Raw genomic sequence first — 576,716 nt, forward strand, 5'->3', positions numbered from 1 at the left:
TATTTACCTTATTACTTATAATGCATGCATTGAGATATAACAGTTCAGTCCTGTATTAATCGTTCCCATTCTCATTGCCATTTGTTTGTTCAGCCGTTGGTTCCTACACGGTATCTGACCACTGGATCAAACCCCTCCCACTCCAAGTTGTTCTGCAGCCCAGATGAAATATCCCAAACCCAAGCACCAGGTAGGCAACACAACCTTCAGCACTCTCAATCCCGGTCACAGAGAACATTTTCTATGCCTCTAACTGTACTAACCCCAATTATCCATCATTGGGCAGCACGGTGACACAGCACTGCTGCCTCACAGTGCTGGGACTCGGGTTCAAATCCAATCTCTGGATCCTGCTTGTGTGGAGTTTGTACATTCTTCCCTTGTCCGTATTGTGAGCATGAACTCTTTTCTCTCTCTACAGTATATCTCTGTGCTTGCTTCGGATTTCTACCATCTGCAATATCTTTCCTTTTGTTTGATGCAAAAATGCAGCAAATGTGACAGGTTTTTGTAAAAGCCGCCGTGATCCTCGGGTTCGCTGAATGTTTAGGAATCTTGCCCAGACACTTGTCTGAGTGCGTGTCCCTTGATGCCCATTTAATCACTTTCAGTCCGTAAGTTCATCGTCACCACATGCAGCCTTTCCTTGTGCCATCCCTGAAACTCCCCAAACCCCATTGCCTGGCACTGGATTCTCCCTTCGTTGAACTGTGCACACAACGACACTGGGCACTTCCTGAACCGCTGGGAATGCTGGGTAAACATCCTGCCATTGAAAGGAACAGAATAACTAAAATCCAACTGAGTATCATAGCAGAGTAAACAGACTGAATGACATCCGTCTCCTCTGACATTTTCTCGTTTTCCCTTTATCCTCGTCCAGCTGCAAATATATGGTAGACATGTATACTTTGTCAAACAGGTTTGGTGGCGACGAGAGATAATAGATCCTGTGGTCATTGGACCGATTCAGTGGACTCCACTTCCCTGAGATCACACTTAACTTTTTAGTATCAAGTCTATCCACTTTAAAGAAGAGACCTTGCTGGAGTTGTACTACAAGGATATTTGAATTTTAGAGACACTAGAATATGTAACGTGCAAGTAAGATTAGGAATAGGACGGTAGTGCAGTTAAATACACGACCAAGCAGCTGGTAGGGGAGGCAGCACTTCTGATATGTGCATGATTGGTATTCCTGATATACACAAGAAGGACGGGATGGACCTGAACTGGCAGCAATTTCCTATATGTTGGTCATTATGATTCTTGAATCGGTAGGATATACACAAGGAGGACGGGATGGACCTGAACTGACAGCAATCTCTTTGCAGGCAGGTTTGCTATTGTCCCTTAGGAGGGTTTAAACTAGTGTATGGTGGCTTTTGGCGACGGGGCGCGGGGGGTGGGGTGTGGGGAAAAACAGCAGTATGTCCACAGGTACGGTGACTGAGGAGGAGTTAGAGAGTAATACCAGTACAGCTATGACCAATAACAAACAGGCAAAGGGTACTAAAAACAATGGCCCTGGCAGTCTGAAATGTCCTGATTTTAATGTGAAACATCTGTTTGTTTTAACAGATATTTCGAGGCCGATACATGTAAGAAAACAGGAACAGGTAATGGTTAATGGTCCACTGTGTCCTTCACTGGACAAGCTTGTCTCTCCAGGCACCTAAAGTGCTGTTTTGTCTGTCAGAGAAATTCAGAATTAATACAGCAGAGAAGGGGGCAATTCAGCCCACCATGCGTTCACGAGCTCTCCAAATTGACAACTTGAAAATAAAGAGAATGATCAGAAATAGGCTGAGAGGGAGAGAGAGAAAAATAAACAAAGAGAAAGAAAGTGAAGCGAGATAAACAGAGTGGAGAGAAACCGAAGCGACAGAGTGAGTGAGAGCAAAGGGTGTCAGACGAGTGTGAAGTTAGATCAGGAAACAGCATGAGAAGAAATACACAGAAACTTTATTAAGAAACTGCCAGAGACTGTAAACCCTTTGTCTGTTGCCACACCCTGTGAGAACCATGCCGATACTGGCTGTCATCCCAGATCATTTATCACCAATGACATAACAGAGCTTAGTTGCTTTCAGATAAACACAATCCAATAGACCAATAGATTGGTTCCAGGAAGAACGTGGATTAATTTAAATATTCTGGGCCAAGGTCAACTTGTAGTCCCTCTAGACACTGCGTGAGAGACAAGGAGAGAGAATCTCAGTGAGGGGGATCACTGACAGATGGGAAATCAGCATTTCAGCTGTTGGTCAAATAATAATTGATAACTACATCCATGGTTTTGTAATCCACATTCCAATTTATATTGGTCCACATAGTAAGTGTATTTTCACAATCTTGTCTCTTTGTCATGATTCGGAGATGCCGGTGTTGTACTGGGGTGTACAAAGTTAAAAATCACACAACACCAGGTTATAGTCCAACAGGTTTAATTCGAAGCACACTAGCTTTCGGAGCGACGCTCCTTCATCCTGTTGGACAATAACCTGGTGTTGTATGATTTTAGACTTTGTCTCTTTGTAGTTTTCATATTTTGGTATGTACAGAAAAGCTTTTGTTGTCCCTGTATTTTGTGTTGAAAAACCAAATTTTATTACTGAGGCAGAAATAAAATTTCTATTGGACAGTCTTCATCTGAACCATGCTGGGACCACAGTTCGAGTGAATCCTAAACAGGCTTGTAGACAGAGCTTTAAACCCATTAGGTGTGTGCATGTGTGCGTGGTGGGGGTTCAGTTATAGGGTTTAATTAGAAAAGCCGAATTAAAAAAGGAAGTAAGAGTGCAGAACTCAGGAAAGGTTATTAAAATCTCCAGCACAGACACAAAAAGGATAGAGCATCTAGGAATGTTTAACAATCAAATTTCAAGCACACAGGACAAATGAATGACATGACAAATGAATGAATGACGGACAGTTAATACAGAAAGAACAATATTATACCTGAATGCATGTTGTATAAGGAATAAGGTAAATGAACTTATGGCGCAGAATGAGGTCGGCAGATTTGATGTGATGGGCACCACGGAAAGTGGCTGCAAGGGGATTAGGATATTTTAGGACATATATCCTATCGCAAAGATAGAGCAGAGGGAGTAGATTTCCATTATTATTAAGAAATGAAATTAAATCAATAATAAGAAAGGAAGTAAGATCAGATGGTGTAGAATCTGCATGGGTAGAATTGGGCAACCACAAAGGTAAGACAACCACAGTTGGAGACTTATACAGGGATCCAAAGAGTAGCCAAGAGCAAGGACACAAAAAACACCAGGAGATAGAAAAGATGCGTAGGAGAGGCAAAGTACGTTGACCATGGGAGATTTCAATATGTCGGTGGAATGGGAAAATCAGGGTGGTAGTGGATCGCAAGAAAATAAATTACAGGAATGTCTATGAGAGTTTTTTGGAGCAGCTTATGGTAGAGCCCACTTGGGATCAGATGATACTGGATTTAATGAGGGAGGCCAGATAAGTGAGCTTTAGGTGAAGTAAAGCTTCGGAAGCAGTGATTAGAACTATGGTTGAACGTATTCTGAAATTTGAGAGAGAGAAGATAGAATCAGAGGCAACAGTATTTCCGCTGAATAAAGACAACTGCAGAGGCACAAGGGAGAAGCTGGGTAGGATTGACCGGGTAAAGGGTCTAGCAGGAAAGACAGGGGAACAGCAAAGGCAGCAGATTCCAAGATTAATTTAGAAGATCTGCAGTGATTCATGCTGAGTAATAGAGGCATGGAACAGGGAGGATGAGCCAACCAGCACAGACGAGGGAAGTCAGGGATTGCAAACGTGCAAAAGAGCAAGCATATAACCTGGTGAAGGGCAGTGGGAAACTAAAGAATTGGGAAATTTACAAAGACCAACAGAGGGCAAAGAAAAAGGAGGGAGAAGATTACATATGGGGGCAAGCTAACCAGTATTATAAAGGAGACTGTAAGAGGTTCTTTAGATACATATATATATAGTGCAAAAGAGAGGCAATCGTGAATATGGGCCACTGGAAAATGATGCTGGAGAGAAAGTAGTGGGAAACAACGAAACGAATGAGGAACTTTGCATCAGTCTTAATGGTGGAAGATATGAGTAATTTCCCAAATATTGAAGACACTGAGATGGCCGAGCTGAGTATGGTGGCCATCATCAAGAAAAACATGTTAGAAAACTGAATGGCCTGAATGTGGATAAATCACTTGGACAGATAGGCAACACCCCAGCCTTGTAATGGAGCTAGCTAATGAGGTAGTGCAGCGTAACTGGTAATCTTTCAGGAATGACTAAAATCAGGAAAGGGCCAAGTGGCTGGAATATTTCTAATATAACAGCCCGTTTAATAAAGGAATTTGGCAGAACATGGAAAATTACAGACTGATTAGCCTAACCTTAGTTGTGGGTAACATCCTGGAATCCATCGTGAAAGATAGCACATCTGAATACCTTGGAGATCTTTGGTAAAATAGGACAGAGTCAGCATGGTTTCATCAACGGGCGTTCATGCCTGACAAACCTGCTAGAATACATTGAGGAAGTAACGAGCAGATTAGACCAAGGAGAACTCATACATGTTATCCACTTGCTACTCAAGAATCCGTTGACAACGTGCCACGCAGGAGGCTATTGAGAAAGATGGTGTTAGAGGCAAGCTGCCAGCATGGATAGAAGTTTGACTGTCTGACAGAAAGCAGAGAATAGGGAGAAAAAGGTCCTTCTCAGGATGGCAGCCAGGGACAAGTGGTGTTCCACAAGACTCAATGTTGGGACTGAAATGTTTCACTTTGTGCATTAATGATATACATGAAGGAACTGAGGGCATTTTGGCTAAGATTTCAATCAGTGCACAGATAGATAGATGGATATGTAGCATTGAAGAGGTGGTTCGGTTGCAGGAGGGTGCTCTAGCGCATCTCCTCAACTTCCCGCACCTCCACCCTTGAACTCCACTCTTCCAACTACAACAAGGATAGAAACACTCTGGTGCCCGCCTTCCATCCCACAAACCTCAGGATACAACGCATCATCCTCCACCATTTCCGCCACCAACAGTCAGACCCCACCACCAGAGATATATATTTTCCTCCCCACCCCTAAAAGCATTCTGTAGAGACCATTCCCTTCACAACTCCCTCGTTCGGTCCACGTTCCCTTGCCCTCTGCCACACCCCACCAAGTCACCTTCCACTGCTGGCACCTTATTTGCCACAACAAGAGGTATGAAACCTGTGTTATTACCTCCCACCTTACCTCCATCCAAGGCCCCAAAGAATCCTTCCACAACAGGCAGAGAATATCCTATTCATTCAAACACGTCATCTACTCTGTCCATTGCTCCTGGTTTCCTCTACATTGGGGAGACAAGTCGTCAACTTGCAGAACGGTTCAGGGAACACTCACTTACACACACACTCAAAAACCCCACTGCCCTGTGGCTGAATACTTCAACTCCCCCTCCCACTACACCAAGGACATGCAAGTGTTTGGCCTCCTCCACTGCCAAATTCTAGCGAGCAGTAGTCTGGAGGAAGAACTCATCATCTTCCTCCTTGGGACCCTCCAACCACACGGTATCAAGGGCAATTTCACCAGTTTCCTCATCTCCCCTCCCTCCACCTTATCCAAGGTCTGAACTTGCAGCTCAGCACCGCCCTCTTCACCTGTCCTACCTGTCCACCTTCCAATCCGACCCATGACTATCAACACCCACCTGCATCTAGCTATCGCCTTCCAAGCTACCTTCCTCTCAGCTCCAGCCCCTCCCATTTATATGCTCCCACATTCCTGATGAAGACTTTATGCCTGAAACGTCGAATCGCCTACTCCTCGGATGTCGCCGGAATGGCTATACTTCCCTCGCATCACACTTTTTGACTCTGATCTCCAGCATCTGCAGTGCTTACTTTCTCCTGCTGAAGGATTTGCACAGGTTAGGAGATTGAGTAAACAATGGAAGATGAAATATAACGTGGAAAAGTGTGACTTCATGCTCTGTGCCAGGAAGAAAACAGGCATGGACTATTTTCTAAATATCGAGCAATTTCAGAAGTCTGAAGTACAAAAAGACAAGGGAGTTCTAGTCCTGGAGTCTCGAAATGTAAACTTGCAGGTTTTCAGTAGTTATGAAGGCAAATGCAATTATGGTATTTATTTCAAGAGGGCTTGAATATAAAAGCTGGGATGTACTTCCGAGGATCTATAAGGCTTTGGTCAGGCTACATCTGGATTATTGGGCACAGCTTTGGGTCCCATGTCTCAGGAAGGATGTACTGACCCTGGAGGATTTTCCAAGGAGATTCACGAGAATGATCCCAGGTATGGAAAGCTTAACGTATAAAGAACATCTGAGGGCTCTGGGTCCATATTTGATAGAGTTCAAAAATATATTAGGAGGTATAATTGAAACTTACAGAATACTGATTGACCTGGACAGAATGGATTTTGGGAAGATATTTCCAATAGTAGGAGAGACTCGGACCTGATGGTACAGTGTAAAGCGAGGACATTTTAGAACAAAGATAAGGAGGAACTTCTTCAGCCAGAGAGTGGTGAATCTAAGGAATTCAATGCCAAAGAAGGCTGTCGAGGTCAGCTCATTGAATATATTTTAGACTGAGACAGATAGGTTCTTGACTGTAAAGGGGATCAACGGCTACAGGGAGAACGCAGGAGAATGGGGTTGAGAAGCTGAACAGCCATCATTGAATGGAGGAGCGGGCTCAATGTGCTGAATGGACAATTTCTGCTCCAATGTCTTTTGGTCGTATAGTTAATATTGGCTCTCCTCATTCCTCATTTGAGATGTATCCTGGAATTTGATCTTCATATGATTTGTAATGAGTAACATTTCCAATGCTGATAACTGGGAAATATCATGTTGCCTCCCTCCAGTCTCAGCAGCCATATCCCCAACATCATAATCACACTGCAATTGAAATCCAGTGAATGGTACTTAATCACAGTTGATTGGCATCGATAACATTAATAGCATGACTCTCACCTGCCCTCTCTGATCCTCGAATAACCATCTGAATTTTGTGTGACATCATATTCTCTGTTAACATATCCATGCCAGTTTTTCGTTATAACTCATGTTGTCATAGGTACATTTTCCTGTCAGATTATGAACTAGAAAAGTTCTCACCATATTTTACTGCCATTATAATCACTGATCAGTAGTTTCAGACTTATGTTTCCATTCATAAACGGAGAAACGTGTTTATTTTTTGACAATCCTTTGACATTACCCCATATTCAAGGAAGCTTAAATGATTACATACAATCAATGTACCATCACCAATATTCATACATTTAGTAACCCGGGCATATCATATCCCAAATGTGTGAATTTTAAACATTCTTTTGAATTTTAATAAAATCAATATTGTATTGAAAGGGGTTAACTGAAGCTTTTTGTTCAGTGACTGTGATTAATGTCAATCTCCGTGGATCCTAATTATCCCAGTGGAGAGTTTCCATCGTTAAATAATAAAAGAGCTCTGTCAATGTGTTATCCCGTAGTATGAGCAGGAGCATCACTGACAGTAGTGAAAGGGATCAGCAGCTCTAGAGAGAGGGGGAGGAGGGAACAGAATCTAAGAACATAAGATTGGCATGTTACAATAATGGTTCAGAATCTGAGGATTTTGGATTGGAATGTTCAAGCAATGGGTCAGAATCTGAGGACAGTAGACTGGAGTGTTCCAACAATGGATCAGAATATGACAACAGTAGAGTGGAATGTTCGAACAATGGACAGGAGTTTATCCTCGGGTCTTTACTGGCTTTCTCGGCCTTGGATATCATTAGCATCACGGATCCAGGATATCCTTTGGATTATTCAAGGTGGTTACTATCCCATCCTCGCTATCGTTGGTGTTCCTGGTAAGTCATTATGTTTGTCTACTAAACCGGATTGAACTGAATTTCTGCTCATGTTATATAAATTTTGGAAAGTGTAAGACAATGTTTTCAGTTCCAAACAAAACATCCATTCCTTATAAATTATACCTATCAAACTACTATTTATAAAATACTCACTGATATGGGAGAATGAGCCCGACTGTTCTCAAACTCCATAAACCATTTTGTCCTTCAAAGATTTACATCTCCATGTCCTCCCCACTCACCAACCCTGTCCAATACCACCATCATGATAACCTAGTCTCACTCTCAGTCTCAGTGCAACTTCTGAGTAAATCATGATTTGTGCCTTTGTTCAATGCAGATGCAATAGTTTCAAATTCCTTCTAACCACATGTTCGTCATTAAATAATTGCTCCTGAGGATGTTTAACTTGTTCTCTGCACATACAGAAGACAGTTTATGGTGGTCACGCCATTGACTTCTAATCTATAGCCACAGGATAATAGTCTGTTAATATCTCAAGAAGGAAATTGGTGGAATTTCAAAGCAACCATTATCATTTGTTATAAATACCAATTTGCTTGCCTCAAGTCATTCACGGAAGTCAATGTGGCATGCTTCCCTAGTCAGGTTTCCGTGTGACTTCTGTGATGAACATGTGGGTGTACTGTACATTTAAGAGAATTAAAAGCCAGCAATAACTACCTGACAGCACCAAGTGTTCTGAAAAGTAAATTTAATGTAACATTTGGTCAAAACACTCAATTAGCTCATTGTCTAGAGACAAAAAGAAGTTCAGCAAAACAGTTTAAATTATACCCCAAAATACCCACTTCCAATCAGGTTTGAATATAGTATATTGACAATCTCAAAAGCCAATGACACAATCCAATGCTTTGGCGGGGAGGTACAAAACTGTAGAAAATTGCGCAGTTGAGAGGAGAACTGACAAGCTACCAGCTGCCTGAAGATAGCCTGAAAAATAGCTCGCTTAAAGGTACCTTTATTGATTAGTAGCTGGTAAATGGAATCTCCAGGAAGAAAAGAAGACAGGAGTATGGAGAAGAACCGAATCTCCCTGGCTTTGAGATAAGAAAATTTGTGATGTAAGTCGTAATTAGGAGTCTTATCGGACTTGTATTATGGAGGGTAAGGTAAAAGATAGGTTAGAGGAAGAAGTTGTAAATAGTCGTTCGTTTATTTTTCTCTGTTATACTTTAAGAAATAAAGTTGTAAATTTTTGCTTTATATAGTTTTAGCCTCTAGAATTATCACAGATTTCTGGATGGGATAAATCTTTTCTCTGTTCTTGGTTTTAATTAAGCAGGAGAATTGATCCTGTGTTGTAACACTACAAACCCACAGCAATGTGTTTTACTCTTTACTGTCTTGTGCAACAGCTGAACCAGCCACTCAGTTCAAGATCAGCATAACATGCTGCCCCAACAAGGCTGCATACATCCTGTGAGAGAAGCACAAAAGTAAAGACAGCTCCCTTCCTCTGACCGTTTCCCATTTTTCTACAGCTTATTTCTATTCAGGCAGGTAATCATCCCCTAGTTTAGGTGTATTCAATCTCATTGAAATTCTGCCGAGAGTGATGCGCATCTCCAAAGGCATCTCTGGTGTTGGCTTTATTGCTGATTACGTACAGATGTAAGGAACTTACAAATTCCATATCAGTCGTAGGGCATAGAGAAGGAATGGCTTTTGGTGGCACAGGAAAGAAACGCCGATATCTAAATGAGAGAAAAGGATTATTGCGATCATCCTTAAGAGTGTTGCTGAGGCAGTATTTGGGGTACTGTGGATAGATCTTCTCTCAAATTTCACCAGACTAATCCCAAAGATTATGGCACCATGAACACTGACTGAAGCTCAGTGAGAGAATAAGGGGTGATTGCATTGAACCTTAACAGGTATGGACAATCATTCATGATGTTCTAAACAAACACTGATACGATGATAAATTCCATCGCTTCCGTTTTCACTCGAGATTACATGAGATTCGATAGTTTAAGAGCCTCTGAGAACGTTGCCCTCAACTATCCCCACTCCCCATTTCGATTGAGACAGAGAGAGAGACAGAGACAGAGAGAGAGGTTCAAACTTTTGAATGAACTCTCCCACCATTAATACAGTTCAATTGAATCGTGATCCTGCAATGGACGTCAAGCTATCCATAATCCTGACAGCAGCCACAATACCTTCATTATAAAAGTGTTAACTCATTCCAGCAGCTTCTGACCTGCATGGAGAATATAGTGTGTCTTCTTAGAGATGGAAGATGCCTCTTTGAGACTTGACACTAAACATTTGGCTTCCTTCCTCACTGCCAGCAAACCACGTTAAAGTAGCACACGCTATACAAACAATGGAACCATGATTAACATCATGGAGCCCTCTGCCAGTGCCGTCTCAGTTTCATTGGTTGTCATATTGGAGTATCAATGACGCCCTCCAGTTCCTGTATAACACTCTGGTGTGGCTGAATAGCCTCCTACTGGTCTGATGGAACAGGTTTAAGGGTCTGATTGGGCTCTGCATGTTCCTGTTTAACAGCTCGATGTGCTGACCAGACCCCTTCTCTTACTGTGGACAAGGCAGGAGGATTGAATGGGCTGTCCCTCTTCTTGCTCAGTAGTTCAAGCAGAATTGCTTCCACATACCAGTGTATAAGTAGCTTGAGCTGCTGAATGAGCTTCTCTTTTAACTGTGGAAATGTGCAATGTCTGGTTGTACTGTTACATAATTGTTACCGACACTTTAACAGCACAAACCGGAATGCTGTCTGGGTCTTGCTGCACATGGACACAGGAGCTGATGGGGTCAAAATGTTCTGAACATTGTGTGATCTTCAGTCACCATCCCTACTTTAGATCTTATGATGGGGAAAGAGATTGATGAAGCAGCTGAAGATGTTTGTGCTGAAGACGCTAACTTGTTCTCCTGCAGAAATGTCCCGGGACTAAGAGGATTGTTAGCCACCGACCACAAACATATTTCTTTGTGATCTGAAAAAAAAACAGACAAGTGGAAGGTTACACCTGATTCCCATTCAGCTCAAATAAGTAGTGGACACGATGCCATCCTCAAACACTGCCTTGATATCAAGAAAATTCGCTCTTTCCTGAGCCCCTGTATTCACCACTTGTTCATATCAATAGGTGACAGTGTATGTGTAAGGAGTGTTTTCCTCTCACAGAGGGTAATATCACTAAGGAATTATCTGGGCTAGAGACTTATGGGAGCTATATCACTGGAAGTATTTAAGGAGGAGGCAGATGGGTTTTTCAGAGAGCTTAGGGGCGTGAAGAATTGGACACTAAAGAGGAGTTAATATCAACAGTAGATCAGCCATGCTGGTTTACAACGGCAGGGTCGTCCGAATTAACTCATCCTGTTCCTTATGGCCTCATATTCTGTAATTACAAAGGTAATAATTGTAATTTTCCTGAGCGTTCTCTTATTGAACGTTGCAATCAATGAGTAAAGTATTTTGTGACTCATCTCTGGATGAGGTAGGGGGGCTGTATTCACAGTGAATCTGGATTTATAATATGACCAAAAAATGATGCAAACCTTGCAAAAGAGAGGAGCCACTCTGTAAAGAGACCAGATGCATCTTTCGAACCCAGCCTGGATTTCCAAATAACATTTTCCAACCCACACCAAACCATGTGTGACAGTCTTGCGGGACTGAATGAGATCCTGTGTTACTGTAGATCAGTTATTTGGAGCAAGTGGCCTCCATCTGCTCCTTGCAGGAGCTGTGACGGGTTGAATGGAACATAGGACAAAGGGCTGATACGTCGGAGTGGACCATTAGACACTTTGTCACCGCTCCACCACGCATGAAGCTCATGGGTGATGTGATTGTGGTCTCAGCAGTACTTGTCTGTCTGTATACCATTTTCTAATTCACTTGTCAGTCAAATTCACCAAAAACAACTTTCGGTAAATGCAAATATCCAGGCGCCACAAACTTCTGGGGAAGGGAATTTCCACTTGAACAGCCCTTTGAAAATTTCTCATTTCAGTTCCGTCCAATGTTCGAGTGTCACTGTTTCCTTTTCCAATCCCACTCTTCCACTGGGTACACAAATCTTAAATCCAACCAGTTTAGTGACGTGGCCAATGATATAGGTCTCAGAGTAGGTCATTTTCTAGAACAATGTGAGACAAAGAAAGTTAAACTCATAACAAATGGTAAAATGACAGAGTGCCCCAGACGTTATTCTGCCTTTAAAGTTATTCTGCTCACATAAGCTACTGGTAGTGGGATTTCTTTCTGGAACAGTTGGATTTGGCTGAATTATCTTTGGTTCAGGAAGGGGAGGGATGCCAACGAATCCTCGCGAGGAATCGTTCACAAGTGGTAAAGATAAATCAGGGATGTTATGGTCTCACACTTTGCTATCGGGTGGAACAAAGTAAGAGAGAGGGATCAATCTTCTGCGGGTTCTCAGGCAAGGAACATTTTTCTCCGTCTCTGTCTTGGAATCTACAATAATGTCAACTGAACACCAAACCGAACCATGAGTGCCCGCCTGTAAGATTCTCTGAAAAACCTGATTATGGATTATATGCAAGTGCATCATTGCTCTTGTTGTACACAATTCCTTTCAACAGCACCAAAATGTCCCCATTCTTTAATTTGATGACATGCTTACATGTGTCTGTGTAATTTGTAAATATTGGTAGGAGTCCTCATTGTACGTGCTTGAATATCAATACATCTTTTCCTTAAAATTTATTCTCTAGCTTTAGTCTCCCTGAGAAGAGATGATATGCATCCGGTTGATACAATTTTCAGAAAGTCATGGATCGTTCAATGCTATTTGTAGGCTAAGATCGAAACTGATAATCCCCCATAAGAAAGGGCCGGCATTCCAGGATTGAGTAAAGGGAAACTTCTTTGAAAATCTTCGAAAAGAATTATATCCTTTTATTTTCGTTTAGTGGATCAAAACTGCAAAAAGTGCATTAGGTGTGGTCTCAGCAATGTCCTGTAAAGATGCAGTAAAACATTCATGCAATTAAATGATACCTTTTGCCAAAAACAGCACATTACACTTAGCTTCCAAATCACTTGCTGCATCTGCAGACTGACTTCATATGATTCATGTCTCAGGAACATGGAAACCTCCTGTATCACAGAATTCTGCAATCTCTCTCCATTTAAATTGTTTCCCATTGTTATATCCTTTATCACAAAATAGGCAACTAACCTTCTGTTATTTATGCTGAAGGTTTGCTCATTTTCCCTGTTTATCAACACATTGCACTCACTACATCAATTTTCGGCACATTGAATGACCATCTTTGTGTACGAGCTAATTGAGCTCCAACCAATTCCTTCCCCTTCGTCCAGATTTTTGAAACTGATTATTGATCATTGATGACCCCACAGTGATCTCTGAGGCATTCCATCAGTTACAGCTCCGTAGCCTGAAAATAAGCATGTGTCTCTACTCTCTATTCCGTGTTAGCGACAGCTTTCGTGTTCCTGTTATCCATTCAGGCAGGTTGAATGGCCTCCTCCTGGGCTGTAAAATGCACTCCAGTATCTGAATTCCTTCATGCTATATTCCTGTGTAATTCTGTAGAGGGGCAGAATCGTCTCCTCCTGTCTCATTGTAACAATCCTGTCTGACTGAATGGGGTGGTCCCCTATCATCTAAGTGCTTCGAGGGGTGGAATGAGCAGCAACACATGGGGTAGGGACAGCAGTATACCTCTTTATGCCTCAAGGGTGGATTGAGGGAACAACACATGGGGTAGTGGCAGCAGTATTTCTCTGTCACAGCCTTGACGAGTGGATTGAGGGAACAACATATGGGGAGGGAAGGCAGTCTTTCTCTATATTAGCCTCGAGGGCTGGAATGAGGGAACAACACATAGGGTAGGGGCAGTGGTATGTCTTTGTAACACCCTGGAGGTTGGATTGAGGGAATAACACATTGGGGTCGTGGCAGCAGTATATCTCTGTTACAGCCTCGAGGTTGGATTGAGGGAACAGTAGTATATCCCTGTTACACCCTCGAGGGTGGATTGAGGGCACACCACATGGTGTAGGGTCAGCAGTTGGCTGCACCATTCAGAATGCTCATTGCTGATCCCAGCCTGTCTGACCATCCGTTTCCTGTCTGTTCCCAATAAACATTAACTCTCCTTTCCAGCAAAGATCAGTCAAGCTCAGCCTTGAATATCTTCCATAACCAAATCTTCACTGCTCCCTCAGAATGAGGACACTGCAGATTGAACAACACTAAAGGGAAAGGGACGTCCTTATTTCATTGCGGGACCTGTTATTTTAAAACTGTGTTAACTGACCATCAAATCACTACCTCTTTTCAGACATAAGGACAGAATAATTAGGAATAAACATAAACCATTCTGGACTCCAAACCTGTCCCACATTGCCACTGACACTTTACAAACAAATATGTATCAAACCCAGCCTCTGCTACTGTCTCAGGAAGAGAACAAGAGATAGCATAACACCACATGAGCATGCAGATGGAGCAGAATGTGGCCATTCTTCCCATAGAGTCTGATATGCCGTTCAGTGATTTCTTATATGTTCCTCAACCTCAATCTCCTGCCTTTCCCCGAGAATCCCTTATCCACTTATAAATCAAAATCTTATCTATTTGTGACTTACTAACACTTGTGTCTGTGTCTGTGTCTGTGTCTGTGTGTGCGTGTGTGTATTTGAGTGTGTGTCCATCTGCTTATCATCTGTGTATTTGTGTATCTACGTCTGTCTTTCTGTGTATCAGCCTGTGTGTTTCCATCTGTGTTTGTGTCGATTTGTGTGTGACTCTATATGTCTCTGTGTGTTTCTATGTGTGTGTATGCCTATCCCATTATATGTATTGTGTTTATTCGTATATTGGGGTGTTTAACAATGTTTCTGTGTATTTCTGTGTCTACATTTCTGTGCAGTGAGATATCTGTGTTATTTTTTTTTGGAGGGTTGTGAAAGGACTGTCATTGGAACTGCCTGTGGGTTTAAAGTGAGAATTGCTTTTCAATAAGCACTGTTCCTTTATCGATCAGTGGGACATGGATGTTTCAGAAACTCCACGCGAGATGTCCCAGTCCACTCCATCTTGTACTGGGTGGGGGAATGGATATTGAGTATTCCAACACTCGGCTTCGCCCTTTCTGTCCTATTCCAGGTTGTTTCTCTTGGATGGGAGAAAGGGAAGGAGGGAGGGTGGGCAGGAGTGGGTGTCCCTGCTGTTTGTGCTGATGGTGGTTGGGCTGGGGTAATTGTGAGGTGTCTGGAATGAATCTGTTGGCCGTTTTGAATCCATAAATTCTTATTAGTGTGTGGGGGGGGGGCGGTGGGGAGGGGGGAGGTATTGCGTAGGTGACAGTGTAAGTGTGGGAAGGAAGTTGCTGAATTCAATAGTGAGAGTGGTAGTACCTTAGCCTTATTTGGAGATAGAGCGTGAGGATTGTCTGGTGGTACGTGCGAAAACAGATATACAGTGAGTGTGAGGGCGCAGAGAGAATACAGTGGCTTTTATCCTGACAGAGTGGGGAGGATATTGATGTTTGTCCTGCATTGATGGAGATATCTTTAGATCATTTCAGCGTCGATGTTGAGTCTCCCCGAATGTCTTGTCCAAGTCTATCACTAATAATGACACAGACATGACCGTCAGCTTCCACATAATCAGTTTAGGTCGAGCTTACAAAGAGCAAAGAGAAGCAAATATTGGTGTTTTATATATCGAAAGCAAAACATTTGAAGAAAATCTGATCATCATATGCTGTAGAAAATAGATATGCAAGTATCATGGATACTGCAGTTTTATTGGATGATCTCAAGTTGCATCTAAACTGCATTAACTACGTGACTGCTCATGCTGTGAAAAATAAATTCTGTAAATGTATATGTGGCAGGTTGAAGAGTATGTTGTGAAGTAAACTAGAAAGCAGGTTATTTCGGATTTGGTGTTGTGTGGTCAGAAAGACGAATTAATAACTTTGCTCTGAAGCAGCTTTTCAGGAATAACGACATTACCAAGGTGCATTTTACTTGGTGTCTGAATACAATATAGAATGCTTGAACATTCTGGCCAGACATCATGGTAGCCTGGAGGTTCGAGGGTCAAGTTTGCTCCAGTGAATTGGGACAGTACAATATCACATTCAATGGAGACAAACAATAGTTGGTAGAGCCATAGAGTTCGACTGCACGGAGACAGGCCCTTCAGTTCAAAGTGGTCCATTCCGACCAAATTGTCCATCCACGCTAATCCCACTTCCCTGCCTTTGCCCCGTATCCTTCTAATACTTACGTATCTGTGTATTTGTCCAAATGCCTTTTAAATGTTGTTAATGTACCCACCTCAACTACTTCCGTTGGCAGCTCATTCCATATGCGAACCAGCCCCTGCGTAAAACACTTCTTATTCAGGTTCCTTTTTATGCGTTCCCCTCTGACCTTAAACTGATGCACTCTGGTCTGTGATTGCCCAACCCTGGGAAAAAAGACTGAGTGCATTCACTCGGTCCAGGCCTGTCATGAAGTTATACACTTCGATCAGATCCCCCTCAGTCTCATACACGCTAAATTAAAAAGTCCGAGCTTGTCCAACCTCTCCCTATAACTCACATCATTGAGACAGCAACATCCTTGTAAATTTCTTCTGCACTTTTTCCAGTTTAATAACATTCTTCCTATGGTAAAGTGAACAAAATTGAACAAAACGCTACCAGTATGGCCTAACCAGCATCCTGTATGACTGCAATGAATTTCCCTAATTTCGATACTCAGTGAAATTCAATGATCAAGGCCAGTGTACCAAAAGCTTTCTTCACTGCTCTGTCTACCTCTGAATCAACCATTAGAGAACCATGCATCTGAATTCCAAGATCCCTCTGTTCCACCACACTCTTTCGGACCCAACCATTCAACATGAAACTCCAACACTGATTTGACTTTTAAAATGCAAGAACTTACACTGATCTACATTAACATCTATTTGCCAATTCTCAGCCAACTTCCCCAGCTGATCAAGGTATTGCTGTAATTTCTGAAATTTCTGATAACCTTCGTCTCTCTCCATGATGCTGCCTATTTTAGTGTCATCTTCAAACTTACAAATCATGCCTGTACATTCTCATCTATAAGTATGTAATATGCAGTGGTCCCAGCACCAATCCCTAAGGCATTCCACTAGTCACATGCCTCCAGTCTGGCCAGCATTCTTCCAGTATTACCCTCTGCTTCCTACCATCAAGGCAATTTTGTACCTAATTTGTCAGCGGCCCCACAATTCCATGTGATCTAACATTCCAGAGCAGCGTACCATGTGGAAACTTATTGATGGCCTTACTGGAATCCATATAGACTACGTATACCACCCTACTCTCCTCAACATTGCTGGTGACTTCATCAAAAAACTCCAACAAATTAGTGAGCTATGGTCTCCCATGCACCAAGCCGTGCCTACGTTTATGAAAGGCTTTTGTCTGAAACATCGAATTTCCTGCTCCTCGGATGTTGCCAGACCTGCTCTGATTTTCAAGCACCATTCTAATGTTACTCCTAATCACATCCTCTCGTTTCTAAATGCATATATATATCAATCTTTCCGAATCTTCTCAAGTATCTTAACCAATAGATTTTAACATTAATGGTCTTTAGTTCCCAGGTTTATCTTAGCAGCGTTTCTTGATTAAGGGCACAGCATTCGCTTCCCTCCAGTCGTCCGGGACCTCATCCATTGGCAAACGATGATGGAAAAGAACCAATCAGAGCTCACACAATTTCTTCTCTGTCCTCCTGTAGTGTTCAAGAATATATCTGGTCAGGACCATAAGTTTTTACAAATACTGCAAAGTCTGAAAAATACGTCTATTTATTTCAGGTTCACACACCAAAAAGTGACAAAGTAACTCAATGATGGTTATCACAACAAATTAGAAAATAGATTAATCATAGGAAGTGACTTCACAAAAATCCCAGACATGTGGAAACCTGAGAATTCTCAGATTTAACGATCCATAAAATGAAGGCCATGAAACTGATAAGGAAATCAAAACGTGAACATGCATGCTAACAAACAGGAGCACAACGACTACATCAATCTACGATCTATATTTCAATGGAAACAAAATAAATGCAATGTCAAATGTGGAAATTTGTAATCGGGAGAGGAGAGGTTATTGTGGAGAACAGGGCAATGGCCAAGACAATAACTAGTTACTTTGCATCTTCATGGAGGAAGATCCAGAAAAACATCAGTAATACCAAGTGATCATATTGGAGTTCGAGAGCTAAAGACATAAAGTCAATTTGTATCAGTACCAACGTAGTACTTGAAGATATAGTTGGATTGAATATTGCTAAGTCTAACGAAACAGATGTACTTCCGATCAAAATGTCAGAAATAAACCACCAAAAGAAGTCCTAATTGCAATCTCGATGATTGTGTTTTATTTTCCTGTACATAATGCAGAGACTGGAAGCCATTGTAGATAAATGGAAGTTAGCAATCGTGATCCAATAGGTGAACGGAAAAGATCCAAACAGCTACAAAGGGAAGAAGACAGAGTGTGAAGAAATGCAGACCAATAAACTTGACATCTGTAGGGAAATTGTTGGAATCGATTACACAGGATGAGTTTTTTTTGATATTAAAAATTAATAGCAACAATGGAGAGAATCAGCATGCATTTCAGATAGAGAAATCCTACTTGATAAACTTTGGAATTGTTTGAAGTTGTTTCTTTACAGCATAGATAATGGGGAATCAACAGAGGTGGCATACATTGGATTTTCGGAAGGGTTTCTGTAAGAACTCAAACAGTGAGTGCGTATGTACAATGAACGTGAAGGATATTTGGAGGAATATTATTTAAGTGGAAAATTAAATTTTGGTTCACCTTCATTTAAGAGAGTCAAAACATTGATTAAAGACATGTTGAAGCAGTTTCACAGCGTGTTTCTGGAGTATTGTGTACAGTTTTGGTGACCGAATCTCAGAAATAACATACTGATGGAATGCAATGGATATTCTCCAGATTAATCCCTCAGATGGTGAGATTGCCTGATGAGGAAACTCGGCCTATGTTCTCGAGAGTTTCAAAGAATGAGAGATGGTTCACAGTGAAATTTAGAAAATTCACAAAACATATGACAAGTTGGAAATTAACAGAATGCTTCCCTGGCTGTCTAATCCACATTCAAGGCAAATAATGGCAGGATCTGGGACAGGCCATTTAAGATTGCAAGAATGAGGAAATTCTTCACTCGGAGGGGACTGACTAACACAGGGGCATGGAAACCTCCTGGCAGGGAATAGGTAGGACTCATTAGTGACATGTCAAGTTGCATCCAAATCAACTTTATTCGTTTGAGACAGAGAGGGTGGTGGTAGAAGGCTGCTTTTGTGACTGGAGGCCGGAGTCCATAAGACCATAAGACATAGGAGTGGAAGTAAGGCCATTCGACCCATCGATTCCAATGGTATACCACGGGTATCAGTGCTGTGTCCATTTTTATTTGTGACTCGGAGGTGCTGGTGTTGAACTGGAGTGGACAAAGTTCAAAATTGCATATCACCAGGTTGCAGTCCAACAGGTCTAATCAGAGGCACGAGCTTTCAAATCGCAAAACCACCTGATGAAGAAGAAGCGCTTCGAAAGCTAATGCTTCCGAATAAACCTTTTGGGCTATAACCTGATGTTGTGTGATTTTTAACCTTATCATTTGTGGTAGTCATAAATGATGCAGCTGTGTACATGAACGACAGGTGTGGGCTGTGATACTTAACTTTGTGTTTGATGCAAAGATTGGCCTGGTGGTTGGCAGTGAGGAGGAAGGCCTTACGTTACAGGAAGATACAGATGGCATGGTCAGATGGGTGGAACAATGGCAGATGGAATGTAACCCTGATTAATATGAGGCGATGCATTTTGGAGGAAGGAACCAGACAGAGTAGTACACAATGAAAGGCAGCACACGAGAAAGCTCAGAGGGTGCTTCTCCACATATCCCTAAATGTGACTGGACAGGTTAATACACAATTTGAGAAAGGATAGGGGACCGTAAATATAGCCTTTATTCATTGAGGCATAGATTATAAGAGCTGTGTGGAACTTTGGTGAGGCCAAGATGTAATACTGTGTGTAGTTCTGGGAGCTACATTACAGGAAGAATGTGATTGCACTGGAAGGGGTGCAGAGGAGATTCATTAGGATGTTCCATTGATGGAGCACAGCAGCTGTCGAGAATGGCTGGATAAGCTCGGGTTGTTTAGTTTGGAGGAGACAACGCTGACGGGTCCATGATTCAGAAGGATATGATTATGAGACATGGACATGGTGGATGGATAGCAGCTGTTTCTTTTAGTCAAAGGGACACATTTTTAATGTGAAGGGTTTAAGGTTTAGTGACGATTTAAGGATTGTTTTTCAGCCAGAGGGTGTTGAGGTGTGGAATGCACTTCTTGAGTGGGGAGTTTTCATGGTAACCTCAAAACCATTAGAAAATGCAAGGTTGTGCACTTGAAATCCATAAGATTCATGGCTACAGGTCTTGTGTCGGGAAGTGGGACTAATGTAGACTGTGCTGTATTTTTGATGGTACAGTGTCTGTGTTTCTGTAACTGTATGGCTGTGGAAGGTCAGTAATTGAGTAGCGTAAGGTAGGAATTGATAGGTTTCTGAAGAGTTTAATATCAAATTTTATAAGAGTGAACTTTTAATATCTTTTGAAAATATATTCATGGCAAAATTAAGAAAAAATGTGCAGCTTTCTTACCATTTGATACCAGATAATTGAGGACCGGGAAATAGCAGAAATATGGAGCAAATACTTCTGTCATGCCTTCACAGGAGAAAACAAATCAAAAAAAGAAAACTTCCTATCAATACTAGGGAACTTTAGTCTGTTGAGAAAAAGGGAATAGAATGAAATTAGGAACTAAATACTTTAGAGAAGGTATTAGACTGAAAGTAATGAACATAGACAAAGTTATCTGAGATTTATGAAATGGGAATCATATTTGAGTGAGTGGCTTTTAGCAAAATTATGCGAAAGCAATCAATGAAATGGAATTGCATTTTCAGAAAGAATTTAATAAATCCCCAAGCCTGTAGTGCAAATTTGAATCCTATGAGACTGGGCTAATATATGGCCATGGTTTCAGAATGGGAGAGTTGGCAGGAAACAGTGAGTAGGAATACAACAATGTTTTTGTTTCGAGTGGAAGGCTTGGAGGATATAGCAGGGATTGGGGATTGGGACCCAGCTATTCCCAATACATATCATAGCCCTGGTTGAGGTGATCAAATGCAATATTCCCATGTCTGCTGACTGCACTAAACCATGTCAGATTTTGAGTGAGTGAGCAGCTCCAAAGTAATTGAGACACGTGGAGGGACTGGGCAAATATGTGGCACATGAAGCCATTTGGGAAAAATTGATGTTGTGTACTTAGATGGGAACAATAGAATGGCCCCCTATCATTTGAAAAGAGATTTGGTTGAAAAATATTAAACAATGAAAATAAGCTGTATTTTTTATTCCTTACTCGCAGCCCTCCAAGTCCATGTAAGGCAGTGAGTTCTGAAGCCAGAAATCAGTACTGGGAATGGTGTTGGCACGCTGACCAGTGTACATAGACCCACCAAGTGGGGAACTGCAACATTGAAAAGGAGCTGGATTTCCATGTACACCAGTCACAGAAAGCAAAATTGCAGGAACAGAAAGCAGTTAGGAAGGTAAATGATGTATTCACCTTCATTTCAGGGAGATTTGTTTACAGAAGTAAGGGTAATTTACTGCAGCTGTACAGGGCTTTGGTGAGACCCCATTTCAAACATTGTGCAATATTGTGTTTAGTTTTGGTATCCTTACCCAATAAATGACAAACCTGACATTGAGAGAGAGCAGCAAAAGAAAACCAGACTGATCTCTAGAATGACAGGCTGGTTTTGGGGGCAGAGTTTGGGGTGACCGGACGTGTATTCCATTGGCTTTAGGATAATAAGTGGAGATCTTCGTGAAATACATAAAACTCTGACAAGGTGAGACAGGTTAGAAGCAGGGATGATAATTCCCCAGGCTGTGACGTCTAAAACAAGAGCCCACAGTATTAGGTTCAGGCAGGCCACTCTGCGTAGAGATGAGAATATATGTCAGCACTCAGAGACTGGTAACCCAGCGGAACTCTCTCCCAGATCAGGCTGTCGAAATCAAGACACTGAATATAAATAAGGATTTCTGGAAAATAAAGTGACAGGGATAGAGTTGGACGATCAGCTATCATTCCAGGTTGTTGTCTAATAATGCGGTAACTGTGTTCCTGTGCAATACTGTGCAATTTGTCGCGTCCCCGCCAAATATCAAGAAAAAACAAAAATTAAGTTTAGTTTAATACACGCACTATCCCAGTCTAAGTAAATCTTTAAATCATATATTGTAATGAAACAATGCTTTAAATGTAACACTTTCACGCTGCAGTCACTAACTACAGCAGTGTACCTTTCACCACACTCTTCACCAGAAAGCACGTGGGGGCTGACTGCCCACGTGATACCGACACAGAATTCCAATGCTCCTCAATATTCTCCACGCAATTTGAAATAAAGTTATTTCTAAGTATAGACTACAATTTCCAGTTTCGTGCTGAGTTTCAAGGCTTGCTGAGCGGATTGCATGCCTGTTTTAGCTGAATGCATTGATTGTGCATTTTGCAGACAGAGGATCCTGAGGCTGGGTTTTGCTGTTCAGCTGGTGCCCGGTAGGGAATTGCGTCAAATTGAACGGGAGTTCACTTCACCGAAAACGGTTCATGAATAACATTGCAGCCAAATCGTATTGAAGAAACATGTGTTATTGGAGAATTGCCTGTATATTGAATGGAGGAGCAAAATTGATGGACCGAAGGGGCTATAGCAGTTCTTATTTTAGTTTTTACAATATTCAAACCTATTAATGAGTATGAACACTGTGTAGGGAAACCTGCATCGAGGAGATGTTCGGCATGGACTAGCATGGGGAAAGTACAATGTGTCTAATTACCTACTCCTTTCCCGATATTTCTGTGCAGTTTGTGGGAAACCTCTGTAAATGTTGTCACAAGCTCTCAGATGTTAGGCAGGAGACCTACGCAGTGTCGAAAAGACTGTGTTTCCCATTCTCTTTTCGAATACTGAGGTTGGTGCAGGGTGGTCTAACCGGTTTTATCCTTTAAGACCTCGGAGCAGTTTGATACAATTGAGTGTCTTGCTTGGCCATTTCAAGAGACCGTTGAAGGGTTTATCACATGTCTGTGTGCCTGGACCTACTTTTGGGCCCGACCAGGAAAGTATGGGAGATTCACTTCCTGAAAGTACGTTGGTTAGGAGATCGATGTTTAAGTCAATACTGGACACAAGATCAGTTTTACTGACCCCAAATTTTAGGTCTCGATATTTAAATTCTTTTTTTAACTTCCACCAATTTCCAGAGCATTCGCCTGGTCTGCTTTAGTAATCCAGTGGCATTTGCACAATAGCGCCATTTCCAAATGGGGACCTAACGGAACCTACACAGAGTGGATTATTTCTGTACTTCTTGACAGCTCTGTCAAACAAAACTCCCACCAATTTGACTATTGTGATCGGACTGAGGGGATGGTAATTCATCAGATTGTAATTATTCTCCTCTGAGGAAATACGACAGAGTTGAGAATTTTCCACATTGCCACGGAGATGTCAGAGTTGGAGCTGGAATGTAACAACTTCCCCAGGGACATGGTTTGTTGTGCAGAGCAAGTCTTCAGTCCTATTACGGGAATGGTGTCAGGGCCCGTTGCCTTTGTCGTATTGACTGTGTTCAGCTATTTCTTCATGTCACGTGCAGTAAATCGAAATGGTTGAAGGCTGGCATCTGTGACACTGTGGGCATCATGATGCGTGATATGTGGATCATCCACTCAACACATCTAGCTGAGGATAGTGCAAACATCACCTCCTTGACATTTACACTGATTTACAGTGCTCCTCCGATATTTAGGATGAGGATATTTGTGGAGTCCTCTCCTCCAATAAATTGTTTAATAGTCCATCGATATTTATGCTTGGATGTGGCAGGACGACAGAGCTTAGATCTGATCTGCTGGTCTTGGGATCATTTCTCTCTCCGTATCAGATGTTAGTCCTGCTGTTTGGAATGTAACTAGTGAAGTTAGGCAGCTTTAATGGGTTATCATCAGGTATAGGTGACACATAGTTCCGACTCTGGCATGTTCACCCACGCTCCTTACTGAACCATGGATTGGCTTCATGGTAATGGTAGACTGATGGATTATCCTGGAAAAAAATGTTGCAGATTGTGATTGAATACATGTCTGTTTCTGCTGTTGCTGTGGTCTACAGCATGACATGATAACCAGTCTGAGCTGCAATATCAGCAATTCAGTTCCACTGACTGTCCCCCAGTTCACACCAAGACCCATTCACCCATCAGCCCTGTACTCAGTGACCTAACCTGGTTTCTGATGTGGGAACACTTCAATTTTCATATTCTCATTATGCTGGAACTCTCTCCTTGGTGTCATGCCTCAAATTTGTTACTTTAATTCAATTCATTTTAGGTAATCCATCATGCCAACTTTTGTATTTGAAGTGAATTTGTTTCCCTCTGTTTTTCTCCCTGACCATTATTCAGAGCTCTGTAGTGTCAGTTACGCCAACCTTATGCAGTTTCAGAGTCAATGAATTTGTGCACCATGCATTATCGTTCAGTTCCCAGTGCACAGTCTTCCATGCTGGGCAGGATTTTTGAGCAGCTTTGAAACAAATCTTTGGAACTTGTTCAAAAATAGCAATTGCAGAAGAAACTAAGCAAGTCTGGCAGCATCTTCTGGAATGAATGCGGAGTTAAACTTTCAGGTCCAGTGATCCTTCTACAAAGTTCCCAGTTTCTCCAGCAATTTTTGTACTTCTTTTTTCCACAATGCATAGTTATTTGTTTAATTGAAAATTTAATCTGTGCATATTCATGGTGCAGCTATGGCAGCATCTGCAGTGATAGATCAACAGAGTTAGTGTTTCAAGTCCAGTGTGACACTTCTTCAGAACTGAAAAGAGGGTGTGGCAAAGATTATGGGCTTTTATCAGTGGCGAACGAGAAGATGATGTAAACTGGTTTAAATTAAGGTGTGAATGGGGGAAAGGGGTTCTCTGTATTGAGTGCAATTTATAGAAGGCGCAACCACACAAGGTCATAGTGAGGCCAGGCGGGAGAATTGGAACATGTGGTATTATATAGATCTGGCCAGAGAAACGTTTTCACTGTAGAGATCATCACCCTCTTCAGACAAAGAAATTCAGGTGTTTGACAACTTATTGGCACTAGTATGAGTGTCATGCTGCCTTAGTATTGCAACATGGAGAAAAACAAATCATAGTTTGAAGTTTGGGCTGAGTGTTGTTTACCTGTCATTTTTATTATTGTTTCAAATTTGCAGTGCTTATCGCTAAATGTTTGGCCTTGAAGTTAGTATCAGATGGAGTGTCGAAGGTTGATGGGTAACATTATAGAAGTTTATAAAATTCTGGGTGGCATGGATAGCGCGAATAGCCAAGGTATTTTCTACGGGATGGAGGAGTTCAAACAGAGAAGTAATATGTTTAAGGTGAAAGAGGGAAGAGATAAAAGGCACGATGGAGCAAAATGTTTACACAGAGGGTGGTGTGGGTATGAGCTGCCAGAGGAAGAGTGGTAGATACATGTACAGCTACAACATTTAAAAGTCATTTGGACAAACATATCAATCGGAACCGTTTAGAGGCATATGGACCAAATGGAAGCAGATGGGAAAGGCTTAATTTGGAAAACCCGGCTAGGATCTATATTTTGCCTGTAAAATCATGTAAAATATTTCTGGAGATCTCCGAGAATGTAACAAGCGGGCTTGATAAAGGGGGAATGGGAGGCACGAGGCTTTCCAGAGATTTTCCACAAGGTATTACAAAATAAAAGTTCTTACACAAGACAGAAAGACAGAAGTGTAAGACAGAAATTCATTTTATGACGGATAATGTATTAGCTTGGGATGATGATTGGTTAACACATAGTGATCGGAGAGTCAGTATAAATTGATCTTTATGATAAAGGTGTATCTGCTGGAGTAACACAAATATCAGTCCGATGGCATCATTTATTTACAATCTGTACTGATAGCCTGAATGAGGGATCTGAGTGCATTATACATCCGAGTTTGTGGATGACACTGAGAATCAAAAGGCAGGCTGTTATTCAATGGAGAGGACTCCAGAAAAGGAGCAGTACAAAGGGATTGGAGTCTTTCTGTGTACGAAATATAAAGTCAGCATGCTGATACAGCAAGTAACTAGGTTGGTTCATCAGGTGAGTTCCTGGGATGAAAGGGTTGCGTTATTAAGAATCTCTAAAATAGTGAGACGATTATTTATTGGAGTTTAAATAAATAAGGAATGATAATGCTGGAAAATACAGGACACAGAAGTGGATTGAGAAGGAAGATGTTGAGATGTTGTTTCCACTCTTGGATGGAGTCTTGAACTCGAGGCCATAGGCACAGAATATGGAACATTGATTTCAATCTGAGATGCAAAGTGATGTCTTCTCTCAGAAGGTAGTGAATGTCTGGAATTCCCGAACCCAGAGAGCTGTGCAGAGGTACGATGAGTCGGCAAGAATGTGGAGTTGAGACCTGCAGCCATGTTGTTATTAAATGAGGGGTCGAATGGCCTACTTTTGTTCATATTTATTAATTTCACTTGTTATGCTTTTGGAAATTAACTGATTATTTTCTTGGAAGTTGTGTTGTGTAATGCTACATTTGGATGAGCAGAGGATTTGTTTGAGTTAACCCTTGTGGGATATGGGGACTGTATTCACAGCAAACCTGTGTTTGGAACATGACTTACATCTGGATCAGAAGTTACAGACAGTGGAAGCCTGGAAAGAGGGATCGTGGGTGAAGGGTCACTTCCTAACCAAGCCTGAATTTTCCAAGTATATTTCCGAAACTATACCTAACCATCGGAGTGGCCTCGATTTGCCCTTGTGTAGCAGGTCCAAAGGGCTGAATGGAACATCAGAATGTAGAGCTGCGAGACACGACTGAGCCATTCAGCCATTTGACTCTACTCCACCTGTAAATCAGGTCGTGGCTCATCTCATTGAGGTGCCAGCTGTATTTTTCTCCCCGTGAGCCGTTAACCCTGATTCAGCTGTCTATGGAAAATCAGTCAAAGCCGGCCTCGGTTCAATATAAAGTTTCAGCCATCCCAAACTTCTAGGAAAAAGAATTCCCACTTGACTGATTACCCACTTTGTGAATTTCTCCTCACTCCAGTTCTGAATGTGGTTTGAGGGTGTCCCTATTTCCTTTTTTGTCCCACTCCTCCATGGTCACAACACATTTTAAATGCAATCAGGTTGGGATATGGTCGCTGATAAATGTCTCAGATTGGGTTAGGTTCAGTGATAAGAACAAGTCATGGAGATTTCTTTCGTCAGCCACAAGTTACTAACAGAACTAACGGAGGAGTATGGTGGATCTATGGTTTGCACTGCTACTTCATATCACTGAGGAGCTGTGTTCAATTCCAATCTCGGGCGACCCTCCATGTGAAGTTTGAAAATTCTCCCCGTGTCTCTGTGGGTTTCCTCCCAGTGCTCCAGTTTGCTACCACAGTCCAAAGACGTGAAGTTTAAAGTACATTGGCAATGCTAAATTGTTCATAGTGCCCAGGGATGTGTAGGTTAGGTGGGTTTGTTATGTGAAAGGCAGGGTTACATGGATAAGGTAGGGGGCACGTCCAGGTGGGATATTGTTTGGAATGTCCTGCCTCCACACTGTAGAGTTTCTATGACAATGACAACAAACTTGGTTGATACAAACACCCAGTGGGTATATACCTGATCCACTCTCCTCAAGGCCTTGTATGTTTCATTCTCATTCCAAGAGTAACCTATTAAAGCCTTCATAACATAAACCTTCCACCACAAGAAATCGTGGAATGAAACATCTCTGAACTGCTTCCAACGTAATTATATCCTTTCTCAGATAAGGAGACACACAAAAAAACTAATATCACACTCAGGTTAATAGACAATAGATGCAGGAGTAGACCATTCTGCTCTTCGACCCTGCAAAACCATTCAATATGATCATGGCTGATCATCCTTAATAAGTATCCTGTTCCTGCCTTCTCACCATAACCCTTGATTCCACTATCCTTGAGAGCTCTGTCCAACTCTTTCTTAAATGAATCCAGAGACTGGGACTCCACTGCCCTCTGGGCCAGAGTATTCCAGATAGCCACCACTCTCAACATTCGAAGGAGAAAGAACAGATATTATCTGTGAGTGTTGGATGGAGAATCATTAGTTAGTTTGTGGTTATGCTGACCTGGAATAAGAGAACTATTATTCTTTGTAATATTGGCACTCAGATATAATGGGTTAAATTAAAATGCGAATTTGATGATGTTTGTTATGAAACCAAAACTGAATTGCTGTGTGATTTTTGGAGAGACAATGAATTATTAATTAATTTTAGAATTTTGGCAAGGTAAATGAATCAATATTTCCAAATGCGTTTGCTCTGATGTTGATTAGAAATTTATTAAGATCAGTCAACTGAGAATTATAATGCTGGCATGATGGTTTGAAAAGACATTAGACATTCAGTGAACATTGATCAGAACTGGTTTGTCATTCAAAATTCTCAGATCTTCAAGAATTCTACAATTGGTGTCTCTGCTTTCCTGCTGGAGAAATATAATATATAATACGAACAAGTTATGTATTGTATTTAATTCATGCAATTTTTCATATAAGCAATATTTAGACATTTGATTCAGAATTACAAAGAAAATAAGACAATAAGGAACTTTTTTTCACAGAAACATACAGTCAACAGCATTTGTCAAGGTATTTGTTTCAATATTGTCTCTGAGTAAACAGATGAATACATTTAATGGGGATCTGTTCACAATGTAATGAACCACAATTGTATTTTTTATCATAACTATTGGATTGGGAACCTCTCAGAAAACATGCCTGTCGTCAGGACTAATAGACAATAGACAATAGGTGTAGGATTAGGCCATTCAGCCCTTTGAGCCTGCACCGCCATTCAATATGATCATGGCTGATCATTCCTAATCAGTATCCTCTTCCTGCTTTATCTCCATAACCCTTGATTCCACTATCTTTGAGAGCTCTATCCAACTCTTTCTTAAATGAATCCAGAGACTGGGCCTCCACTTCCCTCTGGGGCAGAGCATTCCACACAGCCACCACTCTCTGGGTGAAGACGTTTCTCCTCATCTCTGTCCTAAATGGTCTACCCCGTATTTGTAAGCTGTGTCCTCTGGCTCAGCACTCACCCATCAGCGGAAACATGTTTACTGCCTCCAGAGTGTCTAATCCTTTAATAATCTTATATGTCTCAATCAGATGTCCTGTCAGTCTTCCAAACTCGAGGGTATACAAGCCCAGTCGCTCCAGTCTTTCAGCGTAAGGTAGTCCCGCCATTTCAGGAATTGACCTCGTGAACCTACGATGCATTCCCTCAATAGTCAGAATGTCTTTCCTCAAATTTGGAGACCAGAGCTGTACACTATACCCTCGGTGTGGTCTCACCAGGGCCCTATACAGCTGCAGACGAACCTCTTTGTTTCTATACTCAATCCCTCTTGTTATGAAGGCCAGCATACTATTAGCCTTCTTCACTATCAGCTGTACCTGCATGCTTACCTTCATTGACTGGTGTACAAGAACACCCAGATATCTCTGTACTGCCCCTTTACCTAAATTGATTCCATTGAGGTAGTAATCTGCCTACCTGTTCTTGCCACCAAAGTGGATAACCAAACATTTATCCTCGTTAAACTGTATCTGCCATGCATCTGACCACTCGCCTAACCTGTCCAGGTCACCCTGTAATCTCCTAACATTAGATTAGATTAGATTAGATTACATACAGAGTGGAAACAGGCCCTTCGGCCCAACAAGTCCACACAGACCCGCCGAAGTGCAACCCACCCAGATCCATTCCTCTACACTTAGCCCGTCACCTAACTCTATGGGCAATTTAGCATGGCCAATTCACCTAACCTGCACATTTTTGGACTGTGGGAGGAAACCAGAGCACCCGGAGGAAACCCACGCAGACTGGGGGAGAATGTGCAAACTCCACACAGTCAGTCGCCTGAGGCGGGAATTGAACATCCTCCTCACATTTCACCCTGCCACCCAGCTTAGTATCATCAGCAAATTTGCTATTGTTATTACTAATACCATCTTCTATATCATTAATATATATTGTAAAAAGCTGCGGTCCCAGCACTGATCCCTCCGGTATCCCACTGGTCACTGCCTGCCATTCCGAAATGGAGCTGTTTATCACTGCCCTTTGTTTCCTGTCAGCCAAGGAACTTTCAATCCAAGTTAGTAATTTGCCCCCAATACCATGCGCACTAATTTTGCTCACTAACCTCCTATGTGGGACTTTATCAAAAGCTTTCTGAAAGTCCAGGTACACTACATCTACTGGATCTCCCTCGTCCATCTTCAGAGTTACATCCTCAGAAAATTCCAGAAGATTAGTCAAGCATGATTTCCCCTTCATAAACCCATGCTGACTCTGACCTATCCTGTTACTACTATCCAGATGTGTCTTAATTTCATCCTTTATAATAGATTCTAGCATCTTTCCCACCACTGAAGTCAGACTAACTGGTCTATAATTTCCTGCTTTCTCTCTCCCAACTCTCATAAAAAGTAGTCCAATCACCAACGCATCCACGATTTCTCGAGCCACCTCCTTCAGTACCCTGGGATGTAGACCATCAGGCCCTGGGAACTTATCACCTTCAGACCAAACAGTCTCTCCAACACCAATTCCTGACAAATATAAATTCCCTTAAGTTCAGCCCCTTCAGCCTCTGTTACCTCAGGGAGATTGCTTATCTTTTCCCCAGTGAACACAGATCTGAAGTACCAATGCAATTCTTCTGTCATTTGTTTGTTCCCCGTTATATATTCCCCTGTTTCTGTCTTCAAGGGCCCAATTTTAGTCTTAACCTTTTTTTTGCCTTTCGCATACGTAAAAAAGCTTCATATTTTTAGCCAGTTTACCTTCGTACCTCATTTTTTCTCTGCGTATTTCCTTCTTAGTAATCCTCTGTTGTTCTTCAAAAGCTTCCCAGTCCTCCGTTTTCCCACTTATCTTTGCTATGTTATACTTTTCTCTTTTAACTTTCTATGTTTCTTAACTTCCCTCGTCAGCCACGGCCACCCATGCCTCCTCCTAGGATCCTCAGATCATGTGGTTTATATTTGTTTTCTCAAAGTGCTGTGAGTCTTTGGAACACTCTTCCCCACAGAGCTTTGGAGGCAGAGATATTGAATATTTTTGAGGGACATACAGAAGGTTCATAAATAACAACAGAGTTAAGGGTTATCGACGAATGGGCAGGAATGTGCAGTGTGGGAGTAATATCAACAGTGTTATTAATCGACACGGGCTCCAGAACATCCAGCAATATAATGAAAAAATGAAATGATAATCTCAATAAAATATTAGTTGTTAATACAAGATGCCGGAGATCTTGAAACTGTTACTTTGCTGTGCTCTGCATCACAGCACGGGCAAAATGGTTCTGTAAACCACCCTATCCCAGCCATTTACTTAAAATTCAACACTAAAATAGCGTTAGAATTTTTAGTAATTACGTTTTATGAAGTGGAAATGGCAAAACATGGGAAAGAATCGAGTAAGTCCCAACACGCGGTGCACCCATCAGAGGCATCGAGCATGCCTGAGGCTGTAGCTGCAACCTACTCTGTTCGTTCGATAGACCCAGTTACTCACCAGGCCTTGGTCACTGAGTTCAAAACGTTACGTGAAATGATTGAAGCCATGATTGAAGAAAAGTTCAGCAGTAGGCTAGAGCCACTTTCAACCGTGCTCCAAAACCATGAGCACCAAATTGGCACCCTTGGTAACAGAACAGATTATGTCAAGTGCCGAACTGCAGGGGCAGAGACCGTGGTCGATTCCTTTCAGGGGAGGATCCTCAGACTTCAAAAACATGTCTTCACCTTAACTGAACAAGATGACGACCTCGAGAACAGGGGTAGGATGAAGAATGTTCACATCGTTGGTCTGCTGGACCAGACTTCAGGTAGTCAGCCAGTGAGATTTTTCGAGAAGTGACAGCAGCGATTCCTTCTCTTCGAAGCTGAAGAGGGATGGGTGAAGAGTGAGGCAGTCCATCGGGTTACGGCGCGCAGCTCAGACTCAGATCAACGCCTTCGTCCTGTCCTTATGCGTTTACCTAGTTATGGGGACAAACAAAGACTGATGGAAGCTTCCAGAATCCAGAGGAAAGATCCAATGGCTTTAATTCATGAGAGCTCCAGGATTATGTTCTTTCAGGACTCTTCAGCGGCAGTGATTCAGGAAAGAAAATCTTTAAATGATGTTTAGAAGAGTAAGGGAACTCGAGATTCAGTGTTCCTTACTGTACCCAGTGGTGCTCCATATTGCTTTGGATGGATCTGTGAACTCGTCTGACTCTCCAGAGATAGTGAAAACTTTGTGGATATTTTAAAGTAAGCTGGATGTTTAGATAATCATGTTTCTTCCTTAAACAAACTGTGTTGGATTTTTCTGGTCGTACCCAGTGGTAAATTAGAGTCGGGGATGGGTAGAGTACTGACTTTTAACTTCCTCATTCGTATTACTACTCTTTTTTATCTATTCTTTGCCTGTTTCTGAGGTGCGGCTCAAAACTGGAGGGAGTTACAAATGTGGTTGTGATGACCAAGTGCCAATCTAAGGGCAGTTGAAGCCCGATTTTTGTTGTCAATTGCCCTGGATACCATATTGGCAACGGACAGAAGATAACGTTTTGGGATATTTAAGCATCCCCAGTGGTTGGGAGTAAGTTCCCCTATCAAGTGTCATTGGTACATTGGATCTTGTTTCTTTCTTTGGTTTATTTTATGTGTTTAGCTTGAGAAAGTTTTGAGAGCTTGTTAGTTGTAGTAGTTTTAGTTTGTACAGTTTTTATGTTCTATGAGTTCTTTTTTTCATCAATGATCAGCGATGTGTAATTCGATGTGAAACTCTCTAGAGTTCAAATGTTGCTACAGTGTGTTATTGATAATTATGTGCTTAAATGGTGGACCTGGAATATTAAGGGAAGCCACCTGCCAATCAAGAGGAAAAGTGTGCTTTCTAGTCTTAAATAAGAGAGAGTGGAGTTTGTCCTATTGCAGGAGCTGCAACTTGATGACAAGGAACATTGGCGTTGCAGCAGGGTGAGTGTATTTCTCCAAATTAAGTTATCATGCATCGTGGCATGTCATTGTAGAAGGAGATTTCAACTATCCTATGGCCCCCACGGTGGACAGAATTTAATAACCTCGTTGTAATGTAAGCAATTAGAGGATTTTATGTGCAGAACTAGATCTGGTGATGTCTGGAGGCAGATCTACATCACAAGTACAGATTTTATTTTCTTATTTAACACGCAAAAATGCTACATGAGGATTGATCTCTTCCCCATCCTTGCAATAATCTTAGATTCGGTGGCATCCTGCACAATTAAGAATATTACCAAAAATATGCTGTATGCAGATGAGGGTCTTATGTTTTTGTCAAATCCCAAAATTTCAGTAGCTCTCGTGATGCAATGCATTAATTCGCTTGTCGCCTTTTCGGGCTATAAGGTTAATTTAACAAAACTGGAGGCCATGCCTATGGGAGGTCTTAGAGACATACCTGATGTTGTGGGCAAATCCTGGTTTCCTTTTAAATGGTGATGAGTGGGTTTCTCTATTTTGGTATATTCATTACATTCGTCTTTGATCATTTATTTAACGTGAACTATGTCCATTTCTTTGACAAAATTAAACAAGACCTTCAAAGATGGGAGGCATTTCCAATACCCTGGCTGGGTTGGATAGCTGTTATTAAACTGTACGTCCTCCTTCATTTGATATACCCTATATGAATGCGTCCTTTGATGTTTCCCAGACAGATATTTAGAAGACTTAATGGCTGTTTTAGCTCTTTTATCTGGCACCATAAGCGACTCTTTATCAAGCTAACCAAATTGCAACTTCCCCACAGATTGTGGGGAGTAGGTCTCCCAAATTAAAAGCTATCAATTAAGCTCTTTTTTATCCTATGTTAGTGCTTGGGCCGCTGAGGACTCTATGTCAATACGGGTAGATAGTGAATCCTCTCAATGTGAACCCTTATTAGTCTGTTGTTCTTAGACAAAATGACAACATTTATTGAACATTGTCATAACCCAATAATTATCAATGCTGTTACAGCACAAATGACAATGCGTCAGATCGAGGACGATACAGCCAAAACCATGTTTTTACCCATATAATTAGTATACCGGGTTGCCAACCGGGGATGATGGATTCCAGGTTTAAACTGTGGGCAGCCAGGGGTGGATCTTGCTTGAGTGATTTAGAATTAATAGAATCCCTGCAGTGTGGAAACAAACCCTTGGGCCCAGCAAGTCCACTTCGACCCTCTGAAGAGTAACCCACCCAGACCCATTCCCCTACCATCCTATAATTACCCTCTCTAATGCCCTAACCTACATATCCCTGAACACTATGGATGACTTATCAATGACCAATTCATGTAACGTGCTCATCGTTGTACTGTGGGAGTAAGTTCACACAGATACAGCGAGAATATGTTAACTCCACTCAGGCAGTCACCCAAGGCCAGAACCAAACCCGTACCCTAGTGCTGTGAGGCAGCCGTGCTAACCACTGAGCCAGAACGTGTCATTTGCCGGAGAAACAATGATACCATTTGATCAAATAACTCGTACGTATGGACCACCTCGTAGAGACCTCTTCTTTTTTTTCCAGATCAGAGATTTGATTTTAAAAAAGTACTTTTAACAGACTCTAACAGATTTGATAGGGAGAAGAGGGTGCCCATTGTTTAGAATACACTCTCCGTCAGTACTTTTCATCATTACACCCCTCAGACGAGACAGTGCAGGTTTGTGATATCTGCGAGAGAGAGTTGGGGGTACAGAACACTTCAGAGACATGGGAGGATATTTGGGAAAATGATCCAAGAATTTTGATCTGTAATAGAACCCTTTCCATGCAGTTGAATATTCTTCATAGGGTCTATCTGACCACAGACTGGCTGTAAAAGTTCAAAGTGGGATTATCTTCAGCATGTTCGAAATGCAGAAGGACTACAGGCACTCTTACCCATTGCTTGTGGTCCTGCTGCAGGCTTCATATATATTGGAGCACTGTGTTCCGTGTGATAGAGTGGGTCCTGGGGACTGAATTGGAGATAGACCTTGTTTCTCTTTTCCTGGGCCTGCCAAGGGTACTTAATGCGGATGCACATGGGAAAAAATAAATCCTTATTTTCTGTGCTAGGAAAAATGTTCTGTTGTGTTGGACATCTGAAAACACCCCGTGCCTGTTGGGTCGTGGAAAGCTCTTCATGTAGAATATCCATTTGAACTTTCTCACCAGTATAGTGCACCAAAAAACAGAGATGTCTATAAGATGTGGCAGCCCTTTTTGGATTAGTGCGATACAGGCTTATCTGCCATTCTAAGAAACGCTTTTATATAGCCATGGCGATATTGTCTAATGAATATACTACCCAGAGAGGAAGAATTATGAACATAAAAATGTGTATCAATTAATGCTCTTGAAGAAAGAGAGTTATCGTTTTGTTATGCTGAGCTGTAGTATTTATTCATTATTGTTGTTGATTTTTGTTTTTTTTCTTCTGTCTGGTTAGCGTTTTGAACTTGTTTTGTATGTACATGCATATGGGTGTAATTTTGTTCAGTTATTTGAGTTGTGTTGTTATTGGTTCATTATAATATTAAATATCTCTTTTTCAATAAAAATATTTTTAAAATTAAAATGGTAACATTGATTGAATAGAGTCCCAAAGAACTCTTATTAGAGAGACCACTCATAGTGGTTTATCCTGAGGATCACGACACCTCGGGTGATCGGGTGAAGTTGAGAGAGCATCCCCTTCATGGTAACCTCTGTCAGTGTGAGAAACTGAACCTGCGCTGCTGGCCTCCCTCTGCATCACAAACGAGTGGGAGACAGTGTAACTGTTCCAGACAGAAATAGTCACAGAAAAAGGGCAACAGAAACATTCATAAAAAGGAAAGTGGTACAATTCAGATAACGGTCAAGATAACAGTTGAGGGTAAAAATGTCCTCTGCTCGAAACTGTATTTTATGACAAGACGTGTTTAGAAGTTGTCTTTGGTTTAACATCAGTAAGGTGAATCAAGTGAAATAAAATAATTACTCAGTGTGATTGGATTTCTATAACCATAAAAAAGTGTAGATTTTTGATTAATCTGTGTAAAGCATGCTGACCGTTGCATGAAAGTATGTAGCTGATGGAATATATTCTTAGAAGTGTCCGTCCCCGTGGGAAATGTCCTTGAACAGGTGCTTGAAGAAAACCAAGATAAAAGTGCCTGAGTGCTGTCTGGTCAGAGACAGGAATCCATGGGGTTGAATGACTGAAAGCTCCTGTAACATGGAGCTGAGCAAACAATCTGATCAGCCGGGACCTTATTAAATGCTCGAGCATGTTCGAAGGGCTGAATGGCGTCAGCATAGGATTGAATTGTGTGTGATTTGAACATCGTACATCTCTGTTCCTTCCTCTTATGTGTTTCCACACTGGGGCATTGCCATTTTCCTGAAACTGGGAATTATTTCGAACAGTATCTGGAACATTCCATAATTGGCATTCTTCAGAATACTTAATAACGCTGTGAGTGTGTGTGTGTGGGGGGGGGGTGGGGGGGAGGTTGTATTGCAAAGGCGAGAGAGAGAGTTAGAGATCGAGAGGGAGAGAGAGAAAGTGCTGCATTCAGTACTGAGAGGGTTAGACCATGAGCCTTGATTGGGGGTAGGTGGTATCACAGATATACAGTTAGTGTGAGGGAGCAGAGAGAATATGGTTACCCTTATCCGGACAGAGCTGGAAAGGTTATTGGTGCTTGTCCTGTATTGCTGGACATTTCTTCAGACCAGACACTGCACTGATGTTGGTGATGGTATGGCCCCCTCTCAGAAGGGAAAGGTCACTCTCTGTACTCGCCCATCCACTACCCCCACGGTGTTCCATCAACAAACCGTGGTGGAATTGCCCCTTATCTGCCATGCTCGGGGTAAACTGTGCAAACTAAGAAAGCTCAACAATGTGAACATTGACCTTTTAAAGATGTCACCTGTGCCAAGGATCACGGAATATCTAGGGGCATCCGGGCGACTGTGAGTACCTCCAATCATGATGGGTGGGAGAATCGGGCTGGCATTGAATGAGAGGGACACCATGGAGTGGGGTGTGTAGTTAATGTGGTCAATTCAATAAGATAGCACCAGGAAACCTAGCTCAGCTTCGGACAGACAATCCCTCTGTCACACGTAATGAAAATGACACTGAGAGAAATTACTGTTTTATACAGCTCAGTGAGTCGAAGACTCTGCTGTCCTTACTCCCAGTTACAAAGCTGCAGAATAAATCTTCATTCAAAACTCTCCATCGCCTGAACTCACTCCAATATCCAATTCACTCATAATTCTTCATAATATTGCCCGGTTTTGCATGATACTATCAAACCTGTGAACATATCTTTCCATGACATTTTCTTCACAGTCTCCCCCTCTCTGTCTCAACCCCAAAACACACTCATTTACAGTCATACTTCACGGGAATTGGCCATTCGGCCCAGCTGGTCCATGCCAATCAAAATGCCAATCCACACTCACCCCATTTCCCTGCTCTTGCTCGGTATACCTCTAATCCTTTCCTATCTGTGTATTTGTCCAAATGCCTTTTCAATGTTTTTATTGTACCCACCTCAATCTCTTCCACAGGCAGCTCAGTCCATATGAGTACCACAGTTTGTGTACAAAAAAGTTGCCCCTTGTGTTCCTTTTTATTTTTTTCTTCTCTAACAATAAATGGACGCCCTCTAGTCCTCGATTCCCCAACTTTGAGAAAAAAGGTTGAAGTTTTTGACCCCTATGCACGGCTCTCATGATATAATAAGGTCGACGTTTCTGTAAGATCCTCTCAGTTTACGACGAAGTAAAGAAATAAGTTCTAACCTGCCCAACGTCTCCCTATAAGATAGACTGTTTAGCCCAGGAAACATATTTGTAAATTTCGTCTACACTCTTTCTAGTTCAATAATATCCTTTCTAGAGCAAGGTGTACAGAACTGAACACAAAACGCCAACTGCAGCATTACCAACATCCTGTACAACTGCAACATAATGCCTCAACTTCTATACTCAACGCCCTGATGAAGGCCAGTGTGCCAACAGCCTTCTTTAACGTCCTATGTAAGTATGACTCAAATTTCACTGAACAGTGCACCTGATCTCCAATGTTCTTTTGTTCCAGTGTACTCCTTCAGGTCCTCTCATTCATCATTAAACTCCTACCTGGATTTGACTTATCAAAATGCAAGACATCACACTTATCTATATTAGATTCCATTTGCTTTTTCTCAGCTCACTTCCCCAGCTGGTCAAGGTACTTCTGCAATTTCAGATTACGTTCCTCAACGATGTCGCTTATATTAGTGTCATCTGCAAACTTACTAACCTTGCGTTGTGTACTCTTGTCCAAATCATTGATATAGATTACAAACAGCTATGGTCCCAGCACCAACACCTGAGGCACTCCACGAGTCACAGGCCTCCAGTCCGACACGCATACCTCCACTATCGCCATTTGCTTGATGACATTAAGCCAGTTGTATCGCCAATTTGCAAGTTCACCTTGGATTCCATGTGATATAACGTTCTAGAGCGGCCTACCATGTGGAAACATATCAATGGCCTTATTGAAATCCATATAGACTATGCCCACTACCCTGCCCTCGTCAGGCTTCCTAGTCACTTTCTCGAAAACTCTAACAACATTTTTAAGGCATGATCTGCCACGCACAAAGCCATGCTGACCGCTCCAAGTCAAACTCTGTCTTTCCAAATGCATGCACATCTAATCTCTCAGAACCTTCTCAAGTGGTTTACCGAAACAGATGTGGAGCTTACAGGTCTATATTTCCCAGGCTTTTCTTTGCAGCCCTTCATGAATAAAGACACAGCATTTGTTACTGCCCAGTCTTCCGGGACCTTGGCCCCTGAACTGTCTTCATTTCCCTCTTGGAAATAACTGGTCAGAACCAAGAGGTTTATTAGACTTTATGCATTCTAATATGTCCAACAACACCTGTAATGTGATATCAACTGTACAAAGACCTGACACCTAACATCCCAAAGGTCATACGTCTTCAAGTCCTTCTTCATGGTAAAACAAAAGGCAAAGTGAAGACCTCGTCTATCGTTGCATTTTTACACATGCATGCCAGTTTTGGATTTTAAGGCGTCCTATTCTCTCTCTAGTTGTTCTTGTCGTTCTTTACTATACTGAAAGAACATCTTTGGATTCACCCTGATCTTGTCATCCAAGACTATCTCAAACGGCCTTTTCGCCTCGGTGATTTCCATCTTCAGTAAACTCCTGTAGGTCCTGTGTACTTCCAGAGATACCCTTGATTCCAGCTGCCTGAAATTGAGCCACGCCTCCTCTTTTCTGGTCAGAGCCTCAATATCTCTTCTCATTGAGGGCTCTCTCTTCCAGCCTCTTTTACCTTCATCCTCACAGGAACACATAGACATGAATTCAAGCTATCTCATTTTTAATCGCCTCCCACTTGCCTGAGATCCCATTACCTGCAAGTCCCTGTCTAATTCCAACAAAATCAGTCTTGCCCAATTTCGAACTTGAATCTGTGGACCAATTTTGTCCCTCCCATACAGATTTTAAAATTAATACAACTTTAATCATTTTTCCGAAAATGCTCCCCCACTTTACTTCCGTCACCTATCCCGCCTTATTTCCCAACAGTATCCCTTCCCGTGTAGGACACTCTATATACTGCTTGTGGAAACTTGCCTGAACACACTTGACAAAGTTCGTTCCATCTAAATCCCGAACCCCTGGAAGCCCCAGTCGATGTTAGGAAAATTAAAATCGCCTATTATAACAACCCTATTGCTCCTGCAAGTCTCCCCAGTCTCCCTGGAGATTTGTTCCTCCAATTACCATTGATGATTTGGAGGATTATCGTGCAATCACTATCACATTACCATGCCCCTCTTAATTATTTGCACCATTCACAATACTTCATTGCATATTATCTCAGTTATTTCATCTTCAAATACTGGAGTTATACTCACCTTAATCAGAACTATTGGTATTTAAATTGTTTCCATTTATATCTTGCCCTCGCAGTGATTTTCACACCCACAGCAGCCCTTGTCAAGGCACAGTAGAGTTATTGAGTTGTAAATGGATGGGAGCTACGCATCCTGTCACTTCCAGCATTGGCTGCAAGTTTTCCCACACTGGTGCAGTGATCTAACACAGTGTTACTGAGCAATACAACAACCTGGGTTTATATATGAATGAACTACTGCAGACTATACTGCTCCCACGTTGTACGTTTAGCCCAGGATTATAGATCAAGCATTGGTGTGGCTGCTCTGTGGACATTGCTGGGTTGCATGCAGCTGTACGCTGGTTGCATCTATGCAGTGCTCCATCCTGAATGCATAATGGATGGGCTGGTATTGTGAGTTGGATATCGAATGTGAGAGAACTAAACAGCTGGTGGTGCCTTTATTTTGTGTTTTCATACTTGTGATTGGACCCTTCAAATCCTGACTCATCCAGTTAGACCCATCCATCTGGATGAGTCATGGTGACAGCATCTGGATCTGCGACATGACCAACACATGGGGCAGAGGCTGCAGAGTGGGGAGTGTCCGCAAAATGGAATGAGGGAATTACAATCAGATCAGCCGTGGTCTGAGTGGATGATAGGGCAGCATTGAATGAACTACACATGCAACTTATTCATATGATTTTGTTTGTAACAAACAAACTCCCCTTCTCTCGCAGTGTCCCATACTGGTGGGGAGTATGTCAGCTCCTCCTGTTCCAGCATAACAGGATCCTGGGGCTTCACTAGCCTCCAGATTTCCCTCTGTCCCAGTCTCGAGCAGTTGAGTGACTGCCTCCTATTCCTGTGTCCCAGTCTTCAGCAGCTGCCTTGAGTGACTGCCTCCTAATCCAAGGTTTGTGAAAATATGTGTCTTCCTCCTGCTCCTGAGTAACAGACTCCAAAGCTCGGTGCTCAGCTGCTGCTCCTGCGGAATGGAGTTGAACGACTGAATGGCCTGTTCACATTCTTTACAGCTTCTCTTGTCTAAAAGCCTGTCTCCTGTTTCTGTAAGACACTATCAAAATCTGAATGATGTATTTTTTGTATTTGACTCTCAGTAATTGAACAAACAAGCTGAATGACAGAATTCAGAAGCTGAATAGCCTCCTCCTCTTCCTGTGTTATACACTCAAGAGGCAATAGGGTCTCAAAGATGTGCAACACGGAGAAAGACCCTTTGGTCCGGTCGTCCAGACCCACCAAATATCCTAAATAATCTCGTTCCACTTGCCAGTACTTGGTCCATCTCCCTCTAAACACTTCACATGCACGTACCCATTCAAATGCGTTTAAATGGTGTCACTGAACCTACCTCCACCACCTCTTTTAGCTGTTCAATCCATACACACAGCAGTCTCTGTGTGAAAATGTTGTCCCTTATGTCCCTTTTTAAATCTTTCCCCTCTCACCATAAACCTTTCCTTCTAACTTTCAACTCACACATGCTGGGCTAAAGACGTTGACTGTTTGCATCATCTATGCCCCTCATGATTATATAAATCTCTTAAAGTTCAGCCCTCAGGCTGAACACTTGAAAATAACCCAGCCCATTCAAACTCGCCCTACGACTCAAACCCTCGAACACCTGCAACATTATTTTAAATCTCTTCTGCACCCTTTCAAGTTTGACTATATCTTTCCGACAGCAGGGAGACCAGAATTAACGGCAATATCATAAAAGTGGCCAAACCAATGTCCTGTGCATATGCAACATGTCATGCCAAACGCTTCGACTCAAAGCACGGACCAAGGAAGGGAAGATCACCAAATGCCTTCTTCACTACGTTGTCTACCTGTGACGGAACTTTAAAGGAAATGAGAACCTGCATCACAAGATGGCACAGTAGCTCAGTGGCTAGCATTTCTCCCTCATAATACAGTGATCTGGGTATAATTCCATCCTTGAATGACTGCCTGTGTGGAGTTTGCAGATTCTCCCCCATGTCTGCATGACCTTCCACTGGGTGCTACGATTACCTTCCACAGTACAAAAATATACAGGTACGGGTACATTGGTAAAGCTTAATTACCCATAGCACCCAGGGATGTGTATGCAAGGCGGATTATCCATGGGAAATGCAGGCTCAGAGGGATAGGGTAGAGGTTTGTCTAGTGGGATACTGTTTAAAGGGTCTGTGTGGACTCGATGGGCTGAATAGCCTGTATCCTCACTGTAGGGATTCTATAATTTCTATGGAGTTCTCTTTGCTTGGCCACTTTCGTCAGGACCCTACCTACACATCTTGTCCTGATTTGTCTTGCCAAAATGGAAAACCTCACACTTTTCCAAAATAAACTCCATCTGCCACTCCTCGCTTCAACCAATCAAGGTCCCATACTATTCTGAGGTAGCATTCTTCACTGTAGACTACACCACCAAATTTGGAATTATCCACAAACTTACTGACGATACTTCATATACTCAAATGCAAATGTTTTGTGTAAGTGACAAAAGGCAGTGGAGCCATTATTGTTCTTTGCAGCATGCCACTGGTCACAGGCCTCCAAGTTCAATGAACAAATGTCCACTGTCACTCCCAGTCTTCAATCTACAAGATAATTTTTGATCTAAATTGCAAACTGCCCCTGGATTCCAGGCAGTCAACATTGCTAACCTGTCTACCATGTAGAACATTTTGGTTTTCTTACTGAATTCCATAAAGACAACATCCACTGTCATGCCTTCATCAACGATTTTCATCACTTCCTCAAAAAATTCCCCCAAGTCAGTGAGACGATCTCCAATGTACATAGCCCTCTTCAGTCCTTGTCTTTCCAAATGCATATATAGTCTTTCCCTCCAAATCCCCTCCAACAATTTCGTCACCATTGATGTCAGGCTCACTGGTCTATAGATACCTTGTTTTTCCTTACTTTCTTAAATAATGACACCATGTTAGCAGCCCTCAAGTCTTTTGGTACCTCACCTATGGAAATCAATGACACAAATATGTCAGCAAAAGGCTGAGCAATCTCTTTCCTAGCTTCCCACAAATGTCTGTGATACAACTGATCAGGTCCCAGGGATTTTTGCACCTTTATGTGTTTTAAAATGTCCAATTCTTCTCCTTGTAATAAAGACTCTTTTCAAGATATCACTATCTATTTCTTTATTCTCTCGCTGTTGTAAACTCCTCCATATTAAATACTGACGAGAAATACTTCTATGGTATCCCTCCCATCTCCTGTGGTTCCACATATAGGTAGCCTTACAGACCTTTAATGGGCCCTATTATCTCTCCAGTTAATCTTTTGACATTACAGTGATTGTGGAATTTCTTCAATGCTTCGTTAACACGATTTGAAAACCATCCAATGTCCACAGATTTCTGGCCCGATTTCCCCGTTGACTATACACTTACTGCCCTTATACCCTTCTCGGGATTCACTTGATCTCAGCTTTGTTTACCTAATATATGCCTCCTTCCTTACATTGACCAGAGCATCAATATATCTAGCCATCCATCCCTCTGCTCACACCGGCCTTGCCCATCTCACTAATAGGAACACGTTGGCTCTGGACTCTCTGAATCCAAGTTAAGATGGCCTTGCTTTTTCCAACCATCCCCTTACCTGTGAATAGGGTATTCCAATCAGTCTTTCACAGGGCTCGCCTAACACTTTCAAAATTGGCCTTATTCAAAGTTAGAGCTTTAATGTTTAGAACAGGTCTTTCCTATTCTATAACAAATTTAAAACTAATATTTATGCGCAGCAGACTTGCAATGTTAAATAAACACTTCCTGCCCCTCTGTAACAGGCTCGAGAGGCAGATGGGCTCCTCCTGTCCCTCTGTAATGACTCAAGAGGCTAAAGGGCCTCCTCGTGCCCTTTGTAATAGACTCAAAAGGCTTAACGGCCTCCTCCTCTTCATCGATAACACATTCAAGAGGCTGAATGGCCTCCTCTTGCCCCTATGTTGCAGAGCCAAGTCATCATAAGAATCAGTAACCGGCTGGATAACGAGCAGCCGGGAACCTGTATCTCTTGCAGGTCCATCCCTTCTCAGTTACAGAAACTCAAATAACACAGTATACTCCAGGTGCCCTCATAAAGCTGCCACGACACATCTCTTTGTTTTGAATGATTCTGTTGGCAAAATGTACCAAGATTCCATCTTTGCAATTAGCAGCAGTCTAATTTGGGCTGAATGGCCATCTCCTATCCCCCTGTAAGAGGTCCATAGGGTCAGAATTACTTCGGCCTGCTCCTGAGCAGCAGTCTCAATGCTCTGTTTCAATGTTATAAAAGGATTTGATAACAGGACACTTAAAACCGGGAGGACCCTCACTCTGGTCAGTAAGTACCGTACTTTGTGTTATGGTATCTCGAAACTTGCCAATTTTTCTGCAGTCGATCTGTTATTTTATAACTGCCTCCTTTCATAAACAGAGTGGAACATATATAGACCCCTGAAGTGTGTTGTTAATACTCTCATATACAAGGAAAAAATATTGAAAGTTGAAGGATTTATTGTCCATCCCTGAGCAACCCTCAGCCATTCCATCCAAACACAGTAAATGTGCCCTTTTTAAGAGTGATATGAAACGTGATGCATGGAACTCTTTAACTGAGCCTGTTTCTTCAGTGACTGTGATTAATGCCAGTCTCCATGGATTCTAACTATCCTACTGGAGGGTTTCCATCTTTTAATGATAAATGGGCACGGTTCGATGTATTATCACATAACATGAGCGGGTGCATCACCGACAGCACTGACAGGGATCAGTATATCCAGAGAGAAGGGAGAGGAGAGATCAGAATCTGCGAACATTAGACTGGAATGTTCCAACAATGGTTCTGAATCTGAGAAAAATGCACTGGAATGTTACAGCAATGGATCAGAATCTGAGAACATTATATAGGAATATTCCAACAATGGAGAGGGGTTTATCCTATTATGTTTAATTTCTTTCGATATATTATGATGGGTTGTCATTATATTATCTAATGTGCTCTTGCCATTATTAAATATTTTAATTATCCCTTCCTTGCTATCGTTGGTGTCCCTGGTAAGTGTTACTGTCCAGGTATTTTTTTCTATAAACCAGTTATGACTGTATTGCTGTTCTTTCCTATAATCTACACTACTTTCCACTATTGTTGCTCCTGTTGAAACTCTGAATCCAGATATTCACTCTACAGACCACGATTGGCTACACCAATTAACGTGCTCAGATACTATCCACCTCTCTGCTCTGGCAGTGTTACTCACGGGTCTCTATGTTGCATTGTATCATTGACTTCATTATTTAAATATTAAGAGCATGGAAGTCACTGTCTACTGTTCTAGTTACAATCTCCACTTCCTTCTACTGATTCCATCCCATCCCTGGCCAAAATCTGCGGCTGAAGCAGACGAGTCACAACTGTGGGTGATCCATCTAACCATGAGCGGATTCCTGACACCATGCCCTGACCATTTGTAACTTGAAATACTCACCACACCTGAATATATCACACTTGTTTATTCCATCTGCTGTTTGAATCTTTAGGTATGAAGTACATTCTTAAGGAAGCCAATAATCTGCTGCTGCCGCTCCTGGCTTCAAACCTGCCGATGCAAATCTGATTCGAACTCACACCAAACTCCCATCCATCTGTCATTCATGTGCACGCGGATGTATATTACTATTGTGTCTGGCAATGCCTTTATTTTAACATTCTCAAACACTTTATCTCATCTGTCCATGAAACTTCTCTCATTCTCTCTGTTGATTATCCAAAAGCCTGCCAGTTGTTCGTATTTAAAACAGTTTCCTCCATTTGTGTTCCTTCTCTAACAATGACTTTCATATTCAACCACGCCAATCGCGCACATGCACGCACACTCTCTCACTCTCTGATGAACACGCGGACACAAAGCAAATCTTCCCATTGTTGTCAATAATATGATGCGAGGACAGTTTGCATATGATAGTAAAGTTTGCAATACTCTCCATTCTGTGCAGATAATGCAGTTTACTGAGGAAAACACGAGCATGGTCTGCACAGCTGCCTATGCTGGGTTGTAATCTCGACCCAGGTTATGTTATTTGTGGTGTTCTATGAATAAGATTCAGAATTTGATGTTACAAATTATGTTAGCTGATCTGACAATGCCTTCATTTAATGTTCTCATTCTTGGAATTATACTCTCGATTATCTCACTTCTCCAGTTAGTCCAACTGCTCTGTCTTTTTTCCCATATTTCCACAGCATCTTCTCAGTTAATTAACTATCTGTTTCTATCTTTATTTTTAACCTCTCTCTGGCCCTCTGTATATTTCCCTGGCCTTCGTTTTGGCTCCCTAGGATATCGAGTGCTGGCATTGTGTAGCTCAGTATTAATGAATTGTGTGTGTCAGGCTATTGTTCACTTCCCGGTGTATCCCATGTGATAGTCCATGGACAGGCGTGCTTCCGAAGCCATGAGACACATCTGTGTAACTTTGTCTGGACCTGCGTTTGCCCCTCTCAGGTGATCTTGCGATCAGTAACACGGGGAAGCCCCTTGAGTAAGGGACGAGGCATCTAAATTGTGTTACAATGCTATCACTTTAAAACAGATGGTTACTTTCTCCTTATTTTAAAAAGAGAGGTCTTAAAGACCAAACTGCCTTCTGAAAACGGCTCAATTAAATAACTTACGAGGCTTTTATGATTTTTAAAACATAGTAGGAACAATGGCTAGCTCGCACAGACCAGACTTTCTAGTATTTTGTTCTTGTGGCTCTAACAGTCACCAGGTGCTTGGGGTCCCAGAAGGGTTGGAAGTTTTAGTAAATTATCCCTAGCTGCTATTCTCTCTGAAACCTCTCTTGATGTTGTTTCCTCCAGGATTGGGAACTGTAAGCAAGAATGTATGTCTGAATGTTCCTTTTTGCTATGGGGTGTGTTTGGGTGATGTTAGTATATTGGGAGAATTCATTTGTAGCAGGTATCTATTGTTTGGTTATTTTTTCCAATAGTTAAGTTATTCTAAATTCCTCTTAATTTGGTATGGATTTTCATTAGAGTGATTAAATACATTGTGTTTTGCTTAAAGTCGAGTAGTTTGACTAGTAGCATCACATCTGCAACTCCCACTTCACATCTTCCTTTAAAATAAAAAAAAGGTTGGCATCCAAGCTACCTTCTTATAATATTTGAGGCAGTCTAGTTGGTCCATTGCAATCTGGGGACTCTTGTCCGGTTCTAAATCGATAATATCAAATTGGGTTTAGAATTACAATCCCAACAGATTGCAAACAGGTCATTCGGCCCAACAAGTCCACACCGACCCTCCGATGAGTAACCTAACCAGACCCATTCCGCTACTTATTATTACACATTTACACGGACGAAGACACCTAACCCACACATCCCTGAAAACAATGAACAATTTTGCATGGCCAAGTCACCTGACATGCACATCGTTGGATTGTGGGAGGAAACCAGAGCATCCAGAATAAGCTCATGCAGACACTGGAGATGATGAATCGGGAGACTATTAAGTTCAAAATTGGCGTATGGTAGTTGTTAGTGTCTTTTCTTCTGGATGTTGAATTCGGTTGGTTTAAACAGTGTTTTGTGTAGTAAAGATTCGTTCAGTCACTAAGAGTTCTCTGAGTGTTGAAGAAGTGAAGTTGGGGGTATTACAAAAGGTAATGAAGGCAAAGCTGTAGGAATTGGCAGACAAGCTGGCGTTGGGGTTGTGTTTGTCTGTGAGAAAATGAGAGATAATTACAGCTGTGGCTCGGCAATTAAATTTGGTGGAATTGCCATCAGAGTCTTTCGAAATGGCTAGAATTCAATTTCAAATGAGGCACCTTGAACATGAGAAGGAGTTGAAACAGTTCGATTTATAATGAAAAGCAGAAAAAGAAGCAAAGGAAATGAAGAAGAAAGAGAGAAAAAGAGAAAAGAAAGAAAGAGATTTTCAACTTCAAATGTTAGCGTTCAGAGAGGAAAGTTGACACAGAAGGTGGAGATGAAGGTAGCCGGTAGGCTGGATGAGGAGGATAGCGAGGATGAGCATCCCTATGGTAGCCAAAGGACTGAGGGGATATGTTTAAATTGATCCAGACATTATCTAAATTTGATGAGAAGGATGGGGATTCCTTTTTGATTTTATTTAAGAAAGTGGCTAAACAAATGCAGTGGCCAGTGACCATGTGGATTTAGTTGATCCAAACAAAGCTGATAGGTATTTGCATCATTATCATGGGAGGTATCTGGGGAGTGTGAGAAGGTGAAGAAAGCCATCTGAAGTGCATATGAGCTTGTGCCAGAAGCAAACAGACAGTGTTTCAGGAATCTAAAAAAGGGTACCTGGTTAAACGCAGATTGATCTTGAAAGTATCAAACAAAGTGATTTTGAAACGTAGGTAAGGGGATTAAAAATAGAGCAAACCTGTGACACGCATAAAGAGATTCTTATTTTGGAGAAGCTTCCTGCAGTCGTGAGAACACATGGGGAAGAGCAGAGAGTTAAAATGGCAAGATTAGATTCTGAAATGGCTGATGATGATGAGTTGGTTCAGAAATCAAAGTTTGGTTTATGCGAGTGATTAAAAAGAATGTGCGAGACATTCTTAAAACATATACCTGTGAGAGTAAGGTTTTCTGGCATCGGCCAGGAGTAGCAGATAAAGGGGTTACTGCATAAAGAGGTACAGAAGCATGTAACTCTTTTATGCTGAGATACGAGGAGAAATATCATTCAGAAGGGCTATCAGAGAGGTGAGAAGTGCTCCATTATTGTAACGTGTATTTGGAGTATCCGGTGGAAACATCAACCGATTTATTCCAGAATGAGGAAGGAGATCTTGAGCTTGGTGTTGGAGTTACAACATTTTCGCATTTAAATTGCCAATAACGTTTTTGGGTCAAATCCGTATCACTGATTGTGACCCCTAAAAGTTTAAGGCCAGTGTGCCAAAAGCCTTCTTCACTGCCCTGCCTACCTGTGACTCGACTTTCAGTGAACCATGCATCTGACCTCCACGGTCCATCTCTTCCATTGCACTCCTTAAGACCGTGCCATTCACCATGAAATCCCTGCCTTGATTTGACTTTTAAAAGCACAAGACCTCACACTTACCTATACTAAACTCCATTTCCCTATTTCTTGGCCCACTTCCCCAGCTAATCAAGGTTCTGCTGCAACTACTGAAAACTTCCCTCACTGTCATCAGCAAACTTATGTTATGCTTACTTCTATATAGTTTCCAGGTTTTCCTCTTCTTCCCTTCTTGAATAAGAGGCACAACGTTCACTACCACCCCCACCCCCCGAGTCTTCTGGGACCCCACCTGCAGCTAACGATGATTTAAAAATATCAGACAGGACCATTATTGTTTCTTCTCTCGCTTCTTGCTGTATTCTTTGAAACATTTGATCGGAACCAGGAGATTTATCCACCTTCATACATTCTACTACATCCAACACCTCCTCAGATATGTTATGATCCCATGATACCAATACTAAATTCCCAGGCTCCCAGGTCTTCATGTCTTTCTCCACTGTAAACACAGAGAAATAATATTTGTGAACCTTGCCCGCATCCTGCGTTCCACATATACATGTTCACTTTGCTCTTTGAGGGATTATATTCTCACTGTAGTGATTCTTTTTTCTTTAATACACTGAGAGAAACTCTGAAGTTCCCTTTTCATGCCAACCTTGCTCTTCACCCTCACAGGAACATATAGACCCTGAACTCCCGCTATCTCACTTTTAAAGGCCTCCCACTTTCCAGAGGTCATTTCGCCGGCAAACAGACTACTCCAATCAACCCCTGCAAGTCCTGTCTAATTCCATCAATGCACCTTGCCCCAATTTAGAACTTGAACATATGGATCACTTTTGTCTCTTTCCATATCTTTTTAAAGATTAATAGAACTATTGTCACTGGTCCCAGAGTGTACCCCCACTCTCACCTCCACCACCTGTACTTCACTATTTACCAACAGTAGGTTGAGTGTTGCCCTTTCCTGATTAGGACCCTCTACATACTGCTTGAGGAAACTTTCCTGAACACACTTAATACATTCACCCCATCTAAGCCCTTAATTCTATGTCAGTCCCAGTCTATGTTCAGAAAATTAAGATCTCCTACTATGACAATCCTATTGCCCCTGCAAGTTTCCCCAACCACTCTACATATCTTTGTTTGTCTAATTCCCCTTGACTAATTGGGGGCCTATGGTACAAACCCAATAATATCACCATCCATTTTTTTAGTTCTTAGCTCCTCCCACAAAGCCTCACTGAATGCTCCATCAATTATTTTATCTCTGATCACTGCTGTGATACTCGCTTTCATCAAACACGCAAGACCCTCTTCCGTCCTTCCACTATCACTGGCTCGATTAAAACACTTGTACCCTGGTCCATTAAGCTGCAAGTCCTGTCCCTCTATTAGCCATGCTTCTGTAATGGCTATAATATCCCAGTCCCACGTACCTATCCATGTTCGGAATCCATCAGCCCTACCTTGAATTGAAACAGATGCATTTTAATCCAACAGGCATTCCTTGCTTCCTGTCATGTTCCAGCCTGATCTGTCTCTGCACTTCATTATTTCTGGTCACTGTATCTCCTTCCAGCCTCGCAGTTGCCTCTTTGCTGTTGAGGATCCCACCTCAGCCAATCTCGTAAAACCACCCCCCCCCCCCACCCCCACCTTGTAGGACTAGCAAACCTGCCCTCCAGGATATTGGTGCACTCCAGTTCACTTACAACCCGTATTTCTTGAACAGGTCACCTCCACCCCAGAAAATATCCCAGTAATCTAAAAACCTGAATCTCTGTGTCCTGCACCAGTTATTGAGCCACGCATTCTTCTGATACAATGTCCCGTTCTTACCCTCACTCGCACGTCGCACTGGAAGTAACCTGGAGGTTACGCTATCGTGGTCTTGGCACTTACCATTTCTTTTCCTAGCTCTCTATACACACTTGGTAGGAGCGCACCCCTATTTCTACCTCTGTCATTTGTACCAATGTGCACACTGCCTTCTGGCTGCTCTCCCTCCCGCTCGAGAACGTTCTGCAGACACTCTGAGACATCCTGGACACTGGAACGTGCGAGGCATACACAATCCTGGATTTCATTTGCAGTCACAGAATCACTTATCTGTCCCCCTGACTATCGAGTCTGAATGATTACTTCTGAAGTTATTCTGCTCACGCACGCTTCTGACAATGTGATTCATTCCTGGGACGGTTGAATTTGGCTGAATTCCCTTTGTGTCAAGCAGTGGGAAGATTCCAATGAATCCTCATCATGAATCCTCCATGAGTGATCAAACCGACTGGGCATTTTATTTTGTTCACACGCAAATCTGTCATGGGGGACAGGGAAAGAGAAAGCGAGCAATAGACTATTCCTTCTCAGATAGTTTATATTTTTGCATTGCTAAGTTGAATCAGTAATCTTATCAGAACTGAAACTGCACCATGTGAACTCTCGTTGAACATTGTCCAAACGATATGACTCTATCATATTCCTTGCTCCATGCAGGTGCATCAATGCTGCTGTCGAACACGGAATTATTTTATTAACAAACTAATTGCCATACTTGATTTAAAGATGTGTTTATATGTGTTTATACATATATTAAAAGTAAAATGATTAATGTCTTCACAATATCAGTGTTAAATTGAATGTGCCTTATTCTTCAACAATTACAGAATTGCTGGAAAAGTTCAACAGGTCTGGCAGCATGCAGGAAGATAACTCAGAGTTAACTTTCCCAGTCAGTGACCTTGTCTCAGAACCTGACTTATTTTTTAATTACATCTCCAGTTTTTTTCTCCCACACAAGAGGAAATATCCATTAGCTATTCACCAGCTACACTCTCCTCTTGATCTTATATGGCCAATAAGAACATCTCTCATTCTCAGGCCTAAACTGTCAATCCTTCATAACATAACGCTTTTATAACAAGACCGAGTAAAGAGAAACGTCTTTGAAATGTTTGAAAACAATTCTGCGTTTTCTTTTCAGTATACGAGATCATAACTTCAAACAGTACATCAGATGTAGTCTCAGCAATGCCTTGTACTGATGCAGAAAAACATCGCTAAGATCAAACTCTATACCCATTGCACGAAACAGTATGTTTCTTGTTTACCTTCCAAATCACTTGTTGTACTTTCAGAGTAACTTGATGTGATACATGTACAGGAATCTGAAGAAGGGCTTATGCCCGAAACGTCGATTCTCCTGTTCCTTGGATGCTGCCTGACCTGCTGCGCTTTTCCAGCAACATATTTTTAAGCTCTGATCTCCAGCATCTGCAGTCCTCACTTTTTCCTAACTCCATAGAGGGGCAGAAGGGCCTCCCCTGATCTCAATGTAACAATGCTGACTGGCAGAATGGGGTCTTCCTCTCTCTCTGTAACAGCCTCTAGGGGTGAATTAAGAGAACAACATGTGGGATAGAAGCAGCAGTTGGCCATTCGGCCCCTCCAGCCTGCTGCTCAATTTAGAAACATCATGGCTGGTCTGACTGTAGCTGACCACTCCCTTCCTGTCTGTTCCCAATTAACATTGACTCTTCTGCCCTTCAGAAATCAGTCAAGGTCAGTCTTGACTACCCTCAATGACTCAGTCTTCACTGTTCTCTGGGGATGATATTGCCACAGATCACACAGTCTTTAAGAGAAAGAAACAATCGTATCTCAAACGGAAATGGGGAACCTTTTAATGTTGAAATGTGTTAGCTTCACAGACAAGTCACTTTTGTTCAGAAGTAAGGGCACAGCGAATACAAACAGAACTAGAACATTGGCTCTTCAATCTTATCCCACAGTCCCATTGACTATTCAGTTAATTACTTGTCAAACTCAACCTCCAATGCACTCTTGGAAAAAATATTTCTGCCATCTTAAGGACAGGGAGCATAGGAAATCGAAATTAGACGATTCGGACCACCAAGTCTACATTCCTATTCGATTCTGCCTGACATGTTTCTCAACATAATTCTACCACCATCTCACTGTAACTCTTAATCTAATCAAGCATAATCCATCTCTGTCTTAAAGACATGACTGTGTCTGTGCCTATCATTTCTATGTGTGTGTATGTATGTGTGCGTGTGTTTATATGTCGATCTGTTTATTGGCATGAGACAGAGTAGTGGTGGACACGTGTGTGCGTGTTTCTGTGTATATCCATTTTATGGAAGGAGGCAGGGTGTTAGTGGAGGATTGTGTACGTGTGTTTCTGTGTATATCTGCTCAAAGCCCGGTGACAGTGTGGTGGTGCAGTATTGTTTGTGTGCGTTTCTGTGTATATCTATTTAATGGCATGAAACAGTGGCAGTGGGGGAATGTGTTTGTGTGTGTTTCAGTCCATATCTGTTTAATGGCAGGAGACAGATAGCTGTTTTTCGAACTGGAAGCTTGTGACCTCCCGTGATCCACACAACAATGTGTTGGATCAACTTCTGATTGTCATTTATATAAATGATTTAGATGAGTCCTTTAGAAGGCATGATTAACAAATTTGCGGATGACATCAAGATTGGTTGTGTAGTGGACAGGTTTTGAATAATGGTATACAGTCTTTGATTACAGACAGATCTTGATAAATTTAATCCGTGAAGCACAAAGATGTAAAGCAGCTTATCAGACACTTTGATTCATCCAAACCGACTAGATATCCTCAATGAATCCACTCAGATTTGCCAGCATTTGTCCCACATCCGTCTAAACCCTTCCAATTCATATAATAATGGCATTTAAATGTTGTAATTGTACCAGCCTTTACCATTCCATCTGATAGTTCATTCCATACATGCACTACCCTCTGCAAGAAAACATTGCCCTCTAGGTCCCTCTTAATCTTTAACTTCCCAAATTAAACCGATGCCCTTTAGTTTTGGTCTTTCAGACTCTGGAAAATAGACCTTTACTATTCAACCTTCCAATGATTTTCTAGACTTCTAGAAGTTGCAAATGTGACTCCGGTGCTGTACTTTCGGTAATTCCTGGCCTAAATTATGAAATTCAACACTAACACATCTTCCTTTTCCATCAAGTCATAATTCTAAAATCATTTTAATCGACGTGTTCAGACATATAAAGAACCATCTCTGTGGTATTTAAACATTTAGGCTCACAGGTAGGGACACTACCGCCACTCAGCAATAGCTCCTAAAACTGCAACATGATTCTCCTGCGTCTTTGTTCACCAGCCTTATCTGACATGCTGTGACACAAGTCCACAACAGAATCTAGTTCATCTGCTCCAGTGAAAGGGACAGTACCGCAAGTTCATGGACTGAATTCGAATCCAGGGCTCTGACTCAGGGGCAGGGGTAATGCCCATTACATATAACTTCAACCATGCTCAGAATCTGGGACATATTTTAAGTGTCAGTTTTCAACTTTGTGTGGAATTATTAAATTCTAATTAACATTACAGAAAGACACAGGCAAAAGTTCTCACTATTAAACAAATAAAATGTATTAGCCTCAACTATCAGATGATGAGTTCATGTGCTTTATCATCAAGATAAACTATAAACTTCTTTAATTGCTTGGCTATGATTTCCTGCTTAGATGGTTATTATCTGTAGCTGCAATATTAGGGAAACAAATCCTGCAGAAACACTCTGCACTATGAAGGATCTCGAAACGATATCAATTCTGAACACCGGAGATGACAAAATAGCACAATTTCTAGCCAAAAAAAAATCGGTCACTATGTCCAACTTCTAACATGTGATTTCCCTATTCCTAAAATCATTAAGTGATACAAGGCAACTGTTTACTTTAAAGCCTCTCCTTACCCATTCCTTCCTCTGCGTGGGCAAGGCAAATCAAGCTCTGGGTTTTGGGAAACTCAAAGCTGGTGTGTGTGTGTGTGTAGGCCTTCAGGAGAGCGGAGGGTCTTTTTAAACTTGAAGGGGGAGGGTAAGGGGGTAGTACTGTCACTCACTGGGCTGAAGTGTGGCAGATGGAGTTTAACTTGGATAAATGCGAGGTATAGCATTTTGGTGAAACACACAGGAAGAGGGCTTATACAATTAATGGTAGGGTGTTGGTAGTGTTGTAGAAAAGAGGGACCCACAGGTGCAGGTCACAATTTTTGAAGTTTGTGGCACATATAGACATGGTGTTTAAGGTTACTTCATTGCTCAGACCCATGAGTTTAGAAGTTGGAAAATCATGCTATGGTTGTTCAGGACATTGATGAAACCTCTTCTCTAGTACTGTGTTCAGTTCTGTTATCGGAAGGAGATTATTAAGCTGGAGAGCGTTCAGAAGAGATTTACCAGTATGTTGCCAGAAATACCTCATCTTCTGCCTCGTGAGCCTACAAACACACGGCATGAACATTGGATTCATTATTCCAATAAACCTCTGGCATTACTCACATCGAAGGCAGATTGAATGGTTACACACAATTGATCTACGAGCCCCAACATTCCTTCCCTCAGTCACCCTCACATATCCCATCCAGAATGTGTCGATTTTAATCATTATTTTGAATTTTAATAAACAGTATTGGATTTAAAGGTGTTGGCAGGAACTATTTGTTCGGTGACTGTGATTAATGTCAGCCTCCGTGGATCCTAAATGTGCCACTGGAGGGTTTGTCTCTTGTATTAATTAAGGATTCAGTTGAATATGTTATCCTGTAATATGGGCGGGAGCATCACTGAATGGACTAACAGGGATCAGCAGCTTCAGCGAGAGGGGGAGGAGAGATCAGAATCTGAGATGATAACACTGGAATGTTCCAATAATTGACAGGAATTTAGACTATTGTATTTACTGGACTTCCCAGTCTGAGATTTTATTAGAATTGCGGATCTATGATGTACTGATAGTTAATCAAACTGGTTACTATCTCATCCTCGCCATAGTTGGTGTTCGTGGTAAGTCATTCTAACTGTGTCTCTTAAAGCAGCATTGAATTGCTGCTCACATTATTTAAATTTTGGAAAGGTGCAAGCCAATGCTTTCAGTTCCAATCAAAAATTCCATTCCATACAAATTATCATTAGCAAGTTATTATTTACAAATTACTCACCAATATGCGAGGATGAACCAGACTGTTCTGAAACTCCAAAATCCTTCCAGCCCTGTACAGATGTACATTTCCATATCCTCCCCACTCACTCATCCTGTCCAATACTACCGTCATGATATCCCAGTCTGCTCCTCAGCCTCAGTGTAACTTCTGCGTAAACCATCATTTGAGCCTCAGTTAAATCCGGATTCACTTGTTTCCAGCCTCATCTAACCACATGTCCATTACAAAATATTGCAGTTGAAATGTTTATCATGTTCTCCGCACAGAATCTGTTAGACGGGAAGATAGTGCATGGATCTCGAGTCATTGACTCATAATCTAGAGCCACAGGATAATAATCTGTTGAAATCTCATGAAGGAAATTAGTGTCATTGAAATGAAACCATCATCACTAATTACAAAATGTTCATGTGCTTGGTTCATGGTCTTGAGAGAAGACATTGGGCCATCCTTCGCTGGTCAGGTCTCTGTGTCACTTCAAACCTATAGCAATGTGTTTTACTCTTTACTGTCCTGTGTAACAACTGAAACAGCCACTCAGTTCAGGTTCGGCATAACATGCTGGCCTGACCAGGGCTGCACACATCCCGTGAGAGAACATAAAGGAAGATAGTTCCCTCCCTCTGCCTGATTCCCATATTCCGACAGCTCATTTCCAATCAGGTAGGTGACCATTCCTTATTTTAAGGGCGTTCTTTCTTAGTATCTCCCCGAGAATGATGTTCATCTCCAACTGCACTTCTGTTGTTTGTTTTATTGATGCTGACATATAGATGATAGGAGTATTACATTCCACATCATTCACAGTGTAGAAAGAAGGATTTTTTTTTACGCCACAGGAAAGAAAATGAGATGTGTCAGTGAGAAAAGGAATTATTGTGAGCAACCATGAGAGTGTTGTTGATGCAGCACAGTATTTGGGGTAAAATGAGCAGATACTCTCTCCTATATAAGAAATAATCACCTTGCCACAAGAGAGAGTGCAATGGTGTTTCACCAGACTAATCCCTGAGGTGATAGTACCACGTGGAGTGAAAAGTAATCGCTAGCGCTGTGAGAGAATAAGACGTGATTGCATTGAACCTCGAGGGGATGGACAGTCACTCATCATGTTCTCAACAAACACAGACACGGTGATAAATTCCATAGCTCGTCTTTCACTCGGGTTACATGATTTTCAATAGTTTAAGAGCCTCTAAGGACGTTCCCCTCACCCCACCCCCACTTCACATGTTGATTGAGGGAGACAGAAGGTCAGTCTCTGAAGGAACTGTCCCCACATTAATACAGGGCAGTTGATGTGTGATCCTGTCCTGAACGTCACGTTAGCCACAATCCAGACAGCAGCGACAATCCTTTCATTCTAAATCAGTTAACAATTCCCACCAGCTTCTGACCTCCATGGAGAACACTTTTTTTTTCTTCTCAGAGATGGAAGATGACTCTTTGAGACTTGACAAAAAACATTTGACTTCCTTCTTCACTGTCTGAAAAACACGTTAAAATGTCCTGTGCCCCACAGTTAATGGAGCCAGGAGGAACATCGTGGAGCAGTCTGTGAGTGAAGTCTCTGTTCCATTGGTTTGTAAGGTTAGAGCATAAATGCCACCCTCGTGTTCCTATATTTTTGTCTCGAGGAGGTGAATGGCCTAATCCTGGTCCCATCAACAGGTTCAAGATTCTGATTGGGCTCTTCCTGTTCTGTTTAACAGCTCGATGCGCTGTCCAGACCCCCACCTGTGAACCAACAGGATTGATTGAGCTGTCCCTCTTCTTGTTCAGTAGTTGTGATGGGCTGAATGGCTTCCACATATCAGTTTTTAACCAGCTTGAGGTGCTGACGGAGCTCCTCTTTTAACTGTGGAAATGTGCAGAATCTTGCCGTGCTGTTCCATGAATTTCACCGACACTTTAACAGCACAGGCTGAATGCTTCCAGATTTTGCTGCACTTGGACACTGGTTCAGTAGCTGAGGGGTGACACATTATTCTGAATATTGTGTGATCTTCAGTGACCATCCCCACTACTGATCTTATGATGGGGGTAGGGGGTGCTGCCATTGATGAAGAAGCTGAAGATGTTTGTGCTGAAGAAGTTAAACTGTGAATCTCCTGAAGCCATATCCCGTAACTGAGATGATTGTCGGCCACGAACCACAAGCATCTTCCTTTGTGCTCGTAAAGACCCCGACCAGCGGGAGATTACACCTGATTCCCATTTACCTTAAAAACGTAGGTGGTCCCGATGACATTCTCAGTCAAATACAGCCTTGGTATCAAGACCATTCACTCTTTCTTGAGCCCCTGTATTCCCCTCTTGTTCATATCAATAGATGATGGTGTATGTGTCGGGAGTTTTCCTTCACAGAGGGTATTCACTGTCAGGAACTATCTGGGCGAGAGTTAGAGGAGCTACATCATTGAAAGTATTTACAGAGGAAGTGAATGGATTTTTAGCCTCTCAGAGAGCTAAGGGATGTGAAGAATTGGGCATGTGAAGAATGCAAACAGTAGATCAGCCATTTTCATATACAATGGCTTGAGCGTCCGAATTACCAGATCGTGTTCCTTATATCCTCATATTTTGTAATTACACAGTTAATGGTTATAATTTTCCTGAACGTTTTGTTATTGAACGTTGCAATCAGACAGGGAAAAGCATTTTTGAGTCATCTCTGCGTGAAGTATGGGGACTGTATTCACAGTGAATCTGGCTCTACAACATGACCAACAAATGAAGAAATGTTGCAGAGAGGAGTCACTCTGTAAAGAGACCAGAGGCATCTTTTGAACGCAGCCTGAATTTCCAAAAAAACATTTTCCAAAACACACCAAACCGTGCATCTGCAGACTGACTTCATATGATTCATGCCCCAGGAACATGGAAACTGCCTGTATCACAGAGGTCGGCATCTCTCTCCATTTAAATTGACGACCATTGTTTTATCCTTCCTTCCAAAATATACAACTCACGTTATGTTCTTTCTGCTGAGGGCATGCTCAATAACCTCACCTGTCTTTACATCACATTGGAGACTCAGTACTTCCATTTGATGACACATTGAATGATCACCTTGGTTTTCGAGCTTACTGAGTTTCAAGCCATTGAGTCCCCTTCATCCAGATCTTTGATACAGATTATTGATCATTGATGACCTCACAGTGATCTCTGAGGCACTCCACCAGTTACAGCTTTGTAGCCTGAAAATGAACATTTATCTGTACTCTTTATTTCCTCTTAGCGACAGCTTCCTCTGTCGCAGCTCAGGTGGGTTGAAGGCCCTCTACTGGGTTGTGTAATGTACGCGAAGAGCTGAAGTACTTCATTCTATACTTCTGTGTAACTCCTTCGACGGGCAGAATGGTCTCCCATCTCATTGTAACCATCGTTGGTGGCTGAATGGGGTGGTCCTCTGCCATGTAACAGCCTCGAGTGGTGAATTAAGAGAATACCACGTGGGTTAGGGGCTGCAGTTGGCCATTCGACTGCGCCATTCAGAATACTCATGACTGATCTGATTGTTTCTGACCATCCGTCTCCTGTCTGTTCCCAATAAACTTGACTCTACTGGCCAGCAAAGATCAATCAAGCTCAGCCATGAATATCTTCAATAACCGAGTCTTCGCTGCTCCCTCGTGATAAGACTACCACAGGTAGCACAACATGTCCATATTTAATTGCGGGACCGGTTAATATAGAACTGTGTGAACCTAACATCAGATTTCAACCTCTTTTGAGACATGAAGATACAACAATTAGGAATGGACATAAACCATTCCACCCTCCTAACCTGTCCCACATTCCCACTGATTCGTTCCATTCAATTATGTATCAAACCCAGCCTCTGCTGATGTCTCAAGAAGAGCATAGCAGATGACATAACACCACACGTGCATTTGAAAAAGGAGCAGAATTAGTCCATTCCGCCCATCAATTCAGGATCTAAACTCAGATAATATTATGGGGACCCAGTTTCGAATTCTGCCATGGCAGATGGTGGAACTTGAATTCAACAGGTATCTGGAAAGAAGTGTATATGATGACCAGGAATCTATTATCAATTGTTCGTAAAACTCACCTGGTTCACTGTTGTCCTTTAGGGAAGGAAACTGCTGTCCTTACCTGGTCGAACCTACATGCGACTCTAGACCCACAGCAACGCTGTTGACTCTTAATCGCACTCTGGCGTGGGCAATAAATGCTGGTTATCCAGTGACGCCCACATCCTATGAATGAGTTTACAAAATAATCGTTGGTGCTGCAGTAATAATGAATGATACAAGTTGCATCAAACATGTGTAAACTACGTGACTGCTAATGTTTTAAAAAATAAATTCCGTAAGTGTATATCAGGTAGATTGAGGTGTATGTTTTGAACCAAACGAGAGAGCAGGTCATTTCGGATTTGGTGTTGTCTGGTCAGAAGGACTACTTACTAACCCTGCTCTGAAGCAGCTTTTGAGAATGGTGACATTATCATGTTGCATTTTACACGGCATCTGCATACAATATCGAATGTTTGAACATTCTGGTTAAATATCATGGAAGTGCGGAGTATTGAGGGTCAAGTTCGCTCCACTGAATTGGGAATGAATAATATTAAATTTCTTCATAGACAAGCAATTGTTGTTCGAGTCAGTCCGACAGCACGGAGATATTCCATTCGGCCCAAAGTGGTCCACTCCGACCAAAATATCCATTCGCACTAACCCCATTTCCCTCCTATTGTCTGGTGTCCTTCTAATCATTTCCTATCCATGTATTTGCCCAAATGTCTTTTACATCTTGTTAATATACTCGCCTCAACCACTTCCGCTGGGAGCTCATTCCGTATGAGTACCAAATTGTGTATAAAATGCTCCGCAGGTCCCCTTTTATTTTTTCTGCTTTTATCTTAAACGGATGTCCTGTCTTCCAGGATTGCCAAAGCTTGGGAAAAAAGACTGTGTGCATTCAATTTATTCCTGCCTCCCATGATCTAATACTCTTCAATCAAATCCCCGCTCAGTCTCAACAACTCTAAAGTAAAACGTCCTAGCTGGTCCAACGTTTTCTTAAAACCCAGACCATTGAATCCTTGGCAATGTCATTGTAAATTTCCTCTGCACTCTTTCCAGTTTAATATCATCCTTCCAATAGCAAAGTGAACAAAACAAAATGCTACAAGTATGGCCTCACCAGCGTCCTGTATAACTGCAACATAAATCCCCACTTCAATTGAAAGTTTGTGAGAAGATTTGTAGCTCGGGTGCTCGTTGTTGTAGTTCTGTTCGCCGAGCTGGGAATTTGTGTTGCAGACGTTTGGTCCTCTGTCTAGGTGACATCCTCAGTGCTTGGGAGCCTCCCGTGAAGCGCTTCTGTGATGTTCCCTCCGGCATTTATAGTGCTTTGTCTCTGCCGCTTCTGGTTGTCAGTTCCAGCTGTCCGCTGCAGTAGCTGGTACATTGGGTCCAGGTCGATGTGCTTGTTGATTGAATCAGTAGATGAGTGCCATGTCTCTAGGAATTCACTGGCTAATCTCTGTTTGGCTTGTCCTATAATAGTAGTGTTGTCCCAGTCAAACTCATGTTGCTTCTCATCTGCGTGTGTGGCTACTAAGGATAGCTGGTCGTGTCGTTTCGTGGCTAGTTGGTGTTCATGGATGCGGATCTAAGCTGTCTTCCTGTTTGTCCTATGTAGTGTTTTGTGCAGTCTTTGCATGGGATTTTGTACACTACATGGTTTTGCTCCTGCTGGGTATCGGGTCCTTTGTCCTGTTGAGTTGTCTGAGAGTGGCTGTTGGTTTGTGTGCTGTTATGAGTCCTAGTGGTCGTAGTAGTCTGGCTGTGATTTCAGAAATGTTCTTGATGTATGGTAAAGTGGCTAGTCCTTTGAGTTGTGATATGTCCTTATTCCGTTGTCTTTCCCTTAGGTATCTTTTGATGAAATTGCGCGGGTTTCCTTTTTTGGTGAATACTTTTTAGAGGTGTTATTCTTCCTCTTTTTGCAGTTCTAGTGTGCTGCAGCGTGTTGTGGCCCTTTTGAACAGTGTCTTGATGCAACTTCTTTTGTGTGTTGCGGTGGTTGCTTTCGTAGTTCAGGACTTGGTCTGTGTGTGTGGCTTTCCTGTATACCTTTGTGGTGAATTCTCCGTTCAGTGTTCTCTGTACCATCACATATAGGAATGGGAGTTGGTTGTCCTTTTCTTCCTCTCTAGTGAATCCGATTCCTGAGAGTGTGGCATTGATGATCTGGTGTGTGTTCTCTATTTCTGCGTTTTTAATGATTACAAAGGTCTCATCCACATGTCTGATCCAGAGTTTGGATTGATTTTTCGGTAAGACTCTTTGTTCTAATCTTTGCATTACAACTTCTGCTATGAGTTCAGAGATGGGTGAGAAAATGAGTGTGCCGTTGATTTGTTCATATATTTGGTTGTTGAATGTGAAGTGTGTTCTGAGGCACAGGCCCAGTAGTTTGAGTATGCAATCTTTGTTGATCGGTTCACCGTCCTGTTGTCTGTCCAGCAGGTTGACTATTGTTTCTCTGGCTAGGGCTTTGTCGATAGAGGTGAACAGTGCCATTACATCGGATGAGACCAGAGTTTCTTCCTTGTCTATGTGTATATTTCTGATGATGCCCAGGAATTCCTGCGTTGGCTGTATCGAATGTCTGGATCCGCTGATCAGGTGTTTCAGTTTCTGCTGTTTGTGTGATGGCGTCCCTAGTAGTGATATGATGGGTCTGAGTGAGAGGTCACGTTTGCGCACTTTGGGGAGTCCATACTATCTGGGGGTGTTGTTGCTTTCAGGCTTCATTCTCTGTAGGTCAAACCTGGTTATCTGTCCGTTTTTTGTAGGTTCCTCAGTGTGTTGTTTATCCTATTGGTGAGCTGTGGAGTGGGGTCAAGCTCCATCTTTTGATAGGTGTTCATATCTGCAAGTAGTTGTTGCGCTTTCTGGGTGTACTCTACCTTGTCCAGGATGAACGTCATCCTGCCTTTGTCTGTTGGTAGTATGATTATGTTCTTATCATTTCGTAATGATTTTAGTGCTTCTCTCTCCTGGGTGTTGAGGTTTTGTGTTTGTCTTTTCCTTGTTATCAGGGGTACAATACTTTGTCTCACTGTTTGTTGTGACTCCTCTATCAGTCCATTGTTCCTGAGTGTGAATTCTAGTGCTGCAAGGAAGTCTGCTGTCTTGGCGTCCCTGTGGTTGTAGTTCAGTCCCTTGGCTGGTATTGTTCTTTCCGTGTCTTTGAGCTGTCTGTGGGAGAGGTTTCTAACCCAGGTACGTGTTCTGGTGTCCTCTCTGTTGTGTGTTAGTTTGGCCATTCTTTTCTGTTAGTGCCGTTTTCTGTCCTGTTCTGTCCTATGGTGACGGCCTGTTCTATGGTCTGGGTCCATTCTTGATTGGTGGTTTTTGTAATTAACGATTTTTGGCGCGCAATGTCTTGTCTGTATTTGTGTAGTCTGTTGTGTGCGTCTGTAATCATTATCTGGATCATCCTGAATTTGTTCTGTCTGGCTTGTGGGTTGTTGACTGGTGGTCTGTATCTGACACATTCTGGAAAGTTTCGATTCTTTCGGCATTCGTGCAGGAACCGGAGTTGTTCGTATGTGGCGCTTAGGCGGTTAGCACAGGATTTCAATTTCCTGGCTTGTATTAGCGTCTCTCGCTCGTAGGTGTTCAAAGTTTGGGCGAAGATTTGTAGCTTGGGTGCTCGTTGTTGTGGTTCTGTTCGCCGAGCTGGGAATTCAAAGAGGCATGGCAGTCATTTAGTAATTCAATCAACAAGCACATCGACCTGGACCCAATATACCGGCCACTGCAGTGGACAGCTGGAACTGACAACCGGAAGCGGCAGATTCAAACCACTAAAAATGCCGGAGGAAAAATCACAGAAACGCTTCATAGGAGGCTCCCAAGCACTGAGGATGTCACCTACAGAGGGGACGAAACGTCTGCAACACAAATTCCTAGCTCGGCGAACAGAACCTCCCCACTTCAATATTCAATACCCTGACTGATGAAGGTCAGTGTGCCGAAAACCTTCTTCACTACCCTTCACTACCATTCACTACACTTTCAGAGAACCATGCACCTGAATTCCAGGGTCCATCTGTTCCACTACAGCCCTTAAGGCACAACCATTCACTGTGAAATTCTGACCCTGACTGGAATTTCCAAAATGACAGATCTCACATTTATCTATATTAAACTCCATTTGCCATTTCTCAGCCGATGTCCCCAGCTGATCAAGGTCCTGCTGCAATTCCTGACAACCTTACTCACTGACCATGATAATGCGAATTTTATTGTCATCTGTAATCTTACTAATCATGCCTTGGATGTTCTAAACAAAATCATTATACACATAACAAATAGTGTTGGTGCCAGTACCGACCACTGAGGCACTCCACTAGTGACAGGCCTCCATCGTTCCATTATTACACTCTGCTTCCTACTATCCACACAATTTTGTATCTGGTTTGCCAGCGCCAACTCAATTCCATGCAATCTAACCTTCCAGCGCAGCATGCCATGTGAATCCTTATTGAAGGACTTACTGAAATCATATAGTCTACATATACCACCCTGCCCTCGTCAAACCTTGCTGATCACTGCGTAAAAGAACTCTAATGGATTTGTGAGCCATAACCTCCCATGCACAAAGCCATGCTAACTACTTCTAATCACATCCTGCCTTTTCAAATGTGTTTATATCTTGTCTCGCAGGATCTTCTCAAGTACCTTACCCACTACAGATGTCCAGTTTACTAGTCTGTATTTCCCAGGTTTTTCTTTGTAGCCCTTCTTGACTAAGGGCACAGCATTTGGTGTCCTCCAGTCACCCGGGACCTTAATTATGGCCAACGATGATGTACAAATATCAGCCTGGATCCCGCAATTTCTTCTCTGTCCTCTTGCAATGTTCTTGGATTTATATGGTGTATAGAAATACTGCAAAGTCTGAAACATAAGTCAATTTCTTTAAGGTAAGAACACTAAAGAGTGATAAATTGACTTAATGATGGTTAACATAAAGATTATACTAATCATAAGAAGTGACATCAGAAGAATTCCAGACATAGTGGAAACCTGAGAAATGTCAGAAATTTACAATCCAGAAAAGGAGGCCCATTAAACTGATAAGGAAATCAAAAAGAGGACATGCATGCTAACAAACAGGAACATAAAGACTGCCTACATCTACAACGTATATTTCAAAGAAAACAACTTAAAAGCACGGTCAAATGTGGAAGTTTGTAATCGGAAGAAAACAGGTTATTGTGGAGAACAGGGAAATGGCCAAGAAAACAGCCAGTTGCTTTGCATCTGTCTTCATAGAGCAAGATGCAGAAAATCACCCAGAAATACCAAGAGATCATACAGGGCGTGTGAAACTAAAGACATAAAGTTAATTTATATCAGTAACAAGGTAATGCTTGAAAATGTAGCTGGATGCAGAACAGGTGGAGAACCTTCAATGAAAGGTGTCAGAATATCGATGCAACGAAATGTTGAAGTAGTTTCACAGTGTGTTGTTGAGACTGTACCTGGAGTATTGTGTACAGGGTTGGTGAGACTACCTGGAGTATTGTGTATAGGGTTGGGGAGACTGAACCTGGATATTGTGTACAAGGTTGTGAGACTGTACCTGGATTATTGAGTACAGTTTTGGTGCCACAATCTGAGAAAGAATATACTGACCACAGAGGTTGTGCAATAGACATTCCCCAGATTAATCCCTCAGATGGCAAGATTGACTGATGCAGAAACTCAGCCTGTGTTATCTGGAATTTCAAAGAATGAAATTTAGAAAATTCACTAAACATGTCACAAGGTGGAAATAAACAGGACGTTTCTCTGGCTGTCTACTCTACATTTAATGCAAATAATGGCAGGATAAGGAAGAGGCCATTTAAGACCTTAATAAGAAAGAAATGTTTCACTCTGTGGGGAGTGACGAACAAAGGGACATGAAACCTGCTGGCAGGGCAAGATTATGGAGAATCCCCAGATAATCTCCATTTATGTCAAGCAGAAAGGAATAACCAGGGAATAGGTGGGACAAATTAGTGACTTGCCAAGTTACATCTAAATCAACCTTGTTGTAGGAGACAAAGGGTAGTGATAGAAGGCTGTTTGTGTGACTGTTGGCCGGTGTCCAATGGGTGTACCACGGGGAACAGTGCTGTGTCCATTATTATTTGCCAGTGGAGATGCCATTGTTGGACTGAGGTGGATAAAGTTAAAAATCACTTAATGCCAGGTTATGGTCTAACAGGTTTATTCGGAGGCACAAACTTTCAAAGGGGACAACCACCTGATGAAGAAGCAGTGCTTCAAATACTAGTGCTTTCGAATAAACTTGTTGGACTATAACCTGGTTCTGGATTAGTGGGGCTGGAAGAGCACAGCAGTTCAGGCAGCATCCAAGGAGCAGCGAAATCGACGTTTCGGGCAAAAGCCCTCCATCAGGAATAAAGGCAGAGAGCCTGAAGCGTGGAGAGATAAGCTAGAGGAGGATGGGGGTGGGGAGAAAGTAGCATAGAGTGCAATAGGTGAGTGGGGAGGGGATGAAGGTGATAGGTCAGGGAGGAGAGGGTGGAGTGGATAGGTGGAAAAGAGGATAGGCAGGTAGGACAAGTCCGGACAAGTCATGGGGACAGTGCTGAGCTGGAAGTTTGGAACGAGGGTGAGGTGGGGGAAGGGGAAATGAGGAAACTGTTGAAATCCACATTGATGTTCTGGGGTTGAAGTGTTCCGAGGCGGAAGATGAGGCGTTCTTCCTCCAAGCGTCTGGTGCTGAGGGAGCGGCAGTGAAGGAGGCCCAGGACCTCCATGTCCTCGGCAGAGTGGGAGGGGGAGTTGAAACGTTGGGCCACGGAGCGGTGTGGTTGATTGGTGCGGGTGTCTCGGAGATGTTCCCTAAAGCGCTCTGGTAGGAGGCGCCCAGCCTCCCCAATGTAGAGGAGACCGCATCGGGAGCAACGAATACAATAAATGATATTATTGGTCGTGCAGGTAAAACTTTGATGGATGTGGATGCTCCTTTAGGGCCTTGAATAGAGGTGAGGGAGGAGGTATGAGCACAGGTTTTGCAGTTCCTGCGGTGGCAGGGGGAAGTGCCAGGATGGGAGGGTGGATTGTAGGGGGGCGTGGACCTGACAAGGTGGTCACGGAGGGAACGGTCTTTGTGGAAGGCAGAAAGGGGTGGGGAGGGAAATCTATCTCTGGTGGTGGGGTCTTTTTGGAGGTTGCGGAAATGTCGGCAGATTATTTGGTTTATGCAAAGGTTGGTAGGGTGGAAGGTGAGCACCAGGGCATTCTGTCCTTTTTAGGGTTGGAGGGGTGGGGTCTGTGGGCGGAGGTGCGGGATGTGGACGAGATGCGTTGGAGGGCATCTTTATCCACATGGGAAGGGAAATTGCAGTCTCTAAAGAAGGAGGCCATCTGGTGTGTTCTGTGGTGGAACTGGTCCTCCTGGGAGCAGATGCGGTGGAGGCGGAGGAATTGGGAATATGGAATGGCATTTTTGCAAGAGGTAGTGTCGGAAGAGGTGTAATCCAGGTAGCTGTGGGAATCGGTGTGTTTGTAAAAAATGTAAGTGTCAAGTCGGTCGTCGTTAATGGAGTTGGAGAAGTCCAGGAAGGGGAGTGAGGTGTCAGAGATGGTCCAGGTAAATTTAAGGTCAGGGTGGAATGTGTTGGTAAAGTTGATGAATTTCCCAACCTCCTCACGGGAGTACGAAGTGGTGCCAATGCAGTCATCAATGTAGCGTAGGAAGAGGTGGGGAGTGGTGCCGGTGTAATTACGGAAGATCAACTGTTCTACGTAGCCAACAAAGAGACACGCATAGCTAGGGCCCATACGTGTGCCCATGGCTACCCCTTTGGTCTGGAGGAAGTGGGAGGATTTGAAGCAGAAATTGTTAAGGGTGAGGACCAGTTCGGCCAAACGAATGAGAGTGTCGGTAGAAGGGTACTATTGGGGACGTCTGAAGAGGAAAAAAACAGAGGGCTTGGAGGCCCTGGTCATGGCGGATTGAGGTGTCGAGGGATTGGATATCCATGGTGAAGATGAGGCATTGGGGGCCGGAGAAACGGAAGTGTTGGAGGAGGTGGAGGGCGTGGGTGGTGTCTCGAACATATGTGGGTAATTCCTGACTAGAGGGGATAGGACAGTTTCGAGGTAGGTAGAGATGAGTTCAGAAGGGCAGGAGCATGCTGAGACAATGGGTCGGCCAGGGTGGTCAGGCTTGTGGATCTTGAGAAGGAGGTGGAACCGGGAGTGCGGGATTCCCGGACTATGAGTTTGGAAGCTGTGGGTGGGAGACCTCCTGAGGTGATGATGTTCTGTATGGTCTGGGAGATGATGGTTTGGTGATGGGGGTTGGGGTAATGGTCGAGGGGCCAGTAGGAAGAGGTGTCCTCGAGTTGTCATTTGGCTTCAGCGGTGTAGAGGTCAGTGCGCCAGACTACCACTGCACCCCCTTTATCCGCTGTTTTGATGGTGAAGTTGGGATTGGAGCAGAGAGATTGGAGGGCTGTCCGTTGTGAGGGTGAGAGGTTGGAGTGGGGGATGGTGTAGACAGGTTGAGGCGGTTTATGTCCCAGCAGCAGTTGGAAATGAAGAGGTCGAGGGCAGGTAATGGGCCAGCGTGGGGTGTCCAGGTGGATGTAGTGTGTTGGATGTCGGCGAAGGGATCCTTGGAAGGTGGGCAAGAATCCTGATTGTGAAAGTAACTTGGAGGCAGAGGCGATGGAAGTATTGTTCGACATTACGGAGTGTATTAAATTCATTGATGCATGGACGGAGGGCGATAAAGGTGAGTCCTTTGCTGAGGACTGATCGTTCATCCTCAGTGAGGGGGAGGACTGGAGGGATGGTGGAAACTCGGTAGGGCTGGGAGCTGGGATCTGGTGTGGGTGTGCAGCTGGGAGTGGGGGCGGAACCTGTAACTGGATTGGGTATGATGGTGGGGGGAATTGGGGTGGAATCATGAGCAGGGGTAGTGTTCCCCTCGGGGTTCTGGGGGGTAGGGATAGTGACAGTGGGGTCTGTGGGTGGCGTGTCAGCAGAATGCAAGTGAGTGGCGCTGATGGGGGCGGAAGTGGTGGTGACCACGGCAGTAGGGTTGGCGGAAGTCACTGAGTGTGTGGCATCAGCGGTGATGTGAGGGGCGGAAGTGGTTGTGGGAGTGATCGTGATGGGGGCGGAAGTGACATCATCAATCAGCGTGGGTGCTGTGTGATCTTTAAGCTTATTATTTGTGGCATTCATAAGTGGGGGTGGGGAGAGTGTGATAAGCAAGTTTGTGTTTGATGCAAAGATTGGCCGGGTGGTTGGCAGTGAGGAGGAAGGTCTTATGTTATAGGAAAATACAGACGGAATGGTCAGGTGGTCACATCAATGGCAGATGGAATGTAACCCTGATTAATATGAGGTGATGCACTTTGGAAGAATTAACCAGACAGGAGAGTACTCAATGAATGGCAGCACACTAGGAAGCTCAGAGGGTGCTTCTCCACACATCCCTGAATGTGACTGGACAGGTTAATAACTACACGTTGAGAAAGCAGAACGTAAGCATAACTTTCATTCATCGAGGCATAGATTATAAGAGCTTGAGGAACTTTGCTTAAGCCAAAATGGAATACTGGGTGTAGTTCTGGGAAGCAGATTACAGCAAGGATGCGATTGCACTTGAAGGTGTGCAAAGGATATTTACCAGGATGTTCCTAGAGTATGGAGCTATGACGAGAGGCTGGATAAGCTCGGGTTGTTTACAGTGGATCAGAGGAAGCTGAGGGGACGGTGATCCAGAAGTATAAGATTAGGAGGGGTATTGACAGGGTGCATAGACAGCAGCTCTTCCTTTAAATTAGAGGGAGAAGAACAAGGGGGAGCATACTCTTAAGGTGAAGAGTTTGAGATGTAGAGAGGACTTGAGGATCGTTTTTTACCAAGAGGATATTGGGGTCTGGAAAGCACCACCACAGAGGGACTTGACACAGGTAACCTTCCAGCTGTTATAAAGGACTCGGATGACCTGTTGAAGTTTCATAACATTCCCGGTTATGTGCCTGGTGTAGGAAAGTGGGACTAATGTAGATCATGCTGTATTTCTGACAGTGCAGAGTCTATGCTTCTGCAAGTGCATGTTTGTGCAAGGTTAATCATTGAGAGGCTTAGGATAGGAATTGATATATTTCAGATGGCACAAGGGTAATAAGAGTCAACTTTTAATAGCTTCAAAAACTATGTCAATGGCAAAATTAAGGGGATAAAAACTTGCAGCTTCCTTATAGTTTGAAACCAGAAAATGGAGAATGGAGAACAGGGAACTGGCAGATCTATGGAGAAAATATTTCAGTTATATCTTCACAAAAGAAAAAAAACAATCTTCCCCGTAAAACTAGGAAACTTTAATCTGATGATAGAGAAAAAGGAAATAGAATGAAATTAGCAAATTAATGTTATGGAGAAAGTATTTTAACTGAAATTAATGGGCTGAGACAAAGTCAACAGAGATTTATCAAATGGGAATCATATTTGAAAAACTGACGTGTAGAAAAACAAGCAATCAATGCAATAAGACGGGATTTTCAGTAAGATTTTTGATGAAGCCCCAAGCCTGCTGTGCAAATTCGAAACATATGAGACTGGGTCGAATAGAATGGCATGGTTTTAGAATGGGAGAGCTAATAGGAAACAGTGAGTAGGAATACATCACCGTTTTTACAGTGGAGGACTGGGGGGTGTAGCGGGAATTAGGGCTTGGGCCCTAGCTATTTCAAATACAGTCTAAACCTTTGTTAGAGTGAAACAAATGTAATACTTCCAAGCCTGCTGATGGCACTAATCGATGTCGGATTGCGAGTGGGTAAGGTCGATGTAAAAAAGCGTCAAGGTGACTGAGGCAAGTGGAGTGGCTGTGCAAATACGTGGCAGATGGAGAACAATGTGGGTAATGTGACGTTGTGCCCTTTGATGGGAAAAAGAGAACGGCAGCCTACCATTTGAAAAGGTTGGAAAATGTTACTCTCTAAAGGGACTTATGCTTCTTTTTGTTTCATTCTTCAGCGACCTTCGAGGTCCATGCATAGCAGTGAATTCTGTAGCCAGAAGAAAATACTGGGAATGACATTGGCACGCTGATCAGTGTAATAGACCCACCAGTTGGAAAGCTGCAACATTAAAAGGATCTGGATCTTCTTGTGCACTAGACACTGAAAGTAATTTTTTGCAGGAACAGAAAGTAGGTAGGAAGGTAAATGGTGTATTGACCTTCATTTCAGGGGAATTTCAGTCCAGGATTAAAGGTGTCTTACTGCAGCTGCACGGGGCCTTGGTGAGACCCCGTCTCGAACATTGTGCCGTATTATGGGCAGTTTTGGTCTCCTTACCTGATAAAGGACAAACCTGACATTGAGGGAGAGCAGCGAAGGACGACCAGACTGATCTCTAGGATGACAGGCTTGTTATTGGAAGAGAGTTTGGGTCGACTGAACCTATATTCCATGTGCTTCAGCAAAATGAGTGGAGATCTCAGTGAAATATATAAAACCCTTACAGGCAAGACAGATTAGAAGCAGGGATGATAACTTTGGAGCCATTTCAGAGACCATTGAAGAGTTTAGCACATGTCTATGAGTCTGGAGCCACTTTTATTCCAGACCAGGAAAGCACGGGAGATTTACTTCCTGAAAGTATAGTGGGGAAGCAAACTTCTGTTTTCAGTCGACATTGGATTCAGGGTAACTATTACTGACACCAGATTTTAGATCTCGATATTTTATTAATTGTTTTAACTTCAACCAGCTGCCAGAGCATTATCATGGTCTGGATTAGTAATCCAATGACATTTCCACAACAGCACCACCTCCGCATGAGAAACCACATTGAGCAGGTATTTCTGTGCTGCTTGACAGCACTGTCTAAAAGAACTCCCACCAATCAAATATCATGATGGGACTGAGGGGTGATAATTGGTCATATTGTGACTATTGTCCTCTCAGGGAACGGGACATAGTCGAGTAATGCACCACATTGCCAGGGAGATATCAGAGTTGGAGCTCAAATGAAACAGCTTCCCCAGAGACACGGCTTGTTGCGCAGCACAAGCCTTCAGTCCCATTGCAGGAATGGTGTTAGGGCCCATTTTCTTTGTCGTATCTACTGTGTTCAGCTCTTTCTTCATGTCACGTGCAGAGGCTCAAATTGGCTGAGGGCTGGCATTTGTGATTCTGGGGGCATCATGGTGAGAGTGAGTTGGATGATCGACTCAACACTTCTGGCTGAGAGTGGTGCATTGCTACATCTTTGTCTTTTACATTAATGTGCAGGGCTGTTTCACTATTTAGGATGGGGATGGATTTGGAGCCCTTTCCTCCATAATTTGTTTAATTGTCCATCACCATTTATGACAGAATATGTCAGGACTGCAGGGCTTTGAACATATCTATTGGTCAATTGCGGTAGCTTTAATGGGTTAGAATCAGGTTTAGGTTCAAGAGGTTCTGATCCTGACATGTTCACCCACACTCTTCACTGAGCCATAGATCGTGTTGATGGTAATAGCAACTGAGGGGTTTTCCTGTTCAAAAATGTTTCAGGTTGTGGTTGAATGCAGGTCTCCTTCTCCTGCTGCTGTGGTCTGCAGCACTACGTGATTAAGCAGTTCTGAGCTGCAACATCGACAATGTAATTCTTTTGTCCGTCCCAAGTTCACATCGAGTCCCATTCAACCATCAGCCCTCTACTCAATGACTTACTCTGCTGTGGTAATACTTCCATTTTCAAACTCTCATTCTGCAGATGGTCTCTTCCTGGGTTATGCTTCCAATCTGACACATTCCGCAAAAACATTTAACTGACTTTAATTCAATTGTTTAATTCATCTGAACCTTTTCCCTTGACTAATGCCATCTTCTGTGTTTAAAGTGAATGTGTTTCGCCCTGTTTCTCTCCCTGACCATGATTAAGAGCTCTGTAGTGTCAGTGATGCCAGCGTTATGTAGTTTCTGAGCCAATGAATACGCTGGATTCCCAATCATCTTCACCACGTTGTATGTTTTCTCTTTTGGTTTGATGCTGTCCCTGACTTGCCTAATCTTTCATGGCTGCCTTGTCCTCCTTGAATATGTTTCATCTTCTTTTGGGATGAATTCTATTATCATCTAAATTATCCCTAGAAACTCCTGTCATTGCTGCTCCACGGTCTTCCCTGCTTGGCTTCCCTTTCAATTATCTCTGGCCAGCTCCTCCCTCATGTCTTCGTAGTTACATTGCTAAATTATAATCACATTACATCAAGAAGAGAGCAATAGATATAAATCGAAAGAAGGAGTTTTGAGAGATGGGACACGAAGAATATTTGTTGAATTTCTTAACTGGATACAAAGAGAGAACGAGATAGAGGATATAGATGTGGAAATGCAAAAAATGAGAAAACTAGATTATTGAAAGGAGTAGATGTACCACTCTCAATGTTTTGGCAATTCCTGTGTGCTGTGGTCCATTTTACAATATGTATGTTGTAAAATTATAAGTAAAATTAAAATTACAGCATGTACAACAGAGTAATATGTTTAAATGATGGGTCTGATGCCAGAATTTGTGTCTCCAATAATATGACAGACACTAGCTTTGGAAATAACCCTGCAGGCAAATATATTTAATTCCTAGTAGAAAGGGGATTAACTGAAATACGTTGGGACACCAGAAGCAAGAATTTATAAATTTATAACACACATTCTGATAAGAATGAGAGACAAGAGTAGGGAATCCCAGAAAAGGAGGAACGTTGAGAGAAGGGGAAAATATTACTTCAGATGAGAATCAAATAATCTTTTAATGCTATATAAATGTTATACATCATGTGTATGATTTTCCGTTAACTAGTCTCCATTGTTCCTTCAGAATGTTTTGTACACATATGAACAATCTTACTTATATGAACACACACTGATTAAACAGTGTATATGAAATCATTTTTTCTCCATTTCAAACTGTCCTGTTGTCGTACTACCCAGATACGTGAACACCAACTGACTGCAAAAAGACCCATGTCCCGCTACCAATGTGACTGGGACAACACACACATCCCAGGACCGGTGAAACAAAGACACGCCTGAAAGTTCTTAGAGACATGGCATTCTAACCAGAAGTACATTAATAAACACATCAATTTGAATCCTATCTACCTTCTTTTGAAAAAAAGGAATTGCAAATGACATCATCCAACTTAAGAAACCAAGACCTATAAAAAGAGAGGCAGAACATACTACCAGTGTGTCGCCGGAGAATCTCATTGATGATGCTACGTAGTCATGGTGATGAAACATCTGAAAACAAACTTTCAAGTTCAGCGAGCTAACTTGCATACTTATAAATCCTTATAGTTCATTTAATAGAAGAATTGGGGACTTCTCTGTCACCCATGTTTTAGCAGATTACGAGGCGAGCTGAGCTTTTCTGTGTGTATGGTCTATTGTGTTTCGACATTGACATCATAGCTGTTTGAGGGGTTGACATACAGGATTTATACAGATTTGAACATATATGAGGTACAAATTGTCCCAGCATATTCCATCACTTGGCAGTTAGTTACCTAGATCTTCACATAAAATAGATGAGAAAATTCATTTACTTTTGTTTCCTTGTGGTTGGTAAAATTAAATTAAATGGCTTTTAACATTTCTAAAAGAGTCCTGGTCTTTGAAGATGATTCCCAAATTTGCCAAGAAAGTTTAGAAAGGCAGAGGAAGGACATACATTTAGAGTTAGCAAATAGATTAGAATTGGGTTTAACCAGGGACAAAACAAAAATCTGAACTTGTAAGAGATTTAGTCAAGCACTTTGGTGTATCAGAGAAAGAGGCAACTGCAGTCTAATTAGATAAAACTTAAATTGCAAATGTGGCAACTGGAGTTCGAAGATAGAGAAAGTCACAGAAATAGAAAAGAAAGAGAGGAAAAAGAAAGAGAGAGAGAATTTGGGATTCAGAAGTTGGGAATTAAATAGGAAAGTTAAATGAGCAGGAAGAAGGTGAAGGGAGAATGTAGGGATATATACAACTATGTTAATATATTGCCAAATTTCGGTGAGAAAAATGTCAAAACCTTTTTTATTTCATTAGAGTAATTGGTTCAGCACATGGTGTGTCCAGTGAACTAGTGGGTAATGCTAGTTCAGACTAAGCTGGTGGGCACAGTTTGTGAGTTATGTGCAGTGCTGTCAGATGAGGGGTCAAGAGATTATGGAGATGTCAAACAGGCTTATGAATTGAGTGCTTATGAATTGGTACGAGAAGCATATAGCAGATGTTCAGAAATATAGAGACGGAACCAGGTCAGACTTATGTTGAGTTTGAAAGAATTAAGCACAATCATTCTGATAGATGGATTCGGGCTTTACAAAAATGGACAAGACCTGTGAGGCTCGAAAGGCGATTATTCTGCTTAAGGAATTTAAAGACTCATTTCCAGAGATGGTAAGAATTCATGTGAATGAACAGAAAGTTCAAGAAGTGAGAAGCGCGGCAGGAATGGCAGAAAAAATGTACCTTGGTGCATGAGAAGAAATTTATCTTCTGGCAGGATTTTCATCCTTTGAGGGATAGAAGTTGGGAGAAGGGGAGATCCTACACTACTAAACATAGAGTAAAGCACACTGGCAATAGTTTAGCACAGATAAAAAAAACAAGCCCAAAGGGGTTAAAGGTGGCGAATGGCCTCAGGTGTTTTCACTATAAGGGAGTGGATCACATAAAATTACAGTGCCGATGGTTTAAGAAGTGCACTAGAAAAAGGTGTTTTAACTGTAGTAAGCTGTGAAAAACAATGCTGGGTGTTGTAGGAGGACACTTTGGGAAAGGATAAGGTAAAAGAGATTAAGCCAGTGACATTAGTGAAACAGGCAAATAGGGCCCCAAGAAGAGCCAAGGAGCTGCAGGAGAGTGTACAGCATAGGCATAGCTGGTTATGGAGTCAGTGTCTGAGCTATATAAAGGATTCGCCTCGTTGGATAAAGTTTGCTCAGAAAAAACGGGAGGGAGGTGTGGGGAAGGACAAGAAATTATAATTTTGTGAGATGCGGGATCTGATCAGTCTCTAATAGTTAAGGAGTAAGGTGTTGGAAAAGCACAGCAGATCAGGCAGCATCCGAAGAGTGGGACAATCGACATATCAGGCATAAACCCATCGTCAGGAGTGTGCCGTTTGTACAAGGGGACTGAAAGATAAATAGGAGGGTAGGAGCTGTGCTGACGGAAGGGTCACTGGGAAGGCGATATAAAGATGTAGGTGGGAGTGATAGTGATATTTCGGAGGGAAGGGTGGACTGGATAGGTGGGAAGGAAAATGGACAATTAAGACAGTTCAAGAGGGCAGTGCTAAGTTGAATGGATGGCACTTGGATGAGGTTGGGGTAGGGTAGTTTTGGAAATTGGTGAAGTCGACTTTGATGCCATATAGTTTGAGGGTTCCAGCTGTCCTATCACCAATCCATTTCGCCCTTCTCTCCGACGTCTCATCGTCAGCCCCCACCTGCATCTACCGATCGCTTTCCAAGCTACCTTCCACCCAGCTCCACCTCCAACCTCCTATTCATTTCTCAGCTCCCTTCCCTCTCCCTTACCCTGCACTTTCCTGATGTAGGACTTGTGCCTGAAACGTCAACTCTCCTGCCCCTCGGATGCTGCCTGACCTGCTGTGCTTTTCCAGCCCCAAACTTTACAACTCTGATCCCCAGCACCTGCCGTCCTCACTTTCTCTCTCCCTCTAATGGTAGGAGATGGAAGTATTTTCAATCTTTCTGACATGTTAGAGTCATTGAGATGCACAGCATGGAAACAGACCCTTTGGTCCAACCCGTCCATGACGACCAGATTTCCCAACCCAATCTTGTCTCACCTGCCAGCGCCTGGCCCATATCCCTCCAAACCATTCCTATTCATATACCCATCCAAATGCCTCTTAAATATTGCAATTGTACCAGCCTCCACCACATCCTCTGGCAGCTCATTCCATACACGTACCACCCTCTGCGTGAAAACGTTTCGCCTTAGGTCTCTTTTGTATCTTACTCTTCTCACCCTAAAACTATGCCCTCTAGTTCTGGACTCCCCGACCACAGGGAAAATACGTTGTCTATTTACCATATCCATGCCCCTTATAATTTTGTAAACGTCTATAAGGTCAACCCTCAGCCTCCGACGCTCCAGGGAAAACAACCCCAGACTGTTCAGCCTCTCCCTGTAGCTCAGATCCTCCAACCCTGGCAACATCCTTGTAAATCTTTTCTGAACCCATTCAAGTTTCACAACATCTTTCCGATAGGAAGGAGACCAGAATTCCACGCAATATTCCAACAGTGGCCTTGTACAGCTGCAAAATGACCTCCTTACTCCTGTGCTCAATACTCTGACCAATGAAGGAAAGCATACCAAACGCTTTTTTCACTGTCCTATCTACCTGCCACCCCGCTTTCAAGGAGCTATGAACTTGCACTCCAAGGTCTCTTTGTGCAGCAACACTACCTCGGACTTTGTCATTATGTGTATAAATGCTGCTAAGATTTGCTTTTTCAAAATGCAGCACCTCGCATTTATCTGAATTAAACTCCATCTGCCACTTCTCAGCCCATTGGCCTATCTGGTCCAGATCCTGTTGTAATCTGAGGTAACCCTCTTCTCTGTCCACTACACCCCAATATTGGTGTCATCTGCACTCTTACTAACTGTACCTCTTATGCGTGATAATTTGTGGAATGGGGACAGAAATTAGGCTTTCCCTTGTGTAACACCACGTTGGAGTTCCATATCAAGATTGGGGGAGTAACAGTGAGAATGAGTGACAGAGTGTCAGTTCCAGGACTACAGTTTGTTCTTTGGAAAGATTTAACAGGATCCAAGGTAGGAGTGGCACCACTTGTGGTGGAAAAGTCAAAGGAAGACTATGGAACTGGGGATATAAAGAAAAATACCCAGGAATGTTTTCAGACTGTGTCGAAACAGGATCCCACTGTCATAAGTTACAGCAGGAAGGAAAAACGAAAGAAAAAGACAATGAAATTGATTTCCAGTCAACTGACCCCCTGTTTGATGTAACGGTGCAGCAAAAACCTGAACAGGCAGAGGATCAGGCAGAGGTGCTTAGTCCTGAAAGGCTAATGAACTTGGTTAGTGCAGAAGAAAAAGTGCACCAGATTGTGTTACCGGTAGCATATAGTGTTATGGTAGCACATGAGCTAACTGCAGGCGGTCACCTAGGTGTACAGAAGATTCGGGCTAAGGTACAGAAGCATTTCTAGTGGCTTGGAATGCAAAAGGACATGGTTATTTTTTGTTGTCCATGCCATACATGCCAAGTGGTAGGTATATCACAGGCAGTTTTAAAACCAGCACCTTTGTTGCCAATTCCTGCATTCGAAGGAGCTGTCACGTGGGTGATGATTAATTGTGTAGCTCCCCTTTCTAAAATAAAAGTGGAAACCAATATTTTCTGTCCACAGTGAATGTGTCTACCAGATTTCCAGAGGCAATTCCATTATGGCGTGTTAAGGCAAAAAGGGAGGTGGAGGAATTGGTAACTTTCTTTACTCGATGTGAACTACGCAGAGATATTCAGTCATACCAACGCTCAGATGTTTAAGGAGTTATGGATAGCTTAGGCATTCAGCACTTCAAATAATGCGTGTCCCATCCTCAATCACAGGAAGCCTTGGAATGTTAGCATCTTACACTGAAGACAATGTTAACAGTGTACTGTCATGATTACCCGTAAGATTGGGATAAAGGTATACCATTAAATTGCTTGCCATCGGAGATGGCCAAAATAAATCTACTCAGTTTACTTCCTTTGGGTTAATATTCGTACATGAAGTCAGATGTCCTTTGAAATTAATTAAATATAAATTGACAGGACCGAAGTCAGAGATCTCACAGTTGGATTATGTATGTGAGGTGAGGGAGAGATTAGATGGAGTAGGTGAGTTTGATAAACAGCACCTGAAGAGGGCACAGCATAGAGTGAAGCAGGTGGCTGATTGACGATTTCCCGTGGCGACGACGTATTAATATTCCTACAAATGGTAGGAAATCACTTCAAAGCCAGGTTTAGTGGCCTCTTTCAGATTAAGAAAAAAAAGGTTGAGTCAGTTAAATTGTCTTGTAAAGATACCGGATATGACAAAAACGTTAATGAGCATGTAATGTGAATGAATAATGCTCCAGCCACATTCAAGACTCAGGAACAGAGTTGTGGCCAGATGAACAAACTGTGCAGTTTATCTGTATGATGTAGTGATATTTAGCAAGTGATTGAAAGCTCACATGTTACAGTTGCCAGAGCATGTTGAACAATTACAAGAAGCAAACTTGGTAAAAAAAAACTTAAAGAAAACAAAATTCGTGAAGGCAGAGGTGACGTTTTTGGAACATGACAATGGACATAGAGTTGACGCCATGGAACACAAAGACGAAGGGCTGTGAGGAATTTCCACGACCATCCACAAAGAAAGAGGTGCTTCGATTTTTGTAACTGAGTGAATTCTATCGAAAGTTTGTTGCAAACTTCAGCAGCATATTGGCACCACTGATGGATTTATTAAAGAAGAACACAGGATTGTGGTGGGCAGAACAATGTCAGGAAGCAGTTGAGAATTTTATAGCAGGATTAATCACCGCACCAGTTTTAGCTACACCAAAAATTTTGAAACTTTTTGAAAATTGTGTTTGATGCTCGGGATACAGGGGTCGGAGATGCATTGATACAGAAAGATGATGATGGAATTGAATGGCCAATTAGCTACTTGTCGAAAAAAATCAATATCCAACAGAAAAAACAACAAACTCTCCATTATTGAAAAAGAATGATTGAGTTTCGTACTGGCCTGACAATATTTTAATGATTATATGACAAACAAATTGTCGGAGATGATTGTGGATAACAACGACGATCCTTTCGCATTTTGTGGAATACTTGAAGACCAAAATATGAGACTATTTCATTGGAGTCTTATGTTACCGACTTTAAACTTACAAAATGCGCATCCTGTGGGTCCTTTAAAATGTGATAACAGATGTGTTATCGCGGAATTAAAGGAAAAGTGTAGATGAGATTTGACTTATTCCAATGTTATATATGTGTGCAGAATTAGTATGAATGGTCTAACTGAGATTAATACTTTTGTATTTCATAATCATGGGGTTATGAATTAGAAGAAAAGATAGGAATCCACATTTTCATTCTGATGGTTTTGTTTTCTGAAGCGGGGAGGTGTTATGAAGGCGAATACATGTCTGGGCACTTTCAGACAGAACGGATTTTGCTGAATAAAAAGTAGAGCCACAAATGCCAGCTAAAAGTCAGACTGTTTCAAATGCAACAATTAGCCGGGAATTTGATCCCTGAGTTTTGATTGCTGTTTTGACAAAAATTCCAATACAACCACAGAGTTCAAGTAACACTCAGGATACTAGACGCCAATGGAATTAGAATGTTATTGTTTTGACACCTGGAAAGTCAGCAAATTATGAGAATTGTTGTTTCATGGGGAGTATATGAAACCAGTATGTTGAACACGAGAGGGAGAGTAACTGCTGTAGAGCAGGAGTGCTAACTGGCCATCTCAAACACTCTCTATCAAAGATACATGTTCATGTAAAACAATCTTGCAGTAAAAACAACTGATGCAGGGAGATCAACCAGCTGAAAGAGTGAACACAGCGGGGAAGATAGAGACTGTGTGATCTTGAGATTGTAATGTTTAATGCATGGGTTTTTGGAACAGCATATTTTTACAGAGTTGGAGTCAGATAATAAATAGTTAAGAAAAGAGGGGCTTGTATTTGTGAATAGTTGCTGTTTAGTGTTCACTATTAAAGTTAAGAAACTAACTTGTGAGTTTTTGTTTAAATAGAGGAATGTAGGAGATCTGTGCCAGGCATATTTTAACAGATTACAAGATGATGCAAGCCGTTCTAGGTGTTTGGTTTTAATTAACAGAGGGGTTACACTCAGCGTTGCAAATGTCCATCCATGCTAACCCCATTTCCCTCGAGTTGGCCCATATCCTTCTAGGCCTTTCCTATCCACATACTTATCCAAATGCTTTTGAAATGTTGTAAATGTACCCCCACCTCAACCACATCTGCTGGCAGCTTATCCTTTTTGTAAAGAAATGGCCCCTCAGGTTCCCTTTTATTCCTTCCCCTATAACCTTAAACTGTTCGCCTCTAGGCCTTGATTCTCGAAACCTTGGGAAAAAAAATGAGAGCATTCAAACTATCCATACCCTTCATAATCTTATACAGCTCGATACGGACCACCATCACTCTCCTACACTCTGAAGAAAACGTCCTCGCTTTTCCAACCTCTCCCTATAACTCAGACCATTGGGTCCAGGCAACGTCCTTGTTAATTTCTTCTGCACTCTTTCTAATTTCATAACATCCTCCCTATAACAAGGTGACAAAGACTGAACACAATTCTCCAAGTGCGGCCTCACCAAAGTCCTATGTAACTGCAACATAAATTTCCAACGTCTATACACAATGTCCTGCCTGATGAAGGCCAGTGTGCCAAAAGCTTTCTTCACTGACCTGTCTACCTGTGACTTCACTCTCAGAGGATCGTTCACCTGAATGTCAAAGTCTCTCTGTCCTCTACATCCCCCCTCGAAGGCGAGACCGTCCGCAGAACCGCCGGGTCAAACCCGGCTGAGCTACCTGGCTTGGAAGTGCCAAAGTCGGTATGAGCAGTCACATTCACTCCCATCCCCTTTTGGACCACTTCCCACGGTTAAAATTCATGAAAATCAGCCTGTGCATGGGGGAGGCTTCCCCCTCGAAGGTGAGACCGTCCCCAGAACCGCCGGGTCAAACCCGGCTGAGCTACCCGGCTTGGAAGTGCCAAGGTCGGCATGAGCAGTCACATTCACTCCCTTCCCCGTTTGGACCACTTCCCACCGTTGGAAATGGTTGAAAATGGATGAAGACCCGCCCATTCAACGTGAAACCCCTACCTTGATTTGAGATTCCAAAATGCAAGAACACACACACCTATATTAAATTCCATTTGCCATTTCTCGGTCCACTTCCCTACCTGATTAAGATCCTGCTGCAATTTCTGATAAACGTCCTCACTGATCACGCTACCATTTATTTTAATGTCATCTGCAAACTTGCTAATCATGCCTTGTACATTCTCAACCACACCATTGATAAAAAAAAACAGCAGTGGACCCAGCCACCCGTCTGACAAGCATCCTTCCACGAAAGCCTCTGCTTCCTACCATCAAGCCAACTTGATCCAATTGGCCAGTTCCCCTAGAATTCCACGTGATGTAACCTTCCAGACCAGTCTGCCATGTGGAACCTTATCAAAGGCCTTACTGAAATCCATAGAGCATATCTACTGCTTTGCTCTTGTCAACCTTCTTGGTCACTTCATCAAAGAACTCTGACAAATTAGGGAAGCATAATCTCCCATTCACAAGTCTATACTGACTGCTCCGAGTCAAACCCTGTGTAAGTAATGAGTGCAGTCAATGGTATGCTGTCTTTCATTGTAAGATGCTTCGAGTACAAAAGTGAAGCCATCTTCCTGCAGTTGTAGAGCCTTGCTGAGAGAGCATTTGGGGCATTCTCTAGATATTTGATCAACTTTGCAAGGAATGATCTCCTTACGACAATCACGGGTGATATTATCATGAGGAGAGAGTGAAGAAGTTGAGTGTTTAATCTTTAGAGCTGTGAGAGATGAAGAAATGGTTACGCTGAAACACGAGGAGTGGTAGCGATCACTTATTTCCAAAAGAGACATTGATAGGGAGAGAAATTCCATACTTTACCCCGGATTTATTGACTTGATGTATTGTCACGTGTACCTGAGTGTAGGGAAACTCTTTATTTAAGATCAGTGTAGGCAGATCTTATTAAGCATGGCCAAACAGATCAGAGTGAAAATAGACTTGGACAGAGTAAGGCATACAGATTATAATACACAGGACGTGCAACTGACAAGATCAACATGAATAACATCAGCATTATTTGAACTTAGAGAGTTTATTCATCAGTCTAACATGGCTTTCCTAATAGTTTGTATGCCTTAATTAACTCTCCGCACGTTATTGTATAGTCAGAATGTGAACCTGTATTGAACATCATGTTGTTCACAATCCTGACAGCAGCCACAATACCTTCCATCTAAAATAGGTAGCCATTCCCACCAGCTTCCGCCCTACATAGGGAACACCAGTCTGTCGTTTTGGAGATGAAAGTTGCCTTATTGAGTATTCACACAAGACATATTGCTTCCCTTCTCACAGCTAGAAAATCACGTTAACGTACGACGTGTTTATCATGAGCAACGGAGCCACGAGGAACAACGTGGAGCAGTCTGTCTGGGCAGCCTCTGCTCCACTTGTTCATCATGTTCGAGCATCAATTCGGAAACAGTGAGGACTGCCAATGCTGGAGATCAGAGTAGAGAGTGGTTTGCTGGAAAAGCACAGCCGATCAGGTAGCATCCGAGGAGCAGGAGAATCGTCATTTCGGCATAAGGCCATCAGGAATGAGCATCAATTACCTCATTCTGCCCCTGTTTAACTATGTTGAAAGGTGAATGGCTTCCTCTTGCTCCTGTATAAGTGGCTTAAGGGGCTGAATTGCCTCTCCCTGTTGCTGTGTAAGTGACTGAAGGGGCTGACGGGCTTCTTCCTCATGCTAATCAACAGGGCGAAGATACTGTTTGGGTTACCCCTAGTTTCAGTTTTACAGCTCGATGTGCTGACAAGTGTGATGATGTTTTAGCTTTAAGAGGTTATTTTGTCCTGGTTTCTTTTAAGAGGGAGATTGAACGATTGAACTGGCTAGGTCAGACCACTTGTGTTAACAGCGAGGGAGGCCTTGGGTTTATTTTAATGCAGCCTGAATGGATGTGGCCAGCTCTCACAGATTAGGATCTCTGGATTTTGGTTTCTCTGCAGCATCAGAAACTATTGTTGTCTCCACAGAGTTGGAAGCTTCAGTGGATGTCTCCTGGCTGATGTTCTCTCTGAATTTTCTCTTGATGTTGTTTACAATTCCTGGATTGTAGAAATGTTTGTGACAATCTGTGTCTGAATATTCCTTAAAAAAAACTTGAGTCGAGGCTGCCACCTTCAAATATTTTTGTGGGGCTCTGGTGTGGTGCATAACACTAGACTCCTTCTTTTCCTGAGTAACAGGCTGGAGGCACTGAATGGGCTGTCCCTGTTCGTCTCCAATAGTGTCAATGGTCTTAATGACTTCCTTATATTCCTGTGAAACCAGCATGAGGTGCTGAATTATCTCTTACTTTACTGTGGCAATAGGCAGTGCCAGCCAGTGTTGTTACATGAATGTTACGGACCCTTTAACAGAACAAGCCCCAATGGAGTCCCGGTCTTGCTGCATATGGACACAGACTGGTTCAGGAACTGACAGGGGATAAAACGTTCTGAACATTATGGAATTTTCAGTGACCTTCCCCATTTTTGATCTTATGGTGGGTAGTGTGGGGACGGGTGGACATTGATGAAGCAATTGAACATGTTTGTGAAGAGGAAGGTACTCTGAGGATCTCCCACAGTTCCATGGCTGAGATGATGAATATTTTCCTTTGTGCAATGTTTGACTCCAAACACGGGAGAGTTTACTCTGCTTTCCATTAAGTTCATCTTTGTTAAGCTCCTTGATGTCAACAGAAGTCAACCACTGCCTTGATATCAAGGCGAGTCATTTTGACCAGAAGCCTTGTGTCAACAATGCATGACATAGGATCAGCAAGTATTTTCTTCAAACAGGTGGTATTGAATGTCAGGATTTCTCTTCTTCAGCGTGTTCTGGAAGCTAGATGACTGAAAGTATTTGAAGAGGAGTCCGATGGATATTGACCTTTCAGAGAGTTGAGGGCAATGAAGAATTGTGTATGAAAGAAGGTTTGAGACCAAGAGCAGATCAGTCATGATCTTAGTGAAAGGCAAATCAGGCTTGGGGAGTGAATGTCCTGCCCCTGTTTCTGATGTTATCAAATTCTGTTATTGGAATGTTAGTGGGTGTTATTTTCATGAATGTTCTGTATTTGAATATTGCAGTCAGGGAGAACAGAGGATTTTGTGAGCCATCAGTGGGTAACGTATGTGGGCTGTATTCACAGTGAATATGGGTCGACAACATGACCAACAAATGAAGCACAAGTTGCAGAGAGGGAGCGCTCTGTAAAGAGAGGTGAGGGGCCTCTTTCATACCCGTGCTTGGGTTTTCCAATTATATTCCCCAAATCACCTCAAAGCGTGTGTGACAGTCTTGAAGGCCTGAATGGTCTCCTCTGTTTCTGTGCACAAGATTATAGGAGTAAGTAGCCTCCAACTGCTCCCGTCTAGCAGGTTTGAGGTGCTGAATGGAACTGAGGAGCAGGAGTGGGTCATAAGATGCTTTGAGCCTTCCCCACCAGACACTAAGCTTGTAGTATCAGACCCAATTTCCTGTCTGTGTCCCATTATTGGTGACTCACTTCTTTGTCAAATATTTAACTAACGCAGCTTTCAATCAATGTGAACATAGAGGCATGATAAACTTTTATTGAAGAGAATTCAGACTTGAAAGATCCTTTCAGGATTTTTCGACATTCCTCTTATAGAATCAGAGAGTCATGCAGTATGGAGACAGACTCGTTAGTGCAATCTGTTCACTCCGTTCAGGTATCAAATTTGATCCAGTCCCATTTGCCAGCATTTGGACCATAACCCTCCTCTTTCAGATATTTTTTTAAATGTGCGAATGTAACCGCCTTCATCACTTCCGCTGACAGCACTTTTTGTACAGACACCACTCTCTGTGTGAAACATTTATCTTCATGTCCCTTCTAAATCATTCGTCCTCTCACCTTCAACCTTTGCCCTTTTCTTCTGGACTCTCCTATCCTGGGGAGCAGAACAAGGCTGTTCAGAATTTCCATGCCCCCAATGATTTTATAAACCTCTATATTGTCACCCCTAACACTCCAGGGGAAAACACATCAACCCAATCAACCTCTCCCTGAAGCTCAAACCTCCAGTCCTGGAACATCAGTGTAAATCCATTCTGCAGACAACCAAGTTGTGTGCAGTATTCTTAAAGTGGCCTCAAAAACATCCTGTACAAGACACAACATACCACCACAACTCGTATATTCAATGCGCTGTCTCATTAAGGCAAATGCGCCAAATATGTTCTGTACCACTCTGTCTACCTGCTATTCCAGTTCCAACGAACAATACATCTGCAGTCCTCGGTCCCCTTGTTCCACAACACTCCTCAGGAGCTTACCATTAAATATATAATTTCTGCCCTGATTTTTCTTCTCAAAATGCAAAACATCTTATTTATCTAAATTAAACTTCATCAGGCACGCCTTGTCCCTTTTTCCAATCTAATTGAGGTCTCGTTGTACTCTGAGATAACCTACCACACCTCCTTTCTAACGCAATCTGTGATCTTGCTTACTAAGGCCCCGATATTCACATTTCAATCCTTGACATAAATGATGAAATGAGTGTGCTCAGTTCTGATTCTTGCAGTACACTGCTGCTCACAAGCCTCCAGTTGAAAATACCGCTCTTCCTTCAAGCCAATTGTGACTAGCTTCCTGTACATCACATGTCACCGAAATTTACTAATCTGTCTACCAATCGAAATGTTATGAACACCTTGTTGAGGTCCATATAGACAATGTCTACCAAACTGCCTTAATCAATCTTCTATATCATCTCTTCATAAAACTCAATCAACTTAATTAGACATGATTTCCCATGCAGAAAACCACGCCCACCACCCCGATCAGCCCTTGCCTTCCCAAATGTATGTAAATCCTGTCGCTCAGAATCCCCTCCAACAGCTTACCCACCACTGACATCAGGTTCACCGGTCTATAGTTCCCTGGCTTTTTGGGGCACTGTTTCCTTTTCTAGTCCAACTCCTCTATTGCTCACAACAAATGCTAAATGTAACCAAGTTGGTGATATGGCCGATGATATCGATCTCAGACTGGGTCAGGGTCAGTTTTAGGAACAAGTCAGGCTAGTTTCTTTAATCTGCGAAAATAGCACGTTTATGATGCAGAGCAATGTGACTGAAACTATGATGGAAAGATGAATGACAAATTGTTTGGATATTGCAAATAAAGAATCGATATTTCCTTTCCTAAAAACTCTGGCACGCGTGCACACACACACACACGCACACACACACACACGATAAACAAAATCTCAGCAATTTCAAGTTGAAGGAATTTTGTGAAGATATTTGTTTAAATTATGACAAAAGGAAAAATTGAAAGATTGTCCAAAATGTTATTATGCTTCTGAAGATATTCTACTCACACAAGCTGCTAGCAATGGGATTTCATCCCGGAACAGTTGGATTTGGCTGAATTCCCTTTGCTTTAGGCAGTGACAGGATTCCAATGAATTCTGGTCAGGGATCGACCAAAGGGTAACATAGTGACCCAGTGGTTAGTACTGCTATCTTACAGCGCCAGGGACTTGGGTTCGATGCCCGCCACGGGCGACTACCTGTGTGGAGTTTGCACATTCTTCCCTTGTCTACCTGAGTTTCTAATGGGTGATCCAGTGTTCTCCCGCTGCGCAGGTTAGGTGGATTGGTCATGCTAATTGTCCATAGTGTTCAGGGATTTCTAGCTTGGGTGCACTAGTCAGGCGTAAATGAAAGGGACCGAGCCTGGGAAGGTTATTCTTTGGAAGGTTGAGATGCACTGTTAGGCTGATGGGCCTATTTCCACACTGCAGGGATTCTATAAAAATAAGAATGGCAACGATGATTGTCGAGTTTTCTTTTAGCTCGCAGGCATTGCTGTGATGAGGAACACTGAAGAAGAGAAAGTGCAATAGACCGTTCCTTCTCTGGCAGATTACATTGTCTCCCTCTCTGAGTTGAATCACACAATAATATCATCCTCTCCAAAACTGGACGAAGTGTTTTCTCCTCATAGACAGTCCAAACTATGTCTCCACATCATTCCCTGTTCCACGTCGCTGCATCATTGCTGCTGTCATATACAGAGCCATACCCTTAGCAGAAAATGTTCGCAGTGTCATTTAAAAAATGAAATGTTTAATATAGTCAGAATACCTGCGTTAAAATGAATGCATTTTTTAACAAATACAGAAATTGCTGGAAAAGCTCGTCAGGTCTGTCAGCATCCTGATGCCTTTTACATGTTGTAGTTGTACCAGCCTCCACCACTTCCTCTGGCAGCTCATTCAATATGCACACAACCCTCCGCGTGAAAAGGTGCCCCTTAGACCTCATCAAAATCTTTCCCCTGTCACTTTCAACCAATGCCCTCTAGTTTTAGACTCCCCTACACTGGGGGGGGGGGGGGGGGGGGGGGCGGGGCGGGGTACCATGACTACTCACCGTGTCCAGCAGCGTTCTGATTTATAAATCTGCACTGCTACGAACTGAGACTCCAATCAACACGAATGGATGTAGTTTCAGTCATCCCAGGCCTAAGTCCTGAAATTCAATACTCACACCTTTTCCTTCTCCTTCAAGTCATAATTCTAAATCCATTGCAATCAGTTTGTTCACATGTATCATGAGACACTTCTGTGGGATTTACACTTGGCCTTTGTGCCCGGAGGTAGGGACACGAGCACCTCGGCAACACCCATAAAGCTGCAACATTATTTTCCTGTGTGTTTGCTCATCAGTCTGTTATGACATGCTGCGACATCACTCTGCAACAGGCAGGACTTGAATCCCCACCTTCTGGTCCAGATCTAGGAACACTATCACACAAGTTCAGGAATTGGAATCAAATCCAAAGATCTGTTTCAGATGTGGGGACAATATCCACTACACTACCACTCCCAGATTTTGGGCCATATTTGAAATGTCAGCTTTCAGCTCGGTGCGGATTTATTATGATCAGGTTATCATTACTGAATGACACAAAACTCTGTATTGTTAAACACATCAAGATATTTGTCTTAACTGTAGAATGTTAGTGCACATGCTGAGCCATCGAAATTAACTATGACCATCTTTAATTGCTGTCGTATACAATATTAGGGAAAGAAATCCTGCAGACACACCCGGCACAATGAAGGGTCTCGAATAGATATGTATTACTGAACACCAGAGACGACAGAAGAGCATAATTTCTGGCCCGAAAGCACCGATCAGTATTACCCACCTCTAACGTGCGACTGCCCTTTTCCTAAAACCATGAAATGATACCAGGCCGTTGTCCAGCCTCTCCTCCCATTGACAATGTCTGCAATCTATCCCTCGTCCTCTAACTGCACAAGGCAACCCAAGCTCAGGGTCTTTGTGAAAGTCAAGGTCAGAGTGTGCAAGCTTCCAGGAGAGGGGGAGGTAATTTTAAATTGAAGGGGGAGATCCAGGAGGCTGCAATCTCACACAGTGGGCTAAGGAGTGGCAGCTGGAGTTTAGTTTGAATTAATGCGAGGTATTGCATTTCGTAAAACAAACAAGAACTGTACCTACACAATTAAAAGTAGTGCCTTTGGTAGTGTAGAAAAGAGACCAAAGACGTCAGGTGGAGTTCTTTAAAACTTGCATCTCATATTCAAAGTTTGTGAGAAGATTTGTAGCTCGGGTGCTCGTTGTTGTGGTTCTGTTCGCTGAGCTGGGAATTTGTTTTGCAGACGTTTCGACCCCTGTCTAGGTGACATCCTCAGTGTTTGGGAGTCTTCTGTGAAGCGCTTCTGTGATCTTTCCTCCGGCATTTGCAGTGGTTTGAATCTGCCGCTTCCAGTTGTCAGTTCCAGCTGTCCACTACAGTGGTCGGTATATAAGGTCCAGGTCATTGTGCTTATTGATTGAATCTGTCGATGAGTGCCAAGCTTCAAGAAATTCCCTGGATGCTCTCTGTTTGGCTTGGCCTATAATAGTCGTGTTGTCCCAGTCGAACTCATATTGCTTGTCCTCTGCGTGTGTGGATACTAAGGATAGCTGGTCGTGTCATTTCGTGTCTAGTTGGTGTACATGGATGCATCTCATATATTTAGTGTGATTAAGAAGATGTTTAGCACACTTGACTTCATTGGTCAGACCTTTGAGTACCTGAATTGGGACGTCATGTTGAGGTAGTACAAAACTTTTGTGAAACCTCTTCTGGAATAGTATGTCCAGTCTGGTCACCCTGAGAGCTCATTCCATAAGCACACCACCCGCTGTGTGAAAAAGTTGCCCCTTAGGTCACGTTCCTATCGGAAAGATGTTGTGAAACTTGAAAGGGTTCAGGAAAAATTTACAAGAATGTTGCCAAGGTTGGAGGATTTGTGCTGTAGGGAGAGGCTGAACAGGCTGGGGCTGTTTTCCCTGGAACGTCGGTGGCTGAGGGGTGACCTTACAGAGGTTTAAAAAATTATGAGGGGCATGGATAGGATAAATAGACTAAGTCTTTTCCCTGGAGTCTGGGAGTCCAGAACTAGAGGGCATAGGTTTACAGTGAGAGGGGAAAGATATAAAAGAGACCTTAGGGGCAAATCTTTTACACAACGGGTGGTATGTGTATGGAATGAGCTGCCAGAGGATGTGGTGGAGGCTGGTACAATTGCAAACTTTAACAGTTATTTTGATGGTATATGAACAGCAATGGTTTGGAGGGATATGGGCCGGGTGCTGGCAGGTGGGACTAAATTGGGTTGGGATAGCTGGTAGGCATGGACAGGTTGGACTGAATGGTCTGTTTCCATGCTGTACATGTCCATGACTCTATGACCATAAACCTATGTCCTGTAGTTTTGGACTCACTCACCCTTAGAAAATACTTGAAGGTGAGAGGAAGGTGAGAGGAGCAAGATTTGCAAAAGTCGTGAAGGGCAAATATTTTAAAGAGGGAGAGAGAGTGAGGAAGGTGCTGCATGCAGTAGTGAGCGTAATGGAGCATGAGCCTTGTTCGGGGTAGGTGCTGTAACAGACCTTTATCCTGACAGAGCGGGGAAGGTTATTGATGCTTGTCCTGTATTGCTGTACTTTTCTTCAAACTGCAGATACTGCACTGAACGGAGTGGTGAGCTCAGACCATGCTCAGTGGGTCTGGTGGTGTGGCCCCCATTGGGAAGAAAATGCTCCCCTCTGTACTAGCCCATCCACCAGAACTTCCGTGCCCCTGTCAACAAACCGTGGTGTAATTGCACCTTATCTGACATGCTGGGGGTAAACTGTGCAGGGCAGCTCTGAACTGAGGAAGCTCAACCGTGTGCCCATTGGCCTTTTAGAGATGGCACCAGTGGCAGGAATCACGGAATATCCAGGGTTAACCAGGCGATGGTAAGCACCTCCAGCCATGATGGGTGGGAGAATCAGGCTGGCACTGAATGAGAGGGAGGCCATGGGGTGGGGTGGGATGTTAATGAGGTGGGTTTGATAAGATAGCACCAGGAAATTAGCTCGGCCTCATGCAGGCAATCCTTCTGTCACACTCAACGAAAATGTCACTGAGACAAACTATTGTTAGAAAGCTGCAGAACCAATGCACATCCAATTCCGATGTCATCCGAACTCACACCAATAGGGCATTCACCCAACATTCCTGGAAATACTGGTTCATGTTGCAGGATGCAACTAAATTGTCTTCATTTCATGATTTAAAACATGTGAACACATCCTTCCATTACATGTCGTTCGATATTCCCCTCTCTATAAGCCCAAACCCCTCCAATTTGGCAATATTTAAACAGATTCCTTCACCATCTCTCTTTGCGGTGAGTTTCACACAAACAGCTCCCCTTGTCATTGGACAATGGAGACACGGAGCTGTAAATGGATGGGAGCTGCACATTCTGTCTCTTCCAGCATGGGCTACAAGATTCCCAACGCTCGGAAGCAGTCTATCATAGTATTACAGAGCAATGTACTGGAGTGATGTACACAGCTTGACAGGTTTACAGTTCCAGGTTTACAGATTGAGTTTTATCAATCGATTAACCGCTGTGGTCTGCATAGCTCCCTATGCTGGACAGATATTGAATCTAGGTTTATAGATCAATACACTGCTGTGGTCTGCATAACACCCCTTGCTGGACAGATATCTAATCCGGGTTTATAGATAAAGGCACTGCTGTGGTCTACACAGCACCCCATGCTGGACAGATATATTGTCCAGGTTTATAGTTCAATGCGCTGCTGTGGTCTGTAGAGCTCCCCGTGCTCGACAGATAATAAGTCCGGGTTAATAGACTGATGCTCTGCTGTGGTCTGCACAGCTCCCCATGCTGGACAGATAGATAGTCCGGATTTGTAGATCAGTGGGTGGACAGATATCTAGTGGTTTAATGATTAATGCACTGCCATTTTCTGCACAGATCAAGGAGAGATATCTAATCCAGTTTTATAGATCAATGCACTGCTGTGATCTGCATAGCTTCCGGTGGTGGACAGATGTCGAGACATATCTAATCCGGTTTATAGATCAATCCCCTGCTGTGGTAAACACAGCTCATTTTCTTGGACAGATATCTAGCCGGGGTTTATAGATTAGGTTAGATTATTTACAGTATGGAAACAGGCCGTTCGGCCCCACAAGTCCACACCGACCCGCCGAAGCGCAACCCACCCATACCCCTACATTTACCCCTTACCTAGCACTACGGGCAATTTAGCATGGCCAATTCACCTGACTGTGGGAGGAATCCGGAGCACCCGGAGGAAACCCACGCAGACACGAGGAGGACGTGCAAACTCCACACAGTCAGTCGCCTGAGGCGGGAATTGAACCCTGGTCTCTGGCGCTGTGAGGCAGCAGTGCTAATCACTGTGCCACCGTGTCACCCATGCTGAATGGAACTGCATTGGTCTGCACAGGTCCCCGTGCTGGACAGATGCCGAATCCGGGTTTATAGGTCAATGCACTGATGTGGTCTGCATAGCTCCCGGTGCTGGGCAGTTATCTAGTTCGGGTTTATAGATTAATGCACTGCTGTCGCCTGCATACTTCCCAGTGCTGGACAAATATCAAATCCGGGTTTATAGATCCATGCACTTCTGTGGTCTGCACAGCTTCCCGTGCTGGACAGATAGATAGTCCGGATTTGTAGATCAATGCACTGCTGTGATCTGCACAGCTGCCGTGGGTGGGCAGATATCTAGTTGTGGTTTAATGATTATACACTGCTATTTTCTGCACAGATCCCCATCAAGGAGAGATACCTAATTCAGTTTTATAGATCAATGCATTGCTGTGATCTGCACAGCTGCCGTGGGTGGACAGATATCTAGTTGTGGTTTAATGATTATACACTGCTATTTTCTGCACAGATCCCCATCAAGGAGAGATACCTATTCCAGTTTTATAGATCAATGCACTGCTGTGATCTGCATAGCTTCCGGTGGTGGACAGATGTCTAGTCCGAGTTTATATATCGATGCACTACTGTGGTCTGCATAGGTCCCAGTGCTGGACACATATGTAGTGTTCGTTTACACATCAGTGCACTGCTGTGCTCTGCATAGCTCCAGGTGCTGGACAGATATCTAGTCCGAGTTTATGGATCGATGCACTGCTGCGCTCTGCATTAGATCCCGGTGCTGGACCGATATCTCGTCCAAGTTTATAGATCGCTGTAGTGGTGTGGTCTGCACTGATACGGGTGCTGGACACATATGTAGTACGGGTTTGTCGATCAATGCACTGCTGTGTACTGCATAGCTCCCGGTGCTGGACAGATGTATAGTCCGGGTTTATAGATCAATGGAATGCTGTGGTCTGCACAGTTCCATGTGCTGGACAGATATCTAGTCCGGCTTTATAGATCAGTGCACTGCTGTGGTCTGCCCTGCACCCGGTGCTGCATAGATGTATAGTCCAGGTTTGTAGATCAATGCATTGCTGTGATCTGCATAGCTCCCAGCAGTAGGCAGCTATTTAGCCCGGAATTATAGCTCAATGGGCCGCTGAGGTCTGCATAGCGCCCAGTGGTTGAGCGATAACTAGTCCTGGTTTATAGTTCCATGCACTTCTGTGGTCTGCACAGTTCCCCGTGCTGGACAGATATCTAATCCAGGTTTATAGGTCAATGCATTGCCGCGGTCTGCGTAGCTCCCGGTGCTGGACAGATATCTCTTTCGGTTTATAGATCAGTGCACTGCTTTCGCCTGCTTCGCTCCCAGTGCTGGACAAGTATCAAATCCAGCATTATAGAGCAATGCACTGCTGTGGTCTGCATAGCTCTCGGTGGTGGACAGATGTCTGTTCCGAGTTTATAGATCAATGCACTGCTGTGGTCTGCATAGTGCCCGCTGCTGGACAGAGATCTAGTCCGAGTTTATGGATCAATGCACTGCTGCGCTCTACATAGCTCCTGGTGCTGGATAGATGTATAGTTCAGTTTTATAGATCAATGCACTGCTGTGATCTACATAGCTCCCGGTGCTGGACTGATATCTCGTCCGGGTTTATAGATTACTGCAGTGGTGTGGTCTGCACAGATCCGGGTGCTGGATACATATCTAGTACGGTTTTATAAATCAATGCACTGCTGTGTTCTGCATAACTCCCAGTGCTGGACAGCTTTATAGTCCAGGTTTATAGATCAATGTACTGCTGCGGTAGACACAGCTCCTGGTGCTGGACAGATATATAGACCAGATTTATACATCAATGCACTGCTGTGGTCTGTATAGCTTCCAGTGCTGGGCAGATATCTAGTCCGGTTTCGTAGATCAATGCATTGCTGTGATCGGCACACCTCCCCGAACTGGACAGATAAATAGTCCAGGATTGTCGGTCAATGCACTGTTGTGATCTGCTCAGCTCCCCGTGCTGGACAGATATCTTGTCCGGGTTTGTACCTCAATGCACTGCTGTGGTCTGCATAGCTCCCAGCGCAAGGCATATATATGGTCCGGGTTAAGAGATCAATGCACTGCTGTGGTCTGCACAGCTTCCAGTGCTGGAAACATATCTCGTCCAGGTTAGGAGATCAACGCACTGCTTTAGTCTGCATAGCTCCCGGTGCGGGATTGGAAACTACTCTGTCTTTATCGATCCATGCACTTCGGTCGTCTGCACAACTCCCCGTGCTGAACAGATAGATAGTCCGGTTTTATAGTTCAATGCACTGCTGTAGCCTGCATAGCTCCCGGCGCTAGGCAGATATATAGTCTTTGTTTATAGATGAATGCACTGCTGTTGTCTGCATTCCTCTCCTTGCTGGACAGATGACTAGTCTGCGTTTATAGATCCATGCACTTCCGTGGTCTGCACAGTTCCCCGTGCTGGAGAGATAGATAATCCAGGTTTATAGATCGATGCACTGCTGTAGTCTGCATAGCTCCGGGAGTGGACAGATATCTAGTCCGAGTTTATATATCGATGCACTGCTGTGGTCTGCATAGCTACCGTTAAAGGACAGATATTAGTCTGGGTTTATAGATCAATGCACTGCTGTGGACTGCACCGTTCCGGGAGCTGGACAGATATCTAGTCCGGGTTTATAGATCATTGCACTGCTATGATCTGTACAGCTCCCAGCGTAGGACAGATATCTACTCCGGGTTTATAGGTCAATGCACTGCTGTTGTCTGCACAGCTCCCGGTGCTGGACAGATATCTAGTCCAGGTTTTTTTTAGATCAATGCAATGCTGCGCTCTGCATAGCTCCCGGTGCTGGAGAAATATCTAGTCCGTGTTAATTGAACAATACACTACTGTGGTCTGCACAGCTCCGGGTCCTCGACAGATATCTCGTCCGTGTTTATAGTTCAATGCACTACTTTGGTCTGCTTAGCTCCCGGTGCTAGGGAGATATCTAATCCGGGTTTATAGATCAATGCACTTCTGTTGTCTGCATTGCTCCCGGTGCTGGACCGATATCTAGCCCGAGTTTATAGATCATTGCACTGCACTGATCTGCACAGGTCCCCGTGCTGGGCAGATATCTAGTCCGGGTTTATAGATCAATGTACCGTTTGTCGCCTGCATAGCTCCCGGTGATGGACTGATATCTAGTCCGAGTTTACGTAACAATGCACTGCTGTGGTCTGCACAGCTCCCAGTGCTAGACAGATATCTCATCCAGGTTTCTAGATCCATGCTCTTCTGTTGTCCGTACAGCTCTCTGTGCTGGACAGATATCTAATCCAGGTTTATAGATCCATGCTCTTCTGTTGTCCGCACAGCTCTCTGTGCTGGACAGATATAGTCCGGGTTTGTAGATCAATGCACTGCTGTTATCTGCACAGCACCCGTGCTGGACAGATGTCTAGTTCTCGTTTATAGATTAATGCACTGCTGTTTTGTGCACAACTTCCCGTCCTGGACAGATATCTAGTCCGAGTTTATATATCAATGCACTGCAATGGTCTGCATAGCTCCTAGCGATGGACAGATATCTCGTCCGGGTTTATAGATCAATGCACTGCTTTGGTCTGCACAGCTCCCAGTGCTGGACAGATGTATAGTCTCGGTTTATAGATCAATGCACCACTGTGCTCTGCATAGCTCCCGGTGCTGGTTCAGATGTATGGTCCGAGTTTATATATCAATGCACTGCACAGATCCGGGTGCTAGATAGATATCTAGTCCCGGTTCACAGATGAATGCACTGCTGTCATCTGCACAGTTCCCCGCGCTGGACAAATAGACAGTCCAGGTTTGTAGATCAATGCACTGTTGAGATCTGCACAACTCCCCGTGCGAGACAGATATCTACACCGGGTTTATAGATCAATGCACTGCTGTGGTCTGCATAGCTCCCGGTACCGGACAGATTCCTTACCTAAGTTTATACATCAATGCACTGCTGTAGTCTGCATAGCTCCTTGTGCTGGAAAAATATCTAATCCAGGTTTATAGATCAATGTGCTGCTGTGGTCTGCATTGCTCCCGTGCTGGGCAGGCAACTCTTCCGGGTTTATAGATTAATGCACTGCTGTTGTCCGCACAGCTCCCCATGCTGGAGAGATACCTAGTCCAGTTCTATAGATCAATGCACTGCTGTGGTCTGCACAACTCATTATGTTGAGCAGATATCGGGCCCGCCTTTATAGATCATTGGAACTGCACTAGTCTGCACAGGTCCCCGTGCTGGACGGTTGCCTATTTCGGGTTTATATGTCAATGCACTGCTGTGGTCACCATAGTTCTCGGTGCTGGGTAGTTATCTAGTTCGGGTGTATACATTAATGAATTGCTGTCGCCTGCATAGCTCCCAGTGCTGGACAAATATCAAATAAGGGTTCATAGAATATTGCATTTCTGTGCTCTGCACAGCTCCCCATGCTGGACAGATACCTAGTTGTGGTTTACAGTTTAATGCACTGCTGTTTTCTGCACAGATCCCTGTCAAGGACAGATATCAAGTCCATTATTAAAGATCAATGCACTGCTGTGGTCTTCATAGGACCCAGTGCTGGACAGATATCTAGTCCTTGTTTTTTAGATCAACCGCACTGCTGTGGTCGGCACAGTTCCGTGTGCTGGACAGATATCTAGTCCGGGTTTTTAGATCAATGCGCGGGGGTGGTCTGCATAGCGCTCTGAGCTGGGGAGATATCTAGTCATGGTTTACAGTTCCATGCACTTCTGTGGTCTGCACAGGTCCCCGTGCTGGGCAGATATCTAATCCAGGTTTATAGGTCAATGCACTCTTGCAGTCTGCGTAGCTCTCGGTGCTGGACAGATATCTAGTTCGGTTTTAAAGATCAGCGCACTGCAGTCGCCTGCATAGCTCCCAGTGCTGCAGAAATATCAAATCCTGTGTTATAGATCAATGCATTGCTGTGATCTGCATAGCCCCCGGCGCTAGGCAGCTACTTATTCCGGCGTTATTGCTCAATGCGCTCGCTGCTGTGGTCTGCATAGCGCCCGGTGCTGGACAGATAACTTTTCCTGGTTTACAAGTCCATGTATTTCTATGGTCTGGACAGGTCCCCGTATTGGACAGATATCTAATCCAGATTTATAGATCAATGCACTGCTGCGGTCTGCGTAGCTCCCTGTGCTGGACAGATAGCTAATTCGGGTTTATAGATCAATGCACTGCTGTGGTCTGCATAGATCTCGGTGGTGGACAGATGTCTAGTCCGAGTTTATATATCGATGCACTACTGTGGTCTGCATAGGTCGGGTGTTGGACACATATGTAGTCCGGGCTTATAGATCAATGCACTGCTGTGGTCTGCATGGCTCCCGGTGCTGGACAGACATCTCGTCCGTGTTTGTAGATCAATGCACTGCTGTGCTCTGCATAGCGCCCGGTGCTGGACAGATGGATAGTCTGGTTTTATACATCAATGCACTGCTGTACTCTGCATAGCTCCCGGTGCTGAACCGATATCTCGTCCGGATTTATAGATCATTTCACTGCTGTGTTCTGCATAGCTCCCGGTACTGGACAGATATGTAGTCCGGGTTTATAGATACATGCTCTTCTGTTGTCTGCACAGCTCTCTGTGCTGGACAGATATAGTCTGGTTTTGTAGATCAATGCACTGCTGTGATCTGCACAGCTCCCGTGATGGACAGATGTCTGGTTCTCGTTTATAGATTAATGCACTGCAGTTTTGTGCGCAACTTCCTGTCCTGGACAGATATATTGTCCGGGTTTATAGATGAATGCACCCCTGTGGTCTGTAGAGCTCCCGGTGCAGGACAGATGTATAGTCTGGGTTTAAAGATCAATGCTCCGCTGTGGTCTGCATAGCTCCCGGTGCTGGACAGATATATTGTCCGAGTTTATAGATCAATGCACTGCTGTGGTCTGCATGGTTCCTGGTGATGGACAGATATATTGTCCGAGTTTATATATCTGTGCACTGCTGTGGTCTCAAAGATCCACGTGCTGGATAGATATCTAGTCCCGGTTCGTAGATGAATGCACTGCTGTGATCTGCACAGCTCCCCACGCTGGACAGGTCGACACTCCAGGTTTGTAGGTCAATGAACTGTTGTGATCTGCACAGCTCCCCGTGCTGGACAGATGTCTACACCGGGTTTATATGTCAATGCACTGCTGTGGTCTGCATAGCTCCCGGTGCTGGACAGATTCCTTAACTAAGTTTATAGATCAATGCACTGCTGTAGTCTGCATAGCTCCTGTTGCAGGACAAATAAATATCTAGTCCGGGTTTATAGATCAATGCACTGCTGTTGTCCGCACAGCTCCCCATGCTGGAGAGATACCTAATCCAGTTTTATAGATCAATGCACTGCTGTGGTCTGCACAACTCATTATGTTGGGCAGATATCGAGCCCGCCTTTATAGACCAATGGAACTACACTGGTCTGCACAGGTCCCCGTGCTGGACGGTTGCCTAATCCGGGTTTGTATGTGAATGCAATACTGTCGTCAGCATAGCTATCGGTGCTGGACAATTTTCTAATTCGGGTGTATACATTAATGTACTGCTGTTGCCTGCATAGCTCCCCGTGCTGGACAAATATCAAATATGGGTTCATAGTATATTGCACTTCTGTGTTCTGCACAGCTCCCCATGCTGGACAGATAGATAGTCGGGGTTTGTAGATCAATGCACGAATGTGATCTGCACAGCTGCCATGCTGGACAGACACCTAGTTGTGGTTTACAGACTAATGCACTGCTGTTTTCTGCACAAATCCCTGTCAAGGACAGATATCTAGTCCAGTTTTACAGATCAATGCACTACTGTAATCTGCATAGCTTCCTTAGGTGGACAGATGTCTAGTCCGAATTTATATATTGATGCACGGCTGTGGTCTGCATAGGTCCTGGTGCTGGACAGATATCTAGTCCGAGTTTATAGATCAATGCAATGCTGTGCTCTGCATAACTCCCATTGCTAGACAGATATCTTGTCCGGGTTTATAGATTGATGCACTGCTGTGGTCTGCATAGCTCCCCGTGCTGGACAGAGATCTAGTCTGGGTTTATAGATCAATGCATTGCTGTGGTCTGTTCAACTCTCCAGGCTGCACAGATATCTAATCCGGGTTTGCAATTTAATACTCTGATATGATCTGTGCAGTGTTTCACTCTGGGCAGAATGCTGGATTATTTTGACCAGTGCAATGGATGAATCTGTGCAGTGTTCCACTGTGGACAGATTGCTGCTTTGCACTGGGCAGTACACTGGTCTGGGCTTCGCAGTGTTCCACGGTGAATAGATATACCCTCGGGGATTATGGTGTCTGGACTGTTTCAGAATGGTGGATTGAGAATCTGATACTTCTAACCATTTCTGCTGACCTGACAATGCCTTTAGTTCTCATTCTTGTGGTTGAACTCTCCACCTTTCACTCCATTAATGTTACAGTGTGCCCATGCATAGTACGTCATGTTGGCCAATACTCACCATCCTGGCAGCAGCCACAAGACCTTCATTATTATGCGGTAAATTATTCCCATCGTTCTCGGGTTTCCATGTAGAAAGAAAGCGTGGCTTCCCAAAAATAAATAGCATGATTGGTACATGGCTCCAATCACCCTTGCCCGAACCACTCCCCAACCCCAACCAACCACATCAAAATATCCTGTGTGTACTGAGAGCAATGGACCCCCTTGAAACATCAGGGAGCAGACCATCAGTGAGATGGAGCAACACTTGCCGTGTCTGAACGGGTCAGTATTTATTGTTTCATTAAGTCTTGAAATGCCTTCCATTTATGTAATGTGTAGAGGTTTATTCTTTCTGAAACAAAAATCACAGGTTCACGGTTATCCAAGATATATTCGATCTACCAAGTTGTTGTCCATTGCTTATCCATTTACAGATTCTCTACCTGTGCTTGATAACTTCAGTTCCTGCCTATCTTAGTGTGAGTTTAAATTTAGTTAGTATAAGTGTGTTCCATTTCTGGAAACCGTTGAGATAGTTTGCAAATAGCTCAGGCCCCAGCCCTGATCACTGTGTCATACCGGTCGTTAATTTGTGTTAAACATATAGAGACCGATTTCTGCCTAATTTATCCCTGCTCCTGGCTCAGTAACCAGTCCTCCCCGTATTCCTGAGTAGCAGCTTTGAAAGACTTAATGTTCCCTTCCATTTCTTGTCTAACAGGTATGAGACGTGAAAAGATCCGTTCCAATTGCTGAGTAACAGCCTCCAATGGCTGAATGGCCTCATTCGGTTCCTGTTTTAAACTCTTGACGGGCTGAATCGCCTGCTTCAGTAACGGTGTAGTTGTGAATGGTGTTCATCAATTTAGAACCATCAGTGAACATTCCACTTCTGACTTTATGATGGAGCAAAAGGCCATGATACTGCAGCTGCTGCTAGCCCACAGCGCCTCATGGATGCCCAGTTTCCATTTGCTTGGTCCTTTCGGAGTATGCCCTACTTCACAGGAGCAAGTGCGACATAACACAGTGAGCAGTATCTTCAATATGAGACTAAGACTTTCCCTCCGCGAGGACTGTGTGCTGGCTGCTTCTCCAGATACTGTCAGGGACTGATCTATCTGGGACAAGGAGTTTGGTGAGAATGTTTCCCTCTTGTTGGTTCTCCCATCACTTCCCCCAGTCTGGCTGCTGTGTATTTGAGGTCTCTCCCGGCTCAATCATTGCTGGGCCTATGGGCACACTTTTGGTGATAGACATTGAAGTCCCCCACCCAGAGTACATTCTGCCTCCTTGTCACCCTCAGTGTTTCCTCTGATTTGTTTTCAAAATCATGGGGAACTGGACTATCACTGAGGAGTGGGCTGGGGGTGGGGCAGGAGATGTCCATCCTCAGGCGATTTCCTTGACCATCTGTGACCTATTACCATGAGGTTTCCTGAGTTTTTTATTCAATGTTGTGGAATACCAGGGTAACTCCTTCCTTGATTTTATAACAGGGTGCCCTCATCACTGGTGGGTCGGTCCTGCTGGTGGGACAGCATATACCCAGGGATGGTGATGGGGCTTCATTAAACATGATCCCTCAGGCCTAATTTTGTGAGTATGACGGTGTCAGACTGTATCCTGACCGGGAATGTGGTGCAGGAAAAGCACAGCTGGTCAGGCAGCATCCGAGGAGCAGGAGAATCGACGTTTTGGGCATAGCCCCGTCATCAGGAAGGAGGCTTGAGAGCTGGTGGACTGAGAGATAAACAGGACGGAGATGTGGCTGGGGCTGGGTCTGGGACTATGGGGAAAGTAGCTGAGAATGTGATCGGTAGATGGAGGTGGGGGAGAGATGATCGGTCAGAGAGGCGAGTGGAATGGTAGGTGGGAAAGATGATGGACAGGTCAAGGAGTCACCAAGAACATTTTGTCCCCAACATTCTATAACTGACATTCCTCGGAACATTCGACTGCTGACATTGTTTATGAACGGCCGAGCGTCAGTGAATTGAACAAATGATAAATCACAAGGGAAGAGATCCCGTTCCAGGGAGAAGTCCCCGAAGTCAGTTAAAGGGGTGAATGCGTTTTCCCTGCATTTACATTTCTTCCTGACACAGGATCGACCACAATTTATGCCAAAATACAGGAATTCCCAAACTCCGCTTGTTTTCAGGAAACTGGGAGAGAATCCTTCAGGACAGCAACGTTTCCACCCTCCGTATTAGGAACTGGGAAGGAGTGACCTGTGTCTGCTCTCGAGTGATCGAGTGTGTGGGAATGTTCGAGAAATCGCCTGTTCTTATGCATGTGTCTCTGTGTGTTTTGGGAAGAAGGGTTTCCTGTGATTCCAGCCCCGATTATTTTAATAAATCCCTGAAGACATGGACACATTTGAAAACCTCACCTGGTCCCCGATAAAACGGGTCCCTTTGCCTCCAGGCTGATGGATAATGGGTTTGTTTTCCTTCCTCACAGTTAACGTAGTGACCATCTACGTCTGCTTTATAAAGATTGTGGATTGTCTCCATGTGTCAGACGTTACCTGGGGGCCATGGCAGCGGCGGATATCCTGGTCATTATCCTCGACCTGATCCTGAGACACATTCCCATTGTTTATCGGGAACAGTTTTATTTCCTGAGGGACACCATCCCCGTGTGTAATATCCACGCCGTCCTGCTTTATGCAGCCACTGACTGCTCTGTCTGGTTCACCGTCACTTTCACCTTTGATCGGTTTGTGGCCATTTGTTGCCAGAAGCTGAAAAGTAAATATTGCAGTGAGAAAACGGCAGCTGTGATTCTGGTAGCAGTGACTCTGCTGAGCTATTTAAAGAACATTTCCTGGTATTTTATGCTCACGGCTCGGTATTTGCTGATGAACCACCCCTGGTTTTGTGCTGTAACAGGCACTGTTCAATCCTCCAGTGTCTGGGCCACAATTGAGTTCCTCCACCACATTCTAACCCCGTGTACCCCATTTCTCCTGATTCTGCTGCTCAATGTTCTCACCGTCAGACACATTTTAGTGACCAGCAGAGCCCGCAGGAGACTCTGCGCTCACACAAATGGGGACGCTCAGTCTGACACAGAAATGAGAAACCGAAAAAAATCCATCGTTTTACTGTTTGTGATCTCTGCCAATTTCATCCTGTTATGGTCAACGTTAATGCTGTATTCTATATGGGGCAGGATGTATGATATTGGGTATCAGTCTGTGTATCTAGATTTGTTTGTGCAGGAATTGGGCTTCATGCTGCAGCTCCTCAGTTGCTGCACAAACACCATGATTTATGCTGTGACACAGACTAAGTTCAGGCAGCAGCTGAAGAATATGCTGAAATATCCCATCACCCAAATCCATTCATCAATCAAATTCCGTCATTAGTCAATCCATCCGGGATATTCTCACTTTATTTCAGAGTTTCAGAAATGGAGCAGCCTGTCGCTATGGTAACAGACTGAGGATAGAGCTAGATTGTCCATTCTTATCCCGCGGGGAGCGGGGTGGGGGTGGCGCGATTACAGGGACACATTTCAATGTTTATCTTAACTCAGGAGCCAGTGAGAAGAAGCATCACCCCACAGACTGTATCCACAGTTTTATTTGTAAACAATAAAAATGTTCATTAAACAGTGCCATGCAGCAGAGTGAACGATATTGTTGTGTGTCTTTGTGTTGAAAAAGCTGAGCGGAAGAGAGACAGACTCAGTCCCAAGTCCTGGTCCTCAGAGAAGTGGAGGGTATCAAGCCCAGAACCCAGGAGAGCGGTTTGACACCTTCTGTCCTTGCTTTCACCTCTGGGTCCCCAACTCCGATCTGGTATTTGGAATAATTCATTCCTCTCTCTTTGTCCCTCTCCCTCCATATCTCCCTCCCACTCTCACATTTTCCCTATGTCAGTCTGTCTCTCTCTCTCCCTTTCCTGCACCAATTTACACAGGTGAGCAGGAGAGGGAGAGTGACCCATGGGGGAGTGTGTGTAGAAGAGAGAATGACATTTGGGGAGCATGCGCATGAGTGAGGGTGATCGTGGCAGACTGTACGTGGGAGTGACGGTGACGGTGACGGTGGGGGTGTGTGTGGGAGAGCGAGACCGATGCTAGGGGTGTGAGTGGGGGACTGAGCATGACGGAGGGCGAGGGTTTGGGATAGTGAGGGTGACAATGGGACAGTGTGCGCGAGGAGTGAGGGTGATGGTGGGTGAATGTACAGGAGAGTAAGTGTGATGGAAGGGGTGTGTGTAGAGGAGTGAGTATGGCGGTGGGCAGTGTGCTGAGGAATGAAAGGGATGATGTGGCCGTGTACAGAGGAGTGAGATTGACAGTGTGGCAGTGAGTGTAGGAGAGAGAGTGGCAGTGAGGGGGGTTGGAGGAGTGAATGTGATGGTGGGGGTGTGAGTTGGGGGCTGAGCGTGAAGGAGAGGGAGGGTTGGGGAGAGTGAGGGTGATGGTGGGGCAGATTGCAGGGGAGTGAGCGTGACGGTGGGTAGAGTGCAGGGGAGTGAGCATGACAGTGTGGGAGTGTGGCGGAGTGAGTGTTACTGTGGGGGAGTACATGGGGGAGTGAGTGTGATGATGGGTGAATGCGTGGGGTAGTGAGCATGATGGTGTAGGGTGTTCGGGGGAGTGAGAGTGACAGTGGGGGGTTTGTGTGGGAGTGAGAATGATTGTGCCAGAGTGTGTCTGGCGAGTGAGTATCACGGCTTCTGGTGTGCAGTGGAGTGAGCGTGACCACGTGGGAGAGTGAAAGGGAATGAAGTTGACGTTAGGGAATGTGTGTGGGAGTGAGTGCGTCGGTGGGGGAGTGTGTAGGCGAGTGAGCTTGACAGGAAGTGCAGGAGAGGGAGTGTGATGGTGGTGGAGACTGCGGGGTTGTGAGTGTGACGGTGGAAGAGTGTGTGGGGGAGTGAGTATGACCGTGGGGAAGCATGCGGGGGAGGGAGTGTGAGGATGGGGGAGTGTGCACGGCAGTGAGTGTGACGGTGGGGGCTCGTGCGTGGGGGTGAGGGTGACAGTGGAGGTGTGTGCTTGGGAGTGAATGTGATGCTGGGGGAGTGTGTCGAACAATGAGTGTGACTGTGGGGTTGTGTGCTGGGCAGTAAGCAGGATTGTCGGGAGTGTGCTGGGGAATGAGTGTGACGGTGCGGGAGTGTGCAGGAGAGTGAGTCTGACGGTGGTAGAGTGTTTGGAGAAGTGAGGGTGACGGTGGGGGAGTGTGTGGGGGAGTAAGGGTCAACCAAGGGGAGTGTGGGGGGTAGACTGTGCATCATGGTTGAGGAGTATGCAGAACAGTCAATGCGATATCAGGTGAGTGTGCAGGAGAGTGTGTGTGACGGTGGGTGAGTGTGAGGGGAGCGTGTTGGTGGGGGAAATGCAGGGGTGTGAGCTTGACGGTGATGGAGTGTGTTCAGGAGTGAGCATGATAGTCGTGGAGTGCGATGGGAGTGAGCATGGTGGGGAGAATGCAGGGGAGTGAGATTGACTGTGGGGGTGTGTGTGGGGAGTGAACGGGATGCTGTGGGAGTGTGCAGAGGGCTAAAGATGAGTTTGGGGGCGATTGCAGGGGGTGAGCGTGATGTTGTGGGAGTGTGCAAGGGAGTGAACACAACATTGGGCGAGTGTCTGGGGGAATGAGTATGACAATGTGGGTGAGTGTGTGGGAGTGAGCGTGATGGTTGATGAATCTGTGAGGGAGTGAGCCTGACAGTGGGGAAGTGTGTGGCTCTCCCTGACACTCTGTGACACTTAGGCTCTCTCTGGAAACCTCTGACACGCTCTCTGACCCTCTGACACTCCGTGACTCTCCGAAACGCTCCAAATCTCTCCACGACATTTTCTGGCACTCTCGAACACTCTGTATGACTCTCTGTGACTCTCTGACACTGTCTGGCACTCTCTGACTCACTTTGCGACTCTCTCCGAGAATCTGTGACTCTTCAACACTCTGTGTGACTTTCTGATGTTCTCTGACAATCTCGCAGACATTCTGTGACACGCTCTGACACACTCTGTGACTCTCTCTCACACTCTCTGATTCTCACTGACACTGCCTGTGACACATTGTGACTCGTTGATATTTTATGCTATTCTCTGACACTCTCTTTCACTCTCCAACACTCTCCGAGACACACTCTGACAGTCTCTAACACTCTCTGTGACTCTTTGGGACTCTATGTGACAGTCCGTGACTCTTAGGCATTCTCTGCAACTCTGTGGCACACTTTGACTTTGTCTGTCACTCTCTGTGTATCTCTATGACTCTTTGACCCTCTCTGTAAATCTCTGACGCTCTCTGTGATATCTGACAGTCTGTGTGACACTCTGTGTGACTCTTTGACGCTCCACGACACTCACCAACAATATCTTGGCTCTTGGTAACTCTCAGACACTCTCTGTGACCCTCTGTGACAATCTCTGTGGCTCTATGTGTCTCTGTGTGACACTCTTTGGTTATTAGGTATTCTCTTGGATTCTCTCACATTTTCCGGACTCTCTGACATTCTTTGTGACTCTGCGACACACTCCAACACTCACTGACATTCTTGGTCATTCTCTGTTACTCTTTGAGATTCTCTCTGTCACTTGTGGACTCTCTAACTGTCTCTGTGACACTCTGACACTGTCCGAAGCTCTAGGACATTCTCCAACACACTATGTGTCAGTCCCTGACACTCTCTGACCCTCTTTGTGACTCTCTGTGACTCTTTGACACTCTCTGACACTCCTGGGAACTCTCTGACACTCTTTGTGACGCTGTCTGACACCCTGTGACTCTCTGACACTCTCTGTGACTCTCTGTGACTCTTTGACACTCTCTGACTCTCTCTGAAACTCTTTCACACTCTCCAACGCTCTCCGAGACACACGCTTACACTCTCTGCGACTCTTTGTGGCTCTGTCTGACAGTCCTTGACTCCGAGACACTCTCTGTGACTCTGGCACTCTGACTCTGTCTGTCACTCTCGGTGTATCTCTACGACTCTTTGATACTCTCTGTAATTCTCCGACACTCTCTGTGACTGTCTGACACTCTGTGTGACTCTCTGTGACTCTTTGAGGCTCTACAATACTCTCCAATACTATCTGTAACTGTCGTTGACTCGCTGACACTCTCTGTGACACTCGATGGCACTCTCTGTGACTCCTTGTGACACTGTCTGACACTCCTTGACTCTTCGGCACTCTCTTTAACTCTCAGACACATTCCTGGACGCTCTGCCACTCTTTGTCACTCTCTGTGACTCTTTCACAATCTCTTACTCTCTCTGAGACTCTTTGACACTCTCCGGCACACTCCGAGACACACTCTAACACTCTGTAACACTCTCTGTGACACTTTGTGACTCTGTCTGACACCGCTTGACTCTTAGGCAGCCTCTTTGACTCTCTGATACTTTCTTGGACTCACTGACACTCCCTGTTATTCTCCAACACTGAGATACTCACTGACACTCTCGGTCACTCACTGTTACACTTTGAGAGTCTCTCTAACCCTCGTTGACACTTAGACACTCTCTGTGAATATCTGACACTATCTGTGACTCTCTTACACTGTCTGACAATCTCTGTCACACACTCCAACACTCTCTGTCGCACTCTCTGACACTCTGACATTATTTCTGAATCTCTGACACTCTGCGACTCTTTGACACTCTCTGTGACTCTCTGATACTCACTGTGCCTCTCTGTGACCCTTGAACTCTCTGTGTGACTCTCTGACACAGTCCGACGCCCTAGGACACTCTCCAACACATTATGTGAGACTCTTTGACTCTCTTTGTGACTCTCTGTGACTCTTTGACACTCTCCAACACACTCCGAGACACACTCCGACACTCTCTAACACTCTCTGTGACTCTTTTGGGCTCGGTCTAACACTCCTTGACTGCTAGACACTCTCTGTGATCTCGGGCACTCTTTGACTCTGTCTGTCACTCTCTGTGCATTTCTGTGAATCTTTGACTCTCTCTGTAATTCTCTGACACTCTCTGTGCATGTCTGACACTCTGTGTGTCTCTCTGCGACTCTTTGACGCGCTACAACACTATCTGTGACACTCTGTGACTCTTTTTGAAGCACTCAGACACTCTCTGGCACTCCCTCACCCTCTCTGGCACTCTCCGACATTCTTTGTGGCGCTCTCTGACACACTCTGTGACTCTTTGACACTATCTAACTCTCTCTGAGACTCTCTGACACACTCCGAGACACGCTTTGACACTCTCTAACACTCTCTGTGACTCTTTTTTACTCTGTCTGACACTTCTTGACTCCGAGACACTCTGTGAATCTCTGGCACTCTCTGACTCTGTCTGACACTCTCGGTGTATCTAGATGAATCTTTGACACTCTCTGTAATTCTCTGACACTCTCTGTGACTGTATGACACTGTGTGTGACTCTCTGCAAATCTTTGACGCTCTACAATACTTTCCAACTCTATCTGTGGCTCTCGTTGACTCACCAATACTCTCTACGGCACTCTGTGTCACTTTCTGTGACTCTTTGTGACTCTGTCTGACACTTCGTGACTCTTAGGCACTATCTTCGATTCTCTGACACTTTCTTGGAATCACTGACACGCTCTGTGACTCTCCGATACACTCCGACACTCTCTGAGACAATCACCGACACTCTTGGTCACTCACTGTTACACTTTGAGAGTCTCTCTGAAACTCGTTGACGCTTAGACATTCTCTGTGATTCTCGGACACTCTCTGTGACAGTCTAGGATTCTTGGACACATCTCTGTGACTCTCGGACACTCTCTGCGACTCTCTTACAATGTCCGACACTCTCTGTGACACACTCCAACACACTCCGTTGCACACTCCGACACTCTCTGACATTCTTTGTGAATCTCTCTGGTACCCTGCGACACTTTGACGCTCTCTGTAACACTCTGATACTCACTGTGACTCTCTGCGACTCTTGAATTCTCTCTGTGACTCTCTGACACAGTCTGATGCTCTAGGACACACTCTCCAAAACATTATGTAGCACTCTCTGACTCTCTTTGTGACGCTCTGTGACTCTTTGACACTCTCTCCCACTCTCTAACACTCTTTGTGATGCTCCGTGATTCTCTGACCCTCTCTGTGACTCTCTGTGACTCTTGACACTCTCCAACACTCTCCAAGACACACTCCGATACTCTCTAACACTCTCTATGACTCCTTTGGACTCTGTCTGACACTCCTTGACTTGTAGACACTCTCTGTGATCTCGGGCATTCTCCGACTCTGTCTGTCACTCTGTGTGCATCTCTATGACTCTTTGACTCTCTCGGTAATTCTCTGACACTCTCTGTGCATGTCAGACACTCTGTGTGTCTCTCTGCGACTCTTTGACGCGCTACAACCACTCTCCAACACTCTCTGTGACACTCTGTGTCACACTCTGTGACTCTTTGTGACTCTCAGTGATTGTCTGACACTCTCTGTGACAATATGACACTGTGTGTGACGTGTGACTCTCTGCAACTCTTTGGCCTTCTTCAACGCTCTCCAACATTATCTGTGACTCTCGTTGACTCACCGACACTCTCTGTGGCTCTCTGTGGCACTTTCTGTCACTCTGTCTGATACTTCTTGAATCTTAGGCATTCTCTTTGACTCTCTGACACATTCTTAGACTCACTGACACTCTCTGTGAATCTTCGACACATTCCAACACTCTCCGAGAAACTCACTGACACTCTCGGTCACTCTCTGTTACTCTTTCAGACTATCTCTGACACTCTCTGATTCTCTCTAGCCCTCTCTGACACTCGTCGTGAATATCTCTAACACTCTGTGACTCTTTGATACTCACTGTGACTCTCTGATACTCACTGTGCCTCTCTGTGACTCTCGACCTCTCCCTGTGACTCTCTGTCACTGTCCGACGCACTAGGACACTCTCCAACACACTACGTGTCATTCTCTGACACTTTCCGACTCTCTCTGAGTCTCTCTGACACTCTCTGTGACTCTTTGAGACTCTCTGAGACTCTTTGACTCTCTCCGACACACTCCGAGACACATCCTGACACTCTCAAACACTCTCTGTGACTCTTTGTTCCTCTGTCTGACACTCCTTGACTCCTAGACACTCTCTGTGACTCTCTGGCACTCTCTGACTCTGACTGCCACTCTCTCTGTATCACTATGATTCTTTGACACTCTCTGCAATTCTCTGACACTCTCTGTGACTGTCTGACGTTGTGTGTGACCGTCTTCGACTCTTTGCCACTCTACAACGCTCGCCAACATGATCTGTGGCTCTCGTTGACTCTCCGACACCCACTGTGTGGCACTCTGTGAGACTCTCTGTGACTCTTTGTGACTATGTCTGACACTCCTTGACTCTTAGGCACTCTCCTTGACTCAATGATACTCTCTGTGACTCTCCGACACACTCCGACAGTCTCTGAGACAGTCACTGATACTCTTGGTCACTCTCTGTTACTCTTTGAGACTCTCTCTGACACTCGTTGACTATCTCTAGCCCTTTCTGACACACTTTGTGAATCTCCTTGACACTCTATGACTCTTTGACACTCTCTGTAATTCTCCGGCACTCTCTGTGACTGTCTGACTCTCTGTGTGACTCTCTGCGACTCTTTGATGCTCTTCAATACTCCCCAGTACTCTCTGTGACTGTCGTTGACTCGCTGACACTCTCTGTGACACTCTGTGGCACTCTCCGTGACTCGTTGTGACACTGTCTGACACTCCTTGACTCTAAGGCACTCTCCGTAACTCTCAGACAATTTCTTGGACTCACTGACACTCTTTGTGACACACTGAGACTCTTTCACAATCTCTGACTCTCTCTGAGACTCTCTGACACTCTCTGGCACACTCCGAGACACAGTCTGACACTCTGTAACACTCTCTGTGAACTTTGTGACTCTGTCTGACACTGCTTGATTCTTAGGCACTTTCTTTGACTCTCTGATACTTTCTTGGACTCACTGACACTCTCTGTGACTCTCCAACACACTCCAACTCTCTCTGAGACACTCACTGACACTCTCAGTCACTCTCTGTTACTCTTTCAGATTCTCTCTGACACTCGTTGATTCTCTCTGGCCCTCTCTGATACTCGTCGCGAATATCTCTAACACTCTGTGACTCTTTGATACTCACTGTGCCTCTCTGTGACTCTCGACCTCTCCCTGTGACTCTCTGTCACTGTCCGACGCACTAGGACACTCTCCAACACACTATGTGTCATTCTCTGACACTTTCTGACTCTCTCTGAGTCTCTCTGACATTCTCTGTGATTCTTTGACACTCTCTGAGATGCTTTGACTATCTCTGATACACTCCGAGAGACATTCTGACACTCTCTAACACTCTCTGTGACTCTTTGTGACTCTGTCTGACACTCCTTGACTCTTAGGCACTCTCTTTGACTCAATGACACTCTCTGTGACTCTCCGACACACTCCGACAGTCTCTGAGACACTCACTGACACTCTTGGTCACTCTCTGTTACTCTTTGAGACTCTCTCTGACACTCGTTGACTCTCTCTGGCCATTTCTGACACACATTGTGAATCTACTTGACACTCTATGACTCTTTGACACTCTCTGTAATTCTCCGGCACTCTCTGTGACTGTCTGACAGTCTGTGTGACTCTCTGCAACTCTGTGATGCTCTACAACACTCTCCAATACTCTCTGTGACTGTCGTTGACTCGCTGACACTCTCTGTGACACTCTGTGGCACTCTCCGTGACTCGTTTTGACACTGTCTGACACTCCTTGACTCTAATGCACTCTCTTTAACTCTCAGACACTTTCTTGGACTCACTGACACTCTTTGTGACACGCTGAGTCTCTTTCACAATCTCTGACTCTCTCTGAGACTCTTTGACACTCTCCGGCAAACTCCGAGACACAGTCTCACACTCTGTAACACTCTCTGTGACACTTTGTGACTCTGTCTGACACCGCTTGACTCTTAGGCACTCTCTTTGACTCTCTGATACTTTCTCGGACTCACTAACACTCTCTGTGACTCTGCAACACACTCTGATACTCTCTGAGACACTCACTGACACTCTCGGTCACTCTCTGTTACACTTTGAGAGTCTCGCTCACCCTCGTTAACTCTGAGACACTCTCTGTGATTCTTTGACACTCTCTCTGACACTCCACGTCTCTTAGACACTCTCTGTGAATATGTGACACTATCTGTGAATCTCTTACACTGTGTGACACTCTCTGTAACACACTTCAACACTCTCTGTCGCACTCTCTGACAATCTCTGACATTATTTGTGAATCTCTCTGACACTCCGCGACTTTTTGACACTCTCTGTGACTCTCTGATACTCACTGTGCCTCTCTGTGACTCTTGAGCTTTCTCTGTGTCTCTCTGACACAGTCCGACGCTCTAGGACACACTATGTGACACTATTTGACACTCTCTGTGACTCTCCGATGCGCTCTAACCCTCTTCTTTGACACTCTCTGACACTCTCTTGCACCCTCTAAAACTCTTTGTGATGCTCTCTGATACTCCACGACACTTTGACAAGTCTCTGCGACACTTTGACACTCTGTGACACTCTCTATGACCCTCTGTAACTCTATGAAATTCTCTGCAACTCGCTGTCCCTCTCTGTGACTCTCTGACAACTCTTTGTAATAATCTCTGACACTCTGTGACTGACTGATACTTACCATCACTCTCTGACACGCTCCGACACTCTCCGAGAAACACTAAGACATCCTCAGAACTAACCTGTGACTCTCTATGACTCTTTGAACCTCTCCTGCACTCTCTTACACTCGTTGTGCCTCTCTGTGATACTCTGTGACTCTAAGACACTCTGTGTGACTCTCTGACATTCTCTGTGACTCTTTGCCACTTTCTGTGACTATCTGATACTCACTGTGCCTCACTGCGACTCTTGAACTCTCTCTGTGACTCTCTGACACAGTCCGCCGCTCTCGGACACACTCTCCAGAACACTATGTGACACTCTCTGACTCTCTTTGTGACTCTCAGTGACTTTTGACACTCTCTAGCACTCTCTAACACTCTTTGCGACGCTCTGTAACTCTCTGACCCTCTCTGTTCATCTCTGTGACTCTTTGACACTCTCCAACACTCTCCGAGACACACTCTGACACTCTCTAACACTCTCTGTGACTCTTTTGGACTCTGTCCGACACTCCTTGACTTCTGGACACTCTCTGTGATATCAGGCATTCTCTGACTCTGTCACTCTCTGTGCATCTCTATGACTCTTTGACTCTCTCTGTCATTCTCTGACCCTCTCTGTGCATGTCTGACACTCTGTGTGTCTCTCTGCGACTCTTTGACGCGCTACAACACTCTCCAACACAATCTGTGACACTCGGTGCCTCTCCGACACTCTCTGTGACACTCTGTGTCACACTCTGTGACTCTTTTTGCCACACTCTGACACTCTCTGGCACACTCTTACCCCCTCTGGCACACTCTGACATTCGTGGTGGCGCTCTATGATACTCTCTGTGACTCTTTGACACTATCTGACTCTCTCTGAGACTCTCTGACACACTCCGAGACACACTCTGATACTCTCTAAGACTGTCTGTGACTCTTCGAGACTCTGTCTTACACTCCTTGACTCCGAGACACTCTCTGAATCTCGGGCACTCTTTGACTCTGTCTGACACTCTCGATGTATCTCTATGAATCTTTGACACTCTCTGTAATTCTCTGACACTCTCTGTGACTGTATGACACTGTGTGTGACTCTCTGCAAATCTTTGACGCTCGACAATACTTTCCACCTCTATCTGTGACTCTCGTTGACTCACCAATACTCTCTGTGTGGCACTCCGTGAGACTCTCTGTGACTCTCTGTGACTCTGTCTGACACTCCTTAACTCTTAGACACTCTCTTTCCTCAATGACACTCTCTGTGACTCTCCGACACACTCCGACAGTGTCTGAGACAGTCACTGACACTCTTGGTCACTCTCTGTTACTCTTTGAGACTCTCTCTGACACTCGTTGACACTCTCTGGCCCTCTCTGACACCCTTTATGAATCTCCTTCACACTCTATGACTCTTTGACACTCTCTGTGACTCTCCGACGAGAGTGCACCCTCTGAAACTCTTTGTGTTACTCCCTGATACTCTGCGACACTTTGACAGTCTCTGTGATACTTTGACACTCTCTGACACTCTCTATGACTCTCTGTGACTCTTTGACACACTCTGCGACTCGCTGTCACTCTCTGTGACTCTCTGACAACTCTTTGTAATAATCTCTGACACTCTGTGACTCTCTGATAATTAGTGTGACTCTCTGACACGCTCCGACACTCTCCGAGACACTCTCTGACATCCTTGGACATAACCTGTGACTCTCTATGACTCTTCGACCCTCTCCTGCCCTCTCTTACACTCTTTGTGACTCTCTGTGATACTCTGTGACTCTAAGACACTCTGGGTGACTCTCTGACATTCTCTGTGACTCGTTGACACTCTCTTTGACTCTCTGACAAACTGACTCTTTCCGACACTCTGGGACACTCTCCGACATTCCCTGTGACACTCTCTGCGACTCTCTGTGATTTTCCAACACTTTGTGACTCTTCTGCCACTCCCTGACAACTCTTTGTAATAGTCTCTGACACTCTGTGACTCTTTGACACTCTCTGTGACTCTCTGAGACTCACTGTGACTCTCTGAAATGCTCTGACACTCTCCGTGACACTCTCCGACATCCTCGGACACAACCTGTGACTCCCTATAACTCTGTGACACTTTCTGGCACTCTCTGACATTCTTTGTGTATCTTTGCGAGACTCTGTGACTGTTTGGCACTGCGTGTGACTGTCTGAGACTCTCTGACACTCTCCAACACTCTCTGAGACACTCTCTCACACTGTCTGTGACTTTGCGACTCTGCCTGACACTCCTTGACTCTTATACACATTCTGTCACTCTCTGTCACTCTATGACACTCTCCGAATCACTCTCTGACACTCTCGAACACTCTCTGTGACTCTTTGTGACTCTGTCATAATGTATTGAGTGAACCACAAAATAGACTACTCTTAACACGGAACACAAATAAAAGTGAGTAGCGAAATGTATTTTCAGACACATCTCACGTTTTGAGACAGGCCAAGGACAATGCGCTATAAAGTCATTTCGCAACTAGCAACAGGGCAATTCCAAACTGCTCTGCCAAGCACACTGGAGCCTCGGTGCACCAACACTTCGCAGGAAGCGCTGAGATGGGGCGGGGGGAGGGTGGGGGGAAGAACGCAATAAGAATGGACGATGACAAGTGAATCTTACCAATCACAGTCTCGATTTGATTAGCTTGCCCTTCCGATCAAGAATGCAGGAATGCCTCCAGCGTATCACCAGCCTATTCCTCCAACACACAAATGAAGGAAATAAGACAAATTGAAGAACATATGATATGGCGATTCATTGGAATTATATTCGCATTCGCCAGATCAGCAAATAGAGGACGAATGGAGTCACTGCAGGATTTTATTTGACAACTGCAATGAAATAACAAACACCCTTCCGTTTCAGTGAAAACGGGGAAAAACCGAACTTGGCCAGCATTGGAGCTGCTTGAGACTGGCACTCTGCGTGTGGGGCGCGACTGTGATCATGACAGCATGGCCGCTGACCCGCTGGAGAGTCTGCACTCTCCCAAATCTAAGATAAGCTGCTCCATATGGAACCGAGTCTGCTGCGCTAAATGTGAACACTTAACGCGCTCAGAACACACATGTATGGTTGCGGTAAGATTCGAACCTATACCTCATTAGCAATAGCCACTTCAAAACAGCGTCTTAAACCGCTCGGCCACACTTCCAAACAATTGAGTGGTGCCTTTTCGTAAATGTTCAATGGTACACCTGCAAAAGTACACAAGTAAACTTACAGGTTCTGCCATCCCGATCCTGCTCGCATCACTGCTATGATATGCCCTGCTGCAATATCTATTTCACAGCCGATGATAGCCCTTCAATCCACGAATAAATCAATGGCAAGCTGAATCTATTACTTGAGATTTGCTTGAGCTACAAATGTAATGTGTGTGTGTGGGAGAATGTATATTCGGTTATGATTCGACAAAGAAACCATGAGCTGCACGATATCACTGGAATGAGGAGTATTGATTTGTTAAATGGTTTCACCCATTTCTCGAAGCAGAACAACATTTCAGGGTAACAGACAACATGTAAAATACCGCACTACAGGGAAAATGCACAAAGATGAGCAGGCCGTAATCCTGATCATACCGTGGTGCATAGTCACAGTTACCTCGCATGTTTTGCAAAATAAGCGCCCAAAGAATGTTCTCCACCTGAAACGCTGAGTTAGCATTAGAATCCGAGAAATTCAACTCACGTTGCGAGGTTGTTCGAACATCAGTGCCGTTACCAGTTGTCACTTTCCTTGTCTTTCACCTTCAACGTTCAATATTCTGCAGAGCTTCCCACACCTGAACGTGAGCTACATGGATGCCAGCTGAGATGCAAACCTGTGTGGCAACCGGCGAGGAGCGACTCGGGAAATTTTACTAAATACCATGCTGCTTAATACCGATGCACAAAAGGCAGTTTCTCAACAGAACGCAAAAGGCGATTCTCCCGAGCCCAACCCCCACGAGCTGTCAAAGAGGTGCTAACTGTATGTGAGGGTTCTATTGTCTCGATGTGAAAAGCTCTCCCGCATGTGACCTTCACGTCACTTGTGGCTGACTGAATCAGACAGAAGAGGTTTTACCAGAGCTGCATGCGACTTCGCTGTGTTATCCCCCTGCCCCCACCCCGTCTACATTTTCCTGCTCATCTCTTATTTAAGGAAAACCAAATGTCACTCGATAGCCTGTCTGTCATTTCGTCAGTTTCAGTAATAATATGGCTTAGATTTCGGGGCACACGTTAATATTAGTGTGTCTATGACAGCACAAGTCCAGAGATTCATCTGAGACTGTAAATTCATTAATTCCTGTTGCTGATGGAATCATCCATTAACACGCTAACGACTCCAAAAAACGATTCAAAACTTCTGGTGCTGATGGTCGCACGTTGAAAAACGGCAGCCAGCTTGCAAATGACTACTTTGGGAGACATTTGACAGAGAGCATACGTCTGGAATCCGTGGTGCACAGTGACACTAGCACATCAGCTTTCTCCTTGGCTTTAAACCGGGCTGCCTGCGCAATGAAGCCAAATGCTGTACTGCTTTTAGTGGAAGGATCAGATAACGGTAACGACATCCTTCAACAAAATGGCCATCCATCAGCGCTGTGCACATCAGTGCATATTCAGAACCAGAGAGGAGAAGAACTTCACAATGTTTCACACAGTAATTAAGTGGAATTGCATTCCTTTTCACCACTAAAGCAGACACTGGAGAGCAAATTCAAAGCCAGGTTTGCTGATGAAAGCAGCAAGCAAGAAAGATCAGTCCATGCCAATCCAAAGGACTGCCTTCATGAACAAAGCTGTTACTGCCTGGTTGCGAACCGGGGATCTACCATGCGTGAATTGAATACGATAACCAGTACACTCCCCCCAAATAAAACGCCCCACGCCGAGCAACTGCTCAGAGTCGTCCAGCAGTGAAATTTGAAGCCGTTCAACGCTTCATCTTTCTGTTTCCAGTTGCTCGATGCTGTCCAGCATAATTAGTATCTTTGAAAAAGTGAGAAAATCACCTGAAATTGCTCATAACATCTAAACAAACATGTTGTCAGGTTTGCGAGATTTGACCTGTAGGGCGAGGCTGAATAGGCTGGGACAGTATTCCCAGCAGCGTTAGTGGCTGAGGTATGAGCTCATCGAAGGTTTATAAAGACATGAGGGAGATGGATGAACTTAATATTCAAGGTTTTATTCCGCAAAAGGTAGGGCGAGTTGAAAGCTAGAGAACGTAGGTTTAAGGTGAGAAGGCTAAAATTTCAAAGGGAGCAGATGCACATTTTCCACGCGGAAGGTTTTCCGTGATTGGAATGAGCTCCCAGAGGAAGTGGCGGAGGCTAGTGCACTCTTAAGATTTCAAAGGCTCCTAGATGAGTGACTAGATAGAAAGGCTTTAGAGCAATAGGGTCAAATAGTGGTTAGTGGGACTTGTTTAATTGAGGCTTGCTGGTAAATGAGACTTGTTTAATCGAGGCTCTGCGGTCAGCATGGACGAAGAGTCTGTTTCCAAGTGGTGCAAACCAACGCGCTATGTTGCACACACACCGGCTTTAATAGATTCTTTTCAGCTGGGTTTGCCGTCCGTCTCTGTTTTGCAATAATTTAGTCGCCGGACTGTTCACCAGAAAGGTAGTATTGTGAAACATTGCAGAACAGAAGGACCTGCTTACTTTTTCCCCCGCTGACCATACTCCATGAAATATGCCCAGATCCTCCGTTGAGGACTTATGCTGCAGGAAGTTACCTCACAAATCTTGATACCTCGCAATGTATTGAGCAAAACCACAAAACAGACAGCTCTGAACACGGAACACAAATAAAAGTGACAAACCAAATGCATTTTCAGACAAATCTCACCTTTTGAGACAGGCCAAGGACAATGAGCCATAAAGTAATCTCGCAACTAGCAACAGGACAATCCAAACTTCTCTGCCAAATACACTGGATCCTCGGTGCACCGCCACTTCGCAGAAAGCGCTGAAATGACAAAAGAAAAACACGCAATAAGAATGGACGATGAAAAGTGAATCTTACCAATTACAGTCTCCATTAGATTAGCTTGCCCTTCCGAACAAGAATGCAGGTATGCCTGCAGCGTATCACCAGCCTATTCCTCCAACACACAAATGAAGGAAATGAGACAAATTGAAGAACATATGACATTGCGATTCAATCGAATTATATTCACATTCGCCAGATTAGCAAATAAAGGACGAATGGAGTCACTGCAGGATTTTATTTGACAACTGCGATGAAATAACAATCTCCCTTCCGTTTCAGTGAAAACAGGGAACAACAGAACTTGGCCAGCATTGGAGCTGCTTGAGACTGGCATCTGTGTGTGGGGCGGGACTGTGATCATGACAGCACAGACACTGACCTGGTGGAGAGTCTGCACTCTCCCAAATCTAAGACAAGTTTCCCAAAAAAGAAAGCAAACCTGCTGTGTTGACCGTAAATGGTTGGCATACTCAGGTGCACATGGCAACGGTGAGATCCGAGCCAACGCTTTCTTAGAAACTGGAGCCTTAATTTTGCATCGCAGACTGCTCTACCACACTACCAGACATGCTGCGCATTAATTTTCGTACACATTCAATGGTACTTCTGCAAAGTAACACAAGCAAAGTTTCAGGTTCTCCCATCCCGATCCTGCTCGCATCGCTGCTGGGATATGCCCGACTGCAATATCTATTTCACAGCAGATAATGAAAGCCCTTCAATCCACACAAGAATCAATGGAAAGGTGAATCAATCATCTGAGATTCGGTTGAGCTACAAATGTAATGTGTATGCGTTTGGGAAATGCATGTTTGGTTATGACACGACAAAGAAACCATGAGCTGCACGACATCACTGGAATGAGGATTATTGATTTGTTAAATGGTTTCGCCCATTGCTCGAAGCAGAACAATATTTCAGGATTACACGCAACATGAAAAACACCTGACTGCAGGGAAAATGCACAAAGCTGAGCAGGCCGTAATCCAGATCATCGGGTTTTGTACATCGCAGTCATGCTTTCTCTCAATCTTCTCTGCTCTGCGGCAAACACCCCAAAGTCTATTCAATCTCTCTTCATAACTGAAACGCTTCAACCCACACAATATCCCGGTGAATCTGTCTTGCAACGTTCCCAGTGCTATTACACCCTGTTGTAACGTGATTTGCTGAGCTGCACACAATTCTCTTGCAAGAGCCGAATGAACACTTCTACATTCTGCAACAGAATGAGGGCTTTGCAGCATTTATTGCCTATCGCTAGTTGCCCAGTGCCCAGTTGATACTCAAACCTATTGCAAAGTGTCTGGTGTCATATGGAGGACCGTCCAGGTAAGGATGGCAGTTCCCTTCCTTCAAGGACATTATTACATCAGATGGTTTTGTTTTTCCGACAATTGGTCATGGATTTTAGGCGTCATCAGATTCTAATTCTAGATACATATTGAATTCCAATTTCATCCTCTGGCGTAGTGGAAGTCGAACTTAGTCCCCGGTTTATCAGCTGGATTACCGAATTGAAAGTCCAGTGATACAAGCACTGCGCCATGGCAGAAACCCAGAGACGCTGGTCCTGTCTAATAAAGTCTCTTTCCCCCATACTTTCCTGTGTCCTTCTCCTGAGCCTGACGCTCCAATAATGTCTGCTCCATATCAGTAAAAGCTGCAGCATGAGGATTGATCTCACAACTGCGCTATCTTAATGGATCAACTGGTTTGACCGTCCCGCTGGTGGGACAGGGGCGCGTTCACCCAGCAAAAGTGACAGCAGCAGCACAGGCTGAATGTGAAATCGAGTGTTAAATTTTGCATAGCCTGAACAAAATGATGGAAAGGAGGGTTAGTGATTGTTGAAGGGAGAGGAACCTCGAAAGTGGGTGAGTTTGAATTCTGATATATGAAACACAGAGGTGTGAGCGAGCAGAATTTGAAAGAAAAAAGAAAGCATCACCTCGGAGAATATTACCATGTAAAAACAATTGACTTCTTACCGTGTTTCACAAAAGCTGGAGCGTGGAGAGCATTTAGGACCGTGAGTCAGATTCGAAGCGCTGCTGCGTCGGTCACAACGCAGAGCACTAATCATTTACGATCACAGCGCCACACTTGTAAAATGCAACCATAATATTTGCAGAGGAAATGTTAGGAATAGCACCAAATACACACTCTCAGTACTTACAGAACAGTGACAGACATGTGGGAACTCAGAATGGGGCTGAATGTTAAACACCGGTGTCCCCAGAGGCTGTGGTGATTCCAACATTACTATGTTGAATGCTGAGATTGATAGATTTCTACAAAACATTAGACTCCGGGGACAGTGCAGGTTTTGATGAAATGTCTGCATCAATCAGAATGTAGTTTAACATCGGTTATTTCACCAGTTTCCCCACATAAGGCAGTACTCAATGCTGCAGAATATCATACTTAAAATCCAGTTGCCAGCCCTAAAATCAGAGAAATGGTGACGCAGCAGCGAAGATCCAAATGGAAATCAGGACGGAAGTGAGTGCGCGGAGCTCTTCTCTGGCTCCAGTGACACAATAGGTGGTGATTTTATGATGATATTGAGGCGCAAGCAATTCCGAGGTTGGGAGTGCTCCTGATCAAAGACGGGGTGGAAGGGAATATTTATTCCCGATTGTAATATCATAGTAGTCTATAGTGCACCTTGCTGAGACAGATGAGTGCTGCAACTGGAGTGTGTTGAGCGCTTACCTTACGGTAGCTGTTTTGAAATTTGAGTTTTCTATGTGAATCAGCGGTTCCAACATTGGCAGTAGCAGCTGCTTTTGCTCGCATCACCTCAGAATCAGCTTCTTGCTTCCAGTACATTCTTCAAGCTGTGGTAATATATTAAACCAGTCATCCTTGGGGACTGGGACACAGAACTGGTGACGTTTAACCTCCATGAATAAAACCTGGGATAGAGATCATGGCTTTAATTTCCTGAAATCCCGTTCATTCATGTCCCTTAAGGAGGTGATTCTACCAAATTTACCCAGTCCCGTGTTTTTGTGACTCCAGGAACAGAGCAATACCTTAATCCGAGAATGCCTACCCTGTGGGCAAGCAGGCCATTCGACCCTTCAAATACACACCGACACTTTGAAGTGCATTCCACCAGACCGACACATCCTTCCCGTTCCTATTATCCTGCATTTCCCGTGGCTGATCCCAGTAACCTGCACATCTTTGGACTGTGGGAGGAAACCAATGCAAACACAGACAGAATGTGCGAGCTGCACACAGACATTCGCACAAGGCTGAGATCGAACCTCTTCCTCTGGTGTAGCGACACAGGGATGAACAATAAACACTGCCCTGGCCAACAACATCCACATCCTATAGGCGCATGAGGAAGAATAAAACACATTCACAACAGGGAAAGCGTGACTTGTGTCTGTGTGGACACGATTTGAACTGATGGTCTACCCTGGTTAGATATAAGGACACCGACACCACAGAGAAACCAGGGCAATGTGGGAACTGCTGGAAGGGATTGAATTATCAACTCATTTACTCAGTCACACAGAAGAGGCCATTAACCAGTCCCCTGTGTGGGGAGGGATCGCGGAGCAAATCAACCCTGGACGCGCCAGCAAGATTACATATCCCAGCAGGTGTTTGATTATGCTGTTTTTGCTGCTATTAATCCCAACCAGCTGCCTGTTACATCGCGGCAAAGTCTTACAGTCATACAGCATGAAAACACGCCCTACACTCCAACCAGTCATGCTGAACATGATGCCAAAGTAAAAGAGTCCCATCTGTCTGCTCAGTTTTCCTTGTAGTTTTATTGCCATGTTTCTTATCCACAAGCCCAGGTGATATTTTAGGGACACGTATTCAAATCATGGCATGGTAGATGGTGGATATTGAATTCAATAAATACCAGGGATTGAAGAATTTTATGATGACCCTGAATCAGGAAAGCCCCATTTGACTCACGAATGCCTGTTATGAAGAAAATTGCCATACTCATCTGGTCTGGCCTACATGTGACTCCAAACCCATAATATCGTGGTCGACTCTTAACAGCCCTCCAGGCAAAAAATGATGGACGGACAAAAATGAATAGTTTTTTAATGATCCCACTGAACCTTTCTTTTTCATGTATCTATTCAGTTGTCCTTAAAATGTAGTAATTGTCCCATCATCAATCACTTCCTCAGAAAGTTGTAAAACACATGTAAAAATCCCACTCTGAAAAAATATGCCTCCATGTCTGATCTTAACTGTCTCTCTTTTCCTTTTAAACACATACTCTGTGGGCTTCTCTGTGAAACAGCTTCCCCAGAGTAACGGCTCGTTGTGCAGCACAAGTCTTCAGTCCTGTTGCAGGAATGGTGTCAGAGCCCTTTGCCATTGTCATATCTACTGTGTTCAGATGTTTCTCCATGTCACGTGCAGGCGATCGAATTTGTTGAAGACTGGCATCTGTGATTCTATGGGCATCATGACGAGGGTGAGGTGGATCATCGACGCAAAACTTCTGGCTGAGGATGGTGCAGACACTAAATCCTTGTCTTTTGCATTGATGTGCAGAGCTGTTCCGTTATTTAGGATGGGGTTAGTTTTGCAGTCCAATTATCCAGTAAGTTGCTTCATAGTCCATTGATATTTAAGACTGGATGTGGCAGAACCGCAGACTTGGATCTGATCTGTTAGTCTTGGGATTATTACTCGCTCTCCATCAGATGTTAATCCTGCTATTTGGAATGAAACCAATCAAGTGTGGTAGATTTAATGGGTTGTCATCATGTTTAGGTATACATGGTTCTGACCTTGGCATGTTCACCAACACTCGTCACTGAATCATGGATCGACGGGACGGTATTGGTAGCCTGATGGATGTTGGGGATGGAATCGCATAACAGTGAACAGGAGCTTGCTTTATTTTAAGAAAAGCACACAAGTGATGAACAGCATTGCAGCCACATCGTGTTTAATAAACACGTGTCATCGCATAACTGCCCGTATCTTGAACGGAGGAGCAAAATTGATGGATAGCAGGGACAACAGCAGTTCTTATTACATATTTCAAAATGTTTAAGCATCTTAAGAGATACAAACGCTGTGTGAGGAAAACTGCATTGCGGAGATTTTCTGCATGAACGAGAATGGGGATAGCACAATGTGTTGAATGACATCCTCCTTTCCCGATGTCTGTGTGCAGTCTGTGGGAAAGCGCTGTAAATATTGTCACAAGGTCTCAGATGTTAGGAGGGAGGTCTCTGCAGGGTCAACAGGACTGTGCTTCCCATTCACTTTCCTGATAACGAGGCTGGTGCCAGGTGTTCTGTCCAGTTTTATCCTTAAAGACATCGGCGCAGTTTCATATAATACAGTTCTTGCTTGGCCGTTTCAGAGACTGTTGAAGAGTGTATCACATGGCTGTGTGTCTGGAATCACGTTTACGCCTGAGCAGGAAAGCACGGACGATTTGCTTCCTGAAAGTATACTGGGGAAAGAAATTGGTCTTTACAATTGGAATTGGTTTTCGGGTCACTAACACCAGAATTGAGACCTCGATATTTCATTAATTCTTTTTAACTTCCACCAGCTGCCAGAGCATTAGCCTGGTCTGGATTAGTAATCCAGTGACATTTCCACAGCAGCAACGTCTCACATCTGGACCTATCAGAAATCACACTGAGCAGGTTATTTCTGTGCTGCTTGACAGCTCTGTCAAAAAGAACTCCCAACAATTTGACTATCGTGATAGAACTGAGGGGGAGAAAATTGGTTGGATTCTAATTATTCCTCTTTTGGGGAAATGGACAGAGATGAGTAATTTTCCACATTGCCAGTGAGATGTCAGAGTTGGAGATCGAGTGAAACTGCTTCCCCAGGGACAACGCTTGTCATGCTGTACAAGCCTATTCAGTCGTATTGCAGGAATGGTATCAGGGCCCACTGCCTTTGTCGTACCTACTGTGTTCAGCTATTTCTTAATCCCACATGCAGCGAATCGAATTGATTGAAGATTGCCATCTATGATGCTGTGGGCATTATGGCGAGGGTGAGGTGGATCATCGATACAACACTTCTGTAAATGCACATCTTTGACTTTTACACCGATGGACAGGGCTGTTCTGTTATTTAGGATGGGGATATGTCTGGAGTCCTTTCCTTCAGTAAGTTGTTCAATGGTCCATTGACAATTATGGCTGGATGTGGCAGGACTGCAAATCTTCGAATGGATCTGTTATTCTTGGGATAGTATCTACTTCTCTATTAGATGTTAGTCCTGTTGTTTGGAATCCAACCAGTCAAGTGTGGTAGCTTTAATGGGTTATCATTTCTTTTAGATAGACATGTTTCTGACTCTGCCACGTTCACCCCACATTCATCAGTGAACCGTAATCAGCTTGATGCTCATGGTTGACTGGTGGATTATCCTGGGTAAAAAGTTACAGATTGTAACTGAATACAATTCTGCTTCTGCTGCTGCTGTTAACTACAGCATCACATGATAACTCAGTTTGAGCTGCAATTCAATACGACTGACTGTCCCCCAGATCACACCGAGACGCATTCACCCATCATTCAGTGACCCAACCTGGTTTCTGATGTGGAATCACTTCCATTTCCATTTTCTCATTCTGCTGAGGTCTCCCCCTGATGTCACACCTGCAATTTGTTACATTACTCAAACACTTTAACATATTCATCAGAACATTTTCCTTTCCCGCAATGCCATCTTCTGTGTTTGAATTGAATGTTTCCCTCTGTTTCTCTCCCTGACCATGATTCAGAGCTCCGTAGTGTCAGTCATGCCATCCTGATGTAGTTTCCGAGCCAGTGAATTTGTGCTCCATGCGTTTCCGTTCACTTCCTGTTGTAAGACTCTCCATGCTGGACAGGACTTTTGAGCAGCTTTGACACACGTCTTTGGAACCTGTTCAAAAACAGAAATTGCCTAAGAAACTAAGCATGTCTAGCAGTATCTTGTGGAGTGAAATCAGAGTTGTTCTTTCGGGTCCAGTGACCCTTCTACAATGCTCCCGGTTTCTCCAGCAATTTTTGTATTTTTATTTCTAGAATCCGTAGTAATCTGTTTAATTGAAAATTTGTGTTGTGCCTATTCATTTCTGGAGAACCTCAACAGGCCGGGCAGCATCTGCAGAGACAGAGAAACAGAGTTAGCATTTCAAGCCAAGTGTGACACTTCTTCAGAATGGAAAACGATTGGAAACTGAATTTTTAGTCCCTTGAGAGAGGTGGGGGATGGATGACAGGGAAACGAGGGTATTGCAAAAGTTAAACGGGCTTTTAACAGTGGTGAAGTAGAAGATAATGTAAAATGCGTTTAAATAAGGTGTGAGTGGGGGAAAGGGTTCTCTTCATTGAGTGCAAGATAAAGAAACAACCGAACAAGGGCATAGGGAGACTTGGAGGGATAATATTGACCATGTTATATTACACAGATCTGACCACTGATAAGTTTTCAATGTTGACATCGTCACCCCCTTCAGACAAATGGTTTCAGGTGTTTGCCTTCTTATTAGCACTACTAAGAGTTTCATACTGCCTTAGAATTGTAACATGGAGAAAAACAAATCACAGTATGAAGATTGGGCTGAGTGTTGTTTATCTGTCATTTTGAATATTGTTTCAAACCTGTAGTGCTTATTCTTAAGTGCTTGTTCTTGAACTTAGTATTAGATATAGTGTACGAGGTTGAGGGGTGACATTATTGAAGTTTATAAAATCATGAGATGCATGGATAGGGTGAATAGCCAAGGGCTTTTCCACAGGATAGGGGTGTTCAAACATTGAGGCCATAGCTTTAAGGTGAAAGGGGGAAGATTTAAGTGGCACAAAGGGGCAACCTTTTCACTGAGAGAGTGATGGGTGTATGGAATGAGCAGCCAGGTGTAGAGTAGTAGATATATGTACAGCTACAACATTTCAAAGACATTTGGACAAGCGTATGAATGGGAAATATTTGCGGCATATGGTCCAAATGCAAGCAGATGAGACTTAGTATAGTTTGCAAAACCTGGTCAGCGTCGACAAGGTGGACTAAAGCGTCTGTTTGTGCGCGATCTGACTGTATGAATCTAGAAAGCGAGGGAAAACGAAGAAAAGATATGATGTAAGCAAATTGGCAAGAAATATAAAAACAAGCATCATGAGCTGTTATGTGCATATAAAAAAAGTTCAAGATGAGTGTATGACCTGAAGTCGAAATGAAGTCAGGAAAGCATATTCAGGACATTTGGAGAGTGTGATTGCAGAATTGACTAGAGGGAACAGGCAGATATTTTACATCAGTATTTGACGTTGTTCCACACAGAAAAGGTACTGTAAGTTTTTCAATGACATAATCAAAAGGGTACTAGGAGGAAAGTTCATGAACTGTCTCTATCAAAAGAAACAAGGTTTTTAACAAACAGGCAAGACTAAGTGTAGACAGGTCAGGAGTAATTCATGTTTGGTTTTAAAAGATGTGTTTACCAAGTGATGGGTAGCACTGTGTGAAATATTCCATTACTCTCTGATTTGCAGGAGTGTTCCACCGAAACTGGAGACCCTCCAATGTGGCTCCTGTCTTCAAGAAAGGAGCGAGACAGAAAGCAGGAACCACTTAACCTAACCATTATTGCTGGAACTCTGCTAGAGTCTGTTATTAAGGAAAGAATTGAAGGGCATTTACAAAAGGTTCACATGGAGTCAGCATGGATTTGTGAAAGGTGTTCTATATTTTGCCTGTAAAATCATGTAACGTTTTTTCTGGCGATCCCTGAGAACGTAAAGGGCGGATTGGTAAAAGGAGACTGGTAGACACGAGGCTTTCCAGAGATTTTCCACAAGGCATCACAATATAAAGGTTCTTACACAAAAGAGATGACGGATAATGTATTAGCATGGAATGGCGATTGGTTAACCCATATAAATCGGAGGGTCAGGATTCATCGATTTTTATGATAAAGACGTATCTACTGGATTATAAATATCAGTCTGACGGCTTCAGTTATTTATAATGTATACTGATAGCCTGATGGTGGGAGATGAGCGCAATATAAATCTGAATTTGTGGATGATACGGAGAATGTAAATGCAGGTTTTACTTAATGAAGAGGTCTCCCAAACTAAAGAGCAGTACAAAGGGATTGGTGTGTTCCTGTCTATGAAACATAACGCCAGCATGAAGATGTAGCAAGTAACTAGGTTGGTTCACCAGACGGGTTCCTGCGATGAAAGGGTTGAATGGAGGACTCCCGCGCTCGTGGTATGTGTTAAAGGCTCAAATCAGTGACTCACTGCTCCCGGCAGGCCCCTGGTGTAAGTTCCCGCCCTTTGAGTTGCTGCTGTCGCTGAGAAACAGAAATACCAGAAGCGAAACATATCTGAACTGCTCCCAATGTCATTATATCATTACTCAGATAAGGAGATAGAAAATAATCTCAGATGATTTTTATGTTTTTTCTCAGGGTAGTGAGACTTTGTAAATCTTTTCCCCGCAGAGTATTGGAGGCAGAGATATTGAATATATTTTTCAGGCACAGACGAAAGATTCATAAATAACAACGAGGGAAGGATTATTAGGCAGGAAAGTGCAGTGTGGGGGAAATGCTGACAGGGGTACCAAATGACACTGATTCAAAACATCCAGAAATATAATGCAAAACAAAATTATAACATAGATAAAAATTTAAAACGCAACGTTGACAGAATACAATTCCAAAGGACCATAGGGCTGCCCTGTCATTAGAGAGAGCCCGCTCGTGGTGGTTTACTCTGAGGGTCACCGCATTTTGGGTGATGGGGTGAGGTTGAGAGAGCGTCCCTGTCATGCTAACCGCCGTCAGTGTCGGGAATTGAACCTGTGCTGTTGGCCTCCCTCTGGATCAAAAACCAGCCGTCCAGCCAACTGATTGGGAGACAGTGACTGTTACAGACAGAAACTGTCACAGACAAAGGGCTAGAGAAACTTTCATAACAAGGAAAAAGGTACAATTCAGATAACGGTCAAGAGAAAGGCTGAGAATAAAAATATTCGCTGCCAGAAATTAAATTTTATAAGAAGACAATTGTTTCGATGCTATCTTTGGCTGAATAAAATGAAGTCAGACAAGTTAATTAGCCAGAATTATTAATTGTAATTTGGTATTGTCAACTATAAATACTTCTGACTGGTCAATTCAAAATGTGCTTATTATAATAAGAAGTATAAAGCTGATGGAATATATTCTTTAGGGAGTACGTTCCCATTTCAAATGCCCTTGAATAGGCTCTTGAAGATAACCGGAGTAAAAGTGCCTGAGTGTTGGCTGGTCAGTGACAGGAACCCAGGGGGTTGAATGACTGAAAATTCCTCTAGCATGGAGATAAGAAAGCCGTCAGATCAGCTGCGATCTTATTGAATGCTCGAGTACATTTGAAGGGCTGAATGCCTAATGATGGATTTGAATTGTATGTGATTTCAAAAACTTACATCCCTACTCCTCCCCTTATCCGTTACATACTGGGGCACTGATATTTTCCTGAAAATTTGAATTACTTGTAACATTATCTGGAACATTCCATAGTCAGCATTCTCCAGAATATTCTATCGCCGTATGGGAGATTTGAAAAGGCGAGAGAGAGAGAGATAGGGAGCGAGAGTGAGAGAGAGAGAGGGATTCTGCTGCATGCAGAAGTGAGAGTGGTGGAGCATGAGCCTTGTTCGGGGGTGGCTGCTACAACAGATATACAGTGAGTGTGAGGGAGCAGAGAGAATACAGTGACCCTGAACCTGGAAGAGCGGGGAAGGTTATTGATGCTTGTCCTGGAATGCTGGACATTTCCCCAGACCGCAGATACTGCATTGAACTGGGGGGTGAACTCAGGCCGTGCTCGTTGGGTCTGGTGGTGAGGCCCCCAGTGGGAAGAAAATGGTCCCACTCTATACTAGTCCTTGCACCAGGATCTCTGTGCCCCTGTCAACAGATCGTGGTTTAATTGCCCCTTATCTGCCATGCTCGGAGTAAACTGCAATGCAGCTCCAAACAAAGAAAGCTCAACCATGTGCCCATTGGCCTTTTAAAGATGGCACCAGTGCCAGTGTTTCCGGAATATCCAGGGACATCCGGGCGATGTTGACTCCCTCCAGCCATGATAGGTGGGAGAATCGAGCTGGTATTGAATGAGAGGGACACCATGAGGTGGGTGGGTAGTTAATGAATTGAGTTTGATAAGATAGCACCAGGAAACTAGCTCGGCCTCGTGCAGACAATCCTCTGTCTCACTCAATGAAAATGGCACTGAGACAAATTATTGTTAGATTCAGCACAATGAGTCGAAGAATCTGCTGAGTCCACTTTCAGTTACAAAGCTGCAGAACAAATACTAATGCAAAACTCTCCGTCATCTGAACTCACACCGATATCCCGTTCACATATTATTCCTAGTAATACTGGCTCATGTTGCAAGATGCCGTTGAAATATCTTCTCTTCAGCATTCTGAAACCTGCCATCTTCCATGAAATTGTCTCTCAATCTCTCTGTCTCGTTATCCCAAAATCCTTTTTTTGGTATTTAGATTGACTTCCCTACTATCTCTCTCTGGCAGTGATGTTCACACCCACATCACCGCTTTGTCAGGGAACAATGGAGATATGGAGCTGTAAATGGATGGGAGCTGCACATCCTGTCACTTCCAATATGGGCTGCAAGTTTCCCCACGCTGTGCAGGGTTCTAACACAGTGTTACTGAACAATGCATTGTGGGGGTGTAAACAGCTCTACATGCTGGGATGGTAACTGTTCCAGGTTTACAGATCAATTCACTGATATTCACTGTACAGCTCCCCACACTGAACAGATGCCTTAGCCACGTTTATAGAACAAGCCCACTTTTGTGCGTTGCATATTACCCCCTGATGGACCGACTATTTCGCCCAGGTTTATGAATCAATGCACTGGTGTATTCTGTACTGCTCCCCATGTTGGACAGATGGATTAGTGAGAGCTGCATAATATTCCGTCCTGGATAGAGTGCTGATTTGTACTGAACCTGGTCTGCACGGTGCTCTATGCTTAGAAGATATCTCATCTGGTCTTATAGGTGTCTGTGCTGGGTCTGTGAGGTGGTTCGTGCATCCGCTATAATTTCTAATTGAGCTATGACACCTCCAGCTCGATACATTCGGCTTCCAAACTATGCATTTCTGCAACTTATTGTCCATTAAGTAATTATCCAATTAAAGCATGAATATCTGTCCCTCTTGTCATGGACCGGAACAGACGCAATATATGAAGAAGGTAGTTTCGACCTGAACATTTTCTTATTGTAAAGATACTTTTCTGGTGCTGTGTTTAAGATGCAATTTGTTTGGTCAAAATATTCAAAATTAAGCAAAACACAATTTTATCAAACACTGGCGACAAAATACAAAAAAAAGGAACATAGAAAAACTTAATTTATTGGAAAACTCAACAGATTAATAGGTTATTTAATTACTAAACAGTATCTGCTCCAATATTGTAATAGCCTAGAAGCACACACTTGTCAAAAAACAAATTCAGGAAACATTTTCTCACATGCAGTTCTCGAATCCAGGAGGAAGGAACATCAAATGACAATTCTGCGAGAAATCTCAGGGTGAGAGAGCAGCAGCTGGGAGAGATTTACTTCCTTCCAACCCTGCTGAGACCCCAGGAATAAATGACAAAATGTAAAACTGTAGTAGCGTTTCAAAAATGCCTAATCCCACTTAAGCCCTGCATTGTTGGGAAGATAAATATCAAAGTTAAATATAAATAATTAAAGCCAAAGAATGCAGCAGCCTGGTGATCAGACACAGACGGCCACAAGAGCCCATTAATTTCGACCCAGCCAAAGCACAGTAGAATCATCCAGCTGGTGAAGACAAAGTATCATCTCTCTCTCTCAAATCTAACTTTACAATTGGAGATGTGCCATTCAACCAATAGTCAGCGATGTCAACACCACACTGAAACCAAGAATTATTGTCATCTGCCAGGTTTGTTGTGAATGGGGTTAACTGGAGCTGCTTGTTCAGTGACTGTGATTGATGTCAGGCTCCATGGATCCTAACTGTGTCACTGGAGGTTTTCCGCTTCTATTAATAAGAGGCTTCCTTCAATCTGTTATCTCAGAGTATCAGCTGCAGCATCATCCTCAAGATGATTGGGATCAGCAGCTACAGACAAAGGGAGAGGAAGACAATCTCAGAACATTAGACTGAAATGTTCCAACAATGGATCAGAATCTGAGAACATTGGATTAGAATGTTACAACAATGGATCAGAATCTGAATGTTTTAGACTGCGATGTTCCAACAATTGACAGGAGTTTATCTGCGGGTCTTTCCTTGCTTTCTCTGGATTGGGCATGGTTAGAGTTGCGGATACAAGCCGTACTGATGATTATTCAAGTTGGGTACTATCCCATCCTCGCTATTATTGGTGCTCCTGGTAAGTCTATCTTTATCAATACTATAAACGATGGTGAAGGTTACTGCTATTTCAGTTATTTATATTTAACAGATGCATTAACTGTTACCATCAGTTTCAGTCACAAACTCCACTTAATTTCTATCAATTTCAGACTCCTCACTCATAAACATCTAAGAAGAGCAAAATTGTTCAGACGCTTGAGTCTTCCTTTTACTTTCAACTGTTTCTCTATATTCTCTCTGCCATCAAACCTGCCCACACCCACCTCTATAATATCCCCAGTCTCCACCTCTGCCTCAGTGCTATTGTTGAATTTGCCATCAACGATCCCTTTCTTAACTTCAGAATTTATGGCTCCAGTTCTCTTCTGACACCTCCTCCAATTGCAAATATTTTGAACACATATTTGTTCATGCCTCTCCACTTATTTCATAATAGGGACCCCATATCAGAGTAATAATGCCACTGGACGGGTAATTGAGAGGCACAGGTTATGACTTTAAAGGCATTGTTTCAAATCCTACCACAGCCAATGACAGAACATAAATTCACATGACAAAAATTGGAATGAAATCTCATTTTACTAACGGCAGCCATAAACCATAAGGATTTATTTCATTTTTTCACTTACAGCATTTGGTAAAGAAACTAAGTGTCACTTCAGACCCACGACCACATAGTTGGCTCCATATTGTCTTGACAAATCGTCTCACAGTCAAGTGTGGTTAGTGATGGTCAACAAATACTGACCTTGGCGGTGATGCTGACACTCACCATGAAGTGAACTGGATTAATTCTGGAACTTTCCAGGCAAGAGTTGTTAACATATTCATCATCTTCAAAGTGCAGTTCTCCGAAATATTCACTGGCTGTAAGAAGCCAGCTACCAGCTGAGAGGAATGCATTGAGTCCATCTCCATGAGGAAGGTACAAAAGCAAACTTCCAGATATACTAGGGAACAGAGGACTAGTGAAAATGAGGAACTGCACAAAAGTAGAATTAATGAAGAGTACGTTTTCGAAATTCTAATCGAATTGAAGTTTGGTAAGGTTCTGCATCTGATGAGTATCATCCTGGAGTATTGAGGAGGTGGCTAGAGAGCTAGAAAAATAATTACTGGTTATTCTTCAAAGCTGGTTACATACTAGAAAGGATCCTGCAGACTAAAAAGCGGCAATTGTAATCCTAAATATTTAAAACAGGATGGAGAGGGCAAACAGAAAATTAATAGCTTGAGTCAGCTGAAAGAAAAAAAAACATTGGGACCTTTTATAAGAATGTAGCAACTAGATAGTTGGAAAATAATGATATGATTTCATAGATTTGGCTAAGATTCCGTAAAGGGAAATGACCTTTGCTAAACCTGCTGGAGTTTGTGGACTCTCTGTTGTGTCATTGACAATTGAGAAACAGTGGGAGTGGAGTGATTGAATTTTCAGAAGAAATTTGACACTATTGAATGCAGGTGGGTGGAGAATGTTAGAGCACATAGGTAAGTAAGGGTGGAATATACACTATAGTATTACAAATTGGACTATGTACAAAATGAACAGAGTAGTATTTTTATTTCCCTGGACGGAAGGCTTGTGAGGTATCAGAAGGAGCAGTTCCTCTGCAATAACTGTGCACAAGGTATAAAAACGATCCAGATGTGATCAACAAATGCCATAATTCATATTTAGGTTTATTAAGTGGTGAGAGGTTGGGAAGGGCTGTGTTGAAAAGGGACTGGATGTCCTTGGTTATTAGTCACTAACAGAATTCGTATGGGGCAGGAAGTAATTCGAGCTGTCAAGGATATGTGGTCCACCATAGAAAATTATTAAACTACCAGAGTAAATATATCTTACTCAATGGAAGTGTTTTGCAGAGCCAATATTTGGGGTAATGTGTACAGGCTGAGTCTGCTTTATAAATAATGATCTTCATGTCACCGAGACAGTGCAAAGGAGTTTCACCAGAGTGAAACCTGGCATGATGTTACCATCAGGAGAGAGTTCAGTAACTAAGTGTATAAACTGCAGCGCTGTGAGAGAATAAGACGTTGAAACTTGATGGTTATGGACGGACACCCATTATGTCTCAAACGTCCATTGATAAGGTGAGAATTTCGATACTTTCCATAGGATGCTCGATTCTTGATAGTTTGCATGCCTGTGCAGGGACCTCATTTCAATTGACAGTGAGGTACAGGCTCTGAATGAACTCTGAACACTTTGATGCACAGTTACTGTGTGACCCTGCAATCAATGTTACATATTACACAATCCTATCAGAAGCCACAATACCTTCATTCTGAAATATTTAGTCATTCCCCACTAGCTCCTGACTTCCAGAGAGAGCATGGGTCTGCTCTCTCAGCGACGGAAGATGCCTTTAAAACTGGTTAAAAAATTGGCTTCATTCCTACTCCCAGGAAACCATTTTAAAGTAATACATATGTACTATGAGTAATGAAGCCATAAGGAGCAAAGTTCAGACCCTGTTCCATTTGTTTGTGATGTTGGAGCATCTCTACCACCTTCCTGGTCCTTGGTTAGTAACGAGAGAATCTGAATGACTTCTTCCTTTTCGTTTTAAATGACTCCAGGTGTGAAATGGTCACTTTCTGATCCTGTGTAAGTGACGTGTGTGAGAGAGCAGACTATTTGTCTTCCTGTGTAACAGGCAGGAGGGACTGAATGGGCTGTCCCTCTTTTTGCACAATAGCTTTGATGGGCTGAATAACTTTCCCATATTCTTGTGAAGCCAAATTGAGGTACTGTGTGAATCCCTCCGTTTACTGTGGAAATGTGCAGTGTCTGGCAGCTCTGTGACATGAGCGTTACCAACAATTTAGCAGGCTTAATTGCTGTCCAGCTGTTGTTGAGCATGGGCGTGGACTACTTTAGGAACTGAGGGATGACGAAGTGTGCTGAATATTGTGTAACCTAGAGTGAATATCCCTACTTCTGTTTGGTATGAACTCAATGGGCTGAATGGCCTGCTTCCACACTGCAGGGATTCCCCTCTGACAAACTGGAAATGTCTTGGCTGAGCGAGCTCCATTGAGGATCTCCTGCAGTGATGTCCCACAGCTGAGATTATTAATGCCCACCAATAATAAACTTCTTCCCTTGTGCTCTGAATAATTCCAAACACTGGAGAGTTTGCAATGGATTCTCATGAAGTACGACTTTTCTCAGGCTCCTTGATGTCATCCTCAGTTAAGTACTGCCTTGATATCAGGGCCAGTCGCTCTTTGCTAAGCCCTTGTATTCACCTCTATCGCTCATATCAATATGTCATGATATATGAGCAGGCAGTGATTTCTTCCAACAGAGGGTAGTGAATGTCAGGAGTTCTCTATTCCAGGGAGCCAGTGGAGCTATATCACAGAATGTTCTCTGAAAGGTCATCCCTGTTGCTGTGCACCAGGTTACAGCATTAAGTGGCCTCCAACTGCTCCTGTCCAACAGGTTTGAGGGGCTGAATGGAACACTGGAACATTGCACTCAGGAGCAGGGTTAGGTCATTCGACACTGTGAAACTGCTCCACCAGGCACTAATTTTTGGATGATCAGGTTGTGGTCTCAGCCCCACTTTCCTCTCTGTACTCCATTATCCACGACTCAATATCTCAAATATTTAATGAATTCAGTTTGAATAAATGTGAACCATATAACTCTGGGGAAGAGAGTTCACACTCAAATGGCCCTTTTAGAATTTCTCCACATCTCTCTTACAGTGTCATACAGCAGGGAACCATATCCACATCACTCAGACATCCCAATCTGATCTCAACCTATTTGCCAATATTAGGCCCATATCCTTCTAAATCCTTCCTATTAATATGCACATCTAGATGCCTTTTAACTGCTGTAACTTTAGCAGCTTGCATCACTTTCTCTGACAGCTCATTCCATATCCACATCACATTCTGCATGAAAATGTTACCCCTTTACTCCTTGCTCCTCTCACCTTAAGCCTTTGTCCTGTAGTTTTGGATTCCCCGATCACGGGAAAAAGACCTTGGCAATACAGGTTATCCATGTTCCTCACGATTTATAAACCTTTATAGTGTCACGCCTCGGTCTTCAATACTCCAGAGTAAACAATCCCCAGTCTATCCGGTTTCCCATGTAGCTCCATGCCTGGCAATATCCTTATAAATCTTTTCTGCACCATCTCATGTTTAACAACATCCTTCCCATAGAAATGAGAACCAAATTAGACACAATTTTCTAAATGTGACCTCACCAACATCCTGCCCAGTTGCAATATGATCTCCCAACTTGAGTACTCAATGCACTGAGCAATAAAGACGAGCATACCAAACCCCCTTCTTCACCACCCTGTCTACCTGCGACTTCACCTTTTTAGAGATTAGATTAGATTACGTATATTGTGGAAACAGACCCTTCGGCCGAACAAGTCCCCAGCGCCCCTTTGAAGAGCAACCCACTCAGACCCATTCCCATACATTTATGATCAGCAGTGCAGGCGCGAAGAGCAGAATGGTCTACTCCTGCACCTATTGTCTACCTAACGCTACGGGCAATTTAGCATGGCTACTTCACATAACCTTCACGTTTTGGACTGTGGGAGGAAACTGGAGCACCCAGAGGAATCCCGCAGACACAGAGACAATGTGCAAACTCCTCGCAGACAATTGCCTAACGCGGGAATTGAACCCAGGTCTCTGGCCCTGTGAGGTAGCAGTGCTAACCACTGTGCCACCTTGCCACCCACTTTTAAGGAACCATGAACCTGCACCCTTTTGTTCAACAACACTCCCCAGGACGCCACCATTAATTGTATATGTCCTGCCATATGTTACATTACCAAAATGCAACATTTCACATTTATCTAAATTTACCTCCATCTGCCACTCCTTGGCCCATTGGCCCTTCTGATGAAGGTCCCACTGTACTCTAAGTCAAATCCTACTGGCCACTTCACCTCCAAGTTTGAAATCATCTGTAAACATATTAAACAGGCAAATATTCACATCAAAATCATTGATATAAATGACAAAAGCAGTGGACTCAGAACCTTGTGTTACACCACTGGTCACAGGGTTCCAGTCTGAAAAGCAGTCATCTACCACCCTCTGCCTCCTAGCTTCACTCTAATTTTGTATTGGATTGACTAGCTTATCTTGCATCCATTTATGATCCAAACTTAGTAATTTGTCTGTTGTGCGGAATCCTGACGAATGCCTTATTGAAGGCTGCATGGACAGCAGCTACGACACTGCCATCACTAAACTTGTTTGTCACATCTTCACAAAACGCAATCAATTTTGTCGGAAATGATTTCCCATGCACAAAACCATGTTGACTATGCAAGGTTCGTGAAGGTTTGTAGCTCAGGTTGAGGTTTAAGGTGTAGGTTTGCTCGCTGAGCTGTATGTTTGATATTTAGACGTTTAATTACCTGGCTTGGTAACATCGTCAGTGCCGACCTCCACGTGAAGCGAAGCTGTTGTCTCCTGCTTTCTATTTATATGTTTGTCCTGGATGAGTTTCCTGGCGATGTCATTTCCTGTTCGTTTTCTGGGGGGTTAATAGATGGTATCTAGATCTATGTGCTTGTTTATGGCGTTGTTGTTGGAGTGCCAGGCCTCTAGGATTCTCTAGCATCTCTTTGCTTAGCTTGTCCCAGGATAGATGTGTTATCCCAGTCGAAATGGTGGGATTTTTTTCAGCTCACACACTTTGCTGGGAAGAGGAACACGGAGAGAGAAGGAGCAACATGCTGTTCTTTCTTTGGAAGAATACATTTTCTCCCTCTCTGAGTTGAATCACACAAGAACATTATCCTGCCCCAAAGTACACCAAATGAAGTCTCTTCGGAAAGAGTCTGAACTGTACGACTCCATTGCATTTCCTTCTCCATGTAGGTACATCATTACTGCTGTCGTATGCAGAGACAATACTTCCGTAACAAATAGCGCCATTAGATTTAAAGATGTGTTTATGTATAATTTTAATGTACAAATTTTAATATTTTCACGATATCTGTATTTAAATACTTAAACGACTTCCCCAGCCTTTTCTCACATGAAAGATGAAATATTCATCAGGTATTCGCGAGCTGAAAATCTTTTATGGTCAATGAGAACATTTCGCATTCTCAGGCCTGAACGTCTAAAAAGATAACATGATGTCTTCATCCCAAGAATGAGTAAAGAAAATCTTATTTTAAAAGTTTCAAAAGCAATTTATTTTTCACTTCAGTGGAATTACAACCCACACACAGTACATCAGCAATGGCCTGTACAGATGCAGTAAAACATCCTTAAGATCATACCAGATACCCCTTGCAAGAAAAAGCATCATTCCATTTATTTTCCAAATCATGTGCTGTATCTACAGATTAACTGGATGTCAATTACATACCACCGAGATCTGCATTCTGCCTCCAGTTGTATAATTTACTGCTGTTTTATCCTTCCTTCAAAACACAAACTTCCTATCATCCACTTTGTGCATTTTCTTTTGCCAAAGGTTTACGCACGGTCCTCCCTGTCTGCATCCCATTGCAGACGCACTACCCTCTCCTGTCTGTATGCTATTGCAGAATCTGTGTTTCCACTTGGCATCTTATTGAATGACTATCCTGGAATGTGAGCAAATTGAACTCCAGTCCATTCAGCCTCTTTAACCAAATCAATAATCTCGAACATAGAACATAGAACATAGAACAATACAGCACAGAACATGCCCTTCGGCCCACGATGTTGTGCCGAACATTTGTCCTAGCTTAAGCACCCATCCATGTACCTATCCAATTGTCGCTTAAAGGTCGCCAATGATTCTGACTCTGCCACTCCCACAGGCAGCGCATTCCATGCCCCTATCACTCTCTGGATAAAGAATCTACCCCTGACATCTCCCCTATACCTTCCACCCTTCGCCTTAAATTTATGTCCCCTTGTAACACTCTGTTGTACCCGGGGAAAATGTTTCTGACTGTCTACTCTATCTATTCCTCTGATTATCTTATAAACATCTCTCAAGTCACCCCTCATCCTTCGCCGTTCCAATGAGAAAAGGCCTAGCACTCTCAACCTATCCTCGTACGACCTATTCTACATTCCAGGCAACATCCTGGTAAATATTCTCTGCACCCTCTCCAAAGCTTACACAACTTTCCTAAAGTGAGGCGACCAGAACTGCATACAGTACTCCAAATGTGGCTTAACCAAAGTCCTGTACGGCTGCAACACCACCTCACGACTCTTGAATTCAATCCCTCTGCTAATGAACGCTAATACACCATAGGCCTTCTTACAAACTCTATCCACCTGATTGACAACTTTCAAAGATCTATGAACATAGACCCCAAGATCCCTCTGCTCCTCCACCTTACTAAGAACCCTACCGTTAACCCTGTATTCTGCATTCTTATTTGTCCTTCCAAAATGGACAACCTCACACTTGACAGGGTTGAACTCCATCTACCACTCCTCAGCACAGCACTGCATCTAAGTCCCTTTGCAGCCAACAACAGCCCTCCTCACTATCCATAACTCCACCAATCTTCGTATCATCTGCAAATTTACTGACCCACCCTTCGACTCCCTCATCCAAGTCATTAATAAAAATTAAAAACAGCAGAGGACCCAGAACTGATCCGTGCGGAACTCCACTTGTAACTGGGCTCCAGGCTGAATATTTACCATCTACCACCACTCTCTGACTTCGACCTGTTAGCCAGTTTTCTTTCCAACTGGCCAAATTTCCCTCTATCCCATGACTCCTGACTTTCCGCATAAGCTTACCATGGGGAACCTTATCAAATGCCTTACTAAAATCCATGTATACTACATCCACTGCTCGACCCTGATCCACATGCTTGGTCACCTCCTCAAAGAATTTAATAAGACTTGTAAGGCAAGACCTACCCTTCACAAATCCGTGCTGACTGTCCCTAATTAAGCAGTGTCTTTCCAGATACTCATAAATCCTATTCCTCCGTACCCTTTCCATTACTTTGCCTACCACCGAAGTAAGACTAACTGGCCTATAATTCCCGGGTTATCCCTATTCCGTTTTTTGAACAGGGGCGCAACAGTCGCCACTCTCCACTCCCTTGGTACCACCCCCGTTGACAGTGAAGACGAAAAGATCATTGCCAAAGGTACTGCAATTTCCTCTCTTGCTTCCCACATAATCCTAGGATATATCCCGTCAGGCCAGGGGACTTTTCTATCCTCAAGCTGTTCAAAATGTCCAACACATCTTCCTTCCGAACAAGTATCTCCTCTAGCTTACCAGTCCGTTTCACTCTCTCCTCTTCAATCTCCTCTTCAAAAATACGGTCCCTCTCGTTCGTAAATACTGAAGAAAAGTACTCATTCAAGACCTGTCCTATCTCTTCCAACTCAATAAACAGTCCCCCACTACTGTCCTTGATCTGACCTACCCTCGTTCTCGTCATTCTCATGTTTCTCACATACGCATAAAATGCCTTGGGGTTATCCTTGATCCTATCCGCCAAAGATTTTTCATGCCCTCTCTTAGCTCTCCTAATCCCTTTGTTTAGGCCCTTCTGGCTATCCTGTATCCCTCCAACGCTCTGTCTGAACCTTGTTTCCTCAACCTTATGTAAGCCTCCGTCTTCCTCTTTACTAGACATTCAACCTCCCTCGTCAACCAAGGTTCCCTCACACGACCACCACTTTCCTGCCTGACAGGTACATACATATCAAGGACACATCGTATCTGTTCCTTGAAAAAGTTCCACATTTCCACAACATCCTTCCCTGTCAGCCTATGCTCCCAACTTATGCTCTTCAGATCCTGTCTAACAGCATCGAATTTACCCTTCCCCCAATTGTAAAACCTACCCTACGTTGTAAAATCTATATTGTAAACTGTCGATGTCCCCACATTGATCCCTGAAGAAGTCCACTCGTGACAGCTTTCCAACCTGAAAATAAGTAATCATCTCTATTCTGTACTTCCGGGTAGCTGACCAGGGCTCCCCCGTTCCTGTGTACCTGCCCAGAAATGTTGCTTGGCCTCCTGCTGTGCTGTGTAGCTGAGTGTCGATTTGTTTCTTATCTCAGTGATCCTCCTTCAGGCCATTGGTTGTCAGATGATCAGGTGGAGTTCGTACCGGCAATGATCCTGATCCCTGAGAGTTTAAAAATTAGCACAGAATATAGACTAACATTTGGGGAGATCGTAACCCGGTCAAACATGCTGTCTTTCAGATGCAGCAAAACAAAAATCTGTAATATCAGTCATGTGCTCAATTTTCAGCAGACTGACACTGAAGAAGAGGGGAGATTTCCTATTAGCCCGATTAACATGCGTCCCCTTAACAACACAACCAATAATCTTAGGTTTCATTTTTGGCTGTTGGTGCTGTCTTGAAAAATTGTCGCAGTCACTACACATTAAATAAACTATTCTCATTGAGAGGTGACCTTATAGATGTTTATGAAATCACCAGGGGCATGGATTGGATAATTAGGAAAGGTCTTTTTCCTGGGTGGGGAGACCAGAACTAGAGGGCATAGGTTTAAGATGAGAGGGGAATGATATAAAAGGGACCTAAGGGACAACATGTTCACACAGAGCATTCTGTATGTATGGAAAGAGCTGCCAGATGAAGTGGTGGAGGCTGGTATAATTCCAATATTTAAAAGTCATCCAGATGTGGATATGGAAATGAATGATTCAGCGGGATATGGGCGAAATGCTGGTAAGTGGGTCTAAATTAATTTAGGGCATCTTGTTGGCACGGATGAGTTGGACCAAAGGGTCTGTTTCCGTTATGTAGATATCTATTCCACTATGTCTGAATCCTTCATTCGATTCCCGTATAACTCCTTAGAAGGACAGAATAGGTTCCTCCTGCCTCATTGCAGTGACACTGACTGGCTGAATGGGGTCTTCCTCTCCCTCTGTAATAGCCTCAAGGAGTACAGTGAGAGAACAACATGAGGTAGGAGCTCCAGACAGCTGCTCAGCTGATAAAGATAATGGCTGGCTTGTTTGCTGCTGAAAATCTCATTCGTGTCTATTGTCAATTATTACTGACTTCCTTGTCCAACAAGGTCAGTCAAGGTCAGTCTTGAATATCTTCAATAACCCAGTCTTCACTGTTCGCTGTGGATGAGAATACCACAGACAGCACAACCTTAAGGAGATAGAAACATCCTTATCTCAATCTTAAATGGGGAAACTTCTTAATTTAAATTGTATGAACTTCACAGCAAGTCACCCTCTATTTTTTGAGAAATGAGGGCACAACCAAAAGGAAAGAAGTACACCGTTCAGCCCCTCAAACCTATGCCATATTCTTATTGACTCTATTCAGTAAAGTATTTATCAAACTCAGCCTCCACTGCTCTCTTGGGTAGACGTTTCCGATATTGTAAACCATAGAGCGTATGAAATTGGTGCAGAACTGGACTATTTGGTCCATCAAGTCTGATCTGCTGTTAGATCATGGCTGACATGTTTCTCAACAAAATTCTCCTGCTTTTCACTGTAACCCTTGCTCCCTTTATCAATCAACACGTTATCGATTTCTGTCTTAAACACAGAACTGTGTCTATATGTCTATATGTGTGTTTCCGGTTATTGGCAGGAGGCAGAGGGTGGTGGACGAGGGTTGTCTTTTGAACTGAGTGCCTGTGATTATCGGCGTTCCACAGGGATTGTTGCTGGATCCACTTTTTGTTGTCACTTTTATCAATGATTTAGATGAGAATTATAGAAGGCATGGTGAGCAAGTTTACGGATGACACCAAGATTAGTTATATAGTGGAAGGTGAAGAATGTTACATAAGATTACAAAGAGATCATGATTAACTGAATCAATGAATCACAGCGTTGTGCAGCACAGACACAGTCCCTTTAGTCCAACTCATTCGAATCAACCAGATGTCGTAAATTAACATTTTTTCATTTTCCAGCATTTGTCCCATATCCCTCTAAACCCTGTCAATTCATGTCCCCATCCAGTTGTCTTTTAAATGTTGTAATTTGTACCAAATTCCATCACTTCCTTGGCAGCTCATTGCATACACGCATCACCTTCTGTGTGAAAATAGTCCCCTAAGGTCCCTTTTAAATCTTGTCCATCTCAGCTTAAATCTATGTCTTCTAGTATTGGAATTCCCTACCCTAGGGTAAAGACACTGACTATTCACACTACCCATGGTCTTCTTGATCACATAAACCTCGAGAATATGCAAACGTGACTTCAATCAACACGTATGTCTGTGCTTTCAGTCATCCCTGGCCCACATTCTGACATTCAATACTGACACCTCTTCCTTCTCCATCATGTCAGAATTCTAAAATTATTTTCACAAATTGTTGAGCCACATTATAAAATACCTCTGTGGAATTTGAGTTGCGGCATTTGTATTCAGAGGTAGGGACACTACCACTGCTTGGCAATAGTCCCTAAAGCTGCAATATTATTCACCTCTGTGTTTGTTCGTTAGCCAGTTGTGAAATACTGTGACATACCTCCGTGACAGGCAAGACTTGGATCCAGACCTCTGTGTCCAGAGTGAGAGACAGTACCACGCAAGTTCAAGTATTAGAATATAACCCAGACCTCTGGCTCAAGAGGCATGGGCATTACCCATTGCACAGACTTCAACCCTGCCCAGATTTTTCATCATACTTTAAATGTCAGCGTTCAGCTCTGTGTGGATTCATTAAAATTTGGCTCACTTTACTGAATGACACAGTTAAAAGAATTACATTATTAAACAGATGAAAGGTGCGCACCTCAACTATAGGATGTTTGAGTTTATGTGCTCTGCCTTCGAGATAAACTGTGAAGATCTTTAATTGTTTGGCTATGATTTCCACCTTAAGGGTCTACTATCTGACATCTGCATTATGAGGGAAAAATATCCTGCAGACACACTCTGCACTGTAAAGAATCTCAAATACATAGTTATTACTGAACGTCAGAGACTAAGAAAGAGCATACTTTCTGGTTCCAAAGCATCGATCACCATTTCCCGCCTCAAACGTGTCTCTGCATATTCTTAAAACCATGAAAGAATCCAAGGCAACTTTCTAAGCTTTCTTCCCCGGTACTATCACTCACTGGGCTGAGGAGTGGCAGATGGAGTTTAATTTTGATTAATGAAAGGTATCGCAATTTCATAAAACAAACAAGGAGAAGACATCTACAATTAAATGTCGGGCCATTGGTAATGTTGTAGAACAGAGGGCTCTAGGGGTTCGGGTATATTCCTTTGAAGTTTGCATCATGTATAGGAAGGGTGTGTATGAAGGCGTTTGACTTGCTGGCCTTCATTGCTCAGACCTTGGAGTACAGGAGGCGGAATGTGCAGGACATGGTTGACGTCTCCCCGGAGTACTGTGTCCAGTTCTGGTCACCCACTCACAATGAGGATATTATAAAACTGGAGATGTTTCAGAAAAGATTTACCAGGATGTTGTTGGAAATGGAGAGGTTAAGGTATAAGGATAGGCTCCATGAACTGGAAACTTTTCCACTGCAGCATAGGAGGTTGAGATCTTATAAACCTTACGGAGGTTTATAAAGCAATGAGGGGTATAGACAATGCTGAATGGCGGGTGTCCTTTCCTTAGCGTGGAGGATTTCAAGACTAGGGAGTAATTTTAATATACGAGGAGAAAGGCTTACAGAAGACATAGTGTCATAGAGCTGCCCAGCATTGAAACAGACCCTTCTATCCAACTCGTCCATACTGACCATGTCCTACATTAATGTAGTTCAATTTGCTAGCATTTGGCTCATTTCTCCCTAAACACGTCCTATTCATCTGCCCATCTAGATGTCTTTTAAATGTTGTAATTGTACCAGCCTCCATAACTTCCTCTGGCAGCTTGGTACATGAACAGCACCCTCTAATTGAAAACGTTGCCCCTTAGATCCTTTTTAAGTCTTTCCCCTCTCACCTTCAACCCATGCCCTATAGGTTTGGAATGTGCTACCGTTGGGGAAACGACTTGGCAATTCACACTATCCATTCCACATATGACTTTATAATCCTGTAAGATCACCTCTCAACTGCTGAAGTTCTGGGAAAATAACCCCAGCGTATTCAGCATCTCCATAAATATACAAACCTCTAACTCTGGCAAATCTTTGTAAAACTTTTCTGAAGTCTTTCAGGTTTCACACATCCTTCCTGCATGAGTGAGACCTTAATTGCACGAAGTATTCAAAAGTGGCCTAATCAATGTCGTGGACAACCACGACGTGATCTCCTCACTCTTATATTCAATGCACTGTCCAACAACGACAAGCATACCAAACGCCTTCTTCACTAGACGACATACCTGCGATTCCACTTTCAAAGTAGTATGAACCTGCACTCCAAGCTCTTGTTATTTAGCAACACTCTCCACTAACAGTAAATGCATAAGTCAAGCCTTAATTTTCCTTTCCAAAATACAACACCTCACTGTAGTGGTGGTTTTGTGTTGTGGACCACAACAACGAGCACCCGAGCTACTAATCTTCTCACAAACTTTGCAGCACCTCACATTTATCTAAATTAAACTCCACCTGCCACTTCTCAGGTCATTGGCTCATCTGATCAAGATTCTGTTGTAATCTGAGATAACCTTCTTCTCTGTCCACTGTACCTCCCATTTGGTGTTTTCTATAAACGTACTAACCCTATCTCCTATGTTCATATCCAAATCATTTATATAAATGACAAATTGCAATGGTTCCAGCACCGACTTTTGTGGCACGCCACTGGTCACAAGCATCCAGCCTGAAAAGAAACCCACCAGCAACACCATCTGTCTTCTACCTTCGAGCCAGTTCTGTATCCATATGGCTAGTTCTCCCTGCATTCCATGAGATCTAACCTTGCTAACCAGTCTTCCCTGAGGAACCCTGTTGAACGCCTTGCTGAAATCCATATAAATCACATCCACTGCTCTGCCCTCATCCATCCTGTTCGTTGCTTCTTCAAGCAAAAATAATCAAGTTTGTGAAACACGATTTCCCAGGCACAAAACATATGACAATCCCCAGTCAGTCCTTGCCTTGCCAAATACATGTACATCCTGTCCCTCAGTATTTTCTCCAACAACATGCCCACCACTGATGTCAGGCTCACTGGTCTATAGTTCCCTGGCTTATCGTCCCTGGCTTTGTTTTATAATGGCACAACATCAGTCAGCCTAATGTCTTCCAGCACCTCACCTGTGCCTATTGATGATAAGAATATATCATCAAGATTTCCAGCAATCACTTCCCGAGCATCCCATAGGGTTCTTGTGTATACCTGATAATGACCGATGTGCATTTTTATTACACATCATTTCATTCATGTATGGAATGAACGTCCTGAGAAGTGGTGGCTTTGGGTAAAGTTACAACATTTAAAAGACATTTGATAAAGAACAAAAATAAAGGAAGGTTTGGGAAAATCTGGGCCAAGCGTTGGCAGGTGGGTCAAGTTAAGTTTGAAATAATATTCAGCATGGACTGTATGGGCCGATAGGTCTGTTTCCAAACCCTCTGTGTTACTCGACCACTCCATGTGTGTTTGTATGTCCAAGTGTGTATCTGCGTATTTCTGTCTGTGCTTGTCTATTTGGGTGAGTCTCTCTGTGTCCCTGTGTGCCTACGTGTATCGGTCTCTCTATGCACGTAATGTGTCTGTTTCTGTGAGTGTGTGAGTGTGTCTGTGTCTGTGCGCGTGTGTGTATGTGCATGGCTGCCTGTTTGTCTGTGTTTCTGCGTGTTTTGATGGTGCTGTCAATTTGGATGGTGCTGTGAGCTGATGCCTTCCCTCTGTCCCTCGCTAACTGAAACCCTGATGATATTCACACACCACTCCCACCTGAACAGTCGTGTGGGGACATCAGCAGAGACTGACAGCAACAGAAAGCTCAGCCGGTCTGGCAGCATCTGTGGATAGAAATGAAAGTTAACGTTGCAGGTCGAGTGACCCTGCCTCAGAATTCGTGTCAAGGGGATATTACATCACTTTAAGCACCATAGAGACTGCCAGACTCGCCCCCACACTGATACACATGGATAGATACACACTAATACAGAGACATAGAGACACTCACTAATACACAGAAACTAATACAGACATGGAGTGTCTGTCAGTGTTTCTCTTGCTCCATGGTTTCTTGCCATTATTTTATTCACTCTGGTGTGTGTCAGTATTTTAGTCTGTCCTCAGGGAGTGTGTTAGTATTGCACTTGCTCACAATAGTGAGTGAGTCGGTATTTCAGTGTGACGTGTGACTGTAGGACAATTTCAATGCTTACAGATGCAAAACGTGGAAGAATTATAAAGTGTGTGATGGACAGTGTGGAACTCCAACAGGACAGAAACACGTTGGTGTAGACTTCAGGTGTATGGCAGATGAGGATCAGTGCAGAGCAGTGTGAGATGAAGCACTTTGGTAGGAAGAACATTGGAAGACAATATAAAACAGGCTGTACCGTTATAAAAGGGAAACAGGAGCAGAGGGCCCTCGATGTATATGAGCACAAGTGGGGAAAGCAGGAAATTTCACAGATTAGTTTCTGTATCTGAGCTGTTTCCAGGTGGAGGTTTAGGTGGAGGTGGAGGAGGGAGCCTCCGTGTTCCATTCCTGTGATTTGGTGGAGACAATGCGGTGCAAGTCCACCCGCCTACCCACCGAGACCAGCTCAGCACAAAAGGGAGATGGCATCAGGTCCACGGCTTCTAAGTTGTGCCGGGGGGAAACGGAACTGCCAGTGGGTTTAAAGTTACAATTGCCCTTCAATGAACATTGCTCCTACTCGGTTTTTGGGACGTGGATGTTTCAGAATCTCCATACGAGGCATCCCGGTCCTCTCCGTCTCATACCAGGGTCCTCCCCACATGGCGGGAGGAGGGGGATTGTGAGGGAAGGGATATCGGGCACTCCACCACCCGGCTTGGCCCTTTCTGTCCTATTCCAGGGTCTTTCTCCTGGCATGGGAGAAAGGGAGGGAGGGAGGGAGGGAGGGTGTGAATGGGTGGCCCTGCTGTTACTGCTGGTGTAGGTGGAGGGGGGTGACATGGTGAGGGGTCCAGAGGGAGTCAGTCCACAGTCTTGTAACCACCCCGTTTTATTGGTATAGGGAGTGTAGTAGATGGACGGAGAGAGAGAGAGAGAGAGAGAGAGAGAGAGCTGCATGGTGGAGCATGAGCATTGTTCGGGAGTCGGTGCTCTCACAGATATACAGTTAGCGTGAGGGAGCAGAGATAATACGGTGCCCTGACAGAGCGGGGAATGTTATTGATGATTGTGCTGTATTGCTGGACATTTCCTCACATCGCAGAGACTACATTGAGCTCGGTGGTGAGCTCAGACTATGCTCGGTGGGTTTGGTGATGTCGCCCCACTCTGTCATAGCGCATCCACCAGGAACTCCATTCCCCTGTCGACAAACTGTGGTCTGCCATGCTCGACGTAAACTGTGCAGTGCAGGTCTCAACTGAGAAAGTTCAATTATGTGCCCATCGGCCATTTAAAGATGGCACAAGTACCAGGGATCACGGAATATCCAGGGACATTCGGACGACGGTGAGTTCCTCCAGCCATAATGGGTGGGACAATCCGGTTGGCATTGAATGAGAGGGACACCATGGAGTGGGGTGAGTAGTTAATATGGTGAGTTCAATAAAGAAATACCAGGAAACTTGCTCAGTCTCATGCGGACGATCTCTCTGTCACACGTATTGAAAATGACACTGAGACAAATTATTGTTAGATTCAACCCAATGAGTCGAACTCTGTGCTGACCCTACACCCACTTACAAAACTGCAGAATAAATGTTCATCCAATACTCTCCATCATCTGACCTCACACCAATATTCCATTCACCCATCATTCCTGGAAACACTGGCTTATGTTGCACGAAACTGTTGAAATGTCAACATTTCAGCATTCTGGAACCTGTGATCGCATCCTTCCATGACACTGTCGCTCAATTTTGCCCATTCTGTCTTTACCCCAATCCACTCCCATTTAGGAATATTTAAGCTGATTCCCTGGCGATCTCTCTCTGGCAGTGATGTTCACACCCAGACTTATCATGTCACAGTGTAGATATGGAGCTGCACATTTTATCACTTCCAGCGTGGGCTGCAGGTTTACCCAGACAGTGTTCTGAGAAATGAACTGGGGTGGTGGATACAGTTTCACACCCTTGTCACATATCTCATCTGGGTTTATAGGTCAATGCACTTTAGAGGTCTGCACATTTTTCCACTCTGAACAGATTGCAGGGTGGTGTTCAGAAGTACACTAGTTTGGTCTGTACAGTGATCCATGCTCAACAGTTGTCCCCTCTGAGTTTATGGTGTCTGGGCTGTTTCTGTGAGGTGGATTCAGAATGTGATATGACTAATCATTTCAGTTGATATGGCAATGCGTTTATTTTTGTTACGATTCACGTGATTAGACTCTCCAAATTCTGACTCCGCTGGCTAGTCACATTCTTCAGTTTATCTCCATGGTTCGGCAACTTGTTGTTCCATGAATAATCGAGTCTAGTTTCAATTTGAGTAACTGTTTTATCTATTTCCCTGGCCTCTGGCCTTGCTCATCTTGGAGAATCTGGATTTACCGCGTTAAACCTCTGTAAGTTCTCTCCTCAGACTCAAAGGTCCAGGGAATATAGTCCCTGCCATTCATACTCTCCATGTAGTTCACCATCACCCGCCCCGCCCCCAAACACGGTGAACATACTTGTAAATCATGTCTGCACCATTTCAAATATAACAACATCTTTCTTGCAGCAGTGACGACATAATTAAAGGCAGTATTACAGAAGTGGCTGAAACTAGTGTGGAGGCGAAAGTGAGTATTGCAGATGCTGGAGATTAGAGTCGAGAGTATGGTGCTGGAAAACCAAAGCAAGTCAGGTAGCATCCGAGGAACAGGAGAATCAATGCTTCAAGCTAAAGCCCGATTCCTGTTGAAGAGATTTTGCCCGAAACGTCGAATTTTCCTGCTCCTCGAATGCCACATGACCTGCTGTGCTTTTCCAGCACCACATTCTCAACTCTGATCTCCAGCATCTGCAATCCTCACTTTCTCGCTTGAGTCAATGTATCCAGAAATTTCCCCACCAGGCATTTTATGCAGCTGGTCTGGTAGTTTATCCCTGTCTTCTTTATAAACAGAGTGGAACATATACTGCCCTGCAGTGCTCTGGTAATACTCCCACATACAAGGAATAAGTTGTTTTTAAATGAAAGATTTACAGCCCATCTGTCGGTGGGTAGCACGGTGGCACAGTGGTTAGCACTGCTGCCTCACAGCCAGAGACCTGGGTTCAATTCCCGCTTCAGGCAATGGACTGTGTGGAGTTTGCACCTTCTCTCCGCGTCTGCGTGGGTTTCCTCCGGGTGCTCCAGTTTCATCCTACAGTCCAAAAATATGCAGGCTAGGTGAATTGGCCATGCTACATTGCCCATCGTGTTAGGTCTAGGGGAATGTGTCTGGGTGGGTGGTGGGTCGGTGTGGACTTGTTGGGCCGAAGGGCCTGTTTCCACACTGTAAGCAATCTAATCGAAATCCCTAGTCCATTCCATTCAGGCTGAATAAACACACCTCTTTATTGTGATATGAAATGTTATATAAAACAAGGGTTAACTGAGCCTGTTTGTTCAGTGACTGTGATTAATGTCAGTCTCTATATTTTGTAATTATGTCAGTGGAAGATTTCAATGTGTTATGCCATAGTATGAGTCGGAACATCACCGATAGCACTAACAGTGATCAGCAGCTCTAGAGAGAGACGGAGGAGAGATCATAATCTGAGAACATTAGACTGGAATGTTCCGACAATGAATCAGAATCGGCGAACAATACACTAGAATGTTCCAACACTTGATCAGAATCTGAGAGCATTAGACTGGAATGTTCTGATAATCGATCAGAATCTCAGAACAATATACTCGTATGTTACAACAATGGACAGGGGTTTCTCCTATTATGTCTGGTCTCTTTCTACATATTATGATGGGTTGTCATTATATTCGGGGATCTATTACGTTATTTGCATTATTCATTTCTTTTATTATCCTCTCCTATCTATCGTTGGTGTCCCTGGTAAGTATCACCGTCCAGATATTTTTTCTATAAACCAATTATGATTGTATTACTGTTCTTTCATATCGTGTTCACTTCTTGCCACTATTATTGTTCATATTGAGACTTTGATTATAGATATTCATTCTGCAGACCACTACAAACTGCACTAGGGAACATGCAGGATATTTTTGACACATGAATCACAACTTTGGTGATCCCTTTCGCCATGAGCTGATTCCTGACACCATGCCCTGACCATTATTAACTTTAACTGCTCACTGGCTTAACCCATCTGCTGTTTGAATCTTGAGCTGTGAAATACAGATGACAAAAATCTGCTGCTGACACTGTCAGGTTGAAACTTGTAGAAAGAAATCTCATTCGAACTCAGAACAAAATTCTATCCATCTGCCATTCTTGCGTATGCTGATCAATATCGCTATTGTGTCTAGCAAGGCCTTCATTTTTTATATCCTTAAGCACTTTAACTCATCTGTCCATGAGACTTCCCTCAGTCTCTCTGTTTCGATTATCCAAATCCCTGACAGTTCTTCATATTTAACCTGGCTTCCTTCAAGTATATTTTCTCTCAAGCAATGACTTTTCGTATTCATTCACGACACACACACACACACACACACACACACACACACACACACACACACACACACACACACACACACACACACACACACACACACACACACACACACACACACACACACACACACACAGCCTTTCCCTTATACTGGTCCAATGTCGATAGAATTCCTCCCCTTGTAGATAGTAATCTGATGTACGCATCATTCCCATATGATATTTAAGTTTTGCAATACTCTCCATTCTGGGCAGATAGTGCAGTTTACTGAGCAATGCACTAGCATGGCCTGCACAGCTCTCCATGCTGGGCTGTCATCTTGTCCCAGTTTATGTTGTTTGAAGTGTTCTGTGAAGCAGATTCAGAATATCATGAAACAAGCCATTTCAGCTGATCTGACAACCCCTTTATTCAATGTTCTCATTTTTGCAATTTTACTCTCGAAGGGGTTATTCCTCCAGTTCGTTCCACTGCCCTGTCTTTTTTCCATATTTCCACATCATGTCCGTAGTTAACTAACTGTCTGTTTCTGTCTTTAATGTGAAGCTCTCTGTCCCTCTATGCCTTCCATGGCCTTGGTTTTTGGCTCCATGGAGCATCGAGTGTTGATATTGTAGAGCACAGAAACAAGGAAATGGTGTGTGTCAATCTGTTGATCACTTCCCGGTTAATCCCATGTGATTCTCCATGGATGGGTGTGTGTGCTGAGCTGTTGTTAACTTCCTGGTGTCTCCCATGTGGTGCTCCATGGATAGAGTGGTGTGTATCAGCCTGTTGTTCACTTCCCGGTTTGTCCCATGGGGTGCTCCATGGACGGGGTGTGTGTGCTGGGGTGTTGTTCACCTCCCAGTGTGTCCCATGTGGTGCTCCATGGACAGGGGTTGTGTGTCAGATTGTTGTTCACTTCTCGCTGTGGCCCATGTGATGCTGCATGGACAGGGGTGTATGGTTTGGGCTATTGGTCACTTCCTGATGTATCCAATGTGGTGCTCCATTTGGACAGTTGCTTTCAGCAGCTTTGACTCACATCTTGGAAACTTGGTCTATGCCTGTCCAATGAACGCCTGCGTTTGTCCTTCTCAGCTGATGGCATCGTCATTAACACAAGGAAGCCCATTGAGTATTATTGTAAAGGACCAGGTATCTAAAATCTCTGACAATGCTCTCATTGTAAAGAACGTTATTTTCTCCTTTTCTTTAAAGAGAGATCTTAAAGACCAAACTGCCTGCTGACTCAAGTAAATAGCTTCGGAGGCTTTTAGGTTTATATATATAGACAGTGGTAACAATGCACAGGCCAGGCTTTCCAGTCTTTATGAGCTCTGGCAGTCACCAGATGCTTGGGGTCAGAGAAGGATTGGATTTTTCAGTAAATTGTCCCGAGATGCTATTCTCTCTGAAATGTGTCTTGTTGCAGTTTCCTCCTCGAATAGAGAACTGCATGCAAGACTGAAGGCCTTGGATGTGTCTGTTTGCCAAGGAATGAGTTTATGGGATGTTAGTACATTGGAATAGTTCATTAGTAGAAAGTACTCTATTTATTATTCTGCTAAGTTGCTAGCAGCTAAGTTATTCTAAATTCTTCTTCTTTTTATTTGTATTTTTATTAGAGTGTTTAAATAAATTCTGTTTTGGTTTAAGTTGAGTGGTTTGACCAGCCACATCACATCTGGAACACACACTTCATATCGACCTTTACTATAAGACAAGTTTGGAGTCCAAGTTAACACCTTAAAATATTTTACGGCAGTCTGGCCTGGTCCACAGCATGCTTGGGACTCTTGTCCAGTTCTAAACCCACAATTCCAAATGGGGTTCAGGATTTGAATCCCTACAGTGTGAAATCAGGCCATTTGGCCCAACAAGTTCACACCAACCCACAGAAGAGTAAACTACCCAGACCCATTCCTCTACCCTATTACTCCAAATGTACCCCTGACTAATGCAACTAACCTACACATCGCTGAACAGTATGGCCAATCTAACATGGCCAATTCACCTAACCTGCACATCTTTGGGCTGTGGGAGGAAAATGGAGCAGCAGAAGAAAATCCACGTGGGAAAGGGGTGAATGTGCACAGGGAGATTGTTGAGCTCAAAGATAACGTCTGGTAATTGTTGTGCCTTTTGCTCAGTGTTGAATTTGGTTGGTTTGAGTAGTGCTTTGTGTAGTAACGGTTCTTTCTGTTTCTAAGAGTTCTCTGGATATGGAAGAATGAAGTTCGGACTTTACAAAAGTTGAGCAAGGCAAAGCTGTTAGAATTGGCAGACAAGCTGGAGTTGGGTTCGTGAGAAACGGGGAGATAATTACAGCAATAGCCTGACATTTAGATTTTTGTAGAAACACCACCAGAGTCTTTGGAAATGGCTAGAATTCAATTGCAGATGAGGCAGCTTGAACACAAAAAGGAATTTAAACAGTTTGAAATATGATTAAAAGTAGAATTGAAAGAAAAGGAGAGGAAGAAGAAAGACAGAAAAAGAAAGAAGAAAATCAGAAAGCAAGAGAGTTTCCAGGAACAGGTTTCCAAGCTACAATTAACCCAGGAGCAGAGTGTGAGGGGATCCCGATTGAACAAGGAAGTGGTAACGGTGGTGTCACCTCTTTCAACATGTCCTGCAGCTTCACACCAGGGGGAGGACGGTGCTGCCACTGGCCGTTAGGGCCACTGTTTCATTCAGCTTCTATGATCTGGAACGTTCCAGGCAGGACTGGGTAACATACCCATCATTTTCCATTACATTGACATCAATGTCAGCATTCAGAGACGGAGGATATATATGGTGGATGAGGTGAACACAATGTTTTCTCCATCTGCAGGGAGCTGCCGAGAATATCCTTGTTTTCGCAGTGAAATGGGAGTCCCAATGACCTACACGGCTCTGTGGGTCCCCATGTCATTGAGGAGATGCAGAGGAAGTGAAGGACATCTCACTCCATTAACATTGCAGTGTGTCCCGGCACAGGGCATCATGTTGGTGAATACCCACTGTCCTGGCAGCAGCCACAGCCTCTTCATTCAGAAGCAGGCAGACCATTCCTTCACCATCGGTCTCCATGTGGAAAGAAATGAATGTATCTTAAAGGTCGTCCCCTTGCGACATTTTTCAAAACACTGTCCCCACTGCCAACCAACAACATCAAAATATCCGGTATGGACTGAGAGCAATTGGGCCACTGGGAATGTCACGGAGCAGACCATCAAAGAGATAGAGCAAAATCTCCCATGTATGAATGGGTCTGCGTGAAATCCCCAGTACACAGTATTACCGAGTCGTGTCATTGCGCTCCATTTCAGTAACATACTCCCTTTCATTCTTCCTGTAAAGGAAATGACAGGTTATATCATGTTATATTCCAACTGCCTCTCTTGACAATTTAATGTCTTGGTTATCACAGAGACATCACCAAACGCAGTTATAGTACATCTGTCCCATCCTCCTGATCATTGATATCAATCGCAAGTCGTTGAGGACCCAGCACTGGTCACTGTGTGACTCTACTGATGACGTTCTCTCAAACTGATTTAAACTGATTTATCCGGAGTACCTCCTTCCTTTTTGATAACCAGTCCTCCCCTATCCCAGTGTAATACATTCAAAGGGCTGAATAACAACAAGGAACATCAGTCAGTGATTCAACCAACCGATTCTGCTCCACCACTGAATACAATCATGGCTGATGTCATCGCGGCCTCTGTTCCACTTTCCTGCCATCTCTCCATCCGAAACTCTCGTCCCTTGCTGTAGATTGCGCCACATGAAAAAATATCCACTCCACACATACACTTTCAATTCTTTTTAGCATTTTGCAGACTTCAATGAGATCTCCTTGCATTATTGTAAACCTGAGAGTATAGGCCTGAACTGCTCAATCTCTCTTCATAAGACGATCCCCTCATCTCTGGAATCAATCTAATGAGCCTGTTCTGAATTACCTCCAATGCATATGCATCCTTCCACAAGTCAGGGCACCCAAACTGTACTCCAGTTGCAGCGTTACTAACGTCTAGCATAGCTACAGCAATACTCCCTACCTTTCTACTCTATCCTTTTACAAATAAAAACTGAAACTATGCTTTCCTTTCCCATTACTTGGTGTACCTGCATGCAGGTTTTCTGTGATATGCACGTGAACACATAGACCCCTCTGCACCTGAGCACATTGACGTTTCTCTCCATTTAGATAATAACTTGCCTTTCTATTTCACTTGCCAAATTGAATAATCTCATAGTTATCCACTTTAATTTTCATTGCCAAATGTTAGCCCTTTCACCCAACCTCGCCAGATTCACTTTTAAATCACTTACGTCTTCATTCCGAAGTAATTTCCCACTGATGAGGGCTATACATGCTATCGTAAGGACAGACAGACTGGCAGAAAGGGTGGCGTGGCCCTGTTGTTAAAGGATGATAATTAGTCCCTTGCGTGGGGGGACCTAAAATGTAGAGTCAGTATGGATAGAGCTGAGCAATACTAAGGGTAGAAAGACCCTCTTGGGAGTTATCTACAGGCCCCCAAACAGTCGTATGGATGTAGGATATAAATTGAATAAGGACCTGAAATTGGCCTGTCGCAAAGATGTTACTACATTGTTATGGGGGATTTCAACATGCAGGTAGACTGGGAGAATTAGGATGGTATTGGACCTCAAGAAAGAGACTTTGTGGAGTGCCTCAGAGATGGATTCTTAGAACAGCTGGTGCTGGAGCCTACCAGGGAGCAGGCAATTCTGGATCTGTTATTGTGCAACGAACCAGAATTAATCAATGACCTCTAAGTGAAGGCGCCATTGGGGAGTAGTGACCATAATACAATAAGATTCAATCTGCAATTTGAAAGGGAGAGGGTACAATCGGTAGTGACAATATTTCAATTTGAATAAAGGGAGATACGGAGCTATGAGGGAGGAGCTGGTTAAAATTCAATTGTGCAATACCTTATCAGGGATGACAGTGGAGGAACAATGTCAGATGTTTCTTGGTATAATGCAGAAGATGCAGGATTAGTTCATTCCAAAAAGGAAGAAAGATCCTATGAGGAGGCATGGTGGCCGTGGCTGATGAGGGAGTTAAGAAACGTATAAAGTCAAAAGAGAAAAAGTCTAACATAGCAAAGATGAGTGGGAAAACGGAGGACGGGGAAGCTTTTAAAGAACAACTGAGGAATACTAAGAAGGAAATACGCAGAGAAAAAAAGAGGTACGAAGGTAAACAGGCGAAAAAATATAAAAAAGAATAGTAAAAGCTTTTTTAGGTATGTGATAGGGGAAAAAATGGTTAAGACTAAAACTGGGCCGTTGAAGACAGAAACAGGGGAATATGTTACGGGGAACAAAGAAATGGCAGAAGAGTTGAATTGGTACTTCAGATTAATGTTTACTGGGGAAGACACAAGCAATCTCCCAGAGGTAACAGTGGCTGAAGGTCCTGAACTGAAGGAAATTTAGATTTACCATGAATTGGTGTTGGAGAGATTGTTAGGTCTGAAGGTTGATAATTCCCCAGGGCTTGATGGTCTACTTCCCAGGGTACTGAAGGACGTTGCTCTAGAAATCATGGATGCGTTGGTGATTATTTTCCACAGTTCGATAGATTCAGGAGCAGTTCCTGCGGATTGGAGGGTGGCTAATGTTGTACCACTTTTTAAGAAAGCGAGAGAGAAAGCAGGAAATTATAGACCAGTTAGTCTGACCTCAGTGGTAGGAAAGATGCTGGAGTCAATTATAAAGGATGAAATTACGACATATCTTGACAACAGTAACAGGATACGTCAGAGTCAGCATGGATTTATGAAAGGGAAATCATGTTTGATTAATCTTCTGGAATTTTTTGAGGATGAAAAGCTGAAGATAGACAAGGGAGGTCCAGTGGATGTAGCGTACGTGGACTTTCAGAAATCTTTTGATAAAGTCCCACAGAGGAGGTTAGTGAGCAAAATTAGGGCGCATGGTATTGGAGGCAAAGTACTAACTTGCATTGAAAGTTGGTTGTCTGACAGGAAACAAAGAGTAGTGATAAACGGCTCCCTTTTGGAATGGCAGGCAGTGACCAGTGGGGTACCTCAGGGATCAGTGCTGGGACCTGAGCTTTTTATAATATATATTAATGATATAGAAGATGGTATTAATATAACATTAGCAAATTTGCTGATGATACTAAGCTGGGTGGCAGGGTGAAATGTGAGGAGGATGTAAGGAGATTAAAGGGTGACCTGGACAGGTTAGATGAGTGGACAGATAATGTGGATATATGTATGCTTATCCACTTTGGTGGCAAGAACAGGAAGGCAGATTACTACCTAAATGGAGTCAAGTTAGATAAAGAGGCAGTACAAATAGATCTAGGTGATCTTGTACACTAGTCAATGAAGACAAGCATGCAGTTACAGCAGGTAGTGAAGAAACCTAATAGCATGCTGGCTTTGATAACAAGAGGGATTGAGTATAGAAGCAAAGAAGTTCTTCTGCAGCTGTGCAGGGCCCTGGTGAGACCACACCTGGAATATTGTGTGCAGTTTTGGTTTCCAAATTTGAGGAAAGACATTCTGGCTATTGAGGGAGTTCAGCATAGGTTCACGAGGTCAATTCCTGGAATGGCGGGACTATCTTATGTTGAAAGACTGGAGCGATTGGACTTGTATACCCTTGAGTTTAGAAGTCTGAGAGGGGATATGATTGAGACATGTAAGATTATTAAAGGATTGGACACTCTGAAGGCAGGAAACATGTTTCTGTTGATGGATGAGTCCCGAACCAGAGGACACAGCTTAAAAATAAGGGGCAAGCCATTTAGGACAGAGATGATGAGAAACCTCTTCACGCAGAGAGTGGTGGGTGTGTGGAATGCTCTGCCCCAGAAGGCAGTGGAGGCCCAGTCTCTGGATTCGTTTAAGAAAGAGTTGGATAGAGCTCTCAAGGATAGTGGAATCAAGGGTTAGGGAGATAATGCAGGAACAGGATACTGATTGAGGATGAACAGCCATGATCATAATGAATGGTGGTGCAGGCTCGAAGGGCAGAATGGCCTACTCCTGCACCTATTGTCTATTGATGTTAGTTGCACATGAAAATTTGGCTATAGTATGATTCATCTTGTCAACTGAGTAATAATATTGAAGACAAATTGTTCAGGCATGAGTACTGAAATGTGTGGCTCCCCACAAAGTACATTTGGCAAAAGAAAATGACACATTTATTCCATCTGACTTCATTTTGTTGGTTCACCAATCCACCAACCAAGCTAATAGATTACTCCTACACACTTGTTGTATGATCTTACTGCTTACTCTTTGGAGAAGTGACATATCCAATCCCTTCTGGAAGACCAGATATATTCCATCTCCAGGATTCCCACTATCCACCTTGTTTGTGACATGTTTAAATAACTCAAGCAAACAATTCATCCACGATTTAGCCTTCATAAAACCATGTTGACTCTGACGGATTGTCATTTAACTTTGCAAATGTCCTGAACAATGGACTCTACCAACTTGCCTTAAATTACAATAGTTTATTTTTACATTTTACTCCCTGATGTATACCATTATTGTGAGCTCTTCCCTTTCGAAAACCTTTACTTTTTCTTTGAATTCCTGTTTAACAGGCACAAGGCTTTAAGAGATCTGCTCCAATTGCTGTGTAAGAGCCATATGTGGCTGAATGGACTCATCGTCCTGCTGGTGTACAAACTCGATGGGCTGACTTCTTTCTGGTGTTCCCATGTTATCGTCTCCAAGGCCAGAATGACCTTCTCCCATTGATGTGTTTGAGGGTTGGGGATTATGGAATCTTCCTGTTGCTTTGGAACAGCTCAAGGGACTGATTGGTCTTCTCAGACAACAGGACTTCCTCCATAACAGGCTGTTGAAACTGAACTGTCTCCACATGCATCCCTGAGATGGGACCGAGGGAGTGATTGGCCTTCTCCTGTTCCCTTACAACAGCCACATGTCTGAATTACCACCGTCGTTCTCATAAAAAAAGTCACAGATAGATTGCATCCTTATCCGAATTCACTTGCAACAGGCTCAGTGGAGCTGAATGGCCTCCTGTTATCCCAGTGTAACAATCTCCAGTCACTGTATGGTCTCTTCCAGCTCCTGTGTAACAGACTTGACAGAGCTCAATGGACTGATTCTGTTGCGATTTAATAGGATACTGGTCCGCTTTGATCTACACTGGGTCCAGTGTTATAGGCTCGAGGGGCTGATTAGCCGCCTCCTGCAACTGCATATCAGGCTCCAAGGGCTGAATAGCCTCGTCCTGTTTTGGTGTAATGGATTGAATGCCTGAGTATCCTTCTGGTATTTCTTTGTAAGAGGCTGGAGAATGGCATGGATATCTCCATTATGTGTATAATTGGAGTCTATTGCTGACTCCTTCTGGTCATCTGCTGAAATAACACGATCTTTCATTCTTGAAAAGTCCAATGTGCATTGGATCAACCTGACCATCCTTTCCTTAGAAACTAACAGCCTAATTCCAGAACCATCTCATAACTGCTTCCAATGTAAAAATATCCTTTCTTCAGTGAGATTAAATCTGTACACGCTATTCCAGATGTGATCTTATTAAGATCCTGTACAGCAGCAGCAATGCTTCACCAGCCTGCTGTAAGATTCCCACCCAGGATATATCAGTCTCAGCTGTCGTGGGAATACATAGCATTGTTATAAGATTATTGTCCTTCTCTACGCCACCAGTATAATGGGAGATCTGAGAAAATCTCACAATAAAGCTTGAGAAGAGCATAAATGATGTAGCGATATGATCTGTACCATTAATCTCTCCAGAATCAACTTTACTGAGATTTCACTGAATCAGGTGAGGTCGAGCTCAGAAACAGCAATGAGAAGCAAACATTAATGGGAATTATATATCAAAGGGAAAGTAACAATACAAATGTTTTAAAACAGGAAATGAGATATACACGTTTATGGGTATTGCAGTAATAATGTACTGTTCAAATTATATCTAAACGGTGTTAACCCAACTGAATGCTAAACAGATTTCATGAGCATGCGTGAAATGGTTTGTATGAACATTATTTCGAGCATTGAGGCCGAGATCAGGTTATTTGGGAATTGATGTTGGATGATCGGAAGAGCCAATTGAAAACTTTACCGTAAAAGACCTTTTGGGTACAGTGACCTCAACTTTTTATTTGAGATTAGATTCCCTACAGTACAGAAACAGGCCCTTCGGGCCAAAACGTCCACAACAACCCTCCAAAGAGTTACCCACCCAGACCGAGTTCCCTCTGATTAATGCACCTACCACTACGGGCAGTTTAAGATGGCCAAATCATCTGACCTGCACATCTTTGGACTATGGGAGGAAACCGGTGCGCCCGGAGGAAACCCATGCAGACAGAGGGAGAATGTACAATCTCCACACAGACAGTCACCCGAGGTTGGAATCAAATAGGGGTCCCTGTTATTGTTAGGCAACTGTCCTAGACAATGAACAATGGTGCTGCCTCTATTGGTTTTCTGATGTTTGAATACACAACAGTTTTTGTTTTATTTGAAGTAACTGTTATGAATCTGAGTCGTGCAAGCCATGAAGGTATGAGGAGAAAGTGGAGACTCCAGATACGGGAGATCAGAGTTGTGGTGCTGGAAAAAGCACAGCTAGTCAGCCAGCATACTAATAACATGAGAATCGACGTTTGAGGAATTAGCCCTTCATCAGGATTGAGGCTTTTGGCCAAGCAACGTGAGAGATATATGTGAAGTGCCATGGAGGGGGGAGGGGGAGGTTTGTGGTGGGGGGGGGGGGAGAGGTAGTGTGGAATGTGATAGGTAGATGAAGGATGGTTGAAAGTGATATATGACGAATGGAGACAGAACGACTCATCTACTGCATCCATTCAACCTGATGTGGTCTCCTCAACATTGGCGAGACAGGAAGTCAACTTGTAGATCATATCAGAGACCATCTCTGGTACAGCCATACTGTCCTACCTCACCGCCTTGTGGCTGAACACTTTAACTCCCCCTCCCACACCCAAAGGACATGCAGGTCCTGGGCCTCCTCCATCACCAAAACCTAACCACCTGAATATGGAGGAAGAACGCCTCATCCGTCCGCCTTGGGACCCTCCAACCAAAGGGGATCAATGTGGATTTCACCAGTTTCCCCTCATCACCATCACCCACCTTATCCCAGTCCATACTTCATAACTCGGCACCGCTATCTTGAATGTTCCTATGTGTCCATCTTCCTTCCCACCTCTTCACTCCACCCTCATCTCCAACCTATCGCTTTCACACACCCCTCATCTACCTATGAGATCAAAGGAAGCAGCCTAGAAAATTTCCAAGTGTTATAGTAAGCTAGTAGACTCAGAGAAATGTAGGACCCGGCAAAAGAAGGCAAAAAAGCTGTGAAAAACAAATCAAAAAGACAAAAAGCATGCAAACAAAAAAACAACATAAAAACTGCTAAAAAGCATCTATCAATGTATGAAACAAAAATGAAAACAAGGTCAAATGTAGAACAGTGAGTGTGCGGGCAGTGTAAATTATAGTAGAGAACTGAGACATTACAGGGAAAATAAGCAGTTTTTTTTGTATCTGTCTTCATGGAAGAATATCCAGAAATTCTCCCAGAAATACCAAGAGACCATGGGACATGTGTAAGTAAAGTCTAAGTTCTTTCACATCAGTGATGAGGTAGTATTTGAAAAGACAGCTGGATTGAATATTGATAAATCTGACAGACTGAAGATCTAGACCTTCAGTCTGTCTATAGCTCCTTTAACTATAGTTAAAGGAAAATGCATTATGAGTGTCACTGATCTTTTCAAAAACATTATTAGATGCATTGATAATATTCACACTCATGTAAACCAGATGAACAAATGTGTGGGATAGGAAGATTGGGGTTTTGGCTCATGGTACAACTGATTAATTAAAATGTTCTTGTAAGATGCTATTGTTTTCATTGTTTTTTTTGGTATTGCTATACTTAAGCATATTATTGCTAACATATTAACTTCTATTGACAATATTGGTTCCATCCAGAAAATGCTTCTTCTTTAAGTAAACCATGATGAGGAAATATCATTGGCTGCACTTGATTCCCTTCGGAGGAAGAGGAAGTATGGCAGTCTTTTGCTGTCATTGAATTGGAGTAATTTGATCCATGCCTTCCAGCGGGGAAGGTGATGGGGTGTCTGAGACTTAGTCATACTCACAGAATCATAACTTACAGACAATGTCAGGCTGTTGCTTGACAAGTCTCTTTGTTTCTATCATCTGTTTCCTGCCAGTTGTCCCATTTTAGAAACATGTCCATATATTCGCCCAGTCCACTATGAATTCATTTTGCGAACTGGGCTTGGAGCTTTACCAAAACTTTTCTGAAAATCCACATGTGTTACATCCATTGTTTCTCTTTCATTTCTCTCCCAGTCTGTTTCTCAAACATAATTCCCGTTTCATAAATCTATGTTAGTGTTGTCTATGAACATTACTTTCAGTCCCAATCATCTCTCCTAAACAATTTACTTACTATGTTCTAGGTCCAATGTATTATATCATTTTTTCCACACCAGACTTGGTTTTCCTAGTATTGTTAGAATGTTCTGTGAAGACAGAACTGAAGTTGTGGCTTCAGAGTTCTGCCATTTCCCTGTTCCTCATTCTCCATTCTCCATTCTCCATTGTAAGGAAGCTGCACTTGTTTTCTCACATTTTTCACTTTGACATAATTTGACAAGCTATTACAGTTCACTCTTATAATCTTTGTGAATATACCTTCAGAAACCCATCAATTCCTGCCTTAAGCCGCTCAATAATTGACCTTGCACACCATATACGCACAGGAGTATAGACTCTGTGCCAACAAAAATACAGCACGATCTATATTAGTCACACTCTCCTACACCATGCACATAGCCTGAAATGTTATGGTACTTCCAAGTGCTAGTCCAAGTCCTTTTTAACGGTTGTCAGGTTACGCGTGATAACTCCCCTCTCAGGAAGTGCATTTCAGACCAAACACCCTCTGGGTTAAAAAAATCAAACAATTTTTAAATTCTCTCTAAACCTCAAACCTTCACTTTAAAAATGTGCTCCCTTGTTCTTGATCTTCCGACGAAAAAGAACAGCTGCTGTCTACCCACCCTCTCCATCTTCCCCATATTCTTATCCTTCTGAATCACATCTCCCTCAGACGTTTCTGGTCCAAAACAAACAATGGATTTGATATGCTCCATCCCAGGCAACATCCTGGTGAATCACCTCTGCACCCCTTCCAGTACAATTGCATCCTTTCTGAAATGTGGCTCGGAAAACTACATACAGTGCTCCATTTTGGCCTAACCAAAGCCCTGTATCGCTCTTATAATCTACACCCTGATTAATAAACGCTACACCCAAGGTCTAATGCTTAACTAGTCCACTACCCTGTTCACTCACGTTCAGGGGTGTGTGGAGAAGCACACACTGAGCTTCGTAGTGTGCTGCCATTCATTGAGTACTCTCCTGCCTGGTTCCTTCTTCCAAAGAGCATCACCTTATATTTATCATGGTTACGTTCTATCTGCAATTGTTCCACTCATCAGACTATTCCACTTGTTTCTTCCTGTAACATAAGGCCTTCCTCCTCTCTGCCAACCACCTGGCCAGTCTTTGTGTCAAACATAAGCTTACTTATCACAACTCCCACACTGTCCAACTACCACCCCTCCAGATTCACATATTTTTAATGAATACCACAAATCATAAGCAACACAGCACTGAACCCTCTGGTACACCAGAGGACACTAGTCTCCAGTCACACAAACAGCCTTCTCCCACCATCCTCTATTACCTGCTATGAAGACAATTTTCATTGTAACTTGTCAAGTTATCCTTAATATTGTGAAGTTTTACTTTATTTTTCAGTTTCCCAGGTGGAATTTGTCAAAGGCCTTGCTGCAAAACTAAATAAGTGACCGTCTCAAACTAATTTAATCAAGTCCATTCGATGTGACTTCCTTCTGCTAAAGTCATGATGATTATCCCTGATCAAACCTTGCCACTCTGATTGGAGTTCATTTTTCTCCTTCCCAATTTTCTCCAGTAGTGATCAAATAGATTAGTGATGTCCCGAAGAGTGATTTAATACTCGCTCGCCTATAGTTCCCTGGTCTATCTATCCCACCCTTACTGTGAAGTGGAATCATATTAGCTGTTCTTCAGTTCTCTGGCATCTCCCCATGGTCAGATGCGAATTAAAATTTTCAGTCAGGGTCTTTCCTCCCTTGACCTCAACAGCCACCTATGATAGTCCTCACCCAGACATGGAGATTGTTCCAAATGTATTGCAGGCAAAGCCTCAAATTCATGCTCATATTTTATATCAATCTGTTCAGGAGTTTTCCCATCCAAATTTTCGAATTCTGTGCCTCCATCCTCCTTCTCCCAAATAAAACAGATATGAAAGTCTTACGTAACAATTCATGAATATTCTCCAGCTTCACACACAGATGTCCCTTTGGTTTCTAATGGACACTAACTGTTTGCTGATTAAAGAATATGGAGGGATTCTCCCTGATGTCGCCTACTTGCACTTCTCCATGTCCTTCTGTTATTCAGTCCCCTCTATGTTTCTAAGATTCACTACAATCGCCTCTCATCATTTGAAACTCGAGATCATAGGCTGAGTTTCCCAATCAGACAATCTTGCCATTTTAGGGATTAATCTGGGGAATGCCTTTTGCATTACCACTGTGCTCAGTATATTCTTTCTTAGATTGGGACTCTAAACCAGTACAAAATACTCTAAGTTTTCTCTCAGCAACACGCTATGCAACTGGTGCACGACATCACCTATATTTCAATTACATTCACATGAAGGTAAAACTAATTTTAACCTTCCCATTTCATATGTTCTGCCCAATACCTTTCGCTTTAACTTCTCTTATGATATTAATGTGTGAGTTCTTTAAAAAAATTCTCCTGAATATCCAACTATATGTTATCGATTTGTTCCTCATTGCCAATATCTACAGAACCATCTTCAAACCATTCCAGAAGAAAGGTTTGCCACTCTGGTTGTCCTTTCACCGATACATTATCATACTCCCAAGTCTTACCATTACCTTCTATATATCTAGTGGCATGTACTTTGTCATCGAGTCCAACGGACACCCACCTGCTGATGACAAATTACTTGTCAGTAGTTCACCAATCTCCATCTCCATCGTTTCTTTAACCGGCAGATAATATTTTTAACCGTCCCCTATCCCAACTGGCTACCTGCCTTTCCGAAATGTGTCGGAATATAACGTGAAAATCCGTAATGCAATCAATATGACTATTGCTGCTTCTACTGAAATTTTTGTATGAAGTAAATCTGGCCTTGAAGATCTAAAATTTGAATTTAGGCAACAAGTATGTGGAGATTTTATTTAACACAAAATGGTTTCTCGATTTAAGAATACTAAAAGAGTGGCCTGCGAACCTGTACTGCTGATTTGCAGAATAAAGCTGAAATGCAAAGATAGGAGGACAATAGAGTTTTCATAAATTGAATACTGACACATTAATTGAACACTTGAACAAATCTTGAACGGATACATGGCATGACAATTTACGTAAATAAGGTATATTTTCCAAAGTATACCATTGGATTAGTCTGTCTTCATTCATGCCACCTTGTTATGGTTGATTGAACTTTTCTTGGAATTGAGAACCCTTTCCCAGGAAATATCATTGAATTAACTTTCTGTAAATCATGTTATCTTATTATATGTGATTGGTCTTCCTTGTAGTTAAGGCTGTAGAATTTCTTTAAAAACATAAATAATGTGTAATTTTCAAATGTGATTGCTCAACTTCACCACTGAACACTGAAGCTTCATTCTCTGTGTTGCTGGGTAGAATTGCGTCAAAGTATCTTAATTCAATAAACTAATGAGCTTTGCTTTTTTAATAGACAACATTTGTCGATCTTTTGACCGATCTCGAACCAACAGGCCCTTCCTGAGGGGTCTACATTAAGTTCTACATGAAGCTAATAACTCAGCCAGACACTCCTTCTTAGACCTAACAGCCCAGACCAAAACTAAATCAAATCAACCAGTGTGTATTCTTATAAGCTCCGTACATAAAGCAAAGATATTTAGGCTTAGTGTCCATGCATGAAATAAAATCATTTGATTACTCAGCCTATAGTATATTGAAGTATAAAGTGCCTGTAATTATTTCAGAAATGGAAATTTGCAAATTACATCCAAATTTCAAAACAATATTGTAAAATCCAAACACTAAACCCGTGTGATTACTGTCAGTAAGCAATAGAGAAATGAACCTCTACATTGTAAATTGGCACTGAACAGACAGCTTCATTCTTCCATGATTTTGCATCTTACCCCGGTCTGGGCTGTCCATCCTTATACTGTGTCTAAACGGGTTTTGCTGGGGATCCAATGGGATAAGTAGTTTGGGGTGTAAGGCTGTCTGCTTGGCAGCTGCCTATATTTGCCCATTATTTTAGAAAAAGTATCAGTTCCATCAGCATGAACCAGATATCTTGATAACTGTCAGATTGATTGGACAAAATAGCATTACTATAACGCTGCCCCCATGGGAGTTCAAAATGTTCAATGTTACCACAAGGCTCCAAAATTGTGGATCATATTAAAAGCACAATGAAGCGTCAGTGTATAATAGTAGATTTTAATTTGGATATGAGGAAAGCCTGTCGATTTGCAACATTATCTCTGAGGTAACATTAAAGACATATTAATCACCTTTGGCCACATTTCAACAGTTAAAGCAAGGGCCAGGCATTTGCCCTGGGTTTTTTCTTATGTCTTGTTGCCAGTCTCAAAAGGTGAAATGCTGGGGGCTGTCTATCCCCATTTTCAGGATCCTTTCATGATAAGGTTGTCCAGTACTGGTCATCGGGTAGGTGCATGAGGTAGGTTCCGCTCCCAGTGGGTATTCTGGTTCCAATCAACTCTATCAGGGCTGGCATACTGCATTTGGGGCCACGGGGACACTGAATATAATTGATTTTACCTGTGACTTGCATCATGGTTCAATCCGGTTCTGGCCATCCCAATAGAAAACCACCGCTCACCTCCTTTGCGACTAGAAATTCCTCAACTGGTTTGTGCTATTGGCCTGGATCATATCAGTGAATCCAGACAGAAAACATTTCACAAGCATAGGGTTAAATAAAATTAATTCAGCTTCTTGATTATTGTTCAATTGTTTGTCACTTCCATCAGACAGATAGACGCATCTTTCCGTCTTGTAACACAAGCCATTCCTATTCAGGCTACTCCTAGAATTTTACTGCATTTACATCCGTATCACACTTGGATATTCTGAGCAAATTTGGCCGGTTTGGTCTTGCAATCAGGGGCATGCTTCATTATCATATCTCTAGTCCCTGGGCTGGGACCCGGTTTAGGATGGCGAAATTCACTGATTCTATGATATCAACTATGAAGACTGAATGCTTCATTTTCAAAAGAAGCAAAAGTTTCAACAAGTGGATGCTTTAAATTAAGGTTGTGGATAATCAGAAGATGATTTGATTCCCTACAGTGTGGAAACAGGCCCAACAAGTCCACACCAATCCTATGAATAGTAACCTACCCAGACTTATTTCCCTCTGACTAATGCACCTAACACGATGGGCAATTTTGCATGGCCAATTCACCTGACATCCACATCTTTGGACTGTGGAAAGAAACCGGAGCACCCAGAGAAAACCCACACAGACATGGGGAGAATGTGCAAACTCCACACAGACAGCCATCAAAGGCTGGAATTAAATTCGGGACCTTGGCACTGCGAGACAGCAGTGCCATCCACATAGCCACAGGGCTCAGCAGGTATATAGGAACAAAAATACTAATTCTCAAAAAGGGTCAGTATGCCAGACAGAGATTCTATTCTTTAACCTTGTTTATATGTTCCTCAACCTTAGTGGCCTTACATTGTTTTCTCATTCCATTTCGAATTTTTTTATACATATATACACCCATTCACAGGCACATTCCCAGTTTTTGGGAGTTTCATCTGCCATATTATATGCATATCCCTATCCTCCAATCATATGCAGAATTTCTTCAACTGGCCAGTAATTCATCATTCCCTTCTGTGATTAACAATGAATTAATGCAGTCATGTTTTAAATTAACCATGAATCAATATGACAGGTCACTGACAATGTGTGAAGGAATCCTGCCTATTAATTTTGATTCGGGCTAATACAGTTGATGTTTTATAAATATTAATAATATAAATAATAATACATAATTAATAATAAATATTTATAATAATACATAAAATTATCTTTATCTGTAATTCAGGGTGGAAACCCAACAAGTGACTAAAGCATTTTTAAAACAGTACTCTGCTGCTTTATCCTTCTAATTGCATCATTCTCTTCCCTTCTGTCGTTGATTTCCTTGCCTCTATTTTCATTTTAACCTCATTTATCCCCTTTTATCAATTTATGCTTGTCTAACTTTAAAGCCTGTACCTAACTATACATTTTGGAATCTTAATTGTCATAATCTGAAAGCTATTTTTTGGATTTGAATGTTCAGCTAATCAACAACTGCAAGAGGATAATAACTATATATATGTGATTTGTCTCATTCATTTGCCCTGGTCACTGTATCGCATGGCTTGCCAACTCCATGGCAATGGGGCAGTGATGTTACAAAATAAAGTGATTGATGTACCATCCTATTCCTCGATATGTTTGGCTGTCCCTATTTTCCAAAGGTTTGAATGCTGTGTGACAGCTGTGCCTGTTTAACTCAGACAGTAGTCTTTTTTCATCCGTGAGGCACACCTAATGATACGGATAGAATTCAGTTTGAATTTCGGAGAGAGAACTGAGTGAAGTGGTACCAGGCATACTTACCGCATTACTGAGTGGGGATCCAGTTGAAGAAAATTGTGGAAAATTAGTTTTCAACTATTTGTGTGGACATTGGACGATCAACAGAGCTGAGTTCTCATTGTCTTGTTGAGATCAGATCTCCTCTGTGATAATATATCAGTGGTCATTATTTTTACAATATATATCTGAGTGGCATACAACATTTCATTCTCTTATATAATTTATAAATATATATTTATATTTATGATATTTAAATTGGAAATTCATTTATTCAGTATTTACTATATAAAACGTAAAATGCATCCAGTTCCCAACTTTGAAATCCACTATAATTACCTGGTTTTAGTCCCTTAATTTATATCCAAAATTAGGTTTATGAAGTAGTCCTGAGCAGTCATTGCTCAATTATAATGCTATAGTTCGTGAAATAACCGGAGCTGATCTAAAAGTGTTTGTCTAATCACTTCTAATTAAAAAAACTTCTAATGCATGAATATTTGCCGAATCCAAGGACACAGATGGAAGTTTTTTTGATGATCTCTTACAATCTAATTTATAACTGAAACTTCAACTGTCGTTGAGGGAGGGGATTTCCTGAATAAAGCTACGGCTGGAACATCACAATCACCAACGAAACACATCACTCTTAAAATTAAGTGGAAACAAATGAGTCTGAAACGCAAAAACAAAACGTTATAACGTTGTGTTCCTCCGTATTAAGCTGATTTGAAATCGAATAAACTTGGCTTTCATGTAAGGATAACAGAGATTAGTTAGAAACTGACAGGAAGGCAATCATGACCTGTAAAAAGAACATGAGTTAATATTTTATTCCATAATCACTGAAGAATCATTAACCTTAAAAGAAATCAAGTTAAAGTTCCATAATAGAAATCAGATTCAAATCAGTCCCGGATCTCAAGCTCCAGGGAACAAATCACAAATATTCAATCACCAACAAACAACTGTGCATTCGAACAGAATCACAAAGGGTTAAACTTTCTTGCTTTCTTGTACAGCTCTTTTTTTCTCTCCCTCTCTCACACACACACACCATATCTTAGTTTTTAGCTTGGGAGTTTAGTCCGACAAATCCTGGCTGTGGCATCATTGCTTAACCAAGTGTGGAAGAATTGTTCATGCTGGCCAGCCTTAACTTTTAACACATCAATAAAGAATAACTGCCACCTTCCATATTCCATAAACAAAGAACAATCACCAAAACGAACAAAAAAGCAACTAAGCAAGACAAGACAAGCTGAGCAGGTACAACAGGTACAAAAAACAACAAAACTAATGAGTCACCAACCATCGAACCTTTGACTGGGAAAAAGGGATTATTGAGTGAAAAACTGGTGGTTTGTTCTCTGCTCTTCAACAAGGCCCGAATAGAACGATGGCGTTGATAAGGGGTGGCTTCAACTCAGTCTAGATTGTTTGGTTTGACTGCTGAAACTACAGAAGGCGGCAGGCAGTTTAATAGCATAGAAATATATTGAGCATTAATACCATTTAAGTTCCAATCCCGATCGCCAGATTAGGACTAATAACATTCTCTAAAACGTTCAAAAAAAAATCATCAGCAGGCTCCTTATTTTTGGGGTGAAGTTCTAGAATACCAGCAAGGTCAATAGGCTTTGCCAATACAGCAGATACAGCAGCGAGAATATTATCCTGTCGCTGTTGTTCCTGGACTACAGCATTAGCAAAAGCAGGAAAGTTATTGAGAATTAATTGAAGCAGCTGAACATTCCAAAGAGTGATCAGCCTGTAAGGAAGAGTTTGAAATGGCAGCCGCAAAGAAAAGGAACACCACTCATCAAAATATGAATTATCATTGTCTTCCTCGCTAAAACCAATGAACTGCGCAGTTCTGTTTGTAAACCAGTCATTTGGGACTTCTCAATCCTGCTTCTGTCATTGTTTTACTCGAGCACATTCATTTATTACAACCTCAACAGACTTCATAGCACCACTTTCAGTTAATTCAATCCCCAATTTAGTGGCAGTACTTTGCCACGAACGCAAAACTAATTCTTTGTGCTTCTCATCACAAAACTGTCGCCACAGTTCAATTAACGCTTTCGTTCCCACTCCCATGTTCCGTTGCCAAATCAATTACTGAGCTGATTTAACTAATTGAACAGATTTAGGGCAACCTAATACCCATTCTTCATCATGAAATGTTTTGTTTTGACCTTCATACAATTTTAGAAAGCCCTTAGACTTTTCGGGACATTTTCCACATAATTTCACCAACCTTGATGATGCATCATCTGTTCTCTCTATGTAATTACCCTTTTTTAAATTACTTCAGTTTTATAGCAACGAACTTAAATAAATAATAGTGACTGACCAGACTTCCACAAACGCTAATCGATTTCACAAACCTTTTTAAAAAAAAATTTACTATGAATTATCGCGGTATTTCTTTTAAAAAATCAACTAAATTGATTTATTGTTAAATTATTAAGTATTTTTATTATATTAATAATTACCTGTTATTAAAAACAGGGGGTCTCTTGCCTTCATAGAAAGGGAAATATCGGGAGGCAACTGCTTCCCTCATTATTCCAAATATTGAATATTAATAATGGCCTACATTGAAACTGTTGAGGGCAACAGCCTCCGAAAACTGCTGAAAATACAAGCATCCGATTTGTTTAGAACCTGGAAATTTACGGAGATCGAAGTTTCTTTTTTAAACCTGAAAATGAGCCAAGTTCAAACAACCCGGACATGAAAATCAACGAAGTTTAAGCATTCAAACTACTTTTTTAAAAAAAAAACGAAAAGAAACGAGGTTAAAAAGATCCGAATCTGGAAATAAAAGAAGTTTAAGCAATGGAAGTATTTTTTTCAAAACCCGAAAATTAATGAAGTTCGAGAGTTCGAAGTTTTTATTTAAACCAAAAATTAACGAAGTTCCAACAACCTGAACCCGAAAATAAATGAAGTTTAAGGGATCGATTTTTCTTTAAAACCGAAAACAAAAGAAGTTCAAATACGCCGAACCTGAAAATTAACAAGGCTTGGGAATTCAGATTCCAACTCTCCCCTCAGAGTTCATCAATTTTCGAACACTACTGTCTATAAGTACCAAAGCACCCTCAACGTCAATTAATCACTCCTTTTTTAAAATACTTTAAAAGCCCCCCAGACCCAACCCTTGCGAAGACCGATTCTTCTAGGCTGGACTGGAAAATAAAGAGCGAGGGGTCACTCTCTTAAAATTCTCAAGTCTGGCCGGCCGAATTTCACAACACTTAATAATGAAGGACATTTAACTCTTTTACAGCTGTTCACAATGTGTCCGAGCTGAAACGAGTCACGGTCCCAAAATGAAGATCTAGACCCCTCAAGATGGTCCCCTTGGTTTGAGATTGGTCAGAAGAATCACAAATGTGATCTATTCAAAAAGCAATAGTCATTAGTTTATTGCATTAAGGTACCTTGACGCAATTCTACCCAGCAACACAGAGTCTAAAGCTTCAGTGTTCACTGGTGAAGTTGCGCAATTACATTTTAAAATTACACATTATTTATATGTTGTTTAAGAAATTCTACTGCCGTAATTACAAGAAATGCCAATCACATAAAGTGACATGATTTACAGCAAGTTAATCCAATGATATTTCCTGGGAAAGGGTTCTCAATTACAAGAAAAGTCCAATATCGTGACATGATTGAAGACTGACTTGTCCAATGGTATTCTTTGGGAAAGATATCTTATTTACGTAAATTGTCATGCCATGTATCAGTTCAAGTTTGGTTCAAATGGTCAATTAATGTGTCAGCATTCAATTTATGAAAACTCTATTGTCCTGTTATCTTTGAATGTCACCATAATTCTGCAAATCAGCAGACAAGTTCACAGGCCATTTTATACCATTCTTTTGAATCGAGAAACCATTTTGTGTTAAATAACATCTACACATACTTGTTGCCTAAATTCAAATTTTAGATCCTCAAGCCCAGATTTACTGCATACAAAAATTTCAGTGGAAGCATGAATAGTCATATTGATTGCATTACGTATTTTCACGTTATTTTCCAACGCATTCCCGAAAGGCAGGTAGCCAATTGGGATAAGGGACGGTTATAAATGTTTCCCGCCAGTTTCAGAAAGGATGAAGATAGCGAGTGGTGAAATACAGACTAGTAACTTGCCATCCGCAGGCGGGTGTCTGTTGGACTCGATTACAATGAAGGTGCTATTAGATATATAGAAGATAATGGCAAAACTGGGGAGTATGATAACGCATCGATGAAAGGAAAACCAGAAGTGGCAAACCTTTTTTCTGGAATGGTTTGAAAATGATTCTTGTAGAAATCGGCAATGAGGAACCAATCGATAACGTATCGTTGGATATTCAGGAGGAATTTGTTTAAGAACTAACGCACTAATATCATAAGAAAAGTTAAAGTGAACGGTATTAGCCAAAACATATGCAAATGGGACAGTTAAAATTAGATTTACATTCATGTGAATGCAATTGAAATGTAGATGTTGTCGTGCACAAGTTGCATAGCGTGTTGCTGAGACAAACCTTATTTTGTACTGTTCTGGAGTCCCAATCTAAGAACGAATATGCTGAGTACCGAGGAACTGCAAAAGGCATTCCCCAGATTAAGCCCTAAAATGGCAAGATTGTCTGATTGGGAAACTCAGCCTGTGATCTCGAGGTTCAAATGATGAGTGGCGATTGTGTTGAAGCTTAGAAACATAGAGGGGACTGAGTAACAAAGGGACATGGAGAAGTGCAAGTCGGCGATATCAGGGAGAATCCCACGATATTCTACACGTAGAAGTAGAATAAAATAATCAGCAAACTGTTAGCGTCCATTAGAAACTAAAGGGGCAAGCTGTGTGTGAAGCCGGAGAATATTGATGGATTGTTGCATGAGACCTTCGCATCTATTTTATTTTGGAAAAGGAGGAGGCAGGCACAGAATTCGATAAGATGAACTGGAAAACTACTGAACAGATTGATGTAAAATACGAGCAGGGATTTGAGGCTTTGCCTGGTATAAATTTGGAACAATCTCCATGTCTGGATGAGTAGTATCACAGGCAGCTGTTGGGGTCAAGGGAGGAAAGACACTGACTGAAATTTTAATTAGAATCTGACCATAGGGGAGGTGCCAGAGAACTGAAGAACAGCTAAGATGATTCCACTTTACAGTAAGGGTGGGAGAGATAGACTGGGGAACTATAGACGAGCGAGTATTAAATCACTGTTCGGGAGATCACTATTCTCCCTATTAGATCACTACTGGAGAAAATAGGGAAGGAGAAAATTGATCTCCAATCAGAGAGGCAAGGTTTGTTCAGGGATAATCATCATGACTTTATCAGAGGGAGGTCACATCTAATGAATTTGATTGAATTAGTTTGAGTGGTTCACTTATTTATTTTTGCAGCAAGGCCTTTGACAATGTTCCACCTGGGAAACTGAAAAATAAAGTAAAATCTCACAATATTAAGTATCACTTGACAAGTTACAATGAAAATTGTCTTAGTGGCAGGTGACAGAGGATGGTGGGAGAAGACTGTTTGTGTGACTGGGGACCATTGTCCCCAGGTGTACCACAGGGATCAGTGCTGTGTCCCTTATGATTTGTGGTATTCAAAAAAAATAGATGTGAATCTGGAGGGGAGGACAGTGTGGGAGTTGTGATTAGTAAACTTATGTTTGACACAAAGATTGGCCAGGTGGTTAGCAGTGAGGAGTAAGGCCTTATGTCACAGGAAGATACAGGTGGAATGGTCTGTTGCGCAGGTCAAAGGCAGATGGAATGTAACACCAATAAATATGAGGTGATGTACTTTAGAAGAAGGAACCATGCAGGAGAGTGCTCAATAAATAGCAGCACGCTAGGAAGCTCAGATGGTGCTTCCACACACATCCCTGAATGTGACTGGATAGAGTAATGGAGTAGTTAATCATTGGACCTTGTGTGTAGCGTTTATTAATCAGGGCGTAGATTATAAGAGCGATACTGGGCTTTGGTTATACAAGGGTTATAAGAGTGAACTGGAATAGCTTGTCAAATTATGTCAATTTAAGAAATACGAGGAAACAAGTGCAGCTTCCTCACAATCTGAAACTGGAGAACGGGGAACAGGGAAATGGCTTCACAGAACTTTCTACCAATACTAGGAAAACCAAGTCTCATGTGGAAAACATTGATAAATTACATGGAACAAAGAACATAGTAAGTAAATGGTTCAGGAGAAATTAATGGGACTGAAAGTAATGGTCATAGACAACACTAACATAGATTTATGAAATGAGAACTATGTTTGAGAAACAGACTGGGAGACAAATGAAACAGAAGCAATGGAGTTAACACTTGTGGATTGTCAGAAAAGTTTTGGTAAAGCTCCAAGCCCAGTTCGCAAAATCAATTCATAGTGGATTGGGCGAATATATGGACATGTTTCTAGAATGGGACAAATGGCAGGAAACAGTGAATAGAAACAAATAGACTCGTCAAGTGACAGCCTGACATTGTCTGTAAGGTATGATTCTGTGAGTATGACTAAGTCCCAGACACCACATCATCTTCCCAGGATATCTCCTGTCTCAGTAGCAGGACAGACAGCAGAATTGGCGGCACAGTGGGATACAGTTGGAAACGAATTGCTCTGGGAGTCGTCAACAGTGAGCCTGTATCCCATGAAGTCTAATGGCATTAGTTTGCACATGCGAAAGGAAATCTCCTGTTGATTACCATGTACCAGCCTCTCCCAATTGATGCGTCAGTACTCCTCCATGTTGATCAACACTTGGAGGAAGCACTGAGGGTGGCAAAGGCACAAAATGTAGTTTGGGTGGGGATTTTCATGTCCACCATCCAGAGTGGCTATGCAGCAGCATTACTAATTGAGCTGGACCGGTCCTAAAGGATATAAGTGCTAGACTGGGTCTGCGGCAGGTGGTGAAGGAACGAACAAGAGGGAAAAGACATACTTGACCTCATCCTTACCAAGCTGTCAGTTGCAGAAGTATCTGCCCATGCCAGTATCGGTAAGAATGACCACTGCATAGTCATTGTGGAGACAAAGTCACACCTTCACGTTGAGAATAACCTCCATCATTTTGGGTGGCACTATCACTGTGCGAAATGAGACAGACTTCAAACAGATCTAGCAGTTCATTTCTTGGTTTCCAGGAGGGTTGTTGGTCAGCAATTGCAGCAGAATTGCAATCCAGCGCAACCTTGTGGCCTGGCATGTTCCCTCGCAAAAATTACCATCAAGCCAGAGGATCAACCTTGGATCAATGGAGTGTGCAGGAGAGCAGGAGCAGTACCAGGCACACCTGAAAATGAATTGTCAGCCTGGTGAAGCCACCAAACAGGACTACTCGCGTGCCAAACAGCATAACAGTAAGTGATAGACAAAGCTAAGTGATCCCTCAAGCAACAGAACAGTTCTAAGTTCTACAGTTTTTCCACATCTAGTCCAGAAACGTTAGGGACAATTAAACAAGTCAATGGAGGGAGAAATTCCACAAATTTCCTCATCCTTAATGACGGGAAAAGGCCAGTCCTTCAGTGCAAAAGATAAAGTTGATGTATTCTCAACAATCTTCAGTCAGAAATGCTGAGTGGATGATCCATCTCGGCCTCCTCCAGTGGTCCTCAGCAATTCAGTTACCAGTAATCAACCAATTCGATTCAGTCCACGTGATATCCAGAAACGGTTGGAAACACTGGATACTCCAAAGGGTACACATGCTGACAAGGTTCTGGCAATAGTCCTGAAAACTTGTGCTCCAGAACTTATCACTGTCCCAGCCAAGCTGTTCCAACACCGTTACAACAACATTTACCTGAGTATGTGGAAAATTGCTCCAAGCATTTCCTATCCATAAAGAGCAGAACACATGCAATCCGGCCAATCACCAACACATCCATCTACTCTCGATCATCAGTAAAGTAATGGATGGAAGGTGTCAGTGCTTTTAAGAAGCACCTGCTCAGCAAAAAAATGGTCAAAGACGCCCAGTTTGTGTTCCACCAGGGTCGCTCAGCTCCTGACCTCATTACCTTAGTTCAAACATGGACAAAAGAGCTGAATTCCAGAGGTGGGGTGAGAGTGACAGCCCTTTAAATCAAGGCAGCCTTGGACCAATGTGGTATCAAGGGGCATAAACAAAACTGGAATCAATGGGTATCAGGGGCAAACTCCCCGCTGGTTAGAATCATACCTGACACGTAGGAAGATGGTCATGGTTGATGAAGGTCAGTCCAACCAGCTCCAGGGCATCTCTGCAGGAGTACCTCAGAGTAGCGTCCTAGGCCCAAACGACTCCAGCTGCTTCATCAATGACCTTTCCTCCATTATAAGGCCAGAAGCGGGGATGTTCGCCAATGATTGCACAATGTTCAGCAAAATTTGTGTCTCCTCAGATACTGAAGTAGTCAATGTCCAAATGCAACAAGATCTGGACAGTATCCAAGCTGACACGTGGCAAGTAATATTCACACCACACAAATGCTAGACCAGGACCGTCACCAATAAAATACAACCTAACCTGCCCTTTGGCATTCAATGGTGTTACCATCACTGAGTCCCCCAGTATCAAAATTCTGGGGTGTAATCGTTGCTTGGAATCTCACTGGACTCGCCACATAAACACAGAAACTACAAGGACAGATCAGAAGCTAGGAATACGGTGGCAAGTAACTCACTTCCTGACTTCCAAAAGCCTGTCCATTATCTACAATGCATAAGTCAGAAGCGTAATAGAGTACTCCCCACTTGCCAGGCTGAGTGCAGCCCCAACAACACTCAAGGAGCATGATAACATCCTGGACAAAGCAGCCGGTTTGACTGCCACTTCATTCACAATGATCCACCATCAACGCTCAGCAGCAGCAATGTTTTTTGACTATCTACAAGTTGCACTGAAAGGTTTCACCAAAGATCCTCAGACACCATTTTCCCAACTCACAACCACGTCTATCTAAAAGGACAAGGGCAGCAGATATAAGGGAACAACACGATCTTCAAGTTCCCCTCCAAGCTATTCACCATCCTGACTTGGACATATATCACCGTTCCTTCATTGTCGCTGTGTCAGAATCCTGGCATTCCCTCCCTAATGGCATTGTGGGTCAACCACAGAAGGTGGACTGCAGCGTTCAACAAGGCAGCTCACCAGCACCTTCTCAACGGCAACGATGGATGGGCAATAAATGCTGGCCCAGCCAGCGACTCCCAGATCCACGAAATAAATACGTTGAAAAATATTTTTTTAACAAAGGAAGGCTGCTGATGTATCGCAGGGATCAGTGCTTGTGCCCAAATGGTTCACAATATACATTAAACATTTGATTGTTGGAATGGAATACAATATATCCTAGCCTGCTGATAGCACCAAAGGATATTGAATTTTGAATGGGTTAGGAGGTTGTAAAGAAGCTCCAAGGTGACTGAGATAAGTGGGATGAATGGGCAAATACGTGGCAAATGGAGAACAATGTAGGTAGATGTGACGGTGTGCCCTTTGGTGGGGACAATAGATTGACAGCCTACCATTTGAAAATGGATTGGTTGAAAAATATTCATCTATAAAGGGACTTAATCTGCATTTTTGCTTCCTTCTGCGCAGACCTGCGAGGTCCATGCAGGGCAGTGAGTTATCAATCCAGAAGTCAATAATGGGAATGGCATTCGCACGCTGACCAGTGTACATAGACCCACCAAGTGGGTAGCTGCAACATGGAAAAGGATCTGTATCTCCTGTACACCAGTCACTGAAAACAATATTGCAAGTTCAGAAGGCAGGTAATAAAGGACAAACCTGACATTGAGGGAGAGCAGCGAAGGGAGACCAGACTGATCTCTGGGATGACCGGCTTGTTTTGTGAGCAGGGTTTGAGGCGACTGGGCCTGTATTCCATGCCGACTAGGAAAATGAGTGGAGATCTCAGAGAAATATGTAAAACACTGAACGAGTGAGACAGGTTGGAAGCAGGGATGATAATTCTCCTGGCTGGGATGTCTCAAACAATGGGCCACAGTATTTGATACAGACAGGCCACTCTGCAATGAGATCAGAATAAATGTATGCACTGACAGACTGGTGACCAGGGGAAATCCCTCGCACCTAGAAGCCAAGTCACTGAACATAAATAAGGAGTGGTGTCATTAAAGGGATGGGGAGAGACTAGGAGTATTGTGTGGAAATAAAGGATCAGCCATCATTATATTGAATTGGGTAGCAACCCCGACAGACCAAGGGGACTGCTGCAGTTCCTATTTTATAGCTTCCCAAGGTGAATCACATTAACGGATGTGTGCAGTGTATGGGTGAAATGCATTGAGGAAAATTTGAACACGAACTGGAATGGGGAAGGCTCAATGTGTTGAACGAATTCCTCCTTTCCCGATGTTTCTGTACAGTCTGTGGGAAAGCTCTTAAATGTTGTCACAAGCTCTCAGATCAAATAGCTCTGTAGGAAGGAGATCTCTACAGGGTCAACGGGACTGTGTTTCTCATTCCCTTTTCAGATATCGAGACTGGTGCTTGGTGTTCTGTCCAGGTTTATCCTTGAAGTCCCTGGAGCTGTTTGATACTGTAGAGTGTCTTTCTTGGCCATTCAAAGACCATTGAAGGAAATTGAAGGGAAAGTTACAACAAGAGAAGTCAAGAAAGACAACTGTATCAATGAAGCAGAAAACTCAAAAAGGGATCATGCTGTAAGGTTGAGTGAAATAGCACTTGATGGGAAGGGTGAGGGCAGTAACAAATTAAAAATACTATATATGAATGCACGGGTGCTGGGCGGAAGTGAAGTCGGAGCGCAAAAGCCGGTCGGGAAGGTAAGTGATTGTTATTTGAGCGGGTGTGTTCTAGATCCCAGGTCCAACAAAGTAGGGCCTCCCTCCCACCCTCCTCCTCTAACCTAAATTAAAAGTCGACAGACTTGCCCCAGAAAGAGGGTCCAAGGAAGTTCCTGTGGTGTGAAGAGTGAGGCTTTAGCTCAGGAGTCTTTGACAATGATGTTGAGTGAAGTGATTATGCCAGAGTTGAAGAGGGTGAAGACATGACTGCCAAGCTGGTTCAGTGCGCTACGTGCTCGATGTAGGAGGTCAACGACTCTGGTGTGTCTGGCTCGTATAAGTGTGGAAAGTGTGTGCACGTTCAGCTACTGACAGAGCATATTGCAGCACTCGAGGACATTAGGCTCATCTGAGAGAACAAGATCTTTCTGGACACGACCTTCAGCGAGGTTATTACACAGACCATACCCGAAGAGAGCAGAAGAGAGCAGACGATGAGAAAGGCAGAGAGGAGACAGGTGCAAGAGACCCCAGGGGAAGTACCTGTCAGGAACAAGTTGAATCTTTTGGAAACAGTACAGACAGATGACACTGCCAGTCCGGGAGGCAGCCAGGTCCGTCAATCAAACGTTGGCATGGAGACAGAGTGGAAGAGTCGGACATCGAACAGACCCGTGGTAATAGGGGACTCCATAGTGAGAGGAACTGACCGGGGTTTTTCTGGCAGAAGGCAGGACTTAAGGATGGTGTGTTGCCTTCCTGGTGCCAGGGTTAAAGACATCACAGACAGAGTGCAGGAAATCCTCAAGGACGAAGGTGAAGAGCCAGAGGTGGTGGTACATGTCAGCACAAATGATGTTGGGAAGAAGAGGAGGAACATACTACACCGGGACTTCGGAGAACTAGGAAGAAGGCTGAAAAGCAGGATGTCCAGGGCGGTTATCTCCGGTTTGATTCCAGTTCCTCGGGCTGGTGAGGCCAGAAACAGGGAAATATTGGCTTTGAACTTATGGCTGAGGAACTGGTGCTGGAAGCAAGGATTTAAATTCTTGGATCACTGGAGTATGATTTGTGGTAAGCATAAATTATACAAGAAAGAAGGTTTGCACCTTAATAGGTTGGGGATCAGCATTCTAGCAGGCAGGTTTGCTACTGCAACATAGCTGCGTTTAAACTTAGTAGCGGGGGGGGTGGGGGGGGGGAGGGGGGAAGGGACAAACTGGATGTTTAAGAAGGAAATGGAAGGGAATGTTAGAACAAGGGAAGTCAAGTAAGACTACTGTATCAATGAAGCAGAAAACTCAAAAGTGGATCATGCTGTAAGGTTGAGTGAAATAGGAGTTGATGGGAAGAGTGGGAAGAGTATTAAAAATGGGAAGATGGGAAGATGGGAAGAGTATTAAAAATACTATATATGAATGCACGAAACAATAGAAATAAGATGGATGAGTTTGAGACTCTTTTGGAAATTGGCAGATACGATATTGTGGGGATAACTGACATGTGGCTTCAAGTGGACGGGGCCTGTGAAATGAATATTCTAGGCTACACGAGCTATCGTAATCAGACTGACTGTCAGAGGGGTGGGTGGGCCATGTTGGTAAGGGATGATATCAGTCCCTTGCGCGGGGGGACATAGAATCAGGGGATGGAGAGTCAGTGTGGATAGAGCTGAGAAATTCTGAGGATAAAACACCCTCTTGGGAGTTATCTGCAGGCCCCCAAACAGTAGTCTGGATGTCGGATGTAAGTTGAATTAGGAGCTGAAATTGGCCTGTCGCAAAGATGTTACTACAGTTGTTATGGGGGATTTTAACATGCAGGTAGATTGGGAGAATCAGGATGGTATTGGACCTCAAGAAAGAGAATTTGTGGAGTGCCTCCGAGATGGATTCTTAAAACAGCTGGTGCTGGAGCCTACCAGAGAGAAGGCAATTCTGGATCTGATATTGTGCCACAAACCAGAATTGATCAGGGACCTCGAAGTGAAGGAGCCATTTGGAAGTAGTGATCATAATACAATAAGATTCGATCTGCAATTTGAGAGGGAGAGGGTACAATCGGAAGTGACAATATTTCAGTTGAATAAAGGGAACTATGGAGCTATGAGGGAGCAGTTGGCCAAAGTTCAATGGTGCAATACCTTATCAGGAATGACAGTGGAGGAACAATGGCAGATATTTCTGGGTATAATGTACAAATGCAGCATCAGTTCATTCCAAAAAGGAAGAAAGATCCTAGAAGGAGGCATGGGGGCCGTGGCTGACGAGGGAAGTTAAGAAACATATCAAGTTAAAAGAGAAAAGGTACAGCATAGTAAAGATAAGTGGGAAAACGGAGGACAGGGAAGCTTTTAAAGAACAACAGAGGATTACTAAGAAGGAAATACGCAGAAAAAAATGAGGTACGAAGGTAAACTGGCGAAAAATATAAAGGAGGATAGTAAAAGCTTTATTAGGTATGTGAAAGGCAAAAAAAATGGTTCAGAATAAAATTGGGCCCTTGAAGACAGAAACAGTGGAATATATTACGGGGAACAAAGAAATGGCAGAAGAATTGAATCGGTACTTCAGATTAATGTTTACTGGGGAAGACACAAGCAGCCTCCCAGAGGTAACAGTGGCTGAAGGACCTGAACTTAGGGGAATTTATATTTACCAGGAATTAGTGTTGGAGAGACTGTTAGGTCTGCAGTTTGATAAGTCCCCGGGGCCTGATGGTCTACATCCCAGGGTACTGAAGGAGATGGCTCTAGAAATATTGGATGCGTTGGTGATTATTTTCCACAGTTTGATAGATTCGGGATCAGTTCCTGCGGATTGCAGGGTGGCTACTGTTGTACCACTTTTTAAAAGAAAGGTAGGAGAGAGAAAGCAGGAAATTATAGACCAGTTAGTCTGACCTCAGTGGTGGGAAAGGTGCTGGAGAGTATCATTAAGGATGAAATTACGACACATCGGGATAGTAGTAACAGGATAGGTCAGAGTCAACATGGATTTATGAAAGGGAAATCATGTTTGACTAATCTTCTGGAATTTTTTGAGGATGTAACTCTGAAGATGGACGTTGCAGATCCAATAGATGTAGTGTAACTGGACTTTCAGAAAGATTTTGACAAAGTCCCACATAGGAGGTTAGTGAGAAAAATTAGGGTGCATGTTATTGGGGACAAAGTACTAACTTGCATTGAAAGTTGGTTGGCTGACAGGGAACAAAGAGTAGTGATAAATGGCTCCCTTTCAGAATCGCAGGCAGTGACCAGTGGGGTACCACAGGGATCAGTGCTGGGACCGCAGCTTTTTATGATATATATTAATGATATAGAAGATGGTATTAGTAATAACATTAGCAAATTTGCTGATGATACTAAGCTGGGTGGCAGGGTGAAATGTGAGGAGGATCTTAGGAGATTACACAGTGACCTGGCCAGGTCAGTTGAGTGGTCAGATGCATGGCAGATGCAGTCTATTGTGGAATAAAGTATGGTTATCCACTTGCTGGCAAGAACGGGAAGGCAGATTACTACCTAAATGGAATCAATTTAGGTAAAGAGGCAGTACAAATAGATCTCGGTGTTCTTGTACACCAGGCAATAAAGGCAAGCATGCAGTTGCAGCAGGTAGTGAAGAAGGTTAATAGCATGCTGGCCTTCATAACAAGAGGGATTGAGTATAGAAGCAAAGAAGTTCTTTTGCAGCTGTACATGGCCCTTGTGAGACCACACCTGGAGTATTGTTTGCAGTTCTGGTCTCAAAATTTGAAGAAAGGCATTCTGCCTATTGAGGGAGTGCAGTGTAGGTTCACGAGGTCAATTCCTAGAATGGAAGGACGACCTTACGCTGAAGACTGGAGCTACTGGGCTTGTATACCCTTGAGTTTAGAAGACTGAGAGGGGATCTGACTGAGACATACAAGATTATTAAAGGATTGGACACTCTGGAGGCAGGAAATATGTTTCTGCTGATGGGTGAGTCCAGAACCAGAGGTCACAGCTTAAAAATACGGGGTAGACCATTTAGGACAGAGATGAGGAGAAACTTCTTCACCCAGAGAGTGGTGGCTGGGTGGAATGCTCTGCCCCAGAGGGCAGTGGAGGTCCAGTCTCTGGATTCATTTAAGAAAGAGTTGGATGGAGCTCTCAAGGATAGTGGAATCAAAGGTTCTGGAGATAATGAAGTAACAGGATATTGATTGAGGATGATCAGCCATGATCATATTGAGTGGTGGTGCAGACTCGAACGGCAGAATGGCCTACTCCTGCAACTATTGTCTATTGTCTATTTATCACATGTCTGTGTGTCCGGGGTCACCTTTATGCCAAACTAGGAAAGCACGGAAGATTCACTTCCTGAAAGTAAACAGGGGAAGGAGATCGTTGTTTACAGTCAACAATGGAGGCAAGGTCACTGTTATTGACGCCGCATTTCACATCTCAATATTTTATTAATTGTTATTAACTTCCACCAGCTGCCAGATCATTAGCCTGGTCTGGATTAGTAATCCAGTGACATTTCCACAACAGCACCATCTCCACATGGGGACTGATCGGAAACCACACTGAGCGGGATATTTCTGTGCTGCTTGACAGCTCTGTCAAAAAGAACTCCCAGCAATTTGACTATCGTCATGGGATGGAGGGAGTGGTAATTGGTCAAAAAGTAATTATTCCCGTTTTAGGGGATGGGACATGGCTGAGTAATTTTCCACATTTCCAGGGAGATGTCAGAGTAGGAGCTGGAATGAAACAGCTTCCCCAAGCTCGTTGTGCAACACAAGTCTTCAGTCCTATTACAGGAATGGTGTCAGGGCCCATTTCCTTTGTTGTATCGACTGTGTCCAGCAGTTTCTTCATGTCACATGCAGCAAATCTAATTGCTTAAAGACTGGCATCTGGGATGCTGTGGGCATTATGACGAGGGTGAGATGGATCATCAACTCAACATGTTTGGCTGAGAATGGTGCAGATAAAACATCCTTGTCTTTTACACTGATGAATAGGACTGTTCTGTTCTTTTGGATGTGGATATTTGTGGAGTCGTCTCTTCCAATAAGTTGTTCATTCATCCAAGAACATGTATGACTGGGTGTGGCAGGATTGCAGATCTTTGATCTGATCTGTTGGTCTTGAAATCATTTCACCCTCTTTGTCAGATGTTAGTCCTGTTGTTTGGAATGTAATCAGTAAGTGTGGTAGCTTTCATGGTTTATCATCAGGTTTCTGTACACATGGTTCAGACCCTGGCATATTCATCCACAATCTTCGCTGATCAGTTTGATGATAATGGTGGACTGAGGGATTACCGTGTGAAAAAGTCACAGGTTATGGTTGAAAACAATTCTGCTTCTGTTCTGCGGTCTACATTACTACATCAATACCAAGAGTTCTCATTTTAAAGTAAGATAAGCTCGATCTTTGAAGGGGACGTTTAACCTAGAAATGAATTGAGGTTAACAAAGAATTGGAAATGAAAGATGAGTCATTGAGTCATAGAGTCTTAGAGTCATACAATATGCAAACAGACCCTTTGGACAACTTGTCCTTGCTCACCAGATTTCCTGAACTGATTAGTTCTAATTGTCTGCATTTGGCACATACCCTCTAAAACTTTCTAATTCATGTTCCCATCCAACTGTCTTTTCAATGTTGTAATTGTGCTCCCCTGTGCCACTTTCTCTGGCAGCTCATTACATATACAAAACACAGTCTGTGAAACACTTATCTCTTAGATCCCTTTTAAATCTCTCCCGTCTCAACCTTAAATGTGTGCCCTTTGGTTTTGGACATCGCTTCCCTGGGGAACGACCTTGGCTATTCACCCTATCTGTACCCCTCATTAATTTGTAACCCTCTATAAGGTCACTCTCAGCCTCCTAAGCAAAGAGAAAACATTTCCAGCCAATCCAGTAAAACCTGAGATGCCAAAACCTCCAGTTCCTGTCACGTCATTTTAAGACTTTTTGCACCCTTTCCAGTTTGTAATATCCTTCTTATAACAGGGTGAAAAACATTGTACTCAGTACTCCAAATGTGTCCTTACCATTCTCTTGGTCAACCACAATATGATGTCCCAATTCCTATTGTCAATGCTGTGACGGATGAAGGTAAGTGTGCCTAACTCCTCCTTCACCGCCATGCCTACCTGCAACTCCACTTTCTCCCTGCACCCCTGGGTCTCTTTGAGTGACAACACAGCCCTACAGTTAACTGTACTAACCTTGCCCTGGTTTTTCTCACAAAATGCAACACCTCACATTTATCTACATGAAGCTCTATGGGCCATTCCTCGGCCCACTGGCCCAGTTGATCGTGATCTCATTATCCTTTTAAATGACCTTCTACAGCGTCCATTATACCAGATATTTTGGCGTAGTCCACAGACTTACTGTCCATGCTTCGTGTTTTCTCATTAAAATCTCCAATTTAAAAAAAACTAAAAACAGTGGATGCAATGGTCCTTGTGGCACACCACTGATCATAGCAAATGTCTCCCAGCACCATCTGTCTCCTACTGTCAAGACCGTTGTGTATCTAATTGACTAGCTCACTCTGATCCCCTGTGGAAAAATGTGGGAACTTGTTGGGCCTCACTAAGCTGCATGTAGATAATGTGTGTTGTTTTACTTTCGTCTATCATTCTGACCACCTCTCGAAACATTTCACTCAAGTTTGTGAGACGCAATTTCCCACACACAAAGCATTGCTGCCTATCCAAGACTTCCTAAATGCATGGTGATCCCATCTCTCTGAATCTCCTCTGAATATTTGACCATTCCTGACATCAGGCTCACCGGTCTGGAGTTCGCTGGCTTTTCTTTGCGGCCTTTTGAATACAAAGTCACAACACTAGCTGTCTTCCAGTCCTCCATGGCCTCATCCGTGGTTGTCAATCATACAAATAAAATGTAAAAGAACTGTTGATGCTGTAAATCAGGAACAACTACCCGACTGTGCTGGCAAAGATCAGCAGGTCTGGCAGCATCTGTGCTTAGAAACAAGAATTAACATTTCGGATCCGGTGACCTTTCCTCAGAACTCGAAGGAATGATGTGAATATCTCAGTTAGGGGTACTGCAATTTCTTCCCAAGCTTCCCACAATAAACTGAACAGGTCCTGGGTATTTCTTTCTGGTTATGCATTTTCAGACCTCCAGCACTTCCTCTTCTGTAATGTGGCCTCGTTTCAAAACATCACCACATGGATTTATTTGCCTGAGTTACGTCACTTCCATGTCTTTCATGTCACTTCCGTGTCTAACTACTGACACGATATATTCTTGTGGGACCTTCCCCATCGAGCAGGAACAGGCTGGAAGGCAGCAGAGTGAAGGAAGTCGAGTCCTTGTGAGGTGTGTGAATCTAGCATGGCCAGGCCCATATGGGCTGTGCTGTTGAACTGTTAACTGTGGTTAGGTGCTTTTTCCAGCTTGATAGGAAGGGCTGTAATGTTTTACATTTTAAATTTGTTTTTTTTTCTGCTTTGTACCGAGATTCTGCACCTTGGAGAGGAGGGGAACTTAGAACTAAGATTGCGTCACACATGGGGACTTGTAAACTTTTCACTGTCCTCATATGATTGCATGTGACAATAAAGCTACTAAACAGAATTCTACTTCTATGGGCCCACACATACATGGCTGTTTAATTTTTTTAAGGGGCCCTATTCTCTCCCTAGTGTCTCTTTTTCCCTTAATATCCTTGTAGGATCTCCTTGCATTCTCCTTAACCTTATCATCAAAAGCTATGTCATGCTTCATTTTTGCCCTCCTGATTTCCCTGGGAAGTGTTCTCCTATACCCTGTATGCTCCCAAAGTGATTCCATTGATCCCAGCTGCCTATCCTTGACACATCCCTCCTTCTTTTTCCCTGACCAGGGCATCAATATCCCCTGACATGTCCTGTTCCCTACTCCTGCCCTCATTTCCTTTCACACTAACAGGAACACGCTGTCCCTGACATCTCACTGTCAACGATTGAAAGAATTCCACATGCCAGATGTCCCTCTATCTCAGAACAGCTTCCCCAAATCATCTTTTGAAAGCTTCTGCCTAATACCTTCACAATGCGCCTTGCCCCAACTTATCATGTTAAATTGTGGAAGAGGCCTATTCTTTTCCAGAACAATATCATACAGAATTACGGTCACTGATTCCAAAGTGCTCCCACTCTAACAGCTCAGTCACACATCCTATCTTATATCCCAAGAGGAATTAAACGTGAGGCCAGAATCAGATCAGCCATGGTCTTATTGAATCGCAAGGCAGGCATGTGGTGTCAAAAGTCTGTTTTGCTTGTGTGTGTGTGTGTTTGTCTGCTTGTTTCGGTGTATGTGTTTGCCTGTGTTTGTGTGCGTGTGCACATTTGCCTGTGTATGTTTGTCTGCCCGAGTGTGTGCGTGTGAGTCTGTATTTGTGTGTATGTGTGCGTGTTTATGCGTGTGTATATGTTCGTGAGTGCGTGCGCGTGCGTGTGTGTATCTGTGTGTGTGCTTGCCTGTGTCTGTGTGTGTGCGCGCGTGTGTGTGCTGGCCTGTGTCTGTGTGTGACTGTGTGTGTATGTGTGCTTGTGTGCGTTTCTGCGTCTGTGTGTGCACGTGTGTGTGTTTGCGTTTGTTTGTTTGAGTGTGTGTGTTTGCCTGTGTGTGTGTGAGTGTATGCCTGTGTATGTGTGTTTTTATATGCACGTGTGTGTATGTTTGTGTATCTGTGTGTGTTTGCCTGTGTCTGTGTCTATGTATGTGTATGTGTGTTTGTGTGCGTATTTGCCTGTGCGTGTGTGTGTTTGTATGCATATGTGTTTGCCTGTGTCTGTATGTGTGTGCATGTGTGTGTGTATGTGCTGGCATCCCCATGCCACAGCACAAGAAGCAGATTTGTTTGGAAAAGTAATGAAATACAGTGACTGTCTCAAATTTCAGTTGAATTGGCTTCATTGTCACTTGCACTATAAATGGCAGTGAAAAGTTTTGTGGTGTCCTTGTTAATGGTGCCATCTTAGTTGCAAGATACCATCGTACAGATTCTTAAGCATTTGATACAAATTTCAAAGAATCACAAATGAAAATCCAGCAGCAGGCTAAAGAAGTAAAAAGAATGAATTCAAATTAAAGTTCCTTACGTCCCAGTCTGTGCCAGCAACGGGTGTGCAAGCCACACTGGGATCAGTCTCCAGTCCACACCAGGCTGAGTCTCCAGGTTGAACTGGGCTTAGTCTCTAGTCTGCACGGGTCTCAGTCTCCAGACCGCACAATGCCCATTCTCCAGACCGCACCAGTCTCAGTTCCCAGTCTGCCCGGGGCTCAGGCTCTAGTCTGCACAAGGCTCAGTTTCCAGGCTGCACCAAGCCCAGTCTCCTGGCTGAACTGGGCTGAGGCTCCAGTCTGCACAAGGCTCAGTTTCCAGGCTGCACCAAGCCCAGTCTCCTGGCCGAACTGGGCTCAGTGTCCAGTCTGCACGGGGCTCAGGCTCCATATCCGCACAAGGACCAGTCTCCAGGCCGTACTGGGCTCAGTCTGCAACCTGCATCTGGCCCTGTCTCCACACCACACCAGGCCCAGGGTCCAACCGCCGCACCAGACCTAATCTCCGGACCGCACATGGCCCAGTCCCCAGGCTGCACAGGGCCTAATCTCCAGACCACACCGGGCTCAGCAACCAGACCGCACCAGGCCAAGTCACCAGTCTGCACCAGGCCAAGTCTCCAGACCACACCTGGCCCAGTCACCAGACTGCACAGGGCCCATGCTCCAGACCGCAACAGGCCCAGTCTCCAGACCCCACCCAGCCAAGTCTCCAGACTGCACTGGGCCCAGTCACCAGACCACACCAGGCCCAGTCTGCAGTCCACACCAGGCACAGTCTCCACACTGCACAGGACCCAGTCTCCAGACTGCATGCGGTTTAGTCTCCAGACCACATAGAGTCCAGTCTCCAGACCATCCTTGGCCCCCACTCCAGACTATACCTGGCTCAGTCTCCAGAACACACCAGACACAATGTGCAGAGAGCACCATGCCCAGTCTCCAGATCGCACTGGGCCCAGTCTCCAGACATCACCATGCCCAGTCTCCAGACCGCATTGTGCCTAGTCTCCAGGCAGCACTGGGCTAAGTCTCCATACTGCGCCCGGCCCAGTCATCAGACTGCACCAGACCCAGTCTCTCGATCACACTGGGTCTAGTCACCAGATCGCACCGGGCCAAGTCACCAGTCTGCACTAAGCCCAGTGTCCAGACCGCACCGGGCCTAGTCTCCAGGCAGCACTGGGCTAAGTCTCCAGATTGCACCAGGCCCTGTCACCAGACTGCACTGGACCCAGTCTCCAGACCACACTGGGCCCAGTCACTGAGCCACACTGGGCCAAGTCTACAGAACGCACCGGGCACAGTCTCCAGACTGCACCCAGCCCAATCCAGATCACACTGGGCTCAGTCTCCAGACGGCACTGGGACGAGTCAGAAGACTGCACCAGCTCCAGTCTCCAGACCACACTGGGCCAAGTCTGCAGACCACACTGTGCCCAATCACCAGATCGCACCAGACCAAGTCGCCAGCCTGCACTAGACCCAATCTCCAGACCGCATTGGGCACAGTCACCAAACCTCACAGGGCCCTGTCTCCAAACCTCACCAGGCCCAGACTCCAGTCCACACCAGTCCCAGTCTCCACAATGCACAGGACGCTGTCTCCAGTCTTCACCAGGCCTAGTCTCCAGACCACATAGGGCCCAGTCTCCAGACAGCACCATACCTAGTCTCCAGGTCGCAATGGACCCAGTCTCCAGACGGCACGATGCCCAGTCTCCAGATCACATTGGGCCTAGTCTCCAGGCAGCACTGGGCTCAGTCTCCAGATTGCAACTCGCCCAGTCATCAGACTGAACCGGACCCAGTCTCCAGATCACACTGGGCCCAATCACCAGGCCACAGTGGGCCCAGTTTACAGATCGCACCGGGCCCACTCCAGACCACACTAGGCCCAGTCTCCAGACGACACTCATCCCAGTTTCCAGACTACAATGGCCCCATCTCCAGACCACACCAGGCCCAGTCTCCCGACCAGAGTAGGCTAAGTCTCCAGCTCATATCAGGACCAATTCTACAGACCACACCGGGCCCAGGCTCCAGACTGACCCGGGCCCTGTCTCCAGGCCACACCAGGCCCAGTTTCCAGACTACATTGGGCCTAGTCTCCAGAACACACTGCACTCACTCTCCAGACTGCACCTGGCCTTTACTCCAGGCTGCCCAAGCCCAGTATCCAGATCACATGGCCCAGACTCCAGACCACAGGGCTTAGTCTACAGACTGCATCAGGCCCAATCACCAGATTGCACGAAGCCCAGTCTCCAGTCCACACTGTACAGCGTCACAAGGCTGCACAGGGTCCATTCACCTGACCACACTGGTCGCACTCTCGAGACCACACCGGACCCAGACTCCAGACAGCACCAGGCCAAGTAAGCAGTCCGCGCCAGACCCAGTCTCCAGACCGCATCAGGCCCAGTCTCCAGACTGCACCAAGCCCAATCTCTAGACCACATTCGGCCCAATTTCCAGACCGAACTGAGCCAACTCTCCAAACCACACTGTGCCCTGTCTCCAGACCACAACAGTCCCAGTCTCCAGACCACACCAGGCCCAGTCTCCAAACTGTACCAGGCCCAGTCTCCAGACCACATTGGTCCCAATCTCCAGACCGCACAGGGCCCAGTCTTCAGGGCACACTGGGTCCCATCTCCAGACCACAACACACCCAGTCTCCAAACCGCGACAAGGCCAAGGCTCCAGACAGCACCTGGCCCAATCACTGGTGGACAGTGCGTCCACTCTCCAGGCCGCACAGAGTAAAGTTTCGAGGGTGAACTGGTCCCCTGTCCTGACCACGCTGGACCCAGTCTCTAGACCACACCATGCCCAGTTCCCAGACAGCACCCGACGAAGCCTGCCGACTGCATTGGGCCGAGTCACCAGATTGCACTTGGCCCAGTCCCCAGACCGCACCATGCCCAGTCTCCAGACCACACGGGCGAAGTTTGCAGACGACATTGGGCCTAGCCACCAGACCGCACCGGACCAAGTCACCAGCCTGCACCAGACCGCATTTAGCCCAGTCACCAGATCTCACAGGACCCTATCTACACATTGCACTAGGCCCAGTCTCCACTCCATACTAGCCACAGTCTCCACACTGCACAGGACCCAGTCTCTAAACTTCACCAGCTTTCGTCTCCAGACCACATAGGGCCCAGTCTCCAGGCCATACTGGGCCCAATCTCCAGACTACACCAGGCCCAGTCTCCAGACAGCACGATGCCCAGTGTCCAGGCCGCATTTGGCTAAGTCTCCAGACAGCACCTGGCCCAGTTATCAGACTGCATCAGGCCCAGTCACCAGACCGCACCAAGCCCAGTCTCCAGGCCTCACAGGGTCTAGTCTCCAGTCCGCACTGCACAGAGTCACCAGGCCACGCAGGGTCCATTCACCTGACCACACTGAGCACAGTCTCAAGACCACACCGGACCCAGACTCCAGTCAGCACCGGGCCCAGTAACCAGACCGCACCGGACCCAGTCTCCAGACTGCACCAGGCCCAGTCTCCAGACTGGAGTGGGTTAAGTCTCCAGATCGTATCAGGACCAATTCCACAGACCACACCAGGTCCAGGCTCCAGACTGAACCGGGCACTGGCTCCAGACTGCACCTGGTCAAGTCATCAGACTGCACTGGACCCAGTCTCCAGACCAAACTGAGCCCAGTCGTCAGTCTGCACTCGGCCCAGTCTATTGACTGCACCGGAGCCAGTCTCCAGACTGCACCAGGCCCACTCCAGACCGCACTGGGCCCAGTCTTCATACTACACTGGTCTTGGTTTCCCGACCGCAATGACCTCATCTCCAGACCACACCAGGCCCAGTCTCCAGAACGGATTGGGCTAAGTCTCCAGATTGTATCAGGCCCATTCTGCAGGCCACACCGGGCACAGGCTCCAGCCTGAACCGGGCCCTGTCTCCAGGCCACACAAGGCCCAGTTTCCAGACTATATTGGGCCTTGTCTTCAGAACACACTGGACCCAGTCTCCAGACTGCACCTGGCCCTTACTCCATGCTGCTCCAGGCCCAGTCTCCAGATAAGAGGACCCAGTCTCCAGACCACAGGGCTAAGTCTACAGACTGCATCAGGCCCAGTCACCACACCGCACCAAGCCCAGTCTCCAGGCCTCACAGGGTCTAGTCTTCAATCCGCACTGCACAGAGTCACCAGGCCACACAGGGTCCATTCACCTGACCGCACTGGGCACAGTCTCGAGACCACACCAGACCCAGTCTCCAGACTGCACCAGGCCCACTCTCCAGACCACACTGGGCCCAATCTCCAGTCAGCACTGGGCCAACTCTCCAGGCCACACTATGCCCTGTCTCCAGACCATACCATTCCCTGTCTCCAGACCGCACCAGGCCCAGTCTCCAGACTGCACCAGGCCCAGTATCCAGACCACACTGGGCCCAATCTCCAGTCAGCACTGGGCCAACTCTCCAGGCCAAACTGTGCCCTGTCTCCAGACCATACCATTCCCTGTCTCCAGACCGCACCAGGCCCAGTCTCCAGACCATATTTGTCCCAATCTCCAGACCGCACAATGCTCAATATGCGGGGCACACTGGCTCCCATCTCCAGACCACAACACACCCAGTCTCCAAACCGCGCCAAAGCCAAGGCTCCTGACTGCACTGGGCCCAGTCTCCAGATAGCACCTGGCCCAATCTCTGGTGCACAGCGCACTAATCTCCAGGCCGCACAGAATCGAGTCTCCAGGGTGAACTGGTCCCCTGTCCTGACCACACTCGACCCAGTCTCCAGACCACACCATGCTCAGTCCCCAGGCCGCACCCAGCCAAGTCTCCCGACTGCACTGGGCCTAGTCACCAGACTGCACCGGGCCCAGTCTCCAGACCGCACCATGCCCAGTCTCCGACCACACTGGCCATGTTTGCAGACCTCACTGGGCCTAGTCGCCAGACCGCACCGGACCAAGTCACCAACCTGCACCAGACCGCATTGGGCTCAGTCACCAGACCTCAGAGGGCCCTGTCTCCAGACTGCACTAGGCCCAATCTCCAGTCCATACCAGGCACAGTCTCCACACTGCACAGGTCCTAGTCTCCAGACTTCACCAGGTCTAGTCTCCAGAGCACATAGGACCCAGTGTCCACGCCATACTGGGCCCAATCTCCAGACTTCACCTGGCCCAGTCTCCAGAACGCAACAGGCCCCGTCTCCAGACAGCACCATGCCCAGTCTCCAGATCGCACTAGGCCCAGTTTCCAGACTGCACGATGCCCAGCCTCCAGACCGCATTGGGCTAAGTCTCCAGACTGCACCTGGCCCAGTCATCAGACTGCACTGGACCCAGTCTCCAGACCAAACTGAGGCCAGTCGCACTGGGCCCTGTCTACTGACTGCACTGGGGCCAGTCTCCAGACTTCACCAGGCCCACTCCAGACCACACTGGGCCCAGTCTCCTGACCGCACCAGGCGCAGCCTCCAGACTGCTCTCAGTCCAGCCTCCAGACTGCATCGGTCCCAGTTTCCTGACACACAGTGGCCAGTCTCTAAACTGCCTCAGGCCCATTCTACAGACCCCACCGGGCACAGTCTCCAGACTGAAGCAGTCCCAGTCTCCAGATTGAACCAGGCCCTGTCTCCAGGCCACATCAGGCCCAGTCTCCAGACTGCATTGGGCTTAGTCTCCAGAACGCCGAGTCACCAAACCACAGTGGGTCCAGTCTCCAGCCTTTGCTCCACTTGCTTATCGTGTTTGTGAATCACTTGGGAGAAAGTGAGGTCTGCAGGTGCTGGAGACCAGAGTAGAGAGTATGGTGCTGCAAAAGCCCAGCTGGTCAGGCAGCATCCGAGGAACAGGAAAATCCACGTTTTGGGCATAAGCCCTTCATTACGAATCAGCATCGGTTACCTCATTCATTTCTGTTTAAGTGTCTCAAGCGGGAAAAGTGGTTTCCTCCTATACCTGTGTAAGGGGCTGAATGGCCTCCTCTTGTTCCTGTAAAAGTGACTCAATAGGCTAATGGCCTCCTCCTGTCTCTGTGTAAGTGTCTCAAGTTGCTGAAGGAAATCCTCATGTTCCTGTATAAGTGACTCAGGGGGCTAGTTAGCTCTGCCTGTCTCTGTGTAAGTGAGTCAAGGAGCTGAATGGCCTCCTCATGTTCCTGCGTATTTGACTTGAGAGGCTGAATGGCCTCTTCCTGTTCCTGTGTAAGTGACTTGAAGGGGTGAATGGTCTCCTATCTCTGTGCAAATGACTTGAGGGAATGATTGGAGAGGGCAAAGGGCTTGACTGGGTAAAAGTGGTCCCTGTTTAACAGCTTGTTGTGCTGACTCGTGTGATAAACTGTAGCTTTAAGAGGTTATTTTGTCCATGTTTCTATTTAGAGATGATGAGCTTGTTAGTTAAGACCACTTGATTAAACCGCTTAGGAGGTCGTGGGTTAATTTTAATGCATCCTGAATGGGTGTGGTCAACTCTCACAGATTAGGATCTCTGGGTTTTGGTTTCTCAGTAACATCAGAACCCATTGGGGTCTCCACAGAGTTGGAAGCTTCAGTGAAAGTTTCCTGGCTGCTACTCTCTCTGAATTTTCTCTTGATGGGTTTTTACCTCTTGCACTGGGGCACTATGTGTGAGAATCTGCTTCTGAATTTGCCTTTTTGCCAACTGGTTGTGTTAATGGGATATTACTCTATCGGTACAGTTAGTTAGCAACAGGTACTGTATCTCTTATTCTTTTAAGATTTCCAATAGTTTTATTATTCTACATTCCTCTTTTTTTTCATTGTATTTTAATGACAGTGTTTAAATAAACTGTTTTGGATAACATGGAGTAGTTTGCCTGGATACATTTCACCCAGTTACGTCACATTTGCCTTTAGAATAAGAAAATGGTTGGATCTAGGCTACAACAATAAAATATTTTAAGGGGCTTTGGTCTGGTCTATAACACTGCATTCCTTCTCTTCATGTTTGAATGGCCTATCCCTTTTCTGATGCAGTGGTATTGATGGGCTGAATGGCTTTTTCATATTCCTGTGAAGTGAGCTTGAGATGCTGAATGAACTCCTCCTTTCACTGTGGGAATGTACAGTGTGCAGCAGTACTGTTACATGAATGTTACCGACGCTCTCACAGTACAGGCTTGACTGCTGTTCACGTTTTACTGCACATGGACAGACAGACTGATTCAGGATCTGAGCGCTGACACATTGTTCTGAACATTCTGTGATCTTCAGTGAACATTTACATTTCTGATCATATGGAGGAAAGACATTGTTGGAGCAGTTGTAGATGTTTGTGCTGAGGAAGCTACGCTGAGGATCTCCTGAAGAGATGTCCTGGGACTGCGATGATTATCGGCCACTGAGAACAAACATCTTGCTCTGTGTTTCAAATCACTCGAACCAAAGGGTGGTTTACACTGATTCCCATTCAGTACAATTTTGTTCAGGTTCTTTGATTCTCTCATTGGTTAAATACTGCTTTTATGTCAGGGCCAATCACTGCCACCTGACTAGGAGAAAGTGAGGACTGCAGATGCTGGAGATCAGAGCTTAAAAATGTGTTGCTGGAAAAGCGCAGCAGGTCAGGCAGCATCAAAGGAGCAGGAGAATCGACGTTTTGGGCATAAGCCTGACCCCTTGTGTTCACCTCGTTTCCTCATATGAGGAGGTCATGGTTTCGGAGAAGGGAGTGTTTGCCTCAAACAGAGGGTCGTGAATGTCAGGGATTCTGTATTTCACAGAGTTTGGGAGCTAGATTACATGATTAATGGATTACAGGCTTGCTAGGAAGGAGCTCAGAAATGGACTGAGGAGAGCCAGGAGGGGGCACGAAAAAGGTTTGGCAGGAAGGATTAGGGAGAACCCAAAGGCATTTTACTCAAATGTGAGGAATAAGAGAATGATCATGGAGAATGTAGGGCCGACCAGGGACAGCCTGAGGAAATTGTGCGTGGAGTCTGAGCCGATTGGGGTGAATCTAAATGAGTTTTTTGCTTTGGTTTTCACTTAGGAAAGGTACCTTGTTGTGAATGAGAACTTTGAGGAGCTGGGATACAGGCTTGAACAGATTAGGATTGATGAAGTTGATGTGCTGGATATTTTGGCAAACATTAAAATTGATACGTCACCAAGGCCAGACCAGATTTATTCTAGGCTGCTCTGGGAAGCGAGAAAGGAGGTTGCTAAGCCGCTGGCGAAGATCTTTGCCTCCTCACTCTCCATGGGAGTCGTAGCAGGGGATTGGAAGGAGTCAAAAGTTGTTTCTCTTTTCGAGAAGGGTAATAGGTCACAGCACATTTCTTATTCTTCTTCTTGATAAATGCGAAGTGATGCATTTTGGAAGGTTAAACTCGAATGCTGAATATAGGATTAAAGACAGGATTCTTGTTAGTGTTGATGAAAAGAGGGATCTTGGTGTTCAAGTACATAGATCTCTGAAAGTTGCGACCCACGTGGATAGGGTTGTTAAGAAAGCCTATGGTGATTTGGCTTTCATTAGTTTAAGAGCTGCGAGGCATTGCTACAGCTCTACCAGTCCCTGGTGATACCACACTTGTAATATTGTGTCCAATTCGGGTCGCCCTACTATATGAAAGATACAGAGGCTTTAGAGAGGGTGCAAAGAATATTTACCAGAATGCTGTTTGGACTAGAGGGCTTGTCTTAGACGTTGACTAAGCTCAGACTTTTCTCTCTGGAGAGTAGGAGGAAGAGAGGAGACCTGATCGAGGTATACAAGGTAATGATAGGCATGGATAGAGTCAATAGCCAGACAGTTTTCCCCAGGGCAGGATTGACTAGCATGAGGGGTCATAGATTTAAGATATTAGGAGAAAGGTATAGAGGAAACATCAGTGGAACCTTCTTTACGCAGAGTGTCGCAAGGCATTGCCAGCAGCGGTGGTGGAAGCAGAGTCATTAGGGATATTTAAGCGGCTACAGGATATGCACATGAATAGCATTGAATTGAGAGGTGGATAGTTTAAATTATTTTATTTTACATGAGAATTAACTCTCGGCACAACATCGTGGGCCACAGGGCCTGTTCTGTGCTGTATTTTTCCATGTTCTATGTTCTATGTTCTAGATCACTGAAAATATTTTAAAATGAGGTAGGTGGATTTTGATCTATCAGAGGGGTGGGGGGTGGGGGTTAACAACTGGGCATTAAAGAGAATTTGGGCCCAAGATCAGAACAGACATGATCTTAGTGAAGGGCAAGTCAGGCTTACGGTGGGGATGGGTTTGGGGGATGTGGGGTGAACGATCTGTTCCTGTTTGTGATGTTCTCACACTCTGTTATTTGAAAGTTAGTGGAAATTGTTTTCCTGGAAGGTCTGTAATTGAATGCTGTCGTCAGGGAGACCAGAGCATTTTCCGCAAACTCTGGGTGAGATACTGGGGCGAGGGGGGGGGGGGGGGGGGTGGGGGTGGGGGTGGGGGGTGGGTCGTGGGCTGTATTCACAGTGAATCTGGGTCTACAACATGGCCAACAAATGAAGCACAAGTTGCAGAGAGGGGAACCTCTGTAAAGAGAGATGAGTGCCCTCTTTTATACCCAGCCTGGGTTTTCCAATTACACTTTCCAAACCACGTCAAAACATGTGGGACAGTTTTGAGGGACGCAATGGGCTCTTCTGCTTCTGTGCAGCAGGTTATAGCAGAAAGTAGCCTCTAACTGCGCCTGACTAGCAGGTTTGAGAGGTTGATTGGAACACAGGAACATGGGACTGAGGAGCAGGAGTGGGTCATGAGATACTTTGAATATTCTCCACTAGGCACTAAGATTGTTGCTGATCAGTTAGTGGTCTCAGCCCCAATTTACTGTCTGTATCCGATTATCCATGACTCACCTCTCTTTCAAATATTTAACTAACTCAGCTTTGAATCAATGTAAATAGAGAGGCACCATAAACATCTGCAGAAGAGCATTCCCGCTCCAAATACCCGATTAGAATTTCTCCTTATCCCTGTCATCGAGTCAAATAATTATACAGCATGAAAACAGATCCTTTATTCCGACCTCTCCACGCTGATAAGACATCCCAATCTGATCTCTTCCTATTTTACCCCATCCCTTCAAATCCTTCCTCTTAATATGAACGTTCTTTTAAATGTAGAATTGTATCAGACTCCATCACTTCCTCTTGCAGTTTGTTCTGAACACGCACCACCCTCTGTGTCAATATTTTGTACCTAAGGTCGCTTTAAATCCTTTATCCTCTAACGTTACACATGTATCCTCTATATTTAGACTCCCCTATCCTGGAAAAAAGACGTTGGTTATTCACCCCATTCTTGCCCCTCAAGATTTATTAAACCTAAGAGCCAGTCAGCCCCGGAGAATCTGAGGAATGAAGCCCCAGTCTAATCAGCCTCTCCCTATGGCTCAAACCTTCCAAACCTGCAACATCCTTGTAAATCTTTTCTGCACCCTCTCAAGTTTAATAATATCCTTTTTGTCGTACAACGAACTGACTTGTATGCAGTATTCTAAAGTGCCCTCACCAATATCCTGTAAAGGTGCAACATAACATTAAAACTCCTACACTGAATGCTGTGACCGATGAATGGAAATATGTCAAACGTATTCATTATCTTGTCTACCTGTGAATCCACTTTCAAGGAAATATATATCTGCACCCCTGTGTCTCTTTGTTCGGCAACACTCTGAAGGGCATGATGATTAATTGTCTAAGTCATGTCCTGATTTGCCTCACCAAACTGCAGCACCTCACATTTAACTAAATTAATGTCCACCTACCATTCCACGGTCCATTGACCTACCTGATCAACATCCCGGTGTACTCTGAGGGAACCTTCATCACTATCCACTGCAATTCCTATTATGATGTCATCTGTAAACTTACTAACTCTACCTCCTATTTTCACATCCAAATTATTTATATAAATGATGAGAAAGAGTGGACCCAGCACCAATCCCGTGGCACACCGCTTGTCACAAGCCCTTAGTCAGAAAAGCAAACCTCCCTCTGTCCTCTACCGTCAAGCCAATTTTGTATTCAAGTGGTTAGCTTCACTGGAACCTATATGACCTAACCATATTAATTTGTCTACAATGCAGAACCTTGTCGAGGGCTTAGCTGAAGTCTATATAGAAAACATCTACCACACTGTTTCATCAATTTTCGTTGTCAATTCTACAAAAAACTCAAGTCAATGAGACACGGTTTCCCATGCACTAAGCAATGTTGACAATCTCTAATCAGTTCTGGCTTTACCAAATGCATGCAAAGCCTATCCCTCAGAACCCCCCCCCCCCCCCCCCCCACCCCACAACATACCTATCACTGGCATCGGCTCACTGGTTGATAGTTCGCTGGCTTTTCGGGCCACTGTTTCCTGTTCTCGTCCCACTCGTCCACTGGTTATAGCAATTTTTAAATGTAAGCAGGTTGATGAGCTTGGAGTTCATAGACTTCTCAGACTGGGTCAGTATCAGTGTTCGGAACAAGTCATGCAGATTTCGAAAATTACAAATTTGTGACCAAAACAAAGCGACTCAAACTGTGATGGATGCTTGGATATACCAAATATGGATTACGATATTTGCTTTTCTAAAATATTGGCATGTACACACACACACACACACACACACACACACACACGTGCACACGTTTGATGACAGATTGAAAAACAAACTTAGAATGTAAACTTGGAAGAACTCTGTCCAAATATTAGCAAAACTCATGACATTTTTTTTAAAAAAACGAGAGATTGTTCTAAATATGATTAAGTTGCTGAAGATATTCTGCTCAAACAAACTGCTGGCCATGGCATCCAATCCTGCAGCAGTTGGATTTGGCTGAATTCCCTTTGTTGCAGGTAGTGGGAGATTTCAATGAATCCTCATCAGGAATCTGCCATGAGTAGTAAAGATGACTGTGTTTGTTTTTAAATCGCACAAATTGTTTTGATGGTAAAGGAGGAAAGATAAAGGGTACAATGTCTGTTCCATCTCAGGAAGGTTACATTTTCTCCTCTCTGAGTTGAATCACACAATGCTCTCCGACCCCAAACTGAGCCATGTGAGGTCTCCTTGTACATTGTCCGAACTATGTCTCCATCACATTCACTGCTCGGTGTAGGTACATCATTGCAGTTGTCATACACACACCCATTCGCTTCATAACAAATGCCCCCAATTGATTTAAAGATATTTTTATATTTGCCTGTGTAATTTTAAAACAAAACATTTATTATTTTCACAATATCTCTGTTAAAATGAATACGTCTCATTCTTACGTTACTTCCACACTTTCAATCTCCCATTAAAGATAAAATATCCATCACGTATTCAACAGCTACACTCTCCTCAAGATCTTAAATAATCAATAAGAACATCTTTCATTCTCAGATCTAACTTGTCACTCATTCATAACACCATGCCTTCTTCCCATAAACGCTCAAAAAGAAACATCTTTGAAAAGTTTTGAAAGCGATTGTGTTTTCTTTTTCAGTTTAGGGGATTATAAGTAGACATAGTACATTAGGTGTGGTCCCAGCAATGCCCTGTAAAGATGCAGAGAAACATTCCAAACATTATACTCGATACCCTTGTTAAAAGAATCATTCCATTCACTTTCCTCATCACTTGCTGCATTTTCAGACTAACCTGATGTGACTCATGTACCAGGACACACAAATCCCTCTGTGCCACAGAGTTATGCACTCTTGCTACATTTAATGAGTTTACTCTTGTTTCATCTTTTCCCCAAAACACAACCTTCCCATCACACGCATTTGTACTTTATTTTACTGAAGTATTAATCATTCCAATCCCCTGTCTGTATCCCATTACAGACGCTCTATCTCCACTAGACATCTTATTGAATGGTTCTCCTAGTGTATGAGCAAACTGAGCTTCAATCCATACAGCCCCTTCATACAAATCATTGCACTGGATTAATCTGTTGATGAACTCACACTAATACCTGAGGAATTGCAGTATTCCATCCTGGACAGACTGATGTGTTGTACAGAGCCTGGTTTGGGCAGTTTTCTGTCCTGTACAGATTGTTGGTTGTATCCTGAGCCTGGTCTGTACAGTATTCCATGCTGGACAGTTTGCTGCATTGTACTGAGCCTGGTCTGTACAGTATACCATGCTAGACAGATTTCTGCATTATACTGAGACTGGTTTGTACAGTATTCCATCCTATACACGTTTCTGGATTGGACTGAGCCTTGTCTGCACAATGCTCCATCGTGGACAAATTGCTGTGTTGTACTGTGCCTGCTCTGTACAGTATTTCATCCTGGACAGATTACTGTGTGCCACTGAGGCTGGTCTGTACAGTATTCCATCTTATATACGTTTCTGGATTTTACTGAGGTTGGTCTATAAAGTATTCCATCCTGGACAGATTGCTGGATTGTACTGAGACTAGTCAATACAGTATTCCACCCTTTACACATTTCTGTGTTGTACTGAGCCTGGTCATAACAGTATTCCATCCTGGACAGATTGCTGGTGTATACCGAGCCTGCTCTGTACAGTATTCCATCTTGGACAGATTGCTGAATTGTACTGAGACTAGTCTATGCAGTATTCCATTCTTTACACATTTCTGGGTTGTAGTGAGCCTGATCTGTACAGCGCTCCATTGTGGACATATTGCTATGTACCTTTGAGCCTGGTCTGTATAGAGTTCCATCATGGAGAGATTGCTGAGTTGTACTGAGCCTGGTGTACAGAGCTCCATCGTGGACAGATTTTAGGGATGCACTTGTCCCAGTCTGTACAGTGTTCAATCCTGGACAGATTGCTGAGTTGTATTGAGCCTGGTCTGTACAGTATTCCATCATGTACAGATTGCTGTGTTGTACTGAGCCTGGTTTGTACAGTATTCCATCCTGTATAGAATGCTGGGTTGGACTGAGCCTGATCAGTACAGTATTCTATCCTGGACAGATTGCTGGAATTTACTGAGACAACTTGCCACCGTACCAACCTTCGCTTCAACCATATCATTCGCTGACATTTCCATCACCTCCAAACGGACCCCACTACCAGGGATATATTTCCCTCCCCACGCCTTTCCACTTTCCGCAAAAGCCATTACCTCCGTGACTACCTGGTGAGGTCCACGCCCCCAGCAACCAACCCTCACATCCTGGCACCCTCCCCCGCCACCACAGGAACTGCAAAACCTGCGCCCACACCTCCTCCCTCACCACTATCCAAGGACCCAAAGGAGCCTTCCACATCCATCAAGGTGTCACCTGCACATCCACAAATGTCATTTATTGTATCCATTGCTCCCGAAGTGGTCTCCTCTACATTGGGGAGACTGGACGCCTCCAAGCAGAGCGCTTTAGGGAACATCTCCGGGACACCCGCACAAATCAACTCCACCGCCCCGTGGCCCAACATTTCAACTCCCCTCCCACTCTGCCGAGGACATGGAGGTCCTGGGCCTCCTCCACCGCCGCTCCCTCACCACCCGACACCTGTAGGAACAACGCCTCATCTTCCGCCTCGGAACACTTCAACCTCAGGGCATCAGTGTGGATTTCACAAGTTTCCTCATTTCCCCTCCCTCAACCTTACCTCAGTCCCAACCTTCCAGCTCAGCATTGTCCCCATGACCTGTCCTACTTGCCAATCTCCCTTCCCACCTATCTGCTCCACCCTCCTCTCTGACCTATCACCTCCGTCCCCACCCCATTCACCATTGCACTCTTTCCGACCTTCCCCCACCCTCCTCTCTGACCTATCACCTCCACCACCAACCCCATTCACCTATTGGACTTATTGCAACTTTCTCCCTAGCCCCACCCCCATTAATCTCCCCATCCTGGAGACTTACTGCCTCCATTTCTCAATGGAGGGTTTTTGCCCGAAATGACGTTTTTCCTTCTCCTCGGATGCTGCCTGACCTGCTGTGCTTTTCCGGCGCCACTCTGATCTAAACCCTGGTTTCCAGAATCTGCAGTCCTCACTTTTGCCTCTTTGGTCTGTACAGTATTCTATCCTTGACAGATTGCTGTATTGTACTGAGACTGGTCTGTACTATATTTCATTCTTTACATGTTTCTGAGTTGTACTGACCCTGGTCTGTACAGTGTTCCATTTTTGATAGGTTGCTGAGTTGTACTGAGTCTGGTCTGTACAGTGCTTCGTCCTGGATTCATTGCTGGGTTGCAATTAGACAGTCTGTACAGTATTCCATCCTGGACAGATTGCTGGGTTGTACTGAGGCTGGTCTGTACAGTATTCTATACTGGACAGTTTACTAAGTTGTACTGAGCCTGGTCTGTACAGTGCTCCATTCTGGACAGATTGCTGAGTTGCACTGAGCCTGGTCTGTACAGTGCTCCATCCTGGACAGATTGCTGAGTTGCACTGAGCCTGGTCTGTACAGTGCTCCATCCTGGACAGATTGCTGAGTTGCACTGAGCCTGGTCTGTACAGTGCTCCATCCTGGACAGATTGCTGAGTTGCACTGAGCCTGGTCTGTACAGTGCTCCATCCTGGACAGATTGCTGAGTTGCACTGAGCCTGGTCTGTACAGTGCTCCATCCTGGACAGATTGCTGAGTTGCACTGAGCCTGGTCTGTACAGTGCTCCATCCTGGACAGATTGCTGAGTTGTACTGAGCCTGGTCTGTACAGTGCTCCATCCTGGACAGATTGCTGAGTTGCACTGAGCCTGGTCTGTACAGTGCTCCATCCTGGACAGATTGCTGAGTTGCACTGAGCCTGGTCTGTACAGTGCTCCATTCTGGACAGATTGCTGAGTTGCACTGAACCTGGTCTGTACAGTGCTCCATCCTGGACAGATTGCTGAGTTGCACTGAGCCTGGTCTGTACATTGCTCCATCCTGGACAGATTGTTGAGTTGCACTGAGCATGGTCTCTACAGTATTCCATCCGGGATAGATTGCTGGGTGGTACTGCGACTGGTCTTTACAATGTTCCATCATGGGCAGGTTGCTGAGTTGTACTGAGCCTGGTCTGTACAGCGCTCCATCCTGGGCAGGTTGCTGAGTTGTACTGAGCCTGGTCTATACAGTACTCCATCCTGGACAGTTTGCCGAGTTGTACTGAGCTGGATCTGTACAATATTCAATCCTGGACAGATTACTGTGTTGTACTGGGATGGGTCTGTACAGTATTCTATCCTGGATAGATTGCTGGATTTTACAGAGTCTGGTCTGTACAATATTCCAACATGGACAGAGTGCTAAGTTGTACGGAGTCTGGTTTGTGCAGTCTTCCAACCTGGACAGTTTGCAAGGGTTGTACTAAAACTGATCTGCACAGTATTCAATCCTGAACAGCTTGCTGGGTTGTACGGAGACTTTTCTGCACAGTGCTGCATGCTGAGCTGATATGTCAACTGGGCCTGTACATCATGATTCAGAGATGCCGGTGTTGGACTGGGGTGCACAAAGTTAAAAATTACACAACAACAGGTTATAGTCCAACAGGTTTAATTGGAAGTACACTAGCTTTCGGAGCGACGCTCCTTCATTTGGTGATTGTCATCTGATGAAGGAGCGTCGATCCGAAAGCTAGTGTGCTTCCAATTAAACCTGTTGGACTATAACCTGTTGTTGTGTGATTTTAAACTTTGGGCCTGTACATGACAGCTCTGTAACTAGCGATATAATTCCTGATCGAGCTATCGTTCCTCAAGCAAGGCACATTCCTCTGTCAAACCCGTATTTATGCCAAATGATGCCCATGCAGTAATTATCCAGTTCAAATGTGAATATTTGTCTTTATTCCTATGCTCACGAGCAGACATCCCTCACAATATATGACAAACGTTGTTGTGTTTCTGTTCGCCGAGCTGGGAATTTGTCTGGCAAACGTTTCGTCCCCTGTCTAGGTGACATCCTCAGTGCTTGGGAGCCTCCTGTGAAGCGCTTCTGTGCTGTTTCCTCTGGCATTTATAGTGGCCTGTCCCTGCCGCTTCTGGTTGTCAGTTCGAGCTGTCCACTGTAGTGGTTGGTATATTGGGTCCAGGTCGATGTGTTTGTTGATAGAGTCTGTGGATGAGTACCATGCCTCTAGGAATTCCCTGGCTGTTCTCTGTTTGGCTTGCCCTATAATGGTAGTGCTGTCCTAGTCGAATTCATGTTGCTTGTCGTCTGTGTGTGTAGCTACTAAGGATAGCTGGTCATGTCGTTTCGTGGCTAGTTGGTGTTCATGTATACGGATCGTTAGCTGTCTTCCTGTTTCTCCGATGTAGTGTTTTGTGCAGTCCTTGCATGGGATTTTGTACACTACATTAGTTTTGCTCATGTTGGGTATCGGGTCTTTCGTTCTGGTGAGTTGTTGTCTGAGAGTGGCTGTTGGTTTGTGTGCTGCTTTGAGTCCTAGTGGTCGCAGTAGTCTGGCTGTCAGTTCAGAAATGCTCCTGATGTATGGTAGTGTGGCTAGTCCTTTGGGTTGCGGCATGTCCTCATTCCGTTGTCTCTCCCTTAGGCATCTGTTGATGAAATCACTCATCCACAGACTCTGTCAACAAACACATCGACCTGGACCCAATATACCAGCCACTACAGCGGACAGCTCGAACTGCCAACCGGAAGCAGCAGAGACAGGCCACTATAAAAGCCAGAGGAAACAGCACAGAAGCGCTTCACATGAGGCTCCCAAGCACTGAGGATGTCACCTAGACAGGGGACGAAACGTTTGCAAGACAAATTCCCAGCTCGGCGAACAGAACCACAACAACGAGCACCCGAGCTACAAATCTTCTCCCAAACTTTGAACACCTCCGGGCGAGAGACGCTAACACAAGCCAGGAAATGGGAATCCTGTGCCAACCACCTAAGCGCCACATACGAACAACTCCGGTTCCTGCATGAATGCCGAAAGAATCGAATCCTTCCACCATGTGTCAGATACAGACCACCAGCCAATAATCCACATGCCAGGGACACAGCCAGGCAGAACGGATTCTGGATGATCCAGGTAATGATTACAGACGTTCACAACAGACTACACAAATGCAGACAAGAAATTGCGCGCCAAAAATCGTTAATTTCAAAAACCACCAATCAGGAATGGACCCGGACCATAGAACAGGCCATCACCATAGGACAGAACAGGACCACACACCGCAAAAAAACGGCACTAAAAGAAAAAATGGCCTCACTAACACACAAAGAAGAGGACAACACAACACACACCTGGGTTAAAAACCTCTCCCACAGACAGCTCACAGACACAGAAAGAACAATACTGGCCAAGGGACTCAACTACATTCACAGGGACGCCAAGACAGCAGACTTCCTAGCAGCACTAGAATGCACACTCAGGAACAATGGACTGACAGAAGAGACACAACAAACAGTGAGACAAAGTATTGTACCGCTGATAACAAGAAAAAGACAAACACATAACCTCAACACCAAGGGGAGGGAAGCACTAAATTCACTAAGAAATGATAAGAACATAATTATACTACCAGCAGACAAAGGCAGAATGACGGTCATCCTGGACAAAGCAGAGTACATGCAAAAAGCACAACAACTACTTGCAGATACCAACACCTACCAAAAGAGGGAGTTTGACCCCACCCCACAGCTCACCAATAGGATAAACAACACACTGAGGAATCGACAAAAAAACGGACAGATATCCAGGTCTGACCTATAAAGAATGAAACCTGAAAGCAACAACACCCCCAGATTCTATGGACTACCCAAAGTGCACAAACCAGACATCCCACTCAGACCCATAGTATCACTACCAGGGACACCATCACGCAAACTGGCCAAAGAACAACAGCAGAAATTGAAACACCTGATCAGCGGATCCAGACAATCTATACAATCGACACAGGAATTCTTGGACATCATCAGAAATATACACATAGACAAGGAAGAAACTATGGTCTCATTCGATGTAACGGCACTGTTCACCTCCATCGACAAATCCTTGCCAAAGAAACTATAGCCAACCTGCTGGACAGACATAACAGACAACAGGACGTTGAACCTATCAACAAAGACGGCATATTTAAACTACTGGACTTGTGCCTCACAACACAGTTCACATTCAACAACCAAATATACGAACAAATCAACGGAACACCCATGGGCTCACCGATCTCTGGACTCATAGCAGAAGCAGTAATGCAAAGGTTAGAACAAACAGTCTTATCTCAAATTCAACCAAAACTCTGGGTCAGATACGTGGATGACACCTTTGTAATCATTAAACACACAGAAATAGAGAACACACACCAGATCATCAACGCCACACTCACAGGAATCCGATTCACTAGAGAGGAAGAAAAGGACAACCAACTCCCATTCCAAGACGTGATGGTACAGAGAACACCAAACGGAGAATTCACCACAAAGGTTTACAGGAAAGCCACACACACAGACCAAGTCCTAAACTATGAAAGCAACCACCCCAACACACACAAACGAAGTTGCATCAGGACACTATTCAAAAGGGCCACAACACTCTGCAGCACACCAGAACTACAAAAAGAGGAAGAGGAACACCGAAACAAGGTGTTTAGCAAAAACGGACACCCTCGCAATTTCATCAACAGATGCCTAAGGGAGAGACAACAGAACGAGGACATGCCGCAACCCAAAGGACTAGCCACACTACCATACATCAGGAGCATTTCTGAACTGACAGCCAGACTACTGCGACCACTAGGACTAATAACAGCACACAAACCAACAGCCACGCTCATACAACAACTCACCAGAACGAAGGACCCGATACCCAACATGAGCAAAACTAATGTAGTGTACAAAATCCCATGCAAGGACTGCACAAAACACTACATCGGAGAAACAGGAAGACAGCTAACGATCCGTATACATGAACACCAACTAGCCACAAACCGACACGACCAGCTATCCTTAGTAGCCACACACACAGACGACACTCAAAATGAATTTGACTGGGACAACACTACCATTATAGGGCAAGCCAAACAGAGAACAGCCAGGGAATTCCTAGGGGCATGGTACTCATCCACAGACTCTATCAACAAACACATCGACCTTGACCCAATATACCGGCCACTACAGCGGACAGCTGGAACTGACATCCGGAAGCGGCAGAGACAGGCCATTATAAATGCCGGAGGAAACAGCACAGAAGCGCTTCACAGGAGGCTCCCAAGCACTGAGGATGTCACCTGGACAGGGGACGAAATGTTTGCAATCAAATTCCCAGCTCGGCGAACAGAACCACAACAATGAGCACCCGAGTTACAAATCTTCTCCCAAACTTTGAATATGACAAATGTTTTCTGGTCCCGGACATTTTCTCATTTTAATTGTAAATGTGAGGTGATTTGTTTCAGATGAAATTCACTTGTTCAAAATATTTGGCATTAATCTAAACACAATGTATACACACACTGTCACAAAATACAATAAAAACAAGAAGAATTTGGAATAATTTAATTCTATAAGAAATCATCACAGAATTATAGGTCATTTAACTTCTCAACAGTGATTCCACCAATATGGTAACAGCCTAACAGCACACACATTTCAAAGAGCAAATTCAGGAAACAAATCGTCTCACATGCATTTCTCTAATCAAGGAGGAAAGAACACAAAAATAAAATTCTGAGAGAAATATGAGATAGAGAATATAGCAGCTGGGAGAGATTTACTGCCCTCCAAACCGGCTGAGACCCCAGCAATAACTAGCGAAAGATAAAACTAAGAAGCCTGATTCTGGGAGAGTTTGAGCATCACTCCACAGAAACAGGCCGCAGCTGCAAGGACCACAAGGAATGTACTGTATCTACACCATCTATGGCACTGTAGGATCCTCTCAAAAATGCCTAACCTCACCTAAGCTGGTAAATGACGGTAAGGTAAATATCAAAGTGAAAAATAAATACATAAAATGAAAGGATGCAGCAGGCCTGGTGATCAGAAACAGATGGCCTCGGAAGCCCAGCAATTCCTATCCTGCCAAAACACAGTACAATCATCGCGCTTGTGAAGAAAACGCATCAACTCTCCCCCCACCTCTAACTTTACATTTGGAGATGTGCCATTAACCCAATAGTCAGCGATGTCAACATCTCACTGAGACCAAGTATTATTGTTACAAATGAGGGTTGTAGTGAAAGAGGTTAACTGGAGCTGTTTGTTCAGTGACAGTGATTGATGTCAGTCTCCATGGTTCCTAACTGTGTCAACCCCTCTTCTATTAATAAGGGGCTTCCTTCAACCTGTTATCCCATAGTACCAGCAGCACCATCATTATCAAGATGATTGGGATCAGCTCCTACAGAGAAAGGGAGAGGAAGACAATCTGAGAACATTAGACTAGAATGTTCCAACAATGGATCAGACTCTGAGAACATTAGACTGGAATGTTCCAACAAAGGATCAGAATCTGAGAACATTAGACTGGAATGCTTCAACAATGGACAGGATTTTATCATTGGACCTTTACTGGCATTCTCTGGATTGGGCATGGTTAGAGTTGCGGATACAAACCGTGCTGATGATTATTCAAGCAGGTTATTATCTCATCCTCGCTATTGTTGGTGTTCCTGATAAGTCTATCACTGCCTATTCTATAAACGATAGTGAATGCCATTGCTATTTCAATTATTTGTATTTAACAAATGCATAAACTGTTATGTTCAGTTTCAGTCACAAACTCTACTTCATTTCCATCAATTTCAGACTCCTCACTCATAAATATCTGAGAAGGAACGAGAATGTTCAGATGCTTGAGTCTTCCTTTTACCCTTAACTGTTTGTGTCTCTGGATTCTCTTTGCAATCAAACATACCTAGACACAGCTTTATAATATCCGCAGTATCCAGCTCTGCCTCACTGTTGTTTCTGAATTAACCGTCACCTGCCCCCTTGTTAACTTGAGATTTTACAGGTCCAGTTCTCTTCTGACGACTCTTCCAGTTACAAATGGACCAGTTACAAATATTTGGACCACAAATTTGTTCTTGCCTCTACAGTTATTTCATAATAGGGTCTCCATAGCATAGTAATAATGTCACTGGATGGGCAATTTAGAGGCACAAGTTATGACTTTAAAGGCATTGTCCCAAATCCAACCACAGGTGATGACAGAACTTAAATTGGAATGAAAGTTCATTTTACGAACGGGCACCATAAACCATCAGGATTCCTTTTATTATTTCACTGATAGCCTTTGGTAAAGAAACGAAGTGTGACTGCAGATCCACAACAAAATGGTTGACTCCTTTTTTTGTCTTAAGAAATGACCTCACAGTTAAGGGCAATTAGTGATGGATAGGAACGGTTTGGAGGGGTTTGGGCCGGGTGCTGGCAGGTGGGACGAGATTGGGTTGTAATATCTGGTCTGCGTGGACAGGTTGGACCGAAGAGTCTGTTTCCATGCTGTACATCTCTATGACTTTATGACTCTAAATTTTGCCCTTGCCAGTGATGCTGAAATCCAGGGAAACAACAACATTAAAGGTGAAATAAACCAAGGAACTGTGAATGCTGAAGATCTGAACTAAAATTCTCCAACGTCTGAAAGTGTTGGAGAATATCAATAGGTATGGCAGCTTCTGTCAGGAGAAAAACAGATAACGTTTTGAGTCTAGTGACCCTACATTAGAACTGAAAGCAACTGGGAAATAATATTATTTATGTCAGGGATGGCTAAGTGAGTGAGGGAGAGGTTAGTTGAATGGATGGAGAAATGTCCAGAGAGAGAGAGTGAGAAAAGCAAACAATATAACTGCTAATGATGATCTAGAAGGAAAATAAAATGGGACCTTATTCGAACATTTCCCTTTTATCCATATTCCTGAATATCATGTCAACTTAGATGGGTCCCTGTTGAAACTGAGTTATATTCCCTCTATCGCTCTTCTCTGAGTGTGGTGATCAACTCCAGCGGCAATACTGTTGCTGCCCTTATAGTTGCTGATATACAGAGAAAAGTAATGTTCCTTTGACAACTGCCTTAGACAGAGGAACTGTGACTGTGGGACTGTGCAGAGATTAGATTAGATTCGATTAGATTACTTACAGTGTGGAAACAGGCCCTTCGGCCCAACAAGTCCACACCGCCCCGCTGAAACGCAACCCACCCATACCCCTACATTTACCCCTTACCTAACACTACGGGCAATTTAGATTGGCCAATTCACCTGACCTGCACATCTTTGGACTGTGGGAGGAAACCGGAGCACCCGGAGGAAACCCACGCAGACACGGGGAGAATGTGCAAACTCCACACAGACAGACGAGATATAACGGCTTTCTGAGCCAGGATGTGAAACTGAGGAAAGGGAGGCATTTTCAACACAGAATGGTGCACGGTGTGCGTGGGAATTTGACTTGCGCCTGTTATTAGACAATAAGGGGAGGTTCTGTGGATGCTTTCCTCGGGTTTGTGTTGTCTGCTGCTACAGGGAGACCCGAGAGTCTGGTGACCCCACTCTTGACGCTGCATTTACAGAGTGGCTGGGTCCATAGTAAACAAATGGAGTCGAGACTACGCAGAAGGGAAGCTCTGTACACGGGGAGGGTCAGGGCACTGTAGTAACCTCTCTGGGATTTCCAGGAACATTTTATTAATCTGGACCAATTCCACGTGTTAAATGTGAAACACGCATCTTTCAAAAATGAGGTGCTCACTGAGCTTCGTCCTCTCCTGCAGTATAACCGATAGCCTCACACCAGAGACAGGACTGTGTTGACACTCACCGTGAAGTGAACTGGATTGATTCTGGAACTTTCCAGTATGGAGTGGATGACATATCCATCATCTCCGAAGTGCAGCCCTCCAATGTATCACTGGCTGTCAGAAGCCATCTGCCCACTGAGAGGAAAACAGTGATTCTGTCTCACCTGAAGAAGGTACAGAAACTAACTTTCAGAAATAGGAGGCTGATGAAATTGAGGAACTGCAACTAATTAGAATTAACGAAGAGTATGTTTTTGAAAATCTGATCGAATTGAAGCTTGGTAAGTTGCTGCATTTGATGAGCTACATCCCAGAGTATTGAGGAGGTGGCAACAGAGCTCGTGAAAGAATTACTGATTATTTTTCAAAGCTGGTTAGATTCTGGAAAGAACCCTGTAGTCTGGAAAGCAGGTATTGTAAACTAAATATTTAAAACAGGATGGAGAGGGCAAACAGAAAACTAAATAGCTTGACGCTAGCTGTGAGAAAAACATTGTAGCTTTTTAGAACAAATGTGACAACTAGACACTTGGAGAATAATGATATGATTTGGTTGATTCGGGCTACATTCAGGAAAGGAAAAGGACATTTGATCAACCAGCTGGTATTTGTGGAGATTGTCCGTTGTGAAATCGACAGTTGGAATCCACTGGGAGTGAAGTATTTGAAAGTTCAGAATACGTTTGCCATGAGTGGAGAATGTTAGAGTCTATGGGTAGGTTGGGGTGGAATATACCGAATGGATTCAAATATGAATAATGGGCAAAATGAACAGAGTAAGTTTTTTTTCTCTGGATGGAAAGCTTGTAGGGTATCGTAAGGATCACTTCTTGTGAAATAGCTGTTCACAAGAGATATTATATGATTCAGATGTGAAGAACAAATACTATTGTTCAGTTTTAAGTTTCTTAAATGGTGAGAGGTTGGGAAGAGCTGTTTTGAAAAGGATCTCATGTCCTTGGTTAAAAGTCATTAACAGAATTCATATCAGGAAGGAAGCAATTACAACTGTAAAGGATATATGATCATCCATGAAAAATGATTGAAGTCACAGAGTAAATATATTTACTCAATGGTACTATTTTGTTGAGACAATATTTGGCTTATTTTGTACAGACTGAGTCTGCTTCATAAATAATGATCTCCATGTCACTGAGATAGAGCATAGAACATAGAACAGTACAGCACAGAACAAGTCCTTCAGCCCACGATGTTGTGCCGACCATTGATCCTCATGCATGCACCCTCAAATTTCTGTGACCATACACATGTCCAGCAGTCTCTTAAGTGTCCCCAATGACCTTGCTTCCACAACTGCTGCTGGCAACGCATACCATGCTCTCACAACTCTCTGTGTAAAGGACCCGCCTCTGACATCCCCTCTATACTTTCCTCCAATCAGCTTAAAACTATGACCCCTCGTGTTAGCCATTTCTGCCTTGGGAAATAGCCTTAGACTATCAACTCTATCTATGCCTGTCATTATCTTGTATACTTCAATTAGGTCCCCTCTCCTCCTCCTTTTCTCCAATGATAAAAGTCCGAGCTCAGTCAACTTCTCTTCATAAGATAAGCCCTCCAGTCCAGGCAGCATCCTGGTAAACCTCCTCTGAACCCTCTCCAGAGCATCCACATCTTTCCTTTAATAGGGAGACCAGAAATGCACGCAGTATTCCATGTGCGGTCTAACCAAAGTTTTATAGAGCTGCAACAAGATTGCACGACTCTTAAACTTAATCTCCCTGTTAATGAAAGCCAAAACACCATATGCTTTCTTAACAGCCCTGTCCACTTGGGTGGCCATTTTAAGGGATCTATGTATCTGCACACCAAGATCCCTCTGTTCCTCCACACTGCCAAGAATCCTATCCTTAATCCTGTACGCAGCTTTCAAATTCGACCTTCCAAAATGCATTACCTCGCATTTATCCAGGTTGAACTCCATCTGCCACCTCTCAGCCCATCCCTGCATCCTGTCAATGTCCCGCTGCAGCCTACAACAGCCCTCTATACGGTCAATGACACCTCCAACCTTTGTGTCATCTGCAAACTTGCTGACCCATCCTTCAATCCCCTCTTCCAAGTCATTAATAAGAATTACACACAGTAGAGGCCCAAGGACAGAGCCCTGTGGAACACCACACATCACTGACTTCCAGGCAGAATATTTTCCTTCTACTACCACTGTTCGCCAGCCAATTCTGTATCCAGGCAGCCAAGTTCACTATTTCCCATTCCTCCTGACCTTCTGAATGAGCCTACCATGGGGAACCTTATCAAATGCCTTGCTGAAGTCCATATACACCATATCCACAGCTCGACCCTCATCAACGTTTCTAGTCACATCCTCAAAGAACTCGATAAGGTTTGTGAGGCATGACCTGCCCCTCACAAAGCCGTGTTGACTGCATTTAATCAAGCCATGCTCTTCGGGATGGTCATAAATCCTATCCCTCAGAAACCTTTCTAACACCTTGCAGAGACAGACGTAAGACTTACTGGTCTGTAATTGCCAGGGATTTCCCTATTTCCTTTCCTGAAGAGAGAAATTACATTTGCCTCTCTCCAGTCCTCAGGTACGGCTCCAGTGGAAAGCGAGGATGCAAAGATATTCGCACATGGCGAAGCAATTGCCTTTCTTGTTTCCCAAAGCACCGAGGACAAATCAGGTCCGGGCCTGGCGACTTGTCAATCTTAATGGTTGACAGAATTTTCGCACATCAGCTTCATTTGTCTCGATCCATTTCAGAATGCACACCTGCTCTTCAAAGGTTTCATTCACTACAAAATTCCTTTCTTTCGTAAAGACAGAAGCAAAAAAACTCATTTAGGGATTCCCCTACCTCCTCAGACTGCACACACAAGTTCTGGATTAGTGGCACTGGAAGAGCACAGCAGTTCAGGCAGCATCCAAGGAGCAGCGAAATCAACATTTCAGGCAAAAGCCCAAGTTCACTATGCCATCCCTGATCAGCCCTACTCTTTCTTTGACCATTCTCTTATTCCTCACATAAGTGTAAAATGCCTTTGTGTTCTCCACAATCCGTTGTACCAAACCTTTCTCGTGCCCCCTCCTGGCTCTCCTCAGACCATTTTTGAGCTCCTTCCTCACCTGCCTGTAATCCTCTTGATCTGAGCTGGACCCTAGCTTCCTCCACGTTATGTAAGCTATTTTCTTCCCGTATGGAAGCTCCAACTCTCTCGTCATCCAAGGTGCCTTTATCTTACCACTTCTTGCCTGTCTCAGAGGGACATATTTATTCATCACTTGCAACAACTGTTCCTTAAACAGTCTCCACATGTCTATAGTGCCTTTACCATGGAACAACTGCACCCAGTCCATGCTTCCTAACTCATCTCTAATCGCATCATAGTTTCCACTTCCCCAATTAAAGATCCTCCCATTTTGCCTAATCCTCTCCTTCTCCATAGCTATGTAGAATGTGAGGCAGTTACGGTCACTATCACCAAAATGCTCTCCCACCACAAGATCTGATACCTGCCCCGGCTTGTTTCCGAGCACCAAGTCTAGAATGGCCTCTCCCCTCGTCGGCCTGTCATCGTACTGAGTTACGAAACCCTCCTGAACACACCTTACAAAAAGAGTTCCATTCAAATCATCTGCTGGAAGGAGGTTCCAATCAATATTGGGAAAGTTAAAGACACTCATTACAACAACCTTATTACATCCACACTTTTCCAAAATCTGCCGACTTATGCTTTCTTCCATCTCCCTGCTGCTATTGGGGGGCCTATAGTAAACCCCTAATGAGGTACCTACTCCCTTGCTGTTCCTAATTTCCACCCATACTGACTCGGTAGGCAGATCTTCCTCGACAATGGAAGCTTCTTTAGCTGTGATACCCTCTCTGATTAGTAGTGCTACACCCCCTCCTCTTTTCCCCCTCCCTATATTTTTTAAATACTCTAATCCCTGGAAATTACAGCAAACATTCCTGCCCCTGAGATACCCTTGTCACTGTTATGGCCACAACATCATAGCACCAGGTACTGATCCATGCTCTAAGATCATTACTTTTATTCCTGATACTCCTTGTGTTAAACAAAGGAGTTATACTCCTTGTGTTATACTCCTTGTGTTACATGATCCCTTGGGTCCTTCCCAGGAAAAAGATAGTGCAAAGGATTTTCACCAGACTAAACCCTATCATGATGGTACCATAAGGAGAGACAGTGCAGTAACTATGTGTTTAATTTGTAAGGCTGTGTCAGAATGAGAAGTTGAAACTTGATGGTAATGGACTGACACTCATTATGTCTCAAGCAACCATTGGTAAGGTGAGAAATTCCATACTTTTCGTAGGATGCTTGATTACCAATAGTTTATACGCCTGTGCAGAGACCTCATGTTGATTTACAAAGAGGTACCATCTCTGAATGAACTTTGAACACTTTAATGCACAGTTACTCTGCGCTCAAAGTTACATTGTTCACAATCACAAACAACAGCCACGATACCTTCATCCTGAAACAGATGAAACCACCAGAGAAAACATGCACCTGCTCTCTCAGAGATAGACGTTGCTTTTGAAACTGCTAAAAAAAGGTTGACTTCATTCCTACTGCCAGAAAACCATGTTAAAGTAACACGTATGTACGATGAGTAATGCAGCCATGAGGAACAAGGTGGAGCATTCTATCTGTACAGCCCTTGCTCCATTTGTTTGAGAAGTTGCAGCATCTCTGACACCTTCCTGTGTTACTGACTTGAGAAATTGAATGACCTCTTCCTGTTCCTTTGCAAGTGACTCCGGGTGTGAAATGGTCTTCTTATGCCGTGTAAGTGACATGTGGGGCTGAGCAGACTCCTTGTTTCCTGTGTAACAGAGAGGAGGGATTTAATGGGATGTCCCTCTTCTGGCCCAACAGTTTGATCAGCTGAATGGCTTCCCCACATTCTTGTGAAAACCATACTGAACTGCTGAATGAACTCCTTCATTTACTGTGGAAATGTGCAGTGTCTGCCAGCGCTGTTACATGAATGTTACCGACACGTTAACAGCACAGGATTGAAATAGTGCAGGTCTTGTTACACATGGAGACAGACTTCTTCAGGAGCAGAGGGATGACGAAATGTTCGAAATATTGTGTAACCTCGAGTGAATATCCCCACTTCTGGTCAGTGTGAACTCAATGAGCTGAATGGACTACTTCCACACTGCAGGGATTCCCGGCTGATAAATTGGAGATACCTGGACGGAAGGAGTTGCCCTGAGGATCTCCTGTCGTGATGACTCCAAACAGTGGAGTTTGTAATCGATTCTCATTAAGTGCAATTTTGCACGAGCTCCTTGATGTCATCCTCAGTCAAATACTGCACTGATTCCAGGGCGAGTCCCTCTTACCTGAGACCTTGTATTCATCTCTATTTCTTACATCAATAGATCATGGTGTCGGAGCGTGGTGTGTTTTCTTGAAACAGAGGGTAGTGAATGTCAGGAATTCTTTTACATAGGGTTAGAAGAGCTAAATCACTGAAAGATGACTGAGTGGTCTTCTCTGTTTCTGTGTACCAATTTTCAGGAGTAAGTAGCCTCCAACCGCTCCTGCCTCGCAGGTTTGTGGGTCTGAATGGAACACAGAAATATGGAACTGAGGAACAGGAGTTGTTTATTAGATACTTTGAGACTTCTCCACCAGGCAATAAGATTGTGGCTGATCAGGTTGTGGTGTCAACCCACTTTACTGCCTGTATCCCATGAGCAGTGACCCACGGTCAAATATTTAACTTAATCAGTTTGAGTAACTGTAAACTGAGAAGCACCACAAAATTCTGGGGAAGAGAATTTCCACTTGAAAATCCCTTTTGGAATTATTCCTCATCTCTCTTACAGCTTCATACAGCATAGAACCATGTCCACAGAGACCACGAATCCCATTCCTATGTAGTCCTATTTGCCAGCATTAGGCCCATATCCCTCTAACTCGTTCCTGTTAATATGAACATCTAGATACCTTTTAAATGTTGTAACTGTATGAGTCACAATCACTTTCTCTGGCAGCTTGCTCCATACACAAACCACCCTGTGCATGAAATTGTTATGCCTTTTATGTCTTTTTCCTCTCATCTCAAATCATTGCCCAAGAGGTTTGGATTCCCCAATCCTGGGAAAAAGACTTTGGCGATTCAGGTTATCCATGCCCCTTATCGTTTTATAAACGTCTATAATGTCACGCCTTGGACTTGGCTGCTCAAGGGTAAACAAGCCTCAGTCTGTCCAGCCTCCCTCCCCCCGCCCTGACCTCAAACACTCCACTCAGAGTAATATGCTTGTAAAGTTTTTTCTGCACCCTCTCACTTTTAACAACAACCAGACAGAACTGAATTAAACACAGTATTCCAAATCTGGCCTCACCAACATCCTGCCCAATTGCAACATGATCTCCCAACTCGCATAGTCAATGCACATAGTCAATAAAGGCAAGCATACCAAACCCCACCTTCACCACCCTGTCTACCTATGACTCTGCTTTCAAGGATCTATGAGCCTGCACACTTCTGTTCAAAAACATTCCCCATGGCCCCACCATGAATTGCATAAGTCCTACCTTATTTTTCCTGGCCAAAATGCAACACTTCACATTTTTCCAAATGTAACTCCACCCTTGGCCCATTGGCCCATCTGATCGAGTGCCCATTGTACTCTGAGGTAAACCTTGTTGGCCACTACACCTCTAATTTTAATGTCATCTGCAAACATACTAACCAGGAACGTACTCACATCTAACTCATTTATATAAATGATGCAAAACAATGGATTCAGCAATGCTCCTTGTGGCACACCATTGGTCACAGACCTCCATTCTGAAAAGCAAATCTTTACTATCTTCTGTTTCCTACCTTCACTAAATTTCATAGTCAATGAGTTAGCTTATCTTGAATCTATTTATGACCTAACCTTGCTAACTTGGTCTGCCATGCAGAATGGTTTTGAATGCCTTGCTGAAGTGCATATGGACAGCGTCTCCCACACTACCATCACCAATTATCTTTGTCAGCTGGTCAAAAATTGACTCAACTTTGTTAGAAATGGTTCCCCATGCACAAAGCCATGTTGACTATCCTTAATCATTCGTTGCATTGCCCCTCAAAATTCTTGCTAACAACATGCCTCCCAATGACAGGCTCACCGATCTATAGTTCGGATCACTATTCCCCTTTCTCGTCCCATGCTTCTACTGCTCACTGCAAATGTTAATGCAACAGGGTTGGTGATATGACCAATAATATAGGTTCAGACTGGGTCAGTGTTAGGAAGAGGTCAGGAAGAATTCTCTAATCTGCTAAAATTAACATGTTTATGAACCAAGCAAAGTTAATCAAACTACAATGAAAAGATGGATGACTCAGTATGATATTGTACATCTGCGCACCAATGCTTCCCTTTCTAAAAATACTGACACAGGCACACATTTGTTGACAAACTGAAAGACAAATACCCGTAGAGCACCCACCCGTCTTCCTCCTCTAACAAAAAAGAAAAGCTTCTGTGACCCAGATTGGTAAGGTTACGAGTTTATTTTATATTCCTTATTTTTCAACAGTCTCCTTGGGAATATAGAATAGTGGGAATGGAGGTTAGGGCAGTTGAATGTCCCTCTTGCAGAATGTATGAGCTAAGGATCACCACTAGTCTCCCTGCTGGCTACATCTGCAGGAAGTGCACCCATCTCCAGCTCCTCGAAAATCGCTTTAGGGAACTGGAGCAGGAGCTGGATGAACTTCGGATCATTCGGAAGACAGATGGAGTTATTGAGAGGAGTTACAGGGAGGTAGTCACTCCTCAGGTACAAGAAAAAGGCAAATTTCTTGCAGTTAGGGGACGGAAAGAGAACCGGCAGGCAATGCAGGGATCCCCTGTGGCCATTCCCCTCAACAAAAAGTATACCATTTTGGATACTGTTGGGGGGGGGGGGGCACGACTTATTAGGGAAATGCAGCAGGACACAGGGCTCTGGCACAGAGCCTGTTCCTGCTTCTCAGAAGGGAAGGGGGAAGAGGAGCAGAGCAGGAGTCACTGGTGACTCTATAGTTAAGCAGACAGTTAGGAGATTCTGTGGGGACGAGACAGACTCACGGTTGGTGTGTTGCTTCCCAGGTGCCAGGGTTCGTGATGTCTCTGATTGTGTTTTTGAAATACTTAAGGGGGAGGTGGTACAGCCCCAAGTCGTGGTCCACGCGGGCTCCAATAACATAGGTAGGAAGAGAGAAGGGGATTTAAGGTAGAAATTCAGGGAGATATGATGGAAGCTTAGAGCTAGGACGAACAGAGTTCTTGTCTCTGGTTTGTTGCCGTGCCATGTGCGAGTGAGGCAAAGAACAGGGAGAGAGAGGAGTTGAACACGTGGCTACAGGAATGGTTCAGGAGGGAGGGTTCTGGATTCTTGGATAATTGGTCTCTTTCTGGGGTAGGTGGGACCTCTACAAGCAGGATGGTCTTCATCTGAACAAGAGGGTTTCCAATATCCGGGGTGGGGTGGGTGGGAAATTCCCAACGGCAATTGGGTTGGGTTTAAACAAACCCAGTAGGGGGACGGGAACCAAAATTGTAGTTCAAGTGTAGAAAAGTTTGAGAGTAGGGAGGTCCGATATCAAGTTCACGTATGCAAGATGGGACCGGGAAGCAAGAAGTTGGTTTGAGGTGTGTCTATGTCAACGCCAGGAACATCCGGAATAAGGTGGGTGAACGTGCAGCGTGAGTTGATACCTGGGACTTCGATGTTGTGGCCATTTCGGAGACATGGATACAGCAGGGACAGGAATGGGTTGTTGCAGGTTTCGGGATTTATATGTTTCAGTAAGAACAGAGAAGATGGTAAAAGAGGGATGTGGTGTGGCATTGTTGGCCAAGGACAGTATTACAGTTGCAGAAAGAATGTTTGCGGACTCGTCAACTGAGGTAGTATGGGCTGAGGTTAGAAACAGGAAACGAGAGGTCACTCTGTTAGGAGTTGTCTATAGGCCTCCGATTAGTTCCAGAGATGTAGAGGAAAGGATAGCAAAGATGATTCTCGATAGGAGTGAGAGAGACAGGGTAGTTGTCATGGGGGACTTCAACTTTCCAAATACTGACTGGGAACACTATACTACGAGTACTATAGATGGGTCAGCTTTTGTGCAGTGTGTGCAGGACGGCTTCCTGACACAGTATGTAGACAGGCCAACAAGGGGCGAAGCTACATTAGATTTGGGACTGGGTAATGAGTCCGGCCAGGTGTTAGACTTGGAAGTAGGTGAGCACTCTGGTGATAGCGATCACAATTCTGTTATGTTTACTTTAGTGATAGAAAGGGATAGGTGTATACCACTGAGCAAGACTTAGAGCTGGGGGAAGGGCAATTACGATGCGATTAGGCATGATTTAGGAAGCATAGGATGGGGAAGGAAACTACAGGGGATGGGCACATTAGAAATGTGGAGTTATTCAAGGAATAGCTCCTGTGTGTCCTAGATAGGTGTGTACCTGTCAGGCGGGGAGGAAGCTGGAGCGCGGGAGCCGTGGTTTATGAAGAAAATGGAATCTCTGCTCAAGAGGAAGAAGAAGGCTTATTTTAGAATGATGTGTGAAGGCGCAGTTAATGCGCTTGAGGGTGACAAGGTAGCCAGGAAAGACCTAAAGAGAGAGCTCAGAAGAGCCAGGAGGAGACATGAGAAGTTGTTGGCAAACAGGATCAGGGTAAACCCTAAGACTTTCTATAGTTATTTAAAGAATAAAAGAATGACGAATAAGATTAGGGCCAATCAAGGATAGTAGTGGGAAGTTGTGTGTGGAGTCAGAGCAGATAGGGGAAGTAATAAATGAATATTTTTTGATACTATTCACTCTAGAAAACAACAATGTTGTCGAGGAGATAACTGAGATACAGGCTATTATACTAGGTTGGATTGAGGTTCACAAGGAAGAGGTATTAGAAATCCTGCAGAGTGTGAAAATAGATAAGTGCCCTGGGCCGGATGGGATTTATCCTAGGATCCTCTGGGAAGCCAGGGAGGAGATTGCCGAGCCTTTGGCATTGATCTTTACATCGTTATTGTCGACAGGAGACTGGAGGATAGCAAATGTGGTTCTCCTGTTCAAGAAGGGGAGTCGAGACAACCCTGGTAATTTTAGACCAGAAAGCCTTACTTCAGTTGTCGGTAAAATGTTGGAAAAGGTGATAAGAGATAGGATTTATAATGATCTAAAAAAGAATAATTTCATTCGGGATAGTCAGCACGGTTTTGTGAAGGGTAGATCGTGCCTCACAAACCTTATTGAGTTCTTTGAGAAGGTGACCAAACAGGTAGATGAGAGTAAACCGGTTGACGTGGTGTATATGGATTTCAGCAAGGCGTTCGATAAGGCTCCCCACAGTAGGCTATTGTACAAAATGCGGAGGAATGGGATTGTGGGTGATATAGCAGTTTGGATCAGTCATTGGCTTGCTGAAAGAAGACAGAGGGTGGTGGTTGATGGGAAATGTTCATCCTGGAGTCCAGTTACCAGTGGTGTACCGCAAGGGTCGGTGTTGGGTCCACTGCTGTTCGTCATTTTCATAAATGACCTGGATGAGGGCGTAGAAGGGTGGGTTAGTAAATTTGCAGACAACACTAAGGTCGGTGGAGTTATGGATAGTGACGAAAGATGTTGTAGGTTACAAAGAGACATAGATAAACCATGAGGTTATGCTGCAGCTATGAGAAAACTCTGGTGCGGCTGCACGTGGAGTATTGTGTACAGTTCTGGTCACCACATTATAAGAAGGATGTGTAAGCTTTGGAAAGGGTGCAAAGGAGATTTACTCGGATGTTGGCTGGTATGGAGTGAAGGTCTTGCGAGGAAAGGCTGAGGGACTTGATCAGAGAGAAGAAGGTTGAGAGGTGACTTAATAGAGACATATAAGATAATCAGAGGGCTAGATTGGGTGGACAGGGAGAGCTTTTTTCCAAGTATGGGGACGGCGAGCACGAGGGGCTACAGTTTGAAATTGAGGGTTGATAGAAATAGGACAGATGTCAGAGGTAATTTCTTTACTCAGAGAATAATAAGGGTATGGAATGCTTCGCCTGCAATGGTAGTAGATTCACCAACTTTAAGTAGATTTAAGTCGTCATTGGACAAGCATATGGAAGTACATGAAATAGTATAGGTTAGATGGGCTTTAGCTTGGTATGACAGATCGGTGCAACATCGAGGGCCAAATGGCCTGTACTGCGCTGTAATGTTCTCTGTTCTATCAGTTTATGAAGTTATCCTGCTATTTTTCATTTCAGGGAATTGCAACCACACATTGTACACCAGATGTGCTTTCTGCAAAGGCATGAACAGATGCAGTTAAACATCCTTCAGATCATACCCAGTATCCTTTGCAAGAAACAATATAATTCCATTTACTTTCCAAATCACTTTCTTCATCTACATATTAACTTGATGTGGTTTATGTACTAGGACTCACTTTCTGCATTCTGCCTCCAGTTATATAATTTACTGTTGTTTTATGGTTCCTCCAAAACACAGAGTTCCCATCACCCACATTGTACTGTTTATTTTGTGAAGGTTTGCTCACTGCCCTCCCCTGTCTGTATCGCATTGCAGATGCTCTGCCTCAACTTGGCATCTTATTGAATGACTGTCCTGGTGTATGAACGAATTTAACTACAGTCCATTCAGCACCTTCATCCAAATCATTACACTGGATTGTAAACTGTTGATGAACTCACACTGATCCCTCAGAAATTCCACGAGTTACAGCTTTCCAACCTGACAACAAGTAATTATCTCTCCTGTATTTCCTGGTAGCTGACCAAGGCTCGCTTGTTCCTATGTAATAGCCTAGTGAGGTTGTATGGCCTCCTCCTGTGCAGTATTGCTGGTTGTCAAGGTGTTTCTGAGCTCAGCAATATTCCATCAAGGCCATCTGTTGTCAGAACTGGAGATCGTTCTGTCAATGATACTGATGGCTGAGAGTTTAAAAGATGAGCACAACATTTATACTAACATTTGAGTAGAACACTACACGGTCAAACATGCTATCTTTCAGATGCAGCAATGGATCATTCTGCAATCTCAGTCATGTCCTCAATTTTCACCAGAAGGTTATCGAAGAGGTGGGGCAATTTCTCATTAACATGAGTTCCTTTCACAACACAACCAGTAAAGATAATCTTCATCAGTAATTTCAATTTTGATGTTGGTGATGTGTTGTAAAATTCCTGCAGTCACTACAAATTAAAATAAACAATTGTCTATGAGGGGTGATCTTATAGAGCTTTATAAAATCATCACAGGCATGGATCGGTTAAATACGCACGGTCTTTTTCCCAGGTAAGTTGGGGGAATCCAAAACTAGACACCATAGGTTTATGGTGAGTGGTAAAAGTTTTAAAGAAGACCCAAGGAGAAAGGGGTGTGTGTATGAAATAAGCTGCCCGAGGAAGTGGTGGAGGCTGGTACAATTACAACATTTAAAAGGCATCTGAATGGGCACATGAACAGTAAGGATGCAGAGGGAAATTGACCAAATGCTGGCAAGTGAAACTAAATAAATTTAAGGAACTGATTGGTTGGGTTAAGATGGACCAAAGGGGCTGTTTCCGTGCTGTCTCTCTCTGTGACTAGATACTTCATTCTATTCCTCTCCAATTCCATGGGGGTTTGGGGGGTGGGGTGCAGAATGACCTTCTCCAGTCTCATTGTAACGATGTGAGTGGCTGAATGGGATATTTCTCTCCATCTGTAACAGCATCGAGGGGTGCTGGGAAAGAAAACACATGGGCTAGGAATTGCAGTTTGCCAGTCGGCCCGTTGACCTTGTTGCTCAATGTGGAAAGATTACGGCTGGTCTGTTTGTGGCTGAACACCCCTTTCCCATCCTTTCTCAATAAATACTGACTCTCCTGCCCATCGAAGATTGGGGAGGTCAGCTTCGAGTATCTCCAATGACCCAGTATTCACGGTTCCCTGGGAATGACACCACCACAGACAGTACAACATTAAGCAGAAAGGACCATCTTTACCTCAATCTTAAATGGGGGACACCTTAATTTGAAAGTGCGTTAACCTCACAGCAAGTTACTTTCTCGTTTGAGAATTAATGACAACAAACAGGAAAAGACAGACCATTCAGCCCCTTAAACCCGTCCGACATTCCTATTGACTCTGTTCAGTAAAGTATTCATCAAACTCAGCCTTCACTGCTCTCTTGGATAGACAATTCCGATGTTGTAAACCGTAGAAGATACGAAATTGGTGCAGAACTGGATTATTTGGCTCGTTGAACCTGATCTGCTGTTCGATAATGCCCGGCACGTTTCTCAACACAATTCTCCTGCCTGCTCTCTGTAACATTTGATCCCTTTATTCATCAAAGATTATCTATCTCTGTCTTCAATACAGAACTGTGTCTGTGCCGCCGAATGTCTGTATGCGTGTGTGTGTTTTGGGTTATTGGCAGGAGACAGGGTGGTGGAGGGGGGTTGTCTTTGGGACTGGAGGTCTGTGACCAGAGGTGGTCCACATGGATTGGTGCTGGAGCCACTTTTGGTTTCACTTACATCAATGATTTAGATGAGAATTATAGAAGGTGTGGTGAACAAGTTTACGGATGACACCAAGATTAGTTGTACAGTGAACAGTGAAGAATGTTTTATTAGATTACAAAGAAATCTATACAAATTGGATCAACGAATCATAGAGTTGTACAGCATGGAAACTGACCCTTTGGTCCAACTCATTCATGCCAAACAGAGGTCCTAAATTATTTTACTTTCATTTTCCAGCATTTATTCTATATCCATCTTTCCTATTTATATACCCATCCAGATGCCTTTTACACGTTGTAATTGTACCAGACTCCACTACTTACTCTGGCAGCTCATTCCATACATGCATCATCCTCTGTCTGAAACTGTTCCCCTTCAGACCATTTCAAATCTTGTCCATCTCACCTTAAATCTCTGTCCTCTAGCTTTGGACTTCCCTATCCTGGGGAGAAGCCATTGACTACTCACATATCTATGCCCCTCATGATTTTATAAACCTCTCGAAGGTTCAAGTTTAACTCGAAACAACCCAAATGGCTGTATTTTCAGTCACCCCGGGCCTAAGTTCTACATCAAATCACATTTCTAAAGTCATTTTAATCAACGTGTTCAGACATATAATGAAACACGTCTGTAGGATTTGTATCTAGAATTTTGGTCCCAGAGGAAGGGACACGACCGCCACATGGCAATTGTCCCTGATGGTGCAGCATTAGCCTCCTGTGGGTTTGTTCATCACCCTGTTCTGACATGCATGACACGCTTCCGTGACAGGAAGGACCTGAATCGAAACCTTTATGTCCACCACTACGGACACTACAACACAAATTCAGGAATTAGATTCGAATCCAGAGGTTTGGGTCAGAGGCAAAGGCATTGCCCACTACGCAAGACCTAGGTCATATCCAGAATTTGGGTCACATTTGAAATGCGAGCTTGCACATCTGTGTGGGGATTCATTAAAATCTGGATAACTTTACTGAATTAAATAATCAAAATAATTGCAATTGTAGAAAATGCAAGGTATTTACTTCAACTGCAGGATTTTGTGTGCATATGTTCTGCCATCAAGGTAAACTATGAATATCTTTAATTGCTTGGTTAGGATTCCCAGCTGGAAAGGCTATCCTCTGTAGTAGGCAATATTAGGGAAGAAATCCTGCTGACACGATGATGGATCTTGAATAGATGTTATTACTGAACACCCGACACAAAGAAAGAGCATACTTTCAGGGTTCAAAACACTGATCAGTATTCCCCACTGGTAACGTGTGTCTGCCCTCTTCCTAAAACCATTAAATGATACAAGGCAGCTAATTACTTTCCAGCCTCTCTCCCATGGTACTATCACTCACAGGGCTAAAGAATGGCAGATGGATTTTAATATCAATAAATGCGAGATATTCCACTTTGGTAAAACAAACAAGGTGAACACATATACAATTAAACCTTAGGACATTGGTAGTATCATAGAGTAGAGTGACCAATGGGTTCATGTTTAATTCTTTGAAGTTTGCGTCACGTGTAGATGGGATGGTTAAGAAGGCATTTGGCACACTTCCCTTCATTGCTCAGACCTTTCAGGACAGGAGTTGGGAAATTGTGTTCAGGGTGTACACGACATTCGTGAGACCTCTCCTGGAATAATGTGTGCAGTTCTGCTCGCCCTGTTTCACTGAGGATAAGATTCAGCTGGAGAAGGTTCAGAAGAGATTTGCCAGGCTGTTGCTGGGAATGGAATGTTTGAGTTATATGGACAGGCTGGGACATTTTCTCCTGAAGCGTAGGAGGTTGAGACGTAATCTGCGTGGGCGGCACAGTTGCTCAGTGGTTGGCACTGCTGCGTCACAGCACCAGGGTCCCAGGTTCGATTCCAGCCTTGGGCGACTGCCTTTGTGGAATTGGCACATTATCCCCGTGTCTGCGTGGGCTTCTTACAGGTGCTCTGGTTTCTTCCCACAGTCACACAAAAAAAAATGTGCAGGTCAGGTGAATTGGTCATGTTAAATTGCCCATAAGGTTAGATGCTTCAGTCAGAGGGAAATGGGTCTGGGTGGGTTACTCTTCCAAGTGACGGTGTGGACCTGAAGGGCCTGTTTCCACACTGTAGGTAATCTAAACTTACAGAGATCTACGTAACGATATTTGGCTCCTAATGGTAAAAACATCTCATCAAAAGACCCAGCAATCACTTCCTGACCTTCGCACAGAGTTCCCGGGTACACCTGATCAGGACCCAATATGTGCAATTTTTATACACTGCATGTGGTTCGTGTATGGAATGAACTTCCTGAAGAAGTGATGGATTGTGGCTAAAGTTACAACGTTTAAAAAAAACATTTGATGAAGTACATGAATTAGACAAGGTTTGTAAATGAATGGGCCAAGTGCAGGCAGGTGGGACTGGTCGAATTTGGGATTATGGTCAGCATGGACTGTATGGGCCGACAGTACTGTGTCCAAACCCATTGTCTAACTCTATGACTGTATGTGTGTTTGTGTGCCCAAGCACGTACATTCATATTTCTGTCTGTTTCTGTATGTCTATATGTCTCTGTGTGCCTCTCTGCGTTCATCTATCTTTCTGTGCAAGTTGTGTGTGTCCCTGCATTAGTGTGTGTATGTATGTTTGTGTCTCTGTCTCTGCATCTCTCTGCAATGGGAACTCATTTGTTTTGGCAGTGAATGATTGAAATCGGGGTCAAAGCCTATCACCGTCTGTCCCTCTCCCTCTGTCTATCCTGCTTTTGTTTGAGGTTATACAATGCAGTGGTGGTCTGGTTTAGTACTTTGCAATCCTTTCTCACACGGAAGATTATATGGAAGTGTAAGTAGCTATACATTGTAAGCCTTCTTCAGAAAGAGCAACAAATTCATCAACAAGTGCGATTGTGTTTGTGTTTGTGCGTGTGTGGGTAAGTGTGTGTGAGTGGCAGTGTGTGTGTGTGTCTGTGTTTGTGTCCGTCTGTGTGTTAGTGCATGTGTCTCTGTATGTGGCTGTGTATGTCTGTGTGCGTGCATGTGTGTATCTGTGTCTGTATGTGTGTGCATGTATCTGTGTGTGCCTGTGTGCGTGTGTGTCTCTGTGCTTGTGTCTGCGTTGTGTGCATGAGTCATTTTGTCTGTGTATGTCTATGTGCTTGTGTGTGGGGGTCTGTTGTGTATGCAATGCAAGTTTGTGCGTATCTGTGTGTGTGAACATATCTTTGTGTGTGTGTCTGTGTGCTTGTGTATGTGTCTATTCGTTTGTGTGCGTGTTTTTGCATGTGTGTGTTGTGTCTGGGTGCCTGTGAGCGTGTGCGTCTGTATAAGTGTCTGTGTACACGGGCGCATGTGTGTGTGCATGCCTGTGTATGTGCGTGGGTTGAGTGTGCGTCTGTGGGTATGGCATGTGGGTGTCTGCGTGTCTTTGTGCGTCTGAGTGTGTGTATGTATGTCTGTCTGTGGTGTGTGTCTCTGTGTGTATGAAGATTTTTGTCTCTGTGTGTGCATCTGTGTGCATGTATGTATGTGTCTTCGATTGTATGGTTTTGCGATTGTGCATAGTATGATCTGTGGGTGTCTGAGTGTGTGTAGTATGAATGTCTCTGTGTAGTGTATGAGTGTGTGTGGCGTGTGCATATTTCTCTTTGCATCTGTGTGTGTTATCTTTGTGTGTGTCAGGGTATGCACATCTCCGTGTGTCTGCATGTGTATGTCCATGTATGTGTCTACATGCGTGCGTCTGTGTGTGCCTGTGCATGTGGTGTGTGTGTGCACGTGTGTGTACGTGTCACTTTGAGTGTGTGTCTGTGTGTGTGTGTGTGTGAGACCGTGCCTGTATGGTGTGTGTGTTTGTCTCTATTTTTCTGTGTGTGTGTGTGCGCGTGTGTGTGTGGATGCATGTATGTGCGTTTGTGTCGGTGTCTCGATGTGTGGGTGGTGTGTGGGTGTCTGTGTGTGGTGTACCTTTACTCTTTTGTGTGTATGCATGTGGTATGTGGGTGTCTCTGTGTGTGCTCATGTTTGTATGAGCCTGTGTCTGTGCGTGTGTGCGTGCGTGTGTGTGGAGTGTGAGTATACGTGTGTGGTGTTTGGGAGTGTGAGTGTGTTTCTCTTTCTCTCTGTAGGTGGTACTGTGAGCTGCGGTTCTCTCTCTCTCCCTCGCAGACTAATGATTTTCACTGTCGCTGCCACCTGTACCAGGGAAAGCGAGGTGTTGGAGGGCCAAAGAAAGAGTTACAACAACAGAAAGCTCAGCAGCTCTGGCAGCATCTGTGGAGAGAAATAAAAGTTGATGTTTCGGGTCGAGTGACCCTCCTTAAGAACTCCTGTCGGGGGATATTACTTAACTTTGAACACCACAGAGACTGCCAGACTGGCCAAACATGGATACACATAGGTACATGCACACAAATACAGAGACATATAGATACTCACTAAGACACCGACACTAACACAGACATGGAGAATCTGTCTGTATTTCTCTTGCTCAATGGTGACCTGGTCAATTTTTCACTCATACCATCTGGTGTGTGCTTATGCAGTGTGTTGTCTTTCACTTGCTCACACTAGTGGCTGTGTCAGTATTTCTGTGTGGACCGTGACTATTTGACAATTTCAATGTTCGCAGGAAGCAAACCTGGAAGAATTGTAAAATGTGTGGAGGAGAGTGTGGAAGTGCCACAGGACTTGGTGTAGTGTTCAAGTGCATGACAGATGGGGATCAATGCAGAGCAGTGTGAGGTGATGCACTTTGTTAGGAAGGACATAGAAAGACAACATAAAACAGGCCGTACCGTTATAAAGGGGGTGCAGGACCAGAGGGCCCTGAGTGTACATGAGCACAGATTATTGAAGATACCAGGAAAAGTGAGTACAGCAGTAAGTATCACAGATCAGTTTCAGTTTCTGACTTGTTTGCTGACGCAAGTATAAGAGGGAGTCTCAGTACTCACTTCCTGGGAGGTGGTGGTGACGATGTGTTGTGAGCCCACCCTCCTGCCCACCGAGACCGTGGGGATTCCATTTGTACCAGCTCGACAAAAAAGAGAGATGCCATCAGGGCCACGGTTTCTAAGTTGTGTCGGGGGGGAAACAGAACTGCCAGTGGGTTTAAAGTGAGAATTGCCCTTCACTGAATATTGCTCCTTACTCGGTCGGTGGGACGTGGATGTTTCAGAATCTCCACATGAGGTGTCCCGGTCCTCTCCGGCTCGTACCAGGGTCCTCCCCACATGGCGGGGGATAAGTGAAAGGCAATGGATATCGGACAGTCCACCACCCGGCTTGGCCCTTTCTGTCGTATTCAAGGATGTTTCTCCTGGAATGGGAGAAAGTGAGGGAGGGAGTGAGGTTTGGAGTGGGTGACCCTGCAGTTAATGCAGGTATAGGTGGGGGTGGGGGGAGATATGGTGAGTTGTCCGGAGGGAGTCAGTCCACAGTGTTGTATCCATGCCGTGTTATTAGTGGGGTGGGTGTGGGGGTAAAGTGTAGGGAAGAGAGAGAGAAAGAGACAGAGAGAGAGTGAGAGAGAGAAGGTGCTGCATGCAGTAGTGAGAGTGGTGGAACATGAGCCTTGTTCGGGGGTCGGTGCTTTAACAGATATACAGTGAGTGTGAGGGAGCAGAGAGAATACAGTGACCCTTATCCTGACAGAGTGGGGAAAGTTATTGAAGCTTGTCCTTTATCGCTGGACATTTCTTCAGACTGGAGAGGTGAGTTTGATCAGATAACACCAGGAAAATAGCTCAGCCTCGTGCGGACGATCCCTCTGTCACAGTCATTGAAAATGTCAATGAAACAAATTATTGTTAAAATCTGTCCAATGAGTCATAGATTCTGTTGAAACCAATTTCAGTTACAGAGATGCAGAACAAATGCTCATTTGACCTCACAGCAAGATCCGTTTTTCCCATATTTCCAGGAAGACTGGCTCATGGTACAGGATGCTATTTAAATGCCTATATTTCAGCATTCTGAAAACTCGGAACACATCCTTCCATGACACTGTCTCTCGGTCTCCCCCTCTCTGCCTACTTCACAATCCCCTCCCATGTGGTAATATTTAAATTGATTCCCCCGCCACCACTCTATGTCAGTGATGTTCACACCCAAAGCATCCCCTTGTCATGGCACAATGGAGATATGGATCTGTAAATGGATGGGAGCTGTACATCCTGTCACTTCCAGCATGGGCTGCAAGTTTCCCCACACTGGGCAGGGATCTCACACAGTGTTACTGAGAAATGCACGGGGGTGATGTACACAGCTCTACATTCTGGGAGGATAACTGCACCTGGTTTACAGATCAATGCACTGGGGTGGTGTACACAGCTTCACATGCTGGGAGGGTAACTGCACCTGGTTTACAGATCAATGCACTGGGGTGGTGTACACAGCTTCACATGCTGGGAGGGTAACTGCACCTGGTTTACAGATCAATGCACTGGGGTGGTGTACACAGCTTCACATGCTGGGAGAGTAAGTGCTGCTGGTTTACAGATCAATGCACTGGGGTGGTGTACACAGCTTCACATGCTGGGAGGGTAAGTGCACCTGGGTTACAGATCAATGCACTGGGGTGGTGTACACAGCTTCACATGCTGGGAGGGTAAGTGCACCTGGTTTACAGATCATGCACCGGGGTGGTGTACACCGTCCTACATGCTGGGAGGGCAACTGCTCCTGGGTTACAGATCAATGCACTGGGTGGCCTATACAGCTCAAGATGCTGGTTAGGGGGGTGGGGGGGCGGTAACTGCCCCTGGTTTTAGATCAATGCACTGGGGTGGGGGTACACAGTCCTACATACTGAGAGTGGAACTGCTCCTGGTTGATAGACTAATGCACTGGGGTGGTGTACACAGCTTTGCCTGCTGGATGGGTAACAGCTCCTGGTTTACTGATCAATTTACTGGGGTAGTGTACACAGCTCTACACGCTGGAAGGGTAACTGTTCCTTGTTTTCAGATCAATGCTTTGGGGCGGGATATACATCTCTACGTGTTTGGAGGGTTACTTCTACTGGTTTCTAAATTAATTCACGGGTGATCACTGCACAGGTCGCTGTGCTGGTCAGACTATCTTATTGAGGTTTACAGATAATGCAATGATGTGGTCTATGCAGCTCCCCATGCTGGATGGATACTTGTTTCATATATTAGTGCACTGCTGTGGGCACAGCTCCCTATCCTGGACAGATATCTAGTCCGGGTTTATAGATTAATACACTGCTGTGGTCTGCACGGCTCCCCGTCCTGGACAGATATCTAGTCCGGGTTTATAGATCAATGCACTGCTGTGGTCTGCAAAGCTCCCTGTCCTGGACAGATATCTAGTCCGGGTTTATAGATCAATGCACTGCTGTGGTCTGCATGGCTCCCCGTCCTGGACAGATATCTAGTCCGTGTTTATAGATCAATGCACTGCTGTGGTCTGCACAGCTCCCCGTGCTGGACAGATATCTAGTCCGGGTTTATAGATCAATGCACTGCCGTGGGCTGCACAGCTCCCCATGCTGGACATCCCCTGAGCTTGACAAATATCTAGTCTGTGTTTATAGATCATTTCTCGAGTGTGGTCTGCACTGCTTCCCATGCCGAATATTTGCTGGAGGAACAGAGCAATCCAGATCGCATCCGGAGGTGCAGAATTTGATATTTTGGATGTAAGCCTTCTTCAGGACACTTGCAGAAGGGTTACACCCGAAACATCGACTTCTCCACCTCCCGATGCTGCCTGGCTTGCTGTGTTCTCCCAGCTTCCTGCCTGTCTACTGTGGATTCCAGCAACTGCAGCTTTTCTGTCTCTATCCCAGCTTCCCATACTGGACAGATGTCTTGTCTGCGTTTGAAGATAAGACATGATCTGTGCAGTGTTCCACGCTGGACAGATTCCAGGATTGTATTGACCAGAGCAATGGATGCATCTGCACAGTGTTCCACTTTGAACAGATTGCTGGGTTGTGCGGAGCAGAACACCAGCCTGGCCTGCACAGTGTTCCACGGTGAACAGATAGCTCCTCTGGGTTTATGTTCTGAAAGGTGGATTGAGAACGTGTTCTATCTAACACTTTCAGCTGATCTGGCAATGATATTCGTTCCCATTCCTGTGATTGGACCCTCCGTCTCTCGCCGCATGAAAATTACAGTGTGTACAGGCACAGTATATCATGTTGCTGGGGTGGGTGGGGGGAAATGTGATGGACAGGTCACGGAGTTCCCCGGAAAGTTCAGTCCCTGACATTGTTTGTGAACGGCTGGACATCAGTGAATTGAACAAACGATAAGATCCCGATGGAAGAGATCCCGTTCCAGGGAGAAGGAGACACTGTTCCGAAGGCCCCTCAGGCAGTTAAAGGAGGGAATACGTTTTCCCTGTGTTTACATTTCTTCACGACACAGGATCGACCACAATTTAGACCAAAATACAGAAATTCCCAAACTCCGTTTGTCTTCAGGAAACTGGGAGAGAATCCTTCAGGACAGCAACGTTTCCACCCTCCGTATTAGAAACTGGGAAGGAGTGACCTGTGTCTGCTCTCGAGTGATCGAGAGTGTGGGAATGTTCTAGAAACCATCTGTCCGTATGGATATGTCTCTGTGTGTTTGGGGAGGGAGGGTTTCTTGTGGTTTATGTCACATTTTTGTCAGTAATTCCGACCTTCCCATTTGTTATTCCAGCTCCAATTATTTTAATAAATCCCTGAATACAGGGACACATTTGAAAATCTCACTGGGTCCCCAATCAAACGGGTCCCTTTGCCTCCAGGCTGATGGATAATGGCTTTGTTTTCCTTCCTCACAGTTAACGTAGTGACCATCTACGTCCTGCTTTATAAAGATTGTGGATTGTCTCCATGTGTCAGACGTTACCTGGGGGCCATGGCAGCGGCGGATCTCCTGGTCATTATCCTCGACCTGATTCTGAGACACATTCCCATTGTTTATCGGGAACAGTTTTATTTCCTGGCCCTCGTCCGCGTGTGTAATATCCACGCCGTCCTGCTTTATGCAGCCACTGACTGCTCTGTCTGGTTCACCGTCACTTTCACCTTTGATCGGTTTGTGGCCATTTGTTGCCAGAAGCTGAAAAGTAAATATTGCAGTGAGAAAACGGCGGCTGTGGTTCTGGGAGCAGTGACTGTGCTGAGCTGTTTAAAGAACATTTCCTGGTATTTTATTCTCACGGCTTGGTATTGGCTGGTGAATGCCCCCTGGTTTTGTGAGGTAACAGATGCTGTTTATGACTCCCATGTCTGGGCCACAATCGAGTTCCTCCACCACATTCTAACCCCGTGTGTCCCATTTCTCCTGATTCTGCTGCTCAATGTTCTCACCGTCAGACACATTTTGGTGACCAGCAGAGCCCGCAGGAGACTCCGCGCTCACACCAATGGGGACGCTCAGTCTGACACAGAAATGAGAAACCGAAAAAAATCCATCATTTTACTGTTTGTGATCTCAGCCAATTTCGTCCTGTTATGGTCAATGTTCATGCTGTATTCTATATGGAGACGGATGTTTGATATTGGGTATCGGTCTGTGCATCTCGATCCCTTTGTGCAGGAATTGGGCTTCATGCTGCAGCTCCTCAGTTGCTGCACAAACACCGCGATTTATGCCGTGACCCAGACTAAGTTCAGGCAGCAGGTGAAGAATGTGCTGAAATATCCCTTCACCCAAATCCATCCATCAATCAAATTCCCTCATTAATCAATCCATCCGGGATTTCCTCAGTTCAGTCCAGTGTTTCAGCAATGGAGCAGCGTGTCAACTGAGGGTAGCGCTGGTTTGTCCATCCTTATCCCACAGGGGGGGTTACAGGGAAACATCTCAATGTTTCTGTCAACTCAAAGGTCAGTGTGAAAAAGCACCATCCCACTGACTGTATCCATCACTTCCATTTGTAACCAATAAAAATGTTGATTAAAGCGTGCCGAGCAGCAGAGTGACTGATGTTGTTGTGTGTCTTTATGTTGGAGAAGCTGAGCTGGAGAGAGACAGACTCAGCCCCAAGTCCTGGTCCTCAGGGAAGGGGAGGGCACCACGCCCTGAGCTCAGGAGCTGAGTTTAATTCCCTCTGTCCCCCCTACTCCAACGTGGCCTCCGCATTTCCTCTCTCCTACTCTTTCTCCTCAATTCTCTCCCTCTCTCTTACCACATCTCCCTTTCACTCTCCCTCATCCCCCCTCTCTCATACACACCCTCAAACCCCGGTTTCTCCACCTGCCTCCACACTTCCCTTTCCCCCTCACTCACTCTCCTGCCGTCTCTGTCTCCCTCCCACAATTCCATCTCTACCCCAATTCCCACTCCTCCCACCTCCTAATTTTCACTCTCACCCACGTAGCCTCACCATCACCCCACAACACACACACACACACACACACACACACACAGTCTCAGGGTCAGAGGGAGAGGGAAGACCAGGGAGACAGTGTGTCAGAGAGGGAGGGAAGGAGGACGAGGAGACAGAGGAAGGGGGCAAGAGAGATAGGGAAGGAGAGAGAGAGAGAGAAAAAGAGAGAGGGTAGAATGAGAGAGAATGAGGTGTCGAGTGAGTGAGGGGGTGGGAGAGAGACAGGGGATGAGAGATGGGGGCAGTAGAGAGGGGGATGGCAAGAGAGAGATAAAGGAAGGTCGAGAGAGAGGGGGGCAAGAGACAGCGAGAGAGAGAGAGAGAGGGATGCGAGAGAGAGAGAAGGGATGAGAGAGAGAGGACAAGAGAGAGAAAGGCCGAGAGGGAGAGGGTGAGAGAGAGAGACGGCGAGAAAGAGAAACGCAACGAGAGCATAAGAGGGAGAGAGAGACCGAGTGAGGGAGGGAGGAGAAAGAGAGGGACAAAAGAGAAAGAGGGAGGGTAACAGACCGAGAGGGGCGAGGTAGTGGGAGGCGAGAGGGAATGCGTGTGAGAGAGAGAGAGAGAGAGAGAGAGATGGAATGATGGAGAGTGCGAGGGCGAGAGAAAGACGAGGGTGAGAGAGAGAGATAGTGAGACAGAGGACGGGCAAGGAATAAAGGGGTGTGTGAGAAGGGTGTCGGGGGCGGGAGAGAGGGAGAGGTTGAGAGTGAGAGCGAGCGCAAGTAAACAAAAGAGGGCGAAGCAGTGATAGAGACAGAGGAAGAGAGACAGAGTGAGAGGGAGGGAGGGAGAAAAGGGGCAAGAGAGAGTGTGGGATTGGAAGGCATGCACAGGCTGGTGAAAGAGACAGAGAGAGAGAGATGGTGAGAGAGGAGAGACAGAGGAAGGGCGAAAAGGAGAGAGGAATGCGTTAGTGTAGGCGACAGAGAGGGCGGGCGAGAGAGAGATGGGGAGAGAGAGGGGGTGCGAGATGGGGAGGGCGAAAGAGAGGGAAGTGCGAGTGAGGGGACGGCGAGAGAGAAGAGAGAGAGGGGCGAGAGAGAGAGAGGGAAGGGCAGAGAGAGAGGGAAGCGAGAGAGAGAGGGAAGCGCGAGAGACAGGGAAGCGTGAGAGAGAAGGGAGGGAGAAAGGGGAGGGAGAGAGAAAGGGGAGGGATAGAGAAAGGGGAGGGAGAGAGAAAGGGGAGGGAGAGAGAAAGGGGAGGGAGAGAGAAAGGGGAGGGCGGGAGAGCGGAGGGCGGGAGAGCGGAGGGCGGCAGAGCGGAGAGCGGGAGATGAGGGGCAGATAGAGGGAAGGATGAGAGAAGGGAGGGCAGAAGGACGAGAGAGGGGAGGGAGAGAGGGGTGGGCGAATGAGAGACAAGGGCGAGAGCGGGGAGGGCGAGAGCAGGGAGGGCGAGAGCGGGGAGGGCGAGAGCGAGGAGGGCGAGAGAGGGGAGGGCGAGAGAGGGGAGGGCGAGAGAGGGGAGGGCGAGAGCGAGGAGGGCGAGAGAGGGGAGGGCGAGAGAGGGGAGGGCGAGAGAGGGGAGGGCGAGAGAGGGGAGGGCGAGAGAGGGGAGGGCGAGAGAGGGGAGGGCGAGAGAGGGGAGGGCGAGAGAGGGGAGGGCGAGAGAGGGGAGGGCGAGAGAGGGGAGGGCGAGAGAGGGGAGGGCGAGAGAGGGGTGGGCGAATGAGAGACAAGGGCGAGAGCGGGGAGGGCGAGAGAGGGGAGGGCGAGAGAGGGGAGGGCGAGAGCGGGGAGGGCGAGAGCGGGGAGGGCGAGAGAGGGAAGGGCGAGAGAGGGAAGGGCGAGAGAGGGAAGGGCGAGAGAGGGAAGGGCGAGAGAGGGAAGGGCGAGAGAGGGAAGGGCGAGAGAGGGGAGGGCGAGAGAGGGGAGGGCGAGAGAGGGGAGGGCGAGAGAGAGGAGGGCGAGAGAGGGGAGGGCGAGAGAGAGGAGGGCGAGAGAGGGGAGGGCGAGAGAGGGGAGGGCGAGAGAGAGGAGGGCGAGAGAGAGGAGGGCGAGAGAGGGGAGGGCGAGAGAGGGAAGTGAGAGACAGAGGGGAGGGCAGGATAGGTGAGAGCGACAGGGCAGAGGGCGAGGCAATGGAGGGTGAGAGAGGGGAGGGCAAGACAAGGGAGGGCGATGGGGCAGGGAGAGAGAGGGGTGGGTGATAGGTAAAGGGTGAGAGAGGTGACGTCGAGGGAAGGGAGGACGAGAGAGATGTCTGGAAAGGTGGAGGGCAAGAGAGGGGTGTGCAAGAGAGGAGAGGGCGAGAGAGGGGTGGGCGATAGAGGGAAGGGTGAGAGAAGGGAGGGCGACTGGACAAGAGAGGGAAGGAGAGAGAGGGGAAGGCGAGAGAAGGAAGGGTGAGAGGGGAGGGCGACAGAGGGGGAGGGCGACAGAGGGGGAGGGCGACAGAGGGGGAGGGCGACAGAGGGAGAGAGCGAGAGAGGGGGAGGGCGAGAGAGGGGGAGGGCGAGAGAGGGCGAGGGCGAGAGAGGGCGAGGGCGAGAGAGGGCGAGGGCGAGAGAGTGGGGCAAGAGAGCGGGGAGTCCGAGAGAGGCGAGTGAGAGACAGAGGGGTGTGCAAGAGAGGGGATGGCGAGAGGGTAGTGTGAGAGGGGCGAGGGAGAGAGGGGGAGGAGACAGAGTGGAGGGAGAGTGAGGGGAGAGCGAGAGAGGGGAGGGCCAGAGTGGGGCACGCGAGAGAGGGGAGGGCGAGATTGGCGAGTGAGAGACAGAGGGCGCGAAGGGAAGGGTGAGAGAGGGGAGGGCGAGAGAGGAGAGGGCGAGAGAGCGGAGTAAGAGCCAGAGAGGGGAGTACGAGCCAGAGAGGCGAGGGCGAGAGAGAGAGGCGAGGGCGAGAGAGAGAGGCGAGGGCGAGAGTCGGGGAGGGCGAGAGTCGGGGAGGGCGAGAGTGAGGAGGGCGAGAGTGAGGAGGGCGAGACTGAGGAGAGAGAGAGGGGAATGTGTGAGATAGGAGGGTGAAGAAGTTAGGGTGGAGGGACAAGAGAGGTGAGGGATAGAGAGGGGTGGGTGAGAGAGAGGCGAGGGCGAGAGTGGGGAGGGAGAGAGATGAGAGAGGGCGAGAGAGGGGAAGGCGAGAGAGGTGGAGGGCGAGATGGAGAGGGGAGGGTAAGAAAGGAGGGGACGAGCGAGTGGAGGGCGAGAGAGAAAGGGGAAGTTGGGAGAGAGGCTAAGGCGAGAGAGAGGGGAGGGCGAGAGAGGGGAGGGTGGAGGAACGAGGAAGGGATGGCGAGAGAATTGGACAGGTAAGAGCGTGGAGGGAGCAGAGGGGAGTGCGAGAGAGTTGAGGGAGAGAGAGGCAATTGCGAGAGGGGGAGGGCGAGAGAGGGGATGTTGAGAGAGAATATGCGAGAGAGGGGAGGGAGAGAGATGGGACCGAGAGAGATAGGGAGGGAGAGAGATGAGGAGGGACGGAGAGGGGAGAGCGAGAAAGAGGGTAGGGTGAGAGAAGGGGGAGTGCGAGAGACGATGAAGGCGAGAGATGGGTGCCCGAGAGAGTGAAGAGGGAGAGAGATGGGAGGGGAAGATAGGCGAGGGGGGAGATGGGGAGGTGGGTAGTGAGAGAGAGGGGCGGGCGAGAGAGGGGCGGGCGAGAGAGGGGCGGGCGAGAGAGGGGCGGGCGAGTGAGGGGCGGGCGAGTGAGGGGCGGGCGAGTGAGGGGCGGGCGAGTGAGGGGCGGGCGAGTGAGGGGCGGGCGAGTGAGGGGCGGGCGAGTGAGGGGCGGGCGAGTGAGGGGCGGGCGAGTGAGGGGCGGGCGAGTGAGGGGCGGGCAGGTGAGGGGCGGGCAGGTGAGGGGCGGGCAGGTGAGGGGAGGGCGAGTGAGGGGAGGGCGAGTGAGGGGAGGGCGAGTGAGGGGAGGGCGAGTGAGGGGAGGGCGAGAGTCGGGGAGGGCGAGAGTCGGGGAGGGCGAGAGTCGGGGAGGGCGAGTGAGGGGAGGGCGAGAGTCGGGGAGGGCGAGAGTCGGGGAGGGCGAGAGTCGGGGAGGGCGAGAGTCGGGGAGGGCGAGAGTCGGGGAGGGCGAGAGTCGGGGAGGGCGAGAGTGGGGAGGGCGAGAGTGGGGAGGGCGAGAGTGGGGAGGGCGAGAGTGAGGAGGGCGAGAGTGAGGAGGGCGAGAGTGAGGAGGGCGAGAGTGAGGAGGGCGAGAGTGAGGAGGGCGAGAGTGAGGACAGAGAGAGAGAGGGGAATGCGTGAGACAGGAGGGTGAAAGAAGTTAGGGCGGAGGGACAAGAGAAGGGAGGAATAGAGAGGGGTGGGTGAGAGAGAGGCGAGGGCGATAGTGGGGAGGGAGAGAGATGGGAGGTCGAGAGAGTGGAGGGGAGAGAGGGAAGTGTGAGAGAGGGGGAGGGCGAGAGTGGGGAGGGCGAGAGTGGGGAGTGTGAGAGAGGGGAAGGAGAGAGAGGGAAGTGCGAGAGAGGTGGAGGGCGAGATGGAGAGGGGAGGTGAAGAAAGGAGGGGACGAGCGAGTGGAGGGCGAGAGAGAAAGGGGAGGTCGAGAGAGAGGCGAAGGCGAGAGAGAGGGGAGGGCGAGATAGGGTGTGGGCGAGAGAGAGGGGAGGGTGGAGAAACGAGGAAGGGGATGGCAGGAGAGAGGGAGGGCGAGAGATGGGTTGGTGGAGGGACGAGAGAGGGGTTGGCGAGAGAGTTGGACAGGTGAGAGCGCGGAGGGCGCAGAGGGGAATGTGAGAGAGTTGAGTGCGATAGAGGCAATTGTGAGAGGGGGAGGGCGAGAGAGGGGACGTCAAGGGAGAGTATGCGAGAGAGGGGAGGGAGAGAGATGGGACCGAGAGAGATAGGGAGGGAGAGAGATGAGGAGGGACGGAGAGGGGAGAGCGAGAAAGAGGGTAGGGTGAGAGAAGGGGGAGTGCGAGAGACGATGAAGGCGAGAGATGGGTGCCCGAGAGAGTGAAGAGGGAGAGAGATGGGAGGGGAAGATAGGCGAGGGGGGAGATGGGGAGGTGGGTAGTGAGAGAGAGGTGCGGGCGAGAGAGGTGCGGGCGAGAGAGGTGCGGGCGAGAGAGGTGCGGGCGAGAGAGGTGCGGGCGAGAGAGGGGCGGGCGAGAGAGGGGCGGGCGAGAGAGGGGCGGGCGAGTGAGGGGCGGGCGAGTGAGGGGCGGGCGAGTGAGGGGCGGGCGAGTGAGGGGCGGGCGAGTGAGGGGCGGGCGAGTGAGGGGCGGGCGAGTGAGGGGCGGGCGAGTGAGGGGCGGGCGAGTGAGGGGCGGGCGAGTGAGGGGCGGGCGAGTGAGGGGCGGGCGAGTGAGGGGCGGGCGAGTGAGGGGCGGGCGAGTGAGGGGCGGGCGAGTGAGGGGCGGGCAGGTGAGGGGCGGGCAGGTGAGGGGAGGGCGAGTGAGGGGAGGGCGAGTGAGGGGAGGGCGAGTGAGGGGAGGGCGAGTGAGGGGAGGGCGAGTGAGGGGAGGGCGAGTGAGGGGAGGGCGAGTGAGGGGAGGGCGAGTGAGGGGAGGGCGAGTGAGGGGAGGGCGAGTGAGGGGAGGGCGAGTGAGGGGAGGGCGAGTGAGGGGAGGGCGAGTGAGGGGATGGAGAGAGTGGGGAGGGAGAGAGTGGGGAGGGAGAGAGTGGGGAGGGAGAGAGTGGGGAGGGTGAGAACGGTACGTTCGAGAGACAGAGGGCGAGAGAGAGGGGAGGGCAAGAACGGTGAGGGCGGGAGTATGGAGGTAAAGATAGTGGAGGGCGAGAGTGCGATAGAGTGGAGGGCAAGAGAGGGAAGTGCACTATAGGGGAGGGTCTGAGAGGGGATGGTGAGTGAGGCGAGAGCTAGAAAGGGGAGAGCGAGGAGGTCGTGTGAGTGGGCTGCAAGAGAGGGGGGGCAAGAGTGGGGGGGTGAGAGAGTGGGGGGGCGAGAGAGTGGGGGGTGCGAGAGAGTGGGGGGTGCGAGAGAGTGGGGGGTGCGAGAGAGTGGGGGGTGCGAGAGAGAGGGGGGTGCGAGAGAGTGGGGGGTGCGAGAGAGTGGGGGGTGCGAGAGAGTGGGGGGTGCGAGAGAGTGGGGGGTGCGAGAGAGTGGGGGGTGCGAGAGAGTGGGGGGTGCGAGAGAGTGGGGGGTGCGAGAGAGTGGGGGGTGCGAGAGAGTGGGGGGTGCGAGAGAGTGGGGGGCGAGAGAGTGGGGGGGCGAGAGAGTGGGGGGTCGAGAGTGGAGGTCGCGAGAGGGGCGGGCAAGAGTGAGGGGAGGGTGAGAGAGATGATAAGGTGGGAGAGGAGAGGGCAGGAGAGGTGACGTCGAGATTAGGGAGAGAGGGGGAGAACCGGGAGAGAGAGGCGAGGGAGAGTTAGGGGAGATTGTGGGAGGAGAGGGCGAGAGAGAGGTGTGTGAGAGGGAAGGGTGAGAGAAATTGGGGACAAGAGAGGGGAGGGCGCGTGAGATGGGAGGGTGAGAGACGGGAGGGCGAGAGACGGGAGGGCGAGAGACGCGGTAGAGCGAGAGACGCGGTAGAGCGAGAGAGTGGGGAGGGCGAGAGTGGGGAGGGCGAGAGTGGGGAGGGCGAGAGTGGGGAGGGCGAGAGTGGGGAGGGCGAGAGTGGGGAGGGCGAGAGTGGGGAGGGCGAGAGTGGGGAGGGCGAGAGTGGGGAGGGCGAGAGTGGGGAGGGCGAGAGTGGGGAGGGCGAGAGTGGGGAGGGCGAGAGTGGGGAGGGCGAGAAAGGGAAGAGCGAGAAACAGGGGAGGGCACGAGAGGAGAGGGCAAGAGAGGTAATGCGAGACCGGGAGGGCGAGAGAGGTGAGGGCAAGAGAGATGGGAGAACGAGACAGCGCTGGGCTCGAGTGGCGAGGAACAGTGAGGGAGGCTGAGAGAGTTGGGGTCGAGAGAATGGAGGGTGGGAGAGACGGGGCGAATGAGTGGGAGATGAGAGAGTGGAGTGTGCGCGAGGAGAGGGTGTGAGAGTGGAGGGTGTGAGAGTGGAGGGTGTGAGAGGGGAGGGCGTGAGAAGGGAGGGCGTGAGAAGGGAGGGCGAGAGAGAGGAGTGTGTGAGAGAAGGGAGAGCAAGAGGGAATGCGAGAGAGAGGGACGAGCGAGGGAGGGGAGGGCGATACAGAGGGTAGGGTGAGAGAGGGGAAGACGAGAGAGAAGACGGTGAGTGAGAGGGGAGGACAAGCGAGAGGAGGGCGAGAGTGGGGAGGGCGATTGGGAGAGGGTGAGAGAGGGGAGGAAGAGAGGCGGTGCGAGAGAGAGTGGGGGCGAGACTGTGGCGGGCAAGAGAGTGCTGTGCGAGAGAAGGGTGGGCGAGAGTAGGGTGGGCGGGTGAGGGGTAGGAGCGAGAGGGGAGGGAGCGAGAGGGGAGGGAGTGAGAGGGGCGGGGGCGAGAGGGGCGGGGGCGAGAGGGGAGGGGGCGAGAGGGGAGGGGGCGAGAGGGGAGGGGGCGAGAGGGGAGGGGGCGAGAGGGACGGGCGCGAGAGGGACGGGCGCGAGAGGGACGGGCGCGAGAGGGACGGGCGCGAGAGGGACGGGCGCGAGAGGGACGGGCGCGATGGGAGGGTGAGAGAGAGGGGGGAAGGTGAGAGGGGGAAAGGTGAGGGGGGGCAAGGTGAGAGGGGGCAAGGTGAGGGCGGGGAAGGTGAGGGGCGGAAGGTGAGGGGGGGAAGGTGAGGGGGGAAAGTGAGAGGGGGGAAGGTGAGAGAGTGGAGGGCCAGAGAGGTGATGGCAAGAGAAAAAGGAGTGCGAGAGAAGGCAGGTAGGCAGCGGGGGAGGGCGATAGAGTGGAGAGAGAGAGAGGGGGAGGGATAGAGAGGAGACTGCGAGAGAGGGCAGGACGAGAGAGGGGAGGGCGAGATAAGTGGGATCGAGAGAGGGGAAGGTGAGCATGGGGAGAACAAGAGAGTGGAGGGCGAGAAAGAGGGCACGAGAGAGGGGAATGCGTGAGGGGTGGTCGATACAGCGGGGCTGAGAGAGAGGGGGTGAGAGAGTAGAGGACGGGAGAGGGTCAGCCAAGATTCAGGAGGGGGAAAGAGGAATAGGGAGACATAGAGGAGGGGGAGAGAGAGGCGAGGGAGAGGTAGGGGAGGTTGTGGGAGGAGAGGGCGTGAGAAAGTGGGGACAAGAGAGTGGAGGGCGAGAGAGGGGAAGGTGCGAGAGGGGAGCGCGAGAAAGTGGTCGGCGAGAGAGTGCCAAGCCAAAGATGGGAGAGCGAGAGACGGGAGGGTGAGAGACGGGAGGGTGAGAGACTGGAGGGCGAGAGACGGGGTAGAGCGAGAGAGAGGCGAGCGCAGGAGAAGGGAGGGCGAGAGACAGGGGAGTGTGAGAGAAGGGAGGTTGAGAGAGGGGACCGCAAGAAAGGGAAGGGCGAGAGACAGGGGATGGCAAGAGAGGAGAGGGCGAGAGAGGGGTGCGAGAGCAGGAGGGCGAGACAGGTGAGGGCAAGAGAGATGGGAGAACGAAAGAGAGGTGGACGCGAGTGGGGAGGGTGAGTGAGGAGAGGCTGAGAGAGTTGGGGTCAAGAGAGTGGAGGGGAGGAGAGACGGGGCCAGTGAGTGGCGGACGATAGAGGGGAGTGGGCGCGAGGAGAGGGCGTGAGAGAGGACAGTGTGAGAGGGGAGGGCATGGGAGGGGTGTGTGAGAGAGGGGAGGTCGCGGGAGGTGAAGGCGAGAGAAGGGAGGGCGACTGAGAGAGGAGGGCAAGCAAGAGGAGGGAGGAAGGAGAGGGGAATGCGTAAGGGGAGGGCGAGTGAGGGGATGGAGAGAGTGGGGAGGGCGAGAACAGTAGGGTCGAGAGACAGAGGGCGAGAGAGAGGGGAGGGCGAGAACGGTGGGGGCGGGAGTATTGAGGGCAAGATAGTGGAGGGCGAGAGAGTGCGAGAGAGTGGAGGGCATGAGAGGGTAGTGCACGATAGGGGAGGGTCCGAGAGGGGACGTTGAGTGAGGCGAGAGCGAGATAGGGGAGGGCGGAGAGGGGGAGTGGAAGAGAGGGGTAAGCGAGCGATTGGAGGGAGAGAGAGGTGAGAGGGAGAGCGAGGAGGTCACGACAGTGGTGTGCGAGAGAGTGGGGTGCGAGAGAGTGGGGTGCGAGAGAGTGTGGGGAGGGTGAGAGAGAGGTGAGGGCGAGAGAGGCGGGTGGGCGAGAGAGAGAGGGGAGGGCGAGAGAGAGGGTTGGGCGAGAGAGTGGGGGGGCGAGAGAGTGGGGGGCGAGAGAGTGGGGGTGCGAGAGAGTTGGGGGTGAGAGAGAGTGGGGGGTGTGAGAGAGTGGGGGGTGCGAGAGAGAGGGGGGTGCGAGAGAGTGGGGGGTGCGAGAGAGTGGGGGGTGCGAGAGAGTGGGGGGTGCGAGAGAGTGGGGGGTGCGAGAGAGTGGGGGGTGCGAGAGAGTGGGGGGTGCGAGAGAGTGGGGGGTGCGAGAGAGTGGGGGGTGCGAGAGAGTGGGGGGTGCGAGAGAGTGGGGGGTGCGAGAGAGTGGGGGGTGCGAGAGAGTGGGGGGTGCGAGAGAGTGGGGGGTGCGAGAGAGTGGGGGGTGCGAGAGAGTGGGGGGTGTGAGAGAGTGGGGGGGCGAGAGAGTCGGGGGGCGAGAGTGGAGGTCGCGAGAGGGGCGGGCAAGAGTGAGGGGAGGGTGAGAGAGATGATAAGGTGGGAGAGGAGAGGGCAGGAGAGGTGACGTCGAGATTAGGGAGAGAGGGGGAGAACCGGGAGAGAGAGGCGAGGGAGAGTTAGGGGAGATTGTGGGAGGAGAGGGCGAGAGAGAGGTGTGTGAGAGGGAAGGGTGAGAGAAATTGGGGACAAGAGAGGGGAGGGCGCGTGAGACGGGAGGGTGAGAGACGGGAGGGCAAGAGACGGGAGGGCGAGAGACGCGGTAGAGCGAGAGATGCGGTAGAGCGAGAGAGAGGTGAGCGTGACAGTGGGGAGGATGAGAGTGGGGAGGGCGAGAGTGGGGAGGGCGAGAGTGGGGAGGGCGAGAGTGGGGAGGGCGAGAGTGGGGAGGGCGAGAGTGGGGAGGGCGAGAGTGGGGAGGGCGAGAGTGGGGAGGGCGAGAAAGGGAAGAGCGAGAAAGGGAAGAGCGAGAAACAGGGGAGGGCAAGAGAGGAGAGGGCAAGAGAGGTAATGCGAGACCGGGAGGGCGAGAGAGGTGAGGGCAAGAGAGATGGGAGAACGAGACAGCGCTGGGCTCGAGTGGCGAGGAACAGTGAGGGAGGCTGAGAGAGTTGGGGTCGAGAGAATGGAGGGCGGGAGAGACGGGGCGAACGAGTGGGAGATGAGAGAGTGGAGTGTGCGCGAGGAGAGGGTGTGAGAGTGGAGGGTGTGAGAGTGGAGGGTGTGAGAGTGGAGGGTGTGAGAGGGGAGGGCGTGAGAAGGGAGGGCGTGAGAAGGGAGGGCGTGAGAAGGGAGGGCGTGAGAAGGGAGGGTGTGAGAAGGGAGGGCGTGAGAAGGGAGGGCGAGAGAGAGGAGTGTGTGAGAGAAGGGAGAGCAAGAGGGAATGCGAGAGAGAGGGACGAGCGAGGGAGGGGAGGACGAGGGAAAAGGGAGTGCGAGAGAAGGCAGGTAGGCAGTGGGGGAGGGCGATAGAGTGGAGAGCGAGAGAAGGGGAAGGATAGAGAGGAGACTGCGAGAGAGGGCAGGACGAGAGAGTGGAAGGCGAGAAAGAGGGCACAAGGTGGGGGGCGATATAGCGGGGCTGAGAAAGAGGGGGTGAGAGTGTAGAGGACGGGAGAGGGTAAGCCGAGATTCAGGAGGGGGAGAGACGATTAGGGAGACATAGAGGAGGGGGAGAGAGAGGCGAGGGAGAGGTAGGGGAGGACGTGGGAGGAAAGGGCGTGAGAGTAGGGTGCGAGAAAGTGGGGACAAGAGAGTGGAGGGCGCAAGAGGGGGAGGCGCGAGAGGGGAGGGCGCAAGAGGGGAGGGCGCAAGAGGGGAGGGCGCAAGAGGGGAGGGCGCAAGTGGGGAGGGCGCAAGAGGGGAGGGCGCAAGAGGGGAGGCCGCAAGAGGGGAGGCCGCAAGAGGGGAGGGCGCAAGAGGGGAGGGCGCAAGAGGGGAGGGCGCAAGAGGGGAGGGCGCAAGAGGGGAGGGCGCAAGAGGGGAGCATGAGAAAGGGGTCGACGAGAGAGTGCAAAGCGGGAGGGCGAGAGACCTGAGGGCGAGAGACGGGAGGGTGAGAGACGGGAGGGTGAGAGACGGGGTAGAGCAAGAGAGGGGCGAGCGCGCAAGAGGGGAGGGCAAGAACGGGAGGGCGAGAGAGGTGAGGGCGAGAGAGATGGGAGAACGAGAGAGAGATGGGCGCGAGTGGGGAGGGTGAGTAAAGAGAGGCCGAGAGAGTTGGGGGTAAAGAGAGTGGATGGCGGGAGAGACGGGGCGAGCGAGTGGGGGACGAGCGAGGGGAGTGCGCGCGAGGAGAGGGCGTGAGAGGGGACGGCGTGGAAGGGGTGTATGAGATCAGTGAGGGCGCGGGAGGGGAGGGTGTGGCAGGGGAGGGCGCGGGAGGGGAGGGCGCGGGACGGGGGTAGTGCGAGTGAGGAGAGGGTGAGCAAGAGGAGGATGACAGAGAGAGGCGGGCGAGAGAGGGATGGGAGGGCGAGAGATGAGAGGGCGAGAGTTGGGAGGGCGAGTGATGGGAGGGCGAGTGATGGGAGGGCGAGAGTGGGGACAGAATAGCGGGGCAGTGAGAGAGGGGTGTGAGAAAGTGGAGGGCGAGAGAGTGGAGGGGGAGATTGTGGAGGGGAAGAGAGGGGAGGGAGAAAGACTGGAGGGAGAGAGAGGCGAGAGTGAGAGAGAGGAGGTCGTGAGAGGGGAGTGCGAGAGAGGGGGGTGTGAGAGTGTGGGGCGAGAGAGTGGAGGGCGAGAGAGGGCACGGCAAGAGAGCGGTGGGTGCGAGAGGGGAGTGCGCAAGAGGGGAGGGCGCGAGAGGGAAGGTCGAGAAGGGAGGGCGAGAGAGAAAGGGCGAGTTAGCGCGACAGAGACAGAGAGGGGGGAGAGAGGGGTGGGAGAGAGAGGGGAGGAGAAAGGGGAGGGCGGGGGGGCAAAATTGGAGATGGGGAGAGAGGGGAGGGAGAGAGATTGGAGGGAGAGAGAAGGGAACGCAGGATAGGGGTGATCGAGAGAGGGGCTTGGGCAAGAGAAGGGCGGGCGAGAGAAAGGAGGGCGAGAGAGAGGGTAGAGAGGGCAGTGCGAGAGCGAGGGAAGGGCGAGAGAGGGGAGGGCAAGCGAGAGGAGGGCGAGAGAGCGGGGAGAGTGAGAGAGAGTGGAGGGCGAGGGAGAGAGTGGAGGGCGAGGGGTGGAGGGAGAGAGAGGGGAGGGCGAGGGTGTCAATGGCGAGAGAGTGGAGGCCGATAGAGGTGAGGCCGAGAGAGGGGAGTGGATGGGAGAGGAGGGCGAGCGAGGGGAGTGCGAGCGAGATGGGAGGGTGAGAGAGTGGGTGCGAGAGAAAGAAGGGCGCGAGACGGGAGTGTGACAGACTGCAGCGTTAGAGACGGCAGTGTGTGAGTTGATAGGGTGAGAGAGCGGTGGGCGAGAGAGGGGAAAGAGGGGAAGGAGAGAGAGAGATGTGGGCAAGAATGTGGAGAGACAGGTGAGAGGGAGAGTGAGGGAAGGGAGAGAGGGGGATGGAGAGAGAGGGGAGTGCGAGAGACAGGAGTGTGAGAGAGTGGAGGGCGAGAGTAGGGAGGGCGAGATAGAGGGACGAGAGTGATGAGGGCAAGAGAGGGAATGGCGCGAGAGGGAATGGCGCGAGAGGGAATGGCGCGAGAGGGAATGGCGCGAGAGGGAATGGCGCGAGAGGGGAGGGCGAGAGAGGGGAGGGCGAGAGAGGGGAGGGCGAGAGAGGGGAGGGCGAGAGAGGGGAGGGCGAGAGAGGGGAGGGCGAGAGAGGGGAGGGCGAGAGAGGGGAGGGCGAGAGAGGGGAGGGCGAGAGAGGGGAGGGCGAGAGAGGGGAGGGCGAGGGTCGGGAGGGCGAGGGACGGGAGGGCGAGGGACGGGAGGGCGAGAGAGGGAAGGGTGAGAGAGGGGAGGGCGAGAGAGGGGAGGGCGAGGGATGGGAGGGCGAGGGATGGGAGGGCGAGAGAGGGGAGGGCGAGGGACGGGAGGGCGAGAGAGGGGAGGGCGAGGGACGGGAGGGCGAGAGAGGGAAGGGCGAGGGACGGGAGGGCGAGGGACGGGAAGGCGAGGGACGGGAAGGCGAGGGACGGGAAGGCGAGGGACGGCAGGGCGAGGGAGGGGGAAGGGCGAGAGAGGGGAAGGCAAGAGAGAACTATGGGCGAGAAAGTGGAGAGACAGGTGAGAGGGAGAAAGAGGGAAGGGAGAGAAAGGGGAGGGCGAGAGAGGGGACTGCGATAGATGGGAGGCCGTGAGATGGGCAGGCAAGAGACGGGAGGGCGAGAGACGGGGGAGGGTGAGAGGGAAGGGAGTGTGAGCGAGGTGAAGGTGAGAGATTGGAGGGCGAGAGAGGGGACGGCTTGAGAAGGAAGGCTGAGAGAGGGAATGGTGAGAGAGGGGAAGCCGAAAAAGGTGAGGACCAAAGAGGGGAGGGGAGGGATGGGAGACCAGAGAAAGGAGGGCGAGAGAGTGGTGTGCAAGAGTGCAGAGGGTGAGAGAGGGGATGGCGAGGGAGGGAAGGGCAACAGAGAGGTGTACGATATACCGGTGGTGACAGAGTGGGGGGTGCGAGAGAGGGGATGGAGAGAGTGGGGAAGGCAGGAAAGGGAATGAGGAGAGAGGGGTGGGGGAGATAGGGGAGGGAGAGAGGTGCGTGGGCGAGAGAGGGGAGGTCGTGAGAGGGGAGGTCGTGAGAGGGGAGGTCGTGAGAGGGGAGGTCGTGAGAGGGGAGGTCGTGAGAGGGGCGGTCGTGAGAGGGGGGGTCATGAGAAGGAAGGTAGTGAGAGGGGAGGTTGAGCGAGTGCTGTGCAAGCGAGGGGAGGGCGAGAGAGGGGAGGGCGAGCGAGGGGAGGGCGAGCGAGGGGAGGGCGAGCGAGGGGAGGGTGAGCGGGGGGAGGGCGAGCGAGAGTTTGGAGGGCAAGAGAGTGAGTGTGGAGGGCCGGAGAGTGAGTGTGGAGGGCCAGAGTGAGTGTGGAGGGCCAGAGAAAGAGGAGGGTGAGGGAGGAGGAGGGAGGGAGGGAGAGGGAGAGAGAGGGGAGGCCGATGGAGGTGTGGCCGAGAGAGGGGAGTGGATAGCAGGGGAGGGCGAGCGAGGGGAGTTCGGGCGAGATGTGAGGGTGAGAGAGTGGGTGCTAGAGAAGGAAGGGCTTGAGACAGGAGTGTGAGAGACTACAGTGTTAGAGGCGGCAATCTTTGAGTTGGTCGGGCGAGAGAGGGTGGGCAAGAGAGAGGCGTGGGTGAGAGAGGGGAGGGCGAGAGAGAGGTGTGGGCGAGAAAGTGGAGAGACAGGGGAGAGGGAGAGGGAGAGAGATGGAAGGGAGAGAGGGGGAATGCGAGAGGGGAGTGTGGGAGAGTGGAGGGCGAGAGTGGGGAGGGCGAGATAGAGGGGCAAGAGAGTTGAGGGTGAGAGAGGGAATGGCGCGAGAGGGTATGGCCTGAGAGGGGTTGGCGAGTGAGGCGAGTGCGAGGAGGTTGAGAGTGAGGGGCGAGAGAGTTGAGGGCGAGAGAAGGGAGGGCGAGAGAGGGCAGGGCGAGAGAGGGCAGGGCGAGGGGGGAGGGCTCAAGAGATGGGAATGCTGGAGATTTTAAAATGCAGAAAAAAATAGACAAATCCCTGGGGCTAATCATGTATATCCGAGGACATTGGGGGAAACTCAGGAAGAAGTGCCCCTGAAAGAGGTATTCATATCAGTGACAGCCACGGGTGATGAGCTGGAAGCCTACACATGTAGTGTCTCACAAACTTGACTCGGTTTGTTGAAGAGGTGACGAAGAAGATAGATAATGACAGACCAGGAGACTTTGTCTATACTGACCACAGCAAGACCTTGGAAAGGGTTTAGTGTGGAACACTGGTTAGTAAGGTTAGATCACATGGGAGCAGGGAGAGCTATCCAACTGGATACAAAATTGGCTTGACACTGGGAGACAGAGAGTGGTGGGAGAGGGTTGTTGTGCAGACTGGGGGCCTATCACCAGCAGTGTGCTATAAGAAACAGTACTAGATCCACTGTTATGCATCATTTACAGAAATTATTTCTCTAAGAGCATAGGAGTCATTGTTAGTAAGTGTGTTGATAAAAGTCCGGATATAACACGGGTTATAGCAGGAAATACAGTTATCGAGGGGGATCTCGAACAACTGAGCCAGTGGGCCAAGGAATGAAAGATGGAGTTATATTCAGGTGATGGATTTTGGTAAAACAAACGAGGGAAGACAAACACAATTAATGGTCAGGCCTGGGCAGTGTTGGTGAACAGAGAGAGAGACCAAGGAGTCCAGTTACATTGATCCTTGGATGTGGCATCACACATGGACAGGGTGGGGAAAGGGCATTTGACAGACTTAGTCTCATGGGTCAGATCATTGACTACATGATTGGGTACATCATGATACGGCTGTATAAAGCATTGCTGGCTCCCCAGCTGGAGTACTGCATAGAATTCCGATCATCCTGATTTAGGAAACATTTCCTGAAACTGCAAATGGAACAAAGATTGACAAAAATGTTACTGATACTGGAGCGTTTGACAGAAACAGAGAGGCTGGATAAGCTGGAAAGCAACATAGGGATTTGGCATTTGAGGTTAAGGAGAATGCAAGGAAATTCTACAGCACCCACGTACAAAACACCAACTAGAGAGACACTAGGGCCCTGCAAAGACCTGTAAGGCTATCCATGAGTGGAATCACCGAAGATGGGTGAGACCCTAAATGAACATTTTATGTCACAAATTACTGCGGACAAGTCAGGAACGAAAAACCGATGGCTTGTAAAGAGTTCTCTTTGCAGAAGAGGTGGTGCTGGAGGTCTTCAAACATAAAGGTAGAGAAAGCCCGAGGTCCTGAACAAGTGTAACCCAGAACATTGAGGCAAAGTAGTGGCAGGGACCCGAGCAGAACTATTTGCATCATTGTCCTTCGATGATAGAAATCACAGGACGATGATTAAAACCACGAAGGATACAGGTAAGGTGATTAGCCAATGTCTTTACCCCAGGGCAGTGGAGTCCATAACTAGATCGAATTGAAGTGCAGAAGGAGGAGGTGTTAGCAATTCTGCAAAGTTTAAAAATAGATAAGTCCCCGAGGCCGAGTGAGATTTACCCTCGGATTCACTGGGAATCCAGGAAGGAGATTGCCAAGCCTTTGGCTTTGATCTTTATGTCGTCATTGTTTACAGGAATAGTGCCAGAAGGTTGGAGGAGAGCAAATGTTGTCCCTTTAGATTAGATTACTTACAGTGTGGAAACAGGCCCTTCGGCCCAACAAGTCCACAACGACCCTCTGCTGAGCACCCAACCCAGACCCATTCCCTTACATTTACCCCTTCACCTGGGCAATTTACCATGGCCAATTCAGCTAACCTGCACATTTTGGACTGTGGGAGGAAACCGGAACACCCGGAGGAAACCCACACAGACACGGGGAGAATGTGCAAACTCCACACAGAGAGTCGCCTGAGGCGGGAATTGAAGCTGGGTCTCTGGTGCTGTGAGGAAGCAGTGCTAACCACTGTGTCACCGCGCCACCCCAAGCAGGGGAATGGGGACAATCCTGGTAGTTATAGACCTGTGAGCTTTACTTTGATTCTGGGTAAAGTGTTAGAAAGGCTTGTAGGGGATAGGATTTATAATCATCTGGAGATGAGTAAGTTGATTAGGGATAGCCAACATGATTTTGTGAAGGGTAGATCGTGCCCTCACAAACCTTATTGAACTCTTTAAGGAGGTGAACAAAGAGATGGATGAGGGTACAGCAGTTGATATGGTGTATATGTATTTCAGTAAGGCGTTTGTTACGGTTCCCTGTGGTAGGCCATTGCCAATAATACGGAGGCATGGGTTTGTGGGTGATTTAGCAATTTGGATCAGAAATTGGCTCACTGAAAGAAGGCAGAGGGTAGTGGTTGATGCGAAATATCGATCCTGGAGATCTGTTACTGGTGGGTACTGCCAGGATGTGTTTTGGGTCCACTGTTGCTGTCAATTATATAAATGACCTGAATGAGGGCATTGAAGGATGGGTTAGTAAATTTGCAGAAGACACTAAGGTTGGTAAAGTTGTGGATAGTGACGAAGGATGTTGTAGGTTACAGAAGTTTGCAAGTGGAGTTGAATGTGGAAAGGTGTGAGGCGATTCACTCTGGAGGGAGTAACAGGAACACAGGGTACTGGGAAAATGGTAAGATTCTTGGTAGTGCAGATGAACAGAGAGATCTCTATGTCCATGTACATAGATCCTTCAAAGTTGCCACCCAGGTTTATGGGTTTTTTTAAGAAGCCATTCAGTGTGTGAGCTTGTCTTGGTAGAGGGATTGAGTTTCAGAACCATTAGATCATGCTGCAGCTGTACAAAACTCTGGGTGTGGCCACATTTGTTCAGGAAGGATGTGTAAGCTTTGGAAAGGATTCAGAGGAGATTTACTAGGAAGTTACCTGGTATGGAGGGAAGGTCTTATGAGGAAAGGCTGAGGGACTTTAAGCTGTTTTTGTTCCAAAGAATGTGTTTGAGGTCAATTAATTGAGACAAATAAGATTATCAGCAGGTGAGATGGGTTGGATAGTGAGAGCCTTTTCTCTTGGATGGCGATGTCTAGCACGAGGGGAGATAGCTTTAAATTGAGGCAGATATTAATATTAATAAATAGATATGGGACAGATGCCAGAGGTAGGTTCTTTACACAGAATAGTCGGGGCATGGAATGCATTGCCTGCAACAGTGGTAGACTCGCCAACTTTAAGGGCATTTACACGGTCATTGGATAGTTGTATGGACACGAATTGGAATAGTGTTGGTTCGGTGGGCTCCAGATTGGATCCACAGTTTGACTCAAAATCGAGGGCCGAAGGGCCTGTATTGCACTGTCACGTTCTGTGTTCTAGTGGACAAAAATATGAGATGGGGGAGGAAGGACTTAAAAGCGAATTTAGGAGAAAATGTTCTACACAGAGGATGGTGCAGTTATGGAATGAGCTTCCAGGGGAAGTGGTAGAGAAAAGTACAATAACATGTGAAAGACATTTGGGCAGGTACATGGGGAGGAGAAGGTTTGAAGGGATCTGGGTCAAACACAGGGAAATGTGACTCGTTCATGGACTCTGCTCAGCAGGGACTAGTTGGATTGAAGGAACAGTTTCCGTGCTGCATGGCTCTATCTCCAGTTATTGGAGGAGGAGACGACCGAGATAAGGCATGTTGTGGACACTAAAGCAAGTTACAGCGATAGGGATGGTAGTCTGGAATGCAGTACATTTCAAATATGTGGAGTGACGTTTGGGATAGGACAAGGTTACAGAGATAGGAACTGTTATAGGGGTTACAAGTTATTGAAGACACAGGTGCATAAGAAATGCCATAGATACACTGTTGCAGAGTAGTGAGTCTTACTACAACAAAACTTACAGTAGGAGTGGTGATTGAGCCTGGGGTGTGTGTGTACTGTGCTGCACCTCCAATACTGGATTGTGTCATGTCTTGTTAGCCGATGTTTGGAGCCCTCTCATTGCTTTCTGCTCTGTGCACTGTGGGTGTCTTACCTCACTGCAGGATTTATTGAAGGCTCCAGATCTCCCTTCCCTTTGTCTCTCTGGCTGACCAACCATCTTCAATGAGGTGCTGGACGAGACACCCAGCAGCTGGGAAGTTAATCGAGTCTGAACCTTTCTGAGTACCTACAGGAGACAGAGAACAAGATGGAATGGGAAATCAGACGGATACAATGAGGATTGAAAATGGCACTGAGTACCACCACAGAAATCTGGAAAATCCCAGTCTCCATCCCTCGCCTGTGCTGCCTCGTCTCTGTGGAGTGGAGAATTCTGTTAGCTCAGGATCTGCTGTAGGTGCAATAGATAGAGAGAGAGAAAGAGAGAGCAAAAGTGAGAGCAAGACCGAGATACTAAGTGATATCAGCAGAGTGCTGGAAGATATCAGGATCACACAACTATGTTGGAAGAACAGGTTTTGCTTCATTATGCTGTGGTATAACGGGTCAGGAATGAGCAACCTGTGAGCAGGTGAAGTGATGGCCGAGTGGTTTTATTGCAAGAGCATATATCCCAAACCCTCAGCTAATGTTCAAGGAAGGCCGGTTGGAATCCCACCATCAAAAATGGTCGAATTTGAAATCAATAATTTTAAAAATAGTAATTAACAATCCACAAATAAGTATGAACCCATTGCTGATGTCCAAAAAACCCCAAACAGTTGTCCTTTCGAGAAGGACATTTGCCCATCCTGACGTGGTCTACACGACATCCCCACAGCAAAGTGTTTGCCTCTCAATTACCCTCTGAAATGGCCAAGCAAGTTACTCAGCTCAAGGGCAGCTAGGGCTGGGCAAGAAAGGCTGTTCAGCCAAAGACACCCACATCCCATACCTGATTTTAAAAATAATCCTTTCGGATGGTCCCACTGGAACCGTGCTGGGACCAGGGTCCTGGCCGATCATGTCGGTAGGAGTATGGACAGGGCTTTCAACTGACAGAGAGGATGGAGGGACAGTGTTCAGGTGAAAGAAGCTTTCCAAATCCAAAGGGAAAAGTTGAAGTATGGGAGCAGCATCAGAATATGGCTGAAGAAAAGCAAAAAAAGAACAGGATGGGATAGAGTTTAACTAAAATTGTACATCAGTGAATAGATTTATGTCAGGAAATTGTTGGAAATAGTAAGTTATGTTCTTTTTGAATGAACAACGTTGCTGCAGTAAGGTAGATGGATTTGTGACACAGAGATAAAAGAGATTTAGACACCAGTGAGACATGGATAGAGGGTGAACAACAATATTCAGTAGGTCATATTCTTGTGCAAACTCAGGCAAATTGGGTAAAACGAACAATTATTGTCAAGAAAGGCATTACAGAGAAAGCATTTGGCCGCAGACCATGAAGTAGAGTCAGTCTGAATGTAATTCCTGGCTACGACTTGCCAAGGACACAAGCAGCAGAACAGTTTTAGCCAACGAACTGTATTCCTTTGCTCGTCACACAGGAACTCATTGGATTTTTAATAAAGGAATTATGATAATTTTGGAAAACTTCAATATTCGTATAATCTGGGACAATCACATGGGCAGCATTGATATTGGAAGAGGAGTTCAGTTATTTTTTTTCAGTGTTTCTTTGAAAAACACATTGTGCAACTGGCTAGGGACATAACTATCGCAGAGCGACCGTGTAATGAAACTTAGTGAATGAGTAATGTCACCTGCAGAGATCCTTCGGGAAATTGTGATAAAGTGCAGTTTAAATAAATATAAAGTTTTAAAGTGAATCACAGAAAGGACAAGCTACAACTAGAAACAAAAATAGTCAATTACATGAGTTTGAGAGGAGAACTGACCAAGGTAAACAGCCTAAACAGACTGAGACAAGTGTCTGTAAATGGACATTGTAAAACATTTAATGTAACAGTATAAAACACTCAACAAAAGGACATTTTATTGAAACAGTGAAAACCTCAGCAAGAAATCCCCACTGGTCCCTCACTCAGGAAAAAAGGGATCATACTAGATTATGAGGCTGAGAAGATCACAACAAAGTACTTAAATCCTGAAGTGAAAGAGTGCTTTAGGAGTAAATGTTAAATGGATTACAATGGGTCTGCTAGCAGGAGGGGGGCTGTGGGAAGGGGAATCATTGTCAGGGTTTATTGACACGACATGAACAGGGAGAGGTGAAGGTGCTGGAGGTGGTGAGAGTGTTACAGAGAGTGGTCAGGGTCTGAACGGTGTTACAAAGCCAGGACGGATTGCTGCAGCTGGAGGGGTTTACAGAGGTAGGGAGGGACATATGTATTTTTATTTATTCATTCATGGGATGAGGGTGTCACTGCCTGCACGAACATTCTTTGACCCCACTGGTAATTATCCAGAGGGCAGCTTGGAATCAGCCATATTGCTGTGGGATGGAGTCACATATCATCCAGACCAGGTTAGAATGTCCGTTGTCCTTCACTAAAGGAGGTCAGTGAACCAGATGAGTTACTCCTACTGAACAACTATGTTTTTATGATGGCCTCACCAATGTCTCACAACATCACATCCGGACTGCTACTCTCAATGCCCTCCCCAATGAAGGTAACCACCCCAAACGCCTGCTTCACCAGCCTGTCTACCTGTGACACCACACTCAAAGAGCTGTGTACCTGCATCCCTGGGTCACTGACTGACAACACTACCCAGGGCCCGAACATTAACTGTACAAGTCCCACCCTGGTTTGTTTCACCAAAATGGAACACTTCACATGATCTAATTAAACTCCATCTGCTATTCTTCAGCCCACTATCCCAGCAGTACTGTTAATCTTGTGTCATATATAATCTTCTCCTCTAACCATTTTACCACCAATGTCAGTGTCATCCAAGAAGCTTGCTTACCAAGAAACCAATATTCCCATCCAAACCATTTATCCAAATGGCAAACACCAGTGAACCCACTACTCTGCTGGTCACATGCCTCCTGTCAGAAAAACAACATGTCACCCATCACTGTCTGTCTACTACCATCAAGCAAATTTTGTATCCAGTTCACTAGCTCCTCCAGAATGCCATATCCTTTTTGCAATGATCTGAGTTTATTACCCAGTTTACCAGACAGAACATAGAACACAGAACAGTTCCGCCCAAGACCCTTTGGCCATGATTTCATGCCAACCTTTTATCCAACTGTAAGATCAAACTAACCTACATACCCTTCATTTTACTATTATCCGTGTATCTGTCCAAGAGTCTATTAAATGTCCCGAATGTGTCTAATTTTACTATAACCTTTGGCAGTTCATCCAACCACCTACCATTCTCTATCCTCTTATCCATCCTCCATTCACCTTAAAATTACACCCCCTTGCAATAGCCATTTATTCCATGGAAGGAAAGGTCTCTGACTATTCACACTCTGTGTGATTCTCATCACCTTGTTCACCTCCACCAAGTCGCCCCGCCCCCTTCTTCACTCCCATAAGAAAAGCCTTAGCTCCCTCAACCTTTCTCCATAAGAAATGCCCTCCATTCCAGGCAGCATCCTGGTAAATCTCCTGTGTACACTCTCTAAAACTTGCCCATCCTTCCTGTAAAGACGGGACCAGAACTGAACACAATATTGCAAGTGTGGTCTCACCAGGATGTTATAAAGATGCAGTAAAACCTCACGGCTCTTAAAATCAGTCCCCCTCTAAGGAAAGCCAACACAACATATGCCTTTTTAACAACCCTATCAAAGTGTGCGGCAACTTGAGGGAATAACTGACATGCACCCCATAATCTCTCTGTTCCTCCACACTGCCAATTATTCTGCCTTTCACCCTGTATTCTGTATTCAAATTCGACCTTCCAGAATGAATCACTTCACACTTTTCCAGATTGGACTCTATCTGCCACTTCCAGCCCAGCTCTGCGTCCTGTCAATGTCCCATTGCAACCTACAACAGCCCTCCACATTCCCCACCACTCTACCAAGCTTCATGTTATTGGCAAACTTACTAACCCATTCTCCAACGTCCACATCCAAGTCATTTACAAAAATCACAAAGAGCAGAGTCCCAGAGCCGATTGTTACAGAACCCCACTGGACACTGAGCTCCAGGCTCAATACTGTCCATCTGCTGCCACCCTCTGTCTTCTCTGGGCCATCCAATCCTGTATCCAGACAGACAGATCGCCCTGTATCCCAATCATCCTTCTTTTCTGAACGAGCTATCAACGTATTCTGTCATATCCTCAAAGAATTCAATAAGGTTTGTGAGACATGACCTGACCCCTCTCAAACCCATGCTGACTGTCTAAAATTTAACTATGATTTTCCAAGCAGTGATAAATCCTGTCTTTAGAGTCCTCGCCAATAATCTGCACACCACAGACATTCGACCAAATCTGTAATTCCCAGGATTCTACCTCCGTAACATGGCCCAGACTCTACAAATCTTCTCTCCTCTGCCATGTTCTCCAGAAGGGCACTGGAGGGTGGAGGGAGTTACAGAGATAGGGAGGGATATCAGGACAGGAGGATTTTGCAGACATTAGGAGGTTTGCAGTGCCAAAAGGAGGCTTCAGTAATTGTGAGGTTTCATGGTGATGAAGGCATTTGAGGAGGGAGGGAGGGAGGATTGTAGGGAAATGAGAGGTTTCACAGTTTAGGTGTTTCGTTAAGACTTCAAGAGGTTACTGAGTTGGGGAGGGTGTAAGCACTGGTGGTTGTTACATAAACATGGCTTTGGTTGCAATGCAGGAAGAGGATTCAGGAAGCTGGAGAGTATGGGGTCTGAACGAGGTTACACAAATGGGAAGAATTGTCAGGAGTGGAGGTGTTTACAGAGACAGCAATGGTCTGATCTGGAGCAGAGGACCCAGATTGGGAGGATTGTGGGGACTGGAGGTGGTTTCACAGGGAGGGAGGACCATAGACCCACAGGAGGTTACAGAAATGTGGAGAGCTGTAGGGCTGACAGGGGTTCATGGAGATGGGAATGTTGGGAGGGATGGAGAAGTTTACAGGGATAAGGATGTTTGTAGGCCAGGGCTGGATCACAGACAGGGACTATTTAGGGAATGGAGCGGATTACAGAGATAATGTGGGATGTATAGACTGTAAGAAAAAACACATATATGGAGTGTAGTCGGGACTGAACCGGTTTAGAGATATTGAAAGGCTGAGGTTCTGGGGTTATTTAGACATGGAGGGTGTGGAATCGGACAGATTTTCCTGGAGATGAGAACAGCAATTTTGGTTGGAGAAAGTTACACAGATAAAGGAGCATTAGTAATCTCCTCCAGTTTGGCCTAAGTGGGGAAGGGTTGCAGGGGAGGTTGTCGTTAACACAGATAGGGGTGTAAGGGCTGGAGAAGGTTACACAGATGAGTAGATGGGTGGAAATACTGGAAGAGCTTACATTGACAGGGTGGGTGATAGTGTTGAGAGCGTGTTACACAGATCACGGTTCCTTGAGGAACTGGATTGAGACAGTCACAGGGACTGGAGTGGGTTCTACTGATCGGAGTATGGCAGAGGCCTGAGAAGATTATAGGGTCTCCACAGATTGATTGTGTCTTTAGGGCTGGAAGAGTTTAGGTAGATATGGAACCCTTAAACCCAATGTATACCATCTTCATTTCCAGACCAGAGCCTCAATATCCCTCATCAGCCAGGGATCCCTAAACCTGCCATTTTCCCTTCACCCTAACAGTTACATACTGACCCTGGATTTTCAGTATCACACTTTTAAAAGCCTCCCATTTTCCAGTCGTTTCTTTCCTTCAAACAGACTCACTCACTCAACCTCTGCTACATCCTGTTTCATGGCCCCAAAACTGGCCGTGTTCCAGGACAGCTCCTTAACCTGTGGACCTCTCCTATCGTTTTCCATAGTTACGTTACAACTAAGACAGTTGCGGTCACTGGACCCAAAGTGCTCTCCAACTGACACTTCAAACACTTTCTGACCTTGTTTTCTCAGTGAGGGTCCAATGTTGCGCCCACCTGAGTAGAATAGGACGGTATACATATTGATCTAGGAAACTTTCTTGGATACATTTGACAAATTCCAACCCATACGGGCCTTTTTTATTCTGAGTGGCTCAGTCAATTCAGGGGAAATTAATATCTACAATCAATACTACTCTCTTATTCCTGCAGCTGTCTACAATCTCTCTACACAGTTGCTCTTCTCATACCCACTGGCTATTTGCGAGTCTGTAATGCAGTCCCAACAAAGTTACCACCCCCTTCTTCTTTCTAAGTCCTAACCATATGGCCTCATTAAATGACGCTTTAGGAGTATCCTCTCTGACCACTGCTGTTATGTTCTCCCTTATCAAAAGCGCAACTCCCCCTCCTCACTTACATGTCTTTCTGTCACACCTGCACCCTCTGTGTCCGGGAACACTGAGCTGCCAGTCCTGCCCTTCTCTCAGCCATGTTTCTGTTAAGGCTATAATATCCCAGTCCCCAGAGCCAATCCATGCTCTGAGCTCGTCTGCCTTCCCAGTCAGGCCTCATGAAATAAATGCCCTTTAAACCAGAAGTCTTTTCCGTCCCTTGACTGTGTTCTTGGATATCCTGAATAGGAAACTTGCTCTCGGTGGCTGGTGTATTTTCCTCTGACTGGCCAATGGTCTCTCTTTTTCAGAATCCCAATCCCCTGGCAAACTAGATTAAGCCCTCCCAGGTAACACTAGCAAATATTCACCCCCAGGTTGCTACTGCCCCCCTGGTTCAAGTCCAACCCGTTCCCCCTTGTCCAGGTCACCTCGACCTCAGAAGAGATCCCAATGATCCAATAGGTAAAAACCCTTCCCCCTCCACCAGCTCCTCAGGCACTCATCCATCCGCCTTATCTTTCTATTTCCATATTTACTGGCGAGCGGCACTGGGAGGAATCTGGAGCTCACTACCCTTGTAGCCCTGCTTTTCACCTTCTTACCTAACTCCCGATACTCACTTGACCAGAACCCATCCAACTCTATCTATGTCATGTGTACTGATGTGCACAATTACCACTGGTTGTTCACCCTCCCCCTGGAGAAAGGGGCCAAATCTGACCTCCCCTTGAGGAACAAGGGAGGGAAAGGGACTGAGGTATTAGTTGGGATAGTTTTGACAAAGTGACACAACTGTATTAGGTTGAAAACAGTTATGGAAAAGGACAGGCCTGGTCCACAAGTGAACCATCAACATTGTCCTGCCCCAATCCAGAAGGTCTCTGTCAAGAGCTTTAAACTGTTGTTTGTGGAGACTATTTGCAGGTAAATGGACCTCAGGCAGGTGCGAAGCTTTCAAAAGAGTGATAAAATGAGAGTTCAGGGTGAGGATATTTCTGTTCGTGTGAAGGACAATGCTGATTACAAGTAGGAAATTCTGGATGACTGGGGATATTGAGGTTCTGGTCAAGAAAAAGGCAGTCCATGTCATATATGGTCAGCTGGATTCCTCGAAGAACATTGCGGGTACAGTAATACACTGAAGAGGGAAAGCAGTAAGGAGACCTGAGAAAACTTTGGCTGATAATGATAAGTCAGATCCAATGGAATTCTACATGAATACTAACAATAGAAGATTAACTAGAGACAGAATGTGCCCCATTAAAGATCAATGGGATAATCCATCTGTGGAACCACAGAAGGTGGGTGAGATACTTGACGAAAATTTCACATCAGTACTTAAAGACTGGGGAAGTCAGGGAAATAAAGTCCTCAAAAGACTCCGCATAACAGAACATGAGGAGCTTGAGTTTTAAAAACGCATTAAAGAAAGACAAAGCTCTCGAGCTAATCATGTATATCTGAGGACATTGGGGGAAAACTCAGGAAGAATTGCCCCTTAAAGAGGTATTTCTATCAGTGACAGCCCCGGGTGATGAGCTGGAAGCGTGCAGGGTATTTAATGTTATGCCAGTGTTTAAAACTGCTGTGAGGGAAAGCCGGGCACCGAAAGACCAATTGGCTTGATGTTTGTGGTGCATACGGTGTGGGAGGGGGGGATCCGAGGAACAGGAGTTACATGCGTTTCGAAAGGCAAGGATTGATTAGGGACAGTTAACACAAAGTACACAAGTAATGTCTCACAAACTTGCCTGAGTTTGTTGAAGACGTGACTAAGAAGATAGAAGAAGACAGAACAGGAGACTGTGTCTATCCTGACCACAGCAAGGCCTTGGACAAGGCTTAGCGTGGAACACTGGTTAGTAAGGTTAGATCACATGGGATCAGGGTTAGATAGCCAACCGGATACAAAATTGGCTTGACAGTCGGAAACAGAGTGGTGGGAGAGGGTTGTTGTGTAGACTGGAGGCCTACGACCAGCAGTGTGCCATAAGGAACAGTGCTACATCCACTGTCATGCATCATTTACAGAAAATATTCTGTAAGAGCATAGGAGTCATTGTTAGGAAGTTTATTGATAAAGGTCCGTATATAACACGGGTTATAGTGGGCTGGGAATACAGTTATCAAAGGGGATTGCGAACAACTGAGCCAGCGGGCCAAGGAATGAAAGATGGAGTTGGATGAAGGTGATGGATTTTGTTAAGGTAAACTAGGGCGGACTAACAGTTAATGGTTGGGCCTTGGGCAGTGTTGTCGAACACAGAGAGAGACCAAGGGGTACAGTTACATTGTTCCTTGAAGTGGCATCGCAGGTGGACAGGATGGGGAAAGTGACATTAGGCACACTTGCCGTCATGGGTCAGTGCATTGAGGACATGAGCTGGTACATTATGATATGGCTGGACAAGACATTGCTGAGTCCCCAGTTGGAGCACTGCATAGAATTCTGATCCTCCTGCTTTAGGAAGCATTTCCTGAAACTGTAAATGGAGCAAGGATTGACGAAGATGTTACTGATACTGAAGGGTTTGAGAAAACGGAAAAGCTGGATAAGCTGGAAAGCAACATCGGGGAATGAGATAACCTTACCAGCCAAAGCTAAGGAGAATGCAAGGAAATTCTACAGCACACACATACAAAAAGTAACTAGAGAGACAATAGGGCCCCACAAAGATCAATAAGGCCATCCATGTGTGGAACCACAGGGGATGGGCGAGACCCTAAATGAACATTTTATGTCACAAATTACTGCGGACAAGTCAGTTAAAGAAACAGTGATGGTTTGTAAAGAGTCCCCATTACAGAAGAGGTGGTGCTGGAGGTCTTCAAACATAAAGGTAGAGAAAGCCCTAGGTCCTGAACAAGTGTATCCCAGAACGTTGAAGCAAAGTAGTGGCATGGACATGAGCAGAACTATTTGCATCATTGTCCTTCGATGATACAAATCGCAGGACGATGATTAAAACCACGAGGGATACAGGTAAGTTGATTAGCCAACGTCTTTACCCCAGGGCAGTGGAGTCCATAACTAGATTGGATTGAAGTGCAGAAGGAGGAGGTGTTAGCAATTCTGCAAAGTCCAAAAATAGATAAGTCCCCGAGGCCGAATGGGATTTATCCTTGGATTCTCTGGAATTCCAGGAAGGAGATTGCCAAGCCTTTGGCTTTGATCGTTATGTCGTTATTGTTTACAGGAATAGTGCCAGAAGGTTGGAGGAGAGCAAATGTTGTCCCTTTTGATTAGATTACTTACAGTGTGGAAACAGGCCCTTCGGCCCAACAAGTCCACACCGACCCTCTGATGAGCAACCCACCCAGACCCATTCCTTACCCCTTCACCGAACACGATGGGCAATTTACCATGGCCAATTCAGCTAACCTGCACATTTTGGACTGTGGGAGGAAACCGGAACACCCGGAGGAAACCCACACATACTTGGCGAGAATGTGCAAACTCCACAGACCATTGGCTGAGGAAGGAATTGAAGCCGGGTCTCTGGCGCTGTGAGTCAGCAGTGCTAACCACTGTGCCACCGTGCCACCCCAAGCAGGGGAGTGGCGACAATCCTGGTAGTTATAGACCTGTGAGCCTTACTTTGATTCTGGGTAAAGTGTTGGAAAGGCTTGTAGGGGATAGGATTTATAATCATCTGGAGATGAGTTAGTTGATTAGGGACAGCCAACACGATTTTGTAAAGGGTAGGTCATGCTCTCACAAACCTTATTGAGTACTTTAACAAGGTGAACAAAGAGATGGATGAGGGTAAAGCTGTTGATATGGTGTATATGTATTTCAGTAAGGCGTTTGTTACAGTTCCCCGTGGTAGGCCATTGCCGATAATACGGAGGCATGGGATTGTGGGTGATTTAGTAGTTTGGATCAGACATTGGCTCACTGAAAGAAGGCAGAGGGTAGTGGTTGATGGGAAATATCGATCCTGGAGTTCAGTTACTGGTGGTTACTACCAGGTTGTGTTTTGGGTCCACTGTTGCTGTCAATTATACAAATGACCTGAATGAGGGCATTGAAGGATGGGTTAGTAAATTTGCAGAAGGCACTAAGATGGGTAGAGTTGTGGATAGTGACGAAGGATGTTGTAGGTTACAGAAAGGTATAGATAGACAGCTGGACTGAAAGTTGGCAAATGGCTTTGAATGTGGAAAGGTGTAAGGTGATTCACTCTGTAGGGAGTAACAGGAACACAGGGTACTGGGATAATGGTAAGATTCTTGGCAGTGCAGATGAACAGAGAGATCTCTATGTCCATGTACATAGATCCTTCAAAGTTGCCACCTAGTTTTATGGGTTTTTTTAAGAAGCCATTCAGTGCGTGAGCTTGTCTTGGTAGAGGGATTGAGTTTCAGAACCATTAGATCATGCTGCAGCTGTACAAAACTCTGGGTGTGGCCACATTTGTTCAGGATGGATGTGTAAGCTTTGGAAAGGATTCAGAGGAGATTTACTAGGAAGTTACCTGGTATGGAGGGAAGGTCTTATGAGGAAAGGCTGAGGGACTTTAAGCTGTTTTTGTTCAAGAGAATGTGTTTGAGGTCAATTAATTGAGACAAATAAGATAATCAGCAGGTGAGATGGGTTGGATAGTGAGAGCCTTTTCTCTTGGATGGCGATGCCTAGCACAAGGGGAAATAGCTTTAAATTGAGGTAGATATTAATATTAATAAATAGATATGGGACAGATGCCAGAGGTAGGTTCTTTACACAGATTAGTCGGGGCATGTAATGCATTGCCTGCAACAGTGGTAGACTCGCCAACTTTAAGGGCATTTACACGGTCATTGGATAGGCATCTGGACAAGAATTGGAATAGTGTTGGTTCGGTGGGCTCCAGATTGGTTCCACAGGTTGGTGCAAAATCGAAGGCCGAAGGGCCTGTATTGCGCTGTCATGTTCTGTGTTCTAGTGGGCATAAATATGAGATGGGAGAGGAAAGACTTAAAAGCGATTTTAGGAGAAAAGTTACTACACAGAGGATGGTGCAGCTATGGAATGAGCTTCCAGGGGAAGTGGTAGAGATATGTTCAATTTGGGCAGGTACGTGGGGGGGAGAAGTTTGAAGGGATACCAGTCAAATGCAGGGAAACGCGACTCGTTCATGGACTCTGGTCAGCATGGACTAGTTGGGTTGAAGGAAACGTTTCTGAGCGACATGGCTCTGTCTCCAGTTATTGGAGGAGGAGACGACCGAGATAAGGCATGTTGTGGACACTGAAGCAAGTTACAGAGATAGTGATGGTAGTCTGGAATGCAGTACATTTCAAATATGTGGAGGGACAATCAGGCTAGGAGGAGGTTACAGAGATAGGAACTGTTATAGGAGTTACAAATTATTGGAGACACTGGTGCATAAGCCATACCATAGATGCAGTGTTGCAGAGTAGTGAGTCTTAGTACAACAGAACGTCCAGAAAGAGTGGAGTTTGAGCGTGTGGTATGTGTGAACTGTGCTCCCCATCCAGCACTGTATCTATGTCATGTCCTGTTAGCCGATACTTGGAGCTCTTTCATTGCTCTCTGCTCTGTGCACTGTGAGTGATCTTACCTCACTGCAGGATGTATTGAAGGTTCCAGATCTCCCTGCCCTTTGTTTCTCTGGCTGACCAACCGTCTTCAATGAGGTGATGGATGAGACACCCAGCAGCTGGGAAGTTAATTGAGTCTGAACCTTCCCGAGTACCTACAGGAGACAGACGAATAGACAGACTGGGAAATTAGACTGATACATTGACGATTAAAAATGGCACTGTGTACCACCACAGAGACCTGGAAAATCCCAGTCTCCATCCCTGGCCTGTGCTGCCTCCTCTCTCTGGAGTGGAGAATATTGTTGGCTCAGGATCTGGTGTAGCTTCAATAGAGAGAGAGAGAGAGAAAGAGAGAGAGAGACTACGTGATATCACCAGAGTGCTGGAAGATAACAGGATCACACAACTGTTTTGGAAGAAAATGTTTTGCTTCATCATGCACTGATATAACTGGTCAGGAATGAGCAACCAGTGAGCAGGTGAAGTGATGGCCGAGTGGTATTATTGCTCGAGCATGTATCCCAAACCTCAGCTAATGGTCAAGGGAGGCAGGTTGGAATCCCACCATCAGAAATGGTGGAATTTGAAATCAATAATTTTAAAAATAGTAATTAACAATCCACAAATAAGTATGAGACCATTGCGGATGTACAAAAAACCCAAACACTTGTCCTTTCGAGATGGACATCTGCCCATCCTGACGTGGTCTGCACGACATCCCCACAGCAATGTGTTTGCCTCTCAAAGAACCTCTGAAATGGCCGAGCAAGCAACTTAGTTCAAGGTTAGGGAGGGCTGGGCAAGAAAGGCTGGTCAGCCAGAGACACCCACAGCCCATACCTGATTTAATAAATAATACATTAGAATGCTCCCACTGGAACCGTGCTGGGACCAGTGTCCTGGCCAATCATGTCGGTAGGTTTATGAACAGGGCTTTAAACTGACAGAGAAGATGCTGGGACAGGGTTCAGGTGAAAGGAGCTTTCCAAATCCAGAGAGAAAACGTGGAGCATCGGAACAGTATGGGAGCGTGGCTGAAGACAAGCAGAACGGAGCAGGAATGGACAGAGTTTAACTAAAATTGTACATCAGCGAAAAGATTTGTGACAGAAAATTGTGGGAAACAGTAAGTTGTGGGTTTTTTTTGAGTGGACAACGTCTCTGTAATAAGGTAGATGGATTTGAGAAACAGAGATAAAAGTGATTTAGACAGCTGGGAGACATGAATACAGGGTGAACAAAAAATATTCAGTGGTTCACAATCTTGTGCAAATTCAGGCAAAATGGACAACACAAACAATAATGGATAACAAAGGCATGACAGAGAAAGCATTTGGCCTCAGAACGTGAAGTATATTCAGTCTGAATGTAAATTCTGGCGACTACTTGCCAAGGACACAAGCCACCGAACTGCATTCCATTGTTCATCACTGTATTACACAGGAACTCATTGGAATTTTTTAACAAGGGCATTATGATAATTTTGGAAAACTTCAATATTTGTATAATCTGGACAATTACACGGACAAGATTGATATTGGAAAAGGAGCTCGGAGATTTTTTTTCAGTGTTTCTTTGAAAAACACATTGCGCAACTGGCTAGGGACATAACTATCGCAGAGCGACCGTGTAATGAAACTTAGTGAATGAGTAATGTCATCTGCAGAGATCCTTCGGGAAATTGTGATAAGGTGCAGTTTAAAGAAATATAAAGTTTTAAAGTGAATCACAGAAAGGACAAGCTACAACTAGAAACAAAAATAGCCAGTTACAGAGGAGAACTGACCAAAGTAAACGGGCTAAACAGACAAACGTGTGTCAGGAAATGAACAGTGGAAAACATTTGAAGGAACAGTGTAAAACACTCAACAAAAGGACATTCAATTGAAACAGTAAAAACCTCAGCAAGAAATTCCCACTGATCCTTCACTCAGGACAAAAGGGATCATACTAGATTATGAGGCTGAGAAGATCACCAAACAGTACTTAAAATCCTGAAGAGAGAGAGTGTTTTAGGAGTAAATGTTAATGGATTGCAATGGGTCTGCTCACAGGAGGGGGGCTGTGGGAAGGGGAGCCAGGGTCAGGGTTCATTGACACGATAGGAACAGGGAGAGGTGAAGGTGCTGGAGGTGGTGAGAGTATTACAGAGAGTGGTCAGGGTCGGAACAGTGTTACAAAGCCAGTACGGATTGCTGCAGCTGGAGGGGTTTGCAAAGGTAGGGAGGGACATAGGTTTTTTTTTGAAATATTCATTCATGGGATGTGGGTGTCACTGCCAGGAACAACGTTCTTTGACCCTTCTGCTAATTACCCAGAGGGCAGCTCAGAGTCAGCCATATTGCTGTGGGTCTGGAGTCACATGTCGGCCAGACCAGGTTAGAATATTTGATGTCTTTCCCTAAAGGGGGTTTGTGAACTAGATGAGTTCTTCCCACTGATCAACAATGTTTTAATGGTGGCCCCATCAATGTCTTTTACAGATACAACATGACATCCCAACTCTTACTCTTAATGCTCTCCCGAATGAAGGTAACCATCCTAAATGCCTGCTTCACCAGCCTGTCTACCTGTGACACCACATTCAAAGAACTGTCTACCTGCATCCCTGGGTCTCTGACTGAGAACACTACCCAGTGCCCGAACATTAACTGTACAAGACTCACCCTGGTTTGTTTCACCAAAATGGAACACTTCACATTTATCTAATTAAACTCCATCTGCTATTCTTCAGCTCACTATCCCAGCAGTACTGTTCATCCTGTTGTATAACAGATAACCTTCTTCACTGTCCACTTTCCCACCAATTTCAGTGTCACCCAAAACAATTACTTACCAGGAAACCAATATTTCCATCCAAACCATTTATCCAAATGACAAACAACAGTGGACCCACTCCACCGCTGGTCACATGTCTCCAGTCAAAAAAACAACATGTCTCCCACCACCCTCTGTCTACAACCATCAAGCCAATTTTGTATCCAGTTCACCAGCTCCTCCTGAATGCCATATCCTTTTAAACTGGGTAATAAGCTCAGGTCAGTGTATCAGACAGAACACAGAACGCAGAACAGTTCAGCCCAAGACCCTTAACACATGTTTTCATGCTCACCTTTTATCCGACTAAGATCAAACTAACCTACATACCCTTCATTTTACTATCATCCATGTGTCTATCCAAGAGTCTATTAAATGTCCCGCATGTGTCTAATTTTACTCCCACCATTGGCAATTCATCCTACCACCTACCATTCTCTATCCTCTTATCCATCCTCCATTCACCTGAAAATTATGCTGCCTTGTAATAACCATTTATTCCATGGGAGGAAAGGTCTCTGACTATTCACTCTCTCTGTGCCTCTCATCACCTTGTTCACCTCTACCCAGGTCGCTCCACTCCCTTCTTCACTCCCATAAGAAAAGCCTTAGCTCCCTCAAACTTTCTCCATAAGAAATGCCCTCCATTCCATGCAGCATCCTGGTAAATCTCCTGTGTACACTCTCTAAAACTTGCACATCCTTCCTGTAACAGGGGACCAGAACTGAACACAATATTCCAAGTGTGGTCTCACCAGGATGTTATAAAGATGCAGTAAAACCTCACGGCTCTTACAGTCAATCCCCCTCTAAGAAAAGCCAATGCAACATATGCCTTTTTAACAACCCTATCAACGTTCATGGCAACTTGAGGGAATAATTGACATGCACCCCATGATCTATCTGTTCCTCCACACTGCCAAGTATTCTGCCTTTCACCCTGTATTCTGCATTTGAATTCGACCTTCCAGAAAGAATCACTTCACACTTTTCCAGATTGAACTCCATCTACCACTTCCAGCCCAGCTCTGCGTCCTGTCAATATCCCATTGCAACCTCCAACAGCCCTCCACATTCCCCACCACTCCACCAACCTTGGTGTGATTGGCAAACTTACTAACCCACTCTCCAACATCCACATCCAACTCATTTACAAAAATCACAGAGAGCAGAGTCCCAGAGCTGATTGTTACAGAACCCCACTGGTCACTGAGCTCCAGGCTCAATACTGTCCATCTGCTGCCACCCTCTGTCTTCTCTGGGCCATCCAATCCTGTATCCAGACAGACAGATTTCCCTGTATCCCATGCCTCCTTATTTTCTGAATGAGCCATCAAAGTATTCTGCCATATCATCAAATAATTCAATAAGGATTGTGAGGCATGACCTGCCCCACACAAACCCATGCCGACTGTCTAACCTTTAACTAAGGATTTATGACTACTTGGAAAACCAGTCTTTAGAATCCTGTCCAATAATCTGCACTTCACAAACATAAGATTAAATCTGTAATTCCCAGGATTCTACCTCCGTAACATGGACCGGACTCTACAAATCTTCCCTCCTCTGCCATGTTCCCCAGAAGGGCACTGGAGGGTGGTGGGGGGTACAGAGGTAGTGAGGGATATCAGGGCAGGAGGATGTTGCAGACATTAGGAGGGTTGCAATACCAAAAGGAGGCTTCAGTAATTGTGAGGTTTCATGATGATGAAGGTATTTGAGGAGGGAGAGAGGGAGGGAGGGAGGATTGTGGGGAAATGACAGATTTCACAGTTTAGGTGGTTTGTTAGGACTGCAAGAGGTTACTGAGTTGGGGAGGTTAAAGCACTGGAGGTTGTTACATAAACATGTGGTTTTGGTTGCAATGGCAGGAGGAGGATTCAGGAAGCTGGAGAGTATGGGGTCTGAACGAGGTTACACAAATGGGAAGAGTTGTCAGGAGTGGAGGTGTTTACAGAGACAGCAATGGTCTGATCTGGAGCAGAGGACCCAGATTGGGAGGGACGTGGGGACTGGAGGTGGTTTCACAGGGAAGGAGGACCATAGACCCACAGGAGGTTACAGGAATGTGGAGAGCGCTGTAGGGCTGACAGGGGTCCATGGAGATGGGAATGTTGGGAGGGATGGAGAAGTTTACAGGGATAAGGATGTTTGTAGGACAGGGCTGGATTATACAGACAGGGAGTGTTTTAGGGAGTTGAGCAGATTACAGAGATAAAGATGTTTCTATCGACTGGAAGAACAAACAGATAATGAAGATTATCATGACTGAAGATGCTTATAGATATAGGAAGTCTTAGGTTCTGGGGGTTATTTAGACATGGAGGCTGTGGAATCCGGATCCTTCTTTCAGAGATTGCGGTAGAAATTTTGGTTGGAGACAGTTTCACAGATAAGGGAGCATAGCACAAACAGGAGGAAGTTCCTGAGGTAGGGAGTGTTGGAGGGGAGGTTGATGTTTACACAGATAGGGGTGTGAGAGCTGGAGAAGGTTATGTAGATTGGTAGATGATGGAGAGACTGGAGGAGCTTACAACGACAGGGTGGGTGATAGTGACGCGAGGATGTTACACAGTTAATGAGTCTTGTAGGAACAGGATCGGGAGAGGCACAGGCATTGGAGTGGGATTTACAGATCGGAAGTGTTGCAGGGACCTGAGAGGATAACACAGATAGGGATGGGGGTAGAGTCCCCACAGACTGATGGCGTTTTAGGGACTGGAAGAGGTTATGTAGACAGGGAGGGCTGTAAGAGCTGCAGGAGCTTATGGAGAGTTGAAGAGTTGGAGCAGTTCACAGAGGAAGGGTTCTCTGACAGGAGTAGATTACAGATAGTGAGGGCTGTGTGGCCTGAGAAACTTAAAGAGAGGGAGAGCTTTTGGTTCCGGAAGATATTACACTCACAGGGAAAGTTGAAGAGACTGAAGCAAAAATGCATGGAGAAGGTTACACAGATAGGGAGGGATGTAGGACTGAGGGTGAATACACAGACATGGAGGGTCGTATTGTTATACGGAGCTGAGGGGGATAGGGACCGGTGTAGGGATTTACACAGAAAGGGAAGGTTGTGTTTTTGGAGTATGTGATATTGATACAGACAGTGTTAGGGAATGATTAATGGACTACAGAGGAGCTCTGAGACAATGTATAATGGGGAGTGGAGGAGATTACAGACACAGAGATGGCTGTCGGTTTGAAAAGAGCTTCTACAGATCCTCAGTGCTGTAAGACTGGAGGGAGGTTACAATAATAAGGGTTACCTACACGTAATGACTTTTTTGATATCGAGAAAGTCTCAGAACGGGACTGTCAAAAGAAAGTATAGACACTCCAGATGAGTTTCGATGCCCGAAACGTCGATTCTCCTGCTCCTTGGATGCTCCTTGGATGCTGCCTGACCTGCTGCGCTTTTCCAGCAACACATTTTCAGCCCTGATCTCCAGCATCTGCAATCCTCACTTACTCCAGATGAGTTTACAGAGACATAAATGTTTTTCGGGGTTTCATGATGGAACAGTGATTGGGAGTGCTGTAACAAATGGCAAGAGTTATAGGGAAGGTTCTAAAAGCAGGAAGAGGTGACAGTCATATCGATCGTGGTAAGGACTGGAGAAGCTTACATAGGCAAGGAGTGTTTTAGAGTCTGTTGGAGATTACACATATATGGGGAGTATTGGGGATGAGGCAAGGTTCAAGAGAAAGGGATGGTTGACAGGACTGGGCAATAATCTGACTAGAATCTCCACAATGTGGATACAGGCCATTCGGCCGAACAAGTCCACACCAACCCCTCTAAAGAGCATCCTAACCAGACCCATCCCTCTCCCTGTCCAATAAACCCTGCATTCCTCATGGTGAACTCACCTAAACCATACTTGCCTGAATACTACAGTCAAGTTATGATGGCCAATCACGTATCGTGCAAATGTTGGACGATGGCAGGAAACCAAAGCACCCAGAAGAAACCCACACAGTTAGGAGGGAGCACATGCAAAGTCCACACAGACAGTCGGCCAAGGCTGGAATTGAAGCCAGGTTCCAGGCACAGTGAGGCTGATTACACAGAGCACTGCAGAGATTGGACTAGGTCACAAAGTTCACAAGGGTTTATTAGAACATGAGGAAAAAATAGTCAGGAACAGGAGAAGCTTACATAGATGGTGTCCATGAGAGGGACTGGAGGAGGTTAACACAACAGGGAGGGTTGTGCATTCTCTCGACAATTAGAGGTAGGGACGTTTGGGGAGACTGGATGAAGTTAGTCATACTCAGAGTCGTACACACTCTGAGTAATGGCAGATGGAGTTTACTTCTGATCACTGTGAGGTAATGCACTGTGGGAAGTCTCATAAGCGAAGGATATACATCATGAAGGGTAGGTCCTCCTGGAGAACTGAGTAACACCGGGACCTTGGTGGGCAAGTCCCTGGATGTCTGAAGGTGTCAGCACAGGTTGACAGGGTGGGGAAGGCACCTAAACTGGGAGCAGGAGGGGGACCCACATCCTGATGGGGCGAATTGTTAGAGCTGCTTGAGAGGATATAATCTAATCTGGCAGGGTGTTGCACCTTAAACAGTCATAAAGCCAGAAAGAAGATTGAGGTTGGTGCACAAATTAAAGACAGCAATTTCAGCAGACAAGGCAGGCAAGAACATAGCAGGAAATGGGGGAGGGGGAACTGATGATTAAAGTGCATTTATTTCAATGAAAGGGGCCTGACAGCTGAGGAAGATGAACTCAGGGCATGGACTGGAACATGGGACTGGGATATTATAGTTATTACAGAAACACAGCTGAGGGAGGGACAGGACTGGCAGTTCATTGTGTCAAAGTGGAGATGCTACAGGAAGCATCGAAGGGGAGGCAAGAGAGGACGTGTGGTGGGGGGTTTTCATTGCATGAATCATTACATCAGTACCTAGAGAGGATATTCCTGTGGGATCACTCAGTGACACTATGTTAGTGGTACTGAGAAATAAGAATGGGTCATCACTCTGACACGATTGTCTTATTGACCCCGACTAATCAGTGGCAGACTGAGGAACAAACATATCAGGAGATCTCAAATATCAATCATAATAATAGGGCTGTTTATGGTTGGGGGTTTTAAACTTTCCAAACCTCGACTGGGACTGCCAGTGTTCAGTGTTTGCAAGGGAGGAATTTGGTAATTGTGTTCCAGAAAACTCCAATCAATATGTAAATGGCCTGAAAAGAGAAAGGGGCAAAACCTGCCCTCCCCTTGGGAAACAAGGTCGGGAAAGGGACTGAGGTGTGAGTGGGAAAGCATTTTGCCAAAGTGACTCAAGTCTATTAGTTTGAAAATAGCAATGGAAAAGGACAAGGCTGCTCCACAGGTTCAAGTTATAAAATGGGGCCAGACTAATCTTGATAATATTTGCCAGGAACTCACAAAAGGTGATTGGGGAGTCTATTTGCAGGGAAAGGGAAGTCTGGCAAGTGAGAATATTTTAAAAGTGAGATAAACTGATCGATCAGCGCCAGCATGTTCCTGGTTGTGTGCAGATCAATGCTGACAACATTCGGAAACACTGGCTGTCGACTGAGGGGCTGGTCAAGGAAAAGGGGGCAACATGTCAGGTATAGCCAGCTGGATCAAGGGAATCCCTGAGGATCACAGGGACTTTAGGAATACACTTTAGGTAGAAATCAGGAATGCAGAAAGGGTACATGAAATAGCCTCAGCAGAGAATGATAAGGAGAATCCAAAAATGATTGTATAAAAATATTAAGAGTAAAAGAGTAACTCGAGACAAAATAATGTCCCTTAAAATCAATGAGACCATTGGTGTGTGGAACCGCAGGATATGGCTCAGACCTTAAACACATTTTTTGCTACAGAATGTATTGTGGACAAAGACCGGGGAACTCAGGGAACAAGAGTAATACGTTAGACCACATTTGGAGTTCTCTGTAATTCCAGTCTCCCCACTATATGAAGGATGTGAAAGTTGAAAGTGTTCAGAAAAGATTAACAAGATGTTGCCAGGATTGTTGCTGAATAAGCTGGGGTTATTTTCCCTGGAGCATAGAAGACTGGAGGGGTGACCTGACAGAGGTTTATATAAACATGAGGGGTATGGATTGGGTAAACAGTCAAGGTCTTTTCCCAGGGGTTCGAGTGTCCAAACCTAGACAGCATAGGTTTAAGGTTGAAGGGGAAAGGTTTAAACGGCACTGAAGGGACAGCTTTTTTATGCACATTGTGATGTATGTATGGAATGAGCTGAGAGAGCAAGTAGCAGATACTGATACTATGACAACATTTAAAAGGTATCTGGATGTGTATATGAATAATAAGGGTTTAGAGGTACATGGGCCAAATGCTGGGAAATGGGATGGATTTATTTAGATCTTCTGGTTAGCATAGATGAGTTGGACCAAAGGGTCTGTTTCCATGCTGCCCATCTCTATGACTTAAAAAGAGGCATATTATAGAAGAGGTGGTGCTGGAGATTTTACAACACAAAGGATTGGAAAGACCCAGGACCTGATTAAGTGTATTACAGGACATTGTGCAATGCTAGGGAAGAAATTGTGGAGCCGCGAGCAAAGATATGTGTACCATTGACAGCCATGTGTGATGTGCTGGGAAGGCTGGAGGGTGGCATAATGGGCAGTGAAGGAGGTTTTTTGAGATTACAAAGGGATCTTGATGAAATGGGTGAATGGGCTGAAAAACTGTAGATGGTATTCAATCTGAATAAATGCGAGGTAGTGCACTTGGTAAAACAAACAAGGGTAGAGCTTATACAATTGATGTTCAGGCCTCGGTTAATGTTTTAGAGCAGAGGGACCTCCGGGTTCAGGTACATAATTCTTGAAGTTTGCATCACAGGATGGATAAGACAGTGCTTGGCATGCCTGGCTATTGCTCAGTCCATTGACTGGAGGATTTGGGACGTCAGGTTGAGATTGTGCAGACATTTATGAGGAGAAAGTGAGGACTGCAGATGCTGGAGATCAGAGCTGAAAATGTGTTGTTGGAAAAGTGCAGCAGGTCAGGCAGCATCCAAGGAACAGGAGAATCGACGTTTCGGGCATAATTCCTGAAGAAGGGCCTGTGCCCGAAACGTCGATTCTCCTGTTCCTTGGATGCTGCCTGACCTGCTGCGCTTTTCCAGACATTTATGTGGCCTCTTCTGCACTCCTCTGTCCAGTTCTGGTTGCCCAGTTATAGGGAGGATATTATTCAGCTGCAGAGGGTTCAGCAGAGATTTACCAGGACATTGTTGGATATGGAAGGCTTGAGTTCTGAAAAATGGGGGCTGAGTCTTTTTTCACTGGAGCCTGGAGTTTGAGATGTGATGTTATGAAAGTTTATTTTAGAAAATGAAATATAGATCGATTTAATGGTAGTTGCCTTTTCTGTAGGATGGGGGAGTCTCAAGAGGAGGGACTACATTTTTAAGGTTAGAAGAGAGAGATGTTCAAAAAAATAGACATGGGGGCAAATTGTTACCCAGAGGGTGTTTTGATTGTGGAATGAACTTCCTGAGGAAGGGTGGACGTGGTTACAATTACAATGTTTAAAAGACAGAGATACTAAACGAATATTTTGCATCAGTTTTTACTGTGGAAAAGGATATGGAATATATAGAATGTAGGGAAATAGATGGTGACACCTTGCAAAATGTGAACCCTTGAACTCTGTGGGAAGCTAGAGAAGTGATAACTGGGCCTTTTGTTGAGATATTTGTATCATCGATAGTCACAGGTGAGGTGCTGGAACTATTATAGGAGTTAAAAATTACTGAAGACACTGGTGCACAAGCCATGCCATAGGCACAGAGTTGCAGAATAGTGAGTCTTAGCACAGTGATGGAGGGAGAACACAGAACAGAAAGATCGCAGGCAGCATTCCCAACCTCTCGTCGGAGGCCTGCTTGTCCCTCTGTTGTCCTGATGCTCACTAAGACAGCACAGGCCTGTACTGATAACTATGAACTTCCCATGCTCTCTCAGTGCAACGGAAATTAAAGTAGAGGTGGTGGTTGAGTCTGGGGTGTGTCTGTATCTGTACTGTGCTCCCCATCAGCACTGTCTCTATGTCATGTCCTATTAGCGACGTTTGGAGCCCTCTCATTGCTCCCTGCTCTAAGCACTATGAGTGATCTTACCTCACTGCAGGATTTATTGAAGGCTCCATATCTCCCTGCCCTTTGTCTCTCTGGCTGACCAACCATCTTCAGTGAGGTGATGGACGAGACCCCCAGCTATTGGGAGGTCTATTGAGTCAGGAACTTCCTAAATACCTACAGGAGACAAAGAAATAGACAGAATAGAAAATTAGACTGATGCAGTGAGGGTTACACATGGAGAATGGAAATGAACCCCACAGATATCTGGAAAATCCCACTCCATCCCTGGGTTGTGCTGTTGCATTTCTCTGGAGTGGAGAATTCTGTTGGCTCAGGATCTGGAGTAACTGGAAGAGCAGGAGGCGCTGACAGAGGCAGCAATTAGACCCAGACAGTGAGGGATACCACATGGAGAGAGACTGAGTGATATCACCAGAGTGCAGGAAGACTTCAGGATCACACAGTCATGTTGGAAGAATGTGTTTAGCTTCATGATGCTCTGGTATCAGTGCTCAGGGATGAGCACCCAGTGAGCAGACGAAGTGATGGCCGAGTGGTATTATTGCTAGAGTATGTATCCAAAACCTCAGCTAATGTTCAGGGGAAGAGGGTTTGAATCCCACCATGAGAAATGGTGGAGTTTGAAATTAATAATTTCAAAAATAGTAATTAACAATCCATAAATAAATATGAAACCATTGCTGATGTACAAAAAAAAACAAATACTTGTTCTTTAGATACGGATATCTGCTCATCCTCACGTGGTCGACACGACATCCCCACAGCAAAGTGTTTGCCTCTCAATTACCCTCTGAAATGGCCGAGCAAGTTACTTAGCTCGAAGGAAGCTAGGGCTGGGCAAGAAAGGCTGGTCAGCCAGAGGCACCCACATCCTATACCCGATTTAATAAATAATCCATTAGGAATTGTACTGGGACCAGGGTCCTGGCCAATTATGTCGGTAGGTTTATGGGATAGGGCTTTAAACTGACACAGAGGATGCTGGGTCAGGGTTCAGATGAAATGAGCTTTCCAAATGCAAAGAGAAAAGGTGAAGTATGGGAGCAGCATGGGAATGTGACTGAAGACAAGCAGAAAGGAACAGGATGGGACAGAGATTAACTACAACAGGGAATAGGTCTGTGATAGGAAATTGTTGAAAAGAGTAAATTATGTTATTTTGGAATGGATAATGTCTCTTCAATAAGGTAGATTGATTTGTGACACAGAGATAAAAGAGGTTTAGACACCAGAGAGACATGGTTACAGGGCGAACAAAAGGTGGGCATAAATATTCAATGGTTCACCACCTTGTGCAAACTCAGGCAACGTGGGCAACGCTAATAATAATGGATAACAAAGGCATTACAGAGAAATCATTTGGTCTCAGATCATGAAGTAGAGTCAGTCTGAATGTACATTCTGGCTACTACTTGTCAAGGACACAAGCAGCAGAACAGTTTTGGCCACCAAACAGCATTCCATTGTTCATCACTGCATTAAACAGGAACTCATTGGAATTTTTTAACAAACACATTGTGATAATTTTGGGAAACTTCAATATTCACATAATCTGGGACAGTCACACTGGCAACAGTGATATTAGAAGAGGAGTTCAGGAAAAAAAAATTTCGGTGTTTTTTTTGAATAACAAATTGTGCAACTGGCTAGGGACATAACTACCTCAGAGCGACCGTTGTGTGATGAAACTTCGTGAATGAGTAATGTCACCTGGAGAGATCCTCTCGGAGATTGTGATAAAGTGCAGTTTAAAGAAATATAAAGTTTTAAAGTGAATCACAGAAAGGATAAACTACAACTAAAAACAAAAACAGCCAATTACATGGGTTTGAGATGAGAACTGACCATGGCAATGAGGCGAAACAGAGTGAAATATGTGCCTGTAAATGAACAGTTTGAAGGAACAGTGTAAGTCACTCAACAAAAGAACATTCCACTGAAACAGTCAAAATCTCAGCAAGAAATTCCCACCGGCCCCTCATTTAGGACAAAATGGATCATTAGATTATGAGGCTTTGAAGATCACCAAAAAGTACTTAAAATCCTGAAGTGAGAGAATGTTTTAGGAGTAAGTGTTAAAGGGACTGCAAAGGGTCTGCTACCAGGAGTTGGGCAGTGGGAAGAGGAATCAGTGTAAGGGTTTGATGTCACAAAAGGAACAGGGAGAGGTGAAGGTGCTGGAGATAGTGAGAGTGTTACAGAGAGTGGTCAGGACCTGAACGGTGTTACAAAGCCAGTCTGAATTGTTGCAGCTGGAGGTGTTTGCAGAGGTAGGGAGGGACATACGTATTTTTATTTATTCATTCATGGGATGTGGGTGTCACTGTTAATTACACAGAGGACAGCTCAGAGTCAGCCATGTTGCAATGGGTCTGGAGTCACATGTTAGCCAGGCCAAGTTAGAATGTCAGATGTTCTACACAAAAGGAGGTGAGTGAACCAGATGAGTTCTTCCCACTGATCAACAATGCTTTTATGGTGACCTGACCAATGTCTTGTACAGATACAACATGACGTCCCAACTCCTACTGTTACTGCTCTTCCCAGTGAAGGAAACCATCCCAAATGCCTTCTTCACCAGCCTGTCTATCTGTGACACCACTTTTAAAGAACTGTGTACCTGGGTCACTGATTGACAACACGACCCAGGGCTCTAACATTAACTGGACAAGTAACACTCTGGTTTGTTTCACCAAAATGACACACTTCACATTTATCGAATTAAACTCCATCTGCTGTTCTTCAGATCAGTACTATCCCAGCAGTACTGTCCATCCTGTTGTATCACAGATAACCTTCATCACTGTCCTGTTTACCACCATTTCACCAAAAACTTTACTTAACTTACTTAACAATATTCCCATCCAAACCATTTATCCAAATGACAAACAACAGTGGACCCACTCCACCGCTGGTCACATGTCTCCAGTCAAAAAAACAACATGTCTCCCATCACCCTCTGTCTCCTACCATCAAGCCCAATTTTCTGTCCAGTTGACTAGCTCCTCCTGAATGCCATATCCTTTTACACTGATCTGAGCTTATTACCCAGTTTACCATACGACACGCAGAACACAGAACAGTACAGAACAAGACCCTTCGGTCATGATGCCATACCCATCTTTGACTGTAAGATCAAACTATCTTACATACCCTTCATTTTGCTGTCATCCATGTGCCTATCCAAGAGTCCGTTAAAATGTCCCGTTGCACCCACCCACCATTCTCTGTGTAAAGAACCTACATCTGAAATCTCCCCTTACCCATCCTCCAATCACCTTACAATTATGCCCCCTTGTACCATGTATGCCATGGGATAAAGAGGTCTCTCACTGTTCACTCTATCTTTGCCTCACACCATCTTGTTCACCTCTACCAAATCACACCACACTCTTCTTCACTCCAATGAGAAAAGCCTTAGCTCCCTCAACCTTTCTTCATAAGACATGCTCTCCAGTCCAGGTAGCATCCTGGTAAATCTCCTCTTTACCCTCTCTAAAGCTTCCACATCCTTCCTGTAATGAAGGGATCAAAACTGAACACAATATTCTCATTGGGATCTAAAGAGGACTGTATCGAGCTGCAGCATAACCTTATGGCTTTAAAACTCAATCCCCCAGCTAATGAAAGCCAATACAACATATTCCTTCTTAACAACACTCTCACAGCTTGGTGGCAGATTTGATGGATCTCTGGTCATGAAATCCAAGATCCATCTGTTCCTCCACACTATTCAGTATTCTGCCTTACCCCTGTATTCTGCATTCAAGTCTCACCTTCCAAAATGCAGCACTTCAAACTTTTCCAGATTTGACTTTATCTGCCACTTCTCAGCCCAGCTCTACATCTTTTCAATGTCCCATTGCAACCTCCAGCAGACATCCACACTATTCACCACTCCACCAACCTTCGTGTCATTAGCAAACCTACTTACCCACTGTTCCACTCACACATCCAAGTCATTTATAAAATCACAAAGAGCAGAGATTTTTTGACCTCTCCCTGCAGAAAACCACTGGTCACTGAGCTCCAGGCTGAATGATTTCCATCTGTCATCACACTCTGTCTTCTGTGGGCCAGGAATTCTGTATCCAGACAGGCAGGTTTCCCTGTATCCCATGCTCTGTACTTTCTCAATGAGCCGTAAATGTGTTTTGTCACATTCTCAAAGGATTCAATAAGATTTGTGAGGCATGACCTGTCCCTTACAAAGTCATGATGACTTTCTCTAATCAAACTATGGTTTTCCAAGGAATCATAAATCATGTATCTCAGAGTCCCCTCCAATAATCTGCACATCACAGACAGAAGACTGACAGGTCTGTGATTCCCAGGATTATCTCTATTCCCTTTCTTGAACAATGCATGGCTGATTCACCTAACCTGCACATCTTTGGGCTGTGGGTGGAAAGCGGCGCAGCTGTCGGAAACCCACGCAGACATGGAGAGAATGTGCAAACTCCACACAGACAGTCGCCTGGGGCTGGAATTGAAATCGCGTCCCTAGTGCTGTGAGGCAGCAGTGCTAACCACTGAGCCACCGTGCTGCCCCATGTAACTCTCTAGAGCTTCTGATCCTTGGTTCCTCAAACTTAAGTTAGCTTCCTTCTTCCTCTTGACTAGATGTTCTACATCCCTTGGAACCTTGTCAAATGCTTTGTTGAAGTGCATGTAGACAACGCTGACTGCTCTGCCTTCATCTATCTCTTGGTCAACTCCTCGAAGAGTCAATCCGGTTTGTGAAACACGGTTTCCCACTCACAAAGCCATGCTGACCATCTCTAATCAGCCCTTGCCTTTCCAAATATATGTAGTTCCTTTCTCTCAGGATCTCCTCCAACAACTTACCCAGCACTGGCTCACTGGTCTGTGATTTCCTGGCTGCTCCCTGCAGACCTTAAGTGATGGAACAGCATTAGCCACCCTCCAATCCTCCGGTAACTCATTGTGTTTATTGATAAAATAAATATATGTTAGGGTCACTTCCCCAGATTCCCACAATATTCTAGGATCGACCTAATAAGTGACTGAGGATTTATCTACCTTTATTTATTTTAAGATTCCAGCACTTTTTCTTCTCTGGTGAGGATTCTTTCCAAGACATCGCTATTTATTTCCCCAACTTCCCGAGCTTCCATGTCTTTCTCCACAGTAAATTCTGACAACATTATTTTGTCTAATATCTCACCCACCTCCTGACAGTTAAGGTGCCCTATTCTCTACCAAGTTACTCTTTAGCCTTTATTGAAACTTGTGTAAAGGTTTCTGAAAATTCAAATAAACCGTATCCTCGGTACAGCTGTTCTTACACCCGTATCTACTCTGCTATTTATATTCACGCCAATAAAAATAAAATCCAACAGGCTCAAAAACACATTCTCTTTTTATTAAAAGCGTTTCTAAGGGTCCAGTTATTGTTCATTGACATATCCTTTCAAACATATTTCAGCTCCCGACCTACTATCAGGTTAACACTGTTTGGTTTCAGACTGGCAGCAGAAAGGGTTATGGGAGTTCGTGTTTATCAATCTGAAAAATGGAGCTTACAGGTTCAACAGGTAATAGATGTTTTGGAAATAAGGAGGGTCGTGGGGACTGAAGGACATTATGGAGATAGGGAGTGATGTGGGGACTGTACGAGATTATGGACATAGAGAGTGCAGTGGTGACTGAAGAACACTATGGAGATAGGGAGTGTTGTGGGGGCTGAAAGGGGCCAAAGAGATCTGCAGGGCTGTTGGGCCTGAAGGAGGTTGCACAGATCAGGAGGATCATGGGGATTGAAGGAGGTTACTCTGAACGGGAGGGTCGTTGGGTCAGGATGTGATTATGGAGATAGGGAGGGTCGTGGGGCCTTTTGGAGGTTATGGAGTTAGGGAGGTTTGTGGGGAATGATTCAGGTTACATGGATAGGAAGAGTCATGGGGACTGAAGGAGTTTATGGAGAGAGGGAGGGCTGTGGGGACTGAAGGAGGTTACATAGGTAGTAAGTCTATAGAGAAGCACAGGAAAGAAGAGCAGGTATCAGCCATTTGACTACAGAGGTGGTCCCACCATTCAATATGATCACGAGTGATCATCTAACCCAGTACAGTATTCCTGCTTTCACACCTTACTCTGATATTATAGTGACTACTGGCATTTAGTGATACAGCGGGCTGTAGTAACTGGGACAGGGGGTGGGAGGGTGTCTTTCAGAGATAGGGTTGGTTGTGGAAGCTGGGGCAGGTGACAGATACAGGGTGGGTTTTAGGAATGGGACGACTCTACATAGATTTGGAGGAATGCAGGGATGGGACGTGATAACAATCACAGGGAGGATTTTGGGAGATCGATCTGAGACGGGTACAGCTGAGAACAGAAGTGAGTCAAACAGTCAGGGCAGGCAGGGACAAGGTAGGATTAATAAATTAAACTGCATTTATTTCAATGCAAGGGGCCTAACAGGGAAGGCAGATGAACTCAGGGCATGGTTAGGAACATGGGACTGGGATCTCCTAGCAATTACGGAAACATGGCTCAGGGATAGGCAGGACTGGCAGCTTAATGTTCCAGGATACAAATGCTACAGGAAGGGTAGAAAGGGAGGCAAGAGAGGAGGGGGAGTGGCATTTTTGATAAGGGATAGCATTACAGTGTGCTGAGGGATAATATTCCCAGAAATACATCCAGGGAAGTTATTTGGGTGGAACGGAGAGATAAGAAAGTGATGATCATCTTATTGGGATTGTATTATAGACCCCCAAATAGTCAGAGGGAAATTGAGAAACAAACTTGTAAGGAGATCTCAGCTATCTGAAAGAATAATAGGGTAGGTATAGAAGGGGATTTTAACTTTCCAAACATTGACTGGGACTGCCATAGTGTTAAAGGTTTATATGGAGAGGAATTTCTTAAGTGTGTACAAGACAATTTTCTGATTCAGTATGTGGATGTACCTACTAGAGAAGGTGCAAACCTTGACCTACTCTTGGGAAGTATAGCACAGCAGGTGAGTGAGGTGTCAGTGGGGGAGCACTTTGGGGCCAGTGACCATAATTCTATTTGTTTTAAAATAGTGATGGAAAAGGATAGACCAGATCTAAAAGTTGATGTTCTAAATTGGAGAAAGGCCAATTTTGACGGTATTAGGCAAGAACTTTTGAAAGCTGATTGGAGGCAGATGTTCGCAGCTAAAGGGACAGCTGGAAAATGGGGAGCCTTCAGAAATGAGGTAACAAGAGTCCAGAGAAAGTATATTCCTGTCAGGGTGAAAGGGAAGGCTGGTAAGTATTGGGAATTCTGGATGACTAAAGAAATTGAGTTTTTGGTTCAGAAAAAGAAGAAAGCACATGTCAGGTATAGACAGGATAGATCGAGTGAATCCTTAGAAGAGTATAAAGGAAGTTGGAGTATACTTAAGAGGGAAATCAGGAGGGCAAAACACGGACATGAGATAGGTCTGAAAAATAGAATTAAGGAGAATGCAAAGGGTTTTTACAAATATATTAAGGAAAAAAGGGTAACTAGGGAGAAAATAGGGCCGCTCTAAGATCAGTAAGGCAGCCTTTGTGTGGTGCCACAGAAAATGGGGGAGATATTAAATGAATATTTTGCATCGATATTTACTGTGGAAAAGGATATGGAAGATATAGACTGGAGGGAAATAGATGGTGACATCTTGCAAAACGTCCAGATTACAGAGGAGGAAGTGCTGGATGTCTTGAAAGGATTAAAGGTGAATAAATCCCCAGGAACTGATCAGGTGTACCCTAGAACCCTGTGGGAAGCTAGAGAAGTGATTGCTGGGCCTCTTGCTGAGATATTTGTATCATTGATAGTCACAGGTGAGATGCCGGAAGTCTGGAGTTTGGCAAACGTGGTGCCACTGATTAAGAAGGGTGGTAAAGACAAGCTAGGGAACTATAGACCAGTGAGCCTGAACTCAGTGGTGGGCAAGTTGTTGGAGGGAATCCTGAGGGACAAGATGCACATGTATTTGGAAAGGCAAGGACTGATTAGGAATAGTCGACATGGCTTTGTGCATGGGAAAACATGTCTCACAAACTTGATTGAGTTTTTTGAAACAGTAACAAAGAATATTGAGGAGGGCAGAGTGATGGATGTGATCTATATGGACTTCAGTGAGGCATTCAGCAAGGTCCCCCATGGGAGACTGATTAGCAAGGTTAGAACTCATGGAATACAGTAAGAACTAACCATTTGGATACAGAACTGGCTCAAAGGTAAAAGACAGAGAGTGGCGGTGGAGGGTTGTTTTTCAGACTGGAGACCTGTGACCAGTGCAGTGCCACAAGGATCGGTGCTGGGCCCTCTACTTTTTGTCATTTACATAAATGATTTGGATGCGAGCATAAGAGGTACAGTTAGTAAGTTTACAGATGACACCAAAATTCGAGGTGTAGTGGAGAGTGAAGACGGTTACAACAGGATCTGGACCAGATGGGGACAATGGGCTAACTGGCAGATGGAGTTTAATTCAGATAAATGCGATGAGCTGCATTTTGGGAAAGCAAATCTTAGCAGGACTTATACACGTAATGGTAAGGTCCTAGGGAGTGTTGCTGACCAAAGAGACCTTGGAGTGCAAGTTCATCGCTCCTTGAAAGTACGGTCTCAGGTAGATAGGATATTGAAGGTGGCATTTGTTATGCTTTCCTTTATTGGTCAGAGTATTCAGTGCAGGAGATGGGAGGTCATGTTGTGGCTGTACAGGACATTGGTTTGGCCACTGTTGGAATATTTTATGCAATTCCGGTCTCCTTCCTATCGGAAGAACTGTTGTGAAACTTGAAAGGGTTCAGAAAAGATTTACAAGGACGTTGCCAGGATTGGAGGATTTGAGCTACAGGGAGAGGCTGAACAGGCTGGGGCGGTTTTCCCTGGAGCTTCGGAGATTGAGGGGTGACATTACAGAGGTTTACAAAATTATGAGGGGCATGGATTGGATAGGATAAATAGACAAAGTCTTTTCCCTGGGGTCAGGGAATCCAGAACTTGAGGGCATAGGTTTAGGGTGAGAGGGGAAAGATATAAAAGAGACCTAAGGGGCAACTTTTTCACGCAGAGGGTGGTACGTGTATGGAACGAGCTGCCAGAGGATGTGGTGGAGGTTGGTACAATTGCAACATTTAAGAGGCATTTGGATGGGTATATGAATGGGAAGGGTTTGGAGGGAGATGGGCCGGGTGCTGGCAGGTAGGTCTTGATTGGGTTGGGATATCTGGTCGGCATGGACGGGTTGGACCGAAGGGTCTGTTTCTGTGCTGTACATCTCTATGACTCTATCACTCATAGAGGTTATAGAAATAAACTGTGTGGTCGCATCTGGAGGAGATTAAAGGTATAAAGGTTTGGAGTTACCGAAGGAAATTCCATCAATGGGGACCAGCAGAGTTTACAGAGACTGAGTGTGTTTTAGAGACAGGAAGAGTTCATAGTCATCATTAGAAATGGAGAAACTAATTTATGAGAGAAGCAGGGTCACTCTGCACTGTGCCCAGAGACAAGGAGGAGTCTAACAGCTGGAGGAGGTTACTAAGGTACAGAGTTTTTTTGTTGTCGTGACGGGAAGGTTACAGAGATCATGAAGGTAGTAGGAGTTCAAAAAAGTCACAAAGACAGGGAGGTTTTTCAGGTCTGGAAAGGACTACACTGACCAGGATGGCTTAAGGAACTGAAGAGTTGTTTTTCTTCAGTTAAGGAGAGATGTGACAGAACCCGGGATTAAAGGCAAAGGCAGAAACTTGGAGAGTTTTACTGATATGAGGAGCGTACAGGGATAAGCAGGATTGTAGGGGCTGATAGAGAGAGGGGAAGTGGTATCGATGAAACAGACAATGGAGAAACTGACAGACATAGGGAGGGTTCTGTGGAACAGATGAATTTACAGACAAGATGGCGATAATGAAGCCTGAGAACTTTCTCATGTTCCTTGCCCAGCATTGTTCCTACATCATGCCCTCAGGGTCTGAATTAAAGCCCACTAACTCCTCCCTGTGCTGTTTACTGAGAGTGATCTTACCGGCTGCAGGATTTATTGAAGGCTCCAGAACTCAATCTCCATCTCTCTCTGGCTGACCAACTGTCTTCAATGTGGTGATGGACGAGACAGGAATTGGGAATTCTGCTGAGTCAGGGACATCAGGAATACCTACAGGAGACAGAGAAGTAGACACAATGGGAAATTAGACTAATGCAATGAAGGTTACACATGGAGAATGGCACTGAGTCCCACAGAGATCTGGAAATTCCCAGTCTCCATCCATGGCCTGTGCAGTTGCTTCCCTCTGGAGTGGAGAATTCTGTTAGCTCAGGATCTGGAGCAGCGGCACGAGTGAGAGACACTGACAGAGGTAGCAATTAGACCCACACAGTGAGGGATATCACATGGAGAGAGACAATGATATCAGCAGAGTGCAGGAATGTATCAGGATCACACAATGGTATCATCAGAAGTGGTTCTGACCAGTGAGCACTGCTACCAGTACTCAGGGAGGACTGAGCTATTTTATTGGGATAGGCTCCTCTGGTACCAGGATTATGCAGTGTGCTATAAATGGACACAGATGAGGAGGGGGACAGGTCTGAGGTGAATGGAAATTCCCAAGTCCAAAGAGAAAGGTTGAAATATTGGAACACCATGGAGATGTGAATGAAGACCAAAAGAAAGAAACAGGAAGGGACTGAGTTTAATTAAAATACGACATTGTCAAACAGATTTGTGACAGGAAATCATTGGTTAAAATAAAGTAAATGCCATTTCCGCTCCTCACAATTCCTCATATACCACAAGTGACATCACTTCCGCCCCTCACATCATCGCTGATGTCACACACTCAGTGAATTCCACGCCCCCCCCCCAATGCCGTGTTTGTCACCACTTCCGCCCCCACCAACGCCACTCACCTGCATTCTGCTGACACCCCCCTAGGTCCCATTGTCACCATCCCTGCCCCCAGAACCCTGAGGGGAACACCACCCCTGCTCATGACTCCATCCCCATTCCCCCTAACACCACACCCAGTCCAGTTACAGGCTCCGTCGCCTCCCCCAGCTCCACACCTACGCTCGGTCCCAGCTCCCAGGCCTGCAGAGTTTTCACCATTCCCCCTGACCTCCCCCTCACTGAGGACGAATGATCAGTCCTCAGCAAAGGCCTCACCTTTATCACCCTCCGTCCACACATCAATTAATTTAATACACGCCGTGACATCGAACACTTCTTCCACCACCTCCGCCTCAGAGCTTACTTTTACAATGAAGACTCCCGCCTATTTTCTGAGGGCCCCTTTGCCACCCTCCAATACACTCCATCCACCTGGACACCCCGCGCTGGCCTATTACCTGCCTTTGATCTCTTCATTTCCAACTTCCACCGAGACATTAACCGCCCCAACCTATCTCCCCCCTCCCCCACTCCAACCTCTCACCCTCACAACGTACAGCCCTCCACTTCCTCTGCTCCAATACCGACCTCACCATCAAACCAGCAGATAAAGGGGGTGCAGTGGGAGTCTGGTGCACTGACTTCTACACCGCTGAAGCCATGATGCCAACTCAAAGACACCTCCTCCTACCACCCCCTCTACCATGACCCACCTCCCATCACCAAACCGTCATTTCCCAGAGCAGACAGAACCTCATCACCTCAGGAGGAGATCTCCCACCCACAGCTTCCAACCTCATTGTCCAGGATCCCCCACTGCCCGGTTCTACCTCCTTCCCAAGATCCACAAGCCTGACCACTCTGACCGACCCATTGTCTCAGCATGCTCCTACCCCACTGAACTCATGTCTACCTACCTCAACATTGTCCTGTCCCCCAGTCCAGGAATTACCCACATTCATTCGAGACACCACTCACGCCCTCCACCTCCTCCAAGACTTCTGTTTCCCTGGCCCCCAATGCCTCATCTTCACAATGGATATCCAATTCCTCTACACCTCCATTCACCATGACCAGGACCTCCAAGCCCTCCGTTTCTTCATCTCCCAACGTCCACAACAGTACTCTTCCACCGACACTCTCATTCGTTTTGCTGAACTTGTCCTCACCCTTGAAAATTTTTCCTTCAAATCCTGTCACTTCCTCCAGACCAAAGGGCTAGCCATGGGCACCCGTATGGGCCCCAGCTATGCCCGTCTCTTTGTTGGCAACGTAGAACAGTCCATCTTCCGTAGTTACAATGGCACCACTCCCCACGTCTTCCTCTGCAACATTGATGACTGCATTGGCACCACCTCGTGCTCCCTCGAGGAGTTTGAGCAATTCATCAACTTCACCAACACATTCCACCCTGACCTTAAATTTACCTGGACCATCTCTGATACCTCCCTCCCCTTCCTGGACCTCTCAATCCCCATTAATGACAACCGACTTGACACCGACATTTTTTACAAACCTACCGACTCCCACAACTACCTCGATTACACATCTTCCCACCCTACCGCCTGCAAAATTCCCAACCGCTATTCCCAATTCCTCGACCTCCGCCGTACCTGCTCCCAGGTGGGCCAGTTCCACCACAGAACACATCAGATAGCCTCCTTCTTTCGAGATCGGAATTTCCCTTCCCACGTGGTAAAATATGCCCTCAAACGCATCTCGTCCACATCCCGCACCTCTGCCCTCAGATCCCACCCCTCCAACCGTAACAAGGACAGAACGCCCCTGGTGCTCACCTTCCACCCGACCAACCTTCGTATCAACCAAATTATCCGCCACCATTTCCTCCACCTCCAAACAGACCCCACCACCAGTGATATATTTCCTTCCCCACCCCTCTCCACTTTCCGCAAAGACCATTCCCTCCGTGACTACCTGGTCAGTTCCACGTCCCCGAAAATCCCACCCTCCCTTCCTGGCACCTTCTCCTGCTACTGCAGGAATTGCAAACCCTGCGCCCACACCTCCCCCCTCACCACCATCCAAGGCCCCAAAGGAGTCTTCCACATCAAAAGTTTTACCTGCACATCCACCAATATCCTTTATTGTATCCGTTGCTCCCGATGCGGTCTCCTCTACATTGGGGAGACTGGACACCTCCCAGCAGAGCACATTAGGGAACATCTCTGGGCCACCCGCACCAATCAACCCCACCGCCCCGTGGCCCAACATTTCAACTCCCCCTCCCACTCTGCCGAGGACATGCAGGTCCTGGGCTTCCTCCACCACCACTTCCTCACCACCCGACGCCTGGAGGAAGAACGCCTCACCTTCCGCCTCGGAACACTTCAACCCCAGGGCATCAATGTGGACTTCACCAGTTTCCTCATTTCCCCTTCCCCCATCTCACCCCACCTCCAGCCTTCCAGCTCAGCCCCGCCCTCATGACCTGTCCTAATGGCCTATCTCCCTTCCCACCTATCCATTCCACCCTCCTCTCTGACCTATCACCCCCGTCCCCACCCCCATTCACCCACTGTACTCTTTGCTACCTTCCCCCACCCTCCTCTCTGACCTATCACCCCCGTCCCCACCCCCATTCACCCATTGTACACTTTGGTACCTTCCCCCATCCTCCACTCTGACCTATCACCTTCTTCCCCACCCCATTCACCTATTGTACTCTATGCTACTTTCTCCCCATCCCCACCCCCTCTCATTTATCTCCCTACTCTTCAGGTTCTCGGCCTATGTTCCTGATGAAGGGCTTTTGCCTGAAAAGTCGATTTCCTGCTCCTCGAATGCTGCCTGACCTGCCGTGCTTTTCCAGCACCACTCTAATCTAGACTCTGGTTTCCAGCATCTGCAGTCCTTGTTTTTACCTTAGTGGAGGAGGAGACTACGGAGATAAGTCATGTTGTAGACACTGAACTAAGTTACAGGGATAGGGATGGTAATCTGGAATGCAGTACATTTCAAATATGTGGAGGGACTATCGGGAAGGGAGGAGGTTACAGCGATAGGATCGGTTATAGGAATTAAAAATTATTGAAGATACTGGACCACAAGACATGCCAGAGACACACTGTTGCAGAGTAGTGAGTTTTAATATAACAGAACTTACATTGGGGTGGTGATTGAGCCTGGGGTGTGTGTGTACTGTGCTCCCCCTCCAGCACTGTATCTATGTCATGTTGTGTTCACAGAGCCCTCTCATTGTCCTTTGCTCTGTGCACTGTGGGTGACCTTACCTCACTACTGGATTTATTGAAGGCTCCAGATCTCCTTTCCCTTTGTCTCTCTCTGGCAGGCCAACTGCTTTCAATGAGGTGATGGACGATCCACCCAGCAGCTGGGAAGGCTATTGAGTCAGGACCTTCCTGAGTACCTACAGGAGACAGAGAAATAGACAGAATGGGAAATTAAACAGATGCAGTGAGGGTTACACATGGAGAATGGCACTGAGTTCCACAGAGATCTGGAAAATGGAGCGATATTAAGTAATAGTCCCAGATTGTTGGAAGATGTCAGGATCACACAATTGTGTCGGAAGAATGGGTTTAGCTTCATGATGCCCTGGTATCAGTGCTCAGGGATGAGCACCCAGGGAGCAGGTGAAGTAATGGCCTAGTGGTATTATTGCGAGAGAATGTATCCAAAACCTCAGCTAATGTTCAGGGGAGGCAGGATTGAATCCCACCATCTGAAAAGGAGACATTTGAAATCAATAATTTTAAAAATAGTAATTAACAATCCACAAATAAGTATGAAACCATTACTGATGCACAACAAATCCAAACACTTTTCCTTTAGAGAAGGACATCTGTCCATCCTCACGTGGTCTGCACGACATCCCCACAGCAAAGGGTTTGCCTCTCAATTACCCTCTGAAATGGCCGAGCAAGTTACTCAGTTCAAGGGCAGCTAAGGCTGGGCAAGAAAGGCTGGTCAGACAGAGACTCACACATCCCATACCTGATTTTTAAAAAAAATCTATGAGGATGGTCCCCCTGGAACTGTGCTGGGAGCAGTGTCCTGGCCAATCATGTCGGTAGGTTTATGGACAGGGCTTTAAACTGACAGAGAGGATGCAGGTGAAAGGAGCTTTCCCAATCCAAAGGGAAAAGGTGAAGCAATGGAACAGCATGGGAACGTAGCTGAAGACAAGCAGAAAGGAACAGGATGGGACAGAGTTTAACTAAAATTGTACATCAGCAAATAGATTTGTGACAGAAAATTGTGAAAGAGAGTATATTATGTTTTGTTTGAGCGGACAACGTTGCTGCAATAAGGTCGATGGATTTGTGACACAGAGATATAAGAGATTTAGACACCAGGGAGACATGGATACAGGGTGAACAACAATATTCAGTGGTTCGTAATCTTGTGCAAACTCAGGCAAAATGGACAACGCTAACAATAATGGATAACAAAGGCATTACAGAGAAAGCATTTGGCCCCAGATCATGAAGTAGAGTCAGTCTGAATGCAAATTCTGGCTACTACTTGCCAAGGATACAATCAGCAGAACAGTTTTAGCCACCGAACAGCATTTCATTGCTCATCACTGCATTAAACAGGAACTCATTGGAATTTTTTAACAAATGCATTGTGATAATTTTGGAAAACGTCAATATTTGTATAATCTGGGACAATCACATGGTCAACATAGATACTGGAAGGGGAGTTCGGTTAATTTTTTTTTCAGTGTTTCTTTGAAAAACACATTGTGCAACTGTTAAGGGATATAACTATCGCAGAGCGACAGTGTAATGAAACTAAGTGAATGAGTAATGTCACCTGGAGAGATCCTTCGGGAAATTGTGATAAAGTGCAGTTTAAATAAATGTAAAGTTTTAAAGTGAATCACAGAAAGGACAAGCTACAGCTAGAAACAAAAATAGCCAATGACATGAGTTTGAGAGGAGAACTGACCAAGATAAACAGGCTAAACAGACTGAAACATGTGTCTGTAAATGAACAGTGGAAAACATTTGAAAGGACAATGTAAAATACTCAAAAAAAGGACATTCGATTGAAACAGTAAAAATCTCAGCAAGGAATTCCCACTGATCCCTCACTCAGGACAAAAGGAATCATACTAGATTATGAGGCTGAGAAGATCACTAAAAAGTACTTAAAATCCTGAACTGATTTAGGAGTAAATGTTAATGGATTGCAATGGGTCTGCTCGCAGGAGGAGGGCTGTGGGAAGGGGAACCAGGGTCAGGGTTTATTGACACGACATGAACAGGGAGAGGTGAAGGAGCTGGAGGTGGTGAGAGTGTTACAGACAGTGGTCAGGGTGTTACAAAGCCAGGGCGGATTGCTGCAGCTGGAGGGGTTTGCAGAGGTAGGGAGGGACATAGGTATTTTTATATATTCATTCATGGGATGTGGGTGTCACTGCCTGGAACAACGTTCTTTGACCCCTCTGCTAATTACTGAAATGGTAGCTCAGAGTCAGCCATATTGCTGTGGGTCTGGAGTCACATGTCGGCCAGACCAGGTTAGAATATTTGATGTCCTTCCCTAAAGGAGGTTAGTGAACTAGATGAGTTCTTCCTACTGATCAACAATGTTTTAATGGTGGCCCCACCAATGTCTTTTACAGCCACAACATGACATCCCGACTCTTACTCTTAATGCTCTCCCCAATGAAGGTAACCATCCCAAACGCCTGCTTCACCAGCCTGTCCATCTGTGACACCACATTCAAAGAACTGTGTACCTGGGTCACTGGATCTCTGACTGAAAACACGACCCAGGGCCCGAACATTAACTGTACAAGACCCACCCTGGTTTGTTTCACCAAAATGGAACACCTCACATTTATCTAATTAAACTCCATCTGCTATTCTTCAGCCCACTATCCCAGCAGTACTGTTCATCCTGTTGTATCATAGATAACCTTCTCCACTGTCCACTTTACCACCAATTTCAGTGTCACACAAAACAATTACTTCCCAGGAAACCAATATTTCCATCCAAACCATTTATCCAAATGACAAACAACAGTGGGCTCACTCCACCGCTGGTCACATGTCTCCAGTCAGAAAAACAACATGTCTCCCACCACCCTCTGTTTACAACCATCAAGCAAATTTTGTATCCAGTTCACTCGCTCCTCCTGAATGCCATATCCTTTTACACTGATCTGAGCTTATTACCCAGTTTACCAGACAGAACACAAACCGCAGAACAGTTCAGCACAAGACCCTTCGGCCATGATTTCATGCAAACCTTTTATCCAACTGTAAGATCAAAATAAACTACATACCCTTCATTTTACTATTATCCATGTATCTGTCCAAGAGTCTATTAAATGTCCCAGATGTGTCTAATTTTACTCCCACCATTGGCAGTCCATCCAACCACCTACCATTCTCTATCCTCTTATCCATCCTCCATTCACCATAAAATGACACCCCCTTGTAATAGCCATTTATGCCATAGGAGGAAAAGTCTCTGACTATTCACTCACTCTGTGTCTCTTATCACCTTGTTCACTTCCACAAAGTCGCCCCGCCCCCTTCTCCAATGAAAAAAGCCTTAGCTCCCTCAACCTTTCTTCGTAAGAACTGCCCTCCATTACAGGCAGCATCTTGGTAAATCTCCTGTGTACGCTCTCTAAAACATGCACAGCCTTCCTTAAACAGGGGACCAGAACTGAACACAATATTCCAAGTGTGGTCTCACCAGGACACTATAAAGATGCAGTAAAACCTCACGGCTCTTACAGTCAATCCCCTTCTAAGGAGAGCCAACACAACATATGCCTTTTTAACAACCCTACCAACGTGCGTGGCGATTTTGAGGGATCTATGGACACGGACCTCGTGATCTCTGTTCCTCCGCACTGCCAAGTGTTCTGCCTTTCATCCGTATTCTGTATTCAAATTCGACCTTCCGGAATGAATCACTTCACGCTTTTCCAGATTGAACTCCATCTGCCACTTCCAGCCCAGCTCTGCGTCCTGTCAATGTCCCATTGCAACCTACAACAGCCCTCCACATTCCCCACGACTCACCAACCTTGGTGTGATTGGCAAACTTACTAACCCACTCTCCAACATCCACATCCAAGTCATTTACAAAAATCACAAAGAGCAGGGTCCCAGAGCCGATTGTTACAGAACACCACTGGTTACTGAGCTTCAGGCTCAATACTGTCCATCTGCTGCCACCCTCTGTCTTCTCTGGGCCATCCAATCCTGTATCCAGACAGACAGATTTCCCTGTATCCCAATTTTCCTTCTTTTCTGAATGAGCCATCAACATATTCTGCCATATCCTCAAAGAATTCAATAAGGTTTGTGAGGCATGACCTGACCCCTCACAAACCCATTCTGACTGTGGCTAATTTAACTCTCGTTTTCCAAGCAGTCTTAAATCCTGTCTTTAGAGTCCTCGCCAATAATTTGCACACCACAGACATTTGACCAAATCTGTAATTCCCAGAATTCTACCTCCATAACATGGCTCGGACTTTACAAATCTTCCCTCCTCTGCCATGTTCCCCAGAAGGGCACTGGAGGGTGGTGGGGATTACAGACTCAGGGAGGGATATCAGGACAGGAGGATTTTGCAGACATTAGGAGGGTTGCAATGCCAAAAGGAGGCTTCAGTAATTGTGAGGTTTCATGGTGATGAAGGCATTTGTGGAGGGAGGGAGGGAGGATTGTAGGGAAATGAGAGGTTTCATAGTTTAGGTGTTTTATTCGGGCTGTAAGTGGTTACTGAGTGGGGGAAGGTGTAAGCACTGGTGGATATTACATAAACATGGTTTTGGTTGCAATGCAGGAAGAGGATTCAGGAAGCTGGAGAGTATGGGATCTGAACGAGGTTACACAAATGGGAAGTGTTTTCAGGAGTGGAGGTGTTTACAGAGACAGCAATGGTCTGATCTGGAGCAGAGGACCCAGATTGGGAGGGATGTGGGAACTGGAGGTGGTTTCACAGGGAAGGAGGACCATAGACCCACAGGAGGTTACAGAAATGTGGAGAGCTGTAGGGCTGACAGGGGTTCATGGAGATGGGAATGTTGGGAGGGATGGAGAAGTTTACAGGGATAAGGATGTTTGTAGGCCAGGGCTGGATCACAGACAGGGACTGTTTTAGGGAGCTGAGCAGATTACAGAGATAAAGAGGTTTGTATCGACTGGAAGATCAAACAGAGATATGCAGGGAATCGTGACTGAAGATGGTTATAGACATATGAAGGCTTAGGTTCTGGGGGTTATGGAGGCTGTGGAATCTGGATTTCTTTTCAGAGACTGGGAAAACAATTTTGGTCAGAAACAGTTTCACAGATAAGGGAGCATAGCACAAACAGGAGGAAGTTGGAGAGGAATGTGACGTTTAAACAGACAGTGGTGTAAGAGCTGGACAAGGTTATGGAGATGGGTAGATGGTGGAGACACAGGAGGAGCTTACATTGACATGGGGGTGATAGTGACAGGAGGGTGTTAAATAGATAGTGGGTTCTGTAGGGACTGGATTGGGAGAGGCAAAGGCATGGAGTGAGTTCGACAGATCAGGATTACTGCAGAGACCTGAGAGGATTACACTGATAGGGATGGTGGTCGGGTCTCTACAGACTATTGGTGTTTAGGGAATGGAAGAGATTTGGTAGATAGGGAGGGATGTAAGAGCTGCAGGAGCTTGTGGAGAGTTGAAGAGTTGGAGCAATTTGCAGAGGTTGGTTTCTCAGACAGGAGTAGGTTATAGATAGTGAGGTTTGTGTGGTCTGAGTAAGTCAAAAAGAGGAGTGTTTTCACGTCTGGAAGAGGTTAAACTGACAGGGACAGTTGAAGAGACTGAAGCAAAAATGCATGGAGAAGGTTACACAGATAGGGAGGTGAGTAGGGACTGAAGGTGAATACACAGACATGGAGAGTTGCATTGTTAGATGGAGCTGAGAGGGACAGGGACCGGTGTAGGGATTTACACAGGTAGGGGAGGTTGTGTTTTTGGAGAAGGTTACAATGATACAGACAGTGTTAGGGAGTGTTTAGAGGACTACAGAGGAGCTCAGAGAGAATGTATTATGGGGAGTGGAGGAGATTACAGACACAGAGATGGCTGTCGGGTTGAAAAGACCTTCTACAGATCCTCAGTGCTGTAAGGCTGGAGGGAGGTTATAACAGTGAGTGTTGCCAAGACTTAATTACTTCACTGATATAGAGCAGGTCTCAGCATGTAACTGTCAAAGGGAAGTTGAGACAGTCCAGATGAGTTTTCAGAGATACAAATGTTTATGGGAGTTTCAAGAGGGAACAATGATTGGGAGTGCTGTACCAAATGGGAATAGTTATAGGGAGGGTTCGAAAAGCAGGAAGAGGTGACAGACATATCGATCTTTGTAAGGACTGGAGAAGCTTACATAGGCAAGGAGTGTTTTAGAGTCTGGAGGAGATTACAGTGTTAAGGAGAATATTGGGGATAAGGCAAGGTGTAAGAGACGGGGGTGGTTGACAGGGCTGGACAATAACATGAATAGAATCGCCATCGTGTGCAACCAGGCCATTCGGCCCAACCAGTCCATTCCAAAACTCTGAACAGCATCCTACCTCGACACATTCCTGAATATCACAGTCAACGTATGATGGCCAGTTCACTGATGGTACAAATTTTGGACACACACAGCAAGGGAGCGACACGCAAACACACACAGTGAGGGAGATACCCGCAGACACACAGCGAGGGAAGGACATGCACACACACACACAGTGAAGGGGGTACACACAGACACACAGAGCGAGGAAGTGACACACATACACAGCGAGGGGGAACACGCACTCACACAGCGAGGGTGGGACACGCACACAGCGAGGGAGGGACACACATACATACAGCGAGGGAGGGACAAGCACACACACCATGAGGAAGGGACACACACACAGCAAGGAAGGGACACGCACACACACCGTGAGGAAGGGACACACACACAGCAAGGAAGGGACACGCACACAAACACAGTGAGGGAGGGACACGCATACACACAGCAAGAAAGGGATACGCACACACACCGAGGGAGGGACACTCGCACACACCAAGGGAGGGACAAACACACACAGCGAGGGAGGGACGCGGACATACACACAGCGAGGGACGGGGATACACACATGTAAAGCGAAGGAGGAACACGCACACATACACGCACACAAACACAAACACAAACACACAGAGCAAGGGAGAGACGCGCACACACAGCGAGGGAGGGACAAACTCACACACTTATGGTGAGGGGAATACATGCAGACACACAGTGAGGGAGGGACACGCACATACACTGCAAGGGAGGGACACAGACACACCACGAAGGAGGGACAAGCACACACATGTAGAGGGGGAGGGCATGTGCACAGAAATTGAGAGGGGGCACACACACACAGCGAGAGGGGACACACAGACATGCCAAGAGTGGGACACACGCACACAGCAAGCTGGTCACACACAAGGGACGGACACATACACACATACAGCGAGGAAGGGATGTGCTGAGACACGCAGCGAGGGAGGGATATGCGCACACACAGCGAGGGAGGGACATGCAATCACACAGGGAAGGAGGGACAAGCAGACACACGGCGAGGGGGAGGACATGTGCACAGAAATTGAGAGGGTGCACTCGCACACAGCGAGGGAGGGACACACGCACTCACAGCAAGGGAGGACATGCACTCACACACAGAGGGGAGATGCGCACACACAGTGAGGGGATATACACAAAGAGCAATGAAGGGACACACACATACACACACACACAGGATGGACACATACAGACAGCAAGGGAGTGACAGGCGCACACGCATCCAGGGAGGGACATGCACACACAGCGAGGGAGGGACACACACAAACACACACACAGCTAGGGAGGGAAGGATGTGCACAAACAGCGTGGGATGGGCACGCACACACAGCGAGGGACGGACATGCACATACACAGCGAGGGAGGGACACACACATACACAGCAAGTGAAGGACACGCATGCGCGCACACACACATAACCACACACATACATACACACACAACGAGGGATGGACACGCACGCACAGTGAGAGAGGGACGGACACACACAGCGAGGGTGGGACACACACACACACACACACACACACACACACACACACACACAGAGGGAAGGAGGGGCAAGCACACACGCGGCGAGGGGGAAGAAATGTGCACAGAAAGTGAAAGGGGGCACACACAGACACGGAAAGGGTGGGACACACGCACACAGCGAGGGGGATATACACAGAGCAAGTGAGGGACACACACACAGCAAGGGAGGGTCATACACAAACACACACAGCGAGGGATGGACACGTACACACAGAGAGTGAGGGACACGCACACACAGTGAGAGAGGGACACACACATAGCGAGGGAGGGACACACACACACACACACACACACACACACACACATACATACACAGCAAGGGTGGGACACACAGACACAGTGAGCGAGGGACACACAAACAGCGAGGGAGTGAAACGTATACATACACACAGCGAGGGATGGACACGCACACACAGTGAGTGAGGAACACATGCACACAGCAAGGGAAGGACACACACACACAGCGATGGAGACACACACACACACAGGGAAGGAGGGACAAGCACACACACAGTGAGGGGGAGGAAATGTGCACAGAAAGAGAGAGGGGGCATGCACTCACATGGCGAGGGAGGGACACACGCACACACAGCAAGGGGGGACATGCACTCACACAGCGAGGTGGATATACACAAAGAGCAAGGGAGGGACACACACACACGCACACGCACACAGCGAGGGAGTGACACGCACACACAGCAAGAGGGATATGCACACACAGCAAGAGGGACACGCACACACACACACACCGAGGGAGGGACACTCACATACACTGCAAGAGGGACACACACACTCACAGCAAGAGGGGGTCACACGCAGCAAGGGAGGGACACACGCATGCGCAAGCATACAAACACAGCCACACCCAGTGAGAGTGGGACACGCACACACACACAGCCAGGGAGGGACATGCACACACAGCCAGGGAGGGACACACACACACACACACACACACACACACACACACACACACACACACACACACAGAGCGAGGGAAGGACATGCACACACACAGCGAGGGAGGGATATACACACACACACAGAGCGAGAGAGGGACACGCACATAAACAGCAAGGGAGGGACACGCACACACGCAGGGAAGGAGGGATAAGCAGACACACGGTGAGGGGGAGGGCATGTGCACAGAAATTGAAAGGGGGCATGCACACACAGCGAGAGGGGACACACACAGACATGGCGAGGGAGGAACACACGGACACACAGCCAGGGGGAACAGGCAGTGACACAGCGAGGGGCGAAGCGGACACACAATGGTGGGGATATGCAACAAAAAGCAAGGGAGGGATACACACACACACAGAGCAAGGGAGGGACACACACACACACAGAGCGAGGGAGTGACACACACACACACACACACACACACAGAGCGAGGGAGTGACACACACGCACACACAGCGAGGGAGTGACACGCGCACACACACACACACACACACACACACACACACAGCAAGGGAGGGACACACACACACACAGAGCAAGGGAGGGACACACACACACAGTGCAGGAGTGACACGCATACATACACACACACACGCAGCAAGGGAGGGACACTCACATACACTGTAAAAGGGTCACAGATACTCACAGCAAGAGGGGACACGCACACACAGCGAGGGATAGACACGCGCATGCTCAAGCACACAAACACAGACACACAGCAAGAGAGGGGCACGCATACACGTAGCCAGTGAGGGACATGGATACACACAAACACATACACAGAGAGCAAGACAGGGACACGCGCGCACACAGCGAGGGGGAGACACATGCTCACACAACAAGGGAGGGCCAAGCACACACACGCACACCAAGAGGGACACACACACAGAGCAAGGGGGGAAACTCACACATACACAGCAAAGGAGGGACACACCCCCACACACAGCATGGGGGGACGTACACACACAGCGAGGGAGAACACACACACTACTGCTCAGTCCATTGAGTGTAGGATTTGGAACGTCATGTTGAGATTGTACCGATATTATTGAGGCCTCTTCTGCAACACTCTGTCCAGCTCTGGTCGCCCAATTATAGGGAGGATATTATTCTGCTGCAAGCGGTTTAGAAGAGATTTACCAGGATGTTGTTGAGTGTGGAATGCTTGAGTTCTGAAAAATGGCAGGAGCCTCAAGATTGAGAGGTGACCTTATAGAAGTTTATAAGATTTTGAGAGATTTAGATAGAGTTAACAGTAGCTGCATTTTCCTCAGGATGGGGGAGTCTCAAGAGAAGGGGCCACATTTTTAAGGTTAGAGGAGGGAGATCTTCAAAAGAACGACATGAGGGTCAAATCGTGACAGAGGGCGGTTTGAGTGTGGAATGAACTTCTTGAGGACAGGGTGGAGGTGGGTACAATTACAACGTTTTTCAGACATTTGGTTAAGTACGGGAATAGGAAATGTTTGGAGGGATATGGGCCAGCAACAGGCAGCTGAGATGGGTTTAGTTTGAGATTATGTTTGGTACCAACTGAAGGGTCAGTTTCCATGCTGTACAACTATGACAATAATATAGTTTTGGTCAATTATTTGAGAAACGCTGTGATGGAAAGCTCGGGAACTAAAGACCAATTAGCCAGATGTCAGTGATGGGTAGGTTGTGAAAGTGATTCTGCCAGGCAGGAGTTACAAGCATTTGGAAAGGCCAGGATAAATGAAAGCTAGTCAGCACAGCTTTGTGCGTACAAAGTCAGGTCTCACGAACTTGATTGCTTTTGTTGAAGTGATGACCATATATTGTCTACACTAAAGTCAGCAGGACCTTTGACAAGGTTTAGCGTGATGTACTGGTTCAGAAGGTTAGATCACATGGGATCAGGGAGAGCTAGCCAACTGGATACAAAATTGGCTTGACAGTAGGAGACAGGGGGTGGTGGAAGGGGATTGTTGTTCAGATTGGAGGCCTGTGACCAGCGGTGTGCTATAAGGATTGGGGCTGGGTCCACTGATATGTATCATCTACATAAACGATTTGATTGAGAATATAGGAGTTATTGTTAGTAAGTTTGCAGATGATCAAATCAATAGCATCGTGTGCAGTGAATATGGTTATCAAAGGGGCTCTTGAACAACGGGGCCAGTGGACCAAGGAATGAAAGATGCAGTTGACGTGTGGTGTTGGGTTTTGTTGAGACAAACCAGGGAGGACTAACACAGTTAATGGGTTGGCCCTGGAAAGTGTTGTCGAACAGAGAGAGCCCAAGGGCTGCAGTTACAATGTTCCATGGAAGTGGCATCACAGGTGAACAGGGTGGGGAAAGCAGTATAACGCAATTTCCATCATTGTCCAGAGGTTTGATATGATTTGGAGACATTTGTAACATTGTCCTAAATATTTGCCTTAGGCAGAGGAGGCTATGGATTGACCTTATAAAGGTTTATAAAACCATGCGGGGCCTCAGTAAGGTGAAAAGCCAAGGGTAGGTGAGTCCAAAACTAGAGGGTATAAACAGGAGGTGAGAGAGCAAGGATTTAAAGAGGGAGCTGAGGGGCAACATTACCCACAGAGGATGGTGCATAAACGGAACGGGCTGCCAGAGGAAATGGGAGAAACGTGTACAATTACAATATGGAAAAGACATTTGGGGAGATACAGGGAGAGGAGAAGGTTTGAAGAGGTAAGGGCCAAACGCAGGCAAATGTGACACGTTTAGTACAAGAATCATGGTCAGCATTGATGAGTTGGAGTGAAGGTTCTGTTTCCGTGCTACATGACTCTGTATGCAGTTAAAGAGGAGGAGACTACTGAGATAAGACATGTTGTAGACACTGAAGCAAGTTACAGCGATAGGGTTGGAAGGCTGGAATGCAGTAAGTTTCAAATTAGTGAAGTGACTATAAGGAAGGGAGGAGGTTACAAAGATAGCAACTGTTATAGGATTTTAAAAATTATTGAAGACATTGGTCACCAAGATATGGCATAGATTCAGTTTTGCAGTGTGGTTAGTCTTAGTTCAACAGACCTTACATTATGGGCAGGGATTGAGCCTAGGGTATGTCTGTATTGTGCTCCCTCTCCAGCACTGTATCTATGTCATGTCCTGTTAGCTGATGTTTGGAGCCCTCTCATTGCTCCCTGCTCTGTGCACTATGAGTGATCTTACCTCACTCCAGGATTTATTGAAGGCTCCAGATCCCCCTGCTCTTTGCCTCTCTGGCTGACCAACCATCTTCAATGAGGTGGTGGACGAGACACCCAGCAGTTGGGAAGTCTATTGAGTCAGGGCCTTCCTGAGTACATGTAGGAGACAGAGAGATAGACAGAACGTTAAATTAGACTGATGCTGTGAGGGTAACACATGGAAAATGGCACTGTGTCCCACAGGGATCTGGAATATCCCAATCTCCATCCCTGGACTGTGCTGCTGCGTCTCTCTGGAGCGGAGAATTCTGTTGGCTCAGGATCTGGAGATCCAGAGTGAGAGACACTGACAGAGGCAGCAATTAGACCCACACAGTGAGGGATACCACATGGAGAGAGACTGAGTGATATCACCAGAGTGCAGCAAGTTATCAAGATCAAACAATTATGTCGGAAGAACGGGTTTAGCTTCATGATGCCCTGGTGTCAGGGTTCAGGGATGGGCAACCATTGAGGAGGTGAGGTGATGGCTGAGTGGTATTACTACAGCACGTATCCAAAACCACAGCTAATGTACAGGAGAGAAAGGTTTGAATCGCACCATCAGAAATGGTGGAATTTGAAATCAATAATTTTAAAAATAGTAATTAACAATCCACATGTAAGTATGAGACCATTGCTGATGTACAAAAAAGCCCAAACACTTGTCCTTCAGAGATGGACATCTGCCCATCCTGACGTGGTCTGCACTACATCCCCACAGCAAAATGTTTGCCTCTAAATTACCCTCTGAAATGGCTGAGCAAGTTACTCCACTCAATGGCAGCTAGGGCTGGACAAGAAAGACTGGTCAGCCAGAGACACCCAAATCCCATAGCTGATTTTAAAAAAAAGGTCCATAGGATGGACCCACTGGAACCGTGCTGGGATCAGTGTCCTGGCCAATCATGTAGGCAGGTTTATGGACAGGGCTTTAAACTGACAGATAGGATGCAGGGACAAGGTTCAGGTAAAGGATCATTCCAAATCCAAAGAAAGGTGACGCATCAGAACAACATGGGAATTTGGCTGAAGACATTCAGAAAGGAACCGGAAGGGACAGAGTTTAACTAAAACTACATCAGTGAATAGGTATGTGACAGGACATTTGGGGAAAGAGTACATTATGGCTTTTATTTCGCATGGAGAAGGTCTCTGCAATAAGGTCGATGGATTTGTGATAAAGAGATAAAAGAAATTTAGACACCAGGGAGACATGGTTACAGGGTGAACAAAAGGTGAACATAAGTATTCAATAGCTCACAACCTTGCAGAAACTCAGGCAAAATGTGCAACGAGAACTATAATGGATAACAAAGGCATTACAGAGAAAGCATTTGGCCGCAGATCATGAAGTAGAGTCAGAATGTAAATTCTGGCTACTACTTGCCAAGGACAGAAACAGCAGAACAATTTTAGCCACCGAACACCATTTCATTGCACATCACTGCATTAAACAGGAATTAATTGGAATTTTTTAACAAAGCTATTGTGATAATTTTGGGAAACTTCAATATTCGCATAATCTGGGACAATCACACTGACAACAGTGACAGTGGAAGGGGAGTACGGATAATTTTTTTTCCGTGTTTCTTTGAATAACACATAGTTATGTCCCGAGCGAGTTGCACAATGTCAGATCGATGGTTGTGTGATGAAACTTAGTGAGTGAGTAATGTCACCTGGAGAAATCCTCCGGGAAATTGTGATAAAGTGCAGTTTAAAGAAATATAAAGTTTTAAAGTGAATCACCGAAAGGACAAGTTACAATGAAAAACAAAAATAGCCAATTGCATAAATTTGACAGGAGAAGTGAACAAGGTAAACGGGCTAAACAGACTGGAACACATGTCTGTAAATGAACAGTGGAAAACATTTGAAGGAACAGTGTAAATCACTCAAAAAAGTACATTCCATCGAAACAGACAAGACCTCAACAAGAAACTCACTCCTGTCTCTCACTCAGGACAAAATGGATCATATTAGATTATGAGGCTGACAAAATAAGCAAAATGTACTGAAAATCCAGAAGTGAGAGTGTACTTTAAGAGTAAGTTTTAAAGGGATTGCAAAGGGTCTGCAAGCAGGAGGGCGGCAGTTGGAACGGGAATCATTGTCAGGGTATAATGACACAACAGGAACAGGGAGAGGTGAAGGTGCTGGAGGTGGTGAGAGATTTACAGAGAGTGGTCAGGGTCGGAACGGTGTTACAAAGCCAGTACAGATTGCTGCAGCTGGAGGGGTTTGCAGAGGTAGGGAGGGACATTGGAGGGAGAGGATCAAACAGCCGCTCATCCAAAACCACCACATCAGTGGCCACAGGAGTTTTCATACACACTATTGACCATTCTCAGCCCACAGGAGCATTCACATAAAGCATTTACGAATTACAGGCCAGAGGATAATTCACACACTGTATTGACCGTCCTCAGGCCACAGGATTATTCACACAGTTTTGAGCATTCACAGCGCACAGGATTATTCATACTCTATTAACCATGCACAGGCCACAATATAATTAACAAATGACCATGTAGAGACCACAGATTATTAACACACAGCATTGACCATCCACAGGCCACATTATTACTCACACACGGTATTGACGATTCACAGGCCACAAGTTTATCAACACACAGTATTGACCATTCTCGGGCAGCAGGATTATTCACACACAGTATTGAACAACCTCAGGCAACAGGATTATTCACACACTATATTGACCATCCTCAGGTCACAGGAGTATTCACACACAGTACTGAACATCCTCAAGCAACAGGATTATTCATACACAGTATTGACCATTATCAGGCCACAGGATTATCCACACTCTGTATTGACCAGCCTATGGCCACAGGATTTTTGAACACACTGTCTTGAACATTTACAGGTCACAGGATTACCCACACACTGTATTGACTACCCTCAGGCCACAGGATTATTCACACACAGTATTGACTACCCTCAGACCACAGGATTATTCAAACACAGTATTGACTATCCTCAGGCCACAGGATTATTCAAACACAGTATTAAGCATTCACACTGCACAGGATTATTCACATACAGTATTGACAATCCTCAGGCCACAGTATTATTAACAAACAGAAACAACCATACACAGGCCACAGATTATTAACACACAGTATTGACTATCCTTAGGCAAAGGTTTATTCACACACAGTATTGACGATTCACAGGCTATAGGATTATTCACACACAGTACTGACCATCATCAGTCCGGAAGATTATTCAGACAGTATTCTACATATTCAGGCCTCAGGATTATTCCCAAACTGTATTGACCATCCTCAGTCCACAGGATTACTCACACACAAGATTGACCATCTGAAGACCGCAGGATTACTCACACACCGTATTGAGCATTCACAGCCCACAGGATTATTCACACACAGTTTTGTCCATCCACAGGCCACAGGATTATTTGCAAACAATACTGACATTGCTCAGGACAAAGATTATTAACACATAGTATTGACCATCCACAGGCCACAGGATTATTATCACACAGCATTGAACATCCACAGGCCAATCATTATTCACACACAGTATTGCCCACCCTTAGGCAAAGGGTTATTCACATACAGTATTTACAATTCACGGGCCATAGGATTATTCACACACAGTATCGACTGCCCTCAGTCCACAGGATTATTCACACACTGTATTGAGCATTCACAGTGCAGAGGATTAGTCACACACTGTATTCACAATTCTCAGGCCACAAGTTAATTCACACACAGTGTTGACCATCCTCAGGCCACAGGATTACTCACACACAGTATTGACCATTCACAGTCCACAGCATTTTTCACACAGTATTGACCATTCTCAGGCCACAGGATTATTCACACACCGTATTGAACCACCTCAGGCAACACGATTGTTCACACACAGTATTGACCATCTGCAAGCCAAGGGTTATTCACACACAATACTGATGATTCATAGGCCACAACATTATTCACACAGTGTATGGACCACTCACAGTCCACAGGATTATTCACACAGTGTATTGACCATCCTTAGGCCAAGGGTTATTCACACACAGTATTTACGATTCATGGGCCATAGGATTATTTACACACTTTATTGAGCATTCACGGTGCACAGGATTCTTCACACACTGTATTCACAATTCTCAGGCCTGAAGTTAATTCACACATGGTATTGACCATTCTCTGTCCACAGGATTAATCACATGTTGTATTGACCATTCACAGTCCACAGCATTTTTCACACATAGTATTGACCATTCTCAGGCCAGAGGACTATTCACACACCGTATTGACCAACCTCAGGCCACAGGATGATTCCCACAGAATCTTGACCATTCATAGGCCACAGGATTATTCACACACAGCATTGACCGTCCTTAGTCAACAGGATTTTCCCCACACAGAATATGACCATACTCAGGCCACAGGATTATTCATACACATTATTGACCATTCACAGGGCACAGGATTATTCACATACAGTATTGACTAGCACACGGCACAGGATTAACAAACACTTTGTCTTGACCATTTCCAGGTCAAAGGACTATTCCCACACAGGATTGACCATCCTCAGGCCATGGACTATTCATACACAGTATTGATAACCCTCAAACCACAGGATTATTCCTACACAGTACTGATCATCCTCAGGCCACAGGATTATTCCCACACAGCATTGACCATTCTCAGGCTACAGGATTATTCCCACAGAGTGTGGACCATTCTCAGGCCACTGTATTGAACAACCTTGGGCAGCAGGATATTTAACACACACAGTATTGACTATCCTTTGGCCCAACGGTTATTCACACACAGTATTGACCACCATTCGGCCACATCATTAATGAACACACTATCTTGATCATTTACACGTCACAGGATTATTTCCAAGCAGTATTGACAATTCTCAGTCCACAGGATTATTCACACATAGTATTGACTAGCACATGGCACAGGATTAACGAACACTTTGTCTGGACCATTTACAGGTCACAGGATTGTTCCCACACAGTATTGACTATCCTCAAGCCACGGGATTGTTCACACACAGTATTGACCATCGTCAGGCCATAGGATTATTCACACACAGTGAAGACCATCCTCCGGCCACAGGATTGTACCCACACAGTATTGTCCAACCTTAGGTTACAGGATTATTCGCACACTTTATTGACCATTCTCAGGCAACAATATTTTTCACACACTGTATTCACCATCCTCAGGCCAGAGGATTATTCACACATGGTATTGGACATCTTCAGGCCACTGGATTATTCCCGCACAGTATTGACCAGCATCAGGCCGGAGGATATTCAACACAGTATTGATCATCCTCTGACCACAGAACTATTTACACACAGTGTTGGCAGTACACAGGTCACAGGATTACTCACATACAGTATTCACAATCCTCAATCCACTGGATTATTCTCACACAGTATTGACTATTCTTAGGCCAAAGGGTTATTCCAACACAGTATTGGCCATTCTCAATCCACATGATTATTCGCACACAGTATTGACTACCCTCAGGCCACTGGATTATTCACACATAGTATTGACCATTCACCGTCCACAGCAATATGCACACACACCATTGACCATTCATGGGGTACAGGATTATTCACACCCAGTATTGAACAACCTCAGGCAACAGGATTAATTACATACAGCTCTGACCATCCTCAGGCCACAGGATTGTTCACACATAGTATTGATCATCCTCAGGCCAAGGGGCTTCCACACACGGTATTTACGATTCAAAGGCCACAGGATTAATGAACACAATGTCTTGACAATTTACAGGCCACAGGATTATTCATACACACAGTGTTGACCATTCACAGGCCACTGTCTTAATCACATACAGTATTGGTCATTCTCAGACCAAAGGCTTATTTACAAACAATATTGACCATGCACAGGCCACAGGATTACTCACACATGGTATTGACCATTCACAGGCTACAGGATTATTCACACACAGTATTACCCATCCTTAGGCAAAGAGTTAGTCACACACAGTATTGACCATACTCAGGCCGCAGGATTATTCACACTGTCCATTGACCATTTACAGTCCAAAGGATTATTCACACACAGTATTGCCCATCCTTAAGCCAATGGTTATTCACACACAGTATTTACAATTCACAGGCCATAGGGATATTTACACACAGTTTTGACTTCCCTCAAGCCACAGGATTGTTCACACTCTGTGTTGAGTATTCACAGTGCACAGGATTATTCACATATAGTACTGAATAACCTCAGGCAACAGGATTAATTACACAAAGTTTGGACCATCCTCAGGCCAAGGGTTATTCACACACAGTATTGACCATTCACAGGCCAAAGGATCATTCACAAACTGTGTTGACCAATCTCAAGCCACAGGGGTATTCACACACAATATTCAACATTCTAAGCCCACACGATTATGCACACACTTTATTGACCAGCATGTGGCCACAGGATTATTCTCACACTGTATTGATCATCCTCAGGCCACGGGATTATTCACACATTTTATTGACATATGTCAGGCCACAAGATTATTCTCACACAGCATGGACCACTCTCAGGCCAAAGGATTATTCACACACAGAATTGACCAACCGCAGACCACAGGATTATTCTCACACAGTATTGACCATCCTCTGGCAACAGGATTATTCACATACCATATTGTCCATCCACATGCCAAGGGTTATTCACACAGAGTACTGGCCACACAAAGTGAGACCGTTAGAGGTGCTCGGAAGAGCAGAGATGTGGAGTGTGTTGCAACTGGAAAAGGGTCTGAAAAGGATTTTACAGTGACAGGGTGGACTGTAGTTATTGTGAAAAACTACAGAAATAGAGATTATTGTACTGAGTGCAGGATGAGATTATTGAGATTCGGCATGTTATCAAGACTAGAGCATTTTACAAATATGAAGAATCATCAGTGTTGGAGTAGGGATCAAATTAATAGTGGGATTGTGGGCAGGGTTATGGTTACAGAAATAAGAACTTTTCTGGGAATTACAAGCATTCATGGCCCTGGCACAGATAAGTTGGCCCGAAAGGTATGTTTCCTTGCTGAAGGACTCCATCCCATGACAAAAGTCAGCGTGATCGGGGGAAGTATGGAATAGAAAGATCCCAGGATTCAAAACCATCTCCTTGGGGGAGGCTTGCTTTCCCCTCTGTTGTACTGATCCTCACTAAGACAGCACAGGCCTGGATTGATAACTATCAACTTCCTATATTGACATGGGAAGACTCAATACAGCAGAGAAGAAAGTAAACAAGAGAGTGGGGATTGAGCCTGGGACCATCACACTCAGTGTTCACCCTTCAACTCTGTACCTATGTCATGTCCTCCACACCAAAGATCGATCGCTGAAATGCTCTCTGCTCTGTTCACTGTGAGTGGTCCTATCTCGCTGCAGGATTTCTTGAAGGCTCCAGATCTCCCTTCCCTCTGAATGAAATGTATCCCAATCTGCTTTGGGAGGTAATGGAGGAGATTGCTGGGGCCCTGGTGGATATATTTAATACATTGCTGACCACGGATGAAATGCCGAATGACTGGAGGATAGCAAATGTGGTTCCTTTGTTCAAGAAGGGCAGCAGGGATAGGCCAGGAAATGACAGAGCAGATAGGTCACCCCATTAGAGGAACGATGAGTAAGATTTGGAAAGGGTTCAGTGGAGATTTACTAGGATGTTACCTGGTTTGGAGGAAACGTGATATGAGGAACTTGAAGCTGTTTTTGTTTGAGAGAAGACGTTTGAGATGAATTAATTGAGATTTTAAGATAATCAGAAAGTGAAATGGATTGGACAGTGAGAGCCTTTTCCCTCAGATGACAATACCAAGCATGAGGGGGGATAGCTTTAAATTGAGGGGTGAAAGATATATGACAGATGTCAGAGATAGTTTCTTTACTCAGAGTAGGAGGGGCATGGAACAAACTGCCTGCAACAGGAGTAGATCTGCTAACCTTAAGGGCATTTAAACGGTCATTGGATAGTCACATGGACGAGAATGGAATAGTGTTGGCTACTTGGGCTTCACATTGTTGCACCAACCTGTGGAACCATCGAGAGCTAAAGGGCCTGTACTGTGCCGCCATGTTCTATGTTCTAGAGGGAATAAATATAAGGTGAGAGGGGAAAGACTTTAAAAGGGATTGGAGGACAACATTTTTCACACAGAGGATGGTGCAGGTGGTAGAGAAAAGTACAATAACAACATGTAAAAAAGATTTGGGCAGAAACATGGAGAGGAGAAGGTTTGAAGGGATTTGGGTCAAATGCAGGGAAACGTGACTCGGTCAGGGACTCTGGTAAACATGGACGAGTTGGATCGAAGGAACTATTTTCGTGCTGCATGACTCAGTCTCCTCCTCCAATAACTGGAGACAACCGAGATAAGGCATGTTGTAGACACTGAAGTAAGTTACAGTGATAGGGATAGTAATCTGGAATGCAGTACATTTCAAATACGTGGAGTGACTATTGGGATAGGAGGAGGTTACAGGGATACGAACTGTTATTGGAGTTCAAAATTATTGAAGACACCAGTCCACAAGACATGCCATAGGTGCAGTGTTGGAGTGTAGCAAGTTTTAGTACACAGTAAGGGTGGGGATTGTGCGTGGGGTGGGCCTGTACTGTATTCCCCCTCCAGATCTGTATCGACGTCATGTCTTGTTAACAGAGGTTTGGAGCCTTCTCATTCCTCTCTTCTCAGTTATTGAAACTGGATGAAGTTATCAATACCGAGGGTTGAAGAATTAGTAAGGACTCTTCAGACTAGCCAAGGTTACAGGTAGAGAGAGTTGTTGGGACTGGAAGAGGTGACAGTCCTCAATAGGATGGTACACATTCACGGATGATTTTAGTGACTGCAGGAGGTTACAGAGTTAAGAAGGCTAGTAGTGATGGGAGGAGGTCACAGAGATAGATAAGATTGCAGAGATTGGCCAAGGTTACAGTCTGGGGAATGGTCACGTGGCTTCATTATGCTACACAAAGGGAGGATGGGCAGGAATGGCTGTGGGAGCTGGAGGGGTTTATACAGATAAGGAGGTTTATAGGGTTGGTAGAAGGTTCATGGGAGTGAGGTGCTGTAGGATAGGATGGAGGAGTGCTGTGGGGACTGGAGAAGTTTGCAGTGATATCACATGATGAAAAGGCTTGTGGAAGGTACAAGCTTTTGGTAACGGCTGGAGGATATTAAAGAGACAGGGTGGGCTGTAGGTACTGAACATTTTGACAGAGATAAGGATAAGGTAGTGTTTGGGGATAATGACCATAATTCTGTACGTTTTGAAGTCATGATGGAAAGAGCTAAGGATCATGCAGAAGTTGTGTGTCCAAATTTGGGGAATGCTACTTATCATTTCATTATCACTATCACTGGTCATTATTACTAGCATTAGACATGATTTGAAAAATATAGACTCAGAGGAACTATTTGCAGTCAAGCCTACAATTGGAAAGCAGGAGTATTTTCAAGTGATACAGTGAGAATTCAGGGCCAGCGTGTACCATGAACAGTGAATGACAAAGGCACCAAGTTCAGCGAATACTGTTCAAGTGATATTGTGAGTTTGGTAAAGAAAATACAGTGCAATAAAACCAGGTGAAGCCCTTCAACAACTATAGAGAGTGCAAGGGGGTCCTTAAAAATGAGGGGCACTCAATGGCCATGAAACCTCCTTAGCAGACACTAATTTGGAAAAGCTACAAGATATTTTATGACGAGACTCAGAGTAAGAAGATTCCCAGTTAAAGAGTGCGGCCTTTTGGAAACCAAAGGGACGATCTGCGCATGGAGCCAGAGGAAGTAGCTGAGGTCTTCAATGTATGATTCCCATCTGTATTCACACAGGAGGAAGACACTGTAGCCGGGGATTTCAGTCGGGATGGTGAGACTCGAGAACATGTTAAGATCAATAAGGAGGTATTAAATGCTTTCACAGGCATAAAGGGGGAGACATCCCCAGTGCCCAATGAAATGTATTGCAGGCTGCAGTGGGAGGTAAGGGAGGAGATTGCTGGGGTCCTTTTGGATCTCTTTAATACAGGGATATTGGTAAACATTGGGAACAATTCTGATGGACAAGATGTATCAACATTGAAAAGGAAGGAATAGATTCAGGACAGATTTTCTAAAGGAAAATCCGGTCTGATGAATTCAATTGAGTTTTTTTGAAAAGTTATCTAAAAATATTTATAAGAGCAGTGCAGATGATGTGGTTATCATGGCATTTGGGAAGACCTTTGACAAGGTCTCAGTCAATATGTAAATGGCCCAACTGGTGAAAGGAGCGAAACCTGACCTCCCCTTGGGAAACAAGGTAGGGAATAGGACTGAGGTGTTAGTGAGGGAGCACTTTGGCAAAGTGACTGCAATTCTATTAGTTTGAAAATAGCTTTGCTGAAAGACAGACCTGATCCAAAAGTTAAAGTTATAAAATGTGGCAAGACAAATCTTGATAGTATTAGACATGAACTTTTTTTAAAGTTGATTAGAGAGTCTATTTGCAGGTAAAGGGAATTCTGACAATTGGAAATATTTTAAATGTGAGATAAAAGGACCGTTCATCACCAGCATGTTCCTGTTTGTGTGCAGCTCAATGCTGACAGCTTTCGGAAACACTGGCTGTTGACTGAGACTCTGCTCAAGGAAAAGGGGACACATGTCAGGTATAGCAGCTGGATCAAGGGAATCCCTGAGGAGCATAGGGGCTGTAGGAATACTCTTTGGATGGAAATCAGGAATGCAGAAAGGGGGCATGAAATAACTTTGGCACATAAAGTTGAGGAGAATCCAAAGTGTATTAAGAGCAAAAGAAGAGCTAGGGACTAAACCGGTATTCTTAATGATCAACAAATCCAACGATGTGTGAAACTACAAGATCCTAAACAAATATTTCACTTTGCAACTTACTGTGGATAAGGTCTGGGGCGCTCAGTGTTTGGCCTGACCACTATTGGAATATTGTGTGCAATTCTGGTTTCAATGCCATCGGAAGGATGTTGTGGAACTTGAAAAGGTTCAGAAGAAATGAATAAGGATGTTGCCAGGGTTGGAGCGTTTGCGCTACAGAGAAAAGCTGAAGAGACTGGGATTATTTATACTTTAACATGGGACGCTGAGGAGTTATCTTATAAAGGTTTCTTAAAATCATGATGAGCATGGGGGGGGGGGGGGATGAGTCCAAACCTACAAGGCATAGCTTTAAGGTAAGGAAAAGATTTAGAAGGGACCAAAGGGACAGCTGTTTCCTGCAGAGGTTGGTATTTATAAATATGATATAAACTGCCAGAAGAAATGGTGGAGGCTAACAGAAATATATTTAGCAGGCATATGGATGTGTATATAAATAGCAGGATTTTAGAGGGATATTGGCAAAGTTCTGGCAAATGGGATGAAAAACATCATGGAGGAATTGGACCAAAGGGTCAGTTTCCATGCTGTACATCTCGATGACTCCATGTCTTGAAATGAGTCCACATTATAGAAGAGGCGGTGTTGGAAGTTTTAAAACATAGAGGTAGATAAATCCCCAGGACCTGATCAAGTGTATCTCAGAACATTGTGGGAAGCTGGGGAAGAAATTGTAGGGGCCTGAGCAGTGATATTTGTGGCATTCTGGGCAGTGATGGAGGTTTTCTGAGATTACAAAGGGATCTTGATGAAATGCGTGAATGGCTGAAAAACTGCAGATGGAGTTCAATTCGGGTAAATGCGAGATAATGCATTTAGGTTCCAACAAACAAGGGTCGAGCTTTCACAATTAATGGTAGGGTCTTCAGTATTGTTGTACGCCTTGGGGTTCAGGTACGTAGTTCTTTGAAGTTTGCCACAAGGAGAGACAGGATGGTTATAAATGGTACTTGCCTTCATTGCTCAGTCATTCAAGTTTAGGAGTTTGGGAAGTCGTGTGTAGATTGTACAGGACATTGGTAAGGCCTGTTCTGGAATACTCTGCCCAGTTATAGGAAGGATATTAAGCTGGAGAGGGTTCAGATCACATTTACCAGGATGGTGATGGGTATAGAAGGTTTCAGTTATAAAGGAAGGTTGTATAGCCTGGGACATTTTTCACTTGAGCCTGGAGATTGAGAGGTGAGCGTATAGAAGTCTACAAAATAATGAGGGGTATAGAACGAGTTAACATGACTTGTCTTTTCCCAACAGCAGGTCATTTTAGAACTAGGGGCTACATTTCTTAAGGTTAGAAGGGAGAGATTTAAAATCAGAAAACATAAGGAGCAAACTGTTAGAGTGTGTTTTGTGTGTGGAATGAAATTCCCAAGGAAGGGGTGAATGTGTGTACAATTACAATGCTTGAAATATTAGTACAGGAATAGGAAAGGTTTGAAGGGATGTGATCCAGGAAGAGGCAGGAGGGACGAGGTTAGTTTAAGATTATGGTCGGTATCAACCGAACAGTCAGTTTCTGTGCTGTACGACTGTCTGACTATGAAAATAATTTTGTGCCCTATTTAAGAAAGACTGCAAGGGGAAGCCAAGGAACTGCAGACTGAGGAGACAGAAATCAAGGATGGGTAAGGTGTTGGAGATCATTCTGAGATGTAGGATTTACATGCATTTGGAAAGACAGGACTGATTACAGACAGTTAGAGTGGCTTTGTGCGCAGGAAAACATGTCTCACAAACTTGCCTGAGTTTGTTGAAGATGTGACCAAGAAAATAGATGGAAGCAGAGCAATAGACATTGTTTCTGGGTTCAGCAAGGCCTTTGACAGGGTTGAGCAGGCTTCATGGGTTAGTAAGGTTCGGTCACATGGGTTCAGGGAGAGCGACCCAACTCGAGACACAATGGGTTTGATAGGAGGAGGTAGAGGGTTGATGTTGAGATTGGAGGCCTTCGCCCAGCAGTGTGCTGGAGGCCTTCGCCCAGCAGTGTGCTGGAGGCCTTAGACCAGCAGTGTGCTGGAGGCCTTCGCCCAGCAGTGTCCTGGAGGCCTTCGCCCAGCAGTGTCCTGGAGGCCTTCGCCCAGCAGTGTCCTGGAGGCCTTCGCCCAGCAGTGTGCTGGAGGCCTTCGCCCAGCAGTGTGCTGGAGGCCTTCGCCCAGCAGTGTGCTGGAGGCCTTCGCCCAGCAGTGTGCTGGAGGCCTTCGCCCAGCAGTGTGCTGGAGGCCTTCGCCCAGCAGTGTGCTGGAGGCCTTCGCCCAGCAGTGTGCTGGAGGCCTTCGCCCAGCAGTGTGCTGGAGGCCTTCGCCCAGCAGTGTGCTGTAAGGGTTGGTGCTGGGGCCACTGATGGGCCTCATTTATATAGAGGATCTGGGTATAAATATAGGAGTCACTGTTTGTACGTTTGTGGATACCAAAATTAGTGGAAGAGTGCGCAGGGAATATAGTTATCGAAGGGGATGTTAATCAACTGGGCCAGTGGGACAAGGAATGAAAGATGGAATTTAATTCATGTGTTGGATTTAGTTAATTCAAACCAGGGAGGACTAACACAGGTAATGGTCGGGCCCTGGACAGTGTTGTCGAACAGAGAGAGACCAAGGGATGCAGTTACACTGTTTTGGAATGGAATCACAGGGGGACAGGGCGGGGAAAGCAGCATTTGGCACACTTGTGTTCATCGGTCAGAGCACTGAGTACATGAGTTGGAGATATTTGTAACATTGTCGTCAATATTTCTCCTGGGCAAAGGAGGCCACGGGGTGGCCTTATAAAGGTTTATGAAACCATGTAGAGCCTAAGTAAGGTGAAAAGCCAAGTGTAGGTGAGTCCAAAGCTAGAGGCACAAACGTGAGGTGAGAGAGCAAGGATTTAAAGAGGGAGCTGAGGGGCAACATTTTCCACAGAGGATGGTGCATAGACAGAATGGACAGCAAGAGTAATTGGTAAAAACAAGTACAATTACAACATGGAAAAGATATTTGGGCAGGTACTTGGAGAGGACAAGATTGGAAGGGGTATGGGCCAAACACAGGCAAATGCAACTGATTCCGTTTAGGAAACCTCGGCTGAAGAGTCATGCTGCACAGAAACAGACCCGATGTCTCCAGTTGTTGGAGGAGGAGACTATCGAGACAAGGCATGTTGTAGAGACTGAAGCAAGTTACAGCGATATGGATGGTCATCTGGACTGGAGGTTTCAAATATGTGAAATAATTGGTGAGAGGGGAGGAGATGACAGAGATAGGAACTGTTATAGGAGTTAGAATGATTGAAGACACTGGTCCTCAATACAAGCCATAGATACAGTGTTGGAGAGGGAACAGGGAACAGAAAGATCCCAGGCAGCATTACCACTTTCTCATGTGAGGCCTGCATTCCCCTCTGTTGTCCTAGTCCTCACCAAGACAGCACACATCTGGATTGAAAACTGGGAACTCCCGATGCTGGTCTCAGTGCAACAAAACTTAAAGTAGTGGTGGTGACTGAGCCTGGGGTGTGCCTGTACTGTGCTCCCCCTCCAGCACTATGTCTATGTCATGTCTTGTTAGCTGATGTTTGGAGCCCTCTCATTGCTCTCTGCTCTGTGCACTGTGAGTGATCTTACCTGGCAGCAGGATTTATTAAAGGCTCCCGACCTCCCTGACCTTCGTCTCTCTGGCTGACCAATCATTTTCCCAACCAGCAGTTGGCAAGTCTATTGAGTCAGGAACTCCCCGAGTACCTATAGTAGACACATAAATAAGCAGAATGGGAAATTAGACTGATGATGTGAGGGTTAGACATGTAGAATGACAGTGAGCCCGCAGAGATCTGGAAAATTCCAGTCTCCATTCCTCGCCTGTGCTGCCTCATCTGTCTGGAGCGGAGAATTCTATTGGCTCAGGATCTGGAGTAGCTGCAAGAGTGAGAGACACTGACAGAGGCAGCAATTAGACTCAGAGTGAGGGATCACACATGGAGAAATACTGACTGATATCACCAGAGTTCAGGATCAAATAATTGTGTGGGAAGAAAGGGTTTTGATTCATGTTGCACTGCGATATACAACCTGTAAGCAGGTGAAGTGATGGCCGAGTGGCATTATTGTGTGACGATTCATCCAGAAACTCAGCAAGTGTTCTCTGGACACAGGTTCAAATCCTACCATTGCAAATGATTGAATGTGAAGTAAATGCTTCAAACAAAGATGTAATTAAAAACCTGGAAATGAGTATTAAACAATTGCTGATGTTAAGAAAAATCCATCGGGTGCATTCCTGTCTTTACTAAAGCAATCTAAGATGGGACTGGGATATCACAGGTATTACAGAAACAACAGCTGAGGGAGGGACAGGACAGGCAGCTCAATGTTCCAGGGGACAGATGCTGCAGGAAGGACAGAAGGGGAGCTGAGAGAGGAGGAGAGCTGCTGGTTCTGATTGGGTGAAACATCCCAGCAGGACTGAGAGAGGATATTCCTGTGGGATCGCCCAGTGAAGCTGTGTTCGTGGAATTAATCAATAACAATGGGTCTGCCCTTTCCTCTGATTGTTCTACAGAGCCGGTAGCCCCGCCCTCCTGCACCCTGACCTTCTCAAGATGGCGGCCATCAGGGCCGCGCTCTCTCTTCCCTCAAACAAATGGCGGCCGTGGCCCTGGGCCCCTTCCCTGATCAGAGACCGCCACCTCCTTACCCGGGCTCGAAGGGTCTTTTCCGAGTTTTTTTTAACCTCTATCCGGGACTTGTGAATTCTCTCCGCTCCTTTCTCCCGTCAAAGCTCCCACGCGCCGCTCTCTGAAGCCGATCGCAGCCGCTGCCGGAGAAAGTAGCTCCATGTCTCTCTGTGTCCTGACCAATGTGAAACTGCGCATGCTCTGCATAGACACCAAACTGCGCGTGCGTCTGAGGTTATCAGTGGATTTCTAGAGAATATTCATAACTGCACAGACTGATGGGTAAAATATTAGTCATTAACAATTGCTTTGTCGAGTTACAGTCATAGAGATGTCTAACATGCAAATTGTGTGGTCCAAATCAACCATACCGGCCAGGTATGTAAATTACCAACTGTTCTGGGAGTTTGAAAAGAAGTTTCTTACTCGAGTAGTTTAATCGATTGGAAATATGTACGTTATCAGATTTACATTTCAACTACAGTATTTTTTAATCTCACATTGATTTATGAGAGACGTTTAATGCTCCACTATGTCGTGAGAATGATCAATCCTGCAAAATAGTTTGCTCTCTGACCAATCTTGAAGCGTTCACTCCCGAGAATGCTTTGGCCCCTCTCCTCACTCACTCTGGTTGGAGGACCGGCCTCTATTCGGTCTTCCTGTTCCGCCCCTTCCTCCCAATTGCAGAGTTGATTCAGGCGTGACTTAGCAGGCAAGGGACGAAGGAAGTTCGAGTCGATGTTTTGTGACGCGGTGAAAATATCCCGAATCTTGGACGAGAGGCCTGGGTTCAATTCACAGTTTGTGCAGATTTGTGTAATAACAATTTTAGCAGGTTCATTAGGGAAACTAAGGGAAGTCAGGAACAGAGTGAAAACAAGAGAAAATGCATGTAATGTGGTGGGGCTCTCAATGCTCAGATGATTTGACTCTTTACCAAGCGTTTCAGGGTCCGAGTACAGACTGTTGCACTGCTCTTCGTGCACAGCCAGATACCACGATTGTAGGGCAAAGTGGTGGGATATAGAGGTGCTTTTCTGGAAGGCGCTCGGTTTTTGTGGTGAAAACAGTTGAGAAGGAGTCGGGTTTTGTATGGAGCTACCTGTCCCCCTCTTGTTGCAGCCTCTTATTATTGCCCTGACTCTACCTCGTACATGGAGAAAGTGAGGACTGCAGATGCTGGAGATCAGAGCTGAAAAATGTGTTGCTGGAAAAGCGTAGCAGGTCAGGCAGCATTCTGTACCTCGTACATGTTTGGTAGAGATCAGTGACATTTCGTAAGCCCACAATACAAGATCCATCACTCTGTTTAAGACAGTAAAAATCTCTTGTAGCACAATAGTCAGAGAACAATACAGCGCAGAACAGGCCCTTCGGTCCTTGATGTTGCGCCAACCTATGAACTATTCTCAGCTCATCCCCCTACACTGTCCTGAAATCACCCATGTGCTTATCTAAAGGATTGTTTAAATCTCGCTAAAGTGGCTGAGTTAACTACATTAGTAGGTAGTGGATTCCATGCCCGAACCACTCTGAGTAAAGAACCTGCCTCTGACATCTGTCTTAAATCTATCATCCCTCAATTTGTAGATATGCCCCCTTATACACACTAATGTCTTCACCCTAGGAAAAAGACTCACTGTCTACCCTATTGTCGGACTCTGGGTCAATCTACTAACTTACTTTCTTCTATGTGTGAGCCAAGTCCTGCGTGTTCTTTAAAATGAAGCAATAGGAGAAGGTATTCGGTGTCACACTTTTTGAGTTTATTTTACAGTAAGTGGATAAAGCATACAGAGCTCTGGGTCGAGATCTTTCCGTCCCTGACAACCTATACAGTGTGTCAGTTCAGAAAAATACCACACCCTTGTCCCTGACCCAGTCTTTTTATACAGTAAAAAAACATCATGCAGTCACTGAGGTGGGATTATCTTCTGATTGGTTGTTAGTCTGACTCCATTCTCTGCCTCCTTCCATTCCCGGATGTTCGACCCCACGTGACCTTGTTTTGCGCGCGAAACGGAGTACCACATGACCCCATTTTGCCCGCGAAACGGAGGACCACATGACCTCCCTGCACGCCTCCGGCGTGTGAAACAGTGCATCACGTGACCTTGTTTTGGAATGGTGCGATGCACCACGTGACCTTATCCTGCACGTGCATGTAACGGAGCGTCCCCAAAGGCCTCCAAATGCCGAGTATATTTACAGTGGCAGCCAGCCATATACTTATAAGTAAGCTATATATTTACACTGTCTAAGCCTCTGATCATCTTGTTTGTCTCTATCAAATCCTCTCTTCGCCTTCTTCTTGCCAATGAGAGCACGTTCAAGTCTCTCAACCTTTCCTCATAAGACCTTCCCTCCAGATCACACAACATCCTGGTAAATATCCTCTGCGCCTTTTCCCATGCTTCCACATCCTTCCAGAAATATGGGCACCAGAACTGCACACAATATTCCAAATATGGCCGCACCAATGTTTTGGATAGTTGCAGCATGATATTGTGGCTCCAGAACTCAATCCATCTACGAATGAAATCTAACACACTGTATGCCACCTTAACAGTACTGTACACCTGGGTGGCAACTTTCAGGCATCTATGTACATGGCCTCCAACATCCTTCTGCACATCTACACGACCAAGAATCTTTCCATTGACCCAGTACTCTGCCTTCCTGTTATCCTTCACAAAGTGCATCACCTTACATTTAGCTGCATTGAACTCCATTTGCCACGTTCAGCCCAATTCTACAGTTTATCCAAGTCCCCATGCAACCTGTAACATTCTTCCACACTGTCCACTACTCCACTGACTTTGCTGTTGTCTGCAAATTTACTAATCTATCCACCTATGCCTGCGTCTAAGACTTTTATAAAAATGACAAACAGCAGTGATCCCAAAACAGACCCTTGTGGCACACCACTAATAACCGCACTGGATGCTGATTATTTTCCATCATCCACCACTCGCTGCCTTCTTTCAGAAAGCCAGTTTCTAATCCAAACTGCTAAATCACACTCAATTCCATGTTGCTGCATTTTCTCTAACAGTCTACCATGTGGAACCTTATCAAAGGCTTTACTGAAGTCCACGTATACCGCGTCAACTGCCCTACCCTCATCTATATGCTTGGTCACCATCTCAGAAAACTCAATGAGATTTGTGAGACACGACCTGCCCTTGACGAAACCATATATGATCTGAAATCATATTGTTGTTTGCCAGATGATTACAAATAGTGTCTCTTATAATCCTTTCCAAAACCATTCTGACAACAGAAGTAAGGCTCACTGGTATATAATTACCTGGGTCATCTCTACTGGCCTTCTTGATCAAGGGCATAACATTTGCAATCATCCATTCCCCTTGTACTGAACTTGTAGGCAATGACAGCTCAATATCAAAGCCAAACTCTTTGCTATCTTCTCCCTAGCTTCCCAGACAATCTACAGATAAATCCCATCTAGCCCAGGGGACTTGTCTACTTTCAATCCTTCTAGAATTGATAACACCTGTTCGTAACTAACCTCTATCCTTTCTAGTCTAACGTCTTCTATCACATTATTATTTACAATATTCTAATTTTCCTGAGTGAAAACCAATGAGAAATGTTCGTTTAGCACCTCTCCAATTTCCACAGTGTCCACACTCAACTTCCCACTTCTGACTTTGACTGGCCCGATTCCTACCTTATCCTTTATTCCTCACATACCTATAGAAAGCTTTAGGGTTCTCCTTTATTCTATTCACTAAAGACTGCTCGTGTCCTCCCTTTGTTCTTCTTAACTCTCTTTAAATCCTTCCTATCTGATCTGTAAGTCTCCATCGCCTCATCTGTACCATTTGCCTCATCAAAACATAAGCCTCCTACTTCTTCTTAACAAGAGATGCAATTTCTGTGGTAAATCACGGTTCCCTGACCTTATCACTTCCTCCCTGCCTGACAGGGACATACCTATCAAGGACACGCAATGTCTGTTCCTTAAACCAGCTCCACATTTCCATTGTCTGCATCCACTGCATTTCGCTCCTCCATCCTATGCATCCTAATTCTTGCTGAATCGCATTATAATTGCCACTGCCCCATCGATAATTCTTCACCTGTGGCATGTACCTATCCCTTTTCATCGCTAAACTAAACATAACTGAATTATGATCACTCTCTCCAAAGTGCTCACCTACACCTCAATCAAACACCTAGTCCGGTTCATGACCAAGCACCAGATCCAATGTGGCCTCCCCTCTTGTCGGCCCTTCGACATACTGTGTCAGGAAACCCTCCTGTAAACATTGGACAAAAACTGATCCATCCGACGTACTAGAATTATAGAATTTCCAGTTAATGTTGGGGAAGTTAAAGTCCCCTATAATGACCACCATGTTACTTTCACTCCTACCCAGAGTAATTTGTCTAATCCTCTCTTCCCCCTCCCTGGAACTCTGTGGCGGCCTATAAAAAATCCAAGCAGTGTGACCTCCCCTCTCCTGTTTCTAACCTCAGCCCACACTACTTCAGTAGACAAGTCCTCAGCAAATGTTCCCTCAGCCAACGTTATACTATCCTTGACTAACATGACATGCATGGGCCCATTGCGGTGCTTCAAATTCCATGAGGCAGCCATACTCTCTATGACAGACAGACTCAGTCTGGAACCTCCTCTGTCCTTAAGACCTTATGCACTGCCTACGCTCCTCCATTTCCCCTTTGTACATTCTCTTTTCAACCCACCCCACCCCACCCCACCTGCATCACTCCACAATTGGAGCTGTCAAGGGCAGAAGTCTGTGGAAAACCCTCCCTAACCTTCTCTATCCTCTTTTAAGATGTATTTTAAAATCATTCTCCTTAACCAATGTTTTGATCATCCATGAAACACCTTAGGAGATTTGCCATTATGAAAGATTCCATCTAAAGCAAGTAGTTGTTGTTATTGCTGTACATTAGGGGAAACAGAAATGATGCTTTCAAAATTCTAACAAGAAAGTCACTGATAGGCGCAGTGTGTAGGCTAAATAATAACATCACATTGGGATGGACAATAAACAAAGAAATAACTAATGCCTGTAAAAATGGCATGTCTATTACCATGGGTGATTTTAATCTACATGTAGATTGGTCGAACCAGCTTCATCAGGGTAGCCTTGAGGAGTTCATTAAGTGTATACATGATAGTTTTTTTGAACAGTATGAAATGTAAATGACAAGGAGCAAGCTATCCAAGATCTGGCCCCTGTGCAATGAGACAGGAATAATTAATGACCTCAGAATTAGGGATCCTCTTGGAAGAAGTGATCACTGTCTGGTTGAAGTTAGAATACATATGGAAAGGTGTGAAGATAAATTACCCCCCCTCGATCTCTTCATAGCCAACTGCCGCTGGGACATTAACCGTCTCAACGTCTCCACCCCTCTCACCCACTCCAACCTCTCAACCTCTGGACGTGCATCCCTCCACTCCATCCGTTCCAACCCCAACCTCACAATCAAACTGGCAGACAAGGGAGGCGCGGAAGTAGTTTGGCACACCGACCTTTATACCGCTGAGGCTAACCGCCAGCTCGCGGACACCTCCTCCTGCTGCCCCCTTGACCATGACCCCACCTCCCACCACCAAACCATCATCTCCCAGACCATCCATAACCTCATCACCTCAGGGGATCTCCCATCCACTGCCTCCAACCTCATAGTCCCTCAACCCCACCGCCAGTTTCTACCTCCTGCCCAAAATCTACAAACGTGACTGGCCCGGCCGACTCATTGTCTCAGCCTGATCCTGCCCCACCGAACTCATCTCTGCATACCTCGACACGGTCCTGTCCCCCTTAGTGCAAGAACTCCCCACCTACGTTCGGGACACCACCCACACCCTCCACCTCCTCCATGATTTTCGTTTCCCCGGCCCCCAACTCCTTATCTTCACCAGTCCCTATACACCTCCATCCCCCATCATGAAGAACTCAAAGCCCTCCGCTTCTTCCTTTCCCACTGTACCAACCAGTACCCTTTCACTGACACCCTCCTTTGACTGAATGAACTGGTCGTCACTCTGAACAACTTCTCTTTCCAATCCTCCCACTTCCTCCAAACCAAAGGAGTAGCCAAGGGCACCCGCATGTGCCCCAGCTATGCCTGCCTCTTTGTAGGATATGTGGAACAGTCCATCTTCCGCAGCTGCACTGGCACCACCCCCCACCTTTTCCTTCACTACATCAACGACTGTATCGGCGCTGCCTCATGCTCCCATGAGGAGGTTGAACAGTTCATCCACTTTACCAACAACTTCCACCCCAACCACAAATTCACCTGGACCTTTTCAGACTCCTCCCTCCCCCTCCTAGACCTTTCCATTTCTATCTTGGGCGACCGAATCAACACGGACATTTACTATAAACCGACCGGCTCCCACAGCTACCTAGACTACACCTCCTCCCACCCTGCCCCCTATAAAAAATGCCATCCCATATTCCAAATTTCTTCGTCTCCGCTGCATCTGATCCCAGAAGGACCAGTTCAAATACCGTACAACCCAGGTGGCCTCCTTCTTCAAAGACCGCAATTTCTCCCCAGATGTGGTCGACGATGCCCTCCACCGTATCTCCTCCACTTCCCGCTCGTCCAGCCTTGAGCCCCGCCCCTGCAACCACCACCAGGACAGAACCCCACTGGTCCTCACCTACCACCCCACCAAACTCCATATACAGCGTATCATCCATCGTCATTTCAGCCACCTCCAAATAGACCCCACCACCAGGGATATATTTCCCTCCCCTCCCCTATCAGCATTTCGAAAAGACCACTTCCTCTGTGACTCCCTTGTCAGGTCCACACCCCCCACCAACCCAACCTCCATTCCCGGCACCTTCCCCTGCAACCGCAAGAAATGCAAAACTTGCGCCCACACCTCCCCCCTTACTTCCCTCCAAGGCCCCAAGGGATACTTCCATATCCACCACAAATTCACCTGCACCTCCACACACATCATTTATTGCATCCGCTGCACCCGATGTGGCCTCCTCTATATTGGGGAGACAGGCTGCCTTCTTGCGGAATGTTTCAGAAAACATCTCTGGAACACCTGGACCAACCAACCCAACCACCCCATGGCTCAACACTTCAACTCCCCCCCCCCACTCCACCAAGGACATGCAGGTCCTTGGACTCCTCCATCGCCAGACCATAGCAACACGACAGTTGGAGGAAGAGCGCCTCATCTTCCACCTAGGAACCCTCCAACCACAAGGGATGAATTCAGATTTCTCCAGTTTCCTCATTTCCCCTCCCCCACCTTGTCTCAGTCAAATCTCTCGAACTCAGCTCCAACTTCCTAACCTGCAATCTTCTTCCTGACCTCTCTGCCCCACCCCCACTCCAGCCTATCACCCTCACTTTGACCTCCTTCCACCTGTTGCATTTCCAACGCCCCTCCCCCAAGTCCCTCCTCCCTACCTTTTATCTTAGCCTGCTGGACACACTTTCCTCATTCCTGAAGAAGGGCTTATGCCTGATACGTCGATTCTCCTGTTCCTTGGATGCTGCCTGACCTGCTGCGCTTTTCCAGCAACACATTTTCAGCTCTGATCTCCAGCATCTGCAGTCCTCACTTTCTCCTCCAGTGCGAAGATAAAATCTAATACCTTGGCCCTGTGCTTGAACATGAGGAACTAAAATAGAATGAGGGAGAACCTGGATAATGTAGACTGGAAACAACGATTTTATGATGGGACAGTTGATGAGCAGTGAAAGATTTTCAAAGACATTTTAGGAAGTGCTCAGCAAAGGCATATTCCAGTGAAAAGGAAGGACTGTAAGAAAAGGCGGTGGACAAAAGATAGGGAATTCTAAACCAGTTAGTTTATTCTCAGTAGTTGGAATGATGTTTGGCTCTATTATCAAGGAAGAAATAGCAGGGAATCTCAATACAAATTGTCCCATTGGGCAGACAGAGCATGGATTCATGAAGGACAGGTCATGCTTGACAAATCGTTTGGAATTCTACGAAGACATTTTGAGCAAGGTGGACAACGGGGACCCAGTGGATGCGGTGTACCTGGATTTCCAAAAGGCCTTCAACAAGGTGCCATGCAAGTGGCTGTTGCATCATATAAGGGTGCATGGGATAGAGTATTAGCATGGATAGAAGATTGGTTGACTAACAGGAAGCAAAGAGTGGGGATAAATAAGCCTTATTCTGGCTGGCAATCAGTAACTAGTAGTGTGCCTCTAGGATCTGTGTTGGGACTGCAATTATTTAGAATTGATACAGATGATTTAGACTTGGGGACCACATGTAGGGTGTCAACGTTTGCATATTAGACTAAGATGAGTAACAGAACAAAGTGTGCAGAGGACTGGGAAACTTTGCAGGGGAACATAGATACATTGAGTGAGTGGGCAATGGCTTGGCAAGTGGAATATTATGTTCATGTTTGGTTGGAGTAACATTAATAAAAATGTTATGTTTGGTTGCAGTAACATTAATAAAAAGATTATTACTTGAATTTTAAAAAAGTTACATTATTTGATATGCAGAGGCACCTGAACATCCTTCTACAGGAGGGTTAGTCACTAGGTATAACAATCAATTCAGAAGGCAAATGGAATTTTGTCCTTCATTTCTGAAGGGATTGTGTTTAAAAGCAGAGGTGTTCTAGCTATAGTGGGTGCTGGTAAGGCCACACCTGGAGTACTGCATGCAGTTTTTATCTCCTTACGTGCTCAGGGATGTACTGGCCTGAGAGGGGCTGCAGAGGAGGTTAACTATATTGATTCCGGAGGTGAGGGGTTTGGCTTAAGAGAGACTGAGTAGGTTGGGATTATATTCATTGGAATTCAGAAAAATGGATAGATGTAAAATAATGAGTGGAATAAATAAAATAGAAGTAGAGAGGATGTATCCACTGGCAGGTGAAGCTAGGACAAGAGGGCATCACAACAAGGTTAGAGGCAGCAAATTTAGGAGTGAATTGAGAAGGAATGTCTTGACCTTGATGGAGTACATTGCCCAGGGAAGTATTTGATGCTAGTTCAATGAACATTTTTAAAGCTAAGTTATTTTTTTTTTATAAAGAAATAATTAATTAAGGAATACGGTGAGAACGTGGGTAAATCGTTTTGCATCCACAAAATGATCAACCATGATCTTATTGAATGGTAGAGCAGGCTCAAAGGCCTGGACGGCCTTCTCTTTTTCCAAGATCTTTTGTTCTTATGTTATGCATTCCTCCCTCACTCGTGACTTGGAGGTGCTGGTGTTGGATTAGGATGGACAAAATTAAAATTCACAGAACACCAGGTTATAGTCCAACAGGTTTATTTGGAAGCACTACTTTGCTGGTCCTTCATCAGCTGGGTGTCTGATTTTTAACTTTGTCCCTCACTCTTGTAACTGAGAAACAGCAACAAAAGCCACGAAGCAGTGTGCAAGCTCCAGCCAACAGTTGGTATTGAGGATAATGAAGAAGGTTATCTCAGAATACAATGGGATATTGATCAGATGGGCCAATGGGCTGAGGACAGGCAGATAGGATTTAATTTAGATAGATTAGGTTAGGATAACTGGTTAACATTGACAGGTTGGACCGAAGAAGTGATTGATGTCAGCGGCGGACCAATGGAAAGGCAGGGGAGGAGCTGGAGGACCGGGCGGGGCATTGGTCCTCCGGCCAATCAGTGACTGAGGGCGGGACTAGACTATACCACGTGACCATCCTCGCGGTGGGCGCGGATGTTTGGAATGTGTGTGCGCGCGCGGAGTGCTGTCGGGAAGGAAAGAAATAAACAGCAGGAAGCGGGAGGGAAATGGTGTTGGTATGATCTGAGAGGTTTTACAATCATTTGCTGCACGTCGGAAAATACAATTTGGAAACTTAGTTCCGTTTTTGCAGCAAACGGGAATATGCCTCGTTGAGTAATCGGCCCGAGTGATCGCCGCCATCTTTATTCGGGGCAATGATTCACTGGACACGTGCGCGGCCGCCAGCTTTGTAGGGGGCAAAGTTCAGAAGGATGTCTGTCCAGCCATCCCTGATAAAAAGAGTCATAGTGCAGGATTTACAAAGAGCACATTCAAACCCAGAGAAATGGATTTTTTTTCTGGACTCGTTTCGTCATTTATTTAAATGATTTAGGTGTGAATAGAGGCCGTATAGTTAGTAAGTTTGCTGGTGACACCAAAATTGGAGGTATTGTGGACAATGAAGAAGGTTATCTCAGAGTACAGTGGGATATTGATCAGATGGGCCAATGGGCTGAGGAGTGGCAGATAGCTTAGGTTAGGATATCTGGTTGGCATAGGTTGGACCGAAGAAGTCTGTTTCTGTGCTAGACAACTTTGACTGTGGGATCATAAAAGTGAACTCTGCTCTGGTTCATCTCTGGGTTCTCTGATGTCCACTTGTTCATTATCTAGCTTCCTCAGTCTCTCATGGGTGTATTTTTGCTCTGTATAGTATTTTACTATTATTTTCACAGCTGTTTTGTAAATGAATTGAAAAATGTAGAGCTGGAAAAATACAGCAGGCCCGGCAGCATCCGAGGAGCAGGAGAATCGACGTTTTGGGCATAAGCCCTTCTTCAGGAATGTAAACGAATTGTCCACTGCTGCCTGGCTCCTGACCATATGCTGTTCCATTATCAGGTTATTTTTTCCACAATGTCTTTGACAGTCAAGAATTCTTTTGTCCAATAAGCGAGTGCATTTTCCTTCAATTTCTGACAGTCAAATTCTGCACCATTTTCATTCCCTGTGATTCATATTGCACTCCCTGAAACATCAACTGTGTATTTCTCCTTCCACAGAAACCAGTGATCAATGCCAAAGCCTTGTTGCCTGTGGAGAGGGTGATGTTTGACTTCCTTGTACTGCTGCAGTTTGTGTGGTGAAAGTGGTTGGGTAAGAGACATTACAGATTATTCACTCAGCGATATTGAAGAGTAGAAGATATCATCTGTACAATTCATCATGGTTTTAATTTCACAAAAATATTATTGAGAACTTTTGACATAACGCTACAGATGGAGAATATTGCGTCCAGTGATCAAAACCATTGCCAAATAAGCAGTTTTTCAAGAATGCCTTAAAGGAAGAAAGTAGATCTTAGTGGGTTAGAGTGGGGATTCCAGACCATGTTCCCTTGGAGTCTATAGAAACAGTCACACAGGTGAACTCAAAAATAAACACATGATTGAGAGTCTGATCTATAATGAGTTATTGAGATATGAAAGGGTGTGTGGTACAGGGAGATAGGAATGATTACAGCCAGCAATTAATTCAAAGGTGCGAAAGTAAATTGTTGTTGATTATAAATGGGAGTCTTTTGATTGATCAGCAAGTTCTGGTACAAGTGAGCACTTCAGCAGTAGAGTTTTCAATATTCTTGAGATTATCGGGAGGGTGAATGTGGGATGCTGGCCAGGAGTGGGTTTAGATAATGAAATCTAGAGTCAACAAAAGGAATGAATGAGAGTTTCAGCAAATGAGCTGAGACTGTGGTGAGGTCAGGTGATATCACTGAAGTCGAAATAGAGGACTTGGAGGGGGTCTGGCCTCAGCCTCGACTCCCCTCTGGGATTCAGAAGCTTGTCGGTTTGTGAATCAAGTCTGTAACAAGCTCAGGAACTGAGTGGCCCAGGCAGAACCCAAACTGGGCATCGCTGAGCAGGTTATTGCTGAGCAGTTGCTTGACAGCACAGTTGATGACACCTTCCATCACCTCACTGCTGAGCGAGTGTGGACTGATGGAGGGGAATTGGCTGAGTTGGATCTGCCCTGTGTTGTTGTGTTGAACATCCCTGAGCAATATTCCACAAAGTCGGTAGGTGCCAGTGCTGGAGCAGTACTTGCCTTGGTGGGCAGCAGGTTCTGGAGCACAGCCAACAGTATTATTGCCAGAATATTGGCAGGGTCCATAACCTTTACACTGCTTATCCATTTCTTGATCTGATTTGACATGAGTTTTAAACCATTTCGATTCATATTTGTGATGTCAGGGACCAATTGAGAAGGCTCATCCACTTGGCACTGCTGGCTGAAAATTGCTGCAAATGCTGTCCTCTTATCTGTGGAATGGATGTGGGAGACCCCTCCATCAGTCAGGGTGGGATATCTGTGATGCTGTAATTGTCCATCACCATTCCTGACTAGGTGTGGCACAACTGCAGAACTCCGATCTAATCCATTGTTTATGGGATCACTTAGTTCTATTTGGTGTTGCTTGTGCTGCTTGTAGCTGCACCAAGTTGGCACCTCATTTTTAAGTATGCCTGGTACTGCTGGCATGCCCTCCTGCATTCACTATTGAACCAGGGTTGATTCCCCTGGCTTGATGTTAATGGTTGGGGGATATCAGGCCATGTGATTTCAGATTGGGCTGGAGTACAGTTCTGCTGCTGTTGTTGGTCCACAGTGAGGCAGAAGTTGCAGAGTCAATAGGGCTGATTGTGTGGTTGTATTTGCTAGTTCATTGGTAGATGTAATGTGGTCCATCCAGTTTCATTCCTTTTAGATTAGATTACTTAGTGTGGAAACAGGCATTTCGGCCCAACAAGTCCACACCGACCCGCTGAAGCACAACTCACCCAGACCCATTCCCCTACATTTACCCCTTCACCTAACAGTACGGGCAATTTAGTATGGCCAGTTCACCTAACCTGCACATTTTTGGACTGTGGGAGGAAACTGGAGCACTCGGAGGAAACCCACGCAGACACGGGGAGAATGTGCAAACTCCACGCAGTCAGTCGCCTGAGGCAGGAATTGAACCCGGGTCTCTGGCACTATGAGGCAGCAGTGCTAGCCACTGTGCCGTCCTTTGTTGAGACTGTGCAGTGATTAATACAATGAGTGATTTGATGGGCCGCTGTCAGGTTTCTTTCCCTCAAGGACATTGTCAATGGCAGAAAGAACATCCCCAGTGGTTCCGTGGCAAACAGTAGATTCTTCATTCCAGTTTCTTTTTTTTTCTTGACTTCAGAGCAACCCTCTACCAATTTGGGATTCAAACCTGAACTTCAGTTGTATATTTTAATATTCGTGATAAATGCAACAGGTTTGTTCACTTATTTTTAGAATCACTATCACAGGTTTTGTTTTTTTTAATTTCGAAAACAATGTCTATTATCCTGTCTCCTCCATCCTCCCTTCCAACAACAAGAGTGAGGAGCACATGGGGTTTCTCTGTCCATAACATTGAGACAATCCAATCAGCTGCCTCTGCTTCTTTCCTCCCTCTCCACTAGCCCACCGAGCCACAGTGCCTGACAAGGGTGCTCCTCATTTTAGTCCTAAACTTGCATTTCCTAGAGTCTCTTGTCAAGCCTTATTAGAGATTTTCTTGACCATTTACCCTAGTGTAGCTAAATGATGGACATTCCAAATCTCTGTCTCATCCTCCCGCTTGTCATCGCTCTCTCTCCCGCCCCCCACCCCCCAGCCCCACGCCCCACCCCCCCCCCATTGCAATTCACAGATCTTGTTCCATGATCTGTCTGTCTTTTCTGGTTATGTCCTTCTCTCCCATTCTGCTAAAACCTAATATTTGACCTCACCATCATTGGCAAATCCTGCTCCATCTCCACTCTCCCTTTCCTTTCTGAATTCATTGTATTTGGTGTCCCTCCAGGATCTATCCTTGGTCCCTCCTGTTTCTCACCTACATACTGCCAGGAGGTAATTTCGCCCAAAAGCACATTGTTAGGTTTCACATGTACACTGACAATGTCCAGCTCTCCCTCCCCATCATCCCTCTCCATTACTCCACTATTACTCAGTTGTCAAACTGCTTACCACGCTTCAATTGGCTGCAATTCACTCCAATGAAACACTGTAATTCTTAAACCCATTGCCTTCAGTTGCTATTCCAAATTCATTTCCCTTACTGCTGTGTCCCTCCCTCTCACTGGGAAGTGTCTGAGGCAGAACTACATTCTTCACAATATTGCTCTCATATCTGAGCCCAAGGTGACCTTCTGATCAGACATCTACACAATTACAAACACCAGGAATTCCAATCTCAAAAACGTTGCTTATCTCCTTCTCACGCCAGCTCCATTGCTACTGAAACCCTACCCTGTATTGGTGTTGACTTTAACTTGACAAATCTGAAACAGAACCCTTGATTCCGCGAGTGACCCAGAATCTGGTTCAAGACCAACCTGTAATGGGACACATCCTCTCCATATTTACCCTGTCAAACCTCGACAGAATCCTGTATGTTTCAAAGAGATCACCTCTCATTCTTCCAAAGTCCAGTGAGTAGATTCCCAATTTATTCAGTCTTTGCTTACAGAATAATCCCTTCAAAACAGGGATCATCCCAATGGATCTTCTCTGAAATGTTCTATTTGGTTAAATAAAGTGACCAAATCTGTTCCCGTTACTCCAGATGTGGTCTCACTTGCCATTTGTTTAGTTGCCCTAAGGTATATACTCCAAACTCTTATATTGCAAACTCTTTGAAATAAGGGACAACATTCCATTCCCTTTCCTGATTCCATGTTGTAACTGTGTGCTCGCTTCCTGTGTTTCCTGCTCATTTTCCCCCAGTCCCTTTGTGGTGCAGCTTTCTACAGTTTATCCCAAGTTATACTCCATTTGCCAACTTGTTGCCCAGGTAATCCTGTGAATATCTCTCTGTAAACTGTTTATAATCCTTTTGGAACTTTCCTGTTATGCCTTTTCTAGGAGATTTCCCCTCTCATTATTCGAAACATGTACTATGAGCATGCTCAGTTGCTATCTTTCAGGGATACTCTGTTTCATGACTGGGAGGAGCTTGCTGCCCATTGGTCAGAATGGAGACATCTTGCCCATCAAGGTGCATGAGCCTTTCACACCCCATGTCTTACTGTGGAGGCACAGCGGCAGCACGGAAGGAAAGAAAAGGAAGCAAATCCTGCTCTCTATATCTCACTGAATCTTGGGATATTCTGTCCCATGTTCAGTCACATGAAGTCCCAAGGTGGAAACTCATAGAAACCCACATAGATTTGCCCTTGAAGTGCCTGCTAACCTCCACCAGGGGTAATGTGTCCAGTCGTCCTGGACCAGGAGGAGGGGATTGTATGAGTTTCAAACTTGAACTGACAGTGACAGATTTTATAAACTTGTATTACAGGCAGATATTCAGATGGTAAGCTCAGTCATTGTAACGCCAAACTCTGACACAATTACTCCATTCATCAGGACCTGGATATTCATATTGTGTGAGAGTATTGTGTTCCAGATCAATACCATTTGCTGAATAAAAGTTCTCCTTTGAATCAAACCATCCTCTCAATAGATCTTCCCAAATCTTCAACATGTGTCTTGTAACCCTTGTATAATGAGCTGATGGGCCTAAGGTTTATTATTACAACGTGTAACTTTTGTAAACCGCTTTGTCACAGCTCCCCAAATTTCCTTTGCTACAAGGAGAACAATCTCAGTCTTTTCCAAACCCCTGATTCCCCAATCTCTGTTTGCTCTCTATAAGGTACACATCAGGGTTGTGTTGGAACATTCTCCACTTGCCTGCATCAGTGCACCCCCCCCCAACAATATTAAAGAAAGTGAACATCCTCCAATTTCTGCAACTAAAATCCCCCATTCCTTGAACCACCCTGGTAAATCTCCTGTGCCCTCTCTCAGGGACCCTGCCACCCTTCACAATGTGTGGGCGATCTGTGTTTCGCACAGACCCAGCTGCTCTGAACCCTGTGGGTGATAGCATAGAGCAACAGTTGCACTAAACATCACTGTCTGGAAGAGAGTGAGAGACAGAAATCCCGATGGCATTTAAAATCTATTTAGGAACACACTTGCAAGGGCAAGGCTGACAGGTCTATGGGCTCAGTGCTGGAAAATGGGATTAAAATAGTTAGCTGGGAGATTTCTTTACAGCATAAAGCCAATGGACCACAAAACCGTTTTCCGTCATGTAGACCACAGACGTGTAATATAGGAATATGACAAGCCACAATAGAAACCAGGTCAGAGAAGGTGATATTAGAATAGTTGATACGTGATTGATTAATGTTTTTTGGAGGAAAATGTGACAGAGGTTAAGCGGGTCATTTTGGAGCTCTAACTGCAGGAATCTGAAATAAAAATGGGTTTTCTTGAAGGCTGGAATTAAAGAAAGGTACATCACAGAGATTAGTGAGGGTGGACAAGATTAAAGATAGAGAGGGTGTTGAGACTGGAGGAGATTAGATATTGGAGGATGTTGCAGAGATTGAGATGTTTTTGATGCAGAGATAGTGATAGTTCTGAGACTAGAGAGGAATTACAGAAATAAGGATAAGTTGTTAGCCTTCCCAACGCTACCTCTTTACTTATAATGATTGTTTCTCTGTCCTCCTCTGCCATTGCCTCCATAGGCCTGCGACAATGAGACTACACAGACAGTATGTTCCTGTTAAGGCCAAGGCTGGGAGGTGTCGAGAATGCTGCATGACCTGGAACATTGAGGCTCTAGTCAAGAAAATGAAGGAAGGATATGGCAGGTACAGACCACTGTTTGTGTGAATCCCTAGAGGACTATAAGGGCAAGAGGAGTATACTCGCGGGAAACCAGGAGGCAAAAAAGGGGACATGAGATAGCTTTGGGAAATAGGTTTAAGGAGAATCCAAAGAGATTCTACAAATACACTAAAGACAAAAGAATAACTAGGCAGAGAATAGTGACTCTCAATGATCAACAAGACTGTCTGTGGAACAGCAGGAGGTGGGAGAGATTCTGTGAGTATTTCACGTCAGTTTTTACTGAAAGGGGATGTGGAAGTTAGAGATGTTGGAGAAATAAATAGTGATAACTTGGCAAGTGTACAAATTACAGAGGAGGAGGTACTGGATGTCTTAAAATGCATAAAGTTTGATAAATCCCTGGAATCTGATCAGGTGTATCCCAGAACTTTGTGGGTAATTAGGGAAGCTTTTGCTGGGCCCCTCGCTGTGATATTTGTATCATCGATCACCACAGGTGAGGTGCTGGAAGATAGGTGCCATTATTTGAGAAAGGTGGTAAGGAAAAGCCAGGGAACTATAGACCGGTGAGCCTGAAGTCAGTGGCAGAGAAGTTGTTGGAAGGGATTCTCCGGGACAGGATTTACATGTCATTGGAAAAGCAAGAAATAATTAGGGAGAGTCAGCATGGCTTTGTGCATTGAAATCAGTAACTTGGACTTGAGAAAGACACAAGGTTTCACATAACACACTGGTTAGCAGGTTCAACACCATAGAAATCTGGCGGAACGAGCTGTTTGGATACGGAATTGGCTGGAAGGTCAAAGAGTCATAGATGGACAGCACAGAAACAGAGAACTGTCGGTCCAACCAGTACATGCTGATCAGATATCCCAATGCAATCTAGTCCCACCTGTCAGCACCCAGCCCATATCCTTCCTATTCATATACACGTGAAGATGTCTTTTAAATGTTGCAATCATAATGGCCTCCACCACTTCCTCTGACAGCTTATTCCATACACGTACCACCCTCTGTGTGAAAACGTTGCCTCTCAAGTCTCTTTAAAGTCTTTCCCCTCATACCATAAACCTATGCCCTCTCGTGCTGGGATCCCCCACGCCAGGGAAAAGACTTTGTCTATTTATCCTATCCATGCACCTCATGTTTTTATACACATAGATAAGATCACCTCTCAGCCTCTGACGCTGTAGGGAAAACAGCCCCAATCTATTCAACCTCTATTCAACCCCCAGCCTAGCTCAAATCCTCCAACCCTGGCCATGTTCTTGTAAATCTTTTCTGAACCCTTTCAAGTTTCACAACATCCTTCCAAAAGGAGGGTGACCAGATTTGTATGCAACGTTCCAAAAGTGGCCTAACCAATGTCCTGTACAGCTGCAACATGATCTCATAACTCCTGTACTCAATACATTGTCCGATAAAGGCAAGCATACCAAATGCCGCCTTCACTATCCTATCTACCTGCACTCCAAGGCCTCTTTGTTCAGTAACACTCCTCAGGACCTTACCATTAAGTGTATATGTCCTGCTAAGATTTGCTTTCCTAAAATACCACTCCTCAGCCATTCACCCATCTGATCAAGATCCCATTGTACTCTGAGGAAATCTTTTTCACTGTCCATTACACCTCCAGTTTTGGTGTCATCTCACTCACTATACCTCCTATGTTCACATCTAAGTTATTGATATAAATGACGAAATGATCCAGCAGTGATCCTTGTAACACTCCACTAGTCACAGGCCTCCAGTTTGAAAAGCAACCCTCCATCACCACCCTCTGTCTTCTGCCTTTGAGCCAGTTCTGTATCCAAATGGTTAGATCTTCCTGTATGCCATGAGCTCTAACCTTGCTGAGCAGTCAGTGTCATAGTGCAGGATGCTTTTTTGACTGGAAGACTGTGATGAGCAATATGCTGTCAGGCTGGGTACTGGGTCCACTGCTTTTTGCCATTTATATAAATGATTTCTATGTGAATACAGGAGCTATGGTTAGTAGGTTTACAATAGTCACCAAAATTGGAGGTGCAATGGATAGCAAAGGTACCTGAAAATACAATGAGACTCCGATCAAATGGGCTGAGGAGTGGCAGATGCAGTTTAATTTAGATATATGTGAGGTTCTGCATTTTGGAAAAGCAAATCAGGGCAGGACTTCGACACTTAATGGGAAGGTCCTGGGGAGTGTTGCTGAACAAAGAGATCTTGGAGTGCAGGTTCATAATTCCTTGTAAGTGGAATCATAGATAGGCAGGGTAGTGAAGAAAGTGTTTGGTGTACTTGCCTTTATTGGTCAGTGCATTGCGTACAGGTGCTGTGACGTCATTTTGCGGCTGTACAGGACATTCATTCAGCCACTTCTGGAATTCTGCTTTCAGTCCTGGTCTCCCCGCTATTGGAATGATACTGTGAAACTTGAAAGGATTCAGAAAAGATGCAAAGATGTTGCCAGGGTTGAGGGATTGAGCTATAGGGAGAGGCTGAATAGACTGAGGCTGTTTTCACTGGAGAATCGGATGCTGAGAGGTGACCATAGAGGTTGATAAAATTGTGAGGGGCATGGATAGGGTAAACAGCCAGGGTCTTATTCCTGTTTAGGTGAGTCCAAAACTAGAAAGCACAGGCATGAGGGAAAAGATTGAAAAGGGATATTTGGGGGAAAGTTTCAAGCTGAATGTAGTATGTGTATGGAATGAGCTGCCAGAGAAAGTGTGGAGGCTGGTACAGTTACAACATTTAAAAGGCATCTCATTGGATATGTGATTGGGAAAGGTTTAGAAGGCTATGGGCCAAGGGCTGGCATCTGGGACGAGATTAATTTAGGATATCTGGTCGGCATGGACAAGTTGAACTGAAGGGTCTGTTTCTGTGCTGTACATCTCTATGGCACTAATAAATTAAATTAAAATTAAGATAGGTTTCTCTTTTACGGAGAGTTAGCAGAAGGTCAGACAATTCTCCTTGGAGCTGAGAAGGTTAAGCAGTGATTTCGACCAGGAGTTGATTTGTTTCCAGGGTATTTCATTTACAGAGAGACAGAGTGAGAAATCTTTAACGTCACAATTTTTAGTAACTATTTTCAGGGAACTGGCAAATAATGCAAAGAAAAATGTGAAGATTATTTTACTCACTAAGTTCTGAGCATCTGGAACAGTTTGACCGACAGCTGGATGCAGATTCAGTAGTTATTGTCAAAACAAATTTGAAATTTAACATTTTTAAGGAAGGATTTGGAGGGCTATGTCCAAATGGGAGGTGAGTTGGGACTGACTGGCACCATCTCCAGAGGGAGAGAGTACAGCCCCAATGGGCTGAATAGCCTCCAGCCCCTGTGCTCTGTGATACTGACCCATTCACTGTGAATGATGAAGCTCATCACAGGGCAGAGCCGGAGAGATGTACTGCATGAAAATAAACCCTTTGGTTAAACTGGTCCATGCTGACCAGATATCCCAACCTAATCTAGACCCGTTTGCCAACACTTGGCACATATCACTCTAACCCTTCCTCTTCATATACCCGTCCAAATGCCAAATGGTTTAATTGTACCAACATCCTCCACTTCCCGACAGAAGATTCCATACACGCACCAACCTCAGTGGGGGAAAAAAATTGCCCCTCAGATCCATTTTAAATTCTTCCCCTCTCATCTTAAACATATGCCCTCTCATTCTGGACTCCCCGACCCCAGGGAAATGACCTTGTCTATTTATCCTACCCAGGCCCCTCATGGTTTTATAAACCTCTATGAGGTCACCCCTCAGCCTCTGATGCACCTGGGAGGATCCCACCACTCAGGTCACAATGGGGCCTGGCTGATTGACACAGCTTCAGACCAATAGGAGAATTGGCATGATCCTCCAGCCAATGGGAGTGAATGAGGGGTGGGTCCAGCAGGCCAACACATGACCATCAGCTTTGCAGGCGCAGTGTCACTGTGAGGGGGGACTGAATGTGAAGGAGTGGGAGAGACAGCAGATACTGGGAGAGAGATGGAGTTAGTGTGGACTGGGAAGGTTGATAAACGCTGTTTCAGTCTGCTGGACCTGAATTAGATACTCCGGGTAAATTAGAACCAAAAGAACTTCGGATGCTGTAAATCACACACAACAACCAGAAGGTGCTGGAAAAGCTCAGCAGATCTGGCAGCATCTGTGAAAAGAAATCAGTTCATATTTTTGATCCAGTGACGCTTCCTCAGGAACTGATGTTACTGAGAAAAAAAAGTCTGTTTTTATGCAGAAGGTAGGGGTTAAGGAGTAAATGATAAGTGGGGATAGAGTCCAAAGAGAGAGATAAGAGCAGTTGGACAAAGAGTGAATAACGATCTGACGGGGGGAGGGTGAATAGCTGTTTATGGGGACTGTTAGTGGCTAACCATAGGTAATGTGTAATGGTAGGCAACGTGATAACAAGGCCTGGTATGTGGGGTAGGGGGGAAAGACACTAGGACGTGGGAGAGTTCAGGACCTAAAATTATTGAATTTGATGTTGAAGCCAGAGGGTTCCAGGGTCCCTGAGTGGGAGATGAGGTGTTGTTCTTCCGGTTTGTGTTAAAGTGTGGCTCTGGAAAACTACAGATGTCAGGCAGCATCCAAGGACCAGGAGAATTGATGTATTGGGCATGTCATCACTTCATAAGAAATGTGGGTGCTGGAATACGGCTGAGAGATAAATAGGGAGGGGGGTTTGAGGTTGGGGGGAAGGGAGCTAGGGAGGCAATAGGTGGTTGTAGATGGAGGGTCGTGGTGAGAGGGTGGAATGGATAATTGGAAAGGAAGGTGCACAGGTGGGACTGTTCAAGAGGCCAGTGCTGAGTTTGAGGGTTGAATCTGAGATAAGTTGGGGGATAGGAGACGAGGAAACCTTGATGCCGTGTGGTTGAAAGTTCCCAAGATGGAAGATGAGGTGTTCTTCCTCCAGGTGTCGGGTGGCTCGGATTTGGGATGGAGGACTTGCATGTCCTTGGCAGCGTGGTGACGGAGGGGCTGGGGGTAACCGAAGTGGTCGGCCACAGGGCGGTGGGGTTGGTTGGTGCATGTGTCCCAGAAATGTTCCATGAAATATTCCACAATTTGGCGTCCTGAGAGCATAGGACACAATAGGTGAGGTGTTTGGGTGGGCAGGGAAATCTCTACTGGATGTAGGAGGATCCAGTGGTGCCTTGGATGGAGGGGAGGGGAAGGTGTGGGCACAGGTTTTCCACCTCTTGCAGTGGCAAGCGAAGGTGCTTGGAGTGGAGGGTGGGTTGGTGGGGACCGTGGATCTAACGTGGAAGTCACAGAAGGTATGGTCTCTGTGGAATGCTGAAAGGGGTGGGGAGGGAAATATATCTCAGGTGGTTGGATCTGATGGTGGAAAGAGCAGGGGATGATGTGTTGTATATGGATGGAAGGTGAGGATGGTGGGATTCCATCTTTGTTGCATTTGGAGGGGTGGGGTTCAAGGGCAGTGGTGTGGGAAGTGGAGGAGATACACTGGAGGGCATTGTTGACCACATGTGAGGGGAAATTGCAGTCCTTGAAATAGGAAGCCATTTGGTATGTTCTGAAGTGTTCTTCCAGCTTGCATCAAGCTTCACTGGAACACTGCAGTAAGCATGAGACAGAGATGTTGGACAGGGAACAGTCTTGTGTGTTAAAGAGCAGGCAATTGGAAGCTCAAGGTCTTTTTTGCAGGCACAATGTAGATCATCAGCCGCCATTTCCACCACCGCCACTGAGATTCTAGAAGGTTCCTGTCTCCTCCATTAACAGCTTTCCACCTTCCCACTCCTTTATCTTTCCAAATGTTCCTGTGTCTCTTTGGGCTCTGTCCCCACCTATTATTTACTCTTTAACCCCTATCTCCTGTAGTCCAATGATCTGTAGGTTCGGTGAATTGGCCCAGCTAAGTTTCCCGTAGGGTTCGGGGATGTGCATTAGTTCGGGGGAAATGGAGAGTAATAGAATAGGAGAATGGGTCTGGGTGGGATAAACTTCGGAGGGTGGGTGTGGAATTGTTGGGCCAAAGGGCCTGTTTCCTGAAGGGATTCTAATTTTCCCAGCTGTCATCGGTTCTGAGGAAGGGTCACTGGACCCACGATAACCCATGGTGTGTGCAGGAGGCGGAAAGGGGAGAGTGGCAGCAGAAACCAGATGAAATGTATCAGTGTAGACTGGGAGGGTTTAGTTACACTCTGGGCAGGTCGTTCGTCTGAATTAGAAACTCTTGGTCCCAAGTTTGCAGCAAAGGGGAAGATGGCTTGGGCCTCAGGCAGTGAGAGGTCCTGGGTTATGGCCACCATCTTTATTTGGGGCAAGGTACAGCAAGGAGCATGAACATGTCTTCTTCCTGGGTGGGGGCGGGGTGATTTGAAGAGGAGCATTTACACATCAAACACATACCAAGAGAAGTGTTTGTCTTCACTATTCATCTTGCACTGACTGAGCTTTGTTTTGTGAATTCAGTTTATAGGATATTAATTGAGGATAATTGAGACTGGGATCTCAATAAACAAGTTTCTACAGTCAGCGGAGTCATCGGGATCTGAATATCATTGGCATTTAACTGTGGAACGAGAAAGGTTTGTCTGTTCTGTATGTGGGAAAATATCTTCAATATTTTTGTCAAGCCAAAAGCAGAACGATGTTCAAGTCCATGGTTGGATCACCCTTGGGGTATGTGTTCAATTCTTGGCCCTGTAGCTGCGGAAGGAGGTATTGGCCTGAGAGAGAACACAGACTTATCCAAATTACACCTTGTCTTTTTGCAGGAACTGTCAGATTTAGTCTCAATCATCCACTTTATAATGTTAATCTGTAAACTCCCTACTTCCAATTCTCTGCAAATTTCTCGTGGACTCAAATTCCAGCACCATTTCAGGTGGAACGTTCCAGATTCTGACAACTGTCTGTTCATTCAGAAACTGCTGAAGTCCATTTTGACTCTGGGGTTACAAAGGGCTGAATTGAAAGATGCAATGCTGGTCTGAGCTCCCATTGAGGTGCATTGGAACAATACAGTGTAGGTGTGAGCAGACAATGAAAATGACAGGGCTGCACTATGAGGGCTGCTTGGCTCAATGAGAGTGTTTTGGAGTTGGGTGTAAATAGTGAGGTGAGACGGGGAGAAGGTGAAGCTGAAACTCTGTTTTAGTTCAGGCCTTTCAGAAATTCACATTCCCAATGGGAATTGCCAATTTGTCAGTGATACCTGTGGAGTATTTAAGTTTTTAAAGTATGACATATCAGCTTAAGTAAAGATTTTTTTTGTTATTATAATGGACATGTTTGAAGTGAAGGAAGGTTACTCACTCATTTAAATTCTCTTAATAGGAGTAACTAGATGAATGTAGAGAGACATTGTGACGGGAGCCCTCAGACCCGTGGTGTGCTCCTCTTGCACAATGTGGGAAATAAGGGCCGCTTCCAGTGTCCCTGACAGCTATGTGTGCAGCAAGGGTTCCCATCTGCAGCTACTGGGAAACTGCTTTTCAGAGCTGGAGCTGTGAGTGGACTCACTGTGGAGCATCTGCAATACTGAGAATGTTATGGACAGCACGTTTAGTGAGTTAGTCACACTGCAGGTGAGGGTTACACAGGCAGAAAGGGAATGGGTGACCATCAGATCTAGTAAAAGGCTCAGGAAGTGAGTACAGGAGTCCCCCGTTGTTATCCCCTTCTCATACAGATACTGTATATCACTTGGGATTCTGTAAGGGCGGGAATGGGTGGGGTGGCTCCTCGGCAAATCAGCATCAGCCAGGTTAATGACACCACAGAGAGCTCTGCTGATCACAACAAGAGGAATGAGAGTGGCAGGGTTATAGTGGCAGGGGATTCAATAATCAGGGTACAGCCAGGCACTTCTGTGCCCACAGACATGAATCCAGGATGGTATGTAATCTCCCTGGTGCCAAGATCCATGATATCATGGAGTGGCTGCAGGACATTCTGGAGCTGGAGGGTAAACAGGCCGTGGTCGTGCAACACACAGATACAAAGGACATCGCTAAACAGAGGGATGAGGGCTTGAAGGCTGGACATAGGGAGAGTAGACATGCATTAAAATGTAGCTCCTGAAGTGTAATAATGTCAGACTTACTCCCAGTGCCATGTGCTAATGAGAGCAGGAATGAGAAGGCAGATCAGCTGGATGTGTGGCTGGGGAAATGGTGTACCAGAGAAGGGTTTTGATTCTTCAGGCACTGGGACTGTTTCTGGGTTAGGTGGGACCTATACCAGCCTGACCGGTTACCCCTGGGCAGAGCTGAGACAAATCTGGTTGGGGGCTTTTGCCAGTTCTGTTGGTGAGCTTGTAACTAGTCTAGCAGGGGGATCGGAACTAAAGTGTAGGCTTAGAGGGTCAGATTCAGGACAGGGAATGGGAGGTAGAATATTAGTGATGTAGTTAGCAGCTCAGAAAGCCAAAGGAAAGGAGGATTAAACTAAGATCGAGTCCCTGTTCAGCCATCAGTCCTGACATCCCAGGAATGTGAGTCAACAAAATATGGAGCTGTGTACATGTCGATGACTCTATGTGCTTCAGGAAAATGGTGGAAATCCACAATAAAATCAAAAAGCGCTGGAGATCCTCAGCAAGTCTGTCAGCATCTGAAATGGTGACAGATGCAGGAAACATTGCAGCCTTGAAGAAGTGTTTAGATGATCACACCATGCACTACAATATCGGTTACACGCTGAGTGCCAGAACGTGGGACTAGAATAAATAGGTGCTTGATGACCAGCATGAATACGATGGGGCTGGAAAGTTGACGTTTCAGGTCAGGGCTATTTATCAAGACTGACAAAGGGTCCTGACCCAAAACATCAACCTTCCTGCTCCTCTGATGCTGCCTGACCTGCTGCACCTCCCCAGGTCCACATTGTACAGACTCTGACTTCCAGCATCTGCAGTCCTTAACTATCTTCACATCCCAGGACTCATCTGGTGATCCTCCTTTACTCTCTTTCAATTACCAGGAGAGCCTTGTTTGGAAAAGGGGAACAAAGGTGTAAACAGTACTCCAGGTGTGGTCTCACCAAGGCCCTTCCAGAAAGGGATCCCTGTCCCCACCTTATCAATAATGGTCATCAAGCGCACGGGCCTGGTGTGATCATCTAAACACTTCTTCAAGGCTGCAATGTTTCCTGCATCTGTCCCCATTTCAGATGCTGCCAGACCTGCTGAGGATCTCCAGCACTTTGTTTTCTCTGCTGTAGAGTGTTGAAAGGGGGGATTTGCAGTTGAGAAATTCAAATTGAACTTCATGTTACTTGATCCGTGCTGATCTGAATATCATTGGCCTTTTCATCTGGAAGGAAAGGTTTGCATTTTGTCCGTGGGTGAATATTTCAAATCTCAGTGTGACTGGAAACATTACTGAGACACAGCCAAGTCCATGTTAGCGTGGGGACTTGGTTTTTGAAAGTCTAAAAAAATCATGGCACGTTTCCCTGGAACAGTCAAGCCACGGATTGGTTTTGTATGAGGACAATTAGTCATGAAACCAGAAAGACTAAAGGATTCCTGCATCATGGAAAAAGCTATGAAAATGGGATTGTTGTAATGGAGTGAGTTATCAATCATTGATTGTAATCCATTGGTGTTGTCACATCGGTTCCAGTGCCGTGAGGAAACACTGGAAATGTGATGAGTGCAGTGTAGGTTTCAGTTATTCAACTGGAAAGGTGAAGAAGAAATTTACAAGGATGATGCCAGGGTTCAGGGGTCTGAGGTACAGGGAGAGGTTGGATAAGTGAGGACTTTTTTTTGTTTAGAGCAGAAGAAACTGCGGCGGAATATTTTATAGAAGTGTATAAGACCATGAGAGGCATGGGTAAGGTGAATGCACTCGGTCTTTTTCGCAGGGACTCAAGGATTGGAGGGCATCAGGTTAAAGTTAGAGGAGAAAGAATACATGGGAACCTGAGGGGCAACTGTTCTACACAAAGGTGATATGTATATGGAATGAGCTGCCAGTGGAAGTGGTTGAGGTGGGTATATTAACAACACGTAAAAGACATTTGGACAAATACATGGATAGGAAAGTTTCAGAAGCAGATGGGCCAAGTGCGGGGAAATGGGGTTAGTGTGGATGGGCATTCTGATTGACATGGGCCATTTTGGGCCAAAGGGCCTGACTCTGCTGTAGGATTCTATAACTCTAAGTGCATTTGCTATTTCTCCCCCTAACTCTGTTGGTATCCTGGGATGTATTCCATCAGGGCAATGAGACTTGTTTACCCAGCTCTAACTCTTTCGTGATAATGGTTGTTTCTTGGTCCTCGCCTTCCTCATTCTCCTTATCAATTACTGCCATGCTCTTCGTATCCTCCACTGTGAAGACTGACTGCTGTGTACTCATATTCCTGAACCCTGCTGGATAGGAATAACTGGGCACAGAACTCTGAGAGGTCTTCTTTGAGTCTTTATTGATGAGACACGGCAGTTACCTGGATAGTGTACATGCAAAACACCTCCAGGCAGCATCAGGTAACTCCCCGCCTGTCCGATGTGCCACTCCCATTCTTAAACCTTTGTGGTTTGGGACCTTGAATAGAGACTGTCTCTCAGTATTATCTCCATGGCAACGGCAGTTAGAAAGTCTAGTTCAGTTCAGCACTTTGTTCTTAAACCACATACCCCTCCCCCACGGCCCTGTGGCTCCCTCAAGTACCTGACAGGTGCTTCAGTTTCAGTGGGGCTGTTTATTGGATTCTGATGTGCAGGAGCTGGGGTTGGGGTGGGGTGGACAAAGTTAAAAATCACGCAACACCAGGTTATAGTCCAACAGGTTTATTTGGAAGTACAAGCTTTTGGAGTGTGCTGTGATTTTTAACTTGATCAGGATTATCTCTATGGTAACAATTGTGCTTCAACAATTACAGAGTCCATATGTTCCCCACACAATAGGTTTCCCTCTAGCAGGGTAAACTGCTATTCTGTCCCTGGGGATAGCTACTCATCACTTTTTATCCCAATTCCATCTCGCTTTCTGTTGATCTTTAAAGTTTTTCCAATCTCCAAATTTCTCCTTGGTCTTTGCCAATTTGTATGCCTTCTACTTCAATTTGATAGACTCCCTTATTTCCTTAGACATGGCAGATTACTCCTTTTCCTACAGTCCTTCCTTTTCACTGATATATACTTTTGCTGAGAAATTTGAAAAATTACTTTGATATTCCTCCACTTTCTGTCAACTGTCCCACAGTAAAGTCTTTGCTTCCACTCTGCATTCGCCAACTCCTGCCTCCTCCTATTGTAGTCTCCTTTGTTGAAGCACAGTATCTTGGGATTGGATTTAATCTTCCTGCTTTCCATCTGTGTTCTAAATTCAACCAGATTAATGACAAGTCTTTTTATCAGATTACGAGGGGAGGCAATGTTTCCTGAGTGTTTTGGGTTTCATTGTCAGCGACCTTGGCTTTGTAATAAAGTCCAGAATAGATATTCACAACAGAGTATTCTGGACGCTGTGAGTGTACTACACAGTCTAAAACCATAAATCACTGTCTCCCCTCAGTTTAAAATTGCAAAATCATTATCTCCTACACGCTTCCTCACTACCTAAGTTTGGAACGCTAATCCACCTGACTATCCTGTTGTTTCTGAAAATCTCCTTTGGTGAAGATGGTGAGTTTTGGATTCCTCTTTCCAGTTATTACCGTAAGATAAGCCCTGGGCACAGGAGAGGCAATGCAGCCCTTTGAACCAGCTCCACCATTTAATACCATAATGATTGAGCTCACCTCGGTCTCAGCTGGATTTTCCCGCCTGCTTTCTCTCACGCTTCAACTCATTGCAAATTAAAAATCTGTATCTCTTCATTAAATTGGCTCATTGTCCTGGCATCCACCGCATTTTGAATAGGGAATTCCACAGATTCACAACACATTGAGACAAGTACATTCTTCTTCATGAGAATTGAATAGAGTCCCTATAGTGCAGAAACAGGGTATTCATCCATCGACTCCACACCAACCCTATGATGAGCATCCCATTCAGACCCACCCATTCCCTGTAACCCTGCATTTCCCATGGCTAATTGCCTAACCAGCACATGCATGGACCCTGTGAGCAATTTGGCATGACCAATCCACCTAACCTGTACATCTTTGGACTGTGGGAGGAAACTGGAGCACCGAACAAAACCATGCAGACATGGGGAGAATGTGTAAACTCCACACAGTTGCCTAACGCTGGAATCAAACCCGGGTCCCTGACGCTGTGAGGCAGCAGTGCGAGCCACTGAGCCACCTCTGCTTAAAATCTGCTCCCCATTATTAACCTCCCCACTCCGCAATTGGCTGAATGTATATTCCTTACGTCAGAAGTCCGGGTGTCTAAGTGGATGTCTCGGTAAATCCCAGTGACAGCCCACATGTCCTGTGTGTCTGAATGGATATCCGATACACAACACCCTCCAGCCCACACTTTCTTTCACTTTCCAGGGACAGGTCTCCAGAGGCTTCATGGGGACTACATCTCCCACAAGCCCTGAGGCAGGGACCACACGTGTGTGGGGAAACCCAGCACTGTACATGTACAGAATGTGGGCGGGTTTTGAAGCATGTTCTTTCGGGTAACTCGCGGAAAGCATTTCACACTGTGATTGGCTGGAGAAGGGACGCATCTGTCTATAGTATTGATCTGTTGGGGGGGTCAAAGTGACACTACGCCCAGATGGGACCAAGTTCCATTCGCAACTTGTCATAACACTGGAATCGACCAATGAGAAACAAAGAAGGATGTGATCCATTGTCCCAGACTGAAGGTTCCTCTTCTGTCCAGGATCTTCCACCTCCCTTTCTGTTTCCGTCTGTTTCATTCTGCTGTTACATTATTGACTTGCAGCAACTGAAGGGAAAGGAAGTGAACCCAGAAAGGGTGCAGAGTCTAACCAGGGACGGGAAGTGGTGGCATGGATCTGTTTATCAATAACTCCATGAGAATGGGGAGGGTGTACATTAGGGGGTAGGAGAGTCAGAATGGTGGGAGAGAGTAAGTGGGCTGGAGGGTTACAGCTTTGGGGGGAGAAAGGGGAAAAAGATATTCCAGAGAAACTAGAATTGTCTGTTCTGAATTTCTAATCTGTACATATTCCTTTATACAGGGTGTGAGATAGTGAAGATTTGCAGACTGAAATCTCAAAATCACGTGCAGATCGTGATTAAGTTAACCAGCATTTGATGAACCAAAGATGGAGAATCACTCGGCTAAAATCCTGCAACACTCTCCTCACAGCATTGTCGGTCTATCTGGGCCAAAAGGACTGTGAATGGTACAAGACAGCAGCTCACTACCATCTTCTCAAGGGGAGCGAGAGATGGGGAATAAATGCTGGCTGAGCCAGTGATGCCCATATCCTGGAAACGGTTTCTATCTCGAGTTGCTGAAACCCAGTTGATGTTACTGCAGGATGATGAGGGATGCTGAGTGCATCTTCCAGGAGGCAGCACCATCACATTACCTCTGCCTACACCCACACAGTAACATCGCAACGCCACTGGAACAAAAGGCAGTGAAGCTAAATGAGGACTTAGATATAGTTCTTCAAGGTAAAGTCACGAAAGGGGATTGGAACACAGCAGGAACAGGAGATTGAGCTGGATGGTCAGCTGTTTCCCATTGAATGGTGGAGCAGGATTGAAAGGCCGAATGGCCTCCTGCTGCTATCTCCCAGGTATGTATATAGTCATGGAGCCCGGGTAGGAAGAAGGGGGCAGGGATTCTCCAGGAGATTGCATTTCCACAACAGTTTTCAGTGAGGGATGGTTTGATGGATTTTATTTACCATTTATCTTTAACACAAGGTTTGTAAATTTGTCTTTAAAATGTTGCAAAAGCTTTTTGCACAGCAAATAAAATTAAAGAAAATAACGTAAACTGTCTGAATATAACAGTTTTAAAGCTTTCAACCTCTGTAAAACACAATCCTGTCTATTCCCAGACACTATCACTTTCCAGCTACTCAAACTCCAGGGAAATATTCCCTCCCTGTCTGAACCTTTGGTTTGATTTAACTGCTTTTCAGTTCTCGTTCTGTGAGCTGTGAAGTGTTCTTTTTCCCCATTTCTCTGACCCAGAAATGTGAGCACAGCAACCTTCCCACCATCAAAATTATCATTACGCCATTTTGCTTTTGATTAACCTATAATCACCAGCAGTGCAAAAGTGAGGACTGCAGATGCTGGAAACCAGAGCCTAGATTAGGGTGGTGCTGGAAAAGGCCTTTCGCCAAAACGTTGATTTTCCAGCTCCCCCCTGACCTGCTGTGCTTTTCCAGCACCACTCTAATCTAGACATATCATCACCAGCAGTAAACCATTTGTGTAACCAATTGAATATTTTCAAACAAAGCCCATTACGGGCCAAGCAAACCATTACAAGGGACAGAGTGAGAAGGGACTAAATCAAAGTAGAGTTGTGGGGAGAGGGCAGCTGTGGAGATAAAGTACTGTATCCCCTACGGTGCCCACCTCTATCTAAAGTCATCAAGAGCATTGATGCACACCACATGCTCCTTCTCCAAGGACACCCTGCTGTGTAGCCTTTATCCTCAATCATAGAATAAAATCCCTACAGTGTGGAAGGAGAGCCTTGGCCCATCAAACCCCACCGATCATCCGAAGCACATCACTCCCAGAGCACTCTATCACTGTAACACTGCATTCCCCATGGCTAATCCACCTAGTCTGCACGTTCCTGGATACTGTGGACAAGTTAGCACGACTGATCCACCTAACCTGCACATCTTTGGACTGTGGGAGGAAACCAGAGCACCTGGAGGGGACCCACACTATTACTATTATGGGGAGAATGTGGGAACTTCACGCAGGGCGTTGGACAAGGCTGGACTCCAACCTTGTGCCTGATGCTGTGAAGCAGCCGTGCTACAATCACAATTTAAATCAAAACAGATGATCCTTGCTCCTTGTCACATTGCTGTTTGTGGAGACTTACTGCCCAGAGAGACATCCTGAGGTTCAGAAAGTGGCAATGTAAGTTCAGTCACCTCCAGCCCAGTTAATGTGATTAACAACAACATCAATACTCCAACAGTGTCATCATGTACAAGGTCCACTCCTGACTCTGAACAGTAACATCAGAATCAGAGTCCTGCAGTCCACACGGAGCAGGGGGATGACCACTTTCCTGTGAGCACTCACTGGGCTCTCAATCATGTTGAAGACGCAGCAAATCCCTTGTCACACAGAGGGGTGAACAGCTCCTACCCAGTGTGAACCCGCTGGAGTCTCAGGGGGAGGATGAATCACTGAATCCCTTCTCCCACACTGACCATCTGAATGTCCTCTCCCCCTGTGTGGGCTCACTGGGGTCTCAGGGGGTCAGGATGAATCACTGAATCCTCTCTCCCACACTGACCATCTGAATGTCCTCTCCCTCTGTGTGGGCTCACTGGGGTCTCAGGGGGTCAGGATGAATCACTGAATCCCCTCTCCCACACTGACCATCTGAATGGCCCCTCCCCCTGTGTGGGCTCACTGGGGTCTCAGGGGGTCAAGATGAATCACTGAATCCCCTCTCCCACACTGACCATCTGAATGTCCTCTCCCCGTGTGTGGGCTCACTGGGGTCTCAGGGGGGCGGGATGAATCACTGAATCCCCTCTCCCACACTGACCATCTGAATGTCCTCTCCCCCTGTGTGGGCTCACTGGGGTCTCAGGGAGTCAGGATGAATCACTGAATCCTCTCTCCCACACTGACCATCTGAATGTCCTCTCCCCCCTGTGTGGGCTCACTGGGGACTCAGGGAGTCAGGATGAATCACTGAATCCCCTCTCCCACACTGACCATCTGAATGTCCTCTCCCCCTGTGTGGACTCACTGGGGTCTCAGCAGGAGGGATGAATCACTGAATCCCCTCTCCCACACTGACCATCTGAATGGCCCCTCCCCCTGTGTGGGCTCACTGGGGATTCCACAGGTGCTGCATTTGAGTGAATCTCCCCCCACACTGGGAACAAGTGAATGATCTTTTCCCCAGAGTGAGCTCGCTGGTGTTTCAGCAGGACAGAGGACTGAGTGAATCCTTTCCCACACACTGAGCAGGTGAATGGCCTCTCCCCGATGGGAATGCACTGATGTCTCCGCAGGTGAGAGATTTGATTGAATCCTTTCTCACACATGGAGCAGGTGAAGGGTCTAAATCCACTGTGCCATCTCTGGTGCCTCAGCAGATTGTAAGATCGTGTAAATCCCTTCCCATACGTGGGCAGGTGAACGGCCTCTCCGCAGTGTGACTGTGTCGGTGACTGTCCCGCTGGGAGGGGTAAATGAATTCCTAATTCTAATTGAGTATGTCCTCTTGTTTTCTCGTTTGTTATTGACAATCGCATTCCCCTCGCTCCAGAACCTGTTCCAGTGTTACAGAAACAACAGAATGGTCACTGGACACGAAAGGTTCACTCTCCACAGATGCTGCCAGGCCTACTGAATTTTTCTAGCAATTTCTGATTTCCCAGCATTTGCAGATGTTTAGTTTTCCAATACTCATCTTGTGTGTTTCAGAGCAGTTTATTGATGAAATTAGACGGTTTTGAAAGTTGTACATTAGGTCACACATCAGCTATGATCATCATGAATGGCAGAGCAGGGTTGAGGGGCTGAATGGCCTCCTCCTGTTCCAATGAAAGTGATCCATCTGCAGCTTGTTGTTACATTTCCCCTCACTGCTCACTTCACCTCCATGTCTAACACACTGTTACTGACTGAACAAACCTCCTGTGTTTGAACTAAACCTGCTCATGTTCAGTGGCTCCCTCTCCTGTCACCCGGGTTTAACTCTCAACATGGAATGCTGTCTTGTATTACTGCAGGAATGCCCACAAGGACTAATCCTGGATGTTCAAAGTTTGGGAGAAGATTTGTAGCTCGGGTGCTCGTTGTTGTGGTTCTGTTCGCCAAGCTGGGAATTTGTCTTGCAAACGTTTTGTCCCGTCTAGGTGACATCCTCAGTGCTTGGGAGCCTCCTGTGAATCGCTTCTGTGCCGTTTCCTCCGACATTTATAGTGGCCTGTCTCTGCCGCTTCTGCTTGTCAGTTCGAGCTGTCCGCTGTAGTGGCCGGTATATTGGGTCCAGGTCGATGTGTTTGTTGATAGAGTCTGTGGATGAGTGCCATGCCTCTAGGAATTCCCTGGCTGTTCTCTGTTTGGCTTGTCCTATAATAATAGTGCTGTCCCAGTCGAATTCATGTTGTTTGTCATCTGTGTGTGTGGCTACTAAGGATAGCTGGTCGTGTCATTTCGTGGCTAGTTGGTGTTCATGGATACGGATTGTTAGCTGTCTTCCTGTTTGTCCTATGTATGGTTTTGCATGCAAGGACTGCACAAAACACATGTAGTGTACAAAATCCCATGCAAGGACAGCACAAAACACTACATAGGACAAACAGGAAGACAGTTAATGATCCGTATCCATGAACACCAACTATCCACGAAACGACACGACCAGCTATCCTTAGTAGCCCCACACACAGATGACAAACAACATGAATTCGACTGGGACAACACTATTATTATAGGACAAGCCAAACAGAGAACAGCCAGGGAATTCCTAGAGTCTGTGGATGAGTGCTATGCCTCTATCAACAAACAAATCGACCTGGACCCAATATACCAGCCACTACAGCGGACAGCTCGAACTGACAGCTGGAAGCGGCAGAGACAGGCCACTATAAATGCCGGAGGAAACGGCACAGAAGCGCTTCACAGGAGGCTCCCAAGCACTGAGGATGTCACCTAGACAGGGGACGAAACGTTTGCAAGACAAATTCCCAGCTTGGCGAACAGAACCACAGCAACCAATCCTGGAGTCTGTATCCCCTGGGATCCGCAATCACCATTTATTTCCTTCTTCCTCTTTCATTCTGGCGATTGAACTCTCAGTTTCAATCCATTCTCCTGTCATGCTCTTCAACATGTCCATGTGGGTGGATGAGGGGCAGCTGGGATTTAATGAAGGGAAGTGGGGATTAGACAGAAGCACGAGGAGAGGTGACAGCAAATATGGTTCTCATTGTAAGGGCAGAGTTTCTCCATGACCCAGTGAGTGGTGGGGCACCTGAGTTTGTGGGGGAGGCAGATTCAATCAGGGATTTGGTAAGACACTCAGACATTGACCTGTCCATCTGAGTGTTAACTCAGACAGACAGAAAGATGCACATTAAAATTCACCTTTGATGATCTGGGGCAATGAAACATGCTTCCAATCCAATGATTGCAACCTCAAATCTCTGAAAACACAGACACAAAATTTTCTACTTGTCCCAGGCTGTCTCTGAGCCTCCTCTTTTATTGAAAAAAGCGTTTTGAGCTGTTCAGCCTTTTCTGGTGATTCTAACCGCTATGTTCCTGTAAGCTTTGTGACTGAACCTTTATTTTCCTGTTCCTTGTGAGTGATAAAAGAAGCAGAAACAGTTCCTGACCTGTGAGGGGTTTCGGTTGGAGTATTTATATTTACAAATCCATTCCCACCCTCACAGTGTGAAATTGATGTAAAACTGAAGGGAAGGAGTGAGTGAGCACCCACAGAATCATATGTATCTGAGTTGAATGAACCTGGCATGAGGAAAATGGGACAACAATCACAACTAGTTAGAATCACAGAATCCCATAGGTGCAGACAGAGTCTATTCAGCCCATCGTGTCTGCAATGACCTGCTCACCCACCCTACCCCCATAACCCCACATTAACCATGGCTAGCCCAACCCACATAAATTGCACACTGCGGCCATGTTAGCATAGCCAATCCAGTAACGTTACACATCTGTGGGAGGGTCACAAATTACATCCAAACACTCGGAATTGTGGATGAAGGCTCACAAATATTTGACTCTGACACAAGTGCTCTGCTTTTCAAAATAAAATCTGGGGGAAACTGCAACCGGAAAGATTTCTGATTATCTCAGGAGGAAGAGAACTCAAAACTCACGCCATTGACCCAGGGGGCGCAGTGAAAGTTACAGAGATCTGGGAACCATCAGAAATGTAACAGGTTGTGAGCAAGGTGGGAGTGAGACAAGGACATAAAGACAGTCTGTCACACGGGGGAAGGCAGGAGAGATGAAACAGCAGAAATGGTCATCCCGCAAGGCCACAGGGAATGGAGTTAGGGCTGGGAAAGGAACAAGGAAACAAGGTGTACAGCTGTCAGAGAAATATGTTAAAAACAGATTATAAAAGCATAGAAGGCAGAGTACAGTCTGAAATTGTTGCTCTCAATTGTGAGTACAAAAAGCTGTAAAGCCTGGGGAGTTTACAGCCAACACATACTCAGGATTGGCCAAGTGGGCTCGATCTGTGCTGTAACCTTCTGATAATTGTTTTTCTGACATTTGTAGTTAAAGTCTGATGACGCTAGTAACTTTTCAAATTGGACTGGAGTTTAATATTCTGGAGGAGTGTCAAATAAATCACATTGATCACATTCTGCAGATCTTAGTCCTTTACCCTGCATGTTCCAGCATTTCAGTTACATCCATGTCCTGCCGGTGGGAAAGGGCATACAGGGATGGTGACGATGGTGTCTCAATCATTGTAAGCTATGATTCTGTGCGTATGACTGTGTCAGCTTGTTGCTTGACTAGCCTGCGTTCCAGCTCACCCAATAAGATGTTAGCAGGGTGAGACACTACAGTTGGAGCTCCTCTGCTCGCCAGTTCCTTTCATTTCTCCTTTTTAAAAATTTATTTCTCCCTCACTCTCCATTTTGCCGACTCTGACACAAGTGTCTCAACATTGAATCATGACAATTTTTTTAAAAGAACATGTCTCTACAAGAAAACCAATGGAGGAAAATATATTATTCTTGCATCAACTGCATTTTTAAACAAAAACAATCCTGTTCAATAAACACCCACATTTTTTTCCCTTCAATTCTATCAAACGAGCTATTATAATTGATCCCTCAGTTTACCGATCTTAATAAAGATCCAATCAATTTCAGAGCAACATGCTTACAAAGTATTGAACCAATGTATCTGTTTAGATTTTAGCATTAGTTATTAAGTCATTACCATTACAATAATTGCATAATAATTGGTCTGGGTAACAAGTATACTGAGGTTCACAATTTAATTTATTGTACCATTTTTCAAACAGTCAGTATATTCTTTTTTCAGGATTCTAACAGTAGTTATTAAAGAATTTGCATGACAATAATTATTATATAGTTTAGTTTATCTTGCTAACAACCACAGTGAAGTTTATATTTGAATTTAATCCAATCTTCCCTAGTACCTAAACAGTAATATAAAAATCCATTTTACTTCCAATCACACACCTACAAAAGAATCCATTATTTCTGATGCAACACGCACTGTTAAAAATATGACTTTTGCTCATTTGAATGATCTGTGTTATCCCAGCCTTATAAATTTAGAAAAACCTAATTACTTTTCCCTACAACAATTCCTGTTCATTTTTGCAGATAGCACAGTCAAATAGCAAGATGAAATTTATCATTATTCGTAAGTATGCTCATACAATTTTGAAAATCTATGTGTTGCTAATATATAAATGTTCATTTCCGTCCATAGAATATAGAACAGTACAGCACAGTACAGGCCCTTTGGCCACGATGTTGTTCCGACCTTTTATCCTCCTCTAAGATCAAACTAACCAACATGCCCTTCATTTACTATCATTCATGTGCCTATCCAAGAGACGCTTAGATGTCCCTGATGGATCTGAATCTACTACCACCACTGGCAGTGCATTCCACACACCCACCACTATCTATAAAGAAACTATCTCTGACATCTCCCCACAACTTCCCCCATTCACCTTAAAATTATGCCATTTGTGGGGAAAAGTCTTTCATTATCCACTCTGTCTATGCCTCTCATCATCTCTACACAAAGCTGTCAAGTAAACTCTCATCCTCTTTCACTGCAATGATCAAAGCCCCAGCTCCCTCAACCTTTCTTCATAAGACATGCCTTCCAGTCCAGGCAACATCTTGATAAATCTCATCTACACCTTCACTAAAGCATCCGCATCCAATGTGTAATGAGGTGATCAGAACCAAACACAATATTCCAAGTGTAGTCTCACCAGGGATCCATAGAGGTACAACATAACCTCATGGCTCTTAAACTCAATCTCCCTGCTAATGAAAGCCAACACACCATGCACCGTCTTAATAACCCTATCACCTTTTTTTTAGATTACTTACAGTGTGGAAACAGGCCCTTCGGCCCAACAAGTCCACACCGACCCGCCAAAGCACAACCCACCCATACCCCAACATTTACCCCTTACCTAACACTATGGGCAATTTAGCATGGCCAATTCACCTGACGTGCACATATTTGGACTGTGGGAGGAAACCGGAGCACCCGGAGGAAACCCACGCAGACACGGGGAGAACGTGCAAACTCCACACAGTCCGTCGCCTGAGGCGGGAAATGAACCCGGGTCTCTTGTGCTGTGAGGCAGCAGTGCTAACCACTGTGCCACCGGATGTCAGTTATGAGGGATCTATGGACGTGAACCCCACCATCCCACTGTTCTTCCACATTCTCAAGAATCCTGCATTTAATCTCAAAATATGCATTCAAATTTGAATTTCAAAAATGAATAACTTCATATTTTCCCAGGTTGAACTCCATCTGCCACTTCTCAGCCCAGCTCTGCATCCTGTCAATGTCCTCTAGCAACCTACAAAAGTCCTCCACACTATCCACGACTCCACCAACCCTCGTGTCATTGGCAAACCTCCTAACTCACCCTTCCACTTCATCATCCAAGTCATTTGTAAAAATCACAAAAGAGCAGAAGTCCCAGAACTAATCCCTTCAGAACACCATTGGTCACCGTGCTCCAAGCTGAAATCTATCTATGTAATCTCACCCTGTCTTCTATGGGCCAGCAAATTTATTATCTAACCAGGCAGGTTTTCCTGTATCCCATACCTTATTACTTTCTAAATGAGCCTACCATGGGGAACCTTATCAAACACCTTGCTAAAATCCATATACACCACATCCACTACTCTGTCCTCACCAGTGTGCTTGTCACATCCTCAAATAATTCAATAAGGCTTGTGAGGCATAACCTGCCACTCACAAAGCCATGCTGACCATCTCTAATCAATGTCTACTTTTCCAAATAATCATAAATCCTGTCTCTCAGAATGCTGTCCAATAATTTGCCCACAACTGTTATAAGACTGACTCATCAATGATTCCCAGGATTATCTCAATTGCCTTTCTTGAATAAGAATAATTTGCCACCCTCCAATCATCTGGTATGACTCCAGTGGACAGTGAGGTTGCAAAGATCATCGCCAAAACACAGTAATCCCTTGCCTCCCTTCCTGTAACAACTTATATTATATCCTTTCTGGCCGAGGGGACTTATCTAACCCCATGACTTTTCAATATTTTCAGCACATTCTCAGAGTTAACATCGACCTGTTCCACCATATCAGCCGGTTTCATGCTGTCCTCACAAAGAACAACGTCCCACTCACTCGTGAATACTGAAGCAAAGTACTCATTAAGAACCTCCCCTACCACCTCTGACTCCTGGCACAAGCTTGCTTCACTATAAGGGGTATAAATGTGGAATTACGCCTTAGCACTGAATTAATGTAAAGATAATGCAGTGTACAATCACTCGATTACTTTGAATATTGAACTGTATTTTAACTGAGAAAACACAGTTGAATTGATTTGATTATGTTTCACTTCAAGCTAACGTTTATTGTATTTTGAACCACAATAAGAGTTTCATTTTTACATATATAAAACCTACATAAAATTCATCGCACGTTTATGTGCAGAAAATAGAATTATCATCTGCTTGTTCCTTCCTTTTTCAATGACTGTTCATTTTGAAATAGTGGAAGTTGTACATTGTTGAAAGGAAGGGAAATTATCTTCAGCTGAATATTCACATTGAATGACTGATGCATTTTTAAATCAAAGTACAATGATCACGCAGTTTTGTCAATTTGTCTTTCAAAGAATTGTCATGAGATTCCTGTTTATTTAAGAGTAACATTCATTTATTTTATTGTTATTGTAAAATATTGCTTAAGTTCCAGTCCATTACACACAGAAACTACCTAATTAATTCCCATTCAAATTACAACAATAAACAGCTGATTAGTTTTCATTTGAGAAACCACATGAAACACAATATTGCAGTCCTGCCCGTCCTGAGTGGGAACATTATGAAAGGAGCTTGTGGATCTGTGGTAGTCCCTCTATTACTAGACCCGAGGGAATGTTTCAAATCACACCTTCAACAGAAATATACCAAGAGCTGCTCTGAATGTTGATTAGAGAGTACCTAAGCACAGACTGAATTACTTTTTAATCCAACATTAGATCTGCTTTTATCTATTATATCAATAATCACAAAATCTGATACTTATTTGAGTCAGGTTACAAAGAAATATGTGTTGGAAAAATTGCTTTAGCCACTTTGCTTTTACAAAAGACTTATTTACAAAAGTCCCTGTTTTCTCTAACTGAAAGAAATATGAAGAGGATTTTCACTTTTATAAAAAAAGGGGGAGATGTTTCCCATATAAATTAATGCTTCTTCGATTTACGCCTTTTCAGTTTATGAAAGGTTTCATAATAACGCTCTACTTTCGGATAGTGGGGATACCTGTATCTATTTCTGTCGCTTATAAGTTCCTGTAGAATATTTGAAAATGTTGCAGAATTCAAGATTGCGATGTCTAAGTAATTAGATTGATCTTTTTTTGTTGCAAAGGGGCAAGTCGAAACAATTGAAACACATTAAACATTATTATCTCGTGCTATAAATTGGAAATAAAGTTGATAGCTTCTTCAGTAAACTAACAAATGCTATCACCTATTACTTGTCAGTCAGCTGTTTGCCTACTTTGTAACTAAATGTTGTGATTCAGCTAAATATTACTCTGTCCTTTGATCAAAGTGAATTTGTAATTGTTGTTCAGTTTATGAATTGTCAGAAACTTGTTTTTACTTTTCCATTCACCTGTTCATTTTGACCGTAAGGTTGAAATGCTTTGAAAATATTGGAGTTTATTCGTTTAAAAATAAGGTTTGCACATCTCTCACATATCTCATTTCTTGTATTATGATTCAAGAATGTTTCCTGGTGGAATTCAAGTAAATTCCAAACATTTGTTCACTTCAAATTAGGTCTTTAACACCCAGTTATCAATCTGTTGTTAATGTTTCAGTTATTTACATTGACATTGATTAGGTACTCATTCAGAGAGATCAACTGACAGTTATAAACTATTTGCAGGATTATTGAATTGAAAGAAAGATGCAGGCGTCCAAACATATTTTGGAAGAAATTGCTTTTTCATTCAAATGTGTAGGCTGTTCAAGAATTCTATATCGCCTTCCACTGGTTTTCTTGTCGAGAAATCAAATTTATAATTCATGTGAATTTTAATGTGTTCTGTATTTTGAAATTTGTATCAGATTTAAGAAGAAAAGGAGGAGCAATTAACATGAAAACTTCAGTGAATAGAAAGCACAGTAAATTAAATTGACAGAGGCAACTTTTAGTATTATCTCTGAATATTCAGTCAAACATTTCTAATGTCAAAAGAGCGAGGTGCCGGAAAAGCACAGCAGGTCAGGCAGCATTCGAGGAGAAGCAGAATCAACATTTTGGGCATGAGCCCTTCATCAGGAATCTTTTCTGATGATGGCCTAATGCCCGACAGGTTGATACACCTGCTCTTTGGATGTGCCTGCCATTTTCCAATGCTGCAGCTTTCCTCACTTTCTCCAAATAGGTTTAATGAACACAAACTGAATATGTTCGCATCAGCAGTTGAACAAGACCAAATTAGCACTTTTTTTTGCAATATTTATAGTGAAAACCTGTTTGAGAACATGCAACAAATCAGATCGAATAACATCTCTTGCCGTTAGAATTCTTGGTCATTCATAATAAAGAATAACCATGCTTTGAATAGCCAGTATTTTGTATAACTACTGAACTGAAATACCAGAGGACAATGATTGCATTTATTGGAGGGAATGATAACCAGATCCTTACTGTGATAGTGTTGATTGATCTCAGGAACAGTAAGATATTTACTGTGATTATTCCACTGAACAGTAATTAGATGGTCATGAAGATATTTGTGTGGCTTTATGTGCAGTGTTTTGTTTGAACATTGATTTCAGTAACATTGAGATATTTTACAAGATTGACAATTGCCTGTTAAAGATAAGTTTTAAAGGCAACATTTTAAAAAAATTGTCAGTTTTGTTTAGCGAAACACAATTCTAATTATATGGAATCCCTACTGTGTGGAAACAGGCCATTTGGCCCAACAAGTCTACACTGACATTCCAAAGAATAATCCACTCAGCAGCATTCTGCTTTCAGATTACTGGAAATTTATCACTGTCTAATGTATCTAACCTACACATCCCTGAACAGACCGTGCAGCTTAGCATGGCCAATTTACCTAATCTGCGCATCTTTGGATTGTGGGAGAAAACCAGAACATGCAAACTCCACGCAAACATGTGGCCGAGGATGGAATCAAACCCAAGTGCATAACACTGTACTCACAAGTGCTAACCACTGATCCTCTGTTCTCAATGCCCAGCCCCCATCCAAGAAGTGAAACAAGTGAGAGATGTGCAAAATAAAAACCCCTGACAAATCATGAATGAACAATAATTAGAAAATTAATATGATCAAAGGACACAACAATATTCAGGTGAATTGCATTGTTTATCAACAAATTTGGGAATGAGCTAAAAAAAACAGTACAATCACATCGACTTCTTCATCCTTAAGACTCAAATATTCTCAATTACTTTACTGATCCTCTGTTCTCAATGCCCAGCCCCCATACAAGAAGTGAGATAAGTGAGAGATGTGCAAAGTCAAATTTCAAATGAACACTCTGATGTTGCCAAAGCGTACCAATCTTACATTCAATATGAATAGCTGAATGGAAAACAAAAAATAGAAATCCCTGACAAATCACGAATGAACAATAATTTGAAAATTAATTTGATCAAAGGGCACAACAATATTCAGGTGAATTTCATTGTTTAATTACAAATTTGGGAATTTGCTAACTAATGAATAACGGGAAGTGACATTCGTTTACTTCACTGATGATGAAATTGATTTGCTTTTCATCTTTGTAACACTGCAGAATAGCAATTTATGTGCCTGAAATGTTTGAATTAAGGTGTTTCCAATAAAAAAAATCAGTAAATTCACATTGACTTCTTCATCTTTAAGACTGCAACAATATCAAATACTTTCCAGGAATTTAGAACCAGCAGAATTAATTAATTTGGTTGCTTGGGAACTCGAAGAGAATAAACAGCAGATACTGTGAATTTGTCATTCAATGTGAATGTTCAGCTGAAGACAACATCCCTTCTTTGCAAAAATGCTCAGCTTTGAAAAATTCAAAATCCATTGTCATTGTTTAATGAAACAATACAGAAATGTTAATTCTTTTTCATTTGACTGAACAAAACGCAGGAATTTTACATGATTTTGTGTCATGAAAAATACTTAAATCTTATGATGATTAGAAATACAGTAAATGTTCGCATCAAAGTGAAATATATTTAACTGAATTCAATTATGTTTCTGCGGGTAAAATAAGAATTAATGTAAACAATGAATGAGAGATTGCACACTATATTAGTTATTCATGTAAAGAGCCATAATTCCACATTCACAGCATGTACTGGATTGAATAATTATTAGGTATGAGCAACAAATGAATTATAAAATTCGATCAATGAATTTAGAAATAATGAGAAATTTCGTTTTGCTATGTGACTGAGGAATATGTGCAAACAAACAGGAATTATTGCAATGAAAAATAATTGCAGGTCTGTGAATTTAAAGTCTGTGATTACAGAGATCATTCAAATAAGCAAACATTAGACATTCATAATTAATGTTGGATCGGAAGTCCTTGGATCCATTGTGGGAAACTTGACCTGAAAATAACATTTCATATTGCAGTGTTGGTACTCAGAAACAATTGGTTAAATTAAAATGTGAGTCTCGCTTTACTTGTTCAAAACACTTTCTTAAATAATTGCGCAATTATTATCATGACAATGACTTGATAATGTTATACAAGCAATTAATATGATTCAATATTTCAAAAATACTTTGCTGTTATGTTGATTGGATATTTATTAAAATTGGTAAATTGTGGAATAAAATGTAGTAACTACCTTAATGAATTGAAGAAAAAATGAGCCATTCAGTGATTATAGAAAAATTTTTTCTTTCTTTACTAAAAAATGAAGGTAACACAAGAAATATGAATTTCTATCAAATGGTTTTATCAAAGAGACATGTTATTTTAATTGAGATGATTAATATTATGATCAGAGTTCAGACATTTGTGTCAGAATTTGGAAGAAAGTTCATAGATAATGAAAGTGAGCATGAAAATGAACAAATGATGCAGTCAATGACATTTGGTACATAAAGGAATTATAATAATTGTTCATTATTGTACAGTGATGAATAATGTTGGAATAGAAAAGACAAAAAGAATCAACATGTTCAAAACAGTTCTTTTCTTACAATTAAATGAAACCAATAATCATTTTGCAGAGCGCGTGATTTTGAAAAAAAAAAGTCATTTACTGTGTTATATAAATTGAAAACTACTTCCATTTTGCAAAAATGGAGATTTTCCCAAATTCAAAACTTTGGTTTGCTGAATTATACAACAAAAATGGTTATAATTTGAAATATCTCTTGACGCAAATTTAAAATAAGTAAACTTAAAGATTTTTAGAATGACAAACGTTTGTTGTTTGCATGATTGTATTACAGTCAATATAAGTAATAAAGTAGAAGCATTGTTTTAAGCAACATAAATCATCTTTAACAACTGAACTGAAATCGAAGATATCAATTACACTTGTTGCATGGAATAGTAAACAAATGTTTACTGTTATCATTGGTTTTAGGAGCAATAAATTACTTCCTCAGGTTATTCGACTGAACAATAATCAGATGGTGATGGAAGTCTTTCTGTTGCTTTATGTGTATTGTTTAGTGTGAACATTAAGTTCAATACAATTGAGATATTTGCATGAATGAGGAACAGATTGATAATTGGGTGTGAATGATCTGATTTAAAATCAGACAGTTTTTGATTTTTTTCGAGGATTGCTGACTGAAATGTTCTTAAACCACCATGCAATCAACGGGATAAGTGAGAGATATGCAAATTGAACTTTCAAATGAACACACCCTGATATTTTCACACCATTTCAATATCACATTCAATATAAATAGATAACTGGAAAGCTAAAAACAAATCTCACACAATTCATAAACTGACCAATAATTAAAAATTGATAAATAATAGCAAGTGGCATTTGTTTATTTTACTGAGAAATTTATAGCATTGGAGCATAAAATTCTGTGCTGTTTTAACTAAGATCTACAGAACAATAGAAAATGAATGACTCCCATGACTTTGTATATTTCAGCTTTATGACTGTAACATTCTCAAATATTTTCTGAGGAATATTGATTGAGTGGAATTAGATACACTTTGCTATGAGTGACCAGAAGAAAGTATATAGCAGATACTGTGATTATTGGAATGGACGATGATACCTCCAAATAATCTACTGATATTGTGATTGGATATACAGTATTTGTCAGCATCGAAATAACTTATAATCAAATCAATTCAAAGATGTTTCAAAGTTTAAAATAAATGCAATATTCACAATGATTGAGAGATTATACATTGCAATGTCCTTTCAGTATTTATTGTACAGAAGCATAATTCCACATTTGTAGCCCTTACTGGATTGCACAATTATTAGATATAAGATATATTAGCAACAAAGGGATTTAAAAAATATATATTCGTGAATTTGAGAATAATGAGATATCTCAGCTTGATATTAGACTGAGTAATATGTAGAAATGAAGAGTAACATTGCAGGGAAAAGTAATTGGAGCTCTCTGAATTTCAAAGGCTGAGATAATTGTTATATTTCACCTGAGCAAAAATCAGACATTTACAAAGAATATTGCAAGGGATATTATTGGTCGTTTGGTATGTGCATGGGCCTGAACAAATAGGTATTAATATAGTAGCATTGACAATATGAAATAATGAATGGCATTTTTTTTTTAAAAAACTGCATTTTTACCAAGTCTATGTTAAATTGCTGTGCAATTATTGTAATTGATAATTGCTTTTAGAATCCTGACAGATAAATTGACTTAATATTTTGAAAACACTTTGCTCTGATGTTGATTGGATATTCATTAAGATTAAGAAACTGAAAATTAAAGCATAAAACTTAGCTCTATGATGTGAAAAAATCATTCAGCCGCAATTGAAAAAAATGATTTTGTTTAAAAATGCAGGCAATGCAAGATTTATATGCTTCCAATTGTTTTTTTGAAGAGTCATGTCAATTTTGTTGATGTAATTTTTACCACAATAAATGTTCTGATTTTTATTTCAGAATTAGGAGGAAAATAATTAGGCCATGAAAGTGACTATTATTGTGAACAAAACACAGGGTCACTGACATTTGATACGGAAAGGAATTCTCATAATTGTGTGATTATTGTTCACTGACATCCAATATGGGAGGAAAAGGAGAATTGTCAACATTTTCAAGCCATTTTTTTCTTATAATGAAATGAAAATAAAAATAATTTTGTAGGGCAATTTGTTTGAAAAAAGAAAACAGTCATTTCATATGACATTTGAGCTGAAGACTCGTTCCCGTTTCCCCCATTGTAGTCTTTACAATAATTTAAAACTTAGTGTTGGTTGAACGAAAGAACAAATGGATATAATCGAAATGTTTTCTTGTACACCAAAAAAAGTAAATGTAAATCAATTTTATCATGAAAATTATATCGCTCTGAATGTAATCATTTCACACACAATAAATGTATGTGTTGAATTGAAATCTCATCATAGCTGTAGAATTGTTTTCACTGGCAGGGAATGAGGACTCAGGAGGCAATCTGAACTCAGGCATGTGGAAGATGTTTACTCATGCAGCAATCAATTAATGAAGGGATCGTCCCCCGAGGCCAATATCAGAAGGGAGATCCATAACACACTGTAACATGTACAGTAAAAAGCAGCATTTTTATGGACTTTCTGCATCACAATGGCCACATGCAATGTGATTACAGCCCTTCCCTCCTCATCCAGCCACCCAATTGAAACACATAATCGCAGATGGGCATTCTAATGGACATCCCCAGATTCCTATTGGGATCTTTCCATGCATCTTATTGACTTAGATTCCAAAGTTATTCCTGAACTTCCTCGGGCCTCTCGGGATACCTTATCAGCTGGGACATTTTGAGTTCTGCTATTCATTATATTTTATTTTATCAAAGCCAATTACTCCTCATATCGCTCACTGTCTTAATTATATATGTACAAAGAAATAGAAAAGACAGTTAATTTTAGCTTACTTGCTATGAGATTAGTAATATGACTTGTGTTATAAAGTTTGTTATGTTGTGTAAAATTATACAGCTACTCTTTCTGTCAGGACTTTATAATTAATGAGCAGTCAACATCATACCGTGAAGTTAATTCCTAAAACTAGCTAACTTCAAATCTCTGTCTAAATGCTTTTCTATAATGCTTTTAGGAAGCATTGGTTACATATATCAAACTTATGTTGCAAATTTCCCCTATTATACTCAATAATCTGGAATTAGAACCTTTGTTTAATATTCTGAGTAACTGTAAAATAATAACTATTTCTGACAAATGAACTCTTCTGTTGTCATGATAGCTGCTTAGTGAGTTAACTGGGCTGCACCCTGCAGCTGCTGTTTATTCATTTACTGGGACAATTATCCTTTCATTTATGAAGATCAGGATCGGTCATTTGTCTGTATGTCGGCATGCTGTTATCAAGAAATGTCTGGAATGCTGTAGTCCTGGCGTTGGAGTAGGTCCATTGGTAGTGTGCTTTCTTTTAATTTAAGGCTGGAGCAGAATGTTAATCTAGTTTACCACCCCCGACACCTTGTATTTTAGTTCTAAGGTAGGCTGCCTGTTTTTGATTGTCAGGCATTTTGTATGAGCCAATATGGACCATTCTATTCCAGGTGGTGGCAGGCCATGCCCAGAACAGCAAATCAACTAAGATTAAAGTATTGAAATAAAAATCACCATTCGCTACCATTGGTTTCTGTACAATGCAATACGTTTACGTTACTGAGCCTGAATTTCACACTTAAAGCTCATTATACTGGATTTGATCAATTCTTAAATATTTGATATAAGCAATAATTAATCTTAAAAGCATTTCATAGCAAAGTTAAAAATGATTAGAAATCTCATATAGCTGCCCGTCATGTGTAAAAATGAACAGCATTTATTCAAGTGTAAAATAATCAGACGTCTCTTAATATGTAAGGACGAATATTAATCCAATGATTTCTGTGAACGTTCAAATGAGAAGGGAACAGATATTATCTGTGAGTGTTGGATAGGGAATCATTAATTAGTTTGTGTTTGTGTTATCCTGGAATAAGAGAACTATTATTCTTCTTTTAATATTGACACTAAGAAATAATGGATTCAATTAACAAACGATGTTTGTTACAAAACCTAAACTGAATTACTGTGTGATTTTTGGAATGACAATGAATTGATAATTAATTTTAGAACTTTGGCAAAGTAAATGATTCAATATTTCCAAATGGATTTGCTCTGATGTTGACTAGATATTTCTTAATCTGTCAGCTGAGAATGCAAATTCTGGCATGATGACATGAAAAGACATTAGACATTCAGTGAACATTGATCAGAAATGGTTTATCATTCAAAATTCTCAGATCTTCAAGATTTCTATACTTGGTTTCTCTACTTTTCTTCTGGAGAAATATAATATATAACAAGAACAAATTCTGCATTGTATTTAATTCATGCAATTTTTCATATCATCAATATTTAGACATTTGAGTCAATTATAATGAAAATAAGTCAATAAGGAAGATTTATTTTCACAGAAGCATACAGTCAAGAGCATTTATCAATGTATTTGTTTCAATATTGTCTCTGAATAAACGGATAAATATGCTTAATGGGGATCTGTTGACAATGTAATGAACCACAATATCATTATTATCATACTTTTTGGATTGGAAATCTATCAGAAAAAAATTCCTATATTCAGGACTTGCTTCATCTTGATACATGTTACACGTAGTATTCTCAGTCAAAACGTGTCATCATGGGTCTGGGAAAGATGTAGTGTGTAAATTATAATAAGGTGTCTCCTCCATATGTTTGGATCTGGTGAGACTGTGATGTTTGCTATGATTATTCATCCTGAGAACAATAAGGTACGTACAAAGTGTTTTTCACCAAACAGTAATTAGGTGATCTTGAAGACCATTACAAGTACTTTGATTTCAATAATGTTGAGCAGATTTCCATGATCTGGGAAATGTTTCACAACATTTTACCAAAATTCTGGATTCTAAGCATTCAATGGGTTTCGTGCAAACACCCTTCACTTGTCGTCATTCTCAAGTGAGGTGTCTGATGCTCAGGCACTGGCTGGAAGTCAAGGTGCCAGGAAGTCTGCTTCAACCACTCCAAAACACAGCTCTTGGTCTGGTTGTAACAGGATCTACCGAACCTTTGTGAGCTCTTTGACCGGGATTTCCACTGTTTTCTGGAGCTGATCATTTTGTCTACTGTTTCCTTTAGTTTGACCTTTTTAGCTCTGATTTCCCCAGCTGTAGGAATATTTAGAATGTTCAATTATGGGCCACAGGTCACTTGACCTTAGCAGACAGATAAAATATGGTTCACTTATTGTTGTAATAACGAATTGAGAATGAATCTTTGCATTTTAATAGTAAAATGTTTCAATTTTATCAGTGGTTTACAATGACATTGATTAGATAGTCATTAAGAGAGATCAACTGACAATTATAAGCTAATTGCAGGATTATTGAATTGAAAAAGGATACAGACGTACAGAGATATTTTTGGAAGGCATTGCTTTTTCATTCTAATATCTTTGTTGTTCAAGAAGTCTATGTAGCTGTTCATTGGTTCTCTTGTCCAGATGCTAATTTATAATTCATATCGCTTTTATTGTGCCCAGAGTTTTGAGATTTGTATCAGATTAAGAAGAAAACGAGGAGCTATTAAAACGAGAACTTGAGTGAATAGAAAGCACAGTAAATTTAAATTACAGAGGAAACAGAGAGTATTTTCTCCAAATAAGCAAATATTTTTCATGTCGAAAGTGTGGTGGTGGAAAAGCACAGCAGACCAGGCAGCATCCATGGAGCCGGACATTCCCGATGAAGGCTTATTCCTGAAACATGGTTTCTCCTGCTCCTCAGATGCTGCCTGACATTCTGTGCTATTCCAGCACCACATTCTTGACTCTGATCTTCAGCATCTGCTTTCCTCACTTTCTCCAAATATTTGTAATGGACATGAACTGAAATTGTTAGCCTTGGCAGTTGAACAAAACCAAATTTACACTTTTTTGTGCAATATTTGGACTGAAAATTGTTTGTGATCATGCAACACATTAGGACATATGAACACCTCTTCCGTTAGAATCCTTTGCCATTCATAATAAAGAATAACCACTGCTTTGAACAACCAGTATCGTGTGTAATTACTGAACTGAAATACCAGAGGACAACTTCTGCATTTATTGGACGGAATGATAACCAGATCCTTACTGTGGCAGTGGGGATTGATCTCAGGAACAATCAGATAGTTATTCTGATTATTCCACTGAACAGTAATTAGATGGTCATGAAGACCTTTGTGTGGCCTCGTGTTTAGTGTTTTGTGTGAGCAATGATTTAAAAAATATTGAGATATTTTACAAGATTTAGGAACACTGATAATCAAGTGTTAAAGGTATTAACTAAAGTCAACTTTTAAAAAGTTAGAATTGCTTAGAGAAACGCAATTAAACTATTGTAGAATCCATGTTAGCACAGTGTGGTAACAGGTCATTTCGTTGAAAAAAATGACCCTACAAAGAATAACCCATCCAAACACTTTCCCAACCATATTCCTCGACATTTACTGCTGACTAACATACACATCCCTGAACACAATGTGCAATTTAGCATGGCCAGCTCACCTAACCTGCACGTCTTTGGATTGTTGGAGGAAACCACAGCAAAGTCACATAGGCTTGGGGAGAATGGGTAAAGTACACAAAGACAGTCACCGAGGATGGGATCAAACCGAGATCCCTGGCACTGTGAGGCAGCATTGTTAATGACTGAGCCACTGTGCAACTACATGCAATAAGTAAAATCAGTGAGAGGTATGCAAAGACAAATTTCAAATAAACACCCTCCGCTATTGTCAAAGCACGTAAAATTTACATTCAATACGAATAGATGAATGGAAAACAAAAAAAACTCCAACAATTCACGAATGAAAAATAATTAGAAATTTAATTTGATCAAAGGTCATTCCAATATTTAGATGAATTGCATTTTTAAATAACAAATGTAGGTAATTAGCTGACTAATGAATAATTGGAAGTGGCATATGTTTACTTTACAGATGAAGAAAGCGACTTGTTTTCCACCCTTGTAACACAGCAGAATAACAATGTGAATGTCCGAAATGTTTGAATCAAGCTCTTTTCGAACAAAAAAACTAATCACTTACGATCACTTAGCTTTTTACCTTTAAGACCGCAACATTCTCAAATATTTTTCAGGAATTTAGAACCAGCAGAACTATTTAATTTATTTTCTTGGGAATCCGAAAAAGAGAATAAACAGCAGATACTGTGAAGAAGTCATTCAATGCGAACATTCAACTGAAGACAACATTCCTTCTTTCTAAAAATGTTTAATTTTCAAAAATTCTAAATTTATTGTCATTGTTTAATGAAACAATAAAGAGATGCTGATGCTTTTTCATTGGATTTTGTTGCATGAAAAATGCTTAAGTCTTAAGTGTTAGCATTGAAGTGAAATATATTTACATTAATACAACTATGTTTCAACAGGTAAAATAAATATTGATTGTTACAATGATTGAGAGATTGTACACTGCAATACATATGAAGAATTAACATGATTCAATATTTCAAAAGCACTTTACTGTGATGTCGATTGAATATTTATTAAGATCAGTGAACTAAGGAATAAAACATAGTAGCTAGGTTTATGTATTAAAGAAAAATGAGACATTCAGTGATTATTGAACAAAATTCTTTTCTGAACTCAAAAATATATGCAATATACAAATTGCGAATTTCTTTCCACTGGATTCCTTGTAGAGATGTACGTTGATTAATATTATAATCAAAGTGTCAGAATTAGGAAGAGAATTAATAGATCATGAAAATAAATAAACAATGAAGTCACTGCTGGGTGGTATATGAAGCGATTGTAATAATTGTGTCATTATTCTACAACGATGAATAATGTTGGAATTGAAACAACAAAAAATTCAACACTTCATTTCTTACAATGCAATGAAAGCAATAATCATTTTGTAGCATGCATGTTTGGAAAAAGCAGTCTTTTAATATGACATACAGTGAACACTAACCTTTTTGCAAAACTGGAAGAAGTTCATAAATTCAAAATGTAGCGTTTGTTGAATTTGCAACAAAAATGGTTATAATTTGAATTATCTTTTGCACACACACAACAGAAGAGGAGCTTAAAGATTGTTAGAATATTTTTTTTAAATGTTTCCAGTGTTATTGTATTACAGTCAATATCCATGATAAATTAGAATTATTGGTTTAAACAACATAAATTGTCATTAATGACTGAACTGAAATATAAGATATCAAATGCACTTACTGCATGGACTAGTAAACAAATGCTTACTGTTGTCATTAGTCTCAGGAACAATAAGATACTCAGGTTATTCCACTGAACAGTAATTAGCTGATGATGAATATCTTTGTGTCGCTTTATGTGCACTGTTTTGTGTGGACATTGACATCAAGAAAATTGAGATATTTACATGAATTAGGAATAGATTGGTAATTGGGTGTTAAGGATCTTATTTAAGATTAGACTTTTTAAATAGTTAATATAATTGCTGAGCAAAACACACTTCAGACATCATGCAATAAATGAGATAAGTGATTGTGAGAAACAAAGTTCAGTCACTTCAATAACTTCAGTCCGGAACAAGACCTGAATCAGTAGTATCGTTTATTACGCTGTTGCAAGAGGGGTGTGGTGTCCACTGTCCACAAGGCACACACACACACTGAATTTAACGAGTACACAATATTTATGTAATTCGTTTCTCTTCCCTCCTCCCATTGCTCCTTCACTGTTTACAACTATTTCTAATCTAAACCGGCGGTTTATCTCTGAACTCATCCAGCCTCATCCCTGACAAAATGTTTACCTCTGGCCTCATAAGGCCATTTGACCACCTCCCTCTGTGGTCTTATTGTTATTTATCCTTCTTCACTGCCATCTATTTCCGTGCTAACCACAGCATAATTTCTTTTTATTCTTTATTTACACCGAGCCTTATGACCTTTTGATGGTGTTTTTTTTGTTCCTGCTGAAGCGGGAAACAGATGCTTGTAACTGTTTGTACAGCCATATCTAGCTTAACCTACACCCCCCTCCCCTCATAGCACCTTAACTATTGGTCTATAACATCTACCATTATTTGCAGACACATTTCATTCTTATATGCACATTTTAGCTAATTCAAAAGCAATAATATATTTCGTTCACATAGTTTTCATTCTTGTTAACTCAGCTCTTGGCTGAAACAATTATACATTGGTGTGAGTTCATTTCCCTTGAATACACAATTATGATTGCAGAAGTAACACTGCTTTATACATATCCCACAGTTATAAATATGCAAAGTCAAATTTCAAATGAATGCACTTGGATATTTTCACAGCAGTTTAATCTCACATTCAATATAAATAGGTGAGTGTAAAATGAAAAACAAATTTCACACAATTCATAAACATCAATAATTTAAAAATGATAAATAAAAAGAATTGGCATTTGTTTATTTGACTGAACAAGAAATGTACTTTTTCTCCTCATTTTTATAGCACTGGAGCATCAAGTTCTATGTACTGTTTGAACTCAGCTCTTCAGAACAAAAGAAAATAAATTAATATCATTACTTTGTATATTTCATCTGTATGACTGCAATATTCTCGAATATTTTTCAACGAGTATTGATGGAGTGGAATTAGATACATTCTGCTATTAGTGACCTGAAGAAAATAAATTGCAAATACTGTGATTTTTGGAATGAACAACAGATGGAAGCATATCTAATATTGAATTGAAAGGCAATTCATTTGATTCTTAGATATTTTCTAATCAACATTCAGAGCTGCTCTGGCACATCTCTGTGCAAGATGGGAATTGAAACTGTGCCTCCTGGTCTGGTAACCGAGATACTATCAGAGCTGCACAACATTCCTTCATAATGTTCCCAACCAGGCTGGGCAAGTCTATAATCACATGCTCACTGTGGTTACTCAAGTGAAAAATAATCAGATGTTCATTGTGATAATAGGATTGGAATTAAATGGATGGATCCTGTGTGTAATGTACTTAAAATTAAATAGTAATTTACAATGATGATGGGAGTTAACAGATGTCTTAATTAAATATGATTTTTATGATAATTTGTGGAATGACAACTTGACAGATTTGTGTGATTACTGTAAATTGATAAATAAAAATGAACACAATCATTCTACATGTTCATAATAGTTTCTCATTTTATAAAATGCAACGTAATTTTTTTTTTGTTCTACACGTAAATTGGAACAAAATGATGACTTGGTCAGTCAATGTTATTATTCAGCTGAAGACAACTTTCATGGTTTCTGAAAATGTCTGATTTCTAAGAAGTCACCATTTCCTGTGATTGTTTAATGAAACAAGAAAGATGTCAATCCTTTTTTTGTGTACTTCAAAAAAATTCATCGGAATTTAAATAATTGTGCACAAGAAAAATATTCAACTATTATTGTGATTAGAAGCACAATAAATGTTAACATTGAAGTGAATTACAATCAAATCATTTCAGAAGTGTTTCCAAGTTTAAAATGAAAAGCAATATTCACAATGATTGAGAGATTCTACATTGCTAAGTTCTTGCAATAGTTATTACATGGAACCATAATTCCACACTTACATCCTTTGCCAAATTGAACAATTATTTGATATTAGCAACAAATTGATTTTAAAACTACTATTAATGAATTTAAGAATAATGAGGTATCTCATCTTACTATTCCACTGAGTAATGTGCAGAAATGAAGAGAAATATTGCAGTGTAAAGTAACTGGTGTTCTCTGAATATCAATGACTGTGATGACTGTGATCTTTCAAATGAGCCAAAGTCAGATATTTACAAAGGATGTCGCAAGGGCAGTTATTGGTCTTTTCTGGGTGTATTGGCCCGACCAAACAGGTTTTTATATTGTAGCATTTACAACAAGAAATATGGAAAATATTAATAACACATTAACTTAGACTTCGTAACAAGCACAAAGTGCTGTGTAATTATTGTAATTGTTAATTGTTTCTAGAATATTGATAGATAAATTAACTTAATATTTTGAAAGCACTTTGCTCTGACATCGATTGCGTCATAATTAAGATTGATAAACAGAAAATTAATATATAAAAAGTCGCTTTAATAATTCTAAAAAATACTCAGCAACAATTGACACAGTTCAACATTGGGTTTTTTTGTTGAGTCATGTTTGTTTTTTTTATATTTTTATCGTGATAAATGTTAAGACATCTATGTCAGAATAAGGAAGAAAATAATTAGACCGGGAAAGTGAGTCCTATTGTGAACAAAAGGTCAAATAAATGACATTTGGTACAGAAATTTATTTTGCACAAAATGACTGATAATTACGTGATTATTGTTCATTGACAACTAATGCTGGAAGTAAAAGAAACAGATTCGAACATTTCCAAAGCAGGTTTTTTTTCTTATAATGAAATTAAAATACAAATCATTTTGTATTGATTTGAAAAAGTGTCATTTAATGTGATATTTGAGATGAAGAATTGTTCTTTTTTCCCCAGTGTAGTCTTTTCAATAACTTAAAATTTAGTGTCATTTGAGCTAAAGTACAGATGGGTGTACCTGCATTGTTTTCTTGCACACAAAAGAAGTAAAGTCAACAAAATTTTTAAGTTTCGTAGAGTTACTTCGCAAAATGCATTGAAGCTATCGTGCATGAAGTGAGATAAGTGAGAGAGAGAGACAAATTAAATGCTCAAATGAACACGTCGATATTTTGAAAGCATATCAATCTTATGAATTATGAATTGGTGGATGGAAATTAAAAACAAATTCCTGACAATTCAAGAATGAATAGTGATAAGAAATTTAATTTGTTCAAAGCACATAACAATATTTAGATGAATTGCAATATTTAGTTACAATTGTAGGTGATCAACTGACCAATGAATAATATGAAGTTGCATTTGGTTATTTTGCTGAAGAGGAATTTTGACTGTTTATTTTTTCATTTTTATAATACTGGAGAATAAGGATTTATGTGCTTGAAATGTCTGAACTAGGTTCTTTCAAACAGAGGAAAAAAAATCAGTGAGTATCATTTCTTAGACTCTTCCAACTTTAAGAATGCAACATTTTCAATTACTTTTTCAAGGAATGTTGAATTAGCAGATATGATACGTTTTATTAGTGACCTGAAGAAAATAAGTAGTAGATATGGTGATGATTGAAATGCACAGCAGATTGAAGTATATTTCATGTGGTTTTAAATACAGTTCAATCTATGCCAGGTATTTTCTCATGAATATTTGGAGCTGCTCTTACACATCTCTGCTGAAGGTGGGAATTGAAATCATTCCTCCTGATCTTGTCGTAGAGACACTGTCAGAGCTCCACACGGATCCTTCATAATGTCCCCACCCCCGGAAGGGTAGGACCATAGTCACATGCTTACTGTGGCAACACAAATGAAAACGAATCAGATGTTTATTGTAATAATTTGTATGGGAATTAATTACATATTTTCTGTGTGTAATGAACTGACAAAATGAATTAGTAATTTACAGTAAAGTTGTTAAAAAGCAATAATGACTTCAATTAAATATGAATCTCATGAAGATCCATGATAGGGAAAAAAGCCTAATCATTTGATCATTGTACACTGATGAACAAAAATCAATAAAATAGTTCCATATGTTCAAAGCAATTTTTCACAGAATGACAAGAAAATTAAAATGCTTTTGCAACATAAATGAATAGGAAAATAAATGAATTAGTCACACAATACGACTATTCATCTGAAGACAACTTCCCTTCTTTCCCAAAATGTTCAAATTCCCAAAGTTCAAAATGTACTGTGACTATTTCATGGAACAATAGAGATGTTAGCTCCTTTTGTTGTACTTCAAAACGTCACAAGAATTTTAAATTATTTTGTTCCATGAAAAATGATTAACTTGTATCGTGTTTATAAATACAGTAAATGTTAACGTGTAAGCGAAACATAATTAAATCAATTCAACTTTTGCTAGGGTTAAAATAAAAATTGATATTTACAACACACACTGCAAATCTTTACATTATTTCATGCATGAGCCATAATTCCACAGATATACCCTGAACTATATTGAACAATGATCAGATAATAGCAGCAATTGGATTGTCAAAATTCTATCAGTTAATTTAAGAATACTGAGAAATCTTAGTTGATTATTTCACTGAACAATGTGGAGAAATGACCAGGAATTATTCTAATGAAAAGTAATTACAGTTTTCTGAACGCTTCAGGCTGAGGTTACCGTGATCATTCAAATGAGCAATCATCAAATATTTACAATGAGGCATTGAATGTGAAGTCATTGGTTCCATTATAGGATCGTTCAGCTGAACATTAAATTGATTTATATATTGTAGGGTTCGTACTCAGAAACAATTGATGCAATTAAAATGCGACTCTCACTATATTTGATAGAAAGATTAACTCCAATAATTGTGCAATTATCGTAATGGCAGTGACTGGAAAAATAACATTATAATCTGAAAAAATAAATTGATTTAATATTCTAAGAGCACTTTGCTGTGATGATTATTGGATATTAATTAAGATCGATAAACTGAGGAATACAATATAATGGCAAGCTTTATGGATTCACAAAAATGATCCATTCAGTTATTATTCAGCAGAATTGTTTTTGGGTCAGACATGCAGGATTACAAGAATGATATGTTACCATCCATTGGTTTGCTTCATGAGACGTTCTTTTAATTTATATACTTTTGATCATGACCAATGTTTCGACATTCCTGTCAGAAGTAGGAAGTTAATAAGTAGATAGTGAAAGTGCGTATGACAGTGAACGGAAGATACAGGGAACTTCCATAATTTTATGATGATTGTACATTGATAAATAACTTCGGAGTAAAAAAAGTAAATCAACATGTTCAAAGCAGTTTTTTTGCTAATAACAAATTGAAAATTAAAATAATCCTTCTGCAGTGCACATGATTTGAAAACGCATCAGTCACCAGTCACAAAAAACATCGGCGCGAGACAATAAGACCCTTATGAAGGGTATTCTACTCAACAGGAATTCGAGGACCTTGAACATCTTCATGTCGTTCTTGCAAAGAACACTCTTATTATTCCTAAAGTTTTATTACCATAAATATTTCAACATTTGTATCAGAACTAGGAAGAAAATGAGAAGGGATTCACATGAGTATTTTCGTGAGTGAAAGTCAAAATAAATTTACAGTGCCATCTTTCATTATTTTCTCTGAATAAGCAGATAAAGATTTTTAAGGTGCAAGCTCAAAACGTTTTCACCTACTGGTTGTACTAAGCCAAAATACATCATTTTATTTTGCGATACTTCAACTGGATTGGAAATCTGCTATGTATGCTGACGTAAGCGTCCTCGCTCATTTGTAATAAAGCATTGTTATTGGTTTTAGTGAAATATTTCGTGTGCAATTACTGAAGTGAAATGTAAGAAATCAAGTGCATTTATTGGATGGAACTGCTCACCAAATGTTTATTGTGGTTCTTGTTCTCAGAAACAATAAGATACTTACTCAGGTTTTTCTCTGGAGCAGTAATTAGATGACCAGGAAGACATTTGTGTAGCTTTGTGTGCTGTGTTCAGTGAGCATTTTTTTTCAATTACAACTATATTTTAAGAATATAGGAAGGGATTAATAATCGTGTATTAAAGATCTTAATTAAAGTCATATTTTCTTTTAAAAATTACGAAATTCCTTTGTGCAACAATAATTTGGAGATCTCGGTATTGGACTAGGGTGGACAAAGTTAAAAATCACATGACACCAGGTTATAGTCCAACAGGTTTATTTATAAGCACTAGCTTTAAAGGCTATTGCTCTGCATCAGGTGATCTGGTCTCTTAGGAGAGACACTACTAGAGATACACAAGTGCCTTTCATTATCGTCCCAGCAAGGAAGGGTGGGATTATAATCAATTGGGATTACTCAAATGAAAATTAACCAGTGTTCATTCCGATAATTGGGCTGGGAATTAATTAGACTGTTTCTGTGTAATGGACTGAGAATGAACTAGTAATTCACGATAATAATGGTACTAAGCACATATGCTCTTACTTACAAATTAATGTCAGAATAATTGGAAGAAAGATAAATCGACATATCATGAGCTTATAGTAAATTCATAAAAAATACAACTGTTGAATACGTTTAAAGCAGTTTTTCTTATAAAGAAAAAGATAATGAGAATGTTTAGCAGTCGGACGGAATCAGAAGAAAAGGTCATTCACTGTGACTATTCAGCTGCAGACATCTTCTCTTCCTTCCAAAAATGTATAACTTGCAACAATTCCAAATGTATTCTGATTGATAAAGGAAAGAGCAAACACCTGTAAATTCTATTTTTTTGTTTACAAAAAAGTCACAAATTTAAATAATCTTACTGTGATCAGAATTACAATAAATCTTTGTGTTGAAGAAAAATATAATCAAATCAAATCAAAATATACATCGATATTCACAATAATTGGCAGAGTGAACACTGCAATATCTTTCCATCAGTTGATGTACTGAGCCATATTTCCACTATTCTATCCCTGACTGGATTGATCAATGGTTAGATATTAGCAATAACTAAATTATTAATATGCTGTCAGTGAACTGAATATTAATGAGAAACTTCACATTGCCGTTTTTATTGTAGTATTGGCAGTAATAATCAATGGATTAAATTATGATGCGCATCACACCTTACTGAATATTATCAAATTTTCTAACAGGTTTCTAGTCCAATCTTCAATTTAAAAAGGGTAATTTTGGCTCAGCACATCAGTAACTGCAAACATTTTCAACACATCTCCAAAGTTATTAATCCTATAATTCAAAAAAAAATCAAAAAGTTGCCTCTGTAAATGTCATTGACTCTTTCTTTAGATTATAGTCAAGTTCGTTCTCTACTTATTTTCTTCCTATTTCTAACACCAGTGGCTAAATATTGATTAGATTAAATGTCATATGAGTGAGGTATTAGTTTTCTCTGAAAGATCTGTGCAGCACAGGAATGGGTCCTTTGGCCCATAACGTTGTGCTGAACATAATGCAAAAGAAACTCATCCCTTCTGCCTATCCTTGGTCCATATCCATCCAAATTATCTAAATGAACATTAAATAGCCTTCATGTATCTGCCTCCACCACCAAGCCTTGAAGTTCATTCCAGACACCTACCACTCCCTGTGTAAAAAGTAAATGCCCCTCACATGCCCCTTGAACTTCCCCCCACAACCTTAAATTCATGCCTCATAGTTTTGACAGTTCAACTCTGGGGAGAAACTTCCTGACTGACAAACCTACCAATGTATCTCATGATTGCACAGACTTCAATCAATTCTTCCCCTCAGCCACCACCACTCCACAAAAAAGCAGCCTCTCCAAATCCAGGCAGCATCCTGGTAAACACCCTCTGTGCCATCTCCAAAGCCTCCATACCCTTCCTGAAATGTGGCGAACAGAAGTGAATACAATAATTTAAGTATGCCTTAACCAAAGTCTCACAAAGTTGCAAAATGATATCCTGACTCTTGTAACCAGTTCCCTGACCAATAAAGGCAAGCATGCCATTTGCCACGCTTTCTACTTGCATGGAGACTTTCAGGGAGCCATGGTCTTGAACGCCAACATCCCTTTGAACAACAAAGCTGTTCAGGATCCTGCCATTAACTATCTACATTTCCTTAATATTTGAGCTCCCAAAGTGAGACACCTCACACTTGTATGGATTAAGCTTTCCCTTTAATTTCTCTGGCCATAGCTGCAGTTTATCTTTTTCCTGCTGCATTCTTTGACAACCTTCTATATTATTCATAACTGCACTGAACTTTGTATCATCTGCAAGCTTATTAACTCACCCAATTAGGTTTTAATTCATGTCACTTCTATATATTTGTATCGTAACCAGAAGGGTTCCAGTACAGATCCCTGTGGAAAAAAGACAGAAAATGAGGGAAATTTCTTGAATAAATGTGTTTTTTTAATGACAAAACAATTCTGATGAATAATCTCTGAAGTTGTGATTTTTGTTTTAAATTAACCCAATATTTTAATTCTCAGTTTACTGATCTTAATGAATATCCAGTACAAACTGCTTTGAATATATTGAATCATTTTAAGTGTTGATTTCTAACATTAATTATTATTTGATTGTCATTTCAATTCTCACACCATCATGAGATTCACATTTTAGTTGAATCCATTATTTCTTAGTGCCAGTATCACAATGAAATATTAACATTCTTTTCAGGTCAACACACCTGCAATCAACCAGAGTTTTCTCACCCAACACTCATAGTAACTATCTCATTCTCTTTCATTTGAATTCTCGTATTAATGGAAGAATTATTAATCAGCCTTATCAATTAAGAGATGGCTAATTATTTTTCACTTCAATATTTCAGTTTTTTTCAGATATACTGCACAATTACATTGCAATAAGGATTTTCTTATCAACCTTAAATTTGGTTTCAGCCATTTTAAAACTAATTATTGCTAATGTCTAACTGGTAATCAATGTTTAAATGCAATATATCCAGCTGTCGATGTGGAACAATGGCTCAATACATCAACTGACAAACAATATTGCACTCTGCAATCTCTTAATCTGAGCAAAATAATTTTCAGTGTGGAAGCTTAGTTAGATTGAATTGGCTGTGAGCAAAAATACATTTTGAGGAAGGGTCACTGGCCCCAAAGTATTAACACTGAATGCTTCCCACAGATGCTGCCAGACCTCCTGTGTTGGTTTCCAGCAATTACTGATTTTGTTTCTGAGTTCCAGCATCCACAGTTTTTTGCGTTTTTGTACTGATTGTATATCACTTCAATGCTAACATTTCTATATTTCTGATTATTATAAAAGAGCTAACTATTTTTCACATTAAACATTATGTAAATTTCATGTGTTTCTTGTGTACACAAACCTGAATTAACAAATGTTTGATCTATTCTTTTACAATAAATCTTGAATTCATAGAAATCACAATTCTGTGAAACTGAGGAAAGTTGTCTTTCGCTGAGAAGTCACCTTGAATGGCGAATGCTTTATTTCCAATTCATGTGCAATACAAAGCAGGTCAATGTTAATTTATGTATATAAATAACTGCTTCAAACATATTGAATTATTTGATTATCATGAGACTTATATTTATTTAAGATTATTGTCGCTTCATTCCGTCATTATTAGAAATTAGGAATTCTTTTTATCCATTACACACTGGAAGTGTCTAATATAATCCTAGTCCAATTATCACGATAAATATCTGAGCAGTTTTCCCTGTGAGTAACCACAGTAAGTATGTGATTATAGTCCTGCCTTTCCTGCACGGGAACATTATGGAGGGCTCTGGTAATGTCTGTACCAATAGACCATGAGGCAGGCGTTCAATTCCTACCTTAAACAGAGATGTGTCAAAGCACCTCAGAGTTGATTAGAAAATATCTAAGTGTCAATTGAATTACTTTTCAGTCCAACATTTTCTCAACTTGCATCTGTTGTTGATTATAATGATCACAATATCTTGAATTTATTTGCTTCAGGTCACTGATTTAAGTATGAATGTTATTAAGGCGAGGGGGAAAGTTTTAAAAGGGATCTGAGGGGCAACTCTTTTCACAATGCGTGTTTGGCATATTGAGATGAGCTGTGACAGGAAAGTCAGGGGTTGGTACAATTACAACATCTAAAAGACTTTCGGACAGTTACGTGGATAGAAAACATCCAGAGGGATATGGGACAAACACAGGAAAATGGGACTAGTTTAGTTTCGGAAACCTGGCCGGAATGCCAAGTTGGGCTGAATGGCCTGTTTCCGTGCTGTATCAGTCTAACTTTCTACAATTCAAACTTGACTGTGATGGGGAAAGGAAAGCAAACAACGGGTATTAATTCTTTTTTGTGTCCATAAAAAAGTGACATGAATTTTAAATAATTGTGTCACATGAAATAGTTCACTCTTATTGTGATTAGAAATACAATGAATGCGAGCATTAAAGTGAAATATAATTGAATTAATTCAACTATGTTTCCATGGTTAAAATAAAAATTGATTTTCACAATGATTGTGAGTTTATACACTGCAATATATTCACATCAGTTCACATACTGAGCTATTTTTGCACATTTATACCCCTTACTGAACAATAGTTACATATTAGCAACACATAGATTTTTGAAAATATATCAGTGCACTTAAAAGAAGGAGATATTTAATGTTGCTATGTGACTGTGCCGTGTGTAGACATGAACAGCAATCATTGCAGTGAAAAGTAATTACAGTTCTCTGAATTTATAGGGCTGAGATTACTGTGATTATTCAAATGAGCAAAAGTCAGTTTTCAAAGCATGCTGGATGCAAAATCATTGGTTCCATTGTGGGATACTTGACCTGAATACAATAGTATTGTTACAATGGATTAAATGAAACAATGGATTAAATTAAAATATGGATCTGACTATACATGTTAGAAAGACAAACAAATTATTCTGTAATTATTATAAGGATAATGAATTCATAATAAATGTTGTAATCAGAATAAATAAGTTGACTCAACATTTTAAAAACACTTTGCTCTGATGTTGATTAGACATCAGTAAGATCTGTAAACTGAAGACTAAAATATAACAGCTGGATTGATGGATTGAGGACAATAAATGAGCCATCCAGTAATGATTGAAAAGAAATGACTTTTACTCAAAATGCAGAAAATACAGAAGTAATGTATTTCATTCAATTAGTTTACAGGTAGAAACGTATGTTTTTAAATTATTTAATTTTATCCTGATCGATGTTCAAACATCTGCGTCTGAATTAGGAAGAAAATTATGAGACAATGAAAGTTAATATCAGAGTGGCCACAAGATACAGTCCATGACATTTGATAGAAAAAGGAATTTGAATAATTTTGTAATTATTGAACATTGTTAACCAATTAACTCCTCAGGTACTGAAGCAGTCCAACCCCAAGAACAACAAGATCTGGACAATATCCAGGTTTGGGTTGACAAGGGGCAAGTAACATACATCCCACACAAATGCAGGCTGCGACCATCACGTATAAGAAATGACCTAACCACCATCACTTGACATTCAATGCTGTTACCATTACTGAACACCCACTATCAACATTATCCTGGGGATAATCATTGATCAGAAACTGAATTGGTCTCACCACACAAACACAGTGGCTACAAGAGTAATTCAACTCCTGGCTCCTGAAAGCCTGCCCAACAGCTACCAGGCACAAGTCAGGAGTGTGATGGAATACTCCCCACTTGCCTGGATTAGTGCAACCCTAACAACATTCAAGGAACCCATGGCCACTTCCATCTCGAAGGACAAAGACAGCAGCTAGATGGAAATACAACTACCTTCAAGTTCCCCTCCAAGGTACTAACCCACACTGACTTGGGAATATATTGCCATTCCTTCACTGTGGGTGGGTGAATGTCCTGGAAATCCCCACCCCAATGGTATTGTGGGTCAACCCACAGCAGGTAGACTGCAGCGGTTCAAGAAGACAGCTCAGCACCAATTTCTCAAGGGTAACTAGGGACAGGCAATAAATTCTGGGCCCAGCCAGTGACAACCAAATCACATCAAATAAATATTAAAATAATGTCTGCAAGATCAAAACAGCTCCAACTCTGTCCTAGCTGCAATCTCTGCCTCTTCTTATTGACAAAGATAAAAGGTTACCTTGCTCAACTTTCTCATCAGTACAGTATTCACCCCAGCCCTCTTTTATACCAACCAGAAGCATTTCCATCACCAGCAGCAACTCCGCTTAAAATATTTTGTCAGTAACTTTTCATTAACTGGTTACTTCAATTACAATGCAATCTCTACAAACAGACCAAGTACCTTTTCGGCGACAACAAATTTTCTAGCAACTTTTCTTGATCTGTCTCTGCCATTCTTTTTGGTTATATGAGGTAGGGAGGGATTGGATCACCACAGTGATGTAAGATATATGTAACACAGTGAGACAGGAAAGCTAGTATGACTCACGTTGACTCTTAGACCCCACACAGTGGGACAACACATTCACTGCATAATAAACACAACACAACATTTCAACCCGGTGTGACAGTAATAAAATGTGGATCGGTTGGACAGGCTGGGTTTGTTTCAGACGGAGTTTGGGAGAGTGAGGGGTGACATGACTGAAGTGTCTAAGATCCTGAATGGTTTGTTAAGGAGGAGGTGGAAAGGATGTTTCCTCTTGTGGGTCATACGTGAACTCTCGAGAGAACTGCTTTAAAATTAGATTCACCCTTTCAGGACAGAGATGAGGAGATTTATTTCCTCTCAGAGGCCTGTGCAACTTTGGAACTCTCTGCCCCAGAAGGTGGGCTCACTGAGTATTTTAAGATACAGGTTGATAGGTTCTTGTTAAGGGACGTTGGGGGAAGATGGAACACAAATCACTAATAGATCAGGCCTGGCCTTATTGAATGATGGAGTGGACTTGAGGGGCTGAAACTTCACCTTCTGCTTCTTTCTCACATGACACAGGACTAAGAGCTTTGTTGAAAATTCATTCACTGGATGTCGGTGCCACTGGCTATGGGCAGCATTTATTACCCAGAGGGCAGGTAAGAGTCAACCACATTGCTGTGGGTCAGGGGTCACATGTAGACTAGATCAGGTAAGGATGGCAGCTTCATTCCCTAAAGGACATCAGTGACCGAGTTGGATGTTTCCTGACAATCGAGAATAATTTCATCAATAGACTCATAATTCTAGATGATTATTGAATACAAACTGCTGAAACTGACTGACCACGTGGCTGTCAGTGAATCCAACACAAGTGAATGGAAACATTGCTCAGAGTCTGGTTCTGGAACATTCAATACAACCAGGAAATGGAAAGTGAATACTTAGCTGAAAACAAGACCACTGCTCTGTTAGAGTCAAAATCAATCAATGTTCAGTTACTGAACATTATTGACTCACAGAATATGCGAACCTGCAGAATCACAGTAAAAGGGAAGAGTAAACAACATTCTTGCCAAAGCCAGAATGAACCAACTGCTTGTACAAAAACAGCTCAGAACAAAGGGGCTGAATCCTCCACAAACTGACAGATCAGATTTGTAGATAGAGATTGGAAATCTTTAGAAAAAACCCTTCCCTGCAGACGGTGTGTGCGAGAAACCATTCTCAGTGTGAACTGCCACTTATTTCCCCTCACAAAAGGAGGTGTGTTGCTCACTTACAGACTGACTTACAGACAAAGATAACCTGATCAGGAACTCCCAGGTTAATTAAGCTATTAGTGACAGACCATTGCACACAACAAGAGCTTAGACCACAACAGATTCTAGTGAAACCAACAGTGCAATGAAAATGGTGAATTAGTCTTTATAATCATGCAGCCTTCTCTCAATTAAAGTAATCCCAGTCAACTTCTCAACATTTTAAAACTATTAATATCAATGAATATATATTTATTTCCATTCCTAATTTCCTCCAAAAAATGTATCTGATTATTCTCTTCAAAATATATTTTAAATGGTGTATTCCAAATCACAATTCATTTCCAATTATTCTTAGAGCAAAACAACTTGCAAACTAAAATAGTTTTCATGTCAATAATGACACTGGAAACTTTGTTATGTAGTTCAACCATATTTCCAAATATTGTTTTGGTTCATTATTGCAGTGAAGCTAAAATTAAAGTCTATTTATTTTCTCTGATATCCTTTTATTACTTTATTCCCTAATAAGAGTACCCATGGTGTAATGGGTGACAAACATTAAGTAAAATTGAATTTTCATTGCAAGAACTTGTACAAAATATCACATATTATTCAGTTCATTCATTGTCGTTGATTATCTGTTGTTTTCATTGTATGATCACGTTAAATTCACTTAAATAATCACAGTAGAATTTTCACCTTGATAGATATGTAAAGTGAATGTCAAATTATTAATATTTCAAGTAAAACCAAATTCACATTTTGTTCTGTTTTATTCCAGGAATGACAGGATGTGTTACATTATTATGATAAACAGGAACAAGTGAAGGTGGTGGCTCTCAGACGTGAGGCCTTAAAGCCAAAGGGCCAGGTGGTAGTTACAGTAGGGGGAGGTACCGAGTGCCCCGCTCTCCTCAGAAGGCAGTGAGGATGGTGACACTGACTGGAACGGGTCAGATGACAAAGCGCCCACGTATGGACAGAGGGACGACAATGGGTAGGATCACCCACCGCCCTATAAGGCCCAGAAGGCCGTGTCTATGGCACCACTGGGCATCAAAGCTCAATTTGGCAGACAGCAGGGAGCAACAAAGGGAACTGACAGAAACCAAACCTGAACCGTTCACCAGCTGAATAGCAGATGTTGGTGAATGAAGACCCAGCCTGATAGAGAAATGGTAATAATGGACCTTATTGGGAGAATATCGATGAATTAGTAGAGGTACACAGTCTCACCGAAGATGATGTACGGACCCTCCCTCAGCCCAAGATGCCCTGACGTGTACAGCAGAAACTGTGCCTGCAATGAGACGATGGGGTGCGAGCCAGTTCCCCCCAGAGTACAGCTGATCCATGGCGCCAGGCATTTACAGATATTGCAGGGACACACTGGGGAGGGGACAGGCTGAATGGGCTAAAATAACCTTGGTGGATCAGGGAACCAAGGGTAATATCGAGGATCATACAGAGAGGAAGCCTGAGGTGTGTAAGGACCACAGGGAATTACCAAACCCTAACATGTGATGATGAAATCGGTTTGATGCATTTAAAAGATGACATGGGACACTATTTAAATGTAATTATAAACATGGGACTCTCAGTGGGAGATAATTCTAACCACATTCTGAATTGGGCCATGAGAGCTGAGGCAAACATAGAAACACTGGGGAATAGCTGCAGTACAGGGAGGGTAATCAGACCCACAGTGTTACAAGGGAAGCAGGAAAGGGCACATAGACAAGGAACATAGGCAGAGAGAGGGAGATAGGTGTTCACATTGTGAGTGGCCTGTGTTCACGTAGGTATATGCATAGCCCATGAATATTCATTGACGTGCTGTTAAGGGGCCAACACTCACATGATTCTAACATCGGAGCATCTTTGTCAGTTACCGATAAGGATATACCCCTCACCCCCTCAATTACTAAAATGAGAGCAGTCGGAGAGGGAACCTAGGAAGCTGGATGAAGCAAACCTGCCCCGATGTAGACCGGGAGTATGACAAAACGTATTCAGATATGGAGGTGTGACACTCAAGAAGGGACCATTCTGGGAGTTGCTCCTATTTTTTCTAAAATGGCAACTATTGACATCAACACCCGAATTTAAACATGGGGATGCTCCGGCCAGGACTGGGACAGAAAGAAAAGGAAAGGCAACCTCTCCGGAGTAGCTACATTGCAGGGAGAATGGGGCAGTCAGAGAATCTGGTGGGTTATAGCTCGGACCCACTCAGCGGTGTGCGTAACTCAAACAGGAAAGTGGGTTGTTCTCTATCGACCCTCTAGAGATCTAGGGCCCTCTCACTCCCCACATAAACGGGATCTCATAAAAGCTGGGGCTGAAGAGGCAGTAATTGTGACAGTGATTGATTGACAGAAGCTGGAAATAGTCTGGGTCAATACCTGTGGACATTGAATGGCAGAAGAGAGTGGTGTATACAGACCGAGGAGAACAGTCCACCAGGATACTATATCCTCAGGGATCCCACAATATTCCAGTATATCCCACCGATGTGTGTTTGATGGATTTCGTCACACTGATCTTACCAACACCTCATCACCTCAAGCAGTGAGAAAGAACATATCCAGATATTAGACAGAGTATTGGATCAGGTTAGCCAGGCCAGGCTTAAAATTAATGCACAGAGAGTGCAACTGGGAAGGTAGGGAGAGACGGAACTGGGACATCATATTGGGGAGATCAAATCAGGAAGGGAGAGGGAACAGTCCCAGTGGGAACAAAAACTATGATTATAAAATTATCTACCCACACACCGTAAAGGGATCAGGCAAACTTTAGGATTGTTTAATTTTTGTGGGAATTTTGTGAGGAATATTCAGAAATAGAGAACCATCACAAGCCCTGGCAGAAGCGCGGACATTAACCAGTGGTGAGGGAGGCAAAATGCACACAGTCAGCATGCCTTTGGTATAGTTCATGACTGGGCTCGGTGAAGGTATATCACCCTGTCTGGGGGCCACATTGAGCATAAAGAACAGGTCAGAGAGTTAGTGGAAGCAGCTAACTTTCCCAGTGAAGCAGCAATAATGAAGATTAGAGCTGACAGGAAAGTAGAAACCCCACACCAACGGGGTAGTTGGTGAGCATGGGTGAGCATACTTACTGAAACAGGGCAGACATTTGAGGAGGATGCAGTGGCAGGAGCTACAGAAGCGAGAAAGGAAAGTTTGAAGACATTTCCAGAAACAGTCCCACAGCAAGAGAAACAGGAATGGGAAAAGGGTGAGGCAGTAATAGGACATAGGATGATCCAGCAGTGCCACTGTATAAGACAAACATTATTAAAAACATATCATGGGCTGGCCCATATTGAGCAGGATAAAATGCAATATCGGATGATCAACTACAGGGGTGTTCTAGAACAAGAAGATTTTGTCACAGGGGTGTAGTCTGTACACAGTGTGAGCCAGGGAAAACAATCAGGATAAAATGGAGGCAGTCGCAGGGATCCAGGGGCCCATGGGAACAATTACAGATGGATTTTACATACATCCCCATCCCAATCCCAGGGAAGGAAATCCTGCTGGCTCTTAATAAACAGGTTTACTCAGTGGGCGGAAGCATTTCCCTGCAGATTCTGACTAAGGGACACATGCTCCAGAAAATGACGTTAAGCAGCTCTGTGGCCTGTTTGGTACTGAGCAGAAATCCCATCTCACATCCCACCCCCAGAGCTCAGGGACAGTAGAAGGAATGAAGCAGACACTGAAAGCTAGTCTGACTAAGGCCCTGACAGAGACAGGCAGGGATGGGTTAGTGTACTCCCCACAATCCTAATGAAACTGACATCAACCCCAGCAAAGGGAACTGAGCAATCCCCCTTTGAATTAGTGACCGGATGGACTATGCAGCTGTCAGAGGGCATGGTAGTGGGAGGGCAGGAGATGTACAATGGCAAGGATAGGGTGAAACAATTTGTGAAAGAACTGACAAAGCAACTGCATGAGCTGAGAGGGGAAGTTGCAGACGGACAGAGAATCAGAGACTGGAAAGGGAGCTCATAAACATCCGAGCTGACATCCCGAACCCAGGAGAACGGGTCAGGGGGGAAATATTCGTGGAACGTATGAAAGAAACACATCTAAATGCTGGACCTGGCTGGGGGAGCCACAGAATTCCAGAGAGGGAACTCTTCCATCCTGCATTAGTAAGGAGCTCTGAATAAACATTGGTCGTGCTGCTCAGCACAGAACTCAAGGCTCCTCTTTGATATTTCTCCTAGTAACAGTTGTGCAGGGGTATGTTGGTGGCTGGAGGTCTGTGACCAGTGCCTCTGTTCCACAAGGGTCAGAGCTGGGACATCTGTCCTTTGTAATACATATAAATGATTAGCCTGAAAATGTAAATGATTTAATTAGCAAGTTTGTAGATGGCACAAAGTGAAGAAGTTGTGAATTGTGAAGAATGTTGTCAAAGGAAACATCAATAACGAGATCAGTTTGAAGGTTATGCAGAGAAATTGCAGACAGATTTTAATTCAGACAAGTGTGATGTGATGTTTTGGGCAGCTCATTGTAAGAGGAATGTATACACTAAAAGGAAGTGCCCTGAGCAGATTGATATACATAGGGATCTTCAGGTGCAAGTTCACAGCTCCCTGAATGTGGTGAAGGAGGTGGATGGCAGGCTTGCCTTCTTCCGTCAGGGGAGTGAATATAAAACTGTCATTAGGCCACCTTTGGGGGATTGTGTGCTGTGTTGAGCACCGCATTATAAGGAGGATGTGGAGGCTTTGGAGAGGGTGGAAATGGGTTTACCAGGATGTTGCCTGGATTGGGAGAGGTTGGAAAATCTCGGATTGTTGTCTTTGGAAAGTCAGTGGCTGTGGAGTGATCCGAGAGGCACAGAGAGAGTGAATACTCTGAATCTTTTTCCAAGTGGAAGTTATCAATTCCACAGGCCATAGATTTAAGGGGAGAGGGGGCAAGTTTCAAGGAAATGAAAACCGAAAGAACAGCAGATGTTGTAAACCAGAAAGAAAAACAGAAGTTTCTGAAAAAGCTCAGCAGTTCTAGCAGCATCTGTGAAGAGAAATTAGTTAACATTTCTGAGGAAGGGGGACCGGACCCGAAACTTTAATGGATTTTTCTTCACAGATGCTGCATGACCTGCTGAGCACTTTCAACAGCATCTGTGCAAGTTAAAAGGGAGTTGTGTCAGACAAGTTTCTTATGCAGGAGGTGGTCAGTGACTAGAATGTACTTGCTTGAGAGATGGTAAAAGTAGAAACAATCACAATGTTTAAGAGGCATATGGACAGACAGATAAACAGGCAAAGGTTGGCAGGGATATGGATCATGTACAGGCAGATGGAATCAGTTTGGAATGGCATCATGATTCACACAGACATGGTGAGCTGATTATTCCGGTGCTGTCCTGTTCTGTTTTCCAGGGGGGAGAATGTGTGGAGCGAGAGATAATATTTTGAGTATAATATGTCTCTTCTTTAGAACACACAGTAAGTTGATGCATTTTGAGAGAAGCAATGTAGAAAGGGAATATATATTTGAATGGCACAGACACAGAGAGCAGGACAGCAGGAATGGGGGACAATGTGTACAAATCCTTAAAGGAGAGAGAACATAAAGTGTTTTGAGTAAACGTATAGGATGCTGGGCTTCATTAATAGAGGGAATGATAACATACTCATGGAAAAGATGCTGATCATTGACAAAGTTCTAGTTAGGTCACAGTCAGTCATTGCATCCAATTGTGGTCAACAGATTCCTGGTCAGGATGAGGAAGTTAAAATACCACAAAGGGGCCAGTTCCATACTTTGCTTGTCTTTCAGGATGCATTGGTGACTCAAGTGTTAAACATTCTCCTGCCAAAGGTCTTCCTGCCGTATTGTAAGAGTACAAGGCCTGTACTCTTCCAATACAGACTGAACACCTCAGTAGGGGTGAGGCAGATTGTATCTGCGAAATAGAACCTCTTGGAGCCACACATGTGGATTCCACCATAACCCCAGAGAGAGCAATTTCCCTTTCCAGACAAGACTGAGAGTCCTGGGCACAACCCTGTTAAACTGCCTCCTGCTCCCATTGTCTTACCTCCCCTCCATATGAGCATAGGTACGTGAATCCCCCATTTACTGAAGGAAGAACCCTTCTGCCTTAATCTCTTCCCATCAACACATAATCATGGACAATACGATAATCAGTTTCTGTAATTCAACACACATTATCACAGGACATTGGCATTCATCAAGCTTTGTAAGTTCATAATTGCCAGCTTTAAACTATGTAATGGCAATCGCCCATGTGACTGATATGCCTTTGTCTAATTCTTATTAAATATACTGTCTCTGTGGGTAAGGCAGAGATTCGTGAAGATGAGTCTGTACAAGTAGACACTCGGCTACTTTAGAGATGCTTTGAAACTCTTGCCAGCTGTCCGATAATAAAGCTGCTGCTGTTGTATAGAAAACTTGTGTCATCTGGATTTGTGGAACAAAACAGACATTAACAAGGAAGGATATGAGATCTTCAGGGTGTGGAGTACAGACTTACTGGAGTAGTTCACTGATGAAGAAAATGCAGTCACTGGATTGATTTGAAGAAATTGCTATTTTCTTTGAAGTGAAGAAGTAGAATATATTTTTGATAAAGCTGTATAAGATTATAACAGACCTAGATATAGCAGACAAAAATATCTGTATTTGATAGGTGATAGCACAAGAATTAAGACCAGATGTAAGGTTTTGAGACAGTGGGAGATGAGTAAGTGTTTCTGATGACTGTATTGGCTGGAAATATGCAGAACATGCTGCCTATTATGGTGGTGCAGGCAGAGAAGATGAATGATTGATAAAAACAATTATACCAGATCTGAGGGAAATAAAATTGCAGAGTCTGGGGGACGGATGGGGAATGAGAATGTTGGATTCTGCTACAGAGAGACAGTTTGGATTTAATGGGCCTCTTTCTGTGCTACAATGCATTTTATTTGGACTTGCTTAACTTGCTCTGGTCACCAATTAAATTGTCATTGAGGTAAATCTGCTCAGTGTTCCTACTCAGACCAATACAGGCTGTCCCTCCACAGCAAGAGATAATGTTTACTGCTTTATACTGGGTTCTGGGGGTGGTGGGGGGTGGGGGGGTTAGTGGTACTAACGGTGTGTGTAACAGTCTGCCAGCATTTATCTGAAATGGCAAAACACCAGTGCAGCCAGACCAGGGATCGACTCTGGAAATGTGGGGAATACCAGAAGGGAATTCTTTACCCATCCCACCTGGAAACTGGCCAAACCAGTCAGATTGGGGAGAAGCTGTTCACCTGCTGTGTGTGTGGGGGGAAGGGTGGGGGGAGGTGGGGAGGGATTCACTCAGGCATCCATCCTGCTGAGACACCAGTGAATTTACTCATAACCACAAGTTGCAGGATTTTTTTCTCTTGTTCACACCAAGTAATGAATAATAGTTTTGGCAGTTCATAAAGTTTTGCATATAGAGAACTTAGTTTTGGAAATGTTCACAACATTGTTGAACATGTACAGATTCACACTGGGTAGAGACTTTTATTTTCCTTTATTCATTCACAGGATGAGGGTGTCGCTGGCCTGGCAGCATTTACTGCCCATCCCTAATTGCCCAGAGGGCAGGTAAGAGTCAGCCACATTGCTGTGGGTCTGAAGTCACAATGTAGGCCAGACCAGGTAAGGATGGCAGCTTCCTTCCTGAAAGGGCATTACTGAACTAAATGGGTTTTTTCTGAAAATCGATTAATGGTCATCATTAGATTCTTAAATTCCAGAGCTTTTTTTATTGAATTCAAATTCACCCAAGTGCTGCAGCAGGCTTTGAACCCAGGTCTCCAGAACGTTATCTGGGGCTTTGGATTAACTGTCTAGTGACAATACCGCTCGGCCAATCCTTCCCCACATCACTGTCCATCTGCACAGAGTGAACAGTGGTTTTCTGGTTCATCAGGACAGGGTAATCACACATACGTTTGCTGAATAATTGCAGGAGTTGGATGTTGATGGGCTATTGACATCCATCTCTGAACCATGTATTCTGGGGTTTGTTTCTATTGTCTTGTTATCTTTTGGGGATAAAAATAGTTTCAATTAGCTTTCTATTAAATGCATGGCAATCAAGTCGATCCCGTAACTCTCAGGCAGATTAGTTTCTTTTGAAGGACTCTCCATCTCCCCGACCTCCTCCATCCTCACCTCCAACAGTACAATAATCTCACAGAGTCTCTTTGTGACTATGAATGAGACAATCTGATCAGCTGCTTCTTTCCCAACTCCTATGTCAAGTTGGCTCTTAATCTCCCCTTGCTGCAGTTGTGATCCTGCATCATTGTACAGTGTTGCTCGTATTTCATGTCTTGGCCTATCAGTGTTCATGATACTGCATGTAGCTTCTTGCATATATGGCTTACAGTGCAAGAGTTTACCTCTTTCATTCCAACAACAACAGTAGAATTGTACTCCAACAAAATTTACAGAATCACGGCCCAGCATATTCCCCAAATTGCCTCTTACCATCAAACCAGAGTATCAATCCTCATTCAACTGAGAGAATTCAGGAGGGCATGCCAGTAACAGCAGCATGAATACCAAAAAATGAGGTCTTAACCTGATGAAGTTCCCAAAGAGGACTACTTGTGTTCCAAACAGCATAAGCAGCAAGTGATAGACAGGCAAAACAATCCGGGAAACAACAGAACAGATCTAAGATCTGCAGTCCAGCCGCATCCAGTTGTGAATGAAGTCAGAGCACAGCTGGAGTTCTGAGGACAGTTCTCTTCAAGATATTAACCAACAAGAATATCAGACTGGATGAATTACCATAAAACTCAAGTCTGTTTGATATTCATATATTGACAATCAGTTTTCAATTCACCAAATGTAGCTGAAGGTAAAGATAATCTTCAAGTGATTATAACAGTGGAGACATCTGAATACTTGATCAGCAACTTAAAGCCTGTTATGTTTAGATAGTAATATTTTTAAAGAGATTTTAAAAAGTAAGGTGACTTGAGTATAATGGAAGAAGTTGATTGGTAGGTAGCTGCTAATCTTGTTTTAATCTGAAATTAATTTAGGATTAGTTAACAAATAAACACATGGTAGGGAATCCAAGCCCCATGGAGTGCACATCCAGTTCCACGTCGAAAACCAGGACACTCATGTGTGAGCGACAACCACAAGAAAACTGAGGTGACACAGGAAATGTCAGGAACACTCGTTTGACTGCGGTTAAAGTACTGCACACACTTCTGATCCCCTTATTCCAGGGTTAATGTGATCTCAACGGAGAGGGTACAGAGGAGATTGATCAGAATGTTTCTACAATTGGAAAATTTCTGCTGTGAGGAAAGGTTGGATAGGCTGGGGATGATTTCCGGGGAGGATGTGCTGAGATTTAATTGAAGTGATAAAATGCTGAGGAATCCAGATCAAGTGGATAGGAAGGAGCTATTCATTAACCGAGAGGTCAGAAACTGGGGGATTTAGATTGAAACTAATTCTCAGAAAGAAGGATAGAGGAGAATTCATTTCACTCGGAGATGGTGGGGAGCAGGAACTCATTGATGGGGTGGCAGAGGCAGTAACCAGCGTCACATTAGAATAAAAGAACATGGATGTAACTGAGATGCTGGAACATGCAGGGCTATGGACTAACGTTTGCAGAATGGGATCATTGCGATTTATTTGACATTTCTCGAGAATATTAAAGTCAAGTCCAATTTGAGAATTTATGAACATCATCCGACCTGAATTCCAAATGTCAGAATAAATTTATCAGCAAGTTACAGCACAGATTGAGGCCACGTGGCCCATCCTGCATGTGTTGGCTGTGATAGAACTACCCAGGCTTTACAGCGTTCTGTACTCACCAATGAGAGCAACAATTTCAGACTGTGTACTCTGCCCTCTATGTTGTTATAATCTGTTTTTTATAATGTATATCTTTCACAGCTGCACACCTTGTTTCCTTGTTTCTTTCCCAACCCTAACTTTATTCCCTGTGGCCTTGAGGGACGACCATTTCTGCAGTTTAATCTCTCCTGCCTTCCCCCATGCGTCAGACTGTCTTTTTGTCCTTGTCTCACCCCCACCTTGCTCACAACTTGTTACATTTCTGATGGTTCCCAGACCTCTGTGACTTCACTGCGCCCCCTGAGTCAGTGGCACGAGTTTTGAATTCTCTTCCTCATGAGATAATCAGAAATCTTTCTGGCTGCAGTTTCCCCTAGATTTTATTTTGAAAAAAAAAGAGGATTTGCGTTAGAGTCAAGTATTTTGAGCCTTAATCCACAATTCTGAGCACTTAGACATAAATTGAGACCCTCCCACAGATGTGCAGTTTTGATGGATTGGCCGTGCTAACATGGCCTGGAGTGTGCAGGTTAGGTTAGCCATGCTAAATGTGGGGTTATGGAGGTAGGGTGGGACAGCAGGTCATTGCAGACTCGATGGACCGAATGGTCTCTTTGTGCGCCTAAGGGATTCTGTAATTCTAACTAGTTGTGATTATTGTCACATTTTCCTAAGTCCAGGTTCATTCAACTCAGGTACACATGCTGCCTTTGTGTTTCTGTGGGTGCTCACGCAATCCTTTCCTTCTGTTTTACATCAATTTCACGCTGTAGGAGAGGGTGGGAATGAATGTGCAAATATAAATACTCCAACTGAAAGCCGTCACAAGTCAGGAACTGTTTCTGTTACTAGCATCACTCACAACAGGAAAATAAAGGTTCAGTCACAAATCTGACAGAAACACAGTGGTTATAATCACCAGGAAAGGCTTAACAGCTTAAAACTCTTTTCTTACGAAAAGAGGAGGCTGAGAGACAACCTGGTACAAGTAGGAAGCTTTTTGTCTGTTTTCAGAGATTTGAGGTTGAAATCATTGGGTTTGAAGCATGTTTCATTGATAACCTGGGGCAAAGGTGCTATCTAAATGTGCATCTTTCTTTCTGCCTATCTGTCTGAGTCAACAATCAGATGGATGTGTCATTGTCTGAGTGTTTTCCCAAATCCCTGATTGAATCTGCCTCCCCCACAATCTCAGATGCCAGCTGCCTCTAGTCCACCCCCATGGGCATGTTGAAGAGCATGACAGGAGAATGGATTGAAACGGAGAGTTCAATGCCAGAATGAAATAGGAAGAAGGAAATAAATGGGATTTTTGGATCCCACGGGAAACAGACTCCAGGATGAGTCCTTGTGGGCATTCCCGCAGTAACACAAGACAGCATTCCATGATGAGAGTTAAACCCGGGTGGCAGTGGAGGGAGCCACTGAACATGAGCAGGTTTAGTTCAAACACAGGAGGTTTGTTCAGTCAGTAACAGTGTGTTAGACATGGAGGTGAAGTGAGCAGTGAGGGGAAATGTTACCACAAGCTGCAGATGGATAACTTTAATTGGAACAGGAGGAGACCATTCAGCCCCTCAACCCTGCTCTGCCATTCAATAGATTATGGCTGATTTGTGCCTTAAGTTGCAATGTTCAAAACTCTTCAAACTCATCAATAAACTCCTCTGCAACAGACAAGATCAATATTCAAAAACGAAACATCTGCAAATGCTGGGAAATCAGGAATAAAAATAGAAATTGCTGGAAAAAAAAATCAGCAGATCTGGCAGCGTCTGTGGAGAGTGAACCTTTGGATCCAGTGATGGGTCAGGTGACCAGCTGCAGCTGATCATTCTGCCTTTTCTGTAACACTCTCTGGAACAGGTTCTGGTGCAAGGGGAATGAGACTGTCACTAACAACTGAGAAAATAGGAGGAAGTGCTCAATCAGAATAAAACACATTTTGGTCTTTCACTTTTAATTGAACTGCAAAAATTATTCATTATCATTTCAGAAATAAGATAATAGGCCATAAATAAACTCTTCATGTCATTGGGTCTGAGGAACTGTTAATTCTGACCTGGTCCAGCCTACATGAGAATCCAGAGATTGAATAACGTGGTTGACTCTGAACCATCTCCTGGGCAGTTAGAATGAATGACAAATGCTGCCCCAGCAAGTGATGCCATGATCCCATGAACAAACAAAACAAATCCAATCTCCGTGGTTACTTGGGAACTCGCTGGTGTTATTGGAAGGGGACGAATGGGAAGGTTTATGGGGTAAAGGGAGAAGAATGGCATTCAGTGAGGTGATCCTTTGGAGAGCTGATCAGCCAATTAGCCTCCTTTTGCACAGTAACAATTCAGTGAATATTTCATTCTGAGCCCTCTAAGGAAATGTCAGGGCAGGGTTTATAAAGAGGTCAGTTTGAATGAGTGTCTCGGTGAGCACAAGTGAAATACAGGTACAGAGAGGGGTTTTGGGCTGGATTAAACTATATTTTATACATTTGCATAGTCATCAACATGACAGCAGTTAAAACTGGGAGTGTAATTAGAGCAGCAAATAAATATTAAACATTTATGCAGCTAAAGGGGATATTGGATAAAGAAACTGCAGTTAGTGTTTATTTTATTCCAGGCACACCAGCCGAGGAGCACATCCTTCCTGTACCTATCCTATCAAGCTCTTGAAGATTTTTGTTCAATTGAAGTGTTTCATGTTTCGATACTCCAGAGAAGACAGCTTCAAGCTCCTCAATCTCTCCTGCCAGGGCAATGCTGCTGTTAGAATTCAATTCACTGGTGCATGTTCCTGGCTGCTTCATGGACTGGAACTGGCAATTGACACTGAAAGGTTACTGTATAAAATATCTTCAATGGTATTACCAGACGTGAGTGGTTTTAGGAAAATGACCTTTACTTACAGGCATTGAGTGTCAGAGCACTTCCTGTTGTGGGGCATCCTGTTTAGATTCAATCCATTGATAACTATTAGAACTGACTTTCACTGGCTCCGTCAAAATGGTCAGAGCATTATGGCTGTCATCGAAGGTGGTAACAAACTTCCCATGGGTTAAAAATCGTAAATGATAGAGTAGGTACGAGGTCTGATGACACTGTTGGAGTATTGATGTTGTTGTCAATCATACTAACTCGGCTGGAGTTGACAAGTTATGTTGTCTCTTTCTGAATCTCAGGATGTCTCTCTGGGCAGTAAGTCTCCGCAAACAGCAATGTGACAATGAGCAGGGATCATTCTGTTTTGATTTAAATTGTGACTGTAGCACAGCTGCTTCACAGCATCAGGTACAAAGTTGGAGTCCATCCTTGTTCAACAGCCTGTGTGCAGTTCCCACATTCTCCCCACGATAGTGTGGGCCCCCTCCAGGTGCTCTGGTTTCCCCCCACAGTTCAAATATTTGTGGGTTAGGTGGATCAATTGTGCGAAATTGTCCACAGTGTCCAGGATTGTGCAGACTCAGTGGATCAGCCATGGGAAATGCAGTGTAACAGGGATGGAGTGCTCCAGGTGGGATCCTCTTTGGATGGTTGGTGGGGTTTGATGGGCCAATGCTCTCCTGCCACACTGTTGGGATTCTATTCTATGATTGAGGTTAAAGCAGGGTGTCCTTGGAGAAGGAGCATGTGGTATGTATCAATGTTCTCGATGTCTTTAGATAGAGGTGGGCACCGCAGGGGATACAGTGCTTTACCTCCACTGCTGTCCCCTCACCCCTAACTCTACTTTGATTTGGTCCCTTCCCATTCTGTCATTTGTAAGGGTTTGCTTTGCCCGTAATGGGCCTTGTTTGTAAATATTCAATTGGTTACACGGGTGGTTCACTGCTGGTGATTATATATTAACAAAAACCCAAAATGGTGTAATGATGAACATGGGAAGGTTGCTCAGCTTTGTGAGATAACACTTCTGGGTAGGAGAAATGGGGGGGAACCACTTCACAGCTCACAGAAGGAGAACTGAAAAGCAGTTAAATCAAACCAACAGGTTCAAACAGGGAGGGAATATTTCCCTGCAGTTTGAGTAACTGGAAAGTGATGGTGTCCGGGAATAGACGGGATTTTGTTTTACAAGGAGTTTGAAATTTTAAAAAACTGTTAGTTTAATTTCTTTTCTTTTAGTTTTATTTATTGTGGAATAAATAGCTGCAATATTTTAAAACCAAATTCACAAACCTTGTGTTAAAGACAAATGTTAAATAAAATCCATCAAACCATCCCTCACTGAAAACTGATGTGGAAGTGCAATCTCCTGGAGAATCCCTGCCCACTTCTTCCTACCCGGGCTCCATGGCTATTTACATACCTGGGAGATAGCAGCAGGAGGCCATTCGGCCTTTCAATCCTGCTCCACCATTCAATGGGAAACAGCTGACCATCCAGCTCAGTCTCCTGTTCCTGCTGTGTTCCAATCCCCTTTCATGATTTTACCTCAAAGAACTATATCTAAGTCTTCCTTGGGCTTCACTGCCTTTTGTTCCAGTGATGTTGTTGTGTTACTGTGTGGGTGTCGGTGGGGTAATGTGATGGTGCTGCCTCCTAGAGGATGCACTCAGCATCCCTCATCATCCTGCAGTAACATCAACTGGGTTTCAGCAACGAGAGATAGAAACCGTTTCCAGGATATGGTCATCACGGTCTCAGTCAGCATTTATTCCCCATCTCTCGCTCCCCTTGAGAAGATGGGAGTGAGCTGCTGTCTTGTACCATTCACAGTCCATTTGGCGCAGAGAGACCGACAATGCTGGGAGGGAGAGTGTTGCAGGATTTTAGCCCAGTGATTCTCTATCTTTAGTTCTTCAAAATGTTGTTTAACTTAATCATGATCTGCACATGATTTTGAGATTTCAGTCTGCAAATCTTCACCATCTAGCACCCTGTATAAAGGAATATGTACAGATTAGAAATTCAGAACAGACAATTCTAGTTTCTCTGGGAATATCTTTTTCCTCTTCCTTCCCCCAAAGCTGTAACCCTCCAGCCCACTTACTCTCTCTCACCATTCTGACTCTACTACTCCCTAATGTACACCCTTTACATTCTCATGGTGTTATTGATAAACAGATCTATGCCACCACTTCCCGTCCCTGGTTAGACTCTGCACCCTTTCTGGGTTCACTTTCTTTCCCTTCAGTTGCTGCAAGTCAATAATGTAACAGCAGAATGAAACAAAAGGAAACAGAAAGGGAGGTGGCAGATCCTGGACAGAAGAGGAACCTTCAGTCTGGGAGAATGGGTCAGATCCTTCTTTGTTTCTCATTGGTCGATTCCAGTGTTATGACAAGTTGGGGATGGAACTTGGTCCCTGTGGGTGTGGTGACACTTTGACCCTCCAACAGATCAATACTACAAGCAAATACGTTCCTCCTCCACACAGAATGTGAAATACTTTCCACTAGTTACCCCAAAGCACATACTCCAAAACTCACCCACATTCTGTACTTGTGCAGTGCCAGGTTTCCCCACGTGTGGTCCCTGCCTCGGAATTTGGGAGTTGCAGTCCTCATGCAGCCACTGGAGCCCTGTCTCTGGAATGTGAATGAAAAGGGTGGGGTGGAGGATGTTGTGTATCGGATCCCCATTCAGACACACGGGACATGTGGGCTGTCACTGGGATTTACTGAGACATCCGATTAGACAACCTGATTTCTGACGTAAGGAACATAGATTCAGCCAATTGGGGGATAGGGAGGTTAATAAGGCCCAGTAGGTTTTAAGCAGAGGTGGTTCAGTGGCGAGCGCTACTGCCTCACAGTGTCAGGGACCTTAGGCGACTGTGTGGAGTTTACACATTCTCCCCATGTTTACATGGTTTTGTCCAGTTCTCCAGTTTCCTCACACAGTCCAAAGATGTGCAGGTTAGGTGGATTGGTCATGCTAAATTGCTGGCAGTGTCCATGCACGTGCTGGTGAGACAATTAGCCACGGGAAATGCAGTGTTACAGGGAATGGGTGGGTCTGAATGGGATGCTCATCATAGGGTTGGTGTGGAATCGATGGATGAATACCCTGTTTCTGCACTATAGGGACTCTATTCTATTCTCATGAGGAAGAATGTACCTATCTCAATGTGTTGTGAATCTGTGGAATTTCCTATTGAAAATGCGGTGGATGCCAGGACAGTGACCCAATTTAATGAAGAGATACAGATGTTGAATTTGCAATGGGTTGAAGGGTGAGACAGAGCAGGCGTGAAAATCCAGCTGAGACCGAGGTGAGCTCAATCATCACCGTATTAAATGGTGGAGCTGGTTCGAAGGGCTGCATTGCCTCTCCTGTGTCCAGGGCTTATCTTCTTACGGTAATAACTGGAAAGCTGAATCCAAAAATCACCACCTTCACCAAAGGAGATTTTCAGAAACAGCAGGATAGTCAGGTGGTTTAGCGTTCCAAACTTAGGTAGTGAGTAAGCGTGTAGAAGATAATGATTTTGGAATTTTAAACTGAGGGGAGACAGTGATTTATGGTTTTATACTGTGTCGTACATTCACAGCGTCCAGAATACTCTGTTGTGAATATCTATTCTGGACTTTATTACAAAGCCAAGGTCTCTGACAATGAAAACCAAAACACCCAGGAAACATCGTCTCACCTCGTAATCTGATAAAAGACTTCTGATCAGTCTGGTTGAACTTAGAACACAGATGGAAAGCTGGAAGATTAGATCCAATCCCAAGATCCAGTGCTTAAACAAAGGAGACGACAATAGGATGAGGCAGGAGTTGGCTAATGTAGACTGGAAACAAAGACTTTATGGTGGGAAAGTTGACGCACAGTGGGGGAATATAAAGCAATTTTTCAAAGTGCTCAGCAAAAGTATATATCAGGGAAAAGGAAGGACTGTAGGAAAAGGAGTAATCTGCCGTGGGTGGCTCAGGAAATAAGGGAGTCTATCAAACTGAAATAGAAGGCATACAAATTTGGCAAAGACCAAGGAGAAACTAGGAGATTAGAAAACCTTTAAAGATCAACAGAAAGCGAGATGGGATTGGGGGAGAAAAGCGATGAGTAGCTATCCCCAGGGCTGGAATAGCTGTTTACACTGCTAGAGGGGAACCTATTATGTGGGGAACATATGGCCTCTGTAGTTGTTGAAGCACTTAACTGTTACCATAGAGAGTATCCTGATCAAGTTAAAAATCACAGCACATTCCAAAAGCTTGTACTGCCAAATAAACCTGTTGGATTTTAACCTGTTGTGTGATTTATAACTTTGTCCACCCCACCCCAATACCGGCTCCTCCACATCAGAATCCTGACAGACAGCCCCACTGAAACTGAAGTGCCTGTCAGATAATTGAGGGAGCCACAGGGAGGGGGGGGGGGGGGGGGGTCTTTCTAACTGCTGTTGCCATGGAGAGAATACTGAGAGACAGTCTCTATTCAAAGTCCCAAACCACAAAGGTATAAGAATGGGAGCTTTACATCGGACAGGCGGGGAGTTACCTGATGCTGCCTGGAGGTGTTTTGCATGTACACTATCTTTGTTACTGCCATGTTTCATCAATAAAGACTCAAAGAAGACCCCTCAGACTTCTGTGCCTCGTTATTCCTATCCTGCAGGGTTCAGCAGTCAGACTTCACAGTGGAGGAAACGTAGAACATGCCAGTAATTGATAAGGAGACTAAGGAGGGTGAAGACCTAGATAATAACCATTATCATGAAAGAAACAAGCTAATGGAGTTAAAGGTACACAAGTCTCATTGCCCTGATGGAATATATCTCAGGATACCAACAGAGTTAGTGGGAGAAATAGCAAATGCACTTAGAGTTATAGAATCCTACAGCAGAGACAGGCCCTTTGGCCCAAACTGGCCCATGCCGACCAGAATGTCCATCCACACTAACCCCATTTCCCTGCACTTGGCCCATTTGCTTCTAACCCTTTCCTATCCATGTATTTGTCCAAATGTCTTTTACCTGTTGTGAGTGTTCCTGCCTGAACCACTTCCCCGGCAGCTCATTCCAAATATATACCACCCTCTGTGTAAAACAGTTGCCCCTCAGCTTCCCTTTTTAATTCTTTCTCCTCTAACCTTAAACTGATCCAATCAAGCCGTCCAATCCTTGAGTTCCTGGGAAAAAGACTGAGTGCATTCACCTTATCCATGCCTCTCATGGTCTTATACACTTCTAGAAAAGAACCCCCTCAGTTTCCTCTGCTCTTAACATAAAATCCTCACTTGTCCAACCTCTCTCTGTAACTCAGACCCCTGAGCCCTGGCAACATCCTTGTAAATTGTTCTGCACTTTTTACAGTTTAATAACTGAAACCTACATTACATTCATCATATTTCCAGTATTTCCCCGCGGCGCTGGAACCGACGTGACAATGCCAATGGATTACAATCCATGATCGAGAATGAACTCCTTTACAACAATCCCGTTTTCATAGTGTTTCCCATGGTGCAGGTATCCTTGTGTCTTTCTGGTTGTATGGTTAATTAAAGACTTGTCCTTCTAAAAGCAAAGTTGTGGCTTCATTGTTCCTGGGAAATGTGCCATGATTTTCCAGACTTTCAAAAACAAATGAAATCTCTCTCCACACTCACCACACTGACACGGACTTGGCTGTGTCTCAGTACTTTCCCAGTCACATTGAGATTTGAAATATTCGCCCACGGACAGAATGCACACCTTTCCTTCCAGATGAAAAGGCCAATGATATTCAGATCGGCACGGATCAAGTAACTATCAGATCTGAACATGAAGTTCAATTTGAATTTCTCATTCACAAATCCACCCTTTCAGTACCATACAACAGAGCACACAAGTTACTACTGTTAATACAGAATGGAAATTCATAAGACAATTGTAGTATTAAACTGTAGTTTCCTTGTTTCCCCCAAAGCTTTAAACCTCAGTCTCACAATTTCTCTCTTCTGTGAACTGAAATCCAAACCAATCCCCCCACTCCTATGACAGATTAATGACAGATTAATCCCTCACACCCGCAGCCTCCTTCCCAGGCACTGACCTATACTGTGCATACTCCTACAATTGGTCAGCACTGCACCCGTGCACTGGTCTCCCCTCCTACAGCACTTGCTCCCGATCATACAGGAGTCTGGGTGATTGACAGCAGCTGCTGCCCAATATATCAGAATCCCTACAGTACGGAAACAGGCCCTTCGGCCAAACAAGTCCATACTGACCCTCCAAAGAGTAACTTACACAGACCAATTCCCCCTAACTAATGTAACTAATATTATGGACAATTTCGAATGGCCAATTCACCTGCCCTGCACATCTTTGGATTGTGGAGGAAACCCGCTCAGACACGGGGAGAATGCACAAACTCCACACAGTCGCCCATGGCTGGAATCGAACCCGGGTACCTGGTGCTGTGAGGCAGCAGTGCTAACCACTGAGCCGTCTCTATCGATTTGAATCCCACCATCTGAAATGGAGACATTTGAAATCAATAGTTTTTGAAATAATAATAATCCATAAATAAGTATAAAACCATTGCTGATGTACAAAATATCCAAACATTTGTCCTTTTAGAAAGACATCTGCCCATCCTCTCGTGGTCTGCACGACATACTCACAGCAAAGTGTTTGCCTCTCGATTACCCTCTGAAATGGCTGAGCAAGCTACTCAGTTCAAGGGCAGCTAGGATTGGGCAAGAAAGGCTGGTCAGCCAGAGACACCCACATCCCATACCTGATTTAATAAATAATCCATTAGGATGGTCCCACTGGAACTGTGCTGGGACCAGTGTCCTGGCCAATAATGTTGGTAGGTTTATGGACAGGGCTTTAAACTGACAGAGAGGATGCAGGGTTCAGGTGAAAGGAGCTTTCCAAATCCAAAGAGAAAAGGTGACGCATAGGAACAGCATGGGAATGTGGCTGAAGACAAGCAGAAAGGGACAGGATGTGACAAAGTTTAACTCAAGTCGCACAACAGTGAATCGGTTTTTGACAGAAAGTTGTGGGAAAGAGCAATTTCGTTTTGGAATGGACAAAGTCTCATCAATAAGGTCGATGGATTTGTGACCCAAAGTTAAAAGAGATTTCGACACCAGGGAGACATGGTTTCCGGGCGAACAAAAGATGGAACATAAATATTCAATGATCCACAACCTTGCAGAAACTCAGGCGAAATGGGCAATCCTAACAATAATGGATAACAACGGCATTACAGAGAAATCATTTGGCCTCAGATCATGAAGTAGAGTCAGCCAGTAGTCAAATTCTGGCCAGTACTTGCCAAGGACACAAGCAGCAGAACAGTTTTAGCCACAGAACAGCATTTCATTGCTCATCACTGCATTGCACATGAATTCATTGGAATTTTTTAAACAAATGTATTGTGATAATTTTGGGAAAGTTCAATATTCGCATCATCTGGGACAATCACACAGATAAGTGTGATATTGGAAGGGGAGTAAAGAGATTTTTTTCAGTGTTTCTTTGAATAACACACTGTGCAACTGGCTAGGGATGTAACTATCTCAGGTAAATAGTTGTGAGATGAAACTTAGTGAATGAGTCAAGTCACCTGGAGAGATCCTCTGGGAAATTGCGATAAAGTGCAATTTAAATTAATTTAAAGCATTTCAGTGAATCACAGAAAGGCCAAGCTACAACTAGAAACAAAAATAGCCAATCACATAAGTTTGACAGTAGAACTGACCAAGGTTAACAGACTCAACAGACTGAAATATGTGTCTGTAAATGGACAGTGGAAAACGTTTGAAAGAACAGTGTAAAACACTCAACAAAAGAACATTTCATTGAAACAGACAAATCCTCAGCAAGAAATTCCCACCGGTCCCTCACTCAGAACAAAATGGATCATATTAGATTATGAGGTGGAGAAGGTCACCAAAAAGTACTTAAAATCCTAAAGTGAGAGTGTGTTTTAGGAGTAAGTTTTAAAGAGATTGCAAAGGGTCTGCAAGCAGGGGGAGGGCTGTGGGAAGGGGAATCATTGTCAGCGTTTAATGACATGACACGATCAGGGAGAGACGAATGTGCTGAGAGTGTTACAGAGAGTCATCAGGGCCTGAACAGTGTTACAAAGCCAGTATGGATTGCTGCAGCTGGAGGGGTTTGCAGCAATGTGGAGGGACATATGAGGGAGAGGATCAACCAGTTGCTAATCAAAAAAACAACACTTCAGTGACTACAGGATTAGTCAGACACAGTATTGACCATCCTCAGGCCACAGGATTATTCACGAACAGCATTGACCGTCCTCAGCCACTATAATATTCACACATAGTACTGACGAACCTCAGTTCCCAGGATGATTCACATACAGTATTGACCATCCTCAAGAGAGAATTATTCAAACACAGTATTGACCATCCTCAGGATATAGGATTATTCACACATATTATTTCCCATTCCCAGATCACTGGACTATTCACACACAGTATTGACTGTCCTCAGGCCACAGGAATATTCATATAGTATTTCTAATCCTCTGGCCACAGGATTATTCACAAACAGTGTTGACTTTCTCAGGCCACAGGATTATTCACAAACAGTGTTGAATATTCTCAGGCCACAGGATTATTCACAAACAGTGTTGAATATTCTCAGGCCACAGGATTATTCACACACAGTGTTGAATATTCTCAGGCCACAGGATTATTCACACACAGTGTTGAATATTCTCAGGCCACAGGATTATTCACACACAGTGTTGAATATTCTCAGGCCACAGGATTATTCACAAACAAACAGTGTTAAATATTCTCAGGCCACAGGATTATTCCCACACAGTACCGACCATTTTCAGACTGCAGCATTAATCACACACAGTATTGAATATTCTCAGGCCAAAGAATTATTCATAAACATTTAGATTCGATTACATTACAGTGTGGAAACAGGCCCTTCGGTCCAACAGGTCCACACCGACCCGCCGAAGCGCAACCCACCCATACCCCTACACCTAACACCAATGAACAATTTAGCATGGCCAATTCACCTGACCTGCACATCCTTGGACTGTGAGAGGAAACCGGAGCATCCGGAGGAAACCCACGCAGACACGGGGAGAAAGTGCAAACTCCATACTGTCAGTCGCCTGAGGTGGGAATTGAACCTGGGTCTCTGGTGCTAACCACTGTGCCAATGCGCTGCCCACTAATAGTATTGATCATCCTCAGGACACCGGATTATTAGCACACAGTATTTACCATCCTCAGGCCACAGGTTTATTTACACACAGAATAGAATATTCTCAGGCCACAGGATTACTCACGAACAGCATTGACTGTCCTCAGCCACTATAATATTCACACATAGTACTGACGAACCTCAGTTCCCAGGATTATTCACATACAGTATTGACCATCCTCAAGAGAGAATTATTCAAACACAGTATTGACCATCTTCACTCAATAAGATTAATTCACACACAGTATTAAGTATCCTGAGCCTACAGGATTATTTACACACAGTATTGAAGTTCTCAGGCCGCAGGATTTTTCACACGCTATATTGACCATTCTCAGACCATAGGATTATTTACAAACAGCATTGACCATCCTCAGGCCACAGTAATATTCACACACAGTATTGTGCATTCTCAGTTCCCAGGATTATTCGCACACAGTATTGACCATCGTCAGGAAAGAATCATTCAAACACAATATTAGCCATTCTCAGGATACGGGATTATTTACACACAGTACGGAAATTCTCAGGCCGCAGGATTTTTCACAATCTATGTTCACAATCCTCAGGCCAAAGGATAACTAACACTCAGCATTGACTATCCTCAGGCCACAGGGGTATTCACACATTATTGACCATCCTCAGGCCACTGGATTGTTCACACATCATTGGGGCAATCGCAGGCGACACAGTATTGATATTCTCAGGCCACGTGAGTATTCACACACTGTACTGACCATTCTCAGGTCCCAGGATTATTCACACACTGTATTGACTCTCCTCAGGTCTGCCAGCTACAGGAGTAGATCTGCTAACCTGAAAGGCAGTTAAATAGTCATTGGATAGTCATATGGATGAGAATGGAATAGTGTCAGCTACTTGGGCTTCAAATTTGTTCCACAGCTTGGCGCAACATCGAGAGTCAAAGAGCCTGTACTGCGCTGCCACATTCTATGTTCTAGAGGGAATAAATATGAAAGGAGCGAAGAAAGACGTAAAAGGGATTGGAGGAGAACATTTTCCACACATAGGATGGTGCAGGTATGGAATGAGCTTCCAGAAGAAGTGGTAGAGCAAAGTACAATAACAACATGCAAAAGACATTTGGGCAGGTACATGGAGAGGAGAAGCTTTGAAGGGATATGGGTCAAATGCAGGGAAACTTGAATCGTTCAGGGTCTCTGGTCATTATGGACTATTTGAATCAAAGGAGCGGTTTCCATGCTGTATGACTCTGTCTCCAGTGATTGGAGGAGGAGATTACTTAGATAAGGCATGTTGTAGACACTGAAGCAAGTTACAGCGACAGGGATGGTAGTCTGGAATGCAGTACATTTCAAATATGTGGAGGGACGATTGGGATAGGAGGAGGTTACAGACATAGGATCTGTTATAGGAGTTACAAATTATTGAAGACACTGGTCCACAAGACATGCCGTAGATGCAGCGTTGGAGAGTAGCAAGTCTTAGTACAACAGAACTTAAAGCCAGGGTGGTGATTGTGCATGAGGTGGGGATATTCTGTACTCCCCCTCCAGAACTGTATCGATGTCATGTCTTGTTAACAGAGGTTTGGAGCCTTCTCATTGCTTTCTGCTCGGTTGTCGAGACTGGATGAAGTTAGCAATATTGAGGGTTGTAGAGTTAGCAAGGACTCTTTAGACTGGTCACGGTTACAAACCTCTCGTGGGAGGCCTGCTTTCCCCTCTGTTGTCCAGATGCTCACCAAGGCAGCACAGGCCTGGATTGAAAACTGGGAACTCTCGATGCTGTCTCAGTGCAACAAAACATACAGTGGGGGTGGTGATTGAGCCTGAGGTGTGTCTGTACTGTGCTCTCCCTCCAGCACTGTATCTGTGTCATGTCTTGTTAGCCGATGTTTGGAGATATCTCATTGCTCTCTGCTCTGTGCACTGTGAGTGATCTTACCTCACTGCAGGATTTATTGAATGCTCCAGATCTCCCTGCCCTTTGTCGCTCTGGCTGACCAACCATCTTCAATGAGGTGATGGATGAGACACCCAGCAATTGGGAAGACTATTGAGTCGGGAACTTCCTAAATACCTACAGGAGACAGAGAAATAGACAGTCTCTGAAATTAGGGTGATGGAAACACATGCAGAATGGTAATAATTGCCATACTGACCTGAAAAATCCCAATCTCCATCTCTGGTCTGTGCTGCTTCATCTCTCTGGAGAAATGGATTCTGTTGGCTCAGGATCTGGAGTAGCTGGAAGAGTGAGAGACACTGACAGAGGCAGCAATTAAACCCTCACAGTGAGGAATACCAAATGGAGAGATACTCAGTGATATCAGCAGAGCGCAGGAAGATTTCATAACAAACCATTGTGTAGAAAGAAGGGGTTTTGATTCATTTTGCTTCTGGTGTCAGTGCTCAGGGATGGGAAACCTGTGAGAAGGTGAAGTGATGGCCTGGTGGTATTATCGCTGTGCTATTTATCCAGAAACTCAGCCATGTTCAAATTCCACTATTGTAAATAGGAGAATGAATGAGTGGTGTGAAGACTGGAGAGGGTTACAGTGATATCATGTGCTCTCCAGGCTGGAGGAAGGTGCACAGATGGGGAGGTTGGTAAGGACTCGAGAATGTTAGAGACAGGGTGGGCTGTAGGTTCTGGACAAGATGACAGAGATGAGGAGCTTTTTTGAGCACAGAGACCATAACTGTTAGCTTCAAAGACATTATGGAAAAAGATAAGGGTAATGCAGAAGCTAAGTATCTAAACTTGGGGAGGCCATTAATCATTAGATTATCACTGTCATTCAACATTATCATTAGACTGGCAAGCCTCGACTGCAAGGAACTACACTTGTTGGAGTCTCTATTTGGAACATGGGAGATGTTAAATGTGATGCAGTGAGAATTCAGAGCAAATGTGTTTTGCGAGGAGTGAATGGCTCAAACAGCACATTTAGCAAATACTGATCAAGTGATATTGTGAGTTTGAGAAAGAAAATACAGAGCAATAAAAACAGACGAAGCCATTCAAAAGTCTAGAGTGTGTGGGGCAGGGGGAATGGGGTGGATGGGGGTGGTGGTTGTAGTCCTTAAAAATGAACAGGCAAACAACGGTCACAAAATATCCTTAGCTAATAATGTTAAGGATAAGCCACAAGGTACTTAATAAGTACAGTCAGAGTAAGAGAATTCCCAACGAAGCAGTGGGGCCTGTTAGAAACCAAATGGGCAATCAGTGCATGGAGCCAGAGGAAGAAGGTGAGGTCTTCAATGAATCCTTCCCATCTGTATTCACACAGGAGAAAGACATTGAAGCCAGGGATGGTGAGGTTCAGGAACATGTTAAGATCAATGAGGAGGAGGCATTAAATATTTTCACAGGCAAAAAGGTGGAGAAATCCCCAGTAACAATCAAATATATCCCAAGCTGCTATGGGAGGTCATGGGGCAGATTGCTGGGGCCCTGGCGGATATATTTAATACTTTACTGGCCACAGCTGAAGTGCTGAATGACTGGAGGATCGCCAATGTGATTCCTTTGATCAAGAGCAGCAGGGATAGGCCAGGTAATTACACAGCAGATAGTCTGATAGGAGGGGGAGGGAAATTATTGGGAACAATTCTGAGGAACACGATGAATCAACATTCGAAAGGACAGGAATATATTAGGAATTGTTTGTATGGATTTGCTTGAGGACTGTCCTCTGATTTTGATGAGGGCAATGCAGATGATGTGGGTTACATGGAGTTCATTAAGGTCTTTGACAAGGTCCCACATGGACGGCTTGTCCAAAAGGGAAGAGCCCATGGCATCCAAGGCAAGTTGATAAATTGTATCCACAATTGGTGGAGGATTGTTTTTACGATTGGAAGCTTTTGTCCAGTGGATGTACAACAGGGATCTGTGCAGGAACCATCTCGGATTAATATCTCGGATATGAAAGCAGAAGGAATCATTAGTAGGTTTATCGATGACATGAAAAGTGAGGGTGTTGTCCACAGTGAGGGGGATGGTCTCAGGCTGCAGTCTGATATCGATCAGATGATAAACTGAGCAGAGTAATGGCAGACAGTGTTTACTTCTGATCACTGTGAGGTAATGCACTGTGGGGAGTCTCGTAAGCGAACAGTATACGTCATGAATGGTAGGTCCTCCTGGAGAACTGAGGAACACAGGGACCTTGGTGGGCAAGTCCCTGGATGTCTGAAGATGTCAGCACAGGTACACAGTCATTATGTAAGTGGCCCAACTGGAGAATGGGGCTAAACCTGACCTCCCCTTGGGAAACAAGGTCGGGAATGGGACTGAGGTGTTAGTGGGGGAGCACTTTGGAAAGTCACCACAATTGTATTAGTTTGAAAATAGCAATGGAAAAGGACAGGCTTGGTCCACAAGTTCAAGTTATACCATGGAGCAAGATAGTATTAGACATAAATTTTAAAAGTAGATCTGGGAGGCTATTTGCAGGTAAAGGCAAGTCTGGCAAATAGGAATATTTTACAATCAAGATAAAAGGAGCGTTCAGCACCAGCGTGTTCCTGTTAGTGTGCAGCTCAATGCTGACTGAATTAAGAAATACTGGCTGAGTTTCGAGGCTCTGGTCAAGAAAACAGGGGGGCACATAACTGGCTGACTCAAGTGAATCCCTTCAGGAGCATCGGGGCTGTAGAAATACTCTTAGGATGGAAATCAGGAACGTAAAGACGGAACATAAGATAGCTTCGGCAGAGAAAGTTGAGGAGAATTGAAAGAGATTCTATAAGTGTATTAAGAGCAAAAGAAGAGTGAGGGACAAAACAGGTATCCATAATGATCAATGAAGCCAACAATGTAGTCAACTACAGGATCCGAAACAAATATTTCACTTTGGAACTTAGTGTGGATAAAGACTGGGGCGCTCGGGGGACTAAACCATGTTTGTCTGAACTACTATTAGAATACTGTGTGCAATTCTGGTCTCAATGCCATCGGGAGGATGTTATGGAACATGAAAGGTTCGGAAGAAATGAACAAGGATGCTGCCAGGGTTGGAGGGTTTGCTCTTCAGGGAAAAGCCTGAATAAGCTGGGGCTGTTTTCACTTGAACATGGGAGGCTGAGGAGTTACCCGATAAAGGTGTTTAAAATCATGATGGTCATCGATAGGGTCAATAGACAAGGTCTTTTTCCCAGGCTGGGGGTTTCCAAACCGACAGGGCATAGCTTTAAAATGCGAGAGGAACGTTTCGAAGGGACCTAAAGGAAAACTGGTTCCGGCAGAGTCTATGGAATAAACTGCCAGTGGAAATAGTGGAGGCTGATAGAAATACATTTTATATGATGGGTATATGAATAAAAAGGATTTGGAGGGATATTGGCAAAATTCTGGCAAATGTGACTAGATACATCATGCAGGAGTTGGTCTGAAGGATCTGTTTCCGTGCTGTACATCTCTATAACTCAATATCTTGAAATGAGTCCACATTATCGAAGAGGAGGTGCTGGAGGTTTTAAACCACAAAGGTAGATAAATCCCCAGGCCCTGATTAAATGTATCTCAGGACATTATGGGAAGCTGGTGAAGAAATTGTAGGGCCCCTAGCAGAGATATCTGTACCATGTGTGATAGGCAGGTAGACTGGAGGGTGGCATTGTGGACAGTGAAGAAGGTTTTCTGAGATTACAAAGGGATCCTGATGAAATGCGTGAATGGCTGAAAAACTGTCGATGGAGTTCAATCTGTATAATGCGAGGGAATGCATTTGGTACAACAAACACAAGCAGGGCCTATACAATTAATGGTAGGACCTTCAGTCGTGTTGTAGAACAGAGGGACCTCGAGGTATAGGTACATAATTCTTTGAAGTTTGCAACATGGAGACAGGATGGTTAAAAAGGGACTTGCCACACTTGCTTTCATTACTTTGGATATAGGAGTTGGGAAGTCTCATTGAGATTATACAGGCCATTGGTGAGTCCTCTTCTGGAATACTGTGTTCAGTTCAGGTCGCCCAGTTATCAGAAGGATATTATTAAGCTCGAAAGGGTTCAGATGAGATTTACTGGAATGTGGCTGGTTATGGAAGTTTTCAGTTCTAAAGAAAGGCTGAATAGGTTGATATTTTTTTCATTGAAACCTGAATGTTGACAGATGACCTCGTAGAAGTTTATAAAATAATGAGGGGAATAGATAGAGTTAATGGGAGCTGGTTTTTTCCCAAGGACAGGGGAGTTTCAAGACTAGAAGCTACATTTTTAAGTGTAAGAGGAGAGACATTTAAAAAAAAAGTCATGAGGGTCACATTGTTACACAGAGAGTAGATTGTGTGTGGACTGAACTTCCCAAGGAAGGGGTGAATGTGGGGACAATTACAATGTTTAAAAGACATTAGGATTAATACATGAATAGGAAAGGTTTGAAGGGATAGGATCAAGGTACAGGCAGGTGGGACAAGATCAGTTTTCGAGTATGGTTAGCATTGACCGAACAGTGTGGTCTGACTCTCTGACTATGATTATAATGTTGTGTCATTAATTAACAAAGGCTGCAAGAGGAAGCCAGGAAACTACAGACTGATGAGCCAGACATCAGGGTGCGTCAGTTGTTGGAGGTCATTCTGAGAGGTAGGTGGTATTTGGAACGACAAGGACTGATTACGGCAGCCAGTATGGCTTTGTGCATAGGAAAACATGCCTCACAAATTTGACTTGAAGATAGATGAAGGCAGAGCAACAGACGTTGTTTCTGGCTTCAGCAACCCTTGGTCAGGGTGTAGCATGATACATTGGTTAGTAAGGTTAAGTCACAAGGGATCAGGGAGAGCTAGCCAACTGGATACAAAATGGGATGAAAGTGGGAGACAGAGGGTGGGGGGAGAGGGTTGTTGTTCAGACTGGGGCCTCTGACCAGCAGTGTGCTGTAAGGATTGGTGCTGGGGCCACTGTTGTGCACCACTTACATAAACAATCTGAGTGAAAATATAGGAGTCCCTGTTAGTATGTTTGTGGATACCAAGATTAGTGGAAGAGTGGGCAGGGAATATAGTTATCGAAGGGGATGTTAATCAACTGGGCCAGTGGGCCAAGGAATGAAAGATGAAATTTAATTCAGGCGTTCGATTTAGTTCAGACAAACCAGGGAGGATTAAAACAGTTAATGGTAGGGACCTGCGCAGTGTTGTCGAACAGAGGGAGATCAAGGGGTGCAGTTACATTGTTCCTTGGAAATGGCATCACAGGGGGACAGGGAGGGGAAAGCAGCATTTGGCACACTTGTCATCAGTGGCCAGAACATTGAGTACATGAGTTGGAGATATTTGTAACATTGTCGTCAATATTTCTCCTGGGCAGAGGAGGCCACGGGGTGACCTTATAAAGGTGTATGAAACAATGTAGGGCTTAAGTAAGGTGCATTGCGAAGGGTAGGTGAGTCCAAATCGAGAGCCATAAACATGTGGTGAGAGAGCAAGGATTTAAAGAGGGAGCTGAGGGGCAACATTATCCACAGAGGATGGTGCATAGACGGAGCGGACTGCCAGAGGAAATGGTGAAATCAAGTACAATTACAACATGGAAAAGACACTTGGGCAGGTCCATGGAGAGGAGAAGGTTTGAAGGGATATGAGCCAAACACAGGCAAACACGACTCATTCCATTTCGGAAATCTCGGCCGAAGAGTCATACCACACAGAAACAGACCCGATGTCTCCAGTTGTTGGAGGAGGAGACTATCGAGACAAGGCATGTTGTAGAGACTGAAGCAAGTTACAGCGATACGGATGGTCATCTGGACTGGAGGTTTCAAATATGTGAAATAATTGGTGAGAGGGGAGGAGAAGACAGAGATAGGAACTGTTATAGGAGTTAGAATGATTGAAGACACTGGTCCACAAGATGAGCCATAGATACAGTATTGGAGAGGGAATAGTTAACAGAAAGATCCCAGGCAGCATTACCACTCTCTCATTGCAGGCCTGTTTTCCCCTCTGTTGTCCTGGTGCTCAACAAAACAGCACACGCCTGGATTGAAAACTGGGAACTCCCGATGCGATCTCAGTACAATAAAACTTAAAGTAGAAGTGGTGATTGAGCCTGAGGCGAGTCTGCTCCCCCTCCAGCACTATATCGATGTCATGGCCTGTTAGCTGATGTTTGGAGCCCTCTCATTGCTCTTTGCTCTGTGCACTGTGTGTAATCTTACCTGGTGGCAGGATTTATATAAGGCTCCTGACCTCCCTGACCTTTTTCTCTCTGGCTGACCAAACATCTTCCCAACCAGCAGTTGGCAGGTCTATTGAGTCAATAACTCCTTCAAGTACCTGTAGAAGACACAGAAACAGACAGAATGGGAAATTAGACTGATGCTTGTGAGGGTTACACATGTAAAATGGCACTGAGCCCCACAGAGATCTGGAAAATCCCAGTCTCCATTCCTGGCCTGTACTGCCTCATCTCTCTGGAGTGGAGAATTCTGTTGGCTCAGGATCTGGAGTAGCTGCAAGAGTGAGAGACGCTGACAGAGGCAGCAATTAGACCCACAGTGAGGGACCGCACAAGGAGAGATACTGAGTGACATCACCAGAGTTCAGCATCAAATAATTGTGCACAAAGAAAGGGTTTTGATTCATGTTGTACTGGGATGTGCAACCTGTGAGCAGACGAAGATATGGCCTAGGGGCATTATTGTGAAGCAATTTATCCAGAAACTCAGCAAAAGTTCTCTGGACAGTTTTAAATCCCGCCATTGCAAATGATTGAATGTGAATGAAATGCTTCAAAAAAGATTTAATTAAAAACAGGTAAGTGAGTATTAAACAATTGCTGATGATAAGAAAAATCCATCGGGTGCATTCCTGTCTTTAGTGAAGTAATCTAAGATGGGTCTGGGATATCACAGGTATTACAGAAACAACAGCTGAGGGAGGGACAGGACAGGCAGCTCAATGTTCCAGGGGACAGATGCTGCAGGAAGGACAGAAGGGGAGCTGAGAGAGGAGGAGAGCTGCTGGTTCTGATGGGGTGAAACATCCCAGCAGGACTGAGAGAGGATATTCCTGCAGGATCGCCCAGTGAAGCTGTGTTCGTGGAATTAATCAATAACAATGGGGCTTCCCTTTCCTCTGATTGTTCTACAGACCCCGATAACCCCGCCCTCCTGCACCCTGACCTTCTCAAGATGGCGGCCCTGACCATCCTCACTCTTCCCTCAAACAAATGGCGGCCGTGACCCTGGACCACTTCCCTGATCAGAGACCGCCACCTCTTTACCTGGGCCTGGAGGGACTTTTTCGATTTTTTTAACCTTTATCCGGGACTTGTGAATTCTCTCCGCTCCTTTCTCCCGGCGATGCTCCCACACACCGGCTCTGAGCGCCGCTCTCTGAAGCCGATCGCAGCCGCTGCCGGAGAAAGCAGCTCCATTTCTCTCTATCCTGACCAATGTGACACTGCGCATGCTCTGTATTGAAACCAAACCACGCGTGCGTCTGAGGTTATCATTGAATTGAGAGAGAATATTCATAACTGCACAGACTGATGGGTAAAATATTATTCATTAACAATTGTTTTGTCGAATTATAGTCATGGAGATGTCTAACAGTCAAATAGATTGTCCGGTCCAAATCAACCATAACGGCCAGGTATGTAAATTACCAGTCGTTCTGGGAGCTTGAAAAGAAGTTTCTTACTCGAGTTATGTAAATCGATTGGAAATATGTACGTTATCAGATTTACATTTCAACTACAGTATTTCTTAAAATCTCACATTGATTTATAAGAGAGGTTTAATGCTCCACTATGTAGTGAGAATGATCAATCCTGCAAAATAGTTTGCTCTCTGACCAATCTTGAAGCGTTCACTCCCGAGAATGCTTTGGCCCCTCTCCTCACTCACTCTGGTTGGAGGACCGGCCTCTATTCGGTCCTCCTGTTCCGCCCCTTCCTCCCAATTGCAGAGTTGATTCAGGCGTGACTTAGCAGGCAAGGGACAAAGGAAGTTCGAGTCGATGTTTTGTGACGCGGTGAAAATATCCCGAATCTTGGACCGAGGGGCCTGGGTTCAATTCACAGCTTGTGCAGGTGTGTGTAATAACAACTTTTACCAGGTTCATTAAGAAAAACAAGGGAAGTCAGGAACAGAGAGAAAACAATAGAAAATGCATGCAATGTGGTGGGGCTCTCAATGCTCAGATGATTTGACTCTTTACCAAGCGTATCAGGGTCCCAGTACAGACTCTTGCACGCCTCTTAGTGCACAGCCAGATACCACGATTGTGGGGGCAAAATGTTGTGGGCTATAGAGGTGCTTTTCTGGAAGGCGCTCAGTTTTTGTGGTGAAAACTGTTGAGAAGGAGTCGGGTTTTGTATGGAGCTACCTGTCCCCCTCCTGTTGCAGCCTCTTATTATTGTCGTGGCTCTACTTCGTACATGGAGAAAGTGAGGACTGCAGGTGCTGGAGATCAGAGCTGAAAAATGTGTTGCTGGAAAAGCGCAGCAGGTCAGGCAGCATTCTCTACCTCGTACATGTTTGGTAGAGATCAGTGACACTTCGTAAGCCCACAATACAAGATCCATCACTCTGTTTAAGACAGTAAAAATCTCTTGTAGCACAATAGTCAGAGAACAATACAGTGCAGAATAGGCCCTTTGGTCCTTGATGTTGCGCCAACCTATGAACTATTCTCAGCTCATCCCCCTACACTATCCTGAAATCACCCATGTGCTTATCTAAAGGATTGTTTAAGTCTCACTAACGTGGCTGAGTTAACTACATTAGTAGGTAGTGGATTCCATGTCCTAACCACTCTGAGTAAAGAACCTGCCTCTGTCATCTGTCTTAAATCTATCGCCCCTCGATTTGGAGATATGCCCCCTTATACACACTAATGTCATAATCCTAGGAAAAAGAATTTCACTGTCTACCCTATCTAAGCCTCCGATCATCTTGTATGTCTCTATCAAATCCTCTCTTCGCCTTCTTCTTGCCGCTGAGAACACGTTCAAGTCTGTCAACCTTTCCTCATAAGACCTTCTCTCCAGACCACACAACATCCTGGTAAATATCCTCTGCGCCTTTTCCCATGCTTCCACATCCTTCCAGAAATATGGGCACCAGAACTGCACACAATATTCCAAATATGGCCGCACCAGTGTTTTGGATAGTTGCAGCATGATATTGCGGCTCCAGAACTCAATCCATCTCCAAATGAAATCTAACACACTGTATGCCGCCTTAACAGTAGTGTACACCTAGTGGCAACTTTCAGGCATCTATGTACATGGCCTCCAACATCCTTCTGCACATCTACACGACCAAGAATCTTTCCATTGACCCAGTACTCTGCCTTCCTGTTATCCTTCACAAAGTGCATCACCTTACATTTAGCTGCATTGAACTCCATTTGCTACATTCAGCCCAATTCTGCAGTTTATCAAAGTCCTCCTGCAACCTGTAACATTCTTCCACACTGTCCACTACTCCACACTGACTTTGGTGTCGTCTGCAAATTTACTAATCCATCCCCTATGCCTGCGTCTAACACCTTTATAAAAATGACAAACAGCAGTGATCCCAAAACAGACCCTTGTGGCACACCACTAATAACCGCACTGGAGGCTGATTATTTTCCATCATCCACCACTCGCTGCCGCCTTTCAGAAAACCAGTTTCTAATCCAAACTGCTAAATCACACTCAATTCCATGTCACTGCATTTTCTCTAACAGCCTACCATGTGGAACCTTATTAAAGGCTTTACTGAAGTCCATGTATACCACGTCAACTGCCCTACCTTCATCTATATGCTTGGTCACCATCTCAAAAAACTCAATGAGATTTGTGAGACACGACCTGCCCTTGACAAAACCATATTGACGATTTGAAATCATATTGTTGTTTGCCAGATGATTACAAATAGTGTCTCTTATAATCCTTTCCAAAACATTTCCTACAACAGAACTAAGGGTCACTGGTATGTAATTACCTGGGTCATCTCTACTTCCCTTCTTGATCAAGGGCATAACATTTGCAATCATCCAGTCCTCTGGTACTGAACTTGTAGGCAATGACAGCTCAAAGCAAAGACTTTGGCTTTGATAATCTTCTCCCTAGCTTCCCAGACAATCTACGGATAAATCCCATCTAGCCCAGGGGACTTGTCTACATTCAATCCTTCTAGAATTGATAACACCTGTTCGAAACTAACCTCTATTCTTTCTAGTCTAACATCTTCTACCTCATTATTATCTACAATATTCTAATTTTCCTGAGTGAAAACGAATGAGAAATATTCATTTCGCACTTCTCCAATTTCCAGTGTCCACACTCAACTTGCCACTTCTGTCTTTGATTGGCCCGATTCCTACCCTATCCTTTGTTCCTCACATACCTATAGAAAGCTGAAGGGTTCTCCTTTATTCTATTCGCTAAAGACTGCTCGTGTCCTCTCTTTGTTCTTCTTAACCCTCTTTAAATCCTTCCTATCTGATCTGTAAGTCTCCATCGCCTCATCTGTACCATTTGCCTCATCAAAACATAAGCCTCCTACTTCTTCTTAACAAGAGATGCAATTTCTGTGGTAAACCACAGTTTCCTTACCTTATCACTTCCTCCCTGCCTGACAGGGACATACCTATCAAGGACACGCAATGTCTGTTCCTTAAACCAGCTCCACATTTCCATTGTCTGCATCCACTGCATTTCACTACTCCATCCTATGCATCCTAATTCTTGCTGAATCGCATTATAATTGCCACTGCCCCATCGATAAGTCTTCACCTGTGGCATGTACCTATCCCTTTTCATCGCCAAACTAAACATAACTGAATTATGATCACTCTCTCCAAAGTGCTCACCTACAACTAAATCAAACACCTAGTCCGGTTCATGACCAAGCACCAGATCCAATGTGGCCTCCCCTCTTGTCGGCCCTTTGACATACTGTGTCAGGAATCCCTCCTATACACATTGGACAAAAACTGATCCATCCGACGTACTAGAATTATAGAATTTCCAGTCAATGTTGGGGAAGTTAAAGTCCCCCATAATGACCACCATGTTACTTTCACTCCTACCCAGAGTAATTTTGCTAATCCTCTCTTCCCCCTCCCTGGAACTCTGTGGTGGCCTATAAAAAATCCAAGCAGTGTGACCTCCCCTCTCTTGTTTCTAACCTCAGCCCACACTAATTCAGTAGACAAGTCCTCATCAAATGTTCTCTCAGCCACCGTTATACTATCCTTGACTAACATGACATGCATGGGCCCATTACGGTGCTTCAAATTCCATGAGGCAGCCATACTGTCTATGACAGACAGACTCAGGCTGGAACCTCCTCTATCCTTAAGACCTTATGCACTGCCTATGCTCCTCCATGTCACCTTTGCACGTTCCCTTTTCAACCCACCCCACCTGCATCACTCCACATTTGGAGCTGTCAAGAGCAGAAGTCTGTGGAATACCCTCCCTAACCTTCTCTCTCCTCCGTTACGATGTATTTTAAAATCATTCTCCTCAATCAATGTTTTGATCATCCATGAAACACCTTAGGAGATTTGCCGTTGTGAAAGATTCCATATAAAGCAAGTAGTTGTTGTTATTGCTGTACATTAGGAGAAACAGGAATGATGCTTTCAAAATTCTAACAAGAAAGTCACTGATAGGCGTAGTGTGTAGGCTAAATAATAACATCACAATGGGATGGGCAATATACAAAGAAATAACTAATGCCTGTAAAAATGGTACGGCTATTATCATGGGTGATTTTAATCTACATGTAGATTGGTCAAACCAGCTCAGTCAGGGTAGCCTTGAGGAGTTCATTAAGTGTATCCATGATAGTTTTTTGAACAGTATGAAATGTAACCGACAAGGAGCAAGCTATCCAAGATCTGGCCCCCGTGCAATGAGACAGGAATAATTAATGACCTCAGAGTTAGGGATCCTCTTGCAAGAAGTGATCACTGTATGGTTGAATTTAGAGTACATCTGGAAAGTGTGAAGACAAAATTTAATATCTTGGTCCTGTGTTTGAACACGGGGAAAATAGAATGAGGGAGAACCTGGATAAAGTAGACTGAAAACAAAGATTTTATGGTGGGACAGTTGATGAGCAGTGAAAGATTTTCAAAGACATTTTAGGAAGTGCTCAGCAAAGGCATATTTCAGTGAAAAGGAAGGACTGTAAGAAAAGGCGGTGGACAAAAGATAGGGAATTCTACGCCAGTTACCTTATTCTCTGCAGTTGGAAAGATGCGTTGATCTATTATCAGGGAAGAAATAGCAGGGAATCTCGATAGAAATTGTCCCATTGGGCAGACAGAGCATGGATTCATGAAGGGCTGGTCATGCTTGACAAATCGTTTGGAATTCTAAGAAGACATTTCAAGCAAGGTGGACAACGGGGACCCAGTGGACGCGGTGTACCTTGATTTCCAAAAGGCCTTCAACAAGGTGCCATGCAAGTGGCTGTTGCATTATATAAGGGTGCATGGGATAGAGTATTAGCATGGATAGAAGATTTGGTTGACTAACAGGAAGCAAAGAGTGGGGATAAATAAGCCTTATTCTGGCTGGCAATCAGTAACTAGTAGTGTGCCTCTAGGATCAGTGTTGGGACTGCAATTATTTAGAATTGATACAGATGATTTGGAGTTGGGGACCACATGTAGGGTGTCAAAGTTTGCATATGAGACTAAGATGAGTAGCAGGAGAAAGTGTGCAGAGGACTGGGAAACCTTGCAGAGGAACATAGATACATTGAGTTAGTGGGCAATGGTTTGGTAAGTGGAATATTATTTTTATAAATGTAAAGTCATACTCTTTGGTTGGAGTAACATTAATAAAAAGATGATTACTTGAATTTTAAAAAAAGTTACATTATTTGCTATGCAGAGGCACCTGAATATTCTTCTGCAGGAGGGTGGGTCACCAGGTGTAACAATCAATTCAGAAGGCAAATGGAATTTTGTCCTTCATTGCTGAAGGGATTGTGTTTAAAAGCAGAGGTTATGTTCTCGCTATAATGGGTGCTGGTGAGGCCACACCTGGAGTACTGCATGCAGTTTTTACCTCCTTACGTGCTCAAGGATGTACTGGCACTAGAGGGGGTGCAGAGGAGGTTAACTATGTTGATTCCGGAGGTGAGGGGTTCGGCTTAACAGAGACGGAGTAGATTGGGATTATATTCATTGGAATTCAGAAGAATGGGAAATATATAAAATAATGAATGGAATGCATAAAATAGAAGTAGAGAGGATGTTTCCACTGGCAGATGAAGCCAGGACAAGAGGGCATCAGCATAAGATTAGAGGCAGCAAATTTAGGAGTGAATTGAGAAGGAATGTCTTGACCTCGATGGAGTGCATTGCCCAGGGAAGTAGTTGATGCTAGTTCAATGAACGTTTTTAAAGCTTAGTTTTTTTTTTAAAGGAAATAACTAATTAAGGAATATGGTGAGAACGTGGGTAAATGGTTCTGCATCCACAAAATGATCAGCCATAATCTTATCAAATGGTAGAGCAGGCTCGAAGCGCAGGACGGCCTTCTCCTTTTCCAAGATCTTTTGTTCTTATGTTATGCATTCCTCCCTCACTCGTGACTTGTAGATGCTGGTGTTGGATTCGGATGGACAAAATTAAAATTCACAGAACACCAGGTTATAGTCCAACAGGTTTATTTGGAAGCACTACTTTGCTGGTCCTTCATCAGGTGGTTGTGTGATTTTTAACTTTGTCCCTCACTCTTGTAACTGAGAAACAGCAACAAAAGCCACGAAGCAGTGCGCAAGCTCCAGCCAACAGTTGGTATTGTGGACAATGAAGAAGGTTATCTCAGAATTCAATGGGATATTGATCAGATGGGCCAATGGGCTGAGGACCGGCAGATAGGATTTAATTTACATAGATTAGGTTTGAATATCAGGTTGGCATCGACAGGTTGGATTGAAGAAGTGATTGATGTCAGCGGCGGACCAATACATAGGCAGGGGCGGACCTGGAGGACTTGGCGGCAGTTGGTCCTCCGGCCAATCAGTGAATGGGGGCGGGACTAGACTAGACCACGTGATCATCCTCGCGGTGGGCGCAAATGTTGGGGATGTCGGTAAGGAAAGAAATAAACAGCAGGAAGCGGGAGGGAAATGGTGTTGGTGTGGTCTGAGAGGTTTTACAATCATTTGGTACACATCGGAAGATACAACTTTGAACCTTACAGTCCAGTTTTTGCAGCAAACGGGAATATGCCTCGTTGAGTAATCGGCCCGAGTGAGCGCCGCCATCTTTATTCGGGGCAACGATTCACTGGACACGTGCGCGGCCGCCAGCTTTGTAGGGGGCAAAGTTCAGAGGGATGTATGTACAGCCTTCCCTGGTAAAAAGAGTCATAGTGCAGGATTTACACAGAGCACATTCAAACCCAGAGAAATGGACTTTTTTCTGGATTTGTTTCATCATTCTTTTAAATGATTTGGATGTGAATAGAGGCCGTATAATTAATAAGCTTGCAGGTGACACCAAAATTGGAGGTATTGTGGGCAATGAAGAAGGTTATCTCAGAGTACAGTGGGATATTGATCAGATGGGCCAATGGGCTGAGGAGTGGCAAAAAGGATTTAATTTAGGTAGATTAGGTTAGGATATCTGTTTGGCATAGGTTGGACCGAAGAAGTCTGTTTCTGTGCTCGACATCTTTGACTGTGGGATCATAAAAGTGAACTCTGCTCTGATTCACCGCTGGGTTCTCTGTCCACTTGTTCCTTATCTAGCTTCCTCAGTCTCTCATGGGTGTAGTTTTGCTCTGTATAGTATTTTACTATTACTTTCACAGCTGTTTTGTAAATGAATTGAAAAATGTAGAGCTGGAAAAACACAGCAGGCCAGGAAGCATCCGAGGAGCAGGAGTAGCAACGTTTTGGGCATAAGCCCTTCTTCAGGAATGTAAATGAATTGTCCACTGCTGCCGGTTCCTGACCGTATGCTGTTCCATTATCAGGTTATTTTTTCCACAATATCTTAGACAGTCAAGAATTCTTTTTTCCAATAAGCGAGTGCATTTTCCTTCAGTTTCTGACAGTCAAGTTCTGCACCGTTTTCATTCCCTGTAATTCATATTGCACTCCATGAAACATCAACTGTGTATTTCTCCTTCCACAGAAACCAGTGATCAATGCCAAAGCCTTGTTGCCTGTGGAGAGGGTGATATTTGACTTCCTTGTCCTGCTGCAATTTGTATGGTGAAGGTGCGCCTCCAACATGGTTGGGTAAGAGACATTACAGATTATTCACTCAGTGATATTGAAGAGTAGAAGATATCTGTACAAATCATCATAGTTTTAATTTCACAAAAATATTATTGAGAAGTTTTGACATAAAGCTACAGATGGAGAATATTGTGTCCAGTGACCACAACCATTGCCAAATAAGCAGTTTTTCAAGAATGCCTTAAACAAAGAAAGTAGATCTTAGTCCATTAATTGTGGATTGTTATTCTTGATGTGTATTCGCAACACACATGTCACATGAGTAATTAATGTTAAAACAGCCCCACAAATTCTGCAACTAAAATCCCCCATTCCTTGAACCATCCTGGTAAATATCCTGTGCCCTCTCTCAGGGACCCTGTCATCCTTCCCAATGTGTGGGCGATCTGTGGTTCGCACAGACCCAGCTGCTCTGAACCCTGTGGGGGATAGCATAGAGTAACAGTTGCACTAAACCTCACTGTCTGGAAATGAGTGAGAGACAGAAATCCCGATGGCATTTCAGATATATTTAGGAACACACTTGCAATGCCAAGGCTGACAGGTCTATGGGCTCAGTGCTGGAAAATGGGATTAAAATAGTTAGATGGGAGATTTCTTTACAGCATAAACCCGATGGACCACAACATCTTTTTCTGTCACCACAGATGCATAATATAGGAATATGACAAGCCACAATAGAAACCAGGTCAGAGAAGGTGATATTAGAATAGATGATACGTGATTGATTAATGTTTTTTGGAGGAAAATGTGACAGAGGTTAAATGGGACACTGTGGAGCTCTGGGTGCAGGAATCTGAAATAAAAATGGGTTATCTTGAAGGTTGGAATGAAAGAAAGGCACATCACAGAGATTTGTGAGGGTGGACAAGATTAAAGATAGAGAGGGTGTTGAGATTGGAGGATGTTGCATAGATTGAGATGTTTTTGATACCAGAGATAGTGATAGTTCTGAGGCTAGAGAGGAATTATAGAGATAAGGATGAGTTGTTCCCTTTCCCAACCCGACCTCTTTACTGATAATGATTGTTTCTCTGTCCTCATCTGCCATTGCCTCCATAGGCCTGCGACAATGAGAGTACACAGACAGTATGTTCCCGTTAAGGCCAAGGCTGGGAGGCATCGAGAATGCTGCATGACCTGAGAAATTGAGGCTCTGGTCAAGAAATTTAAGAAAGGATATGGCAGGTACAGACCACTGGGTTGGAGTGAGTCCCTAGAGGACTATAAGGGCAGTAGGAGTATACTCATGGGAAACCAGGAGGCAGAAAAGGGGACATGAGATAGCTTTGGGAAATAGGTTTAAGGAGAATCCAAAGAGATTCTACAAATACACTAAAGACAAAAGAATAACTAGGCAGAGAATAGCGACCCTCAAAGATCAACAAGACTGTCTATGGAACAGCAGGAGGTGGGAGAGATTCTGTAAGTATTTCATGTCAGAAAGGGGATATGAAAGATAGAGATGTTGGAGAAATAAATAGTGATAACTTGGCAAGTGTACATATTATAGAGGAGGTGGTACTGGATGTCTTAAAATGCATAAAGGTGGATAAATCCCTGGAATCTGATCAGGTGTATCCCAGAACCTTGTAGGAAATTAGGGAAGCTTTTGCTGGGCCTCTCGCTGCGATATTTGTATCATCGATCACCACAGGTGAGGTGCTGGAAGATGGGTGCCATTATTTGAGAAAGGTGGTAAGGAAAAGCCAGGGAACTATAGATCGGTGAGCCTGAAGTCAGTGGCAGAGAAGTTGTTGGAAGGATTCTCAGGGACAGGATTTACATGTCATTGGAAAAGCAAAAAATGATTAGGGAGAGTCAGCATGGCTTTGTGCATTAAAATCATTAACTTGGACTTGAGAAAGACACAAGGTTTCACATAACACACTGGTTAGCAGGTTCAATACCATAGAATTCTGGCAAACTAGCTGTTTGGATACGGAATTGGCTGGAAGGTAAAAGAGTCATAGATGGACAGCACAGAAACAGAGACCCGTCGGTCCAACCAGTACGTGCTGATCAGATATCCCAATGCAATCTAGTCCCCCCTGTCAGCACCCGGCCCATATCCTTCCTATTCATATACACATGAAGATGCCTTTTAAATGTTGCAATCGTAATGGCCTCCACCACTTCCTCTGACAGCTTATTCCATACACGTACCACCCTCTGTGTGAAAACGTTGCCTCTCAAGTCTCTTTAAAGTCTTTCCCCTCATAACATAAACCTATGCCCTCTAGTGCTGGGATCCCCCACGCCGGGGAAAAGACTTTGTCTATTTATCCTATCCATGCACCTCATGTTTTTATATACATAGATAAGATCACTTCTCAGCCTCCGACGCTGCAGGGAAAACAGCCCCAATCTATTCAACCTCTATTCAACCCCCAGCCTAGCTCAACTCCTCCAACCCTGGAAACGTTCTTGTAAATCTTTCCTGAACCCTTTCAAGTTTCACAACATCCTTCCAATAGGAAGGAGACCAGATTTGTACACAACGTTCCAAAAGTGGCCTAACCAATGTCCTGTACAGCCACAACATGACCTCACAACTCCTGTACTCAATACTTTGTCCATTAAAGGAAAGCATACCAAATGCCGCCTTCACTATCCTATCTGCCTGCACTCCAAGGTCTCTTTGTTCAGGAACACTCACCAGGACCTTACCATTCAGTGTATAGGTCCTGCTAAGATTTGAGTTTCCAAAATACCACTCCTCAGCCATTCACCAATCTGATCAAGATCCCATTGTACTCTGAGGTAATCTTTTTCACTGTCCACTCCCCCTCCAGTTTTGGTGTCATCTCACTAACTATACCTCCGATGTTCACATCCAAGTCATTGATATAAATGACGAAAGGTAGTGTATCCAGCAGTGGTCCTTGCACCATTCCACTCGTCACAGGCCTCCAGTCTGAAGAGCCAGTTCTGTATCCAAATGGCTAGTTCTCCCTGTATGCCATGAGCTCTAACCTTGCTGAGCAGTCAGTGTCATAGTGCAGGATGCTTTTTGGACTGGAAGCCTGTGATGAGCAATATGCTGTCAGGCTGGGTACTGGGTCCACTGCTTTTTGCCATTTATATAAATGATTTCTATGTGAATATAGGAGCTATGGTTAGTAGGTTTACAATAGACACCAAAATTGGAGGTGCAGTGGACAGCAAAGTTACCCGAGAGTACAATGAGACTCCGATCAAATGGGCTGAGGAGTGGCAGATGCATTTTAATTTAGATATATGTGAGGTTCTGCATTTTGGAAAAGCAAATCAGGGCAGGACTTCTACACTTAATGGGAAGGTCCTGGGGAGTGTTGCTGAACAAAGAGATCTTGGAGTGCAGGTTCATAGTTCCTTGAAAGTGGAATCATAGATAGGCAGGGTAGTGAAGAAAGTGTTTGGTGTACTTGCCTTTATTGGTCAGTGCATTGAGTACAGGAGTTGTGGCGTCATTTTGCGGTTGTACAGGACATTGATTCAGCCACTTCTGGAATTCTGCTTTCAGTCCTGGTCTCCCTGTTATCGGAATGATATTGTGAAACTTGAAAGGATTCAGAAAAGATGCAAAGATGTTGCCAGGGTTGAGGGATTGAGCTATAGGGAGAGGCTGAATAGACTGAGGCTGTTTTCACTGGAGAATCGGATGCTGAGAAGTGACCATAGAGGTTGATTAAAATCGTGAGGGACATGGATAGGGTCAACAGCCAGGGTCTTATTCCTGTTTAGGTGAGTCCAAATCTAGAAAGCACAGGCGTGAGGGAAAGATTGAAAAGGGATATTCGGGGCAAAGTTTCAAGCTGAACGTGGTACGTGTATGGAATGAGCTGCCAGAGAAAGTGTGGAGGCTGGTACAGTTACAACATATAAAAGGCATCTCATTGGATATGTGATTGGGAAAGGTTTAGAAGGCTATGGGCCAAGGGCTGGCATATGGGCCGAGATTAATTTAGGATATCTGGTCGGCATGGACAAGTTGGACTGAAGGGTCTGTTTCTGTGCGGTACATCTCTATGGCACTAATAAATTAAAATTAAGATAGGTTTCTCTTTTATGGAGAGTTAGCAGAAGGTCAGATAATTCTCCTTGGAGCTGAGAAGGTTAAGCAGTGATTTCGACCAGGAGTTGATTTGTTTCCAGGGTATTTCATTTACAGAGAGACAGAGTGAGAAATTTTTAACATCACAATTTTTAGTAACTATTTTCAGGTAACTGGCAAATAATACAGGTTAAAAATGTGAAGATTATTTTACTCACTAAGTTCTGAGCATCTGGAACAGTTTGACCGACAGCTGGATGCAGATTCAGTAGTTATTGTCAAAACAAATTTGAAATTTAACTTTTTTAAGGAAGGATTTGGAGGGCTATGTCCAAATGGGAGGTGAGTTGGGACTGACTGGCACCATCTCCAGAGGGAGAGAGTACAGCTCCAATGGGCTGAATAGCCTCCAGTCCCTGTGTTCTGTGATACTGACCCATTCACTGTGAATGATGAAGCTCATCACAGGGCAGAGCCGTAGAGATGTACAGCGTGAAAATAACCCTTTGGTTAAACAGGTCCATGCTGACCAGATATCCCAACCTAATCTAGACCCATTTGCCAACACTTGGCATACATCACTCTACACCCTTCCTATTCATATACCCATCCAGATGCCAAATGGTTTAATTGTACCAACATCCTCCACTTCCCGACAGAAGATTCCATACACGTACCAACCTCAGTGGGGAATAAAATTGCCCCTCCGATCCATTTTAAATTCTTCCCCTCTCATCTTAAACCTATGCCCTCTCATTCTATACTCCCCGACCCCAGGGAAATGACCTTGTCTATTTATCCTACCCAGGCCCCTCATGGTTTTATAAACCTCTATGAGGTCACCCCTCAGCCTCTGATGCACCTGGGAGGATCCCACCACTCAGGTCACAATGGGGCCTGGCTGATTGACACAGCTACAGACCAATAGGAGAGTTGGCATGATCCTCCAGCCAATGGGAGTGAATGAGGGGTGGGTCCAGCAGGCCAACACATGACCATCAGCTTTGCAGGCGCAGTGTCACTGTGAGGGGGGGACTGAATGTGAAGGAGTGGGAGAGACAGCAGATACTGGGAGAGAGATGGAGTTAGTGTGGACTGGGAAGGTTGATAAACACTGTTTCAGTCTGCTGGACCTGAATTAGATACTCCGGGTAAATTAGAACCAAAAGAACTTCGGATGCTGTAAATCTCACACAACAACCAGAAGATACTGGAAATGCTCAGCAGATCAGGCAGCATCTGTGAAAAGAAATCAGTTCGCATTTTCGATCCAGTGACGCTTCCTCAGGAACTGATGTTACTGAGAAAAAAAGTCTGTTTTTATGCAGAAGGTAGGTATGTCCACATTTACAAACACAGATTCAAATTTATCATTTATACAGGTCTGTGCATTTCTCAATCTTATGCATATATTTAGCTGAGGCATCAGCAGAGCCCAAAAAACGTCCGCATGGGCCCCCGTTCTTCTTTAGGCAGGCCGATCTTACACGGTGGTCTTTCCCCACCGCGCCTTGGCGGCAGCTGCCCCAAGCTTCAGTGCATCCCTCAACAAGTAGTCTTGGACCTTGGAATGTGCCAGTCTGCAACACTCAGTTGGGGTCAACTCCTTCAGCTGGAAGATCAACAGGTTTCGCACCGCCCAGAGAGCATCTTTCACCGAGTTGATGATCCTCCAGGCGCAGTTAATGTTCGTCTCGGTGTGAGTCCTGGGGAACAGACTGTAGAGCACGGAGTCCCGCGTCACGGCGCTGCTCGGGACGAACCTCGACAAACACCACTGCATTCCTCTCCAGACTTCCTCTGCATAGGCACATTCCAGAAGGAGGTGTGTGACAGTCTCGTCCCCACCGCAGCAACTTCGAGGGCAGCGTGCGGTGCGGCAGAGAGTCCGGGCGTGCATGAAGGATCTCACAGGCAGAGCCCTTCTCACCACCAGCCAAGCCATGTCTTGGTGCTTGTTGGAAAGTTCTGGCGATGAGGCATTCTGCCAAATGGCTTTGACAGTCTGCTCAGGGAACCGCTCGACAGGATCCGCCCTCTCCTTTTCCCGAAGGGTCTCAAGGACACTACGTGCTGACCACTTCCTGATGGACTTGTGGTCAAAGGTGTTTTTCCTCATAAATTTCTCCACGAAGGACAGGTGATACGGAACGGTCCAACTACTCGGAGCGTTCCGCGGCAGCGAGGCCAGGCCCATCCTTCACAAAACCGGGGACAGGTAGAACCTCAGTACGTAGTGACACTTGGTGTTTGCGTACCAGGGATCCACGCACAGCTTGATGCAGCCACACACAAAGGTGGCCATCAGGGTGAGGGTGGCATTGGGCGTGTTTTTTTCCCCCATTGCACCGGTCTTTGTACATTGAATCTCTTCGGACCCGGTCCATCTTTGATCTCCAAATGAATTGGAAGATGGCCCGGGTGACTGCGGCGGCACAGGTCCTGGGGATAGGCCAGACCTGTGCCACATATAGTAATACTGAGAGGACCTCACACCTGATGACCAGGTTTTTTCCCGCGATGGAGAGTGACCGTTGCCCCCATCTGCCTAGTTTCTGTCTCATTTTTCTGATCCACTCCGCCCAGGTCTTGGCGCACGCCCCAGCCCCCCCGAACCAAATACCCGGCACCTTCAGGTGGTCAGTCCTGACGGTGAAGGGGATAGAGGATTGGTCGGCCCAGTTCCCGAAGAGCATGGCCTCGCTCTTGCCTCGGTTTACCTTGGCCCCCGAGGCCCGTTCGAACTGGTCACAGATGCACATGAGTCTGTGCACGGACAGTGGATCCGAGCAGAAAACAGCGACGTCATCCATGTACAGGGAGGCTTTAACCTGTAGGTCCCCGCTGCCAGGAATAGTTACCCCTCTCAGGCTCGTATCCTTCCTGATGGATTCGGTAAATGGCTCTATGCAACACACAAACAAGGCGGGTGAGAGGGGGCATCCCTGCCTGACTCCAGATCTTACAGGGAAGCTATCTGATTCCCACCCATTGATTGAGACTGCACTGACAATGTTGGTGTAGAGTAGTCTGATCCAATTTCCTAATCAAATCACGAGACTGACTGAAACACACCCATATTCATCAATACAGAACCATCCTGACACAAAGGACAGGCATCCACCAGACAGGAACGAACAGACTAATACACACCAGCACCCCAAGGGAACAAAGTGGGGTGCTAGCCTCCAGCCCTCACAGAGAGAGACAAGCAGATAGTACCCGGACCCGTTTACATAATCCAATTTGCACCCTATTATGTGTACACTGCAACTCTCCTGGGACGGCAGGAAACCCACCATTTGCACCTACTCCAGCGATGATGGGGACCTATCATCCCATTCATACTCAAAATCCTCACATCCTAACAAAGAAAGGTATATAATGTGTAGCAGCACGCGGGAACAGCAGAACAGCCGAGATTCGGACCTCGTTTGGTCTGCGCCGGTGTTACTGTATCAATAAACGTTACCGATTGTTGAACCGCACTCAGGGCTCGGACTGATACCATTTCATCCGCGCTAACAATTGGGGGTTTCGTCCTGGTTAACGACGGCTGCTGGATCCCTGCGACGGCGCTGGGTGAGTATCTTTACTCTTTTACTTCTCGCGTAAAAGTCTCCCAGTGCCCCGCAAGGGACTTCACTGCCGGCCGTTATCTGAACCTGTGAACAGAGTGAGTCCGGCAGTCGTGTAACGGTAGAGTACTCTTTAAAAGTGTGTGTGAGTGAGTGATCCTTCGTGGGTGGGCGATTGGGGTCACTGAACACCAGTAAATGTGTGCGTGATTATTATTATTGTCGTTTATTGTTAATGTGCTACTGTGACTGATGGACTATCCTTGGACCGACGTCTTTAGGTCTGAGACCCCGACAGATTGACCCCCCTCCCCGCTGTTTAAAAACCGACTAAACAAGCCTTCCTGGTTGACCTCTGCAGTGGGAGATAGGGGACCCCATTGTACGTTGAGCCCGGTTTTAGCATCTTCCTTGCTTATGCGGTAGAGGCTGGGAGGTCTACGCGCTACAAGAAGGGAAGTCCTCCAAACCAGCCCGAGACGCGGAGCCACTGGGCCAAGCGATGGTTACGCACTCTGCCGATTGACTTCGCGGTCCCGAGGTGTTGGCCTCTTCAGGATCAGGCGCGGTTAGGTCTGAGTTCACAGCACCCCCCCCCCTTGCACTCGGGCCCCTGATTCACGCCCAGTGTTCGCGGGATACACACGGCCGCTGAATGTCAGGCGGTGAGAGAGAGACTCACGGTAACCCGGGGTCACACACTTAGGAATCGACACGCACCCCGTCTGTAACTATCCCCACCCCTGCCCAGGTTGACCTGCGGGGTTAGGGTTCAACTAACAGGGAGTGGGCTCCCCGACTGGGAGATTAATAAGTTTAGTGCTAGCGACATCCCGTAGCACACCTGCTAGCTTTACTGTAGTTTAGCTTCTGTCAAGTTACACCCGCTGCGCCCCTACCAGGGGTGGAAGCATGGCTTAAGACCTAGATTGAGGACCGGATGGTTCCCTTACCCGTTTTATAGCCAACAAGAATAAAAAAGTTATTAAGGCTATGCTTCGCTCAGGCTGGCGACCCGCTAACCCGCTTGATGTACAGCGCGAGTGGTGGGCCCGCCAGAGGAAAGATAGGTACGAGAAAGCTTGCGTCCTGGTGCTACAGGCACACGTTAAAGCTGAACCTTGCCAGCAAGCCTATGTCCAAGACAAGAAAAAGCAGCCCGCAGAGCACCTAGAAGCCCAGGCGCTTGCTGCCCACATGGTTTTACCGACCTTATCCGATGCGCCCAGTGCCCCGCAGTCCCCCACGTGGGACTGGGAGGGGCTCACGGACATTCCGGACACCCGGGAATCGCGCACGGGCTATGCCCTTGCAGCCCCTGTGAAAGTTGAATATACCTCCGGGGGAGGGGAGAGGGGACGGGCCACAACCCTTGCTCATAACCCCCACCTTACGATGACCTACGTCTCCCTGACCCCGGGCGACACCATGAAACTTCTGGACAGGCTCCCCGCCCTTAAGCCTCGGCACAATAACGCTGAATTTTGGCAGAGGCTTAGGGAGATGCAGATCTGCCACAACCTCCACAATAGGGACGTGGCCGGCCTGGTCCGGACCAAACTCCCAGAGAACCTTTGGTCCAGGCTCCAGCCAGCGCACCAGAATGGGTCCTGGTGCACTGACCTCCGCGACAGCCGTCGCAAACAGGAGGTTGCCATCGTCGACTTCAAGGCTGATGTCAGCGAGGCACTTGGCCATACACCGGTCGACTGGATCTCCATTGTGGGTATCACTTAGAAACCTGGGGAGGGTGCCCAGGCATATGGGGTCCGCAAGTTTGAGGCATTCCGAGCACACAGTGGGGTTCCCGACGCTGATCGGCAGAACCCCACGTTCGTCCTATTATACAAAGATGGCCTGAGCCCCGGGCACCAGGCATTCCTACAGACGGGCCTGGTGCCCTATATCACCTTTGCGGAGCTTGAGAACTGGGCCATGTCCCTTGCCAACCGAGCGGCGCCTGCCGTTGCGGCAGTTTCGACGGACGTTTGCTTGTGCTGCAAACAGACGGGGCACCGCAAAGCCCAATGCCCGCTCTCTTACCGACGCCCCTGGGGTCCGGGTCCAAAGGGGGGCCAGCCACCTACACAGCCGCACTCCTCGCGCCCCCACGACCAGGATCGCCCCAGACAAGGGGTCAACAACGACCCCAGCCCCCACAAAGCCCAAGCTGGAAACCCACTGCCCCCGACTGGGATCAACTCAGTCGGGACCAGCTGCTCGCCCGACGCAAAGACTGAGTAGAGTCGGCCCCCGTCCCGGGAGCCGACCCCCGTCCCGGGAGCCGACCCCCGTATCTGGGCTTCCGCATCACTAGGGGGCCGCCGATGCAAGATTTTGATCGATACGGGGGTGTCGGTCTCCCTCACCGACCTCGACCTTCCCTCAACCCACCACTCCATTTCCACTAAAGGGGTTGGGGGGAAGCTCGGTTATTGCACGCCGAAGTGAGGCTGTCCTCCTAGAGGTAGACAACATTTGACTTCCCGTGCATTTCTGGGTTTGCCCAAACTCGGAAGGGACGATTATGGGTATCGACCTCCTGGGCGAACTGGGGGTGGTGGTGGACGCGTCCCACTGCTGCCTCCTGTGGACATCCTGCAAATTTCACAAGAGCGTCCACGAGGGTAGATGGGTGCACACTAAATCCGTTACTGCGCTTGCACCCAGTGTGCCCATCGCCCGGGACTGGGCCAAGGACGGTGCCTTCGGGGCCGTCTGCCAACTAGTCCTGGAGATGTGACCCACGAGCAAGCAGGACTGCGGCCTTGTCCGCTCCCCTCCTGAGCGGATACCCGGTCCCATACACGCCCCGCACCGACAATACCCGGCCAAACGTTAGGCGCTGCTCGCCACTGAGGCAGTCGTTGCCGAGCTCACCCGGCACGGCGCGTCCACGGACATGTACCACCACCTGGGAGCCCTGGCCGCCGTCCTGCGAACCCTTGGCCGGGCAGGATTCAAAATAAGCCCCACGAAGGCCCAGGTTGGACTGGCTAAAGTCCGGTACCTGGGACATGACATCAGCCAGGGAAGTAAGACCCTACCCCCCGACCACAAGTCGGCCATCGTTGACATGCCGCGGCTGGACACAGTCAGGGGAATCCGCCGTGTCTTGGGGCTTTTTAACTACTGCCGCTCTTTCATTGCACATTTCGCCACTATCGCCGAACTCATTCAGCGCCTAGTGAGGGGGGAGGGAGGGGAGGTGGGGGAGGTGGGGGAGGGAGGGGGGGAGGTGGGGGAGGGAGGGGGGGAGGTGGGGGAGGTGGGGGAGGGAGGGGGGGAGGTGGGGGAGGTGGGGGAGGGAGGGAGGGAGGTGAGGGAGGGAGGGAGGGGGGGAAGGGGGGGCGGGCCAGGAGCGGAGAGGGTGGTATGGCGAACCGAACAGGATGACGCTTATTCTAAGTTAAAGTCCCATCTCCTCAGCGCCCCGGCCCTGCGTCTCCCCGACCTATCAAAGCCCATCCACATCTTTTACGGCCTCGAAGGGGGGTTTTACAGCGCTGTTGTCACCCAAACCTCAGGTGACCACATGAGACCAGTGGGTTACTACTCCACAAAGGAGTCCCCGGTCGTGAAGGGCATGCACTGCTGCGTGGCAGCGCTGGATTGCGCCACATGGGCGGACCGGGTGTGTGAGCCAGTCACCATGTCCGGCCAGATAATTTTACACACGAGACACACGAGAGTCGAATTCCTGAATACGGGCCGCCTCCGGACGGTCCCAGATGCCCGCAGGGCAACTTGGGAGGCAGCTCTCCTCCCCCGGGACCAGTCCATTCAGATCGTTCGGGACACAGGGCCAAACCCCGCCGACGGGATTATCGCGGTAGGGGAGCCCCACCATTGCCAGGCCGCCATCAACTCGGCGGAGGGGGACTGCGTGGCCGGTCCCTGATCCCGACCAGACCTTGTATCTGGACGGCTCACGTAGGCTTGTCGAGGGGTCCTATCAAACGGGATGGGCGGTGTTCGACCATACCGGGGCCACCCGAGCACAGGGTACGATGGGGGAATGGGGGATGGGGGATGGGGGATGGGGGTGGGGGGTGCGACACCTCTGCCCAGGTCGCGGAGCTGGTCACACTCACTGCCGCACTCCGACTGGGAACAGGCAGGCGGGTAAACATCTTTACCGATAGCCAGTACGCTTTCGGGGTAGTCCATGATGACATGGCAGCGTGGAGCCGCCGGGGATTTATTACGGCCGGCAGTGGCCAGATTAAACACGAAAATATGGTCCGCGACCTGGTGGCGGCCGCATGCCTCCCCCTGCTCGCCGCAGTGCTGAAAATCAAAGCACACCACGGGGCCACCACCGCTGAACAGCTCGAGAATCATTGGGCCGACCTGGCCACCAAGGCCGCTGCGGGCGCGGCGCTACCACCCGTGCATGCAGCACTGGCTACTGAGGTCTTGGACGTGAACGTCTTGGACGTCCAGAATTGAGCACTATCTGAGATTTTGAGGGAGCGCTTTCTGAGGTACTGAGGGAGCGCTGCCTGAGGTACTGAGGGAGCACTGTCTGAAGTACAGAGTGTGCACTATCTGAGGTATTGAGGGAGCGCCTTCTGAGGTACTGAGGGAGCACTGTCTGAGCACTGAGGAAGCACTGCCTGAAGTACAGAGTGTGCACTATCTGAGGTATTGAGGGAGCACTTTCTGAGGTATTGAGGGAGCAATATCTGAGGTACTGAGGAAGCACTGCCTGAAGTACAGAGTGTGCACTATTTGAGGTATTGAGGGAGCACTTTCTGAGGTATTGAGGGAGCTCCTTCTGAGGTACTGACGGAGCACTGTCTGAGCACTGAGGAAGCACTGCCTTAAGTACGGAGTGTGCACTATCTGAGGTATTGAGGGAGCGCTTTCTGAGGTATTGAGGGAGCTCCTTCTGAGATATTAAGGAAGCAATATCTGAGGTACTGAGGGAGCACTGTCTGAGCACTGAGGAAGCACTGCCTGAAGTACAGAGTGTGCACTATCGGAGGTATTCAGGAAGCGCTTACTGAGGTATTGAGGGAGCTCCTTCTGAGATATTGAGGGAGCTCCTTCTGAGGTACTCAGCGAGCACTGTCTGAGCACTGAGGAAGCACTGCCTGAAGTACTGAGTGTGCACTATCTGAGGTATTGAGGGGGCGCTTTCTGAGGTATTGAGGAGCTCCTTCTGAGATATTGAGGAAGCAATATCTGAGGTACTGAGGGAGCACTGTCTGAGCACTGAGGAAGCACTGCCTGAAGTACAGATTGTGCACTATCTGAGGTATTGAGGGAGCTCCTTCTGAGATATTGAGGGAGCTCCTTCTGAGGTACTGAGGGAGCACTGTCTGAGCACTGAGGAAGCACTGCCTGAAGTACAGATTGTGCACTATCTGAGGTATTGAGGGAGCGCTTTCTAAGGTACTGAGGGAGCACTGTCTGAGCACTGAGGAAGCACTGCCTGAATACAGATGGTGCACGATCTGAGGTAGTGAGGGAGCGCTTTCTGAGGAATTGAGGGAGCTCCTTCTGAGGTACTGAGTGAGCACTGTCTGAGCACTGAGGAAGCACTGCCTGAAGTACAGTGTGTGCACTATCTGAGGTATTGAGGGAGCTCCTTCTGAGATATTGTGGAACCAATATCTGAGGTAGTGAGGGAGCACTGTCTGACCACTGAGGACGCACTGCCTGAAGTACAGAGTGTGCACTATCTGAGGTAGTGAGGGAGTGCTTTCTGAGGTATTGAGGGAGCTCCTTCTGAGGTACTGAGGGAGCACTGTCTGAGCACTGAGGAAGCACTGCCTGAAGTACAGAGTGTGCACTATCTCAGGTATTGAGGGAGCTCCTTCTGAGGTACTGAGGGAGCACTGTCTGAGCACTGAGGAAGCACTGCCTGAAGTACAGAGTGTGCACTATCTCAGGTGTTGAGGGAGCGCTTTCTGAGGTATTGAGGGAGCTCCTTCTGAGGAACTGAGGGAGCACTGTCTGAGCACTGAGGGAGCACTACCTGAAGTACAGATTGTGCACTATTTGAGGTATTGAGGGAGCGCTTTCTGAGGTACTGAGGGAGCACTGTCTGAGCACTGAGGATGCACTGCCTGAAGTACGGAGTGTGCACTATTTGAGGTATTGAGGGAGCACTTTCTGAGGCATTGAGGGAGCGCCTTCTGAGATAGTGAGGGAGCACTGTCTGAGGACTGAGGATGCACTGCCTGAAGTACAGAGTTTGCACTATCTGAGGTGTTCAGGGAGCGCTTTCTGAGGTATTGAGGGAGCTCCTTCTGAGATATTCAGGATGCTCCTTCTGATGTACTGAGTGAGCACTGTCTGAGCACTGAGGAAGCACTGCCTGAAGTACAGAGTGTGCACGATCTGAGGTAGTGAGGGAGTGCTTTCTGAGGAATTGAGGGAGTTCCTTCTGAGATATTGAGGAAGCAATATCTGTGGTAGTGAGGGAGCACTGTCTGAGCACTGGGGAAGCACTGCCTGAAGTACAGAGTGTGCACTATCTGAGGGAGAGAGGGAGCGCTTTCTGAGGTATTGAGGGAGCTCCTTCTAAGGTTCTGAGGCAGCACTGTCTGAGCAATGAGGATGCACTGCCTGAAGTCCAGAGTTTGCACAATCTGAGGTATTGAGGGATCGCTTTCTGAGGTATTGAGGGAGCTCCTTCTGAGGTACTGAGGGAGCACTGTCTGAGCATTGTGGAAGCACTGCCTGAAGTACAGTGTGTGCACTATCTGAGGTATTGAGGGAGCGCCATCTGAGGTATTGAGGGAGCTCCTTCTGAGATATTGTGGAAGCAATATCTGAGGTAGTGAGGGAGCACTGTCTGAGCACTGAGGAGGCACTGCCTGAAGTACAGAGTGTGCACTATCTGAGGTAGTGAGGGTGCGCTTTCTGAGGTATGGAGGGAGTTCCTTCTGACGTACTGAGGGAGCACTGTCTGAGCACTGAGGAAGCACTGTCTGAAGTAAAGACTGTGCACTATCTGAGGTATTGAGGGAGCGTGTTCTGAGGTATTGAGGGAGCTCCTTCTGAGATATTGAGGAACCAGTATCTGAGGTACTGAGGGAGCACTGTCTGAGCACTGAGGAAGCACTGCCTGAAGTACAGTGTGTGCACTATCTGAGATATTGAGGGAGCGCTTTCTGAGGTATTGAGTAAGCGCCTTCTGAGGTACTGAGGGAGCACTGTCTGACCACTGAGGAAGCACTGCCTGAAGTCCAGAGTGTGCACTATCTGAGGTATTGAGGGAGCGTGTTCTGAGGTCTTGAGGGAACGCTTTCTGAGGTAATGACGGAGCTCCTTCTGAGATAATGAGGAAGCAATATCTGAGGTACTGAGGGAGCACTGTCTGAGCACTGGGGAAGCACTGCCTTAAGTGCAGAGTGTGCACTATCTGAGGTATTGAGGGAGCGCTTTCTGAGGTATTGAGGGAGCAATATCTGAGGTACTGAGGAAGCACTGACTGAAATACAGAGTGTGCACTATCTGAGGTATTGAGGGGGCGCTTTCTGAGGTATTGAGGGAGCTCCTTCTGAGATATTGAGGAAGCAAAATCTGAGGTACTGAGGGAGCACTGTCTGAGCATTGAGGAAGCACTGCCTGAAGTACAGAGTGTGCACTATTTGAGGTATTGAGGGAGCGCTTTCTGAGGTATTGAGGGAGCGCCTTCTGAGGTACTGACGGAGCACTGTCTGAGCACTGAGGAAGCACTGCCTTAAGTACGGAGTGTGCACTATCTGAGGTATTGAGGGAGCGCTTTCTGAGGTATTGAGGGAGCTCCTTCTGAGATATTAAGGAAGCAATATCTGAGGTACTGAGGGAGCACTGTCTGAGCACTGAGGAAGCACTGCCTGAAGTACAGAGTGTGCACTATCGGAGGTATTCAGGAAGCGCTTACTGAGGTATTGAGGGAGCTCCTTCTGAGATATTGAGGGAGCTCCTTCTGAGGTACTCAGCGAGCACTGTCTGAGCACTGAGGAAGCACTGCCTGAAGTACTGAGTGTGCACTATCTGAGGTATTGAGGGGGCGCTTTCTGAGGTATTGAGGAGCTCCTTCTGAGATATTGAGGAAGCAATATCTGAGGTACTGAGGGAGCACTGTCTGAGCACTGAGGAAGCACTGCCTGAAGTACAGATTGTGCACTATCTGAGGTATTGAGGGAGCTCCTTCTGAGATATTGAGGGAGCTCCTTCTGAGGTACTGAGGGAGCACTGTCTGAGCACTGAGGAAGCACTGCCTGAAGTACAGATTGTGCACTATCTGAGGTATTGAGGGAGCGCTTTCTAAGGTACTGAGGGAGCACTGTCTGAGCACTGAGGAAGCACTGCCTGAATACAGATGGTGCACGATCTGAGGTAGTGAGGGAGCGCTTTCTGAGGAATTGAGGGAGCTCCTTCTGAGGTACTGAGTGAGCACTGTCTGAGCACTGAGGAAGCACTGCCTGAAGTACAGTGTGTGCACTATCTGAGGTATTGAGGGAGCTCCTTCTGAGATATTGTGGAACCAATATCTGAGGTAGTGAGGGAGCACTGTCTGACCACTGAGGACGCACTGCCTGAAGTACAGAGTGTGCACTATCTGAGGTAGTGAGGGAGTGCTTTCTGAGGTATTGAGGGAGCTCCTTCTGAGGTACTGAGGGAGCACTGTCTGAGCACTGAGGAAGCACTGCCTGAAGTACAGAGTGTGCACTATCTCAGGTATTGAGGGAGCTCCTTCTGAGGTACTGAGGGAGCACTGTCTGAGCACTGAGGAAGCACTGCCTGAAGTACAGAGTGTGCACTATCTCAGGTGTTGAGGGAGCGCTTTCTGAGGTATTGAGGGAGCTCCTTCTGAGGAACTGAGGGAGCACTGTCTGAGCACTGAGGGAGCACTACCTGAAGTACAGATTGTGCACTATTTGAGGTATTGAGGGAGCGCTTTCTGAGGTACTGAGGGAGCACTGTCTGAGCACTGAGGATGCACTGCCTGAAGTACGGAGTGTGCACTATTTGAGGTATTGAGGGAGCACTTTCTGAGGCATTGAGGGAGCGCCTTCTGAGATAGTGAGGGAGCACTGTCTGAGGACTGAGGATGCACTGCCTGAAGTACAGAGTTTGCACTATCTGAGGTGTTCAGGGAGCGCTTTCTGAGGTATTGAGGGAGCTCCTTCTGAGATATTCAGGATGCTCCTTCTGATGTACTGAGTGAGCACTGTCTGAGCACTGAGGAAGCACTGCCTGAAGTACAGAGTGTGCACGATCTGAGGTAGTGAGGGAGTGCTTTCTGAGGAATTGAGGGAGTTCCTTCTGAGATATTGAGGAAGCAATATCTGTGGTAGTGAGGGAGCACTGTCTGAGCACTGGGGAAGCACTGCCTGAAGTACAGAGTGTGCACTATCTGAGGGAGAGAGGGAGCGCTTTCTGAGGTATTGAGGGAGCTCCTTCTAAGGTTCTGAGGCAGCACTGTCTGAGCAATGAGGATGCACTGCCTGAAGTCCAGAGTTTGCACAATCTGAGGTATTGAGGGATCGCTTTCTGAGGTATTGAGGGAGCTCCTTCTGAGGTACTGAGGGAGCACTGTCTGAGCATTGTGGAAGCACTGCCTGAAGTACAGTGTGTGCACTATCTGAGGTATTGAGGGAGCGCCATCTGAGGTATTGAGGGAGCTCCTTCTGAGATATTGTGGAAGCAATATCTGAGGTAGTGAGGGAGCACTGTCTGAGCACTGAGGAGGCACTGCCTGAAGTACAGAGTGTGCACTATCTGAGGTAGTGAGGGTGCGCTTTCTGAGGTATGGAGGGAGTTCCTTCTGACGTACTGAGGGAGCACTGTCTGAGCACTGAGGAAGCACTGTCTGAAGTAAAGACTGTGCACTATCTGAGGTATTGAGGGAGCGTGTTCTGAGGTATTGAGGGAGCTCCTTCTGAGATATTGAGGAACCAGTATCTGAGGTACTGAGGGAGCACTGTCTGAGCACTGAGGAAGCACTGCCTGAAGTACAGTGTGTGCACTATCTGAGATATTGAGGGAGCGCTTTCTGAGGTATTGAGTAAGCGCCTTCTGAGGTACTGAGGGAGCACTGTCTGACCACTGAGGAAGCACTGCCTGAAGTCCAGAGTGTGCACTATCTGAGGTATTGAGGGAGCGTGTTCTGAGGTCTTGAGGGAACGCTTTCTGAGGTAATGACGGAGCTCCTTCTGAGATAATGAGGAAGCAATATCTGAGGTACTGAGGGAGCACTGTCTGAGCACTGGGGAAGCACTGCCTTAAGTGCAGAGTGTGCACTATCTGAGGTATTGAGGGAGCGCTTTCTGAGGTATTGAGGGAGCAATATCTGAGGTACTGAGGAAGCTCTGCCTGAATACAGATGGTGCACGATCTGAGGTAGTGAGGGAGCGCTTTCTGAGGAATTGAGGGAGCTCCTTCTGAGGTACTGAGGGAGCACTGTCTGAGCACTGAGGCAGCACTGCCTGAAGTTCAGAGTGTGTACTGTCTGAGGTATTGAGGGAGCAATATCTGAGGTTCTGAGGGAGCACTGTCTGAGCACTGAGGAAGCACTGCCTGAAGTACAGAGTGTGCACTATCTGAGGTAGTTAGGGAGCACTTTCTGAGGTATTGAGGGAGCAATATCTGAGGGACTGAGGAAGCACTGACTGAAACACAGAGTGTGCACTATCTGAGGTATAGAGGGCGCGCTTTCTGAGGTATTGAGGGAGCTCCTTCTGAGATATTGAGGAAGCAAAATCTGAGGTTCTGAGGGAGCAGTGTCTGAGCACTGAGGAAGCACTGCCTGAAGTACAGAGTGTGCACTATCTGAGGTAGTGAGTTAGCACTTTCTGAGTTATTGAGTGAACGCCTTCTGAGGTACTGAGGGAGCACTGTCTGAGCACTGAGGAAGCACTGCCTGAAGTACAGAGTGTGCACTATTTGAGGTATTGAGGGAGCGCTTTCTGAGGTATTGAGGGAGCGCCTTCTGAGGTACTGACGGAGCACTGTCTGAGCACTGAGGAAGCACTGCCTTAAGTACGGAGTGTGCACTATCTGAGGTAATGAGGGAGCGCTTTCTGAGGTATTGAGGGAGCTCCTTCTGAGATATTAAGGAAGCAATATCTGAGGTACTGAGGGAGCACTGTCTGAGCACTGAGGAAGCACTGCCTGAAGTACAGAGTGTGCACTATCGGAGGTATTGAGGGAGCGCTTACTGAGGTAGTGAGGGAGCTCCTTCTGAGATATTGAGTGAACGCCTTCTGAGGTACTGAGGGAGCACTGTCTGAGCACTGAGGAAGCACTGCCTTAAGTACGGAGTGTGCACTATCTGAGGTATTGAGGGAGCGCTTTCTGAGGTATTGAGGAAGCGCCTTCTGAGATACTGACGGAGCACTGTCTGAGCACTGAGGAAGCACTGCCTTAAGTACGGAGTGTGCACTATCTGAGGTATTGAGGGAGCGCTTTCTGAGGTATTGAGGGAGCTCCTTCTGAGATATTAAGGAAGCAATATCTGAGGTACTGAGGGAGCACTGTCTGAGCACTGAGGACGCACTGCCTGAAGTACAGAGTGTGCACTATCGGAGGTATTCAGGGAGCGCTTTCTGAGGTATTGAGGGAGCAATATCTGAGGGACTGAGGAAGCACTGACTGAAATACAGAGTGGGCACTATCTGAGGTATTGAGGGGGCGCTTTCTGAGGTATTGAGGGAGCTCCTTCTGAGATATTGAGGAAGCAAAATCTGAGGTACTGAGGGAGCAGTGTCTGAGCACTGAGGAAGCACTGCCTGAAGTACAGAGTGTGCACTATCTGAGGCAGTGAGGGAGCGCTTTCTGCGGTATTGAGGAAGCGCCTTCTGAGGTACTGAGGGAGCGCCTTCTGAGGTACTGAGGGAGCACTGTCTGAGCACTGAGGAAGCACTGCCTGAAGTACTGAGTGTGCACTATCTGAGGTATTGAGGGGGCGCTTTCTGAGGTATTGAGGAGCTCCTTCTGAGATATTGAGGAAGCAATATCTGAGGTATTGAGGGAGCACTGTCTGAGCACTGAGGAAGCACTGCCTGAAGTACAGATTGTGCACTATCTGAGGAATTGAGGGAGCTCCTTCTGAGGTATTGAGGGAGCGCTTTCTAAGGTACTGAGGGAGCACTGTCTGAGCACTGAGGAAGCACTGCCTGAATACAGATGGTGCACGATCTGAGGTAGTGAGGGAGCGCTTTCTGAGGAATTGAGGGAGCTCCTTCTGAGGTACTGAGTGAGCACTGTCTGAGCACTGAGGAAGCACTGCCTGAAGTACAGTGTGTGCACTGAGGTATTGAGGGAGCTCCTTCTGAGATATTGTGGAAGCAATATCTGAGGTAGTGAGGGAGCACTGTCTGAGCACTGGGGAGGCACTGCCTGAAGTACAGAGTGTGCACTATCTGAGGTATTGAGGGAGCGCTTTCTGAGGTATTGAGGGAGCTCCTTCTGAGGAACTGAGGGAGCACTGTCTGAGCACTGAGGAAGCACTACCTGAAGTACAGAGTGTGCACTATTTGAGGTATTGAGGGAGCGCTTTCTGAGGTACTGAGGGAGCACTGAGGATGCACTGCCTGAAGTACGGAGTGTGCACTATTTGAGGTATTGAGGGCGCGCTTTCTGAGGCATTGAGGGAGCGCCTTCTGAGATAGTGAGGAAGCACTGTCTGAGGACTGAGGATGCACTGCCTGAAGTACAGAGTTTGCACTATCTGAGGTGTTCAGGGAGCGCTTTCTGAGGTATTGAGGGAGCTCCTTCTGAGATATTGAGGATGCTCCTTCTGAGGTACTGAGTGAGCACTGTCTGAGCACTGAGGATGCACTGCCTGAAGTACAGAGTGTGCACGATCTGAGGTAGTGAGGGAGTGCTTTCTGAGGAATTGAGGGAGATCCTTCTGAGATATTGTGTTAGCAATATCTGAGGTAGTGACGGAGCACTGTCTGAGCACTGGGGAAGCACTGCCTTAAGTCCAGAGTGTGCACTATCTGAGGTATTGAGGGAGCGCCATCTGAGGTATTGAGGGACCTCCTTCTGAGATATTGTGGAAGCAATATCTGAGGTAGTGAGGGAGCACTGTCTGAGCACTGAGGAGGCACTGCCTGAAGTACAGAGTGTGCACTATCTGAGGTAGTGAGGGTGCGCTTTCTGAGGTATGGAGGGAGCTCCTTCTGAGATATTGAGGAAGCAATATCTGAGGTACTGAGGGAACACTGTCTGAGCACTGAGGAAGCACTGCCTGAAGTCCAGAGTGTGCACTATCTGAGGTATTGAGGGAGCGTGTTCTGAGGTCTTGAGGGAACGCTTTCTGAGGTAATGACGGAGCTCCTTCTGAGATAATGAGGAAGCAATATCTGAGGTACTGAGGGAGCACTGTCTGAGCACTGGGGAGGCACTGCCTTAAGTGCAGAGTGTGCACTATCTGAGGTATTGAGGGAGCGCTTTCTGAGGTATTGAGGGAGCTCCTTCTGAGGTACTGAGGGAGCACTGTCTGAGCACTGAGGAAGCTCTGCCTGAATACAGATGGTGCACGATCTGAGGTAGTGAGGGAGCGCTTTCTGAGGAATTGAGGGAGCTCCTTCTGAGGTACTGAGGGAGCACTGTCTGAGCACTGAGGAAGCACTGCCTGAAGTACAGAGTGTGCACTATCTGAGGTATTGAGGGAGCTCCTTCTGAGATATTGTGTTAGCAATATCTGAGGTAGTGAGGGAGCACTGTCTGGGCACTGAGGAAGCACTGCCTGAACTACAGAGTGTGCACTATCTGAGGTATTGAGCGAGCGCTTTCTGAGGTATTGAGGGAGCTGCTTCTACGTACTGAGGGAGCACTGTCTGAGAACTGAGGAAGCATTGCCTGAAGTACAGAGTGTGTACTATCTGAGGTAGTGAGGGTGCGCTTTCTGAGGTATTGAGGGAGTTCCTTCTGACGTACTGAGGGAGCACTGTCTGAGCACTGAGGAAGCACTGCCTGAAGTACAGAGTGTGCACTATCTGAGGTATTGAGGGAGCGCTTTCTGAGGTATTTAGGGAGCTCCTTCTGAGACATTGAGGAAGCAATATCGGAGGTACTGAGGGAGCACTGTCTGAGCACTGAGGAAGCACTGCCTGAAGTACAGTGTGTACACTATCTGAGGTATTGAGGAAGCGCCTTCTGAGGTACTGAGGGAGCACTGTCTGAGCACTGAGGATGAACTGCCTGAACTACAGAGTGTGTACTATCTGAGGTATTGAGGAAGCGCCTTCTGAGGTATTGAGGGAGCTCCTTCTGAGATATTGAGGAAGCACTGTCTGAGCACTGAGGAAGCACTGCATGAAGTACAGAGTGTGCACTATCTGAGGGAGTGAGGGAGCGCTTTCTGAGGTATTGATGGAGGTCCGTCTGAGGTACTGAGTGAGCACTGTCTGAACACTGAGGAAGCACTGCCTGAAGTACAGATTGTGCACTATCTGAGGTATTGAGGGAGCGCTGTCTGAGGTATTGAGGGAGCTCCTTCTGAGGTACTGAGTGAGCACTGTCTGAACACTGAGGAAGCACAGCCTGAAGTACAGAGTGTGCACTATCTGAGGTTTTGAGGGAGCGCTTTCTGAGGTATAGAGGGAGCACCTTCTGAGGTAGTGAGGCAGCACTGTCTGAGCATTGAAGAAGCACTGCCTGAAGTACAGAGTGTGCACTATCTGAGGTATTGAGGGAGCGCTTTCTGAGGTATTGAGGGAGCGCTTTCTGAGGTATTGAGGGAGCGCTTTCTGAGGTATTGAGGGAGCGCCTTCTGAGGTCCTGAGGGAGCACTGTCTGAGCACTGAGTAAGCACTGCCTGAAGTCCAGAGTGTGTACTGTCTGAGGTATTGAGGGAGCAATATCTGAGGTTCTGAGGGAGCACTGTCTGAGCACTGAGGAAGCACTGCCTGAAGTATAGAGTATGCACTATCTGAGGTATAGAGGGAGTGCTTTCTGAGGTATAGAGGGAGCGCTTTCTGAGGTATAGAGGGAGCGCCTTCTGAGGTAGTGGGGGAGCACTGTCTGAGCACTGAGGAAGCACTGCCTGAAGTTCAGAGTGTGTACTGTCTGAGGTATTGAGGGAGCAATATCTGAGGTTCTGAGGGAGCACTGTCTGAGCACTGAGGAAGCACTGCCTGAAGTACAGAGTGTGCACTATCTGAGGTAGTTAGGGAGCACTTTCTGAGGTATTGAGGGAGCAATATCTGAGGGACTGAGGAAGCACTGACTGAAATACAGAGTGTGCACTATCTGAGGTATTGTGGGAGCGCCTTCTGAGGTATTGAGGGAGCTCCTTCTGAGATATTGTGTTAGCAATATCTGATGTAGTGAGGGAGCACTGTCTGAGCACTGGGGAAGCACTGCCTGAAGTACAGTGTGTGCACTATCTGAGGTATTGAGGGAGCGCTTTCTGAGGTATTGAGGGAGCTCCTTCTGAGGTACTGAGGGAGCACTGTCTGAGCACTGAGGAAGCACTGCCTGAAGTACAGAGTGTGCACTATCTGAGGTATTGAGGGAGCGCTTTCTGAGGTATTGAGAAAGCGCCTTCTAAGGTACTGAGGGAGCACTGTCTGAGCACTGAGGAAGCACTGCCTGAAGTCCAGAGTGTGCACTATCTGAGGTATTGAGGGAGCGTGTTCTGAGGTCTTGAGGGAACGCTTTCTGAGGTAATGACGGAGCTCCTTCTGTGATAATGAGGAAGCAACATCTGAGGTACTGAGGGAGCACTGTCTGAGCACTGGGGAAGCACTGCCTTAAGTGCAGAGTGTGCACTATCTGAGGTAGTGAGGGAGCGCTTTCTGAGGTATTGAGGGAGCTCCTTCTGAGGTACTGAGGGAGCACTGTCTGAGCACTGAGGAAGCACTGCCTGAAGTACAGAGTGTGCACTATCTGAGGTATTGAGGGAGCGCCTTCTGAGGTATTGAGGGAGCTCCTTCTGAGATATTGAGGAAGCAATATCTGAGGTAGTGAGGGAGCACTGTCTGAGCACTGAGGAGGCACTGCCTGAAGTACAGTGTGTGCACTATCTGAGGTATTGAGGGAGCGCTTTCTGAGATATTGAGGGAGCTGCTTCTACGTACTGAGGGAGCACTGTCTGAGAACTGAGGAAGCATTGCCTGAAGTACAGAGTGTGCACTATCTGAGGTATTGAGGGAGCGCTTTCTGAGGTATTTAGGGAGCTCCTTCTGAGATATTGAGGAAGCAATATCGGAGGTACTGAGGGAGCACTGTCTGAGCACTGAGGAAGCACTGCCTGAAGTACAGTGTGTACACTATCTGAGGTATTGAGGAAGCGCCTTCTGAGGTACTGAGGGAGCACTGTCTGAGGACTGAGGAAGCACTGCCTGAAGTCCAGAATGTGCACTATCTGAGGTATTGAGGGAGCGTTTTCTGAGGTATTGAGGGAGCTGCTTCTACTTACTGAGGGAGCACTGTCTGAGCACTGAGGATGCACTGCCTGAAGTACAGAGTGTGTACTATCTGAGGTATTGAGGGAGAGCCTTCTGAGGTACTGAGGGAGCACTGTCTGAGCACTGAGGAAGCACTGCCTGAAGTATAGAGTATGCACTATCTGAGGTCTTGAGGGAGCGCTTTCTGAGGTACTGAGGGAGCACTGTCTGAGCACTGAGGAAGCACTGCCTGAAGTATAGAGTATGCACTATCTGAGGTATTGAGGGAGTGCTTTCTGAGGTATAGAGGGAGCGCCTTCTGAGGTAGTGGGGGAGCACTGTCAGAGCACTGAGGAAGCACTGAATGAGGTACAGAGTGTGCACTATCTGAGGTATTGAGGGAGCGCTTTCTGAGGTATTGAGGGAGATCCTTCTGAGATATTGAGGAAGCAATATCTGAGGTAGTGAGGGAGCACTGTCTGATCACTGAGGAAGCACTGCCTGAAGTACAGAGTGTGCACGATCTGAGGTATTGAGGGAGCTCCTTCTGAGATATTGTGTTAGCAATATCTGAGGTAGTGAGGGAGCACTGTCTGAGCACTGAGGAAGCACTGCCTGAAGTACAGAGTGTGCACTATCTGAGGTAGTGAGGGAGCGCTTTCTGAGGTATTGAGGGAGCTCCTTCTGAGGTTCTGAGGCAGCACTGTCTGAGCATTGAGGAAGCACTGCTTGAAGTACAGAGTGTGCACTATCTGAGGTATTGAGGGAGCGCTTTCTGAGGTATTGAGGGAGCGCCTTCTGAGGTCCTGAGGGAGCACTGTCTGAGCACTGAGGAAGCATTGCCTGAAGTACAGAGTGTGCACTATCTGAGGTATTGAGGGAGCGCTTTCTGAGGTATTGAGGGAGCGCTTTCTGAGGTATTGAGGGAGCGCTTTCTGAGGTATTGAGGGAGCGCCTTCTGAGGTCCTGAGGGAGCACTGTCTGAGCACTGAGTAAGCACTGCCTGAAGTCCAGAGTGTGTACTGTCTGAGGTATTGAGGGAGCAATATCTGAGGTTCTGAGGGAGCACTGTCTGAGCACTGAGGAAGCACTGCCTGAAGTATAGAGTATGCACTATCTGAGGTATAGAGGGAGTGCTTTCTGAGGTATAGAGGGAGCGCTTTCTGAGGTATAGAGGGAGCGCCTTCTGAGGTAGTGGGGGAGCACTGTCTGAGCACTGAGGAAGCACTGCCTGAAGTTCAGAGTGTGTACTGTCTGAGGTATTGAGGGAGCAATATCTGAAGTTCTGAGGGAGCACTGTCTGAGCACTGAGGAAGCACTGCCTGAAGTACAGAGTGTGCACTATCTGAGGTAGTTAGGGAGCACTTTCTGAGGTATTGAGGGAGCAATATCTGAGGGACTGAGGAAGCACTGACTGAAATACAGAGTGTGCACTATCTGAGGTATTGTGGGAGCGCCTTCTGAGGTATTGAGGGAGCTCCTTCTGAGATATTGTGTTAGCAATATCTGATGTAGTGAGGGAGCACTGTCTGAGCACTGGGGAAGCACTGCCTGAAGTACAGTGTGTGCACTATCTGAGGTATTGAGGGAGCGCTTTCTGAGGTATTGAGGGAGCTCCTTCTGAGGTACTGAGGGAGCACTGTCTGAGCACTGAGGAAGCACTGCCTGAAGTACAGAGTGTGCACTATCTGAGGTATTGAGGGAGCGCTTTCTGAGGTATTGAGAAAGCGCCTTCTAAGGTACTGAGGGAGCACTGTCTGAGCACTGAGGAAGCACTGCCTGAAGTCCAGAGTGTGCACTATCTGAGGTATTGAGGGAGCGTGTTCTGAGGTCTTGAGGGAACGCTTTCTGAGGTAATGACGGAGCTCCTTCTGTGATAATGAGGAAGCAACATCTGAGGTACTGAGGGAGCACTGTCTGAGCACTGGGGAAGCACTGCCTTAAGTGCAGAGTGTGCACTATCTGAGGTAGTGAGGGAGCGCTTTCTGAGGTATTGAGGGAGCTCCTTCTGAGGTACTGAGGGAGCACTGTCTGAGCACTGAGGAAGCACTGCCTGAAGTACAGAGTGTGCACTATCTGAGGTATTGAGGGAGCGCCTTCTGAGGTATTGAGGGAGCTCCTTCTGAGATATTGAGGAAGCAATATCTGAGGTAGTGAGGGAGCACTGTCTGAGCACTGAGGAGGCACTGCCTGAAGTACAGTGTGTGCACTATCTGAGGTATTGAGGGAGCGCTTTCTGAGATATTGAGGGAGCTGCTTCTACGTACTGAGGGAGCACTGTCTGAGAACTGAGGAAGCATTGCCTGAAGTACAGAGTGTGCACTATCTGAGGTATTGAGGGAGCGCTTTCTGAGGTATTTAGGGAGCTCCTTCTGAGATATTGAGGAAGCAATATCGGAGGTACTGAGGGAGCACTGTCTGAGCACTGAGGAAGCACTGCCTGAAGTACAGTGTGTACACTATCTGAGGTATTGAGGAAGCGCCTTCTGAGGTACTGAGGGAGCACTGTCTGAGGACTGAGGAAGCACTGCCTGAAGTCCAGAATGTGCACTATCTGAGGTATTGAGGGAGCGTTTTCTGAGGTATTGAGGGAGCTGCTTCTACTTACTGAGGGAGCACTGTCTGAGCACTGAGGATGCACTGCCTGAAGTACAGAGTGTGTACTATCTGAGGTATTGAGGGAGAGCCTTCTGAGGTACTGAGGGAGCACTGTCTGAGCACTGAGGAAGCACTGCCTGAAGTATAGAGTATGCACTATCTGAGGTCTTGAGGGAGCGCTTTCTGAGGTACTGAGGGAGCACTGTCTGAGCACTGAGGAAGCACTGCCTGAAGTATAGAGTATGCACTATCTGAGGTATTGAGGGAGTGCTTTCTGAGGTATAGAGGGAGCGCCTTCTGAGGTAGTGGGGGAGCACTGTCAGAGCACTGAGGAAGCACTGAATGAGGTACAGAGTGTGCACTATCTGAGGTATTGAAGGAGCGCTTTCTGAGGTATTGAGGGAGATCCTTCTGAGATATTGAGGAAGCAATATCTGAGGTAGTGAGGGAGCACTGTCTGATCACTGAGGAAGCACTGCCTGAAGTACAGAGTGTGCACGATCTGAGGTATTGAGGGAGCTCCTTCTGATATATTGTGTTAGCAATATCTGAGGTAGTGAGGGAGCACTGTCTGAGCACTGAGGAAGCACTGCCTGAAGTACAGAGTGTGCACTATCTGAGGTAGTGAGGGAGCGCTTTCTGAGGTATTGAGGGAGCTCCTTCTGAGGTTCTGAGGCAGCACTGTCTGAGCATTGAGGAAGCACTGCTTGAAGTACAGAGTGTGCACTATCTGAGGTATTGAGGGAGCGCTTTCTGAGGTATTGAGGGAGCGCCTTCTGAGGTCCTGAGGGAGCACTGTCTGAGCACTGAGGAAGCATTGCCTGAAGTACAGAGTGTGCACTATCTGAGGTATTGAGGGAGCGCTTCCTGAGGTATTGAGGGAGCTCCTTCTGAGATATTGAGGAAGCAATATCTGAGGCACTGAGGGAGCTCTGTCTGAGCATTGAGAAAGCACTGCCTGAAGTACAGAGTGTGCACTATTTGAGGAATTGAGGGAGCTCCTTCTGAGGTACTGAGGTAGCACTGTCTGAGCACTGAGGAAGCATTGCCTGAAGTACAGAGTGTGCACTACCTGAGGTATTGAGGGAGCGCTTTCTGAGGTATTGAGGGAGCTCCTTCTGAGGTACTGAGGGAGCATTGTCTGAGCACTGAGGAAGCACTGCCTGAAGTTCAGAGTGTGCACTACCTGAGGTATTGAGGGAGCGCTTTCTGAGGTATTGAGGGTGCTTCTTCTGAGATATTGAGGAAGCAATATCTGAGGTACTGAGGGAGCACTGTCTGAGCACTGAGGAAGCATTGCCTGAAGTACAGAATGTGCACTATCTCAGGTAGTGAGGGAGCGCTTTCTGAGGTATTGAGGGAGTTCCTTCTGAGGTACTGAGGGAGCACTGTCTGAGCACTGAGGGAGCACTGCCTGAAGTACAGAGTGTGCACTATCTGAGGTATTGAGGGGGCGCTTTCTGCGGTATTGAGGGAGCTCCTTCTGAGATATTGAGAAAGCAAAATCTGAGGTACTGAGGGAGCACTGTCTGAGCACTGAGGAAGCACTGCCTGAAGTACAGAGTGTGCACTGTCTGAGGTATTGAGGGAGCAATATCTGAGGTACTGAGGGAGCACTGTCTGAGCACTGAGGAAGCACTGCCTGAAGTACAGAGTGTGCACTATCTGAGGTAGTGAGTTAGCGCATTCTGATGTATTGAGGGAGCTCCTTCTGAGCTATTGAGGAAGCAATATCTGAGGTACTGAGGGAACACTGTCTGAGCACTGAGGAAGCACTGCCTGAAGTACAGAGTGTGCACTATCTGAGGTAGTTAGGGAGCGCTTTCTGAGGTATTGAGGGAGCGCCTTCTGAGGTACTGAGGGAGCACTGTCTGAGCACTGAGGAAGCACTGCCTGAAGTACAGAGTGTGCACTGTCTGAGGTATTGAGGGAGCAATATCTGAGGTACTGAGGGAGCACTGTCTGAGCACTGACGAAGCACTGCCTGAAGTACTGAGTGTGCACTATCTGAGGTATTGAGGGAGCGCTTTCTGAGGTATTGAGGAGCTCCTTCTGAGATATTGAGGAAGCAATATCTGAGGTACTGAGGGAGCACTGTCTGAGCACTGGGGAAGCACTGCCTTAAGTACAGAGTGTGTACTATCTGAGGTATTGAGGGAGCGCTTTGAGGTATTGAGGGAGCTCCTTCTGAGATATTGAGGGAGCGCTTTCTAAGGTACTGAGGGATCACTGTCTGAGGACTGAGGAAGCACTGCCTGAATACAGATGGTGCACGATCTGAGGTAGTGAGGGAGCGCTTTCTGAGGAATTGAGGGAGCTCCTTCTGAGGTACTGAGTGAGCACTGTCTGAGCACTGAGGAAGCACTGCCTGAAGTACAGTGTGTGCACTATCTGAGGTATTGAGGGAGCGCCTTCTGAGGTACTGAGGGAGCACTGTCTGAGCACTGAGGAAGCATTGCCTGAAGTGTAGAGTGTGAACCATCTGAGGTATTGAGGGAGCTCTTTCTGAGGTATTGAGGGAGCTCCTTCTGAGGTACCGAGTGAGCACTGTCTGAGCACTGAGGAAGCACTGACTGAAGTACACACTGTGCACTACCTGAGGTATTGAGGGAGCGCTTTCTGAGGTATTGAGGGAGCTCCTTCTGAGGTACTGAGGGAGCACTGTCTGAGCACTGAGGAAGCACTGCCTGAAGTACAGAGTGTGCACTGTCTGAAGTATTGAGGGAGCGTTTTCTGAGGTATTGTGGGAGCGCCTTGTGAGGTATTGAGGGAGCACTGTCTGAGCACTGGGGAAACACTGCGTGAAGTACAGATTGTGCACAATCTGAGGTATTGAGGGAGCGCCTTCTGAGGTACTGAGGGAGCACTGTCTGAGCACTGGGGAAACACTGCGTGAAGTACAGATTGTGCACTATCTGAGGTATTGAGGGAGCGCTTTCTGAGGTATTGAGGGTGCTTCTTCTGAGATATTGTGGAAGCAATATCTGAGGTACTGAGGGAGCACTGTCTGAGCACTGAGGAAGCATTGCCTGAAGTACAGACTGTGCACTATCTGAGGTATTGAGGGAGCGCTTTCTGAGGCACTGAGGGAGCACTGTCTGAGCACTGAGTAAGCACTGCCTGAAGTACAGAGTGTGCACTATCTGAGGTATTGAGGGAGCGATTTCTGAGGTATTGAGGGAGCTCCTTGTGAGGTACTGAGGGAACACTGTCTGAGCACTGAGGAAGCACTGCCTGAATTACAGAGTGTGCACTATCCGAGGTATTGAGGGAGCACTTTCTGAGGCATTGAGGGAGCTCCTTCTGAGATATTGAGGAAGCAATATCTGAGGTATTGAGGGAGCACTGTCTGACCACTGAGGAAGCACTGACTGAAGTACAGAGTGTGCACTATCTGAGGTAGTGAGGGAGCGCTTTCTGAGGTATTGAGGAAGCTCCTTCTGAGGTACCGGAGAAGCACTGTCTGAGCACTGAGGAAGCACTGCCTGAAGGACAGACTGTGCACTATCTGAGGTATTGAGGGATCGCCTTCTGAGCTACTGAGGGAGCACTGTCTGAGCACTGAGGAAGCACAGCCTGAAGTACAGAGTGTGCACTATCTGAGGTATTGAGGGAGCGTCTTCTGAGGTATTGAGGGAGCTCCTTCTACGTACTGAGTGAGCATTGTCTGAGCACTGAGGATGCACTACCTGAAGTACAGCGTGTGCACTATCTGAGCTACTGAGGGAACGCTTTCTGAGGTATTGAGGGAGCTCCTTCTGAGTTACTGAGGGAGCACTGTCTGAAGTACAGAGTGTGCACTATCTGAGGTATTGAGGGAGCGTTTTCTGAGGTATTGAGGGAGCGCCTTGTGAGGTATTGAGGGAGCACTGTCTGAGCACTGGGGAAACACTGCATGAAGTACAGAGTGTGCACTATCTGAGGTATTGAGGGAGTGCTTTCTGAGGTATAGAGGGAGCTCCTTCTGAGGTACTGAGGGAGCACTGTCTCAGCACTGAGGAAGCACTGCCTGAAGTAGAGTGTGCACTATCTGAGGTAGTGAGGGAGCGCTTTCTGAGGTATAGAGGGAGCTCCTCCTGAGGTACCGGGGAAGCACTGCCTGAAGTACAGAGTGTGCACTATCTGAGGTATTGAGGGAGCGCTTTTTGAGGTATTGAGGGAGCTCCTTCTGAGGTATTGAGGAAGCAATATCTTAGGTACTGAGGGAGCACTGCCTGAAGTACAGAGTGTGCACTATCTGAGGTATTCAGGGAACGCTTTTTGAGGTATTGAGGGAGCGCCTTGTGAGGTATTGAGGGAGCACTGTCTGAGCACTGAGGAAGCACTGCCTGAAGTACAGAGTGTGCACTATCTGAGGTATTGAGGAAGCAATATCTGATGTACTGAGGGAGCACTGTCTGAGCCCTGAGGAAGCACTGCCTGAAGTACAGAGTGTGCACTATCTGCGGTATTGAGGGAGCGCTTTCTGAGGTATTGAGGGAGCTCCTTCTGAGATATTGAGGAAGCAATATCTTAGGTACTGAGGGAGCACTCTCTGAGCACTGAGGAAGCACTGCCTGAAGTACAGAGTGTGCACTATCTGAGGTATTGAGGGAGCGCTTTCTGAGGTATTGAGGGAGCGCCTTCTGATGTACTGAGGCAGCACTGTCTGAGCACTGAGGAAGCACTGCCTGAAGTACAGAGTGTGCACTATCTGAGGTAGTGAGGGAGCGCTTTCTGAGGTATTGAGGTAGCTCCTTCTGAGGTACTGAGGGAGCAATATCTGAGGTACTGAGGGAGCACTGTCTGAGCACTGAGGAAGTACTGCCTGAAGTACAGAGTGTGCACTATCTGAGGTAGTGAGGGAGCACTTTCTGAGGTATTGAGGTAGCTCCTTCTGAGGTACTGAGGGAGCAATATCTGAGGTACTGAGGGAGCAATGTCTGAGCACTGAGGAAGTACTGCCTGAAGTACAGAGTGTGCACTATCTGAGGTGTTGAGGGAGCGCTTTCTGAGGTATTGAGCGAGCGCCTTCTGAGGTACTGAGGGAGCACTGTCTGAGCACTGGAGAAGCACTGCCTAAAGTACAGAGTGAGCACTATCTGAGGTATTGAGGGACCTCCTTCTGAGGTACTGAGGGAGCACTGTCTGAGGACTGACGCAGCACTGCCTGAAGTGCAGGGTGTGCACTATCTGAGGCATTGAGGGAGTGCTTTCTGAGGTATTGAGGGAGCTTCTTCTGAGATATTGAGGAAGCATTATCTGAGGTACTGAGAGAGCACTGTCTGAGCACTGATGAAGCACTGCCTGAAGTACAGAGTGTGCACTATCTGAGGTATTGAGGGAACGCTTTCTGCGGTATTGAGGGAGCTCCTTCTGTAGTACTGAGGGAGCACTGTCTGAGCACTGAGGAAGCACTGCCTGAAGTACAGACTGTGCACTATCTGCGGTATTGAGCGAGCGCTTTCTGAGGTATTGAGGGAGCTCCTTCTGAGATATTGAGGAAGCAATATCTTAGGTACTGAGGGAGCACTGTCTGAGCACTGAGGAAGCACTGCCTGAAGTACAGAGTGTGCAGTATCTGAGGTATTGAGGGAGCGCTTTCTGAGGCACTGAGGGAGCACTGTCTGAGCACTGAGGAAGCACTGCCTGAAGTACAGAGTGTGCATTATCTGAGGTATTGAGGGAGCGCTTTCTGAGGTATTGAGGGAGCAAAATCTGAGGTACTGAGGGAGCACTGTCTGATTACAGAGTGTGCACTATCTGAGGTATTGAGGGAGCGCTTTCTGAGGTACTGAGGGAGCACTGTCTGAGCACTGAGGAAGCACTGCCTGAAGTACAGAGTGTGCATTATCTGAGGTATTGAGGGAGCGCTTTCTGAGCTATTGAGGGAGCTTCTTCTGAGATATTGAGGAAGCAATATCTGAGGTACTGAGGGAACACTGTCTGAGCACTGAGGAAGCACTGCCTGAAGTACAGAGTGTGCACTTTCTGAGATATTGAGGGAGCGCTTTCGGAGGTATTGTGGGAGCAATTTCCAAGGTATAGATATGAGTTACTGAGGGAGCACTATCTGACATACAGAGGGTTCACATTCTAAGGTATTGAGTGAGCACTCTCTGAGGAATTGAGGGAGCACTTTTTGAGGTATTGTGGGAGCACCTTCTGAGGTACTTTGGAAGCACTATCTGAGGTATTGAGGGTTTACTGTCTGAGGTAGTGAGAGAGGACTTTCTGAGGTAGTGAGAGAGGACTTGCTGAGGTAGTGAGGGAGGACTTTCTGAGGTAGTGAGGGAGCACTTTCTGAGGCATTGAGGAAGCAATTTTTGAGGCATTGAGGGAGCACTATCAGATGTACTGAGGGAGCACTATCAGATGTACTGAGGGACCACTATCAGATGTACTGAGGGACCACTGTCTGAGGTATTGAGGGACCACTATCTGAGGTATTGAGGGACCACTATCTGAGGTATTGAGGAAGCACTATCTGAGGTACTGAGGAAGCACTATCTCAGGAACTGAGGGAGCACTTACTGACATATAGAGGGTGCACTTTCTTAGGTATTGAGTGAGCACTCTCTGAGGTATTGAGGGAGCATTTTCTGATGCATTGAGGGAGTACCTTCTGAGGTACTTAGGCAGCATTTCTGAGGTATTAAGGGTGCACTACCTGAGGTATTGATGGTGTACCTTCTGCGGTATTAGAGTGCACTATCTGAGATATTGAGGGAACACATTCTGAGGTATTGAGGGTACACTATTTGAGGCATTGAGGGAGCACTATCTGTGGTATTGAGGGAGAATTTTCTGAGGTATTGAGAGTACACTTTCTGAGGTATTGATGGAGCACTTTCTGAGGTATTGAGGAAGCACTATCTGAGATACTGAGGAACACAATTAGAGGTATTCAGGAAGATGTCGCTGCGGTACTGAGGAAGCACTATCTGAGGTATTGAGGGTGCACTTTGAGGTACAGAGGCAGCAGAGAATTGAGGTATTGAGGGAGCGCTTTCTGAGGTATTGAGGGAGCACTATCTGAGGTATTGAGGGAGCACTTTCTGAGATACTAAGGGAGCACTTTATGAGGTACTTCGGAAGCACTATCTGAGGTATTGAGGGTGCGCTAACTGAGGTATTGAGGGAGCCTTTTCTGAGGTATTGAGGTTGCATTATCTGCGGTCATGAGGGTGCACTATCTGAGGTATTGAGGGAGCACTTTCTGAAGTACTGAGGGATCACTTTCTGATGTATTGAGGAGGCACTGTCTGAGGTACTGAGGAAGCACTATCTGAGGTACTGAGGGAGCACTATCTGAGGTACTGAGGGAGCACTATCTGAGGTATTGTGGGAGCATTATCAAAGTACTGAGGGAGTACTTTCTGAGGATTGAGGGAGTACCTTCTGAAGTATTGAGTGAGTAGCTTCTGAGGTACTTAGGAAGCACTATCTGAGTAATTGAGGGTGCACTATTTAAGGTATTGAGGGAGCATTTTCTGAGGTATTGAAGGTGCACTACCTGAGTTATTGTGGGAACACTTTCTGAGGTACTGACAGAGCACTTTTTGAGGCATTGCGGGAGCACTTTCTGAGGTATTGAGGGAACTCCTTCTGACGTATTGAGGGAGCACTTACTGAGGTACTGAGGGAGCAATATCTAAGGTATTAGGGGGATCTATTTGAGGTATTGAGGGAGCACTTTCTGAGGATCTAAGGAAGCACTGTCTGAGGCATTCAGGGAGCACTATCTGAGGTACTGAGGGAGCATTATCTGAGGTATTAAGGGTGCACTTTCTGAGTAATTGAGGAAACACTAATTGAGGTATTAAGGGAGCAATTTCTGAGGATCTGAGAAAGCACTATCTGAGGTATTCAGGGAGCACTATCAGAGGTATTGAACGAGCACTTTCTGAGGTACTGAGGAAGCACTCTCTGAGGTACTGCGGGAGCATAATCTGAGGAACTGAGGGAGAATTATCTGAGGTACTGAGGGACCACTTTGAGGTATGGAGGGTGCACTTTCTGAGGTATTGTGCAATTATTTTCTGAGGTATTGAGGAAGCACTACCTGTGGTATTGAGGGAGCTCCTTCTGAGGTATTGAGCGAGTACTTTCTGAGGTATTGAGGAAGCACTTTCTGTGGTATTGTGGGACCACTTTCTGAGGTCTTAAGGGAGCAATTTCTGAGGTACTGAGTGTTCAATATCTGAGTTGTTAAGGGAGCACTTTCTGTGGTAATGAGGGAGCTCCTTCTGAGGTATTGAGGCAGTAGTTTCTGAGGTTTTGAGGGAGCACTATCTGACTTATTGAGTGTGCACCATCTGAGGTATTGAGCAAGCACCATCTGAGGTACTGAGGGAGCACTTTCTGACACATAGAGAGTGATCTTTCTAAGGTATTGAGTGAGCAATATCTGAGGTATTGAGGGAGCACTTTCTGAGATATTGTGTGAGCATTATCTAAAGTTTTGGGGGAGACCTTTCTGACGCATTGAGGGACCACCTTCTGAGGTATTTAGGAAGCACTATCTGAGTTATTGAGATTGCATTATCTGAGGTATTGAGGGAGGACTTCCTGAGGTTTGAGAGAGCACTTTCTAAGGTATTGAGGGAGCTCCTTCTCAGGTATTGAGCGACTACTTTCTGATGTATTGAGGGAGCACTACCTGAGGTACTGAGTGAGCACTTTCTGACGTATTGAGGGTGCACTATCTGTGGTACTGAGGAAGCACTATCTGAGCTATTGAGGGATGACGTTCTGAGATATTGAGAAAGCACTGTCTGAGGTACTGAGGAAGCACTTTCTGAGGTATTGATCAAGCAGTATCTGAGGTATTGAGGGAGCACTATCTTAGGCACTGAGGGGGCACTTTCTGACGTATTGAGGGTGTAATATCTGAAGTACTGTGGAAGCACTATCTGAGGTATTCAGGGCGCACTTTCTGAGGTATTGAGGAAACACTATCTGATGTACTGACGAAGCACTATCTGAGGTACTGAGGGTGCACGATCTGAGGTCCTGAGGAAGAACTATCTGAGGTACTGAGGGAGCACTTTCTGAGGTATTGAGGAAGCACCATCTGTGTACTGAAAGAGCACTATCTGAGGTATTTAGGCGGCACTATCTGAGGTATTGACGGCGCACTGTCTGCGGTACTGAGGAAGAACTACCTGCGGTACTGATGGAGCATTAAATTGAGATATTGAGAGAGCACTTTCTCAGGTACTGAGGATACAGTTTCTGTGGTATTGAGGGTGCGCATTCTGAGGTATTAAGGCAGCACCTTCTGAGGTATTGAGGGACCAATTTCTGAGTTATGAGGGTGCACTATCTGAGGTATTGAGGGAGCCCTTCCCGAGGTATTGAAGGAGCTCCTTCTGAGGTATTGAGGAAGTAGTTTCTGAGGTATTGAGGGAGCACTATCTGTGATACTGAAGAAGCACTATCTGAGGTGCTGAGAGAGCACTTTCTGAGGTATTGAGAAAACACTTTCTGAGGTACTGAGGAAGCACTTTCTGTGGTATTGAGGGTATACTTTCTGAGTTATTGAGGGAGCACTTTCTGAGGTATTGAAGGAGCAATTTCTGAGGTATGAGGGTGCACTATCTGAGGTATTGCGGGATCACGTTCTGAGGCATTGAGGAAGCATTCTCTACTGAGGAAGCACTATGTGAGGTATTGATGATGCACTATCTGAGGTACTGAAGAAGCACTATCTGAGTTATTGTGGGAATAATTTCTAAGGTACTGAGGGAGCACTTTCTGATGTATTGATGGAGCAGCTTCTGAGGTATTGAGGGAGCTCCTTCTGAGGTATTGAGCAAGTAGTTTCTGAGGTATTCAGGGAGCAATTTCTGAGGTATTGTGGAAGCACTATCTGATGTACTGAGGAAGCACTATCTCAGGAAGAGAGGGAGCACATTCTGAGGTATTGATGAAGCACTATCTGGGTACTGAGGGAGCACTATCTGTGGTATTGATTGAGCACTATCTGAGGTACTGATGGAGCACATGGTGCGGTACTGAGGAAGCACTACCTGCGGTACTGAGGGAGCATTAGCAATGGTATTGAGTGAGCATTTTCTGAGGTACTGAGGGAGCACTTTCTGTGGTGTTGAGGGTGCACTTTCTGAGGTACAGAGAGAGCACTTTCTGAGGTATTGGCGTAGCACATCTGAGGTATTGAGGAAGCACAATCTGAGTTTTTGTGGGAGCACTTTCTGAGGTATTGAGGAAGCACTATCTGAGGTACTGAGGGAGCACCATCTGAGGTACTGAGGGAGCAATTTCTGACATATAGAGAGTGAACTTTCTAAGGTATTGAGTGAGCAATATCTGAGGTATTAAGGGAGCACTTTCTGAGATATTGTGGGAGCACTATCTAAAGTATTGAGGGAGAACTTTCTGAGGTATTGAGGGACCACCTTCTGAGGTACTTAGGAAGCACTATCTGAGTTATTGAGATTGCACTATCTGAGGTATTGAGGGAGTACTATCTGATCTAATGATGAAGTACTATCTGAGGTACTGAGGAAGCAGTTTCTGAGGTATTGAGGGATCCCTTTCTGCGGTACTGTGGGAGCACCTTCTGAGGTACTTAGCAAGCACCATCTGAGGTATTGAGGGTGTACTATCTGAGATATTGAGGGTGCACTATCTGAGGTATTGAGGGTGTACTATCTGAGATATTGAGGGTGCACTATCTGAGGTATTGAGGGTGTACTATCTGAGATATTGAGGGTGCACTATCTTAGGTATTGAGGGAGCACTTTCTGAGATACTGAAGGTGCACTATCTGAGGTATTGAGGGAGCACTTTCTGAGGTACTGAGGTTGCCCTATCTGAGGTACTGAAGCAGCACTATCTGAGGTATTGTTGGAGCACTTTCTGCGGTCCTGAGGAAGTACTACCTGCGGTACTGAGTGAGCATTATCTGAGGTACTGAGGTAGCAATTTCTGAGGTACTGAGGAAGCACTTTTTGTGGCATTGAGGGTGCACTTTCTGAGGTATTGAGGGTGCACTATCTATGGTACTGAGGAAGCACTATCTCAGTTTTGAGACAGCACTATACGTTGTACTGAGAGTGCACTTTCTATGGTATTGAGGGAGCTCTTTCTCAGTTATTGAGTGACTATTTTCTGAGGTGTTGAAGGAGCACTATCTGAGATAGTGAGGGAGCACCATCTGAGGTATTGAGGGTGCATTATCTATGGTATTGAGGAAGCACTATCTGAGCGATGGAGGGTTCACGTTCTGAGATATTGAGAAAGCACTATCTCAGGTACTGATCAAGCAGTATCTGAGGTATTGAGGGAGCACTATCTGAGGCACTGAGGGAGCACTTCCTGACGTATTGAGGGTGTAATATCTGAGGTACTGTGGAAGTACTATCTGAGGTATTCAGGGCACACTTTCTGAGGTATTGAGGAAACACTGACGAAGCACTACCTGAGATACTGAGGGAGCAGTTTCTGTGGTATTGAGGGAGCATTATCTGTTGTACTGAGGAAGCACATCCTGAGCTATTGAGGAAGCATCATCTGAGTACTGAGGGAGCTCTATCTGAGGGACTGACGCAGCACTCTCTGAGGTATTGACAGAGCACTTTCTGCGGTCCCGAGAAAGCACTATCTGAGGTACTGAGGGAGCACTTTCTGAGATATTGAGGATACACTATCCGAGGTATTGAGGGTGCACTATCTGAGGTATTGAGGGATCACTTTCTGAGGAATCGAGGGAGCCATTTCTGAGGTATTGAGGGAACTCCTTCGGAGGTATTGATCAAGTAGTTTCTGAGGTATTGAGGGAGCAGTATCTGCGGTATGGAGGGTGCACTATCTGAGGTACTGAGGAAGCACTATTTGAGGTACAGTGGGAGCACTTTCTGAGTAATTGAAGAAGCACTGTCTGAGTTACTAATGAAGCACTATCTGAGGTATTGAGGGATCACGTTCTGAGATATTGAGGAAGCACCATCTGAGGTATTGAGGGAGCACTTTCTGAGGTATTGGGGAGCACTCTCTGAGGTATTCAGGGCACACTTTCTGAGGTATTGAGGAAACACTATCTAATGTACTGACAAAGCACGATCTGAGGTCCTGAGGAAGAACTATCTGAGGTACTGAGGGAGCACTTTCTGAGGTATTGAGGAAGCACCATCTGTGTACTGAAAGAGCACTATCTGAGGTACTGAGGGTGCACGATCTGAGGTATTGATTGAGCACTTTCTGACGTATGGAGGGAGCACTTTCTGAGGTATGGAGGGAGCACTATCTGTGGTACTGAGGAAGTACTATGTCAGGTACTGAGGGAGCACTTTCTGAGGTATTGAGGAAGCACTGTCTGAGGTATTGTGGGCGCACTTTCTGAGGTATTGTGGGAGCACTTTCTCAAGTTTTGTGGAAGCACTGTCTGATGTACTGAGGAAGCACTATCTGAGTTATTGCGGGAACAATTTCTGAGGTACTGACAGAACACTTTCTGAGGTAGAGAGGGAGCACTTTCTGAGGTAGAGAGGGAGCACTTTCTGAGGTAGAGAGGGAGCACTTTCTGAGGTAGAGAGGGAGCACTTTCTGAGGAATTGAGGGAGCACTATCTGATGTACTAAGGAAGCACTTTGAGTTACTGAGGCAGCACATTCTGAAGTATTGAGGGAATGCTTTTTGAGGTATTGAGGGAAGGACCATCTGAGGTATTGAGGGAGCACTTTATGAGGTATAGAGGGTGCACTATTTGAAGTACTGAGGAAGCACTACCTGAGGTATTGAGGGAGCAATTTCTGAGGTATTGTGCAAGCATGATGTGAGTTACTGAGGGAGTAATTTCTGACACATTGAGTGAACACTTTCTAAGGTATTGAGGGAGCACTTTCTGAGATATTGTGCGAGCATTATCTAAAGTATTGAGGGAGCAGTTTCTGAGGTATTGAGGGAGCACTTTCTGAGGTTTCTCTTGTCTTCCCCGGTGTCTCTCACCCCATGTCTCTTCTCAAACCCAGTCTCTCTCGCTCCCAGTTTCTCTTGCCCCCGGTCTCTCTCGTCACCCCCAGTCACTCTCGCCACCGGTCTCCCTCTCGCCCCCGGTCTCTCTAGTCACCCCCGGTCTCTCTCACACACAGTCTCTCTCATTGCCCCCTGCCTCTCTCATTGCCTCCGGTCTCTCTCACCCCCGGTCTCTCTCGCCCCTCGTCTGTCTCATCGCCTCCGGTCTCTCTCACCCCCGGTCTCTCTCTCGCTCCCGTTCTCCTTCTTGCCCCTCCGTCTCTCTCATCGACCCCAGTCTCTCATCACCCTGGTCTCTCGTCGCCCCTGGTCTCTCTCGCCTCCTGTCTCTCTCATCATCCCCGGTCTCTCTCTCACCCCCAGGCTCTCTTCTCCCCCCCCCCCCCCCCGGTCTCTCTCGCCCCCTGCTCTCTCTTCACCCCCGATCTCTCTTGCCCCTGTTCTCTCATTGCCCCCGGTCTCTCTCTCGCTCCTGGTATCTCTTGCCCCCGGCTTCTCCCGTTGCCCCTGATCTCTCTCCTAGCTCCTGGTCTCTCTCTCTCTCGTCCCCGGTTTCTCTTATCTCTCCCGGTCGCTCTTGCCACCAGTCTCTCTCGCCCCTGGCCTCTCTCACCCCCCGGTCTCTCTCGTCGCCGTCACCCTCACACCCCGGTCTCTCTTGTCGCCCCAATCTCTCTCGTCAACCCCCTCTCTCTCGTCAGGCCCGGTCTCTCGTTGCTCCCGGTCTCTTGCCCCTGGTCACTCTCATACCCGGTCTCTCGCAAACTCCCTGGTCTTACCCCCGGTCTCTCTCCCCCGCCCCCGGTCTCTCTCCTCCACCCCCGTCTCTCTCTTCGCCCCCGGTCTCTCTTGCCCCTGTTCTCTCTCGCCACCCCGGTCTCACTTGACCCTAGTTTCTCTTGTCATCCCCTCTCTCTCGCCCCGGTCTCTCTCTTGCGCCCGGGCTGTCTCGCCCCCGGTCTCTCTCATCTATGGTCTCTTTTGCCCCTGGTCTCTCTCGCACCCAGTCTCTCTCGTCAAGCCCTCTCTCTCACCCCCAGTCTCTCTCTCTCGCCCCCTGGTCTCTCTCATGCGCGGTCTCTCTCGCTCCCGGTCTCTCTCACCCCCGGTCTCTCTTGTCACCCCCGGTCGCTCTCGCCCCTCATCTCTCTCGTCACCCCCGGTCTTTCTCGCCCCCGGTCTCTTTTGCACCTGTTCTATCTCACCCCCAGTCTCTCATCACCCCCGGTCTCCTTTGCCCCCAGTCTCTCTCTTGCCCCCAGTTTCTCTTTCGCCCCCAGTCTCTCTCTTGCCCTCGGTCCCTCTCGCCCACGGTCTGTCACATCACTCCAGGTCTCTCACCACCCCCGGTCTCTCATCAACCATGGTCCCTCACCCTCGGTCTCTATCGCCCTCGGTCTCTCTCTTCACCATTGGTCTCTCTAGCCCCCGGTCTCTCTTGTCGCCCCCAGTGTCTCTCGCCCCTGGTCTCTCTCTCTCCCCACCAGGTCTTTCTCGACCCCAGACTCTCTTGTCCCCGGTCTCTCTCGTCGCCCCCGGTCTCGCGTCCCCCGGTCTCTATTGCCCACCCCATCTCTCTCTTGCTCCCGGTCTCTCTCTCGCCCCCGGTCGCTTAAGCCCGCAGTCTCTCTTGTCACCCCTGGTCTCTCATCGCCCCCAGGCTCTCTCGCCCCTCCCTCTCTCTCATCAACCCTTGTCTCTCATTGCCCCTGGCCTCTCGTCATCCCCGGTCTCTCTCTCGCCCCTGGCCTCTCGTCATCCCCGGTCTCTCTCTCGCCCCTGGTCTCTCTATCGCCCCCGGTCACTCTTGCCCATAGTCTCTCTTGTCACTCCCTGGTCTCTCGTCGCCCCCGGGCACTCTTGCCCCTCCATCTCTCTCATCCTTCCCTGGTCTCTCCTCGCCCCTGGTCTCTCACATCACCCCCGGTCTCTCTCTCGCCCCCGGTATCTCTTGCCCCTGGCCTCTCCCGTTGCCCCCGGTCTCTCTCCTAGTTCCCAGTCTCTCTCGCCCCCTATCTCACTCGCCCCTTGCTGTCTCTGGTCCTGCATTCCCCCTCGCACCTGATCTCTCTCGCCTCCCCCGGTTGCTCGTCACCCACTCTCTCTCTCGCCCCTGGTTTCTCTCGCCCCAGTATCTCTTGTCACCTCAGTCTCTCCCACCCCCGGCCTCTGATGTCGCCCCCGGTCTCTCTTATCTCTCCCGGTCTCTCTTGCCCCCGGTCTCTCTCGTCACCGGTCATTCTCTCGCCCCCGGTCTCTCTCGTCACCGGTCACTCTCTCGCCCCCAGTCTCTCTCTCTTGCCCCCCGGTCTGTTTCGTCACTCCTGGTTTATCATCACCCCCGGTCACTCTCTCACCCCCGGTCACTCTCTCGCCCCCGGTCTCTCTCTCTCGCCCCCGGTCTCTCTCTCTCGCCCCCGGTCTCTCTCTCTCGCCCCCGGTCTCTCTCTCTCGCCCCCGGTCTCTCTCTCGCGCCCCCGGTCTCTCTCTCGCGCCCCCGGTCTCTCTCTCGCGCCCCCGGTCTCTCTCTCGCGCCCCCGGTCTCTCTCTCGCCCCCCCGGTCTCTCTCTCGCCCCCCCGGTCTCTCTCTCGCCCCCCCGGTCTCTCTCTCGCCCCCCCGGTCTCTCTCTCGCCCCCCGGTCTCTCTCTCGCCCCTGGTCTCTCTCTCGCCCCCGTTCTCTCTCTTTCGCCCCCGGTCTCTCTCTCTTGCCCCCGGTCTGTTTCGTCACTCCTGGTTTATCATCACCCCCGGTCTCTCATCAACCCCGGTCTCCCTCGCTCCCGGTCTCCCTCGGCCTTGGCCTCAGTCTCTATCGTCCCCGGACTCTCTCTCTTCACCATTGGTCTCACTCACCCCCGATCTCTCTTGTCGTCTGCGGTGTCTCTCGCCCCTGGTCACTCGTCAAACCCGGTCTCTCTCGCTCCCAGTTTCTCTCGTCTCCGGTCTCTCTCGTCCCTGATCTCTCAGGTGCCCCCAGTCTCTCTCGCCCCCCGGTCTCTTTCGCCGCCGGTCCCTCGTCATCCCCCGGTCTCTCTCGTCACTTCCTCTCTCTCTCGCCCTCGGTCTCCCTCATCTCCCCCGGTCTCTCTCGCCCACCCCGTCTCTCTCTTGCCCCCGGTCTCTCTCTCTTGCACCCGGTCGCTCTTGCCCGCAGTCTCTCTTGTCACCCCTGGTCTCTCGTCGCCCCGGTCTCTCTTGCCTCCTGTCTCTCTCATCATCCCCGGTCTATCTCTTGCCCCCTCCGGTCTCCCTCGCCTCCCCGCGCTCTCTTCGCCCCCGGTCTCTCTTGCCCCTGTTCTCTCATCGACCCCGGTCTCTCATCGTCCCTGATCTCTCTCTCGCCTCCTGTCTCTCTCATCGTCTCCGGTCTCTCTCTCGCCCCCAGGGTCTCTCGTCCCCGGTCTCTTGGCCCCCCCGTTCTCTCTCACCCCCCCCGCTCTCTCTATCGCCCCCGGTCTGTCTCATCGCCCCCGGTCGCTCTTGCCCACACTCTCACTTGTCACCCCTGGTCTCTCGTCGCCCCCGGGCTCTCTCGCCCCTCCGTCTCTCCCTGGTCTCTCATTGCCCCTGGTCTCTCGTCGTCCCCGGTCTCTCTCTCACCCCCCAGGCTCTCTCGCCCCCCCCGGTCTCTGCCCCCTGCGGTCTCTCTCGCTCCCCCCCCGCTCTCTCTTCGCCCCCAGCCTCTCTTGCCCCTGTTCTCTCATTGCCCCCAGTCTCTCTCTCGCTCCCGGTATCACTTGCCCCCGGCTTCTCCCGTTGCCCCTGGTCTCTCTCCTAGCTCCCGGTCTCTCTCTCTCTCGTCCCCAGTTTCTCTTATCTCTCCCGGTCTCTCTCGCCCCTGGCCTCTCTCACCCCCCAGTCTCTCTTGTCGCCGTCACTCTCACGCCCGGTCTCTCTCTCCCCCGGTCTCTCTTCTTGCCCCCTGTCTCTCTCGTCAACCCTCTCTCTCTCGTCAGGCCCAGTCTCTCGTTGCCCCCTGTCTCTCTTGTATCCGGTCTCTCGTAACCTCCCTAGTCTCACCCCTGGTCTCTCTCCCCCACCCCTGTCTCTCTTGCCCCTGTTTTCTCTCACCCCCGGTCTCTCACCCCCCTGGTCTCTCTTGACCCCGGTTTCTCTCATCACCCCCTCTCTCTCGCCCCTGGTCTCTCTCTTGCCCCCAGTCTCTCTCTCACCCCCTGTTCTCTCGTCGCCCCCGCTCTCTCTCGTTGTCCCCGGTCTCTCTCGCCCCCGGTCTCTCTCACCCCCAGTCTCTCTCGCACCCCCCGTCTCTCTCACCCCCGGTCTCTCTCGTCATCCCCTTTCTTTGGACCCCAGTCTCTCTCTCGCCCTCTTTTCCTCTTGCCCCCCCCCGTCTCTCTCGTCACTCCCAGTCTTTCTCGCCCCCGGTCTCTTTCGCACCTGGTCTATCTCTTGCCCCTAGTCTCTCTCTTGCCCCCAGTCTCTCTCTTGCCCCCAGTCTCTCTCTTGCCCCCGGTCTGTCTCGCCCCCGGTCTGTCTCGCCCGCGGTCTGTCACGTCACTCCCAGTCTCTCGCCACCCCCGGTCTCTCATCAACCCTGGTCTCCCTCACCCTTGGTATCTATCACCCTCGGTCTGTCTCTTCACCATTGGTCTCTCTTGTCGCCCCCAGTGTCTCTCGCCCCTGGTCTCTCTCGCCCCACCAGGTCTTTCTCGACCCCAGATTTTCTCGTCCCCAGTCTCTCTCGTCGCCCCCGGTCTCGCGTCCCCCCAGTCTCTCTCGCCCACCCCGTCTCTCTCTTGCTCCCGGTCTCTCTATCGCCCCTGGTCTGTCTCATCGCCCCCGGTCACTCTTGCCCACAGTCTCACTTGTCACCCCTGGTCTCTCGTCGTCCCCGGTCTCTCTCTCGCCCCCAGGCTCTCTCGCCCCTCGGTCTCTGCCCCCTCCGGTCTCTCTCGCCCCCCCCCCCGCTCTCTCTTCGCCCCCAGTCTCTCTTGCCCCTGTTCTCTCATTGCCCCCAGTCTCTCTCTCACTCCCGGTATCACTTGCCCCCGGTTTCTCCCGTTGCCCCTGGTCTCTCTCCTAGCTCCCGGTTTCTCTCTCTCGCCCCCGGTCTCTCTTATCTCTCCCGGTCTCTCTTGCCCCCAGTCTCTCTCGCCCCTAGCCTCTCTAACCCCCCCCCCCCCCGGTCTCTCTCGTCGCCGTCACTCTCACGCCCCGGTCTCTTTCTCTCCCCCAGTCTCTCTTGTCGCCCCCCCGGTCTCTCTCATCAACCCCCTCTCTCTCGTCAGGCCCAGTCTCTCGTTGCGCCCAATCTCTTGCCCCCGGTCTCTCTTGTACCCGGTCTCTCGCGACCTTCCTGGTCTCGCCCCCGGTCTCTCTCCCCCACCCCTGTCTCTCTTGCCCCTGTTTTCTCTCGCCCCCCCGGTCTCTCACCCCCCTGGTCTCTCTTGACCCCGGATTCTCTCATCACCCCCTCTCTCTCGCCCCTGGTCTCTCTCTTCCGCCCGGGCTCTCTCGCCCCCGGTCTCTCTCGCACCCAGTCTCTCTCGTCAAGCCCTCTCTCTCACCCCCAGTCTCTCTTGCCCCCTGGTGTCTCTCATGCCTAGTCTGTCTCGTCATTCCCCGTCTCTCTCGCTCCTGGTCTCTCTCACCCCCGGTCGCTCTCGCCCCCAGTCTCTCTCTCGCACACCCCCCCCCCCCCCCCCCCGTCTCTCTCACAACCCCCGTCTCTCTCGCCCCCGGTCTCTCTCATCATCCCCTCTCTCTTGACCCCAGTCTCTGTCTTGCCCCCTTTCCCTCTCTTGCCCCTCGTCTCTCTCGTCACCCCCGGTCTTTCTCGCCCCCGGTCTCTCTTGCCCCCGGTCACTCTCGTCGCCGGTCACTCTCGCCCACCCCAGTCTCCCTCGTCTCCCCCGGTCACTCTCGCCCCCGGTCTCCCTCGTCACCACGTCTCTCTTGTTGCCCCGTCTCTCTCACCCCCAGTCTCTCTCGTCGCCCCTGGTCTGTCTCGCCCCCGGTCACCCTCGTCACCCCTTCTCTCTCGCCCCCGGTCTCTCTTATCTCTCCCAGTCTCTCTTGACCCCGGTCTCCCTCGTCTCCCCCGGTCACTCTCGCCCACGTTCTCCCTCGTCACCCCGTCTCTTTCGTCGCCCCCGGTCACCCTCGTCACCCCCGGTCTCTCTCGCCGCCCCTGGTGTCTCTCTCTGCCGGTGTTTTGTTGCCCCCGGTCTCTCTCTCGTTGATCCTGGTCTCTCTCGACGACCCTGTCTCTTGTCGCCACCAGTCTCTCTCGCCTCAGTCTCTCATCACCCGCGGTCTCTCTTGCCCCCCGATCTCTCATTTGCTCCCGGTCTCTCTCGCCCCCTCCCTGGTCTCTCTCACTCCCAATCTCTCTCGCCCCCGGTGTCTTTCAGCCCTCCCCGGTCTCTTTCGCCCCCCCCCCCCCCACGGTCTCTCTTGCCCCCGGTCTCTCTCACCCACAGTCTCTCTTGCCCCCGGTCTGTCTCGTCGCTTCCTGTCTCTCTCGCACCCGGCCTCTCTCGCTTATGGGCCACTCTCACCCCCGGTCTTTCTCTCGCCCCCGGTCTCTCTCACCCCCGGTCTCTCTCTCGCCCCCGGTCACTCTCACCCCCGGTCTTTCCCACCCCCGGTCTCTATCGCCCACAGTCTCTCACCCCCCGGTCTCTCTCACCCCCCGGTCTCTCTCACCCCCCGGTCTCTCTTGTTACCCCCTCTCTCTCGCCCCAGGACTGTCTTTTGCCACCGGTCTCTCTCACCCACAGTCTCTCTTGTCGCCCCCGGTCTCTCTCGCCCACAGTCTCACTCGTCCCCAGTCTCTCTCGTCCCCGGTCACTCTCATCCCCGGTCTCTCTTGTCACCCCCTCTCTCTCGCCCCAGGACTGTCTCTCACACCCTGTCTCTCTCACCCTCGGTCTCTCTCGCCCACAGTCTCTCTCGTCCCCAGTCTCTCTCGCCACCGGTCTCTTGTCGCCCCCTGTCTCTCGTCAACCCCGGTGTCTCGCCCCCGGTCTGTCTCATCGCTCCCTGTCTCTCTCGCCATCGCCGGTCGCTCGTCACCCCTGGGTCGCTCGTCACCCCTGGGTCTCTCTCCATCCCAATCTCTCTCGCCCCCGGTGTCTCTCTCGCCCCCCGGTCTCTCTCGCCCACAGTCTCTCTTTGTCCCCCCCTGTCTCTCTCTTGCCCCCGTTCCCTCTAGCCCCCGGTCTCTCTCGCAAACCCGTCTCTCGCTCCCCAGTCTCTCTCTCGCCCCTGTTCACTCTTACCCCCGGTCTTTCTCACTCCCGGTTTCTCGTCACCATTGGTGTCTCGCCCCCAGTCTCTCTCTAGCCCCTGGTCTCTCTCGCTGCCCCCGGTCTCTCTCGCCCCCGTCTCTCTTTGCCCCTGGTCTGTCTTTCTTGCCGCTAGTCTCTCTCACCCCCAGTCTCTCTCGTCACCCCCTCTATCTCGCCCCAAGACTCTCTCTCGCCCCTGGTCTGTCTCGTTGTTCCCTGCCTCTCCTACTCCCTGGCCTCTCTCGTCCCCAGTCACTCTCGCCCCCAGTCACTCTCGCCCCCAGTCACTCTCGCCCCCCGGTCTCTATCGACCCCACTTTCTCTCGCCCATAATCTCTCTCGTCGCCCCTGGTGTCTCTCGTCTCCCCCCTGCCTCTCGCCCCCGGTCTCTCTTTCTTGCCCACAGTCTCTCTGACCCCTGGTCTCTCTTGCCCCTGGTCTGTCTCATCGCTCACTGTCTCTCTCGCATCCGGCCTCTCTCACCCCCTGTCTCTCTTTGTTCCCTGTCTCCCGCTCTCTCTCTCTTGCCCCCATTCCCTCTAGCCCCCGGTCTCTCTCGCAAACCCGTCTCTCGCTCCCCAGTCTCTCTCTCGCCTCTGTTCACTCTCACCCCCCGGTCATTCTCACTCCCAGTTTCTCGTCACCCTTGGTGTCTCGCCCCCGGTCTCTCTTGCCCCCGGTCTCTCTCGCCCCCGCGCTCTCTCGCCCCCAGTCTTTCTCTAGCTCCCAGTCTCTCTCGCCGCCCCCGGTCTCTTTCGCCCCGTCTCTCTTTGCCCCTGGTCTCTCTCTCTCTCTTGCCCACGGTCTCTCTCACCCCCGGTCTCTTTCGTTACCCCGTCTCTCGCCCCCGGTCCCTCTCGCCCCCGGTCCCTCTCACCCTCGGTCTCTCTCGCCCACAGTCTCTCTTGTCGCCCCCAGTCTCTCTCTCTCTCTCTCTCTCTCTCACTCTCGGTCTCTGTCGCCCCCGGTCACTCTCACCCCCCCGGTCTCTCTCGTCACCCCGTCTCTCTTGGCCCCGGGCTCTCTCTCGCCCCTGGTCTCTCTTCACCCCCAATCTCTCTCTCTTGCCCCCGGTCTCTCTCGCCCACAGTCTCTCTCACCCCCCGGTCTGTCTCGTTGCTCCCTGCCTCTCTCGCACCCAGCCTCTCTCGCTTCCTGGCCTCTCTCATTCCCGGTCTCTCTCTCATCCCCCAGTCACTCTCGCCCCCCGGTCTCTCTCAACCCCACTTTCTCTTGCCCCCAATCTCTCTCGTCGCCCCTGGTGTCTCTCGTCTCCCCCGTCTCTCGCCCTCCCGTCTCTCTCACCCAAGGTCTCTTTTGCATCCCGGTCTCTCTCGCCCCCGGTCTCCCTCTCTCTCACTCCCGGTCTCTCTCTCTCGCCCCCGGTCTCTCTTGCCCACAGTCTCTCTTGTTGCCCTTGGTCTCTCGTCACCCCTGGTGTCTTTTTCCCCGGTCTCTCTCGCCCACAGTTTCTCGCCCCTGGTCTGTCTTGTTGCTCCCTGCCTCTCTCGCACCTGGCCTCTCTCAATCCCCAGCCTCTCTCGCTCCCCGGTCTCTCTCGCTCCCCGGTCTCTCTCGCCCCCGGTCTCTCTCTCTCGCCCCCGGTCTCTCTCTCTCGCCCCCGGTCTCTCTCTCTTGCCCCCGGTCTCTCTCTCTCGCCCCCGGTCTCTCTCGCTCCCCGGTCTCTCTCGCCCCCGGTCTCTCTCTCTCGCCCCCGGTCTCTCTCTCTCGCCCCCGGTCTCTCTCTCTCGCCCCCGGTCTCTCTCTCTCTCTCTCGCCCCCGGTCTCTCTCTCTCTCTCTCGCCCCCGGTCTCTCTCTCTCTCTCGCCCCTGGTCTCTCTCTCTCTCTCGCCCCCGGTCTCTCTCTCTCTCTCTCTCGCCCCCGGTCTCTCTCTCTCTCTCGCCCCCGGTCTCTCTTGCTCCCGGTCTCTTTCTCGCCCCTGGTCTTACTCTCATCCCATGTCTCTCTCGCCTCCGGTCTCTCTCGTTGTCCCTGGTCTCTCGTCACCCCCGGGTCTCTTTACACCCCAATCTCTCTTGCCCCGGAGGCTTTCAACCCCTCAGTCTCTTTCTCGCCCCCGGTCTCTCTCTCTCACCCCCAGTATCTTGCCCCCGGTCTCTCTCGTCACCCCCTCCCTCTCACTCTTGGTCTCTTTCTAACCCCCGGTCTCTCTTCGCCCCAGATCTCACTCTCTCTCGTCCCCTGTCTCTCTCGTCCCCTGTCTCTTTCGCCCCCGGTCACTCTCACCCCCAGTCTCTCTCAACGCCACTTTCTCTCGCCCCCGGTCTCTCTCGTCGCCCCCGGTCTCTCTCGTCGCCCCCGGTCTCTCTCGTCGCCCCCGGTCTCTCTCGTCGCCCCCGGTCTCTCTCGTCGCCCCCGGTCTCTCTCGTCGCCCCCGGTCTCTCTCGTCGCCCCCGGTCTCTCTCGTCGCCCCCGGTCTCTCTCGTCACCCCCGGTCTCTCGCGTCTCCCCCTGTCTCTCGCCCCCAGTCTCTCTCACCCCCGGTCTCTCTCGTTACCCCCTCTCTCGCCCCAGGACTCTCTCTCGCCCCCGGTCCCTCTCACCCTTGGTCTCTCTCGCCCACAGTCTCTCTCACCCCCCGGTCTGTCTCGATGCTCCCTGCCTCTCTCGCACCCAGCCTCTCTCGCTCCTGGTCTCTCTCTCGCCCCCGGTCTCTCTCGCCCACAGTCTCTCTCACCCCCCCGGTCTGTCTCGTTGCTCCCTGCCTCTCTCGCACCCAGCCTCTCTCGCTCCTGGTCTCACTCTCGCCCCCAGTCTCTCTCGCCCCCAGTCTCTCTCGCCCCCAGTCTCTCTCGCCCCCAGTCTCTCTCGCCCCCAGTCTCTCTCGCCCCCCGGTCTCTCTCGCCCCCCGGTCTCTCTCGCCCCCCGGTCTGTCTCGTTGCTCCCTGCCTCTCTCGCTCCCTGGCCTCTCTCACTCCCAGTCTCTCTCTCGCCCCCCAGTCTCTCTCGACCCCACTTTCTCTTGCTCCCGGTCTCTCTCGCCCACAGTCTCTCTCACCCCCGGTCTATCTTGTTGCTCCCTGCCTCTCTCGCACCCGGCCTCTCTCAATCCCCAGCCTCTCTCGCTCCCTGGCCTCTCTCGCTCACAGTCTCTCTCTCACCCCCCAGTCACTCTCGCCCCCGGTCTCTCTCGACCCCGGTCTCTCTCGACCCCACTTTCTCTTGCCCCCTATCTCTCTTGTCGCCCCTGGTGTCTCTCGTCTCCCCCCGGTCTCTCGCCCCCAGTCTCTCTCACCCAAGGTCTCTTTTGCATCCCGGTCTCTCTCGCCCCCGGTCTCTCTCTCTCTCTCCCGGTCTCTGTCGCCCCTGGTCTCTGTCGCCCCCGCTCACTCTCACCCCCCCCCCCCCCCCCCGGGGTCTCTCTCGTCACCCCGTCTCTCTTGGCCCCGGACTCTCTCTCACCCCCGGTCTGTCTTCACCCCCGATCTCTCTTTCTCGCCCCCGGTATCTCTTGCTCCCGGTCTCTCTCGTCACCCCCTCTCTCTCACCTCCAGTCTCTTTCTCGCCCCTGGTCTCACTCTCGTCCCCTGTCTCTCTCGCCCCCGGTCTCCCTTGTTGCCCCCCAGTCTCTTTCGCCCCCGGTCTTTCTCGTTGTCCGTGGATTCTCTCGTTACCCCCGGATCTCTCTGCACCCCAATCTCTCTTGCCCCCGGAGGCTTTCACCCCCTCGGTCTCTTTCGCCCCCAGTCTCTCTCTCTCTCTCTCGCCCCTGGTCTCTCTCGTCACCCCCTCCCTCTCACTCTTGGTCTCGTTCTCGCCCCCGGTCTGTCTTCGCCCCAGGTCTCACTCTCTCGTCCCCTGTCTCTTTCGCCCCCGGTCACTCTCACCCCCAATCTCTCTCAACCCCACTTTCTCTCGCCCCCGGTCTCTCTTGTCACCCCCGGTCTCTCTTTTCTCCCCCTGTCTCTCGCCCCCGGTCTCTCTCACCCCAGGTCTCTTTTGTGCCCCGGTCTGTCTTGCCCCACCTGTGTCTCTCACTCTCCACCCCTGTCTCTCTCTCTCTCGCACCCGGTTTCTCTCGTCACCCCCTCTATCTCTCACCCCCAGTCTCTTTCTCGCCCACAGTCTCTCTCACTCCCGGTCTGTCTTGTTGCCCCCCGTCCCTCTTGCCCCCCGGTCACTCTCGCAAACCCCTCTCTCACCTCCCGGTCTCTCTTTATCCCCGGTCTCTCTCTCTCGCCTCCAGTCTCTCTCATCCCCGGTCTCTCTCGCCCCCGGGCTCTCTCTCGCCCCCGGGCTCTCTCTCGCCCCCGGGCTCTCTCTCGCCCCCGGGCTCTCTCTCGCCCCCGGGCTCTCTCTCGCCCTCGGTCTCTCTCTCTCCCCCGGTGTCTATTGTTGCCCCCAGTCACTTGTCATCCCCGGTCTCTCTCGCCCCCAGTCTCTCTCGCCACCCGTCTCTCTCGTCGTCCCCGGTCTCTCGTCACCCCTGGGTCTCTCTCCACCCCAATCTCTCTTGCCCCCAGTGTCTTTTGCCCCCCCGGTCCCTCTCGCCCCCGCTCTCTCTCGCCTCCCCTGGTCTCTCTTGCCTGCCCCGGTCTCTCGCCCCTGGTCTCTCTCTCTCGCCTCCGGTCTCTCTCACCCCTGGTCTCTTGTCACCCCCGGCTCTCTCTCGCCCCCAGTCTCTCTCGCTTTCCCGGTCTCGCTTGGCCCCCCAGTCTCTCTCACCCCCCCCGGTCTCTCGTCACCCACAGTGTCTTGCCCACAGTCTCTCTCGCCCCCAGTCTGTCTTGTCTCTCACTGTCTCTCTCACACCTGGCCTCTCTCCCTCCCCGGCCTCTCTCGCTCCCAGTCGCTCTTTCGCCCCTGGTCTCTCTTGACCACACTTTCTCTCGCCCCCGGTCTCTACTGTTGCCCCCGGTCTCTATTGTTGCCCCCGGTCGCTCGTCACCCCCTGGGTCTCTCACCCCCAGTCCCTCATCAACCTCGGTCTCTCGCCCCCGGTCACCATCTCGCCATGGTCACACTCATGCTCCCAGTCTGTCTCGTCACCCCAGTCTCTCTTGTCAACCCCTCTGTCTCGCCCCCTCGGTTTCTCGTCACGGCTGGTCTCACGCCCACGGTCTCTCTCACCCCCAGTCTCTCATCACCCCCGTTCTCTTGCGCCCCGGTTGCTCTCAGCCTCCCCTTGTCTCTCGTCACTCCTGGTCTCTCTCCCCTCCGGTCTCTCACACCCCCGCTCTCTCGTCCCCCCCCCCGTCTCTCTCATCCCCAGTTTCTCTCACACACCCGGTCTCCCTTATCACTCCCAGCCTCTCTCATCACCCCCATTCTCTCTCGCCTCAAGTCTCTCTCATCACCTCCGGTCACTCGTCGCCTCCGGTGTCTCGTCACACGCAGTCTCTCGCCGCCCGTCTCTCTCGCGCCCGGTCTCTCTCACTGCCCCCGGTCTCTCTCTCTTGCCCCCTGTCTCTCTTTCGCCATGGTCTCTCTCGTCACCCCCGGTCTGTCTCGTCGCCCCCCCGTCTCTCTCTTCACCCCCCGTCTCTCTCTTCACCCCCCGTCTCTCTCTTCACCCCCCGTCTCTCTCTTCACCCCCCGTCTCTCTCTTCACCCACGTCTCTCTCACTCCCGGTCTCTCCCTCTCTCGCCCCCGGTCGCTCTCGTGGCTCCCGGTCTCTCTCGCCCCCGATTTCTCTCGTTCCCCGGACTCTCACGTCACCCCCAGTCTCTGTCTCTATCAGCTCCGGTCTCTTGCGTTGTCTCCCCCCCCGGTACCTCTCGTTGCCCACAGTCTCTCTTGTCATCCTCAGTCTCTCTCGTGCCACCAGGTCTCTCTCGCCCCACGGTGTCTCTCGCCCTGGTCTCTCTCGCTGCTCCCGGTCTCTCATCAGCCCCGGTCTCTCTTGGCACCCACGGGTCTTTCGTCACCCCTGGGCTCTCTCGCCTCTGGTCTCACTCACCCCTAGTCTCTCAGGCGTCCCCTGTCTCCCTCGTCCCCCGGTCTCTCTTGCCCTGGTCTCTTGTCAACCCCCCCGGTCTCTCTCGCCCCCGATGTCATTCACCACCACCCCCCCCACCTCCCCGGTCTCTAATCGGCCCCGGTCTCTCATCATCCCCAGTCTCTTGCTCCGGGTCTCTCTCGACCCCGTTCTCTCTCGTTCACCCAGATCTCGTCACCCCCGGTTTCTCTCGTCACTGGTCTCCCTCGTGGCCCCCGGTCTCTCTCGCCCCAGTTCTCACTCTTTGCCTATGGTCTCTTGTCACTCTGGGTCTCTCTCACACCCCCACCCTCCCCACCCCCGTCCCTCTCGCCCCCGGACTCTCTTGCCCCCGGTCTCTCTTCTTGCCCCCGGTCTCTTGTCACCCCCGATGTCTTGCCCCCTGTCTCCCTTCTCCCTTGATCTCTCTCGTCCCCTGTCTCTCTTGTCACCCTCTCTCTCTCCCCCGCTCTCTGTCGCCCTCAGTCTCTCTCATCCTTGGTCTCTGTCACCTCTTACCCCCTGGTGTCTCATCGCCCTCAGTCTCTCATCGACCCGGTCTCTCGTCACACACAGACTCTCAACCCGGTCTTTCTCGCACCCAGTCTCTCTTGCCACCCCTGGTCTTTCTCTCAGCCTCTGGTCTCTCTCATGCCCCCAGTCTCTCGCATCACCCCCGGTCTATCTCGCACCCTCTGTTCTCTCTCTCACGCCCTTGGTCTCTCTCTCACCCTCCTGGTCTCTCTCTTGCCCCCGGTCTCTCTCTGGCCCCTGGTCTCTCTTTGCCCCCAGTCTCTCTCATCAACCCCTCTCTCTCAACCCAGTCTCTCTCGTCATCCCTAGTCTCTCTTATCTCCCCCGGTCTCTCTCTAACCCCTGGTCTCTCTCGCTCCCTGTCTCTCATCGCTCCCGTCTGTCATTGCACCCGGGCTCTGGTTACACCTGATCTTTCTCGCCCCTGGTTCCTCTTGCCCCGGTCTCTCTCTCTTGCCACGGGTCTCTATCGCCCCCGGTCTCTCTCTCTCGCCACGGTCTCTCTCTTGCCCCCGGTCTGTCTTGTTGCCCCGGTCTCTCTCGTGAACCCCTCTCTCGCCCCAGTCACTCTCACCCCCGGACTCTCTCTCTCGTGCCCCCGGTCTCTCTCTCATCCCACTCCCACCGGTCTCACTCTTGCCCCCGGTCTCGCTCGCCCCCGGTCTCTCTTGCTGCCCTGGGACTCTCTCTTTCTCGCCCCTGGTCTCTCTCTCTCATCCCCCAGTCTCTCTCATCGCCCCCACACTCTCATTTCCCCCGGTCTCTCTTGCCCCGGTCTGTTTTGTTGCCCCCAGTCTCTCGTTGCCCCCATTCTCTCTTCAACCCCAGTCTCTCTCGTACCCAGTCTGTCTTGTCACCCCCTCTCTCTCGCCCTCAGTCTCCATCTCACCACGGTCTCACTCTCACTCTCGCTCCCGGTCTATCTTGTCGCCAACAGTCTCTCTTGTCAACCCTTCTCTCATCCCCCCTGGTCTATCTCTTGTCCCCGGTCTCTCAGGCATCCAGGCTCTCATCAACCCCGGTCTCTCGCCCCCGGTCTCTCTCGACCCGGTCTTTCTTTCCACCCCAGTCCGTCTCGCCCCCGGTCTGTCTCACCCCCGGTCTCTCTCATCACTCCTGGCCTCTCTCATCGCCCCCAGTCTGTCTCGTCACCCCAAGTCACTCACCCCCAGTCTCTCTCATCCCCCCTACCCTGGTCTCTCATTGCCCCCGTCTCTCTCTAGCCCCCCCGGTCTCTCTCGTGCCCCCGGTCTCTCTCTCTCGCATCCCCCCCGCCCCGCCCACCCCCCCGGGCTCTCTCTCTCAACCCGGGTCTCTTTCACCCCCCTGGTCTCTCTCGCCCCGGTCTCCCTCTCGCCACGGTCTATCTCTCGCTCCCGGTCTGTCTTATCACCAACAGTCTCTCTTGCCCCCGGTCTCTCATCTCACCCCCGGTCTCTCACGCCCCCGGTCTCTTTTCACCCCCGGTGTCTTGGCCCCGGTCTCACACGCCCCCTGTCTCTCTTCGCCCCCGGTCTCTTTTCACCCCCGGTCTCTCGTCTCAACCTGTCTCTCACGCCCCCGGTCTCTCTTCGCCCCCAGTCTCTTTTCACCCCCGGTGTCTTGGCCCCGGTCTCTCACGCCCCCAGTCTCTCTCTTGCCCCATTCTCTCTCGCCCCCGATCTCTCTTGTTGCCCCCTGTGTCTCGTCACCCCTGGTGTCTCGCCTCCGGACTCTCTCACTCCCAGTCTCTCTTGCCCCCCGTTCTGTCTTGTCGCCCCCGGTCTCTCTCTCACCCCTGGTCTCTCATTGCCACCGGTTTCTCTCTTGCCCCGGTCTCTCTCGTACCACCCCCCACTCCGTTCTCTCTCGTCATGCCCAGTTTCTCGTTGCCCGAGGTCTCTCTCGTCCCTGGTCTCTCTCGCTTCTGGTCTGTCTCACCGGCTCCTGTCTCGCTCACCCCCCGTCTCTCTTGTCACCTCCAGTCTTTCGTCACCCCCTCCGTCTTGCCCCCGGTTGCTCTCACCCCCCTATACTCTCATGTTCCTGGTTTCTCTCGTCACCCCCCGGTCTCTCTCGCCCCTGGTCTCACACGTCCCCGGTTTCTCTCGTCGCCCCCAGTCTCTCTCTCATCCCCCTCTGTCTCGCTCCCCCCCCCACTCGGCTCCCTCTCTCTCTCGCACCCCCTCCCTCTCTTGTCCCCCTCTCTCTTGGCCCCTTTTTTCTCGCACCCTCCTTGCCCCCCTCTCTCTCTCACCGCCTCTCTCTCTCGTCACCCCCTCTCTCTCACCCCCGGTCTCTTTTGCGCCCCCCCCGGTCTCTCACAGCCCTGGTTTCTCTCGTCGCCCCTGTCTCTCTCTTGTCCCCAGTCTCTTTCATCACCTCCAGTCTCTCGTCGCCCCCCTCTCTCTCTCACCCCTCTGTCTCTCTCGCCCCTCTCTCTCGCCCCCGCTCTCTCTCGCCCCCCCCTCTCGAACCCCTGTCTCTCTTAACTCCTCTCTCTCACCCCCCCCTCTCTCGGCCTCCCCTCTCCCGCCCCCCTCTCTATCGCAGCCCCCGTTTCTCCCACCCCTTTTGTCTGTCCCCCCTCTCTCTCTCGCCTGCCTCCTCTCTCTCTCTTGCCCCTCTCTCTCACCCCCCTGTCTCTCGTTCCCCCCACCCTGTCTCTCCCTGCTCTTTCACACTCTCTCGGATCACTGTCGCCTCATCTCCCTTTCTCTCCTCCCTCTCTCTCTCCTTCTCGCCCCTGTCTCTCTCTCTTTCTCTTGCTGCCATCTCCCTCTATCACTTGACCACTCTGTTTGCCCCTCTCTCAACTCCATCCCTGTCTCCTCTCTCTCTCTCTCTCAGGGAGGGAGAGAGGGAAGAGTGGAGGCAGGTGGAGAAACCAGGATTGGGGGTGTGTGTGTTAGAGACGGGGAATGAGTGAGAGTGAAAAGGAGAGGTGTTGAGAAGGAAAGAGTATGCAGAGATAGAGAGGGAGAGCAATGAGGAGAGAGGGTCGGGGAGAGGAAATGGGGAGCCAGGTTGGAGGGGGGGTACAGAGGGAGTTAAACCCAGCTCCTGAGCTCAGGGCGCGGTGCCCTCCCCTTCCCTGAGGACCAGGACTTGGGGCTGAGTCTGTCTCTCTCCAGCTCAACTTCTCCAACACAAAGACACACAACAATATCGTTCGCTCTACTGCTCGGCACGCTTTAATCAACATTTTTATTGGTTACAAATGGAAGTGATGGATCCAGTCAGTGGGATGGTGCCTTTTCTCACTGGCCCCTGAGTTGTGAGAAACATTGAAATGTTTCCCTGTAACCCCCCTGTGGGATAAGGATGGAAAAACCAGCGCTACCCTCAGTCTGTTACCATAGCGACAGGCTGCTCCATCGCTGAAACAGTGAACTGAAATGAGAAAATCCCGGATGGATTGATTAATGAGGGAATTTGATGGATGGATGGATTTGGGTGAAGGGATATTTCAGCACATTCTTCACCTGCTGCCTGAACTTAGTCTGGGTCACGGCATAAATCGCGGTGTTTGTGCAGCAACTGAGGAGCTGCAGCATGAAGCCCAATTCCCCCACAAAGTAATGGAGATACACAGACCGATACCCAAACTCATACATCCGGAACCATATAGAATACAGCATTAACATTGACCATAACAGGATGAAATTGGCCGAGATCACAAACAGTAAAATGATGGATTTTTTTCGGTTTCTCATTTCAGTGTCAGACTGAGCGTCCCCATTGGTGTGAGCGCGGAGTCTCCTGCGGGCTCTGCTGGTCACTAAAATGTGTCTGACGGTGAGAACATTGAGCAGCAGAATCAGGAGAAATGGGACACACGGGGTTAGAATGTGGTGGAGGAACTCGATTGTGACCCAGACACTGGAGAAATAAACAGCGGCTGTTACATCACAAAACCAGGGGAGGTTCATCAGCCAATACTGAGTCTCGATCATAAAATACCAGAAAATGTTCTTTCAACAGCTCAGCACAGTCACTGCTCCCAGAACCACAGCCGCCGTTTTCTCACTGCAATATTTACTTTTCAGCTTCTGGCAACAAATGGCCACAAACCGATCAAAGGTGAAAGCGACGGTGAACCAGACAGAGCAGTCAGTGGCTGCATAAACCAGGACGGCGTGGATATTACACACGGGGACGGAGTCCATCAGGAAATAAAACTGTTCCTGATAAATAATGGGAATGTGTCTCAGGATCAGGTCGAGGATAATGACCAGGAGATCCGCCGCTGCCATGGCCCCCAGGTAACGTCTGACACATGGAGACAATCCACAATCTTTATAAAGCAGGACGTAGATGGTCACTTCGTTAACTGTGAGGAAGGAAAACAAACCGATTATCCATCAGCCTGGAGGCAAAAGGACCCGTTTGATCGGGGACCCAGTGAGATTTTCAAATGTGTCCCTGTATTCAGGGATTTATTAAAATAATTGGAGCTGGAATAACAAATGGGAAGGTCGGAATTACTGACAAAAATGTGACATAAACCACAAGAAACCCTCCCTCCCCAAACACACAGAGACACATCCATAAGGACAGATGGTTTCTAGAATATTCCCACACACTCGATCACTCGAGAGCAGACACAGGTCACTCCTTCCCAGTTCCTAATACAGAGGATGGGAACGTTGCTGTCCTGAAGGATTCTCTCCCAGTTTCCTGAAGACAAACGGAGTTTGGGAATTTCTGTATTTTGGTCTAAATTGTGGTCGATTCTGTGTCGTGAAGAAATGTAAACGCAGGGAAAACGTATCCACCCCTTTAACTGCCTGAGGGGCCTTCGGAACAGTGTCTCCTTCTCCCTGGAACGGGATCTCTTCCCTCGGGATCTTATCGTTTGTTCAATTCACTGACGTCCGGCCGTTAACAAACAATGTCAGGGACAGAACATTCCGGGGAATGGCAGTTATAGAATGTCGGGGACAGAACGTTCCGGGGAATGTCAGTTACAGAATGTTGGGGACAGAACGTTCCGGGGAACTCCTTGACCTGTCCATGACCTTCCCTCATCCTCTCTGACCTATCACCTCTCCCCCACCTCCGTCTCCCGATCACATTCCCAACCCCCATTACCCCAGCCCCAGCCCCACCTCCTGCACCAGCCCCAGCCCCGCCATCTCCCATTTATCTCTCAGCTCCCCGGCCCACAAGCCTCATTCCTGATGAAGGGATTATGCCCGAAACGTTGAATCCCCTGCTCCTCGGATGCTGCCTGACCTGCTGTGCTTTTCCAGCACCGCCCTCCCGTCATACTCACAATATCAGGCCTGATGGGTAATTTAGATTAGATTCGATTACTTACAGCCTGGAAACAGGCCCTTCTGCCCAACAAGTCCACACCGACCCGCCGAAGCGCAACCCACTCAGACCCATTCCCCTACATTTACCCCTTCACCTAACACTACGGACAGTTTCCCATGGCCAATTCATCTATCCCGCACATCTTCGGACTATGGGAGGAAACCGGAGCACCCAGACGAAACCCACGCAGACACGGGGACAATGTGCAAACTCCACACAGTCAGTCACCTGAGACTGGAATTGAACCTGGGTCTCTGGCGCTGTGAGGTAGCAGTGCTAACCACTGTGCTACCGTGCTCACCCATCATGTTTCATGAAACCCCATCACCATCCCTGGGCATATCCTGTCCCACAGCAGGACAGACCCACCAGTGGTGGGGACTCCCTGGGATACAGTCAGGGAAGGAGTTACCCTGCAATTCCCCAACATGATTCCCCAACATGATTCCCCAGCAGACCTTCATCACGAATGAGACTGCGAGCCTCCGGGATGGAGAGATAAATCATATTAGGCGTACTGCTCACTGTGTGATGTGGCACACCCTCCTGTGAAGTAGTACATACTTCTAAAGGGCTGAGCACATGGAAACTGGGCATCCATGAGGCACTGTGGGCTAGTAACAGCCGCAGCATCAATGGCCTTCCCTCCATCATAAAGTCAGAAGTGGCCTATTCACTGATGGTTTCAAAATATTCAGCACCATTCACAACTGCATCGATACTGAAGCAGGCTATTAAGCCCATCAAGAGTTTTAAACAGGAACAGAATGAGGCCATTCAGCTATTGGAGGCAGTTACTCAGCGATTGGAGCAGATCTTTTAATCTCTCATACATGTTACATAGGAAATGGAAGGGAACATTCAGCATTTCAAAGCTGCTACACAGGAATACGGGGAGCTGTGTAGACCACAGCAGTGCATTGATCTATAAACCCAGATTAGATATCTATCCAGCACGGGGAGCTGTGCAGAATTCCGCAGGGCACTAATGTGTGAACCTGAAAGAAATATCCTTCCAGTATGTGGAGCTTCACGGACATTATCTACAAACCTCAACCAGTTAGTCTGACCAGCACAGGGGACAGTGCAGTAATCACTGCGAATTAATCTGTAAAAGTGGAGCACTAACCCTCACAGCATGTAGCACTGTGTACACCACCCCAATGCATTGATCTGTAAACCAGGACCAGTTACCCTCCCAGCATGTCGACTGTGTGCATCCCCCCAGTGCATTGCTCTGTAACACTGTGTTAGATCCCTGCCCAGTGTGGGGAAACTTGCAGCCCGGGCTGGAAGTGACAGGATGTGCAGCTCCCACCCATTTACAGCTCCATATCCCCATTGGGCCATGAAGGGTGGGGGGGAGGTGCTGTGGGTGTGAACATCATTGCCAGAGAGAGATAACGGGAGAGTGAGTTTAAACAATAACAAATAGGAGGGGTTTGGGAAATAGACAGAGAGGGGGAGACTGAGAGACAGGGTTATGGGAGGATGTGCTCCCAGGTTTCAGAATGATGAAATGAAAACATTGAACAGCATCCTGTAACATAAGCCAGTGTTTCCAGGAGTGATAGGTGAACATGATATTGTTGGTGTACAGATGGTGCAGAGTTATGGATGAGTATTTGTTCTGCGGCTTTGTATCTGGGTGTAGGGTCAGCAGATTCTTTGACTCATTGGGCTAAATCTAACAATAATTTGTCTCAGTGCCATTTTCATTAACTGTGACAGAGGGATCATCCACACTAGGCCGAGCTAGTTTCCTCATCCTATCTTATCGAACTCAACTCATTAACTACCCACCCCACCCCATTGTGTCCCTCTCATTCGATACCAGCCCGATTCTCCCACCCATCATGGCTGGAGGTATTCATCATCGCCCGGGTGCCCTGGATATTCCTTGATCCCTGACACTGGTGCCATCTTTAAAATGCCAAAGGGCACAGGGTTGAGCTTTCTCAGTTTGGAGCTGCCCTGCCCAGTTTACCCCGAGCATGGCAGATAAGGGACAATTACACCACGGTTTATCGACAGTGGCACGGAGGTCCTGGTTGATGGGCTAGTACAGAGGGGGACCATTCTCTTCCCAGAGGGGGCCACACCACCAGACCCACTGAGCATGGTCTGAGCTCACCACCCAGCTCAGTGCAGTATCTGCAGTCTGAAGAAATATCCAGCAATGCAGGAGAAACATCGATAACTATCCCCACTCAGTCAGGATAAAGGTCACTGTATTCTCTCTGCTCCCTCACACTCACTGTATATCTGTTATAGCACCAACCCCGAACAAGGCTCATGGTCCACCACTCTCACTGCTGCAAACAGCACCTTCTCTCTCTCTCTGTCTATATCTCTGGCTCTGTCTGTCTCTGACTGTCTCGTTCTCTCTCTCTCTCTCTCTCTCTCTCTCTCTCCCACTCCCTCCGCTTTACCCCCCTACACTAATAACATTGCATGAATACAACACTGTGGACTGAATCCCCCCAGACCCCTCACCATGACCTTGTTCCCCACCTCCTCCAGCACTAACAGCAGGGCCACCCTCCCTCCCTCCCTCCCCTTCTCCCATTCCAGGAGAAGCAGCCTGGAATAGGACAGAAAGGGGCAAGCCGGGTGGTGAAGTGCCCGGTATCCGTTCCCTCACACCCTCCCCCCGCCATGTGGGAGGACCCTGGTACGAGCCGGAGAGGTCAAGGACACCTCGTGTGGAGATTCCGAAACATCCACGTGCCACCGACCGAGTAAGGAGCAATGTTCAGTGAAGGGCAATTCTCACTTTAAACCCACTGGCAGCTCTGTTTCCCCCCGGCACAACTTAGAAGCCGTGGCCCTGATGCCATCTCCCTTTTGTCTCGAGCTGGTACAGATGGAATCCTCACGGTCTTGGTGGGCAGGACGGTGGGCTCACATCACATCGTCACCACCACCTCCCAGGAAGGGAGCACCGAGACTCCCTCCTACACCTCCCCCTGTAAACAGCTCAGATACTGAAACTAATCTGTGATAGTTACTGCTCTCCCACTTGTCCTGACATCTTCAACAAACTATGCTCATATACACCCAGCGCTCTCTGCTCGTGCACTCCCTTTATAAACTGCCTTTCAATGTCTTTCCTACCACAGTCCATCACCTCACACATCTCTGCACTGATTCCCACCTGCCTGACACCTGAACACTACACCAACGTATCACTGTCCTGTTAGAGCGCCACACTGTCCTCCATAGACTTCAGAGTTCTTCCAGGTTCGGTGCCATTTACAAACATTGAGATTGTTATAGCATCACAGTCCCCATGAAACAACTGAAATCCTGCCACACTCACGAGTGTGAGCAAGTGAAATACTGATATATTCCCACAGACAGAGTCGAATAATGATGTACTATCAATGGAGCAACAAAACTCCTGACACATACGAGACAGAGTAAATGAAATATTGACAAACCACAAAGCAAGTGAAATCCGGATAGGTCCCACTTATCGATATTCATCAGGGTATAATGTGATGAAGTTGAAAGTGTGTACTGTACCTTTAAGAGAGAGGAATGCTGTTCTGAACTGAGAGCTTACAAGCACCTGTGATATGAGAGGATGGCAGACCCAGACACAGTATATTGCTGTAGAGCTGGAGTCGGGTAATAAGCAGTTAAGAGAAAGAGGGTCCCAGAGTTGTGAATACATAATGTAAAATGTTCACTTTCAGCGTGAAAAAATAAATTGATGTTATTATTTAAACAGTGGACTTTGGTAGGTCTGTCACTCGTATTTTAACTTACGAGGCGAACTTATGTTTAGTTTAAATTACCAAATGAGCTTCACGCCGTGTCCTAACAATTCACGTGTGTGTATCTGTGTATCTCTGTGTGGGGCAGGTCTGCCAGTCTCTGTGGTGCTTAAAGTGATGCAATGCCACCCTCTGCTGGCCTCCCCACGCCACTGCACCAGCATTGGCAGAGGGTGAAAACCAACAGGGATTCATTCAGAGATGGGGAGGGAGAGGGCAGCTGCTCACCGCACCATCCCAACTGATATCTTATCCATGTACTGATCTAAATGTCCTTTAAACGTTGTAACTGTCCCTGCTTTCACCACTTCCTCTGGAAGTTCATTCCACACACAAGACAGACTCTGTCTAAAATAATTACCTCTCATGACATTTGTGAATCATTTTTCCTCGCATCTTAAAATATCCCTCAGTTTTGAATCCCCAACTCTAGGGAAAAGACATCAGCCCTTCTGCTTATCTGTACCCCTCACGATTTTGTAAACTTCTGTGAAGTTACCCCTTCATCTCATACTCTCCAATGAAAAAAAGTCCCAGCCTATCCAGCCTCTCCTTGGAGCTCACTCCCTCCTTTCCCAGCCACATCTAGGTTAATCTCTTCTCAATCCTCTCCAGTTTAATAATATCAAGGTCAATAATATCAAAGTGAATAGTCAAGGTGTTTTCTAAGGGTACGGGGGCTCCAAAACTAGAGGACATATGTTTAAGGTGAGAGGGGAAACATTTAAAAGTGACCTAAGCGGCAGCTTTTTCACTCAGAGGGAGAACGGGCAGGGTGACCAGACTGGACACAGTATTCCAGAAGGGGTCTCACCAATGTCCTGTACAACCACAACATGACATCCCAATTCCGATACTCAAAGGTCTGACCAATGAAGACAAGTGTGTTATACACTTTCTTAACCACACGATCTATATGAGATGCAAATTTTAAAGAATTATACATGATGGCCTAGGTCTCTGTTCTCCAGCACTGCCAAAGGATCTACTTTTAACGGTATAGGTCCTGCTCTTGTTTGATTTACCAAATCCAATACCTCGCATTAATCCAAACTAAACTCGATCTGCTACCCCTCAGCCCAGTGAGTGATATTACTGCCACCTCACCCTCCCCCTTCAATTTTAAAGTGCCCACCCCTCTCCAGAATGCCTGCACACTCCGGCCTTGAGTTTCACAAAGACCCTGAGCTTGGGTAGCATTGTGTGGTTTGGGGGAGGAGGGACAGATTGCAGACATAGTCAGTGGGGAGGAGAGGCTGGACAGTTATCATTTCATGCCTTTAGGAAGTGGGCAGTCGCACTTTCGAGGTGGGTAATACCACTCGGTGCTTTGGTGCCAGAAATTAAGCTCTTCTTCGTCTCTGGTGTTCACTAATAAATATCCATTTGAGACCCTTCATTGGGCAGAGTGTGTCTGCAGGATTTCTTTCCCTAATATTGCAGACAACAGATAATAGCAATTGAAGCCGTTCACAGTTAATTTCGATAGCATAGCACATACACTCAATATCCTAGAGTTGAGACAAATATCTTGCATTTGGTTAAAAATATAAAGTGTTTTCTTGTAACTCAGTAATGGTAACCTGATTATAATAAATAGGAGAAAGTGAGGATGGCAGATGCTGGAGATCAGAGCTGAAAAATGTGTTGCTGGAAAAGCGCAGCAGGTCAGGCAGCATCGAATGAGCATGAGAATCGACGTTTCGAGCATAAGCCCGTCTTCAGGAATGAGGCTGGTGTGCCAAGCAGGCTAAGATAAAAGGTAGGGAGGAGAGACTTGGGGGAGGGGCATTGGGAATGTGATAGTTGGAAGAAGGTCAAGGTAAGGGTATTAGGCCGGACATTGGCCTATCGCAGCTACACTGGCACCACCCCCCACCTTTTCCTCCACTACATCGATGACTGTATCAGCGCTACATCGTGCTCTCACGAGGCAGTTGAACAGTTCATCCACTTTACTAACACCTTCCACCTCAAATTCACCTGCACTGTCTCAGAATCCTCCCTCCCCTTCCTAGACCTCTCCATTTCTATCTCGGGCGACCGACTCAACACGGACATTTTCTATAAACCGACCGACTCGCACAGCTACCTAGATTACACCTCCGCCCACCCTGGCCCCTGTAAACGCTCCATCCCATATTCCCAATTCCTTCGCCTGGGCTGCAACTGCTCCCAGGAGGACCAGTTCCAATACCGAAAAACCCAGATGGCCTCCTTCTTCAAAGACCGCAACTTTCCCTCAGCCGTGGTTGAGATGTGGTTCTCCACCACATCTCCTCCACTTACCGCACCTCCACCCTTGAACCCCGTGCCTCCAATCACCTCCAGAACAGAACCCCATTAGTCCTCACATACCACCCCACCAACCTCCGGATACATCGGATCAACCTTCGTCATTTTCGCCAGCTCCAAAGGGACCCCACCACCAGGGATATATTTCCCTCCCCTCCACTATCAGCGTTCTGGAAAAACCACTCCATCCCCCACTCCCTCGTCAGGTCCACACGCCCCACCAACCCAACCTCCACTCCCAGCAAATTCCCCTGCAACTGCAAGAAATGCAAAACTTGCACCCACCCCTCCCCCCTCACTTCCCTCCAAGGCCCCAAGGGATCCTTCCATATCCGTCACAAATTCACATGCAGCCCCACACACATCATTTACTGCATCTTCTGCACCCAATGTGGCCTCCTCTACATTGGGAGACAGACTGCCTATTTGCGGAACGTTTCAGAGAACACCTCTGGGACACCCGGACCAACCAACCCAACTGCCCCGTGGCTCAACACTTTAACTCCCCCTCCCACTCCGCCAAGGACATGCAGGTCCTTGGCCTCCTCCATCGCCAGACCATGGCAACAAGATGCCTGGAGGAAGAGCACCTCATCTTCCACCTAGGAACCCTCCAACCACACGGGATGAATGCGGATTTCTCCAGCTTCCTCATTTCCCCTCAACCCACCTTATCTCAGTCCCAACCCTCAGATTCAGCAACACCTTCTTGACCTGCAATCCTCTTCCCTACATCTCCACCCCCACCCCCTCTCCGCCCTATCACCCTCACCTTAACCTCCTTCCACCTATCGCATTCCAAATGCCCCTCTCCCTAGTCCCTCCTCCCTACCTTTTATCTTAGCCTGCTTGGCACACCAGCCTCATTCCTGAAGAAGGGCTTATGCCCGAAACGTCGATTCTCCTGCTCCTTGGATGCTGCCTGACCTGCTGTGCTTTTCCAGCAACACATTTTTCAGTTCTGATTATAATAAATCCATACTGAGCTGAAAGCGAGCACTAAAATATGTCCCAAAATCTGTGTATGGTAGTGCAGTGGGTAGTGTCCCTGCCACTCAGTCAGTGCTCTGGATTTGATTCCAATTCCTGAACCTGTGTGGTATTGTTCCTAACTCTGGGCTAGAAGGCCTGGATTCAAGTCCTGCCTCTTGCAGAGGTATGTCCCAGCATGTCAGAACAGTCTGATGAGCAAACACACAGGAGAATACTGTTACAGCTTTATGGGTATTGCTGAGTGGTGCTAGTATCCCTACCTCCGGGCACAAAGGTCCAGGTGTAAAGCCCACAGAAGTGTCTCAGGATACATCTGAACAAACTGATTCAAATGGATTGAGAACTGTGACTTGATGGAGAAGGAAGAGGTGTCAGTATTGCATTTCAGAATTTAGGCGCAGGATGACTGAAAGAACAGCCAGTCGTGTTGATTGGGGTCACATTTCGCAGCAGTAAAGGGTTTATAAAATCAAAATGGTCACGGGTAGGGTGAGTAATCAGGGGTTTTTCCCAGGTTAGGGGTGTCAAGAAATATAGAGGATTGTTTGAAGTGAGAGGGGAAAAGTTTTGATGAGGCCTAAAGGGCCCCTTTTCACACAGAGGGTGGTGTGCGTATGGAATGAGCTGCCAGAGGAAGTGGTGGAGGCTGGTACAACTACAGCATGTAAAAGGCATCTGGATACTGACAGACCTGCCGAGCTTTTCCAGCAATTTCTGTATTTCTTTTAAATATGCATTCACTTTAACACAGGTATTCTGAATAAATTAAACATTTTATTTTTTAATGAAGCAGGGCCATGTAAACATATTTCAAATCAAACGAGACCATTTTCTGCGAAGGGTATGGTTCTGTGCATGATAATAGCAATGATGCACCTACATGGAGCAGGGAATGTGATGGAGACATAGTTTGGACAATGTACAAGGAGACCTCACATGGTCCAGTTTGGGAGAGGAATACATTACTGTGTGATTCAACTCAGAGATGGAGTAAATGTAATCTGCCTGAGAAGGAATGGCCTATTGCACTCTCTCTCCTTCATTGTTCCTCATCACAGCAATGTGTGCGAGCTAAAAAAAATCTACAGTCATCGTTATCATTCTTATTTTTATGGAATCCCTGCAGTGTTGAAACAGGCCCTTCAAACCAACACGTCCATACCAACCTTCCCAACCCATTTCTCTATATTTACCCCTGACTAATGCACATAAACGAGAAATCCCTGAACACTACAGACAATTTAGCATGACCAATCCACCGAACCTACACAGTTTGTGGTAGGAAACTGGATCACCCATTAGAAACTCACACAGACAAGGGGAGAATGTGTAAACTCCACACAGTCACCCAAGGCTGGAATCGACCCCAAGTCCCTGGTGCTGTGAGACAGCAGTGCTAACCACCGTAGTACCCTTTGGATGATCCCTAACCAGCATTCACTGGAATCTACTCACTGCCTAAAGCAAAGGGAATTCAGCCAAATCCAAACTCTCCCAGGATGAAATCCCATTGTTAGCAGCTTGTGTGAGTACAATATCTTCAGAAGCAGAATAACGTTTTGGACAATCTCACAATTTTTCCTGTGTCATGACTTCCAATAATATTTGGACCAAGTTCTTTCAAGTTAAAATTGTGTGTGTCATTGTGTGTGTGTGTGTGTGTGTGTGTCAGTGTGTGTGTCTGTGTGTGTGTATTTGTGTTTCAGTGTGTGTGTATTTGTGTTTCAGTGTGTGTGTGTCTGTGTGTGTTTGTGTATGTGTGTCTGTGTGTGTGTGTGTGTGTGTCTGTGCGTGTGTGTCTGTGTGTGTCGGTGTGTGTATCAGTGTATGTGTGTGTCAGTGTGTGTGTATGTCAGTGTGAGTATGTCAGTGTGTGTGTGTGTGGGTGTCGGTGTGTGTGTCCGTGTGTGTGTCTGTGTGTGTGTCTGTGTGTGTTTATTAGTGTGTGTGTGTCTGTGTGTGTGTGTCAGTGCGTGTGTGTCAGTGTGTGTGTGTCTGTGTGTGTGTCTGTGTGTGTGTCTGTGTTTGTGTATCTGTGTGTGTCAGTATCAGTGTGTCAGTGTGTGTGTGTCTGTGTGTGTGTCAGTGTGTGTGTGTCTGTGAGTTTGTGTGTGTGTCTGTGTCTGTGTCAGTGTGTGTGTGTCTGTGTGCGTGGTTCTGTGTGTGTGTCGTATCAGTGTGTGTGCGTCAGTGTGTGTGTGCGTCAGCGTGTGTGTGTGTAAGTGGGTGTGTGTCAGTGTGTGTGTGTCTGTGTGTGTGTCAGTGTGTGTGTGTGTCAGTGTGTATGTGTGTCAGTGTGTGTGTGTGTTTGTGAGTGTGGGTGTGTCAGTTTGTGTGTGTGTCAGTGTGTGTGTGTGTCAGTGTGTGTGTCTGTGTGTGTGTGTCAGTGTGTGTGTGAGTCAGTGTGTGTGTGAGTCAGTGTGTGTGGGTTAGTGTGTGTGTCATTGTGTGTGTGTCAGTGTGTGTTTGTCTGTGTGTGTGTCTCAGTGTGTGTGTGTGTCTGTGTGTGTGTAAGGGTGTGTGTGTGAGTGTGTGTGTCAGTGTGTGTGTGTCAGTGTGCGTGTGTCTGTCCGTGTGTCAGTGTGTGTGTGTGTCAGTGTGTGTGTGAGTGTGTGTGTGCCAGTGTGTGTATCTGCGTGTGTGTGTCTGTGTGTATGTGTGTGTGCCAGTGTGTGTGTGTGTGTGTGTGTGTGTGTCTGTGTGTCAGTGTATGTGTGTCTGTGTGTGTGTCAGCGTGTGTGTGTGTCAGTGTGTGTGTCAGTGTGTGTGTGCGTCAGTGTGTGTGTCAGTGAGTGTGTTTGTGTCTGTGTGTGTTTTTGTGTGTGTGTGTCTGTGTGTGTGTGTCTGTGTGTATGTGTGTGTCAGTGTGTGTGCCTGTGTGTGTGTCAGTGTGTGTGAGTCAGTGTGTGTGCCTGTGTGTGTGTCTGTGTGTGTGTCTGTGTGTGTGTGTGTGTATCTGTTTGTGTGTGATTGTGTCTGTGTGTGTCAGCGCGTGTGTGTGAGTCAGTGTGTGTGTCAGTGTGTGTATCATTGCGTGTGTGTCCGTGTGTATGTGTCTGTGTGTGTGTGTGTTTGTCTGTGTGTCTCTCAGTGTGTGTGAGTGTGTCAGTGTGTCTGTGTGTGTCAGTGTGTGTGTCTGTGTGTGTGTCAGTGGGTGAGTGTGTGTGAGTGTGTGTGTCAGTGTTTGTGTGTCTGTCCGTGTGTCAGTGTGTGTGTGCGTCAGTGTGTGTGTGAGTGTGTGTGTGCCAGTGTGTGTATCTGCGTGTGTGTGTCTGTGTGTATGTGTGTATGTGTGTGTGTGCCAGTGTGTGTGTGTGTGTGTGTCTGTGTGTCAGTGTATGTGTGTCTGTGTGTGTGTCAGCGTGTGTGTGTGTCAGTGTGTGTGTCAGTGTGTGTGTGCGTCAGTGTGTGTGTCAGTGAGTGTGTGTGTGTCTGTGTGTGTTTTTGTGTGTGTGTGTCTGTGTGTGTGTCAGTGTGTATGTGTGTGTCAGTGTGTGTGCCTGTGTGTGTGTCAGTGTGTGTGTGTGACAGTGTGTGTGTCTGTGTGTGTGTCTGTGTGTGTGTCAGTGTGTGTGCCTGTGTGTGTGTCTGTGTGTGTGTGTGTATCTGTGTGTGTGTGGTTGTGTCTGTGTGTGTGTCAGCGCGTGTGTGTGAGTCAGTGTGTGTGTCAGTGTGTGTATCATTGTGTGTGTGTCAGTGTGTATGTGTCTGTGTGTGTGTGTGTTTGTCTGTGTGTCTCTCAGTGTGTGTGTGTCTGTGTGTGAGTGTGTCAGTGTGTCTGTGTGTGTCAGTGTGTGTGTCTGTGTGTGTGTCAGTGGGTGAGTGTGTGTGAGTGTGTGTGTCAGTGTTTGTGTGTGTCAGTGTGTGCGTGTCTGCATGTGTGTCAGTGTGTGTGTGCGTCTGTGTCTGTGTGTCAGTGAGTGTGTGTGAGTGTGTGTGTCTGTGTGTGTGTGTCAGTGTGTGTGTGTCTGTGTGTGTGTCAGTGTGTGTGTGTCTGTGAGTTTGTGTGTGTGTCTGTGTCTGTGTCAGTGTGTGTGTGTCTGTGTGCGTGGTTCTGTGTATGTGTTAGTGTGTGTGTATCAGTGTGTGTGTGTGCGTCAGTGTGTGTGTGTGCGTCAGTGTGTGTGTGTCAGTGGGTGTGTGTCAGTGTGTGTGTGTCTGTGTGTGTCAGTGTGTGTGTGTCAGTGTGTGTGTGTGTTTGTAAGTGTGTGTGTGTCAGTTTGTGTGTGTGTCAGTGTGTGTGTCAGTGTGTGTGTGTCAGTGTGTGTGTGAGTCAGTGTGTGTGTGTGAGTCAGTGTGTGTGGGTCAGTGTGTGTGTGTCAGTGTGTGTTTGTCTGTGTGTGTGTCTCAGTGTGTGTGTGTCTGTGTGTGTGTAAGGGTGTGTGTGTGAGTGTGTGTGTGTCAGTGTGTGTGTGTCAGTGTGCGTGTGTCTGTCCGTGTGTCAGTGTGTGTGTGTGAGTGTGTGTGTGCCAGTCTGTGTATCTGCGTGTGTGTGTCTGTGTGTATGTGTGTATGTGTGTTTTTGCCAGTGTGTGTGTGTGTGTCTGTGTGTCAGTGTATGTGTGTCTGTGTGTGTGTCAGCGTGTGTGTGTGTCAGTGTGTGTGTCAGTGTGTGTGTGCGTCAGTGTGTGTGTCAGTGAGTGTGTGTGTGTCTGTGTGTGTGTTTGTGTGTGTGTGTCTGTGTGTGTGTGTGTCAGTGTGTATGTGTGTGTCAGTGTGTGTGCCTGTGTGTGTGTCAGTGTGTGTGTGCCAGTGTGTGTGTCTGTGTGTGTGCCTGTGTGTGTGTCAGTGTGTGTGCCTGTGTGTGTGTCTGTGTGTGTGTGTCAGTGTGTGTGTGTGTGTGTGTGTGTGTGTGTCTGTGTGTGTGTGGTTGTGTCTGTGTGTGTGTCAGCGCGTGTGTGTGAGTCAGTGTGTGTGTCAGTGTGTGTATCCTTGTGTGTGTGTCAGTGTGAATGTGTCTGTGTGTGTGTGTTTGTCTGTGTGTCTCTCAGTGTGTGTGTGTCTGTGAGTGTGTGTGTCAGTGTTTGTGTGTGTCAGTGTGTGCGTGTCTGTGTGTGTGTCAGTGTGTGTGTGCGTCTGTGTGTGTGTGTCAGTGAGTGTGTGTGTGTGAGTGTGTGTGTCTGTGTGTGTGTGTCAGTGTGTGTGTCTGTGTGTGTGTTTGTGTGTGTGTGTCGGTGTGTGTGTGTCTGTGTGTGTGTCAGTGTGTGTCAGTGTGTGTGTGTGTGAGTCAGTGTGTGTGTCAGTGTGTGTGTCAGTGTGTGTGTCATTGTGTGTGTGTGTCAGTGTGTATGTGTCTGTGTGAGTGTTTGTCTGTGTGTCTCTCAGTGTGTGTGTCTGTGTGTGAGTGTGTCAGTGTGTCTGTGTATGTCAGTGTGTGTGTCTGTGTGTGTGTGTCAGTGTGTGTTTGTGTCAGTGTGTGTCAGTGTGTGTGTGTCAGTGGGTGAGTGTGTGTGAGTGTGTGTGTCAGTGTGTGTGTGTGTCTGTGCGTGTGTCAGTGTGTGTGTGTCATTGTGTGTGTGTGTGTGTGTGTGTGTGTGTGTCAGCATTTTTAGAAAGGGAAACATTGATTATATAATTGGAATACCCAAACATCTTTCCATTCATCTTTCCATCATAGTTTGAGTTACATTGCTCTGGATCTTAAACGTGTTGTTTGAGCAGATTAAAGATACTAGCCTGACTTGTTCCTAACACTGACCCTGACCCAGTCTGAGACCGATATCATCGGCCATATCACCAACCTGGTTACATTTAACATTTGTTGTGAGCAGTGGAGGAGTGGGGCAGGAAAAGGAAGCAGTGACCCCAAAAGCCAGGGAACTATAGACCGGTGAGCCTGATGTCAGTGGTGGGTAAGTTGTTGGAGGGGATTCTGAGGGACACGATTTACATACATTTGGGAAGGCAAGGGCTGATTGGGGTAGACAACGTAGCTTTCTGCATGGGAAACCATCTCTCATTCATTTGGTTGAGCTTTTTGAAGAGGTGACAAAGAAGTTTGATGAAGGCAGTTTGGTAGACATTGTCTATATGGACTTCAGCAAGGTGTTCATTTAAAGAACAAAGAGCAAAGAAAATTTACAGCCCAGGAACAGGCCCTTCGCCCTCCAAGCCTGAGTCGATCCAAATGTACTGTCTAAATCTGTCGGTCAATTCCTAAGCATCTGTATCCCTCTGCTCCCCACCTACTCATGCATCTGTCCAGACGCATCTTAAATGAATCTGCCGTGCCTGCCTCTAGCATCTCTGCTGGCAATGTGTTCCAAACGCCCACCACCCTCTGTGTGAAGTACTTACCTCGTGTATCCCCCTTAAACTTTCGACCTCTCACTTTGAAAGCACGACCTCTCGTTACTGAATCCTTCAACCTGGGAAAAAGCTTGTCTCTATCCACCCTGGCTATACCCTTCATGATTTTGAAAACCTTAATCTGTCCCCCTTCAATCTCCTTCTATCTAGTGAAAATAAACCTAACCTACTCAGCCTCTCTTCATAGCTAGTATTTCATTCTGATTGGTAGACAGATTAGTAAGTTTCAGTCACATGGGATACAGAGGAAGCTCGTCACAATTGGCTTGAAGGAAGACGGATATTTTTCAGACTGGAGGCTTGTGAGCAGCAGTGTGCTGTAAGAATCAGTACTGAGCTCACTGCATTTCATCAGTTATGTAAAGGATTTAGATGTGAATATTGGGGCCATAGTTAGTAAGTATACAGTTGACATCAGAAAGGTGGTGTAGTAGATTATCTCAGAGTACAACAAGATCACAATTAGATGGGACAAAGGGGCAAGGATGGACAGATGAAGTTTAGTTTAGATCAATATGAGGTTTTGCATTTTGGGAAGGCAAATCAGGGCAGACGTTATATACTTCATGGTCAGGTCCTGGGGCATGTTGTGAAACAACGGGGCATAGGGCTGCAGGTACATTGTTCCTTGAAAGTGGAGTCGCAGGTATATTGTGTGGTGCTGAACACATTTGGAACATTTGCCTTAATCAGTCAGAGCATTGAGAAAAGGAGTTGTGGTGGTATGTTGTATCTGTACAGGACGTTGGTGAAGCCACTTTAAGAATACTGCATACAACTTGGTTTTCTGCAGAAATGACTTACACGGATGTTCCAGGACTGGAGGTTTGAGCTTTCGGGAGAGGTTGATTAGGTTGAGGTGTTGCCCCTTGGAGTGTCAGAGGCTGAAGGGTGACATTATAGAGTTTTATAAAACCATCAGGGGCATGGATATTCTGAACAGCCATGTTCTGCTCCCAAGGATAGGGGAGTCCAGAACAAGAGGGCATAGGTTGAAGGGGAGAGGGCGAATGATTTAGAAGGGACCTGAAGATAAATGTTTCACACAGAGCGTGGTGTGTGTACAGAAAGTGCTGTCAGAGGAAGTGCTGAAGGCGGTTACAATCGCACATTTAAAAAAGTATCTGAGAGGAGGGATATTGGCCAAATGCTGGCAAATGGGACTGATATCTGATCGGAGTGAACAGATTGGACTAACGGGTCTGCTTCCATTCTGCATGACTCTCTGGTTCTATAAGAGGGATGATGAAAAATTCTGTAAGGGCCTTTCAAGTTGTACTTCTCTTCTCTGGAAGCTTTATCGTGCCTCTATGTTCACATTGATTGAAAGCTGCATTAGTTAAATATTTGATAAAGAAGTGAGTCACGGAAAACGGGATAGAGACAGGAAAGTGGGACTGAGACCCCGTCCTGATCAGCCACAATTTTAGTGCCTGGTGGAGAAGGCTCAAAGTATCTAATGACCCACTCCTGCTCCTCAGTCCCATGTTCCTGTGTTCCATTCAGCCCCTCAAATCTGCTAGACAGGGACAGTTGGAGGCCACTTACTCCTATAACCTGGTGCACAGAAACAGAGGAGACCATTCAGTCCCTCAAGACTGTCACACACGCTTTGAGGTGATTTGGGAAATGTAATTGGAAAATCCAGGCTGCGTATGGAAGAGGCCCCTCATCTCTCATTAGAAAGCTTCCCCTCTCTGCAACTTGTGCTTCATTTGTTGGTCATGTTGTAGACCAAGATTCACTGTGAATACAGCCCACATACCTCACCCAGAGATGGCTCACAAAATCATCTGGTCTCCCTGACTGCAATATGCCATATCAGATCATTCATAAAAATAACACCCAGTAACTTTCCAATGACAGAATGTGAGAACATCAGAAACAGGGGCATGTCGTTTACTCCCCAAACCTGCCTTGCCTCTCACTAAGATCATGGCTGATCTGCTCCAGGCTACAAATCCTCTTTCATACCCAATTCTTCATAGCCCTCAACTCTCGGACAGGTCAATATCCATCTATTTCATCTTCAAATATTTTCAGTCATCTCGCTCCCCTAACACTCTTGAGAAGAGAAATCCTGACATTCAATATCACCCGTTTGAAGAAAGAAACGTGCTGCTCCGATATCATGGCTTATTGATGCAAATAAAAGAGGTTGAGACAAGGGTTCAGGTAAAAATGACTGGCGCTGATATCAAAGCAGTGGTTGACAACTGTTGACATCAAGGAGCTGAACTTAATGGGAACAGAGTAACATCTCCAGTGTTTGGGGTCAAACATGGCACAAAGGAAGATGTTCATCATCTCAGTCCTGGGTCACCTCTGTGGGAGATCCTCTGGGTAGCTTCCTCTTCACAAACATCTTCAGCTGCTTCATCAACGTCTCCCCACCCTCACCTTCCCCACCATAAGATCAGAAGTGGGGATGGTCACTGAAGATTCCACAATGTTCAGGACGTTTTGTCCCCCGTCAGTTCCTGAACTGGCCTGTGTCCATGTGCAGCAAGTCCCAGACTTCATTGAGGCGTGTGCTGTTAACATATCAGTAACATTCATGTAACAGCACTGCCTGACACTGCACATTGCCACAGTCAAATAAGAGTTCATTCAGCACCTCACGCTGGTTTCACAGGAATATGAGGAAGCCATTCAGCCCATTGACATTATTGGAGATGAACAGGGATAGCCCATTCAGTGCCTACAGCCTATTACTCGGGAAAAGAAGGAGTCTAGTGTGATGGGCCACACCAGAGCCCCTCGAAAATATTTGACAGCAATAGCCTAGACATTTATGTTTTCTTATTTTAAAGTAAATGTAAAGTTTCTGTTCCAGATGTAATGTAACAGGTCAAACTACTCGATGGTAAGCAAAATACCATCTATTTCAACATGAAAGAAGAAATAAAACCACTGAAAGAGAAATTTAGAATAACGTAATTCTATTGGACAGCTTAACAGAATAATAGATCTAGGAACTATTACTAATGAACTGTTCCAATATAGGGAAATCCCATAAACACAGGCCTTGGCAAAAAAAAATATTCAGACACAGAATGTCACAAACATTTCTCCAATCCAGGAATTAAAAACAGCATCAAGAGAAAATTTTGAGAGAATAGCAACCAGGAGAATTTCACTGTAGCTTCCAACTCTGCGGAGACCCCAATAGTTTTTGATGTTACTGAGAAACCAAAACCCAGAGATCATAATCTGTGAGAGCTGGTCACACCCATTCAGGCTGCATTAATATTAACCTAAGGCCTCGTTAGCTGTTTACTCAAGTGATCTTAACTAACCAGCTTGGTAACGATCGTTCAATCTCTCTCTTAAAAGAAACCAGGACAAAATAACCTCTTAAAGCTGCAGCACCATCACACTTGTCAGTACATCGAGCTGTCAAACAGGAACCAGGGGTTACTCAATCAGGCCCTTGGCCCTGTCCAAGTGGACAAGGAAGAATCCAGTCAGTCCCTTGAGTTACTTACACAGGAACAGTAGGAGGCCATTCCCACCTCAATGCACTTATACCTCGATGCAGAATGAGGTAATTGATGTTGATTTCTGAAGAATCTCTTATGCTCAATACGTCATTCTCCTGCTTCAAGGATGCTGCCTGACCTGCTGTGTTCTTCCAGCAATCAACTGTCTACTCTGATCTCCAGCATCGGCAGTCTTAAGTGTTTCCGAATTGATGCTCGAACATGATGAACAAGTGGAGCAGAAGCTGCACAGACAGACTTTTCCACGTTGTTCCTCGTGGATCCGTTGCTCATGATACACATGTGGGACTTTAACGTGGTTTTCAGATGGAAGGTATTGGGGTTCCTGTTGGGGATTGTGAATAACCTGACGTTCAGTGCAAGGTTCACTCGCCGACTGCACAATAACATGGGGAGAGTTAATTTAGGCAAATAAACTATTAGGAAAGTCACGTTAGACTGATGAATGGACTCTCTAAGTTCAAATAATGCTGATCATGTTCATGTTGACCTTGTCTAGTGCATGTCCTGTTCAGTGTAACCTGTATGCCTTACTCCTTCCAAGTCTATTTCCACCCTATGATCTGTCTGGCCATGCTTACTATGATCTTCCTCCACTGCTCATAAACAAAGTATTTCCCTGTACTGAGGTACACATGACAATAAAACAAACCAATTAATCCTGGGTAAAGTATTGAATTTCTCTCCCTATCAATGTCTCTTTTGGAAATAAGTGATCGCTGCCACTCCTCATGTTTTGGCATTACAATTTCTTCGTCTCTCATAGCTCTACAGATTAAACACTCAACTTATACACTCTATCCTCATGTTACCATCACCGGTGTCTGTGGTAAGGAGATCATTCCTTGCAAAGGAGATCAAATCTGTAGAGAGTGCCCCAAAAGCTCTCTCAGAAAGGCTTCACAACATCAGGAAGATGGCTTTACTTATGTACTCGAATCATCTTATAATGAAGGACAGCATACCATTGACTGCACCCATTACTTACACAGGGTTTGATTCAGACCGGTCTGAATTGTGATTGGGAGATCATGCTTTCCAAATTTCTTAGAATCCTTTGGTGAAGTGACCAAGAATGTTGATGAGGGCAGAGCGGTAGATGTAGTCTCTATGGATTTCAGTAAGGCTTTTGATAAGTTTCCACATAGCAGACTGGTCTGGAAGGTTCCATCACGTAGAATACTGGGGGAACTGGCCAATTGGATACACAGTTCGCTTGTTGATAGGAAGCAGAGGGTTTAGTGGAAGGATGCTTGTCAGACTGGAGGTTGGGTCCATTACTTTTTGTTATCTATGATTTGGTTAAGAATGTACAAGGCATGATTAGTAAGTTTGCAGATGACAGTAAAATAAGTGGGAGCAAGATCAGTGAGGAATTTTATAAGAAATTGCAGCAGGACTTTAATCAGGTGGGCGAGTGGGCTGAGAAATGGCAAATGGAATTTAATATCGAAGCGTGAGGTATTGCATTTTGGAATCTCAAATCAAGGTAGGAGTTTCACGGTGAATGGGGTGGCCTTAAGGGGTGTAGTGGGCAGAGAGACCTTGGAATTCATGTGCACAGTTCCCTGAGAGTGGAGTCACAGGTAGACAGGGCAGTGAAGAAGGCTTTTGGCACGCTGGCCTTCATCAGGCAGGACATTGAGTATAGAAGTTGGGAATTTATGTTGCAGTTACACAGGACTTTGGTAAGGCCGCACTTGGAGTATTGTGTTCAGTTTTGTCAACTTGTTATAGGAAGGATATAATGAAATTAGAAAGAGTGCAGAAGAAATTTACAAGGACATTGCCAGGACCCAAAGGTCTGAGTTATAGGGAGAGGTTGGACCAGCTAGGACCTTTTCTTTAGAGTGTAGGAGACTGAGGGGGGACCTTATAAAGCTGTATAAGATCATGAGGGATATGGATAGGGTGAATGCTCTCAGTATTTTCCAAAGTTTAGAGAATCGAGGACGAGAGGGGATCAGTTTAATGTTAAAGGGGAAGGAATAAAAGGGAACCTGACGGATCACTTATTTACATAAATGGCTGGTACGTGGATGAGCTGCCAGAAGATGTGGCTCAGGGGGGTACATTAACAACATTTCAAAAGCATTTGGATAATTATGCAGATAGGAAAGGACTAGAAGGATATGGGCCAACTTGAAGGAAATGCGGTTAGTGTGGATGGACATTTACAAGGTGGAGACAAACCCCTTTGTTAATTAAAACCAAACATCCAGAAAAGCTCGCCTCACATCGTAATCTGTTCACATCCGAGTGACACAGATCTCCTACATTCCACTATTTAAACAAAAATTTGCAAGTTAGTTTCTTAACTTTTATAGTGAACACTAAACAAAAACTATTCGCAAATACAAGCCCCTCTTTTCTCAGCTACTTACTATCGACTTCAACTCTGTAAAAAATATGCTGTTCCAACAACACACATATTAAACGTTACAATCTGAAGACCACACAGTCTCTATCTTCCCCGCTGTGTTCACTCTTTCAGCTGCTGATCTCCCTGGGTCATGTTTTATTGTAAAGCAAGTAGGTTTACATGAACATGTATCTTTGATAGAGAGTGTTTGAGATGGCCAGTTAGCACTCCTGCTCTACAGCAGTTACTCTGCTGTTGGATGGCAGCGGCTCTCCCTCTATTTTCAAAATGCTGGATTTATTTACTTCCCATGATACAATAATTCTCATAATTTGATTGATTTCCAGGTGTACGAATAATAATATTCAAATTCCATTGGCTTCGGATATTCTGAGCATTATTTAAAGTCTTTGATTGCATTTGAATTGCTGTCAAAACAGCAACCAAAACTCAGGCTTTCATTTCCCAGCTAATTATTACATTTGGAACAGTCTGACCTTTAGCTGGCATCTCTGCCTGTACTTTCGATTCAGCAAAACCCGTCTTATCTTAAAGTGAACAGACATTGATTAGATTCCAGGCTGGGCTATCTGTTATTCTGTATACTAACCTCCTTGACCCCTCGATTAGATTCCAGGCTGTAACTCACTCTGGGGTATCCGTTATTCTGTATAGAAACAACCCTGAACCCCTCGATTAGATTTCAGGCTGTAACTCACTCTGGGGTATCCGTTATTCTATATATAAACAACCCTGAACCCCTCGATTAGATTCCAGGCTGTAACTCACTCTGGGGTATCCGTTATTCTGTATATAAACAACCCTGAACCCCTCGATTACATTGCAGGTTGTAATTGAGTCCTGGGTATCTGTTATTCTGCATATAAACCAGCCTGAACCCCTCAATTAGATTCCAGGCTGTAACACACCCCAGAATATCTGTTATTCTGTATATAAACCACCCTGAACCCCTCGATTACATTCCCGGCTGTAACTCACTTTGGGCTATCTGGTATTCTGTATATAAACTACCATGAACACCTCGATTCAATTCCATGCTGTAACTTCCTGTCAGGGTTGAAAGGGAAGGCTGGTAGTTATTGGGAATGCTGGCTGACTAAAGAAATTGATGGTTTCGTTCAGAAAAAGAAGGAAGCATATGTCAGGTATAGAAAGGATCGATCGAGTGAATCATTAGAAGAGTATAAAGGAAGTTGGAGTATACTTAAGAGGGAACTCAGGAGGCCAAAACGCGGACATGAGATAGTTTTGGAAAATAGAATTAAGGAGAATCCAAAGTGTTTTTACAAATATATTAAGGCCAAAGGGTAACTAGGGAGAGAATATGGCCCCTCTAAGATCAGCAAGGTGGCCTTTGTGTGGAGCCACAGAAAATGGGGGAGATATTAAATGAATATTTTGTATCAGTATTTACTGTGGAAAAGGATATGGAAGATAAAGGCTGCAGGGAAATCGATGGTGACATCTTGCAAAATGTTGCAGATGTACAGAGGAGGAAGTGCTGGATGTCTTGAAATGGTTAAAGGTGGATAAGTCCCCAGCACCTGATCAGGTGTACCTGAGAACTCTGTGGGAAGCTAGAGAAGTGATTGCTGGGCCTCTTGCTGAGATATTTGTGTCATTGATAGTCACAGGTGAGGTGCTGGAAGACTGGAGGTTGTCAAACGTGGTGCCACAGTTTGCGAAGGGTGGTAAGGACAAGCCAGGGAACTATAGACCGGTGAGCCTGACCTCGGCGGTGGGAAAGTTTTTGGAGGGACTCCTAAGGACAGGATGTACATGAATTTGGAAAGGCAAGGACTGATGCGGGATAGTGAACATGGCTTTGTGCGTAGGAAATCATGTCTCACAAACTTGATTATGTTTTTTGAAGAAGTAAAGAAGAAGATTTATGAGGGCAGAGCAGTGGATGTGCTCTATATGGACTTCAGTAAGGCGTTCAACAAGGTTCCCCATGGGAGACTGATTAGCAAGGTTAGATGTCATGGAATACAGGGAGAAGTCGCCATATAGATACAGAACTGGCTCAAAGGTAGAAGACAGAGGGTGGTGGTGGAGGTTTGTTTTTCAGACTGGAGGCCTGTGACCAGTGAAGTGCCACAAGGATCAGTGTTGGGCCCTCTACTTTTTGTCATTTATATAAATGATTTGGATGCGAGCATAAGAGGTAGAGTTAGTACGTTTGCAGATGACACCAAAATTGCAGGTGTAGTGGACATCGAAGAGGGTTTCCTCAGATTACAACAGGATCTGGACCGGATGGGCCAATGGGCTGAGAAGTGACTAATGGAGTTTAATTCTGATAAATGCGAGGTGCTCCTTTTTGGGAAAGCAAATCTTCGCAGGACTTCTACATTTAATGGTAAGGTCCTAGGGAGTGTTGTTGAACAAAGAGACCTTGGAGTTCAGGTTCATAGCTCCTTGAAAGTGGGTCACAGGTAGATCGGATAGTGAAGAAGGCGTTTTGTATGCTTTCCTTTACTGGTCAGAGTACCGATTACAGGAGTTGGGAGGTCATGTTGCGGCTATACAGGACATTGGTGAGGTCACTCTTGGAATATTGCGTGCAATTCTGGTCTCCTTCCTATCGGAAAGATGTTGTGAAACTTGAAAGGGTTCAGAAAAGATTTACAAGGATGTTGCCAGGGTTGGAGGATTGGAGCTACAGGAAGAGGCTGAACAGTCTGGGGCTGTTTTCCCTGGAGTGTCGGAGGCTGAGGGGTGAACTTATCGAGGTTTACCCTGGGGTAAGTGATTCCAAAACTCGAGGGCAAAGGTTTAGTTTGAGAGGGGAAAGATATGAAGGAGACCTGAGGGACAACTTTTTCACGCAGAAGGTGGTACGTGTATGGAGTGAGCTGCTAGAGGAAGTGGTGGAGGCTGATGCAATTACAACATTTAAGACGAATTTTGATGAGTATATGAATAAGAAGGGTTTGGAGGGACATTGGCCAGGTACTGCCAGGTGGAACTAGATTGGGTTGGGATGTCTGGTCGGCATTGACAGTTTGGACCGAAGGCTGTTTCCATGCTGTACATCTCTATGATTCTATGACTCTATAACTCACTCCGGGCTACCTGTTATTCTGCATATAAACCACCCTGAAACCCTCGATTAGATTCCAGTCTGTAACTCACTCTGGGGTATCTGTTATTGTACATATAATCGTCCCGAATCCCCTTGATAAAATTCCAATCTGTAACTGACTTCCAATTTTAAGGGACACTGTACAATAGCCACTTCAATCGTTTGATTAGATTCCCGTCTGTATCACACTCCTGGGTATCTGTTAGTCTGTATATTAACCATCCAGTCCAAACCCTGTTAAAATTGCCCATGGTATTCAGGGATGTGTGCGTGAGGTGCATTAGTCAGGGGTAAATGTGGGGAAATGGGTCTGGATGGGTTATTCTTCTGTGGGTCAGTGTGGTCTTGTTGGGCTGAAGGGCTTGTTTCCCCACTGTCGGGATTATATGAATCACCCGGAACCCTCTCGATTAGATTCCAACGTGTAACTCACTTCCATGTATATGTGAGTGGCATGTATAAAAAAAAATCCCAAAACCTTCAATTCTATTCCACTTCGATAAACACGAGGCGCTGCAATTTGAGAAAGCAGATTTGAGCAGGATTTATACACTTAATGGTCAGGTCCGAGGGACAGTTGTTGATCAAAGAGACTTTGAAGTGCAGGTTCGTAGCTCCGTGAGAGTAGAGTGGCAGGTGGATAAGATATTAAAGGCAGCGTTTGGTATGCTTTCCTTTATTGGTCACTGTTTTGAGTATAGGCAATGAGGGGTCATGTTGTGGCTGGACTGGACATGGGTTAGGCCACTGTTGGAATATGGCATGCAATTCTGATACCCTTCCTATCGGAAGGAGGATGTGAAACTTGGAAGAGTTCAGAAAATATTTACAAGGAGGCTTTCAGTGTTAGAGGATTTGAGCTACAGGGAGAGGCTGAATAGGCTGGGGTTGTTTTCCCTGGGGCATCAGAGGCTGAGGGGTGACCTTATCAAGGTTTATAAAATCATGACGGACATGGATAGGATAAATAGACAAAGTCTTTTCCTTGGGGTGGGGAGTAAAGAACTAAAGTGCATAGGTTTAGTGTGAGAGGTAATATGAAATAGACATAAGGGGCAACTTGTTCACTCAGAGGGTGGTACATGAATGGAATGAACTGTCAGAGGAAGTGGTGGGGGCTGGTATAATTGCAACATTTAAAATGCAGCTCGATGGGTATATGAATGGGAACGTTTGGAGGGAGATGGGCCGAGCGCTTGAAAAAGAGACTAGTGAAGGTTAGGATATCTGGTCGGCATGGTCGGGTTGGACCAAAGGGTCTGTTTCCATGCTGTACATCTGTATGAGTGTATGACTCCGTGATTTTGTGACTCATTTCTTGTTATCTGTTGTTCTGTATGTAAACCACCTTGAACCCCTCGATAAGATCCCAGTCTGTAACTCACTCCTGGGTATCTCTTCTGCTGTGTGTAAACCCTAAACGCCTCAATTAGATTCCAGTCTGGAACTCACTCCTGGGGATCTGTTATTGGATCTGTGAAGTGATCCTTGTTGGATGTTAGACCGAAGACAAGATAAACTAAATGGTCAAATGTTACATTGAGAGCAGGAACACAGAAAGCTGCTGGTTCAGTTCTGTCCTGTTACATATCTCCAAGTTTCAGATTGGGGCTGAATGTCTGTCACAATGGGGAAAGTCTCAAAAGCTGTTTACTGTCCTGCATGAATGCATCATCATAACATGAATTCCCTTGCAAGATAGGAAATTGAGACAGCTCCTGGAAGGTGTCTGTATCTGTTTGTGTGTGATTCTGTGTGTCTGTGTATGTCTGTTTGTGTGTGATTCTGTGTGCGTATTCAATGTTTTATATATTTTCAACTGCATTGATGTTGCCAGTCTCTCTTGCTTTTCCTAATTTATACACACTCAATAGACAATAGACAAAGAAAATAGGTGCAGGAGTCGGCCATTCAGCCCTTAGAGTCTGCACCGCCATTCAATATGATCATGGCTGATCATTCCTAATCAGTATCCTGTTCCTGCCTTATCTCCATAACCCTTGATTCCACTATCTTTGAGAGCTCTGTCCAACTCTTTCTTAAATGAATCCAAAGACTGGGCTTCCACTGCCCTCTGGGGCAGAGCATTCCGCACCACTCTCTGGGTGAAGAAGTTTCTCCTCATCTCTGTCCTAAATGGTCTACTCCGTATTTTTCAGCTGTGTCCTCTGGTTCGGTACTCACCCATCAGCATAAACATGTTTCCTGCTGACAGAGTGTCCAATCCTTTCATAATCTTATATGTCTCAATCAGATCCCCTCTCAGTCTTCTAAACTCAATGGTACACAAGCCCAGTCGCTTCAGTCTTTCAGTGTAAGGTAATCCCACCATCCCAGGAATTGACTTCGTGAACCTACGCTGCACTCCCTCAATAGCCAGAATGTCTTTCCTCAAATTTGGAGATCAGAACTGCACACAGTAGCAGTGCAGTTTTGCTGATATAAAATGGTGGCTGTGGACAAATCTAAAATGTCTGCCAGACCGATTTGTGTCAGGAATACTTTCAGCAAGGGAGAGGGGGCAACGTGTCAAAAGCCATTTCCATTCATTGATGCTAGCAGAGATAGGAAATGGAGACAGCTCTTTGACGGTGATTAAAATGCAAATCCCAGAACTTGTTTACAGTGAATGCGGAGAGACAATGTGACATTCCAGTAAGGTCTGCCTTACTTTCCAAGCTCCTAATATATGAGAGAGACATACTATACAAAACCTGACAGAGCTCAGCCACTGTATTGTAGATTTGGAGCATTGGATCAGAATCCTGCCTAACTAGGCCTCATCCCAAATTGAAGGGTTTCTCAAATTCCACACTGGCCTTCTGTGGGGTCAAATTATGTGTTATCTACAAATAAAAGAAAATAATGCACCTGCAATTGAACAAAGCTTTTCTGGAACTTTGTGTCTCTGTTGGTTTAAGTATCTTTCAACAGGATTGAAGATAAATGAGACAGTGAGAGATAGGTAGCACTATGACCAGAATGGCAGTGCAGTATAAAAGGTATATTAATACTTTCAATGAAAGGGGAAAACAGAGGAGGATAGTCCTCAAACAAGGAAAGTTGGGAGTCAGGGAAGTTGTGTAGTTTGTGACTGCATTATGTTTATGTGAGTCAAGATTTGAAACCACTTGGCCAATAGTACATTTTGTGACTCACTCCCAGTTACAAGTTATTTCACATAAAAAGGTTAACATATCCCTCGATTAGATTCCAGGCTGGAACTCACTCCGGGCTATCTGTTATTCTGTATATAAACCACCCTGAACCCCTCGATTAGATTCCAGGCTGTAACTAACTCCAGGGTATCTGTTATTCTTCACATAAACCATCCTAAATCCCTCGATTAGTTTCCAATCTGTAACACATTCCAGGCTATCTGTTATTCTGTATATAAACAACCCTGAACCCCTCAATTATATTCCAGGCTGTAACTCACTCTGGGCTATCTGTTATTCTGTATATAAACTACCCTGAACCCCTCAATTAGATTCCAGGCTGTAACTCACTCTGGGCCACCTGTTATTCTGTATATAAACCACTCTGAAGCCCTCAATTAGATTCCAGGCTGGAACTCACTCTGGGCTACCTGTTATTCTGTATATTAACCACCCTGAAACCATCGATTAGATTCTAGGTTGGACCTCAATCCGGGGTATCTGTTATTCGTATATAAACCACCCTGAACCACTTGATTAGATTCCAGATTGTACCTCACTCCAGGGTATCTGGTATTCTGTATATTAACCACCCGAAACCCTCGATGAAATTCCAGTCTGTAACTCACTCCGGGCTATCTGTTATTTTGTATATAACCCACTCTGAACCCATTGATTTGATTTCACTTCCTGACATGTTAAGCTCATGTTCCCAACACAATGTAATCTCAATAATGATTAATGTATCACTGGTCCTCCTATCTGCTGGCACTACCATCATGTTAACTTTCTGATGTTTACGTACATGATTACCTGTAGCAGTGAGTCGCAGGTAGAGAGAGTGGTGCTGAACACATTTGGCACATTTGCCTAAATCAGTCAGAGCATTGAGTATAGGAGTTGTGGTGGTATGGTGCATCTGTACAGGAACTTGGTGAGACCACTTTAAGAATACTGCGTACAACTCGGATTTCTGCAGAAATGACTTACACGGATGTTCCAGGACTCGAGGCTTGAGCTATAGGGAGAGGCTGATTACGTTGAGGTGTTTCCCCCTGGAGTGTGAGAGGCTGAGAGGCAACATTATAGAGGTTTATAAAATCAACAGGGGCATAGATATGCTGAACAGCCATGTTATGCTCCCAAGGATAGGGGAGTCCAGAACAAGACAGCATAGACTGGAGGGGAGAGGGCGAATGTTTTAGAAGGGCCCTGAAGGTAAATATTTCACACAGAGAGTGGTGTGTGTCCAGAAAGTGCAGACATAGGAAGTGGTCAAGGCGGTTACAATCACAGGAGGAATATTGGCCAAATGCTGGTAAATGGGACTAAATCAGATTTGACATCTGATCGGAGTGAACAGATTGAACTAACGGGTATGTTTCCATTCTGCATGACTCTCTGATTCTATAAGAGAGATGACGAATAATTCTGAAAGGACCTTTCATGTCGGAATTCTCTTCAGTGGAATGTTATCGTGTCTCTGTGCTCACATTGATTGAAAGCTGCGTTAGTTAAATATTTGACAGAGAAGTGAGTCATGCATAATGGGACACAGACAGGAAAGTGGGGCTGAGACCACAACCTGATCAGCTACAATTTTAGTGCCTGGTGGAGAAGGTTCAAAGTATCTAATGACCCACTCCTGCTCCTCAGTCCCAAGTTCCTGTGTTTCATTCAGCCCCTCAGACCTGCTAGACAGGAGCAGTTGGAGGTTACTTACTCCTATAACCTGTTGCACAGAAACTCAGGATACCATTCAGCCCCTCAGTACTGTCCCACACCGTTTGAGCTGAATTGGGAAATGTAATTGGAAAACCCAGGCTGGGTACGAAAGAGGCCCCTCATCTCTCTTCACAGAGCTTCCCCTCTCTGCAACTTGTGCTTCATTTGTTGGTCATGTTGTACACCCAGATTCAGTGTGAATACAGCCCCCATACCTCACTCAGGGATGGCTCACAAAATCCTCTGGTCTCCCTGTCTGCAACATTCAATAAGAGAACTTTCATGAAAATAACACCCACTAACTTTCCAATAACAGAATGGGAGAACAACAGAAACAGGGGCATGTTGTTCACCCCCAAGCCTGCCTTGCCCTTCACTAAGATCATGACTGATCTGCTCTTCGTCTCAAATCCTCTTTCATATTCAATTCTTCATAGCCCTCAACTCTCTGACAGGTCAATTTCCATCTACCTCCTCTTCAAATACGTTCAGTCATCTAGCACCCCGAACACCCTTGAGGAGAGAGATCCTGATATTCAATACCACCTGTTTGAAGAAAACACTTGCTGCTCCTATATCATGGCTTATTGATGTGAACTAAAGAGTTTGAGACAAGGGTTAAGGTAAAAATGACTGGCCCCAATATCAAGGCAGTGGTTGATGTCTGTTGATATCAAGGAGCTTAACAAAACTGGACTTTATGGGAATCAGAGTAACCTCTCTAGTGTTTGGGGTCGAACATGGCACAAAGGAAGATGGTCATCATCTCAGTCCTGGGTCACCTCTGTGGGAGATCCTCAGGGTAGCTTCCCCTTCACAAACATCTTCAGCTGCTTGATCAATATCTCCCCGCCCCCAACCTCCACACCAGAAATCAGAAGTGGGGATGGTCGCTGAAGATTCTACAATGTTCAGAACATTTTGTCCCCCGTCAGCTCCTGAACTGGTCTTTGTCCATGTGTAGCAGGATCCAGACTCCATTGAGCCTTGTGCTGTTAAAGTGTCCATAACATTCATGAAACAGCACTGGCAGGTACTGCACATTGCCACAGTAAAATAAGAGTTCATTCAGCACCTCGCGCTGGATTCACAGGAATATGAGGAAGCCATTCAGCCCATTGACACTATTGGAGAAGAACAGGGACAGCCCATTCAGTGCCTCCAGCCTATTACTCAGGAAGGGAAGGAGTCTCGTGTGATGGGCCACACCAGAGCCCCTCAAAAAATATTTGAAGGCTGTAGCATAGATTCTTATGCTTTCGTGTTTTAAAGGAAATGTAAAGTGTCTGTTCCAGATGCAATGTGACTGGTCAAACTACTCGGTGTGAAGAAAAACACTATCTACTTCAACACGAAAGAGAAAATGAAACCAAAGAAAGAGGAATTTAGAATAACACAATTCTATTTGACAAGTTAACAGAATAATAGATCTAGGAACTATCACTAATGAACTGTTCCAATATAGGAAACTCCCATAAGCACAGCCCTTGGCAAAAAGAAATATTCAGACACAGATTGTCACAAACATTTCTCCAATCCAGGAATTAAAAATAGCATCAAGAGAAAATTCAGAGAGAGTTGCAACCAGGAAACATTCACTGAAGCTTCCAACTCTGTGGAGACCCCAATAGTTTCTGATGTCACTGAGAAACCAAAACCCAGTGATCCTAATCTGCGAGAGCTGGCCACACCCATTCAGGCTGCAGTAAAATAAACACAAGGCCTCCCGAGCTGTTACTCAAGTGGTCTTAACTAGCCAGCTTGGTAACGATCGTTCAATCTCGCTTAAAATATTCCAGTTCAAAATAACCTCTTAAAGCTGCAGCATTGTCACACTAGTCAGTACAATGAGCTGTCAAACAGGAACCAGGGGTAACCAGTCAGGCCCTTGGCCCTTTCCAATCGGACGAGGTTGAAGCCAATCACTCCATTGAGTCACTTACACAGGAACAGCAGGAGGCCATTCCAACCTCAAAGCACTGACACGGGGGCAGATTGAGGTAATTTTTGCTGATTATTGATGAATATCTTATGCCCAAAATATCGATTCGCCTGGTCCTTGGATGCTGCCTGACCCGCTGTGCTTTTCCAGCAATTGATGCTCTAATCTGATCTCCAGCATCGGCCCTCTTAAGTGTCTCCTTATTGATGCTCTAACATGATGAACAAGTGGGGCAGAGGTTGCACAAACAGACTGTTCCACGTTGTTCCTCTTGGCCCTGTTGTTTATGATACACATGTGGGACTTTAACGTGGTTTTCTAGTGGTGAGCAGGGAAGCCATATGTCTTGAGTGAAGTCTCAAGAAGGCATCTTCCATCTTCAAGAAGCCAGCCTGGTGTTCTCTATGTAGGGCGGAAGCTGGTGGGAATGGCTACCTGTTTCAGATGGAAGGTTTTACGGTTGCTGTTGGGGATTGTGAGCAACCTGACGTTCAGCACAGGGTTCACTCGCCGACTGCACAATAACATGGGGAGAGTTAATTTAGGCAAATAAACTATTAGGATAGTCACGTTAGACTGATGAATGGAATCTCTAAGTTCAAATAATGCTGATCGTGTTCATGTTGACCTTGTCTAGTGCATGTCCTGATCAGTGTAACCTGTGTGTCTTACTCTGTCCAAGTCTATTTCCACCCTATGATCTGTCTGGCCATGCTTACTATGATCTTCCTCCACTGCTCATAAACAAAGTGTTTCCCTGTACTGAGGTACACGTGACAATAAATCAAACCAATCAATCCTGGGTAAAGTATAGAATTTCTCTCCCTGTCAATGTCTCGTTTGGAAATAAGAGTTCGCTGCCACTCCTCGTGTTTTGGCATTACAATTTCTTCGTCTCTCACATCTCTACACATTAAACACTCAACTTATACACTCTATTCTCATGTTACCATCACCAGTGTCTGTGGTAAGGAGATCATTCCTTACAAAGGAGATCAAATCTGTAGAGAGTGCCCCAAATGCTCTCTCAGCAAGGTTCTACAACAGCAGGAAGATGGCTTTACTTATGTACTCGGATCATCTTACAATGAAGGACAGCATACCATTGACTGCACCATTACGTACACAGGGTTTGATTCGGAGCAGTCAGCATAGACTTGTGAGTGGGAGATCATGCTTCCCAAATTTCTTAGAGTCCTTTGATGAAGTTACCAGGACGTTTGATGAGGGCAGAGTGATAGATGTAGTCTCTATTGAGTTCAGTAAGGCCTTTGATAAGGTTCCACATGGCAGGCTGCTCAGGAAGGTTACATCTCGTAGAATGCGGGGGGAACTGTCCAATTGTATACACAGTTGACTTGATGGTAGGAAGCAGAGGGTTGAGTGGAAGGATGTTTGTCAGACCGGAGGCTTGGTCCATTGCTGTTTGTTATCGATGATTTGGTTGAGAATGTACAAGGTATGATTAGTAAGTTTTCAGATTATACTAAAGTAATTGGGAACATGATCAGTGAGAACGTTAATCAGAAATTGCAGCAGGACCTTAACCAGGTGGGAAATGGGCTGAGAAATGGCAAATGGAAGTTAATATAGAAGCGTGAGGTCTTGCATTTTGGAAACTCATATCAATTTTGGAGTTTCCTGGTGAATGGGACGGTCTTAAGGGGTGCAGTGGGCAGAGGGACCTTGGTGTTCAGGTACTCTGAGAGTGGATTCACCGGAATACAGAGAAGTGAAGAAGGCTTTTGGCACATTGGCCTTCATCAGGCAGGATATTGAGTATAGAAGTTGGGACCTTATGTTGCAGTTACACAGGACTTTGCTAAGGCCGCACTAGGAGTATTGTGTTCCGTTTTGTCACCTTGTCACGGGGAGGATGTTATTAAATTAGAAAGAGTGCAGAAGAAATTTAGAAAGACGTTGCCAGGACCCAATGGTCTGAGTTACATGGAGTGGTTGGACAAGCTAGGACCTTTTCTTTAGCGTGTAAGAGACTGAGGGAGTCCTTATAGAGCTGTATAAAATAACGAGGGGTATGGCTAGGGTTAATACTCTCAGTCTTTTTCCAAGGTGTAGAGAATCGAGGATTAAAGGGGATCAGTTTAAGGTTAAAGGGGAAGAAACAAAAGGGAACCTGAGAGGCCACTACTTTACACATTGGATGAGACGTGGATGAGTTGCCAGCAGATGTGGTTGAGGGGTGTACATTAACAACATTTGGATAAATATGTGGATAGGAAAGGACTAGAAGCATATGACCCAACTGCAGGGGAATGGGTTTAGCGTGGATGGACATTTACAAGGTGGACTCGAACCCCTCTGTTAATTAAACCCAAGCACCCAGAAAAGCTTGCCTCACCTCGTAAACTGTTAAAATATGAGCGACACAGTTCTCCTACATTCCACTATTTAAACAAAAATTATCAAGTTAGTTTCTTAACTTAAATAGTGAACACTGAACAACAACTATTCACAAATACAAGCCCCTCTTTTCTTAGCTACTTACTATCTGACTCCAACTCTGTAAAAATATGCGGTTACAACAACCCACATATGAAACTTTAAAATCTCAAGACCATACAGTCTCTATCTTCCCCGCTGTGTTCACTCTTTCAGCTGCTGATCTCCCAGGGTCATTTTTTTAAATTGCAAGTAGGTTTACATGAACATGTATCTTTGATAGAGAGTGTTTGAGATGGCCAGTTAGCACTCCTGCTCTACAGCAGTTATTCTGCTGTTGGATGGCAGTGGCTCTCCCTATATTTTCAAAATGCTGGGTTTATATATTCCCCATGATATAATAATTCTCATAATTTGATTGCTGTGCAGGTGTCCAAACAATAATATTCAAATTCTGTTGGTTTTGGTATCCTGAGCGTTATTTAAACTATTTGGTTGGATCTGAATGGCTGTCAAAACAGCAACCAAATCTCAGGTATCCATTTCTCAGCTAATGGTGACATGTGGAACAGTGTGACCTTTAGCTGGCATCTGTGGCTTTAATTTCTATTCAACAAAACCCGATGTGTCTTAAAGTGCTCATACATGTTTTTGGATTCATAACATTTTGCCACTTCAGAAAATAAAATGAACCAGCAGAATGAAAAGATGGCTACATTTCTTTTCCTCTAATTCTTAATCCTAATTATATGAAATACAAAAGTATTAATCTCAGTTATATCATTCATATTAATTCTGCACACCAATACAACACTGGAATAAGTCAAATCTTATCTACACTGCTTTCCTTTAAATCCCCGAAAACCCATCTGCTATCACATTGTCAGAGCCACAGCATGTACATTTTGTGAGTTTAAAGTCGGTAAGGTAAGACTCCAATTAAATAGTCTCATATTCTGGTCTTTAAATATTCCAAAAAATGCGAGAGATTTGTCGTTGTCCACAACCATCTCCGACAATTTGTTCATCATATAGACATTAAAAAATTGTCAGGCCAGTGTGAAACTTGATCATTCTTGTTCAATAATGGAGATTTTGTATTTTTTTTCTGGTGGATATTTAGTTTTTCAACAAGTAGCCAATTAGCCATTCAATTCCATCATCCGAATTCTGTATCAATACATCTCCGACCCCTTTCTCCCGAGCATCAAACACAATTTTCAAAGGGTTTCAGAATATTTGGTGGAACTAAAACTGATGCGGTGATTAATCCTGCTTTAAAATTCTCAAATGCCTCCTGGCATTGTTCTGTCCACCACAATTCTGTGTTCTTCTTTAATAAATCCATCAGTGGTGCCAATACGCTGCTGACACTTGGAACAAACTTCCGATAGAATCCACTCAGTTCCAAAAATCGAAGCACCTCTTTCTTCGAGGATTGTCGTGGAAATTCCTCAAATCCCTTCGTCTTTCTGTTCTGTGAGGTCAACCTTTCATGTCCAATGTAATGTCCCAAGAACGTCACCTCTGCCTTCGCGAATTCTGTTTTCTTTAAGTTTATGACCAAGTTTGCTTCTTGTTATCGTTCAACATGCTCTGTCAACTGTAAAATGTGAGCTTTCAATCAATTGCTAAAGATCACTACATCATACAGATAAGCTGCACAATTTGTTCATCTGGCCACAACTCTGTTTCTGAGTCTTAAATGTGGCTGGTGCATTATTCATCCATATGAAATACTCGATATTTTTTTTGTCATCTCTGGTATCTTAACTAGATAGTTTAACTGACTCCACGTTTTTTAAAATTTGAAACGGGACAATAAACCTGGATTTGAAGAGATTTCTTACCACTGGTGGCAATACTAATACGTCATCCCCACGGGAAATCTTCAAAGTTTCAGAGTTTTTATCTGCCACCTGCTTCACTCTATGCTGTGCTCTTCAGATACTGTTTAGCAAACTCACCGACTCCATCTACTCTCTCCTTTACCTCGTACACATAACCCAGGTGTGACATTTCCGTTTTCGGTCCTGTCAATTTATATTTAATTAATTTCAAAGAACCTCTCACTTCATGTACGAATATTATCTCAAAGGAAGTAAAGTGAGTAGATTTATTTGGGGCATCGCTAATGGAAAACAATTTAATGGGGCACCTTTATCCCAATCATTTGGACAACACTGAGAGTACGCTGTTAATATGGTCTTCCACGTCTGATGCTAACTTTCCAAGGCTCCCTGGGATTCAGGATGGGACGCCCTTGATTTGAAGTGCTGCATGCCTAAGCCATCCATGACTTCCTTAAACAGATGAGCGGTAAAATGAGACCCTTGGTCTGACTGAATCTATCTGGGCAGTCCACAGTGAATACAGAAAGCTACCAACTGCTCCACCTGCCTTTTTGCCTTGAAACTCCAATAATTGAATTGCCTCTGGAAATCTGGTAGACACATCCATTATGGTCAGCAAATATTGGTTTCCACTTTTACTTTAGAAAGGGGAGCTACACAATTAATCATAACCATCGTGCAAGCTTCTTCAAATGCAGGAATTGGCAAGAATGGTGCTGGTTTTAATACTGCCTGTTATTTACCCACCATTTGGTATGTATGTCACGTACAACAAAAATGAACAGCGTCCTTGTGCATTCCAGGCCACTGGAAATGCTTCCGTACCTTAGCCTGAGTCTTCTATACACCAAAGTGACCGCCTGCAGTTAGTTTATGAGCGACACATAACACTGTACGTTACTGCTAACACAATCTGGTGCACTTCGGACGATTTCCTTTCTGCAGTAACCTATCGGGGTCTCCATTTTAATTTTATGATTCTATCTTTAAGTTAATAACGTTCAACAATATATTTTGATTCCTTTTCTATGTGTGTGCATGTGTATGTGTGTGTGAATGTGTGTATATATCTGTTGTAAGTCCATGAGCTTTTCTGGACTTAACACCTCTGCCTGATCCTCTGCCTGTTCAGGGTTTTCCTGTACCGTTACATCAAACAGGGGGTCAGTTCACTGAGCATCAACCCATTTGTCTTTTTTGTTCGTTTTTCCTTCCTCCTGTAACTTATGACAGTGGGATCTTGTTACTACACAGTCTGGAAAAATTCCTGGGTAATTTTCTTTTAACTCACCAATTCCCTCGTCTTCCTTTGGCTTCTCCACCACAAGGGGTGCCTATCCCACCTCGCCTCCTGTGAAATCGTTCCCAAGAACAAACTGTATTCCTGGAACTGACACTGTTACTCACTGTCACTGTTACTTCCCTAATCTTGATTTGGCATTCCATCCAGATGTTACATAAGGGAATGCTTAATTTCTGTTCTCATTCCACACGTTAACACGGTCATGATTAACATGCCAGAAAGAGTGAAAAAAACTTTCATCTCTTCCTATTAGAGGGTGAGCGAAAGTGAGGGCTGCAGATGCTGGAGATGAGAGTTGAAAAATGTGGGGCTGGAAAAGCACAGCACGTCGGCAGCATCCGAGGGGCAGGGGTGTTGACGTTTCAGGCATAAATGCATCATCAGGAAAGTGGGAGGTAAGGGAGGGGGAAGGAGGTTGAAAAATAAATGGGAGGGTGAGGGTGGAGCTGGGTGGAAGGGAGCTTGGAAGGCGATAGGTAGATGCAAGAGGGGTGTGATGGTGATAGGTCGGACAGGAGGGTGATAGGACTCCTATCGGTGGTAGGACAGCTGGAACCCTCAAACCGTATAGCATCAACGTTGACTTCACCAAATTCCAAATCTCCCCTCCACCAACCTCTCCCAGATCCAACCGTTCAATCTCGCACTGCCCTCTTGGACTGCCCTTTCTCATTTTCCACATCTCCATATCTATATCCTCTCTCTCATTCTCCCTTTGTATCTAGTTAAGAAATCCATCAGTTATTCTTAAGTGTCCCATCTCCCAAAACCCCTTCTTTCAGTTTATACCTAATGCTCTCATCAAGATGTAATGTGGTTATAATTTAGCAATGTAACTACAAAGACATGCGGGCGTCGCAGCCCAGAGTTAATTGGAAGGGGACCTGAACAGGAAAGACCATGGAGCAGCAAAGGGAGGATTTTGTGGGGATAATTCGGAAGATAATACCAGAAATGCAACCCCAAGAACTTGAAGCATACTCATGGGAGAACAAGGCAGCCATGAGTGATAAGGCATCAAATCAAAAGAGAAAACAAACAATGTGTTGAAGATGTTTGGGAATCCAGAGAATTCATTGGCTCTGCAACTACATAACGCTGGCATTACTGACACTACAAAGCTCTTAATCATGGTCAGGGAAAGAAACAGAGGAAAAACATTCACTTTAAACACAGAAGATGGTATTTCTCAAAGAAAAAGATTCAGGTGAATTAAACATTTGCATTAAGATCAGTTAAATGCTTTTGCGGAATGTGTCAGATTGGAAGCAAGACCCGGGGAGAGAGACCCTCAGCAGGATGAGAGTATGATAATGGAAGTATTTCCACATCAGAAACCAGGTTTGGTCACTGAGTGCAGGGTTTATGGGGGAATGGGTTTCAGTGAGAATTGGGGAAAAGGCAGCAGAATTACATTGCAGATATTGGAGCTTGAAACTGCATATTCATGTAACTGTAGACCACAGCAGCAGGAGAAGCAGACCTGCATTCAACCACAACCTGTAACTTTTTGCCAGGGTAACACCTCAGTCTGTCATTACCATCAGTACCATCTATGGCTCAGTCACGAGTGTGGGTGAACATGTCAGAGTCAGAATCACATGAACTTTAACCTGATGCTAACTCATTTAAGCTACAACACTTGACCAACAGATCTGATCGAAGCCCTGCAGTCCTGTCACATTCAGTCATAAATGATGATGGACGATTAAACAATTGACTGGAGGACAGGGCTCCACAAACATTCCCATCCTAAATAATGGAACAGACCTGCACATCAGTGTAAAAGAGAAGGATGTTTTATCTGCACCATCTTCTGCCAGAAGTGTTGAGTCAATGATACACCTCACCCTCATCATGGTGCCCACAAAATCACTGATGCCCGTCTTCAACCGATTCGATTTGCTGAACATGACATGAAGAAACAGGTGAACACAGTAGATACAACAAAGGCAATGGGTCCTGACTCCATTCCTGCAATAGGACTGAAGACTTGTGCTGCACAACAAGCCGTGTCCCTGGGGAAGCTGTTGCATTCCAGCTCCAACTCTGACATCTCCCTGGCAATGTGGAAAATTACTCAGGTAAGTCCCATCCCCTAAAACGGGAATAATTACAATCTGACGAATTACCATCTCCTCAGTCCCATCATGACAGTCAAACTGGTGGGAGTTCTTTTTGACAGAGCTGTCAAGCAGCACAGAAATAACCTGCTCAGTGTGGTTTCTGATAGGTCCCCATGTGGAGATGATGCTGTTGTGGAAATGTCACTGGATTACTAATCCAGACCAGGCTAATGATCTGGCAGCGGGTGGAAGTTAAAGACAATTAATAAAATATCGAGATCTAAAATCTGGGGTCAGTAACAGTGACCTTGAAGCCAATATCGATTGTAAACTAAATTTCCTTCTCCAATGTACTTTGAGAAAGTGAATCTCCCATGATTTCCTGGGCTGGCCTAAAAGTGACTCCAAAGACCCTGACATGTGATAAACATTTCAATGGTCTCTGAACCCCAAGCAAAGCACTCATTTGTATCAAACTACTCCGAGGTCTGAAAGGATGAAACCGGACAGAACACCCGGCCTCTGCATCATTGTCGGAAAAGGGAATGGGAACACAGTCCTGTCGACCCTGCAGAGACCCATTCCTAACATCTGAGAGCTTGTGACAGCATTTACATAGCTTTCCCACAGACTGCACAGAAACAACCGGAAAGGAGTAGGTCATACAACACAGTGAGCCTCCCCATTCTAGTTCATGGAAAAGATCTCCTCAATGCACTTACCACACACGATATACATATCCGTTAATGTGAGTAACCTTGGGAAGCTATAAAATAAGCGGTGCAGTAGTACGTTTGGTCCATCGAGTTTGCGAAACAGTTCAATATAATGATGGATGGCCCTTCATTTCAACACCGTACTCCTGCTCTCCCACCATCCCTTTACTGTCTCTAAATCCTTATTTATAAGCAGTGTCTCGGTTTCCAGGTGCGAACGAATTTCCCAGGTTCCCCAGTCAGTGAGAGCAGACATTTATTATCATCTCAATGCAGAATGACTGCCTGTACCTAATACTGTGGCCTCTTGTTTTAGAAGTCCCAGCCAGGTGAATTATAATCCCTGCTTCCAATCTGTCTCACCCTGTCAGAGTTGTGTATATTTCACTGAGATCTCCACTCATTTTCCTAAACCCCATGGAATACTGGCACAGTCTCTCCAAACTCTGCTCCCACAACAAGCCTGTCATCCCTGAGATCACTCTGGACATCCTTCACTGCTCTCCATCAATGTCAGCTTTGTCCTTTATTAGGTAAGGAGATCAAAACTGCACACAATACTGCACAACGTTAAAGATGATATCTCACCACGTCCCTGTACAACTGCAGTAAGACACCTTTTCTCCTGTACTCACATCCCCCTGAAATGAAGGTCAACACACCATTTATCTTCTTCACTGCTTTCTGTTTCGGCAATCTGCCTTTCAGCGTCTGGTGTACAAGGAGATGCAGATCCTTTTCAATGTTACAGCTCCCCACTTGCTATATACACTGGTTGGCGTGCCAATGCCATGCCCAGTATTGACTTCTGGTTGCAGAACTCACTGCGCTGCAGGGGCCTCAGAGGTTTATGCAGAAGTAAACAACAAAAAGGAGCAAACATCCCTTTGTAGATCAACATGTTTCAACCAATCCCTTTCACATGGTAGGTTGCCAATTTATCACCTCCATCAAAGGGCCCACAGTCACCTCTATCCACAGTGTTCTCCATCTGTCACGTATTTACCCATTCACTCCACTTGTCCTCGTCTTCTCGGTGTTTTTTTACATCCTCCTCACCCACTCACAATCCCACATCCGTTAGTGCTGTTAGCAGGCTGGGATTCTAGCAATCAAATGTTTAAAGGACATTGTGAACAGTTGGGCTCCAAGCACTGATCCCCATGATACCTCAGCAACCGTCCTCTGTTAATTTATATTTATTTATTTCCTGAATCTGGGTGTGACTGGCTGGGCCTGCATTTATTGCCCGTCTCTAGTTGCATTGAGAAGGTGGTCGTGAGCTGCCTTGTTGAATGCTGCAGTCCACCTGCTGTGGTTGTCGTCCAATGCCATTAGGAAGGGAATTCCAGGATTCTGATCCAGTGACTGTGAAGGAGCGGTGATAAATTTCCAAGTCAGGATGGTGAATGGCTTGGAGGGAACTTGAAGATGATGGTATTTCCATACATCTGTAGCCCTTGTCCTTCTAGATAGACATTGTCGTGAGTTGGGAAGATGGTCTCTGAGGATCTTTGGTGAATCATTTCATTGCAGCATGCAGATCGTAAAACACTGCTGCTGCTGCTGAGCGTTGATGGTGGAGCATTGTGGATGAAGGGACAGTCAAACTGGCTGCTTTGTTCTGGATGGTATAAGGTTTCTTGAATGTTGTTGGGCTGCAGTCATCCAGGCAGATTGGGAGTCTCAGATTACACTTCTGACTTATGCATTGTAGATGATGGACAGACTTTTGGAAGTCAGGATGTGAGTTACTCGCCGCAGTATTCCTAGCTTCGGACCTGCTCTTATTGTAACTGTGTTTATGTGGTGAGTCCAGTGAGTTTCTGAGCAATGATAACCCACCAGGAATCTGATACTGGGGGATTCAGTGACAGTAACAACATTGAATGCCAAGGGGCAGGTTAAATTGTATTTTATTAGTGATGGTAATAGTCTGGCATTCATGTGGGCTGAATATACTTGCCCCTTGTCAGCCTGGATACTCTCCAGATCTTGTCGCGTTTGAACATGGACTACTTCAGTATCTGAGGAGCCACAATTGTTGCAGAACATTGTACAATCATTGGCGAACATCCCCACTTCTGACCTTGAAATAGAAGGAATGTCATTGATGAAGCAGCCTGAAGAGGTTTTCGGTCACTGCTCGAGGGATCCTACAGATTTGGAGCTGAGTTGACTGACCTTCATCAACCCTGACCACCTTCCTACGTGTCAGGTATGATTCTAACCAGTGGGGTATTTGCCCCTGATACCCATTGATTCCAGTTTTGCTAACGCCCCTTGGTACGACACTTGGTCGAAGACAGCCTTGACTTAAAGGGCTGTCACTCTCACCCCACCTCTGGAATTCAGCTCTTTTGTCTATGTTTGAACCACAGTAATGAGGTCAGGAGCTGAGTGGCCATGGTGGAGCCCTAACTGGGCGTCATTGACCAGGGTATTGCTGAGCAGGTGCTGCTTGAAAGCACTGAGACCTTCCACCACTTTGCTGATGATCGAGAGGAGACTGATGGGGTGGTATTTGGCCGGATTGCATTTGTTCTGCTTTTTATATACAGGAGGTACTTGGGGTAATTTTCTACACAATGAGGAAAAGCCATTGTTGTAACTGTATTGAAACAGTTTGGCTAGGGGAGTGGCAAGTTATGGAGCACAAGTTTTCAGTACTATTGCCAGAATGTTGTCAGATTATGAACCCTATGGAGTATCCAGTATCTCCGATCGTTTCTGGATATCGCGTGGACTGAATTAAATTGGTTGATTACTGGTAACTGAATTGCTGAAGGCCACTGGAGGAGGCTGAGATGGATCATCCACTCAGCATTTCTGACTGAAGATTGTTGCAAATGCATCAGCCTTATCTTATACACTGAAGTGCTGGGCTCCTCCATCATGGAGGAAGGGGTTATTTGTGGAATCTCTTCCTCCAGTGAATTGTTTCATTGTCCCCAACGTTTCTCGACTAGATGTGGAAGGACTGCAGAGCTTAGATCTGAACCGTTGCTTTTGGGATCACTAAGCTCTGTCTATCACTTACTGCTTATATTGTTTGGTGCACAAGTTGTCCTGATTGGTGGCTTCACCAGGCTAACACCTCATTGTCAGGTATGCCTGGTGCTGCTCCTGCCATCCTGCACACTCCATTGAACCAATGTTGATCCTCTGGATTAATGGCAATAGTCGCGAGGGCGAAATGTCAAGCCATGAGGTAATGCGGGAGAACAATTCCACTGCTATTGATGACCCACAACACCTTATGGACATCCAGATTTGATCTGCTTGATCTGTTTGAAGTCGACCCTATTAAGCACCGTGATAGTACCACCCAAAATGGTGGAGGTTAATCTTAATATGCAGGTGTGATTTTGTCTCTACAATGACTATGCGGTGGTTACTCTTACCGATACTCTCATGGACAGATAATTCTGCAACTGGCAGATTAGTAAGGCTGTGGTCAAGTATGTATTTTCCTCTTGTTGGTTCCTTCACCACCCGCTGCCAGTCATATCCTTTAGGACCCGGCCAGCTCGATCTGTAACGCTGTAGCTGAGATACTGTTGGTGGTGAACATTGAAATCCACCACCCAGAGTACATCTTGCGGACGTGGTTCCCTCAGTGCTTCCTCCAAGTGTTGGTCAGCATGGAGGAGTACTGATTCATCAGTTGAGAGAGGCTGGTACATGGTAATCAGCAGGAGGTTTCCTTTCCCATGTACAAACTAATGCCATGAGACTTCATGGGATACGGACTCACTGTTGAGGACTCCAAGAGCAATTCCCTTCCAAATGTATCCCACTGTACCGCCACTTCTGCTGTGTCCATCCTGCTGATGAGACAGGAGATATTCGGGGTAGGTAATGGGGTGTCTGCGATATAGTCATACTCACAGAATCATACCTTTCAGAAAATGTCAGGCTTTTGCTTGACGAATCTGTTTATTTCTATTCACAGTTTCCTGCCAGCTGTCCCATTCTAGAAACATGACCATATATTAGCCCCAATCCACTTAGATTTGATTTTGCAAATTAGGCTTGGAGCTTTAACAACATTTTTCTAAAAATCAAAATGTTTTACATCCATTGCTTCACTTTCATTTGTCTCCCACTTTGTTTCTCAAACATAATTCCCATTTCATAAATCTATGTTAGTGCTATCTATGACCATTACTTTCAGCCACAATAATTTCTGCTCAACCATTTACTTACTATGTTTATTATTCCATGTACTCCATCATTTTCCTACACCAGACTCGGTTTTCCTTGTATTGTTAGAAAGTTTTGTGAAGACAGAACTGAAGTAGTAGCTTCATAGTTCTGCCATTTCCCTGTTCCCCATTCTCCATTCTCTGGTCTCAAACAGTAAGGAAACTGCACTTGTTTTCTCATATTTCTCACATTGACATAATTTAACAAGCTATTACAGTTCACTCCTATAACCCGTATGAATATAACTCTTAGAAATGCATCAATTCCTGTGTAAAACTGCTCAATACTTCACCTTCCACACCATACACTCACTGCGGCATAGACTCTGTGCCAACACAAATACAGCACGATCTATATTAGTCCCACTTTCCTACACCAGGCCCATAGCCTGGAATGTTATGACACTTCCAATTGCTCGTCCAAGTACTTTTTAACGATTGTGAGATGATCATTCCCCTCTCAGGAAGTAATCCCAGTACCCCATACGTCGAGGTGAAAAAATATTCAAATCATCTCTGAACCTCAAACTCTTCACTTTAAAAATGTTCTCCTTTGTCCTTGACCCTCTGACTAAAAGGAACAGCTGCTGTCTATCCACCCTGTCCGTGTTGCTTATAATCATATCCTTCTGAATCACGGACCCCTCAGCTTTCTCAGCTCCAAAGTAAACAACCTGAGCTTATCCAGCCTCTCTCCATAGCTGATATGTTCCATCCCAGGGAACATCCTGGTGAATCACATCTGCACCCTCTCCAGTACAATCACATCCTTCCTGGAATGTGGTTCCCGGAGCTACATAGAGTACTCCATTTTTGGCAGAACCAAAGCACTGTATTGTTCTTATAATCTACGCACTGATTAGGAAACGCGACACCCAAGGTCCAATTCTTAACTAGTCCATTAAACTGGCCAGGGGAAAGTGAGGAATACAGAAGCTGGAGATCAGAACTTAAATAATGTGTTGCTGGAAAAGCGCAGCAGAACAGGCAGCATCAAAGGAGCAGCAGAATCAACGTTTCGGGCATAAGCGTTCTTCAGGAGTCTACCCGAAACATCGATTCTCCTGCTCCTTTGATGCTGCCTGACCTGCTGCGCTTTTCTAGCAACACATTTTTAAGCATTAACCTGTCCAGTCACATTCAGGGATGTGCGGAGAAGCACATTCTGAGCTTCCTAGTGTGCTGCCATTCATTGAGTCTTCAATTAGGGTTACATTCCAATTGCCATTGATGTACCCATCTGATCATTCCATCTGTATCTTCCTGTAACTTAAGGCCTTCCTCCTCACTGCTAACCACCCAGCCAATCTTTATGTCAAACATACACTTACTTATCACATCTTCCCCACTCTCCACCTAGCCCACTCCACATTCAGATCTATATTTTGTTATGAATAACACAAACAATAAGGGACACAGCACTGATCCCTGTGGTACACCAGGGGATACTGATCTCCAGTCACACAAACAGCCTTCTCCCACCACCCTCTGTCTCCTGCCACTAAGATAATTTTCGTTGCAACTTGTCAAGTTATCCATCATATTGTGAGATTTAACTTTTTTTTTTCAGTTTCCTAGGTGGAAATCTGTCAAAGGCCTTCCTACAAAACTAAATAATCACCCTCCTCAAACTAATTCAATCGAATCCATTGGATGTGACTTCCTCCTGATAAAGTCATGATGATTATCCCCGATCAAACATTGCAACTCTGATTGGAGTTCGATATTCTTCTTGCCTATTTTATCCAGTAGTTTCCTTAACAGTGATCTAATACTAGCTCATCTATAGTTCCCTGGTCTATCTCTCCCACCCTTACTGTGAAGTGGAATCATGTTAGCAGTTCTCCAGTTCTCTGGCACCTCCCCTATGGCCAGATCCTAATGAAAATATTCAGTCAGGGTCTTTCCTCCTTTGACCCCAACAGCCGACAGTGATACAACTCATTCAGACATGGAGATTGGTCCAAATTTGTAAAGAACAAAACCCCAAATCCCTGATCGTATTTTACCTCAATCTTTTCACGAGTTTTCCAGTCCATCTTCTTGAATTCTGTACCTGCGTCCTCCTTCTCCCAAGTAAAATAGATGTGAAGGTCTCATGTTACAATCCATCAATGTTCTCCAGCTTGACACACAGATTGCCCCTTTGGTTTCTAATGGACACTAGCTGTTTGCTGATTATTCTGTTCTACTTGTCCGTGTGGAATATCGCGGGATTCTCCCTTATCTCGCCTACTTATACTTCTTCATGTCCCTCTGTTATTCAGTCCTTTCGATGTTTCTAAGATTCACTACAATCAACTCTCATGTTTTGAACCTCGAGTTTACAGGCTGAGGTTCCCCATTAAACAATCTTGCCATTTTATGGATTAATCTGGATAATACCTTTTAAAGTTCCTCTGTAATTAATATATTCTTTCTTAGATTGGGACTCCGAATGATACACAATATTCTACGTTTAGTCTCACCAACGCTCGATGCAACTGGTGCACGACATCCTCCATATTGCAATTTCATTCACATGAATGTAAACCTAATTTTTGCTTTACCATTTACATATGTTCTTCCCAATAACTCTCGCTTTCATTTTTCTTATGAACTTGCTGTGTGAGTTCTTTAGAAAAAGTTCAGGAATATCCAACTATACGTTATCCAAAGGTTCATCATTGCCTATGTCCACAAGAATCATCTTCAAACTATTCCAAAACTATATTTGCCACTTCTGGTTTTCCTTTCATCGGTACATTCTCACACTCCCCAGATATGTTATTATCTTCTAAATATCTAGTAGCATGTTCCTTGTAATCGAGTCCAACAGATACCTGACGGTGGATGACAAGATAACTGGTCTGTAGGTCACCATTCATCAAATTCATCCTTTCTTAAACTGTTGGATAATATTTATAACCTTTGCCTTATCCAGATTGGCTAAATGTCTTTCGGGAATGTGTCAGAAAATAAAGTGAAAATCCACGATGCAATCAACATGTCTATTAATGATTCCTCTGAAATTCTTGTATGAAGTACATCTAGTCTGTCAGATTTATACATACTCAATCCAGCTTTCTTTTCAATGATGACCTCAACGCTGATAAGAATGATCTTAGACTTTACTTACACAAGTCCCATGGTCATTTGGTATTTCTGGGAGAATTTCTGGACATTCTTCCATGAAGATAGACACAAAGAAACTGTTTCTTTCCCCTGCGATTTCTCTATTCTCTGCAATAAATTATCCTGAACGCGCACCAACTGTTCCAAATTTGACCTTGTTTTTAGTTTTTTTTTCATATATTGATAGACGCTTTTTAGCAGTCTTCATGTTTTTCTTTCATTTGCACGCTTTTTCTCTTTCTGATTTTCTTCTCAGTTTCTTGGTCATTCTTTGCTGGGTCCTACATTTCCCTGAATCCACTGGCTTACTGCCATGCTTGGCATTTTTCTAAGCTGCCTCCTTTCATTTGATTGGAAGATGAAGGTGGAATTGAAAGTGATAGTCGGAGAGGAAGGAGGGTGGACCAGATTGATAGGGAGGAAGGTGGACACATACGAACGTTCAAAAGGGCGGTGGTGATTTGGAGGTTTGGAGTAGGATAAGGTGGGATTAGGGGAAATGGTGAAATCCACTTTGATCCCCTGTGGTTGGAGGGTCCCAAGGCAGATGAAGAGGCTTTCTTCCTCCAGGCTTCCGCTGGCTTGGATTTGGCGATGGAGCAGGCCCAGGACCCTCATGTTCTTGGCAGAGTGGGAAGGGGAATTGATGTGCTCAGCCACAAGGTGATGGATTTGTTCAATGTGGTTGTCCCAGAGGTGTTCTCTGAAATGATCCACAAGTTGACCTCCTGCTTCGCCAATGTAGAGAAAACCACATTGGGTTTAATGGATGCAGTAGATGAGGCGTTCTGTCTCCCTTCGTCGCCTATCAATTTCAACCCCACCTTCATCTACCTATCGCAATCCCAGCTACCTCCCTCCTGCCGCACCCCCTTCCCATTTATCTCTCAGCGCCCTTGGCCCAGAAGATTCATTCCTGATGAAGGGCTTATGCCCGAAACATCGATTTATCTACTCTTAGTATGCTGCCTGACTGTCCTTTTCCAGCACCACACTCTTCGACTCTGATCTCCAGCATCTGTAGTCCCAACTTTCTCCTCACACCTTCATGGCTTGCATGACTCAGATTTATAACGGTTACTGCAAATAAAACAAAAATTGTCTTGTACTCAAACAGCATTAAAGAAAATCAATACATTGTGATCACTGTTCCAAAAAGGTCCTTTCCAGCAAAATTTTCAATTAGCTCTTCTGATCACTCAACACCAATTCCTAAATAAACTGATCTTGAGCTCAGTGCTCGACATAATGTTAATGTAAACCATCTCACACGTGGTCATCAAATAAATTTTTCACAGCATTAGCATTCAATTGGGTTAACACAGTTTAGATATAATTTAAACAGTACATTATTACTGAAGTGCCCACAAATGTGTATATCTCATTTCCTGTTTTATAAAAAGTCCAGCATTCATATTGCAGCTTTCACTTTAATTAATAACTCCCATCAGTGTTTGCTCCTCCTTGCTGTTTTTGCACTCCACCTTATTGGATTCTGTGGAATCTGAGTGACGTGGGCTCTGGGGAGATTAATGACAGAGATCATCTCGCCACATCATTGATGATCTTCTCCAACTTTAATTTCTCCAGATCTCCCGTTATGCTGATGGAGTAGAGAAGGACAATGATTTTCCAACAATGCTCTGTATTCGCCCAGAGAGCTGAGACAGCTGTAACCTGGGTGGGAACTTTACAGCAGACTGGTAAAGTGTTGCTGCTGCTATACAGGGCCTTAGTGAGATCACATCTGGAGTAGTGTGTACAGATTTAATGTATTCAATGAAGAAAGGATGTTGTTATATTGGAAGCAGCTCTGAGATGGTTCCCTCAACTGATTCCTGCAATGAAGGTGCTAGCTTACAACGAAAGGATGATCAGGTTGACCCAGTAGCCATTGGAGTTTACAAAAATTAAAGATGATCTTTTTGGAACATAGCTGACAGAATAAGTTAACAAGTGAAGTGAATTACACAGATAATGGAGGAATGTATTCCGTTCTCCAGCCTGTTATACAGGAACAACAGGAGGATATTCAGGCCTCCTAACCTGTTACACCAAAACAGACCGAGGCTATTCAACCCAGATACTTTTACAGAAGGAGGCTAATCAGCCACTCGAGCCTTTAACAGTAGGCCATGATGCACCAGTATCCTGTTAAACAGCAACAGCATCAGTCCATTCAGCCTCCACAAGTCTGTAACATAGGAACTGGAAGAGGTCACACAGTGACTGGAGATTGTTACACTGGGATAACAGGAGGCCATTCAGACCCACCGAGGCTATTGCAAGGGAATTGGACAAGGATAAAAACGATCTGAGACTTCTTTAATGAGAGAGGAAGAGGCAATTTAGACACGTGTCTGTTGTGTGGTAACAAGAGAAGACCAATCAATCCCTCGGTCCCATCTCCGGGATCCATGAGGAGACCGTTCAGTATATCCACCTGTTATGGAGAAGTATGAGAAAACCCATCAGACCCTCAAAATGTTACACAGCAACAGGAAGCTTCCTTAATCTCCCAATCCTCTAAAGCATGAACAGGAGGAGGCTATTCTGGCCTTGGAGATGGCAACATGGGAACACCAGAAAGAGGTCAGCCCATCGAGTTTGTACATCAGCAGGTTGATGCATCCATTCAGCCACATATGGCTCTTACTCAGCAATTGGAGCAGATCTCTTAAAGCCTTGTGTCCATTAAACAGGAATTCAAAGAAAACGTAATGGTTTTCAAAAGGGAAGAGCTTGTAATAATGGTATGCATTACATAGTAAAGTGTAACAATAAACTATTGTAATTTAAGGCAATTTTTTAAAGTTCATTTTTCCGGACATTTGCAAGCTCAAACCACAATTCGTCAGAGTCAACATGGTTTTACGAAGGCTAAACCATGTTTAAGTTGTTTGCTTGAATTATTTGAAGATGTCACAAACAAGGTGGTTCGTGGGAATCCTGGAAATGGAACAGATCTGGTCTTCCTGAAGGCATTGGATATGTCACTTCTCCAAAGAGTAACTGGCAAGATCAGATAACATGTGTTTAGGAGTAATTTATTAGCTTGGATGGAGGATTGGTTATCCAACAAAATATAGTCAGGTGGAAAAAATGTGTCATTTTCTTTTGTCAAATGCAGTTTGTGCCATTGATTTCAGTACTCATGCCTCAACCATTTGCAATCGATGGTATTACTGTATTCGGTTGACGGGAGAGAAAATACAATGCCACATTTTCAGATGACACTAACATCGGTGGGAAATTACTTCGGAATGATGATGCAAGAGATTTCAAAACATATGGATAGGTTGGGTGAATGGGCCAACATTTAGCAAGGAAAATTAAAGTGAATAAATATGGGGCTATTCAAGTTGGCCAGTATAATAGAAAGACAAATTATTATTTAAATGGAGAAAACGTTCAAAGTGCTTAGAGGGATCTTGGTGTCTGCTTGCAAATCACAGAAAACCTGCATGGGGGTACTGCAAGTAATGAGATAAGCAAGCATAATTTCAGTGTTTATTTATAAAAGGATATAGTTGAAAGGTAGGGAGTGTTGGTGTAGCTATGCAAGGCATTAGTGAGGCTGCAACTGGAGTACAGTTTGGGTGTCCTGCAGAATGAGGTATTTCCATTGGAGGCAATTCAGAAGAGCTTCATTAGATTGATTCCTTATTTAAAGTGTTTGTCTTATGAAGAGAAATTGAGCAGTTTAGGCCTATACTGTCGAGTTTATAAAAATAAAAGGAGAGCTCATTGAGGTCTGTAAAATGCTAAAAGTAATTGAAAGTGAAGATGTGGAGTGGATTTTCTTTCATGTGGCGCAATCTACAACAAGAGACTAGAGTTTTCGGATGGAGAGATAGCAGGAAAGTGGAACAGAGGCCCCGTTGACATCAGCCTCATCGAGGGGTTGGATACCTCACAGATGCTCCTTGTTCTTATTCAACTCTTCGGCTGTGTTGCCCAGGAATGGTGGAGGACTGGGTGTCATACAGGAAGCAGACAATCAGGATAAATCATTTAGAGAGAACGTAGCCATGAGAGTCACAAAGTGAACAGTGCTGGGTTCTCAACTATCTACAGTCTCTATTAATGATCAGGAGGATGGAATAGATATACAGATGCTGAGTTTGGTGATGTCCATAAGACTATAAGACATAGGGGTGGAAGTAAGGCCATTTGGCCCATCGAGTCCCCTCCACCATTTAATCATGGCTGGTGGGCATTTCAACTCCACTTACCCGCATTCTCCCCGTAGCCCTTAATTCATTGCGACATCAAGAATTTGTCAATCTTTTTCTTGAAGGCATTTAGCGTCATGGCCTCTACTGCACTCCGCGGCAATGTATTCCACAGACCCACCACTCTCTGGCTGAAGACATGTCTCCGCATTTCTGTTCTGAATTGACCCCCTCGAACGCTAAGGCTGTGCCCACGGTTCCTAGTCTCCTCGCCTAATGGAAACAACTTCCTAGCGTCCATCCTTTCCAAGCCATGTATTATCTTGTAAGTTTCTATTAGATCTCCCCTTAACCTTCTAAACTCTAATGAATACAATCCCAGGATCCTCAGCCGTTCCTCGTATGTTCGACCTATTATTCCAGGGATCATGCTTGTAAATCTCCGCTGGACATGTTCCAGTGCCAGTATTTCCTTCCTGAGGTGTGCGGCCCAGAACAGGACACAGTACTCCAAATGGGGCCTAACCAGAGCTTTATAAAGTCTCAGTAGCAATACGCTGCTTTTATATTCCAACCCTTTTGAGATAAATGACAACATTGCATTCGCTTTCTTAATCACGGACTCAACCTGCATGTTTACCTTTAGAGAATCCTCGACTAGCACTCCCAGATCCCTTTGTACTTTGGCTTTATGAATTTTCTAACCATTGAGAAAGTAGTCCATGCTTGTATTCATTTTTCCAAAGTGCAAGACGTCGCATTTGCTCACATTGAATTCCATCAACCATTTCCTGGACCACTCTCCCAAACTGTCTAGATCCTTCTACAGCCTCCCCACCTCAGTACTACCTGTCTGTCAACCTAACTTCGTATCATCGGCAAACTTCGCTAGAATGCCCCCAGGCCCTTCATCCAGATCATTAATATATCATGCGAACAGCTGTGGCCCCAACACTGAACCCTGCGGGACACCGCTTGTCACCGGCTGCCATTCTGATAAAGATCATTTTATCCCAACTCTCTGCCTTCTGTCACACAGCCAATCCTCAATCCATGCCAGTAGCTCACCTCGAACACCATGGGTCCTCACCTTATCAAAGGCCTTTTGGAAGTCTAGATAGACCACATCCACTGGGTTTCCCTGGTCTAACCTACTTGTCAACTCTTAAAATAATTATTATGTCGCTGTGATAAGCAAGAGAAAAAATTATCAAGAGAGGGTGGAGAGTCTGCAAATGATTCAGAGAGGTAAAGACACTAGATAATAGTTTGGCAGGTGGAATTTGACATGATATAACCTGTCATTCCATTTACAGGAATAATGGAAGGCAGTATGTTACTGAAATGGAGAGGGATTACAGGGATTAATGATACTGTGTACTGGGGGTTCACTCAAATTCGTTCAGACATGGGAGGTTTTGCTCCATCCCTGATCGTCTGCTTAAAGACACTCCAAGTGACCCCATTGCTTGAATACTTTGATGTGGTTGATTGGTGGTGGGGATGGTGTTTTGACACATGCATCAAGGGGACGGCCTTTCTCCAAGATATATTCATTTCGTTCTACGTGGAGACCCGATGACGATGGAAATGGCTGACTGCTTCTGAATGAAGAGGCTGTGACTGCTGCCAGAACAGTGGGTATTCAACAATATGATGTACTGTGATGGGTACACTGTAATATTAATAGAGAGAGAGAACTCCTTCAGTTCCTCCACCTCTCCCCATTGACATGGGTACTCTGCAGATGCCATGGACACCATCAGGAATCCCATTATACTGGATACACCTGGCAGCTTCCTGCTGAGGGAGAAACAATCTATTTACCTCATCCACCGCATATATCCTCCATCACTGAATGGTGACATTGATGTTGCGATACTGGGAAATGATGGATATGTCACCTAGGACTGCCTGGAAAGTTCTGGATCATAGAAGCTGAATGAAACAGTGACCCTAACAGCCTCTGGCTGCACCATCCTCCCCCTGGTGTGAAGCTGCAGGTCATGTTGAAGGAGGTGATACCGCTCTGTGACCAGCTCCTTGTTCAGTCAAAGTCCCCTCAAACTCTGCTCCTGGGTTAAGTGAAGCTTGGCACTCTGTTCGTGGAAAACCCAGGGTGGATACAGCAGATCCCTTTCCCCCCACACACTCACTGCATGGTTTCAGAGCTTCCCCTCTCTGCAGCCTCTGCTCCATTTGGAGTTCATGTTGCAGGCTCAGATGCTGTAATTACAGTTCCCATGCTCCATCCACAGTTGGGTCACCAAATCCTCAGGTCTCCCTGAATGTCTGAGGCAGCTCACAGCATAACCTCCAGCAAACCATCCCCAGCCCCTCCACTAAATCTTCAATTACAGGAGTCAGTCAGAAACCCCTCGGTACAAGTGTTGTGGACCAGACCAGATCCCCCCAGAATGTTTTATCAAGGCCACTTTGACCCAAAACTTTTCTTATTTTGAATATAGATATGAAGTGTGCGTTCCAGATTTGTTGTGACTGGTCAAACCACTCGACATTGAGCAAAATATAATCTATTCAAATGCTTTAGTTAAAAATACAATCAAAGAAAGGAACATTTTGGGATAGCTTATATGTTGGATCACTTACACAAACAATAGATACCGTACCTTCTTGGTTTACACCGCTTGGCACAAAGATATATTCACATTCAAATCCTTACAGCAGTTTTCCAATCCAGGAGGAAACAACATCAACAGAGATCTCAGGAAAAAGCAGCTAGGGATCATGTGTTGAAACTTCCAACCGTTTTGGGATCTCCAGCAACTTCTGAATGCTGCAGCTAAAAACAAAATGAGAAACCCTGGTCTGGGAGAGCTGGCCTCTGCCCTTCCATTGTTACCATCGTTTTAATGAAAACTAAATGCTTTCTCAGTTATTTACTTAAACTGTTTTCAGACAGCAGTTCTTCACCTCTGCCTTTAAAACCTCTCTTTAAAAAAACCCTCGAGAAAATAACCTTTTTACAGTGATAGTATCCTCACAACTCCACCTTTAATAAAATAATCCATCAATATACAATGGTGGATTCATTTTAGACCTCCTAATCTTCCACTGTTAGTAGACTGAAATGCATATCCATTACATTGAATCTGAGCATATAAATGTTCACAACTAGTTTCGATTTCAGGAATTTTACTCCTGCCACAGAATGCCTTTGTCTTTCTTCATCCAAGTCTCCACAACGTGTAAAAACGTAGCTTTTCTCGCTCTGTCAACTGTATAATTTCAAACTGAATGGCAGCAATAATAAGCTCAATCGAAACAGACTGGTATTTTTCTCCCTTAACTTCTCCAAAAACTTTCAGGGGCCACGAGCAGTGATCACGATTTGTCTCATGTATGTTATTCGCAATTTAAATGCTGAAATGTTGTAACGCCAACACCAAGCTCAAGGCCTCCTTCCCCATTGTGGAATAAATCTGTTGGTGTTTCCATTAGACATTCTGACCACACGTTACATAACAGAGCACTTCTCATCTCTCCAATACTCCCTCTGAATGACATAGCTCCTCATGTCTCAGCATAAAAGAGTTACATACTTCTGTACCTCTTAATGTTCTAATCGCTTTACCTGCTACTCCTGGCCTATGCCAGTAAACCTTACTTTCACGGTTATATGTTTTAAGAAGATCTCGCACATTCTTCTCAATCTCTCACAGAAACCAAATTTTGATTTCTGAACTCAATCATCATCATCAGCCATTTCAGATTCTCATCTTGCCATTGTTTCTCTCTGCTCTTCCACACGAGTTGTCATGACTGCAGGAAGTGAATTGTTGAACTTCTCCAAAATAAGAATCTCTCTAAGAGTGTCATAGGTTTGCTCTGATTTAATACCTTTACCCACCTTTCAAAATGACTTTGTTTGATCCTTTTAAACACAATGTGCGTTTAACCAGGGACCCTTTTTTAGACTCCTGAAATGCTGTCTGTCGGCTTCTGGCCCAAGCTAATATGCACTTCAGATGGCTTTCTTCACCACCCCATACTGGCCAGATACCGTCTCCTATAGGGATGCAAATACCTATCAGCTTTGTTTGGATCAATTAAATCCACATGATCACTTTACACTGCATTAGCCACTTTCTCAAATTAAATTCAAAAGGCTTCTCCACCCTTCTCATCAAATTTAGATAATGCCTGGATGTATTTAAACAGAAGCCCATTAGGGAATTGGTTACAATAGGGTTCCTCAACCTCACTAACCTCCTCATCCTGCCGACCGTCTACCTTCATCTCCCCCTTCTATGTCAACTTTCCTCTCTAACTGCTAACTTTTTAAGTTGAAACTCTCTGCTTTTCTTCTCTCCATCGTTCTCTCTTTCTTCTTCATTTCCTTTTCTTTTATTTCTACTTTTCATCATAATTCAAACTGTTTCAATTCCTTCTCATGTTAAAAGTGCCTCATTTGAAATTGAATTCTCGCCATTCCCAATGAGTCTGATGGCGTTTCCACAACACGCAATTGCTGAGCTATAGCTGTAATTATCTCTCATTTTCTCACAGACAAACGCAACCCCAACTCCAGATTGTCTGTCAATTCCTACAGCTTTGCCTTCATTACCTTTTGTAAAACCCCCAACTTCACTTCTTCCACACCTAGAGAACTCTTAGTGACTGAAAGAATCTTTAGACACAAAACACTGTTTAAACCAACCGAATTCAACTTCAGGAACAAAAGACGCTAACAGCTACCATACGCAACCTTTGAACCCAATAGCCTCCCGTTGCACACTCTCCAGTGTCTGCATGGGCTTATTCTGGATTATCTGGTTTCCTCCCACAACCCAAAGATATGCATGTCAGGTGAATTGGCCATGCTAAATTGTTTGTAGTTTTCAGGGATGTGTGGGTTAGGAGCCTTTGTCGGGGTAAATGTGTAATAATAGGGTAAACGAATGGGTCTTGGTAGGTTAATCCTCGGAGGGTCGGTGTGGACTTGTTGGGTCGAATGGCCTGTTTGCACACTTTAGGAAGTGTAATTCTAAACCCAATTTGGTATTATCGAGTTAAAACTAGACAAGAGATCCAAGTTTGCTATAGACCAACTAGACTGCCTCAAACTATTTTAAGAGGGTAGCTTGAATGCCAAACTTTCCTTATTTTAAAGGTAGATGTGAAATGGGCATTCCAGATGTGATGCTACTTGTCACACCACTCACCAGTAGCAAAATACAACATACTCAAACACTTTAATGAAAATCCATACAAAATGAAGAAGAATTTAGATTAATTTAACTATTGGAAACCATGACTGAATAATGGATGCAGTACCTTCTACTAATGAACTATTCCAATACACCAACATCCTATAAACACACCCCTTGGCAAAATGGAACATTCAGACATACATTCTTGCATACAGTTCTCCAATTCAGGAGGAAACAGCATCAAGTCAGGTTTCAGAGCGACTAGCAGCTAGGGATAAGTTATAAGCCGTTGTTACTACGATTTATGAAAAACCGTAAAAGCGTCGTCAGTTATTTACTTGAGCCGTTTTCAGTAGGCAGTTTGGCCTTTAAAATCTCTTATATGAAAAAAAAGAGAAATTAATCTTTTTTTTAAGTGACAGCATTGTCACACACTTTAGATGGCTGGTCCTTTACTTAAGGGGCTTCCTCGATCGCAAGATCACCTGAGAGGGACAAATACAGGTACAGACCAAGATACAAGGATGTATCTCATAACTTCTGAAACACACCTGTCCATGGACCATCACATGGGACATACCAGGAAGTGAACAACAGCCTGACACACACCATTTCACTGTTTTTGAGCTTCACAATGCCAGCACTCGATACACCAGGGACCCAAAAACAAATGCCAGGGAAAGATACAGAGGGACAAAAAGAGTCCATTTAAAGAAAGAAAGAGACAGTTAATTAACTGAAAAGATGTTGTGGAAATATGGGGAAAAAGACAGAGCAGTGGGACTAACTGGAGAACTGAGATCTTCGAGAGTAAAATTATAAGAACGAGAACATTGAATAAAGGCATTGTCAGATCAGCTGAAATAGTTTATTACACCAAATTCTGAATCTGCTTAACAGAAAAAAACCATAAACAACATAAACTGGGACAAGATGACAGCCCAGCATGGAGAGCTGTGCAGACCATGCTAGTGTGTTGCTCAGTAAACTGCACTATCTGCACAGCATGGAGAGTATTGCAAACTTTACTTTCATATGGTAACTATACTCGCATCAGATTACTATAATGTTTACAATGAGAAGGTTTGCTGTGTGTGTGTTCATCAAAGACAGAGAGAGAGAGTCCATTTGTGCGCACGATTGGCATGGATGAATGCGAAACTCATTGTTCGAGAAGGAACGCACATGGAGGAAACTATTTTAAGTAAGAACAACTCTCTGTTAATCGACAGAGAGATCGAGGGAAGTTTCATGGACAAATGAGGTAAAGTGTTTGAGAATGTTAAAATAAAGGCATTGCCAGACACAATAACGATATCCATCGGCGTGCACATGAATGACAGATGGATGGGAGTTTGGTGTGTGGTCGAATCAGATTTGTTTCAGCAGGTGTGAAGCCGGGAATGTCAGTAGCAGATTTTTGGCTTCATTAAGACTGTATTGCATAGCTCAAGGTTCAAACAGCAGATGGAATAAACCAGTGAGATATATTCTGGGGTGGTGAGCATTTAAAGTTAGAAATGGTCAGGATATGGTGTCATGAATCAGCTCATGGTCAAAGGGATCTCCTACAGTTGTGACTTGTCTGCTTCAGTCGCAGATATTGGCCAGGGATGGGATGGAAACAGTGGAAGGAAGTGGAATTTGTAACCAGAACAGTAGAGAGTGACCTCCCTGCTCTTAATATTTAAAAAACAAAGGCAATGATACAGTAAATTGCAGCTCTCTGCTGGAACTGAGTCGGTCAACATAGAGAGTAACAATGCAAGCTCAGAGAGGGAGACAGTCATTGAACACATTCATTGATGTAGTTAGTAGGTTTGTAGAGTGAATATATGGAATGAGAGTTCCAACAGAAAAATAATAGTGACAAGAAGTGTAGACTATATAAAAGAACAGTAATACAATCATAACCGGTTTATCGACCAAAAAATCTGGACGTTGACACTTACCAGGAACACCAACGATAACCAGGAAAGGATAATAAAAATATTGAATAATGAGAAGAGCGTAATAGATCCGCCATGATAATGACAACCAAGATGCAGAAAGATACCAAACATAAATGGATAACCTCCTGTCTATTGTTGGAACATGCCAGTCTAATGTTCCCAGATTCTGATACATGTTTGGAACATTCCAGTCCAATGTTCTCAGATTCTGATCTCTCCTCCCCCTCTCTCTGGGTCTGCTGTTCCCTGTCAGTGCTGTCGGTGATGCTCCCGCTCATGTTATGGAATAACACATTGAACGGCGCCCATGTATCATTAAAAGATGGAAACTCTCCACTGGGATAATTAGAATCCATGGAGATTGGCATTAAGCACAGTCACTGAGCAAACACTGGGAAACTGAGCAAAGGCTACGACAACGGATGAATGGGCACTGCCCAACAATGAACAGACAGGAGTGTTCCCTTCCAGTTGGGGAACACTTCAGTGGTCCCGGACATTCAACCTCGGACCTTCTGGTGACCATCATTCAAGGTGGACTTCAGGACAGGCAGCAGCGAAAATTGGCCGAGCAGAGGCTGATTACAAATTTCGGTTCCAATAGGGAGGGCCTCAACTGAGGCCTTGGGTTCATGTCACATTGCAGGTGACCACCATTGCACTATACACACACACACACACAGGCACTCCTATACACACGGACACATATGTACACAGACACGCACACAGACACACCCTTACAGACAGACACACTCACACAGGCATCCGCTTAGAGACTTAGACCACTCGACACTCATGCATACACATATACACTCTCTCTCACTGATACTCAATCCCCCACCCCAGACACGCACACACTCCCACACTCACACATGCACCACCTCACAGACTTAAGACACTCTACATCACTACACACACATATACACCCCCTCTCACACTCACAACGCACCACCAAGACAGACACACACATACAAACAGACAAAAACCCACATGCACACATATATTTTGTGGGGTGAATTTGTACTTGCAGAGTTACTTTGTACTTTGCTTAAAAACTGCATGCATTCATGTAGAACTCTGAGCTCAAAAACTGCATGAATTCATGTAAAACTCTGTTATCTCACTTTTCAGATTAGAATCAATCTAAACATTATGGTATAGACAAAGAACACGGGGCTAACACCTTCAAAATATTGTCTAACTAACACTCGTTGTTACTGCTAACCTGAGAATGCAACTTTAAAATAAAAAGATTTTGTAATTTACATATGAAAGAAATGAAACTATCATGATATTCTCACAGATGAAAGACTCAACAGACAATCAAGGTATTTTTCAATGGAGAATTTCAGTTACATCACACTATAAATTTTTGCGAAAATTTCTGTGCCTTAGAATTGTGTCCTCCACTATCACCTGATGAAGGAGCGGTGCTCTGAAAGCTAGTGTGCTTCCAATTAAACCTGTTGGATGAAAACCTGGTGTTGTGTGATTTTTAACTTTGTACACCCCAGTCCAACACCGGCATCTCCAAATCATGACGAAACAAACAGGCTCAGTTAACCAGTTCCACACCTCATTTTTCATATCACTATAAAAGGGAACATTAACTGGGTTTGGAAGGAATGGATGAGGGTTGCTGAAGGATGGACCAAAAATCTTTAAATCTTTTGAATCTTTTTTTAAAACTTGTATATGAGAATATTAAAAGGCACTGCAGGGTTCTATATGTGTTCCACTCTGTTTATGAAAGGAGGCAGTTATAAAATAACAGATCGGTTGCATAAGAAAAAGTCGGGTGGGCACGTTTCTAGACACCTTATCTCAAAGTATAATACTTATCCACCAGTGTGAGGCTACTCCTGGTTTTAAGTGCCCTGTTATCAAATCCTTTCAAAACCTTGGGACAGAGCATTGAGATTGATGCTCAGCAACAGGCCGAAGCAATTCTGTCCCTATGGGCCTCTAATAAAGGGATAAGAGAAGGCCATTCAGCCTATATTAGCCTGTTGCAACTTGAAAAGGTGGAAATCTAAAATATTGGTGCATTTTGCCAACAGAATCATTCAAAACAAAGAGATGTGTCACTGCTGCTCTGTGAAGTGTTACTGAGAGGGCACCTGGAGTACATTGTGTTGTCTCTGTTTCTGTAACTGAGAAGGGATGGACCTCCATCAGATACAGTTTAACGGTTGCTCGTAATCCACAGGTTGCTGTGTCATTTAAATTCTCGGGTCTACACAAGGACAGGAGGAGGCCATTCATGCTTTCCAGTCTATTACAGAGGGACAGGAGGAGCCTATTCTCGAGTCTGTTACACAGCGGCAGGAAGTGTTTCTTTAACTTTCTGTTACGCATAAATATTAGTTTTAAATTAGTTTTGGAATAGTAAAGACCTGATGAAAGCATTAAGGTTCTAAATTTGAATAAGGCCAACTTTGAAAGTGTTATGCGAGCCCTGTAAAAAGCTGATTGGAATGCTCTATTCACAGTAAAGGGATAGTTGGAAAACATAAGGCCATCAAAACTTGGTTTCAGAGAGTCCAGAGCCAACGTGTTCCTATTAGTGAGAGGGGCAAGGCTGGTGCGTGCAGGGAGTGCTGGATGGCTAGATATATTGATGCTCTGGTCAAGGTAAGGAAGGAGGCATATGTCAGGTAAACAGAGCTGAGATCAAGTGAATCCCGAGAGGTGTGTAAAGGCATCAACTGTACAGTCAATGGGGAAATCGGGCCAGAAAAATGTGGACAAGAGGTGGCTTTAGAAACACGGTTAACGAGGCATTGAAGAAATTATACAAATCCTTTAATGTCAAAAGATTAGCTAGGGAGAGAATAGGGCCCCTTAAAGATCAGTAAGGCTACCTATATGTGGAACCATAGGAGACTGGAGGGATACGAAACAAGTATTTCTTCTCAGTATTTAATGTGGAAGGAGATTACAAGAGCGAGAGAATGAAAAAAAATATAGTGATATCTTGAAAGTGTCTATATTACAAGGAGGTGTTGGACATTTTAAAACACATAAAGGTGAACAAATCCTTGGGACCTGATCAGTTGTATCCCAGATGTTTGTGGGAAGCTAAGAAAGAGATTGCTCAGCATTTTGCTGATATATTTGTAACATTGATTTCCACAGGTGAGGTGTCAAAAGACTGGTGGGCTGCTAACATAGTGTAATTATTTATGTAAGTAAGGAATAAACAGATAACCATAGATCGATGAGCCTGACGTTAATGGTGACTAAATTGTTGGAGGGGATTTCGAGGAAAAAAATCGACATGCATTTGGAAAGACAAGGACTGAATAGGGCTTTGTACATTGGAGATCACATCTCACTGACTTGCTGGAATGTTTTGAGGAAGTGATGAAGATGATTAATGAAGGCAGGCCAGTGGATGTTGTCTTTATGGAATTCAGTAAGAAAACCAAACTGTTCTACATGGTAGACTGGGTAGCAAGGTTAGACTGTCTGGGATCCAGGGTGAGCTCATCATTTAGATCCAAAATTTTCTTGAATATTGGAGACAGGGTGTGACAGTGGAAATTTGTTCATTAAACTTGGAGACCTGTGACCAGTGGCGCTGCTTGCAAAGATCAATAGTGGGTCCACTGCCTTTTGTCACTTATACAAATCATTTGCATTTGAGTATATGAAGTATGGTCAGTAAGTTTGTAGTTAATACCAAATTGGTAGGTGTAGTTGACAGTGAAAGATTAATTCTCAGACTATAATGAGACTTTGCTGAGGTGAATCGAGGAGTGGCAGATGGAGTTTATTGTAGATAAATGTGAGGTGTTGCATTTTGGCAAGAAACATCAAGGCAAGACCTGTAGGTAGGATCCTGACGAAAGCTGCCAATCAAAGAGAACTCCATAGAAATTATTGAATCCCTACAGTGAGGAAACAGCCTATTCAGCCCATCGAGGCCACACTGAACCTCTAAACAGTATCCCACTGGACAAACCCCTGCCCTATTACTCTGAGCCTGCATTTCCCATAACTAATCCACCTCGCCTACACATTCCTGGGTATTATACGCAATTTAGCAAGGCCGATCTACACTTATCTGTAAATCTTTATACTGTCGGAGGAATACATAACATCCGGAGGAGACTCGTGTAGACACGGGGAGAATGTGCAAACTCCACACAGGTTATCATTCAAGGATGGAGTTAAACCCAGATCGCTGTGCTCTGAAGCAGCAATTCCAGTCACCGAGCTACTTTGTCACCTTGTGGTGCAGGTTCTCCGTTCCTTGAAAGTGCCGTTACAGGTAGACAGTGTAGTGAAGAAGGCATTTGGTGATCTTCCCTTTTTGGTCCGTGCTTTGAGTCTAAACATTTTCACGATGTGTTGCATCTGTACAGGACATTGGTTTGGCCACTTCTGTAATACTGCCTTCAATTCTGTTCTCCCTGCTGTCGGAAAGACGTTGTCAAACTTGAAAGGGTGCAGATGAGACTTAAAATAATGTTGCAGATGTTGGAGGGTGAGAGCCACAGGGCGAGTTTGAATAGGCTGGGACTACTTTCAAGTGTTGAGGCAGAGGGGTGACCTGAAAGAGGTCTATAAAATCATGAGGGGCAAAGATAAGGCAAACAGTCCACGTATTTTAACCAGGATAGGCGAGTGCAAAATTAGAAGACAAAGGTTTAAGGTGAGAGGGGAAAGTTTTAAATAGGGACACGAGGGATAACATTTTCACACAGAGACTGCTGTACTGCATGGATTGAACAGACAAAAGCGGTGGTGGAGGCAGGCACAGTTACACCATTTAAAATACAGTTAGATGGATACATGCATGGGAATGGTTTAGAGGGAGATGGGCCAAGTGCTGGCAAGGGAGACGAGATTTATTTAGGATATTTGGTCGATGTGGGCGATCAGACCGAAAGGTATTTTTCCGTGCTGTACATCTCTGAAACTCGCTTGCCTCTTGAGTTTGTAACACAGGAGCAGGAGGAGGCTATTCAACTTCTGAATTCTGTCAGGCAACTTGTTTGTTCAATTACTGAGAGTAAAATACAAAAATACATCATTCAGATTTGGATGGTGTTTTACAAAGGCTTTTAGTCAAGAAAAGCTGTAAGGAATGTGAAGAGGCCATTCAGGCCCTCGACACCATTCCACAGGAGCAGCAGGTGAGCACAGAGATATTGGAACCTGCCAGTCAGTAGCAGGAGGAGGACATCTACTATCGCAAACCTTGGATCAGGAGGCAGTCACACAGCTGCTCAAGATTGGGACACATAACAGGACGCAGTCATTCACCTGCTTGAGACTGTGACACAGGGACAGTAGGGAGTCACTCAGAGCTCGAAACTGGGGCACAGGGAAATCTGGAGGTTAGTGAGGCCCCAGCATCCTGTTATGCAAGGACAGGAGGAGGTGACTCACTCCCCACAAGTATGGGAAACTGGGAGAGAAGGGGAGTTTGCTTGGAACAAACAGAAATATATGAATATGTTGCATTAGTGGTCCATTCAATCCTGTCTCAACATTCACTAAGACCACGTCTGATCTGATTGTGATTCCCTCATTCCATTTTATGGAGACTCCGCTCTCTGCATCCTCTGCTCTGTTTCTTGGTCATGTTGCAGACTCAGATGCTGCAACAACACTCACCACGACTCATCCAGAAGGATGGGTCTAACAGGATGAGTCAGGATTTGAGGGGTCCAATGACAAGAATGAAAACACAACATAAAGGTATTGTCAGATGTTTTGTACTCTCACATTCGCAATCCAACTCGCATAACCAGCCCATCCATTACATATTCAGGATGGTGCACTGTGTAGATCCGGCTAGTGTACAGCTGTATGCAACCCAGCAATGTGCAGAGTGAAACTCTGTGCAGCTCACACCAACGCTTACTCTATAATCCTGGACTAAATGTCCAGCGTGGGGAGCTGTGCAGTCCGCACTGGGTCATTCATATACAAACCCAGGCTGTTGCATTGTTCGGTAACACTGTGTTCGATCGCTGCCCAGTGTGGTGAAAAATGCAACCAATGGTGGAAGTGACAGCATGTGCAGTTCCCATCCATTTACAGCTCCATATCTGCACTGAACCTTGACATGGGGTGCTGCAAATGTGAAAATCAATGTGAGGAAGAGATAAAAATGGAAATAATCTAAATACCAATAGTTCTGATTAAGGCACAAATCTCTCTAGTATTTAAAGTTTAAATAACTGAGATAATATCCAATAAGGTTTTGTGAACGGTGCAAAGAATTAAGAGGGGGATGGTGATGTTCTGTGGTTGCACTATAAGCCTCCAAATAATCAATGGGAATTAGAGGAACAAATATTCAGAGAGACTGGCGAGATTTGCAGGAGCAATAGGTTTGTCATAATAGGTGATTTAAATTTTCCTAACATAGACTGGGACTTCCAGATGGTTCAGAACTTAGATGGAACGTAATTTGTTAAGTGTGTTCAGGAAAGCTTCCACAAGCAATATACAGAGGTTCCTATTAGGGAAGGGACAAACTCGACCTACTGTTGAAAAATAAGGTCGGATAGGTGACGGAGGTAAAGTGGGTGAGCATTTTTGGAATAGTGACTAGAGCTGTCTAAGTTTTAAAATAGTTTCAAGTTCTAAATTGGGGTAAGGCGTATGTTGTTAGAATTAGACAGGGATTGATTGGAGTAGTTTGTTTCAAGGTAAAAGGATCCCGGGCAAGTGGGAGGGCTTCAAAAGTGAGATAACTCGAGTTCAAGGTCTATACGTTTCTGTGAGAGTGAAGGAAAAGTGAAACTGGAAGAGAGAAATCTGGATAACAAGAAATATTGAGGCTCTGACCAGAAACAAATGAGGCGTGGCTCAGGTACAGGCAACTGGGACCAAGGGAATCCCTGGAGGTACACAGGGGATACAGGAGTTTACTGAAGAAGGAAATCAGCAGGCCAAAAGGGAGTATGAGATAGCTTTGGCTGAGCAGATTAGTGTGAATCCAAATTCAGAATAGTAAAGAAAAAGAACAACCAGAGAGAGAGTAGGATGTCTTCAAATCCAAAATGGGTATGCATGTGTAAAACCTCAAGAGATGGGTGAGTTCCTCAATTCCCCGTCTGTGTTTATCATGAAGAAATACATGAAGACCTGTGACCTTTGGGAGGTTAGTTGTGATATCTTGGTACAGTCCATATCACAGTAGAGGTGCTGATGGACATATTAGAATGCATAAAGTCAGATAAATCTCTTTGTCCTGACCAGATATTTCCAAGAGCACTGCAGGTGGCGAGAGAAGACAGTTCAGGGGCCAAGGACCCGGAAGACTGGGCGGTAACAAATGGAGTGCCCTTCTTCAAGGGGGGTTGAAAGGAAAAGCCTGGGAAAGATAGACCGGTAAGCTTCACATCTGTTTTCGGTAAACCGCTTGAGAAAGTACAGAGATATAAGATATGCATGCATTTGGAAAAACAGAGTTTGACTTGGAGCAGTCAGCATAGCTTTGTGCGTGTCAGATCATGCCTTAGAATTTTTGTCAGAGTTTTTGAGGAAGTGACCATAAAGTTTGAAATGGGCAGAGAGGTGGACACAGTCTATATGGATATGAGTAAGGCCTTTGATAAGGTTCCACATGGTAGACCGTTCTGGAAGGTTAGATAACATGGACTCCAATGTAAACTGGCAAATTGGTGACACAATTGTCTTGACGTTATGAAGCAAATGGCTATGGTGGAGGTATGCCTGTCGGACTGGAGGCCTGCGACTAGTGGAGTGCCTCAGTGTTCGGTCCTGGGCCCATTGCTGTTCGTTGTCTTACACCAATAATTTGGACCAGGGTGCACAACGCAACGTTAGTAAGTTTGCACATGACTCAAAATTAGGAGGCATCATTTACAATGAGAAACATTATCAGAAATTGCAGCAGTACCTTGGTCAGCTGAGGAAGTGGGCTCAGAAATAGCAATTTGAGTTTAATACAGATAAGTGTGACGTCTTACATTTAGGAAAGTCAAATCCAGGTAGGAGTTTAATGATGAATGAGAGGGCCTTAAGGAGTGTAGTGGAACAAAAGGACGTTGGAGATCAGGTGTACGGTTATCTGAAATTTGAGTCACAGATACACAGGACAGTGAAGAAGGCTGTTGGCACACTGGCCTTCATCAGCGCATTGAGTGTAGACTTTGGGACGTTATATTGCAGTTGTACAGGATGTTGGTAAGGCTGCAGTTGGAGTATTGTGTTCAGTTTTGTTCATCTTGCTCTAGAAATGATATTATTGAACAAGAAAGAGCATTAAACAAATTTCCAAAGATGTTTCCTGGGCTAAAGGCTCTAAGTTATAGGCAGAGGTTGGACATGTCAGAACTTATTTCTTTTCCGCGTAGGATACCGAGGGGGTTTTTATTGAAGTGTAACTCTTATAAAATTATGAGAGGCGTGCATGGGGTGAATACTTCAATTTTTTTCCCAAGGTTGGGGAATGGAGGACTAGAGGACATCCATTAATGTTTGGAAAGGGAAAAAAATGTATCTAAAAAGGAAACTGAGGGGTAACGTTTTTACATAGAGTGTGGTATGCATACAGACTGAGCTGCCAGTGGAAGTGATTGAGGTGGGTACAATAACAACATTGAAAAGGCATTTGGACAAATACACAGATAGGAAAGGATTAGAGGGATACAGAACAAGGGCAAGGGAATGGGGTGAGTCTGGATGGGCATTCTGGTTGCCATGGTCCAGTCATACTGGGAGTCTCGTGCAATATGACTGTAGAGGAGTGTGTTTTGGAGTGGAAACAGATTGGGGGAGACTGAGAAAAAATGTCATTGAAGGATATGTTCACAGTTTTCAGAATGCTGAAGTGAAGACACTTCGATAGTATCATGCAACACGGGTCAGTACTTTGAAGAAAGATGAGTGAAAGGGATATTGCTGTGAGTTCAGGCAATGGAGAATTTTGGATGAGCATTTGTTCTGCAGCTTTGTAACTAGGAGTGAGGGCAGCAGAGTCTTCGCCTCACTGGGCTGAATCGAACAAAAAACTGTCTTAGTGACATTTTCATTAAGTGTGACAGAGGGGTTGTCTGCACGAGGCCGAGCTAGTTTCATGGTACTATCTTACCAAACTCATCTCATTAACTACCAACCCCACTCCATTGTGTCCCTCTCAAACAATATCAGCTCGATTCTCCCACCCATCATGACTGGAGGTACTCAAAATCGCCCGGATGCTCCTGGATATTCCATGACCCCTGACACTGGGGCCATCTTTAAAAGGCCAAGGGGCACACGGTTGAGCTTTCTCAGTTTGCAGCTGCCCTGCACAGTTTACCTCGAGCATGGCAGATAAGGGGAAATTACATCACGTTTTTCGACAGTGGCACGGAGGTCCTGGTGGATGGCCAGAGGGATCACACCACCAGACCCACCGAGCCTGGTCTGAGCTCACCACCCAGCTCAGTGCAGTATCTGCGGTCTTAGTAAATGTCCAGCAAAACAGGACAAGCTTCAATAACCTTCCCCACTCTGTTAGGATAAGGGTCACCATATTCTCTCTGCTCCCTCACACTCACTGTATGTCTGTTATAGCACTGGTTCCCGAACAAGGCTCATGCTCTCCCACTCTCACTACTGCATACAGCACCATCCCTCTCTTTCTCTCTGCATCTCTAATGCCCCCCACAGAGTTATAGAATATTCTGGAGAATGCCAATTATGGAATTTTCCAGATCATGTTCCAACTTATTCCCAGTTGCAGGAAAGCGGCTGTGCCCCAGTGTGTGACATGTAAGAGGATGGAGTAGAGATGTACGTTTTTCAAATCACACACAATTGAAATCCATCATGACGCCATTCAGTACTTCAAATATGCTCCAACATTCAATACGTTTGGAGGTGAAATGATGGTTTTCTCAGCTCCACCTTACAGGAACTTTCAGTCATTCAACCCCCAGCTTCCTGTTACTGAGCAGACGATTCTCAGAAACTTTTTACCCCGGGTTTCTTCTAGCATGTGTTCCGAAGGCATTTCCCATGAGGACAGACTCTCCTAACAATATATTTCACCTGCTTTCTAGATTCATACAATAGTCAGCATGGTTTCCCCAGACCAATCAAAAACATGCACTTATTTTACGGTTATCGATATCCAATCACAATTAGTCATTCTGGTTATTTCACTGGCCTCACCTTATTGTATTCAGCCAAAGACAGCTTCCAAACACTTGTCTCAATGTAAAATACAATTTCTAGCAGAGAACGTTTTTATCCTCAGCCGTTATCATGACGCTTATCTCAAATATACCTTTTTTGTGTCATGAATGTTTCTCTTGCCCTTTGTCTGTGACTGATTCTGTGTGTAACAGTTACACAGTCTTCCACTCAGTTGGCTGGATGGTTGGTTTGTGATGCAGAGGGAGGACACCAGCGCAGGTTCGATTCCCCAAACTGACTGAGGTTACCATGAAGGGGATGCTCTCTCAACCTCACCCTGTCACCCAAGGTGTGGTGACATTCAGAGTAAACCACCATGTGTGATCTATCTAATGAGAGCTCTTTGGGACTCTATTCTATCAAAGTTAGCATTTTAATTTTTTTTTTAAAGTTTTGACTGAAAAATAGATTTTTATTATTATATTAAAACAATAACAAAACAACTCAAATAACTGAACAATATTTCACCCATGTGCATGTACATACAAAATAAGTTAAAGTCTATAAACGGACAGAAGAAATACAAAAAATAAACAATAAATAATAAATAAATAATACAGCTCAGAATAAGAAACCGATAGCTCTTGTTGTTCAAGAGCATTAACTGATACACATTCATATGTTTACAATTCTTCATATTAGATTCATTGGACAATATCGTCATTGCCATATAAAAGCCATTTTTAGAGTGGCAGATAAGCCTAATCGTGATAATCCAAAAAAGATTGCTATATTTTATATAAATCTCTGCTTTCTGTCTCACCATACAGGTGAAAACGTCCAAATGGATATTCTCCATGATGAGCTTATGATGAGCCAACAGACCCGGGGCGGGGCGGGGCGGGGGGGGGGTGAAGGCGGGGGTGTTTCAGACATCAGACACAACACAATACTTTTCCTAGCACAGGAAGTGTGGGGGAGAACTAAACGAGTATTTTGCATCAGTATTTACTGTCGAAAAGGATATGGAAGATATCACATGTAGGGAAATAGATGGTGACACCTTGCAAAATGTCCATATTACAGAGGAGGAAGTGCTGGGTGTCTTCAAACGTTTAATGGTAGATAAATCCCCAGGACCTGATTAGGTGTACCCTAGAACTCTGTGGGAATCCAGAGAAGTTTTTGCTGGGCCTCTTGCTGAGATTGTTGTAATATGGATTGTCACTGGTGAGGTGCCAGAAGACTGGAGGTGGCAAACGTGGTGCCACTGTTTAAGAAGGGTGGTAAGGACAAGCCAGGGAACTCTCGACCAATGAGCCTGACGTTGGTGGTGGTCAGGTTGTTGGAGGGAATCCTGAGGGACAGGATGTGCATGTATTTGGAAAAGCAAGGACTGATTAGGGATAGTCAACATGGCTTTGTGCGTGGGAGATCATGTCTCACAAACTTGATTGAGTTTTTTGAGGAAGTATCAAAGATGAATGATGAGGGCAGAGGGATAGATGTGATCCATATGGACTTCAGTAAGGGTTTCGACAATGTTCCCCTTGGGAGACTGATTAGCCAGGTTAGGTCTCATGAAATACAGGAAGAACTAGCCATTTGGATACAGAACTGGGTCAAAGGTAGAAGACAGAGAGTGGTGGTGGACGGTTATTTTTTAGACTGGAGGCCTCTGACCAGTGGAGTGCCACAAGGATCAGTGCTGGATTCACTACTTTTTGTCATTGACATAAATGACTTGGATGCGAGCATATGAGATACAGTTAGTAAGTTTGCAGATGACACCAAAATTGGAGGTACAGTGAACAGCGAAGAGGTCACCTCCGATTACAACAGGATCTTGACAAGATGGGCCAATGGGCTGAGAAGTGGCAGATGGAGTTTAATTCAGATAAATGCGAGGTGCTGCATTTTGGGAAAGCAAATCATAGCAGGACTTATACACTTAATGGTAAGGTCCCAGGGAGTTTTGCTGAACAAAGAGACCTTGGAGTGCAGGTTCATAGCTCCTTGAAAGTGGAGTCGCAAGTAGATACGATAGTGAAGAAGGCGTTTGGTATGCTTTCCTTTATTGGTCAGAGTATTGAGCACAGGGGTTGAGAGGTCATGTTGCAGCTCTACAGGATATTGGTTAGGCCAGTGTTGGAATAATGCGTGCAATTCTGCTCTCCTTCCTATCGGAAAAACGTTGAGAAACTTGAAAGGGTTCAGAAAAGATTGATAAGGATTGGAGGATTTGACCTGTAGAGAGAGGCTGAATAGGCTGAGGCTGTTTTCGCTGGAGCTTCGGATGCTGAGGGATGACCTTATTGAGGTTTTCATAAATATAAGGGGCATGGATAGGGTATATAGGGAAAGTCGTTTCCCTGGGGTCAGGGAGTCCAGAAGTGGAGGGTATAATTTTAAGATGAGAGGAGTGAGATGTAAAAGAGACCTACAGGGTAACTATTTCACACAGAGGGTGGTACGTGTATGTAATGAACTGCCAGGTGAAGTGGGGGAGGCTAGTACAAGTGCAACATTTAAGAGGCATTTGGATGAGTATATTGAATAGGAAGGGCTTGGAGGGTTATGGGCCGGGTGCTGGCAGGTGGGACTAGATTGTATTCAGATATGTGGTCGGCCTGGACGGGTTGGACTGAAGGGTCTGTTTCCATGCTGTACATCTCTATGACGCTATGACTTATATTAATCTCTGTTTTTTGGTGCACCATACTGAGGAGAAAGTCCAAAGGGATATTCTCCATGATGAGCTTACAAAGACCCAACACATCCTGGGAGTTTCAGACATCCAACACAACAGAATATTATTTCCTAGCACAGAAAGTAAGGATATTTTTTTTTCCGATGTGCATCTGCGTAAGATACTCTGGGCAGGTGCAGGAAAAGAGAAACCGTGTCCATCTCCAATTCGGTCCCCCAAGACCCACTCTACCGCACCGAACACAGTGATCCAATATATACGAAACCTGCAACAGGACCACATACAATGAGTAAGAGTGCCTGTAGTCATTCTGCATTTAGGACATGCTGAAGATAATCCCACATTGAATTTTGAGAGAAAATCTGGTGTTAGATAGGCCCTATGAAGAATTTGCAACTGCATGGAATTGGTCCTTTTACAGATCAAAATCCTTCGAGCATTTTCACAAATATCCTCCCATATCTCCAAAGAGATCTAAACCCCCTAACTGTCCCGTACAGACATCACGAAGTTGCTCAGTCTTGTCTGAGGGGACACTCTCCAACAAATGATAAAGGATACTGACAGAGAGTGTATTCTTAGCAGTAAGCACCCGCTTCTCTGTATCGGATCAATAAGAGTCTGTTAAAAATGTGTGTTTTTCAAATCAAATCTCTAATCTGGAAAAAAGAACAGAAGAAATCTCTACTAAGTAGTTCATACTTACGAGTTATTTGATCAAATGATACCATTGTTTCTCCCTCAAGTAACACGTGGTGGCTCAGTGGTTTGCACTGCTGATTCACCGCACCAGGGTCACGGGTTTGGTTCCAGCCTTGGGTGACTGGCGATGTGGAGTTAGTATGTTCTCAACTGTGACTGCGTAGGTTTCCTCCCACAGTCACAAAGATGTGCAGGTTAGATGAATTGGCCAATGCTAAATCACTCAAAGTGTTCAAGGATCTGTAAGTTCAGACATTAGTCAGGGTAAGTATAGAATGATACGGGAATGGGTCTGGGTGGGTTACTCTTCAGAGGTTCGAAGTTGACTTGCTGGGCCCAAGGGCTTGTATCCACACTGTCGGGATTCTACTAATTCTAAATCACTCAAGCAAGGTACTCCCCTGGCTGTCCACAATTTACACCTGGAATCCATTATCCCCGGTTGACAACCTGGTATAGCAATTAAAGCGGTAAGAAACATGGTTTTGGCTGTATTGCTCTCGATCTGACGCATTGTTCTTCAAGTTGTAACAGTATTGATAATCATTAGTTTTTGACAATACTCCATAAATCCCAGGCATGAATATAGGATGATAAAAAAGCTTAATTGATTGCTTTTAATCTGGGAGATCTCCCCCCCACAATCTGTGGGGCAGTTGCAATTTTGCTAGCTTGATAAGGATTCGCTTATGGTGCCAAATAAAAGAGCTAAACCAGCCATTCTATTTCCGAAATATCTGTCTGGGAAACATCAAAGAAAACATTCACACGGGGTCTCGGAAATGAGGAAGGACAGTCATTTTAATAACAGCTATCCGATCTAACCAGGATATTTGAAATGCCTCCCGTCTTTGAAGGTCTTGTTTAATTTTGTCAAACAAATGGACACAGTTGACATTAAATAAACGATCAAAGACAGATGTCATGACTATACTGAAATAGGGAAACCACCCCCGTGACCATTTAAAAGGAAATCAGGATTTGCCCTTCGTATCAGGTATTTCCCTAAGATCTCCCATAGGCATGGCATCCAACTTTGTATAATTAATTTATTGCCCGTAAAGGCAACAAGCGAATTAATGCATTGCATCACATGACATACCGAAATTACGGGATTTGACAAAAAACATAAGACCCTCATCTGCATACAATGTAATATTTTGTGACTTCTTTCCCACTTCTGGGTCTGATGTGTTGACATCCCGACGGATGGACTCCTCGAGTGGCTCAATCCCCAACGTAAACAACAATGGTGAAAGGTGTCAACCTTGTCGGCTGCCTGGAGAAATATTAATATTACTGGTTGGCCACACGATTCGTGAGAACCGCAGCCAGAGGATCGCGGTAAAGGACCTTCACCAACTTGATAAAAACTTTGCGTAGACCAACCCGTTCTAATGTACAGAAGAGATCCGGCCACTCAACCCAATCAAATGCTTTCCCTTAGCAAAAGAGATCAATAATCCCTGGACAGATTGTTGTTGACACTCTTGGATCATATTGAGTAAACTCTTCACATTGTAGGAAGATCTGCGGCCCTTTATAAAGTCTGTTTTGTCCTCTTTGGTAACGGAAGGCAGCAAAGTTTCCAGCCTTAATGCACGGGTCTCAGGATGGATTTTGAAACCAACATTTAAATGTGAGATTGGCGTGTAAGAAGCACAATCCTCCATGGTCTTCCTTTCTTCTTCATCATAGAGATTAGAGCCTCTCTTAAGGATGGAGGGATGGGTTCGTGACTGTATGAGTGATGGAACATATTAAACATCAGCCCTGACAATAGGTTTATAAATTATCTAAAAAATTCACGAGGAAATCTGTCAGGAAAGTGCACCTTTGCATTCTGAAGCTGCTTGACACCCTCCTGCGCAGACAATGGTGCATTAAGGCACACCACTTATTCAGGGGTTACTCCTGAAAAATGAAAAGTGACTCCATTTTAATCCATCTATCCTCATAATGCTCAGTCTGAAATAATTCGGAGAAAAATCTTGGACAGGAGACACCAAACTTTTTGGAATTGAAGGTATGGATCCCAGTACCTTCCCTAATTGAGGTAATGGCTTAGCGGGGCGCTCGTTTTCCTGGCAAGATAGAATAAATACCTGCCTGACTTATCGCCATGCTCAAACAGCCTTTGTTTAGCAAAAGTAAGTTCCTTCTTGGCTGTCTGTGTGAGCGTGGAATTCACTGTAGACGGAAGCGTTGTAATCCTCTGCAGCTTAGCTACTGAGGGTCTATCACAGTATGCCCTCTCGGCTGCCCTCAGCTGTGCCTCAAACCAGCGTTCCTGCTCCCCCTTCTGCTACATCCTAAGGAATAATTATTCCCTTGGCATAAGCCTGAACAATTTCCCATAGAATGGATGGTTTACTGGTTGAATCTGAATTAATGGCTAAAAAAGATCTGAATTCATTACAGAAATTCTCAATGAACTAACTAGTCTTAACAATAAAGGGATTCATTCGCCAGTGTCTCGAATCTGTTATATTTCCCTAAATCTTTATCAATAAGTATGGTCAGAAATGGTAATATTCCCAATTGTGCAGGATGCCACCGAATCTAAGATTGTTGCAGGGATGGGGAAGAAATCGAACCTGGTGTGGCATTTCTGCGGGTTATATAAGCTATTAAAAGCCCTACTTGTAAGGTAGATGTACCTCCAGATATCCACCAGCTCTAGTTCTGCACACAAATCCACCAATTACTTACATTATAACGAGGGCATTGAGGGACCTTTGGACATTCTGTCTACTGTGGGTTCCATAAGACAGTTGAAATCTCCTTCTACGATAATGTGCCATGATGCAAGAAAATGCATCTACCAGGATTTTAAGAGGGTACGCCGGGGTGGGGTTGGGGGTCGCAATTACTATTCAAAATATTGGATTATTTACCATATTTCAAGGCTTGGGTGATTATGATCCTTCCGTGAGTATCAAATACAATCTAGTAATTTAAATGGAAGTTTCTTCTTATCCAGTATGGCTTCTCCCCTACTCCTAGTATTAAAAGACGAAAATAAAAACCCATTCAAACCCGCCCTGCTGTAACGTCAAATATTTATTGTCATCGAGGTGCATCTGCTGCAATAGGACAAGATCAACCCTCTCCTTGTTAAGGCTAGAAAGTACCTTTTTCCTCTTAACTGCCTCCCCTTAATGCTCCAGATACACCATTGAAGCATGACATTAGCCATAACACACTGGAACAACATTTGAAATCCAGAGAGGAAGAACTTGAATGACAAATCGCTGAGCATCAATGAAAAAAGACTCATCGAGCCTAAAATAACATACTAACTAAAACTACAACAACTAACACGCTTTCAAAACGTTCTACAACTAAATACATATAAAAACAAACAAACAAGAGGCTAAAAATTCCAATGGCACTCAGGAGGGGCATTTACCCCCCCCCCCACTGGCGGCAGTTGCACGTCGCAAAACTTTATCTTCTGCCCCATTATCAATACTGCATACCGGGCAATTAATCACAAACATCGGGATTGAACTGCCCTAACGTAGGCATTCAGTCTTCATGATCAGCTTCATTACTCCCTCCAGCTTGAGCCGAACCCGACACACAAACTGAGCACGAGAAAAACGAATAGTAATATCAATCAAGTTAAAATTGCGTATTCTACCCTGACTGTAATTTAACATTACTTAATACCAAGAAAGATTCAACAAACGTTCTTTATAACAAGAGAAGAATGATTATCGATATCTATTAAAGCATCCAGCCTGCTTTATAGTGTCCACAAAGTTTTCGCGTCCTCTGGAGCGTCAATGGATCTATTGAAAGATCCACCAATGCGTAGAACTATTGAATGCATACGGAGCACCGCTGCGTTCATGAAGGAATACTGAATCTCAAGTTCCCTTAATCTTCTCTTGATATCATCAAAAGATTTTCTTTTCTGAATCTGCCGCTGAAAAGACCTGGAAGAACATAATCCTGGAGCCCTCGTCGGATCTTTTCCCTGTGTTCTGGAAGCTTCCATAAGTCTTTGATTGTCTCTGCAACTACGTAATCGCACAAGAACAGGGCGAGGGCGTTGGTCTGAGTCTGACCTGCGCTCCGTAACCCGATGAACTGTCTCACTCTTCACTCGTCCCTCTTCAGCTTCGATGTGAAGGAATCACGGCAGCCAGTTCTCGAAAAAAACTCACTGGCTGAACACCTTATGTCTCCAGCAGACCGATGATATGAACATTCTTCATTCTGCCCCTGTTTTCGAGGTTGTCAAATTGTTCAGTTAAGATACGGACCTGTTTTCCAAGGGCGAGGATCCGCTCCTTAGAGGAATCGATCACAGACTCTGCCCCTGTCGTTTGACGCTCGACCTCATCTGTTCTGTTTCCAAGATTTTCAATTTGCAGCTCATATTTTTTGGAGCATGGCTGAGAGTGGTTCTAGCCTCCTGCTGAACTTTTCTTCAATCATAGCTTCAATCATTTCATGTAACTTGGTGAATTTGGTGACCAAGACCTGGTGAGTAACTGGGTCCATCGAACGAGCAGGGGGGCGGGGTTGCAGGTGCGGCCACAGGCATTCAGACAGCTTCTGACGGGTGCCCTGTGCGTTGGGACTGAGTCAACCCTTTCCCTTGTTTTGTCATTTCCACTTGACAAATTGGCATTATTAAGGATTCTGTAGCTCTTTTAGTGTTGACCTTTAAGTAAATGACTGTGGTGGGGTGGGATAGAGCATTACTTTCAGGCCTTTCAGATCGCTGCAATCCTGATCCCCTTTAAAACTTTATCGATCTTATCCATTTTGTTTAAATCCTGGATTTTCTGGAGCCGTGTCATTCGGAACCACTGTCTACAATTTCTCCAACACTGCACATTGCTGCTCGATAATCCTTGACTCCTTTGTGATTCGTGAACCTTGCCACAAATGTATCCAATATCTCTGCCTCCCATGTTCTGCGGGGAAGAGTGTTCATAAGACTCACTCCACTCTGAGAAAACAAAAATATACCGATTCATCGGTGTGTGAGATTAGCTTTATTTTTGCATTCGTATCTGAGCAATGACATAGTAACACTGGAAGCAGTTCATAGATGTTTCACTTCATTTATTCCATGCATGAAGGGCTGATATTATGGCGACTTTAACAGGCTACCCTTGGAATGAGAGCTGGTCTTATTGAAATATACAAAGCCTTGTGGCGAGTGGATCAGGTATATACCAACTGGGAGTTTGTATAGCCCAATCTTGACGCCGTTGTCATTGAAACCCTACAGGATGGCAACAGGACATTCGACCCATCGAGTCCACACCAACCCACCGAACATTATCCTATCCAGACCTGTCCCCCTACCCTATCCATGTAACCCTGAATTTCCCATGACCATCCCACTTAACCTACACATTCCTGGTCACTCTGGGTAATTTAGCATGGTCAATCAAACTAAGCTGTATATCTTTGAACTGTGGGAGGAAACTGGAGAACTGGGAAGAAACTCACACAGACATAGGAAGAAAGTTCAAACTCCACATAGAGTGTCGGACGAGGTTGGAATTGAGTTCAGCTCCTTGCTGATATGAGGCAGCAGTACTGACCACAAATCTAACATGCTGCTCCATTAGCCCTATTTGTTAACTGCGGCTGATGAAAGAAATCTGCCTGATTTGTTCCTATCACTGAACCTGAACCAGTCTGAGACCTTTATCATTAGTCATATCACCAACCTGGTTGCATTTAAAATTTGTTGTGAGCAGTGGAGGAGTGGGACTAGGAAAGGAAACAGTGACACCCTGCAACCACAGTCAGAACCGGAGTGAGGAAAAAATCACAAAGTGGGATTTCATTCAACCGAGAATTCTCTTTCCCAGAAGTTTGAATCTTTATATTAATATTATATAATATTATATGATCTTTTTATGGCTTTGTCTGATTTACCGTAGACAGATGAATCAGGGATAATGCTGCATGGAGAGAAAAGTGCAGCTGGGAGCACAATGAGAGGAGCCATGACATTCTTTACTGGTGGAGTAGTGTCAAAGGGCCAATTGGCCCACTCGTGTCCCTCAACCCTGTATTCTGATGTCCGATTCAGCCCTCCGGACCTGCTACACACGGGCAGATCAAGGCCACGCCGATGGTTAGGTGTAGTTTCGGAAATACACTTGGAAATTCCAGGCTTGGTCAGGAAGTGACCCCACAGCCGCAATCTCTTTTTCCAGGCTTCCCCACTCTCTAACTTCTGCTCTGGAATTGCTCAGAATACTGCCCCCATATCCCATCCAGGGTTAACTCAGGCAATTTTTCTCCTTTCACGAATGCAACATTGTACAACACGACTTCCAGGAAAATAACTAATTAATTTCCAAAATCATAACATAAAATCTTAAGAAGTAGGAACATGAGTCGGCTATTCGGCCCCTCAGGCCTGAACTCTCATTCAATAAGAACATGGCTGATCTACTTCCGGGTTCAACTCCACTTTCCTATCCAATTCCCTGTATCCCTCCACAACTCTCTGTGTTAGGGAATTCCAGACATTCACTACCTTCAGAGAGACTTCATCATTTTTCACCTCAGATTGAAATCGATGTCCCTTATTCAGTATCTACCACCTCGAGTTCGAGACTCAGAGGAAACACCTTCTCAGCATCTACCTTGTCAAGCTCCCTCTGTATCTTGTACATTTCAGTAATAAAACCCTCATTCATTTCAACCACAATGAATAATCGCCTCACCATTTTAGATGTATTCAATAATTCAACCCTTCCATCCCAGGAAGCTGCCTCATGAACCAACCTAGTTACTTGCTGCATCAGCATGCTGTCGTTATGATTCATACACAGGAAACTCCAATCCCTTTGTACTGCTCCTTTTTTGGGAGTCCTCCTCATTAAAAAAACAGCCAGCATTTTGGTTCTCAGTGTCATTCACAAACTCGGATGTATATTGCACTCAGCTTTCACCTTTAGGCTATCAGTATAGATTGTAAATGACTGATGCCGTCGGACTTATATTTGTGGTAATCCAGTAGATACGTCTTTATCATAAAGATCAATTAATCCTGACTCTCTGACTTCTATGTGTTAAGCAACTGTCATCCCATGCTAATATATTATTCATCATACTACGAGTCTCTGTCTTGTGACAGAGCGTTTATTTTGTGATACCTTGTGAAAAATCTCTGGAAAGCCTCATGTTGACCAGTTCCCTTTGTCAAATCTGCCTGTCACATTCTCAGGTGTTCCTGATGAAGGGCTCCTGCCCGAAATATTTATTTTCCTGCTCCTTGGATTCTGCCTGCTATGCTTTTCCAGCATGACTCTAATCTTGATATTCTCGATTTTACAGAACAAAAATAGTTTCCCCTTCATAAAACCATGCCAACTCTGCATTAAGCTTTCCTAAGTGCCCTGCAATTCCTTCCTTAATTACAGGCTCGAGCAGATTCCCAGCAATAATGGTTCGGCTAAATTGTTCCTGCCTTCTGTCTCATTACTTTCTTGAAGACAGGCGCCACATTGGAAGTTCTCCAGTTTCACTGGAACACTCCTGTAATCCAAAGAGTTATGGAATATTTCACACAATGCCGCTGGACACTCTGTGACCACTTCTTTTAAAATTAACTATGAATTACTGCTGACCTGCCTCCCCTTATTCTTATCTGTTAGTTAAAAACCTTGTTCGTTTTGTTAGAGACAGTTCAAGAACTGCCCTCCGATTACCATACTGTTTATACCATTGACATGCTTACAGTACTTTCCCCACAAACAGTGACTTAAAATACTAGTGTAAATTATCTGCCTGTTCCCTGTGGCGGGTTCTCCAGTCACACCCTCCTAATGGCTTCAATGTACTTTCCTCACTTCACTTCTGCTTCAGCTCACACACACATCTTCAAGCTTTTTTTAATGGAGATACGAAAGCTCTTGATGCATGTTCTATATTTCTGTCCGATTTATTGCATCATATCTTTTCGTACCTTTTCCTCACTTTCTAGAGTCATACAGTCATATCGTGCACAAACAGAACATTTGGTCCAACTTCTCCATGCTGACCAGATTTTCTTAACTAAACTAATCTCATCTGCTTGCACTTGGCCCATATGCCTTCAAACGTTTCCCATTCATATGTTGGTCCAAATGCCTTTGAAATATTGTAGCTGTACAAGCATCTACCACTGTTTCTCTGGCAGCTCATCCCATAGATACATCACACTCTGTGTAAAAAATGATGTCACTTTGTCCCTTTCAAGTTTCTCCCTTCCACCTTAAAGCTATGCATTTGTGTTTGAACTCCTCGATCCCACAGAAAAGACCTTCGCTATTCACTCTATTCATGCCTCCCATGATATTATAAACTTTTAGAATGCCACCCCTCAGACTCGTACACTCCATCTGATACTAACTTCAAGATCAAACATTTAACGATAAGCTCTACAAATTGGAAAGAATATTAAAAATGACAGGTAAAGAAAAGAGCCCAAATGTCATACTGTTAGTTTTGTTCTATGTTACAAAACTAAGGCAGCATGAAACTCTTACTCGTGCTAATAAGAGGTCAAGCACCTGACTTCCATAGTGTGAAGGCAGTGATTATGTATACTGTCAAAACGTATAGATCTAGATCTATTTAATACCACATGGTCAACATTCTCCCTCCTTTTCTTCCTAGATCTTGTGTGGTTGTGTCTTCTTCATCTTACGCTCAGTTCGAGAGAACCCCTTTCCCCCATTTACACCTGAATTGAAACCCATTTTGCATTATCTTCTCGTTTACCACTGCTAATAGCCCGCTTATCTTTTGCCATGCCCTCTTTTCCAAGTCACCCATCCCCCATCTACGGCAAGGGATTACAAAGCCCAGTTTCCAACCTTTTTCAGTTCTGAACAAGTCACACTGGGCTTGTAACGCCAACTCTGTTTCTCTGTCTCTGCAGGTTCTGTCAGGCCTGCTGAGTTTCTCCAAAAACGAATAGGCACATAAAAAAATTCAATTAAATAAATAACTATGGGTACTGGAAATAAATACAAAAATTGCTGGAGAAACTGTGAGCTTTGTAGAGGGTCACTGGATCCGAAAGATTAACTCTGCATTCACTACAGAAGATGCCGCCGGGCGTGCTTTATTTCTTCAGCAATTTCTGTTTTTGAACAAGTTCCAATGACGTGTGTGAAAGCTGCTCAAACGCCCTGTCCAACACGGAGTGCCCAACACTGGGTACTGAACAATAACGCAAAGTGCTTATTTTCATTCGCTCAGAAACTGCATAAGGCTGGCATCACTGACACCAGAGAGCTCTTAATCATGGTCAGGGAGAAAACCAGAGGGAAACACATTCAATTCAAATGTCGAAGATGGCATTATGAGAAAGGAAACGATTCAGATGAATATGTGAAAGGGTTTGAGTAATGTAACAAATTTGAAGCATGACACTAAGGAGAACTCTCGGCAGAATGAGAATATGAAAGTGTTACTGCATCAGAAACCAGGTGCGTTCACTGAGTACAAGGCTGATGGGTGAATGGGTTTCGATGTGAACTGGGGAACAATCAGTAGAATTGAATTGCAGATATTGCAGCTCAAACTGGGCTATCACGTGATGCTGTAGACAACAGCAGCAACAGAAGCAGGATTGTATTCAAACATAATCTGCAACATTTTCCCCAGGATATTCCATCAGTCTACCATTATCATCAAGCCGAGCGATGGTTCAGTGATGAGTGTGGGTGAACATGCCACGGTCAGAACCATGTGTACCTAAAGCTGATGACAAACCATCAAAGCTACGGCGCTTGAGTGGTTTCATTCCAAACAGCAGAACTAACATCTGATAGAGAGGACGAAATGATCCCAAGACCAACAGATCAGATCTAAGCTCTGCAGTCCTGCCACATCCAGACATAAGTGTCGGTGTACTCTTAAACAACTTACTGGAGGAGAGGACACCAGAAATATCCCCATCCTAAATAATGGAACAGCCCTGCACCTCAGTGAAAATGACAAGGATGTAGTATCTGCACCATCCTCAGCCAGAGGTGTTGAATGGATAATCCATCTCACCCTCGCCATGATGCCCACAGAATCACAGATGGTAGTGTTCAACAAATTCGATTCGCTGCATGTGACATGAGGAAACAGCTGAACACAGTAGATACGACAAAGGCATTGGGTCCTGACTCCATTCCTGCAATAGGACTGAAGACTTGTGCTGCACAACAAGCCATGTTCCTGGGGAAGATGTTTCATTACAGCTCCAACTCTGACATCTCCCTGACAATGTGGAAAATTACTCAGCTATGTCCAGTCCCCGAATAGGTGAATAATTACATTCTGAACATTTCACATCCCCTCAGTCACTTCACGATAAACAAATTGGTGGGAGTTCATCTTGACAGAGTTGTGAAGCAGTACAGAAATAACCCGCTCAGTGTGGTTTCTGATAGGTTCCTATGTGGAGATGGTGCTGTTGTGGAAATGTCACTAGATTACTAATCCAATACAGGATAATGCTCTGGCAGCTGATGGAAGTTTAAAAAAATAAAATATCAAGATCTAGAATCTGGTGATGGTCACAGTGACCTTGCATCCAATGTTGATTGTAAACATCGATCTCCTTCCACAATGTACTTTCAGGAAGTGAATCTCCCGTGCTTTCCTGGTCTAGTCTAAAAGTGACTCCAGACACACAGACATGTGATAAAGTCTTCAATGGTCCCTGAAACAGCCAAGCAAGACTCTCAATTGAATCACACTGCTCCAAGGTCTTAAAGGATAAAACCAGTTAGAATAAACGGCACCAGCCTCCATATCAGAAAAGGGAACGGGAATCACAGTCCTGTTGACCCTGCAGCGACCTCCTTCCTAACATCTGAGAGCTTGTGACAACATTTACAGAGCTTTCCCACAGACTGCACAGAAACATCGGGAAAGGAATAGGTCATACAACACATTGAGCCTTCCCCATTCTAGTTCATGGAGAAAATCTCCACAATGCAGTTTTCCTGACACAGTGGTCATATCCATTAATATGTTTAAACATTGTGAAATATAAAATAAGAACTGTTGTAGTCCCTTCAGTCCATCAAACTTGCTCCTCGATTCAATATACAGGCAGTTTTCTGATAACGCGGGTTTATTAAACGTGATTTGACTGCAATGCGATTCGTGAATTGTGCACCTTTTCTCTATAAAGTGAGCTCCCGCTCACTGTGGCGCGATTCCTTGCCAGACACCAGCTGAACAACAAAACCCAGCTTCAGGATCTTCTGTCTGCAAAATGCACCCTCTGAGTGTTCAGCTAAAACAGGAATGCAATCCGCTCTGCAAAGCCTTGAACCTGAGCCTGAAACAGGGAAGTGTTCTCTCCAATTAGAAGGAACTTTATTTCAAACTGGGGGAGAATCTTGATGAGAAATGGAATTCCATGTTGGCATCAGGTGGTCAATCAGCCCTGCGCACTTTCAGGTGAAGAATTTGGTGAAAGGCGCAGGGATTTTGCCAGTGACTGTATTGTGAAAGTGTTGTGTTTACAGCACTATTTCATTACAATATATGATTTAAAGGTTTAATTAGACTGTGCTAGGGTGTGTGTGTTAGACGAACTTTAAATTTGGTTTTTTACTGATATTTTGCGGTTTGCCCATTATTCCCTTTTCCCCATAGGCCACATTATTAATATTACATGATTTTCTGCAACACATGTGATGTACAGGAACACAGCTACCACGTTATTGAAGAGCAACCTGTAATGATATCTGATTCTCTATCTTCATTCCATACCCTGCTCTCTCCCTATCCCTTTAGTTTCCAGAAATCCATTTTTATATTCAGTGCCTTGGTTTCCACAGTCTGATCTGGGAGATAATTCCCCAGGTTCACCAGTCTCTGAGTGCAGACATTTATTCTCATCTCAATGCAGAGTGGTCTGTCTGTACCTAATACTGTGGCCCCTTGTTTTGATGTCCCAGCCAGGGGAATTGTCACCCCTGCTTCCAATCTGTCTTGTCCTGACAGAGTTATATATATTTCACTGAGATCTCCACTCATTTTCCTAAAGCCCATTGAATTCAGGCCCAGCCACCCCAGATTCTGCTCCCACAACAGCGATCAGTCTGGTCATCTTCGCTGCTCTCCCTCAATGTCAGGTTTGTCCTTTATTAGGTAAGAAGACCAAAGCTGTACGTAATATTGCACAATGTTCGAGATGAGGTCTCACCAACGCCCTGCAGTAAAACACCCTTACTCTTGTATTCAAATCCCCCTGAAATGAAGGTGAATACACGATTTAACTGCCTATCTGCTTTCTGCTCCTGCAAAATTGCTTTCAGTGACTGGTGTACAAGGAGATCCAGATCCTTTTCAATGTTACAGCTCCCCACTTGTTGGGTCTGTGTACACGGGTCAGCGTGCCAATGCCATTCCCAGTACTGACTTGATTATTCAGATCTCATTGCCCTACACTGACCTCGGAGGGCTGCACAAAAGAAACAAAAATGCAGTTTAATTTCCTTTATAGATCAACATTTTTCAACCAATCCCTTTTCAAATGATAGGCTCCAGTTCTGTTTTTCCCATCAAAGGTCACAATATCACATATCCCCCGCCCCCCCTCCCCATTGCTCCTCATGTGCCACATATTTGCCCAGACACTCCACTTGTCTCAATCACCTTGGAGCATTTTGACATCCTGCTCACCCACTCACAATCTGATATTGTTTAGTGCCATCTGCAAACTTGAAAATATTGTACTTGATCCACTCAATCATACATATGATGTGTATTGGGAATAGCTGTGGCCCAAACCGCAACCCTTGCTATATCATCCAAGCCTTCCATTCAAAAAATGCATTCTTTTATTTCTACTCACTGCTTCCTGACAGCTCTCCCATTCCAAAACCATATTAGTCCCAATCCCATAGGATTTGAATTTGCATCATAGGCTTTATCAAAAATCTTTCTGAAAATGCACATATTTCATTGATTGCTTCTCCATAATTATGCTAAAGGCACTTTCTCAAATATGATTCCCATTTGATCAATCTCTGTTGACTTTGTCTGTGCTCATTACTTTCAGTTCCAATACTTCCTCGAAAACTGTTCAGGTGCTAATTTCATTCTATTCCCTTTTTCTAAACAAACTAATGTTCACTAGTTTTGTTGGGAAGTTTTCTTTTTTGTTTCGTTTTCTTATGTGAAGACATAACTGAAGTATTTGCTCCACAGTTCTGCCTTTTCCCTTTCCTCAATTCTCTGGTATAAGACTGTAAGTAAGCTGCACCTTTTTTTTCCCGTAATTTTGCCATTGACATATTTTCAGAAGATATTACAAGTTCAATCTTAAAACCCTTGTTAATATACTCTTCAGAAACCCATCAATTCCTATCTTAAGCTACTCACTGATTGATCTTCCTCAGCCATACAAACACAGAAGCACAGACTTTGTCCCATCAACAATACAGCACGGTCGACATAAGCCCCACTTTCCGACACAAGACCGTAGCCATGAATCTTATGGCATTTCAAGTTCACAACCATGTATTTTCTGATGGTTGTGAAGTTACCTTGACAATTCTTCTCTCAGGAAGTTCATTCCTGACCCCAGCACCCTCTGAGTGAAAAACAATCCTCAATTCCTCTCCACATCTCAAATCCTTCACTTTATAATGTGCTTCATTGTTCTTGGCCCTTTGACTAAAAGGAACAGCTACCATCTATCCATCCTATCCATGTCCCTCGTAATCCTATCCTTCTGAATCTCGGCCCACTCAGCCTTCTCTCCTCCAAACTAAACACCCCGAGCTTATCCAGCCTATCTCCATAGCTCATATGCTCCATCCGAGTGAACATCCTGGTGAATCTCCTCTGAGCCCTCTCCACGACAATCACACTCTTCCTGTAATCTGGTTCCCAGAACTACAATCAGTATTCCATCTTGGCAAAAGCAAACTTCCGCATAGCTCTTATAATCTATGCCTTGATGAATAAAGGTTATATCTACGGTCCCAATGCTTTCTAAAATTGTACATTAACTAGTTTAGTCACAATCAGGGATTTGTGGAGAAGCACCATCTGAGCTTCCTCGTGTGCTACCATTCATTGAGTTCTCCCCTGTCCAGTTCCTTCTTCCAAAGTGCATCATTTCATATTCATCAGGGTTACATTCCATCTGCCATTGATCCACTCATCTGACCATTCCATCTGTATCTTCCTGTAACATTAGACCTTCCTCCTCACTGCCAACCACCCGGCCAATCTTTGTATCAAACGCAAACTTAGTTGTCACACTCCCGCCACCCCCCGTCTATATTCACAGCTGCATCACTTATGAATACCACAAATAATCAGGTTAAAAATGACACAACACCAGGTTATAGTCCAACAGGATTATTCGGAGGCACTCGCTTCCAAGAGCTGCTTCTTCATCAAGTGGTTGTGCGCTTTGAAATCTCGTGCCTCTGAATAAACCTGCTGGGCTATCACCTGGTGATATGTGATTTTTAAGTTTGTCCACCCCAGTCCAACACCAACACCTCCGTATCACAAATAATAAGGGACACAGCACTGATCCCTGTGATACACCATTGGACACCTGTCTCAGTCACTCTAACAGCCTTCAACCAGTACCCTCTGTCTCCGAACACTAAGGTGATTTGGATGCAACTTGGCAAGTCACGAATGAGTCCGACCTGTTCCTTTATTATTCTTTTCCGCTTGACACACTTGCAGAATATCTGGGAATTCTCCCTAATCTTGCCCTACCAGCAGATTTCTATGCCCATGTTTTAGGCAGTTCTCACCAAGTGAAGAATTTCCTCATTATTGTGGTCTTAAATGGTCTGTCCCTTAAACTGCAATTATTTGCCTTGAATGTGGAACTGACAGCCAGGGAAACGTCCTGTTTATTTCCAACTTGGCATATGTTTTGTGAAGTTTCCAAGTTTCATTGTGACCCTCCTCTCATTCTTTCAAACTCTAAAGAACACAGGCCGTGTTTCCTCATCCGGCAATCTCGCCATCTGAGGGATTAATCTGGACAATGTCCATTGCACTTTTTTGTGGTCAGTATATTCTTTCTTAGATTGGGTCACCACCACTTTACACAATGGATGTAGGTTTGCTCACTACATTTCCAGACGTTTCTTTATCTTACTAGGTAACATCTTCAGTGGACCTCATACGAAACAATGCTTAAAATTCCTGCTTCCCATTTATATGTTTGGATTTCTTTGTGTTGGTGATGCTATTTCCTGTGGCGAAGTCACTTCCTGTTCCTTTTCTCAGAGTGTGGTTGATGGGGCCTAAAAACTAATAGCACATCGAGTTAGACATCTGTTAGAAATACAGACGGAGTTTCTGCATTGTTGCTGTTAATTCCTAAATATCCAATATCGCAAGCTGTATAATAGATTCCAACAGTTTCCAAATTGCAGATGTCAAGTTAATTGTTCGGCAGTTCTCCAAACTTTGCCTTCTTCCCTTTATAGATGCTTGGATTCCTTCCATCCATCGAGAGTGCTTGGACCACGTTTGCTAACTTCCATTTATCCACAATGGCTTCCAGCCTCTGCAGAATGCACAGAAAAATGAAACACAGTCATCGACTGTGCAATTAATATTTCTATTGCCGATTTATGTCTGACATTTTAATATGAAGTACATTAGGTTTGTCAGACTTAGCAATGTTCAATCCAGTTACATTCTCAAATACCACCTTGTTACTGATATAAGTTGACTTTATGTCTTCAGTTGCACAAGCCCAACATGATCACTGGGTATAACTGGGTGATTTTGTGGATCTTCATCCATGAAGACAGATGAAAAGTAACTGGTTATTTTCTTGGCCATTTCCCTGTTTTTCACAATAAACTCTCCTCTCCCGATTACCAATTTCCATATTTGACATTGCTTTTACTTTGTTTCCTTTGAAATACAGATTGTAGATTTATGCAGTGTTTTTGTTCTTGTTTTTTTGCATTCATTTTCTGTTTTTGATTTCCTTATCAATTTCATGGCCCTTGTTTCTAGATCGTGAATTTGTGAGAATTCTCAGGTTTCCACAATGACTGAAATTCTTCCGAAGCCACCTCCTATGATTAATACGTTTTCTAATTTGTTATGTTAAACATAATTGTCTCATTTTCCCTTTCTTTGGTGTTTATACCTGAAATAAATTGACGTATTTTTCAGACTTTGCATTATTTCTATAAACCTCTTGGTCCTGACCAGATATATTCAGGAACACTGCAGGAGGACAGAGAAGGAATTGCGGGAGCCCTGGCTGATATTTGTGCATCATTGGTAGCCAACAGATGAGGTCCTGGAGGACTGGAGGGTTGCGAATGCTGTGCCCTTACTCAAGAAGGGCTAAAAAGAAAAACTTGGGAACTAAGGACCACTAACCCTAAAATCTGTAGCAGGTAACGTACTTGAGAAGGTTCTGAGAGATAAGATATTCGTGCATTAGGAAAGACAGGGTGTGATTCGGAGCAAGATTACAGTGTTGCTAGAAATGCACCGCAGAACAAGCAGCATCCGAGGAACAGGGAAATCAACGTTTCGGGCAAAAGTCTATCATCAAAGTCAGCACGGCTTTGTGCATCGGACACCATAGCTCACAAATCTGTTCGAATTCTATAACGAAGTGACCAGCAACGTTGCGGAGGTCAGGGTGGTATGCGTAGCCTATATGGATTCAAGTAAGGCCTTCAATAAGCTTCCACATGGTGCGCTGCTCTGGAAGGTTCGATTACATGAAAATTGAGGAGGACCTGCCAAATTGGATACAAAATTGGATTCTTGGTAGGAAGCAAAGAGTAATAGTGGAAGAATGCTTGTCAGACTGGAGGCCTGGGACTAATAGAATGCATCGGGACGATGCTGGCACCACTATATATTACATATATCTGTAATTTAGATGAGAATGTACGTGCATGATTTGTAAGTTTGAAGGTGACAATAAAATAGGCGGTTACATGGAGAATGACAACGGTAATCAGAAATTTCAGAACTTACAGCAGTACCTTGATCAGCTTGGGAAGTGGGCCGAGAAATGGTAAATCAATTTTAATGCAGATCAGTGTAAGTTCTTGCATTTTAGAAACTCAAATCAATATCGGAGTTTTATGGTGAATGGCTGGGTCTTAAGGAATGTAGTGGGACAGAGGGACCTTGGAATTCAGGTACATGGTTCTCTGAAAGTTGATTCAGAGGTAGACAGAGCAATGAAGAAGACTTTTGGCGCACTGGAATTCATCAGTCAGGGCACTAAGTAGCGAATTTGGGGAGCTATGCTGCAGAATACGCTGCACTGATGTGGCCATACTTGTAGCGTTATGTTCAGTTTTGTTAACTTTGCTATAAGAATGATGTTATTAAACTGGAATGAGTGCACAAGAAATTCACAAGGATGTTGCCAAGGACTCAAGGGTCTGAGTTGTAGGGAGAGGTTGGAAAAGCTAGGACTTTTTACTTTTGCGTGTATGTGATTGGGGAGAGGATCTTATTGAAGGGTATAAGATCATAACTGGCGTGGATAGAGTGAATGCACTCAGCCTTTACTTCCCGGGATCGGACAATCATGGACTAGAGGGCATCAGGTTAAGGTCAGAGGAGTAAGAATAAAAGGGAACCTGAGGAGCAACTTTTTTACACACAGGGTGATACGCATATGGAATGAGCTACCAGCAGAAGTAGTTAAGGTGGCTACATTCACAACATTTAAAATGCATTTTGACAAATACAGGATAGGAAAGGATAAGAAGGATGCGGGGCAATGGCTGGGAAATGGGGTTAGTGTGAATTGACATTTTGGTCGGAATGGATCAGTTTGAGCCGAAGGGCCTAGACGACTCTATGACTCGAACAACCATTGCTTATCTCTCACTGAATGTCATTTTGTATTTTTCCAATTCACTGGAACAAACTTGACCCTCTCAGCTCCATGCTTCCATCATTGACCAAAATGTACAAACATTCTATATTGTATGCAGACTTCGTGTAAAATACAACATATTAATGTCACTACTTCTCCAAAGCTGCTTCAGAGCAAGGGCATTGATTAGTCCTCCTGACCACACAACACCAAATCCGAGAAAACGTGATCTCTAGTTTGGTTCAATACATACTCTTCAACACACCTGATATACACTTGGGGAATTTATTTTTCACAGTCACTTAGTTAACGCAGTTGAGATGCAATTTGAGACCATCCAATAAGAATGCAGTATCCATGATATTTGCATGTCTAATTTTCAGAGCATATGCCGCTCAGAATTTCTGCAACAGTTTTAGTTTCGATATATAATACACCAATGTTTGTTTCTCCTTGTTATTTGTAAGCTCCCCTTAAACTGAATCTGAGGGACATGGTCTGTGGCGTTATTGGTGATAGACTTGGACAAGACATTCCGGAAGGTTCACCTTGACGCTGTGACGCCAAGCGTCAATAACCTTCTCCGCTCTGTCCGGATAAGCGTCACCATATTCTATCTATTCCTTCACACTCCCTGTATACCTGTTATAGTACTGACCCCCGAACAAGGCTCACACTCTATTTCCAAATAAGGCTCAGGCATTTACAAACTCACTATTGAATTCAGCAAATTACTTCCTCACTTTCTCTGTCACCTACACAATACCCCCCACACTAATAATGCTAAATTGATTTACAACTGTCGACTGACTCATTCCGGACACCTCACCATTCCGCCCAGCCCCACATCCACCAGGACTAACAGCAGGGTCACTCATTTCCACTCTCCCTCCCTCTCTCCCTTTCTCCTGTTCCAGGAGAAACTGTCTGGAATGGGACAGAAAGGGCCAAGCCGGGTGGTGCTGTGCCTGATGTCTATTCCCTCACACCCCCTTCTCCCACCATGTGGGGAGGAACCTGGCATGAGCCGGACAGAAACAAGATGGCTCATGTGGAGCTTCTGAAACATCCACTTCCCATCAACGGAGTAAAGAACAACATTCAGTTCTCACTTTAAACCCACTGTCAGTTCCAACGTCAGTCCATTCACTCCCAAACAAAAACAGATACCTCACTGCACAGAGATGCAGACACTGAAATGCACAGACGTATTGGTAAACACCCCAACATACTAACATGCACAACACATATAAGGAGATAGGCATACACACACATTGCAACACACAGAGACATATAAAATTGCACACAAATAGACACAAACACAGATAGAAACACAGAGGCTGATACATAGGTACACAGATGTAGACACACAAATACACAGAAAACAAGCACATAGACACACACATACGGACACGGACACACACACACACACACACACACACATATATTAATATATATATATATACACACACACACACATACACACAGAGACACAGGCATGAATGTCATTAAGACACAAATCGACACGTTTTTGGTTTATAAAAGGATCAAGGATTCTAGGGTGAAGGCAGGAGATTGGGTTTGTGGTACATACAAGAAATTATTGAATGCCATATCAGACTTGATGGGCTGAATGGCCTCATTCTGCTCCTTTTTTCATGCTCATGTGGTGTTATGCTGTCAAGTATTCACTTTCTGAGATTGTAGCAGAGGCTGGATTTGATACATATTTGACTGGAATGAGTCAGTGGGAATGTGGGACAGGTTTGGAGGGCAGAATGGTTTATGGTTATTCATAATTATTATATCCTTAAGTATGAAAAGAGGTGGTGATTTGATGTGAGATTAGCACAGTTTTAATGTAATGGGTCCGACAATGAAATAAAGATGACCCTTTCCATTTAGTGCTGTGCGGTCTGTGGTATCCTCATCCTCAGGGAATAGGGAATATTGAGGATATTCTAGGCTGAGCTCGACTGATCTTTGCTGGACAGGAGAGTCAATGTTAATCGGGAACAGACAGGAGAGGGATGATCGGAGACAATTGGACCAGGCATGAGCATTCTGAATGTGTTGTTATCTCAATCCACCCTCGATGCTGTTATAGAGATCTACTGCTGTCCCTACCCCATGTGTTGTTCCCTCAATCCACCACTCGAAGCTGTTACAGAGATATACTGCTGTCCCTACCCCATGTGTTATTCCCTCAATCCACCATCGAGGCTGTGACAGAGATATACTGCTGCCCCGAACCCATGTGTTGTTCCTTCAATCCACTCCTCGATGCTGTTACAGGGTAGGGGACCACCCCAATCCGTCAGACAGGATCGTTACAATGAGACAGGAGGAGACCATTCTGCCCCTCTAAGAAATTAAACAGGAATATAGAATTAAGTAATTCAGATCGTTGAGTACATTACACAGTCCAGGACGAGGCCATTCAAATCGCCTGAACGGCTACACAGGAACAGGGAATATGTCACTAGCAGGAAATAAAGAGTAGAGAGAAATGTTTACTTTCAGGCTGCAAAGCTCTAACTGATGGAGTGCCTCAGAGATCACTGTGGTGTCATCAATGATCAACAATCTGTATCAATGATCTGGAGGAAGGGGAGGGAATGGCTTGGAGCTCAATTAGCACGTACACCAAGATTCATTGTGTCGTCAAATTGAGATACTGAGTCTGCAATATGATTATAGACAGGGATGGTTAGTGTGCAAACCTTCAGTAGAAATAACATAAGGTAAATTGTCTGTTTTGGCATGAAGGATAAAATAATGGTAATCAATTTAAATGGAGAGAGATTGCAGAACTCTGTGATACAGGAGGTTTCCATGTTCCAGGGACATGAATCATGTGAAGTCAGTCTGCAGATGCAGCAAGTGATTTGGAAGGTAAGTGGAATGATGCTGTTTTTGACAAAAGGTTAAGGTTTAATTGCAGGAATGTTTTACGGCATCTGTACAGGGCATTGCTGAGGCCACATCTAATGCACTGTGTGCAGTTTTGATCCCATAACACTAAAATAAAAGGATATAATTATTTTTGAAATTTTCAAAGAGGTTTCCCTTTTCTCATTCTTGGGATGCCGACCTTTGGTTATGGGGGATAATCAGTTCTGATCTTAGCCTAGAAATAGTATTGAACCACCATGACGTTCAGAAAAGTGCATCAGCTGGATGCATATTATCTCTTGTCAGGGAGCCTATAGCTAGAGAAAATATTTGAAGAAAAAGCTGCATTGATATTAACACACATACTATGAAGACACCTACCAATATTTCCAAATTACACAGACACGTGTAAGTATGTCATCAAATTATGAAATGGGGACATTTTTTGAGATTGAATGGAATTGTGTACAACAAGAGCAATGATGCCGCTGCATATAATCCATAATCAGGTTTCCCAGAGAATGTTCCAGGAGAGCACACATGGTCCAGTTTGGTGTTCAGTTGACATTATTGTATGTTTCAACACAGAGAGGGAGAAATTTTTATCCCTGCCTGAGAAGCAAAAGCAGATTGATCCCTTTCTCTTACTTTGTTCCACCAGATAGCAAAGTGTCAGTCTATAAAATCCCTGAGTTATCTTTGCCACTTGTGGTGGATTACTGGTGAGGATTCATTGGAAACTCTCATATGCCCGAAACAAAGGGAAATCAGCCACATCCAACTGTTCCAGAAAGAAATCCCACAACCAGTAGCTTATTTGAACAGAATAACTTCAAAGGCAGAAAAACATTTGGAACACTCTGTCATTTTACTATTTGATAGGAGTTCAACGTTCTGTGTCTTACATTTTTTTTTCTAGAAAATGACCTAATCTGAGACCGATATCATTGGCCACATCATTAAACTGGTTACATTTAATATTGGTGTAACCAGTGGAGGAGTGAGACGGAAAAGGAAACAATGACCCTCCAACATTGGCTGGAACACAAATGAGAAATTTTCAAAGGGCTGTCCAAGTGGAAATTCCCTCCCCAAAAGTTTGTGGTGCCTGGATGTTTACATTTATTCAAAGTTATATTTGTTGACATTTGACAGAAAAGTGAATGCAGAAAATGGTATACAGACAGAAAAGTGTTGGGGAGATCACAATCACATGACCCATAGACTTTGTGCATGGTGGAGCGGTGACAAAGTGTCTAATGGCACACCCCTGCTATGTTCCTATGTTCCATCCAACCACTCACAGCTCCTGCAAGGAGCAGTTGGAGGCCACTTGCTCCAAATACCTGATCCACAGTAACACAGCATCTCATTCAGTCCCTCAAAACTGTTACACTCACACGGTTTAGTGTGGGTTGGAAAATGCTATTTGGAAATCCAGGCTGGGATTGAAAGACGCCTCTGGTCTCTTTGCAGAGTGTCTCCTCACGGCAACCTTTGCTTTATTTGTTGGTCATAATACTGGTCCAGATTCACTGCGAATACAACCCTCATATCTCACCCAGAGATGACTCACAAAATACTTTGC

The 576,716-nt window shown here is 45.2% G+C and overlaps 1 protein-coding gene and 2 long non-coding RNA genes across 13 annotated transcripts; 2 read left to right on the plus strand and 1 right to left on the minus strand.

Annotated features, from left to right (window-relative positions):
- Positions 1-234,538: 234,538 nt before the first annotated feature.
- Positions 234,539-418,324, minus strand: LOC140458563 (uncharacterized). 9 transcript variants are annotated; one of them, XM_072553337.1, is made up of 9 exons: positions 320,716-320,990; positions 319,647-319,763; positions 305,058-305,184; positions 293,055-293,191; positions 288,940-289,068; positions 278,934-279,068; positions 267,992-268,126; positions 256,153-256,287; positions 234,539-236,324 (listed from the first exon to the last, which is right to left on the minus strand). In XM_072553337.1, exons 6-9 carry the CDS (start codon positions 278,997-278,999, stop codon positions 235,926-235,928), a joined length of 735 nt encoding a protein of 244 aa, XP_072409438.1. In that variant the 5' UTR covers positions 279,000-279,068; positions 288,940-289,068; positions 293,055-293,191; positions 305,058-305,184; positions 319,647-319,763; positions 320,716-320,990; the 3' UTR covers positions 234,539-235,925. The 9 variants fall into 9 exon arrangements, 2 of the variants coding, with proteins under 2 accessions (XP_072409438.1, XP_072409439.1); XM_072553338.1 differs by lacking the exons at positions 305,058-305,184; positions 319,647-319,763; positions 320,716-320,990 and adding exons at positions 417,103-417,220; positions 418,170-418,324; XR_011953548.1 differs by lacking the exons at positions 234,539-236,324; positions 256,153-256,287; positions 267,992-268,126; ... (4 more) ...; positions 319,647-319,763; positions 320,716-320,990 and adding exons at positions 400,954-401,680; positions 402,233-402,331; positions 403,396-403,488; ... (2 more) ...; positions 417,103-417,220; positions 418,170-418,324.
- LOC140458565 (uncharacterized) lies at positions 330,424-350,992 on the plus strand. Of its 3 annotated transcripts, XR_011953553.1 has the most exons (6): positions 330,424-330,511; positions 331,175-331,340; positions 331,502-331,595; positions 337,061-337,186; positions 343,616-343,731; positions 350,263-350,992. It is a non-coding gene; the product is annotated as an uncharacterized lncRNA (long non-coding RNA). The 3 variants fall into 3 exon arrangements; XR_011953554.1 differs by lacking the exon at positions 331,175-331,340 and having other exon boundaries at positions 350,263-350,989; XR_011953552.1 differs by lacking the exon at positions 330,424-330,511 and having other exon boundaries at positions 330,538-331,340; positions 350,263-350,988.
- Positions 418,325-418,863: 539 nt separating the features above from the next.
- On the plus strand, positions 418,864-483,718 carry LOC140458566 (uncharacterized). The gene is made up of 3 exons (XR_011953555.1): positions 418,864-418,979; positions 426,050-426,156; positions 483,449-483,718. It is a non-coding gene; the product is annotated as an uncharacterized lncRNA (long non-coding RNA).
- The last annotated feature ends 92,998 nt before the right edge of the window (positions 483,719-576,716 follow it).

This window comes from Chiloscyllium punctatum, chromosome 33 (genome assembly GCF_047496795.1).
Source record: "Chiloscyllium punctatum isolate Juve2018m chromosome 33, sChiPun1.3, whole genome shotgun sequence".
NCBI classification, from domain to species: Eukaryota; Metazoa; Chordata; class Chondrichthyes; order Orectolobiformes; family Hemiscylliidae; genus Chiloscyllium; species Chiloscyllium punctatum.

Coding starts and splice junctions, on each gene's coding strand:
- LOC140458563 (XM_072553338.1), bottom strand. CDS start 278,999: ATGGTTGGTCAGCCAGAGAGACAAAGGGCAGGGAGATATGGAGCCTTC. Junction 256,288..267,991: donor TCAATACATCCTGCAGTGAG/GTAAGATCACTC, acceptor TGTCTCCTGTAG/GTACTCAGAAAGGTTCAGAC. Junction 236,325..256,152: donor TCAATAAATCCTGCAGTGAG/GTAAGACACCCA, acceptor TTTACTTTTCAG/CTTCTGGCAACAAATGGCCA.